At 35.6% G+C, this 554196-nt stretch overlaps 4 protein-coding genes, 1 non-coding gene and 1 pseudogene across 7 annotated transcripts; 3 read left to right on the forward strand and 3 right to left on the reverse strand.

Moving 5' to 3' along the window:
* Positions 1–49362: 49362 nt before the first annotated feature.
* LOC124974060 (olfactory receptor 6C74-like) lies at positions 49363–50301 on the forward strand. The gene has a single exon (XM_047537620.1). The coding sequence runs from the start codon at positions 49363–49365 to the stop codon at positions 50299–50301; it is 939 nt and encodes a 312-aa protein (XP_047393576.1).
* A 5064-nt stretch (positions 50302–55365) lies between these two features.
* On the reverse strand, positions 55366–75506 carry LOC124974062 (prothymosin alpha-like). Its single transcript, XM_047537624.1, has 2 exons — positions 72839–75506; positions 55366–56369 (listed from the first exon to the last, which is right to left on the reverse strand). Exon 2 carries the CDS (start codon positions 56193–56195, stop codon positions 55821–55823), a length of 375 nt encoding a protein of 124 aa, XP_047393580.1. The 5' UTR covers positions 56196–56369; positions 72839–75506; the 3' UTR covers positions 55366–55820.
* On the reverse strand, positions 69765–170304 carry LOC124974063 (intraflagellar transport protein 88 homolog; annotated as a pseudogene).
* LOC124974061 (lambda-crystallin homolog) lies at positions 169906–307488 on the forward strand. Of its 3 annotated transcripts, none has more exons than XM_047537622.1 (4): positions 169906–170203; positions 199228–199335; positions 218026–218152; positions 307420–307488. In XM_047537622.1, the coding sequence occupies exons 1-4, from the start codon at positions 169953–169955 to the stop codon at positions 307432–307434; spliced, it is 501 nt and encodes a 166-aa protein (XP_047393578.1). In that variant the 5' UTR covers positions 169906–169952; the 3' UTR covers positions 307435–307488. The 3 variants fall into 3 exon arrangements, with proteins under 3 accessions (XP_047393578.1, XP_047393577.1, XP_047393579.1); XM_047537621.1 differs by lacking the exon at positions 307420–307488 and adding an exon at positions 281247–281456; XM_047537623.1 differs by lacking the exons at positions 169906–170203; positions 307420–307488 and adding exons at positions 191329–191583; positions 281247–281456.
* On the reverse strand, positions 228683–229882 carry LOC124974059 (COP9 signalosome complex subunit 5-like). Its single transcript, XM_047537619.1, has one exon. The coding sequence runs from the start codon at positions 229853–229855 to the stop codon at positions 228851–228853; it is 1005 nt and encodes a 334-aa protein (XP_047393575.1). The 5' UTR covers positions 229856–229882; the 3' UTR covers positions 228683–228850.
* Positions 307489–518990: 211502 nt separating the features above from the next.
* Trnav-uac (transfer RNA valine (anticodon UAC)) lies at positions 518991–519064 on the forward strand. Its single transcript has one exon. It is a non-coding gene; the product is annotated as a tRNA-Val (tRNA).
* Positions 519065–554196: the final 35132 nt, after the last annotated feature.

Genomic DNA, 554196 nt, shown 5'->3' on the forward strand with positions numbered 1-554196 from the left:
CTGGAATTGAGAAGGATTTGTTTGACGTACGTGGATGAGCCAATGTTCGGGGCATAGATATTTATGATTGTTATGTCTTGCTGATTTATGCTTCCCTTAAGCAGCATGTAATGTCCTTCTTTATCCCTTCTGACTAGTTTGGTTTGAAGTCCACATTATCTGAGATGAGGATGAATACTCCAGCTTTTTTGCTGTGTCCGTGTGCATGGTATGTTTTTCCCCATCCTTTCACCTTTAGTCTATGGGTGTCTCTTTCTATGAGATGTGTCTCTTGCAGGCAGCATATTGTTGGATTTTTCTTTTTAATCCAATCTGCCAGTCTGTGTCTTTTGATTGATGAATTCAGGCCATTAACATTCAGGGTTATTATTGTGATATGATTTGTATTCCCAGTCAATTGACTCATATTTGTTTTTGACATGATTTGGTTTCTCCTTTATTTGGCTATTCCTTTAGGCTAGCGCCTCCTGTTGCTGATTTGCATCGTTGTTTTTCATCTCTTCCTCATGGAATATTTTGCTGAGAATGTTCTGTAATGCTGGCTTTCTTTTTGTAAATTCCTTTAGCTTTTGTTTATCATGGAAGGATCTTATTTCATCGTCAAATTTGAAGGTAAGTTTTGCTGGGTATAAGATTCTTGGTTGGCATCCATTTTCTTTCAGGGCTTGGTATATGTTGTTCCAGGCCCTTCTAGCTTTTAGGGTCTGGATTGAAAAATCTGCTGATATTCTTATTGGTTTCCCTCTGAATGTAATTTGATTCTTTTCTCTCGCGGCCTTTAAAATTCTGTCTTTATTTTGTATGTTAGGTATTTTCATAATAATGTGCCTTGGTGTGGGTCTGTTGTAATTTTGTATGTTTGGAGTTCTATAAGCCTCTTGTACTTGGTTTTCCATTTCGTTCTTCAGATTTGGGAAATTTTCTGTTATTATTTCATTGTTGTTCATTCCTTTGGTTTGTTTCTCTAAGCCTTCCTCAATCCCAATAATTCTCAAATTTGGCCTTTTCATGATATCCCATAGTTCTTGGAGATTCTGTTCATGATTTCTTACCATCTTCTCTGTTTGTTCCACTTTGTTTTCAAGGTTAAATATTTTGTCTTCAATGTCTGAGGTTCTGTCTTCCAGGTGTTCTATCCTATTGGTTATGCTTTCTATGGAGTTTTTAACTTGGTTTATTGTTTCCTTCATTTCAAGGATTTCAGTTTGGTTTTTTTTCAGTATCTCTAACTCTTTATTGAAATGATCTCTTGCTTCCCGTATTTGGTCTTTTAACTGTTGATTGGTGCGATCATTTAATGCCTGCATTTGCTCTTTCATCTCCTCCTTCAATGCCTGCATTTGCTCTTTCATCTCCTCATTAGCTTCCCTGATCGTTTTAATTACGTACATTCTGAACTCCCTTTCTGACATTTCTTCTGCTCTGCTGTCATTGGGTTTTATTGATGTAGTATCTAGGTTTGTTTGGGACATTTTCTTCCCTTGTTTTCTCATAATGGTCAGTTGTCAGTGGGACCCTGAGATATTGCAGTTTTCCACTATTGGCTTATAGTGTCCCAGTAGATTTCCAGTGTATCACCTCCCAGCCTTCAGTAGCCTGATGTCTTGGAGGAATCTGATAAAGCAGCTCATTCGAAGAATACTGCCCCTAGCCCCCTACTGGTTCCACGTTTTGGAACTGGCTCTGTGCGGAAATGCTCTCACTGTGGGCCTGCACCGTGCAGCTGGCCGTGTGGGAAGAGCCCACTGCCGGAGTGTGGAAGACTACCTTGGGAAGACTCAAGCTGCCCTGCCCGGCTCTGCTAAGCCACCTCTATCTGGGCCTGCCACCCGGGCTGAGTTTTACCCAGTGGGCAGACTCACCCGTGGCTCCATTTCAGTCCGAGTCTCTCAATGCCTCCCCTTCTTAACTCCTGGGTTCTGGAGCGACCGGGGGTGCAGTCTCCCTCTAGGCCGCCATCTTGGATCGCCCCGTGAAGAGAGCCCGCAGCCGGAGTGGGCAGAGCCGCCTGAAGAGGTCTCCGGCTGCCCTGACCTTATACCTGAGGCTGACTGCAGATCGAGGCTCTCCGCTGGTTCTTTGCAGGAGTACACTGCACTGCAGGGGCTCCGGGACTCGGAGCGTGCTCTGTTCAGACAGGCTCTCACTAGCGGGCCAGTTCCGTTCCGAGAACCTGGAGAAGCTGGCTGTGTGGGCGGGGCCCACCGCCGGAGTGCGCAGGACTGCCTGTGGATGACTCTAGCTGCCCTGCCCGGCTCCGATAAGCCACCTCTATCTGGGCCTGCCACCCGGGCCGAGCTTTACCCAGTGGGCAGACTCACCCGTGGCTCCACTTCAGTCCGAGTCTCTCAATGCCTCCCCTTCTTAACTCCTGGGTTGTGGAGCGACCGGAGGTGCAGTCTCCCTCTAGGCTGCCATCTTGGATCACCCCGTGAAGAGAGCCCGCAGCCGGAGTGGGCAGAGCCGCCTGAAGAGGTCTCCGGCTGCCCTGCCCTTATCCCTCTGTTGGGTTTTGATACTAAACAGCACATCCCTGAGAGCCCTGCTTGCTGCACCTGATATATACAGAGAGAGCAGGAAAAAGAATAATTACAATCAGGCTTCTGCTAGCTGTGCTTAAGATCAACAAGTCAGCAGAGTGCCAATCAGTGCATTTTTACAGAAGCTTGAGTTGGGAGCTTCCCTTTTCTCACAGCAAGATGACTGGTTTGTGGGAAACAAACAACCCTTGCATGCCTTCCAATCTGTAGTGGCCCCACTTCAAAAAAACAAAAAAGTGAACATGCACACACATAGACACACCAAATTGGGAGTGAAGAAGTGGTTCCCTGTGGTGTTATATATAAGGGATGTCTTGAAGACATTGGTCTAAGGAGTTCTTTATGGCAAGCAAGCAATTTGACCGAAGCAGCAAAACAATCAACCTTTATAAATTTGTTTATGTGTTATGGTAAAGGCCTTAGCCAAGAAACATTGTGTCAGGTCCACTATTTTTTGTGGATCCTGAGACTACCTTTGTATATACTGAAATACAAAAGTTTCTGTTGGTAGCATAAACGCTTAGTCATGGGAACACCAAATGAGAGGGTGAACAAGTTTTAATTTTTAATGATATACTGTGTATTAGAGTTCAAGCTTACTATACCTTATAAATAATAGATTAAATTTATTTGAGTATAATACACAAGTATTTAAAAAGTAAAATTGATTTCTGACTTTTTAGATGTAATCAGTATGATGTATTTTGTAATTACAGCAATTTATAATACACAATGAAAGTAAATTTATTAGTCTGTTTCTGTTGCTGCAATGTCATACTAGATGCTGAGTTTTTTACAAAGGAAAAGGTTAATTTAGCTCACAGTTCTGGAGATTCAGACTTGACATCAGCATCATTCAATTCTGGTAAAGGCATCAGAGGAGATTTCATCACAATGGCAACACCCATAAAAGGAGAGATCACATTGGAAGACAGGGAGTCAAAGGGAGGGAAAGAGTAAGGCTTGCCTTATTATAATAGCCTGCTCCCAAGAACTGATTCAGAGTCCCACAAAAACTATGTTAATCCTTCCAAGGGTACATTCCTGATGACCTTTCACCTCCTACTAGGCCTCATCTTTTAAAACTCCTATCACTTCTTAACAGTGTCACTCCAAGGACCAAGCTTCCAATATATTAACCCTTGAGGGAAACATGCCAAGGTCCAAATTAGAGCAGTAACAAAGAGGGCATTATTTGGAAATGGTAAATATTTTCTGATGGAGTGAATTTGGAGTAGAAAACATAATTTTTAGCATATGTTTTCTGTTGGTACACTGTGTAAGTGCATGTGAGTATGCATACACATGATGCACATGTACAAACAGGGGTAATGAAGACAAGATATTTTCTTATAAATAAATGACCAAAGGCCCTTGGCAAATATATTAGCTATTTATTGCCACATAACAAATTACCTCAATTAACTAATTAAATAATAAACATTTATTATCTCAGAGATTCTTGGGGTAGTTTAGTTGGATGATTCTGGCAATGATTCTTTCAGTAGGTTGTAGTCAAGGTGTCAACTGGGATTGTATTCATCTAAAGGCCAGGTAATGAATGTCTGGAGAATCCACTTCTAAGATGGCTTATTCAATCAACATAGGGATTATTTGGCTGTGTTCTCACTGGTTACTGGCAAAAGAATTCACATATTGTCTCTATTGACCTACTCGTAGTGCTATACCTATTCTCTTAAAACATGCCAACCAGCTTCCCACAGACTAAGTATAGCAAGAGACAGAGTAACAAAAGCCACACTGTCTTTTACCTGCTCCTGGAGATCACATTCTATATCCTATTGGATGCATAAATTTTCTCTGTACAAAACCATGAAAATCAGGAAGCAGGGATCCTTTGGGGCCATTTTGGGGACTGACAGTCATTGTACATATAAATGTTTATTTTTTTTTTTTAGTTTTATTTTATTTTTAATTGACAAATGTAACTTTACTTATGGAGCACTATGTGATGTTATCATGCATGAATATGTTGTGGAATAAACAAATCAGGCTAATTAACAGATATTTCTGTAACACTAGGATGAATGTTTTCTGACTGAGTTGAGTTTTATCCCTCTATTAGGTAATGATGTATCTTAGTTCTTACCATAAACACAATGTTTTTCTTTTCTTTTGTTTTTCAGTGCTAGTGAATCAAACCTATGGCCTCATAGCACAGTAGGCAAGTGTCATACCACTACTGAGATGCATCACCAGCCCTGAACAATTTCTATATTTGACTTACATGAAAAGATTCAGGATACCCAAGTCTGAAGATATTTTGTCTTTATTTTGTAAACATGTTAATTCTTGGGCATAGATTGTTAATGTCCCATTTCTTAACATTCCTTTTATTTCATGTATATAATCCATTGATAACATATAGATATGTCTTACTATTTATATTGAACAAAAAATGTCAACAAAAATTTACAAATATATTTCTTTAAGTTTTGCATTTACACTAATTATTCCATCACTCAATACCTCCTTCATCTAATGCAGTATTGCTTCAAGAATTCACCATGAAGAATACCTTTAGATTTAAAAAGAATGGTAATTTACTTGCCAGATCTCTCTATTGTAAAAAAGGATCTAGAAAATAGGTGTAACAGTGTGTTTCTGGAAAAACTGCACAACAATATGATTTTCTTTCCTCTCTGTTCTTCTCTCACTGGAGGAAGGATAAATTGGGAATAAAATATATGTATTTCTTCAAGAAAGACTCTCACAATAAAACAACTCCTTAGAGAGGACACAAAAATGGCGTAAAAATCTTTATAAACTGTTCTTTTAAAGTCTATTACATTCCGAAGTATTATTTCTAAATGGAAGTTTTTTTCCTTGCTTGATAACTTTGATTTTCTAATATTATATACAATTGCTTGCCTTAATGTGAAAATTCAAATTTCAGAAAGCATTTTATTTTTCTCCAAGAACATTCAGGTTGAGTTTTGCTTCATGTTTTAACCTTGGTTTTGTTTCTAGGCAGATATTACATTTCTAAAGCATGTCTTTAAGATGATTGAATAACTAATTTTTATATACTTTGATATAATTTTATTGCTGATAACATGAATAAATATCTGTTTTTAATGGAAGAAAGTAGAAGACTAAAGGGTTTCAAATACAGCATTTTATATTTTCTGACTTATTATTTATCATTGAAAACAAGTTGTTACTGAAATTTATTCATTACAATATAAAATGAAAAAAATTAAGATGTAATTTTGATTTGAATATGATAAGGTTTTTTTTTTAATCCTCAGACAAAAATGGAATATTTTCAAGATGTTAGTTAAGTCTATCTTGCTCAAATGCTTTAGTCCTAATTAATTCCAGAAATGTCCAATATGGAACTGCTATAACAATTAATATGAAAATATATAAATTATATTTTATAATAACCAGTGTCAGAATGTGGTTGGGGTTTGCATGGCACATTGTCTATCTTAAAGTTATGTTCAGTATTGTTGAATTAAAGAGCAAATCATTACCCTATGTAAATGTATGAGTACACAAATGGTATGTCTCTACTTCATGTACAGAGAAACAAGATGTATCCCATTTGTTTACAATAAAAATAAATTAAAAAAAAAAGAGCAAATCAGAAAACCATTCCAGATGTGGTTAGTAATAGTTGATGGGTGAATCTTGTAAAATCTTTTAGGTCATTCTAAGAAATTTTGTCTTCAATCTGTTTGAATTGATATTTTTAAAAGATGGCTCTGAAGACAAATAAGAGAACTATTGCAGTAATTTAGGTAGGATATGATAACTTAGACCAGGGTGGTGGCAATGGATGCAGAGGTAATGAAATAGTTTCTGCAGGAAGTAAAATGTACAGAATTAGGAGATGGATTTAACATGAGAAAAGAGAGATACAAAAAAAAAAATTGTGAACAAATATTTTGTCTTGCGTAACTGGTTTACTGGTCATATCGGTCATTGAGATGTGGCTCCTGAGTCACCGGCCAAAAGTGTGGTGTTAAGATCCCTATCCAATGATGAGGATCCTTTACTTTTTGTAGGAAGAACTTTGAAAGGTTCTATAATTAAAAAAAAAAAAAAAGTGGACTTTAACATTTATTCTGTTTAGACTAAAATTTCAAATTGAAACTGTATTATTAGCATAATTATGAGAAATTCATAAGCTATCCTTAGGAGTTTGCAAATCTACTTTTATACACAGGTATAGACTTTCTGACACTTGGTGGCAGCCACCACTTTACACAATGATGCTTTTAGAATATCGCCCTCACTCTTTGGACTACTTAGTAGATGAGAGCAGAAACTTATTTATGACACATTCTCCAAAGGGAATTGACATAAAGGAAGCCCTGAGATGGCTGGAAGAGTATATGGGTTGTTTCCCATCTTGTCGTTCGTGGGAAGCCATCCATGTTTAGCAGAATCAGGCTTGGCTGAGCCATGGGATACAGAGGTCTGACTCCCAGGAACTTACAGTCATGAGAGACTGTTTCAGATAGCCTAGGGTAGGTGATCCTGTACAGAGTTGGTTCATCGTCTGAGGATATGTTAATTCTCTAAAAGAATGGCTTCCCTAACTCCACCCCATCCTGTTCCTCACAGAAGCCCCTCTTGGTTCCCCTTTACCTGCAAGAAAATAAGGGAAGAAGAGCTTCTCCATCTTGTTTTGAGGCCAGATCTTGGCATGACCCAATCCATCACACCCCCTTCCATTTGAAAAGATTATTGGCTCTTGTGTTTATTTGATTAGATAAGTTTCTTGGTGGTTAATAAGTTTCTTGGATAGCTGACACCATCCTGCGACAGAAACTCTTTCCCTCATTCATGCGGGATGTGGCAGAAGAACCCCACACATTTATTGTTTCTGTAGTTTCCTAGATGGTCCAGTGCCTGGTTGGGTCAGTTTAAAAATTTGCTCTAACCCAGCCACCTATAGTACCTAACTACAATTGGCCCCAAAGGATGCACACGCAGACCTCTGACTAGCTGTATGTGCACGTTTTCAACTGAATTCATAGAAAGAGAAATCTTCAGTATTCATATTGTTCATTGATTTCTAGCAACTTTTAGAAGAAACACTAAAGATGTAGAGTATCCTACAAGGTGGAAATGAAATCCCAATATTTCTTGTGAAAATATTCAAAAAGAAACAATTATTATTACATAATCAATCTCTTCAATTGTGGAGCAAGTCAGTAAATCCATAACCTGAAAATCTCAGACATTAAACAAAAGCCACTGAGATCTATGCACACTGGTCAATCAGGCAAAATCCAAGTCGTAATGGAGTCAGCCAAAAATTATTTATAATTATCAAAAAATGTCTTCCTCCCTTCCCATTCATCATTTGCAATAATTTCCATATAATTTGCATGAAATGCAGTTCCTTACATCTAAAATAACTACAGAGAATCCCAGCACAAAAGAATAAAGTCAGAACACATAAAGAAATTTAAAATATAGATATTAAATATCTATTACAATATGGCCTCAATCCTATCAGTTCCATCTAACATTGCCCAAGAATTAAAACAAAAACATTTTCTTGCATGATGTCATACTTGATTTCCTAGTGAAGAAAATGTGCCACAGTAGATATGAACAATTTTTTTCTTTCAAAACATATTTATCTTAATTACTGAGCACTTCTGTAACCACCATTCAGGTTAGTATTCTTTTTGGAAGAAAGAATCCCCACAACTAAATAAAAAATAGATGATGATTTTTTTTCAAGTTCTCAGTTTTGGAGGACATTCGTTGGAGTTTTTCTCAAAAATCTGATTTACTTTTGATGTGGCAATTATTGCACTGCCAAATAAACCTAAAATATAATTGTGGATTAAGAATTGCATCAATTCAACTATAACCATGTCATAAATAGCCAATGGTCCTTTCTGAAATGTGATATGAGTACCTACTCCTAAATTGTACTTCTTATTTAGGGAATGTATGATTTCTAATTGATTGATACCATGACAGACAGTAAAGAAGATGATGAATTTTTTTATGGGGGGTGGGAACTAGGAATTGAACCTAGGGGCATTCTGCTACTGAGTTATACCCCTTGTTATTTTGAGATAGGGTCTACTTAAGTTACCCAGGTTGACCTCAAACTTGAGATCCTTCTATCTCATGCTTTAGAGTTACTGGGATATAAACATTCCCCACTGCACCCAGCTGCTGATAGAACTTTGATATTACTGTGTTAAATTTTCAAACATTTCCTAAATAAAATACATGACCAAGAAAATTGACCATTGTCACTTGCATTTTGTACAAACTCAAAAGTTGGCAGAGTAGTGGGACAGTTTCATAATGAAAAAAAAAAAAAGAAAAGAAAGGAAGGTTTTTCAGCTGTACTGTGATAGGACTTGATTCCATACAGAAGTTGAACCTGGACTAATTAGTTTGGCCTTTCAACCAGAAGTGGTGGTGTATGCATGTAATCCCAGTCACTTCGGAGGCAGGCAGGAAGATTGGAAATTCAAACCTAGTCTCTGCAACTTAGTGAGGCCCTAAGCAACTTAGAAATACTATCTGACAATAAAAATTAAAAAGGGCAGTGGATATAGTTAAGTGCCCCTGGGTTCAATCCACAGTATCAAATAATTAAATAAATAAATAAAAGTGGGGCCTCATACATAACTGATTTGGGGAACACATCTGAATCTCTTGGGTTGGTCCTCAGTTGAAATGGGCAATCAAAACATATAAAGGGTGGCAGTCATTGGTCAAGTCCTGACCATTCTGGGCTAATTGCTGCATAGGTTTGACTCTTTTGGCTGGGTACTGTAGAAGTCCTGTTTGGGCTTCCCAAGCTAGTTGCTGCAGACATTATAGGTCAGAGTTCTATTGTTATATATAGTCGGACCATGGTTCATGTGCATAGTTAGTTGTTCAACGTTGAATGAATTATAGAGTACTAATACCAATTGAAGTAAACTTTTGTTTTTGGAAACAAATAATTGTTTTTAAGTTCTTGGTTTTCTTACATACACACATACACAAACACACCATGTATTTTCCTCAGTATTTTATGTAGAAATGCCTTCTAATTCTCACAACAATGTCCTGAACCAGCACACTAATTTTGTAGATCTATGGCTCTATGACAGTGGGAGCCCTGGCTAGAGTCTTCAGGGAAATCATCAAAGGAGATTTGACATTGACTCCTATTAACCTATATTCAAGGCTAATATAAAGTTACTCAAGATGCTTATGTTTCCAAATCAATAGTCTCTTTTTATCCTCTTTACAGCAGAGATAAGCAAAATTTTGACAATTTTGTATATAGACAGTAAGTGCAAAGGCCAGATTTCCTTGACAGTCCAGAAGGAGTTCAGAATAATTATCATATTGCTTATCTGCATACTCATAGATTAATACTATACAGAGTAATACGTATACATTCTATTTGTATTTTCTATATTGTGTACACTTGGCATTCCATGAAAAATGCCAGAACTAAATATTTAGAACTAAGAGCAGTTATTTTTATTGCTCTCATCTCTTTAAATTTTTTACATGCTTATGTTCTAAATGTAAAATCAGAATAATAAGGGTTTGCAATATAACACTGAAGTGTATTTTATTTGTTTTAAATATTCATTTTCATCTCTATTATGGCTCAAAACCAATGTGATCTGTAATGTGAGTGCAAAAAGACTCTTGTCACTGAAGAGAACAGCTGGCAATAGCAAGTAATGGAAAGACATTTCAAGCATCTAAATATAATTTGTTTGCATGAAGGAGATAAATGGAAAATAGTTGCTAAAAGTATTCCACTACTGATAATGGGAGTGTCAAAATAATCTCTCACTCTTCTGCAAAATAGTTCTCTTTATGGGATAAATTCAAAGATGCTACTACTCTGTGGTACCTCGTCAAGGAGAAAAAAGAGGGATGGCAGATGATGGAGACCCAGAGAATAAAATAATTATTCTGGAGCTTCAACATTTAGGATACTAGGTTATGAAAAACAAAATTTCTACTACACAGCTCTAAGATGGAGAAAAACATCATGCAAACTATGTGGTACAGTATTGACTCCTCTCTTCTTTCTTTATTTTCCTCTTTTCTTGCCTTTTTAAAACAAATACTTTTGGGGCACAAAGACTTGGGAATAAAGCATATGAAGCATTTTTTAAAGATTAGAACCAAGTTACTAAAATCTGGATTTCAGATCTGGTTTAGCAACTTGATTTTAGGAATTAATACTTCTATGAATGTGGCTAGGCACGACTTTAATCTCAGCAACTTGAGATGCTGATGCAGGAGAATCACAAGTTTGAAGCCAGCCTCATAAACTTGGTGAGACCCTGACAGTGTCTCAAAATAGGAAATAAAATGGCTGGGGAAGTGGCTCAATGATGAAGTGCCTACTAGATCAATACCCAGTACTGACAAACAAAGAAACACAAACTTCTATGAATTTGGCAAAGTTATCTTCAGTTTTCTGATGCTCAATGTCCTCACTTATAAACTGTGAATAACAATGGGTAGTCCTTTGTAGAAATAGCATGTATTTATATTTTTATTTTAAAATATTAGTTTTAAGCAGGGCCCTGTGTGCACACCTGTAATTCCAGTAATTTGGGAGACTGAGGAAGGAGGATCACAAGTTTGAGGATAATCTTAACAATTTAGCTTAAACCCTGTCATGAAAAATGTTTAAAGTAAGGGCTGTGGATGTAGAACATTGGTAGAGGGTCCCTGGGTTCAATATCCACTACTGTAAAATAAATAAATAAAAATAAATAAATGTTTGTTGTAAAAGTATTACTTTGTTTTCTCATAGACGAAGAACCCAAGAGCCTTGGTTACTATTTATATTCTCTTCCTTAAAATTACCAATAATAATAATAATAAGCCCTATGCAAAGTTAAAAATAAAAATCTTTTCTAAATTGAGATGGATCGATTATTAATTCTTTTCTAGAAACTTGAACTTTTAATAGGCAAGAATGCCCAATTTCATGTCTTCTATTTTCATCAATTCTTTTTTTATTAGTATGAGTGGTGAATGTTAGCCCACACTGGGTTGGATAAAAGAAAAACACAAAGGTCATTCTCCACAGAGAGTCTGAGAAGCATTGACACAGCAAATCCCAAGTGATATTTGATTTTCAACATCCAGTCTTTCTGGATATTTGTTCAAGTACTTGGAACAAACTCATCAATGGCACTGAATTAGTGAGACATGATGAATGAATGCTCACTGAGGCTACCTCAAACATGGATGAAGAAACTGTGTGAGCAGGCTGTGATTGTTACTGGTAAACCTTAGAGACTTAACTAACTGGACCATTTCTGCTCTACTTTTAGAGCCATGGTTCACAACCAGAGTCATCTTTTCATCCCAGGGATACTCAGCAATATTTCTAGATATTTTGGGTTGATAGAATTGGAAGAGTATTAATGGCATCTTCCTGACATTGGCCAAGGGTGTGGAAAACCATCCTGCCATGCATGGGACCTACACCAGCAAGAATTATTCTGCCCAAATGATCTATAGTGTTGAGATGAAAGAACCCTTTTGTAGGGTGGTGTGACAATGAAAGAGAAATGATAGCAACCCTGATCAGCAACCAAACTGAACAGAATACTCAATCCCTGACAAATACTGTGGACATTGGTATAAATCTTTCCATCTATCCACTTTTACTCATTTAGCCATGCTTTTATTCAGCAGATATTCATGACTAATATAGGGACTGCTAAGCCATGGTGACACAGCAGTGAGTAAGAAACAGAAAATTCATGTAATTCACACTATTCCTATGATTGACCAAAAATTGGTCATGGATAATATGTTATTAAGCCATTATTTTCAATTGTATGTAAGTGTGAGAATAGTTATTCAAATAAAGAGCTCTTTCTAACCATTGGTTCACAGAAAAAAAGGAGGCAAGTATCTGCTAGCATTCTAAAACTAGAATTAACTGAAAATAACCCAATATTTCCCACTAATACCTACTTTTTCTACATAATATTTGATTACAGAAAGAGAATGTGACATTAGGAGGGTGATAAACAGGGAGAAATTTTATGAAGCATCATCAGTTACAGAGGCAACTCTCTGGAAAAAATATTGATGAAGAAGAATAGATGATTTAGGGTTTGCTCCTTTCCCCTACTTTCCTCAGTGCTTTTGAGCCACTTCCAAGTTTAATTAAGGCAAGAAGTTTCAAGAGCATGATCGTGAATGACAACTTGTTAAAAAATCATGATTGAAACTTTTAAGAAAGCACAAGAGTGAAAAATGCAGTGGTGTTATTGGCAGTGTACCTTATTAATGAATTCAAACTCAGAAAACATCAATACCCTTATAGGACTATATTTTGTGTCACTCAAAAATAAGCTACTGGCTTAATCTGAAGTATTTCTTTCCCTTCAGGAATCCTCAAATTCTCATGAAAGTTTATAAATTTTTGCTTACTAGGCCTTTCCCTTGCTTTTCTTTGCACACACATATAATATTTAAACAAAGTTACTGTTCATAATTGAAACAAGTCAATGAGCAAACAAAAGAAAAATGTTAGTTTCAACTTTACAGACCAAAGTTCATAAGAGAGGTAATCTGGAGAATTCAATAAAACCTCTGTGGCAACTAAATTATCCTGTGGGACATGAATTATTGTGAACACCATTTGTTTCTGCCTATGTAGGAGTAAAAAACATTGACCAATACCTAAGACGTAGAATAGAAATTATATTAAGCATTTTCCATAGATGATTGAAATATGATAGATAGAAACTAGTTATTACTTCTAACTAATTTAGTGGGAATTACTGAAGATATATTTATATGTAGGTTTACACGTCAGAAATGGTAATGTAACTTCTGGTTTTACAGTGCAAAACATCATTTTATGTGGCTCCAGGTGACACTAACATGAAGAAGAGAGAAATCCACTTACGTTTAACCACACGTTAAATAACCACACTGGGCTTACGTTTAATCACACTTTTCTCAGCAGATATTTATAAATACATATGAGATGCTGAGAAAAATTTTTACCAACTTTACAGAGCTAGTAGGACTAAAAGTCAGAGCTGAATACCTGTAAGGGCTGTTGCTTTTAAAATCAAAGAGAAATTATTGTCAAGAAAAATTAAAATAACCATTCTCTTTCAGTAAGAGTTAACTACAAGCAGAATCTTGAGCACAGATTCAATCCCAACTCTTATTATCAAGGTATGATGGAAATCTCAACATCTGAAATGGATTAAAGTGATCCCAGATTATTAGTGTCCCAAGCAATTTATCAGAATATGATGATATTCTTTCTGAAGGAAAACAAGATCATAGACCACACATTATTTGTAGGAATATTTTTAGAAACACAACTATAGAACAAAATCAAAGTGAATCATTTATAAAATTTTAAAAAAAGAAACAAATGAAAATTAGCATAAAACATGATTTTAGAAAAAAAAACTTATGTTTCAATACTGGAAGTAATTGATACAGTTCTTACGTATTGGAAGTAAAACCAAACTTAACCATGTTAGCAGAGAATTAAAACTAGAAAACAGTGAAACAACATTTAAAAAAAGAAAACTAAAATTGGTAGAAATAAATACAATAAGCAAATTAGAACACAATTGTGAATTTAATAATGACAATGCAGTTAAAGTGAGATTAGTGTAGTAAAACATAGTTAAAAGTAAATCACTTATAAAGAAGCAAAGAATGGAAAAATGATAAAAGTATGGAAGTGAGAAAGTAATGAACATGGAGAATAGGGCAAGAATGTTGAGGGTATATTTTAGAAAAGATTCAGATGAGAATTTTCTAAGTTCCAAAAAGCCCAATTCATTTCAGGTAGAAAGAGAAAAGAAATTCACATGAGGAAAAAATACAGTTTTACTAAATACACACTCACTCTCACAAGCACACTCACACCCCTAATAACATTATGTTTGTAGAGGTTGTGGCTAATCGTCAAATGAACAGCATTTAGAATGACAGTTTACCTCACAAAAGCAATAATGTCAGCCAGATGATAGTAGATATTTTAATATGCTAAGACAATAATTTTCACATTAGAATTGTATTCATGATTGAAAAATATGCTTTGATGAGAGGAAAAAAAGATATTGTAAGATGAATAGGGAAAAATTCTGAGGATTCACAATCAGGAGACCTGCATTAAAGGAACTAATAAAAGTTTGGTAATTTCAGACAGGAAGCTAATTTTAGAATCATAGAAATATGAGAAGATACAAAGAAGAATGGAAAGTTAAATGAAATGAAAAGTGACTGTTAAAATGTATGTGGATATATAACTACATCAAGAAAATTCACATATTTTTCCCAGGAGAGGAGGAAATAGAGTCAAAATGCTATAGGAATTTGCATTTTCCTAGTAGGATAATGAAACTTCCAATAAACAGCAGACTTTTATAAGTTAAGGATCCACCTTTTAATAATTCTCTCAATAATTAATCGAATAAAAAATGAGTAATTTTTCAACTATTATAAAAAGTAAAGAATGATGAAACACATTAAATTTCAACAATAAAGACAGAAATAAGAAGCTAAAAAAGAAGACTTGAATAAATCTGTTTTTGATAAAATAAGCAGATTAAACATTAGTTAGAATATGAAAGTGCTAAGCAACCCACTAGTAAATAGAACCAAATGGACACACAGGGCATTGAATCCAACTACTTTGGGGTACACAGCTTTTGCAAACCCACATGAAATATTTTTCAAAATGAACCTATATCAGGTTGTAGAGCAAGTCATAATGCATTTCAATGATGAGAATTCCTATTCCTATTTTCATTTTATGAAAATTATGTAAAACAGTAGAGGGTAAATATCCTAGGTTTTGTGGGCAATGTGATCTTTGTCACTGAAGTCTGAAAGTATCCATAGACAATATGGAGGGAAGGATGGAGGGAGGGAAGAAGAAAGAGAGAGAAAGAGGGAGAGACAGAGAATAAAGGAGTTTATCAATAATACCTCATAAAAACAGAGATGGTAGGGTGCTGTATTTGACCAGCAGGCCATAGTTTGCTAGCTTCTTAGGTAGAACATGCTCCCTAATTATAATACAATTAGATAAGAAAACAATAACAAAAAGAAAATGAGACTCTCCCTATACAAATAAAAATTAAGAACACTTCTAAGTACGCCATAATTCAAAGAAAAATAAGGTTAAATAAATGTAAAAATAATATGGAATACTGACATCTGTGTTATTTTCTAATATTCAGTAGAGGTCCTGGGGGAATTTGCTGATTCAACATTTGGGGCAGGATATGAACAAGATGAACTTAAAACCTTTTGTGAAAAGGCAAAGTGAAGAAAATTTTCAAAAATCACTAGAAAATTCGACATGACTTTGAAACAATTTTAAAAGTTTAACAAAGTTGAGATGGCTTGTGTACTAAAAGACAATGATAAACCTCTAAAAATATTTAGCTAATAATCACTATTAATGTTTTAGTATCTTGTAACCTGTAGTAACATAATGAATATATGCAATAACCACCAATGGACACTAAAACTATAGATGAAAGAGAGATAGTAAAATTTATAGTGGATAAAGCAGGCAGGTAACAACTGAACTAGCTCATCATTCTCAACATCCCCCAAAAGCAGCAAACAGAAAAGGTAAGTCTTGGTAAGAAAGTACTCAACATTAGCTATGAAGTATTCCTTCAGGCCTTAATCTCCTCAAACCTCTAAATCAAACTACTGTTTATGAGAAATTTAGGGCAACATAGAAATAGGTAAAGGTAAGCACAAGAGGTAGTGAGCAAATTCCCATACATAGAAATATCTAATGGAATAAAAGACATATATACTACAAAGGTAAAATAATTGAGAAGTAAAAACTATAGCTAAACACCTATGTTTTGACTTCCTTAACAAGACCCCTAAAGTGAAAGAAGTTAAATCAAGAATAAATAAATGGGATGGATTCAAATTAAAAAGCACCTTCTAAGCAAAAGAAACAATCAATAATGTGAAGAGAAAGTCTATAGAATGGGAGAAAAATCTTTACCACATGAGCCTCAGATAAAGCATTAATCTCTAGGATATATAAAGAACTCAAAATAACTCAACACCAAAAGAAAAAAAAAAAAAACCCCAATCAATAAATGGGCTAAGGAACTGAATAGACACTTCACAGAAGATATACAATCGATCAACAAATATATGAAAAAAATGTTCAACATCTCTAGCAATTAGAGTAATGCATATCAAAACTACTCTAAGATTTCATCTCACTCCAGGCATAATGGCAATTATCAAGAATACAAGAAACAATAAATGTTGGCAAGGATGTAGGGGAAAAGGTACACTCATACATTGCTGGTGGGAATGCAAATTAGTGTAGTCATTATGGAAAGCAGTATGGAGATTCCTCAGAAAACTTAGAATGAAATCACCATTTGACCCAGCTATCCCACTCCTTGGTTTATACCCAAAGAACTTAAAATCAGCATACTACAGTGATGCAGTCACATCAGTGTTTACGAAGTTCAATTCACAATAGCTAAACTATGGAACCAACCTAGTTGTTCTTCAACAGATGAATGGATAAAGATAATGTGATATATATATATATATATATATATATATATATATGCAATGGAATATTGTAAAGAAGAATGAAATTATGGCATTTGCTGATAAATAGATGGAGCTGGAGAATATCATGCTAAGCAAAATAAACCAAACCCCCCCCAAAAAGACAATGTTTTCTCTGATATGTGAATGCTAACTCACGATAAGGGGCAGGGGGCGCTAGATTAGGTAGAGGGGAGTGAAGGGAGGGGAGGGGATATAGGGGTGGGAAGGATAGTAGAGTGAAATAGATATTATTACCTCATGAACATATATGACTGCATGATCAATGTGATCCTACAATACAATCAGAAAAATGAGAAATTATACTCCATTTATGTATGATTTATGAAAATGCATAAATGCATTCTACAGTCATGTATAACTAATTAGAACAACAACAACAACAAAAAGAACATTGTAAGTACATCACAACACAATAAAATGTGTGGACTTTTTACTTAAATTTTGATTTGATCAAAGTAAATGTAGAAAGATGAAAACTTTGGTGACAAGTTTGGTGATTAGAAATTCAAGCATATTAAGTTGCTATTAAATATTAGGATGATAATGGTATGTTATTATATTTCAAGAAGTGTCCTATTTTTTAGTGATACCATATTTCAGAGCATAACTGTGGCATATTTTATGCTAAATCTTTTCACAAAATAGTGGGGTATGACAATTATGGAAAGCTAAAACATGGTGTAATGATTACAGGTGATGTGCAGTGAAAGTAAACACTAATTGTTTGGATGAAATTTAGGACCTATGCAAATGTACTAGAATATACTAGAATGGGGGTAGATAACAAGACTAGTCATGATTAACAGTTATACTGGAATTTGTATAAATGGGAGGAGGGTATAGTTTTACTATTTTGTATGCATTTGAAATTTTTCTTAATGTAATATTTTAGCACTTTAAGAAATGGCTTCTAGTAAGACTGAGGAATCAAATATAGGACAAAAATATTGAAATTAAATGTCAGAAATAAAAAATATACTTTACAACAAAATGTGCAGATATTATGATAAAAGAAGTATAAAGTCATGCCCATTTTTACTTTAAATTTTAATAAAAAAGACTAAATGGATGACTTTCTAGCAAAATACAACCTACTAATTATGATGAGAGGAAAAAGTTCATAAGCATTGTATATTATTATTAAGTATTAGATTTACAATTTAAAAGTTTTTCAAAACCTTTACTGATAAATTATATAAATTTTTAAAAAAATAATTACTGTCAACATTAAAGTTTTAGAGAGAAGTGAAATCTGGGAAGAGTGACTAACTTGTACTATGAATTCAGCATAAACTTTATGCTAAGTAGAGAGAGATTATTAAGAGAATTTGAAATTAATAGTCTCTCTCCTCATGAATATTGAAGCTAGAATCTTGCAATCAACAAGATACGGAATGAATAATAAATGAAGAACATGCTGGATGTATTCAAAGAATGCTTCTTTAGTTTAACATTCAAAAAGCAGTCATTATACTTTGCCACATCCATAGATTAAAGACCCAAGATTATGTAATATTTTCATTAGAGGCAAATAAAGTTGTTCATAAAATTTGACACCCATTTTAATAGCACAGACCTAGGTATAGAAGGAAAGTTTTTTGACCTGATGTCACATATTTTCAGAAATATAAAGCCAACATAAAGGTGAAGCATAAGGAGTGTTCTTTCTAATTTCTGAAACCTTAGTAGGTCAGGTAAAAACCAGCTTCATGTTCAAAGACCAGCATGCACTTTTCAATGCCAGACGACTTTCTCCTGCTGCTGGAGCCAGCTCTGTTGTTCTTTTGACAGGAGGTGCCAGGGAATAAATGGCCCCAGGGCACCTCTCTTCTTGGCTGTCAGGACTTGCTACCCACATACCCCACCATATGCATCTGGTCCTTGGGTGGAATAACAGAAGGCACATGTTCTATATTGGTTCCTAGAGTTTCTCTCCAGTCTGAAAGTTTCAGTGTCCCATGGAAGAAGCCGCTATCCTTTACTGGCCATTTTACGGTTCTTTCCTTTTTCTTCTTCCTTGATAAATTATTTGCCCTAGAATCTTTGTCTCAGTGTCTGGTTCTAGGGTAATCCAAACTAGTTTATAATATAATTTTTTAAAGATTGTTTACTTTGATAAGAATAAATTTCTAGCTAAAAAAAATCTTTAATTTTTTTTTTCCTCTTTCTTTTCTTGAAAAAAATATAAAATGCCTAATAGTCTCACTCACAGAGTTTAAAATGCATGTAGCACAACATTTAGTAGTCAGGGTCAAGCCTTTTATAGTTACAGAAACATGATTCAATATTTTACAGACAAGTATGAGTAGACCAAATTGTGTGTCTTTTTATTGTTTTATATCAGGAACTACTTTAACTCAAATTGTAAAACTACCGACTGTTGTACTGATGGAGGTGGCTTCTTTTCATATATCTAAATGTTTATCATGAAAGTATTTAAAGTCAATTAACAATAGTAGTCAATCCTCCCACCTCATTTATTCTTCTTCCTGGGAGGAGGGGAGATTTATCTCCAGCATTGGTTTGGGAGAAGGAACTGATCCTCATTAGCTCACCTAGCTTTCCTTTGAAGTCAGCATTATTCTAAAATGCATGAATTCTGGTGAAAGTCTTCCTCTCCAGCAAAGCCCTGGGATTATATTTACTGCAGGTGCAGGTTGGGGATACCTGGCTAATTCATGAGTAAGGTCTGAGTAAATTCACTTAGCTGCTAACCCCAAACTCTACTCTCAGTCCAACTATCCATTAAAAGTAAAATTCTCATCCCCGTCTGATCCATTCTGAGGTGTACCTCTCATCTTGTTTTGAACTCAGGTTGTTATTTATAGGCTCCCTAAAATCACAAACTAACAAAAAAGAAACTATGGGAGTGAATCCAAGACCTTTATGCTTAACAAGATCTAGAGTCGATTCTAATGCACACTGAGCTTTGAGATTCTTATCGATGATATATAAGCACACAAGTTACTTTGCTGGAAAGACATGCATATTCAAAACTTTAAATTTGCAATCTTTCAAGTTTCCATATAAGTTTATATTAAGCATGCAATAGGATTCTTAAAAGCATTACTTTAAAATTATACTACTATGAATTAATGAATCATGTAATATATTTTATGTAAAAGTTTACTTAAAAAGTAAAAACAAGTAATAAAATATTTAAAATTTTTAATTAAATAATCACAAAAAAGTTAAAATCCTTGTAACTCTGTCAATATGTCCAACAGCATTCCAGCATATAGGGAAATTCTCTCCATGTTCTCCATGTTCATGGTTGAACAAGAACAAGAGAGCTCCCTCCAATATACACATCTGTATTCAGTGTGCCCATGTTCCACATCTTATGTTCAATGGCTTCTACACAGATAAGAACACTTAGATAATTGCCCAAGATGGTTAGTTAGCTGGTTTGAATTAGAATGGATTGGTAGTTTTGTATGAATACTCACATAGAAGAGCTGGAATTTGCACCCCAAGCTTTCTTCCCTTTGATTTTAAAATTTTTTATTTGTTCTTTTTGGTTATGCATGACAGTAGAATATATTCTGACATATTATACATACATGGAGTATAACTTCCCATTCTTATGGTTGTACATCATGATATGGAGTTACACTGGTGGTGTATTCATATATGAACACAGTAAAGTTATGTCCTATTTATTCTACTGTCTTTCCCATTCCCATCCCCACTCCCTTCCCTTCATTCCCCTTTGTCTAATCCAAAGTAATCTTTTTCTCTTTATGTTCCTCTTCAGCCCTCTGGCTTCCAGTTGAGGGAATGTGCAAGCTATCTCTGTATGTATCCAAACATTTCTGTCTTGTGCTAAAGCCAGCGTCTCTTTTGAGCATTTATTTTTTGCTTTGTGTTTTCCAATAAAGTAAAAATGGCACTGAAGTAACTAATGAGAGAGAAGAGAAGGAAAAATTTGGAAAGTACATAAATTAATGATTCAGAATATGACACAACTACGTTAAAGAAAATCAAAATTAGGGAACTAGAACTTCCCCATCGATTTCAAAATGTACGCAAGATAAATGGAAATGTATAAATGATGAGAATCCTCAGATGTGTGTGCATATGCATGTGTGCAGGTATTCATATGTTTCTAACCTTAATCTCTTCCACCCTCTCCTCTCTCTAGATCTTTCTGACCACTTTTATAAACATTGCTCCCATGTATGCAAAGGGCTACATAGTAAATAATTTAGTGTTTACACAGAGTCTTTGCAAACACTTTGAGTCTTAACTCTCTCTTTAATACAAAACAGTCATATAAAATATGAAAACAAATAAACATGTCCCTGTTCCAATAAAAATGTTTTCAAAAGCAAAAGGTGGAATGGGTTTTTCTGATTCCTAGCATCGCTTAAAAGAAGGAAAGGGTAGACTATCTACTAAATGGCACTTTAGACTTGACAATTAATATGACTACTATACAGCTTGAAAGAAAAAGTAAAACATGAGCATTAAACTTTTGAAAACAAAATAATACAATTTCTCTGAGCGTCGTTTTAATATCTCTGTATTTAATGCTTTGGCAGCATTAAGACCATATTGCCTTAAGACCAGCTCAAATCACTGTCATTCTAGATATAAAATTCACTTGATTATATTTCCATAAGTATTTTGACATGGTCAAATAATCATCATTGAAAACTGATGAATAGTTTTCAGAACACATCTGATTGTGGTTCAATTAATACTACTGGGAAATATAAAAGCCTATAATTTTAGGCAGTGTCATAATCTGATTCCACTATTTTGGTTTGCATTCTTGGAATATCACTAAATTTTATTCTACTTTTCAAAAAGAAAGGCTAAAAAGAAAATTAATAATTACTAAGACCAAAGTTGAATTTCATAAGAACGAAAGGTGCAATATTTTCTTTTAAGGTTTGGTCTCTTGATTAAGAGTGCCATCTGCAAATGTGAATCCTAGTGCTGTGAAGATAAGCTCTGTATATCACACCAAGCACACTAAAGTTACTCCTTATCTGTTTGCTGAAATTAGGCACACTAAATTCTCCAAACCCAGGTAAACTGGCCCCAAATAGATAATATTCCTCACATATACTGTTTTAACTGTTATTTTAAGGCAACTCATCTAAAATATTATTTACTTAGAAACATGTGAAATGTGTCTTTCATATTTGACAAAATATTATGTTGGAATTCCAACCACAGGGAAGGTAATATAGTTATAAATGTAGCATTAACTTCTGGTAGACTGCTACACAATTATCACATAATTAGAATCAGATCTATAATGAGGGAAGTCCCCATAGTCAACACTTTTCCAAAATGCAGATCACCCTAATTGCTAGTAATCCCCTCAACATTGTCATTAAATCTAGACATAATTATAAAAGAATGTATATTAAGGCATTGGATTTCAGAAGGATTGGTATTATTATCTAAGGAAAAATAAACGTAGGAAGACATGCCATAGTTTAAAGTTAATGATTTAGTATCCAGATCTGAATCCAAGTGCCTTCATTGAAGTAGTTTGATCATCTCTGTATACCTGTTTCCTCATTATAAAAATGGCTCTAGTAATTACTTACACTTTAAGATTCTTACATGACAGTAATGGGAATGGCCATTATAAATCCCAAGTAAGAAAAATCTTTGTCTGTGATTAAACAATAAATTCTGAAGTTTATTTTTCTTCTTTTTCAGTGTATGCCACTGTTTTCTTAATATAACTTCACATAAGAGTTATTTGGTATAATCATTTTAAATCTAGAACCCTCAAGCCTTTTCCCTAGAGATTCTGATAATTGCTGAAATGGATACCAGGTATCTTTAATTGTCAAGTTATATCTTCCAATGATTATACAAGTTTGGAAAATACTGATTTATGTTATTCATTTCCATATATGAATATTTGTGACAGATATTAAAGCACTTGAACTAAATTAAAATGCAGGTATGAAAAATGAAACAAAATTGCTTCCTTTAGTCCTTGATCATCTTTCTATTTTTTTAAATACCAATCATATTGGACATAAAGTAAGCTCAGCTAATTTCTTCCTTTTATTGGTAGATTATATTGGGACTTAAGAAAATTCTATTATTTTACTTATAAAGATGTTTCTTAATGAGAGAGATATGTCAGAAACAATTTGGACATTTTTCTAAATATAATGCCCAGAAAATCAGTTTTGAGCATGCTCTAACATTTATACAAAGAGAAATGATAAATAATCATTCCTCAAGTTTATTTCTCTTGGTGAAATAATACAGCATTGACTATGTTCTCCTATGTAGATATGAGAAGAATATATCCTATTTAACAAAAATGAAACTAGGGATTTTAATTGGAATTGTGTTAAATCTGTATAGTGCCTTTGGAAGTATAAGCATTTTGACAATATTAATTCTGCCTCCAAGAACATGGGAGATCTTGCCATCTTCTAAGGTTTTCTTTAATTTATTTCTTTAGTGTTCTGTAGTTCTCACTGCAGAGGTCTTTCACCTCTTTTGTTAGATTGATTCCCAAGTATTTTTTTTTTTTGAGGTTATTGTGAATGGGATAGTTTTCCTAATTTCTCTTTCAGAGGATTCATCACTTATGAATAGAAATGCATTAGATTTATGTGTATTGATTTTATATACTGCTACTTTGCTGAATCCATTTATTAGTTCTAGAAGTTTTCTGGTGGAGTTTTTTGGATCTTCTAAATATGGAATCATGTTGTTGGCAAATAGTGATAACTTGAGTTCTTTTCCTATTCATATCCCTTTAATTTCTTTGGTGTGTCTGATTACTGTGGTTAGTGTTTCAAAGATGATGTTGAATAGAAGTGGTGAAAGAGGGCATCCCTGCCTTGTTCTAGTTTTTAGGGGGAATGCTTTCAGTTTTTCTCCATTAAGAATGATATTGGCCATGGGTTTAGCTTAGATAGCCTTTACAATGTTGAGATGTTCAGATTTATCCCTACTTTTTCTAGTGTTTTGATCATGAAGGGGTGTTATACAATTCCAATTAAAATTCCAATGACATCCCATGTAGAAATAGAGAAAGCAATCATAAAATTTATCTGGAAGAATAAAAGACCCAGAATATCCAAAGCAATCCTGTGTAGGAAGGGTGATGCAGGAGGTATCACAATACCAGACCTTAAACTCTACTAAAGAGCAATAGTAACAAAAATGGCATGGTATTAGCACCAAAACAGACAGATAGACCAATGGTACAGATTAGAAGACACAGAGACACCAACATAAGTACAGTTACCTCATACTAGACATAGGACCCAAAAATATACAATGGAGGAAAGAGAGCCTTTTCAACAAATGGTGCTGGAAAAACTGGAATTCATATGCAACAAAATGAAACTAAACCCCTATCTCTCACCTGAACAAAACTCAACTCAAAATGGATCAAGGATCTAGGAATTAGACCTGAGACCCTTCACCAAATAAAAGAAAAGATAGGCCCAAATCTTCATCATGTTGACTTTGGAACAGATTTCCTTAACAAGACTCCTGGAGCACAAGAAATAAAAGCAAGAATCAATAAATGGGATGAATTCAAACTAAAAAGCTTTTTCTCAGCAAAAGAAACAATCAATAATGTGAAAAAAGAGCCCGCAGAGTGGGAGAAAATCTTTTCCACACACACTTCAGATAGAGCACTATTCTCCAAAATTGATAAAGAACTTAAAAACACCAACAATACAAAGAACCCAATCAATAAATGGGCTAAGGAAATGGGCACACGAATCACAGAAGAAGATGTACAGGCGATCAACAAATATATGAAAAAGTGCTTGTCATCTCTAGTAATTAGAGAAATGCAAATTAAAACCACACTAATATTTCATGTAACTTCAATTAGAATGACTATTATCAGGAACACAAGCAATAGTAAGTGTTGGCATGGATGTAGGGGAAAAGGCACACTCATACATTGCTGGTGAAGTTGTACATTGGTGCAGCCACTTTGGAAAACAGTATGGAGATTCCTCAGAAAACTTGGAATGGACCCACCATTTGGCCCAGCTATCCCACTACTTGGTTTATACCCAAAGAGCTTAAAATCAGCATACTACAGTGATGCAGCCACATTAATGTTCATAGCTGCTCAATTCACAATAGCCAGATTGTGGAACCAACCTAGATGCCCTTGAATTGATGAATGGGTAAAGAAACTGTGGTATATACACACAATGAAATACTATTCAGTCATAAAGAAGAATAAAATTATGGCATTTGCTGGTAAATGGATGGAGCTGGAGAATATCATGTTAAGTGAAAAAAGCCAATCCCAAAAATCCATAGACTGAAAGTTTTCTCTGATAAGTGGATGATGATACATAATGGGGGTGGGGAGTAGTGGGGTAGAAGAAGAATGGAGGAACTTGGGATTGTGTAGAGGGCAATGGGAGTGGAAAGAGGTGGGGGAAGGAAACACAGTGGACTGAAACAGACATTATTATCCTACATACATGTATGATTAAAAGAATGGTGTGAATCTACATTGTATACAACCATAGAATGAAAAGTCGTAACCCATTTGTGTACATTGAATTAAAATGCAGTCTGTAAAAATAAAAAATATATATATATATATATATATATATATATATAACCATTTAAATTAAACTTTTGCAGATGGCTAAAAGAAAAATGAAATCAGCAAAATCCAGAGTGGAAAGTCTATAGAATATAGGACAATCATTCTGGTTTCATGAACAAATAAAATAATACATTGAAAAATCTATAGATAACAAGAAACTTTTTTTATTATTATTTTTATTTAGCTTTTATTTTTACAGACTGCATTTTGATTCATTGTACACAAATGGGGTACATAATTTCATTTCTATGGTTGCACGCAATGTAGATTCATACCATTTGTGTAATCATACATGTACATAGGATAATGATGTCTGTCTTATTCCACCATTTTTCATACCACCCTCCCTCTCATTTTCTTCTTTAGAAATTTTCAGATATCACTTGAATATAATTCACACAATTTAAATAAAAGGAGGGGGATAACTTGGACTTTTAGACTATATAAACCTAGATATGAATATTATTCATTATTCAAACTAAATATGTTTTGCTAAATTTCATCTAACTGATAAATTATGAGCCATTATTCTGACTTATGAAAGCATATTAAAATTTAATTCTTTCATTCAGTGGTTATGACAGTCTTTATAGCTTTATATCAGTTCATGGTTAATGTTATGAGATGCAGTTGGACACCATGGTATAAATTTGGATTTTGTAAAAAGCAGAATCACCTTGTGATTTTTGAGTTGAGAAGGTATATGATTTAATTGCTGCTAAAACAAAAATAAAGTCCACTTTCTATTGTCTAACAGAATCAAGGGGGAAAAACACATTAACAGGAAGCTCACTGTCTTTTGAAATTATAAGTGAGGTCATATCACTTCCTTGTTTAAAATGCTTAAATCCAGATGAAACATGACTTTCATCTTCGGAAGTGTTGTGATTTAGATATGAGGTGTCCCCAAAAGCTAATGTGAGATAATGTAAGAATGATACGAGGTGAAATGATTAGATTATGAGAATTGTAACTCTTTGGGTAGATTAACCCACAGATATGGGTTAACTTGGTGGTAACTGAGAACAGTTAGGGTGTGGCTGCAGAAAGTTGGTCCCTAGGGGTGTTATTATGGAGTTTATATTTTGTCCCTGGTGAGCAGAGATCTCTCTCAGCTTCTTGGTTGCCATGGCCTGAACTGCTTTCCTTCTCCACATGCTTCTGCCATGATGTTCTCCCTTTCCTTGGGCACAGAATTATGGAGTTGGTCAACCATAGATGGAACTTCTGAAACCATGAGCCAAGATAAGTTTTCCTCCTTTAAATCTGTTCTTCTTAGGTCTTTTGATTACAATAATGAAAAGTTGACTAAAACAGGCAGCTGGGGAAATAATGAGAAGCAATAGATATATTTTGAAGAAAGAGCCAAGTAGACCAGAAGCAGAAAATGAAGGAAAGAGATAAATCGAAAATAACTTCTTGAGTTTTACACCAAATAACTCTGGACAAATGCTAATGCCATAAACAAAAGTGGAGAAGACTAGAAAGAAAAACAGTTTGGAGCACAATAAAAATTCTCTTTTGAATATGCTGTTTTTAATCTTAGGTACCCAGTGGGAGTGTCAAGAGTTGGATATGAAGAAGAGAACTAATAAAGCTGTTGGTGATCTGAAAAGAAAGGATCTGAGGTGAACCTGAATGAAATCAGCCAGAGAAGATATAATGACCATGAGGAAAGTTGAAGATTACCTCTGTAGTACTCTTAACATTTAAGGAAAGAAGAGACACTGGCATAAAATTCTGAAAAGAAGCAGACTATCATGTAGGTCAAGAAGTCTGTTAGCATGGAATTCAGGGGATAAAAGAATTTCAAGAAGTCAGTGATTATAAGATGAATCAACTGCTGGTGAAATGTAAATAAATTTTCTGAATTTACCATCTAAAGACAGAGAATAAATTTGTATTAACTGAGGAGGTTTCAAAGGAATTGGTGCTTAATACATAAATTAAATTGAAATTTCATTAGTTGAGGTAGATCATCTGATGACAACAGATCTAAACATTTCAGTGCAACAGACTCATGGTTAAGTGTCTCCATAAGTCCCTGAGTTCTGAAGTGTTCTGTAGATATTTTACATCAAAACAATAAGAAAAGGAGAGAAGAGAGAGAAATTAAGAACAAATACAGAACTTTAACTGCCCTGGATAGGCAATGATACATCACTTTGTTTAACTTTCCATTGGAAAGAACTAATCAATATGGTAAGTGGGGTGAAACTTTACATTTAATGTTGTGTCCTGAAACAGAAAGTAAATTCAGTAACTTCTAGCCCGTCTTTGTTACATAAATATTTTTCAAGGTCACTGTAAATATCTCTAATTACTTTATTCTCTAAAAGTACTTGAACATTATTTCATTGATCATTAAAGCCAGTATCTTAATTCAATATATGTGATCTCTGCTTATACCCTAATTACAGACTTTTCTAATGATGTTTCTATGCAATTTAAATGATTTGATTCGCTAATTAGCTTACCAAGTACTCATGAATTGATTTAGTTCACAGAAGAAATATAGTTTATATATTTTCATCAGAAATATTTTTATTCAGGACTGTCCTTTATGCCATTAAAGTAGAGTGAAATACAAATATTCAGAGTATTATTTAGAAATTTTAAAATACCATTGCTTTTCTATTTTAACTTTGGATTTATCACTGAGTTATGCCTTCAAGTCTACTTACCTATTTCAGTCAAATATATTAGATCTTAAAAGGCAAATATAGAATTTTTAGTGGTAATATTATGCTCTATTTACTTAGCTTAGAAGTTCATCACATTATGGGAAATTTGATAAATGGAAAATAAGAATGGAAAAGTAAGAAATATTTTATTTTTTAATATTCACTTAAATTAGACTTTTAGTAAAATTGCTTATATATGCAGTACTCAATAAGTTGTATCCCTGATAACAATAGATAAATTAAAAATAATATATCCACAACTCCTACTAGCATATTACTAGCTATATAAACAGTGACTATTTAAACATGCAGCACATCATTACTTTGAATTATAGTATTTGAAAAGAGATTTCTTTAAAGCATCACTATTAAAATAGTGTAAACTTTCCCAAAAAGAAATGGTTAGGTGAACAAGACACTACTGACCTGCTGAAATACCATAGCAAACACTAATGAATTGGCTTTAGCTGTCCTAATAGCAGCTCATCATTCCCACACAATTGTTAAAAATAATTAACAAATGTTGCAGAGACAACCTATGCCTATGATATGCATTATATGTTATGAATTAATTATACTTAAGTTTATTAATAATACATTCATACAAACCATGTCAATAATTAGAAATAGCTGAGAGTTGCACAGTGGGCAAATATAAACAAACCAATGTGCTAGTCTTCACTTTTTTCTGACTCTAAATTCAGTTTCAACTTGTACTGATTTAAGGATTAGCATATGCAATTTTTATTCATACTTTAAAACACTTGGAGAAAGCATAAAATTAAGTACTTTATGTGCTCGCCATCACTAGTCACTAGGGGAAAAGTAAAACTCCGATTGTATTCTTATGGCAACTCTATTATCTATCTCCTCAACTCTTAGCAGATTAATTAAAAGAAAAAAAGAAAATTCAAGGTTTTGGTAAGGATATATAACAAGTAGAACTGTTATGCACTGCTGGTGGTTTAAGCTAAAGACAAACACAAGCTATGACCCAACAATTCCATTCTTGCTCCACACCACACAGGAAGTCATAGAACTGTACAAATAATTTCCACAGGGATGCTGCTTGTAATAATTTATTATTGCATCTTTTTCCCCTATAACCAAATATTAGGTGGAGAAAATCCTGGTGAGAGGGAAAAATGTCACTTTGATATTTTAGAGATTTTGAATTATTCTATTACTAGAATGTGAGTACACATAAATGTCTTTACTTCCATGATCTGTTTGCTAGAGTACAAACTCTCTCTCTTCCCCCTCTACCCTCCTACTCCTTTTTCTCTTTCCCTCTCTTTCCAAAATAAAGATTTGTCAAACTATTATCATTTATCTGTTGTTCATCCATAGAAAAGTAGAGAATTATATGAATTTTATCTTTCTTATTTATGACTCTATCACTGTTTAGTATATGTCCATGATTTAATTGTCACATATTTAATTTTTTTTTTTTCGGTACTGGGGATCGAACTCAGGGCCTTGTACTTGCGAGGCAAACACTCTACCAGCTGAGCTATCTCCCCAGCCCTAATTGTCACATATTTAATAAAAAGCATATTTAAATGAGTAACTATGAATACATGTGAGAATTTTTCAAAGCAGAGTTTTTTAAAATGAATATTTACCCTATTCAGCTTGGATTTCTATTCAGGTCTTTCTGTTTTCTCTATTTTTTTTAAATTGATTCTCAAATGACCAGATCCTGACTCTGTCTGTTGTTCATCAATAATACTTAGGAGCCTGGTTACATTAAATTTGCTCATCTCCTACTTATGATGTAACACCACCTTATTTTTCAGGATGAGTTCATTACACTGGTTTTCTTGACAACCTTCTCTCAAGGGAGGAGATCAAATCCACAAAGCACCAAAGTGTTAATGAATCAACAGGACATTTCAATAAGGATGAAACCACTATGCCCGTACCTCCCAAACTACCTTTAGAAGAACCTATTTTAGTTGATTTTAAAAATGATCATGGACTGATACAATGAAAAGAAATGACCAAAAGAATAATGACATTGCAATGTCAGGACAATGTCATATTGCTTCAAGTTTCTAAACACTCTCTCAAGTTTCTAAGTACTTGACTCTCTCCCATTTGATACTTATCTCTTCATAGACAGTCATGTAGTTTGAAGACACAGGTTCATGGACCACATAAGTATTGGTGCTCTATATTACATAAGAGAGCACCAAGATCAGGGTCTCAGTAGGAAACAGCATACTCAAATTTGGGAGTTTTAGGGAGGTTTAAATACAGCAGTTATATGCAAGTGTATGGCCAAAGAATAAGGAACAGACAAAAGAGAGTAACAAGAACCTCTATGAGAATTCTTATTCTCAAAAAATATTAAGTAAGTCAGACGAGGTATCCCAACAGATAAATTCCTGATCTGAGATTTAAGCCAAATCATGCTATACTCCCAGAAATATAAGAAATGCTCTTTGAGAAAGCCTAAATTGAATACCTGAATCCTGTAATGATTAGAGATGATAGACTTCTGAGTTTATGAATGAGTATATAGTAATGGAGGGCAGAACGAATACATAAGTACTGGACAGACTGAAGCAGAGTAATCAAAAGAAAATACTGAAGCTTATTAACATGTATCTACCAGAATAAATTACAGAGTTCCAGAGTACATCAGGAAGAGATTATTGAACATGTAACATTGAGGAAAATTAGTATTAATGAAGTGAATTGAGATATGAGAAAAGTGATGAAGGTGTGATCCAGCAATATGTATTTGAAAGTGTGTAAGAGATCCCAATCAACACAAAGACTACACTGGGAAATAATGTAACTCAAAAGTAGCTCTCAGTCATTTAGGGACTTGCACATTAGCAAATCATAGATGAAGAATTTTTAATGATTGCTCATATTATATGTACATAATATGAATTTTTCTTTGTTTTCTAGGTGAATAGTAAAAAGAATTTTGCAGGTTGCATGTTCAAAATAAATCATGAAGAATGGAAAACTGTAATAGCTTCCACTTCAGAAATTCATTCTGAACTTTAATTGAGTCTTTGAAAAAAGTTTGCTAAAAGGCAAAATTCTCACCTTTCAAAGTTTACCATTTTCCATCTGTTATTCTGCCATAAGTACCTTTTCATTTATATTAATTTTGCAAAATTACACATAAAACATTTGTTATGGATAATAGCACCTGTCTTAATTTGTTAACCAAACTATAAAATAAAACCAAATATGCAGTTAATTGATATTTAATAAGAGTTGCATGTTTGGTTAAATAATAAATCACAAGGATTTTGAATCAAAGCCTTTCACCAGGCAAGTATATAATGAACCCTTAACAAGCATTAATATTCTGGTCCAGAGAATTTGCAAAAAAACCTATTAGGCAAAAATGCCATCAACCAAATCATTCCAGTTTAAAAAGTTATAAAATAGCCCCATGTTTCTTAAATAAGAAGGCACATGAAATGGTAGACCTTCTTTTCTACAGGCTTTGAATATAAAGTGTTATAGTTATTATTATAGTCAATGCTGAAGATTAAAGTTTTATTTATCTACCTGGACCCACTAAGCTATAATGAGTATATTGTGTAGCAGAGGGTTTATAAATAAATTTTGCCTATTTAAACATTTAATTTATATTAAAGACTTTTAATATTAGCCCCTTTAAAATGTCAAATTATGTAGGCATATCTTGAAGATATATTTACTTGGCCAAATTAAAATAGTGAATTGTACAACAGTGTTTAAAAGTGTCTTAGTTAAATGAATTTTCATCTTTTCCCCTTCTCAGTGACTGCTGGTTCCTGCCCTGAAAGTACAACTTTCAAATTTTGCTTTTAAAACTATAAGGTGGTGATTGAAACAATGAATGTCATTGTCAGCATGACATACTCTACCACATTTCCCATTTGTAGTATTTTTTTTAGCTTTAAAAAGTACAAGTCACAGAACTATACATTTTGGAACAATTAGAGATGTAACTAAACATAAAGTCAACCACGTGATATTACCAATCATGTGTTTTCAATTAGATATCCATAGTCTGCAAGTTAATTTAGTTAGACCAATGTATCCGCATCATCAACAAAAATATTATCATCATTATCACTTTTCAGTTGGCAGAAATTAGCAGCAGATGTTATGGAAGTTTTCCATGTTTATATTCAGAGATGTTCAACATTCCCCCGAGAATTCAAAATAGGAAAACACAATGAATCATGTCCCTGCAGTCATAGCAAACTATATTTTGCATCATAATAACCATTTGTCTAACAGAAATTCATCTCATATTTGTTTCCCCTCAAAGGTAAGGAAGTTGCAGAACAGTTGGGTGTCAATAAAAATGTTCTTCATATTAGCCAGACTAAAAAAGAGAAAATAGTTTTGTTTATAAAATGTTCTGAGGAATCCAATGTAATAACCAGGGTATCTCTGTGTTGCATCAATTTCTTGCTCAACTTTTATATTAATGAAATATTTATTTAAGGTTTATAGTCTTTTATTACTGTACCCTTCCAAATTAATGAAGATCACTCTTTTGAGTGTCAAGTACAGAAGTACCTTATTCAAATACAGTATGAAACAGAACAAGTAAACATAAAAAAGGGCAAAAATAATTAAATATTTTAATGTTAGGAGACACTGAAAATGAGCTTGCAATGACAATTTGACATTGCACTTAGCACTGGGTTTACTCAGAGAAAAGTCAAACAGAAGCTCATCTTATAAACATAAATATTTTTCTAATATCAATTCTAAGAAGTAATTAACAACATGGGTCTTAATATAAGAAGATGTGAGTAATGTGGTGGATGACATTTTCAACTGAGTTTGCAGTAGAAATAGAAGCATTTTCTAAATGATATAACTTACATCAGCACTGATAAACACTGGAAAATGACATTTAATTATAAGCCCTAAAAGCATTGGAAACTGAGTGGGTGTTAAACCGGATGTATAAATTTCTGATGATGTTAGTAAACAGAACATTAGTGAGCTCTCATTTGCGAGTTCTAGAATGACTTCCTTAAGTTTTTCGTTGGATACTAAATCAATAAGATGTTCAGATATAAAATGCTCTTCATTTAATAATATTGGGAGTTATTAAATGGTATCTTCCTGTTAAATTTTCAAAATTCTTATTAGTACTGTTAAGTTCAAGTCACCAACAAATCTGGTTATTTGTAATTTAATCATAAAACTTATTTTCACATAATATTATATTGACCTAGTGATTTCTTCTTTAAAGAATATTTCAGCAAACAGATTTTTAAATTTTGTCATATGGCAGGATGAGTAAATAACATGTGCCTAAGTAAAGTAAATCAACTAAAACACTTGACCATCATGACTGGTTATCATTAAGCATGTTGTTTTTTCTGATGGGTGCCTGAAAAAAAATCAGCATTATATTTGTTGTTTTTCAGAGTAACTAAGTTTTACTTACTATACATGTGACAACATGGGCTCTTGTTAGGGAAATTAGGAAGTGGAATTTGAACTCAAATGAAAAGACCAACTTGCTTTTTGCCCAGAATTGTGTCAAAGTCCTACTGGAAAACTTTTCTTTAATGAAAAAAGGACTTTAAATGTGCTTAAATCTCTTGTGGGGAGAAAGGGGGATATGCTTGAAAATATCTGAGGGTGAATACCAAGAATTAAACCCTGATAAAAGAGTTCTTATCCAAGAGCTATGTAAAGAAGGGAGAACAGGGAGGGGCAAAAAGATATATAGTAAATTATTTATATAATCAATATGTCTTCTAAGCCCAGAAGTCTCACCTCATACTGAGACTGCAAGGGGTTCTATAATGTGTTTTAGGGTTGATGTGAGGAAGTATGGCCCTTTCAGTCATCTCTAGGAATGTAGCCTGGGCAGTTATCTAGAGAAAGGTAGAGCTATGAAACAGGGAGAGCCAGTCAACTCTCACTACCTAGTAAGGGGATCAGAGGGGCAACAGCAGCAAACAACATCTGATACAGTAGTTTAGTCTATTAAATTGTAAAAGTCTAGTAGTCTTTTTTTAATAATTATCAAACTATACATTGGCAGTTTACAGACAATATAAAATTAGGAATGTGATAATTAAGTAATTATCTAAAACTAGATTCACTCAAGTTACATGCTATAAAACATGCTCATACAATTCTACTCAAATGACACCAGGTTCAACAAATCATTAAGTTGAAAATGTAGCTGTTGAACTGCATATCAGAACCAAGATTGAGTCCCCCTCCTCCGGTGTTTCATATCTCAGCAATGGCTCTACCATGTAACCCATTATCCAAGTCTTATAATTCAGGAGCTATCCTTTTTTCTTTTCTCTGACTATTCATATAAGGCCTGTTTGAGTTCTTTCTTATAGCTCTGAAATATCTCCTGAATCAATTTACTTTCTTTATAAAACATTTTTTTAATCTTATTGAGGTATAGTTGACAAAAATGCTTGATATTTTCATATATACACATATTATAAATGAGTTGAATCCATTTATTTTCCTTTTTTTTTTTCTAGTCAGTTCACACTTCCATCATCTCTAGCTTAGATTTCTGGGAAAACAAAACAAAACAACAACAACAAAAAATACTCATGTGTTTTATTGCATTTGGTCTTGACCTCCTTTGCCATATTCTCATATCACAGCTGTATATCCTATTTCCTATTTTAAAAATAAACCTAAATAGGTATCCTTCTCTCCTGTGTAAAAAGTGCTGTTGGATTTCTATCTTAAATATGTTCTAGAAGACATTTATGGAATTTGTCTTCTGCCTATGCTTCTAGCCTCTTTTTTTCCCTCACAGTTCTGTGGATCTTGACCACTTTCTCTTTCCTTCAAGTACTCAAATGGCACATACTTCCTTCCTCTTAATGGTCTTCACACATTTCCATCCACCAGACATTCTAATTCCCTGGTCATGAATACATACACACACTTACAGAAACATGCAAGTCTAGATGCAGCCTTCCTCACCAGAGCCCTCCTGAAAGTGAATTCTTTGCTGTATTTAAGATCTCCTGTAAACCATTGGTTTCTCACAAAGAACACAGAAATATCTAGAGCACTCACTCACATCCTCTTAACCTTACTTCCAGCCAAATATTGACCACTTTTACCCTCAATTGTTCACTTTCCTAATGATACAATGTAGGATGCTGCTGGAGACATTTCTGCTCTCAGCACAAACTAAAACTGTGGGTGAGTTAGCACTACCCACAAAAACAGCAAGCAATCCTCCTCCCATCATTATCCAGAATTATCCAGAAATAGATAATTCTGAGGCCAAAGAGCAAAACTCCTGGTGAGGAAAAAATAAGACTTCTTTACAAAGTAGTGAATAGATATATCGCATGCATAACAGATATATAATCCTTGCATGGCTTCCTCTTCTTTATTTTTTTCTTGACCTCTGATTTAATCTTTTAATTTATTTATTTATTTTTTATTATTGTAAACAAATGGGATACATGTTGTTTCTCTATTTGTACATGGAGTCAAGGCATACCATTGGTGTAATCATAAATTTACATAGGGTAATGTTGTTTGATTCATTCTGTTATTTTTCCCTTCCCCCACCCCTCCCACCCCTCTTTTCCCTCTATACAGTCCTTCCTTCCTCCATTCTTACCACCCTCCTTATCCCTAACCCTAAACCTAACCCTAACCCTAACACTAAACCCTCCCACCCCCCATTATATGTCCTCATCCGCATATCAGCGAGATCATTCGTCCTTTAGTTTTTTGAGATTGGCTTATCTCACTTAGCATGATATTCTCCAATTTCATCCATTTGCCTGCAAATACCATAATTTTATCATTCTTCATGACGGAGTAATATTCCATTGTATATATATGCCACAGTTTCTTTATCCATTCATCAACTGAAGGGCATCTAGGTTGGTTCCACAATCTGGCTATGGTGAATTGAGCAGCAGTGAACATTGATGTGGCTGTATCTCTGCAGTGTGCTGATTTTAAGTCCTTTGGGTATAGGCCAAGGAGTGGGATAGCTGGGTCAAATGGTGGTTCCATTCCAAGCTTTCTGAGGAATCTCCATACTGCTTTCCAGAGTGGCTGCACTAATTTGCAACCCCACCAGCAATGTATGAGTGTACCTTTCTCCCCACATCCTCACCAACACCTATTGTTGCTTGTGTTCTTGATAATCGCCATTCTAATTGGGGTGAGATGAAATCTTAGGGTAGTTTTGATTTGCATTTCTCTTATTACTAGAGATGTTGAACCTTTTTTCATATATCTGTTGATTGCTTGTATATCTTCTTCTGTGAAGTGTCTGTTCATATCCTTAGCCCATTTGTTGATTGGATTATTTGTATTCTTGGTGTAGAGTTTTTTGAGTTCTTTATATATTCTGGAAATTAGCGCTCTATCTGAAGTATGAGTGGCAAAGATTTTCTCCCACTCTGTAGGCTCTCTCTTCACATTACTGATAGTTTCCTTTGCTGAGATAAAGGATACAATCCCATACATGTCATTAGTTTATGATATGGTTTGGATTGAGGTGTCCCACAAAAGCTCATGTGTGAGACAAGGCATTTTTGGTTATAACCACTTTCCTCAGAATAGGTACAACAGATGCTCCAACAGCTCTGCAGATTTGACAATTCACTTCCTTTCTTCCTTAAAAATTGCTGTTGGCTTTCTCCAGAACATTTATCAAACTTGGTGAAGATCTGGTTACCAATTAAACTATTTTCACAAAATTCATTAATGCCTTTCTAAATTCAAAATTTAGTGGATGTACTAGATACTACACTTCTCTCTAGATCTTCCTTTAATGGTGCTGGTAATAATCCAGGAGTGGTAGCACACACCTGTGACCCCAGCAGCTTGGGAGGCTGAGGCAGGAGGATTGCAAGTTCAAAGTCAGTGTCAGCAAAAGTGAGGCACTAAGCAACTCAGTGAGACCCTGTCTCTAAATAAAATACAAAAAAGGGCTGGGGATGTGGCTTAGTCATCGAGTGCCCCTGAGTTCAATCTCCAGTACCTGCCTCCCACCCCTGACCAAAAAAGTGCTGATAATGTTGCTGGCTGCCAGCCAGAGCTGGCAGTCCTCTCTGGAAATTACCCTGGGCTGCAGAGAAAGACAGTCATTTTGTTTACTTCTTGGTGGGGAGGCTACATTCAATGACTGGTTGATGCAGGGGTACAAAGACCCAGTCCCTCAGCTTCAGAGTACACTCCAAGACTGGCAAGGATTTTGGAGATTGCATTATAACCCAACTTGTCTTTCTGCTCAATCCTGCTTGCTCCCTCCAGATCCCAGTTCCCACCCCTAACTCTCCTACCCTATCCCTCATACAGATCTGAAGAGTTCTGCCAAGTGAATCTCCATTTTGTATCTTAAGTCTTCCGTTCTAAATAGCATCAGGGGTCTATTCAAAGTTTTCATTTCCTTGAGTTACCCCTCTGGTGAATCAATGCTGCATACTTCCTCTTTGTGCCATCCTTTACTTCAAAGACACCATGCTATCTTGGTTCTTTTCCTGTCTTCTCAATCTGAATCTTACTCTTGCCTCCTCAGTGTTTATATACCCCACAGTTCTCAGTTCTAAGCTTTCACCTCTATAGTGATGATCACTGAATTTCATCTCCAAGCCTGATTTCCATTCTGAAATCAGTTCATATGCCTCCTGGACATTTCTCTTCAGATGTATCACCATTACTATAAAACAAATTTTAAATATACTCAAAAACAAACTTCTTTACCCCCTAATTAGCACCCTCTGGACATACAACCAGCAATACTCTCCTGCCAACAGTTTTAATATACTCGAGTCCTTTTTTTAACTGGTGGTTTTGATCTCTTTCTTCACCTTAGCGCATATAAGGGATGTAGTACCTTTCCACTAATAAGGGCAGGTCAGCACAACAGTGATTCTCAGTGATGCACAAATCAGAAGCTGTAAGAGAACTGGAATGTAATTTAACAAAACACCATCACTGTTCTGCACACCTTCCTTCCTACCACTTTCTTACCTCTATGCTGTATTTGGACCTTGTTGGATCAACTTTTCTTTGAAATCTTGCCTCAAAGTTCTAAAGTAAAATGTTATTTGTCTTTTTGAATGTGAAGCACTTATTACCAACATTAATTTATTGTTCTCTAATTTGAACTTTCCTTCCTCATCTACCTACCCACCTTCTTTGTTCAAAATTTAAAAAGAATCATTCCCAATTTAAGAAACAATCATTACAAATAAAGAAACGATCATTCCCAATGATTGGCACTCAGTAGGCCTTCAAAGAACATTCATTGTAGATGGTACTCCTCTGTAATTTTATTTAAAATCACTTAACCTATCACTTTCTTCATCACTAACAGGAAATGTATCTCTATCTCACCTCTTAGCCATATGTTCCATAATTTTATGATGTTTTGTTCACTATCGAAATTTTTCTCCCTCCCATCTCCTTTAGAGATGGTCTTCTCACTCATGCCTACAAACATCCAAGCCCAGCACCTGCACGATTAGATCTTCTATACACCTCAATATTATTTCACTTAATATTCTCCCCCACTCCTTCTTTGGGGGCCTCTCATTAGGCATGATCCTTAGGTAGATATTCAGCAATACATAAATACCACATGACCAACTCTTAATTAAGAAACAAAACTTACCAGATAATACAGGAATGAAAGATTGGTTGCAGCTGCACTTTTCACTCTACTGTCCTTTTTCTCAAACATTTTTAAGGTATCTACTGCCTAGAAATGGAATATCTGAAGTTACTACCATTGTAAATGACAGTACTCAAGCTTATGGTGGGGAAAATATCAGTATGGAGTGTTAAGACCAGTGAAGAGTACAAAAGGGTGGGTTAATATGCTCAAGAAAACAGATGACAAGATGGAAATTTCATTTGAGAGTTAGATTTTATAAAAAATAATAAAATAGAAATTCTGAAGCTAAAAATATAATAATTAAAATTAAGAATATATAGATGGGTTTAATAGCAGATTAAATATAACTAAAGAGAAGACTGAGATAAAGCAAGGTCACTAGTGAATACTAAAGTCTTGTGAGTCATGCAAAGTAGTTTAGGGTTCATCCTGCATCATGGGGTGGGAATGACAACTTGTAAGGTTTAACCTAATAAACATAATCACATTTGCTCTTTATGAAATATTCTGAGATTCTTTTTCTTCTGATTATTACAGACTAGTCTTCCTTAAAAGACCAGACTTCCAGAGAGAACAATGAAAACAGTTATATAAAATACTGAAAGTAATTTTTGAAGACACTGGAGGATCATAGAGACAACAAGGACTTTAAGGTCAAAATTTCAGAAAATGTTCAGAAAAAAAAAAGGGGGGGGTTCTTAGAAAAGAACAAAAAAGAGACCTATGAGAACACAGTGAAAATGTTTATTAGAAATGTAACTGAGGTTCCAAAAGGGAAAGAAAGGTGAATGGCTGAGAATTTTCTAAAATCAGTAATAGAAAATAATTCTGAGAACATAATAAAAATGATCTGAAGTAGATCCAAATATAATTACATTTTCAAATCATAAGAAATTAAAGTACATTTTTAACCAACTGGAAAATCTGAGATAACGTTAACCAAATAAAATATGTGGAATGGCAGGCATCTTACATGAAGGTTGAATGAGTATTCAACATAGAAATTACTACAGAATATCAGAAATAAAAAAAAAAAGGTAGCAAAAGGCAATGAGTTATCTTTTCTTTCTTCTTTTAAAGTACATTTACCAAATAGAAAATGCTCTTGGTAACTCCTATCCCTGGTAAGCAGTCATGTTCAAGCAAAAATCCTGCTTTAGATTTACAATGGTCATCAGCTATAGCTACTCCAAGTGTTTGACAAATTCTGAGATGTGTGCTACATAGTGACTGACTCAACTGACATAACTCTGATGAAGTACCAGTCAGCGTGTCAACTCAATTTTGTGAAGGGTAGACAATTTAAAAATATTAGATTTCATATATTTTGGTTATAATATGAGTAAATTGTTATTACTTTAAAGGGTGTATGATGACTTTAAAGAAAACTGTTAGAATTTCTAGATCAGTTGTTTATAATTCCACAAAGTAAACAGTGTAAAAGAAAAATCCAAACATCATATCCTCACTCTTGGAATTTTTTTTTCCTCACTTATTTTTTAAGAAGAATTTTATAAAACTGTCAAGAAATTCCTAAAACTCACTTCAAAAATTATTGTTGCTACTATTGATCATCCTGTACAAACCATCTCATGGATTCTTTACATAACCTCCACAGCTATTAATGTGAAAGTCACTGCTGTTTTAAATCTCTAAGTTATGTAAGCCACAATTCTTTGAATAAGATTTGCAATGTTTTAATCTTCACTTTTACATTGTGTCACAACAAACATGTTACTTCAAAATATAAGGCACTTAAATAGCTATAGTCATATATTCATTAAGTTTTCTGAGGTAAAGTGCAGAGGAAAAGAAAGCTGTTCTCTAGAATTTATGACATCCATAAAATGGGATACAAAAAGAAAACTAACGAGTAACAGTACTAATTTTTAAAAAAGGAATGCTATAGTAATTTATATCATGCCTTTTAGAAGCAGTCATTTGTTTTATAGTCAAGGAAATGTGTTAAATTTAAATTTTTTAAAATATTTACTTCTTTGTAGCTCAATAATATACTTTAAGGTACATTTAAAACAAAAACTAGTTTCTCCCAAAATAGTTTCTCCCAAAATTGAGTAACATATAAAAAGTCAAGGCAATCCAAGATGGCAGACTAGAGGGTGACTGCATCTCCAGTCGCTCCAGAACCCAGGATTCAAGAAGGGGAGGCATTGAGAGACTCAGACTAAAATAGAGCGGGGTGAGTCTCCCCCACCGGGTGAAGCTCGGCAGGGGTAGCAGGCCTGGAGAGGGGCAGCTTATCAGAGCAGGGCAGGGCAGGGCAGTTAGAGTCTTCCCCAGGTAGCCCTGTTCACTCCGGTGGTGGGCTCCTCCCACATGGCCAGCTTCTCCAGCTTCTCGGAGCAGGCCCCCCAGTGAGAGCCTTTCTGCACAGAACCAGCTCCAAGTCCCGGAGCCAGTGCTGCGAGCTCCGGTCCACAGGCAGCTTCAGGGATCAGGACGGGGCAGCCAGGGACTTCCCCAAGCAGCCCGGCTCCCTCCGGTGGGAGGCGCCTTTCAAGGCTAGCTTCTTTGAGCAGACCGCCAAGTGAGAGCATTTCTACACAGAGCCAGCCACAAGTCCCCCGAGCCAGCAGAGAGCTCCGACCCGCAGGCAGCCTCTGGGACCAGGGCAGGGCAGCCAGAGACTTTTTTACTGTCATGGTAATTTTACGGGTGTTTAAATCTGTTCACCTAGACAATTGGGTCTTAAATATGTCAAAATATAACAGATAAGTATAGTTCATTATTTATCAAGGCTACCTCAACAAAACTGTTTAAAATACAATCAAGCTGATTACAATGGAATATTAAAATTCTCAATTAATTCAAAATAAGATAGCAAAAAAGAAATGAAGGAATATAAAAACAGAGGGTACTAGTGGAAAACATGTAGATAATAGAGTTTAATCTACTTTTACAACAATGACATTAAGTGTAAATGGATTAAGCATTCTAATTAAAAGGCAGAGGTTACTATATTGGGTAAAAAGGAAATCTTCAGTACTCATTAAAGCTTAACATTGAAATATGTAGACAGAGAGAGGTTAAAATGAAAGAAAAAAAATCAGTCAAAAAAAAGATGATGTGACTACAGTAATATCAAATAAAATAGACTTCATAACAATAAGTTTTTTTATAGGTTAGTGGGTTAATTTATAAATGAATGAAATAATCAAGGACATGTAATAATGAGCCATGCTGTATGGTGCACAACTGTAACCCCAGTTCTTTTGGAGGTTGAGATAGGCAGATCAGAAATTCAAGGAGAAACTTAAGGAGAAACTTAAGGAGAATCTGCCTCAAAATTAAAATAAAAAGGGTTGAGGTACAGCTCAGTAATAGAGCATTTGCTTACCATGTACAATGCTCTGTGTTCAATTCCCCAGTACCTCAGCAAAAAATATAGGATACAAAATCATACACACACACACACACACACACACACACACATGTACATGTACATAATGGTAGCGCTTAAAAATACTTGAAAGAAAAATCGAAAGAAGTAAAAGAAGACAAAAAATATTCATAGCCATTGTTAGAGGTGTTAACATCACTGCTTCAGTAATTTATAGAGAAAAACACAAAAATGTTGGTAGCGGTTTAGAATATTTTTACAATCTTCTTAACTAATTGGATTTAATTAATAATCACAATTATATCTAATATCTGCAGAATAAACATTATTTTATGGGCAAATGGGAATTTCAACAAGATAGATCTTATGGTGGGTTATAAAATAAATCTTGAAACATTTTGAAGGCCTGAAATATGCAGAATATGTTCTCCAATCAAAATTAAATTAAATAAGAAATCAATAACAATTTATCTAGAATATTATCAATATTTAGATATTAAAAATTGTCTAAATTTCTTGAATTAGAGATAATATTGGAAAATATGTTGCAAAAAAACAAAACTACAATACAACATATCATGATTTATGGACTGTAGTATAAAGAAATACTATTATTTGAAAAGAAGAATGTATAAAGTAAATTACTTATGTTTCTAACTTTTGATGTTAAGAAATGGAAGTTAAATACAAAGTAGGCATGTAAGCTTGTATAAACATATACATATAGATGAATCAATTAAATAGAAAACAAAAGGGTAAAAATTCATTCTTTGAAATGATTCTTAAATTTTTTAAACTTTTAATAGGAATGGTCAAGATAAAATGAAATGGAAAAAATGATAATTGTGTCAAGACTGATAGGGCACATCACTGCAAATCCTACAGATACTAAAAAAGCAATAATGTAATATAATGATCAACTTAATGTTAGTAAATTTGATAACTAAGATGAAATGGACTACTGCCTTCACAGATTCAACTTAGCAAACTAACAGAAGAAGAAATAGATTGAAACAGTTTTTGAGACAAGATAAGAATACCCACTGTCACCACTCCTACTTAATATAGTGCTAGAAATTCGAATGAGAGAAATTAGGCAAGAGAAAGAAATAAAAGGCATAAAAATAGGAAAGGAAGAAGTCAAATTATCACTGTTTTCAGATAATATGATCCTAATACCTAAAAGATCCAAAACTGCTAGAGTTAATAAATAAATTTGGCAAAGTACCAGGTTACAAAAATAAACATATCAAAATCAATAGCTTTCCTATATACCAACAACTATTCTGTTGAGAAAGATATTAGTAAAACACTTCCATTCACAATACCTTCCAAAAGAAATTAAGTAAAATACCTGAGAATAAATCTAACCAAAGAAGTGAAAAGCCTATACAATGAAAACTATAGATCATTAAAGAAAACTTCAGAAGTTGGAAAGACCTCCCACATTCATGATGTTCATGAATAGGCAGAATTAATATTACTAAAATGGTCGTACCACCAAAAGAAAATTTTGGATTCAATGCAATACCCATCAAAATACCAATAACATACTTCACAGAACTTAGAAAAACCAGACCTAAAATTCATTTGGAAGAACAAAAGACACAGATATTTTTACCCAATATTTTGGGTAAAGAAATATTAGACAAAAAGAGCAATGCTAGAGATAACAAAAACGGCATGCATGCTACTGGCATGAAAACAGACACCTAAATCAATGGTACAGAAGGCACAGAGATGAACCCACACACATACAGTCATCTGATCCTTGTCAATGGAACCAAAAACATACATTGGAGAAAAGACAATCTTTTATACAAATGGTGCTAGGACAACTGGTTATCCATATGTATAAGAATGAAACTAGACCCTTGTCTCTCATCCTGCACAAAAAACAACTCAAAATGGATCCAAGACCTTGGAATAAAACATAAACTATGAAATTCCTAGAAGAAAATGTAGGTTCAAAACTCCAGTTTTTAGGCACAGGCAACAGCTTTCTCAGTAGGACCCTTAAAACTAACCAAATAATGCTAAGAGTTAATAAATGGGACAACATTTAATTAAAAAGGTTTTGCACAGCAAAGGAAACTATTAGAAATGTGAAGAGAGAACCCACAGAAGAGAGAAAGTCTTTGCTAGCTACTCTTCTCACAGAGGATTAAATATCTAGAATATATAAGAGCTCAAAAAACTTTACACCAAAAATTCAAATAACCCGATTCATAAATGGGCAAATGAATTACACAGACACTTTTCAAAAGAAATACAAATGGCCAACAAATACAAAAAATGCTCAACATCATTACTATTTAGGGAAATGCAAATCAAAACTACACTGAGATTTCATCTCACACCAGTCAGAATGGCAGTCATTGAGAATACAAATACTAATAAATGCTGGAGAGGATGTGGGAAGAAAGGAATACTTTCACACAGTTGATGGGACTATAAATTAGCATAACCACTATGGAAATCAGTATAGAGGCTCCTCAAGTCTAGGTATTAAAAAAACAAGACTAAGCATGGAACCATCATATGACCCAGCTATAGCACTCCTTGGTATTTATCCTGAAGAATTAAAGTCATCATATTACAGTTATAAATGCTTACCCATGTTTATAGCAGCACAATTCATGATAGCCAATCTATGGAACCAGCCTGGATGTCCATCAGTGGATGAATGGATAAAGAAAATGTGGTATATGTACACAATGGAGCTTTATTCAGCCACAAAGAAAAATGAAATTATGGCGTTTACAATAAGATGGATGGAACTAGAGGTCATCATGTTAAGTGAAATCAGTCAAACTCAGAAGGTTAAGGGTCGTATGTTTTCTCTCATTTGTGGAAACCAGAGGGAAAAACAGGAAACCAACAGAGGGGATGGATCTCCTAAAAATCAAAAGGAGATCAGTAGTGAAAAGAGACCAAGGGGTGTGTGTCAATGAGGGATGGGGGAAGTACTGGCCAAATTATATTGTTGTATTATGTGCATGTATGAATACAGAAGAACAAATCCCATCAGTATGTACGATTATAATGCATCAATTTTAAAAAGTGGGAAAAAATCTTCCTGCAAAGAAAATTCCAGGTGTGACTGTTGAACATTATCAAATATTAAGAAAATATTTGGTATTATTAAAAATAATATTAATCATAGACAGAAATGCAGTAGGAAGAAATGTTTCTGAACTACATAAATTGAGACAGTATAGTATTTGTGTTAGGATGAAAAAACACAAAAGGAACAGAATAAACAGTGCAGAAATAGGCCTATATGTATAGATTAATTTTGAAGTACTTTGATGGGAGAAAATGATCTTTCAAGAATGTGTTCAAAGCACCTAGATATTCATACAGTAACCTTAAACTCTACTTCAGGTGGTGCATATAACATTAATTTGGAAAAGATTATAGACTTAAATGTTTAAAATATGTTAGAGTTTCTGGAAGAAAACACAGGATGTTTTTCTTTCGTTGGGGAGGGTGATGACTTCCCCGGCAGAAGATGGAACTACTAACCACAAAAGAAATAACTTGATCCATTGGATTTCATCCAATTAAAAAAAGAATTCTGCCCATTCAATACTTCATTAAAAAAATTTTAAAAGTATGCCCCAACTAGATTTCTTACATAGGCAAACATCTGGAATATAAAAAGAAATCCTAAGGGTAAAGAAAAAAGGGAGTGGGGCAATTAAAAGTGAGTAAAAGACTTTAACAGGTACTTCATGAAAGAGAAATTCAAGTGTCTAATAAACATATGAAAAGGTGTTTGACATTAGCAGTACCAGGAAAATGCAAGGTAAAACCAAAATAAGATACCACTGGACAACTGGGGTGTAACTCAGTGGTAGAGCTTACTATGGTAGTGCTTAACATGAAGAAAACCCTAGGTTCAGTCCTTATATAGCTACACACACACACACACACACACACACACACACACACAAAAAGACACTACTAGACATCAACAAGAGTGCTTCCAAGAGTGTTTGTGAGAATATGATACAACTTAGGTTTCTCATGCATTGCTCTTGAGAGCCTAAATCCAATTTTGGAATCTGTTTCAGGATTTCTTAAGATTGTTGAGATCTAGCCTGTCAGTTTAGCACTTTCACTCCAAGTTTTCTAACAAAGAGACTGAAAGCTTATATCATCAAAAAGATTGTCCAAGAATATTCATAGCATCTTTAATTCATAATAACCCCAAAATGGAAAGAATATAAATGTCCTCCAAAGGAAGAATGGAAAAATGGTATATTGCAACAACAGACTACCACGAAGCATATAAAAGAATAGATCACTGACACATGAAAGAGCGTAGAGGAATCTCAGAAACATGTTGAACAACAAAAGTCAAACAAGAAATGCATGCTCTATCCCATTCAAGAACAAACAAAAGTGTTTTTTGTTGATATAAATGAATTATTTTCTGACTGAGAAGGGCAGAGGAAATTTATGGTGAAAGAGTTGTTTTATAGTTTGATTTATGTGGTGAGAGGGCTGTTTACATATGTAAAAAAGGCATTTTATAATATTCAAATTATATCTCAATAAATAAAATGCCAGATTAAAGAGTTTTAAAAAAGGACAACTTAATTGTAAAAAGTATCTCTGATGCTTAAGACTTTCTTGACATACATAATTTGTGATTTTACAAGTTTTATACCCCTGGGGCAGTGATGCAAAATCTACCTCTAAAACTGTCACAGAGGACCATGTAGACTATTGAGAATGACAGTATGTTTCCATATGCACTGAAATAGTAATTAACAATAAATTTCTACCTAAATTTTCTATTTCTGACAATAAGCAATTAAAGGTCTCCTGGGTATCAATTGTGATTTTTAGTTCCTACTTCCTTTTTTATACTCCTCTAATGAGTGTTCCAGGAGTTTGTCCTTTTGGAATTTGTGTGACCTCATGGATGATTTTCAAATATCCTGTACCAATATTGCATAGAGTCATTTAAATATAGTTTTCATTTATGACTGCAATGATCCTCACCAACTCAGAAAGGTGGGCCACACTATTCGAAGCAAAATGGGGGCCGGGGATGTAGCTCAGTTGGTAGAGTGCTTGCCTCAAAAACATAAGGCCTTGGGTTCAATCCCTAGCACTGCAAAAAAAAAAAAAAAAAAAAAACAACAACCTGGGGCTGCCAATATAAATCAGTTGGTAGATTGCTTGCCTCGCAAGCACAGGCCCTGGGTTCAATCCCCAGCACCTCCCCCCAAAAATTGAAGCAAAATGAACAAACAGGTCCACGAGTAAGGAAATTTGACCTTCATTGTCTTCTTTTCCTGAGTCTCTTTTGGTATGGATGCACAACCAACCAAGTTTGGTGTTCTTGATGGACTGTATCATCATGCCCCATGCAAAATAAATGTCCCAGTGTGACTAAATATGCACTATAGAATGAACAAAAATATGTTCAGGAATTCTAAATAACTATACCCACAAATACTGGCACAGGTTTGAGGTATTTGGTACTGTCTCCATGCCCTAGGATTTATCAGCCAGATTGCCACAGGGAAAACTGACAGTGTTCCACTGATGGAAATTTCCGCCTTCCTTCAAAACAACTAGCCTTAATAATTGTGTTCCAAATAAGACTTAAGACATCCATTGGTTGTTCTATAGATCAAGGATGGGTAGATCTCAGTTAAGAGTGTTCTTTTTTCTTTTTCCTATCCTTGAATCTAGGAGAAAGAACCTGGTTTGTTGGAAGATAAAAGCAGCACATCAATAAGGAATCTCTGTTCCCAGTGAACTACTCCTTGGTGAGTTCTGACCATGGGGATGATTTGCAATCTAATGTCTCAAATATTTAAACCAGAGACTGGTTATGATTAAGCTACTATTGTGGAGCATACATAGTTAAAGCAATAGGTTTGGCCAAATCAAAAAATCACATCAAACACAATTTAATTAGTGACTTATTAATTAGAGCCTGATTTTCCAAAACATTCGTGGAATCATTTCACCAGATTCGATATCACTTCATCTGCTTTCTAGCTGGGTAGTAGCTTAAAAATATTAATGTTTCTCTGGTGATTGCTAGGAGCATCTAGGTGTGATTCCATCTACACCAGAATCTTCCAATGTAACAGTGATGTTCACAGAGAAAGGAATGTGCAAGTTATGACTGATGGCAGAAGGAAACACTTCCATTCTATGAGGTTGGTACAATGAAAGGAACACTGATTTGCCTCCTGTATGTTTATTCATTGAGCTTGAACAATAAACTTACATAACAATTTTTTCCCATCTCTAGACATAGTTTTTTAAATCTGTGTACAGGATAATTATGAGATTCTATACTTGTGAGCTTTCTTGCATACTCATGGGCCTTGGTTAAAGGACTCAGGTTAAACAGATTTCAGAAAAATAACTGGGTTGGAGCATGACAAAATAGCATGGATTTTTGCCCAATTATTGGAGAGCTGCAGTCAATACATATGAGGACCCATAGAATGCATATCCCATAAATATAGAAACTAATATTTTTACACCATGAAAAGATATTTTCTGTGGGGTGTTCGCCTTTGTCATTCACTAGCTGTATATTTTGTCTGAAAAAAATTATGATTTTTCATACTGCATTTTTCTTACTTTACAAAGTATTTCCAAAATACTATTTTTCACAAAAGTTACATTGTTTATAAAATTATTCTCAAAAACAACCTAACAAAAATGAAAATACCAGAAAAATAAATGTTCAAGATATACAATTTGACAATGGGAAAAGTTCAACATAATTCGTAATAAATTATTTAAAAAATAGAAAACAACTCATTCAGAATAGTAACCACAAGCAGTTTTGTTGCTGTCATCATTGTTTTGAAGAGTGACTATCCATTAAATCCTTTCTTAATGGGTGGTAGTATTTTCTGCCTAACAGATGAAAGAGGGTTGATGACAGACAAAGAATTGGAGAAAACATGAGGCTTAGAAATGAGACAACCATTGCAGAGTTCACCCTGGAGGGGTTTCCTGCAGTTCAGCATGTGGGAAAGCTCCTCTTCCTGGTGCACTTGCTGGCATACCTAGCCTCTGTCACAGGAAACATGTTCATAATCACCATCACCTGGACTGACCATCGCCTGCAAACACCTATGTACTTCTTCCTCAGCAGTTTTTCTTTCTGTGAATTCTGTTTCATCACCACCGTTATTCCTAAACTGCTGTCCATCTTTCTTTTAGGACAGCAGACAATTAATTTTACATCTTGTCTCACACAAGCCTTTTCTTTTTTATTTCTTGGGTCAACAATTTTCTTCCTCATGACTGTGATGTCCTTGGATCGATACTTGGCTATTTGCAAGCCTTTACACTACCCAACCATCATGAACCTGAGGGTTTGTTTCCTCCTAGTTTTTTTCTGCTACACTGTGTCCTCCATTATTATCACTGGTCTGATCCTGAAGGTTTCCCAGCTGTCCTTCTGTGGTCCACGGGTCATCCCTCACTTTTTCTGTGATCTCGGTCCATTGATTCATCTCTCCTGTTCTGATACCAGATCTATTGAAACTCTGGCCTTTGCTTTGATTTCATTTATCCTTTTCACATCCCTCATCATAACCATCATTGCATATAGCAACATAATGTTCACAATCATGCGTCTCCCATCAGCAAAGGAACGACAGAAAGCATTCTCCACCTGTTCATCTCACCTCATCGTCCTCTCTCTGATGTATGGCAGTTGTGTCTTCATATATGTGAAACCAAAGCAAGCGAGCAGGCTGGACTCCAACAGAGAGGCTGCTCTTGTGAACACAGTATTGACCCCACTGCTGAACCCTGTCATCTACACCCTGCACAACAAGCAGGTCCACCAGGCTCTGAGGGACGTTCTGTCCAGGGTGAAAATGCAGAAATAGGATTGAAGAGCTTTCTAGAAAAGCTAAATCTGTCCATCTACTTCAATTTCCCACTCTGGGGTAAGTCTGCTCCATACAACTCCTACATATAGTGACCTAACTTATGTGAACTTTCACTTAGATGGAAGCTACCTGATCTTGCATCTCCTTTCACTGTTTGAAAGATAGTTCCCTATATTGTGCTGGAAAGTATCTTCCTTGCTTTTTTTTCATTGGTCTTATATAAGTTTAATTCAGAGAACATTTATGGTGAGGCTGATATATACAAATCAAATAATTGATCTTCCATATTGATGTGTTCTGCATCTGTACATTCAACAAACTCTGGATGAGGAATATTTGGAAAAAAGTTGCATGTGTGTATCGAACACGTACATTCTTTGGTCATTTTTTCCCTTAATACAGTATAACAACAACTTGCATGGCATTTATATTGTATTGGATATTATCAACCATCTAGAAATGATTTAAAGGATATGGACTATCCGAGCAGTTTATAAACAAATACTATACTATTTTACTGAGGGACTTGAACATCCATGGATTTTGGTATCCATGGAGGCATTGGAAACAATCCCCCAGAGATACTGAGGGATGACTGCAATGCAAACTCCTTAGGCTAAGAATAAAAGTGTTATCAGATTTAACAATTGATGTTCATGACTCATTCTTGAACTTGAATTTTCTGATACCTACAAAAAATATATAAACCTCTATTTACACTGTATTTATTCAAGCATGTTTTGAAAGTTTAGAAGAAAATTGCTTATGAAAATCATAATACAATCGCCTTGTGAGAATTAATGCCAATTCATTGTTTTTGTTTATGTAAATTAACAAGTAGTAAGCTTTCGAATTTACCTATTTGGGTCTGTTTTCTTAGAGATATAAATAGCTTAGTGTTCCAGGTAGTTAAGATTGGCACTTTTACTTTATCATCTTTCACTTTTGGCAAATGTTATTAATGAAATTGCTTTAACACTTTTAAAAACATAAACAAAATGAAACCTTTTTATTTGTGCTTTTTCTTGTAATCTATGCTGCCAATTGATGTTTCTGATGACTGGATGATAAGTGGGCCTGGCACCAAATTCTGTCTTCTCATCTAAGAGAAATTTTCTCCTACTGTGATTTTAGAGGTGTCAGTCAGTATCTTTCAGGAAAAGCTAAATCCTGGTTGATATTTCATACAGCAAAAAATAGCAGATCTCCTAATTAGAAACAATTACAAGGAAAATGTGTGCATTGATAATGAAAAATGAGTTAAACCGAATCAAGTAATGTGTTTACACTTTCATCAAGAAGTGTTTTTTTCACTCCTGAGTCCCCATGTGCATGGTGTGTTTTTTATTTTCTGTGCATCAGATATTAGTGCATATATTCCTTTCCATCTTGATTTTGCAATTAATTGCACTAAAGCTTAATCTCATAAGAATTTTAGACTTTCAAGAGTGTTGGCTGGGCTGGAGATGTGATTCAATGATAGAGTGCTTGCCTAGCATACATAAGGGGCTTAGTTCAATCCCCAGCACTGCAAAACCCGTCCATTGACTGATTTAGATGTTTACTTCAGAACTCTGAGCAGTAATCTAGTAGACAAACAATCCAGCTGGAGAAAGTTTCCATAAGAACCAATGGGAGACTCTATCATTTCAACTTGCCTTGCTCTGTGCACTCTTTATGAAAAATAAACTATGTTCACAAGGTATCCATAGGATACCTTTACCTGGGTATCACTCAGGGTCACAAAGTCCACACTAGATTACACAATTCTTTGTGAAGTGTTCTGAACAGCTAGACAGAATTCTGAGTGTAACCTATAGACAGTATCCCATTGAATAAAACTTGGTTCTCAGAGGGTGGGTTTTCCCTAATTTGTCCTAAACAAAATTAAATGTTTAATTTTAGGATAGGTGTACATTCACATACAGTTTGAAGAACTAATATAGAGAGATCCCATGTCACCTTTACCTAGTTTCCTTCAATGGGACCATCTTACAAAATATAATAAAATGTCATAGCCAGGATATTGACATTGATGATGTCAAGATGACAACATTCTATCCTGACAAAGATGCCTCCTGTTGATAGCCTTTCACAGCCATACCCACTTATCTCCTGCTGCAACTACTTTTCGCCATTTCTGTGATTTTTCCAGTTTAAAAAAAAAAAGATATGTATATATTAAATAAAATATATACATTAATGTATATGTGTGTATCTATATGTGTGTATGCACATACAAGAAGTAGTCTTTGGGACTACTCAGCATAATTATTTGGAGATTCATCCAAACTACTGTTGTCAGTAGCTCATTCCATTTTATTGCTGAGGATCATTCCACAATATGTAGGTGCCACATTTTTTTTTTTTTAATTTGCCTGGTAGACATATGAGCTTTAAGCAGGTTTTAGCTCTTCCAAGTAAAGTTTTGTAAAGATTTGTATACAAGTTTTTGTACAAACATAAGATCTTTTTTTCCTCTGGGATAAATACCTAAGAATGTAATTCTTGGTTTGTATGGTAGTTGCCTGTTAGTTTTATGACAAAATGACAAGTTGCTTTCCAGAATGACTGTGTCATTTTTCTCACCACTAATGCATGAGTAATTCATTTTTTGCATTCCTTTAAGCATTTGATGTTAATATTTTTGTTTACTATGATATAAAATTAATTGTCCATTTTGTAGTAATGAATGTAACACTGTATAAAATATGACAAAATTTCAAAAGTATCAATTTTTCTATAAATAAAAATTGTATTGAAATACTTGTAGTGTCACAGGGAGTTGTAAAAAATAGATCTGTATATGCTTCACCCATTAAAAGCTATAATTTAATATCACAATCCAGATACTGACATTAATACAGTACATCAAAGCTTTTTATCAGATCTCCCATTTACATGTGTGTGTGTGTGTGTGTAGACTTATTCATAATTTCATCACATTTGGGCTTTTCTTTCAAGCCAGAGTGAAGATACTGGACATTTTCAACACCAAAGTTTGCTCCTATACCTTTACATAACTGCTTCTGTTTGTCTCTTCAGGTCTCCCAAACCAGCTATGACCATTCTGTTCTCCATTTTTTAAATATTTTTATTTCAAAATTGCTATGCAAATGGAAGAAATATGCAAACTTTGAGATTAACTTTTAAAAACAAGGACTCTCACAAAGAAAATATTTTAATTTTAATAACATTCAATTTACCAAATTTTCCTTTTTAGCATCATTTTTGTATTTAAAATTCACAGATTAAAGGATGATTCTGGTTCTTGGTTATTTCTCTCTAACTAAAGATTTGTTGATTTCGTTGATACTTTATTTTTTAATTTATTAAAATTTTAAACATTTTTTTTTAGTACTGTGGAACACTTTGGGCATTCTACCACTTGGCTATATCTCAAAACTGGTTTTAAAATCTTAAAAAAAATTTGTTTGTTATTTTTACTTCTACAGGACAGTAGGATGCATTTTGACATATCATACATACATGGAGTATAACTTCCCATTTTTTTGTGGTTGTACATGATGTGGAGTTATACCAGTCATGTATTCTTATAAGAACATAGGAGAGTAATGTCCACCTCATTTTACTGACTTTCCTATTCCCATATAAACACTTTTTATTTATTTCTTTATTTTTGAGATAAAGTCTCACTAAATTGCCCAGGCTGCCCTCCAATTGCAATCCTCCTTCCCAGGTGGCTGGGATTATAGGTGTGTACCACCATATCCACTTGACCTTTCATTTCTGACTACAGCCTGAGAATCTTTTCCCATTTACAGAATTAGGGGATGAACTAGTAATTAATACCCTGGATGTATCCTATTGGAACACTGTTGACTGGATGTCAGTCAACCAAAAAGGTCTTCTCTCTGAATCTATCTAGAGGAGGGTCCACAGCAAAAAGGTTTACTACTACCTATTGCTCACAAGTGCCCATTACTTATCCACTGATTTGTGATAGTCCTCACTTGACCAGTTATTGGTAAGACTTTACTCTACCTTATATGACTCTGAGATTTTGACTGGTCCAAAGGACTGGGCAAACACTAGGTGGAGAATTGGATGATCACAGTAGAATCATTTCCTACTGAAGCATGTTAGTTTATGATCTAAGCACTTCCACCTTGGGCTCCTCTTCCTAGCCAGGTTTCTGCTAGCCCTGCTTACTCCTCCGCTTATAGATCCTTCAAGCAGATTAGTCTTACTATTATAATAAATGAACATTGAGTCAATTCTGTCCTTACTAAGCCTGGATTTATTTTTATTTGACCCCTGTCCACAGGGCTGGTGTAAGTCAGAAAGGATTTGTTTTGAAGTTCCAAGGAAATACTCTCAATGTGGCCAGTTTGAACCTTGTCTTGTTTGTTTTAATTTTATTAGCCAAGATTTCAGTGAGACTAAAACCTTGGCATCCCCAATCTTCACATTATTTCTTTATAGTTATACACAATATTACAATTTATTTTGATGATTATAAAGCATGGAATATGATTTGATCTAATTCAGTCCTCGTTATTTCCCCCCTTCCTTCCTCTGCTCCCTCTCCTTGTTTCATTCCCTCTGCTCTACTGATCTTTCTGTTATATACTTTTGGATATTTTTAATAAGTGCCTTGTTGATATACATAATAGTGATAGTCACTGTAGTATATTTAAATACATAATAGGAAAGTTATGTGAGATTCAGTTCACTGTTCTTTCACACCATCCCTCCTCCTTCTCCTTTAATCCCTTTTTTCTACTCCACTGATTTTTCTTCTATTTTGATGGAATTTGCCCTGCCTTTTCTTTTCTTTTCTTTTTTATTTTTAGAACAACTCAGCAAAATAAAATTCCCCGCTTATTGTTGGACCACATTGCTTCTCACATACATAAAACAGGCCGAAAAAATAAACAGCAACTTCACAGACAAAAAAAGGAAAAAAGAAATAAATAAATAAAAAGAAATCTTTTTATCTTTGGCCTTGTTAACCACCTCATACAAACCAACTACTTATAGTACAGCTAAAGTACATACACAAAAAAGTTACTGGAATGCTCGGAATAAGATTGGGTTTTCTTTTTGTTGTTGTTGTTGTTGCTTTTTTTTTTTTTTTACAAGGTTTTTATTTCTCCTTTGAGATTATAATGAACATGGTCACAGCACAAGTAAAGTCAGAAGTAGGACACAGAACACTCCAAAGGCTGGTGTCATCTGAGATCATTAAAAATGGCTGACCCCTAACAATATGTACAAAAATATAAAATGTAAATAAAAAATACAAACAAATTTTCCTTTTTTAAAGTACTTTTAAGAAAAAAACAGCAGGACCTTGGAAGTTTTGATTCTTTTTTTTCCTCCCCTGTTGCAAATTCACGTCGTGATTTGGTTGGGTGGTGGAGAGTGCGTGTCGTTTGCGGGTGGCACTGCCCGCGGGGGGTGGGCGGGCGCGCCTCTCTGCTCCAAGGTGACCAGGTTTAGAGTCTGAGACGGGAAGTGGAGGGTGAATAGGTCACGGCGGCCTTTTAGGTTTAGTTTAACTTTTCCTTTTTTGCTGTCCGGTTAGCCTCATCGGTCTTCTGCTTCTTGGTATCAACATCATCATCCTCGTCATCTTCGGCTGCCCGTTTGCCCGTAGCTGCCTCAGCCTCCTCATCTTCGTCTCCATCCTCTTCCTCACCATCACCTTCCTCCTCCTCCTCCTCTTCCTCACCACCCTCTTCCTCTTCTACCTCATTGTCAGTCTCCTGCTCCCCATTTTCCTCATTAGCATTCCCATTAGCAGGGGCATCTCGTCCATTCTCTGCCTCCTCCACAGCTTCCTTCTTCTCCTTTAAGTCCTTGGTGGTGATCTCGGAGCTAGTGTCCACGGCCGCGTCTGACACGGGGCACGCCGGTGAGCCCATGCAGTGTGTTAAGGAGGGAACGAGAGTTCAGGGACTCTGGCGATAAAGCTGCTGGAGTCCACTGCAGCGGAGGTAGCTGCAGCGAGCAAGGAGCTGGACCCAGGAACAATGCAAAGATGGCTTTTCAGAGCAGCCAGTGGGCTTCTTTTATTTTTTCTTACTTTGGACTAGATTCTGCACATCAAAGAAAACATTCAAAGTTTGACTTTGTGATTCTGGCCGATTTCACTTAGCATGATAGCCTCCAGTTCCAGCCATTTACTAGCAAATGCTACAATTTCATTTTTTATGACTGAGTAACACTCCATTGTGTACATATACACCACATTTTCTTTATTCATTCATCTTTGGAAAGGCACCTATGCTGGTTCCATAGCTTATTTATTATAGATTGTGGTCCTGTAAACATTAATGTGCTGTATTACTATAATATGCTGATTTTAGGTCAATGGTAAAGCATATTATTCAACAAATGACACTGGAAAAATGGACAGCAACTCCTCCCCCTCCAAAAATAAAACAATAATTTGGACTACTCCTCACACCATACACAAAAGATTAATTCAAAATGGTTCAAAGATTTAAATATAAGATCTTAAATTTTAAAATTCTCAGAAGATAATACTTGTAAATCTGTGTGGCCTTGGATTAGGCAAATGTTTCTTAGATATGAGACTAACAGAGCAGCAACAAAAGAAAAACAAACACATTAAACTTCATTAAAATTTTTAAAAGATTGTCCTTCAAAGGACACAGGAAAGTGAACATACATTTTATAAAATGTGAGGAAACATTTGCAAATCATAAAGCTAAAAAGAAATTTTTAACTAACATATACTTCATTATACTTTATATGTTCCAGAAACAAGTTTCTTATCAGGTTTATGATAAATTTCTTTCAACATTTACAACTTAAAAATAAAAACACAAATAACCCAATTAAAATGATTAAGAAACTTCAATAGCTATTTTTCTGAAGAAGTGTTACAAAAGACCAAAAACACATGAAAGGTGCTCAGCCTTATTAGTCATTACTGAAACAAAAGTCAAAACCACAATGGGATGCCATTTCTCACCCACTAGGATGACTGTACTCAGACAAATGGAAAATAACAAGTGCCATTGAGAATGTAGAGAAACCAGAACACTCCTGGACTACTTGATGGAAACAAAAAATGGTACAGATCCTTTGGAAAACAGTTTAGTGGTGCTAAAAATAAATAGTTAAATATAGTTAACATAGTTAACATCAATTCTACTCCTAAGTATACATCCCAGAGAAAGGTAAACATATGTCTATATGGATGTTAATAGCAGCATTGTGTGTAATAGTCAAAGAGGAGAAAGTACCCAAGTATCTATTAATGGATAAATGAATAGACAAATTAAGATATTTCTATACAGTGGAATATAAGTTAGCTATAAAAAGGATAAAGTACTGATATATGTTACAATGTTAATAGACCTTAAATATATGCTAGTTTGGAAGAATCCAGGCAGATCAGGCCACATGTTACACAATTCCCTTTATATGAAACACCCAGAAAAGACAAATCCATGGACACCCAAAGCAGATTAGTAAGTTTTAGGAGGAAGAGGAAGAAGGCATATGCAGATTGCTTAATGGACACAAGGTGTTCTGGGGTAAAATTGTTCTTGAAACCAGAGAGATGGTTGTAAAAACATCTGATGTACTAAATGCCACTGAATTACATGCTTCAAAATGGTTGTTATCTGAATTTTGCCTCAATAAAAATCACACATGCATTTCATAAACAACAAAATTTTATTAAGCACTTAATATTTGTCACATTGTATCATGCTGTTAGACTCTGTAGATAGGACAATGAATAAAAGTACCTCTTAAGAGCAGTAGTATAAGAAATGACAAACAGAAAGTACAACACTGATAAGCCTTGATGTTTTTATTCTAAGTAAAAGCAACCAGATACAAAAATCCACATTATATGAAACATCCCAAATAGGCAAACCCATAGTAAAAGAAAACTGACTAATGGTACCAGGGGCTGGGGGAACAGGAGAATGGGACAAGACTGTTAATAGGGAGAAGGTTTCTTTTTTAATTGATAAAAATATTCTGAAATTATTTATGCTGCTTTGTAAATATACCTACTGAATTGCACATTATTGAGATAATTTTTCTTCATTGGTATATATGCATATATATAATATATATGTGTCTATATATATATAATGATTAAATTATGATAAAGCATATCCATCTTCTGAAGCGTTGTTTATATGTGGTGAAACATTCCATTTTTTCATTTCTAGCTCTTTAAATAAACAATATGGTTACTCTATTGTAATACAATGCCAGAATTTTTTACTCCCAGATATCTGCTTGTAACTTTGTACCTTTTGACCAGCCTCTCTAGATCCTCCCACTCCACCTACCCTTCCTGTGACTCTGTTAAATCACTATTGTCTTCACTATTTCTAGGAGATCAACATGTTTAGATTCCACACCTGAGTGAAATCATGGGGTTTCTATTTGCTGTGTCTGACTTATTTAACTTCATATAATGTTCTCTAATTTCAACTACATTGTTTCAAATTACCAGATTTTATCTTTTTAAGTGGTGAATGCTATTTCATCATATATATGCACCACAGTTTATTCATTATTCTGTTGATGGAGAGATGTTAGTTTTGTATCTTGGGTACTGTGAACAGTGCTGCAATGAACATGGGAGTGCAGTTATTTCTTTCTGTTTTTTTTTTTTTTTTTTTTTTTGAGTGCAGTTATTTCTTAATCGTACTGATTTCATTTCCTTTGGGTATACTAGTGGGACTAGTGGGTCATTTGGTAGTTCTATTAATTTTTGAGGAACCTTCATACTTTTTTGCATTATAGCTATACCAATTAACATTCCCACCAACAATGCATTAGTGTTACCTTCCCTCCATAATCCTTGATATCACTTGTCATTTTTGTCTTCTTAATATTTAGCCACTCTTACAGGAGTAAGGTGGTATTTCATTGTGCTTTTGATTTTAATTTTCCTGACGATTAGTTGAGGTTGAGCAGTTTTCCGTACACCTATTAGCCACTTGCCTGTCTTTTTTAACACTAGAATAATTTTAATGTCAAGTAGAATGTATTGCTCAGGAAACCATGGAATTCTAATAGTAAAGTCATGGTTATTTCAATATAATATAATTTATTTTCACTTACGAAGTCACAGACACTAAGAAATGGGTGAGGCTATTTAAATAGTAATAACAATATCAAAAATTATAATTATAACCAGGATGATGTGTACTGGATAGAATGGATATGAGGATACAATGTTTCAACTATAGATGTAATTATAATTCTTTAATGGAGCCTATAATTATGGTTAAATAAATGTCTGATCATTTTATAATTTTAGTCTAAACTTTCAAAAGTGTTTTAATTATTGCTCACATAATATTATAATGTATGAGAGGTTATATTACTTACTCATACACAGAAGTTAAAAAATTGTACACACTGGTGAAAATGTACACTTGCAAAACAGAAAATTTCAAAGACCATCTGTTTAGCAAATCAAATGAGGGAAAAAAGAAGTTAAACAAAAACATTTGAAAGTAAGAAACTGAGGAAATTATGAGCAAAATTAAAGATAATTTTACTATTTTAACAATGTAGGATAAATTATAACATATGTGTGACTATGCATTCTGTGGTATGTGAAGACATATAAGCCAAAGACTAATATATAAGAGAGCATCCAGAACTTCAGATTTGTGTACATTTTTTTCAAATTCCAACTTCTTTTTCTTCTTTCTATACAAAATAAAGTTTTTATCTAGTCAAGTTTTATCAACATTAAAACATAAATTCAAATCAGAACATAGTTCATTATGTTACATATAATCTAAATTAAATTTTCAACAATGACACATTGTCATCTTCTACTTACAACAAAAACACTTTAACTTTGAATTGTTACAGTTTTCAAGCTTGTTTTTCTATTGTTTCTTCTTAGTTATACATGACAGTAGAATCCATTTTGATATAATTATGCAAGCATGGAATATAGCTTATTCTAGTTAGGACCACATTCTTGTGGATATACATTTACCTATTTTTAAATTAGGTTATTATTTATTTATTTATTTATTTTTGCTATTGAGTTGTTTGAGTTCTTTATACATTATGGATATTAACCCTTTATCAGAGGTATAGTTTGACAGCTTTCTATAATTCAGTAGATTCTCTTTTATCTCTCTTATCTCGGATGGTTCCTGTGCTGTGCAGAAGCATTTTGGTTTGATTTAACCCAACTTGTCCGTTTTTGCTTTTGTTGCCTGTGCTTTTGGGGTCTTATTCCAAAACTTCTTGCCCATTCTAATATCTTGAGGCATTTTTCTTATGTTTTTTTCAAGTAGCTTTATACTGTCTACTTAAGTCTTTAAAGTAAATATTTGTTTATTGTAAGACATAGGGGTCTACTTTCATTCTTGTGCATGTGGATGACCAATTTTCCCAGCATTATTTGTTGTAGAGACTGACCTTTTTCCAATGTGTGTTCTTGTCACTTTGGTTAAAAATCAATTAGTATCAGATGAGTTGATTTATTTCTTGGATCTCTATTGTATTCCATTGGTCTAAGTGTCTTATTTTATGCAACCACCATGCTGTTTGCTTATCATAACATGTAGTTTATTTTGAAATCAGTTAATGTGATGTCTTCAGTTTTGTTGTCTTTGTGCTTGAGATTGCTTTGACTACACAGGATTTTTGTGGGTCCACATGAATTTCAGGATTTTTTTTCTATCATGTGGAAGAATGTCATTGCTTTGATATGGATTGCATTGAATTTATAGATAGCTTTGGGTATTATGAACATTTTAACAATACTAGTTTGTCTAATCCATGAATGTAGAATATTTTTCCACTTATTTATATCCTCTTCAATTTTTTTCATCAATGTTTTGTAGTTTCTGTTGTGGAAATCTTTCACCTCTTTGATTAAATTTATTCCTAATTATTGGTGTACTTCATTTTAAGCCATTCTGAGAAAGGTAATTATAAGCTTAACAAGTACATTTCTCCTTTTTTGTGAGGTCACAAGTGATATCAAATTATGATTGATAGTATCTTTGACATAGAATTAGCTAGGGATATTTTTCTCAATAAAATGTTTTCCCTGATATCAGGGTTGATCCTTCACTGGGTACCTTCCATGGTAGATAGTGACCACTCTGGATACATAGGTTCAATTATTGGATCTGATCTTAATATTTCTATTTGTTTTGTTCACTCTTCAATCATAGATAATATATAGTATACTTTATATATTATATATTATCTCAAGATAATATATAGTATGGTTTATTACTTTAAGCATAGTAAACTATCAAATATTAAAACCTTGGGGAGACTTATATTCTTCTCAGTAATTTGGTGACAATGTCTTGGCTTGATTTATTTCTATACTTGCTGAATCTCAACCACTTCAATATAGTTTTTCAGTAGTAAGTCTCCAAGTGGGACATTATTTACATTTTCCTGTAGCATCTTGATTCTATTCCTGTGAGGAATTTTATTTTTATAAAACAGACAAGTAAAAGTTGCCCATACTTAATATAACATGATGTTCTGTTCCATGTACCTGTGACTTTTTCCACATGGACTCTAGAGATTGACTGGTTCAATGTCTTCATTTTATGGGTAAGATAAATCGCTTGAGAAGATGAAGACTTTAGAACCCAGGGTTTGTCTAGGGGAAAATGATTCAGAGTCTACTGTTGGTTCTTTGTATTCTGTTCCCACTGCCAGTTGTTTAGGCCACCAGTTTCTCTCTCCTAATTTGTGATTTGTAGCTTCTGTGCCCACAGTCAAGTCTCTATACCTACTTTACTTCCCTGACCTTGAAAAGATCTCTTTCATACAATTTCCACCACTAGGCAATATAAAATTGATCTAATCATGACACATATCTGATTTTTTAAAGCTATTTCTATAATTTTCCATTTGCAATAACATTAAATCTGTACTTTTAATATGAACTTCAAGGTCAAGGATGATGCAATCATGATGCAGGAAGAATTCTATAAAATTTTATTTGTGATTACCTAATATCAGATATTGCGTTAAGAAAAAAAATAGCAATGTTAATTTTTTTAGAGCAATTTAATCTGAGATAAGGCAGACACATTTTTGTCCTGGAATTTAGAACTAAAAGCATACATAGATAAATCACTTAATGGAAATGTTGGTGTGAAAGGAGGATAGCAATAAAAAAAAAAAAAAAAAAAAACTTTGTAGTTCATAACACAAATCCACCAGGAAAAAATTTTTAATTATTTTAAAATGTTAAATTATTTTCAGTAGTAATACAAAGCAGCTAAGCAAATAATTGATTTTTTTTTTATTTTTTATTTTTATTTATTTATTTTTTTTACGTTTACATAGGGTAATGATGTTTATTATATTTTTCCCCTCCCCCCCACCCCTCCCACCCTTCCCACCCCTCCCACCCCTCTTTTCCCTCTACACAGTTCTTCTTTCCTTCATTCTTACTGCTCTCCTTAGCCTAACTCTAAACCTAACCCTAAACCTAATGCTAGCCCCTCCCACCCCCCATTATATGTCCTCATTTGCTTATCAGCGAGATCATTTGTCCTTTAGTTTTTTGAGATTGGCTTATCTCACTTAGCATGATATTCTCCAATTTCGACCATTTGCCTACAAATGCCATAATTTTATCATTCTTCATTGCGGAGTAATATTCCATTGTATAAATATGCCACAGTTTCTTTATCCATTCATCAACTGAAGGGCATCTAGGTTGGTTCCACAATCTGGCTATGGTGAATTGAGCAGCAATGAACATTGATGTGGCTGTATCTCTGTAGTATGCTGATTTTAAGTCCTTTGGGTATAGGCCAAGGAGTGGGATAGCTGGGTCAAATGGTGTTTCCATTCCAAGCTTTCTGAGGAATCTCCACACTGCTTTCCAGAGTGGTTGCACTAATTTGCAACCCCACCAGCAATGTATGAGTGTTCCTTTTTCACCACATCCTCGCCAACACCTATTGTTGCTTGTATTCTTGATAATCGCCATTCTAATTGGGGTGAGATGAAATCTTAGGGTGGTTTTGATTTGCATTTCCCTTATTACTAGGGATGTTGAACATTTTTTCATATATCTGGTGATTACTTGTACATCTTCTTCTGTGAAGTGTCTGTTCATTTCCTTAGCCCATTTGTTGATTGGATTATTTGTATTCTTCGTGTAGAGTTTTTTGAGTTCTTTATAGATTCTGGAAATTAGCGCTCTATCTGAGGTATGGTTGGCAAAGATATTCTCCCACTCTGTAGGCTCTCTCTTCACATTTCTGATAGTTTCCTTTGCTGAGAGAAAGCTTTTTAGTTTGAATCTATCCCAGTTGTTTATTCTTGCTTTTATTTCTTGTGCTATGGGAGTCCTGTTAAGGAAATCTGATCCTGAGCCAACAAGTTGAAGATTTGGACCTACTTTTTCTTCTATAAGATGCAGGGTCTCTGGTCTGATTCCGAGGTCCTTGATCCATTTTGAGTTGAGTTTTGTGTAGGGTGAGAGATAGGGGTTTAGTTTCATTCTATTGCATATAGTTTTCCAGTTTTCCCAGCACCATTTGTTGAAGAGGCTATCTTTTCTCCATTGCATATTTTTGGAACCTTTGTCTAGTATGAGAAAATTGTATTTATTTGGGTTTGTGTCCATGTCCTCTATTCTGTACCATTGATCTACCTGTCTATTTTGGTACCAATACCATGCCGTTTTTGTTACTATTGCTTTGTAGTAGAGTTGAAGATCTGGTATTGCAATACCCCCTGCTTCGCTCTTGCTACTGAGGATTGCTTTAGCTATTCTAGGTTTTTATTCTTCCAGATGAATTTCATAATTGCTTGCTCTATTTCTGCGAGGTACATCATTGGGATTTTAATTGGAATTGCATTGAATCTGTATAGAACTTTAGGTAGTATAGCCATTTTGACGATATTAATTCTGCCTATCCAGGAACATGGGAGATCTTTCCATCTTCTAAGGTTTTCTTGAATTTCTTTCTTTAGTGTTCTGTAGTTCTCATTGTAGAGGTCTTTCACCTCTTTTGTGAGATTGATTCCCAAGTATTTTATTTTTTTCGATGCTATTGTGAATGGAGTAGTTTTCCTAATTTCTCTTTCTGAAGATTCATCACTTATGTATAAAAATGCATTGGATTTATGAGCATTGATCTTGTAACCTGCTACTTTACTGAATTCACTTATGAGTTCTAAAAGTTTTCTGGTGGAATTTCCAGGTTCCTCTAAATATATAATCATGTCATCAGCGAACAGGGATAGTTTGAGTTCTTCTTTTCCTATTCGTATCCCTTTAATTTCTTTGGTTTGTCTGATTGCTCTGGCTAGAGTCTCAAGGACGATGTTGAATAGAAGCGGTGAAAGAGGGCATCCCTGCCTTGTTCCAGTTTTTAGGGGGAACGCTTTCAGTTTTTCACCATTTAGAATGATATTAGCCATGGGCTTAGCGTAGATGGCCTTTATAATGTTTAGGAATGTTCCCATTACCCCAATTTTTTCTAGTGTTTTGAGCATGAAGGGATGCTGTATTTTATCAAATGCTTTTTCTGCATCTATTGAAATAATCATGTGATTCTTAACTTTAAGTCTGTTGATATGGTGAATGACATTTATTGATTTCCGAATGTTGAACCAACCTTGCATCCCTGGGATAAAACCCACTTGATCGTGGTGCACTATCTTTTTAATATATATTTGTATGCGATTTGCTAAAATTTTGTTGAGAATTTTTGCATCGATGTTCATTAAGGATATTGGTCTGAAAATTTCTTTCCTTGATGTGTCTCTGTCTGGTTTAGGTATCAGGGTGATATTGGCTTCATAGAATGAGTTTGGTAGGGTTCCCTCCTCTTCTATTTCATGGAATAGTTTGAGGAGTATTGGAATGAGCTCTTCTTTAAAGGTTTTATAGAACTCGGCTGAGAACCCATCTGGTCCTGGACTTTTCTTTGTTGGTAGGCTTTTGATGACCTCTTCTATTTCATTGCTTAAAATTGGTTTATTTAAGTTGTGTATGTCCTCCTCGTTCAGTTTAGGTAGTTCATATGTCTCTAGAAATTTGTTGATGTCTTCAAGGTTTTCTGTTTTGTTGGAGTATAGATTTTCGAAATAGCTTCTAATTATGTTTTGTATTTCACTCGTGTCTGTTGTGATGTTTCCTTGTTCATTCCGAATTTTAGTAATTTGAGTTTTCTCCCTCTTTCTCTTTGTTAGTGTGGCTAAGGGTTTATCAATTTTATCTATTTTTTCAAAGAACCAACTATTTATTTTATTAATTTTTCCGATTGTTTCTTTTGTTTCGATTTCGTTGATTTCGGCTCTGATTTTAACTATTTCCTGTCTTCTACTACTTTTGGTATGGTCTGCTCTTCTTTTTCTAGTGCTTTGAGCTGTAGTGTTAACTCGTTTATTTGTTGATTTCTACTTCTTTTTTTGAATGCACCCCATGAAATAAATCTTCCTCTAAGTACTGCTTTCATAGTGTCCCAGAGATTTTGATATGATGTGTCTTTGTTCTCGTTTACTTCTAAGAATTTTTTTATTTCCCTCCTGATGTCTTCTGTTATCCATTCATCATATAATAGTGTATTATTTAGTCTCCAGGTATTGGAGAAGTTTCTGTTTTTTATTCTGTCATTTATTTCTAATTTCAATCCATTATGATCTGATAGAGTACAAGGTAGTATCTCTATCTTCTTGTATTTACTAACAGTAGCTTTGTGGCATAAAATATGGTCTATTTTAGAGAAGGATCCATGTGCTGCTGAGAAGAAAGTGTATTCATTCTTTGTTGGATGGTATATTCTATATATGTCCGTTAAGTCTAAATTGCTGATTGTGTTGTTGAGATCTATAGTTTCTTTATTCAATTTTTGTTTGGACGATCTATCCAGTGGTGAGAGAGGTGTGTTAAAATCGCCTAGTATTATTGTGTTGTGGTCTATTTGATTTCTGTAATTGAGAAGGATTTGTTTGACGTACGTGGATGAGCCAATGTTCGGGGCATAGATATTTATGATTGTTATGTCTTGCTGATTTATGCTTCCCTTAAGCAGTATGTAATGTCCTTCTTTATCCCTTCTGACTAGTTTTGGTTTGAAGTCCACATTATCTGAGATGAGGATGGATACTCCAGCTTTTTTGCTGTGTCCGTGTGCATGGTATGTTTTTCCCCATCCTTTCACCTTTAGTCTATGGGTGTCTCTTTCTATGAGATGTGTCTCTTTTAGGCAGCATATTGTTGGATTTTTCTTTTTAATCCAATCTGCCAGTCTGTGTCTTTTGATTGATGAATTCAGGCCATTAACATTCAGGGTTATTATTGTGATATGATTTGTATTCCCAGTCAATTGACTCATATTTGTTTTTGACATGATTTGGTTTCTCCTTTATTTGGCTATTCCTTTAGGCTAGCGCCTCCTGTTGCTGATTTGCATCGTTGTTTTTCATCTCTTCCTCATGGAATATTTTGCTGAGAATGTTCTGTAATGCTGGCTTTCTTTTTGTAAATTCCTTTAGCTTTTGTTTATCATGGAAGGATCTTATTTCATCGTCAAATTTGAAGGTAAGTTTTGCTGGGTATAAGATTCTTGGTTGGCATCCATTTTCTTTCAGGGCTTGGTATATGTTGTTCCAGGCCCTTCTAGCTTTTAGGGTCTGGATTGAAAAATCTGCTGATATTCTTATTGGTTTCCCTCTGAATGTAATTTGATTCTTTTCTCTCGCGGCCTTTAAAATTCTGTCTTTATTTTGTATGTTAGGTATTTTCATAATAATGTGCCTTGGTGTGGGTCTGTTGTAATTTTGTATGTTTGGAGTTCTATAAGCCTCTTGTACTTGGTTTTCCATTTCGTTCTTCAGATTTGGGAAATTTTCTGTTATTATTTCATTGAATAGATTGTTCATTCCTTTGGTTTGTTTCTCTAAGCCTTCCTCAATCCCAATAATTCTCAAATTTGGCCTTTTCATGATATCCCATAGTTCTTGGAGATTCTGTTCATGATTTCTTACCATCTTCTCTGTTTGTTCCACTTTGTTTTCAAGGTTAAATATTTTGTCTTCAATGTCTGAGGTTCTGTCTTCCAGGTGTTCTATCCTATTGGTTATGCTTTCTATGGAGTTTTTAACTTGGTTTATTGTTTCCTTCATTTCAAGGATTTCAGTTTGGTTTTTTTTCAGTATCTCTAACTCTTTATTGAAATGATCTCTTGCTTCCCGTATTTGGTCTTTTAACTGTTGATTGGTGCGATCATTTAATGCCTGCATTTGCTCTTTCATCTCCTCCTTCAATGCCTGCATTTGCTCTTTCATCTCCTCATTAGCTTCCCTGATCGTTTTAATTACGTACATTCTGAACTCCCTTTCTGACATTTCTTCTGCTGTGCTGTCATTGGGTTTTATTGATGTAGTATCTAGGTTTGTTTGGGACATTTTCTTCCCTTGTTTTCTCATAATGGTCAGTTGTCAGTGGGACCCTGAGATATTGCAGTTTTCCACTATTGGCTTATAGTGTCCCAGTAGATTTCCAGTGTATCACCTCCCAGCCTTCAGTAGCCTGATGTCTTGGAGGAATCTGATAAAGCAGCTCATTCGAAGAATACTGCCCCTAGCCCCCTACTGGTTCCACGTTTTGGAACTGGCTCTGTGCGGAAATGCTCTCACTGTGGGCCTGCACCGTGCAGCTGGCCGTGTGGGAAGAGCCCACTGCCGGAGTGTGGAAGACTACCTTGGGAAGACTCAAGCTGCCCTGCCCGGCTCTGCTAAGCCACCTCTATCTGGGCCTGCCACCCGGGCTGAGCTTTACCCAGTGGGCAGACTCACCCGTGGCTCCACTTCAGTCCGAGTCTCTCAATGCCTCCCCTTCTTAACTCCTGGGTTCTGGAGCGACCGGGGGTGCAGTCTCCCTCTAGGCCGCCATCTTGGATCGCCCCGTGAAGAGAGCCCACAGCCGGAGTGGGCAGAGCCGCCTGAAGAGGTCTCCGGCTGCCCTGTCCTTATCCCTGAGGCTGATTGCAGATCGAGGCTCTCCGCTGGTTCTTTGCAGGAGTACACTGCACTGCAGCAGCTCCGGGACTCGGAGCGTGCTCTGTTCAGACAGGCTCTCACTAGCGGGCCAGTTCCGTTCCGAGAACCTGGAGAAGCTGGCTGTGTGGGCGGGGCCCACCGCCGGAGTGCGCAGGACTGCCTGTGGATGACTCTAGCTGCCCTGCCCGGCTCCGATAAGCCACCTCTATCTGGGCCTGCCACCCGGGCCGAGCTTTACCCAGTGGGCAGACTCACCCGTGGCTCCACTTCAGTCCGAGTCTCTCAATGCCTCCCCTTCTTAACTCCTGGGTTCTGGAGCGACCGGGGGTGCAGTCTCCCTCTAGGCCGCCATCTTGGATCGCCCCGTGAAGAGAGCCCGCAGCCGGAGTGGGCAGAGCCGCCTGAAGAGGTCTCCGGCTGCCCTGACCTTATCCCTGAGGCTGACTGCAGATCGAGCCTCTCCGCTGGTTCTTTGCAGGAGTACACTGCACTGCAGGGGCTCCGGGACTCGGAGCGTGCTCTGTTCAGACAGGCTCTCACTAGCGGGCCAGTTCCGTTCCGAGAACCTGGAGAAGCTGGCTGTGTGGGCGGGGCCCACCGCCGGAGTGCGCAGGACTGCCTGTGGATGACTCTAGCTGCCCTGCCCGGCTCCGATAAGCCACCTCTATCTGGGCCTGCCACCCGGGCCGAGCTTTACCCAGTGGGCAGACTCACCCGTGGCTCCACTTCAGTCCGAGTCTCTCAATGCCTCCCCTTCTTAACTCCTGGGTTGTGGAGCGACCGGAGGTGCAGTCTCCCTCTAGGCCGCCATCTTGGATCGCCCCCGAGATTTTTAAAAATTTATTTATTTTGATGCATTGTAAACAAATGGGGTACACTTGTTCCTCTGGTTGTACATGAAATGCACATACGGTAATGATGTTTGTCTCGTTCTGTTATTTTTTCTTCCCCCCACCCCTCTTTTTCCTCTACACAATCCATCCTTCCTCCATTCTTGCCTCCCTCTCACCCCCATTATGTATCATCATCCACTTATCAGAGAGATCATTTGGCCTTTGGTGTTTTGGGGACTGGCTTATCTCACTTAGCATGATATTCTCCAACTGCATCCATTTACCTGCAAATGCCATAATTTTATTCTTCCTTATGGTTGAGTAATATTCCATTGTGTATATATACACAGTTTCTTTATCCATTCATCAATTGAAGGGTATCTAGGTTGGTTCTACAATCTGGCTATTGTGAATTGAGCAGCTATGAACAATTGATGTGGCTGCGTCACTGTAGTATGCTGATTTTAAGTCCTTTGGGATATACGCAAAGGAGTGGGATAGGTGGGTCAAATGGTGGTTCCATTCTAAGTTTTCTAAGGACTCTCCATACTGCTTTCCAGAGTGGCTGCACTAATTTGCAGCCCCACCAGCAATGTATGAATGTAACTTTTTCCCCACATCCTCGCCAACATCTATTGTTGCTTGTATTCTTGATAATAACCATTCTAATTGGGGTGAGATGGAATCTTAGTTAAATAATGTTTAATTATTTTCATTAGTAATACAAAGTACTTAAGCAAATAATTGAGATTTTACCTCCTTGATTCTTTTGAAAAAATCATGTGAATGTGGAATAAATGCTCCCTTCCTATGATGCACACACACCTTCCATAGTAATTGTTTTAGGATAGTAATCATAATCAAACATACCTCTGAAGTACTGCAGTTAGAATAAATAATTTAAGAAAAATAAGAATATTCTCAACTTTGGTTTGTCATGACTATTTCTTCTCATTAGAGGTTGGGCTAAGTCCCCAAAATAGTTTTCTTTCTTTACAGAATGGGAATAATGCATACATGTGTAGCTGAGTGAAGGGTCAATAACATTAACAAGCAGCACATCTGTTGAGATACATATGTATCCCCAGGTGCGGGGTACTATGGCCTTCTTGGGCTAGGTATAGAAGGTATGTGGCCTGAGCATTGGCACAATTTTCATCATAACTACAACTCAATACATAATCTCTTTATCACTTGAATTATTCTAGTGCCATTGGTATACATAATTATTAGTCTTGTTGAAACATGTTTGTGACTACAGACAAGTGAAATAAAAGCATAAAATTAATATATTTTTTTTTCAAGCACATGGTTTATATCAGAGGGACAAGCAAAAATTCAGTAAAAGGCTTTGCAATTAGAGTTTATTATTGTCAATATGTGGAATATTGAGGGAGAAGATATATAAGTACCACAAAGAAAATATACCCATGAGAAAATAGAGATTTCCATTTTCCTGGGGTTTTGCATATATAGGTTAAGTGAAGAAAATTGGTTTCATATTTTAAAAATTAATTTAATTTTATTGGTGTATTATAATTATATATAATAGATTCATCAAGCCATATTTATACAAATGGTTCTCTGTTACCTTGACTCAGAAGTCATGTGATTTTCTTCTTATTTTGATATTTTCATTCTGCTTATAGTCTCCCTCAGAGCCTGATGAACCTGCTTGTTGCGCAGGGTGTAGATGACAGGGTTCAGCAGCGGGTCACCACTGTGTTCACAAGAGCAGCCTCTCTGTTGGAGTCCAGCCTGCTCGCTTGCTTTGGTTTCACATATATGAAGACACAGCTGCCATACATCAGAGAGAGGACGATGAGATGAGATGAGCAGGTGGAGAAAGCTCTCTGTCGCTCCTTGGCTGATGGGAGATGCACAATTGTGACCACTATGTTGCTGTATGCAATGATGGTTATGATGAGGAATGTGAAAAGGATAAACAAAGCCAGACCAAAGGCCAGCATTTCAATAGATCTGGTATCAGAACAGGAGAGATGAATCAGCGGGCCGAGATCACAGAAAAAGTGAGGGATGACCTGTGGACCACAGAAGGACAGCTGGGAAACCTTTACCACCAGAGCAGTGATGAGAGTGAAGCCCGTAACAATGCAGGCAGTGACAAGGAGAAAGCAAGTCTTCAGGCTCATGATGGTGGTGTAATGTAGAGGTTTGCAAACGGCCACATATCGGTCCAGGGACATCACAGTTATGAGAAGGAAACCTGAGGCTCCCAGAAATACAAAGACAAAGGCCTGTGTAAAACAGGCAGGAAAGGAAATTGTTTGCCTGCCTAAAAGAAAGATAACCAGCAACTTAGGAATAACAGCACTTATGAAGCAACATTCAAAGAAAGAAAAAATGCTGAGGAAAAAGTACATGGGTGTCTGGAGTCGGGTACTGACACAAGTGATGGTGACTATGACTTCATTTCCTGTAATGGAGGCCAGATATGCCAGCAGGTGCACTGAGAAGAGAACTTCCCCCAGGTGCTGGACAGCAGGAAACCCCTCCAGGATGAATTCCTGGACAGTTGTGCCATTCCCCATTTTGGTGGGCTTCTCTACCACCAGTCTATAATAAAGAGGTTACAGACAGCAAGGAGCTTCTGAGGGAGCATAAGACCCATCATTCAACTGCCTGAGAAGAAGGCTGGGTAGAACAAAAATGTGGGTCAGTGGATTGACACTTGAATAATAAGGACATGAGTTCAACACTAGCTCTATTCCCAGAGAGCTGGGTCATCTTCGGAAAGTTAATGAACCTTTGCGAACTTCACCTTCAACCTCTATAAAATTAAGATAATGGCAGAATCTACCTGTTCAGGTTCCTATGAGAACTAAATAATATAAAGCAAGTCAATCACTTGGCATGTGATGTCCATATTACTTGTGTGTTCCTCAAAGTCTAACTGTAATATTATGATCATTAGATTATTATTCTTTAGTCTAAATCATCATCATCGTAAGTTGAGGACATTGCTAATTGTTAGTACTATGCTGTTCAAAAAGTTCAGTATTTCTATTACTCTCCACAATAATGAGTGTTAGGTTTACCCGCCATGTCTGCTTCTACAGAAAGAGAAATAGAGACTAAGGGAGTTCTAGAGAGGTTAGGTCATAGAGCAAGGACAAGCACAGCTATGACTTTAGCTAGGCCTGCCCAAAGCCATAGTCCCAAATGCTGAGACAAAATATTTGTAACAGGACCAAATATATTGTTCATAATCTCTCAAACTTAAATGACAGATAAGCTACATTCATCTTACTTCTCTCCATCCTTCAGTTACTAGTTTTGGTAAATTATGACCCTAAGGAAAAATATGGATTTTAGAGATCTATTGTAGCACAGGTATGTTATAGAAGCAAACTAAGATGAACAGAAAAATTTGGGTTGCTCAATGATGTGGTTTAAGCTGTAAATCTAGGATTACCTTGTGTTTTCGAGGTTCCATGCTGGCATGTTAGAGGCAGGGAGTGAAAGTGTTCACAGGATTAGCCTACTTAGGGAGGGCATTCAAGGAATAAGGCACCTTCCTCCTCACTCTTACATCAATGTGAGCCTCTTTCTCTTTTCAGTTCCCTCACTAAATCAATTGGGTAGCATCTCTATATTAAACTGAAGGTCAGCAGCATAGAGTCTCTCTCTTTTGCTAACCTGCTCAGGTCGATTACTGCTCAGGAGGCCATGTTGCTGACCTCTGACCTACAGGGAGTGCAGGACAGTCTTAAGGAGCTTCTGTTTCCACTTCAGGGGACAGTGTAGTTTCACTGAGTTACCAGACCCCAAGTCCAGGTACTCACAAGAGGAACCTCACTGGGTAGGGCTTGCTCTTCTTGCAGCTGTTCTCCTCCAATAAATCAAGAACTTTCTCTGAGTTAAAGAAAAGGAGAGGAAAAGGAAACTTACTTGCCAAGGCCTGCTTTCCCAGAGTGAGGTAAATATGAATCCCCTGTTCCCAGTACCCCTGCAGATAAGGCCAGTTACCCATGTTATCTGTAGTGCAGAATGCTTCACATCACAACAGGGTATTGGCCTTGAATACTGAAACCCCATGGAGCAGCAAACAGAATAAAACAACCATATTCTACCACCTGTATCCTGGGCTGCTGCTTATCTCTGAGAATGCTTAGGTTCTGGTGAAAGGTCTGGCTCTATCTCCCCCACTGTGCAATCCCCAGCCTAATATGCAGCAGTACTATTTGCCTCTTGCACAAGGACCAGGAGTAGTAGCCTGTTCTGTGATCCAGGACTGGGAGCTGCAGAGACATAGCTTCTACTGAAGTACTGACTTGTTTTGGGTGCATCCTCTCCAAGAAACTTTCTGTTGCCCTACCTTCATCTACACACCTTCCCACGTGAAAAAACATTCTTGATCCATTGAATTATAAGTGAGAATCTCCCAACACACAAGTCTAAGATCTCTGTGAAAGTTTTCCCACAAGTATTTGGTTCCAAGCAAGATAGTCCCAGCCAGTGAGCAGAGAACACTGCTCCCAAACCTCATCAGGAGTTGAAGAAACAAGGGTAAAAAGCAAAAGGAGGGCTGGTTCCCCAGAGGCAACTAATTGGTCACTTTTGAGAACAAGAGTTACCAGCATAACCCACATATTTATCTTTACATTATTTAGGGTAACATTGGCTCTCTGATGTTCACATCATTCTCTGCCAAGATTTTTCAAAGAAATCATATGATTTAATTTCCCTAGGGTTTCTAAAATCTCAATCAATGAATGTTGCTCCTGATTTGAGGTTCAAGTCCAAACTGAAATTTTCTACAGATGATGTGTGAACTGAGGCCAGAGCACAGAGGTTAGAAGCACAGACTTCATGGTAACAAGGAGTGGAATTTGGTCCCTGACTGTTGTTAGGTTTATGGAAAAGATACTGGTTTCTGAAGAAAGAGATGGGGAATAATCTATCTTCCTCTCTCTACCATTATAGATTTTTATTTTGTTTTTGGTTAATATATATTGATCATACATCAGTATGATTAGTTGCTCATACACATACAGCATTCACTAATCATTACATGCTTTGTCAGCAAAACATGTAATGTTGTGTTGTCCCAATCCCCTGGAAAAATGGAAGCACAGACCCCTTCTTTTTCAGAGAAACAGGAAATTCTAGGTGATTTCTGTGACATCTCTGACCTGCCCAGATCCTTTATTCATTTGTATTGACACATAATAATTGCACATGTTTATGAGGTACAGTGTGATATTTCAATATATGTATACAATATACAATGAGCATATCAGGGCAGTGGCATATTCATCAAATAAACATTAACCATTTCCTTGTGTTAGGAACAATGGGAACATTCAAAATTCTATTGGCTATTTTGAAATATACAACTGTTGTCAATTGTAAATATCCTACTGAGCTTACAGAACATTAGAAGTTTTCTCCTACGCAGCAGCCCCCCCGTACCCATTAACCATCCTCTATCCATCTACCTTCCTTGTTCCCTCCCCAGGTTCTGGTTACTACTATTATACTCTCTAATTCTAGGAGTTCAAACTTTTGAGCTTCCAAGTATATAGCAGAACATGTGGTATTTGCCTCTGATTATCTTATTTCACTTAACATAATGTCCAGGATGATTCATACTACTGCAAATTACAAATGACAGGATTTTATTCACTTTTATAGTTGAAAAATAGACCATTGTGTGTGTGCATGCATGTGTGTGTGTGTGTGTGTGTGTGTGTGCATATATATCACAAAAGGAAGCTGTGAGAAGTGGATCCTTACATTCCTTCTGAAAGTAGAAGTGGAAGGAAGAGATGCTAGTCCCAGGATGGAGAAACTGTTGCATAACAACTTCTGATTTGAAGTACTGCTTCTCATGGCTGCCTCAGTTGGGCTGTTTTAGTGGGAGTGACCCACTTTCCCAAGGCCTATGGCTTCCCTTTGAAAGCCATAGAAAGATGGAAGTTCCAAACTATAATTGCAGGTGAACTTGGGTATATGATATTTGCCTGGAGATCTGTTCTGCCTAAATCTGCCCTCATCAACCCTGTTCACACAAGTTCAAATATCACAGAAATCTTCTTGACTATTAATAGAAGTCATACCTTCCCACAAAAAGACAAAATTATTTCTGTAACATTTACTGATCTGCATATTCTGCTTTTGACCCCAGCCATACCTGAAATCCTGGTCATATTCTCAGTCAGAAGCAGAATCTTCTTCATGCCAAAAACTGACAAGGATGTTTCAAGAAAATGATTATATACTTACAGGAACCAGGAAATTCCACCAGAAAACTTTTAGAACTCATAAGTGAATTCAGTAAAGTAGCGGGATATAAGATCAATGCACATAAATCTAAGGCATTTTTATACATAAGTGATGAATCTTCAGAAAGAGAAATTAGGAAAACTACCCCATTCACAATAGCATCGAAAAAAATAAAATACTTGGGAATCAATCTCACAAAAGAGGTGAAAGACCTCTACAATGAGAACTACAGAACTCTAAAGAAAGAAATTAAAGAAAACCTTAGAAGATGGAAAGATCTCCCATGTTCGTGGATAGGCAGAATTAATATTTTCAAAATGGCTATACTACCAAAAGTGCTATACAGATTCAATGCAATTACAATTAAAATCCCAATGATGTACCTTACAGAAATAGAGCAAGCAATTATGAAATTCACCTCGAAGAATAAAAAACCCAGAATAGCTAAAGCAATCCTTGGCAGAAAGAGTGAAGCAGGGGGTATCGCAATACCAGATCTTCAACTCTACTACAAAGCAATAGTAACAAAAACGGCATGGTATTGGTACCAAAATAGAAAGGTGGATCAATGGTACAGAATAGAGGACATGGACACGAACCCAAATAAATACAATTTTCTCATACTAGACAAAGGGGCCATAAATAAGCAATGGAGAAAAGATAGCCTCTTCAACAAATGGTGCTGGGAGAATTGGAAATCCATATGCAACAGAATGAAACTAAACCCCTATCTCTCACCATGAACGAAACTAAACTCAAAATGGATTAAGGACCTCAGAATCAGACCAGAGACCTTGCATCTTATAGAAGAAAAAGTAGGTCCAGAGCTTCAACATGTCGGCTTAGGACCAGACTTCCTCAATAGGACTCCCATAGCACAAGAAATAAAAACAAGAATCAACAACTGGGATAGATTCAAACTACAAAGCTTTCTCTCAGCAAAGGAAACTATCAGCGATGCGAAGAAAGAGCCTACAGAGTGGGAGAAAATCTTTACCAATCATACTTCAGATAAAGCACTAATCTCCAGAAACTATAAAGAACTCAAAAAACTCTACACCAAGAATGCAAATAATCCAATCGACAAATGGGCTAAGGAAATGAATAGACACTTCACAGAAGAAGATCTACAAGCAATCAACAAACATATGGAAAAATGTTCAACGTCTCTAGTAATAAGAGAAATGCAAATCAAAACCACCGTAAGATTCCATCTCACCCCAATCAGAATGGCGATTATCAAGAATACAAGCAACAACAGGTGTTGGCGAGGATGTGGGGAGAAAGGTACACTCATACATTGCTGGTGGGGCTGCAAATTAGTGCAGCCACTCTGGAAAGCAGTGTGGAGACTCCTTAGAAAACTTGGAATGGAACCACCATTTGACCCAGCTATCCCATTCCTTGGCCTATACCCAAAGGACTTAAAATTAGCATACTACAGAGATACCGCCACATCAGTGTTCATAGCTGCTCAGTTCACAATAGCCAGATTGTGGAACCAACCTAGATGTCCTTCAATTGATGAATCGATAAAGAAACTGTGGTATATATATACAATGGAATATTACTCAGCCATAAAGAATGATAAAATTATGGCATTTGCAGGCAAATGGATGAAATTGGAGAATATCATGCTAAGTGAGATAAGCCAATCTCAAAAAACCAAAGGACGAATGATATCACTGATAAGTGGATGATGACACATAATGGGGGGTGTGAGGGGTTAGTGTTTAGGGTTAGAGTTAGGGTTAGGGAGGGGGGCAAGAATGGAGGAAGGAAGGACTGTATAGAGGGAAAAGAGGGGTGGGAGGGGTGGGGGGGAAGGAAAAAATAACAGAATGAATCAAACAACATTACTCTATGTAAATTTATGATTACACAAATGGTATGCCTTTACACCATGTACAAACAGAGAAACAACATGTATCCCATTTGTTTACAATAAAAAAAGAAAATTATAAGTTGATAGCCCTCATGAGCATAGATGTAAAAATTCTAAACAAATTATTAATAAATCAAATCCAGCAATATTTAAAGAGAATATGACCAAGTGGGATTTGTTTTAGAAATATGATTTAATCAATACAGTTCACCACATAATGAGAACAGAAGATGGAAATAATATAGCATCTTAATGATGCAGAAAAAGCATTTGATAACAATCAGTGTTTATAAAATTTACAAAATAAGTAATAGGACTGGTTAGAGAAGTGGTAGAGAAGTTGTCTAGGATGATTGAAGTGAAGCCCTAATGCCCTGGGTTCTATGCCTAGCACTGCAAAAAAAAAAAAAAAAAAAAAAAAAAAATCAAAAGCGTTAAGAGAGAGCCTACAGAATAGGAGAAACCTTTATCACCTGCACCTCAGATAGACCATTAATTTCAAGATATATAAAGAACACAAAAATCTTAACATCAAAAGAAAACTAAATAACCCAATCAATAAATGAACAAAGGAACTGGACAGACACTTCACAGAAGAAGAAACACAAATGGTCAACAAATAAATGAAGAAATTTTCAACATCTCTAGCAATTAGAGAAATGCAAATTAAATCTACCCTGAGATTCCATCTCAGTTCAGTCAGAATGGCAATTATCAAGAATACAAATAAAAATACATGTTGGTGAGGATGTGGGGGAAAGGTATACTTATACACTGCTGGTGGGTCTGTAAATTTGTGCAACCACTCTCAAAAGCAGCATGGAGATTTCACAAAAACCCTGAGTGGAAAAACCATTTGACCCTGTTATCCCACTCCTCAGTATATATCCAAAGGATTTAAAATCAGCATACTACAGTGACACAGCTACATCGATGTCACAATAGCTAACCTATGGAACCAACTTAAGTGTCCTTCAACACATGAATGAATGAAAAAATGTAATAATATCTAGAAAGAAGAATGACTTCATGACATTTGCCAACAAATGGATGAATCTGGAGACTATCATCCTAAGTGAAATAAGCCCCCAAAACCAAAGGTTACATGTTTTCTCTGATAGGTGGAAACTAACCCACAACACAGGGAGGTGAAGGGAAGAATAGAAATGCAGTAGATTAGACAATGAGAAATGGAGGGAAGAGAGGGAAGATAAGCAAAGGAAAGGCAGTGGAATTAATCTGACAAGAGTTTTTCCCATGTACATATATGAAAACAGCATGGTGAATCCCACCACCATGTACATCCATAAGAATGTAGAATAGATATAGTTCATGCTTGTATAATTATATCAAAATGGATTCTGCTGTCATATATAACTAAAAAGAACTAATGAAAAAGAAAAATAAATAACTGAGAAGTAGAAGGTAATTTCTTTAATTTGTAAAAATTTCAGATCAGGAGAACATATAGTTAACAGGATATGATACTTAATTATTTTCCCCTGAGGTAAAGAACAACACAAGGATGTACACGTTTACCAATGATAACCAGCATGACAATAGAGATGTTAACCAATGCAATAACATAAGGAAACTTGGGTAAAATAAAATTATCTCTAGAGTTTGGCAAATAGGACATGCAAAAGGATTTATAATAATACATTTAGAATTAAATAAATTTAGTGAGATTACTAACTATAAGTCAATATACAAAAGTCAATTATATTTCTAAATAGTAGCATAAACTAAAAGAATGTTAAATTAAAAATAAAATGATGTCATTTACAATGATATTAATACACCTGAAATGCCTGGGAAAATTTCTGGTAAAAAATATGCAATGTATCTATATAGAAAACATAAATACATTAGAGAGAAATTATATGAGATACAAATAGATAAAAGAACTAATCACATTCACTTATTGGAAGATGCAAAACTCTTAAAGCATCAACTCTTTATAATGTGATTGTATTAATTTAATCAAAATCCTTTCAGATTTTTGTTAAAATGGATAAGTGATTTTGAAAACCTGTGGAAATTCAACGTACTGGATTAGTTAAGTCAATACTGATTAAAAGAACATAGTTGGAGGCTTGACTTCTCAGAAATCAGGATTTATATAAAGCTCTAGTGATAAACAGTGTGGTGAGCATGATAGGGAAAAATAAACTCATAAAATTCAATAGAGTCAAGAAGAACATTACAATGGTACAAAAATAAAGAAAAATTGAGAATTTGTCACAAATAGATATGCATTAAAATGATTTCTAAAGTGTTTTTAGGCATTAAGAAAATCATACCAGATGGATATCTTAAAACACAGGTGGATAAATACAAAATAATCTTGAATGTACAAAATGATACTTGAAATTACTTGTGTAATTTTTAAAAATATATAAAACAACAGATAATCAAAAATGCAAAAAAATAGAAGGGAATAAATGGATTTAGTGTTCTGAGGTTCTAGTATCATTAGGGCTGTGATTAAAGGAAACATTCAGTTTAGGCTGTAATAAGTCAAGAATGGATGTCTCGGTTTCTGGAATAACCATTTAAAAAAAAATAAGGATACACAAAGTTTGAAAGTAAAAGAATGGGGAAAAAATATATCTTGCAAACACTAACCACAAGGAAGTCCAAAAGAGAATTATAGTCTTTTTAATAAATGGTGCTATATCAGATGGATATTAATATGGAGAAAATATATATTGAACTCTACCTCAAATATCAAAAAAGAAAAACAGAAAGATAAATAAGCCTGATGAGTTTAAAATCTAAATGTGAATATAACAGTTCAGTGTCTAGAAGAAAATACAGCAGAATATTTTAATATCCTTGTGGAAAGGTAAAATTTTTCTGACCAAGACAAAGCAATTTACCATGCAAAACAATTAGCTGGGTTACATTTAAATTTAGTACTTCCATCTTATCAAAGACACCATTAAGAAAATGGAAAGGAAAACTACCCTCCAAGAAAAGATATTTTCATTCTAATGAATTTCCTACAAATCAATAAGAAAAGGACAATGGAAGAATAGAAACCTGTGTAAAGGACTTGAAGACTTACTTCACTGAAGATTAAAAAAACAGTGCAAATGTCCTTTGAGATTGGAATTAAAAAATAAATGGTACTATAGTATATTCATACAGAGAATACCAAACAAATATATGTTTAGGAAATGACATGTATAAAAAACTTCAAAGGTAACATTGAAGGAAATAATTTACAAAGAGAATAACAAGCAAAATATGTGTTCAGGAAATGACATGTAAAACACACAAACATAATGTTGAATGAAATAAGCAAGATATAAAAGCCATCATGTGGGCTTCCTCTAACACAAATTTTTTCTTAAATGGCTAATTTAATTAATTAATTTAATTTAATTAGCAGAGTTGTTACTTTGGGGTAGGTAGTTACTAGTTATTCATATATGTTTAGTTGGAAAAAATATATTACTTATGTGGGGGGAATTTTTTTTTTTTGGTACCAGGGATTGAACTCAGGGGCATTCAACCACTAAGCCATATCCCCAGTCCTATTTTTATTTTACTTTTAGAGACAGGGTCTCACTGAGTTGCTTAGGACCTCACTTTTGCTGGGGCTGGCTTTGAACTTGATATCCTCCTACCTCAGCCTCCAAAGTCACTGAGATTAAAGCATGCACCACCGTGCATGACATGTGTGAGAATTTTTAAAGTATGTATTTTACACTTGGATAAAATTTGTGTTCGGAATTATAAGAGGAAATAAAGAAGAATAAAAGGAAGAGCAAATGATACAATTACAATTGTACTTACAAGAGCACAAGAGTAGTCAAACTCATAGAGATAGAAAGCAAAGGTTGGTTACCAGTTGGTTACAGGCAGTTGTCTCAAAAATGTTCTTTGTGTAATATAACGAAACTGAGTTTCTTTATTCTTCTTTTTATTTGTATTCTAGAATCCAATCTAGGATCCCATTTGACATTTACTTGTCCCTTAACCTCCTTTAATCTGGAATAATTACTGAATCGTTCTTGGTATTTGATGACCTTAAGATTTTGAAAGTGTACATTAGATATCTTGTAGAATTTACCTTGTGATTAGGTTAATCTTAGGCACCATGCACTATAACACTAGAGATATGATACTATGATCTTTTGGGTGTAACAAAGGCCTATGATGTGATTTATTCCATTACTGGTGTTACTAATTTTATCTCTTGGCTAAAATGGTGTCATCCAAGTTTCTCCATGTTAAAGTTAATTATTAAGGATTTGTATATAAATATATGTAAGTGCTTTCCTATTAAGTTTACAGATTACTGATCAATTAATAAGTCATTTGTGAGGTAATAACTTGAGACTATATACAAACTTTGTTACTTCAAATATTTACCCATTGGTGTTAACATCTCCTGATAATTCTTGCCTAAATCAGTTATCAAAAATACTGATTTTCTAATTCCATCATTCAAAATCTCTGCAAATAAGTAGAAAATGTAAGAATGGAATTATAAAACCAAAAAAATATAACATCCAATATAAAAATTCATCAGAAATGCTAAAGAGGAGAATTAATATAGAAGAAAGAATAGGTGTACTTGAAGATAAAAATAACCCAATCTGAACAAGAGAGAGAAAATAGACTGAAAAGAAATGAGACCCAAGACCCTACAGGAAAGTAATAAAAATCTGTAATGTTTGTATCATCAGCCTCTCAGAAAGGGGAGAGGAGGATGAGTGAATAAAACAGTTCACAAAAAATAATTATAAAAACATTGCAACTTGTCAAAATACATAAACCTGAAGAGTTAAGAAGTAGAATAAATCCCAAACAAAACAATCACATCAAGACATATTAGGAATTAATTTCGACTAAAGACAAATTTTTGGAAGAAGGTGGAGAGAAATGATACATTACCTATAAGGAATAATAGCAGACATCTCGATTGAAACCACGGAATCCAGAAGCAAGTGATAAAACATTTTTGAAGTGTCGCAAGAAAAGACCATTAATCCAGAATTCTGTGCCCATCAGAAATATCCCTGTAATATATAGATGAGATCAGGATGTTCTCGGGTAAAAGAAAACTAAGAGATTTTATTACCAGCAGACATACTCTAAAAAAATTTGTGAAAGGAAGTTCTTCAGACATAATGTAAATGACACCAGAAGGAAATTTAGCACATCATGAATGAAAAAATGACAATGAAAAAAAGTTAAAATATGGACATCAGTTCAAATGATATAACCTTCTTTCTGAGACTCAGATTTAAAAACTTTAGTGCTTCTGCTTTCAGCCTCTGGGAACCTGGAGGACTCCACATTGTGAAGAAGTCTAGAATAGCTTACTCTGCATGAGAGGCCTCCTAGTGGAAGAGACATTCCAAGATGACAGCCAGTAGCAACTTCCAGACATGTAAGTAAAGTCATTTTGGGATTTCTAGTTCCAGTCAGGCCAGAAGATCTTTATCTGTAGCTACATCAGCAATCCCAGATAAGACCAGCAAAAAAACCAACCAGAATAACAATCAGCATGATTAATTATAAATAATAAATATTTCTTAAGCCTGTATTAAAAATTTCTTAAGAAAATAGAGATGAGTCAGACATGGTGGCACATGCCTACAATCCCAGCAGCTCTGGAGGACTGAGGCAGGAGTATTGCAAATTCAAAGCCAGCCTCAGGAACTCAGCAAGGTCCTAAGCCACTTAGGGAGATCCTGCTTCAAAATAAAAAATAAAAAAGGACCGGTGAGTTTGCTCAGTGGTAAGCACCCCTGGGTGAAATCTCTTTGTAAAGAAAAAAAAAAAAAAAAAAAAAGAGAAAAGAAAAACAAAATAGAAATGAGAAACATTTCAAAACACACATAAAACCCATATCTGTGAAAGGTCTTGTATTCAAAATATATAAATAATGCTTATAATTTAATTAGAAGATAATCAAATTTAAAAAATGGGAAACACATTTGTATCAATCCTTCATCAAAGAAGATATATGGAAGGCCAGTATGTGTAAAGATGGTCAAAATTACTAGTCATTATGGAACTGGATTACTTTTTGGTGATTAAATTAAACCAATTAATGATATCTGTAACAACAGAGAGAAATCTCAAAAACATGCAGAAGAAGATAGATACAAAGTGTACATATTCCATGATTACATTTATGTAAAATTTAAAATAGATAAAAACTAAATAAAACTGATTTTCTCTGGGAGGTGAAAGACAGTAATTGGGAAAAGAGAGAAGGGAACATTTTGGAATTACACATTTGTGTGTTTATTAAGGTTGTTTACCTGGGAATATATTTTTATTAAACTAATAAAACTTTAAAACTTATGAACTATATTTCTTTTTAAATGTAAATCACATATCTAAAATGGATAAATAGAGAAATATTAAATACAACCTAATGATATCATAAAAATTATGAGCAGATAAATTTTTCTCAAAACTAGAGTAAAACAGATATTATTACCTCATGTACATATCATGACTGCATGACCTATGTGATCCTACAATGTGTATAATCAGAAAAATGAGAGATTACACTCCATTTGTGTTTGACCTATCAAAATGTATGAATGCATTCTACTGTCATGTACAACTAATTAGAACAAATACAATAAAAAAATTTTTTGAAGGTACTGAAAAATTGAAATACAAATTATTTTCTTCAGAAATTGAATCTTGCCATTATGGTGTAGATATAAGGTATCCCCCAAAAGTTCATGTGTGAAACAATGCAAGAAAGTTCAGAGGTGAAATGTTTGGGTTATGAGTCCCTAAGTCTAATCAGTGTATTAATCCATGGATAGGGATTAACTGGCGGTTAACTGCAGGTAGGTAGGGTGTGAGTAAAGGAGATAGGTCACTAGGGCATGTCTTTGTGGTTTATATCCTGTCTCTAGTGAACAGAACACTCACTCTGCTTCCTGATGGCCATCCCCTGAGCTGTTTTCCTCCACCATATTCTTCCACCATGAGGTTGTGCCTCATCTTGGGCCCAGACCAATGCAGTTGGCTGTCTATGGACTGAGACCTCTGATACCGAGGACCAAATAAATTTTTCCTCCTCTAAAATTGTCCTTGTCAGGTCTTTTTGTCACAGCAGTGAAAAGACTAACTAAAATGCTTACAAAACAAAGTATTATAATCACTGTTATTGTCACTGTATTCATGTGAAAAATTTTTCTACACATTGCAAAACTCTTCCCAATTCTACTCTGAGAGGAACAGTACAGAGACAGTTAAAAGCTAACTATAAATACTTTCCTCCAACCTTTTAATGTTCAAATAATCTCATCTATTGTATAATAATTTGAGACAACTTTTAGAAAAAATATTTGACTTTTTTCAGAAACTAGTCTTTATTTTTTGTTTTTTGTAGATATACATGAGAGTAGAGTATATTTTGACATATTTATACATACATGGAGTATAACATATTCTAATTAGGATGCCATTCTTGTGGTGAAACATGATGTGGCATTTCACTGGTGGTACATTCATATATAAACATACAAAAGTTAATGTCTGATTCAATCTACTATCTTTCCTATTCCCATCACCCCGCCCTTCCTTTCATCCCTCTTTGTTTAATGTACTGCACTTCTATTCTCCCCCACCACCCTTATTTTGTCTTAGCATCCACATATCAGAGAGAATATTTAGGTGTAGTTATTAGGGATTGGGTTATTTCACTTAGAAGATAATTTCTAGGTTCCAGGGACACTGGCCCAGGGACCCAGACCCAGTCCAGCACTGCTGGGTGAGACTTCTGCTCCAGGGAGACAGGCCCAGAGACCTAGGCCCATTAAAGTACTGCAGCACTACTGGGTGAGACTTCCACTACAGGGAGGCAAGCCCAGAGACCCAGAGACTTCCACACCAAGAAGACTGGCCCAGAGAACCAGGCCCAGCCCAGTCTGGCACCAGCCCTTTGGTCTAGTACATGTGCTGTGGTTAACCATCTGTCAACATGTGGAGGTGCCTCTGCCCACTAGCAGGGATTATATCCCACCTGGAAGCTACCATTTCTAGAGGGGCAGTACCCTTCTTGGATCATTGCATTATCAAGTTCCTCCCAGACATCAGGCTATTGAAAACTAGGAGTTTTATTGTAGATTTTTCTTATTAGTAGTAATATTATGATATTGCTATTATACCTACTATTACTGCTACTTTTCTATTCTTTTATTAATATTTTTCTCATCCTCTGTATTTTCCTCTTATCTATCTGTCTCCTTGGACACTCTTTCCCTTTTCACTTGTTAACAACCAATTTCTTTTAATTCCGCTTTTACTACTCCTATGACATAGTACCTCTATAGAAACACTTCTTATCTCATTATTGTTATATCCTACACCCCTCTGCATCCTCTTTGTCCACCATTAGAAATTGTGATCCTTATTACAAAACTATTGGCTAAGCTGTAGATAATAATTGAACTATAATCTCTGTTTATTAAGATAATATGGTTAATATCTTAAAAGGGACATTTGAGTTAAGGATGCATATTGTTTGTATGGTGTACTGCTAATATTGATCTCTCACTTCAAGGTGAGGTATTGGAATCCTGCAGGGACACTATAAGTCTATAGGGGGGAAACTGCAATACCTCAGATTTGCACTCCTGGAGGGAAAGATACATGAACAACATGAGAAAACAAGGGAAGAAAGTGTCCCAAACAAACTTAGATGCTACATCAATAAAATCCAATGACAGCATGGCAGAAGAAATGTCTAAAAGGGAGTTGAGAATGTACATAATTAAAATGATCAGAGAAACAAACAATGAGATAAGAGAGCAAATGCAGGGATTGAATGATCACATCAATCAACAGTTAAAAGAGCAAATGCAGGTAGCAAAAGATCATTTCAATAAGGAGACAGGGATTCTGAAAAAGAAAATAGAAATTCTTGAAATGAAGGAAACAATAAACCAAATTAAAATCTCAATAGAAAGCATAACCAATAGGCTAGAAAACTCAATAGAAAGCATAACCAAAAGGCTAGATCACCTGGAAGACAGAATCTCAGATATCGAAGACAAAATATTTTATCTTACAAAGTTGACCAGAGAAGATGGTAAGAAATCATGAATATAACCTCTAAGAATTATGGGATATCATGAAAAGACCAAATTTAAGAATTATTGGGATTGAGGAAAACACCCAGACACAAACCAAAGGAAAGAATAATATATTCAATAAAATAATATCAGAAAATTTCCCAAATCTGAAGAATGAAATGGAAAATCAAACACAAGAGGTTTACAGGACACCAATTGTACAAAATTACAACAGATCCACACCAAGTCACATTATAATGAAAATGCCAAACATATGAAATAAAGGCTGTAAGAGAAAAAAAATCAGATTACATTCAGGGGGAAACCACTACAGATATCAGCAGATTGCTCAAACTAGACCCTAAAAGTTAGAAAGGCCTGGAACAACATTTTCAAGCTATGAAAGAAAATGGATGCTATCCAAGAATCTTATACCCAGCAAAACTTACCTTCAGAATTGATGAAATAAAATCCTTCCATGAAAAACAAAAGTTAAATGAATTTACAAATAGATAGCCAGCACTACAGAATATCCTCAGCAAAATATACCATGAGGAAGAAACAAAAAACAATGATATAAGTCAGCATGGGGGAACTACCCTAAAGGAATAGGCAAACAAAGGAGAAAACAAGTCAAGTTAAAAACCAAAAAGAAACCAAAATGACCAGGTATACAAATCATATCTCAATAATAATCCTGAATGTTAATGACCTGAACTCATCAATCAAAAGACATAGATTCACAGGATAGATTAAAAAGAAAGACCCAACAATATGCTGCCTTCAAGAGACTAATCTCAGAAAAACTTACCCACAGATTAAGGTGAAAGGATGGGAAAAAAACATACCACAGACATGGACTTAGTAAAAAAGTGGAGGTATCCATCCTCATATCAGATAAAGCATACTTCAAACCAAAATTAGTTGGAAGGTATAAAGAAGGACATTTCATACTGCTTAAGGGAAGCATAAGTAAGCAAGACATAACAATCATAAATAATTATTCCCCAAATGGCTCATTTATGTATGTCAAACAACCCCTTTTCAACTCCAGGAACTAAATAGACCACAACACAATAATACTACGTGACTTTAACACACCTTTCTCATCACTGGACAGATCTTCCAAATGAAAATTGAACAAAGAAACTATAGATCTCAATAACACAATCAATAATTTAGACTTAACAGACTTTTGTAGAATATTCCATCCATCAATGAGCGAATAGACTTTTTTCTCAGCAGCACATGGATCCTTCTCCAAAATAGACCATATGTTATGCCACAAAGCTACTCTTTGCAAATCCAAAAAGACAGAGATACTACCTTGTATTCTATCACATCATAGTGGAATGAAATTAGAAATCAATGACAAAATAAAAAACAGAAACTCCAACACATGGAGATTAAATAATACGCTATTGAATGATGCATGGATAACAGAAGATATCAGGGGGTAAATAAAAAATTCTTAGAGGTAAATGAGAACAAAGATACAACATATCAAAATCTCTGGGACACTATTAAAACAGTACTAAGAGGAAAATTCATTGCATAGAGCAAATTCAATAAAAGAAGGAAAAGTCAACAAATAAATGACCTAACATTACAAATCAAAGCCCTAGAAAAAGAAGAACAGATCAACACCAAAAGTAGTAAAAGACAGAAAATAGTTAAAATCAGAGCTGAAATCAATGAAACTGAAACAAGAGAAACAATTGAAAAAGTTGACAAAACAAAAAGTTGGTTCTTTGAAAATAATAAACCAAATTGATAAATGCTTAGCCACACTAATGAAGAGAAGGAGATAGAAAACTCAAATTACTAAAATTCAGAATGAAAAAGGGAATATCATGACAAACACTATTGAAATACAAAACATAATTAGAAACTATTTTGAAAATCTATACTCCAATAAAACAGAAATTCTCCAAGACATCAACAGATTTCTAGAGACATATGATCCACCCAAACTGAATCAGGAGGACATACACAATATAAATGGATCAATTTCAAGCAATGAAACAGAAGTAACCAAAAGCCTATCAACAAAGAAAAATCTGAGAACAGATGGATTCTCAGTCAAATTCTACAAGACCTTCAAAGAAGAGCTCCATCCAATGCTCATCAAAGTATTCCATGAAATAGAAGAGGAGCGGACCCTTCCAAACACATTTTATGAAGCTAATATCACACTGATACCAAAACCAGACAAAGACACACTGAGGAAAGAAAATTTCAGAGCAATAACCCTAATGAACATAGATGCAAAAATTCTTAACAAAATTTTAACAAATCACATACAAAAACATATTTAAAAGATAGTGCACCACAATTAAGTGGGTTTCATCCCTGGGATGCAAAGTTGGTTCAACATCCAGAAAACAATAAATGTTATTCACCACATCAACAGACTAGAAGTTAAGAATCACTTGATTATTTCAATAGATGCAGAAAAAGCATTTAATAAAATACAGCACCCCTTCGTGCTCAAAGCACTAGAAAAAATAGGGATAGTAGGAACATTCCTCAACATTGTAAAGGGCTATCTATGCTAAGCCCATGGTCAACATCATTCTAAATGGAGAAAAACTGAAAGCATTCCCCCTAAAAACTGAAACAAGGCAGGGATGCCCTCTTTTTTCACTTCTGTACAACACTGTCCTTGACACTCTAGTCAGAGCAATTGGACAGACCAAATAAATTAAAGGAATACGAATAGGAAAAGAAGAACTCAAACTATCCCTATTTGCCGATGACGTGATTCTATAGTTAGAGGAGCTGGGAAATTCCACCAGAAAGCTTCTTGAACTCATAAATGAATTCAGTAAAGTAACATGAATAAAACCAATGCTCATATCTAACGCATTTTTATTCATAAGTGATGAATTCTCTGAAATAGAAATAAGGAAAACTACTCCATTCACAACAGTCTCAAAAAAAGAGTTGGCAAACAATCTAACAAAAGAGGTGAAAGACCTCTACAATGAGAACTACACAACACTAAAGAAAGAAATTAAAGAAAACCTTAGAAGATGGAAAGATCTCCCATGTTCTTGGATAGGCAGAATTAATATTGTCAAAATGGCCATATTACTAAAAGTGTTATACAAATTCCATACAATTTTAATTAAAATCCCAATGACATACCTCATAGAAATAGAGCAAGCAATCATAAAACTCATTTGGAAGAATAAGAGACCCAGAATAGCTAACACAATCCTCAGCAGGAAGAGTGAGGCAGAGGATATCACAATACCAGACCCTCAACTGCACTACAGAACAATAGTAACAAAAATGGCATGGTATTGGCAACAAAATACACAGGTAGATCAATGGTACATAATAGAGGACACAGAGATAAGCCCACATAAATAAAGTTTTCTCATACTAGACCAAGGTGCCAAAAACATACAATGGAGAAAAGATAGCCTCTTTAACAAATGGTGTTGGGAAAACTGGAAATTCATATGCATCAGAATGAAACTAATCGCATATCTCTCACCCTGTACAAAACTCAATTCAAAGTGGATCAAGGAACTCAGAATTAGACCAGAGACACCCTGCACCTTATAGAAGAAAAAGGAGGTCTAAATCTTCATTATGTATGCTTAGGACCAAACTTTCTTACCATGACTCCCAAAGCAAAAGAAATAAAATCAGGAATCAAGAATTGAGATAGATTCAAACTAAAAAGCTTTTTCTCAGTAAAGGAAACTATCAACAATGTGAAGAGAGAGCCTACAGAGTGGGAGAAAATCTTTGCTACACACACTTCAGATAGAGCACTAATCTCCAGAGTCTATAAAGAACTCAAAAAACTTTACACTAAGAATACAAATAACCCAATCAATAAATGGGCTAAGGAAATGAAAAGATACTTCACAGAAGAAGATCTACAAGGAATCAATAGATATATGAAAAAATGTTCAACATATCTCTAGTAATAAGAGAAATGCAAATCAAAACTACCCTAAGATTTCATCTCACCCTAATTAGAATGGTGATTATCAAGAATACAAGCAGGGGCTGGAGAGATAGCTGAGTCGATAGAGTGCTTGCTTTGCAAGCACAAGGCCCTGGGTTCGATCCCCAGCACCGCAAAAAAAAAAACAAAACAAAAAAAACAAAAAAACAAAACATACAAGCAACAATAGATGATGGCGAGGATGTGGGGAAAAGGTACACTCATCCATTGCTAGTGGGGTTGCAAATTAGCGCAGCCACTCTTGGAAAGCAGTGTGGAGATTCCTCAGAAAGCTTGGAATGGAACCACCATTTAACCCAGCTATCCCACTCCTTGGCCTATACCCAAAGGACTTAAAATCAGCATATTACAGAGATACAGCCACATCAATGCTCATTGCTGCTCAATTCACCATAGCCAGATTGTGGAACCAACCTAGATGCCCTTCAATTGATGAATGGATAAAGAAACTGTGGTATGTATACACAATGGAATATTACTCAGACATAAGGAAGAATAAAATTAATGTATTTACAGTAAATGGATGGATGCAGTTGGAGAATATCATGTTAAGTGAGATAAGCCAATCCCCAAAACACCAAAGATGCAATGATCTCTCTGATAAGTGGATGATGATACATAACAGTGGTGGGAGGAAGGCAAGAATGGAGGAAGGATGGATTGTATAGAGGAAAAAGAGGGGTGGGGAGTAGGTGGGGGGAAGGAAAAATAACAGAATGAGACAAACAACTTCACCCTATATACATGTATGATTACACAAATGCTGTGACTCTACTTTGTGTACAACCAGAGAAACAACAGTTGTACCTCATTTGTGTACAATAAATCAAAATAAAATTTTAAAAAACAGTTAACCTTAGAAGATGGAAAGATCTCCAATGTTCTTGGATAGGCAGAATTACTATTGTCAAAATGGCCATACTATCAAAAGTGCTATACAGATTCAATGCAATTACAATTAAAATCCCAATGATGTACCTTACAGAAATAGAACAAGCAATCATGAAATTCATCTGGAAGAATAAGAAACCCAGAATAGATAAAGCAATCCTTAGCAGGAAAAGCGAAGCACGGGGTATCGCAATACCAGATCTGCAACTATAGTACAAAGCAATAGTAACAAAAACAGCATGGTATTGGTACCAAAAAAGACAGGTAGATCAATGGTACAGAATAGAGGACATGGACACAAACCCAAATAAATACAATTTTCTCATACTAGACAAAGGGGCCAAAAATATGCAATGGAGAAAAGATAGCCTCTTCAACAAATGGTGCTGGGAAAACTGGAAAACCATATGCAACAGAATGAAATTAAACCCCTATCTCTCACCCTGCACAAAACTCAACTCAAAATGGATCAAGGACCTTGGAATCAGACCAGAGACTTTCATCTTATAGAAGAAAAAGTAGGTCCAAATCTTCAACATGTCGGCCCAGGATCAGACTTCCTTAACAGGACTCCCATAGCACAAGAAATAAAAGCAAGAATCAACAATTGGGATAGATTCAAAGTAAAAAGTTTTCTCTCAGCAAAGGACACTATCAGTAATGTGAAGAGAGAGCCTACAGAGTGAGAGAAAATCTTTGCCACTGATACTTCAGATAGAACACTAATTTCCAGAATCTATAAATAACTGAAAAAACACTACACCAAGAATACAAATAATTCAATCAACAAATGCGCTAAGAAAATGAACAGACTTCAATCACAGAAGAAGATCTACAAGCAATCAACAGATATATGAAAAAATGTTCAACATCTCTAGTAATAAGGGAAATGCAAATCAAAACTACCCTAAGATTTCATCTCACCCCAATTAGAATGGCGATTATCAAGAACACAAACAACAATAGGTGTTGGTGAGGATGTGGGGGAAAAGGTACATACACTCATACATTGCTGGTGGGGTTGCAAATTAGTGCTGCCACTCTGGAAAGCAGTATGGAGATTCCTCAGAAAGCTTGGAATGGAACCACCATTTGGCCCAGCTATCCCACTCCTTGGCCTATACCCAAAGGACTTAAAATCAGCATACTACAGAGATACAGCCACAGCAGTGTTCATAGCTGCTCAATTCACAGTAGCCAGATTGTGGAACCAACCTAGATGTCCTTCGATTGATGAATGGATAAAGAAACTGTGGTATATATATATACAATAGAATATTACTCAGCCATAAAGAATGATAAAATTATGGCATTTGTAGGCAAATGAATGAAACTGGAGAATATCATGCTAAGTGATATAAGCCAATCCCAAAAAACCAAAGGACGAATGATCTCACTGATAAGCGGATGATGACACATGGCGGGGGTGGGAGGGAGGCAAGAATGGAGGAAGGAAGGACTGTATAGAGGGAAAAGAGGAGTGGGAGGGGTGGGGGGAAGGGAAAAAATAGCAGAATGAATCAAACAACATTACCCTATGTAAATTTATGATTACACAAATGGTATGCCTTACTCCATGTACAAACAGAGAAACAACATGTATCCCATTTGTTTACAATAAAAGTAAATAAATAATAAATTAATTAATTAAATAAAATAAAATAAAAAAGTTTCCAAATCCATCCATTTACTGGCAAAAGCCATAAAGTCATTCTTCTTTATGGCTGAGTAATATTCCACTGTGTATATATACCACATTTTCCTCATCCATTCATCTGTTGAAGGACACAGGTTGGCTCCATAGTTTAGCTACTGTGAATTGAGCTGCTATAAACATTGATGTGGCTGCATCCTGAAGTATGCTGATTTTTTAAGACCTTTGAGTACATACCAAGGAGTAGGATTACTGGGTCATATGGTGGTTCCATTCCAAGTTTTATGAGGAATCTCCATACTGCTTTCCAGAGTGGTTGCACCAATCTGTAGTCCCACCAGCAATATATGAGTGAAACTTTTTTCCTACATCCTTGCTCACATTTGTTACATTTACTCTTGATAATTGCCATTCTGACTGGAGTGAGGTGAAATCTCAGTGTATTTTTAATTTCTACTTCTCCAGTTGCTAGAGAAATTGAACATTGTTTCATATACTTGTTGACCATTCATATTTCTTCTTCTGTGAAGTGTCTCTTAAGTTCTTTTGCCCATTTATTGATTGTTTTATCTTTTCGGTATTAAGTTTTTTGAGTTCTTTATATATTCTTAAGGAGTAACGCTCTATCTGAAGTACAGGTGACAAAGATTTTCTCCCATAATGTAGGTTCTCTCTTCATATTCTTGATTGTTTTCTTTGCTATGAACAAGCTTTTTAGTTTGATACCATACCATTTATTGATTCTTGATTTTATTTCTTGCACTTTAGGAGTCTTTCTTATTTAGGAAGTTGGTTTCTAATCCAACATGATAGAAAGTTGGGCTTACATTCTCTTCTAGTAGGCTCAGGGTTTCTGGACTAATGCCTAGGTCCTTGATCCACTTTGAGTTGAGTTTTGTGCAGAATTAAAGGGGTTCAATTTCATTCTACTACTTGTAGATTTCCAGTTTTCCCGTTGCCATTTGTTGAAGAGGCTATCTTTCCTCCAATGTATGTTTATGTTGCCCTTGTCTAGTATAAGATAACTCTATCTGTGTGGGGTTGTCTCTGTGTCTTCTATTCATTCTGCTTCATTGATCTTCATGTCATTTTTGTTGCCAATACCATGCTTCTTTTTTACTATAGCTCTGTAGTACAGTTTAAGGTCTGGTATTGTGATGCCTCATGCTTCACTTTTCTCACTGAGGATTTCTTTGGCTATTCTAGGCCTCTAATTTTTCCAAATGAATTTCAAGACTGATTTTTCTATTTCTATGAAGAATGTCATTGGAATTTTAATATGTGTTACCTTAAATCTGTATAGTGCTTTTAGTAGTATGACGATTTTGAAAATATTAATTCTACCTATCCAAGAACATGCAAGATTTTTCCATCTCCTAAGGTCTTCTTCAATTTCTTTCTTTAATGTTCTGTAATTTTCCTTGTAGAGGCCTTTCACCTTTTTGTTAGATTTATTTCTAAGCTCTTTTTTTCTTATTTTTGAGGCTATTGTGAATGAGATAGTTTTCCTAATTTCTCTTTCGGCTGATTCATCAATGGTGAATAGGAACACAATTGATTTTTGGGTGTTAATTTTATATCTTGCTACTTTGCTAAATTTTTTATGAGTTCTTAAAGCTTTATGGTGGAGTTTTTTGGGTCTTCTAAATATAGACTCATACCACTGGAAACAAGGATAGTGTAAGTTCTTTTCCTACTCACATCCCTTTAATTTCCTTATATTAAAAAAGTGAATTGTAGCCTATTTGCTTTTTGGAACTAAATATGCCTCAATTCATTATTTTCATGATGTTTACATGGAAATTCCATTCAGGAACACCATGATTAAAAAAAGATGCCAGGGGCATCTTTCACTTGTTTAATATTTCTCTTAAAGAAGAATTTTTCATAGTAGAATTTACATGTAGTCAATTTACATTCCTTATTTCTCTTGAAGACTGTGGTACTTTGGAAGAATGCTTTAATCATTAATCCATTTATGTTGCTATTATAACAAATATTTTAGGCCGGGGGATCCATAAAGAATTAATGAATGAATTAATAGGTTTATTTAGCACTCAAATCTGATGGTTCATGAACATTCATGATGGTTCATGAATTTATGCTTGACTCTGGAGAGAGCTTCATAGAAGATGGGATCGCAATGGTGGGAACAAATACCAAAGAGATCACCTGGCTAGACAGGAAGACAGAGACTGGGGAGAGGCCAATCTTGCTCTTTTTATAACTCCCCTTGTGGAAACTAAGTGGGGTCCCATGAGAACTATCTTAATTCATTTGAGGGGAGCATCCCAAATGACCTAATCACCTTCCACTAGGCCCTGTCTTAAGTTGGTTCCATGAGTTGACAATATTGCCATACTTGGAATGCAGCTTCCAACACACAAACTTTGTGAGATGCACTCCAACCATATCCAAACCACAGCACTTTGTAAATAAGAACAAAGAGTTTATACAAATTTTACAACAGTTTTTACACAAATTATAGTGTAGCCTATAATTCTGTTTCCATTACAAAGCATAATGATTCACAATATTTATAATGTATTACAATAACAAAATCCATTTTTGATGGAATCCTAATTTATATGAAAATGAGAACTGTTAAAGAACCAGTCAAGGAGTCTCTTGAGTTATTGTAGTAATACACAGAGAACAGGATGATACCTTATTTGTAAATTCTGATCTTTAAAAATGTTTTTTCCAAGTATTCTTAGCCCTACTGAAGAAGACAAATTGGGAGGAAGAATAAGTGAAGTCTTTTTGCAAAAATGCCACTGGGGATAATTATATCAAAGTGTTATCAGCAGCAGACTGAGGAGATGAAAGTCAATAGAAGTAGTAGGCAGAAAAAGAATGGAGGGTTTGGTCTTATCAGCCTATGACACCCAGAATGTATGTTCTGCCTACTTTACCCACTCTACCCAACAATTTGGCTTGAGACAGGTTGCTTTCCAAATTTTCAAAAAAAAAAAATTGTTAAATATGTCCAAAAATTTGACAAGCAATCTACACCTAGAACACAGTTTTCCTGCTCAATATGCCACTATCTGGCAATGATCAACTTCCTATTTGCAATGATTCTCAAGCTTTATCTTGGTCTTGCATCAGTATCACTGGGAGAGTATGTTAAATCATAGATGGATAAGTTGCACTATAAGAGTTTCTTATTCTGGAGGTGGAGCATAAGAATATTCATTTATAACAAATTCCCAAGTGACAAATTGCTACTGGTCTAGGGACCACATTTTGAAAACAATGCCATATTAAATATTCCTTTGATCTCCATCTCAGTTCTCATAAGTATGAATCAGTCTATCAAAATTAACAGTGAGGGAAATGAAACTGAGGAAACACTAAGCTGTCTTACATCTAGAATAATGCAGGGGATAAGTACATCCATACAGCAAGCAACAGGCTTAAACGAGGTGCTTATTAGAATCAGGTTGCTTATAAGAAGTGGGGATGAAAAAAAGGAAGACAGGAGAGAGAGGTGAGAAGGAGTTAGTTAATTTATTTTTGTCAACTTTGTGCCAATTGGCTCTGAAAGCCATGAGCAAAAGTGGCTTCCGAGTCACAAATGGTAATTGAGGTAGAACACTTTCAGGGCTCTGAAAGAATTCCCTAGTGCTGCCTAAGTCTCCTGCCATCCCTGAACACTGTAAGGAGCACAGTTGGGCTTGAGATAGAAGGTAACAAGTTCATTTCCTAGCCTACTCATCACTCCAAAGGGAATAAATTTGTAGATAATTACTTCTTTGTGGAGTAGTTTCTCCATTGTTTAGTTCAACTTGAAAAATGTCTTCTGTGAAACTCATATACCTTTGGGGAATTATAAAGTTTGTCTTCATTAGCTTGCTGATATGCTAAGCAATTATTGCATAGCAATAATTGAAAGTGGTTATCAGGTGTTTCCTAAACTATCTCAGGGAATCTGCCCTTTGAACTCAGTAGCATTATGCAAGGCAGTCACAACATAATAATAATTAGTAGTAACTATATATAGTATATGTAGTAATAACTATACATATATATTACATAGTGTATACACAATTATACTGCTATTTATTACTAACACTATACACAGGTGTTAAAAAATGGAGGTATGAGATTGGGTAAAATAAATGTGTTAGTTAAAATAAAGAAATAAATAAAAACAGGAATTAGTCTCAAGTAAAATGGAAAAAAACAAATCCTACCCTATCTGTCATTGCATACAGCTCTGCAACAGAATATTTGAAACACCATGAAAAATAAATAGTAGCAGGTTGATGGGAAAGAAAACCAGAATCTAAAGTACTACCAAATCAGTGGTTCGTTAATCATGGTTTTTATCCTTTGGCCCAAGAATGAGGTGCAGTCACAACATGAACTGCAGAGAAGAGTAACTGAGGTCCCATTTCTCTGGCTATGATACCTAAACGGGGAATGAAACATGCTGAGGAGATTTTGATGAGACTGGAACGCAGGAAAGAAATTTCATTACATTATTAAATAAAATGAAGGGTCACTACACAACTGTACAGGATTAGAACTTATACTGATTGGCATAAAAAAGACTTGGAAAATCGAAGTAACAAAAATTTCTGGCCAAATGATCTGCCACTGGGTAACACATACATGGGGCAGCTCTGAGTAGCTAAGCAAAGATTTGATAACTGAACTGATGTTGAAAACTCTTTTTAGAGATGATGAACAGATCGCCTGAAATTAATCAAGTAAATTTCTTGCTAAGAAAAATATATCAACATTTTCCAAACTATTTAAAACAGATTCCAAGTCTTAAATATTGCATCCCAATCCAAACATTCATCAGACATGAAGAACCAGAGAAACACCAATTCTCATGGGAGAAAGATGATCAATGGACACAAATACAGAAATTCACAGATGTTGGAATTATCTGAGAAAGACCTTAAATCAGATATTTAAAAATTTTCAACAAGCAACTGTAAGTACTCTTAAAATTAACAGAAAAATAGAACTCAGCCATAGTGTATAAAGTAGAATGAAATATAAATATCAGAACTGAAAAATATAATGACTGAAATATGAAACTCATTGAATGTATTCAAAAGCATAGTGAAGATAAGGAGGGGTGCTAGGGAAGAAAAGAGTAACTTTAGATTACTCTACCTTTAGATTAGGTAGAGGGGAGTGAAGGAATGGGAGGGGGAATGGGGTTAGGAAGGTAGTAGAGTGAAACAGACATTATTATCCTATATACATATAACTATATGACTGGTGGTATTCTATATCATGTATAACCAAAAGAATGAGAAATTTTACTCCTTTATATATGATGTATCAAACTGCATTCTACTGTCATGTATAACTAATTAAAACAATTTTTTAAAAAATTTAAAAATGTGAGTGAAACTGAAAATGAGTCAATAGAAATTATTCAATTTGGAAATCAGAAAACGAAAAAGATTTAAGGCAAAGTAAAAGAGACTTGGGGACTTCTAGGAAAATAGCAAAAGATAGAACCTTCTTGTCTTCACAGTCTCCAGACAGCAGAAAGCATTTGATACTGAAAAATAATTTTAAGAAACAGCAGAAAATTACCTAAACTTAACAAACCACTTAAACCCACAGATTCAAGAATTTGAATTAAACCCAAACAGAGTAAACCCAAATAAATTTAACCCTCAAATTATAATCAAACTGTTGGAAACTTAATACAAAGAAAAATATTGTGACCCGAAAATAGGGGCACATTCCCCGTAATGAAATAATTTGAATAACCGTAGATTTCTTGCCAGAAACTTCAGAAATAAATGGCATGATATTTTTCAATAGCTCAAAGAAAATAATTGCCAACTTGAAATTTTATATTTAGGAGGACTGTAAAGAATGAAGAAGTAAGTAAAATAAGAGCATTTTTTTGTGCTAGCAGAGAGGATGAAAATGAATTACTAAATGAAGTTTTTCAGACATAATGGAAATGCTACCAGAAGAAATGGTACCTCAGAGATAATAAGCAAGAAAGTGACAGATACCTTGGTTCATATAATAGACTAGTATTATCCTCTTTTGTTTTCAAAAATATATTTAATAGTTGAAAGCAAAAGTAATACATAGTTTGAAAGTATTTTTCCCTGTATTTAAATGTAACACATAAACAACTATAACATAAAGGGAAGAAGGTAGAGACTCGTGTGGTATAGAAAATTCAGAAGTTTTCTATACTCCACTTAAATGCTAAAATATTGATTCAAATTAGAATATGAAAAGGTAAATATATAAATATGGTTTTTCAAAGTAACTAACTAAAAAACTACATAGAGAAATATAGTTTAAAAAGCAAAAAGGAAGACACATTAAAGAAATAACAAATTTGTAAACCTAAATGCAAGTATATCAATGATCACATTGAATAGAAATGACCTAAACTCACCAATTGAAAGACAGATATTGTGTTGGGGATGTAGACCAGTGGTAGCTAGCAATTAGATCAGAAACTTTTCAACTGCTCCAAGACAACATATAGTCAACTCCAACATAAATGAGTAAGCAAAAATTTCCTTGATAAGATTCTTAAAGCTCAGGAAATAATACCAAGAATTAATAAATGGGATCACATCAAATTAAAAAGCATCTGCATAGCAAAGGAGTAACAGCATAAAGAGAGAATGAATAGAACGTATTTGCCAGCTATGCCTATATATATACAGAATATCTACATATATATTAACATATATATATTTATATAAAGAATAAATACTTAACACCAAAAAAAACCCTCAATAAATAAATGGGTAAATGAAAAAAAAAAAAAAAAAAACCAGATACTTCCCCAAAAAAGTATAATTGACTAACAAATAAATAAAAAATGTTTAACATCTTTAGTAATTCAAGAAATGCATACCAAAATTACATTTAGCTTTTAATCTCATTCCAGTTAGAATGACAATCATCAAGAATACAAATAATATAAAAATAAACACTGGTGAGGGTGTGGGGAAGAAGGAAAACTCTTGTATGTTGTTGATGGGATTGTAAATTAATACAATCAAAATGGATATCAGTATAGAGTGTCCTCCAAAGACTAGGTATGGAAATATGATATGACCCTGCTATACTTCTCCTCAGTGTCTATCCAAAAGAATTGAAATCAGCATACTATATTGATAAAGGAACAACTACTTTTTACAGTAGCACAATTTACAATAGCTAAATTATGAACCCAATCTAGGTGTCTGTCAACAGATTAATGGATAAAGAAAATGTTATAAATATATAGAGAGAGATAGATATAGATATGCATATATATATACACACACACAATGAAGTTTTATTCAGCAATAAAAAACAAAATTATGTCATTTGTAGGAAAATGAATGGAACTGGAAAGTTTTTATTAAGTGAAATATGCCAGACTCAGTAAAGGGCCACATGATTTCTCTTATATGCAGAAACCAGAGAGAATACAGAATAAAAGAGATCTCTCATGAACATAGGAGAGAGACCAGTAGAGAAAGGAAAGGGGCAAAGGAGAAGGGGTGAGAAAGGGGAGGTACTCCGAAGTGAAATTGACAAGTTGTTATGTCCATATCAAATAGATCAAAATGAATCCCACTGTTATGTATAATTATTATATACCAATAAAAATTTTTTAAAAATTAAGTTGTATTAATTTATTAAATAAACATTGTATTAAGTTTGTAATGAATGAAAATCCAAACTTTCTGTAAAGAGGAAGTCTCACATTTCTGAGTGTGTTTCAGGAAGTCCAATATCCCCCTTAGATTTGGAGGAATTGACCGTGAAGTATGACTGTTGTGTCCACTGTGTGAAGATGGAAGATCCATGCTGCTTCTTTGGACTTTTTGGCCTCCATGACCCTCAGATGGAGTAAAAATGGGTGAAGGCTACATAATATTCCATTGTATATATACTGCATTTTCTTATCCATTCAACTTTTGATGTATATTTAGGTTGTTTTCCTATGTTGACTGCTGTAAGTACTACTTCCAGGAACATGAGAGGGCAAATGTCTCTTCAACAACCCATTTAAATTATTTTGGATAAATCCCAAGGATTGGACCTTTAGATTATCTGCTATTTCTATTTAAAATTTCCTGAGAAATTTTCATGCTATTTTCCCTAGTACTGCACCATTTTACTCTTCCACCAACGGTTAACAATGGTACTAATTCTTCCACATCCTTGTTAATACTTGTTTTTTAAAATAGTGCAGGTGTGACATAGTATCTCCTTGTGGTTTTGATTTGCATTTCCCTAGAGGATAGTGAGCATATTCTAATATACTCATGTCAATTTGTATGTCTTCCTTAGAGTTTTTTTTTTTTTTTTTTTAGTATTCTGGCCACAAATGGGGTACATCATTTTGTTTCTATGGTTGTACACAAATATTAGTTTTGATGTAATCTCTCTTTTCTATCTTTTCTGTTTTTACTTGGGCTGTCATATCTAAGAAATCATTGCCAAAACTAGTGCTGTTCATATTTTCAAAGTTTTCTTCTAGAATATATTTTTAGATCTTATATTTAAATTTTGAATCCATCCTGAGTTTATTTGGTGTCTGATATAAAGGTCCAATTTCATCCTTTTGTGTGGGTATTCAGTTTTCCAGCATCATTTGTTGAAGATTCCATCTTTTCTCCATTATGTTCTTGGGACCCTTATCTAACATAAGTTGGCTACACATTTCTAGTCTCCCCATTATATTTTTACATCTGTATTTTGGTTTTTACATCTGCATTCATTCTTACATCTGTATTTTTTGCCAGTATCATATTATTTAATTACTATAGCTTGGTAATATACTTTGAAATAAGATGGATGTTTTGCTCATTTTTGAAATTATCTTGGTTTGCAGGGTCCCTTTTTGTTCCATGTGAATTTTAAAATATTATTTTTCATGTTATAGGCAATAGTGGTATTTGACATATTCATAAATGCATATAACACAGTTTTCTCCAATCCAATCCCCAGTACTTCCCTCATCCCTCCCACTTTCCTCCTCTGATCCCCTTCTTCTACTCTATTGGTCTTCATTCTATTTTTTTTAGGTTTTTAACTGATGCATTTTAGTTATACAGAAAATTAGAATACTTAGTGTCATATTCATATGTGTACGTAGTATAATTTGACCAACTTCCAAAAATAAGAGGCTATGGAAGATGGTGGAAGCAAGCTAGGCAACATTCCAGATCTCCTCACCACACAGAAGAAGGCAGTGAAAGGAAAAGCAAACTGCGGGGGGGGGAGAGGTGGTGACTAAATAAATGCATTAAAACTCAATATTACATAGTCTGAGACCTGAAGAGATTGGAAGATGGGGTACCAGAGTAGAAAACAAACATAGAATGCCCTAACCCCCCCACCTAAATTGGTGGATGGGGGGAGGGGCGTCGGAGAGAATGGGGGAGCAGACACTCCCTTAAGCTCATCCACTTAAAAACAGTTGAAAAGACAGACAGGTGATCCAAGATGGCGGACTAGAGGGTGACTGCATCTCCAGTCGCTCCAGAACCCAGGAGTTAAGAAGGGGAGGCATTGAGAGACTTGGACTAAAATAGAGCCATGGGTGAGTCTGCCCACAGGGTAAAGCTCGGCCTGGGTGGCAGGCCCAGATAGAGGTGGCTTACCAGAGCAGGGCAGGGCAGCTAGAGTTTTCCTCAGGCAGCCCTGCGCACTCCGAAGGTGGGCCCCTCCCACACAGCCAGCTTCTCCAGGTACTCGGAGCAGGCCCCCTAGTGAGAGCCTTTCTGATCAGAACAAGCTCCAAGACCCGGAGCCAGTGCGGCGTGCTCTGGCCCACAAGCGGCTTCAGGGACCAGGACAGGGCAGCCAGAGACTTTCCCAAGCAGCCCGGCCCCCTGCGGTGGGAGGCGCCTTTCAAGGATAGCTTCTCAGAGCAGACCGCCCAGTGAGAGCCTTTCTACATAGAGCCAGCCACAAGTCCCTGAGCGAACGGAGAGCTTCAATGCGCAAACAGCCTCTGGGTTCATGGCAGGGCAGCCAGAGACTTCTCCAGGTGGCTCTGCCCACTCCGGCCGCAGGCTCTTTCCACGAGGTGATCCAAGATGGCGGACTAGAGGGTGGCTGCATCTCCAGTCGCTCCAGAACCCAGGACTCAAGAAGGGGAGGCATTGAGAGACTTGGACAAAAAGAGAGTCACGGGGTGAGTCTCCCCCACTGGGCGAAACTTGGCCTGGATGGCAGGCTCAGATAGCGGTGGCTTATCAGAGTAGGACAGGGAAGCTAGAGTCTTCACCAGGTAGCCTTCCACACTCCGGCGGTGGGCTCCCCCCACACGGCAAGCTGCACGGTGCAGGCCCCCAGTGAGAGCCTTTCCGCACAGAGTCAGCTCCAAGCCCTGGAACCAGTAGGGTGCTAGGGGCAGCTTTCTTCGGAAGCACTGCATTATCAAGTTCCTCCAAGACTTCAGGCTACTGAAGGCTGGGAGGTGATACACTGGAAATCTACCGGGACACTATAAGCCAATAGAGGAAATCTGCAATATCTCAGGGTCCCACTGACAGCTGACCAATATGAGAAAACAAGGGAAGAAAATGTCCCAAACAAACCTAGATACTACATCAATAAAACCCAACGACAGCACAGCAGAAGAAATGTCAGAAAGGGAGTTCAGAATGTACAGAATTAAAACAATCAGGGAAGCAAATGAGGAGATGAAAGAGCAAATGCAGGCACTGAAGGAGGAGATGAAAGAGCAAATGCAGGCATTAAATGATCGCACCAATCAACAGTTAAAAGACCAAATACGGGAAGCAAGAGATCATTTCAATAAAGAGTTAGAGATACTGAAAAAAAAAAAACAAACTGAAATCTTGAAATGAAGGAAACTATAAACCAAGTTAAAAACTCCATAGAAAGCATAACCAATAGGATAGAACCTGGAAGACAGAACCTCAGACATTGAAGAAAAAATATTTAATCTTGAAAACAAAGTTGGCCAAACAGAGAAGATGGTAAGAAATCATGAACAGAATCTACAAGAATTATGGGATATCATGAAAAGGCCAAATTTAAGAATTATTGGGATTGAGGAAGGCTTAGAGAAACAAACCAAAGGAATGAACAATCTATTCAATGAAATAATATCAGAAAATTTCCCAAATCTGAAGAATGAAATGGGAAACCAAGTACAAGAGGCTTACAGGACTCCAAATATACAAAATTACAACAGACTCACACCAAGGCACATTATTATGAAAATACCTAACATACAAAATAAAGGCCGCGAGAGAAAAGAATCAAATTACATTCAGAGGGAAACCAATAAGAATATCAGCAGATTTTTCAATCTAGACCCTAAAAGCTAGAAGGGCCTGGAACAACATTTACCAAGTCCTGAAAGAAAACGGATGCCAACCAAGAATCTTATACCCAGCAAAACTTACCTTCAAATTTGACGATGAAATGAGATCCTTCCATGATAAACAAAAGCTAAAGGAATTTACAAAAAGAAAGTCAGCATTACAGAACATTCTCAGCAAAATATTCCATGAGGAAGAGATGAAAAGCAACGATGCAAATCAGCAACAGGAGGCACTAGCCTAAAGGAATAGCCAAATAAAAGAGAAACCAAATCGTGTCAAAAAAAACAAATATGAGTCAAATGACTGGGAATACAAATCATATCACAATAATAACCCTGAATGTTAATGGCCTGAATTCATCAATCAAAAGACATAGACTGGCAGATTGGATTAAAAAGAAAAATCCAACAATATGCTGCCTGCAAGAGACTCAGCTCATAGAAAGAGTAAACATAGACTAAAGGTGAAAGGATGGGGAAAAACATACCATGCACATGGATACAGCAAAAAAGCTGGAGTATCCATCCTCATTTCAGATAATGTGGACTTCAAGTCAAAACTAGTCAGAAGGGATAAAGAAGGATATTACATGCTGCTTAAGGGAAGCATAAATCAGCAAGACATAACAATCATAAATATCTACGTCCCGAATATTGGCTCATCCACATACGTCAAACAAATCCTTCTCAATTCCAGAAATCAAATGAACCACAACACAATAATACTAGGCGATTTTAACACACCTCTCTCACCACTGGATAGATCTTCCAAACAAAAATTGAATAAAGAAACAAACCATAGATCTCAATAACACAATCAACAATTTAGACTTAACAGACATATATAGACTATACCATCCAACAAAGAACGAATACACCTTCTTCTCAGCAGCACATGGATCCTTCTCTAAAATAGACCATATTTTATGCAACAAAGCTACTGTTAGCAAATACAAGAAAATAGAGATACTACCTTGTACTCTATCAGATCAAAATGGATTGAAATTAGAAATAAATGACAGAATAAAAAACAGAAACTTCTCCAATACCTGGTGATTACATAATACACTATTATATGATGAATGGATAACAGAAGACATCAGGAGGGAAATAAAAAAATTCTTAGAAGTAAACGAGAACAAAGACACATCATATCAAAATCTCTGGAACACCATGAAAGCAGTACTCAGAGGAAGATTTATTTCATGGGGCGCATTCAACAAAAGAAGTAGAAATCAACAAATAAACAACTTAACACTACAGCTCAATGTCCTAGAAAAAGAAGAGCAGACCAATACCAAAAGTTGTAGAAGACAGGAAATAGTTAAAATCAGAGTCGAAATCAACGAAATTGAAACAAAAGAAACAACTGGAAAAATTAACAAAATAAATAGTTGGTTCTTTGAAAAAATAAACAAAATTGATAAACCCTTAGCCACACTAACAAAGAGAAAGAGGGAGAAAACTCAAATTACTAAAATTCGGAATGAACAAGGAAACATCACAACAGACACGAGTGAAATACAAAACATAATTAGAAGCTATTTTGAAAATCTATACTCCAACAAAACAGAAAACCTCGAAGACATCAACAAATTTCTAGAGACATATGAATTACCTAAACTGAACGAGGAGGACATACACAACTTAAATAAACCAATTTCAAGCAATGAAATAGAAGAGGTCATCAAAAGCCTACCAACAAAGAAAAGGTCTGGGACGAGTTCTACAAAACCTTTAAAGAGCTCATTCCAATACTCCTCAAAGTACTCCATGAAATAGAAGAGGAGGGAACCCTCCCAAACTGGTTCTATGAAGCCAATATCACCCTGATACCTAAACCAGACAGAGACACATCGAGGAAAGAAAATTTCAGACCAATATCCTTAATGAACATCGACGCAAAAATTCTCAACAAAATTTTAGCAAATCGCATACAAAAATACATTAAAAAGATAGTGCACCACGATCAAGTGGGTTTTATCCCAGGGATGCAAGGTTGGTTCAACATTCGGAAATCAATAAGTGTCATTCACCATATCAACAGATTTAGAGTTAAGAATCACATGATTATTTCAATAGATGCAGAAAAAGCATTCGATAAAATACAGAATCCCTTCATGCTCAAAACACTAGAAAAAATTGGGGTAGTGGGAACATTCCTTAACATTATAAAGGCCATCTACGCTAAGCCCATGGCCAATATCATTCTAAATGGTGAAAAACTGAAAGCGTTCCCCCTAAAAACTGGAACAAGGCAGGGATGCCCTCTTTCACCACTTCTATTCAACATCGTCCTTGAGACTCTAGCCAGAGCAATTAGACAAACCAAAGAAATTAAAGGGATACGAATTGGAAAAGAAGAACTCAAACTATCCCTGTTCACTGATGACATGATTATATATTTAGAGGAACCTGGAAATTCCACCAGAAAACTTTTAGAACTCATAAGTGAATTCAGTAAAGTAGCAGGTTACAAGATCAAAATTGATGAATGGATAAAGAAACTCTGGTATATATATACAATGGAATATTACTCCGTCATGAAGAATGATAAAATTATGGCATTTGCAGGCAAATGGATGAAATTGGAGAATATCATGCTAAGTGAGATAAGCCAATCTCAAAAAACTAAAGGACTAATGATCTCGCTGATAAGCGGATGAGGACATATAAGGGGGTGGGAGGGGTTAAAGTTAGGGTTAGGGTTAGGTTTAGGGTTAGGGATAAGGAGGGTGGTAAGAATGGAGGAAGGAAGGACTGTATAGAGGGAAAAGAGGAGTGGGAGGGGAGGGGAGGAGGGAAAAAAAATAACAGAGTGAATCAAACAACATTACCCTATGTAAATTTATGATTACACCAATGGTATGCCTTGACTCCATGTACAAATAGAGAAACAACATGTATCCCATGTGTTTACAATAAAAAAAAAAGAATCATAGAAAAAAATCACACAAAGTTATTTCTTAAGAATTAACAAAAGTATTTAGAATGTAAACATCTGCTTAAAAACATTTGACATAGTAAGAATATATTTCATACTTTAAGTTTCTAAATTATAAAATATTCTAAAAAGGTTATTCTATTAATTATTCTAGTAAAAGGAACACTCTCAGGTATTTTTTTGGCTCAGAGTTTCATTTCTGAAATAACCTATTTTCATAATTGTTCTTTACATGTCCATAAAAACATACCCAATATTTGTTTTTAACAGTAAAATGTCATAAATTATTTATAAATGAATCTGATAAAAGTACACTGAATATCAAAATTAAATTTAGTTAAAATGAGTTGTGAAATGGCAAGACAAAGAAAATAAATATCACTAATTTTATTTTTATTCCCCCCCTCAAAAAAAAAGATTAGGAAATTAGTTCCATTTCCATTTTCTTTCCTGTTGCTGCCTCTAGCTCCTGGCTTCAGCATTCCACTGAGTCTGACTCTGGTGACCTTCAGATCAGCAGCATATTTCGTTCACTAATACAAAATTTTCTATTTGGGTGGTGTTTTGGTTTTTCTTTTTTTTCTACTACAAAGTTGGCTACAAATATTATCATTATCTCAAAGGATTATACTGATTTAAGCATCTTTTGTTATAAAAAAATTTAGGAATAATTTCAGAATTATACCCTTTTAGAAGGTATAAATTCTTTTCTTTTACTCTGAATTATAAACAAGGTAGTATCAACTTAATCCTTTTTAACCTGATAGTGTTCCCTTTAAATTAAGATTATACTATACACACCTCATCATACTTACAATATACAAATAAAAGAAACACAAAGAGAAACCAGCAATGTTGAAAAGAAAGCAGAAGTGGCATTTAAGAAAATATAGGTAAACAAATTGATGTTAAAAACTTGAACATGCAAATGGCACAAAAGATACTTTAAATGAGAACAGTAAGAAAAGAAGCAGACATTAAGATCTGGATTAAATGAACTTGAATGTGAAAAAATTAGAGAATATATTTCTTGAGAGACATAGTTTTAAAACATAAACTATGGTAATTCATTGTTAACCCTTTCTAAAAAGAATATTTTTTTAAAAATCAAGAGAAAACTGACAAAAGTATGGTTTTCTCCTTTTTCTCATCTATAACAGTACACTTCGCATTCATAAAAAGTATTTAATGCTTTATAAATGCTAAAATAATTAAATATAGTAAATGAACATATAGAATAGAATCATCTCATGGTACTGCACTATTTTAATCATATAATTACTATAAAAATGTTGGGGTTATTTTATTATACTCTCATATTTTCTGAATAGATGATGGTTTCTTCCCATTCCCTAGAGAGTGATTAGTCCTTTCTGTTGTCTCACAGATAAGAGGAAGGTAAGGTCCTAAGAAGAAAAACTGAAAGTACAAGTTGGAGATGATGTGGAGAAGATGCTATGGCTTTCTCTGGTCTGTGCTCTCCTTGTCTAATCTGGAGGAGTTGAGTTTTCTAGCTGCAGGTACACATGACATTAACAACTGGTTTTACAAACTAGGAAATCAAGTTTCATTCTGCCTACTCTCTTCTGGTATCCTTTGTTTTTGTTAAGGCTATTTAAGCCTTCTGGTTTTATCTCAGTTATGTTCCATTTGAGAGACCACCAAAGGGGAAGCACAAACAGCAGCAAGGTAGCAGCAATAGTGCCAATGAGATCCACAGGTTCCAACCCCATGTCTAGCAGTGGAACCCTTTCCTTTCCAGTGCAGAGTAAATGAGTAAGTCAACCATTTAAACGGGTGACAAGAACTGCTCTGGAAAAGACAGCAAGACAGGACGAAAAGTGCATTTGGGCTGCTATTTGCATTCTCAGCCTTCTTTCCTCATTGAGCATAATCTCCGATTCTGAAAGTCTTACTACTTTGGGGAACTCTGAAAACTTCAAGGGAAAATTACTCTCTGGACTAGAATGTGGTTTGGCAATTTAACAACCAGATAAGGAAAATATTTACATTTTAAAATAAAAATTAAAGAAAATTTAAAATTATATTATTGGAAATTACAGAAATACAAATTTACTAAACTTTAGAATAATCACAAGTAACTTTATTCTAGGAAGGAGTTTCCCTGTTTTTATTGCTTTGACCAATTAACATATGAAATTCCACCGAAAACTGTCTTTCAAACTTACTTGGTTGAAGTCTTTCTGTCTCAAGTACGTAATTGCCTTGTTTATTTCCAGATCATTGGCTAGCTCTACATATTGAGAAGCTTTCACTACTTCCACACACCTATAAAAAAGGCAAAACATAAAAACAGTTACTTGATTTCATTTTAGTATTTTTATGCTGTTGGTTTTCCTAAATGTGACTTTTCAAAGCTTTTTTTGGCAGTGCAGAGTATAGAAGCCTGGGCCTTGCACATGCCAGGCAAGCACTCTACCACTGAGCTATGCCCAGCCACAAAGAATGTTTAAAGTGTCCCTAGTGTTCTGTAAAGTTAAAAGTTGATTTCCTCCAACAGAGGCTTTGAGTTACTGAAGTTTGTGGTTCTAAACTAATTAATGTCTCATTAGCCTGCTGTCACTTCTAATTATTTATGGCATTTTAAATAAAAATTGGATTGATAGCTATATTCTCTTTTAAAATTAACTACTATATAGCAATTTCAATTTGTAAGAAGTCAAACTGTTTCTGCATTTTTCCCTCTTAAATGTTATCATAATAAAAATTCTGAAGAATTTGTAGAATATATTTAATATTTGAGTCTTAGCTTGAATAGACCTATTTGGGGAATAAAACTATTTTCTAAAGTACAGAGCATTTACTGTTTATTATATATCAGGCACTGTGCTAATTCCTTTAGAAGCATTATCACATTTAATCCCCACAACAACTGTGAAAAAAGATCATCTCTATTTCATAGGTAGGGAAAATATGTGAGATCACACAGGTCAAAAATAAGTTGATCCTAATTTTTGTTAATACCAAAATCCAATTTCCCAAGGCTGTTTTTCAAACTGAGGTCTTGAAATCAACTTGGAGGGTCATGACCTTATTTTTAAAAACAAAATAAGTGGTGGGCAGGAGGTATTGAGGAGATATTGGTCATAGGACACAAAATTTCAATTAGAAGGGGGAATATGTCCAAGAGGTCTACTGTACATCATGGTGACTATCATTAACAATACACCTTTTACAGTTGAAAATTGCGGAGATTTTAAGTGTTCTTAATACACACACAAGTATACAAGGTCATGCATACATTAAGTAGCTTGATTTAACCATTCTAAAATGTATATGTGTTATCAAAACATGTTGTGTGTTCTTAAAATATAGAATTTTTACTTGTCAATTAAAAAGTAGAATAGGAAAAATATCATGTAATGAGGGCAAGGATTATTTCATTAAACAAATTTCACTAAACAAGGTAAAATAATATTTTTTACTAAGGGTCTGGTTCACTAGCCTAGCCCAGTAATTCATTTAAAGCAAAGAATCCCTTTCAAGAAAGCTGATATACAAAGGTGCCTCTCTGCTTGAAGTGGAGAGGGAGGACTTGACACCTGCCTGTTCTGTATCTCTCTGAATGATCCTAGGTCCCCAACCCTGCCCCAGCAAAGTAACCTGGGGATATGGCTAATGAAGTTTCCAGGATTCTGAGAGAATAACTTGGAAACCAGTGATTAAGTAATGCATTCAGCAAGTAATTATTGAATGCCTACTATGTGTCAGAGATTATGTTTAGTACAGGACTACAAGGATAAATAAAATAAGGTTCTTACCAGTAAGGGAAAAGCAGATCAGGAAAGCAAGTTCTGTGTTGGAGTTATTATAAAGAAATCCAAGAATGCAGGGATAAAACTCTACAACAGCCTGGGAAAAGATATTCCAGAGATATTTGAGCTCAGTTTGAAGGATAAGTATGGACTGATTTAAGGAGAAAGAAAGACATTCCAAGAAGAAGGAATAGCAAGTCTGTAAGATGTGAAGATTAGGAAAACTGAAACTACTTAAAAAGTAGATTCAATCACCATACCTGGATTAGACAGGATGCTTATGAAAAAGTGGAAAAATAAAGTCTAAGAAATAGGTAGATGCCATATAATACAAAATCTGTATGGTAAGCTAAGGAATATGTACCATACCCTCAAAGTCCCAGGGAACCATTGAGGATTATAAGCACGTAATAGTATAAATTCTAGAAAAAATCACTTCAGTAGGAACCATAGGGAGCAGTTAGGAGACAGACAATATAGTAGGGTAGGCCATGACCCATGAAAAGTAATGAAATTTTGAACTAATATAGTATATAGAAATAAAAAGGAGGTCATTTTGAGAGATGTTAAGGAGATATTATGAGAAGTAGTTGATCAGATATAAGAGGTAAGACAGAGGACACAGAGGAGTCTAAAGTGACAGTCTAGATTTTTGTGTTATACAGTTGCTTAACTGGTGACACCATTTGCACAATATATGATGAGACCATGTTTCGGGTACAATCCTGTGAAGAGGTGCACAGGATTGAAAATTATGAATTTATAGTACATAAAGAACATTAAAGAGGACAGGTCCAATTGTCAGATGTGTAAGCCTATAATATAATACAGTATTCTAAAATAAATATCTGGGATTTGGCAACATATAAGGGACCAGTTAGAGACATGGGTGTTAAAATAAAAACCATTTTTCTACTTGTGCTTCTAATACCAAATGTATGGAGATGTCCCCCACACCAATCGATTCTTCAATTCTCCGAAAATATCAACTGAGTGTCTTGCAAGTTAATCCAATTCTGCCACTAATTTAACTAATTTCCTTTAAGGGCTCAGTTCCACAAGATTGGGCTTCACTTCAGATACCAATCACAAGCAGCAAGTTCGTAGGTTACTCATACTCCAACCTGCCTATAAACTAGAGGTTCCCATGACCCTTCTCAAATTCACTGATTTGTTACAATGGTTCCAAGAACTTAACTACTACCAGTTTATTACAAAAAATATAAAAGATACAGATAAAGAGTGAGAACAAGAGATGCACAGGTCAAGGTCTAAAAGTGTTCTTAGGGCAGGAGCTTCTATTTGGAGGTTTTTGGAGTTTGTCACCCTCGCAGAATGTAGATGTATTGACCAACCCAGAAGTTTTCTAAACCCTCTCAGTCATGAGTTTTATAGATATCCCATTACACAGACACAATTTATTAAATCACTGGCTATTAGTGATTAACGTAATCTCCAACTTCTTTTCATAGAGGTGGGGAGGAAAGTTCCAACCCTTAAATCACTTGGTTCTCTGGAAACTAGCCCCTATCCTGAGGCTCTGTGGAGTTTTCAGATATTAGTTATCTCATTAACACAGGAAAAAAAAAAAAAAAAACAAAGAAACAAACAAACAAAAAACCCCAATCACATGCTAGTGGTTTCAAGGGTTTTAGAAGATTTAGTGTCAGGAACTAAGACCAAATCTTGTAACAAAGCTGTTACTATCATTCAGGAGTATTGCTCAGGAAGTTACAAGGGTTTTAGTGCTCTGAGTCAGGAACTAAGGGCAGAGACTGTGTATATATATAATAATAAATACAGTGATGTAATAAATTTCACAGGTATGGACCAGGCTATCTGGAGAAAGTAGAGAAGAGTGAGAAGTGAGAAGGTTGATGGAGTCAGAGGAACAAAACTTCTATGTAGCCAGAAGAGGAAGAATGGCTGAAGTAGTCTGATGAGACATAATCAGAAGCTAACAACCAGAAGGGGATGGAATCATACTAAGGAGAAGAGTGGTTCAATTGCAAAAGAACCACCAACAAATCAAATGCCTCAAAAGTAAACACCCATTATGCTCTTATCCCTACTTTCACTAATGGGGGTTCTATAAGAGAATAAGCCCTATGGAAAATTATTTGAGTCACCTTTTTCTCAGTTTTTCTAAAAATAATCTTAACTCCTACTGTTCTTGTGCATACGATGCCTTCGAAACTTAGAGCTGAATTATTTTCAGGAACATATATTCTCTGGATCTTTGATCTTTCCTCTACTTAGAATATCTTTCCTCTGTGCTGCTTTTATCCTTACTAATTCTTCAGGTCTCAATCCAAGTATCATTTAATCTTGGAAGGCTTCTATGACACCACTCTATACTGGGAACTCCTACTATATAATCTCATAGCTTTAGCATAACTGGTTATGTTAGTATAACATAGCATTTAGATTGCTTTGTTATTGTTAATATATGTAAAGAATACAAAAACCAAAGTAACTAAACAGATACTTCTCAAAAAGAAGAAATACTATTGATCAATAAATATATGAAAAAATATTCAACATCTCTAGCAATTAGAGAAATGCAAATTAAAACTACATTGAGATTTCATCTCACTCTATTCAGAATGGCAATGATAAAGAATACCAATAACAAAAAAGGTTGGCAAGAATGTGGGGAAAAGGGTGCACTCATACATTGTTGGTGGGACTGCAAAGTGGTATAACCCCTATGGAAAGCAGTACAGAGATTCCTCAAAAAACTAGGAATAGAACCTCCATTTGACCCAGTTATCCTACTCCTTGGTATATATCCAAAGGATTTAAAATCAGCATGCTACAGGACACAGTCATATCAATGTTGATAGCAGTTCAATTCACAATAGCTAAACTATGGAGCCAACATAGGTGTCCTTCAACAGATGAATGGATAAAGAAAATGTGGTATGTATACACTCACACACACACACACACACACACATAATGGAGTATTACTCAGTCATAAAGAAGAATGACTATGCCATTTGCTGGTAAATGCATGAATCTGAAGACGATTATGCTAAGTGAAATAAGCCAATCCCAAAAAAACCAAACGTCAAGTGTTTTCTCTGATATTCAGAAGCTAACCCACAAGAAGTTCAATGGAGTAGACAAAGGGGAAAGGGAAGGGAGGGAAGGGAAAGAAGATAGGAATAGGAAAGACAGTGCAATGAGTCTGACATAACTTTCCTATGCACATATATGAATATACCACATTGAATTTCACCATCCTATACATCCACAAGAAATTAATTAAAAAATAACTATAGGTAAATGGCATAAAAATCAATAAAGGGAAGGGAGCATGGGATAAGGAGAGGGAAGGGGAAGGAGAGGTACTAGAGTCTGAATTAGAACAAGATATATTCCATGCTTGTAAAATTATGCAAAATGGATTCTACTGTCATGTATAACTAAAAAGAACCAATCACAAATAAATTTCTATTATCAACTAAGTGATAAAAGTAATAATTTGCATTATACAGTAATATGTGAGGGTTGTACAATGACATATTATAGTCTAATACAATTAAAACGATGATTATAAAAATAGTAAACAAAGGCATAATGGAGTTAAGAGAGAAATGAAATATTACTGGAATAAATAAAAATACTTAGTGAAACATGAAAAAAGAAAAAGAAACAAAAATTATATTAGTCAAATAGACCAAAGGTAAGACAGGAGATAGGAAGTCAATAAGTAAGCACCTTAAATGTAAAAGGGCTAAAATAACACTATTTAAAGATTGGGATTCTCAGAGTGAATTAAAAAAATTCAACTGTATACTGTTTACAAGAGATATAACTTAAGAACACAGGAAGATTAAAAAAAAAAGTGAAAAAAGATATATCCAAAAAGTCAAAAGAAAACAAAGCAAACTTTAACCATAATAAAAAAAAAATCAACACATCGCTCTCAAAAGCTGAAAGAACAAATATTAGCAAGAATAAGCTCTGAATAAAACAATAAGAAATTTGATTTGACATATATAGATCATCATCCCCAACATTAACAGAATATGTGTTTTTTCAAGTGCATTTGGATCACATTACCAAACTCCAACAAATTTCAAAGACTTGAAATCATCATGTGCATAGCCTGTTTACAATGAAATTAAACTAGAAATCAATATGAAAAATACAGGAGAAAATGCCCAATTTATTGGAAATTAAACAATATAACAGGATATAAAGTCAACACACATAGTTCAGTTCATTTTTATACACTAACAATGAACAACCTGAAGAGGATATTAAGAATTGTACAATTGTAGCTCTCTCTCCCTCTGAAGATAGCACACATTCTCCCTTGAATATGTATTCCTTTTTTTATCCCCAAAGGGAGTAAAGATTGCCTCCATTCTCCCTTGAATATGTACTTACTTTCCTAAATAAATCTTGGTCTATGCCTTTGCAGGGGTGGAAAAGAAGAACAAAATTGCATTTATAATAGTTTCTAAAAGAATAAAACACTTAGGAATGAACATAACCAAGGAAATGAGACTTGTACAATGAAAATGACAAAATGGTGGTGAAGGAAATTAAAGAAAACATAAATAAAAAGAAACACATCTCATGTTCACAGATTGGAGGACCTAATAATGTGAGCATATTAATACTACCCAAATGTTTTCCCTGATAAGTGGAGAATGATATATGATGGGGGTGGGGAGTGCGGGGATTGAGAGAAGAATGGAGGAACTTTGGATTATGTAGAAGGAAATGAAAGGGAGAGGGGTATGAAAATGGTGGAATGAGACAGACATCATTACCCTGTGTACAAGTATGATTACATGAATAGTGAGTCTACATTGTGTACAACCATGGAAATGAAATAATGTACCCCATTTGTGTACAATGAATCAAAATGTAGTCTCTAAAATATTAAAAAATTAAAAAAAAATACTACCCAAAGAAATATACAGATTCAATCTAATTCCTACCAATATCCCAATGACTGTTTTTGGAGATAAAGAAAAACCCATTATAAAATTCATATGGAATTACAAGGGAACCTGAATAGACAAAACAATCTTGAAAAAGAAGAGCAAAACTGAAGGACTCACACTTCTGATTTCAAAACTTACCACAAAGTTATAGTAATCAACCTGGCATTAGAAGCAGAATATAAACTAATGGAATAGTGAGCCCCAAGATAAACTTTTGCCTATTCTACACATTCAGTTTTATGTGACTGTAGACATCTTGAGTCTTAACCACCATAAATGCCCCTGAGTAACTGTGATTGGTATTTTTCCACATAGTTTCTTACTATACTGTGATTAGACAAAAATTGAACAGTATATGGAAGTTTACAACCAGATCCTGGCACTAGGAATGTGCCTGATTCTTTGACATTATCTTGAGATAAATTAGGTAAATTGTGACTTGAATAAAGTCACTTTTGTCCTGATCACTTCATAACTCCCTGCTTTTTTTCACTCAAATCTACATATCTACTTGGTCTTGCTGCCACTCAAGACCATGCTCCATAAGTCCTCCAATAAACTGTTCTCTTCAATCCTGGATCTGTCTCATTCTTTGGTCTCATAGCACATTGGAACCAGTTCTCATACACTGGCATCATGCTGTTCCAGGGCACATATGTAGTTAAAGTTTTAGGCAAGGGTGCTAAAACCATTGGATGGACAAAGAAGTCTTTTCAACAAACAATGTGAAGAAAACTGGCAATCTACATGCAAAAGAATGAAGGTGCACCCTAACCTAACACCATATACAGAAAGTAACAGAAAATGGATTAAAGATCTAATTGTAAGACCTAAAACTATGAGGTCAGAAACAAAGCAAAAATGTCTACCACATCACCACTTCTTTTCAGCACCCAACTCAATGTCCTTCCCAGTGCAATAGAGCAAGAAAATGAAAAAAAAATGAAAAGAAGTATAAACACTGGAAAGAATATAACTGTAATTATTTGCAGGTGGTCAAATGTGCACATAGATATTCCAAAAGAATTGAGATAACTATTCAAAAGTTAATAAGTAAATTTAATAAAGTCATTGGATAAAACGTAAGTACATAAAATCTATATTTTATGTGTATCTATGAGTGAAACAGAAATAGAAAATTAAATTTAAAAACTAACAATACCATCAAAATATCAAACATTTAGGAAAAATAAAAGATATGCAGATGTCTAGGTAAACTGCCAAAAGACATTAGTATGATCCAAATAAATGGAGGTATATACCATATTCACAGATTGGAACAGCCAACACAGTAAATAGGTCAATTTTCCTCATCCTGAAACTGCCCTAAAAAATTAAATCTATTAATTCATTTGGAAAAATAAGAGACCCAGAATATCCAAAGCAATCCTTAGCAAGAAGAGTGAAGCAGGAAACATCACAAACTAGACCTTAAACTATAGTACAGAGTCATAGTAACAAAAACAGCATGGTATTAGAACCAAAACAGACATGTAGACCAATGGTAGAGAATAGAAGACACAGAGATAAACACATGTAAGTACAGTTATCACATACTAGACCAAGGTGCCAAAAACATACAATGGAGAAAAGATAGCCTCTTCAACAAATGGTGCTGGGAAAACTTGAAATCCATATGTAGCAAAACGAAAGTAAACCCCTATCTCTCACCCTGCACAAAACTCAATTCAAAGCAGATCAAAGACTTAAGCACTAGAACAGAGACCCTATGCCTAATAAAAGAAAATGTAGGCCCAAATCTTCCCCATGTTGGCTTAGGGTGACTTCCTTCACCAGATTCCTAAAGCGTAAGAAGTAAGATCAAGAATAAATAAATGGGATGAATTCAAACTAAAAGGCTTCTTCTCAACAAAGGAAACAATTAATAATGTGAAGAAAGAGTCTACAGATGAGAGAAAATCCTTATCACATGCACCTCAGATAGAGCATTAATCTCCAGGATATATAAAGAGCCCAAAAAACTTAATACCAAAAAAAAACCCAAATAGCCCAATCAATAAATGGACTAAGGAATTGAACAGACAATTCACTAAAGAAGAAACACAAGTGATCAACAAACATATGCAAAAATATTCAACATCTCTAGTGATTAGAGAAATGTAAAACAAAACTCAGATTTCATCTCACTCCAGTCACAATGGCAATTATCAAGAATACAATAAATGTTGGTGAGGGTGTGGGGAAAAAGATACACTCAAACATTGCTGGTGAGACTATAGATTGGTGCAACCACTATGGAAAGCAGTGTGGAGAGTCCTCAAAAAACTTGGAATGGAACCACCATTTGACCCAGCTATCCTATTCCTCAGTTTATACCCAAAGACTTAATAAGTCAGCATACTACAGTGACACAGTTTATAGCAGCTCAATTCACAATAGCTAAACTATGGAACCAATCTAGATGCACTTTGACAGATGAATGGATAAAGAAAATGTGATATATATACACAATGGAATACTCAGTTTTTTTTTCTTTCTTTTTTTTTTTTTTTTTTGGGTGCTGGGGATCGAACCCAGGGTCTCGACTGAGCTATCTCCCCAGCCCCAGAATTCTCAGTCTTAAACAATGAAATTATGGCATTTGCTAGTAAATGGATGGAGCAGGAGAATATCATGCTAAGCAAAATAAGCCAATCCCAAAAAACCAAAAGCCAAATATATTCTCTGATATGCAGATGCTAATTCACAGTAAGGCAGGGGGCTAGGGAAGAATAGAGGTACTTTGGATTAGGTGGAGGAGAGGGGGTATGGAGGTAGAAAGTTGAATAGAATGGACTGGCTATTAATACTCTATGTGCATATATGACTGCACAACCAGTGTGATCCTATATCATGTACAACCATAAGAATGAGAAGTTATACTCCATTTATGTATGATGTATCAGAATGCATTCTATAGTCATATATAACTAATTAGAACAAAATTTTAAAATTAAATTTATTTTTTTAAATCCCAGTAGAATTTTTACAGAAACTGACAAGTGGATTCTAAAACTTATACAAAAATGACAAGGGGGCTGGGATTATGGCTCAGTGGTAAAGTGGTTGCCTGGCATGTGTGATGCCCTCGGTTTGATCCTCAGCACCACATATAAATAAATAAATAATAAATAAATAAATGTTCATCAACAACTAAAAAAAATATTTTTAAAAAATGACAAGGTCCAAGAATAGTCAAGCAATCCTGAAGAATGAAGGTAGAACACTTGCATTACTTATCGTATTCCATTCAGGCTGCTATAACAAAATACCACAAGCTGGATAGTTTACAAACAACATTATTTTACTTCTCAGAGTTCTAGAGGCTGGGAAGTCCAAGATCAAGAACATCGATGTCTAATGAGAGTATACTTTTTGATTCAAAGAATGGTGCCTTTTTGCTGGATCCATTCATAAGTGAAAGGGACTAGTTAGTTCTCTGGGTTGTCTTTAAGAAGGGCACTAATTCCATTCATAAGGGTTCCACTCTTGTGACCTAATCACCTCCCAGAGACTCCATTTCCTAACACTATTACCTTGGTGTTTAGGATTATGGAGAGAACATTTAGACCACAGTACTACTACCACATATCAAGAATTAATATAAACCTTAGAAATTTATACAATGTGACTTTAATGGAATAAATGGATTAGAGGTCATAAATAAACCCATAATAGTCACTTGATATATGTCAAAGATGGCATTATAGTGTATAGGGAAAAGCATAATCTTTTGATGCTGAGTCAACTGGAGAGTCCTACTAAAAACAAAAGAAGGGAAAAGAAAGAACTTGCCCTACTTCATGCCATATTAAAAAAAAAAAATCCACATAGATCATCTACCTAAATTTGAAAGGTAAAATGTCTAGAAGAAAACAGAAAAATATGTTCATTAAGTTGGGGTATGAAGTGTCCTTAAAAGATACACTAAACAAAAAAAAAAAGAAAAAAGAAATAGAAATGAGGGTGAGTCTTAAATGGGAACTTCAGAAAAAATAATACTTGTATGGTAAATAAAAATTTGAAACTAATCATTGGTGTATAGGAACACAGTTGATTTATGGGTGTTAATTTTGTATCGTGTTACCATAATACACCAGAAGTTTTCTGGTGGAGTTTTTTGGGTCTTCTAAATATAGGATCATGTCGCTGGCAAATAGAGATAGCTTGAGCTCTTCTTTTCCTATTCATATCCCTTTAATTTCTTTCTTTTGCCTAATTGCTCTGGTTAGAGTTTCAAGGACTGTGTTGAATAGAAGTGGTGAAAGAGGGTATCCTGCCTTGTTCTACTTTTTAGAGGGAATGCTTTCAGTTTTTCTCTGTTTAGAATAATGTTGACCTTGAGTTTGCCAAATATAGCATTTACAACATTGAGGTATGTTCCTACTATCCCTAGTTTTTCTAGTGTTTTAAACATAAGGGATGTATGGAGATTCCTCAAAAAATTAGGAATGAAACCACCATTTGACTTATTTATACCACTTCTTGTATATATTCAAAGGATTTAAAATCAGTATAGTACAGTGACACAGCCATATCAATATTTATAGCAGCATAATTCACAATAGCTAAGTTATGGAACCAATCTAGATGTCCATCAACAGATGTATGGATAAAGAAAATGTGGTTTATATACACAACAGATTATTACTTATAGTCATAAAGAAGAAAAACTTTGACATTTGCCAGTAAAAGTACAGATCTGAAGATTATCATGCTAAGTGAAATAAACCAATTCCCCAAAAAACCAAAGGCCAAATGTTCTCTCTGATATAAAAATGCTAACTTACAAGGTGGGGAGGGGAAGAATAGTTTAGGGGATTAGACAAAGGGAAATGAAGGGAAGAGAGGGAGGATAGGAAGAGGGAAGACAGTGGAATGAATCTGACCTGAGGTTCCTATGTACACATATGAATATACCACAGTGAATATGAACATCATATATAGCCACAAGACTGTGATCCTAATTAGAATAAGATATATTCCATTTTTGCTTAAATATATCAAAATAGATTCTACTGTCATGTATAACTAAATGGGATAAAATAATTCATAGATACTTGTTAGGTCCATTTTATGATTTAAATGTAGCTCAGTTTTCACAGCTAAAATCAGGGTTGATTTTGTAACTCAAAGTTAAATGTGATCATGTACACTATCATGTTTCATATTATCACAATAAATTTGGAATAAAAACCATGGCAAACTGTGGGTACTGGATTTTGATAAAGCAGAGTTGGTAATAAAAAAACCATATATGAAAGTGATTGTCAAAATTGGATTTTGTCATGAGCATGTATCTGTAACATTCCTAAGGGCAATCTATAAATAAAATGTCAGGTGTTTCTGGGTGCTGTGGTGCACACCTGAAATCCCAGTGACTCAGGAGGTTGAGGCAGGAGGATCGAGAGTTCAGAGCCATTCTTGGCAACTCAGTGAGACCCTGTCTCTAATAAAAACACTAAAAAGGGGGATGTGGCTCAGTGGTTAAGTGCCCATGGGGTCAACCCCAAGTACCACAAAAACAAACAAACAAACAAACAAAAAACTAAAAACAAACAAACAAAAGACTGGTATCTTCTTTATGCTCCAAAAATAAATAAATAAACAAACATGAAATTACATCAGTCATCAGTGAAATGCAAATTAAAACCAAAATGAAATGTACTGGGATGGTTGGCTAAAATGAAAAACCACAAAATACACCACATACTAGGAAGCAACAAGAATTTTTGTAATTGCTTGGAGGAGTGTAAATAGGTATAAGGTCAATGAAAAATTGGTTAGCAGTATCCATTAAAGCTGAACATATACATAAACCTAGTATTACATCATTTCATCATAAGTATATGCCCAACAGAAAAAAGGCACCATCTATCAAGCAGCATGCACAACTGTACAATAATATTGATAGAAGCATATTTTATAGATTAAAAGTGCAAATTGCCACAATGTCCCTTAAAATTAAAATGGATAAACTGCAATGTATTAACATTGTGAACCATGATACAGCAATGAACAAACCACAGCTGCATACAAGGATGAGTATGGAACTCACAACAAAGAAGACATGAAAAATATGTACAGTAAGATTCCATATATATAATGTTTTTTAAAACTGTCAAAATCAAATAATGGTGTCAGGTATGCCTGCTTAGGTGGTTAAAATATGAAGAAAAGAAAGGAAGTGATTAACACTGAAATTGGGACAGTGTTACCCTTCCGAATGGGAAGTGCAGTGACCCAAATCAGGATCTTCCAGGTACTGACAATAATGTTCTATCTTTAAATTTTATTTATTAAGCTATGCAGTGGTCACACAGGTGTCTGTTTTGTGATACATCACTGAGCTGATGTTACTGTGTGGGTTAGTCAGCTTTTTGTTTCTATGACCTGACCAGAACAACCAAAAGGAAGAAAAGTTTATTTTGTCTCATGGTTTCAGAAGTTTAGTTCATGGTAGGCAAGTTTCATTGTTCTGGGCTGGAAGTAGGCTGAAATCCTGAGAGAGGATGGCTGCTCAGCTCATTATAGCCAAGAAGTAAGAAAGGGTGGAGAATAGGCCACAGGGAAGAAGCACCATTCCAAAGTATGCCCCCAGTGACCTACCTCCTCTAGCCATGCTCCTACCTGCCTAGAGTTACCACTCAGACCATTCAACTAGGATGGACTGATTAGGTTGCTGCGCTCATAATCTAATTTTGTACCTTTGAATATTACTGCATGAACACAGGAGCTTTTGGGGGATAGCTCGTATCTAAACCACACACTGTTTTATATGATTTTTTTCTTTAAGACAGAATCCCACCATGTTGCCCAGGCTCAAGTGATTTCTCCTAAGCCTCCTGAGTAGCTGGCACTATGATAAGTATATGCCACCACATTCATCTATTTTGTACAATTTTTTATGTGCTTTATATTTCACCAAAAAAGGTTTAAACTACATAAAAATAAATTAACAGGAATATAGTAAGAATGCCAGAAAATTTAGAGTGAAAATCACAAATAATTTCAGGACTGACTTTTCCCCTCTGTTTTTCAATAAAACAGTTGAATTTCAATGAGTTTCCAAACCTGGCAGCACATTAGAGCTACCTGGAAAGCACTGCAAAAGACAGATTTTTCTGTCCTATTCAAACTGAATTTTTACTTTTAATGATTTCTTTAGTTAATTGCATTCCAAAATTATTGACACAGAGTACTATTCATGTGTTTGATATATATCACAGAACCCATAGGAGGCTTTAGAAATACTTATTCTTGAGTCTTAACACCTGAATTATCTGATTTAATTAATCTAGACTACAGTCTAGGTCTTGAGAATTTTTTGAATCCTCTGATGATTTTAATATACAACCAAGAGTGGCATCACTGGTAAAGAGAGTAGTGTATGTATCAGAATCACCAGGTAGGGAATTGCTAAAAATGCAAATGCTCACTCCTGATTTCAGAACCCTGACTATGGTGGGAAGAGAACTGGAGAGCTTGATAATTTCTACTTTTTGTTTGTTTGTTCTGTGGATAGAATCTAGGGCCTTGCCCTTGCTGATCGTGTACTACCTCTACTTTTAAAAAGTAACCAAAGCATGGTCAATGAATACAAAGTTTAATAAGACTGACCTAAACTATCTGTCCTTATTAGTCAAGTCTACATTTCTCAGCTACAAAAAGGCAATGATTATGCTTATTTCCCTGAGATAAAGTATAAAAGAATACTAATAAACAATCCAAAAGTAGAGTTATGGTCATTAAATTTAAGCTGAATAAAAATATTTTATGCCACAATTTAAGGCATGAACTTGATATCAAGCTTGTTTATGTGTTCATTATAAACTGGCCTAGACAAATCGCTTATAAACACACATTAAAAAGTTAGTGCACCACAATCAAGTGGGGTTCACCCCAGGGATAAAAGGTTGGTTCACTATATGGAAATCAATAAATGTAATTTACACATCAATAGACTTAAAAGTTAAGAATCATATGATCATTTCAATGGATGCAGAAAAAGCATTTGATAAATATAGCACCACTTCATGCTCAAAACACTAGAAAAAACAGGGATAGTAGGAGCATACCTCAGCATTGTAAAAGCTATCTATGCTAAGTCCAAGGCCAACATCATTGTAAATGGAGAAAAATTGAAAGCATTCCCTCTAAAAACTGGAACAAGTCTTTCACCACTTCCATTCAACATTGTCCTGGAAACTCCAGCCACAGTAACTAGACGGATCAAAGAAATTAAAAGCATACGAATAGGAAAAGAAGAACTCAAACTATCACTATTTGCCAACATTATTTTATATTTAGAGGATCCAAAAAACTCCACCAGAAAACTTCTAGAACTCATAAATGAATTCAATAAAGTAGCAGGATATAAAATCAACACTCATAAATCTAATGCATTTCTATTCATAAGTGATGAATCCTCTGAAAGAGAAATTAGGAAAACCACTCCATTCACAATAAACTCAAAAAACAAATAAAATACTTGGAAAGCAAACTAACAAAAGAGGTGAAAGACCTCCACAATGAAAACTACAGAACACTAAAGAAAGAAATTAAAGAAAATCTTAGAAGATGGAAAGATCTCCCATGCTCTTGGATAGGCAGAATTAATGTCAAAATGGTCATACTATCAAAAAGTACTATACAGATTCAATGCAATCCCAATTAAAATCCTAATGATGTACCTCATAGAAATAGAGAAAGCAATCATGAAAGTCATTTGGTAGAATAAGAGACCCAGAATAGACAAAGTAATCCTTAGTAGGAAGAGTGAAGCAGGAGATATCACAATACCAGATCCTAAACTATACTACAGAGCAAGAGTAACAAAAGTGGCATGGTATTTGGCAACAAAACACATATATAGACCAATGGTAGAGAGTAAAGGACATAGAGACAAATCCACATATTTATACAGTTACCTCATACTTGACAAAGTTGCCCAAAACATACAATGGAGAAAAGATAGCGTCTTCAACAAATGGTGCTGGGAAAACTGGAAATCCATATGCAGCAAGATGAAATTAAACCCCTATCTCTCAGCCTGCACAAAACACAACTCAAAGATGATCAAGGACCTAGGAATTAGACGCTGCACCAAACAGAAGAAAAAGTAGGCCCAAATCTTCATTGTGTCAACTTAGGACCGACTTCCTTAACAAGACTCTCAAAGTGCAAGAAATAAAAATAAAAATGAATAAATGGGTTGGATTCAAACTAAAAAACTTTTTCTCAGTAAAGGAAACAATCAATAACGTGGAGAAACCTACAGAGTGGGAGAAAATCTTTACCACACACACTTCAGATAGAGCACTGATCTCCAGAATTTATAAAGAACTCAAAAAATTTAACACCAAAAATGCAAATAACACAATCAATAAATGGGCTAAGGAACTGAGCAGACACTTCACAAAAGATATACAAGCAATCAACAAATGTATGAAAAAACGTTCAACATCTCTAGTAATTAGAGAAATGCAAATCAAAACTACCCGAAGATTTCATCTCACTCCAATTAGACTGGCTATTATTAAGAATACAAACAACATCAGGAGTTGGTGAGGAAGTGAGGTGGGTTTGCAAATGGGTGTAGTCACTCTGTAAAGCAGTATGGAGATTCCTCGAAAACTTGGAATGGAACCACCATTTGACCCAGCTATCCCACTCCTTGGCCTATACCCAAAGGACTTAAAATCAGCATACTACAGTGACCAACCACATCAATATTTAGAGCAACTCAATTCACAGTAGCTAGATTATGGAACCAACCTAGATGCCCTTCAATAGATGAATGGATAAACTGTGGTATATACATACAATTAAATATTAGTCATAAAGAAGAAGAAAATTATGGCATTTTCAGGTAAATGAATGGAACTGGAGAATATCATGCTAAGATAAGCCAATCCCAAAAAACCAAAGCCTAAACATCTTCTCTGATAAGTGGATGATGATACATAACAGGTGGGGAGTGTGTAATGGAAGAATGGAGGGACATTGAATTTTGTAGAGGGAAATGAAGGGAGGGGAAGAGGTGGGTGAAGGAAAGATGGTAGAATGAGATAAACATCATTACCCTGTGTACACATATGATTGCACGTATCATGTGACTCGACATCGTGTACAACCAGAGAAATGAAAAATTGTACTCCATTTGTGTACAATGAATCAAAATGCATTCTGCTGTCATGTGTAATTAAATAGAACAAACAATAAAAAAAGAGAAAATTAAATTAATGACCTTGACTTTAGAAAATGCATATAAAATTTCTGGCTTTAAAATTAATTTATTAATATCAGTCAGATTTTGAAAGCTGCATATTTCAACAGGCAGAAACAGTCAACAGTCAGTAAAACATTAGCAACCAGTTTTTTAATAGTCCTATTAACATGATAAAAAATTTATGTCAATGTGGTGGTGCAAACCTATAGTCCCAGCTAATTGTGAGGTTGAAGCAGAATTGCTTAAGACTAGGAGTTTGGAGACATTCAGGGCAACATAGACCTGTTCTTGAAAAACAATTAAAAAAAAAAAAAATGGAAACCAACTTCCAAAAGCCAGATCCAAATAAAGAGAAAATAATCTTTCAACTTCAAAACTGCTTCTCTTTTATTGAATAATTTTAAAATATAAAAAATGGAACTGCCAAATAAGCTGAATTAAATAGAAGATTCTATATTGGTTTTTTTCTTATTGAAAATGTAATTTGATAATTATCTAAACAGAAGAGAAATCAAATGGTTTAATTTAAATCTTTTGCTTGTTTAATTTCAAATCTTAAAAGTTCTTCAAACATCAAACGGATGTTATTTATGTCTTAAAATGTTTATTCCTTAATCTTCTGCAATTTAGATGAAAAAAGAAGACAAGGAGAATGTAAGATACTTACAATCATTATATTATGAAATGTTTTTCTACATGTATTCTTTATCCTCAGTCAGAAGTTCTGATGTTGCCTACAAAGAGCACTATCTAGTAATTTAAAACACATATCTGCTTAAAAATTAAATATGTATGCTCTTGTAAATATTAAGATGATTCAGTTTACACTTTGTAAAACAAATAATGTTTACTATTCAGCATAAAGATATGACAAAGAACAGAATTAATTTATTGTGAGGTGGTTATCCCCAAATCAAGGAGATCTCAGATGACTATCAAATTTGGTGTATGCGAAAATGGATCTAGCTATTCCCCTTTTACCATAGTTGGTGAAAATGCATGTAGAGTTCTGTATACAGATACAGAGACATATTTTAAGGGACTCATTTATAAACTAGGTGGACAGTCAACCAGTCAGGCAGAAAACCAATCATTCTAGAAAAACATCCTATCTGAACTGGGTAAAGGAATTGGAACTGCTTATCCAGAAAGAGCAAAGATTTAGAAGAAACCTCTCCACCACAATTAACAACTGGCAATACCATGACTCAAAAGGGGAGTAGACATAGGCATTATGTCTCACTTCTCCCCGGACTCTCATTTAAAATGACAGGAAAAGAAATAAAAATGGTGAAACTCTACAACAAACATCATGGCAGGAAGGGGACATGAGCAAATACAATTTCTAGAAGAATAAAAAAAGGATAAAGGTGTGTTGACATGTAAAGCAGAAAAAAGGAAGTTAGTTACACTTTGAAAGGTTCCCCAGAAGTGTGTTGACTGCCCCCACAGATTTGAGGTGAGGTGAGGTTGTGTGTTCAGGGAATAACTCACAAAAGCCCTAGTGACTGGGATCAGGCTGACCACAGGTCTGTTACAGAATTACTGATCAGTCCATTCATATGTGTGATGAAGCCTACAGACTGCCCTTCACACTCCACAACAACAAAGGAACAACCAGAAAAAAGAAGGTGTGCTTGGAAATATTGAGCAATATGTAAAAAAAAATTTTTAAGAAGTAAAAATAAAATAATTAAATGGGAGAATTGAATGAGAAAGTGAAGGGAGTCTCCCAGAAGCAAAGAAAAACAGAAATGGAAAATACTGTATCAGAGAAGTAAGTGACAAGAACTTCTAAAATCCAATTAATAGAAATTCATAACTGGATAAGGAAGTAAATTATAAAATAATTTGATATAAAATGATATGATAATATTTTCTCAAGTTGAAATATAAGACTACAGAGGAGTCATGGAATGCTTAGGAGAGAGAAAGACAAACTTAAAATGTGGTCATATAATTTCAAAATAACAAAGTTATAAAAATCTTCAGGAAAAAAATGCAGATCACATACAAATAATAAGGATGAGACCAACATTAGTCAGCAACAACACTAGTTAACAAATGGGCCAATGTTTTTAAAGTTCTGAAAGAAGATACACAAGTTATAACCTGATCTATCAAGAATGATGACAGAATTAGACTCACACTGAAAGACATTAAGGGGTTAATTGGGGATGAAATCAAGGGAAGAAAATAAAGTTGTTAAATGAGAAGGAGGATCCAGACCAGAAAAGAAAATGGAGGCAAGCACCAAGACAACATTTAACACCAAGCCAAGACAACAACCATCTTGTGGAAACTAGAGTTGAGAGAGATTCTGGGAAGGAAAACTCCAAGAAAAAGCAGAGTCTACGACAGGAGCAAAGAATGCAAAAGAAAGACATGCGATGGAAACAGTAAAAACAAATGTCCTGGGCCAAATGAAAGCTATCAGTGCAAACGAAAACAGGAAGATCATGGATTCCTAGAAATAGAATAGATTCCAAGGGATAAATAACATGGGTAAGAATCTGAAAGATGACAAAGGTATAACAAAGAAAGGTTATGTTCATCCTATCACAAGAACTATGAACAGTAATTAGAAAATTAAAGCCATAATTTTTCCATACTGACCTGATATTTTAACCACATACAGAGATCAGAGATTCACTCTGTATTAGTTCCTTTATGAGAGGCAAATTTAAACTCAATATGAAATAATGTTATAAGCCTTTATTAAAGATGTCAGAAAATAAAGCAAATGAATTAAACACCATAAGAATCTAAGCAGAAATTAAATGATCACCTATATGAGATGCTATAAAAGTTATTCTCATACTGCCTAGAAGAAGAAAGCAAATTCAGTCACATGCTCATTCAACAAATGACCTAAGGGTTCCTAAATCTAAAACACTTCACTACTCACTGGGAAATATATTATTATAACAGGAAAAAAATTTTTTTACAAGTAATTTTAGGCCTTTTAATAGATTTTGTTAGTTAAGCACACACTTGGGAAATGTTTCGCCTTATCAATAACACCAAAACAAGCTATCATGTTTGACATACCATCAATTTGGCTTACCAGACTTGCCAAAAATATGAGGGAAGGAAGGAAAGAAAATATTGACCTTAGTAAGTAATTATGAATTTTTCTGAAGTATTTTGACAAAATATATCAAGGGTCAAAAGCATTTTTTTTAACCCTGATTGCAACATTCTTAAGGGACATTGCCAAAATTAGAGCATGTTCAAGCAAAGAAGTGGGCTTCTAAAATCTGAAAACAAGCAGTCTTCAGCTGGCTATGACCACATAAACTTAGCAAACAGTCTATTACATTACAAATTCTATGTTTCATAAAGATTTATTTCTCATCAAAACAATGAAATTGAGCAAGAAAATTATTCTCATCAACTATACAACATGAACAAATAATGGAATTTCCAACTTCACATTCTTGACCAAAAGGTGACTTTAATTATTTATTAAAAATGAAAATGTGAGCCGGGCATGGTGGCACAAACCTATAAACCCCCCCCAGTTCAGGAGGCTAAGGCAGGATGATCAAGAGTTAAAACCAGCTTTAACAACTCACTGAGGACCTAAGCAAGTTACAAGACCCTATTTCTAAGTAAAATATTTTTTAAAAGGGCTAGGTAGGGATTTGGTTCAGTGGTTGAGTGCCCTTGGGTTCAATCTCTGGGACCATGAAAAAAAAAAAGAAAATGTGGGTAAACTCCATTCTATTCTTGTCCATGCCTTGAAAAATGTTCATGGTGAGTCTCTTGGTGGCAGAGAGGAGGTTTTGGGGGGAATGAGGTTAACTAGCAGGCTGACATTTTGGTGGGGGGGGGAGTTTTAATTATTTTTCTTCTAGGGGTCTTCTTTTGTAATTTTCATTTCTAAAAAAAAACAGTGTTTAAAGTACACAAAATTTTAACATATTTACAAAATATAAATTTTCTTTTTTTTGTACTGAAAATTATTTTATTTATTAAGATATGAGAGGCTTCTACATAAATGCACTGAAATAAATGCTATTAATTTCTTGTACCTTTTATTTTTTGCTTCTCATGGAAATGTTTGTACTTTTTTATCATTGTCTTTTATGAAAAATAATTTTCTAAAGAAAAAACTTGTTACAACTAATAAATAAAGTTGTTAAAGTTAGTTCAGTAAAGTTCTAGAAAAGAGAATTCATATACAATTATCAGTTGCATTTCTATATTATAACAATTAACTATCCAAAATGAAAATTAAGAAAAATATCATATTTATAGTAGCATTCAAAGTACATAGGAATAAAATTTAACCAAGGAAGGGTAAAAGATCTATACATTGAAAATTAGAACACACCGATGGAAAAATTAGATTAATCACAAATAAATGAAAAACATATCACGTTAACAGGAAAAATTAGTATCATCAAGTGTCTATAATACTTAAAGGGGTCTTCAGATGACAATGCAAAACCTATCAAAATTCTAAGGCTAGGAAATGATGATCTTTTCAGATGTGAGAGCTATTACTCGGGATGAAAAATTTACTTTTCATCTACTAAAATTTACTTTTTTCTACTAACAAAGTAGAAAAAAGGAAAAAAGATAAAAAGAAAGAAGGCAAAGGCTGGAGTTTATACAATGGAAGCTATCCTAACAAATGGTAGTGCATTTGCCCTAAATTCACTTAATTTGTGAAATAATATGAGCAATGAAAAAACTTTAGAACTTTTACAATAGCCTACATAAACCTTAATACTATTGTTTCATAGGTATAAAGCAATACTTATAATCATTATTTACTTTTCTAGTAATATTAATTTTAAATCAATAAGAGTATGATCATGAAAACACCATATTCAAGAAATTTTATTGTATTCAAAATCTCTTACCAATCATAACCTATAGCAAAAGATGTTTCAATTACAGGATCAATGAGTTTTGCAGCAGTCATGATGTATTTTTCTGCCATGGCTTTCCTATATCAAACAAACAAAGCTTTTTTTAGAAATATGACACATAAATAATTTAGGTTTAGTTCTTAAAATTTAAGTGTAAACATCTGTCAAAGCTAACATACCACATAAGCTTATTAAATGACGGACAACTACACAAGAAATATGCTTGAAAGTCAGGTTAAAAACCACAATTTGAAAACATGACAAGTAACATGACTGCCTTCTGGGTTGACAATGTTTATTCCATTTTCTGCTTGATGATGCCTTCTGACAAACTAAAGAAAGAGACACCACAGAGACACAGGCTCTGCTACAGAACTTACATAACCTACATGGTGGACATAAAAACAGAGTGAAAATGACCACTGAAGAAACAGTGTGCAGTGAACAGCAAAAATGAACTAGTACATGTTGCTTTGAATGTATACGCACTTGTATGTGTATGTGCATATGTGTATATATATAAAATTGTACATTGTCACCAATACTGGAAAATGCCAAACTATATTTCAAAATGGACATGCCAATTTAGAGTGGTGGATGAGCATTCCCTTTTTCTTGGATTTATAAACACAGCAGTTTTTAAAATAGACTTAAAATGCACATAACTATTTTATAATCTTCATACTTATTAAACTGTATTGATGTGAAAACAATATTTTTCCATATCATTAAACATTAATTCCGTATTTTTTTCTTTTCATTGAACATTTTATTTTGACACTCATAGATTCACATTTATAAAAAAGTAATAGGGATACCCTCTGTACCCTTTACCCAGTTTCTCCAAGGGTGATGGTATAACATCACAACCAACATTCTAGCATTGATAGTGAAGATATGGAATAGTTCCATTATGTTTTCATTCCCTCATGTTACCTATCACTAATCTGATCTCCATTTCTCTAATATATATAATCTTTGAAAAAGGCTGTTTTCATAAGATGATTTTCTTCAGATCCATCCAAATTATTGCCATATTCATTCCTTTCCGTTGTTGAATAATATTTCATGTTATGTATCAACTGATACAGAAAAGGCATTAGTGTTAGGGTTAGGTTTAGGGTTAGGGATAAGGAGGGTGGTAAGAATGGAGGAAAGAAGGACTGTATATAGGGAAAAGAGGGGTGAGAGTGGTGGGGGGGAAGGGAAAAAATAATGAATCAAACATCATTGCCCTATGTAAATTTATGATTACACAAATGGTATGCCTTGACTCCATGTACAAATAGAGAAACAACATGTATCCCATTTGTATACAATAATAAAAAAAATTTGAAAAAAAAAAAGAAAAACATCAATACCTATTCATCAAAGAAACCTTCAGGAAAATAGGGAGAATTTTTTCAACTTGATTGAACCATAAGCTTTTTTCCTTTAACTGGTTAATATGATTGCTTTTTTTTATGAACCAGGCTTGCATCCGTAGAATAAACCCTACTTTTAATTTTTAAAAATGTATTCCTGAGGGGGACTGGGGTTGTGACTCAGTGGCAGAACACTTGCCTAGCATGTGTGAGGCATGGGGTTCAATCCTCAGTCCCATGAATAAATAAATGAATAAAATAAAGATCCATCAATAACCAAAATATCTGTATCTATCTATCTATCTATCTATAAAATTTTAAAATGTATTCCTGAATTCTTTTTTAAAAACAGCTCTAGAAAGATATAATCCACACATCAATTTACCAATATCAAGTCTACAATTCTGTAATTTAAGTGTATTCACAGATTTGTGTAACAACCACCCTAACAAATTTTAGAACATTTTCACAACCTTAAAAAGAAACTCAGTACCCATTAGCAGACACTCCTCTGTGTCTATCAATCATTGATCCACTTTCTATCTTTATAGATTTACCTAGTCTTTTTTTGTCTATTTTTTTCCACTTACCATATTTTCAAGGTTCATCTGTATACTGCATGTATTCCACTGTATGAGTAGACCATATTTTACTTATAAATTCATGAGTTATTAGACATTTGGATTATTTCCACTTTTGGATACTATGAATAATGTTACTATAAACATCTGTGTACAAAGTGTTATGTGAACCTATGTTCTAACTTCTCTGGGTTATCTACCTAGGACTAAAATTGTTGGTCACATGGTAAGTTTATGTATAAGCTTTTGAGGAACTTCTAGTCTGTCTTCCAAAAAGCTACTGAACCATTTTATATTCTCAATATCAGCATAGAAGGGGGGTGGCAATTTGTTCACATTCTCACTAACATTTATTATCCATCTTTTTATTATAGTCTAATATGAGTGAGTGTGAAGTGGTATTTCATTGTAGTTCTGAGTTGCATTTCCCTAACAGCTACTGAAGTTCAGCATCTTTTCCTGTGTTTATTGGGTATTAACATCATTTCGAAGAACTATTTATTCAGATCCTTTGTGGGAAGCCATCCTTATCTAGCAGAATCAGACAGTTCCCTGTCTAGTTCCCCTAAGAGAATGGCTCCCCTCACTCCACCCTATCCTGTCCGTCACAGAAGAAGCTCCTCCAGGTCTTGGACCCCCTTACCTGTGTGTCCATAATAAAAGAGAGTTGTTAGAGGCCAGAGCTGGAGGCCACACCCGTCATCCCCCATCTCATTTATAAAAAGAGTGTTGGCTCTTGTGTATTTACTGAGTAGTTAAGTTTATGGTAACTGATTGATAAACAGCCAACATCATCCTCCAGCAGTTAACCCTTTTGTCATCCATGCAGGATGTGGTTGAGAGACCCCACAATCCTTTGCAAATTTTTTTGAACTCCCCAAACCTCAACTACTTGTTTAATACTATCAATAGGTTTTTTGATGGGAAAATATAGAATAAACAGTTACATTTTATGATTACTTCAAACATATGCACTGTAAAGACAACTGGTAGAAAGTTAGTTTTGAGATAAGAAAAGACTCAAGTCAACATTTATAACCAGAATTATATGTAATATCTATACCTAACATTTGCACATTTTAAATTAGATTATTAGACCATTTTTCACTGAGTTGAAAGGTTAATTATATAGTCTAGAAATGTTCCTTCTTAGACATTTGATTTGCAAGTATTTTCTTTCATTTGGTGAGTTATATTTTTACTGTCTTGATAGTGTTGTTTGAAGGACATACATTTTCTATTTTGATGATATATCTTTTTTCATCACTTGTGTTTGGTGTCATATCTAGGAAATCACTGTCTAATACAAGGGTAATATTTAATTTCAGGTGTTTTTATATGAATTTTATAGTTTCAGCTCTCACACTTGAATCTTTGGTTCGTTCTGAGGTACTTTTTGTATATGATGTGTAAGAAAAGTTCAGCTTCATTCTTTTGCATGAAGATATCCAATTTTACCAAGACCATTTGTTGAAAAGATTATACTTTCCCCATTACACTGTCCTAGTGCCTGCACTACTATAAATGCAAGGGTTTATTTCTAGACTCCCAATTCCATTCTGATTCATATATCTTTTTTAAAATATTCTTTTAGCTGTTGATGGATCTTTTGTTTATTTATTTATATGAGATGCTGAGAATCAAACCCAGTGCCTCACACATGCTAGGCAAGCACTCTCCCAGAGACACAACCCCAGCCCTGCTGATTTGTATTTCTATCTTTATGCTAGTACCACAATGTCTTGATTGGTGTATCTTTATAATTTGAGTCTTCCAATTTTAATTTTCTTTTCCAACACTGTTTGGGCTACTCTGGGTCCCTTAAATTTCCACAGGAATTTTAGGATCAACTCATCACTTTCTTCAATAACACAGTTAGGATTTTGATATGGATTGCATTGAATATGCAAATAAATTTGGGAATACCACTATTTTAATAATATTGAGTGTATATCCAAAACGTTCAATGTCATTTAGCTGCTTTCAACAATGTTTTATAGTTTTTCGGAGTGCAAATTTTGTATTTCTTTTGTTAAATTTAATTCTTAATAAATTTTATGTTATTGTAAATGCAACTGTTAATTTTGTCTTTTGGATAGCTCATTGGTGAATATAGTATATTTTTATACTGCATTTCTGACTTTTGTGCATTGAGTGTTTCCTCTGCAACCTTCTTGAACTCATTTATTAGTAATTTTTTTGGTGAACTTCTTGGGCTTTTTCTATATACAAGATCATGTCACTTGCAAATAGTTTTACTTGTTCTGGTTAAATTTGAATTATTTTATTTTATTTGCCTAATTACTAAAGCTAGAACTTCCAATAATGTTGAATAGAATTGGTGAAAGTGGATAGCCTTATGTTGTTCCTGATCTTAGGTGGAAAATATTCAGATTTTCACTATTAAATATGATCCAGCTGTGGGTTTTTCATAGACCCACTTTATCAGATTGAGGAACTTCCTTTCTACTTGTAGCTTTTTTGTTTGTTTGGGTTTTTTTGTAATCATGAAAGAATTTTGGATTTTGAACAACTTTTTTTCTATTGAGATGATCATGTGTTTTTTGCCCTTTAATTAATGACCTGTATTATATTAGTTGATTTTCAAATCTTGAGCTAATCTTGTATTCCTGGGATAAACCTGATTTGATTATAGTATACAGTTTTTATGTTTGATAATATTTTGGTTTGCTAGTATTTTCTTGAGGATTTTTGCATCTACAGTCGCTGGGGTTTTCTTTTTTGATAAGTGTCTTTGTCTGATTTCAGTAGCGGGATAACCCTAATTTCATAAAATATATTTTTTTTCTGGAAGAAATTGGGTAGAATTAATGTGAATTCTTCTTTGAAGGTTTGCTAGAATTCTCTAGTAAGATCATTTGGGCCTGGAGTTTTCTTTTTCTGGAATTTTAAAATTATAAATTCAATTTCTTAATATGTAGAGATATTTAAATAATCTATTTCATATGAGTTAAGAGTTTTTCAAGAAAGCAGTCCATCTCATCTCACTCGGCTATTATTCTTTTGATGTCCGCAGGATCTGTAGTGATGTTTGTTTTATTCTCATTATTGGTAATTTTTGTCTTCTCTCTTTTTTGTCAGTCTTGCAAGAGTTTGCCAATTTTATTTATTATCTTTTCAAAAAAAACAGTTCTATTTCATTGATATTTTCTGTTGTCACTGTTTTCAATATCAATTGTTATTATTCCTCTGTAAGTTTTTTTTTTTTCTTTCCCTACTTCCTTAGGTTGATTTTGCTATTTCTTCTGTTCTTGAGTTGGAAGCTTAACTTTTCCACTGCAATTCTAATTGCTTTCCCTCTGTGAGAGAAAGTGGTATTTTTCTACTGCTCCTTTCAAGATTTTTCCTTTTCTTTCTTTTTGTTTTTGTTTTTTTGAGCCAGGTCTGTTCGTGAACTCCCATATACACCCGCAATCCTGTCTCAGTCAAGTAGCTGAGGCTACAGTACCAAGTCCAGCTTAAAACGTTTTTTCTGTCTTTAATTTCCAGTTTAATCCTTGAGTTTATCCTGTTTGGTGTTCACCGAACTTCCTGAATTGTAAGTTTAATTTTCCAGTCAAATTTGGGGTGTTTTCAGTCATTATTTCTTTATTCTCTCTCTTTTCCCTTTCTCCTGAATTCTAGATTCTGATGACAGAAAAGCTAGATCTTTGTTAGAAGTCCCACAGGTCCCTGGGGTACTGTTCATTTTATTTTTATTGGTTCTTTTTAGTTATACATGATAGTAGGATTCATTTTAATATAATTATACAAGCATGGAATCCATCTTATTCTGAATAGGACCCCATTCTTGTGGATGTACATGATAGTGAGATTCACTGTGGTGTGTTCATACACGAGATTGGAAAATTATATCAGATTCATTCCACTGTCTCCTTTTCCTGTCCCCCATCTCATCCCTTCATTCCCCTTTGTCTACTCTACTGAATTTATTTTCTTCCTCCCCCCACCCCCCCATTGTGGCATTAGCTTCCACATATCAGCGAAAACATTCAACCTTTGGCTTTTGGGGACTGACTTATTTCACTTAGTATGACAGTCTTCGGATTCATCTATTTACAGGTGAATGTCATAAAGACATTCTTCCTAAAGGCTGAATCACACTCATACATTGCTGGTGGAAATGCGAATTGGTGAAACCACTCTGGAAGCCAGTATGGAGATTCCTCAAAATAGGAATGGAACCACCATTTTAACCAGTTCTAGAGGTTAGTCATACAATAGTGTGAATGTACCTAACACTTAAGATGATAAATCTTATTATCCATTTTATCACAATTAAAACAAAAAGATTAAGGGCCCTCTATCATGTAACGTACTCCTAATTTACTGCATGTTCAATGAATTTAAAATTTTCACAAATGAGATAGGGTTTGAGGAATACAGGAAAAAAAAAACATGAGTCTTAAAAAGAAAAATTGGGGATACATGAACCACTGGAATGCAAAAACAAGCAACTTTTTTTCCTTTTTAGGTGCTGGTGATTGAACCCAGGGATGCTTTACCACCAAGATACACCGCTAGCCATTTAAAAAAATAATTTAATTTTTATTTTTGCAGTGCTGGGAATCAAATTCAGGGTCTCATATTGTTAGGCAAACACTCTATCATCAAGCCACATTCCTAGCTCTTAATCTTTTTATTTTGAGACAGAGTCTCGCTAAATTTCCTAGACTGACCTTGAACTTGAATCTCTTCAGTCTCCTAAGTTACTGGGATCACAGGAGATTTAAACAAGCAACTCTTTTTTAAACACTTTTTTTGGGGGGAGCAGGTACCAGGGATTGAACTCAGGGGCACTCAACCACTGAGCCACATCCCCAGCCCTATTTTGTATTTTATTTAGAGACAGAGTCTCACTGAATTGCTTAGCCCTCTGAGGCTGGCTTTGAATTCACCATCCTCCTGTCTCGGTCTCCTGAACAGCTGGGATTACAGGTGTGCACCACTGTGCCCAGCTTGAACTCTTGATTAAACAAGAACTCTTGATAATGGAGCATGAACCCTTGCCTGCAAATAGTTTTATGATATGAGGGCAATGCCCAAGTACTAGAAAGTATTGGCACAAAACTACATAACTCCATCCTGACTCCACCTTTAGTCTAGCTTTTAGTTAAGGTCCCTCTATAAAAATTAATAACCAAGACCAAGGGGTTGCTGCTTCTCATTCTCAAAAGATGGTCCACATTCTCTCTTGAATGTATATTCCCCACTTTACCACAAAAGGATCTCACTCTCAATAGAGCCTACATTCTTCTTCGAATGCATCTCTGCTTTCCTAAATCTTTGTGCCTCTAACAGATGCTTCCTTAAATTATGTTTGTCAAGAACCCCACTCAATCTTGAGTTGAGGTCCTCCTCTCTGGAAACTCCTTGGACTTCCTCCAGTGATAAAATTATACTTGGTAGCGACCAAGTACATGTGATATTGTGATAGAAATATATTTGGTCTTTATCTTGATGCCTGGCAAAAAGCTCTTGGAATTTTCTGAATGACAGAAGTGTCTTTTGTTAATCATAATGAACCCCCTTTGACAATGCCTGACTTTATGTTAATGAGGTGACTTCCTATTAGCTTACAGAAAGTTTCAAAATGGGGCCTGGTTGCCAGTGAAATGAACCATATGATTGAAGAATTGGAACTTTCAGTCCCTGCCTCTCAACCTCCAAGAGGGAAGAAGGGCTAGAAATTGAGTTTCATCACCAAAGGCTAATGATATAATCAGTGTTGCCTACATAGCTGAACCTCAGTGTAGAAGACCTCCAAGTTGGGGAACACATGGAGGTACTAGGAGGATGGCACATCTGGATAGGACATGAAAGCTCTCATACCTTGCCCTATTCATCTCTTCCATTTGGTTGTTTCTGAGTTGCATTCTTTATAATAAACTGGCAAATAAAAGCAAAGTGTTTTCCTGAGTTCTATAAGCTCTTGCAGTAAATTACTGAACTCAAGGAGGAGTGGAGGGAGCCTCTAATTTATATCCAGTTGATCAGAAGTACAGGAAGCCCTGAGCTTGCAACTGGTATCTGTAGTCAGGGGTACAGAGGCAATCTTGTGGCACTGTGGGGCTCGCATAAACTCTGGGTAGTTAGTGTCAGAACTGAATTGCTGGACACTCAGTTGGTGTCCAGCAAGTCAGATCATTTGTTCTCAATGTGGGAAAACCCCATATATTTGGTGAATAAAGTACAAAGAGATTGTAGTACCATATTAGAAGAAGGAAAGAATGAAGCAAATATAGACGTTTTCCTCTCAGTCTTGGTACCTAATTGGGAGGCAGAACAAAAATACGTAAGGATATAATTTTTTAAGTAATTGTGATAATGAACCAAATTTCAATATTGTACCAAATGCAGAGGGAAAGACAGTTACGGAGAAAGAGTAGAAATAACTAAGTAAGAATATTGGAATGAGACTGAGAACTGAGATTATTTTGAAGGAGAAAAGGGAATCCGAAAAGTACTGAAATGGTAAAACATCAGCACTATTTAAGAAATATATTGAATATAGGGCTGGGGATATAGCTCAGTGGGTAGAGTGTTTGCCCTGCAAGCACATAGGCCCTGGTTCAATCCCCAGCACTACCACCAAAAAAAAAAAAAAAAAAAAGAAAAGAAAAGAAAAAGAAATATATTGAATATAACAAATTTTGTAAGAAACAATAAGAATACACATTCAGTCATTTTAGAGACATTAAAACTGCACTATCAAGTACCCAAAATATTACCTTTCACATTCCATTTGCCTGAGTGGATCATTTTTTATAGCTTCAATCACTAGGTTAGTATGGGGATCATCCTGAAAAAATTAAAACAAAAAAATTCAGAAGTAAATGCTAAAAACTTGAATTTCTAATCAAAATCCCAACTAACTGTAAAAAATGGAGTATAAATTAATCTTTCAAAAATATTTTCCCTTATGTAATGCAGAACTTTCTTTTTTCCTTTTCTTACTTCTGATTACCTATCACATTCTCCAATGAGCTTATGTACATTTTAAGTTGCTGCTATAAGGGTCAGGCTAGAAGAATAGGAACACACAGAAGCTGTGGTTGTTAGTATAAATATGTGATGTCATAAATTTAAAACTTAAATATATATGCTTTCATGATTATCAACTCCTTAGTATAATTCATATCACTACTTGCAATTAACAATACAGACCAGGGCTCAGGATATAGCTCAATAACAGAGCACTCACTCACCTAGCATGTGTAAGGCCCTGGGTTTAATCCCTAGCACTGCAAAAAAAAAATTCTTTTTAATGTAACTTTTCCACGACATAGATTATTTTTTTCAATATGAAAATAATACATAATTAACATTTATCCAGCACTTACTATGTTCCAAGTATGATTTTAAGCATTTTGCAAATTTAATCCTTGTAACTATAAGGTAGGTTATTATAATTAGTTCCATTTTATACATAGAGGAACTGAGGCACAAGGAAGGAAACTGAAGAATACAGTGGTGGGAACAGGCATATGGTTTGTGTCTACATTCTCTATTAAATTAAAGATATTATGCCATTTTAATCCATAAATATAGGCAATTTAACATTTTAACTTACATAAAATTTATATATAAAAAATATGGAAAATGTTTTCAAAGTGTTAAAAAAAAAATTCCACTGCCCAGAATATATTTTAGAGTATATTCTTTCAGTTTCTGTTCATTTGTAGGTGTGTATCTGTATTTTTTCACTTAACAGTATATAATATTTCCCTACACCTTTAAAAATAAGACTTTTGAAGAGGACTGTATTATGCTTTACTCTTGAATAAAGAATTACTTTTTTTAATTGTTGACAGAGTTAGTATAGATTTTTTAGGTTCCTCTGCTTAACAATGATTTTTTTTTTTTTTGAACAGCAATTGAACCCCAGGGTGCTTAACCACTGTGCCATCCTGTGCCACTTTTTAATTTTTTTAGTTTGAGACAGCATCTTGCTAAATTACTTAGGGCCTTGCTAAGTTTCTGAGGTTAGCTTTGAACTTATGATCCTCCTGCCTCAGCTTCCCTGAGCTACAGGGATTATAGGCGTGTGCCAACATACTCTGCTTAACAAGGATTTTTTTTTTTTTTTTTTGGTGCTGGGGATTGAACCCAGGGCCTTATACTTGCAAGCCCTCAACAATGATTTTTAAAACATCAAAAGATTTTGGGTTCCACAGTCAAGATATTACTTTTAATGAGTGACATTATTTTTTTAATACGATTCTCTTAGTTTTGACTAAAACTGTGCGGTGTATTTTAACCAGAATCTCTAGCCCTATTTCAATTGTTTCATCCTTGATCTAATTTAAATAACAAATTAAATATATCAATGATAAAACACATTAATATAGGTCTGTAAAAAAATTCAAAAAGTCATCAATTCTAATTTTCTCATTTCTAAAAACAGGAAAACACAGAGTATGAGATGGCTATATAACTGTCTTTTTCATACTCACACTTGGTGAAATATATTTATCATCTTCATCAATTTCTAATGGAACAGCAATCAATTTCTGGAATGCCTTCTTCATTTTTTCTCGATCTCCAATAGCAAAATAACTAAGAATCAGGTTGAAGCCTGCTTTCAGATTTGGTGCCATGCTCATTATATGCTCAAATGAATTAATAGCATCTGAATATTGACCAGTTTTAATAAATGTAACTCCAATGTTCTGCATTATTTTAACCTAAATAAAAATAAACATAGATTAGCACTAAAAGTTTAAATTCCTTAGTATGGCATTCAAGCCATTCCTTTTTTTCTTTCCAATTTTCTTTCTTTTTTGGTTTTATTAAAGATTTATTGTAGTATTTATTGTAGTAAAAAAATTTGCTTATGTTAAGGATGTGATGCAATGTTTACTTCTGTATTTACATTGTTATGGAACCATAACCACATATTTAGGGTAGTCATTTCTACTACCCTAAAAGAAAATCTGTGCCTATTAACAGTCAATCTCTATTCTCACTGCCAATCCTAGGCAACCATTAATCTACTTTGTTTTTCTAAACATTGTCTATAAGTGGAATCACATGATATGTAATATTCTGTGTTGGCCTTCATTCACTTAGCACAATCCTTCTGTGGTTCCTCCATATTGCAGCAAGTATCAGTACTTCACTCCTTTTGTATTGTCAAATAGTATTCTATAATATGAACATATACCATTTACTTAACACTGTCAACTTGATAGAGGTTTCAGTTATTTACATTTTTTGGCTATTATGACTAATGCTATTATGAACAGTTGTGTACAAATCTTCGTTATAACATGATCTTTCATATCTCTTGGATGTATACCTGACAATGGAATTGCTGGTCATATGGTAAATGTATGTTTAACTTTTAAGAAACTGCCCAAGTATTTTCCAAAGTACCATTTTACACATGTAATACATAAGGTTTCGGATTTCCCACCAGCTTCATCAGTACTTGCTATTTTCTATAATTTTGAGTAGAGTCATTCTAAAGGATGTGATTTGACCTTACTTCCAACTACTCTGACATGAACCTACTGTTTCAACTAATTTATTCAAAATTAGTTGATCAGATCACAAACACTTATTTCCTAGACTCATCTCATAGTATTCCCTTTATCTGGAATGTTGTCCCTTTTGTCACTTAAGTAACCTATTTAAAGTGTATCTCCTTCATAAAGTCATCTTTTTTTTTTTAATTGGTACCATAGATTAAATCCAGAGGCATACAACCACTAAGCCATATTCCCAGCCCTTTTTTATATTTTATTTAGAGACAGGGTCTCACTAAGTTGCTTTGGGTCTTGTTAAATTGCTGAGGCTGTTTCTGAACTCACAATCCTCCACCTCAGACTCCCAAGTTGCTGGGATTACAGGTATGTGCTTTTTTGACCATTATTATTCTCTATTATTATTCCCTCAGGCTGAAATAATATAGTACCCATTGTCTCAACTATTGATTATTAAGTACATAATGCTACCTATTATCTTTTTCTAAAATTCTCAAATTTTGGTCTCTCCTGGATTAAAAGTACCTCGAGGGCATTGTGTCCTATAAGCTAGATATTTGTTGATGATAATTAAATGCCACGTGAAATTCAAAACCAAATGATCATGAAAAGTGGCATTTACAAATAAATTAACTATCACAGAGGAAATGTCCCGTGTCTCGGGGAAATTATAACTAGTAAACATGTGTCTCTGAATATAATAGAAAATACTGTGGGGGAGCTGGGGATATAGCTCAGTTGGTAGCATGCTTGCCTCATAAGCACAAGGCCCTGGGTTCAATCCCCAGCACCGCAAAAAAAAAAAAAAAAAAAAAAGAAAGAAAGAAAGAAAATACTGTGGGAATATAAAGTATTTCAACTTCCCCCCTCCTCTTCGAAGAATCAGAAATAATCTCATCCTTTAATTATTTCACTGTTTCTCAAACTATAGAAATAATGTGAGGGAGTTCTTAATTTCCAGACTTGTTTTCTAATCTGATACATTCATAGGAATGCTATTCTGATTATTTGTTGATACTAATTTGTATCATCGTACTAATGGTTTGCAGGGTTAATCTCTATAATGGTCAATTAGCTTAGTTTTATTTCACTTCATCACATATTATGCCTTTAACCTTTAACTTGTCACTGTACAAATATATACAAGTAGTTACAAGGGAATAGAGCAAAATACTACACAGATAACACAAATCTAATACCTCTCAAGTACAAACACTTCAAAATATTTAACCCATTGACCAAAGATCAGAACATGTATCTACCTTGTTTCTGAAAAACAACACTTAAATTTTATAGTTATCTGTGTGTACACTTACCTCATTTCTTTATGGACACTTGGGATTTGATCTAAGGCCATTCAGTAGAATTTAATGGCTTTGGAATAATTTCTTTGCTTTAAGTAAATATTTCCCATATTCACTTTCAGTCTCCCTAATTAAAAAGAAAAGAAAGTATATTCTCATTTTCCATTTTCTATGATATTTTAGATGATCTTAATTCAATTTCTGATGTTCTTAAGTTATAAAGTTTTAGACATTACCTAAAATTCTAACTTAAAAACAGTTATACTGTTTGATGTATTCACACACTAGTCTTTCTTCTGTGAGTCAATGAAACTTAAGATAGTAGACACCTGAAAGTAGGGTTGGAAAACAACTGACTTACATTATAAAACTGAAAGTATATTCTGCTAAAAACAAAAATGAGACTATAAGACAATTTAAATTAGACTTAAAAATGCCACACACATTGTAATATGATGTTAAAAGGAAATGATATTCAGATAAACTTTAATATTGCAACTAAAAATTTGTATAATATAAATGCTAAATATAAACTCTAGTCTCTTGGGACATATTTACAGATGGTAAAGCACGTGGGTGGGGATGCCATGGCTCATTGTACTTGTGGTATCAGAACACATTTTGTGTTTACCTAATTTATGTAGCATACTTCATACCAACCATATTTCTTCATTTGTATTTGTATGGATTGTCATATACAGTATCTCTAAGAAGGATACTCCATCATAAATACAAATTTGCTTAGAGCATAGATCATTTCATTATAAGGAAGCATAAAGTGGGGAGATGTAAATTAATACTACAAAAGAGTTGTGACTATTGGGAGAACTGATTATATATACCTACCCACATTGCTAAACATCTTGTTTTTCAGTATAACTTGATATGTGTTTAGTGCCTCAGCATACATTTCATTAGCTGAATATTGACAGGCCACGTTGAAAAGAACCTAAGGAAGAAAAGATTGCAAAACAAGATACAATGATTATGTTAGGTCCTGTTCACTTCTGATCTATCTAGAGATTTAAATCATATAACAAACCTGCTTATATCAAGATAATCAACCAATTTGGAAATTAAGTCCATAAAAGAAATATCTTGCATTCCAAATAAGCCACAACATTAAGAGATGAACAGCTGTCCTCTAAATTTCACTTAATTTTCTATGTATTCTATTTTAATTTAGTATTTGCCATTCATTAATAGCTGAAAAACCTACAAAGAATAAATGTATATTGTTAATGCTGCTGGTGATAAAGGAAATAAACAAGATAATGGATTAATTCTCTCGGTAAATATAAACTAAACATACCATGGAAATATCTTAAACCCTAAAGTATACCAGAGAAGAATTTGCACAGTAATGGCTCTATGTACAAAACTATAATTTAAGTCATCAAGATATAATACTTCATGTTCCTACAGGTAAAAATATCATCACAATAAATTACTGCCTATAGTATTTCATGGAATTTTTAAAAACAAAGTAGTAAATATCTAATATTTTAAAATTTCAAATTCCCCTTTTTTAATTTGTTTAGTATATGAAGACTTTTCCCACTGACAATATACCCTTTTATACAAGGAATTCTTCTCAGAATAAAGAAGTTTTGTTAGAAATTAAATATATTTTCACTACCCTCACAAAACATTATCTTATTTATTTGAAATCCTTGAAAATCACTGACCCAAATGTCTACCTTAGAATCTCATTAAGATAACCATCCTAACTGAGCATGAATATTAACAATCTTCAAGCCGTACAGCCATTGGATGGTGAGTTTGCAATTACTAAACCATTAAAAAATAATTAATTGAATAATAAGAGATCTTTGCACAAGAAAAGATGAGTGTCTCATGAATTAGAGATTATTATCTATTTGATTCTGGGTATCTAAAAAATAATCAGATTTTAAAAATAAGAGATAAGGCAAGGGCTGGGGTGTGGCTCAGTGGTAGAGCGTTTGCCTAGCACATGTGAGGCACTGCATTCGATCCTTAGCACCACATAAAAATAAATAAATAAAATAAAGTTTAAAAAATCTGTATAAATTTATTTTTAAAAAAGAGATAAGGCAAAAAGAAAAAAAAAAAGACTTTAGTGGGGACAGAAGGCCAGAGAGAGGTTAATCAACAGGTACAAAGTTTTAGGTAGAAGTAAGAAATTCTGACATGTTACTAAACAGTAAGACGGTTATAGGTAATGATAATGTACTGTATGTTTTAAAAAGCTAGAAGAAAGAAGTTTGAGTGTTTTACCATAAAGAAATGATGTTTGAGACAGATGTGCTTAATCTGATTAAACACTACACAAGGTATACATGTATCAAAATATCACAAGGTACCCCATTAACATGTATAATGTTTTTATGTATCAGTGAACAAAGTTTTAAAAATTTACTAAAGAAAAAAGGCTTTGGAATTCACAAATCTTGGCTAAAATAATTTTTTTGGCAAATATTTCAGTACTTACTGAGTAAGTTAAATCCAAATTGATATTTTCTGGAGTTGTAACTTATTCCCGTTGTCTCACCAGGACTCTCTCTTTTCTTCCTGCATCTTTTGCCTTTTCTAAGGCCTGAAATCATATTTACATTTTTTAAAATCAATTCTGAGCATTCATCAACTTTTATTCATTAGGAAACTATAACATGAAGTTTGGCTGAATTCATTTTCCAAGACAAACTTCCCTCTGTACTCTTACATAAATTTCCTTGAAAAAAAAAAAAAAAAAAAAGAACACAGAATATTTGTTTAAACTGGAGCTCACCATCACAGAATTGTCTGTGAGGTTTTCTGAGAAAGGAGGAGAGAGTATGAACATGAGTATGTAGAGTATATTTGCACCATGTCAAGATTCTCTGCCATATGCCTTCCATCACCTTTTGAGTTTGACCATGCCTACCTACTTACCTTTTCTTTCCTCCCAATTTCTTAGTTTTTAGGTATTTTAATTCAATTTTGTGAAGTAGGAATTTAAATATGATTTTGTTTCTTATTTAACATTCTTCTGGGATACTCAAAATACAAGTGAAAGGATAACTGCTGCCCAATATTACAAGAGATGCTTAGGTTGGCTCCTGTACTACTCAGAATGTCAAGAACATTTCATTGATTTCCACAGAAAAATTCAGTAAGAGACTTTGCTTTTTTTAGAACTAAATAAAAATAGCACCAGTTCTATAAGCAATAAAAGTAGGTTTTTATATTGAACATTTCTCTCTAATTGTATGCATTAACCTGATAACTGAGTCACAGAAATTATATTTATATGGTAGGACAAAGTAATGAGAACAAAGCATATTAAAAAATTGAATTTTAAAAAGCAGAATTTTAAAGAGCAGAGCAGACATAATCTCTACACACTTCATAAATTTCAATTCCTATTACTTTATGAACTTACCAATTTTAAGTCTCCACAACTGTTAGCAATACAGCTTTCTTCTACCAACTCATTTACTTTCTTCTTTAATTGTCTAATCTTCTCTTCTGGACTGTTGAAGAAAAAAGCAGGTGTAATTTAAATCATTCAACTAATAATAATTTATACTAAAACTGCATTTACTTTTAATACTGTCCATAACATGCTCTTTAAGAACAGGTGACAGATAAGACAAATGTATAAATGGCATTAAAGAACAAAGGTATTGCTGGTTTTGATAAATATATTATACAATTAATTATTCATAATTATAGTAAAAATAGCTAATGTTTATTTAGCACAAGTATATTAAGAGCAAAATACTTTACTATAAAAATTTTGTTTACTCCTCATATTTGCACTTGACACAAGTACTATCATTATTTCTGTTACTAAAAAGGAAACTATGTGAAATTTAAGTATTTTGCTCAAGCTAGTAAGACATGGAGCCAGGATTCAGACCCAACTAGGGCACTCCACCACTGTTGCTACTATATTACTACCACAAAGGAGAAGTAGATTTTTTTTTTTTTTGATACTGTGGTAAATGAAAACTTTACCTTATGGCTAGGAAAACTGAACATCCCCCCCAAAAAATTACTTATTAGAAAGATGCTATAGAGAAAAATTCTAATAAGGTAAATAAGTTTTAAAATCCTGGCTTTGTTAAGAGCAAATTATTCCAGGGCTATGGGTCCAGCTCAGCAGTAGAGCACACTAGGAAGTATAAAATCCTGGGTTAAATCCCCAGCACCACTATCAACCAACCAATATTTTTAAAAAGAGCAAATTATCCCCAAATCAGTCACATTTCAAAATAACACTGATGTTTTACTACTACTTTCTTCTGCCTTTAATAAAATTTCACTAAAGATACATTCAAATGGATGGTGGTTGTCTTAACTCTCTACAAATGAAGTCTTTAAAAGAATACAGGAGTAAATGTATTTTGCTATTCTAATGTCTATGGAATCATATTCTTTAGGGAAATCTGGGCCTAAGACTGTAAATTCTATTAGTTTTTCTAAGATCTTTAAAATTCTAACTGAGCAAGAACACAATAGATTAAACTTTTATAAAAGCTACAATGAAATTTAAATGCTATTTTCTAGTTGTCTGAAACATCTAATAAATGTCTTTAAATGTTACTTATAGATTATTACTAAACCAAAAATGTTAATGTAAAAACTCTAAGAGAACTTTATGAAAGACATTCAAAGTAACCATTCTGTTCCTAACAAATACGGAGAAAATGAAAACTATATGCAGATATGGTTGGATATCTACTTAAAAAGAACCTGCCACCCACCCTTCTTCCTGGCACAGGGAACCTAAGTCAGTCTAAAGTATCTCATTCCTTATTCTAGCATTCAGCTTAACCATGGGCATATGATGCATTGCACATCTGCTTTGGATAGAGAGCTCCTGCAAAAATTTTCATTGTTTTTAAAAGGAACTAGATGTTAATATTTTAACACTGTCATGTATTGAATTACATCATTATCTCACAGATATCACAATGTTCCACTTGACTAAAGAATCTACATAACAGTAAAACAAACTATTGGGTTAAAAAGAAAAAGGAACTAGGGCTAGGAACTTTCTGCCACTGAACTTTATCAATTACACAGAGAATTTTGAACTCTTACTACTCTTCTGGCAGCATAATGATGGGCAGGCTCTTAGGAAAAGCCAAGAGAATCAAAAAGAAGCTGAACCAGGGGTAATGTTATTGAGCAGTTAAATTTACCTTCCCCTGAAATGCCCTGTCTCCACAATTCTCACTATATGTGTTCTTTTAAGTTGGTTTTCTGTTGTCTATAGCTGAAAAGATCCTAAATGACATACTTAAATAAAAGAATATACTTTTATTAGTAAACATGCTATCATTAATGAGTGTACAAAATAAAACAAATGTGTATAGAAGTTCCTTGTTAGCCAAAAAAGGGAACTTAAGTAACTTATACAATAGCCCCAAACATGGGCTTTAAGAATTACCATTTTAAGCCATATATTATATAGAAGCAAAACAGTGTAGTTGGTTAATAGATGAGCTCTGGAACCAAACAACTGGGTTTGAATCTGAGTCATATTCTTTATTAGCCTTAGCAAGTCAAGAGCTCTGTATTTCTGTTCCCCCTCTATTAACTGGTGACAGTAATAATTCCATATTTATGTGTAACGCACTTGGAACAGTACCTGCACACATCAAGTACTAAGTATATAGCTGAATATACAGTATACTGTCATTTTTTTAGCTACTGTCTAGACAACAGCACAAAACTAAGTTAATTCTATAAAAAATTATATTGTTCCAACTGAGGATGCAGCTCAGTGGTAGGCAAGTGCAAGGTCCTCAGTTCAATCCCCAGCACCAAACATAGACACAGACACACACACAAATTAAATTGCTCAATAATATGATTAACTTGATATGTGTTCTCTTCATTTATTCTTTTAAATGTCCTTTTATAATAATCATGACATTTATAATCACATTTGGTCTTTGAGAGAATCACTACTGATACCCATAAAACTTAGACATCATCAAGTTAAATAATATTGCAACAAAATTGCATAGAACACACATGGCTATTCTTAGATTTGATTTATTTGCTAGTTCCAAGAATTAGGGATGGTGTTTTGATTACTGTCCTGCTGGGACAAACTTTTTAAATTACACATCTGAAAAATAAAAATCAAAAACATGCAGCAACAATAACAAAATGACAACATAAGGACTTGCATACCTATCTTCGTTTTTGGTTTCCAAAGGAGGAGCAGGGCCCCTTGATTGGCCAAGTGGGTCGAATGCAGAGCCTGAGACACAATTCAAGAGTTCATACTTAGTTTGCAACCCAGAAAAACTGAAGAAAATATGAAATTTTATCGCTTATTTCATTTACCTACTTATTAAATAATTTAGATTCCCTGTTTGTTAAATGGAAATAACATTTATTAAGTCTACATAAATATTTTATGTCAGAAAATTGGTAAGATTTTTAACATACATGAAACTATGTAAATAAACTTGTGTGTTAACATATAAAAGATACTCTCTTAGCATATACTTTGTCCCCCACAGTGACCTCTACCTCTATCTAGTATGAACTCTAAATTATTGATCATGTGAGTTATAATCTGATAATGGCTTTCTAATTTTCCTTAATGGTGTAATAAACATTAACCTGTCATAATTTTATGTCTTAATCGTTATGTAGCTTCTGTAATTAAATACTATTTTCATCTTTCATTTTTTAAACCAAGTTCTAACTTATATAAAATAAAATGCACATATTTTAAAATGCACATATTTTATCAATACATTGTGATAAATCATAAAGGGTTTTAACTACCACTCCAACTGAGCTATAAAACAATTTCAATACCCCCTTCCTCTTTTTTTCTTTCTTTTTTTTGTTGTTTTAATACCAGGGATTAACCCAGGGGTGCTTAACCACTGAGCCATATTCCAACCCTTTTATTTTTTATTTAGAGACAAGATCTTGCTAAGTTGCCAAGACCTTGCTAAGTTGCAGAGGCTAGCTTTGAATTCAAGATCTTCCTGCCTCAGCCTCCTGAGCTGCTGGGATTATAGGCATGCGACACTGTGCATGGACCCTTCCTCTCTTAATGATACCTCAAATAAGGATCAATTATAATCAATGGCAGTTCAGATTTTATTTAAAATAAAAATGACATTAACATACACAAAAACAGTAAAAAATTAAAGTATCTGAAAAAAATTATTATAGAGATTATATAACAAACCTCTCAAAGATGCTTTGGTAAAACCTGCTGCTCTCACTGCTGTCATGGGTCTAGTAACTCCATCCTTCAAAGAATAGGAATTATTTAAAAAGTATTCTCCAACAAGATCTACCTCCTATTTACAATTCTATACATGACACATATCTTAATACAGCCCCAATTTTAATACTGATTGTAATTACTATATGCTTATTCATTACTTCTGTCCCTTCATGTATCAATCCTGTTTTCTCTTTCACCTATAAAGTTTCTATTCCTTGGTCTAACTCAGTTTCTCTGTTTGAAAAGAAAAAAAAATAATTAACTTATTATTTAGCTACTCTCTACTTTTGGTTGATCTCTTATATATAGCACATGACACAAATTATTGAAAATGGTAACACAGGAAAAACAGGTCTCAGCATACACATCATATATACAAACTACCAACATTTCTATATCTACTCTCCAATAGGTTTTCACTTGAGACCTCAATACATGAATCCAAAGATTTAGAACAATCTTTGAACACAAACTTTAATCCTCAATTTTAAGAATCAGCTCACTATATAAGTAATAGCTTAGCATTTTTAAATATATAATAGAGAGAGGGGGAATCTTTGGTATAAATTCCAAGTCATGAAAATGGCAAAAAAAAAATCAACAACCATATAGCAGAGATACCTGAATAGCCCCTGTCATTGGTCTTCCCATTGATGACGTCAGGGATGTCTTGGACTAATAAATAGAAAAGATGGTTAAAAAGGTTCCTAAATACAGCTACCTTTATTTTTAAAAACCAAGTTATAGATGTTTTCTTTAAAATTTTTTTCTTCATTCTATTGGGGAGTAAACTTACACATAAATTTTTTCCATTTATCACCTGAAGGTATTAGATCAAACTGTGATACTCTAAAATCAGAAGTCAGCAAACTACAACACACCGCCTTTATAAAGTTTAATTGGAACACAGTCAAACTCCATCCATTTACACACTGTCTATGGCTGCTTTTGCATTACAAAACAGGTGGATGAAGAGCTATGACAAAGACCACATAACCTGTAAAGCCTAAAATATCTGGCCCTTCACAGAAAAAGTTTGCTGTCTCTTACTCTGAAACAACACTAAAAACCAAATTTATGAATAAATGTTCAGAATGATTAATGAAAGTATGTTCCATATGACATAATGTTAATTACATTATGTAAAAGGCTCACATAAAGGGTCATTATGAAGGTAAGTGCCCTGGGCCTCTGGGTTCTGAAGCCATCTTTCTGACCCCTTAGAAAATGTTATCATAAGGACTGGGAAATGCTATTTCACCATGTGCTTCCATTTTTTATCCCTTCCTCTCTTATTTTATATAAGTTAAGGCATTCAACTTATAGGTAATTTGGACAAGATATAAAGATTTATTGATTTTATAGAGTTTTATAGAGTATCTTTCCTCCAAAGATCTCTAAGGCAAGACCAAAGTATATGCCTCTGAAACACTTTTCTTAAATTTTATTTCTTCATTTATTAATTGGTAAGTTTTTTTAATAATTATCAACAATATTACATTTATATAACATCTAACTTCACATAAACTATATGAATGGAATACACATGAGACTTGGTTATACTAGATAGAAAATGAACACAATTTAAGCAACCAACGTAAGATTTACAAATAGAAAGGCAGCAAAATATTTTGATATATTTAAAGTCAAAATGACTAAAATGTTCAAAGCTATTAATCAAATTAGACTTTTTAAATGTTCTTAACTGTCCTCATAACTATCCAAAATGGAAACTACACCTGGTTCATGAAGTGAAAGATAGCCAAAATTCTTTAGAACTGACTAAAGTGAACTTAGTATAAGAAAAAGTATCTTAATATTTGCAGCTTACAAAAACCTACCCCATATCCAGTAGCTATAGGTCTAGTAACTGCTGTGCTTGGTATTTTAGCAGTTATCTTGGGGAGGAAAAACAACACAGTTAACAGAATTCTGATTAAGCTATAAAATAGAAATTGGGAAAGAAATGGAAAATACAGACTCATCGATAAGGAAGTATTTATGTAATATTTAGAATAATTTCTTCTAAATATTTCTATCTTAATATTAGGGAGCTCAGTTATTTGAAGTATTGAGAAAGAGACTCATTTTGAAATTCATTTTTTAAAAAAGGGGACTTTAGAATGACCTAAGGTACTAATAAGAAGGATGTGGGCTGGGGATATAGCTCAGTTGGTAGAATGCTTGCTTCACAAGTACAAGGCCCTGGATTCAATCCCCAGCACCACCATCAAAAAGAAGAGGATCTGTTTTCATGCTTTCATGTATTCAACATTTACTGCATTAGTACTGATAGCCACTAGCCCACACAACAGACACAGGTTTTGAAGTCTAAGAATCTGGGTTTAAATCCCAATTCTCTCTTAACTATTTAAAATCTTCAAATCTAAATTTGCTTACCTTTGTATATAAAGTATATTGATGACAAAATTGTAGTGAATCAAATAGGACCATGTGAAAGTGTGCTAAACAGGTTAGTTGTTAGGTTTATTTGTTTGACATATTTAAATATAATTCAAGGAGGAATTCTACTTCTTGCTATGGTACACTACTGCTTTAAAAAAAAAAAACCTTCTCACTAAAAATAGCTAAAAAGGCTAGGGACAAAAACATTTTTTTTTAATTGTTTAAATGTACTAGAGAATCATCAAGACTGAAGAATTACAGGGTCTCAAAATAAGGAAGAGAAGGGAACACTAGAGAGGTGAACCTGCATTTGGGCTATTTTTCTCCTACAGGCATCTGTTCATTCCAAAGGCCTGGATGAGAAGCTCAGCATAGTTTTTGAAAGGCTCACAGTCTAAGGGGATAAACACTGGAGTTGAGGGCCTGCCAAGGAGGCAGCCCTGGTAATCCTCCAGGATCTAGCTTGCATCTCCAAAGACTATACCCTCAGGCAGAAAGGTAAATAGAAGTATACCAGCCTTCTTAAGGGCTGAAGTCCAATTTAGAATCATCTCAAATCTAACTGGACTAAGGTGGCCAGAGATTTCTTGTGCTGCTAGGGTCATAAGTAAAAGTAAATTAATCTCTAAGTTTCTGAGTACTGTTCTATCTAACAGAACTTTCTGCAGTATTAAAAAGCTCTGTATCTGCAATAGCCACTAGCCACACAAGACTACTGAGTATTTGAAATGTGACTACTGTAAGAGGGGTCTGAATTTTTCATTTCAAATAAATGGTTACATGTGGCTAGTGTCTATCATACTGGACAGCAGAGACATAGAGCAATAAATTACCTCTATAATTTTTCATTTACAACATCTGGCATTCAATCACAAAAAAAACAGAGGCTGGGGTTGAAGCTCAGTGGTGGAGCGCTTGCCTTGCATGTGTGAGGCACTGGGTTCTAGCCTCAGCGTTACATACAGATAAATAAATAAAATAAAGGTATTGAAAAAAATATTTAAAAAAAGAACCAAACATGCAGGAAGCAAAACTAACAATAAAAAAAAAAAAAAAAAAAAACCACAAGAAGAAACACAAACAAATGAAAAGAAATCCAGATGGGGATACCTGTAATGGAAATACATAGACTTTAACATAACCATGCTTGATATGTTCAATGAGTTAAAAGACAAGGTTGACAAGTCTGTAGAGAACAACAACAACAAAACAATAAATGGTAATTATTAAATAAATGGTAGAAAATAGTGTAAAATTCTGGCATTATCTAGAGAGGAGTAAAACTACTAGTTTATAAAAGATTTTCATAAGTTAAAGAGTATTTTAATGTTTAGGAAAACACCAAAAGAATGGTTAAAGAATATAAACTAGCAAGATAACAGAAGAGGGAAAGGGAATAGTAAAAACCAATAATGAAGGTAAAAAGAGAGAGAAACTTCAAAGAAGCAGGAAAAAAAGAAATAAACAATAAAATTTAAACTCAGCCAGTATTTTCACTAAATGTAAATAAGATGTTTCAATAAAATAAGACAGATTTTAAAAAAAAACTAGAACCCAATTACATGTTGCTATTGAGATACGTCTTAAACATGGATTTAGAAAAGTTGGAAGTAAAAAATGGGAAAGACGTGATGTAAATACTAGACACAAGACAGCTTATATAACTATATCAATATATTAACATCTGACTAAATAGACAAAAAGCATTACTAGAAATAAAGATATTTCACAACAGTAAAAGGCTCAATTTGACAAATAGATGTAACAATTCTAAATATCTTCTGCAAAAAAACAAAAAGAGATATAGACAAATCTTCAACAATAGTGCAAGATTTGCTTGTACTTTCCATTAATAACAGAATAAGTAGAAAAAAAATTAAAAATACAGAACATCTGAACAAAATTCTTAACATACTTGACTTAATTATACATTGTACTATATATTATACTTATCAACTGCAGAATATACATTCCTTGAAAATGCACTTTGGAGGATATTAATAAATTTCAAAGAATTGTTTATGTTACAGATTATGTTCCCTAGAATAAAGCTAAAAAAACAATTTAAAACAAAGACATTAGAACATTTTAGAAATTAAGAAATGTACTTCAAATAACCAATGGGTCAATGAAGAAAATGCCATATAAAGTGAAAAAAAATTTGAACTGAATAATAATTAACATATCAAGACAGGGAAAAATATGGAAAAAATACATATCTATTAATTTTGTAGTAGAACAGATGTCTGAATTATAGGTGTGAACACATGAAGTTGTTATATGAACTTTAATCATTGGGTCTTTGCCTTCTTGTGGGCAGGTATTTTAATACTGCAGGGCTTACAACTCAATGCTTAAAAAAGTTGGCTCCAGGTCTTAGAAAGGCTAGAAGAAAAGGATACAGGTTTCCACAACTTTTTCCTTGAGAACAAACTGAGGGAAAGAGGACATTATTGTTTTTTAAGGATCACCTGATGACTACATCTGTTTTGCTGTTGTTGTTCTTTGTTGTCCTCACTGACAGGCTCCTACACCACCTCTTCCCTTTGTCACTTTGCCCCTCACCTGCAGTGCCCTTCCTCCTATATCTCAAGGTCAGCCTCAATTTCACAGATCCTTTAATATTCAATTCTTATTTTATCTTTTAAGAAACATCTTCTAATTGTCCCAACTACTGGAAAATAACCGCTTTTCATGGTCCCACAGCAATTTATATTCTTTTTTATAACTTATTACATTATGCCTTGTAATATCTATTTGTCTATTTTATTTTTTTTCAGATGATCATAAACTGCTTATGAGCTAGCAAGAATTTTATTCCTCTTAAGTCTAGGATCTTTTCATTTAAAACTTATACTATGTAGGGTGTGATGAAATCATTCAACGGAAGATCAAGAAAGCTAAGTTCTTCACTGGATTAGACAAAGGGGAATGAAGGGAAGGGAGGGAGGATGGGAATAGAAAAGACAGTAGAATGAATCAGACATAACTTTCCTAAGTTCACATATGAAACACAACCAGTGAAACTCCACATCATGTAGAAGCACAAGAATGGGATCCTAATTAGAATAATGTATGTATAACATGTCAAAATACATTCTACTGTCATGTATCTCTAGAAAGAACAAATTAAAAAACACCAAAAAATAATTAACATTAAAAAGAAAGAAAGAAAGCCAAACTATAACCCAGTTCACACAAAAATGAGACCTTGGCTTTTCCAGGCTTAAGTTTTCTCATCTGTAAAATAATGATCTCTGAAGTCACTTTTTAAGATTTTTGAAGGGTCAATGGTTTTGATATAAGGTGCCCCCAAAAGCTCCTGTATTCTGCAGAAATATAGAGGTAAAATGATTGAACAGATTGGTGGTAATTATAGGCAGATGAGGCATGGCTGGAGGAGGTAGGTCATTTGAGGGGTGGGGGACATGTCCTGGAAAGGTGCATCTTTTCTGTGGCCCGCTTCTCTCGCTCTGCTTTCTGATCCTGCCATAAGCTGAGAATCTTTCCTCTGCGGGGCTCTTCCTCCATGATTGCTGCCTCACCTTGCCTAAAGCAATGGAGTTATTCACCTATGGACTGAGATTTCTAAAACCATGAGCCCCAAATAAATTTACCTTCCTTTTTTTTTTTTTTTTTTTTTTGCGGTACTGGGGATCGAACTCAGGACCTTGTGCTTGCAAGGCAAGCACTCTACCAGCTGAGCTATCTCCCCACTCAAATTTACCTTCCTGTAAGTTTTTCTTGTCAGGTATTCTGATCACAACAACACCAAAGCTAACTTAAAGCAGTCATTCTGGCAAAATTATTACCTACTATGAATCACATGATTTACTAGACTTAGTAAATTTATTTAATGACTTTAAATAAAGACTTAAGGGGGCTGGGGAGATAGCTCAGCTGGTAGAGTGCTTGCCTTGCAAGCACAAGGCCCTGAGTTCGAGCCCCAGCACCACAAAAAAAAAAAAAAAAAAAAAGACTTAAGGAGCACCTATGGTAGATAAGGAAAAGTATAATGAGTAAAACAGAGTCTCTTCAAAAAGTCCATAGTCTAGTCACTAGCCTAGTAGAACCCAGTGCCTATGGTTTTTCTTTCCATAAAAAAAAGTAACCTTAAAACTAAAATACCAGCTGTGGAATATGTAGTAAAGAATTGACTTTATCCAGAGAGATGTCTGGTCTTTTCCCTTGGCTACCGGGAGGTAATCTCCAGGCCCCTATATGCTTGATAAGAATGTCTTTGTTTGCCTGGGGGCCTTGATCACTGGAAGATCTAACAATTGATCTATGGTAGGAGCACTGGGACATATCAGTTTTCACTTTCCAGAGATACCAGCCTGGACCTCTTGGAGGGGCTGGAGCCCAAAGGGCAGTTACAGGAGCAGTATGTGATTAAGTTCCATCAAATTTGTGGACATCGAAGTCTTGGGTAGACTTCCCTAGTGGACAGTATTTTGTGAGTACTGTCAGAAACAGTGGCCAAAAAGAGTTATCACTGCCCCTGGCTCCACAGAGAGAGGATAATCAGAAGCTCTACGTGTGGACCACTCTCAGATTCTGTCCTATACACCTCCTTCCCTTGGTAGATTTTAATCTGTATCTTTCCCTTGCAATAAACTTGAAGTATAATAGATTTTACTGAGTTCTATGAGTCATTCCAGAGAATTATTACACCTGAAGGCAATGCTGGGAACCCTTGACTTTGCTTGCAACTGCTCTGAGAAATGAGGGAAGTCTTATGGAGGACCCTGACCTATACAGCTAGGCAAACTCATTTCAGGGAACTATGCTAAATTCACTTACACTAAATGAGATGGGGCAAACTACTCACCAAGATTCTTTTCTTGTTAAATGGTCTAATACTAATCATTGATTTTTTACTAAATTAGAATGTGTGCCAGGGAAGACAGAAGAATGAAAAAAAAAAAAAAAGTGAAGGAAGAAAAAAACAGAAGGGCACCTCATTTTAAAGCAGAGGAGTTGCTGCATCAGGGTTTCCCAACCTTGGCAGTACTAACCTTTTGGGGTGGTTAATTCTTTATTAGGGCAACTGACCTATGCATTACAGGATGTTTAATAGCATCTGTGGCTGCTACCCACTATATACTAACAGCACCCACTCAGGCTACAACAACCAAAATTATCTCCAAATATTGTTACATGTCCCCTGGAGGTGGGGGTAGGCAAAAACTGTCCCCAGTTGAAAATAGCTGCTATAATGCAGGGAGGGAAAAGTCATTTTTTTAAAAAGAATGTTAGGCAGAGATCATTAGAGAGAAAACGTCCAATGCTTCACTACTTTACTTAGTCCCAGCCTTGATTATTTTTGACTACAAAATAAGCTTGGCAGATTTTGTGCACCATGGAAAACACATACCTATGCTTCACATGACATATATAAAAATCTTAATAGTAATAATGAAAAAAATAGCAATTTATATACCAGTGGAAGATTAATCAATGGGAAACCATTAATATAAGAAGGAAGCAATATACATATTAAGACCCAATATTTTGAAGGAATAATATTTCTATCACTTTAAAAAGTAGAAAGGCAAATATTTTCAAAATAATGTTTTAGGAAAACATATTCTGAGGTTTTACATATACAACACTTATTTTCAAAAACATAAAGAAACTCTTTGATTTAAAATACTTTAAAATTATGTGTACAACTATTAAATGTGCTATGGTTTGAATGTGGTTTCATGTAGGGAATATTTCTCAAGCTTATCTGACAGTAGTCACTGACACCATGGTCTAAGTAAGCCAAACAGTCTGAACAGAGAAACTGAGGTAATGGTAAAGACTCGCCAATGAATGAAGGTCTTTGCAGCTGTTGAGGCTGAGTTTGAGTTGAGGGGAGGCCTCGCTCTGTCATGCATCCCAGAAAGCTGTGATGTGAGCTCACCCACGCTGCCTTGCCTCATGCTGTGTGCAGGAGCTTACCGGTCCCTGCAGTCCTTGGTCTCAGACCTATTGCTGGGCAGAATTGCTTAGGCATGCTTGGTTTTTACACTACCTCGACGTATAGTTCACCTATAGGCTGACTCTGTTATACTTTAACAAGCATGTTAACCTGATTGGATAATGTGCCTATACATATATACAACCCTAAATAAAATTAGATCTGTGCCTCCAGAGCCTGGTCTCCGATGCCTGAGTAAGCGCACGAGGTAAGGTAGGCGTCGTTTGTCCTCAACCTCAGTGAACCCCGTCTCTGAACATCTACAGTTTCATGTGTTGGGGGCATGGTTCCCAAAGTGGCAGTACTAGGAGACAATGTGGAACCTCTAAGGAGGCCCAGTGAGAAGTCATTGGAGTTCTGCTGCCAAAGGGGAATACTGGTCTCCAAAAGTGAGTTCTCACAAGAGTAAGTAGTTTAAAAAGTCTGAGCCTAATCCCTAAATTCTTCTCTAGCTTCCTTTTCAAGATGGGATACTTCCTCCCACCCATGCTCTGCAATGTACCATGGAGCCCTCACCAGATCCTGTACCATGCTCAATTCTTTCAGCTCCCAGACTTTTACAAAGTTGACCTGTTTCAGGTATTTCATTTCAATAAGGGGAAAACTGACTAATAAAATATGTCAAATAAAAATAAGAAAAATTAAAAATCTACTTATTGGGTACACTGAAATCTACAAAATAATGGTGAAGGAAACTAAAGGTGATGCAAATAAATGAAAAAGACATCAAAATTTCATGAATTGGAAGACTACATGTTGTTAAGATGTTCATATAACCCAAAGTGATCCACAGATTCAACCTAATCTCTATCAAAATCCTAACATTGTTTTTGTTGAAATAGAAAAATTTATCCTCAAATTCATATGAAATATCAAGGGTCCCTAAGAAGTTAAAACAATTCTGAAAAAGAGGAACAAAGTTATCAGACTCACAATGCCTGATTCCAAAACATTACAAAGTATAGTAATCAAAACAGTGCAGTACTGGCATAAAGACAGATTAAGGAAACAGAAGAAACCGCAGAAATAAACCCTTCCATATATGGTCAAATGATCTTTAGCAAGGATGCCAAGACTATTAAATAGGGAAAGGACAATCTTTTCAACAAATGGTACTGGGCAAACCAGATATCCATATGTAAAAGAACAGAGTTAGACACTTACATTACACCATATACAAAAAAGTAACTCAAAATAGGTTGAAGGCCTAAACCTAAGGTCTTCTATAGTCTATAAAACTCCTAAAAGAAAATACAGCAGAAAAGCTTCATGGAATTGATTGTGGCAATGATTTCTAGAATATGACACCAAACACATAAGCAACAAAAACAAAAATAGACAAGGGGAACTACATCAAACTAAAAACCTTTGCACATCAAAGAATACATACAATCAATAGCATGAAAATGCAACTTACAGGATGAGAAAATTATTTGCAAATTGTGTATCTAATTAATTAATATCCAAAATATATAAAGAACTCCTAAAATTCAATATCAAAAATAGACAATTCTCCATTGACAGATGAATGGACAAACAAAATATGGTACATAAATACAGTAGAAACCTTTAAAAAGAGGAAATCCTGTCACATGCTACAACATGGATAAGACTTGAGGACATTATCTTAAGTGAAAGAAGTCAGTCTCAAAACATAAAACTCCATGATTTCACTTATGTTAGGTACCCAGAGAACTAAAATTCAGAGAAATAGAAAGCAAAATGGTGGTTATTGGGGATTTAGGAAAGGGGAGAAGATAGGGCATTGTTGTTTAATAGACACAGAGTTTCATATTTACAAGATGAAAAAATTCTGAAGACCTGTTTCACAGGAATGTGAATATACTTAACACTACTAATCTTTACATTTCAAGATGGTTAAGATGATAAATTGTATAATATATGATTTTTACCATTTTTTAAAATTTCACTTACAGGAGGTCTTCTGCCATGACTTGTTCTTACTGCTTGCTGAAAACCTGTATCATTCTCCAATTCCTAAAATGAAAAGGCAAATTTAACATTCAAAATGAAAAGAGAATTGGAAAAAAAAAGTTTAAGCTCCTCTGGTATTCAGGATCCTCTATAATTCATCTTATCCTTGATGCTGACATCAGGGTTGGGACTCAAGCACTCCTGTCCTCAAATCTTTCCCCAAATATCAAGGCTACTTCCTTTCCTACTAAGAGTACTGATGTTATGTTAGTTAATTTTAAGGGCATTTTATTGAGTATTATCCAAAAGGTCAGTATCATAATGCCTGTTTAAAAGATGGCACATACAGGATATGACCCTTCCTCTCTTCCTAGTAGCTACAGCAGTAAAAATGTAAGAAGAGATTCATATCTCTCTCTCTCTCTCTCTCTCTCTCTCTCTACCTCTCTCGCCCCCTCCCTCCCTTCCTTTTCCTCCCTCTCTTTTTCCATATGCTAGGGTCATGCTACCACTCCTACCTGAGAAAGTCCCAGGACAGAAAAGGGCATATTTTCTACAAGCAAGGAGGCAAACACTTTCTATTATTCTGTTTCCATCTGCTCAAGTGAAAAACCTTTGCATCTCACTGGACAGGTAAAGTCTGAGATTCAGACTGAAGTTAACCTAGCTGGCTCCATGGAGGACTCCACTGAGTCCAACCTGTTCTGTCATGGAACCATCTCAGCTGAAATAAGTTATTATGCGTTTCTGATTCGTGACCTGTATTTTCCCCTCAGAAAATCTGAGGAAAGAAATACTAGTCAAGGTCAGAGATACAATTGTTCCTAAGTTTCCCAAACAAAATGCCATTTTTTAAGCTCTCTAAAAAGCACCCAGTTCTACCAACTGCCAATCTTTTAACAAGACTTCATTTCCTATTTATAGAACACAATCTGGCTGTAATCATTCAGATGCACTTTAGTACAACTCTCATACTTGCCTTTGATTTATTCTAATTTACTTCCCACAAAAATAAACCTGCAGCTATGGTTTGAACGTGGTTTGTCCCCTAGAGGTTCATAGGTTGGAAGTTTGATCCTCAGTGTGGTGATGTTGAAGATATGGAATCTTTGAGTGGTGGAGGAGATAATTAGGTCATTGGAGGTGCTGCCCTTGAAAGGGATTTATGAAGGTCTTGTGGAGTGAGTTCCTAAGAGAACAGGTTCTTATAAGAAGACAAAACTAGCCTCTCTCTCTCTCTCTCTGCTCTGGCTTCTTGTCTCACTCTGTGGTCTGGCCTGTTATACCCGCTCCTATCATAATACCATGCTGTGATGCAACCCAAGGGACCCTCACCAGAGGACCAACAGATGGAGCTGCCTCATCTTGAGACTTTCAATCTCCAAAACTGAGATAATTTTTCTTTATATATTACCAAGCCTCAAGTATTTTGTTATAGCAATAAGAAACAGACTAATATACTTGTTCAGTATTAAAAAATAAATAATACATGTAAAAGGGAGTCACAATTAACTTTTTTTAAAAGTCTGCAGAAAATCAACATAAAATGTTCATATAAACAGGATATTAATACACTGCACTTTAAACATAATTTTATTACAAGCATTCTTCAACTTTTAATTTAAATTATCTTTATAACCTTCCATATCAACTACAGAAAATTAAAGTACACAATGTTCAGTCACAAAAACTGGGAACTTCTGTATAAAATATAAAGTCAAAGGCAACCTCCAATATAATTAATTATACTTCTACTTTGACAGACCTTTTGGTAAAAAGATGTCTTCTAAGATTCTTGAATTACTCACAAAATTTGATAAGCTCAGTAAGGGCTGGGGTTGTGGTTCAGTGGCATAGTGCTTGCCTAGCATGTGTGAAGCACTGGGTTCAGCAACATATATAAATATAAATAAAATAAAGTTTGCTGACAACTAAAAAAATAAAAAATAAGTTCAATAAATTTAACTAAATGACAAACTAGAAAAAATGGTCAACAAATTCTTTAATAACAAACACCAAACACAACTTTTGTGACTTTTTCTTTGTACCTTGACAAACTATATATTCTGTGATCATCTTAAGCAACAGTTTCAAGTAATTAAGTTACATTGCATCTGTTATTATTACAGTTAACTGCATGACACTTCAAACTTAGGACACTAAAACAAATTAAAAAACCTGGTTTTAGGTATTTTCAGATGATTTAAGTCCTTTTAATTTATACATTCAGATAGTGATGAAAAACAGAAGTATATAACTCATCTTCATTCATTTATATAACATTTCTCATGATCTTCCCTTCTGCTACAATAATTATTATTGGCAAAATTAATAGAATCTTCACTAATAGCACTTTTCTAGCTTTTAAAGTCAACTTACTTAATCTAAAGCAGAAAAAAGCAGAAAACCCTCAAATCCAAAGTCTTCATAAATCAACTGAGCTGGTTCACAAAAGACTAATATAAAAAAAAAAAAGTTTGTTGTTTTTTTACCTTAGTATCATAGATTGGATTGTAGTCATTATAACCAGAATAAAGATCATCATCATCTGTCTCTGGAGCCAGGTGCACATTTTGCATCATTTGTGCCTAAGAAAAATCAACAGTATAAATGTGTTATAATTTGGATCTGGAATGTCCCCCAAAGGTTCATTTGTTAAAGGCTTGGCCCTCAGTGCAGTAATATTCAGAGTGGTGCTTTTGGGAAGTGACTGGATCATGAAGGATCTAACCTCATAAATAGATTTATCTACTGATAGCTGAATGCATTATTGGGAGGTGGTAGCCATGATAGGAGGGGGGGCCTAGCTGGAGGAAGTAGTCACTAAGGGCATATCCTGAAAGAGTACATCTCATTCATACTCTTACTCTTTCTCTTTCTCTCTCTCTCTCTCTTTCTCCCCCACCCCCTTTTCTGGCTGCTATGAGGTAAGCAGCTTTGCTCCACCATTCCCTTCCTCTGTGCTGTACTGCCTTACTATAGATCCAGAAAAAATGGGATCAGCTGACAATGAACTGAAGTCTCTGAAACTATGAGCCAAAATAAATCTTCCCTTCTCTAGGTTCATTTTCTCAACTATTTGTCCAGCAACAGAAAACTGGTTAGCACAATGTGTGATTAGTATAAAAGTAAATATATATGTATGTGCGTGTATATATATGTGTTCATGTGTGTATGTGTGTGTGTGTGTGTATGTGTGTGTGTGCGCATTTATATTTGAGGGTGCTGGGAATTGAGCCCAAGGCCTTGTTACTAAGCACACTACTGAGCTTTACCCCAAGTTCCATAAAATAATTTTCAATTCAAATAAATAATCTTTCTGGTCAAATTTAACTGTATAAACTTCTATGGTCTCAGTTTTTTTGTTGTTGTTGTTCAAATTCCCAAATCTAGGTATCAAAACATTCATTCATTGCCCTCATTTCATATTCATTCCATACCTTCTACACTGAAAGAGCAATGACAGGCACTGAGGGAAGAGTATAACTGATTACCCTGATTTTCATGGAGCTTAGTATCAAGTGCAGAAGAAATATAATCAATAGTCCAATGCAATGCAAATACCACTACAATCCTACCATAATGGATAGAGTTTAAAAGACCAAAAACACATAAGGCTAGCAAAGATGTGAAGTAACTAGGATATTCATACACTGTTGGTGGGAGTGTAAAATTGTACAATTTTGGAAAAAGTTCTGGCAGTTTCATAAAATTAGTATTCACCTCTACTCCTGAGAGAAAATAAAATGTCTACAAAAAGATTTATATAAGAATGTCTATAACAGCATTATTCATAGTGGACTAAATTAGAAACAGTCCAGATACCCAGCAATAGAGTGGGTAAGCAAAATATGGTGGTGTATTTATACAATGAAGTACTATTTGGCAATAAAAAAATGAACGCTCTGATGGCATATATAACAATATGAAAGAACTTCAATTACACTGAATACTATAAGCCTTATATAAAATGGTGCATTAAGCACTGTTTCATTTATATAAAGTTCTAGAACAGGCAAAATTAACCTATGGAAGAAGATTAATCTTGGGAGTCAGGAGTAGAGATTAAATGGGAAGCAGCACAAGAGAATTTTCTGGGGTAATAATATATATATTCTGTTTTGACAGGGGTTTGGGTCACATGGGCAAGCATGTGTGAAAGTCAGCAAATGCACACTTATGATGTCTGCTTTTCTTTGTAAATTCCATCTTGAAAGAAAAAACAGACAAATATTGAACTATAAATTAGTATGCATGCCAAAGTATTTAAGAGGAAGTTTAATATCTGTAATTTAGTCTGAAATGTATACAAAGATGGATAGATAGATGGATATAAGGATAGACATATGATAAAGTATAAAAATTATAATGGTAGAATCTAAGTAGCAAGTAAAAGGATCATAGTTAAATTCTTTAAAGTTTGCTACACACTTGAAAACTTTCAAAATAAAATGTTGAGAAAAAATGCTTAGGCACAATAAAATGGATGTCAAAGCAAAGTAAAATAAGAAGCATGAGAGAAATGTAATTACTGTATATTTTTGCTGTAAATGTAATAATTGTTTGACGATCTGGAAGGAGTTCCAGAAGTGTCATTCAAATAAAGTCAATAGTTTAGGCAATTTTGGGAGTGGGAGGTGGAAGAGGGTCAGTAGCCAAAAAATGTAGTATTGAACTACTCGTCTACCTAGTAGTATATTTTCTTTACACTTTTTACCATTTTAGGTGTGCCAGAAAATTCTTAAGAAAATTCCTCTTAATTTTATTGTTCAGCATAATATCAAACATATGTTAATTTTCAGAGCCTTTTAAAATTATTTATAAATACTAACAAAATTATTATTTTTTGAGATATGATTCACATACTATAAAAATTATCCTTTTTAAAGCATACCATTCAGTGGTTTTTAGTATCGCCACAAGTTGTACAACCACCACCAAAATCTAATTCCAAAACATTTTCTTCATCCCATGAAGAAAGCTGGGGCCTTTTAGCAGTCACTCTCCAATTCTTTCCTCCAGTTCCTGGCAACCATTAATCTACTTTCTGCCTCTGTGGATTTGTCAATTCTGGGCATTTCATGTACATGAAATGATACGGTATGTGGCCTTTTGTGTCTGGCCTCTTTCACTTAACATGTTTTCAAGGTCTATCCATGATGTACTACATTATCAGTACTGCATTATTTTTCATGGCTGAATAATAAATTCATAACATTTTGTTTATCTATTTTTTAGTGAACACGGGTTGGTTCCACTTTGGGGCTTACAACACTGCTGTGAATATTTGCATAAAGTTTTGGCATGAATATATGTTCAATTCTATTGGGTATATGTTATGGTTTGGAAATGAGGTAACCACCAAAAGTTCATGTGTGAGACAATGCGAGAAGGTTTGGAGGAGAAATGATTGGGTTGTAAGAGTCTTAACCCAATCAGTGATTTAATCCCCTCACAGGAATTAACTGAGTGGTGACTGAAGTGGTAAGGTGTGGTTGGAGGAGATTAGAATTGGGGTATGGCTTTGGGGTATATATTTTGTACCTGGAAAGTGGAGATTCTCTCTGCTTCCTGATAACTGTAATGTGAGCTGCTTCCCTCTGCCACCCTCTCCTGCCATGATGTTCAGCCTCACCTCAAGCCCCAATAAATGGAGCCCATCTTCTACGGACCAAGATTAAGACCTCTGAAACTGTGAGCCTCAAATAAAGTTTTCCTCCTCTATAATTGTGTCGGTTGGGTCCTTTAGTCACAACAATGAAAAAGCTGACTAAAACAGTATATATCTAGGAATGGAATTGCTGGGTCATATGGTAACTCCATTTCTAACTTTTGAAAAAGCTACCAGACTGCTTTCCAATGTGGCTGCAACATTTTACATCCCTTCAGCAATGTATGAGGTTTCTAATTTCTCCATGTCCTAGCCAACACTTGTTATTGGCCCTTTTTGTTAGAGCCATACTAAAGGATGTGAAATATCTCCTGTGGTTTGGATTCACCTTTTTCCTGATGATTAGTGATGTTAAGCATCTTTTAATGTGTTTATTGGCTATTTGTACAATCTCTTTGGAGAAATGTCTATTCAGATTCCTTCCCCTTTAATAAAATGGTCATTTGTTTGTTTTTTTAAGAATTTCAGCTTTTTTAAAAAACTTTATTTAGTTTTGTATGTGGTGCTGAGGATTGAACCCAATGCCTCATACATGGTAGGCAAACGCTCCACCACTAAGCCACAATCCCAGCCCTAAAATGGTTATTTGTCTTATCCAGCTATAAAAATTTTTATTATTCTGGATATTAGATCTTATCGTATATATGCTTTGCAAATATTTTCTCCCATTTTGTACAATGTCCTTTCACTTCTTGATAATATCCTATAAAGCACTAAGATTTTAAAATCTAACATACAATTTATCTATTTTTTTCTTTATTTTTTTGTACTTTTGGTATCACATCTAAGAAACAAATGCCTAAACCAAGGTCATGAAAATTTATACCTATTTTTTCCTAAAAGTCTTTGATTCACTTTGAGTTAACTTCCCATTACTCTTTGAAGATGAAAATTCATTACTGCGAGAGCAAATATCAGCCAGATAGAAAGTCACTTCAAAATACCCCTGAAGAGTCACTGGTAGAAGATGCATATAATACTTTAACTTAAAAGCTTAAGCTCAGATAATATAGGGACCACATTTTCCCCTTATCCATGGTTTTACTTTCCATGGCTTCAGTTACCTACACTTAACCAACAGTTCAAAAATATGAAATGGAAAACTCCGAAATAAACAATTCATCCATTTTAAATAACATCCCATTATAAGTAGTGTGATAAAATATTTGATCCCACCTTGGACCTGAATCATCCCTTTGTCCAGGGTATCCACACTGTATATGCTGTTGACCCATTAGTCACTTAGCCATCTTGTTATCAGGTCAACTCTTGGAGTATCACAGTGCTTGTGTTCAAGTAACCCTTATTTTACTTATTAATAGCCCCAAAGCACAAAAATAGTGATGCTGGCAATTCAGACATGACAAAGAGAAGCCACAAGTGCTTCCTTTTAGCATCAGGACACTTCATTAAAGGGTGAGAATAGGAGAATAAGATATATTGAGAGAGAAGTTTCACATAATTTTATTACAACATACTGCTATAACTGTTCTATCTTATTATTAGTTATTGTTAACCTATTGCAGTGCCTAATTTATAAATTAAACTTTATTATAGGTATGTATATACAGCAAAAATCAGAACATACATAGGGTTCAGTACCAGTAAAGGTTGCAGGTGTCTACTGTGGGCCTCACAACACATCCCCTAAAGATAGGGGTGGAATACTGTACTACATCGGTGGCTCTCAAACATCAGAAACCTAAAAACTTATTAAATTCAGATTGCTTTTCCCCAGTCAAAAGTGTTTCTGACTCAGTAAATCTTGAGTGGGCGATATCATCACCCTCTCAATTCCATTCTATTAAGTCACCAAGTGATGCTGATGCTGCTAGTCCAGGGATCCCACTATGCAAATCATTATGCTAAGCAAGAACTTCTTATTATGAGCCCTATGTAAATAGTCAAGCTTCCATATTAACAAGCAACTTTTAGGATTAGAGATCCTTTTTGCTAGACTGTAAACCAGATTGTAAAAAATTTATACCTTGAACAGATTTTAGTTGAACAAATATTTAGTGGAATATACTAATTTTAAAGATATGGAAAGTAAACCTAAAAAGGTGAAAACAATTATCTATGGCTAACAGCTACATTTGGCTAAATAAATACCACTCGGGGTTTCTGGATTCTCCAAGCTCTTTCAAAAGCAGCTTATACACACAATAAGTTTCTCATCTTGAAATAATTTGAGGATAATGCCACCTCAATAAAATAAAGTGACAGTAAAACATTTTTTTAAAACTTAAAGTTATGTCTTAACGTTTCTACTATGATGGACGGTCAACTTCCAACATGTCTATTGTAGTTTCTCTATCACAACCAGAAAATCAGCCTCGTAAACAGAAAAACTGGAATTTTAGGCTTAGAAAAAAATCTTGGGAAACCAGTAGCTGCCCCCCACCCCCCATATCTTCAGTCTGCATCCTTGGGCTCAATCTAACTGCAAACAGTTAAGTACTTGAGGGAAAAAAAAAATTACATTTGAACATGTACAGTCTTTCTCTGGTCATTATTCCCTAAACAACTACTTTTATAACTATTCATATAACATTTACATTGTATTAGGATTCTTAAGTAATCCCAAAGTGATTTATACTTATATAGAAGGACTGTATTAATTATATGCAATTTTACATGAGACTTGAGCAACTGAGAATTTGGAATTAAGGGGGAGTGGGTCCTGGAACCAATTCCCTGGGGATACGGAGGGTCTCTGAAATGTTTATGTACTTTATGAATTCTTTTGTGAACTTTTGCCTTCATTTCTGGCTCAACCTTTTATTAGACAAGCTCCAAAAACTTGACAAAAGAATTAAAGAGAAATGGTCACCGTATCTGCTGTGAAACTCAAAAGCCGGTGCAATGGTCCTATAGTGTTCGGAGTTCCTTAGTTAAGGTGTGACCACGACCTGGTACAGCCATCCAAAGAGGAAAACTGCACCGCCCATGCCTTTAGGAGGAGCAATAAAAACGGGTGCTAGCTATGGAAACAGATGTGTGCAAACCAACAGCAGCGTCAGCTAGGGAAAGACGTGGGTACCCCAAGGGCCTCCAGCCACAGGTGGGTGGGAAGGGGGCGAGGGCGGGCAGAGTCTGCTCTCCGCCCCTCCGCAGGCCCCACAGTCGCGAGCAGGGGGAGGCCCACGCGGGACCCGCGCGCTTTACACTGCACAGCACGGCCGCTAGGAGTCCGAAGGCGCTCGGGCCGGGGGCCCTTCTCCTACCTCTCGCTGAGAGCAATGGGGTGAGTGTGACTGGAGCCCAGGGAAGTGGCGGTTTGCGCGAATCTACTCAGAGCCTCCGCAGGCCAGAGCGCCGCCGCAGAACGGTTGCCAAGGGCGGAATCCAAGGAAGCCTCTCCCATAGTCCTCCGTGCGGGACCGGAAGCGCGGGGACTGAGGGGAGACCCGTAGGGAGGGGGCGGGGAGCGGCGCGCTGCGCCTCTGAACCCGGGCGGGGAGGGCTCCGGGCAGGGTCTGGGTGGCTTGGGCGTGCAAGATCCGGTACATCCCGATTTGAAATCGCCCAGAAAGCGCATGACCAAACGATGGTTCCTGGGTTATTTTGCAGTGTCTCCTGGAGCCACCACAGTACTCTTGTGAACCTGGGAAGCCCGTTTGCTGTGTAATCCCTGAAAATAAATTTATTGGTCACCCTGCAAAATTGTCCTCATGATACCTGTGTGGGAAATCTTACCCCCACCACTTTGTCTTCATAATTAACTTCTTATTAAATTTTAAAGGTAAATTTGGAGACATAGAGGTAGTCTAAGAAACTAGTAATTAATGAGTTTTAAAAATTAAATATCTCCCAAAAGGGAGATATTTTCCTTGGGTCTCTCACATTTTTGAACATCTTTTGAGCAGAAGTCCTAATGGCTTTTGTTCTGGACTTACTGTGGTGGTTGATTTTATCTGTCAAGTGAGCTAGTCTCTGGTATCTGCAGAGTGATCCTATTCCTTAAATGAAATTTCTTAGTAAATATGCATACAGTTGTTTCTGTTTCTGTGGAGAGCCCTGACTAATATTACTATCTTTTCAAGGACATTTGCATAGTGAACAACTTTTGAACGCTGAAATAAGTACTTCAAAAAGGAGGATTATTGATGTCCAGTATATTAAAGATAATCCCTCCCCGTCCCTCCTACCCAAAGGCTTAGCCAGTTAGTTGGTTTGCAGTGTATTATAGAATATTAATATTTCTTAAGCTTGGGGTCTTCTTAAATTTGACACAAACCCACTGCAATTACAGTGGTCTCCTGGGCTTCCCCCATGGTATATGGGGGGGCGCGGGTAGAGGAACCAAAGGGAATTTGGAAACTCAGGCTGCTTGCTGTGTTGTGAAGAATAAAGTCCTTTGTCTCTGATGCAGGTGTTTTCTGCCAGCATTCATGAAACTGTTAGGCTAACTTGTTAGTTTGCAGGTAAGTGACATCCTACACAATTATCAATAGTATCTAGCTACTGTGCCTAGCTAGAAGGAGATGTTTAATGAGTATTTGTTGAATTAGTGAATGCTGTAAAACCCTTCTTTCAGGTTACTGTACTTTAATACATGGAAACAATTTTCATTTTCTTTAGGTCTCCAGGCTATAAATTTACAACTCCTTCAATTGTTTCATTGAAAACAGATTCAAGTTGTTTCAACTTTGTTGTTCTTTACAGGTGGTACCGTTACTAATACAGGGAGTGGGCCGTTATCTTCACTTGAAATGGTATAATGGAGTTATTTATCAAACACATGCCTATTATTGCCAGAGAAAATGAACGTTAGGGTCACTTCTTGTATTACTAAAATATAAAGTCTATAGAGACAGAGATTTTTGTCTTTTTTGTTCCACACTATATCTCTAGTACTTTAAAAAGTGCCTGAAATTTGTTGACCCCCTACAATTATTTGTTGAATGCATTGTCAGTCTTATAATTAGTTATGTATAGTTGAGAAGTTAATGCTTGAAGCAAGCAAGCAACGTTTGCCCCAAATAAAAGCTACTGTTATTTTCTTAATATTTTTTGTGGGGTGGGGTACCAGGGATTGAACTCAGGGGCACTGAACCACTGACCCACATCCCCAACCCTATTTTGTATTTTATTTAGAGACAGGGGCTCACTGAGTTGCTTAGCGCCTCGCTTTTGCTGAGGCTGACTTTGAACTTGTGATCCTTCTGCCTCAACCTCCCAAGCTGCTGGGATTACAGGCATATGACACCATACCTAGCATAGTGTCGTTTATTAATATGAAGAAAAGTTAGAGGAGAAGCAGGGTTAAGAGAGAAAATTAATTTTGAACACACTGGATTTGAGATGCCTGTAAAATATGATATATAAATAGAGATGTTGAGCTGCCAACTGTATGTGAAGTTACAAAGCTCAAGAGAATAGATCCTATCTGGAGATATACATTTGGAATTTGTGGTCTCCTAAAACAGATGGATTTGAAACCTGGGGGTGAGTGTGATTGGTTTTGCAGGGGAGGAGAATATAGAGGGATTCTAAAAATGAGCCTAGAACTGAGACCTAGAAAACAATATAGAAAGACTTTGTAGAAGAGGAAACCCTAACGATTCTCTTTAGTGGGTAGACATATTGAAGCAAAATCAGGAACACTAAAGCAATGGAAGTCAAGGGAAATAAATGTGTGAAACAGGAGGGAGTGGCTGAGTTTGTTGAATGCTGTCAAAATGGTCAGTAAGTTAAACCAAATACCTATTCTGTTGATTTAACAAGAGGTCTTCCAGTGAAAAGGGGCCTGCTCTGAGTTGACTCGTAATTGGGCATTGTATTGAACCATTTTTTTGTTACTAAAATGAAATATGTGAAACAAACTAACTTTACATAGAAAAGAGTTTTATTTTGCTCTTAGTTTGGAATGCTGAAAGTCTAAACAGCATGCTTGGGCTCTTGTAAGGGCCCCATGATACATAGCAGGAATGTGAGTGAGAACGAGAAATCACATCATCAAAGAGAAAGTCAGAAAGGCTGCATGACCAGGCTTATACTTTTATAACCCCCTCTTGTGAGAAATAACAAAGGTCCTAAGAGGAAAACCTCAATCTCTTCAGGGCACATCCCTAGTGACCACAGGACCTCCCACCAGTCCTATCTCTTAAAGATCCCATACCACCATACTGGGAACCAAGACTCTTAACACATGAGCTTTGGAGGACAAACCACATCCAAACCATAGCAGTGATGAAGTAATGAGCGGATATGAAAACTCAAAAAGCATGACTATAAATTGGAAGAAAAAGAGAGGTAGATGGCTAGGGAGTTCATGGCTAAGAAAGTTTTCATTGATTTGTTTTTGTTTTGTTTTTGTTTTTGAAGCTTTTTATTATTCATATTGTTTTATATAGCTAAACATTTATATTTGTTTTGGAGTTGTCTCAGTTGAGGATATATATCCCAAATTAGTTGAATTATGATTAAAGTGTAATAATGGCTTATTCTGACAACATGAGAATTTATATGATATATTTTCTCAACATATCTTTAGGGAAGTACACAGCATAGTTACCACTTTGGAATATACATTTAACATGAGACCATTGATTTGTTTTTAAGATGGAAGATAATAAGACATGTTTTAAAGCTAAGGGAATTGATCCAATAGAAAGAGGCTGAGGATCAAGGAGAGATGGATGAAAGTGAGGGGAATGGAGAAGTTTCCAGGTCTGAGAAAAGTGGAAAAGGTCTAGAATAAGCAAAATAAAAGGAGAACTTGTTAACTAAAGAAATGTAGAAATATTTCTTGGTAAGCTTGAGTGCTTGACACAAATGATCATGAATTTATAGTAATGCTTATCTGCTCTGTTATCTGGTGCTCTGATCCCTTTTCTTTATTGGACCTGCATCAGGTACAGACATGGAAGAGGTAGATAATAGAATTTATTCAGGGTTTAAATTTATTCAGGTTGAAATTGGGCAATTGCAAAGAAAGGACAGAGGAGAAAGGGAGTTGTATGGTAGACATGAAATTTAATGCAAATAATAAAGGACCTGAATTGAATGGAGCTAATAAATGGGAAGGAAGTAAAGGAGTTGGCTTTAAAATACTGCGGTTAGAAGAACAGTCTCAATAGGATGACTGTGTAACAGACTAGAGAGGAGACTTGCTGAATTAGTGATGATGGAAATGGTGGAGTTTTAGGTGGCAACTAGATCCAAGGTTTGAAGATGGATGTGGGCTGGAAGAAGTCATCTGAGATTAAGGGCTTGAAGTTTGAAGTCACTGGGTAAGTGGGAAGGTGCAGTGTGAATTAGGTGGTAAAGACTAAGGAAGAGCAAGGGAGGAAATTAGAAGGTGGTCTGATATTCATAGTTGCAGGGGATTTATAAGAGTGAAGAAATCAAGAGAACATTATCAATTCTACCTCCTGACTTGGAAATCCCTGAGCTTTAAAAGAATAAATTACCCAAGAGGGCTTTCAAAGGAAGCAGTATCTGTGGAGATGAGCCATTTTTCTGTGAAAGCAGAGAGCTGAGGAGAATAATAGGAAAAGAGGTGGAAGATATGGGGAATCTGCTCATTACAAAGCAGAAATTCTATTGGGCTTCAGGAGGGGTTGGACCATGGTGTTCTGACCAGAAAGACTTGCAGCCTGGGTGGTGACCCAGGAAAACAGGAATGTGAGAGGAGGCGTATTTAGTGCTGACAAATTTTTCTAATGGCATTCTACTATGACATGAAAGTGAAGCTTAGTGACACTGGCAAGAGGTATGACATTTCCTTATTCATGGTCAGGTGGTGATGCAACTGTGGGTGGTCTGCAGTGGCTAGAAGTTAGGATAAGTGGGCACCAGCACATGGAATTTTTTTTTTTTTTTTTTTTGGAAGAGGGCAGTGGAACTTGGGTAGGTTCAGTCTTGTTTTCTAACTAAGGTTAATACTTTCATGGTTTTAGGGTCAGTATTTTTTTTTAAGGTCTTAACTGTCTATCATTCATCACTGATGACCAGTTACATTCTCTCTAATTGTTCTGCCTCTTTCCTTACTTCTATGACCTGGATAGTGCAGGTAGCCATCTTTGTTGCCTATTCTGTTACCATAGTGTTCTGGCTTCTGTTACTGCTTCCTCTTTACTCTTCCATCTTCCATTTTGGTCTCAATCTATTCTGCACACTACCCAAAGTGAGCATCCTTAAGTGAAAATCTGATCACATTATCTTCGCTCAAAAGTTTTGGTGCCCCCCCTCTCCCCTCTTCCTTGATTTTTGGACAATCTAAACTTTATAATGTGGCTTAGAAAACTCTTCACAGTCTTAAAGACCCATGTGGTCTTACTCGGGATTCTTTGTTGCAGCCAAGAAGAAACAACTCATGCTATTGTGAGCAAAAAGGAATGTTTTTAAAGAAATGATATCAAGAAACTCATTGAATTATCAGAAAGGCTAAGGAACAAGGCTTGGAAAAATAACAGAAGCTCAGGAAGTTAGGACACAGCCACAGTTGTATCACAGAAATGCCTGCTTTAAGTTTATGGAGATAACACCCTCAGTTTGTTCACCCTGCTTCACCACTGCTGCCCAATACCACTTGACATCTGCCATCCTGCCATTTGGACATATGTTACTACACAGCTAGACTCCATGCTTCTGGTGCTTCTGTCTTATCACTAGACACTGGGTTGCTCCATGGAAGAGTCCTTTGTCTCCCTCTCCCTCAAGTCAAAGTCTTACAAGGGAGGATGTACTGGTACCTTTAGGTCAATATGCCATGTTCTTCAAACCAGGGGGCTCAAAGGCAGGGTATCTACTCCCCTTAAGCATCTTATCACCTGTTTAGGGACTCTTCTGAAATGGGAAAGATGTTCAGATGTTGGTCATTTCAAAAAGACAAATGAGGGGTTGGGGTTGGTAGCTCAGAGATAGAGTGCTTGCCTGGCACATGTGAGGCAGTGAGTTCCATCCTCAGCACCACATAAAAATAAGTAAATAAAATAAAAGTATTGTGTCTATCTACAACTAAAAAACTATATTTAAAAAAAATGACAAATTGGGGCTGGGGTTGTGCCTCAGTGGTAGAATGCTCATCTGGCACTTGTGAGGCCCTGTACTTAATCCTCAGCACCACATAAAAATGAAGGTATTGTGTCCACCTACAACTAGAAAATATATTTTTAAAAAACGACAGATGCGTATGATACTTTCCCAATTGTTCTCCTCATTTGGACATTTAGGCCCATCCATACTTGAGTTCTCTCACCTCACAGGAAGAGCCATGACCTCTCTTACCTCTAGGCTTTCACACATGCTAATCTCTTGTCCTAAAATGGACAGTCCCCTTAGCTTGGCCCTTTCTCCAGGTGGCCTTTCCTAATTCCTGCTGTATTTGTTTGCTTAGGCTTCATTACAAACTACCATAGGCTGGGGGCTTAAACAACAGAAATTTGTTTTCTCACAGTTTCAGAGCCTGGAAGTCCAGGGTGAAGGTATCAGCAAGTTTGGTTTCTTGTGAGGCCTCACCTCTTGGCTTGTGGTTGCCATGTTCTTGCTGCCTCTTTGCATGGCTGTCCCTCTGTGCATTATGCCCTAGTGTCTCTGTGTGTCCTAATCTTCTCTTCTTGTAAGAACCCAATTGATTTAGGGCCCAACCTAAGGGTCTCCTTTTAACTTACTTATCATAGTCTCCTCTTATCTGTAATTTTGCTTTCTGCAGTTTAAGTTACCTTTAGTCAACTGTAGAATGAAAATAGTACTAGAGAGCAATGAGAAATTAAGACATTTTGAGAAAGACCATATTCACATAACTTTTTTAAAAAAAATTTATAGTTAGTTATACATGACAGTAGAATGCATTTGACACATTGTACACAAATGGAGCACAACTTCTCATTCCTCTGGCTGTACATGGTGCAGAGTCACACCAGTAAGGTAATCATACATGTATATAGGGTAATAGTGTCTGTCTCATTCCACTGTCCTTCCCATCCCCACCACCCCACCCCACCCCTCACTCCCCTCTGCACAATTCGAAGTTTCTTTGTTCTTTCCTACCTACTGACCCCATTATGGATCAGCATCCACTTATCAGAGAAAACATTTGGCCTTTGTTTTTTTGGGATTGTATTATTTCATTTAGCATGGTATTCTCTAGCTCCATCCATTTACCTGCAAATACCATAATTTCATTCTTCTTTAAGGCTGAGTAATATTCCATCATATATAGCCATTCTTTATCCATTCGTCTGTTGAAGGACATCTAGGTTGGTTCCATAGTTTAGCTATTGTGACATATTTACATAACTTTTGTTACACTGTATTGTTATAGTTGTTTTATGTTATAGTTATTGATGTTACTCTCTTACTGCCTAATTTATATCTGGAGCTATTGGAGCACTGAACCTCCTTATAAGAAGTTTGACTTTCCTAAAACCACTATGATGAAGAGTCACAGGTTAGGAGCTCTGACTGATAATTTCATCTGAGCCCTGACTTTCAGTCATCCCTGCCATTCAGTCATCCCTGCCAGGGCATTAGACATGCGTGGTTATGGTCCGAGTGTTGTGTCCTGACCCCCAATTCATACACTGAAACTTATTCACCAATGTATTAGGAGGTGGACCTTTGGGGATCTGATTAAATCACAAAGGTGGCATATTCCACTGTGTGAGGACTCAGCGATAAATCACCATCTATGAACAGGAAACAGGTGTTTACCAGACACTGAATCTATCAGGGTCTTCATCTTGAACTTGCAGAATGTTCTGGAGGCTGAGAGGTTAAAGGTCAAATAGTACTAAGAAAGATCTTCTTGCTACACCATCATCCCATGGCAGGAAGATGGAAGTTGAAGAGAAAGAAGGAGAAGAGGGACAGAGGAAAAGAAAATAGGGGAGAGATGAATATTTTGTTTCTTTTTCTGTTGTTGTTGTTGTTGTTTTCAATACAGGTTTTGCTGTGTTGCCCTCACTTGTCTTGAACTTTTGTGCTCAAGTGATCCTGTAGCCTCAGCCTCTCAAGTAACTGGGACTACAGATCCATGCCACTGTGCCCATTGTGTTCATTATTTTGAATTTTATTTCATCTCCTCTTGTTTGGACTATAACTTTCTGTGTCCTCTTCCTGCCTCTTATCTTTCTGTTTCATATTCTGCCTTGGGGTTCATCGGTTCGGTTTTGCATTCTATTGAGTAGGGGTACAGTAGACCAATTTTACACCATGAGATGCTCTGATCTGCTCAGCATTAATATCTAACTGAAAAAGTAAACAAAATAAAAGGATGATATGTTCCTTCTCTTGCTTTTGGAAATAAGCAATATTATGTGCTTAGTAAGGAAAAATAAGTTATAGGCCTTAACCTTAAGAATTTTACTATTTAGTTGAAGACTAAACATTAAGCACTTCTTAACAAAGTGAATTGCACAATAATACACTGAGTAAATGAATGACTAAAAGAATTTGAGGGCTGTACCATGCAGGGCACAGTAAGCTCAGAGAAAAGAGCAATTATCATGAATGAAACAGTCTACCAGCAGAGAGGAAATAGGACTGGGCTATTTAAAGGGAGAGGTAATTTCAGATCACTTGTGGTGAATACAGCATAGGTTTGGAGGTGGTTATAGGTCAGTAGAACTGTTTGAACATCCAAAATCTCACTTTCTGTAAGAGGCCTTTCCTAAACATTTTTCCCAAAACACATCTTTCTCATCTCCATTATTCTGAGTACCCTTTCCCTGCTTTATTTCCTTCGTAACATTCATAATGACCTGAATTTTGATTTCCATATACATTATGTCATTTCTTTGTCTACTGTTTAGTTACACTAGAGTGTAAGTTCCATGAAATTAAAGGTCTTTATCTGTCTTGCTTACCACATTGTCCCCAACTGAGCTGTCTAATACAGTAGCCACTAGCTATATGTGGGTATTTATTTAAATTAGAATTAATTAAAGTTAAATAAAATAAAAATTGATTTCCTAAGTCACTTCAGATGTATTTCAAGTGCCACTATTCATGTGGGATTAGGGGCTATCATATTGGACAGTGTATTAGTCAGCTTTCTGTTACTCAGACAAAATACCAGAGACAATCAACTTAAAGAGATGAAATGTTTTTGTGGCTCATAGTTTCAGAAGTTTCAACCCATGATTTCTTGGTCCTGTTGCTTTGGGCCTGTGGTGACATGGTATATCTTGGCAAGGCTATATGGTGGAGGAGGCCTGTTCAACTCATGGAAGCAGGAAACAAAGAAAGAGAGGAAAAGAAAGGGGCAGTGTTCTTATATCTCCTTTAAACGGCATGCCTCCAATGACCTAACTTCCTTCCATAGCCCACACCACCTCCCATTAGTGTCACAGGCTAGGGACAGGTTGGGCATTTGAGGGACATTCAAGATCCAACCTATAGGTCTGGTGATAGAGCTCAGTGGTAGAGCACTTACCTAGCATGTGTGATGCCTTAGATTCAATTCCCTATCTCTACCAATAAAAGGAAAAAAAAAAAAAGCCAACTGTAGAAGACAATACAGATATTAAACATTTCCACCACCACAGAATGTTCTCTTGGGTAGTGCTGATTTAGAATAGTGAGTGGTTTTTAAGGACATGCTCAACAAATATTTAATAAATGAAAGTAAAAATAAGTGAAAATTGTTAAACTTGCCTCATTTAATTTCCTCTTTTCTCATATGTAAAAGGAGGAAAAGGACAGTTATAAGATTGTGAGAATTCCATGAGATAATTAGGTAAAATTGCTTTATTCACTAATGTGAATTATTATTATTGTAAGTCAAGCTTCCTTGGGCCTCATGCAATTGTGGGTACAAAGGTGATTAAATAAACAGGAAGGACTCAAATTTCACTGACTTTTGCCTTGGTCCATGGAACACATGGGGCCTTTGATGATTCCCTCTCCTTGACATCTGCCCCTTGAGGGTCCCTTATTGGCCATTCCTGCCAGGGACTAGCTTGACAATATTGATAACCAACCAAACATATTCAAATTCACAATCAGAAAAAAAAAAAAAAATCTTCAGGTCAAAAAATCCAGCCAACATCAAAGTGCCCAGAAGCCCTCAGGGACCCAAAGTATTTCTTGATTATACAGTCTTCATGGAACTGGAAGGCACAATCCCCGCCCCAAGTGCTCTATCTCAGGTTTTGTCCTGTGGGCACTAAAGCTCAGTTGAGATTAGCCCCCTGCCCCATGTATCCCCAAGACCATCCCTCCCCCAGCTTTCATCTACAGTTCCTCTCACAAAGACCCAGGCCGGGTGAGGGGTGAGGGAAGGAGAATGGTCACCAGGTTGAGTCCTTTGTGCCCCAACCCCTACACCTCTGGGCTCTCACAGGAACCTCCCTGATATTCCCTTATGCAAATTATTGAAAGCAATAAGTATTTACAGGTTATAGACTCAGTCACAGCCAAACCAATGGGATTCAGTAATAGCTCATCTCACCTGGACCTCCACTGTACTGGGGCCTTTATCTTACCCATGAATAACTTAGGGTACAGAGCAAGCAGCTGCTAACTCATTTCTTCAGATCTTCACTTGGTCTCCATTCCCAAGTGTGCTGGTTCTTGAGGCTGAATAATACTGAGCTGTATCTAACTCTCACCCCGAGAGCCTGGAAGTAGGGAGGCAGCCTGGCCCCTGGTTCAATGCCTCCACTTTGCCACAAGGTTCTGGCTATTTCAACTGGCTTCTTCTGTCCTGCTCTGCTCTGGCTAGAGGGCTGAACAGGAAGCAGCACTTTGTGATCAAAGAGGTTTGCAGCTATCTTTATCTTAAAGGCAATCTCCAGGGCTTGAGACCTTATCTTAGGACTAATCCCAGTTTTCCACCAATGATAGGTGTGTGAGGTTGTTTTAGTACATAGAAAGGATGATTCAGGAGTTTACTTTTTATTTTAGGATTATTATTCAATTGGAGTTTCAATATTAACATTCTTTCTTAGATTTTGAAGGTCACTGACAAATTTTGAGTTTTTTAAAGTACAGGAAAAAAGTTTAGCAATCACTTTGATTGGGTCTTTGAGTTTATGAAATTATTTAAACATTTTTACAGTATTTTAAGAACTGCACTTATAAATGTACTATATTTTATTTCCTGTGTTTCTCAACTAGTCTGACTTAACAAAACTCCCCCAAGTACTAAATAAATCTTATAAATCTAATAATTGAAATGATCCTAAAGTGCTTCTTAAGTTCATTTAAATGTTCCAAAACTACACAAGAAATTAGGAAGATCTCATCTTAAAATATTGTCCAAATCAGTTTCTCAACTATACATTTTGCCAGGGGTGGTGCTGGGGATTAAGCCCAGACCCTTGATAATGCTAAGCACACACTTAGCTACTAAGCTAGATCCCTCAGCCTCTCTCATTTATTTATTTTATTTTTTATTTTAAAATTTGTTCTAATTAGTTATACATGACAGTAGAATGCATTTTGACACATTGTACACAAATGGAGCACATCTTCTCATTCCTCTGGCTGAACATGGTGAAGCGTGATACCAGTAGTGTAATCATACATGAGTATAGGGTAATAATAATTCCACTGTTCTTCCCATCTGCACACCCCTTCCCCTCCTCCTCAACTGTACACTTTTAATAGTAGTTACAAGGTTGTTCCTGAGGCTGAATTTCTCAAACATTAAACATTAATTAATTAATTAAACTCAAAAAATGTACTGTTTTATATTCTCCTCAAGTTTGTATACTTAACTCTTAAAAGATGTGTTTTAGTCTTTTTGTTGTTATTGTTGCTAGAACAGAACACTTGGGACTGAGACTGGGTAATTAATGAAGAAAAAAGTTATAGACCTGGGGTTGAAGCTCAGTGGTAGAGCACTTGCCTACTATGTAGTAGACCCTGTATTCAATCCCTATCTCACACACACACACACACACACACACACACACTCACTCAAATGAACAAAAAGGAAAAGAAAGAAGAAAGGTTTGTTTTACCCCATGATTCTGGAGGCTAGGAAGTCCAAGAACATGGCTCTGCTTCAGCTAAGCTCCTGGTGAGTGCTTTCTTCAAGTCATGGTGGAAAGAGGAGAGCCAGCTGATAGATTTGGAAGAAAGAAAAGGGGGTTGAATTTTTTAAGACTTAATAATGTTCTATGATATGGAAACACCACATTTTGCTTATCCATTTACTTATCCATGGACACTTGTTTTGCCACTGAATAATGCAGCTGTGAATATGAATGTATGAATATCCCTTTGAGAGCCTCCCTGCTTTCAGTTATTTTGGGTATTTACCCAAAGTGGAATTGCTGGATCATATGGTAATTCTATTTTTTTTATATTTTGAGGAACTGCCATATTGCTTTCCATAGCGGTTGCATGTACCTTTGCTATGCACCATTTTCCGTTCCTTGCAGGAATGCATAAGGATTCCCATTTCTCCATATGCTCACCAACACTTTTAATTTTCTGGGTTTGGTTTGTTTTCTGCTTTGAGGGGGGGATTTGATAGTAGCTTCCCTAATCGGTTTGAGGCAGAATCTTAATTTTTTGCATTTCCCTAATTATTAGTGATGTTGACCATCTTTTCATGTGCCATTGCCCATTTTAAAATATTCATTGGAGGAATATCTATTCAAGTTCTGGGTCCATTTTTAAAAACAGTTTTTCATCCTTCATTTTAAAACCTTTTATTATTATTAAATTTGAGAATTCCTTATGTGTGCCTATACAAGTCATAGAACAAATACATAATCTGAAAAATTTTTTTCCAAGTTTGTGGCTTATATTTTCATTCTTTTAGAATTGTCTTTGAAAAAGCAAAAGTTCTTTTTTTTGATGAAATCTAATTTATCAGTTTTTTCTTTTATTTGTTATGCTCTTATTTATTATCACATGTAAAAAAATCTTTGCCTGATTCAAGGTCACAAAAACTTCTCTTATGCTTTATTTTGGATGTTTTCTAGTTTCAGGTTTTACATTTTGGCCTATGATGCATTTTGAACAACTTTGTGTATATGGTAAAAGATCAGGGTCAATGTGGTTATTACTATCATTGTCTAAGCATGTCCCATTGGGCCAGGGTCCTTGATTGAAAAAACTAGCCTGTTTTCACTGAATTGTCTTTGTGTCTGTCTGTTATGGTTTAGATATAAGATGTCCCTCAAAAGCTCACATGTGAGACAATGAAAGAATTTTCAGAGGTGAAGTGATTGGATTATGAGAGGAATGACCTAGTCAGTGGATTAATCCATGGATATAGATTAACTGGGGGTTAACTGTAGGTAGGGTGTGACTCTGGGGTTTATATTTTGTCCTTGGTGAGCAGCTCTCTCTCTTTTCCTCCCTCCTTTCCTCTCCCTCTCCATTCTGGGCTATCATGTCCTGAGCTGCCTTCCTCTGCCATGCTCTTCTGCCATGATACTCTGCCTCATCCTGTGCCCAGAGCTATGGACTTGGACAACTAGGGACTGAACTTCTGAAACTATGAGTCAAAATAAACATTTCCTCCTCAAGTTGGTCTTGTCTTGTCATTCTTGTCTAGTCTTTTGGTCACAGTGACAGAAAGTTGTCTCAAACACTGTCTTAATAAGCTCTGGCTGTTATAACAGAATTCCACGAACTTGTGAACAACAGACATTTATTTCTCACAGTTCTGGAGGCCAGTAGTCTGAGACCAGAGTGTTAGCAAGGTTCCGGGTCTGGTGTGAGCCCCCTTCTAGATGGGAGAAGAGGTGGAAAGAGGGCAATACAACTCTCTAGGGTCCCTGTTTATAAGGGAATTAATCCCATTCATGAGGGCTCCACCCTTATGGCTAATAGCCTCCTAATGCCAACACACTGAAAGTTTCAACATATGAACTTTGTAATACTTCATTGAAAATCAGTGGACCATCTGCCTGTGGTTCACTTATAGTGGTTCCATTGGTGCGTATACATGTCTACTCTTTTATTTTTAATTTTCTAAAATATAAAAAACATTACTTTACCATCTTAACCAATTTAAAGCATATAGTTCAGTCATTTTGAGTATATTCATGTTATTGTGCAACCATCACTACTATCCATTTCCAAAATTTTTTTCAACTTTGAAAGGAAACTCCTGTTTCCTCTACTGCTACTCTCAATACTTCACTTCTAAAAATGGATGTTTTCCTTACAACAGTTTAATTCTCCAGGAGAAACCCACTGACTATTGTACAATTTGACTCGATTCTGACACCAAGTGCCTGGAGTTAGCACAAACCCCCATAGATTAAGTGTGCAGTCCCACAAGACTGACTCCACCCACTTCAGATACCAGTTGTAAGTAGTGGGTCCCCAGGTTACCCATACCTTCCGTCAAAATTGGGTACAAATCAGAGGTTCCTGTGACCTCCTCTTTGGGTTCAGTAGTTTATGATAACTGATTATAGAACTCAAGAAAATATGTGCTGTAACCTATTACAAAGAATATATTAAAGGGTACAAATAACAGCTGGATGATGAAATAGGGTGAGTCTGAATGGGTCCTGAGCACAGGATCCTCTGTGTGTGCCACATCTTTTGGGGTGTGTCACTCACCTATCACATGGATACATTCTTATCCATCAACTGGGAAATTTCCTGACCTACATCTTTTGGGGTTTTTTTGGGAAGCTTTATTATATAGGCACAGTTGATTAACTCATAGGTCATTGGTGATTAAGTCAACCTCCAGTATTTGTCTCAGAGATGGGGTGGGGTGAAGTTGAAAGTTCTGACTCTCTACTGCAAACTGGTGTGACCACTCTGGAAAGCAGCAAGCAAATTCCTCAGAAAACTTGGATGGAATTACTATTTGACCCAGTTATCCCACTCCTCAGCATATACACAAAGGACTTAAAATCATCATACAACAGTGACAAGGCCACATCAATGTTTATAGCTGTTCAATCACAATAGCTAATCTATGGAACTAACTTAGATGCCCATAAATGGATGAATGGATAAAGAAAATGTGGTATATATACATAATAGAATATTACTCAGCCATGAAGAAGAATGAAATTATGGCATTTGCTGATAAATAGATGGAAGTGGAGAATATCATGCTAAGTGAATTAAGTGAATCCCAAAAAACCAAAAGCCAAATGTTCTCTCTGATATGCAGATGCTAACTCAAGATAAACTGGGGCAGAGGGAAGAATACAAGTTCACTGAATGAGACAAAAGGGAATGAAGGAAAGGGATGAGTGATTAGGAAAGACACTAGAATGAATCTGACATAACTTTCCTAATGAATCTGACATAACTTTCCTATGTTTGTATATGAATACATGACCAGTGTAACTCTATATCACATACAACCTCAAAAATGGAAGGTTATACTCCATGTATGTTTGATATGTCAAGATACATTCTACTGTCATATATAACTAAAAAGAACAAATAAAAAATAAGAAAAGAAAATTTTGACCCTCTAATGCATGATGGTTTCTTCTGGTCAGCAGCCCCTTCCTCAGAGCCTTTCTCAAAAGTCATGTCATTAACATAAACTCAGATGTGGATGAAAGGGGCTTGTTATGAATAGCATAAGATGCTCTTTTCATCTTTGTAGCTCTTATCATTTGGGAAATATCAAGGGTTTTAGGATTTCTGGTCAGGAATAGTAGACAAAGACCAAATAGAGTTGTACCCCAGTATTAGTTCATTTTCTATCAGTGTAACAAAAAACCTGAAGCTGGATGCTATGCAGAGAAAGGAGATTTATTACCCCAACAGTTTTGGAGGCTGAAAGTCCAAGACTGCATGGCCCCATTTGTTTGGCCACTTGTGGGTGTCCTGTCGGCTGCATGACAACATGGTGGAGAAGTGAGAAGGAAAACAGCTGCGTGCAGAAGGGGTCAAGCAGGTGGGGTGGTTTCCATTTATAACAACTTACTCTTGTGATAAGTAACCAGGGTCCTTCAAGAACTATGTGAATCTCTTCTGAGGGGGATGTCCCTGTTACTTTCATCATTGGAAAATACCTGAGAAAATCAAGTTAGAGGAGAAAATATTTATTTTGGCCTATAGTTTCAGAGGTTTCAGTTTACTGTCAACCAAGTTCACTGTTTTGGGGCCTACGGTGAGACAGAACATCATGACAGAAGGGTACAGCATGGTGGAGGAAAGGTGCTCACCTCATGGCAGCTGGGAAGCAGAACAAGGAAATGACTGGGGGAATAAGATGCATGTTTTCAGTGATCTACTTGCCCCAGTGATCTACTTCCTCCAACTAGGTCCCACTTCCAACAGTTTCTATCACCTCCAAATAAAGCCACCATGAACCCATCAGTGGATTCACTTATTGATGAAGTTAGAGCCTTCCCCATCCAATCACTTCCCAGGAGCCCCACTCTGAGCATCGTTGCACTGGAGACCAAGCCTTCAACACATAGCCTTTGGGGAACATTCCAAACCCAAACCATAGCAGCCCCTTGTGAACTAATCACTTCCCAGTAGGTCAAATCTCTTGAAGTTTCCACCAACACAGCCACACTGAGGTCCAAGCTTCAAGCACATGAATCTTTGAGGGGCAAATCACAATGAATGTGGTTTGAAACCACAGCACCCTCACTTACCCTTGGGATATGTTTTGAAACTCCCAGTGGATGCCTCATACCACAGGTAGTACTGAACCCCATGAATACTATGTGTTTTTTCCTATCATACCTATGATAGAGTTTGATTTATGAATTAGTCACAATAAGAAAATAGTATAATCATAACAAATAGTATAGTCATAAAATAGTACAAATGAAAGTTATTTAAAGTGTAAGAATTCTTTATTTCTGGACTGTGGTTGACTGTAGATAATCTAAACTGTGAAAGCAAAACTGAGGGTACTGAGGTACTACTATACATATTTCCTTTTTTTATTTTTTAAGAAATTTATGGTTTATTTTCCATAACCTTATTTTCATGTTGCTTAATAAGTGTCTGCATAACAGCTCAGGACCACTCGGTGGTTGTTCCTGCTCACTCAGTAGCCTGAGCAGTGGGAGCTGCAGACCAGTCTTCAGTGGCTGGCTGGTCACTCCAGCCTTCAGTAGGAAACTGCTGGATAGGCACAGAGGGCACCTGCACACCTGCAGACCAGTCTGCAACCTCAGGTTGAGTAGTGGTGAACTCAGGAGGTGGAGCAGTCCATTTACCCTGAAATTCCTCCTTGGTCACAGCTTTTTCAGCAGCAGCCTGCTCTTCCTTTTCAATCTCTTCAGGATCTCTGTAGAAGTAGAGATCAGGCATGACCTCCCATGGGTGTTCACAGGAAATGGTGCCATGCATGCACGGAATTTCTCGGGCCAGCATCCACCACATCAGACCCACAGAATGAGCTCCCTTATTTGTTGCACAGAATGGCAATGTCCACATAGTGCAGAGGAGAGTCTGTGTTACACAGAGCAATGGTGGGCAGATTGACGTAAGATGCTGGTGACAGAAGATACTGGTAAGAGGCTGGTGGTCAGCCCTGAGATCAGTAACCACCAGAAGATGTGGCTCCTGGAAGGCTGCCTGGATTTGGTTAGTGAAGGTTCCAGGAGTGAAGTGACCAGCAATAGGAGTGGCTCAAGTGCAGCAGCAAACTTCAGCACAGCCCGCTGGCCAGTATTCCTAGAGGATATGACGCTGACATCACCAGGGTCTTCGATGGCAACGATGGCACTAGCTGCCAGCAGAAGTTTCTTCCAGGTTCTCTTTGCATTTATGAAGCATATGTCATCGCTTTTCCTTTTGTAGATATATTGTTCCATCTGGAAATCAAGGTTGGTGCCACCTAAGTGGGTTCCTGCTGCAAGGAATTCGAGGACTTCCTCCTCCGTCATTTGCAGAACGTCAAGGGCTCCGGACATTGTGACAGTTTCCCTTTAAGTAACAGGTAGCGCGAAAAGGCCATATTTTTTATTACATCACAATATCACAAAACTGAAACTCTATACCCATTAAATGGTAATTCTCTATTTCCCCTTACCCCCAGGCTTATGTCTATTTTATTTTTTGTATCACACTCTCTTGGTTACTTAACTTTATAGAAGTCTTAAAATTAGAGTTCTCCTAAATTTATTCTTTTTCAAAATTGTTTTATTCCTTTAAATAATATTGGAACTTGTTCTGGAGTGCACTTAACTTAGAATTAGGTTGGTTATTTTGAGTCTTGCTTTTAATCTTTCTCAGGGTGATTCCAGAGAACTTTTCCACTACTAATGCAACATGATTTCTGAGGATTCTACTGATGTCCTTTTTATTATGAGGTTTTCTCACTTTGACTGGTGGGAACACAAATCTCCTCAGTTTTATGACAGTTCTGAGGATTTTTCTGTCTACTCCTTTCTTGGACCACCCTTGGATATGTTCCTCTATCATTTGTACAGATCAGTACTCAGCTAAAGACTTGAGGGACCTCTTCTCCAGAGCCCTGGAGCATGTTCTCCTCTGTACATCTTTTTCTTCTTTGGTACTATGTCCTGCAAATTCTGGTCATTTTGCTTTTGTCCCTGTTATTCCCTCTTGGCCAGAAGCAGGTGTTCTTTGAAAATTCCATAATCTTTTTTTTTCCCCTTTGGTGATACTGGAGATTGAACTCAGGGGTGTTTTATCACTGAGCTACATCCCCAGCCCTTTTTATTTTTTATGTTGAGGCAAAATCTCTCTAAGGTGTAGAGGCTGTTGTTGAACTTGCAATCTTTCTGCCTCAACCTCCTGAGTCTCTGGGATTATAGGTGTGCACCATCATGTCCACCTAAATTCCAGAATCTTTAAAACCCTTTCTCATAGATATTTATTATGTTTTCAATTAGAAGCTATATGGAAATAACTTTGTCCATCTTCCTGTCCTCTTGCATTTCTGTACAATAGATCTCTAGGATTGGATTAAGCCAAAAGGCACACAACATTTTAAATTTTGAGAAATTAACAACCATGAGAGCTCTTTTCACTTAATTGCAAGTTTAAAGGTTAATTTGCCATAGTTCCATAGTTCTGTGGGTGCTGACAGAAGAAAGAAATGCCTGGATTAGAAATAGAAGACCTTATGATTCACCAGAGAGTTGGCATATTTACAAAGTTTCTTTCTTAACATTTTCTTTTGTTTTATTTATTTATTTTTTTAAACAGGGTTTTTCTTTGTTTCCCAGGCTGACCTCCAACTCCTGGGCTCAGGAGATCTTCCTGCCTCAGCCTGGGACTACAGTTATACACCAGAGGACCTGGCTTTTTACAGGGTTCTTGATGCTTAAATTCCTATAGGGTTATATACAGGGCCAGATGACCCCTGCATTTGCAATGGGTAAAGGCTCAAAACTTTTTTTGTGTTTTATTTATTTTTCTCATTTTTTTGAGATGGTGTTTTGCCAAACTGGCCTCAAACCCAAGTAGCTGGGACTACATGTGGGCCCCACCAGGGCCCCCAGGGCCCAGCATTTTTTGAGCAAACAGCAAACGTTATAGTGGGCAGCAATCCCACTTCCAGTGGTGAGCAGTCACAGGTACTCACTGTGTGGGAAGCTACAGAAACTGCTCAGCATCAGAAAATGGAAGTTTTGGAGTCGGTACAACTCAGTCCAAACACCACGGATGCCCAAGGACTATGACTGAATGTTCTCCCAATGATACAGTGTGACATTTCCTCTAGAAACACTATGCCAATTTAAGCCTGCCTTAAATTGTGTATGAAAGAATTGTAGCTCTGAAAGACTCCATTGCCATTGGAAAAGCGGTCTGAGAAGGTCCTCCTGAGAGAAGAAGGGGATCTCAACTCAGTCCTGACTGGTTCTTGGCTTATGCCACAAAAAATAATTTTAGGATATTTTAGAAGAGGCCCAAACACAGGTTTATTTAAGAAAGTAGAGATATTTATCTAAGAAAACCAACAATACAGCAGGAAACACAAAGGAGAAGTGTGGTGCTCAATAGTGAGTTGCACTTTGGTGTCTTGAACTCTTCCTTTAAAGGAAATTTATTAATAGTAAATGTGGGAAGTATGTGTGAGTTTAGTTTTTTTCCAGTGAGCTTAGTTTTTTGTTGTTTTTTTTTTGGTACTTAACCACTGAGCCACATCCCTAGCTTATCGCCCCCACCACCCCGGTTTTACATTTTGTATTTTGAGATAAGTTCTCACTAGGTTGCTTACAGCCTCACTAAATTGCTGAGGCTGGCTTCAAACCTGCAATCTCCCACCTCAGCCTCTTGAGGTACTGGGATTACAAGTCTACACCACTAGGTCTGGTGGTAAGCTTAATTTTCTTAACTAAGCACAGGGTGAATCACGGTGGTCTTGTTCTTTCAGGATCTCTGGGTTGATGTCATCCAGTCAATAGACAATGCTTAGAATATCCCCATAAGTCTCTAACAATATTTTCCCTTTGCTTTATTTAGTCTAAAGTAAATATGCTGTACAAACTAATAACGTATTAGTCATTTGGACTAACAATACTCTAAGATTCAAGGGCTTTTTACAAATTCAGGCCTGGGGAAACACAGGCTTGGGGAGTAAAGGTGAGGATGTACATGGAACTTGGATTAAAATTATATTTTCGTTTCCCTTTCCTGTTAGTTTCCTTTGTACCTATCATTTCACCAATTTCATGGGTGAAAGATGACTTATCTTTGTTGGGGCACTTTTCATTTTTGTTCAGTGAGATTGAATATCTTTTCAAATGTTTATTGAAAATTTGTGAAATTGTTCTTTAAAACCTACTCTCTCTGAGACTTCTGTTTTGCTGTTGACTTGGGGAAAGCAAACTGAAGAAAGAGCTCCATTCATCATCTGAACCTGTCGGTCACATTTCCAGCTTGAATGCTGCCTAATCATTTTCAACTGAAGGATGTGACATTTTCCCTTTCGCTTGTGCTGTATGGGCACAAACTTTTGTCATCCACACATGACGCCCTTTTCATTTGATCTCGTCTGTTCCTGGCTCCAAAAAGAGCCAGGCTTTGAAGCACTATGAGATTTCCTTTTTCTTACACATAAACCAACTTGGTCTCTGGAAGGAGGAAGTACATTTCATAGTCGGCATAGCACAGTATAAAGAATTCAAATATGTCCTTCAGTTTTGCAGAGTAACATATCCGGAGTTTCCCCTTTTCTGCTCTCCCAAAGTTCTGCAACCTCTGAACTTTGAAGCAGAACGAATTACCTGTGTAAATCCAGTAATAAACTGAGCCTGACCTAGTATGTATTGAAAAGGTGCTACTATCTTCAAATGGGAAATACGTGTAAACGTTTCTTTTAGGGTGCTTTAGTGGTCTACTCATGTGCCAACCTGGCAGTCTCTTCCAGTGGACACTGGTTTCACCATGCACAGTTAGAAACTACAAAAAATAATAATAATAATAACTCGAATCACAAGTGTCTGCTCTTTCCGTTCTTGCGTGTTCCTTGGTAATTTCAAGGAAGATCCATTTTATAAGTGGTGCTCATAACTTAAACGCTAGGTCAGCATCCAGACAGCCAGAGTCAGCAGCGCCCTGGGGCGCTCGGGAGAAGGCTGTGCAGCCAAGGGAGGGCAACTGACCGCCTGCCCCGCCCGCAGCCTCCGCACGCCCCCAACCCCAAGGCGCCGGGACCTGGCACGGAGCTCCGCGCAGGACAGCCCCGCCGGTGTCGTGGTGTTCGCGCTCGCTGTGCCGCGTCCCTGGCCCAGTTAGGCTCCTGGCCATGGCGTCCTCGACGGCCGGCGGGGTGGTGATTATTGGCAGGTAAAAGGTTCCGAGGTGTCGTGCTGTTGCCATTGGATCCTGGGGAGGCGCTGGGGACCCGGTTTCCGCGCTTGGGCCCACGCTTTGCGTCCATCCGGGTGGGCACTAGCTTGCTGCTGTACCTGAGAACCGGTGGGTGCGCCAACTTCCCGCCCTCTAAGGGGCTCTTAGCTCTTGTTTCCCTTCGCCGAGCTGACTAGGCTGGGAAAGAGTCTGGGTCAGCGGCGGTGTCAGGTAGAAGCACCCTGTAGAGTGCTAATGTGAAACTTGATGCTGATTTACCCCAACTTCCGAAAGCTGAGAGTAGGCTGCGATTGCAGTGCAATTCCTGGGATGTACCAAACGATGCCCGGCCTACCAGCTAGTCCACATAGACGCTCAAGGCATTGAATACAACAAAACAAATTTTGGCAATGATCCTGCGATAACTGTATCGTTAGTCACAGTTTATGAATGAGAAAACAGAAATGAAGCAATTTACCCAAGGTCATAGTAAATGATGGAAATGGGACTAGCCCAGAATGGAGGGCTCAGATGCAGGCTTGTCAAGGATGCCTGCAGGGCACATTCCTGTCTGCTAGGGAGGAGGTAATTGGAGGCCTGAACAGGTATTCAGCAAACACACCTGGCACGTGGATGGATTGGCGTTTCTGATGTGGATGGCCTTATCAGTTTAACAGCCCCTATTCCATTCAAATAGAGTTCTGGTTTGTGCTCCCACGCCCACTTTCTTTCTTTCTTTCTTTAGTTAAAAAGGGGAGGTATATTATGTATGCCTTTCCATTGTCTAGCTTTTCTTAGAAATTCTAAGCCACGTATGTAATCAAATGTTCTAGTAGTTGTTTTAAAGTAAAAATAGATAAAACTAGATAGATGCATAACTATGGTCCCAGCTACTTTGGAGGTTGGAAGGGGAGGATTGTTTGAACTTAGGAATTTAAGGTTAGCTTGGGCAACATAGCAAGACCTTGTCTCAAAAAAAAAAAAAAAAATGTTGAAAATTTTTATAGTACATTTTATTTAATATACTATCTCCTAAATGTTATTATTTCAACAAGTATTAAATTTTATAAAAGAAATACTTTACTTTTTAGCATTGTCTTCAAAATCCAGTATGTATTTAATACTTGGAGTGCATCTATTTTTGTCAGTTTTTTTTAGCATTGTCTTCAAAATCCAGTATGTATTTAATACTTGCAGTGCATGCATATATTTTTGTCAGTTTTTTTTTTTTTTTTTTCTTTTTTGGCCACTGTGGCCAAAAGACCTGACAAGAACAATTTTAGAAGAGGAAAAGTTTATTTGGTGCTTATGGTTTCGGAGCTTTTGGTTCACATACAACCAGGTCCCATTGCTCTGGGCCCCAGGTGAGGCAGAACATCATGGTGGAAAGGTGTGGTGGAGGGAAGCAGCTCAGAACGTGGTAATCAGGAAGAAGAGCACCGAAGACAAAATATAAACCCCAAAGGCATGCCCCAAAGACCTACCTCCTCCAGTAATACCCTACCTACCTACAGTTACTACTGTTATCAATGGATTAATGCATTGCTGAGGTTAAAGCTCAAATAACCCAATATTTCACCTTTAAACTTTCTGCATTGTTTCACACATGAGCTTTTGGGGGCCACTTCATACCTAAACCATAACAACAGATCATCTCAGATGAGCTTAACATTCCCTGAGGCTAGTGGCAACCATACTGGACAAGGTTTGTTTAAGTAATGATAGAACCTTTAAAAAAGTGGATATTCAAAAACTTTCTTCTGTCCCCATTTTGTTAAGACTCCTTTAAAAAGTATTACAGGGCCGGTAGCCTGAGTATTAGAGTATTTGCCTATCAGACATGAGACCCAGGGTTCCATCCCCAGCACTGCAAAAAAAAAAAAAAAAAAAAAAACAACAACAAAAAACTTCCAATTATTTTCAAAATGCAGGTCAAGCTGTGAGAGAAGGTTTGCTTAATGAGACCAAACTGGAATGTCTTTGACCTTCAGTTGTTGTAGACGAATCAAGGGACTTCACTTTTCTACCTTTATGTAGCCTGAGGCTTTCTTCATTCCCTTCCCTGGCACCTCCTTTTTCCTTGGAATTTTCTGTCCGTTTGATTATGGGCACTGCCTCTTCTCAGCCAACACCAAGCTTCATTATAAGACCCAAGCAATGGAAATCTGTGCAGTAGCTCCAGATCAGCCTTGCGCTTCCTCCAGTTTATCAATTTCCCTTCCCTAGGGGATCAGATCCTTCAACATGAAAACACATAGTATTTCTTCTAAACTGATCCCATTCTCCCCCTAGTTACTGCCACATTTCCTTTCAAAACTTAGTAAAATTGTCTGTATTCTGTGTCCAGTTCTTTCTTCTATCATCTATCTCTTGACACTGAATTATGGAAAAATTTCAAACCATATTAAAGTTGAGAGAGTAATATAGTGAGCCCATATGTAACTATACCCTGCCCCCAACTTCAACAGTTACTAACATATAGATAATTGAGTTTAATTTATATATTCTCTGGATTATTTTGAAACAAATTCCAGACATTATATGATTTCATCTATGATTGTATCAGCATGTATATCTAAAAGACACAGACTATTGTACAAATATATAACTGAAATGCCATCATCATATGAAAAATATTAACAAAATTCCTTAATATCTTTAAGTATCTCCTCTGCATTCAAAATTTTCCTTATTTTATTTTAACACCTGATTTGATTGATTCAGATTCCAAATGAGGCCCACATACTTTATTTGATGATATTGCTTCTTGATGCTTTTAATCTATAGATTTATCATCCCATTTTTTTTTAAGTTTCTTGAAGTATATTTGTTGAAGAACATGAGTCATTTGCCCTGTATAATCTTCCACAACATAGATTTTGCTGAATGTATCTCTAGTGTCATTTACCATTCATTTCTTGATCCTGGAGTTAAATCCAGGGATCCATTTTATCCTTTTTTAAAATTATTTTTTCATTTTATAGACTGTATTTGATTCATTGTACACAAATGGGGTTCATCTTTCCGTTTCTATGGTGTGCACGATGTAGAGTCATACCATTCGTGTAATCATAGGTGTACACAGGGTAATGATGTCTGGACTTTCCTCGGGATCAGGTCACAAAAAGTGCTCTGATCATGGTCTCCATTCCCATTCATCCTACTAAACCCAATGGCCAATTCTCAGTCCAAATTCTACTTGATCACTGAGTTTTGACCCAGATGGACCTCTTGTCTCCTTGAGGCTCCCTCCACTTACTGACCCTCTCACCTGGTTATCATTAAGGTTGGACTGTACTAAGTTTCAGTTCCTTAGAGATCTCACTCATCTTGCATTACTAAATACTCCATATTCATGTTCCAGCCCAGATCTTGGCCCTGAACCAAGGACTTCTATCCATTTATTTTGCTTGACCTATTTGTTAGACATCTCTCAATTAAAATACCCTATATTGAACTCCTTATCTTCTCTCCTAAAATCTTCTCCTATAGAATTAATGAGCTCTCCATCCTTTTTGGTCTCCAAAACAAACTTGGCATTCATCCTCAATTCTTTTAGTCTTTACACTCTACGTTGAACCTACCAGCAATTCTTTTTGTCTATACCTTGAATATATTATATATTCAGAACTCAGCTCACCACCGATCATCCCTTCTGCTTCCATCCTCTTCCAACCTACCATGATATCCTGCAATAGGCTCTGGATTCCTAATTGTCTTCTTATTTCTATCTTTGTCTTCAATACAGATACTGCTTGACTTATGATGGGATCATATCCTGATGAACCATCATGAGGTGAAAATATTAGAAGTGTGAAATGCACTTACCACCAACTCACTTAACATCATAACTTAGCACCACAGCACTATAGAGTGTTGATTGTTTCCCCCTTGTGATCCTGGGGCTGATTGGAACTGTGGTCACTGCTGTCACCTATCATCATGGAAGAAGTTTGGCTCTTATAGCACTAGCCTGGGAAGAGATCCAAATTCAGACTTGCAAGTATGATTTCAACTGAATGCCTTTTGCTTTTGTACCGTCACAAAAGTCAAACCATCAAAAGTTGGGCACTATATATTTTTAAGAAAGCAACTAGAAAGTTCCTTTTAAAACTTAATTCATGTCTTTCATATAAGTCATTCTATTAGATACCCATCTCATACATATCAGTAAATATCTAAATGCCTCCATGGTCTCTGAGGCACTATGTATGTAATCAGCTTCCCTTCCTTCCCTTGGACTTCATCCCCCACCACCCTGTCCTCCACCTCCACTCCAGCTGCACTAGCCTTGCCCATTTGGAACTTGCACCATTCTTTCCCTGCCAAGGACACTTTTCTTCCAGATACTCATGACTTGACATTTCACCTTCTTCAACTCTGCTAAAATGTTACCTTCCCAGTGAGACAGTTCTGGTGGTGCTTTTAAAATTTCTTTGCCTCCTAGTCTCTACTTTCTACTTTTAGTCCCTCTTGTCATTTTCTCTTTTTCCCTGGCACTTTTACTTATTTACAATAAACTAGGCTTATAGCCCACTGTAAGCTCCTAGCGTCAGGCTCCAGAATAGTGCCTGCTACATAGTAGGCACTCTTTACTCCTGAGTAAATCATTGTTGCCTTCATCTTAAATCCATGGGAACAGCCTGCTGACCATTATCTAGTGTTTGTCATTAATGCATGTCAGCATTTTTGTTGTCAACAACTAACATTTATCAAACTCTGCAACGTGCCAGGAATACAAAGGTGAGCAAGATTGTTCCCGGTGCATAGAGCTTACCCTATTGAACAAACAAGAATTTCATATTGCGGGCAAGTGTTGCTTTCCTCCCATTTCCCTGTACAAAACTTACTGTGGTTTTTACTCACACACTTAGATATCCCTTATGAAAGATCTAACAGTTCACAACAAAGAAAAGTGTTGAACCTCCCAGACCTAGAGATTAAGATGGAAGTGAGATCTTGCACTGGTCATTTTCCTCCCTGCATCTGCATCTACTCCTGTGTATGCCTATGCACATTCTGCCTCACCCAACTTCCCTATATTAATATGGTACAATGTGTTATAATTAGCAAACCAATACATTATCATCCACTGATAGTGTTAATTAATAGTTAATAATACTGGTTATTAATGAAATAATACATTATTATTTAGTAATATCTTTTTAAATTTCTGATCTCCTTAGTTTTTAACCTGATGTCCTTTTTCTATTCCAGAATATCAGATTACATTTACAGTTTTCCCCCTATATTCTTGGGTTCAACATCTGTTGATCCAACCAACCACAGATTGAAAATATTTGCAAAAAAATTGTATGCATCACTGGACATGTACAAACTTTTTTCCTTGTCATTATTTTCTAAACAATACAGTATAACAGCTATTTACATAGCATTCACATTGTGTCAGGTATTATAAGTCATCTAGAGATGATTTAAAATCTATATAAGAAGATGTGCTTAGGTTGTATGCAAATACTGTTCCATTTTATGTCAGGAATTTGAGTATTCTCTGAGCAGGGAGGAAGAGGTCCTGGAACCTATCCCTCATTCATACCAAGTGACCACTGTACCTGTTATTTCTCTTTTGACTTTTTTTTTTTTTTTTTTTTTTGTGCTGGGGAACCAACCCAGGGCCTTGTGCTTACAAGGCAAGCACTCTACTGACTGAGCTATCTCTCTCTTTTGACTTCTCTGTGACATTTTCTCAGACTTTTCTTGCCTTTGATGACATTGCCAGTTTTGAGGAGTACCAGTCATGTAGTTGTAGAATGTCCCCCTGTTGAAGTTTGCCTAATGTTTTTCTCATGACTAAGCTGGAGTTGTGGTAGGAAGACCACAGAAGTGAATTTCCATTCTCATCACATGCCAAGGTATCACAACATACACCATCATTATGATTCATTGCTGTTGATATTAACCTTGACCACCTGACTGAGATAGTGTTTCGGGTTCCTCCACTGCAAAGTTATTCTGTTGTTTCCTCTTTCCACACTGTACTCTTTGGAAAAAATTTGCTTTGCATAGCTCATTTTTAAGGGTGGAAAATGATGTTCCATTTCTCTGAGGACAGAATTACTTGGAATTCTTCTGCAAGGGAAATGTGGCTTTTCCAATAATTATTTATTTTTTCAAATATTTATTTTTAGCAGTATGAACTTGTGAGTATGTATTCTGTAGCTTGTATTATAATCCACAAATGGCTCAATTTGTTCCAGTTTTGGCCATTGGGAGCTCTTCTAGTGGGCTCCTGTAATCCCTTTGATATAATTTATTAATGTAGGTTTTTAAAAAAAATTTTTTAGTTGTCAGTGGATCTTTATTTTGTTTATTTATATGTGGTGCTGAGAATCAAACCCAGTGCCTCACACATGCTAGGCAAATGCTCTACTACTGAGCTACAACCCCAGTCCCTTGTTTTTGTTTTTTAACATTTACTTGCTGGTGCTACAGACTGCTCCAGGCTCATCTTATATCTTTCCTGGCTCAGCTCTAGAATTAGCCTTTTCTCTAAGGAGTACTGCTTCCTTTTATTGGAGAATAGTATTAGAAACTAAGAATTAGACTCTAGATGTGTTCTGTACATTTGTCTTTAACCCTTTGAACAACCTCATATGTACTCTACGATTTTTTTATCTTTTTATTTTCTAATAAGTCTGAAATAATGGTTGGATGTGAGGGTTAAGTGTAAGGACTCAAGAGACCTCTTGGCTTTATCTCCTAGCTCCTGCATGGATAGCCTATGTGGAATAAATTCTTCTGTGTCTCAGAGTAAATAATGATAGTACATACATTGTAGGGTTGTTATAAAGATTAACAGAGGTAAGACCTGAGTGTTTAATGGTACCTGGCACCAAATTCATGCTCAAATGCTGTTGTAGTGGCAATTAATTATTTGAGGAGGACAGCAAATATACTTATCCTTCTGTACCTATGGGAGATTGGTTCCAGGATGCCCACAGGTAACAAAATCTGCAGACGCTCATGTTGTTTTCATACGATGGTATAATATTTGCAAAAAACCTATGCCCATCTGTATATTTAAACCATCTCTAGATGACTTTAAATACCTAGTATAGTATAATGTAAATTGTAGTTGTACTGCATTGTTTAAGGAGTAATGACAAGAAAAATGTCTCATATGTTTAGTACAAATGTAGTTTTTTTTTTTCCCAAAAAAAATTTTCAAACCATGGTTGGTTGAATCCCAAGATGTGCAACCTGGGGATGTAGAAGACTGGCTGTACTAACTCTCATGTTCAAGTTAAATGATTTGCATAAGACACTGGTCAAATAGGGACTAAACTAAGGACTTTTTGCCTCATGAGACCCTACCACCGCCTGACTGTAATTTTTTGTTTCAGTGCGTGAGCACCTGATTAATAACCTGACATATTACCATGTTCCCTGTGGAATACTGATCTAGGCCATTGAGTGGGGGGTGGTTCAGGAGTACTTGGGTGGGGACAGATAACATTTTAAATAAATACAGTTATCAAGATGTGTACTTTAAAGAGATTTATTAAATATTGTAGGAATGGGATGTTGTATGATTTTTAAAAGTTTCTTCTGGATGAAGAATGAAAAACTGTTCAATTATTAAATTAATTTGAATCCTTTCTTAATTTTCTCTCCCTGCAGTGGACTCATTGGACAAAGCTGGCCTATGTTGTTTGCCAGTGGAGGCTTCAAGGTGAAACTCTATGACATTGAGCAAGAACAGATAACGAATGCCCTGGAAAATATCAGGTAGGCTAACTGACGCCTTCTGGGAGGAGTTGGAATGGCCCTATTTCTTTTAGTTGATCTTGTTTATCACATTCTCAAGGCTGTAAATATCTGTGATTGTACGTTTTCATTTGATAGCTCTTGAAGTGCCTCTGAGCCAGTGTAGGTCAGGTGCCTGACCTAGGTCAGGCTAGAATGTGAATTTAGATTGGAAAAGGGGCTTCCGTTGTTAGGACAGGCCCATTCAGATTGAGAAGTTGTGAGAGGGGGAAAAGAGGAGCTGAATGTAAATGTCAGGCTTCAAAACCAAGTGAGTTTGTGGACTTCCCTTGCTATGTCACACAGGGGTAGAGAGCTGGGACTTTCTGTGCTCCCTCTGCAGGATAAGCCCATATCCAGTAGGTGATAGCCAGAACTTCATAGGCATTATCTTATAGGAACAGTGATACTAAGCATTGTTTTGATCTATTGATCTAATGATGACAGTCCCCAAATTGAAACTTCCTGAATTTTAGTTAGGGTTTAGAATTCATGTGAGAGGACAGAACTGGAGTTACTTTTGTGGGTGTTAGTAATTGTGACAAATGTACTTGTTAAAGGCATGAGAGTAGCTGGACTTACCAAATTCATAGGACTGAGTTTTAGGAGTGGAAGTCACAGTCGGTAGAAGAAGTATAGAAACCAAAGACAAAGGCCAAGAATAAGGGAGTTCAAAAATAGAGGAACAAAAGTAATGCAACATATCAGAAGGAGAGTTTCCTCACTGCATGGCTCATCTACCTGCGATGACCTTCACTGAATGAATCTGACCATTTCAGACACAGTTTGGTTTAGGTAGTTATTATCCCTCTTTTTAGGATACTTATAAATACATAACTTAAATTTGCCTTTTTGTGTAACAAAAATATGCTTGCTTTATCTAAGTTTACCTTTTAGTAAGATTAGTAGAGGGTATGATGACAGGTTATAAGCATTAAGAAATCAGATATCCTACTCCAACTTTATTGTGTTACAGATTCAGAACCTGAACCCAGAGAAGTACCTTCTTACATATAGTTATAAAGAGTCAATGCCAAGATAAAATGCCAATCCCAAAAACAAAACTCAGACACTGAAAAACCAAAAAGCAAAACCACTCACACAAACTATACCATTTTGGAAGGAAAGTTACTTGGCATTTCAGTGCCCATTACCTGCCAGAGGTGTGCTATTCACTAGGGGTATGTAGGCAGATGATGTATATATAGCCATGGAACTTACATCCTAGTAATCCTTTTTGTTTTGTTTTTAGGCACTGGGAATCAAACCCAGGGCCTCATCCGTACTGGGCAAGCACTTTACCAGTGAGCCACATTCCCTGTCTATACCCAGTAATCTCAATCTTAAAATAAACTCTAGGAGACATGTTGTTACCATGATTTTATGAGAAAACATAGGTCTATGAAGGATTAAGAACCTGTTCAGTAGACATAAGATTCACCATAAGATATAAGATTCCAGCCCTGATCTGTCTGACTTCAAAGACATGCTAAGCATCTTCAACATCCATCTGTACTGTATGCTTTATAGAGATTCTTCAAATATTACTTTTAATATAATATTTGGCATATCCAAAAGAATAGATCATAGGTATAAGTTTAGAAAGAAGAACAATGAAATAATCATCCATGACCCTACCACCCAACTTAAAATTTAGAGCGTTACCAATACCTTGTGTATACCTTTTGGATCTCATCCCCCTGCCCTCCTATCAGAGGTAAAAAATAGTCTTCATTTTGTATTTACCATTTTCCTTGTCCTAAAAACACTTATATACATGTCCCTCAACATTATATTGTTTAGTTTTGCTTTCTTTTGTGTTTTATATGAATAAAACTGAGATTCGCCCAAGTTTTTGTTTATAGCTATAGTACATGTGTTTTTTACTGTTATATCTTATTCCATTGTGTGAATTTTCTATAAATTATTTATCTATTATCCTCTTGGAATATTATAACTTTTCCCAGTTTAAGGCTATTGTTTTTAATGTTACTATTAATATTCTTGTATATATGTTTCCTAATATATAAGTGCAGGAGTTTCTATAAGAACATACCCAGCAGTGAGACTACTGGGTCTGTTTTACCTGATTCTTATAACATAGATATTGAACCATCTCTTTCTAGCTTCATTTTTAAAAATCTCTCTTTCATGTTTTCTGTCTCCATGTGTTTTCAGAATACATTCTTTAGATTTTCTTCAGCTTTTCAATTCTCTTTATATTTGTGTTTAATCTGTTGTTTAGACTATCAACTGAGTTTATTTGAACAATTTCATTTTTCATTTTTGATGTTTGCTTTGCCTCTTCAGATATATCAGTCTCAAATAGTTTGCTTATTCTTTGTGGTTCCATTTTTCAAATCATTAACTATTTAATACATAATTGCTTTGTACTCTGTTTCTAATAATTCCAGTTCCTGAGGTTGTCTTAGATTCATCAGAATTAGATCCTGAGATGCAGATTCCTGGGCAAGTGATTTATTAAGGCAGGGCTCCCAGGATAAAGCAGTAAGGGAATAGGGAAGACAGGATAAAGAAGAGATAGAAACCAGCTAAGGATATGATTTCAGAAGTCCTAGGATCAACACAATCGGTGGGAGTTCTAGGGTGTATAGTGAACAGCAAAGTTAGTCCTCAGGCAAGGGAGCTGCACCGTCATAGTCCTGTATCAGACATTGACAATGGTCCTTCCTGGATGCATATAAACTCCCAGGTATTTCAAGTCTGATCTGAGACCAGAGTTCTCTAAGGAAGGCTCTTTGGTGTGAACCTTTAGAAAAAAGAACTCCAAAGCTGGAGAGGGATACCCAGTGCTCACGGGAGGGATCCAAAGAGATCTGAGAGTGGAGCACCCATGGCCTCCACTATGGCAATTCACCGCTATGGGGAAGGGACTTTACATAAAAGAAGTTTTCTTACTTATTTATACTTTCATTCTTTAAAAATACTGGTTGACCACCTACTGTATGTGGGGCACGTCTAAGTACTAGAGATTAAACAATAAACAAAAGAGACTAAGATCTGTGTCCTATAAGAACTCACATTCAGTGGGGAGAAGAAAGGGAAAAGAAGTAGAAAATCCTCTGTGCTTTGTCAATTCATCTCTCACACTTGTGGTGTATGTTCTGTGGGTTTTAGACAAATGTATACTGACATGTGTCCCCATTGTAGTATCATGCAGAATAGTTTTACTGCCCTAAATATCCTCTGTGCTCTATTCTTCCCTTGCTCCCCTCAATCCTTGGCAACCACTAATCTTTTTACTGTCTCCATAGTTTGACATTTTTTCCAAAATGTCATATAGTTGGAATTATGCAGTGTGTAGTTCTTTCAGATTGATTCTATGACTTAATAATAAGCATTTAAGTGTCCTCCTTGTCTTTTCATGACTTGAAAATAGTTTATTTGATTTTAGTGCTGACTAATATTGCATTGCCTGTGTGTGCTACAGTTTTTCTATTTATCTTTGGAAGGACATCTTGGTTGCTTTCAAGTTTGGGCAATTATGAATAAAGCTGCTGGAAATATTCATGTGCAAGTTTTTGTTTGGGCATGTTTTTAATTCCTTTGAGTATACACTAAGGATTACAGTTGCAGGATTGAATGTAAGAATATAGTTAGTTTTGTAAGGAACCATTACACTACCTTGCAAAGTGCATATACCATTTTTGCATTCCCAACAACAATGAATGAGAGTTCCTTTTGCTTTGTGTCCTGCCAGCATTTGGGATTGCCAGTGTCTGAATTTTAGTCAGTCTACTATCATTTACAGTGGGATCTTATTTTAATTTGTTGATAACATATGATGAGGATCATCTTTTCATATGCGTATTTGCCATCTATATATCTTCTTTGAGGTTGTGTGTGTGTGTGTGTGTGTGTGTGTGTGTGTGTTGAAGACTGACTCTAGGGTCTCATAGTATGCTGGACACTGAAGCCCCATTCCCAAGTTCTTTTATTTTTTAATTAAAATATTTTTGGCTCAAGGGAGTACCTTGAGAATTTTCTTTATTTGCTGTAACTCCTTGATGCATAAAGATTATTCCTATATGGGATTAAGTGATTTTGTATAAACCATTCAGTGTTTCTGTTCTGCCAAAGAAGTCTTCAGTCTCTCAATATATTTTAAGCTGCAGTAAAAATGGGTGAAAGCCATATAGTCCTGTTGTTGTAATTCAGAAGAAAACAGACTTCTTGAGACACCACTCACTAAGTATTAACAAAAAATTGAGGCAAAAGGATTTTTTTCAGGTTGAATCAGTGTTTTTATAAAGCATCAGGATCAGAAACATGGTAACAAAACAGCTTAATATTTGGTTTGATTGAAATTATTTAAGGAGCAATAGGAAATAATTTATTGATAGTTAAAATAAAATTATAAAAAGCTTTAAAGGAACTTATGATATTGCTAAATAAGTAAAGTTGTATCTACAGTCTTCCCTTGGACTCCTCACACACTGATACCAAAATGTGCAGATGCTCAAGCCCCTCATATAAAAATAAAAGCGGGCATAGAAGCTATGCACATCCTCCCATAGACTTTGAGCCATCTCTAGATTGCTCAGGATACCTAAGACAATGTCAATGCTACATAGAGTTGTTGTGCTGTATTATTTATGGAGATTCATACCGAGGCAAGAAAAGAGTCTTGTCCCTATATGTGTTCAGGGACACAAAATTTTTTTTCCAGTTACTTTCCTTCTGCAGTTGATTGAGTTCAAGGACACACAGGCAAGGAGGAACAACTATACTTTGTTAAATTAATCTTGATTTTTTTCATTAAGTAGTTTATATAAGAACTTTATAAACTCCCATTTGGAAATGGTAGTTGGTAAAAGTGCTTGAGCCTTGTATACTTGGGTGGAGACCCTGCACTGGTTTTTGGTGATGATGTTTGTGGTTTGTGTGTCTGGAGCCGAGCAGCATTAGCTTTAGATTTGGCCTTGTGTTGGAGACAGGGTAGCCTAGGGAAGAGGAGATCCAGAATCTCTAGTTAAGTCAGGCTTTAGGCAACCCCATGTGGACTCCAGACTGGGACTTGGCAAGCATTTTCTGTAAAGTCAGGTAGTAAATCTGTGGGGTCATATGGTCTCTACCTCAACTTCTGATTGTGGGGTAAAAACAGTCATAGATAATCTCTAAACAAATGGATCTGGCTGTATTCAAATAAAACTTTATGAGTTAATACTGAACTTTAGAATTTGTTTAACTTTCATGTGTCACAAAATGTTATTATTCTTTTGTTTTTCTTTTAAGTATTTAAAAATGTAAAAGTCATCTCATTTTATAGGTATAGAAAAAGAGGTGGAGAACCAGACTTTTCTTGTAGGCTAATAGGCTTTTCCAATTCCATTATCATTTCATCTTCGCTTTGTCAAGTCAGTTCTAACTCACTTGTAACTAAGGGAAAACCAAACCAAAGATTCCTAATTGGAAATTACTTTGTTCTATTTATTGGGATATTTGTATTTTAGGCTTTATTTTTTAGGTGGATCATTAAAGGTTTTTGTTACTGTTAAAGACTTTTCAGGAAGTACATGGTAGGTTGTGGGAAAGGTTTTTTTCTGTTGTTTTTGTTTTTTTGTTTTTGTTTTTTTTTTTCAGAGCTGGGGATGGATCCAGGGCCTCATATTTGTGGGTAAGTGTTATACCACTGAGCCATATACCCAAACCCCTGTTTTTCTTTTTAAACCAGGTTAAAGGCTTACATATTATTCTACTACTATGCTTAATTAAGAACTGTTTCTTAATATTTCTAGTACTTAATTAGAGTAAACTTTTAGATTGCTGTAAAATATTTGAAAGAGAAAAACCAAAAATTTATTACTATATAATAAATGTTATAGAAGGAGCAAAAGTATGCATCTAAGATTTTAAAAAGAATAGATATAACTCTTGCCTTAAGAGCAGTACCTTTTTTTTTTTTATAACTCACACACATTTGAGTTTAATCGACTTAAATATGCAGAACTGGTTGTACTTCTTTGGCAGCAGGTAGGGATCTTTGGGTATCTTGTGACCTATTACCTTTCTCCTCAAATTATGGTTAGCAAATACCTTCAGGGAAATCAGTTTGAGTTGTACTGTATTGCACCCCTAGAGAACACTGAATTCTTGGTCTGACTTTTAAGTAGACCTTCCTGGTTTCCTCTCTTGAATCACATGATTATCAAACATGCCATTTCTATACAGAGAGATCAAGTTGAGAGGACAGAGACCAAACCATATTTTGTAAATATTTTGGTCAACATGATGAGTTCTGCAGCTTAAAAAATATATGCTTCTCTCAGTAAACAAACTGTCATCCTACTGGTTAACAATGACAGTGAGCTAATTGCCACATTATATTGCTTGTGGTTGTTGGATGTTTAAGAACTGAAGGTTAGAATGCCCCTGACCACATGTTGGGCAAAAAGAATGTAAAGTGAACCAACGTCATCCTTTTCTCAAGCAGTACAGTAGTCCCCCTCTTATCTGTGGGGGTATATCCCAAGACCCCCAATGGATGCCTGATACAGGATACTGAATCCTGTATATACTGTTTCCCACATGTTAAAGTTTAATTTCTAAATTAGTCTCAGTAAGAGATTAACAATAACTATTAGTGAAATAGAATAAGTGTAACAATATATTGTAATAAAAATTGGGTGAATGTGGTCTTTCTTGAAGGAGTGAAGATGAATATTAATATTTGGATCACTGTTGACCCTGGGTAACTGAAACCACAGAAAGCCGATCTTCAGATAAGGGGGGATGACTGTATAAATGATGTATCCTCAGGGGTTGAACTGACTGAAAAAAAAAAAAAGTTTGTGGCCAATGAACGTCTTCCCTGACACACTGCTTTGTGGTCTTTATCCACTACTCTAGGTGGTGGGTACCATTAGGACAGAGCCTGTACATTCTATTCTCAGTGCCCTTCACTATTGGATGTCATAAGATTCATGTACTAGCTATTATGAATGCAAAAATAAACAATGTGCACATTTCTGGTTGCCAGAGCCTGGAATATAATAGGTTCCAGCCCAATAATTGTTTTTACTGAGGCATGGGAACATTTTATAGAGTTTCAAAAGATAATTCTTTTTTTTTTTTTTTTTTTTTTTTTTGCGGTGCTGGGGATTGAACCCAGGGCCTTGTACATGTGAAGCAAGCACTCTACCAACTGAGCTATATCCCCAGCCCAAGGTAATTCTTTTGCCTACATTTTTTGTAGAATTTTTTTTCCAAACCACCCTTGTGGTTTGGTTCACTTCCTGTATTCTGATTCTTCTTAACATTTAATAGCAGAGAATATCATGTAGTTGAAATTTCACTACTCTAGAAAATCCTGTGGATGTTAGACCTATTAAAAATGAATCTTCTTTGGCTGGGGTTGTAGCTCAGTGGTAGAGTGCTTGCCTAGCATGTGTGAGGAACTGGGTTTGATTCTCAGCACCACATATAAATAAATAAAATAAAATAAAATATTTTAAAAATGAATCTTCTTAAATAGAAATGATACACCTCAATTCTGAACTTATAAAAATGAATTTAACACAGGGAAATTGATTTTTTTAAATGTTGAGATGCTAGAAGAGTAGGGAGGGTATTATCACAACTCATACCATGCCAAGGGAGCTCAGTGGATTAAAAAAATTAAGAAGCTGTCATCTAAGACTAATCTTCCTCTAACAGGGTTGCACAATGAGAAACTTAAAACTTGGCATGTTTACATCTCACACTAGAAGGGTATCTTGACTGTGGAAAACCATATTAGCAGATGCTTCATTAGTTTTATTTGCTCTCCATTGTGTGCCCAGTGCTTGGCACCTATTAGGTCTCAAGAAAGAATTTCAGAGGGTAAAAGAAACATTTTAGGAAGAAAAACAAAAATCAAGTAAACAAAGTCCTAATATGACAGATCTGGAGTGTTTCACTTCTTATGTTTTGGAGATGGATCTCATTTCCATGTAGCAGATGGGCCATATAGCCCTCAAGGGACCAGGATGCCCTGGCAGAGGCTGTGTGAACTCTTAGTGACCAACCACCCCCACTCCAGGGATGAACAAGCTGCCTTATCTGGCTTGAGTCCGATCTGAAATCACTGTTTTTGGGTACCTCTACTCTTCTGTCTCTCCTGTCATCTCTTCAGTGTCTCTAGATGGCAGCTGTGGTATTTAAAAATGACTCAGCTTTTTAAATGAGGGAGTTAATATAAGACCAGAATGATCTCTGAAACAAGGTAGCTGCCCTGTGCTCTGCACTTAAGTAACTGAAATTGTTCATGAACTCAGGCATTGCTAATGCCTGAATCTTTTGTTTTTAACTTGTCACTCTTTTTTCTGTCCTGAAAAACTTTATTTTGAACTCTGTTTGAATCTGTCTGAATTCTTCTGGATTAGTCTGTTCTGTTCTCATGATTTGAAACTTACTTTTATTTTTCCCACATACCTTGGGTTAGAATAACTGGAATAGTGGGTCACAAAATGGCCACAAATTGATCCCCTCCCTGTCTGCTGTCCTCCTTGCAATGTAACTTTTTTTCTCTTACCTCCAACTCCAGACCTGGCCATGGGCTTGCACTGACCAAGGGAACATTAGCCAATGTGATTCATCAGGGAACTGAAAATATCCTATGTATTGAGACATCCCACTTCCTACTGGGAACCCTTCCTCCCATCCCCATTCTGTAAGCTCAGTCTAGCTGGGTAGAGATGTCAACCCAGCTACCTGCCAGCACTAACCAGTACCAACTGCTTGATAGATGAGTAAAGTCAACCTAGACCATTAGCTTCCAACCAACCTCCAACTGATAGCAGCTACATGATTGAGCCCAGATAGAATTATTAACCCCAAGGATTATAACAATGAACAGTAGGTAATAGATATATTGAACCTGACTGAGCTCATGAGGCTAGAAACTACCCCTGATCCTAGGATCTAAAGGCTTTTGGTTTTGTCTTTTCAAAGCCATCCTGCTGACAGAGGAGTTCCACTTTTGTAGGAAATGATGTAGAGCTTTTGGTCTCAATCACTGCCTGAAAGGAACATGCCACAAATAAAGTTTTATTGAAACACAGTCATGCTTGTTTGTTTATTGAAACACACTCATACCTGTTTATTTGCAGATTGTCTATGGCTGCTCTCAGTCCACAATAAGTAGCTGTGGCCAAGACTGTATGACCCACAAAAACTAAAATATTTATTATCCCTAAAATATTTACAGTTAGGGGAAATAGGTCAGGTTAGGGGAAATAGGTTAGATGAATAATAATGAACATACTGTGAGAATTCAGGAAAAGTTGAATAGTTCCAGCCAAACTGATCATGAATGTACTGAAAAGGCACAATATGAATGTGGACTTTGCAGGTAAAATCCCAAGGATGATGAAAACACGTCCAGGGGAAGAAAAATAAAGGAAATGAAACAATCATTTGAACGTCCTAATGACAGCCAAATGGGAGCAGGATCTGTGAACACACAGATAAGTCAGGGTCTATATGTTGGCAACATACAGTTAGAAAACAATAAAAAATTTATAATTATCAACACATAAGCAATCTAGGCATAAATATAAGAAAAATGTAGAAGATATTCGTGGAGAATTTTTTTTTTCAATTTTATTGAGAGACAGTAACAAAAACAAAAGTGAATGGAGAGGAATACCCATTCTTGGGCAAGAGCCTGTCACTAGCTAGTTTAATTACTGAGAAGTAGGGTTTAGGGGGCGGTTGATGAAACCATCTAGACTGAAAAGTTCAGGAGTAATCTGAGTTCATAGCAATGGACTGTGGGTTTAGCCAGGTCAGTTACCCTGATTTATCTGTCTGTTCACAGATCCTGCTTTCACTTGGCTGTCATTAGGACAGTTCAAATGATTTCTTCATTTCTCTTATTTATTTTCTTCCCAAAACAGAAATAGCTTTGCTTTATCTTATTTGTTAAAGTCATATATGCTAATTGTATAGCTAAAAACTTGAGCAGGGCTAGGGATGTATCTTAGTATAGTGCCCTCTTAGCATGTGTGAGGCCTTGGGTTCTGTCCCCAGAATTGCAAAACATACAAACCAAAACCAAAAAGCAAAGCAAAACAAAACAAAACAAAAAGCACCTGAGGGAGAAGTCAGAACACTTTGATTTTCTCTAGATGGTAGGATTATAAGTGAATTTTGCTAAGCAAAATGATGCATGCTTCTGACATGACCCTGTTGCTTCCTTGTATGTGGACATCCATACATAGTTAGGACTATGAAGGATATAGGTTCAATGGTGTGAATCCTATCTCATCATTGTCTTTCTCTTAGTCCATTTTGTGTTGCTATAACAAAATACATGAGATGGGGTATTTCTATAAAGAAAAGAGGTTTATTTAGCTCACAGTTTTAGAGGCTGAAAGTCCAATTGGGCAGCCCCATCAGCTTAGACTTTGGTGAGGGCCTTCTGGTCGTGTCAGAAGTGATGATGATATCACATGGTGGGAGCACTCCATGTGTATCATATGGTAGACAGGAAGCAAAAACAACAAACAGAAAATAAACCACACCCTTAAAACAAACAAACAAAATCCCAACAAAACAAAACAGGGGAAGGGCCAGGCTTTCTCTTTTATAACAACCTGCCCTCACAAGAACTAATCCACTCCTGTGAGACCTTTCTCATTTCCCCAGATCAGCAGTAATCCCTTCACAAGGTGCTCGTTGACCAGGCGCCTTCCAACAGGCCTGCCTCTTTGGTCTCGCACATCCTCAATGCCCTCACACTGGGGATCAAGCTTCTAGCACAAGAATCTTTAGGGGACTAACTGCATCCAAACTGTTCTCCCTGTGAGGTGTCAAACAATGATACCCAAGAAACCAAAGTATCACTTTTATGAACTTGGCTGGTGCTTGATGATTCTGTGTAAACTTTGGTAAACTGATTGCCTTGAGGCTTAAGAAGACCTGTCCTCCCATCTTCCTTGCCCTCCAAATGCCTATGTGACCACCATCCTGGAGGAAGGGACTTCTGGGTGCCAAAGAGAAAAAGGAGAGAAGGCAGGAGGGCAGGATTGCTGCCACAGTCAGACCCACAGCCTTCCTGTGGGGCGGGTGGAGACATTGACTTTCTATAGCATACTTCAGTTTAGCTGCCTTACCAAGAGCATTTCAGGTTCTGAAGGCTGAGCATGCTGGGCAGGTAACAGGTGTGAATCAATTTGATGGGATTAAGCCCTGGACAAACTGTAGATAGTCTTTGGTGGAAGACATTGAAGATTTTAAAAAGTTATGGTGCTGTCAAACAAAGGAGGTCAGGGGCTACTTGTTTTTAGAAACTTCGATATTCTGCCCTTTTTCCCAAACTTCAAAAATATCTAATGTGATGTTTAGCATTCATATGCTCTCCCACCATGTTATATGGGAACAGCAGCACCAACATTGTCAAAGCAGATAACACAATACAGTTATCCCATGCAGAAGAGACACTTGACCTTGTCTTTTTCTCATTCTGCTATTTGCCTTTGGGTGTTCTAGGATTTCTGTGACTGGAGACCAAATAGACCCATTTCCATTTTCCTTAATCTTACCTACTGCTCCACTTCTGTCTCTTTCTCCCTAAAAGAAATCTTCCACTTCCTTGGATTCTCATACCTTAGGGAGTAGGTGTGAGGCAAAATACTTGCCTTGGGAATTCATTATAAACTGACACTGAGATTGCTAAAAGAAATGTAAACCCTGACCTTTATTCCCCAGGAGCTTGTGGTATATGTGTAACCATACTGTGGATGGGAAGTTGTCAGTAAATTATGAAGATAAATGAGGGGTGCAGGGCCAGCAGAGTCAGTGTGGTGGCTGCTGGGCTACTGGTTTTTAAGATTACTATGGAGCAGAGGAGAGGAGGATGGGAACAAGCTTTAGCTATGACAAGTTAAAATGCCACACAGCTGTACTTACTGAGTATTGGTCATTTTTCTTTCGTAAACACTCCCTGGATTATTGCAAACCTTCAGTTAATTTCTCTAGAGTTCTGAAAATTGACCTCCCTCAAAAGTTTTTGTGCCAATGTTTTCATTGCTTTTGTGGAGGGGTGGGGGTTTTAAATATCCTTGTTTTGCCATTCCAGAGGTGGCTACTCAGCCCTGGATTATTTTTTAAACAAATCTCAGACACATCACTATACATTTTTCTGATGCCACACAACAATTAGATAGGCTTCCTCACCACAGTCTCCCCCGGAGGACCTGGAGAAAGACACAGCCTCCAATGCCAGACTCACCAATCAGAAAAATTGTCCAGGAGAGGAATGGAAGGGATGGAGTAGGCAGCAGGTGTGGTCTTCCAGCAGATGTCTCTGGGAGCGAAACAAGAGAAAAGGGGTTTCCATCTAACAGTTTCAATGGCACCATTAGTTTGCAGGAATAAATAGCATTAGGTGAAGGACTAAAGATCAAAGAAAAACCTTCTGCAAGGCAAGAAGCAGCCATGAAACCTGGTTTCTTTGTTGAGGAAAGAAATAGTAAATAAGGAATTAGCATGGATAGATTAATTAATTTAGACTGTGGGCAACTAGGCAGGAAAATTTGGATGCTGAGGTTTGAGGATGGTGAAATTGTGTGCTCGTTGGAAGAAAAACCAGGCCAGTGAAGAAAACGTCATAGAAAATGATCACAGAAGAAATAGCTCTGGGGACAGGAATATTTAGCAGGAGATGAGATGCAGAGCTAAATGAAAGTGTCAACTTTAGACACTTCCTAATCCTTGTCTTCAGTAGTATTTTAATACTGAGTTGTTAATGATTTAAGACATGCATCTAGGTTTTGGTTCATGTATTCAGTATAAGCTTTTATTCCTCTAACTGTTCCCCCGCCCCCCCCATGAACTTTATTAATTTTAGATGATGGGTCAGAGTTGGTTATCTCCCTGCACCAAGGGTTAGTTTTCTACCAGGGATATGGAAGAAAAGAGGACATATAACATTGTAGATAGCATATTAGAGCTACCGTGAAATAGTACTTACTCTGGATGTGCTAAAAACATAGACTGTTACACAGAGTTTCCCTTAACTGAAATACTTGGGACTAGATTCAGAATTTTTGGATTTTGCAATATTTATATGGAATGAGAGACATATTGGGGATGGGACTCAAGTTCAGAATATGAAAGCCATTTATGTTTCATGTACATCTTATACACATAGCTGGAAGGTGTTTTAATATAGCATTCTAAATTATTTTGTGCATGAAACAGTTTCATGGTGTGAAATTTTATGCGTGCTTGACATTATGGCAGTGCTCAAGGTTGGTTTGTTTTGTTTTTGCAACCCAAGTATTTTGCGTCATAGGGTTCGGCTGACCTCTAGCGGTAGACTTGGTACATTGCATCCATTTACTAGCAAAAACAGCCATTGTAAAGGGCAGCATCGCAACATTGCAACATTCTAGCATTCCAGGCTATGTCCCAGCCTCCATTTAGAATGGCTGCTATGAACCACCAAACAGAAATTACAAATTCCCTCCAAAACTAAAAAACAAAACATGACAAATGTTGGCAATGATGTGCAGAAAAAGGCACTGATATCATACCTTTTTGGAGGTAGTATAAATTAGAATAATCATTATTGAGAATGGTCTGGAGGTTCCTCAAAAAACAAAAACAAAAACCCATCAAAACTAAAAACGGACATACTGTATGATCTAGCTATTCCACTTCTGAGTATATATTAATAGGAAATCAGCATACCAAATAGATACCTGCATGTTCACGTTTATTGTGGCATTATACACAATGGCTAAGATATAGGTAGACATCAACAGATGAATAGATTTTTAAAATGTAGTATTTATACACAGTGGAGTATTATTCAGCCATAAAGAAGAATAAAGTTCTGTTACTGCAGCAAAATGGATAGAACTGGAGGATATTTTGTTAAGTGAAATAAAACAGATACAGAAAGACAAATATTGCATGTTTTCTCTCATTTGTGGACAAATGTTGACCTGCATGTAAAATAAGAGGTCACTAGATATTGGGAAGGGAAGAGAAAGGTGGAAAAGGTGATTGGATGTGATTAGTGTGCACCGTATGCATGTATGGAAGTATCACACTGAACCCCATTAATATGAACAATTAGTCTGTGTTAATAAAATAAATAAATAAATAAATCCCAATTGATAGTCATATCTTTTCCAAGTGATTATGTATGTCTTCTACAAAAGCTCAAGACAAAAGTTCTTCTAAAATAATCAAAGATTGGAATTAATCTAACTGGGACAAAACATTGCCAATTCCTGGATTTGATGAATGGCAGATACATTTGCTGAACTCAGAATAGGAGAGATCTGTCTGGATATGTCTGAAAGCTCCTATGAAGCTTGCATTTGATTTTTCCCCTGGGACACTATTCAGCAGGGTCCTGCAGCCATTTCATGGATTGATATGTAACCATGTCTCTTGGCTCATGTTCAAGTGTGTCTCTGTTCTATCCATGTCCTACTTAGGGGAGACGGGGACTTGAGGCCAAATCATTTCTATGGAATCTTCATCCTGAGCATGATCTGCAGGAGGCCAGTGATATGGCTACTTCTTCCTACTGCTTTATTTCTCCACAGGACTCTCTCCTCTCCATGGGGATGATCCTGGGAGGAACTAAGAATTAAGAGACTCTGGTACTCATTTACTTATTTAATCTAAGTCAGGCCTTTTGGAAGAAAGGCCTAAAGTTTGCTTTGGATTAATGAAAAGGTTTGAAGAAACATTGATGGCCTATAAAAACTTGGAACAAGCACTTTTGAGCACTTTAGACCCTCAAACCTAATTTCCTAAAGGATGAAGTGGTTCCTCATTAGGTTACCAAACTTAGGCATTTAAAGGTGCTCTGTGGGTCTGGGCATGTAGCTCAGAGGTAAAGTGCTTGCATGAATCCCTGATTACACCCCAAGTGCTGCATAAATAAATAAAACAAATAAAAATAAAGATGCTATACGAGTTCAATAGAAAGATGGTTTTATGATGTGGGGGTAGCAGCTGAAAGAACTTTATGTTTTGTATACTTAAAAAATGACAAGTAGCAAATATGACAGGATTGATGGTGGTTAGTTCTGAGTGGTATAAATATGGGAATATTTCTATTTTTATATTTCTTAAATTATAGAAAGAAAATAGTTCTAGCAAAGCAACAGATACTATATTAAATATTTTAGTACTCTGCAGCACAATGCTTTTAGTTAAGCCAAGTGTGTTTTTGTTTAGTAGCCATAAGCAGCTCTTCAGAGATGTGAATGTTTTAATTCTGCTTGTGTTTATGGGCAATGTGGATGACTTACACCAGTGTTGTGGATTCCTGGACTTAGCCATTGCTGTAGGTCTGATTTATATAAATTGTATGTATAGTTCAGAGCTGAGTAATTCAACCAGAAGGCCCATCTAATCTCCTCATAAAGTAGGTGCTAGGCCCTTTTGAGTTGTAAAGGATAGAGGTACTCTGGTTTTCTATCTCCACGAGGATTGATTGTGAGACTCCAAGAGGAAGAGAGGAAGGGAGGAAGCTGTCTCTGCAACTACATCTGTATGGCAGAAGTGGGACACCGTTCAGGGGACACCTGAGCTGTGATAGTCAGACGGTGGCTCTGGTAATGTGCTATGGTTCTAAGGGTGGCTGTTTCATGAGCAGGTCATTTTCTAAATTCCTGTCCATCTTTGTGGTGACTTCAGTACTGGTTGGATCTCTATTGCCAGTGACCACAGGGTGGGTCTCCCTACATTACCACATGCCCAGTTGCCAGATGTCTGGTCAGACTGTAGAATTCGATTTTGGGACAGCTGCCATCTTGGGCCCAGTCTGTGGAAGCGCATAAGGGAACCAGCGTGGCAGGACTGTTAATAATGAATTCCTGAAAGGACACAGTGGGTTTGCCAGGTATAGTGGTGCACCTCAAAGAGAAAATGGGAACTCCATAGCCTAAGTACAAGATGGTTTGGGCCAGAGGGTTAGCAGCATTAATGAGGGAAGAAATGCATGTGGACTCTCCTCTCTCCATTCTCCTTATAATATTTCTTAGTACATTTGGTACCTTAAAATTTCAGATGTTAATCTAATAGATTATGCTAATTAGCTTTGTAAGCAAATCTCACCAGAGTTTCTTGTTTCTTTCTTTCTTTCTTTCTTTCTTTCTTTTTTTCTTTCTTTCTTTCTTTCTTTCTTTTTTTCTTTCTTTCTTTTTTTAGTGAGAGAGAGAGTGTGGCTCAGTAGGATGCATAAGGAAAAAGTTGTTCTTATTAATTATTAATTAATTGTGACTTAAGAGAAAAAGGCAGAAGACTGGTGTCAACTACAGTCATACTTTTAACATTTCTAGCTCTTGGGAAACTCTGTACCATCCTGGAGATTTGATCTGGGCACCAAAATGAATGGGCAGGACTAAAAAAATAAAATAAAAAAGAAGCATTTTTTGTTTTGCTATATTAATAGTATTTCTAGTTAGTTTAAAGTCTAAGTTGACTAGATTCAGGTGGATTCAGGTATTACTTATTTTCTTTTTTTTTTCAAATAGCAAAATTGGGCTTCAAAAGAGTAGAACTTAGCATTGATATCCCTAAAAGTAAGTAATGATTTCCTTCTCTGTACACATGAACAAGAACCATGATATAATTAGTTAATAACTGTGATAAATTAATTTGTATAGTATACATCATAGTCACACTGTATAAGTTATCATCATTAAAATGAAGGTGAACATTCTCCTTTTCTTGTGAATGTAAAATATGCACAGCCTCTAGGAATCTTGGACTTTAAAGTGATAGTCCAGAGTTCTGTATCTGTCAATATGGCAAAGTAAGTTTCTTGAAAGTTCTTTCCACTTCAAAATGCATAAGAATATTGGGTAAATGTATATCTTTGAGGCTTTTAAAAGGCATGCAGAGCTAATGATATTGTACATTTTTTCACATAGTTGCTGGCCATTTGTATTTGTTATTTTGAGAAATGTCTATTCAAGTCATTTGCCCATTTTTATTTATTTTGTTTTTATTTGTTTTGTTTTTGCTTTTGTGCTGGGGTTGGAACCTGGGCCTTGCACCTGTCAGGTAAGTACCCTCCTGCTGAGCTTTACCCCCAGCCCCATTTGTCCATTTTAAAATTGGACTACTTGTTTTTATAATAAATATTGTTATATAATAAGTATCTGAGACAATCAGTTTGTAAAGAGGAAAGGTTTATTTTGACTCCCTTTCAGAGGTTTCAGTCCATGACTGATTGGTCCTCTTGCTTTGGGCCTGAGGCAGCACAGTACATCATGGTGGGAGCACATGGTGGGGGAAGCTCATTCACCTGAGAGCAGGTGGGCAGCAAAAGAGAGGGGTAGGGGCTAGGTTCCCAATATCCACTTTGAGGGCATATTCCCACTGACTAAAGATCTCCGCCTGGGCCCTACCTCTTAAATGTTGGACATAAGTAACCTCACAGAGCATCATCCTCGGACAAGGTCACTCTTAACTATGATGGGATGAGACAAATAAGTCTGCTTCATAAATTTGTCTAAGAACAAGTGAAAACGGGTTCACTGTGCAAAATACTGAGCATCTCTTTCTTGACTAAAATGAGTGCCCACTGCTCTTGAAACCATTACAGCTTTGTCTTCAGCTTAGTCTCCTTTCTATCTGGGTAAGATTTATTGAGATGCCCAGTCTTCCAATTGCCCTCTGATAGCATCTCAACTGGTGAGTTCTACTTCCTAACTTCCTCCAAATCCTGCAGGCAAAGCCTGAATCCTGTGATAAATTCTCTCTGTCACCCTCTTCCAGGATGTCCCATGGTTTCCCTGGTGTCCCAGTACAGGTGTGCTCCTGCTGGCTTTTAGCTGTAGGACATCAACAGCTGGCTTTTAGTTGCAAGACATCACAAGAAGACAAATGCCACATGATCCCACTCATATGTGGAATCTAAAAGGTCGACCTCAGAAGTTGCCACTAGAATGTTGGTTACCAGAGGCTGGGGAGAGGAGGAGGGAAGGAGAGATGGGGAGAAACTGGTCAAGAGGTACTAAGTTGTAGTTAGGAATTAGAAGTCCCAGTTATGCTTTTAACAGTATGGGTATGCCCATCCACTTTGTGTCTCCATGAATTTGGTTGCTCTTCGTACCTTAAATAAGTGTGATCATGCCATTTTTGTCCTTTCATGCCTGACTTATTTCATCTCATTTGTGTAATGTCATCCAGGTCCATCCACTTGTAGTAAGTGTCAGAACTTCCTTCTTCTTTAAGTCTGAATAATATTCCATTGTGTAAATAACAGCATCTTGTATTTGTATTCATCTGTCAATGAACTCTTAGGTTACTTTCAAGACTTGGCTATTGTGAATAGTGAACATGTGCTTATAAAAATCTCTAAGATTCTGCTTTCAATTCTTTTGGATATATACCTGGAAATGGAATTGCGGAATCATGTGGTGATTCTGTTTTTAATTTTTTGAGTATCTCTGGACTGTTCTCCATAGCAGCTACTCCATTTACAATCTCACCAACAGTGTACTAGGGTCCAGTTTCTCCACATCCTCACCAGCACTTCTTATCTTCCTTTTTTGATAGTAGCCATCCTGATGGGTGAGGTGGTATCTCATTGTGATTCTGATTTGCATTCCATGATGACTAGTGATGTTAAGCTTTATTTTCATATTTGATTTTGATTACTCACAGTGGCCATTCTCTACTTCTTTCCAGAAAGGAGTTGAAGAGGCTGGAGCAGGCTGATTCTCTGAAAGGTTCTGTAAGTGCAGAACAGCAGCTGTCACTCATCAGTGGTTGCTCCAACATTACAGAGGCAGTAGAGGGCGCCATGCACATTCAGGTGAGTGAAGGACACTGGCATCCAGGTCTGTAGAGCCTCAGGAGATCTTCCAATCTCTCTGGAAGAACAGAGCAAAATAAAAGGCAGTGGGAGGCATGAATGTTTTGTAACTTCAAGATCAGAATTTTGTTTTATGTAACAGCAAACATGATCATCAAAATTTCCCCCAAACAGATTCTCATCAAAGTAGCATGACAATGTTAACCTTACAGATACTACAATTTTGAGCTCAATTAGATATTCTGAACTGCTAACACTATTTTATCAGCTTTTTAAATGGCAGATCATATTCTTTTTTTCATGCACAATGAAGTCAAACCTTAAAGAAATCCCCTTACAGAAAATCTTTCATTTGCATTTAGCCTTTCCAACAACTTCACTTAAAAAATAATAATAATAATCCTCACAGGCAATAACTGTTTCCTTAGCTGAAAGCCTGGAGAGAGAAAACAGTCCCTTTAGGTAGAGCTGGGGCAGCCTCAGGGGTGAGGTGACCTTTCCAGGAATCTATCCCTCAAGTGCCCACAGGCTGTCCCTGCCCCTGTTTAAGAACCTGAGGTCTAACATTATTTTTGAAAGATCATACTTACTGCTATAGGGTTTAGGTAAATTTGCCTAAAACTCAAAGGGTCATTATTCCAATATCCCTTTTCTGTATTTTGTGTTCTGAGATTTGCACATGTCATGTTGTTCCTATGATGATATTCTAGCTGAGAATTTGGGAACAAACCAGAAAGGCAGCTTGTGTTTTATAATCAGCTGCTGCTCTGAGATTCAGATCAAATACAGAAGGTGGAGGTTCTAGGTCTTTGTGGCTCTTAAGTTTCTCCCATTCCTTTAACAAATATGTATCAAAACACAACATAAAGCGAGGACCATTTTCCATTTCCTTTTCTCTTTCTTGTGTACAACAGACTGCCTTTATCCTCTGTTTACTTTCTGGAGTTTCAGTTACCTGTGGTCAATAGTAGTCCAAAAATATTTGGAGAGAGAGGAGATAGACATATCCCACATGCACATAACTTTGATTACAGTATGTTATAATTGTTCTTTTTTTTCTATTAGTTGTTGGTATTAATCTCTTACTGTGCCTAGTTTATAATTTAAACTTTATCATAGGTATGTATATATAGGAATAAAATAGGATATACTGGGTTTGGTGCTGTGGTTTCAGGCATCAGGGTGGCTTGGAACATGTCAGGTGTGGATGGGGGGTTAGTATGTTTGTCTCTTTCTTGATACGGTGAAGGTTGTATGAAAATTGGGTCTACCAGGGAATCAGAGGGCTCCTGTGGTGAGCTTTCAGATGTCCTGTTTCCACACGCACTTAAGTCGTGGGTGTGTAGGAGGACTTGCTTCTGGAGACATGGAAGCTTTCCAAAACCTGGTCTTCACCTGGGTTTAGTTTTTAAGGAAAGCATATGCTTCTTACATTGGGCCTACCAGGAAGATCTCGTTGCTCTTGACAGTGGCAAGGATGGGTGCCTCCCATCTTGACACGTGTGGTTCGTACATGGGCCGGGTGGGCTTGCTGCCAGTCGTGACATTTGCACTTAGCATAGGAGTGGCTTTGGCAAGTTTTTTTTTTTTGTTTTTTTTTTGTTTTGTTTTTTTTAACTTTTAGACTCTACTTCCTCATCAGTAAAATGAGGATGATACCTATGCTTCTGGAACATGGTAAGAATTTCCATCTGGGCTCATACTTAAGGTGACTGCCTTGAAGTCAAGGTTCCATTTTCCCAATGAGATGTTTAAAAACTCATTTTATGGTTAATTTGATGTAGTTGTCCCTTAGTATTCCCAAAGGTTCCAAGACCCTTGTTGATACCAAAATCTGTGAATGCTGAAATCTATTATTTAACATAGTATAGTATTTGCATAGTAGCTATGCACATCCTTTTGTATACTCTAAATTATCTCTAGATGACTTATAAGGCCTAATATAATCTAAATGCTATGTGCATAGTTGTTATACTGTAGTGTTTAGGGAATAAAGACAAAGAAAAAAGCCTGTACATGTTCAATCAGTTGCAGTTGTAACAGGGACTTAAAGAGGCTGCCTTTGCTTAATCAGTGACTCTTTATCTGTGTCTGTTAAGGCCGAAAGGGTAAGTGAAAGCAGAATAGAGCTCGGCAGTCTCTGCCTTCATTTTGTATCTGTCTCCTTTATTACCCTTAAACTTTGGTTCATGTCCCTCCTCATCTCTGCATATAGGCATGTTAATCATTTAAGTAGTATTCATCTAAAAACTGGTACTATGAGAGTATCAGCCCTTAATTTACCTCACCTATCTCATCCCCCTTCAAGACCGAGGCAAGATTTGCAGTCTTCTGTGCAAGATTTGCACTCCTGTTTCAAATCCCTGGAATGACACTAGAAGTCTCCAGTCATTGTCCTACAGCTTCCAGGAAATCACCCCATGATGAGACTGCTTCCCATTCCCTAAGTAGGAACAGCCATCGCATGGCAATTGAATTGCTCCCTTCCAGGATCACAGGTCTGATAGATAAATGTCCTGAGCAACATGTTGAAATTATCCCCCTCAAGCAGTCCTTACAGGACTTCCCTGGAGTTTCTTTGCAGAACCAGAACTGAAATAATGATCAGCCGACCCACAGTTTGACCAGGACTGCTTCACTGTGCATATCTCTCACGCCCTACCCCAGTTCTTTCTCTGTTTACACTAAAGCTTCTGTTAGCATCCTGAAGACAGGTCTGAGTTGCTGGATCTTGCTTTGCCTTTTTAGTATGGGCATATTGATTAAAGTTCTTATCCTGCTGTTCACCATTATCCTTTTTGTTTCTTTTCTGGGGCAAGTGACTGGACCTGGTTTGTTGGTACCCCCAGAGTCAGGCATCTGTGACCTAGGACTCTGATAACACAACTTTTTATTCTGAATATTTTCAATCTATGGTTGGTTGACTCCATGGATGGGGGAGAATGACTGCAGTAATAATATAAATGATAGAAATGACATTTTATAAATACATATTTAATGGTCATAGAATGTGATCTGAAATATGAATATATAATAAATTCCTGTAATATTTCTTATTTCTCATATCACAAAATTTTTTAGTTCAGACTCTGGTCTGGCATCTTTACTCCTATGCATTCATCTTCATTAGAGTTGCTTCTTAAGTTTCTCTAACTAGTTTCCCAGAGCACATCATCTTTCCTTCCTTAGAGAAGATCTTCCTTCAATAGGAAGAGTTTTTGAAATCCATCTGTAGTATTGGCATTGGAAATTTACCTCTGGCTTCAGTGACTAATTCTCAAACATTTAGGTATTTTTCCCCCTGTAGTAAAATACTTATGGTTCTACAACATGATAACTTGCTGTGTGTTTTTTTTTTTTTTAATGTTTAATAAAGCTTATTCACAAATTTTTCAGCACTAGCAGTGAAGTTATGCCCAGGAATAATGAGCATATTTATGTTCAGTTTTTTTTTTTTGTTTGTTTTTTGTTTTTTTAATGGGTCTTGCTGTGTTTCCCAGGCAGATCTCAAACTCCTGGGCTCAAGCAATCCTCCTGCCTCTGTCTTTCCGTGCCTGGCTTATGTTAAACATTTTTGTTTTCCCTTTCCATTTTTGAAATATGGTCTATCAGATGATTTCTATGAACATCTGAAAATAGAATGATTGAATTACTTCAGGCTAATGTGTCTTTCTTAAATAGTTTATTGTTTTTCAAAACATGAAGAATTCTCCATAATATGAGGACATTATAATGACTTGGCTATAAGCTGAGTCCTTATTTGAAGGGATAATTTTAGCTAGGCACAGTGACTCATGCCTGTGATCCCAGTGACTTGAGAGGCTGAGGTAGGAGGGTCAAAAGTTTGAGACCAGCCTGGGCAACTTAGTGAGACCCTGCCTCAAAATAAAAAAAAATTTTAGAAGTAGTGGAAATGTAGTTCAGTGGTAAAGCTTCCTGGAGTTCAGTCCCTAATACCAAAAGTAAGCAAGCAAACAACTACAAAAGGGACAATTTTAGAGAAGGATATATCTACTTTATTAAAAAAAATGCTTAGCACAGTACTTGGCATATAGAAAATGCTCATAAATGGCAATTGTTTTAGAAATTGGCCCTTTGTACAGAATTTTGATAAACAAATGATATGGAGCAATATATGATGTTTTATGCATAGTAGGTGCTAAAAACTGTTGTTTAGCTAAGTTCTGCCTCTATTTTATATGTCAGATGAATGTGTTTACATGTTGAGCAGCCTCTACTATGCAGAACACTGAGCCAAGCAGTAGGAGAGGAAAACAGAGAAAGATGATGCAAAATCTACTAAGTTTAATTCCTGTAAGAAATTGCATTCTTCAGAAATTCTTCCCTCTTGATGGGTGTGGTGGTGCATGCTGTCTACTGTAATCCCAGCTACTCAGGAGATTGAGGAAGGAGAATCACAAATTCAAGGACATCTGGAAAAGGCAACTTTATAAGTTGGGACCAAAATGTTTCCAAGTCAATAGTCAAAAATAAAAGTTTGGAACTTTATATTGAATAGAAGAAAAAGTTTGTTTACTTTTAGTACTGGGAATTGAATCTCAGGGCACTTTACCACTAAACTCCAGCCCCAGCACCAGCCCTAGCCCTTTTCTTTAATTTTTATTTTGAGACAGGGTCTCACTAAGTTGCTGAGGCTGATCTTGAACTTTCAGTCTTCCTGCCTCAGCCTCCTGAGTTGCTGGGATTACAGGCAGGCACCACCACACCTGGCTAACCTGGGCAATTTTACAGGACTCTGACTGAAATGAAATAAAAAAATAAAATAGAAAAGAAATTGTTTCCCTAGTGTCATAGAGAGGAATGGGGGAGAGGGATAGTTCTGACCTACAAGATTGGGAAGGTTTAAGAAGATGGGATTTAAGCTTGCCTTGGCCTTTTGACAGGTGAATTTCAGAGAGTTATGTCTCAGAAAGACATGAACAGATACCTGTATATATGTTCCAGGCATCTTCAGTAGGGCTGTGAGGCTGAGATTCAGGGCCAGTGGAGAGGAGGAAAAAGACTGGAAATAAAGATGAATGCCAATGAATGCTTTGAATGTTGACCTGAGGAGTTACTAAGATGAAATGAGTTAATATTTCTAAAGTTGTTAGAGTAATGCATGACACATAGAAGCACTATTTAAATTGTTTCCTGAAAGAAAAATTTGGATTTCAATCTGTATCCTGATTAGAATCCTCCAAGAAGGTATCAGTAAGAGTGTGAAGCTAATCAGAAGGAAAGATGGACTTGAAAAAAAAAAAAATGGAGATTTCACTTTTACTAGATGACTGATTCTTGGATATGTATGCACAATTTCTTTTTTGAAAATTTATCTTTATATGTATTTTTAGTTGTCTATGATCATTTATTTTATTCATTTATTTATATGCAATGCTAAGAATTAAACCCAGTGCCTCACATATGCTAGGCAAGCGCTCTACCACTGAGCCACACCCTAGCCCATGTGTACACAATTTCTAAATATGAATAATTTGATAATCCAAATTTTGTAACTAGTTCATACTTGTTTCTTGTCTTACATTTATCAAGCAGACAAATAAAATCCCCAAGTGCAGCTATATATAGTGTTTTAAAAAGTATATTAATAATTCATGAATGTTAGAGATATTTCTTAAAGAATCAAACATCTCTGTATTATAAAGGAAGTTTAGAAAAATCTTGCTTAGGTCCATTATTCAATAAATTTTTTAAAAATAATCTTTTAGATGCTAATAGACCTTTATTTTATTCATTTATTTATATGTGGTGCTGACAGTCAAACCCAGTGCCTCACACTTGCTGGGCAAGCGCCCTACCACTGAGTCAATAGCCCAGCCCTCCATAACATTTTAATATTTTGGTTATGTATTTCTATTTCTCCTGTTTATTCTTTCTTTCTTTAATATATTTGATATTATATTATGAATAGAATTTTTAATCATGACTTTGATTTAAAACTGATTCACTCAAGACTGTATCAGATAGAAGAAGTATAATTTTTGAATTTAAAAAAATTATGGACGGCGATCCAAGATGGCGGCCTAGAGGGAGACTGCACCCCCAGTCGCTCCAGAACCCAGGAGTTAAGAAGGGGAGGCATTGAGAGACTCGGAATGAAATAGAGCCACAGGTGAGTCTGCCCACTGGGTAAAGCTCGGCCCGGGTGGCAGGCCCAGATAGAGGTGGCTTATCGGAGCCAGGCAGGGCAGCTAGAGTCTTCCCAAGGTAGCCTTCCACACTCCGGCAGTGGGCTCCTCCCACACAGCCAGCTGCATGGTGCAGGCCCACAGTGAGAGCCTTTCCACACAGAGCCAGTTCCAAACCGTGGAACCAGTAGGGGGCTAGGGGCAGTTTTCGTCGGATGCGCTGCTTTATCAGATTCCTCCAAGACATCAGGCTACTGAAGGCTGGGAGGTGATACACTGGAAATCTACCTGGGACACTATAAGCCAATAGTGGAAAACTGCAATATCTCAGGGTCCCAATGACAGCTGACCAATATGAGAAAACAAGGGAAGAAAATGTCCCAAACAAACCTAGATACTACATCAATAAAACCCAATGACAGCACAGCAGAAGAAATGTCAGAAAGGGAGTTCAGAATGTACGTAATTAAAACGATCAGGGAAGCTAATAAGGAGATGAAAGAGCAAATGCAGGTATTGAAGGAGGAGATGAAAGAGCAAATGCAGGCATTAAATGATCGCACCAATCAACAGTTTAAAAGACCAAATACGGGAAGCAAGAGATCATTTCAATAAAGAGTTAAAGATACTGAAAAAAAAAACAAACTGAAATCCTTGAAATGAAGGAAACAATAAACCAAGTTAAAAACTCCATAGAAAGCATAACCAATAGGATAGAACACCTGGAAGACAGAACCTCAGACATTGAAGACAAATTATTTAATCTTCAAAGCAAAGTTGGCCAAACAGAAAAGATAGTAAGAAATCATGAACAGAATCTACAAGAATTATGGGATATCATGAAAAGGTCAAATTTAAGAATTATTGGGATTGAGGAAGGCTTAGAGAAACAAACCAAAGGAATGAACAATCTATTCAATGAAATAATAACAGAAAATTTCCCAAATCTGAAGAATGAAATGGAAAACCAAGTACAAGAGGCTTATAGAACTCCAAACATACAAAATTACAACAGATCCACACCAAGGCACATTATTATGAAAATATCTAACATACAAAATAAAGACAGAATTTTAAAGGCCATGAGAGAAAAGAATCAAATTACATTCAGAGGGAAACCAATAAGAATATCAGCAGATTTTTCAATCCAGACCCTAAAAGCTAGAAGGGCCTGGAACAACATATACCAAGCCCTGAAAGAAAATGGATGCCAACCAAGAATCTTATACCCAGCAAAACTTACCTTCAAATTTGACGATGAAATAAGATCCTTCCATGATAAACAAAAGCTAAAGGAATTTACAAAAAGAAAGCCAGCATTACAGAACATTCTCAGCAAAATATTCCATGAGGAAGAGATGAAAAACAACGATGCAAATCAGCAACAGGAGGCGCTAGCCTAAAGGAATAGCCAAATAAAGGAGAAACCAAATCATGTCAAAAACAAATGTGAGTCAATTGACTGGGAATACAAATCATATCACAATAATAACCCTGAATGTTAATGGCCTGAATTCATCAATCAAAAGACACAGACTGGCAGATTGAATTAAAAAGAAAAATCCAACAATATGCTGCCTGCAAGAGACTCATCTCATAGAAAGAGACACCCATAGACTAAAGGTGAACGGATGGGGAAAAACATACCATGCACACGGACACAGCAAAAAAGCTGGAGTATCCATCCTCATTTCAGATAATGTGGACTTCAAACCAAAACTAGTCAGAAGAGATAAAGAAGGACATTACATGCTGCTTAAGGGAAGCATAAATGAGCAAGACATAACAATCATAAATATCTATGCCCCGAACATTGGCTCATCCACGTACGTCAAACAAATCCTTCTCAATTACAGAAATCAAATAGACCACAACACAATAATACTAGGCGATTTTAACACACCTCTCTCACCACTGGATAGATCATCCAAACAAAAATTGAATAAAGAAACTATAGATCTCAACAACACAATCAACAATTTAGACTTAATGGACATATATAGAATATACCATCCAACAAAGAACGAACACACTTTCTTCTCAGCAGCACATGGATCATTCTCTAAAATAGACCATATTTTATGCCACAAAGCTACTGTTAGCAAATACAAGAAGATAGAGATACTACCTTGTACTCTATCAGATCATAATGGATTGAAATTAGAAATAAATGACAAAATAAAAAACAGAAACTTCTCCAATACCTGGAGATTAAATAATACACTATTATATGATGAATGGATAACAGAAGACATCAGGAGGGAAATTAAAAAATTCTTAGAAGTGAACGAGAACAAAGACACATCATATCAAAATCTCTGGGACACTATGAAAGCAGTACTTAAAGGAAGATTTATTTCATGGGGCGCATTCAAAAAAAGAAGTAGAAATCAACAAATAAACGACTTAACACTACAGCTCAAAGCCCTAGAAAAAGAAGAGCAGACCAATACCAAAAGTAGTAGAAGACAGGAAATAGGTAAAATCAGAGCCGAAATCAACGAAATCGAAACAAAAGAAACAATTGGAAAAATTAACAAAATAAATAGTTGGTTCTTTGAAAAAATAAATAAAATTGATAAACCCTTAGCCACACTAACAAAGAGAAAGAGGGAGAAAACTCAAATTACTAAAATTCGGAATGAACAAGGAAACATCACAACAGACACGAGTGAAATACAAAACATAATTAGAAGCTATTTTGAAAATCTATACTCCAACAAAACAGAAAACCTCGAAGACATCAACAAGTTTCTAGAGACATATGAATTACCTAAACTGAACAAGGAGGACATACACAACTTAAATAAACCAATTTCAAGCAATGAAATAGAAGAGGTCATCAAAAGCCTACCAACAAAGAAAAGTCCAGGACCAGATGGGTTCTCAGCCGAGTTCTACAAAACCTTTACAGAAGAGCTCATTCCGGTACTCCTCAAACTATTTCATGAAATAGAAGAGGAGGGAACCCTCCCAAACTCGTTCTATGAAGCCAATATCACCCTGATACCTAAACCAGACAGAGACACATCGAGGAAAGAAAATTTCAGACCAATATCCTTAATGAACATCGACGCAAAAATTCTCAACAAAATTTTAGCAAATCGCATACAAATATATATTAAAAAGATAGTGCACCACGATCAAGTGGGTTTTATTCCAGGGATGCAAGGTTGGTTCAACATTCAGAAATCAATAAATGTCATTCACCATATCAACAGACTTAAAGTTAAGAATCACATGATTATTTCAATAGATGCAGAAAAAGCATTCAATAAAATACAGCATCCCTTCATGCTCAAAACACTGGAAAAAATTGGGGTAGTGGGAACATTCCTTAACATTATAAAGGCCATCTATGCTAAGCCCATGGCTAATATCATTCTAAATGGTGAAAAACTGAAAGCGTTCCCCCTAAAAACTGGAACAAGGCAGGGATGCCCTCTTTCACCGCTTCTATTCAACATCGTCCTTGAGACTCTAGCCAGAGCAATCAGACAAACCAAAGAAATTAAAGGGATACGAATAGGAAAAGAAGAACTCAAACTATCCCTGTTCGCTGATGACATGATTATCTATTTAGAGGAACCTGGAAATTCTACCAGAAAACTTTTAGAACTCGTAAGTGAATTCAGTAAAGTAGCAGGTTACAAGATCAATGCTCATAAATCCAATGCATTTTTATACATAAGTGATGAATCTTCAGAAAGAGAAATTAGGAAAACTACCCCATTCACAATAGCATCGAAAAAAATAAGATACTTGGGAATCAATCTCACAAAGAGGTGAAAGATCTCTACAATGAGAACTACAGAACACTAAAGAAAGAAATTAAAGAAAAGCTTAGAAGATGGAAAGATCTCCCATGTTCCTGGATAGGCAGAATTAATATTGTCAAAATGGCTATACTACCTAAAGTGCTATACAGATTCAATGCAATTCCAATTAAAATCCCAATGAGGTACCTTACAGACAGAGCAAGCAATTATGAAATTCATCTGGAAGAATAAAAAACCTAGAATAGCTAAAGCAATCCTCAGTAGCAAGAGCGAAGCAGGGGGTATTGCAATACCAGATCTTCAACTCTACTACAAAGCAATAGTAACAAAAACGGCATGGTATTGGTACCAAAATAGACAGGTAGATCAATGGTACAGAATAGAGGACATGGACACAAACCCAAATAAATACAATTTTCTCATACTAGACAAAGGTTCCAAAAATATGCAATGGAGAAAAGATAGCCTCTTCAACAAATGGTGCTGGGAAAACTGGAAAACCATATGCAATAGAATGAAATTAAACCCCTATCTCTCACCCTACACAAAACTCAACTCAAAATGGATCAAGGACATCGGAATCAGACCAGAGACCCTGCATCTTTTTTTTTTTTTTTTCATTTTATAGAGTTTTATTACAGGATGTTAATATTCAGGACATTTCAGAGCACCTTATACTTCTAATCAGATTTTTGGTAACTAGTTTTAAAAGTATTACTTGAGTATTTTTCACATACCAGTTTTCAGGCAAAAGTACTATCAGCAACTGTTTAAGAGATGTTAATTGGATTAAACAGTTTATCCTTAATAACCTGAGACATCAATCCATGGATGGCTTCTATGGTGGTTTTACAGCTGTCTCTTGTAGCTTTGGCAAGTTTGTCTTCTGACTTTCGGTCATGTGTTTCTAAACCCAACATGAAACTTCCTGGACCCAGCTGGGCTTCTGACTGCTCTAACTTTTCAGACAAATCAAACACCTGACCAGTGGTATAGTCTGCATTAGTAAGCAAGCTAGAGGAACTCAGTGTATTCACCCAGTATTTATTCCACAAAAGCTCAAGTAATTTGCGATCCAAAGAGGTTTTGAAATATGAGACTTCTAAGGCATAATATTGTTTGCAATGTACACCAAAGTCTTCTATTTTGTTAAGTGGAATAGTCTGGTATTCAGAAGGTCCTTCATCAGGAGGTTTGTAGCCCTTTGGGTATGTCCTAAAGGCTCCAAGATTCACTTTTCCTGCAGATATTGTTCTTGTTGGATCAATTACCACTGCTACGAATGGTTCTTGGAACTGCTGGTTAAGCATCTGTGTACTAACGTCAATCCCAGAAAGCCAGCAACCATAGCCAGGGTGGCTATGGTACCAGCCTATTGCATTTTCAAGGCGACCAACCTGTTTGGCGTTTTCTATGTATGCAGCCATGTACTCATATGCAGCAGCCTGAGCATTTACTCGGGTTTCAGTGCCCTCTACAGGCAAAGCAAAACTGTCCATAATGATCATGGTTTCACCGTCCACCTTTCGTAGCATCAAACCCATCACTTCCAAGTTGCCTCCTGATCTGGCATACATCACCATTTTCAGTAGAGCCAATGCTGAGATTTTGCAGTACTTAAAGTAATGGTGATCCTTAGTCCAGGGTTTCGCCGCCAGGATTTCTTGCTGCTGTTTTTTGTCGTATTTGTAGATTTCATCGATACTCTGGGCTTCCTGCATGTTGTTGGCCAATTCCCAGGTTTTCTGGGCCATACCGCTCCCGGATGCCGCCATCGCCAAGGAATCAGAATTGTCGCCTCTATAACCACATGAACTTCAGCTCTCTGGGTCTCCAGGTGTGGGCTTCAGACCTTCCTCACCGCAGGTGCAAACTCTTAATAGACTATTGGAGCAGCCATGACCCCTGCATCTTATAGAAGAAAAAGTAGGTCCAAATCTTCAACTTGTTGGCTTAGGATCAGACTTCCTTAACAGGACTCCCATAGCACAAGAAATAAAAGCAAAAATCAACAACTGGGATAGATTCAAACTAAAAAGCTTTCTCTCAGCAAAGGAAACCATCAGAAATGTGAAGAGAGAGCCTACAGAGTGGGAGAATATCTTTGCCAACCATACCTCAGATAGAGCACTAATTTCCAGAATCTATAAAGAACTCAAAAAACTCTACATGAAGAATACAAATAATCCAATCAACAAATGGGCTAAGGAAATGAACAGACACTTCACAGAAGAAGATGTACAAGTAATCAACATATATATGAAAAAATGTTCAACATCCCTAGTAATAAGGGAAATGCAAATCAAAACTACCCTAAGATTTCATCTCACCCCAATTAGAATGGCGATTATCAAGAATACAAGCAACAATAGGTGTTGGCGAGGATGTGGTGAAAAAGGAACACTCATACATTGCTGGTGGGGTTGCAAATTAGTGCAGCCACTCTGGAAAGCAGTGTGGAGATTCCTCAGAAGCTTGGAATGGAAACACCATTTGACCCAGCTATCCCACTCCTTGGCCTATACCCAAAGGACTTAAAATCAGCATACTACAGAGATACAGCCACATCAATGTTCATTGCTGCTCAATTCACCATAGCCAGATTGTGGAACCAACCTAGATGCCCTTCAGTTGATGAGTGGATAAAGAAACTGTGGCATATATATACAATGGAATATTACTCCGCAATGAAGAATGATAAAATTACGGCATTTGTAGGCAAATGGACGAAATTGGAGAATATCATGCTAAGTGAGATAAGCCAATCTCAAAAAACTAAAGGATGAATGATCTCGCTGATAAGCGGATGAGGACATATAATGGGGGTGGGAGGGGTTAGCATTAGGTTTAGGGTTAGGTTTAGGGTTAGGGATAAGGAGAGCGGTAAGAATGAAGGAAAGAAGGACTGTATAGAGGGAAAAGAGGGGTGGGAGGGGTGGGGGGGAAGGGAAAAAAAATAAACATCATTGCCCTATGTAAACGTAAAAAAAAATAAAATAAAATAAAATTATGATTTTTATCATTGATGTCAAACCTGAAGAACCTTCCATGTAAGAATTCCATTAAAGCTGAAGTTCCAAAAACCCTTGGCTTTCTGCTCACCTGGCCCCATGGCACTTCATAATCTTAGTGTCAATAGACCTTTTTTTTTTTTTTTTTTAGACACGGAGGATTGAATCCTGACACATGCTAGGCAAGTGCTCTGTCACTGAACTCCATTTCAGCCCCCTAGAGACTTCTTAGGACTATACCCTCTTATCAGTTCTCACAACTCCTTTTCCGATTTGTATAAGGAAAAATTCACCATGTAGAAAAATTCCTCTAGGCTACTTGGAGACAATTTTCTTATAAAAAGAGTAGTGTTACTTTAGGAACTTGTTCAAAAGTAGAAGGCAGAGTGTAAGGATAAACACACACACACACACACACACACACACACGCACACATACACGCATGCACACAAATGCCAAGATAGCTTGCCATAGTTCTTCAACTAAAAATAATCCCATTGTAGGATTTGCTGAGTCCTGGTGGGTTAAAGCTCCAGCAACATGAGTGTAATTCTCCCCAGGAGATTTTCTTCTAACTAAACCCCAGAGGGCAGGAGCATGGGTCATAAGGTTTCCTAACACTCTGGTGAAATGTGGGAGTATTGCAAGAAAGAAACTTGAATTTCTAGAATGTTAGTGCAATTTTGAAATCAAATCTTGCCTGGCAAGAAAATCTACTGTGATGGAAAAATAACTTTATTCTCAAAAGCCTGTCTAAAAGCATTGACTCTTAAAGAGCATTAAGGCCCATTAGCTGTGAAATGGAGGCATTATCTAATCTCTGGAACTCAAGACTTGATATCACAGCAACTGGTAGGAGCCATGGGAATGGTTTATTAAGTTATGGAGTCTACATGGAGTTTCCTGCCATACAATTAGGACAACAGCAGCAATCTAGAAATAAAAATTATATTGTCTATGCATATGACCAGAATTTGCATCTAAACTTCACCTTTACAATTTGGAAAATGCTAGCCATTCTGATCGGGGCTTTCAGACACTGTCAGGAATCACAAGAAACTGTGTTCATAAATAGCACCATTTTTGAAATGTGTGTCCTTTAATGAGTAGAAGCTTAGTGGACATTCATTTGGTCTTAGTCATTGAGGGTCACAATAAACCTTTGGCAAGGATGAGGTAGGGGTGAGGGAGGGGGTGGTTCAGGTTATGGAATGGCTAGTGCTGAGAACATACAGTTGTGGGCATAGAGACTGGCATTTCACTTTTTTTGTTTGTGTGTGTGTGTGTATGTGTGTGTGTGTGTGTGTGTGTGCATGTGTATTTTCTTTTTTTAATTTGTTGTACATGACAGTAGAATGCATTTATACATTTTAGACCATACATAAATGGAGTGTAATTTCTCATTTTTCTGATTAATACATATTGTAGGATCACATCAGTCATGCAGTCAAACATGTAAAAGAGGTAATAATGTCTGTTTCACTCTACTATCCTTCCTGCACCCCTTCCCCTTCCCCTCCCTTCACTACCCTCTACCTAATATAAAGTAACTCTGTTCTTCCCTAGTCCCCCATTGTGAATTAGCATCCGCATGGTATAATTTATGTATAATAAAATGCATGTGTTTTGTGTTTAATACCATGTGTGTTTGACAAATGCATATGTCCCTTGGCACTTGTGTGTGCTGCATCTGTGGATCCAAGCAACCATGGGTCAAAAATATTTAGAAAAAAATTACATCTGTACTGAACAAGTACAGATTTTTCCCCCCTGTGGTTATTCCCTAAACAGTATAGAATAGCAGAATAGCAACTATTTCCATTGCATTAGATGCATTATGAACAATCTAGAGATGGTTTAAAGCATATGAAATGACATAAGTTCTATTAAATACTATTTTATATGAGAAACGAGAGCATCTGTGGATTTTGGTATTTGATATTTGTGTAGCTGTACCATAGCATCTATCCATTTACCAGTTGAAGAACTGTTAGATTGTGTCCCATTTATAGCAATTATTTTCAATTTCCAGTTGTTCATTATTAGTACATAGAAATATAATTAAATTTAGTATATTGAACATAAATTCTGTCACCCTGCTAACTAAATGATTAGTTCTAGTAACTTTTTTATAGAGTTCAGGGATTTTCTGTATGGATACTTATGTGTTTATGAGTTTTATGTCTTCCTCTACAAGGACATGAATTTTATTTATATTTAACTTATTGTACCTGCTAGGCTATCGAGTATGATGTTGCATAAGATGTTGTAGAAGATCCAATATCCATGTCTTGTTTCTCATTCTGAGGGAAAGTGTTCTTTTACTATTAATTATGATATAAGAGTTATTAAAATTTTTTTTGGAAAATTATGTTTATCAGGTTGAGGAAGTAACTCTTTAAATTCCTAGTTTTTTTTTTTTTTTTTTTTTTTTCAGTGCTGGGGATTGAACCCAGGGCCTTGTGCTTGCAAGGCAAGCACTCTACCAACTGAGCTATATCCCCAGCCCTAAATTCCTACTTTTTTGAGAGTTGGTGTCATGAATGGATGTGGAACTTAAGTGCCTTTTCTTTGTTTTCTAAGATGACTGTGAATTTTCTTTGATTAAAGAAACAAATTTGTTATGATAATCATTATCTTTTTTAATTTTAATTTTTATGGTATGGGCGAGAGGATTAAAGCCAGGGCCTCATGCATATGGTAAATTTTATTGGCTTATTTTAGAATATTGAACCACCTTACATACCTCATTTTGTCATGATATATTATCCTTTTTATGTTTTCTGGATTTGATTTGCTAATATCTGTTGAGGATTATTTTTTATATTTATATTTTATTATTTTATTTTTAATGTGTTCTAATTAGTTAAACATGATAGTAGAATGTATTTTGACTCTTTGTACACAAATGGAACACAATTCCCCATTCCTCTGGTTGTACATGGTGCAGAGTACACTGGTAGTATAGTCATACATGTACATAGGGTAATGTCTGTCTCATTCCATTTCCCTCCCACCCTCACACCCTCCACTCCCCTCCTCTCACTCCCCTCTGCCCAATCCAAAGTTCCTTCATTCTTCATTCCCCACCACCCCTTATAGATAAGCTTCTCCTAATCAGAGAAAACATTCTGCGTTTGGTTTTTTGGGTTTGGCTTATTTTGCTTAGCATGATATTCTCCAGCTTCATCCATTTGCCAAGAAATGCCATAATTTCATTCTTCTTTAAGGCTGAGTAATAGCCCATTGTGCTTATATACCACAGTTTCTTTATCCATTCATGAATTGAAGAGTACCTAGGTTGGTTCCATAGTTTAGCTATTGTGAATTGAGCTGCCATAAACATTGGTGTGATTTTAAGTCCTTTGAGATAGTTCAAAGAGTGGGATAGTTGGGTCAAATGGTGGTTCCATTCCAAGTTTTCTGAGGAATCTCCATACTGCTTTCCATAGTGGTTGTGCCAATTTGCAATCCCACTAGCAATGTATGAGTGTACCTTTTCCCCCACATCCACACCAACACTTATTGTTGCTTGTATCCTTGATAATTGCCATTCTGATTGGAGTGAGATGAAATTTTAGAGTAGTTTTTATTTGCATTTCTCTTATTGCTAGAGACAATGACTTTTTTTTGTATGTTTTTTGATTGATTGTATTTCTTCTGTGACGTGTCTGTTCAGTTCCTTAGCCCATTTATTGGTTGGGTTATTTGTTTTTTGGTGTTAAGTTTTTTGAGTTTTTATATATCCTGGAGATTAGTGCTCTGTCTTAGGAGTGTGTAGTAAAGATTTTCTCCCATTCTGTAGTCTTTTTCTTCAAGTTATCGATTGTTTCCTTTGCTGAGAAGAAGTTTTTTAGTTTGAATCCATCCCATTTATTGATTCTTTTTTTTTTAAGATGTTGATGGACCTTTATTTTATTCATTTATTTATATGTGGTGCTTGCTTAGAGTCGAACCCAGTGCCTCACACAGTGCCTCACACATGCTAGGCAAGCACTCCACCACTGAGCCACAACCCCAGCCCCCCATTTATTAATTCTTAATTTTACTTCTTGTGCTTTAGGAGTCTTGTTCAAAAAATCAGGTCCTAAGTTGACATGATGAAGATTTGGGCCTACTTTTTTTTTCTATTAGGCACAGGATCTGTGTTCTAGTGCCTAAGTTTTTGATCTATTTCTCATTGATTTTTGTGCAGGGTGAGAGATAGGGGTTTAATTTCATTTTACTATATATGGATTTCTAGTTTTCCTAATACCATTTGTTGAAGACACTATCTTTTCTTCAATGTATGTTTTTGGTGCCTTTGTCTAATATGAGATAACTGTATTTATGTGGGTTTGTCTCTGTGTCTTCAATTCTGTACCATTTGTCTATTTGTCTATTTTGGTGCCAATATCATGCCATTTTTGTTACAATGGCTCTGTAGTGTAGTTTAAGTTCTGGTAATGTAATGCCTCCTGCTTCACTCTTCTTGCTAAGGATTGCTGTGGCTATTCTGAGTCTCTTATTTTTCTAAATGAATTTCATGATTGCTTTTTCTAGTTCTATGAAGAATGTCATTGGAATTTTAATAGGAATTGCATTAAATCTGCATAATGCCTTTGGTAGTATGGCCATTTTGACAATATTAATTCTGCCTATCCAAGAGGATGGGAAATCTTTCCATCTCCTAAGGTCTTCTTTAATTTCTTTCTTTAGTGTTCTGTAGTTTTCTTTGTAGAGGTCTTTCACCTCTTTTGTTAGATTGATTCCCAAGTATTTTATTTTATTTTTTTTTTTTTTGAGGCTATTGTGAATGGGATAGTTTTCCTAATTTCTCTTGAAGTGGATTCATCACTGATGTATAGAAATGCATTTGATTTATGGGTATTGATTTTATAACCTGCTACTATGCTGAATTCATTTATGAGTTCTAGAAGTTTTCTGGTGGAATTTTTTAGATCTTTTAAATGTAGAATCATGTCTTCAACAAATAGTGATAGCTTGAATTCTTCTTTTCCTATTTGTATCCCTTTAATTTCTTTTGTCTGACTAAATTTCAATTGCTGTGGCTAAAGTTTCAAGGATGATGTTGAATAGAAGTGGTGAAAGAGGGCATCCTTGTCTTATTCCAGTTTTTTAGAGGGAATGCTTTCAATTTTTCACCATTTAGAATGATGTTGGCCTTGGGCTTAGCATAGATAGTTTTTACAACATTGAGGTGTATTCCTCCTATCCCTAATTTTTCTAGTGTTTGAACATGAAGAGGTGTTACAATTTGTCAAAATTTTTTTGGCATCTATTGAGATGATCGTATGATTCTTGGCTTTAAGTTTATTGATTTCTGTATTTTAAACCAACCTGGCATCCCCAGGATGAACCCCACTTGATCATGACGCACTATCTTTTATATATATTTTTGTATGTGATTTGCCAGAATTTTATTGAGAATTTTTACATCTATGTTCTCAGGGATATTGGTCTAAAGTTTTCTTTCCTTGATGTGTCCTTGTCTGGTTTTGGTATCAGGGTAATATGAGACTCATAGGATGAGTTTGGGAGGGTTCCCTCCTTCTGTATTTAATGGAATAATTTGAGGAATATTGGTGTTAATTCTTCTCTGAAGGTCTTGTAGAACTCAGCTGAGAATTTGTCTGGTGCAGGGCTTTTCTTGGTTGGTAGGATTTTGATGGCATCTTCTATTTCATTGCTTGAGATTGATCTGTTTAAATTGTTTGTGTCCTCCTGATTCAGTTTGGGTGGATCATATGTCTCTAGAAATTTGCCAATGTCTTTGAGATTTTCTATTTTATTAGAGAATAAATTTTCAAAATAGTTTCTAATTATCTTCTGTATTTCAGTAGTGTCTATCTTGATATTTATTTTCTTTTTCATCATGAATTTTGGTAATTTGAGTTTTCTCTCCCTCTTCATTAGCATAGCTAAGAGTTTATTAATTTTATTTATTTTTTCAAAGAACCAAACTTTTTGTTTTGTCAATTTTTTGAATTGTTTCTTTTGTTTCCATTTCATTGATTTCAGTTCTGATTTTAATTATTTCCTGTCTTCTGCTTTTGGTGTTGATTTGTTCTTCTTTTTCTAGTGCTTTGAGATGTAATATTAAATCATTTATTTGTTGACTTTTATTCTTTTAATGAATGAGTTCAATGCAATGAACTTTCCTTTTAGCACTGCCTTCATGGTGTTCCTCCAGGTGTTGATATAGCTTCTATTTTTAATTTTATTGTTGATTTCTAATTTCATCCCATTATGATCTGATAGAATGCTGGGTAGTATTTATATTTTTTGTATTTGCTAAGAGTTGCTTTGTGGCATAACATATAGTCTATTTTAGAAAATGATCTATGTGCTGCTGAGAAGAAAGTATATTCGCTTGATGGTGGTTGGAATACTCTATATGTCTGTAAGCCTAAATTATTGATTGTATTATTTAGTTCTGTAGTTTCCTTGTTTAGTTTTTGTTCAGAAGATGTGTCCAATGGTGAGAGAGTTGTGTTAAAGTCACCCAGTATTATTGTGTTGTGGTCTATTTGATTTTTGAAATTGAGAAGAGTTTGTTTGATGTATGTAGATGCTCCATTGTTTGGGGCATATATATTTATGATTGTTCTGTCTTGTTGATGTATGATTCCCTTAAGCAGTATGAAAAGTTCTTCTTTATCCCTTCTGACTAACACTTTGACTTGAAGTCCACTTTATCTGGTATGATGATGGAAACTCTTGCTTATTAACACAGCCCATATGAGTGATATGTTTTTTCCCAATCTTTCACCTTCAGTCTGTCTTTTCCTAGGAGGTGAGTCTCTTGAAGGTAGCATATTATGGGTCTTTTTTAAAAAGTACATCTGCCAGTGTGTGTCTTTTGATTGATGAGTTAGGCCATTAACATTTAGGGTTATTATTGGGATATGATTTGTATTCCCATTTTGTCTTGTTTTTTTTTTTTTTTTTTTTAGTTTTTAACTTGACTTAGTTTCTCCTTTGATTGACTTTTCCTTTAGTGTAGTTCATCCCTTTGCTGGTTTTCATTATTTCTTTTTCATTTCCTCCTCATGGAATATTTTGCTGAGAATGCTCTGTAGTGTAGGCTTTCCCATTGTGAATTCTTTTAACTTTTGTATATCATGGAAGGTTTTTATTTCATCTTCAAATCTGAAGGTTAATTTTGCTGGATTTAAAATTCTTGGTTGGCATCCATTTTCTTTCAGAGCTTGATATATATTATTCCAGGACCTCCTGGCATGAGGGTCTGGGTTGAGAAATCATCTGAGATCTGAATTGGTTTCCCCTATACGTAATTTCGTTTTTTGTTTTTTTTTCTCTCTTGAAGCCTTTAAAATTCTATCCTTATTTTGTATGTAAGTCAGTCTCATTATAATGCATCTTTGTGTGTGTCTGCTGTAATATTGTACATTTGGGGTCCCATAAACCTCTTGTAGTTGATTTTCCATTTCACTCTTTTTTAAAAAAAATATTTTTATTAGTTGTTGATGAACCTTTATCTCTTTATATGTGGTTCTGAGGATAGAACCCAGTGCCTCACACATGCTAACCAAGTATTCTACGACTGAGCCACAAACTTGGCCCCTGTTCATAGTTTCTTACCATCTTCTCTGGAGAGTTGACTTTATTTTCAAGAGTAAATATTTTGTCTTCATTGCCTGAGGTTTTGTCTTCCAAGTGCCTAGCCTGTTGGTGGTATTTTCCATTGAATTTTTAATTTGGTTTATTGTTTCCTTCATTTTGAGGATTTCTGCTGGATTCCTTTTTATAATCTCTGCCTCTTTAATGAAGTGACCTTTCACTTCCTGTATTTTCTCTCTGATACCATCCTTTATTTTGAAGATCAGCTTAACTGTATACCTTCTAAACCCCTTCTCTGAGATTTCTTCTACTGCATTGTCTATGGATTCTGTTGTTGGAACATCTTGGTTTGTTTGAGGTTCCTTATTCCCTTGGTTTTTCATATTGCTCCTGTGTCTTTCCATCTAGCAGCATGGAACTGAGGCAGTACAGATTCTATCTCTGAAGGCTTCCTATACCTCACCTTTAAGGGGAAGACCAATATTAACAGCACCCAATGCAAACAATACACCATCTTAAACCAAATGCCTTCTATTAAGGCATTTACAGTTTTCTCAAAATAGACAAAAATGAAGTGTTCAATTATGTCTACCACATAAGTAGTAAGTTTGCTACAAGGGTTTACCATTTCAAATGATGGACAGAGAGGGAACAGAAGTAGTGTAGGATGTGAAGTTTATGAGGGAGAAGGAGAAATGATAGAAGTAAAAATTTATAGTAAGAGTGAAGGAGGAGTTAATAGTGTTTGGCTGTTAGTGTGAGAGAAGTGAGAAAGAGAAGCCAGGGGGACAGATAAGTGAGAGAAAAAAAATTACAGATTTAATCAAAAAAGTAAAACTATAAGAATACACAACCAAACTGTAATATACTATTCAGACACCTCACTCCTCAATTAATTGATGCATGAAAAATATTTGGATTCAAAGATGATAATGATGTGAGGGGAGGGAAGGAAAGTCTCAATGGAAAATTGAACAGTCATTTCCATTGGCTTTCAAAAATTTTCTCAGCTTCCCTTCTCTGCCGATAGGTGGGATTGTCTGAAGTTTGATGGTAGCTCCAGTCCAGTGGGTGACCTACTGGTTGGCTGGGTGAGCCAATAGCAAGATGCCCTCACACCCCTTCAGTCTTTCCACTCATGGTAGCCAGACCATTCCATCCCTATGCACTTCAGGACTCTCTGGGCTGGAGAGAGCCAAGGTCTCTCCAGTTTCTCCAACCTGTGCTTCTTCTGGGGAAATCACCCCCAGTTTTTGGCTTTCCACAGGCTTGCCAGGCCCAGACTGGTCCGTACACACCCAGCTGTAATCTGATGGATCTGGGCTTCAGTTTCCTCATTGTCTGCCTTGCTGCCATCCTAAGATCTCAATGCTGTTTCAACTTGCTGAGAGATTGCCAGGGGTGTGCTCACACAAATGACAGACCCTGCAAAGAAGCAGCCAGATGGCGGCCACTAGTGCACCCAACAGGAAGACCTCAGGTGCAACCAGACCTGCAGGTACCCTGACAATAGATCTCCAGGCACTCGCCTATGTCCCCAGACTGAGGCAGCCACATCCCGAGATGGCAACTGTGGCAGCGACAAACCTGCAGGCCCCTTGGCCCTGGATACCCAGGTCCTGGCTAGTGTCCCAAGATGGTAGTGGCTGTGTGTAACCAAACCTGTGGGTAGCCTGACAATGGACTTCCAGTCAGAAGCGGGGAGCTGGTGATTTGCCAGGGAATGGAGGGCAATGGGCAGGTGAACGTTGGGTGGTGGGTGATGGGCAGGTGAAAGGTAGGCAAATAAACAGCAGATGATCAGCAGTGGGCTAATGGGGGCTGTGGGTGTGTGTGTGGGGTGAACAGCAGTGGATTGGTGGGCAGTGATGGCTGCTTTGCAGAGAAACAGTATTTCCTCTGATTGAATCACAGAGCCACAAGGAATGCGGCCTCCCTCTAGTCCGTCATCTTGGATCTTCTGAGGATTCTTACCTGTATGTTTAAGAAGGATATTGATCCAAAATTTTATTTCTTTGTCATTTCTTCAGCTGGTTTTCATATTAGCATAATACTTACCTCACAAAATTAGGAAATGTTCTCTCCTCTGTTTTCTGGAAGAGTGTGAATGGAATGGATTTTATTTATTCTAAAATGTTTTGTAGAGTTCACCAATGAAACTATCTAGGCCTTGAAATTTTTTGGTTGGAAGATGTTAAATGATAAATTCAATTTCTTTAGTAGATAAAGAACTATTTGGATTATGTATGCCTGTGCAAACTTTGGAAGTTTGTGTCCCTCAAGGAATTTGTCCTTGTCATCCAATTTTCTCATTTATGTGAATAAAGTTATTGGTAACATTCCTTTATTGTCATTTTAATGTCTAGCATTGTTTTGGCATTTTTCATTTATCTTTGGTATTGATAATTTATGTTTTCTCTCCTTTTTTCAAAGAATCAACTTTTGGTTTCATTGGTTTTCTGTGTAGTTATTTTTGTTTTTTATTTCACTGATTTATGTTACCTTTAGTTAGTATCTTCTGCTTACTTTGAATTTAATTTATCTTCCTTTTTCTAGTTTCTTAGTGTATAACCTTAGGAAATTAATTTATATCTAAATCTATAGTTTAGGTATTGATTTTCTTATATAAACATTTAAGTAATTACATTTACTCTGTTATAGCTGCATCCCACAAATCTTGATATATTGTTTTCATTTTCATTGAATTAAATGTACCTCCTCATTCCCCTGTGACTTCCTCTTTTCACTCACTGGTTATTTAAAGTATGTTGTTTAATTTACAATTTTTGGGTGCTTTCCAGATATTATTTTGTTATTGATTTCTAATTTAATTCTATTATGGTCCAAGAAATACTTTATATGGTATGAATTCTATTAAGTTTGTTGAGTTGTGCTTTATAACCTAGCACATGATCTCTTTTGGTGAAGACTCCATGTATAGTTGAAAAGAATGTGTGCATTCTGTTCTTGTTGGGTGGAGTAAACTATAACTATCAAGTAGGCCAAGTTGCTTGATAGTGTGGTTCAGGACTTGCCATTCTAATGGATTTTCTTTTTTAAATTTTTTTAATTTTAATGACCTTAATGGCTTTATTTTCTGTTCTAGAATTGGGTAACACTTCATTCCATGAAATGGAACATGCATTCCCTCTAATGGATTTTCTGTCTACTCATTTTATCCATGATTGAGAGACAGACATTGAAGTCTCATTTCTCAATGGTTCCAAAGTAGGCATTCAGTTGGGTCTTGCTTTCTTATTCCATTTAATAGTCTGCCATCCAATTAGGATGTTTGGTCCATTAAATTTAATGTAATTATAGATGGAGTTGGATTAAAATGACCACTTCACTTATATTTTTCTATTTAATTCATTTTTTACTTTTTGATCTTCTCTACCCTTCTTTTGGTTGGCTATGGAGAATAATATTTTATCTTTACATTTTATTTCCTTGATTGAATTGTTATTTATGTCTCTGAATTTTTTTTTGTGATTGCCATAGGACTTATAAAATTCTTTTTAAATTAACCATGTCTACCTTCATGTGTTATGTAAGAACCTTGCAACATTATGCTTCCAGTTTCTTCCATGTTTTGTGTTATTGTTCTCATATACTCTCCTTTTTTACATGTTATAACACAAGGTACTTTTCTCAATATAGTCAACTAAGTTTAAGAGCAATTAAAATTAGCTTCATGTTTTCCTGCATTTTTACCATTTCAATATCGTTTTTTACTTGTGCAAATTAAAATTACTCCTGGTGTCATATTCTTTCTGCCTGAAAGTTTTTCTTTAAAGACATTTCTTTATAGTATAAATCTGCTCATAAGAACTCTGCTTTTTTTTTTTTTCTTTTTTTTAAAAAAAAACTTTATTTTTTATTCTGGTTTAAAATGACATTTTCTCTGTGTAGAATTTTGTTTTGACTTTTTTTCTTTCCTTTCAGTCCTTTAAAGATGTCGCCAAACTATCTTGTGGATTGCATAGTTTCTGACAGGAAGTTTACTTTAATTATTATCTTTATTCCTCTGTATGTAATGTATCCTTTTTCCTGTCTCACATCAAGATGTTCTTATCTTTGGTGTTTAGCAATTTGAATATGATGCGAGTTTGTATGTGTTTGGTATTTGCTCTGCTTGGTGTTCTCTGATATTCTTTTTTTTAAAAAAATATATTTTTTTAGTTGTCGACCTTTATTTATTCATTTATTTATTTATTTTTTATGTGGTGCTGAGGATGGAACCCAGGGCCTCACACATGCTAGGCAAGTGCTCTACCACTGAGCCACAAACCCAGCCCCTATTCTCTGATATTCTTGATTTGTAGTTTTGTTTATTTTGGAAAAATATTGACCTAATGACTCTTTAATTTTTTTTCTGCCTCATTTTCTCTTCTGGGATTCTATGTACATATATTTGAATATTTTATATTTGCAATCTTTGGATTTCTCCACCTTTTTTTCCTTTCTTTTTTCTTTGTGTTTTAGTTGGGTAGTTTCTACTGACCTATCTTCAGTTTCACTGAGGCTTTCCTCATCTCTGTAGAGTCTGCCTGTTTGTGTTATTTATTGTTGTGTAACACATCACCCCAAAACTTAATGACTTAATGCAACAGTAAACACTTTGTACATTGGTAATACCTTGGCTGAATGGCTCTGGCTTCAGTCTTTCTTGACATGGATGTTTGCCAGGGCTGTTATTATCTAAGGCTTGATTGGGCCCAAAGGAATAATTTTCAAGGTGAATCATTTGTGTAACTGTCAAATTAATCGATAGTAAATGTGGTTCCATTCCCTGTGGACCTCTCCATAGGTCTTTTGAATGTCTTCATGACATGGTAGCAGATGAGTGATGTTAGCACATGGCAAATGCTACAATATATTTTGTGATTAAGTCTCAGAAGCGTCATTCCTACATGTCCCTGTAGGTTGCACGTCAGGCCTATTTAGTGTGGGTGGACTGTACAAAGGTATGAGTTCCAGGAGGCAAGGACATTGGGGCCATCTTGGAGGCTGGCCATCATGCTATCAAAGGCAGTTTTTTATATTTTATTTTTTTGAAATTTTTTTTTAGTTGTAACTGGACACAATACCTTTTTAAAAATTTTTATTTGGTGCCGAGGATTGAACCCAGTGCTTCATGCATGCTAGGCAAGCGATCTACCACTGAGCTATAACCCCAGCCCCATTTTTTATCTTGTTATTGTAATTTTCATTTGACTTTTTCTTATAGTTTCCACCTCTCTGATGAAATTCTCTATCTGTTCACTTTTCCACGTTAAACATATTGATCCATAGTCATTTTAAATTCCCTGATAGCTCTACTATCTGCATTATCCCTGAGTCTAATTCTGTTGATTGCTTTGTATCTGGACATGGGATAGTTGTTTTTCCTTTCTTACGTTATAATTTTTCAGGGCATGTTGATGTTGCTTCTTCTCATTAGGTGGTTGGTGTGGAAGATTGAATCAATCTAATTAAAAAGTCAGCTCCAGTTGTATTTTGTTGTTTCCATGATTACCTTAAGTGCACCACCAGCTCCAAATGCCTCTATGTTATCTGTGCTTTGGGGAGGCAGGATTGCTGGAGTCTCCTCAATGTCCCTGCTTCCTCATCTTCCAGTCTCCTTTCCCCTGTCCTATAGACAGGATCTTTTCCAGGCACTTGCCCCTCCCCAGACAGAGGGTGCTGCTGTTTGTTGGACTATCTTCTGCCTTTGGCAGTCTCTGTATGCCATGACCTGTGGTGTGGAGCCTTCTCAGTGATTCTGCCTTTCCTCCCCATGGCTGCCAAGTTCTACTTTGTTCTTTGGAAAGTCTTGTACAACAGGGCGTTTCTTGCCTCTTCCTCAGTGTTTCGATTCATCCAGTGCTGAGTTTCTCAACCAGGCACTATGGACACTTTGAGCAGGTAATTCTTTGTCATAGGAGCTGTCCTGTGCATTGTAGGATATTTAGGAGCTCCCTGACCTCTTCCCACCAGTTGCCAGTAGCACCCTTGTCCTGACTACCTAATAACAACCACAATGTCTTTTGACTTTGTCCAATGACCCCTGCCTGGGCCCACTCCTTTTATGGCATTTGTATAGATATGATTCTAGACTTAGGGCATTTTCTAACCCCTCCCTCCTGCCCTATGGAGGGTTGTTTTCCTTCTGTCCTTTCTCCTTTGCAGTGGGTCTTCACCCTTGCCCTGGTGGGGGAGGATAGTTTGTTACCCCTCCCCCAGTGGGTTAAGGCTTCTGCCTTGTGAGGGAGGTGGGCTGGTTGCTTTGTACTTCTCCCACAGCAGTGGCCACTTTGTTCCAGCCCATCTGTGCCACCACCTGTGAGGGTGCTGGCTGCTGTCCTTCAGTGCCCCAGATTTCTTGGGAACCCCTGGTAGAGAAGAGGCTTAATGAATGTGACCTCTGCTTTGCATCTGTGCCACCTCGTGCCTCTGTGCCCTCACACTAGCCTCACTTAGCCTCGGTGATCTGTTAAACACGTCAGCCCCCTTCTTACCTGCCTGGTTGGTGCCTGAGGAATCTTTCCCATGTGCTCTGCTGCAGGTGATCCACCCCTCTGTCCTTGGAGGGGCCTGTCTTGCCTTGGATTTCAGGCTGTAATGGTTTCCCCTCATCCTTGGTTTTTCTTTCTGTTTTCAGCTATTCACAGTCAACCATTCTGAAAATATTGACTTTTTCAAGAGAGAGACCACATTCACATAACTTTTATTATAGTATATTGTTATGATTTTTTCTATTTCATTATTATTTGTTGTTACTAGTCTCTTACTATACCTAATTTATAATTAAACTTTATAATCAGTATGTATGTTTAGGAAAACACCCTATAAGGGTTTGGATATTATCCATAGTTTTAGATATCCACTCAAAGTCTTGGACTTATCCCCCATGAATAAGGGAACACTCCATTTGGTTTTTCTAGGACTTAAGCTCTGATGAGTTAAAGAAAAGTTATGCTTTTGTGATTTATCAGACTTTTCCTTAATTTTAGGTGGGAAGCACCACTCTTCCCTGCTCTGTTCATCCTAGGCAGAAGTGGATCCCATGTGTTCCTTTTTTTTTGATACCAGGAATTGAACCCAAGGGCACTTAACCATTGAGCCATATCATATCCCCAGCCCTTTTGCTGTATTTTGTTTTGAGATACGGTCTCACTGAGTTGCTTAGGGCCTTGCTAAGTTGTTGAGGCTGGCTTTGAACTCGCAATCCTGCTGCCTCAGCCTCCCAAGCTGTTGGGGGTATAGGTGGCTCCGTGGGTTTTTTTGTTTTGTTTTGTTTTTTTAGTGATAGCAAGATAAATTGTTTTTCTAATTTTTTTAATTTAATTTTTTATTTGTTCTAATTAGTTATACATGAGAGTAGAATCATTTATGCATTTTGATGAATCATATATAAATGGAGTATAATTTCTTCTTTTTCTTTTTTTTAGTGTTCTTTTTTATTGTTTGTTCTATTTAGTTATACATGACAGCAGAATGTACTTTGACTCATTGTGTACAAATGGAGTACAACTTTTCATTTCTCTGGTTGTAAACAATGTAGTCACACCATTTATGTAATCATACATGTACATATGGTGATGATGTTTGTCTCATTTCACCATCTTTCCTTCCCCCCTTCCCTCCTCTCATTTCCCTCTACACAATCCAGAGTTCCTCCATTCTTCCCTTACCACCTGCCACCATTGTGTATCAGCATCCACTCACAGAGAAAACATTTGGCCTCTGTTTTTTTGGGATTGGCTTATCTCACTCAGCACAATATTCTCCAGTTCCATCCATTTACCTGCAAATGCCATAATTTCATTCTTCTTTAAGGCTGAGTAATATTCCATTGTGTATATGTACCACAGTTACTTTATCCATTCATGTGTTGAAGGGCACCTAAGTTGGTTTCATAGTTTAGCTGTTGTGAATTGAGCTGCTATAAACATTGATGTGACTGCATCACTATAGTATACTGATTTTAAGTGGGAATAAACCAAAGAATAAGATGACTGGATCAAATAGTGGCTTCATTCCAAGTTCTAAGGAATCTCCATACTGCTTTCCACAGTGGCTGCACCAATTTGCAATCCCACTAGCAATGTATGAGTGTACCTTTTTCCCACATGCTCATAAACACCTATTATTGCTTGTATTCTTGATAATAGCCATTCTAATTAGAGTGAGATGAAATCTTCAGGTAGATTTGATTTACATTTCTCTAATTTCTCACTTTTCTGATTGTACACATTGTAGGAACATATGGATCATGTAGTAATGTATGTACACGAGTTCTTTATTATTCTTATTTTTTTTAAACTGGAACATAATGTTTATATTTAAAATAGGAAAAGTATTTGTTCAAACATTTTATTGTTGTCTTATGAATTTCAAAAGTGATTCAAGCTTGTCAGAAAATAATTAGAATTATAAGGCTACATATAAAATGGAGGTGAAATTCTTTTCTCTTCCTAGTTCCTAGAGATGACTGTTGTAAAGAATTTCAAGTTTATCCTTCTAGAACTCTTGTAATTTTGCTTTACAGATATAACATTTGATTAATGGGAATCCTATTATAATATGTTTTACAACTTAAAATTTGTACTTAATAATATTATGACCATTTTTTCACATCCTTACATATTGTTCTACCTATGTATTTCTGTAGGTTGGGAAATTGTTTAATATATGTCATTCAGTTATTAGCTAAGTAATGTTTTTGCCATTAAATATTAATGCTTAGGAAATAGAATAGTTTAGCATATTGAGATAATATTTATAATTTGAAATCTAAACAAAGATTAAGATGATATCATAGTATTTTTTTGGCCTCTGAAAGTTGTGTATTCAAACAACTTAAGTGGAGCCCACTAGGCTGAATTGGCTCCAACACCTTGGACTCCTGTTGAAACAAAATGAAACAATCTTAGCCAGTCATAAAGAGCCAGGGAGCTTTAGTTGTGATTCAAATAGGCAACTGCTCAAACTTTAACCAATCAAATTATACACACACACACACACACACACACACACACACACATATACATATGATATATATATGATATATATGCATACACACACACACACTCACACAGTTTCTACATTATTCTGTTTAAGATTTCCCTTCAAACTCCTCTGGCACAGCCCTGAACCTCTTTTGCTTTGATGCTATTTGACTCATGAATTACTGTTTGCCCAAATAAACTGTTAAAAATGTTAATGTGGCTCCATTTAATCTTTTAAAGTGCTAATAAAGCTTATTCTAAGGCAAGGGTAAGCAAATTTTTCCTTTAAAGGGCCGGATAGTAAATATTTAGGCTTGGAGGAGTGCTTTGAAATAGGCAGTCTCTGTTGCATATTTTTATTTATTTTTATTTATGTTTTACAGTCTTTCAAAGATATCAAAACCATTGATAACATGTGGACCATACAAAAATGTTGGGCATGGAAGGGATTTGACCCAGGGGCCATGGTGGCTGACTGCTGCTCTAGAACGTTGGAAGCCATTTGTTCCCTAGCATTCTTTTTCCTCTACCATGTTCTCAACAACCCTCCCCAATTCACCCCTTTTAGTACAGGTTGTCCTTCAAGTAAGTATAAACTCTGGAATTCACCTCTCAGCTTTACCCCTGAACAGTGGTCTTTGTCTGGAAACAATCATCTCAGTCCTTCAGTGGCATCCTCTGTAAAATGGAGATAATAGTACCTACCTCATCATGATGTTGTAAGAATTATCTTTTCATTTACCAAGAATGTTCTTGAGAACCTGTTACAATCATCCGTCAGCATCCATGGGTGATCGACTCCAAGACTCCATGCAGATACCAATTCAAGAATACTTAACTCCTTTACGTAGAATGGTATATCTACATTGAACTTACTTATATTCTCCCATATATATTAAATCATCTCTAGATTACTTTTAATAACTAATACAATGTGTGTGCTATGTAAGTAGTTGTTACATTATATTGATAATAATGCCAAAGTCTGTACATATTCAGTACTGAAGTAATTAAAATTTTTTTTTCAATGCTGGAAATTGAATCTAGGGCCTTCTGCATGGTAGGCAAGCACTCTACCCCTGAGCTATATCCCTAGCCCTTGAATATTTTTCATCTGTCATTGGTGGAATTCATGTTTGGGAAGTTTAGGGACATGTGATTAATTATGTGTACCAGCATTAACATAGGATAACCCTGTGTTAGGCATTGGGATGTACTTGTCTCATGAAGCCTGCAGTTCAATGGAGGATATATATATATATATATATTTTTTATTTTTATTTGTGTTTTACAGTCTTTCAAAGATATCAAAACCATTGATAACGTGTGGACCATACAAAAATGTTGGGCATGGAAGGGATTTGACCCAGGGGCCATGGTGGCTGACTGCTGCTCTAGAACGTTGGAAGTCATTTGTTCCCTAGCATTCTTTTTCATATATATATATATATATATATATATATATATATATATATGTTAGAGTATTTTTAGTTATAAGTAACAAAGTAACAAATTACTTTAGGGAAAAAGTAAGGTTTTTTTCTTTCAGTTGTTTTGGCTTTCTTTTCTTTCTTTCTCTTTTCTTTTGCTTTTCTTCTTCTTTTCTTCCTCTCTCCCTCTCTCCTTCCCTCCCTCCCTTCTCTCTCTCTCTCTCTTTCTCTTTTCTTCCTTCCTTCCTTCCTTCCTTCCTTCCTTCCTTCCTTCAAAACACAGGGATAGGTCTGGCTTCTGCAGAACCTACATTCTAGTGCTCACATGGTCTATCTGGAAATTCTTCCCAGCTATACACATTGCTTTCCTCTTTAGTAGAGTCCCACCATAAGGTGTTCAGAAGACCAATGGCAACTCCAGTCTTTGCTCTCTTGGTTCACTATGCCATCAGAAAGACCTTCCCTGCCCAATTATTTTTTCTTGTACCAGGGTTTGAACCCAGGGGTGCTTTACCACTGAGCCACATCCCTGGCCCCTTTTTATATTTTGTTTTGAGACAGGGTCTCACTTAGGTCCCCATTAAGTTTCTGAGACTGGCTTTGAACTTTTAATCTTCCTGCCTCAGCCTCCCAAGCTGCTGGGATTATAGGTGTGCACCACTGCTCCCTGCCCCACTCCAAATTTTACTGAGACATAATTGACAAATGCAAAGAACATTTCCTTCTAACATCCTTATTAAAAGTTCTGAAGTTAACTCTCTCCTCTGACTTTTAACCCCATCCTGGTAGCTCAGGACATAGGAAGCATTGCTCTATTGACCAGGATTGGATCTGCTTCCATCCCTGGGAACAGGGTCAGCCCCACTTGAGTAGCATGTACTGAATTAGAGGAAGGGAAAACTGAATAATGGGTAAACAAAAATATGCCACTAGAAACTTTTCAGAGTATCACACAGGTCTGTTATCATTAATTATAGTAATTGCAAGGAAGGTAAAGTTCTGTGATGATGGCCAATGGAGCTCTGATCCTGTTGGAAGGTGGATAGGGGAAGAGATTCTGACATAGGGATAGCAGATACATCATTTGCTCACTTACATACAGTCATTTTAAAGGAATGAATGTTTCATAGCCATGTTATAGGACTTACTGATTACAGTACTTACTGACTCCATTACAGAATGGAAAAGGAATACCTATATTTTGGCTATAGAATCCCCTCTTTTAAACCCATACAAAGTAAAAGGAGTAATTTAGAAAGGAAAGGTATTGGTAAATTAAATATAGAACTTTAATTCTTCCTTTTTAAAATAGTCTAAATCAACAACAAAAAATAACAACAATAACAAAAAAATAATCTGAGAAGAAACTAAATAAGGTATTCTTCATGGAAATGCTTCCATTTTGACTGTAAAAACATATACTATGATCTAGTAAACAGTTGGAAGAACTGATTTTCTTTTGCAACCATTTGAATTTTGTGGGGATTGGCAGCCTGGCCTACTGAGCATTTTGCTTTGTTACTTGAGATAATCTAGTAAATCTATAAAGAGAAGAGAGAATGATCTTTTGGATAATATTATTAAATATAGAATTTATTTGAATATCTCAACAAAGCAGCAAATGACCTCGCCTGGACCTTGCCTTCCAGGTTCTTCATGCTGAATTTTGATTGAGATCCTTTTGATTTCTGGGTGAAGCTTAACTGTCTTAGCCATGTCCTTCATGTATCTTTTGTTTTTCTTGACCCTCTACAATTTTATTTCTTCCAGATTTAGGACTGGGTCTGGTCTACAAACACCTAGTGGATCAGATATTTGCAGGATATGTCCAAGGAGCTAGGAGGGTACTCTCTGACTGGAAAGTGTGGGAATGGAAAAGAAATAACAGAGAAAGTATCTCCAAGTATTATGAATTTATTAGGAAAAAGATTATAATCCAGAATGCACACTTTGGCAAGTCACGGGTGCACCCAAAGAAAGAAGGGGAAGCTTCTATTAGCAAAAGAGATAAATTCCTGTAAGCTACTTGGATACTTGGATATAAAGTTCATTGGTCTTGGAAACCAGAGAAGCAGTAGTTGAAGACAATTTATAGGTGGAGGTGATACTAGGAGAGCATCTTGTCTGAACTGTTGCAGAATGTGAAATATAAACTTTGTTGCAGAAGTCTGTGCATATGTGCATACCTGGGAGGCCAGCAGAACGTGAGTGTGAAGGACTTTCTGTTGGGGCTTTTAAGAAAGTCCTTGAGACAGTTATCTTTTTGTGGTGCTAGGGATTGAACCCAGGACCTTGTGCAAGCTAGACGAGTACTTTACCCCTGAGCTAAACTCCCAGCCCAGCATGCATATTTAATGCTTAGAAAGCAGCAAATGCTTTAGCAACTGTAGTATTTATTTCTAGTTACAGAAAAGTAATGAACAGGTGTTTTCACTTTTTGTGGTTGGTAATAGGTGGTCAATATTGATTGAGACCATTACACAGTGTGAGCCATACCAAATCCGTCATGGAGCCTGCCTTCTAAAGTCATGTGAGAGAATCTGTCAGGGAATTTAACATTGATTAAGAAACAAGGAGTATTGGGGAGGAACAGTGCTGGTACAAGTCCAGGGGACTCTGGCATTTGGGTGTGTGCTGTGGAAAGTGTGCGCCCCACTATTGTTTGTTTGTTTTTCCTGGCTCCCTGGATGGACTTCCCAGTGCTCACCTAGTGCTTTGGCACCCTGGGACTCATGTCTGCTGACTCGGCACTGCCTTGGTTGTTTATTTTCATTTGAAAGTCAATTTTCAGAGACTTGTTTCCCAGTGTATCTGTTGGAACCACTGTGGGTGGGGGAATCAAAAAAGCTTCTTTTGAGTTGATGACCTTCACCTTTTAGGAGTGAATTTGTGCTGTGTAGGAGGCCTTCCTCTCTTTTGGAAGCCATGGCCATTAGCAAGTGTTGAGTTGCACATTTGGATACATCTGGGATATGGGTGGTGGTTACTGTCATTTTGGCAGAGGGGACAGCTACCTCCCATTCTTCTGAGAGACAGTGTCTGAGTGAGGTAGGGAGATGATGCCCTGCTTTGTCCTTGACCATGCCAGGCAATGGCATGTTCACAGTGCAGGTCACACAGGCTAGGTTGGGGAGTTTCTGTAAAACACCTGTTTCCTTATATCTTTCCCACTGACTGAGCACATTTACACAAGCCTTCCTTTAATAGGATCCTTGCCTGCGGTTAGTTCACATGCTATAGGGACTTGCCCTGAAGGCTGTTATGTTTTCTTGCTTTGCTTTTAAGTTTGAATGAATGCCCTATCTTGCCATCTGGTTGGTAAGTGGTAGATGGAAATCTCTCCCTTCCTCGGGTCCTGATTTCTCCCCATAACTCTGAGACTTGCCAGAGCAAGCCATTCAACCCAGTGTGACTCCTGTGTACCCAGAGCTCTTCATGGCCAGCATGGCTCTTCTTTCATCCTTACCAATGATTCACTGCTGATAGTAGCTAGAGTAGTTGATCCCTCACCATTTACTAGGCCCTGTACAATGTGTTATATGCTTAGGATCCTATTCAGTCCTCACTGTGACTATGTAAAGTTGTTCTCGTTCTCTTATTCTGTACCTGTCTGTCTGCTCCCCTCTGCTAAAAAAATTGTCACCTTCATAACTCAGAAGTATTTTTGATGTTTACTGCTATTTCCTCAGTACTGAAGATAGAATCTGGCACATGATAGGGACTTTGTAAGCTTTTGCTGATGACTGAATGGATTTTCTGTTCACAGATGTGAAGTTAAAGACCATACTCAAGAGCCCATGGAGAGTGCCTGGTAGAAACAGCCTTTGCACTCAGGCCTTTTAGGATGCCAGTTGGAGCCCTGATCGCCATTGCCCCTTCCAGGGAAAGGAGAGATAGGAGGGAATGTAGAAGGGCCTAGGAATACTGAGGGACCCTTTCCCCTGCCCTTTCTTTCTCTTGTCTGCTCTCTGCTCCTTCCCTGGTCACTTAGCCCTGTGCTAGCTGCCCTGGCTTCCAGGCAGAACTTCTGACTTGTCACTCTGTGAATAAGGCACTGTGAGAGGATTTTGCTGCCTCATGCCTCCTCGTTCTCTGTGTTGGAGAAGTGATGTTAGAAAGAAGCAGCTGGAGAAGACAGACCAGGGGTCTGAGCTGAAGCAAGATAATGTAGGAAGTTCAAGCTTTGCCTCTCAAGGTTGGTAATTGAGGTTGCTGAAACAGATTAATAGGAGAAAAGACATACAAGTTTATTAATGCATGGGAGCCATATAAAACGTGGAAGTCACAGAAAGAGTCATATGGATGAAACTTAAGTATCATAGGGAGTAGGAAATGAGGGAGGCCTGGAGGCGATTTCAGATGGTAGTAAATGACTTTCAGGAGAAACATGTGAACCTAAAGAATAGACAGGGGCCTGGGATAGGGTTTCTCCTAGCAGGGAGAAGTGGTGACAAATTACAAAAAGGTAATGAACAGGGCTGCACCAAGGCTGCCTTGCTATGCAAATGTCTCCCAGATAAATCTCTGGGAGCTGCCCTCAGAAGAATAGGTGAAAACATGACTCTTTCCTGGTTATTTGATGAGATTCCTGTGGGAGAGAATTTAAGGTAATTGCATTTCTTTTGGGAAGAATTTCCTTCAGTCAGATGAGGAAACTTCAGAGAGATCTTCTTGTACTTTGGAGGAGAAACAAGGGAAGGTTGGAGAGACCTTGATTCACAGGCAGATTCTAAGTCCTTTCAGTTTCCCTTTAATTCAAAGTGTTCAGAATGCCAAAACACTGTACTTTGAGGTATCATTTTCTAAGCTCAAATAGCTTTATACTGTAGCTGGATAATGCAATCTCAAGGTTGTTGAAGCCAAGCTGTCTTCTTTCCTTTACTGAAAGTACAGGAGGTTAGGGCGAGCCTAGGCAGAGAGTTTCTTCTGCAAACCTCTCTGGGCTCAGGTGTTGGCTATGAGTGGTTTGGGAGTGGGGGGAGGGCGGTGTGTATGTCCCTCTCTGGGCACAGCTGAGTCACAGCTACTCTTCGTCTGAGCAGCTTGGGGCTCCCTAAAACATCAGAGAGACCATAACCATTTCATTTTACAAGTATACATTTCTCTGGTTCTTTACTCAAACCAACCCTTGAAATATTTGATTTGGTTGTGGAAGAATATCACTAATTATAGTCACTTCTATGAATGGGAATTTCATGAAATAATTATGTGTGATGTCAAATATGGGCTAGGCTAGCTCGTGGTAAACCTTTTTGGATTGCAACACAGAACTTTTTGTGTGTTTATTGCTTTATTAAATTCATTGCTTGTGAAACATGTGCTGTCCTTCTAACTCAGCAGAAGAAAGTTCACAACTCATCTCTTGTGCAGTCTGGGGAGAGGGAGTTAGGTGAGCACTGTGAGACCACCTGCTGTTAGGACCCTGCACTGGACTCGAGGTGTGTTCCGAGATCCCTAGTGAGCACTTTAAAAGCCACTATTGTGACTGAAAGTGGAAAGAATTATGAAAAATATAGTCACTACCTTAAAACCCTGGCTATTATCTGTCTTTAAGTGGAGCAATTTTCAGTAGCTATAGTTGACATCCAACTGCTGTCCTTTGTAGAGTTCAGGACCACATATTTGTCCTTTTCTATTTGTACTGAATGGTTTTGTTCATTGTCTGCTGTTTCCCTAGTCCACAGTAGGGAACCCCCTTCTTTAGAGATTAAGAAATGGAAGCTAATACCTTTTAATAATAGCCATGATGAATGATCCACACAAAAAATTACCCTGTTACTTATACTCAATTAACTTGATATGTTTTTGGTACTTTCCTGAGATGTTCGAATAGGTGAGAGTTATTGTTTTATTATATAAACAGTGATAAAATGAGAAATAAAAAATGACCTATCTCGAATCTCGTCATCCTCACATATTACTTGTTTATGGTTTTTCTGTTTTCTTTCTAATCTTTGTAGAATTTTAAGTAAAGTTTTATATCATGCTTCCCTTGTCCCACCTTTATCAAGATCCTGTTCTATGGCATATTTGTTCTTTTATAACAGAGACCATGTTATTATGCTGGGAAGGAGGTTCTACAGGTTCTGGGACAGTGACTTTGGCATCCAATCACATTCTTTATTTCACGATGAGCTTTGACCCCTCACACAGGCTAGGTCCCCTAAGATAACAAGGACTCCTTTAGCTCTTCCAATTTAAGACTATCTCAGAGGTCTCATGCTGAAACCAGGAGCTGAATTTGGCCATATACAACTTTAAAATATATGTGTTTTGTTTGAATGATTCAGTGATGTTCAAAAGTCTGGAAATCTTGACATAAATTATACCTGTCTAGTGGTTCCTTAAAATCCTATGTTCCGGCAACAGTGCTAATGATAGGCAACTATGAGGCATTGCCTGTGTCCTGTCACCTCTGCTCTTTCCTCAATTCCAAGGCCAAGTGTCCATTGCCATATATCATTGTTTTTGTACTGTGGAGCAAAAATACAGCGCAATATTTCTTGTTTTCATATTTCAATCAAAAGTGAGAAAACAAGAACTAGATTAAAGATCATAGTTTTTACCTGCCCCTCCCTTAATTCACTTGCTTCCTGTATGAGAAATGTAGACACTTGAGTTTGCTCCCTGTCCCTCCCCCAGTGAGTCTGGGTCTTGGCAGCACCCAATCTGAACATCCTGTCAGCAAGAGGAGGTCTAGGAGAGAGTCCACAGAGAGATTTCACCTCTCAAATGCTAAGAGCACAGTGGACTCCCTTTGTTGCCCAGTTTCCTCCACCTTCCCCTCCCCTGCCTAACCCTAACCAAAGTGCCGAGATTTCCTGGGTTTCCGTTTTTCCCCAACAAGTCAGGATCCACATAACCTACTGGCTCTTGGGAACTGGGAGATCCAGAAAGTATTCCAGTAGAGTCGCCATGAATAGATATCGGTTTCTTTTTCCTTCACTGAATCGCTACCTACGTGAGCCAAAAACAGGCCTTGGAGGACCCCACTCTGTCCTTAGCACCCCAGAATTCCCTCTTTTTAAATATGCAGGCAGTGTTTGTGTAGGAAGCTTTGATTCTAACTTGCAACCCTCTTCCTTTTGGAGGTAGAACATGGCCAACCATGTTATCGGAAGTTTAAAAAATTCAAATTTACTCATCTATAAAATGGAGATGATAGTAGTTACCACCCCATAAGGCTATAGTGAGGAGGAAACGGTGCCTACATGTTCAGGATTAAGAAGAGTACAAATGTACAATAAGTGTTTAGCTACGAATGTCATCATTACCAATGGGAAGGAGCACCAAGTAAACTGGTTTTGTAGTACAGGTTGAGCATCTCTGAGAATCCAAAAATCTAAAATACTTCAAAATCCAAATATGAAATATGAGATTTTGGAGCATTTCACATTTTTTGTATTTTCAGATTAGAAATGCCCTGCAAATATTCCAAACCCTAAAAACTCTGAAATCCAAAACTCTTCTGATCCCAGGCATTTAGAATAAGAGCTACTCAACCTATATGACCTTTACTATCAGTTTTGGATTTTTTTTTTTTTTTTTGTCTTTTTCAATTACCTTTAAAACTTTGTATGTAGTTTTTGTTAAAGAGAACAAACATTGAAGTATTCCATGTTGCTCTATAATTCTTGTGACCATTTTTGTACTGGCCATGTGATACTCTTTTATAGTCTTTATCCTAACTTACCCAACCACTGTGGTACATTTGGCTTGGTATTATTTCACAATTATGATACCTTTTGACGCCTGAGACAACTTCTGTATGTTGACTTTTGGACCAGATGATATGAGCTCTTATTTGGGGGGTGAGGGGGAAGACTCTTTAATTTTGATTTCCAAAAGAGTATTTGTGTGTGATGGTTTTGTTCTTTTAGTCTTAAGGCTCTGGGAGAAATGATGTTTGGGGTTTAAATGTAGCCATTCAAAATGCTTTCCTCTCTCTTTCTGTTCTTATCTGTTAGAGAGAACAATGAATTGGTTTTTTGTGTCAGTCTCTGGAAAAGTAGAAAATCCCCAGGGGGCTGGCGATGTCACTGCTCTTGTGGTGCTGAGCCCTTTGAGGGTTGGATGCATTCCACTGTGGTTTTCAATCCTGGCCCCAGGGGATCTTGACTTGATCTTCCCTTCCACTTGGGCAGCTGCCTGGGCTCTGTGGAAGCACACATCTGCATACTAGAGCAGACCAGTGCTCCAGCCTGCATTTGAACTTGCATCCAGAGCTGAGTCTGAGTCTTGGGATCAGGAGAGGTTTTCTGACTGCCAGAAGGGGTGTCCTAATGCCTCTCGTGAAGTCTTCTCTCTTCCCTCTTGCAGCTACTTTGATTTTCGCAAAAAGGGACTGCTGAATGTGTTTCTGTTCTTGGGATAGAGGAAGAGACTGTGTTACAGAGGGAAGATGGTTTTAGCTTTATTCCCAAACTCAAGGCTATCTTGTTATCCATAGCCTTTTAAAGGATTATTAGGTGTAAAAGATTAAATTTGATCCTAAATTTCCAGGATATATAATAAATATTGTGGTTGTTCTCTTGCTATGCTTGGAACATGGTTTGTCTCCTCTGAAGCTCACGTTGAAATTTAATCCCCATTATGAGATATTAAGGAATGGAACCCTTAAGAGGTGATTAGGACTCTGCTCCTCTGAGTTGACTAATTCATTCATGTGTTAATGGGTTCAAGGAATATCCTGAGAGTGGGTCTGCTATAAAAGTGGGCTTAGCTAGGTCTCTCACATACTCCATCTCTCACTGTTTGTTGCCTGTCCTGCCTTGGACTCTGCCAGGAAGAGGGTCATCACCAGATACGGCCCCTCCACCTTGGACCAGACTATGAGCCAAAATAAACCTCTTTTCTTTAACTTACTCAGTCTATGGTATTGTTATTAGCCACTAGACAGATTAAGACACCCTTCAGTGTTCATTTACCTTACTTTTATGTTCCACTGGGTATAAAGAAGTAGCTTCAGGACATGGCCTTAACTGGTCTATGCCCATCAGGGTATCCACCTCCCTGTCGGCAACAGCTCTCTCTCCTGTGGAGCCAGGTATCAGTACAAGGAGGAGCAAATGGCTCAGCCCAGACCTAGACAAATTTCCTGGAGCTTTGGGCTCTTTTTTCTCCTAAGAAAGCCATGAAAGAAACAAAACATTGTCATGCTTGGCCATGAGGATGAGGAACGGTGCAGCCATTTTGCTACCAGTTTACAGATGAGGCAAATATAAGAAGGAATGTAAGGCTCTTAAAGTCCCAGCCATTGTGTAATTGGTCCCTGAGTCTCACCCCACTTCTGGCCTTTCTGGGATGTGAGCCAAATCATTTCTTTGTTGATTAAGGCAGGTTGAATTAGGTGTTTGATTACTTCTAGCTGAAAGCATCCTGACTGGTAAATATGATAAATTACATGTTGACCCAGACTTGAACTTTTGAAAGGCTTCCTGGTACTTGTAAAACCTGATTGTAGGTTTAGAGGTACAAAACATTGCTTGTTTTGTACAAAGGTTCATATAAGGAAGATTAAAGTTGTATTAATAAAGGACTGTTGGGCCTGGACTTGAATGACGTGAATAAAGGAATTGAAAATAAAGCTCTTAAACTTGAACATGCCTTTTCTCCTTGACATCTTATATATGGTTCATCTCTTGAAGAAAATAACATATAACTTTTAAGACTTTTACAACTTATTTTAGGCAGAAGGGCCTCAGAAAGTTTCAGAAGGTAGATTTGTTTTGTATCTTTGGCAGATAGATTTTTAAAAATATTATATTGTTGTATATAATTTCCTTCTGTAATAATACCCCCTTTGAAAATTTATAACTTACTGGTATGGTTTGGATAAGGTTTGAGTGTGTCCCTAAAGTGTTCATGCATTGGGTAGGGACTTGGTACCCAGTGTGGCAATGTTGGGAGGTCCTAGGATCTTTAAGAGGTAGAGCTGAGTGGGTGGTCCTTAGGTTATTGGGGGAGCTGTGCTCCTAAGGAATTAAGGAAACTCTTGTGGACAGTGATCCTGATCCCTGAGTCACTCTCTGGCTTCCTGGTTTGGTGATGTGATCTGTTCTTCCTCCCTCAAGTATTCCTACTATTTACTGTTGTACTCTTGCCAGAGTCAGGACTATGCTGCTTGAACTTTCAACTCCTCAAATGGAGCTTAAAACCTCTTTTCTTTATAAAGTTAACTTATCTCAAGTATCTTGTTATGAAAAATGGATTAATAAACTTATATATCATAGGTTGCTAAACATAACTTCCTATTAAAGCACTTTGTGTACTTGTTTACATATAATAATAATATTATGAATATTTGGGTTAAGCCATATGTGAAATTAGAACATTTCTTTTGAATGAACATTAAAAAATCATGTAATACCTTGAATACTGATTTTAGTTATTTTGCTTAATTTGAATCAAATTTTATTTAGCTAAAAATAGCCATTGCCTATTTCTTTTCTGATACATCCGGCAAATCAGGGACTGTGCAATTCTAAGTGAATACAAATTTATGAGCCTCCAATATAACAGGGACATCACCACAACCTTTTAAATATCACTTCTAAAAACATGTGGTAACTACCCACATTTATTTGAATTTCTATGTCTTTTTAAAAATTTGTTCTTTTTTGTTATACATGACAGTAGAGTGTATTTTGACACTTCCTACATACATGGAGTATAACTTCCCATTCTTGTGGTTGTACAGGATGTGGAGTTACATTAGTCATGTATTCATATATGATCATAGGAAAGTTATGTCCAATTCATTCTACTGTGGCAGACAGATTTGTTGAGAAACCTGACTGTGGATGAAATAGGGATGCTCTCCATAGCAGTGGAGCTTACAGTTAACACTCTGCATTTTGCGATGTCACATTAAAGCTTCCATAAGCCTTGGATGTAGGTCTGTGATTCACAGCACATTAGAAACTAGGAAAAATGGTATAGGGAGAAGGTGATATTAGTGTTTCTAGAAAGAAGCTTACTTCTTTTTTATTCTGTTGATGGCCAGTGGAGTGAATCCTACCAGTGGTCTTGGTTTATACTGGAGAGAGTCGAATAGCTAAGTTATGACTTCATCATAAAATAAGTTTTGAGGATAAATTGGAATCAGAGAAGAATGCTCACAGATTACAAAACTGGAAAATGATAGGCATCTTTAGCTCCCTTTTCAAAATTCAAATAGTTAACATGTTTCATTGTAGATAAAAGAGAATCACCCTGTCAAAGGTGATGTCTATCTTTCTAGGTATTTTTAAGGTGGGCTTTGTAGCATTTTAAATGATATATGTAGATACACAAAAAGATACAGAATAATATAATGAAGACCGCTCTATATCCACCCAATATAAGGGGGAAAAGCCCCCAAACATCACAAATACAGTTCCCTATTATAGCTTTCCTTTGCCCCCAAGGCATCACTATGTGAAGTTTATCATTCACTGCATGTATGTGTTGTGGTAAGTGGATCAAATCCAGGGCTTGCACATGCTAGGTAAGCACTCTACTGCTGAGCTATGCCCCACCCACCTTGTGTAATTTTACTACATGTAACAATGCATAGTATTGTACTTGTGAATTTGAAATTTATTTAAATGTTTTCTTATTGTGTGATCTTTTTTACAACTTGTCTTCAATCATTGCTGTGTTTAAAACACATATTCTACAATTTATGTGTCTGTCCTCAGTTAATAGATGTCTAAATATTATCAACAATGTTGAATTATAAAGAATGCTGCTTGAGTCTGGGGTTGTGGCTCAGTGGTAGAGCACTTGCCTAGCATGTGTGAGGCACTGGGTTTAATGTTCAGCAACACATATAAATAAATAAATAAAATAAAGTCCATCAAAGAGAAAAAAATTAAAAAAGAACGCTGCAGTGAATATTCTTATGTATATCTTATTGTGTTCATGCACACAATTAAGGTATGTAATTAAGCATAGACCCTCTGTCTTGTATAGCAGGTGCAACTTTGACCTCACATGTGTGTATACACACACATATGTGCACACACACACACAGTTTTCCAAAGTACTATACCAATTTGTTTTCTTACCAGCACTTTCTGAGAAACATTTAAATTTTTGCCAGTCTGATCATTGTGCAGTGCTAACTCATAGCTTTAATTTGCATATCCTTGATTACTGAAGAGGTTGAACATTTTGGCTTCCTTTTCTTTCTCTACAGTGTCTGTTTTATACCTTGCCCACTTAAATAAAGTTTTTTAACTTTTCTTTAACTGACTCATAGCAATTCTTTTAAAATTTTACATCCTAAATCCTAGGTTTAGTATTTGACAATACAAAAATTGCAAACTGTTTTGCCTTTTTTTTGGTGTCTTTTTTTATTATTATTATTGTAAATAAATGGGATACATGTTTTCTATTTGTACATGGAGTTAAGGCATACCATTTGTGTAATCATAAATTAACATAGAGCAATGTTGTTCGATTCATTCTGTTATTTTTTTCCCTTCACCCCACCCCTCCCACCCCTCTTTTCCCTCTATACAGTCCTTCCTTCCTCCATTCTTACCACCCTCCTTACCCTAACCCTAACCCTAACCCTAACACTAACACCTCCCACCCCCCATTATATGTCCTCATCCGCTTATCAGCGAGATCATTCATCCTTTAGTTTTTTGAGATTGGCTTATCTCACTTAGCATGATATTCTCCAATTTCATCCATTTGCCTGCAAATGCCATAATTTTATCATTCTTCATTGTGGAGTAATATTCCATTGTATATATATGCCACAGCTTCTTTATCCATTCATCAACTGAAGGGCATCTAGGTTGGTTCCACAATCTGGCTATGGTGAATTGGGCAGCAATGAACATTGATGTGGCTGTATGTCTGTAGTATGCTAATTTTAAGTCCTTTGGGTATAGGCCAAGGAGTGGGATACCTGGGTCAAATGGTAGTTCCATTCCAAGCTTTCTGAGGAATCTCCATACCGCTTTCCAGAGTGGCTCTACTAATTTACAACCCCACCAGCAATGTATGAGTGTACCTTTTTCCCCACATCCTCGCCAACACCTATTGTTGCTTGTGTTCTTGATAATCGCCATTCTAATTGGGGTGAGATGGAATATTAGGGTAGTTTTGATTTGCATTTCTCTTATTACTAGAGATGTTGAACATTTTTTCATATATCTGTTGATTGCTTGTACATCTTCTTCTGTGAATTGTCTGTTCATTTCCTTAGCCCATTCGTTGATTGGATTATTTGTATTCTTGATGTAGAATTTTTTGAGTTCTTTATAGATTCTGGAAATTAGTGCTCTATCTGAAGTATGATTGGCAAATATATTCTCCCACTCTGTAGGCTCTCTCTTCACATTACTGATAGTTTCCTTTGCTGAGAGAGAGCTTTTTAGTTTGAACCTAGCCCAGTTATTGATTCTTGATTTCATTTCTTGTGCTATGGGAGTCCTGTTAAGGAAGTCTGATCCTAAGCCAACAAGGTGAGGATTTGGACCTACTTTTTCTTCTATAAGATGCAGGTTCTCTGGTCTGATTCTGAGGTCCTTGATCCATTTTGAATTGAGTTTTGTGCACGGTGAGAGATAGGGGTTTAGTTTCATTCTGTTGCATATGGATTTCCAGTTTTCCCAGCACCATTTGTTGAAGAGGCTATCTTTTCTCCATTGCATATTTTTGGCCCCTTTGTCTAGTATGAGAAAATTGTATTTATTTGAATTTGTGTCCATGTCCTCTATTCTGTACCATTGATCTACCTGTCTATTTTGGTACCAATACCATGCCATTTTTGTTACTATTGCTTTGTAATAGAGTTGAAGATCTGGTATTTTGATACCCCCTGCTTCGCTCTTTCTACTGAGGATTGCTTTAGCTATTCTGAGTTTTTTATTCTTCCAGATGAATTTCATAATTGCTTGCTCTATTTCTGTAAGGTACCTCATTGGGATTTTAATTGGAATTGCATTGAATCTGTATAGCACTTTAGGTAGTATGGCCATTTTGACAATATAATTCTGCCTATCCAGGAACATGGGAGATCTTTCCATCTTCTAAGGTTTTCTTGAATTTCTTTCTTTAGTGTTCTGTAGTTCTCATTGTAGAGGTCTTTCACCTCCTTTGTGAGATTGATTCCCAAGTATTTTATTTTTTTTGATGCTATTGTGAATGGGGTAGTTTTCCTAATTTCTCTTTCTGAAGATTCATCACTTATGTATAAAAATGCATTGGATTTATGAGCATTGATCTTGTAACCTGCTACTTTACTGAATTCACTTACGAGTTCTAAAAGTTTTCTGGTGGAATTTCCAGGTTCCTCTCAATATATAATCATGTCATCAGTGAACAGGAATAGTTTGAGTTCTTCTTTTCCAATTCGTATCCCTTTAATTTCTTTGGTTTGTCTAATTGCTCTGGCTAGAGTCTCAAGGACGATGTTGAATAGAAGCGGTGAAAGAGGGCATCCCTGCCTTGTTCCAGTTTTTAGGGGGAATGCTTTCATTTTTTCACCATTTAGAATGATATTGGCCATGGGCTTAGCGTAGATGGCCTTTACAATGTTAAGGAATGTTCCCACTACCCTAATTTTTTCTAGTGTTTTGAGTATGAAGGGGTGCTGTATTTTATCGAATGCTTTTTCTGCATCTATTGAAATAATCATGTGATTCTTAACTTTAAGTCTGTTGATATGGTGAATGACATTTATTGATTTCCGAATGTTGAACCAACCTTGCATCCCTGGGATAAAACCCACTTGTTTGTGCTGCACTATCTTTTAAATATATTTTTGTATGCGATTTGCTAAAATTTTGTTGAGAATTTTTGCGTCGATGTTCATTAAGGATATTGGTCTGAAATTTTCTTTCCTTGATTTGTCTCTGTCTGCTTTAGGTATCAGGGTGATATTGGCTTCATAGAATGAGTTTGGGAAGGTTCTCTCCTCTTCTATTTCATGGAATAGTTTGAGGAGTATTGGAATGAGCTCTTCTTTAAAGGTTTTGTAGAACTCGGCTGAGAACCCATCTGGTCCTGGACTTTTCTTTGTTGGTAGGCTTTTGATGACCTCTTCTATTTCATTGCTTGAAATTGGTTTATTTAAGTTATGTATGTCCTCCTGGTTCAGTTTAGGCAATTCATATGTCTCTAGAAACTTGTTGATGTTTTCGAGGTTTCTGTTTTGTTGGAGTATAGATTTTCAAAATAGCTTCTAATTATGTTTTGTATTTCACTCGTGTCTGTTGTGATATTTCCTTGTTCATCCCGAATTTTAGTATTTGAGTTTTCTCCCTCTTTCTCTTTGTTAGTGTGGCTATGGGTTTATCAATTTTGTTTATTTTTTCAAAGAACCAATTATTTATTTTGTTAATTTTTCTGATTTGTTTCTTTTGTTTCAATTTCGTTGATTTCGGCTCTGATTTTAACTATTTCCTGTCTTCTACTACTTTCAGTGTTGGTCTGCTCTTCTTTTTCTAGGGCTTTGAGCTGTAGTGTTAAGTTGTTTATTTGTTGATTTCTACTTCTTTTGTTGAATGCACCCCATGAAATAAATCTTCCTCTAAGTACTGCTTTCATAGTGTCCCAGAGGTTTTGATATGATGTGTCTTTGTTCTCGTTTACTTCTAAGAATTTTTTTATTTCCCTCCTGATGTCTTCTGTTATCCATTCATCATATAATAGTGTATTATTTAATCTCCAGGTATTGGAGAAGTTTCTGTTTTTTATTCGGTCATTTATTTCTAATTCAATCCATTATGATCTGATAGAGTACAAGGTAGTATCTCTATCTTCTTGTATTTGCTAACAGTAGCTTTGTGGAATAAAATATGATCTATTTTAGAGAAGGATCCATGTGCTGCTGAGAAGAAAGTGTATTTGTTCTTTGTTGGATGGTATATTCTATATATGTTGGTTAAGTCTAAATTGTTTATTGTGTTATTGAGATCTATGGTTTCTATATTCAATTTTTGTTTGAAAGATCTATCCAGTGGTGAGAGATGTGTATTAAAATTGCCTAGTATTATTGTGTTGTGGTCTATTTGATTTCTGGAATTGAGAAGGATTTGTTTGACGTACACAGATGAGCCCATGTTCGGGGCATAGATATTTATGATTGTTATGTCTTGCTGATTTATGCTTCCCTTAAGCAGTATGTAATGTCCTTCTTTATTCCTTCTGATTAGTTTTGGCTTGATGCCACATTATCTGAAATGAGAATGGATACTCCAGCTTTTTTGCTGTTTCCGTGTGCATGGTATGTTTTTTCCCATCCTTTCACCTTTAGTCTATGGGTATCTCTTTCTATGAGATGAGTCTCTTGCAGGCAGCATATTGTTGGATTTTCTTTTTAATCCAATCTGCCAGTCTATGTCTTTTGATTGATGAGTTCAGGCCATTAACATTCAGGGTTATTACTGTGATATGATTTGTATTCCCAGTCATTTGACTCATTTTTGTTTTTGAATTGATTTGGTTTCTCCTTTATTTGGCTATTCCTTTAGGCTAGTTCCTCCCATTGCTGATTCACATCGTTGTTTTTCATCTCTTCCTCATGGAATATTTTGCTGAGAATGTTCTGTAATGCCGGCTTTCTTTTTGTAAATTCCTTTAGCTTTCGTTTATCATGGAAGGATCTTATTTGGTCATCAAATCTGAAAGTAAGTTTTGTTGGGAATAAGATTCTTGGTTGGCATCCACTTTCTTTCAGGGCTTGGTAAATGTTGTTCCAGGCCTTTCTAGCTTTTAGGGTCTGGATTGAAAAATCTGCTGATATCCGTATTGGTTTCCCCCTGAATGTAATTTGATTCTTTTCTCTCACAGCCTTTAAAATTCTGTCTTTATTTTGTATGTTAGGTATTTTCATAATAATGTGCCTTGGTGTGGGTCTGTTGTAATTTTGTATATTTGGAGGTCTATAAGCCTCTTGTACTTGGTTTTCCATTTCATTCTTCAGATTTGGGAAATTTTCTGATAATATTTCATTGAATAGATTGTTCATTCCTTTGGTTTGTTTCTCTAAGCCTTCCTCAATCCCAATAATTCTTAAATTTGGCCTCTTCATGATATCCCATAATTCTTGTAGATTCTGTTCATGATTTCTTACCATCTTCTCTGTTTGGTCAACTTTTTTTTTAAGATTAAATATTTTTTCTTCAATGTCTGAGGTTCTGTCTTCCAGGTGTTCTATCCTATTGGTTATGCTTTCTATGGAGTTTTTAACTTGGTTTATTGTTTCCTTCATTTCAAGGATTTCTGTTTTGTTTTTTTTTTTTTTTTAGTATCTCTAACTCTTTATTGAAATGATCTCTTCCTTCCCGTATTTGGTCTTTTAACTGTTGATTGGTGTGATCATTTAATGCCTGCATTTGCTCTTTCATCTCCTCATTCAATGCCTGCATTTGCTCTTTCATTTCTTCATTTGCTTCCCTGATTGTTTTAATTATGTATATTCTGAACTCCCTTTTTGACATTTCTTCTGCTGTGCTGTCATTGGGTTTTATTGGTACAGTATCTAGGTTTGTTTGGAACATTTTCTTCCCTTGTTTTCTCATATTGGTCAGCTGTCAGTGGGACTCTGAGATATTGCAGATTTCCTCTATTAGCTTATAGTGTCCCTGTAGATTTCCAGTGTATCACCTCCTAGCCTTCAGTAGCCTGAAGTCTTGGAGGAACTTGATAATGTAGTGCTTCTGAAGAAAGTTGCCCCTAGCCCTCTAATGTTTCCAGGGCTTGGTGTTGGCTCTGTGCGAAAGGCTCTCACTGGGGTGCCTGCTCTGAGAAGCTGGCCGTGTGGGAGGAGCCCACCGCCAGAGTAAACAGGGCTACCTGGGGAAGACTCTAGCTGCCCTGCCCTGCTCTTATAAGCTGCCCTTATTCGTGCCTGCCACCCAGGTCGAGCTTCACCTGATGCGGGGAGACTCACCCTGTGGCTCTATTTTAGTCTGAGTGTCTCAGTGCCTCCCCTTCTTGAATCCTGGGTTCTGGAGCGACTGGAGATGCAGTCACCCTCTAGTCCACCATCTTGGATCACCCCATGGAAAGAGCCTGTGGTCGGAGGGGGCAGGGCCACCTGGAGAATTCTCTGGCTGCCCTGCCCTGGTCCCAGAGGTTGCCTGCAGGTTGGAGCTCTTCGCTGGCTCGGGGACTTGTGGCTGGCTCTGTGTCGAAAGGCTCTCTCCGGCCGGTCTGCTCTGAGAAGCTATCCTTGAAAGGCGCCTCCCGCAGGAGGGAGCTGGGCTGCTTGGGAAGTCCCTGGCTGCCCTGTCCTGGTCCCCAAAGCTGCCTGCGGGCCGGAGCTCGCCGCACTGGCTCCAGGACTTGGAGCTGGTTCTGTGCAGAAAGGCTGTCACTGGGGGGCCTGCTCCGAGAAGCTGGAGAAGCTGGCCGTGTGGGAGAAGCCAACCACCAGAGCGCACAGGGCTGACTGGGGAAGACTCTAGCTGCCCTGCTCTACTCTGATAAGCCGGCCCTATCCAGGTCTGCCGCCCAGGCTGAGCTTCACCTGGTGGGGGAGACTCACCCCGTAACTCTATTTTAGTCTGAGTCTCTCAATGCCTCCCCTTCTTGAATCCTGGGTTCTGGAGTGCCTGGAGATGCAGTCACCCTCTAGTTCGCCATCTTGGATTGCCCCTTTTCTTTCTTGACTTCATTTTCAGGCACTCCTATTTCAATGCATCATTCTCCCGTAACCTCAGTCTCTGAGTTTTAGAGTAAACCTCAGCTAAGACAGTTGATACCGACGTAACTCATCAGCTTTCTGATGAGATTCTGGAAGTGAATCACTTAACAGTGCAGGAGAGATGCACAGCATGACTAGCGATGTGATGAATGGTGATAATAGTGACTATGTGGTAACTTCACATGATGAGATTCTTTCAGTCTCCACCAGAGGTTAGGGATGAGGGAGAACTGAAAAGTAAAGTGTTGCCTGATAAAGTTATACTGGCATCTGAACAGAATGGTCTATCTTATCGAGATCATTATCATCTCCAGATCACTACATGCAATTAATTGTCAATATTCAGTCTTATCTTGATCTAACAGCATTAGTCCTTGAGTAACTGGAAATCATGGTCTCTAATTCTCAGGCACATCTCCTGAATAAAATATTCTCCTGAATATTTTATTCAGAAGATGAATAAATTTCACCAACTTTGGATATTAGAAAATCTTATGAATAAATCCCTACTCCTGTTCTTTTGATTATAATTTTCTTCCCAAGTGAGTTCATATAGCATTACAGATTCTAATACAAGTCTTAATCTGAGAACAGTTAATTTTTTTTCTTTTTTGCAGTATTGGGGACTGAACCCAGGGCCTTGTGCTTATGAGGCAAGAACTCTACCAGGTGATCTATATCCCCAGCCCTGAGGGCAGTTAATTTTATCTCTCTTAGTCTTACTCCCTCTTTACACTACAAACTGATATATCCAAGTTTTCTCTCAATATCTCCAATAGCTATTAAATAGGTATTACTCTCTATTTTTAATATCATTTTTCTTTCTCTATCTGTACAAAATCCATCAATATTCCTATCATCTTTTCCTTGAATTTGATTACTGTTCACTACTCCACCAACACAGTTCAGACCACCATCATTGCTCATCTCTCTCTGGCATAAGAACTGGTCCTCAAATCTGCATCCCCTATTTAATGCTCCAGTCTTCACACCCTATTTTTACGGATGCTTGCCACCAGGATCATCTTAAACACAAATCAACCATGTTACTCCTTTGTCAAAACCATTCAATTTATCTGCATCTTGATCCACCTAAGTCCTAATTAGTGTCAAAATTACTTTCCAAGTCCCACTTTTGGTTAACTTTCTGTACTTACCTCTTATATTTCTTGGTACTCATGATGGTCTAATCATTCTTGATTTTTGCTCTTCCTTGATCATAGTTTCCAAGAATGTCCATGTGACTTACTCCCTTATTTCTTTTAGATAACCACTCAAATATTACCTCTATGAAGACAGCATTGTCTTAAAGCATTGCTCTGTATAACATTATCCATTCAATTTTGTTCTTATTTATTATAAGCTCTGGATGTGTTTATGGTTAGATTGACTCTAATATAATGTACATTCTTTGCAAGCAAGATCTTCATTTTGTTTAATTTTCATTTCATAGTACTGGAGATTGTACCTGAGATATTGTGTGTGTTAAAAAAAATTTTTTTATTGAATTTAACAATGCTGGTTCATTCTTATATTTCAACTAAGCCAATATAACTTCTTTCTGTTTGTTTAAATGTGTCAAGACCTCTAATCAGATACTTTTTCTTACTTTTTATCTTGCCTCTTTTTTTATTCTTAATTTAGAAAAATTTCATATGAGACTAAAAGTAGATATTGACATTATATATAATAATTTAAAACATGTATAATTATATGAACACACAGAGAACTAAAATATTATCTTCTGTGTATGGCTTTCAGATCATGAGTAATTTTTTTGTTTTTTTTTTATATTCTTTAACACCTTAGGACAAAGCAATGGATAGAATGGATATTTAACAAATAGTCTTAAATTGAAAAATGAAAATAATGGTATTTTTGGTAAAGTCACTATCATTGTAAGCAACTGTCAAGTTAACTTCAATCAATAATGATGCTGGGTCCAAATAAGAATGTTTATTATACTATTTGCTATAAAACTTCACTCAATAAAATTTTATTATAGAAAATTGGTATAATACAAAAATTTAAATCAACATCATAGCAGATTACTTCATTTCATTTATGGTAGCACTCAAATGTCTAATAGGATTATGATATTAAATTCCTATGGCTGTGTCTCAAAGCTATCCATTATGTGACAGCACTTCATCGCCCATCCCCTACAAATTTTATTTCACATTCCTCTAGAGTTCAATACTTCAGTTAACTACCTGCACAGCAATATGCCCATTACCACATATCTACCCTTTTGATGGAAGTCTAAACCCACATTTCCCATGAGAGTGAGATGTAAATTTAACTAAAAGTGATGTAAATTTGATGGTGGTATCAATGAAATAGGGGATTATTTTTCTTCTAAGAATGCTATAGGTCAAAACCTAAAGACATAAACCTGTCTTAATGTGATCAGTATATAGACTTATTCTATCTTGTCTCCCTTCAACGTATAGCATCTTGGATTTTTTTCAGCCCATTATTATTGCCTTATGGTTTCAAGGTGGCTGCAAATAGGACAAAGAGGGAAAAAGCAAAGGACAGCAGGAAAGTTTAAGGGATTTTCCTACAGAATAGCCTTTCGGCAAATTGTAAATCATGCCAACTCCAAGGATTTTTGCCCACATAGTACTACAACAGACTATGACAACTCACCACTCCTAATGCCTTTCTACTAAGCTTCCCCCAGGTATAGGTTGTGGTTGACACTCTGGATAGTTGTAGAAAATCATGATATCATCTAAGGCTTCATAAGATTCATATAAAGACTTGCCTCTAAGCTAACAGAGTGATCTGAACAATGTATTTAAAATTCAGTCTCCCCAGCTTTAAGTTGTGGATAATAAAAGAACCAATTTTTTATATCTCTAAAATATATAATTCATATGAAACACTTAACATAATGATGAACCTCCAAAGAAGTATTTAACTTCTACTTATCATTTCTGATATTTGCATCACTACAACCTGAAATTTATGCTTTCCAAAGCATTTTCTATAACATATCCAAAGCAGCTGTCTAAAAATAATATGTGCATTTGGAAATTTTTAGGTTAAATATATCAAGCAAACTAATGGATCTAAAAAGTCCAATTGAAAATAAATTTTCTAAAATTTTATTATTTACTAATAAGATTTCTGAACACTTAAGAAATAGAATGACAATTAGTATTTCACAAAATGACCAATCAGTGAAACAACTTTTCTGAGCAGAGCCTGAGATTTGAGAGAGCTATGGCATTGTCAAATTTCCTCTTAATCTACGTGACTGTTCTTTCTCAATGTACTCCCACAGCCTTTATAACTATATGGAGCAAGTCTGCACTAGTGTCTACTCTAAGCACATGATTTAACAGCTCAGGAGTGATTTGACATAATTTAGGTGAGGAATTGCACTAAAAGAGGCACTGAAGTCATTTGCATACAGATGTGTCTTCAAATGAAAAGTCATGGAGCCTACAGAAATATCAAAGAACAGAAAGAAAGGAAAATATTTATGCTCATGAACTTTCATGAACATCCTTTGACAGTTGTGCATCGCTAAACCTTAAACCAAGTCAAGATATTACTGCTCATGCAGTACTACCACGGATGTTGTGAAAAGCATTGCTCTTTGTGTAGTTCATAATCTATTGTTTCCAAGCTTTCTTTCACTAAGAATAAGTAAATACATTTGCTTGAATTGTGTCAAGAATGGATTCAAAATTCCAATGCCCAGGAGACCCAAGATGGTGGATGAGAGGGAGGCTGTGTTCCTTGTCGCTCCGTAACTCTGGTTTCAAGCAGAGGATATCTGTTTCTTGGTGAGGCAGTTTTTGCTGCTTATTTATCCCCTGGTGTTTATCCCATTTGTCTGCTGTGATCACCTGCAGTCAGCCAGCATATCGTTGCCTTTTTTGAGTGCAGATTGCTCACTGTCAGGTTCCTATCATCCGCCATTTGCCTGCCTCTTGCCTGTCCATCACCTGCCTTTGACCTACCCATCACCCACCACCCAAGATTCACCTCCTGATCACCTGACAGCTGCCAGCAGACTGACCACAGACCGCCAGTGGAGTCCAGCTGCCTGCTGTTGCCTGGAAGTTCTCTGTCACAGTACCTGCAGGTTTGGTTACACGTGTTTGCTGCCATTTTGAGACTACAGCCAGGCCCCGTAGGGCCCCTGGCCAGACTGACTGATCCCCATCTCTAGGATCCTTCAGCCTGACGGATCACTCCCTGCTTCCAGGGCCCTCCCATCAACTGACAGCTCCCTGCTGCAAGGACCCCCAGATCAACTGACTGCATCCTATCACTGAGACCCCAGACCAACTGATCGCACCCGCCCTCCAAGATCCTGCAACCACACCAAACACACCTGACCTCAAGGACCCCTGCCCGACCAACTGCACGCTGCCTCCAGGACCTGCAGCCGACCATGTCCACACCCCGAGTTGTAGCTCTCCATTTGTCAACACACTTGGAAGCCAGAGTTGGATAATCCTGGAAGCCATAGCTTTGATCTTCAGGTGGGGCAAATCCCATCCTGAGACACCTGCTGGAGACTTGAAGTTCATTGTCAGGTACCTCTCATGCATAAGGATACTGAAGACTGGGAGGTTTGAATACTGTATGACTGTTATAGTATAGATTTTCTTTCTTCTCCTTATTGAAAAATTTTAAGATTTTATTTCATTACTTTTTTGGCTCTGTTTCCTTTTATTTACCTGTTCCCTCAGAGTCTCTTTCTCCCTTTTTGCATGCTAACATCCAATTTCTTTTGATTACACTCTCACGCTTTCTATTATCTAGAACTTCTTTATACTCTTTTCTTATCCCATCAACTGCTACATCCTACATCCCTCTTCATCCTCTTTTCCTCCATTAGAAACTGCAGACCTTATTGCACATCCATTTGTTATACTGAAGATAATATTTGAACTCATTCTGTTTATTATGACAATTTTCTTATTGTCCTTATAGGGGCTATTTGGTCTAGGATTGCATAGTGTCTGAATTGGACACTGTTAATATTGATCTCCCCTTAAAGAAAAGATTTTGGAAACTTATAGGGTCACTATAAGCCTATAGGGGGAAATCTGCAATACCCCAGATCTGCACTGCTAGAGGGGAAGATACATGAACTACATGAAAGAACAATGGAAGAAAATGATCCAAACAAATCTAGATTCTATATTAATAGAATCCAATGACAGTATGGTAGAAGAAATGTCAGAAAAGGACTTCAGATTATACATGATTAAGATGATTCACGAAGCAAAGGATGAGATAAGACAGCAAATGCAGGCAATGAATGATCATACCAATAAGCAGTTGAAAAAGCAACTGCAGGAAGCAAAAGATCATTTCAACAAAGAGATAGGGATTCTCAAAAAAAAAAAAAAAAAAAAAAACAGAAATCCTTGAAATGAAGGAAACAATAAATCAAATAAAAAACTCAATGGAAAGCATAACCAAAAGACTAAACCACTTGGAAGACAGAACCTCAGACATTGAAGACAAAATATTTAACCTTGAAAATAAAGTGGCCCAAATAGAGAAGATGGTAAGAAATCATGAACAGAATCTCCAAGAACTATGGGACATTGAAAAGACCAAATTTAAGAATTATTGAGATTGAGGAAGGCACAGAGATACAAACCAAAGGAATGAACAACTTATTCAATGAAATAATATCAGAAAATTTCCCAAACCTGAAGAATGAAGTGGAAAATCAAATACAAGAGGCTTACAGAACACCAAATGCAGAAAATCACAACAGATCCATACCAAGTCACATTATAATGAAAATGCCTAACATTCAAAATAAAGATAGGATTTCGAAGGCCACGGGAGAAAAGCATCAGATTACATATAGGGGGAAACCAATATGGATAGCAGCAGAATTCTCAACCCAGATTCTAAAAGCTAGAAGGGCCTGGAACAACATATTTCAAGCTCTGAAAGAACATGGTTGCCAACCAAGAATCCTATACCCAGCAAAACTAACCTTCACATTTGAAGATGAAATAAAATCCTTCCATGATAAACAAAAGTTAAAAGAATTTACAAATAGAAAGCCTGCAGTACAGAATGTTCTCAACAAAATATTCCATGAGGAGGAATGAAAAACAATGGAGGTTAGCAAAGGGAGGAACTACCTTAGAGAAAAACCACTCAAAAGAGAAACCAAGCCAAGTTAAAAACCAAAAATAAGCCCAAATGACTGGGAATACAAATCATATCACAATAATAACCCTGAATGTTAATGGCCTAAACTCATCAATCAAAAGACATAGACTAGCAGAATGGATTAAAAAGAAAGACCCAACAATATGATGCCTGCAAGAGACTCATCTCATAGAAAAAGAAATCCACAGACTAAAGGTGAAAGGATGGGAAAAAACCTACCATGCACATGGACTCAGTAAAAAAGCGGGGGTTTCTATCTTTATACCAGATAAAGTGGACTTCAAACCAAAGTGAGTCAGAAGGGATAAAAATGGACATTTCATACTGCTTAAGGGAACCATAAATCAGGAAGACATAACGATAGTAAATGCTTATGCCCCAAACAATGGTGCATCTCTGTACATCAAACAAATCCTTCTCAATTTCAGGAATCACATAGACCACAACACAATAATTCTGGGTGACTTTAACATACCGCTGTCACCACTAGACAGATCTTCCAAACAAAAACCAACCAAAGAAACCATAGAACTCAATAACACAATCAATAACCTAGATTTAATAGACATATATAGAATATTCCATCCATCAACGGGCGGATTCATTTTCTTCTCAGCAGCACATGGAACCGTCTTGAAAATAGACCATATGTTATGCCACAAAGCAGCTCTTAGGAAATGCAAAAAAATAGAGATACTCTTGTGTTCTATCAGCTCATAATGGACTGAGAGTAGAAACCAATGACAATATAAGAAACAGAAATTACTCCAACACCTGGAGACTAAATAATATGCTATTGAATGAAACATGGATAACAGAAAACATCAGGGAGGAGATAAAAAAATTCTTAGACGTCAATGAGAACAACGATACAACATATTAAAATCGCTGGGACACTATGAAAGCAGTACTAAGAGGAAAATTCATTGCATGGAGTGCGTTCCAAAAAACAATGAAAAGTCAACATGTAAACGACCTAACATTACAGCTCAAAGCCCTAGAAAAAGAAAAGCAGAATAACAGCAAAAGTATTAGAAGGCAGGAAGTAATTAAAATCAGAGTTGAAATCAATGAAATTGAAACAAAAGAAACAATTCAAAAAATTGACAAAACAAAAAGTTGGTTCTTTGAGAAAGTAAACAAAATACACAAACCCTTAGCCACACTAACAAAGAGAAGAAGAGAGAAAACTCAAATTACTAAAATTCATGATGAAAAAGGAAATATCATGACAGACACCACTGAGATACATAACATAATGAGAAGTTACTTCAAAAATCTGTTTTCCAACAAAATAGAAACTACCGAAGACATTGACAAATTTCTAGGGACATGATCCTCCCAAACTGAACCAGGAGGACATACACAATTTAAACAGAACAATATCAAGCAATGAAATAGAAGAAGCCATTAAAAACCTACCATCCAAGAAAAGCCCAGGACCAGATGGATTTGCAGCTGAGTTCTACAAGACCTTTAAAGAACTCATTCCCATACTTCTCAAAGTATTCTCAGGAAATAGAAAAGGAGGATACCCTACCAAACTCATTCTGTGAAGCTATTATCACCCTCATACCCAAACCAGGAAAAGACACATCAAGGAAAGAAAATTTTAGACCAATATCCTTGATGAATATAGATGAAAAGATCCTTAACAAAATACTGGCAAACCATATCCAAAAACATATGAAGAAAATTGTGCACCACGATCAAGTGGGGTTCATCCCTGGAATGCAAGGATGGTTTAACATCCATAAATCAATCAACGTAATCCATCATGTCAATAGACTTAAGGATAAGAATCATATGGTTATTTCAATTGGCCCAGAAAATGTGCTCAACAAAATACAACACCCCTTCATGCTCAAAACACTAGAAAAAATAGGGATAGTAGGAACATACCTGAACATTGTAAATGCTATTTATGCTAAGCCCATGGACAACATCATTCTTAATGGAGAAAAATTGAAACCATTTCCTTTAAAAATGGGAACAAGACAGGGATGTCCTCTTTCACCACTTCTATTCAACATTGTCCTCGAAACTCTAGCCAGAGCAGTTAGACAGACTAAAGAAATTAAAGGGATACGAATAGGAAAAGAGGAACGTAAGCTGTCACTATTTGCTGATGACATGATTCTATATTTAGAGGATACAAAAAACTCCTCCAGAAAACTTCTAGACCTCATCAATGAATTCAGCAAACTAGCAGGCTATAAAACCAAAACGTGTAAATCTAAAGCATTTTTATATTCAAGTGATGAAACATCTGAAAGGGAAGTGAGGAAAACAACACCATTTGCAATAGCCTCAAAAAAAATAAAATATTTGGGCATCAATCTAACCAAAGAGGTAAAAGATCTCTACAATGAAAACTACAAAACATTAAAGAAAGAAATTGAGGAAGACCTTAGAAGATGGAAAGATCTCTTATGTTTTTGAATAGGCAGAATTAATATTGTCAAAATGGCCATACTACCAAAAGTGCTATTCAGATTCAATGCAATTCCAATTAAAATCCCAATGATGTACATTACACAAATAGAGCAAGCAACATGAAATTCATCTGGAAGAATAAGAAACCCAGAATAGCTAAAGCAATCTTTAGCAGGAAGAATGAAACAGGGGGTATCGCAATACCAGAACTTCAACTATACTGCAAAGCAATAGTAACAAAAATGGCATGGTATTTTCACCAACACAGACAGGTAGATCGATGGTACAGCATAGAGGATACAGACACAAACCCAAATAAATACAATTTTCTCATACTAGACAAAGGGGCCAAAAATATGCAATGGAGAAAAGATAGCCTCTTCAACAAATAGTGCTGGGAAAACTGGAAATCCATATGCAACAGAATGAAACTAAACCCCTATCTCTCACCCTGCACAAAAATCAACTCACTATGGATCAAGGACCTTGAAATCAGACCAGTGACCTTGCATCTTATAGAAGAAAAAGTAGGTCCAAATTTTCAACTTGTTGGCTTAGAATCAGACTTCCTTAACAGGACTCCCATAGCACAAGAAATAAAAGCAAGAATCAACAACTGGGATATATTCAAACTAAAAAGCTTTCTTTCAGCAAAGGAAACTATCAGCAATGTGAGGAGAGAACCTACAGAGTGGGAGAATATCTTTGCCACTCAACTTCAGATAGAGCGTTAATTTCCAGAATCTATAAAGAACTCAAAAACCTCTACACCAAGAATACAAAGAACCCAGTCAACAACTGGGCTAAGGATATGAACAGGCACTTCACAGAAGAAGATCTTCAAGCAATCAACAAACATATGAAAAAATGTTCAACATCTCTAGCAATGAGAGAAATGCAAATAAAAACTACCCTAAGATTCCATCTCACTCCAATTAGAATGGTGATTTTCAAGAACACAAGCAAAAATAGGTGTTGGGGAGGGTGTGGGGGAAAAGGTACATTCATACATTGCTGGTGGGGTTGCCAATTAGTGCAGCCACTCTGGAAAGCAGTGTGGAGAATCCTTAGAAAACTTGGAATGGACTTACCATTTGACCCAGCTATCCCACTCCTTGGCCTATACCCAAAGGACTTAAAATCAGCATACTATAGAGATACAGCCACATCAATGTTCACAGCTGCTCAATTCACAATAGCCAGATTGTGGAATCAATCTAGATGACCTTCAGTGGATGAATGGATAAAGAAACTGTGGTATATGTATATACAATGGAATATTACTCAGCTATAAAGAATGATAAAATTATGGCATTTGCAGGCAAATGGATGAAATTGGAGAACATCATGCTACGTGAGATAAGCCAATCTCAAAAAATGAAAGGATGAATGATCTCACTGATAAACGGATGATGACACATATTGGGGGTAGGAGGGGGGAAAGAATGGAGGAAAGAAGGACTGTATAGAGGGAAAAGTGGAGTGGGAGGGGTGGGGGAAGGAAAAAATAACAGAATGAATCAAACACCATTACCCTATGTAAATGTATGATTACACAAATGGTATGCTGTTACTTCATGCACAAACAGAAAAAACAAGTATCCCATTTTTTACAATAAAAATAAAAGAAAGAATGGATTCATATTTATAAACATTCATATTGAACACACAAATATTGAGTTAATATGTAGTTGAATAAAAGTCCCAAGAATGATGTCAAAATCAAGACTATTGATAAAACAATTTGATATATAGATTAAAATTGATTGTCCAAAAACTCTTTCTGATTTTCTAGTCCAACTGTACAATACAAAATCTAATGAATTTGTGATTGATGTTCTAAGAATTCATTTTCTTCCTTCAAAAAATAGTATTGCCCAGAGTTGCAGAAAGAGCATCTACTTAGTAATTAAAAAAGGTAACCAACATATCCGGAAAAATATCCTCAACAACACTAGAAATTTAGAAATCCATTAGTAAACTCATTTGGTATCAAAATTGAAATTAATTAATTTAACTGAATTAATTAGTTGAAACTTGGAAAATGGCTTATCAAAACACTCTTGTAATCTTCTCTGATGAAACAAATATCACCAAAAAAGTATGCTCAAAAAGCATCAAAAGGAAAAGCTAACAGCAAGATGAAAGACACTGGAATTCACAACATATTGTGCACTGCTCTGAGAACCCAATATCTAATGTGAAGTCCCTGACATTTTTTTCAGGGTATACGTTATTGAAATGATTTCAGATACCCAATTATAAGTTATATGACTTAAAAAATAGTATGCTATAATTAGTATCCATGGACACTTACCTGCTAATTGACATTAACAATACAATTCAAAATCAACTCCCTAAATACGATTTTATCATTAGCATTGAAGACATTAAAATCACAAGATTCTAGGTGAAAAACACACATAGAAAAAGATATGAGCAGACTTTAATATTTTCTTCAACAACCCTCAAAGATGATTGCTTAAGGGAACTCTGCAGAAAACAATAATATTTATTAGTTTTAATTAGCTATAAATGGGAGTAGAATGCACTATGAAATATCATACATCAATGAACTATAATTTCTTATTTTTCTGGTTGTACATGATGTAGAATCACACCATTCAGGTAGTCATATATGTACATAGGATAATAATTTCTGATTCATTCTACTATTCTTCCTAAAACTTTTGCATAAACTTGCTGGATAGATGAAAAATAATATCCAAATATTTTCTAGGAAAAACAGACTGAATGTCACAAATTGAGTAAATTTTACCTACTTTATCTTTCATGAAGAATACCTCTTTTATGAGAGTTCCATCCACTTCTGTACAGTTAGTCAGTGTTGGTTTCTTTTTTTTAAAAAAATGAGTTTATTCTAAACAATACAATTAAGAGTCACATTAAAATTGTGTTATTACACAAGTGAATAATTTTTTAGAGTCAAATATGGTTAGAAAGATTGGTGGATGACAAAATGAAATAATGTGCCTCATTAGAGAATCTGTAAATAATTGAGGGTATGACCACTCAAAAGTGGTATGATTAGAATACTTATGTTTAGATACAAAGAAGTATGAAAGTTCTCCTTGGAATTTTACATCTCCTCCCAGAACAAGGCTCATCCCTGTGTCTGTCCAGGCACAAAGCTCTATCTAGTGCATCTTGAACACTGCAGAGGCAGAACCTTTCTCCTGAACTGCTTCTTCTTATAGTGAACACCCAGGAACCCAATTCCTAAGAAACAAATATCTATATGTGTCTGATATTTTGGGGTCAATATTTCTAGGAACTTCAACCATTACATTCTACAACCCAGTGGCCAGAAACAAACACCAGAATAAGAAAGTGCATTCTCTTTTCAGGAGAAGGGTGTAATGTTGACAGATCTTCAGGAAAAGGGTAAGAAATTCTAAACTGCAAAATTTGAGGAATAGAAAAACATGGCATGAAATCAGTAGATGCAAGAAGTAGAGCAATAAATACAAATAAGACAATGAGTGCAATGGAAGGCAGTTTCATAATGGGATGCTACTCAGTAGTGATAAGGAACAATGTATAACTGCACACCATCATACAGTTGAATATCACATACATGGAGAAGGATTCAGACCAAAAATGGCCTTATAAATGATTATTTTTATATGAAGAGTAAAAGCAGATAACTAATTTAGACTGAAGATATTAGAATGGTAGCTATTCTTGGGAGAGTGAAGTTTCAGGAAGGAGGCAGGATGGAAGCTTCTAGAATACTGGTAGCATTCTACTTCTTGAGCTGAGTGCTGATGATAATGTGGGTTACATTTGTGACAACTTATGGAAATATGTATTTATAATGTGTGCAATTTTAATAGGTATATTAGATTTTACTAAGAACTTTTATAAGCTTGAAAATGTAACTAAAAGGATATTAGAGTCCCATAAAGAGAAACAGCCAGAAAAAGCTGTTAGAATCTCATAAAGTAGAGGGTAAGAACCCTTTACACAGCAGGTAGGAAAGCTGCATATAATCTTCTTGGTACTTTTTCCACAGCTGATATTGACTTAGTCACTTAGCTTCATAACTCAGTTATTATTCTGTTTAGAAATATTTTAAACTACCATATTTTATAATGTTCTTACCTTACTGAAAAAACATTAAAAGAAAAATAACATTTTCAGGATGTGTATGATGCCTCACTCAATGTAGAGTAAAATTATGGCAAATATTCTAATTCACAACAAAAGATAAAATACTATAATCTGTATGCAAATATATAAAATGGAAAATGGTAGTTTTGTTCACTTGTGGTGATACAAAGACTTTTCCTTAGTGCATACAGTAAATAAATATACATTACAAGTTATAAAAAGGGGAAAATATTAAACAATAAAAAGTTCACACAATAGTTTTCCCTATAGATGAAGTTATAACATAGTTAATATAAAATAAATTTAAATTCTTTCAATGGTTTTTAAATGATTTTCCTGTTTTTTATATAAAATAATCAAATGAAAAAAATTAAATATAAAACACACTGAGGTCATCAGACCATAACACTTTCCTCAAATTAAAATAGTTCCATTGTCTGTTTTCTGGCATGGTGTATAGAGCTAAGACTGCATGGAAATATTATAAGGAATTTACACCAGAAGCAAAAAGGAGAGGCTACTAATGAGACAAAGTTATTCCATGGAAGCCCTCCAGACCCCAATTTCATCTATTAGCACTAAAATTCCTCTGGGATTTTAGAAAGTTTAGAAGTATTTTAAATGTGGTATTAAATAATAAGTCTGGATATTTGGGGCAATAATAAAGCAAATCAGAAAATTAAATCAGTTAAGGGCAATTTTTATCATCGCCCACCACCCGCGGGGACAATGACAACATGTACGCTTCTTTTTCACAGGAACAAAAAGACCAAAGACAAAAGACAGACCAAAGAACAACGACCAATGAACGACGAACGACGAACGACGAACGACGAACTTTATTCGAGGAAGCGTCTGGGTTATATAGCAAGCATAAGCCAATCAGAGTCAGTCTGAGATATTAGCCTATCAAGGGTCAGTCACTAGGCAGTTAGCAAGCATAAACCAATCAGAGTCAGTCTGAGATATTAGCCTATCAGGGGTCAGTCACTAGGCAGTTAGAAGAATCACCTCATATACAGCAGCCAATCAGAGTTACTTCCTGAAACTTGTTTATGAGTACGGCTTATTCTGGCAAGCTGCCAGGCGCCATCTTAGAGGCCAGGTCAGGGTGCGGCTCTGGGGCCCTCAGAGCCCGCCCCTGAAAAATTTTAATAATCATTAAGCTGCCAATAACTCTAAATAACACAGCTGGCAATTTTTCAGCAATCCTAAATAAACACATTCTCACACATGAGTTCTTGAAAAATATTTTTTGGGTCTTCTTGTGTTTCCTGGCATCATACCATCTATTTACTCTCCAAAAGTAGAATTTTGAGATTGATCACTTTGAGTAAATAATTTTCACAGTCATCCTTCTTACATCTTTACTTCCTGGTGGCTAGGAGTGTGTTCAAATGAAAAAAAGTATTAGAAATATAATTTATATATGTGAAAAATATAAATTACAAAAAAGAATGTATATTTTGAAGAGATTAATTATATGTCCAGAGTTTGCATTACACTCACTTTCAAGACTGTACTTTGTTTCATTTATGTTACTGCAATGTATTCTCAGAGTAAACATGTATTTAAAATATATCAGCAAACTAATCAATTTATTATTTTCTGATTTTTCAGTTTCATATCATACTTGGAAGCTATTTCTATGTAAGATCATTATATCACATAGAAAAGTTCCCAAGTGCTATTCTAAGAACACACAGAGATTTTTTTTTCCATTTTGGTATAAAAGTGCAGAACCATAGAAATGAAATGATGTACCCCATCATTTGTGTACAATGAATCCAAATGCAGACTGTAAAAGTAAAAAAAATAAATATCTTTAAAAAGATCCATATGAAGATTATTTTTGCAAGAAGCGTGGTAAGTATAGACTTCACTTTTTTCCTTGTTGGTGCAGTCATCCCAATAACATTAAAAAAAAAAAAAAACTTCCCCATCATTTAATGACATATTTGTATCTGTGTCCATTTGTTCTTTGTTCTGTATCATTTATCTACCTCTATACTGTAATTAACTAACTTATCTGCTAAGACTTTATTATATGTTTTATAATCTTCCCTGGTATTAGAGCCCTTAACCATCTCATATTTTTCATGTGAAATCCAATTTTCAAATTTAATATTAAACAGTATTAAGGACATCTTTACTTGTCTCTAAACACAGAATTTTATCATCAATTTAAAACAAATATTACACAGAGCAGATACATTGTGATTCCATATTGCAAGAACAAAAGACTAATGCGTTAGAATCAAATATTAGAATCACATTCTGCAATATGCCTGAAATGTTGTCACAGAGTTGATTGCAATGCACATGAGATCTCTTTTAGACTGACTTTCCCTTCAGTCAACAGCTTTTCTCAGAAGACATTTTGTGTTACTGATATCATTTAATTCTGGAGGTTTCCATTCTACCTTCTGCTTCACCTTCATGAATTCAGGCAACACCCTTTCAGAGGCAGCCCAGAGAAAATCTGAACCTACTATACTTTACCTGGTCTCGTAGGCCTTTTATTGAAATTTCAGTGGAAACTTTCAGTATTCCTTAATTCCATCATTTTGCATTCCTAAAAAACCAGTACCATATGGATGATATCATGCTCTTATACCAGCTTGTCCCTAACCTGGGCCCCTGGAATCAGGGCTGCAGTAGCTTCTGAGTGTCCGTGTGGCTGAGCAGAGTAAAACAAATTCTTAGGCCACCCTGGGCAATATTCCTTTTCTTTATACACTCTTGAGCCTGCAATGAGTATGGTTTGAAATTTCCTGAAATGTCTTCAATCCATCTTTTACATTCCTTGTGTGAAAAGTTCTTAGCATTTCTTTAGAGCCTATAATCTGTTCAACAACCACATCTTCCTTGGCCCCAATTTTACAGTATTTTTCTTGCCAAATTAAAAATTTTGTTTTTTTTTTTTATATCCTTCAGTTCTGCTTTCTGCTCTCAATTCTCATAGTACACCTCCTGAATGCTATGTTCCCTTGAAATTTTCTCTGTCACATTAATTGATTCTTTACCTTCAACTTAAGCCTCACATAAAGCCTCAGTACATGGGAAAAATGTAGCCCATAGAACATGAATAACTCTAATCCAATTACCCAGAGTGTACTCATTTACTTCTGAAGCCTCTTGAGCATAATCAACATTCCTATCATCATTATGATTATCTGAACTCACACTAGAATCATCCATTAAGCTCTGCTTACAAAATTTTAAGGTTTCTCCATCCTGCATCTCCAAATTTTTCCAAATTCCTTTCACAAAATAGTTCCAAATAATTCTAAACTAAATGGTCAGGTTAGTGACATCAAGAACCTCACTCTTGTACCAATTAGTATATAAGTAAACTTGGTGTCACTGTGACCAAAACACCTGACAAGATCAACTTATAAGTGGAAAGGTTTATTTTGGCTAATGATTACAGAGGTTTAGTCTGATTGGCCAAGTCTGTTGCTCTGAGCCCATGGTGAGGTAGAGCATCATGGAAGAAAGGCATGATGAAGGGATGCTGCTCTATTGAAGGAAGCCAGGAAGCAGAGAGAGATGGGGGATGGGGTCACATGGAAGAACATTCCCTGGGAGTGACCCACCTCTACCAGCCACGTTCCAGCTGCCTACAGTCATCACTCAATTAGTCCATTCATCCAGGATGCACTGATTAACTTATACCTCTTATAATGTAATCATTCACTCCTGAATATTCCTGTATCAACATGGGAGTTTGGAGGGACACCTCATATCTAAACCATAACAAACACCCTTAAAGTATTAGCAAAATATAAATAACTAGAAATAAATCAAAAGCATGTAACAAGTCACCTACTTGGAAAAACTATAAAATAATATTTAGAGAAATATAAAAATATATGAATTAAGGAAAAGTTATGTGTATTCCAAATGGCAAGATGCATTTGTAAGCTGTCACCCAAATAGATATACACTTCCAAATTGTAATAAAAATATTAACCCTTATTAAATTTATTTAATTTATTTATGAATATTGAAGGATCAGGATTAACCAAAATTCCATGCAGGCAAACAGTGTGACAAGACTTACTCTACCGATTCACTATCTTAATGTAAAGATACAGTATGTAGGATAGTATATTAGTGCTTATAGGCAAACAAACTGGCCAATGAAATTGAATTTATATATCCTAAAAGGTCCATACATATGTCCACATCTGACTTAAGACAATGGAAGGACCACAGGGAATTGGGACAGTACAATATTTTTACTAAATGATAATGAAGCAGTTACGTATACTTACCTTTAAAAAAAAGGAAAAAGGAATCCCAGTTCACATGGGACAAATGTGAATCATGTAGATGTAGAATAAAATACAAAAAGCAAATGATCTAAAATGATCTAGAAGTTAATGTAGTCACATAGTATTTATGACTTCAGGGCCTATGTATATTTTAAACAAAACATGAAAAAGTACTTATAAAATAGGTTGAAATTAAGTTTTGGTATAAAAATTTGGTTAAAAAAGTTAAATCCTGAACTTACTAAAAACATATATCCAGAAAATCTGAAGAATTATAAATCAATAAAATAGTTTTTAAAAAGACAATAAGAAATGTTGCAGAGGAAGACAGCCCAGCCCAGGCGGTAGTTGTAGATTGAGGGGAAGCTCTAGGAGGGGAACTGACCTCCCCACCAGGTGAGTCTTCCCTGCCAGGTGAGGTTTTCCCACAAGGACGGTAAAACCAGAGACACAGGCTCAAACAGGCCTTGCCTCAGTCCACAGCCTAGTTCCCCTTTGGATGACCATTGGTCAACAAGTGGAGACACTTCTACCGACTATCAGGGAATATACCCCACCTGAGGGTCACCAACCCTAGAGAGGCAGCTTCCTTGTGTAGCACCGCATTATCAACTTCCTCCAAGACTGCAGGCTACTGAAGGATAAGAGGGGATATACTAGCAATCTTCAGGGACATTATAAGTCAATAGAGGAAATCTGCAATATCTTAATGACCCACTAATTCCTGAACAATATGAGAAAACAAGAGAAGAAATGCCCCAAACAAATCTAGATGTTACATCAATAAAATCCAACGACAGCATGGCAGAAGAAATGACAGAAAGGGAGTTCAGAATGTACATAATTAAAATGATCAGGGAAGAAAAACGATGAGATGAAAGAGCAAATGCAGGCATTGAATGATGAGATGAAAGAGCAAATGCAGGAATTGAATGATAGCACCAATCGAGAGTTAAAAGAGCAAATACAGGAAGCAAAAGATCATTTCAGTAAAGAGTTAGAGATATTGAAAAAAAACCAAACAGAAATCCTTGAAATGAAGGAAACAATAAACCAAATTAAGAACTCCATAGAAAGCATAACCAATAGGATAGAACACCTGGAAGACAGAACCTCAGATATTGAAGACAAAATATTTAACCTCGAAAACTAAGTTGAACAAACAGAGAAGATGGTAAGAAATCATGAACAGAATATCCAAGAACTATGGGATATCATGAAAAGGCCAAATTTGAGAATTATTGGGATTGAGGAAGGCACAGAGAAACAAACCAAAGGAATGAACAATCTATTCAATGAAATAATATCAGAAAATTTCCCAAATCTGAAGAATGAAATGGAAAATCAAGTTCAAGAGGCTTATAGGACTCCAAATACACAAAATTACAACAGACCCACACCAAGGCACATTATAATGAAAATACCTAACATACAAAATAAAGACAGAATTTTAAAGACTGTGAAAGAAAAGAACAAAATTACATTCAGGGGGAAACCAATATGATTATCAGCAGATTTTTCAATCCAGACCCTAAAAGCTAGAAGGGCCTGGAACAACATTTTTCAAGCTCTGAAAGAAAATGGATGCCAACCAAGAATCTTATACCCAGCAAAACTTACCTTCAAATTTGACGATGAAATAAAATCATTCCATGATAAACAAAAGCTAAAAGAATTTACAAAAAGAAAGCCAGCATTACAGAACATTCTCAGCAAAATATTCCATGAGGAAGAGATAAAAAAAAAAACAAGCAATCAGCAAAGGGAGGAATTATCCTAAAGGAATTTCAAATAAAGGAGGAAACAAGGGGTGTCCAAAAAAATAAATAAATAAGTAAATAAAATTTAAAAAATGAACCAAATGACCGAGAATACAAATCATATCTCAATAATAACACTGAATGTTAATGGCCTGAATTCGTCAATCAAAAGATATAGACTGGCAGATTGGATTAAAAAGAAAGATCCAACAATATGTTGCCTGCAAGAGCATCACCTCATAGAAAGAGATACCCATAGACTAACGGTGAAAGGATGGGGAAAAACATACTATGCACATGGACTCAGGAAAAAGCTGGAGTATCCATCCTCATTTCAGATAATGTGGACTTCAAGCCAAAGTTAGTCAGAAGGGATAAAGAAGGACATTTCATACTGCTTAAGAGAAGCATAAATCAGCAAGATATAACAATCATAAACATCTACACACCAAACAGTGGCTCATCCATGTGTGTCAAACAAATCCTTCTCAATTTTAGAAACCAAATAGACCATAACACAATAATACTAGGTGATTTTAACACACCTCTCTCACCACTGGACAGATCTTCCAAACAAAAGTTGAACAAAGAAACCATAGATCTCAATAACACAATCAATAATTTAGACTTAACAGACATTTATAGAATATACCATCCAACCAAGAGCAAATACACTTTCTTCTCAGCAGCACATGGATCCTTCTCTAAAATAGACCGTATATTATGCCACAAAGCTAATGTTAGCAAATACAAGAAGATGGAGACACTACCTTGTATTCTATCAGATCATAATGAATTGAAGTTAGAAATAAATGAAAGAGTAAAAAACAGAAATTACCCCAACACCTGGAGATTAAACAATATGCTATTATATGAAGAATGGATAACAGAAGATATTAGGAAGGAAATTAAAAAATTCTTAGAAGTAAATGAGAACAAAGACACATCATATCAAAATCTCTGGGACACTATGAAAGCAGTACTTAGAAGAAAATTTATTTCATGGAGCGCATTTAATAAAAGAAGTAAAACTCAAAAAATAAACGACCTAACAGTACAGCTCAAAGCCCTAGAAAAAGAAGAACAGACCAACACCAAAAGTAGTAGAAGACAGGAAATAGTTAAACTGAGAGCTGAAATCAACGAAATTGAAACAAAAGAAACAATACAAAAAATTGACAAAATAAATAGTTGGTTCTTCGAAAAAATAAACAAAATTGATAAACCTTTAGCCACACTAACAAAGAGAAGATGAGAGAAAACCCAAATCACTAAAATTCGGAATGAACAAGGAAATATCACAACAGACACGACTGAAATACAAAACATAATTAGAAGCTATTTTGAAAATCTATACTCCAACAAAATAGAAAATTTCGAAGACATCAACAGGTTTCTAGAGACATATGAATTGCCTAAACTGAACGAGGAGGACATACACAATTTAAATAGACCAATTTCAAGTAATGAAATAGAAGAAGTCATCAAAAGCCTACCAACAAAGAAAAGTCCAGAACCAGATGGGTTCTCAGCGGAGTTCTATAAAACCTTTAAAGAAGAGCTCATTCCAATACTTCATAAAGTATTCCATAAAATAGAAGAGGAGGGAACCCTCCCAAACTCATTCTATGAAGCCAATATTACCCTGATACCTAAACCACACAGAGACACATTGAGGAAAGAAAATTTCAGACCAATATCCTTAATGAACATCGACGCAAAAATTCTCAACAAAATTTTAGCAAATCACATACAAAAACATATTAAAAAGATAGTGCACCATGATCAAGTGGGTTTTATTCCAGGGATGCAAGGTTGGTTCAACATCAGGAAATCAATAAATGTCATTCACCACATCAATAGACTTAAAGTCAAGAATCACATGATTATTTCAGTAGATGCAGAAAAAGCATTTGATAAAATACAGCACCCCTTCATGCTCAAAACACTAGAAAACATAGGGATAGTGGGAACATTCCTTAACATTGTAAAGGCCATCTATGCTAAGCCCATAGCTAATATCATTCTAAATGGTGAAAAACTGAAAGCATTCCCCCTAAAAACTGGAACAAGGTAGGGATGCCCTCTTTCCCCACTTCTTTTCAATATCGTCCTTGAAATCTAGCCAGAGCAATTAGACAGATCAAAGAAATTAAAGGGATACGAATAGGAAAAGAAGAACTTAAACTATCCCTATTTGCTGATGATATGATTATATACTTAGAGGAACCAGGAAATTCCACCAGAAAACTTTTAGATCTCATAAGTGAATTCAGTAAAGTAGCAGGTTACAAGATCAATGCTCATAAATCCAATGCATTTTTATACATAAGTGATGAATCTTCAGAAAGAGAAATTAGGAAAACTACCCCATTCACAATAGCATCGAAAAAAATAAAATACTTGGGAATCAATCTCACAAAAGAGGTGAAAGACCTCTACAATGAGAACTACAGAACATTAAAGAAAGAAATTAAAGAAAAGCTTAGAAGATGGAAAGATCTCCCATGTTCTTGGATAGGAAGAATTAATATTGTCAAAATGGCCATACTACCAAAAGTGCTATACAGATTCAATGCAATTCCAATTAAAATCCCAATGATGTACCTTACAGAAATAGAGCAAGCAATTATGAAGTTCATCTGGAAGAATAAAAAACCCAGAATAGCAATGGGAAATTATACTCGATGTATGTATGATATATCAAAATACACTCTACTGTCATGTATAAATAAAAACAAATATTAAAATGTAAAAAAAAAATAAAAACTACATCTAAAGTAATCCACTCTACTTGTTTGTCTCCATGCCTTCACTCAGAGAGTTGCTTCTTCTATAAATCTCCTTTCCCTGTTCTCATTTGTAGGTCTTGGTTTTAGTGGCATCTCATCAGACAGCACTCCCGTAGCAGATGCTTTCATTTCTCTGCCCATATCACCTTGGGTTACCCTTTTATCTTTGTGAACATAAACTCCCAGTGTGCTTTCATTCACCACTGCCAGCACCTGTGTCTCTTTGTTGTTAGATGACTTTCAGGATGCTAGGATGCCTTTGACAGTACACAGAGAGCTGAGAGTGCCTATGGTTTTGTATTCCCTTCTACCCTGGAGGGCAGCCTCAACCAAAAACTGATGGAGCAGGACTATAAATGCTCCAGCTCCCCTGCTTTACGATGGATCCGATTCTGAAGCTAAACTATACTTTTCTCAGTTTCCCTGGAGATTGAGCAAAATCACTCATTGGGGGTCTTTGCTTGATTTTGCATTCTTATTTGCTCTTTTTACCTTCCTGGCTCCCCACTCCCCTTCCATCTTTTCCTGAGAACATCTTCTCATTGACAACCTCATCTCAAGATGTTTCTGGGAAAGCAAGCTAAGAAACTACCGTAACATCTACCCAATTATTCTCCACCAATGCATGCCGTTAAATTTATTTCTAGCATTTGTCAAAAGCTACTTTTATATATGGAGTTGCTTGTTTACTTATCATCTGTAGCTTATATAGGTTTGTAAATAAATCAAGGACAGGTACCATATTGTTTTTTTTAACCGGTATGTGCTTAGCACCCAGCAGTGTTTGGCCTAAAATAGTTGCATAATTACTATGTATTTAATAAATGGTGGAATAAATATGAAGAAAATATTCCTGATGCCCCTGTTCGTGCTGGTTGAATTACCTGTGCCTTATCTGATTTCCATGGTATCCATCAAACTGCTACTGACTGGTACTAAGGTTTCCATAGAGCTTGACCAGGTGGGTAGTATGTCTTTGTCATGCTGACATGATTTTTTGACTTTGTGACATTTCTAGTTGTTATAACATACCATTTTCCTTTGGAAGTTTACCATATGCTAGGAAGAAGTAAGACAGACATACAATATTTTATTAAAAATTAGCAAATAGCTTAAGAGCAAGATGTTTTACCTATGATTTTAGAGAAAACTAAGATTCCCAAGGTCACCCAAGTAGGAAATGGCAAGGTTCTGTTACACCCTAAGTCCGACAATAAAGCCTATGCTCTTACCTCTCACCATGTTCCCTCTGTCCTATGTTAAGTTTACTCAGCTTGAATATATTTTGGGGGATTAATAAAGTGAAAAAGAGTGAGATTCTAAGTAAATGACTTTTTAAGTAAAGAGCCAAACCCTAGAAAACCATGATTATTTAGGCAACTCCTGGACTCCAGTTGGCCATGATAGTAACACCACTTTCTGCACTTGGCAGAGCTAGCATTTTGGCTTGTTTGACTTCAAAATTATAGTCTTCTTTCTGCCCAGGACAAGAGAGATAAAGGAATTTCTTTGTTTTCAGTGCCCTGAGAAAGGTGGTGAAGACTTCGCAGTTAGATTAGAAGAGTCTGGGGGAGCAGGGAATTTGAGAAGAGTTGCTCTGATACCCAGAACCCCAGGAAATAAATTCTGAGCTTGCATTCAAGGGAGACAATTACCTGAAAGGTATAAAAATCAGGAGAATGATTTAGCAATGGCACTGAATTATTGATTTATTCAAGTACTTATATTTATTCAACATTTATGTATGCCAAGTCTGAACTTGATAGAAGAAAAATAAACCAAAATAGAAACCAGAAGGAGTCCTTATAAAACTAAGGGCGACTTTGGAAAAGTCAATAGTGATGGTTAGCATAGTGGTTAAGAATGTAACATAGAAATTGATTTTAGCAATCTCATTGCTGAATATAAACCCTGGCTCTATCTTTCACTTGCTAGCTGTGTTATTTAATCTCTTGGTAAAATAAATAAGAATAAAAATATAATATCCACCTTGTAAGATTGTCCTGAAGATTAAATGAGGCAATGTATGTTAAGTGCTTGGAATAGTCCCTGACACAGAAAGGGTATCATATAAGTTTGTTCAATAAATAAAACTAAGAGATTAGAGCTAGCATAAATAGACACAAGATATTATGGGTCTATCCCAAAGCATGCAGAAAAGACAAAACTTAGCCTATTATGTGGGGATAAGGATAAGAAGAGGACCTCAGCGATGCCACATTTGAGTGAGCCTTAAAGACAATTTGAATTCATCAATGAACAAAATGAGAGAAAGAAAAAGAGGAAGACAGGGTAGAAGAAACAGCACAAGGAGAAAAAAAAGGAGGTGGGAAGTTGCTTCTTGTATACCTGAGTGTGTTTGCAGAGTGTGACAACAGGCTTTTGATTTTAGGAGTCAGGCCCTGTAGGGGAAAAGGGGAATTTTGACTTTATGCTATCAATCAAGCAACTTTGAGAATTTTAAGCAAAAAGAATTTCATAATCAGACTTGCTATCTACAAAGAATGCTCTAACCCCAATGCAAAGGATGGGTTTTGTTGAGTGGAGTCGTTCACTTACACTCACTGGGCTGCAGGATTAAGCCAGGAAAGAGCTGTAAGAACCTTAAATAATGAACTATTACCAGAAAGGACATTTCTGGGAAAAAATAGCTACAGACAGACCAATTTTGCTTGCAATGTTAAAATCTGCAGTAGCTTCTTTTAAATAAAAACATTGATCTGAGGCAAAGGAATCAGAATATAGAAAGCTCTCACCATTAGAAGTCAATGCTCCAAATTAAAAGCCAGTCTTCACAGGTTTGATGTGTGGCAGGGCAGTTTCTAACTAACAGTTTCTAACACAGGCTGGCTGTTTCTAACTTGTACACATGGAAAAAACATCATTTTTTATGTTACCAGGGACATTGAAGACACACAATTAATTACATTTTTGAAAGGACTAAGGAACTTTGTGAAGTCTGTATAAATACGATAATTATTAGGAAATTAATTCAGTCAGATTATGCTAATAATTGTTAGAAATTCTTGGACACTTGCCTGATTCCACGGTGGTAATAATTTACACGTGATTTCATTTAGTCCTCACGATAGTCCAATCCTTAGTTATTATCAGCCCCACTTCCCAGATCTTTGCTCATGTGATGGAATCTATACTGATGACATGTGTGTATTTGCTCTTGTCAAGTCTCTGTTTGAATTCAGGCATCCCTTTCAGGAAATAAAGATATAACTTCCCCAAGTATGTTGTGGACAGTAAAGACATAATTAATCTCATTCCACTCTATTTTTGCACAAATTATTCCTTGATTTTCATATAATGATGTCTTTGTTAAGGTCCAGCAACTAGCTTGCACTAACAAATTGTCCTTAAAAAAAAAACAATGTCTGTAATTTTGAAAATCCCACAGTGCTTGGGACTCGAATCCAGGCCTCGAGGGTGCAAGGGAGGCACTCTACCAGATGGGCTATATGGCCTGCTCTAAAAATACAAATAATCCAATCAACAAATGGGCTAAGGAAATGAACATACAATTCACAGAAGAAGATGTACAAGCAATCAACAGATACATGAAAAAATGTTCAACATCTTTAGTAATAAGAGAAATGGAAATCAAAACTACCCGAAGATTTCATCTTACCCCAATTAGAATGGCGATTATCAAGAACACAAGCAACAATAGGTGTTGGCGAGGATGTGGGGAAAAAGGTACACTCATACATTGCTGGTGGGTTGCAAATTAGGGCAGCCACTCTGGAAAGCAGTATGGAGATTCCTCAGAAAGCTTGGAATGGAACCACCATTTGACCCAGCTATCCTACTCCTTGGCCTATACCCAAAGGACTTAAAATCAGCATACTACAGAGATACAGTCACATCAATGTTCGTTGCTGCTCAATTCACCATAGCCAGATTGTGGAACCAACCTAGATGCCCTTCAGTTGATGAATGGATAAAGAAACTGTGGCATATATATACAATGGAATATTACTCTGCAATGAAGAATGATAAAATTGTGGCATCTGCAGGCAAATGGATGAAATTGGAGAATATCATGCTAAGTAAGATAAGCCAATCTCAAAAAACTAAAGGATGAATGATCTCGCTGATAAGCGAATGAGGACATATAATGGGGGTGGGAGGGGTTAGCATTAGGGTTAGGGTTAGGTTTAGGGTTAGGGATAAGGAGGGTGGTAAGAACGAAGGAAAGAAGTACTGTATAGAGGGAAAAGAGGGGTTGGAGGGGTAGGGGGAAGGGAAAAAAATAATGAATCAAACATCATTGCCCTATGTAAATTTATGATTACACCAATGGTATGCCTTGACTCCCTGTACAAATAGAGAAACAACATGTATCCCATTTGTATACAATAATAAAAAAAAAAAAAAGAAATTACTCTGAACCATAAAAAAGAAAAAAAAAAAAAACAATGTCGAGCAAACAACCTTGAATAAACATTGCGGGACAACTGAGCCTTCTAACAAGGATTGTACTGCCAGGGAGACAACTTGGATTACTTTTTGTTATTTCAGGTTGGAATATTATTCTCAGCTCTAAGATTTATTATTGAGACCAAGGAAAAGTCACCTAGACTTCTTGTGAGTTTCCTTATCTCTAAAATGGGAATGATAGCTTTTGCAGCACAGGCTCCTGTGAGAGTAAACGAGATGAGGTGGGCTGAGTGCCTAGCTCTACTGCCAATGCAGATGGGCTGATTCAATGAGGAGAAAAGCAGTGAATATTGCTGGAATTTATACATTTTCCCCAAATATGACTGACTCAAAAATTTTGTTATTGAATTTGCCTAACTTGGAAAATATTCATAGTAGCAGTTTCCAATTGTTTCATGTGTATTTTTTAATTGAATTCGTTTTTCATTGAGAAGTGAATTGAGCTGTTTTTAATTGTCTCATGAGGGTAATGTCCTGGTGGTGTGTTTGACTAATCTCAGACTTTGAGTGGAAAAGGTGGGATTTGGAAAAATCTCTTCTGCAGTTATTCTCATGGCATCTGTCCTGTGTACAACATAACAACTCCACAACTAGATTCTACAATGTTTTAAAAGGTCACTTTTAATGTATTGGGCCTTTCATGTATCAATCTTTCTACATTTACATTTTCTGGAATTTCCATCTCAGAGTTTTCTTAAACTATGTGAACAAATATTCAAGTAGCAGTGTGTATTTTGAAAAGACTATTTGCATAATAATATTTTTAGATGAATATGGAGTCTCTGGCCACACAACACAGGTTTTACTGATCTTTTAATGGGACCCACTAAAACACAGAAGCTTTAACATCAAATGATATCTGCAAATGTCTGCCCGCTGATGCCATTTGTCATTCTGATATTTTGTTACTTTCATACCACTACTACTATATATTTCATTAATTGGCTATTGATGTTCTATAAATTAATTCTGAAAGACATTAATCTCTGGAGTTGTAAATTAGTTAGCCTGACTTGATCTTGAAGAAGGAAGCAAGGAGACAGTCACAGACATGAATGAAGCTGGTGTTCTGCTTCATCCAAGGAACAGGAGAACATTTCTTTACATTGGTCTTTGAGCCTGTGGGATATTTGAACTGTGGTGCCATTCATTTGCTAATGTTTTCTGGACATGTATTTTATGTCAGGCAGTATTTTACACATGAGAATACATGATATACAGTAACCCCTGCTCTCAAGGGATTTATAATCTGGTTGGAGAGTTTAATGGGAAACAAAGTTTAATGTACAAGAGTGATGACAGAGATGGCTTGGGAATGATAGGAAGTATTTCTTGGACCCAAGTCATAGCTAAAGCTAAGATGTGAAGAATGAGCATGTGTGACCTAGAGACAGGTAGAGGTGGGACATGCATCTGTAAATGCCCAGAGCACAATGCTTGTCTTGATTTGAGACCTAAACATACTTCAGTAGGACTGGAAAGGAGAGCACAGGAGATGGTGTTAACCCATAACAAACAGCGGGGACCCTGAACATCTTGGATGGGAGCCCAGCTGCAGTTTCATAGAAGAGATAATATAATCAGAATTATAGTAAGAGGTTATAGTAAGATTATAATAAGAGATTAAAGTAAGGAAGAACAACTGCAAATCTGCCAAGAAACTAGGGAAATATCTCAAGAGGTTGTTTTAACCATCCAAGTAAAACAAGGTTTTCTTGGTGACAGAAGAGACAGAGAAAAGGTATTGATTCAAAGCACAATCAGAATGTCTAATACACAGTGCCTGATGATTGATAAACAACTCAGGGTAATGGGTAGGACAGCTGCCTAGGAAAATCCCACAAGTCTGTCTCCACGTTTTTAATTTTTTTCCTTCACTTTCTTTCTCTTATAAGAATGACCTGTGTGCATACTGCCCTTAGTCACATAAACCAAGTTAGAAAACTGCAAGAGGAAAGAGGAAATGTATGACTCAATAGTTAGGGGAGAAAAAAGGTGGATGCTAACTTGAAAGAACTGAGATTTGGGGATCAAAACTCAAACTGTGCACCACTCTCATCTGCTGTATGACTTTCTGAATCGTTCTTGGTTTTGTATCCACAAAAAGAAAAAGACACTTTGACAAAGGCTCCTAAACTACTTGTCCCTTAGATATGCCATTACTCTTCAGATTTTGAGCATTTGGTTTTATTGAATTGAGAGCCTCACTCAGTATTAAATGAGATGTGTAGGGTGGGAACAGGGGCAGAGAGGTTTTCATGCTTCAGCTAAATAGTTTAACCACCAGAGAGCATCAGAGGCTCAAGGACTTTCCATACTCTCAGGGACACCATGTAGGGCAGTGCTTCTCCGTGTACTCTGTGGGACCAGTAAACACTTACGATGGAAGCCTAAAATGCCAGATATGAGAGGATGAACACAGAGTTTCTTGTGTCCAAAGAGGTGTGGGGCCCAGCCAATGGACCCAGCCTTGTCTCCAAAGGAGAGCAATGCTTCAAACCTCACAAGGGTAGCTGATGTAACCACACTCAGGACAGTGGAGGTGATCATTTGCTGATGGGCAGGTAGCAACTCAGAAGTGTTCAGGTAACAGAGTACCCAGAAACCATGCTGCTCATGGTATAAGAGTTTAAAATATTCCAATTGTTAATCCCATGAAATGGTCCAAGATCAATTTTAATTTCAGAAAACAAGATTAATAATTACCTGCATGGGCATGTACAAAGAAGCCCAAAGTCACCAAAATATAATCTGTCACTTTTTCACTGATTTCTCCATTAAAAGATATTTTTTATTTACTCATTCAATTTATTTTCCTCCAGCATGTTCCAGCAGATGCCAGTAATTTAGGAATGTTGTAGAAGAAAATTTTAATTATAAAAGCCCTATAAAATATATTGTTTCCCCTTGTAAAATGGGAAATGGCTGTATTATTCAATCTAGGGTAGAGAGAAGGATGTTAGTCCAGCACAGAGTACTGGTACTTTCCATGAACACAGTTTGGAAGCTTGGTTTTAATCCAGTCGTGACTTTAATATTGGAAGCTGCATGAGGTCATTAACCAAACCAAAAGCCTGTACATTTATGTTTTTCCACAGCTATGCTAGACAGGTTATGTCCACAGACTTTCCAAAATGGACTAGAGACAATCACATTGGAAGGAATTGATTCTCCTTTCTAAATTCATGCCTGCTGTCTAGAAAAAGCAAAGACTGTTGGTAGTCAGTCAAAGGAACTGACTCATTCTTTGAGACCACAGGATTTTAGGGGATGTAACAATTCCTCACAGACACTATGCTCATCTGCTTTATTAATGTGTGTTATTTGTGATTCTCAGGGTGCTGTCCTTATAAGTAGTTCTGGGAAGAAATTTTATTAACATTTTCCAAAGACCTTGTGGAAACAAAGGGAGAGGGCTCCAGGGGGCCTCCTGAAGCAGGAGTGGGGACAGGGGAGAGGAAGGATGGTCTTGCCTTCAGAAGCACTGCCAGCTGTCTCCTGAAGCTTGGGATCAATGGGAGAAATAAAACCCTCCTGTAAAGCAGTCTCATGATGAAAGGAAGTAGGACAGAAACTACTGGAGAAAACAGGAAAGGAAAAGAACTACTAAGTGATTTAGCAGTAATTTATTGAGAATGGAAAAGCAAATTATTAGTAATAAATTCTTTAAAAAAATTTCTTAGTATAGGGCCAGGAAGAAAGGCAAACTTATTAGGAGCACAGAGTGTTTCTGACCCTTCTTGTTCAGCACCCATATGTTTTACTCATTTTATTGTATTTTTAAAGAGCCATTATTAACTAAAAACTACAGAATATGAAGAATGACTTCTGAGTCAAAGAGCTTTATTATCTGGGGTGACTGCATTACTAGCAATTACCTGGCACATAGTGGGCAGGTGCACAAATCCTCAGCTAGACCACTAGGATTCCATTCCCAGCCAGGTAGGTTTTGAGCATTTTCATGACCTCTCCCTTTGTTTCATCAACATGGAGTTGTTGAGAAGATTATGTGGGTTATTACTTGAAAAAATATGAGACTACTATTTGGTGTATTATAAATGTTATATTAAACTTGTCTTATTATTTATTCATTTGTAGAAGCACTACATTGTGATAATAGCAAATGTTTATTGAGCACTTTTTGTGAGTCTGCTATCTTGCCAGGCATTTTGTATCCATGTCTACTTGGTGACCTATTAGCTAGAATTATCATGGCCTCCCTTTTATAGGTGAGGAAATTTGGCAGCAAAACTCAGGCTTAAAACTCTTATCATGGTCCTTTACCATTTTTTAATATGAATTTTGAATTTCCTTCTCTAGTCATTTCTAACAGCTTCCTTCATCTTGCAGAGCAATTAACAAAATGAATTCACTTTAGAAGAAAAAGGCTAATGCAAGGAAAGAAGATTAAGACAGACTGTGCTTATTTAATTCAGCTCAAAAATTCACACCTTCATAAGCCATGACACAATTCCTATTGTATTTCACATTACTGCCATTATGTTACTTGGTGACTAGAACATATAAATATTTTATAAAGACTCTTCTCTTTGTGCCATTTGGAAGATGGAGGGTATATATGCTAATGGAATTCTAAGGTCCTCTGATTTTTCTTTTAGAGTCAATTGTCAATTATCTATCTGCACTCAGTTATTGTAAGGCTAAGAAAATTTTCATTCTGTATTTTCTTAACAGGATTACTTTTGTTTAGATGAAGAATTTTAGTGCTAACAGAATTATTCATAACATGGCTATATCATAATGTCACATTTTGTCATTGCCAAGGACAATACTGGCAGATTCTCAAAGTGCTCTTTTGTTGACCGGGTAGTTGCCACTATTTATTCTAACTCTTAATTATCACTGATAGTACATGAAAAGTTGAAAAAGATTTCAATTGAAGAAACATTTTCCTTATTAGAAAGATCTCTTCTAAGAAACACACAATCTCCTTGGCTCTGGTGATGTGTGATATAAGTGCTCTGCCACATATCCAAGTGCCTGTAGAAGGAGTTCATTTATAGACTACATGGAGATCAGTTTCTTTATAAGTGTATATTGCCTTGATGGATGGCATGTTGGGAGGAGGCAACAGTGGGCAATGGAGAGGTTGCTGCTGAATTACTTCCTACAGAAAGTTTGCCTTCCTTCTGATGTTACTTTATCCCAGTGAAAGCCACTTCTATCAGTTAGGCACTCAGAGAATACGAGTCAACTTTTAACAGTGACAGTGAAAAATGATGCCTAGTAGAAGAGGGAGAGGGAGTGATTTGACTCCCCAGTAATGTCCAGCATCATACCATTTCCAGTAGTGTGTGTGTGTGTGTGTGTGTGTGTGTGTGCACTTTTTTATTGCTATGATTTGGATAGATTATGAGAGCTATAATATAATCCAGCCATCCTACATTGAGTGGAATAATTGGGCGTTAACTGTAGGCAGGTGAGCCATGGCTGGAAGAGGTGGGTCACTGAGGTTAGATTCACCTTCCCTGTGGCCACTTCCCCTCTGCTTCATGGCTACCACGTACAGAGCAGCTTTCCTCCACCACACTCCTCTGCCATGATATGCTGCTTCACTTGGCCAAAGCAATGGAATTGGCCAACCATGAACTGAACCTTTCAAACAATGAGCCAAAACACTTTTTGCCCTGTAAGTTGTTCTTTTCAGGTATTTTGACTAACGTGTATGTCATTGGCATTTCCTCAATTTTATGAAGAATACTTTTCTAACAAACTTAAGTCAACACAACATCCATTTCTTTCCAGAGCATAGTAATTCTAAACATTATGTACACTCAAATGTGAAGCTGCAGTAGGTCCTCTACTTTTTGGTTTTGTTTTGTTTTTTTCTTTTTTTGCTACACCTACCCAAACTCCATGGGGAGTTGATCCTTATTTCTATGCACTATAGCTGTATTTTTGTATTCACATCAATCATTGCAATTATCACATATTTATCACATCATATATATGGATGCATATGTGTATATACACATGGGCCTCTGTGTGTGTGTGTGTGTGTGCTTATGTGTATGTGTGTGTTCATTAGACTGGAGGTTCCCCAAGGGCAAGATCTTATTCATGTCTAAATCCCAAGTATATAGCACAGTTCCTGGTATGCAGTAGGACAGGAAGTCCTTGATAAACAATTGTAAACAAAAGCACTGGTAGGTCTCACATGAACTTGGGGGAAAAAAATCACCTAACTTTAACTGCTTAAGTTTGCCTTTTCATTAAAAAAAAAAAAATCCTTTTAAAAAAATAGAACAACTGAAAACATGTCTAATACAATAAATGTTTTTCTGGATATCATACTAGAACATAATTACAAAAATCTTCTACATTCTCTGAAGGACCATGCTGGGGTGTAAGGTTTAAAATATTGTGAATCCAACCCAGGAGGAATAAGAAGGGGAAAACTACCCTTGAGAACATTTTCCAGATGTGTATTTTTTAAAACAATGTCTCAGGTAACAATCAACAATTTAAGGAAGAGCTTTGTGAATTTAGTCAGAAAAAAAGAATCTTGATTTCTCCCTTTGGGCTATGACATTTTACAAATTAATTTAAAACCCACAGAGCTAAGAGGAAATTGAGAACACTTGTACTAATCACTTGCAACTTCATTGTAGAAGGTCATATATCAAAAAGTTTACTACAATCAAAAAATTCAATTACTAAGGACTCCTAATTGGCTTTACTTAAAATAGCACAGAACTGCAACATCTTCCATTCCAAAGAAAAATAATCATATTTCCCCAAATACTGTGAAGGATGTGTTCAATACACGTCTTCTCTCTAAACATAAATTCTCAACTTCTGCAGAACTCAGGAGCCCACAGTCTATAAATAGTCAAATATTTAAGCAAGTGTCTTAAATTTATTGATATCACCAAGTTTACTCAGCTGTTTCTGTACTTGGATGTCTTATGTTTTTGTATGAATTTTAGAACAGGAGAAAGGATGTTACTTCAAAAGTGCTATGAAGATTAATTTGAAAAGTTTCAGTGTTCTATAACACAGTAAGGTGACTGTAACTAACAATAATTTACTATACATTTAAATATAACTAGAGAAAAGGATTTTGAATTTTCCAGTACAAAGAAATCATTTTTTCTTCCTCTTAATAAATAATTCAATTATGAACTTTTAAAAATTTGAATGTAATTCTTTAGACTCATAGAATGCTAAAATTTTAAAGAAATTGATTCTCTAATCCAATTGTATTTAGACTCAGGGCAGTTATTCAAAGAAAACCAATTCTGCACCTTGGTGTTAATATGCAGATCCTGTTGGTTTATACCAAAGACCAGTATTGGGCACATTTACTAGATGCCCTTCTGGATTCTGACATGCTGATTCACGGATCTGTCTATGGCCTATGGATTCCTATGTCACCCTTTTCACTATAGATGAAAATATTGACACCCTGGAGAGGGAAAATAGTTTCCCCAATGGCTCCCCGGCTTGTACTCTCAGAGTTGGCCTGCAGTCAAGCAGGGATCCAAACCTGGGTCTCCTGTCTTCCACTGCATGCTCCTGCTTACCCTGTGACATCTAGCAGGCCTCATACCTGGGCATCACTCATTAACATACACTTTTTTGAGACCACATTTAAGACCATTGTTCACATTTGACCCAAGAGATTTCAAAAGTCTATGAAACAGAAAACTTGAATTTTAGGATCTCAGCATAATGGAGCTAAATGACCACATGGACACTGAAAACACACAAATGGTCACATTAATTATGAAAGTTTCAGCACAACTTTCCATTCACTAATGCTTACTGCAGATCAGGTCCAAATCAAACAAGATCGCATGCAATCCTTCCAACAATTCCATAAGAAGAGTTGGTTTTAATTCTCACTTTACAAGTGAAATTAGTCTAAAGCAGACAACTCTGGCCTAACTTGTCAAATAGTACATGACTAGGACAGAATTTGAATTCAGTTCTTTCAGATATTTCCACCATCCACCTTGTCCTTTCTCCTTTTGTGGGGAAACCAGCTAGTTCAGGGCTTGGCATTGCTTGTGAGCTCTGTAGAATTCAGAGTGCTTTGGCCTCTCCTTGGTGCACAGAGGACAAGCAGGACTTCACTTCTAGAGACTCTCCTTGATCAAATGGTGCCACCACATTCTAATCACTAAGAAAAAAAATAATCTGGGGAAATAGTAATTAGTATTAATAGCACACAGTCACTCTGACCATCATCCTCAGGGCCTATGAACATGACCCTATTTGGAAACAGGATCTTGCAGATGATTGAATAGACATAAGGTCATACAACCCTGCCAACTCCTTGATCTCAGACTTCCAGACTCCAGAACTGTGGGACAGTAAATTCCCTTTGCTAAGAACCCCTATTTGTGGTTCTTTATTGTGGCAGCACTTGCAAAGTAGCACAATGCCTGAGAGAATATAGTCACCATTTGGAAACTTGATTATTGCTAACTTGTTCAAATTATACTACTTTGTATATAGTAGATTCCTTATTGAATAATCAAATTATGATCTCCTTCCTAATCCTAATTTAAATAAAAGAGAACTAGTTTTCATCAAGTGCCTACTAATCAGACATGATTTATATATGTGAGTTCACTCACTGCTCATTGATCCTATGAGTCAGGTATTATTATTATCCCCATTTTTCAGAGGGGAAAGTTAAAGCGTAGAAGTACTGAGCAGCTTGCAGAAGGTCAAGAGCACAACTGCTATTGTAACCAGCAGACCCATCTTAAACCTGTAGGCCAGACACCATTCGAGGCTGTTTCAGTGGAGGCTAAGTCAATCCATGTTCCACAATCCCTTTGACTTTAATTCTTACAACTGTAATAAAAGACAATAGTGTGCTAAGATTTCCTTTTAAAAATAATACTAAACAATATTTATTAGTCAACATTTCCTTTCCCCTTCCCTTCCTTCTTTCCTTCTTTATAAATGTTCAATGTGAAAAACTCATAAATAAACATGATATACAGTACAAATAAATTTTTTGTCATAAACAATGAATGTAGTAAGACCATATTTTTATGTCTTCATGCAAATACTTATTACATACCTACTCTTTGTCAGGCAAAATATCAAGCATGACATTTAACAATAATGAATAAGTTTCACCCACCATACTATGGAGATTACAATGTAGTTTTAGATGAGTTTCCTGACTCTAGGGAGAGATGGGAAAAACAATAAAGTGTCTAACTGTCCTGCATGGAAAAGTGATTCCTGAACTTAACATTAGAGGTGAGGAATGAATCCATTCCAGTCTTTAAGTCATATACTGGATCATGTGATTCTTCAATGATGATAATGCCAACAAGTTATTGCTTCTTTTAAAGCTCTTCCTCTTGACCTTGAACAATATCTTTATTTACTATTCAATACTCACCCTCCACTCTTCCTAATAGAAGCCTAATTTTGTTTAGGATGACAGTGACTCTATACTTCAAATTCCCAGATGCCCCAGAAACCAGAAATACATAGTTTTGCCCAGTGACATATTTGCAGAAGTCTGCTAGGGAGTCCTAGTAATATCTGTCCATTTGTTTACTCATCCATTCACTCATTTTAATATGGTGTTTCTCCTTCCCCCTTATTATTTCTCCTTTCTGTCTGGTACATGGACATGAGGTTGGAGTTGAAACCTACAGATGATAAGTTTGATAAAAGCCATATTCTTAGTATGGTGAAGGGTGAAGATTCAACTTAATCAAGACTTCAAGTCTTATTTATTGAATGAAAGGGAAAATATATTTCATTGGTTCAGCAACTAAAGTTAGATTTCTCTTTTCATGTAGCCTAATCCCATTTCCAACTGGCAAATGATAAGAAATCATCTCTCCCTTCAGAGAGTAGAACCAGGAATAAGAATTTTTCAGGATCTTCTGATGAAATAGCTGAATTTTCAAGTCATCAGCTACAGTGAACATCTCTAATAAACAAGGTCTGCTCAGTCAGAAAATTGATGCAATCAGCATACTATTATCTCACTCTGAAATATTCATAGACAGCCAGAATGCAAAGGCAGAAACCAAAACAAGTAATGAAAGCAACTCAGAGGAAAAAGAGTCAGTGCAAGGAGCAAAGAAAATAAATTTTTAAAATATATTTGATATAGAGAGCTTAGAATAAAATACTTTAAAAAGTCACAAAAATGGAATAAGTACAAGAAACCACTGTAAAAGGGGTAATAGAGTAAAAAAGAACACTGAAAAGTGAAAAAAAGTTAATAGATATAAAAAAGGAATTCATTAAAATGGAAGAGCACCAATACATATGAAAGGCTCTTACTGAAAGAAATCTAAAAACAGTGACAGAAAATAGGAGAGAAACAATCATGAAATTACAAGATAATTCAAAGAATATCCAATTAACAGAAGTTGCATTAAAGAAAAATCAGAATCAGTGGAGAAGAAACACATTTCAAAGAAATAAAGCAAAAGGTGTCCCCAGACTTAAAGTCTTAGGTTTTAAGACTGAAAGCCAGCCAAGGTACAAAACTGTGAAAGGAAAGAAACCCACAGTGAGGCACATCATTTGGAATTTCAGAACACAGGGATAAAGGTAAGATGCTAAACAGCTTCCAGAGGGGAGAAAAAGAAACAGATTGGGTTAAAAGCATGACACTAGGCTTTTATACAAGATACAGGAATTTTGAAAAAGTTGAGTCTCTAAAATTTTAAAGAAATCTCCAATTTAGAATTTTAACACCAACTATAGGTCATCTGTGAGGGAGAAAATGTAAAAATAAAAACAAGAACAAAAACAAAAAAACAAAAAAAATGAGAACGAAAAGTTTTGTAAATTACCTCTTCCTTTCTTAAGAAGTAAGGAAATATTCCACTAACTGGAGGGCGTAACAAAGAAGAGTTCATGGGATGCAACTCAACAGAGACTCAAAGGGCATTCTGAGTCCCAGAAGGAGGCTTATCTAGTTTACCTGGAGAACAACCTGTCACCCACTTCAAGGGAAGAGGGTTAAGGAGGGATTCTGAAAGGTGCGAAATGGATTTAAAGGATTTTAAAATGTGTCTGTCTATACCAAATAGAAAATTTTGGTTTGAGAATGATATTGGGAAACCTTGTGTACATAGAAATTGTAACAAATGAGAAAGAAAGATGCCCTTATTATCTCCAAGGAAAACAAAAAAATAAACACAAGCATTGTGTGCTATCTATAAGTGCTTTGCTCAATATTACAGCATTGCAAGAACATTAGCTCATGAATGTTGAATGAAAACATGGTGGGAGACACAGGCATAGAACAAAGAGCATGATTAGAGCATGTGATCTTCATATTCCACACCAGGAAGAAAACATGCAATATCTGAAATAAAAAAATAAAGAAATATGAGCCAGAGTAGACATATATATAAATCTGTACTAGAAGAAATAGTATAAAGTTTCAAAGAAGTTGTTTCTGGCAGGAGAATTCACAGATGGGTTAGGATGTCACAGGTAGCTGTCTTTTGGTTTTTCATCTTATTTGTGTGTTTTCTTTATGACAGAAGAGTCATAAACTTTGAGGTACAGTTTTATTTTGTAAAGTTTTATGTACTATTTTAATAAAAGGAAGTATTGCATAAAATATTTGACTTTGGATTTACGTTTTGAAAATTGATTTTGTGGTATTGTTTCATCTTGCAGAACTTTAAAGAGATCAAGCATATTAGCTAATTTTTCTAGTCTTTTTTAACTTCTGTGGATGTGTAAAGAATGATTTCTATACTTTTATAATTTTTTATTTTCCCTCTTAGGTCTTTGTCAAAATCTTGGTTCTATGACTTTCACTTATTCACTCATTTAGTCATTTAGTCTTTATTTAGTCAGCTGCTAGTCTATGTATCAAGGACATATCAGGGGACATAGAGACAAAACTCTGGTGACAACAAGTTTGTATATTGGGTGTGTTGGGATAGAATGATGATAGAATATTGGATGAGTCACTTTATCTATTTGACCCTTGACTTCCTCATCTGAAAAATGGGCATAGTATTATGTCCCATTATTTAAAACTTAGTTCTGAGGACTGGTGCAGATTAACTTTTTTTCGGGTAGACAAAGCATATCACAAAGCAGAACTTTAGTATACCAAAAATTCATTTCACAATCACTGCTAGCACTCACTATTAGGATGAGGACATCAATACCACAAAGTAACCACCACATTCCTCTTTAGCTTTAAAAGGTGGATTGTTTCTAGTTACTTGCTTTGTCTAAGTATTTCAGGGGTTTATTGATGGTGCATTAGCAGAAGATGCACTCCACTTCTATTCCATTATTTCCTCTGCCTATGCAAAAAACAAAAATGAAATGAAACTATTACAAATCAAAATGCCCTCAACTGCTTATGAAGCAGAGAATGATTCTGCTAAACACAGATACTACATAATGCACCCTATTCTCTGCCCATCATATTGGATACAGACACTGTTTTGTAAATCTGCATACAAGTTTTTTTACACTTATAGGAAGGTCAAGAGGAGTAAGAATATAGCATCATATTTATTAAACAACATAAAGGAAACGAAAACACTCTAGGCATTTTGCAAAGTACAAAGTGATTACCTGGTAACTCTACTGCCTGGTTTTATCACCATCACTTCCTGTCTTGGTAACAGAAGTCTCCAAATGGTGTTTAGTGCTCCTTCCTTCCTCCTTCTCTTGTGAAGAAATGAGCATGAATAATGCATTGAAAATACAAGCCATCTCATGACTCCCCTCTACCCCAAACTTTCACTGTTTTCCCCCAAAGACATATTCTTCTCAACAACATACAGGAAGTATTTGTTGAATGAAAAAAACTCAAGTTAACAATCACCAGTGAAACTTGGGTCACCCAAGTCTTGCAACTCATCAGGTATTAAAATTGTCATAAATAACAATTAGAACATTGGAAAAAATTACACTACTGGGATCCAGGACATGTGGTATAAATATGAACTCTTTGGAAAGTTGGAAGTTAGGGGTCCTAGTGATTTGTGTTCCTTATGTAGTAGAACTGGAGATTTCAATACCCTGGTAATTATGTTATCTAATTAAACACAGAAAAATAAAACAACACACAAGTTTGTATACTCCAAGCTCATAGCTATCATCTCCTTGATTTTATAAAATGTATTTAATAATTTCTGGAATAGCTTAAACTATTTTAACACAAACTAGTTACTTCCATTGATGTAGTCACTGATGCAGAGACACAGAGGAGACACTCAGAGGACTGATTTAATTCCAATGTCAGATTAGGAGCAGTGATAGTCTCACTGTGAAAGTAGTAGACAAACTTGACCTCAAGTAATCCCTGAAATTTGGAATCCAATAAACTGTGAACTGATTAAGTGGCATCTTGGCACATAGATGGCACATGTTCAATGAATATTCACAGTAGTCTTTCAGACTGAATTCACATATGGTTCAACAAGTGGAGATTTCATGCTGCAGAGCATCAGGATAGTGTGGGATTTCTCTGATTGCTTTCTGATGATTTGGAAATTGATAATTCATGCATATATAACAACTTTCTATCGATCTAAATATTGGATGAAGTGAAACACCCTGGCATGGCCTACTGAATTAATTACACCTAATAAATAAAATGTGCAAATATCTATGAGATTTTCATTATGGGCTACAATCTTTCTGCAGATTCCTTGGCAATAGAAGAAGAGACAAAATGCTATTATGGAGAGGTTTTCGTGCTGCTCCCAACACTCTCACCAGCAATCCTTCAGTTCTAGACCATTATATATTTTTTGTTCAGATAACTTCTATTGTAGATTGGTTGATTCCAGCTGACAGATGCTGTTATCAAAAAAACATGAAACACTTCAAAGATTTTTTCTTAATATCAGAGAAGTTTTCATAAGTAAAAGACCTTAGTTTAGTAAAACTTAGCACGTGTTTCCCAAATTTCATTTACTCACATAATCACTTTTAATAGTTCTACCAAATCTATTTTACTTATACTATTATGTTAGTTTTTTAAAGGAATTCATTAATCTTAAATATATTTTTTAAAGTTGGATATCACTACCAAATTGTAAATAGGCATCATTTGCTATACAAATGTGACATGAATATGAATATGATAAAATGATATTTTTTTCCAATTTTAGACCTGAGTTGAGAACTATGATCTCTTTAGGAAAAGAATGATATACTATGTTTTTCTAAATTGTCAAAGACTGGCATGAAAAGAATACTGTCTCCTTTCTAAAATCCAAGTATTGAACTAGGATTAGAAAGAATCTAAATACCTTGTTATTGATATAATATTAGAAATGATTGTTTATGTACCATCTAAGAGCCTCATAATACTTTTCTCAAATTTTAGGAAACCATATTTTAAAGAAATGACTTTCATTTACTTATTTAACTACAACTCACTGTTAATATATTGAAACAACTCACTCATATACACCTTAAATGAAAGGTTTATGAAACAATATTTACTTTAATACGTAAGTCACCCTGAAATTGTTTCTTTCATGAAAAATGCTGATCAGGACCCACATAAATTATTTGCCAAATCAATCCTGGCATATCACCAACAGTTTGTAAAATATCAACTTGGAGCAAAACAATAAAGTGTTGTCTCTATTTTAATATTTGGGATGTTAAAATAAGCCTGATCAGCCCAATGGACATGTGAATTAGCAATCTTATGAGAAAATGAAGAGCTACATTAACTTTATTTTTATTTAATTGTGGTAAGAATACATGACCCAAGATGTAAACTTCTTTTAAAAAATCTAAGTTCACAGTGCATTATTGTTGGTTGTAGGTTTAATGTTACACAGCAGATCTCTAGAGCTTGTTCATCTTTGTAGTTAAAGCTTCATGACTGTTGATTAGCACTCCACATGTCCCTTGCCCCTCTTTTGGTAACTGTTATTCTACTTCTACATTCTATGAATTTGACTATTTTAGATATTTCATATAAGTGGAATCATGGAGCTTTTGTCTTCCTGGGACTAGCTTGTTTTACTTAGTAAAACATCCTCTATATTCAGTCCTATATTTCAGAATCTCCTTTTTTAAAGGCTGCATAGTATTTCACTGTATCACACTAACTTTAGAAATGTTCACATTATGCTTTCTATAATCCCTGTCCTGGTATTCAAGGTAAGAAACTAGCAGATTTCTCTTCAGATCCATTGTACCAAGTTCACCCATAGAACATTTTAAAATCATGAGACATTAATAATGTTAATAAATCAATTCTGTGGGTAGTGTATGTGTTTATGTGCATGAAAAACTGGAATAAATAAAATATGGAATAAATAAAATGGAATAAATAAAATATAATCTTTAAATATATTTCAAAAATTGATATTTTTGTTTCAAGACTTATCAGAATATTTCAAATGCTGATGAGAACTTTTATTATCTCATGGGGTATGTAGAACATTCAGTAAGGCACAAAATATTTTAAGCATCAAATATTCTCTAGGTCAATCATATTAGAAGATATACATTTCTCTCAATGTGCACTGGCAAATTATGTTGTTGGTTTTGCCATGTTTCCTATTTCTCCATGCCTCTATGATATCCTCTGCTTTGGCTAATCACTCTTGAACATAACATAAATTTTCATCTTCATTCTTCACTCACAGTATTTACTTTACTGCTAGCTCATATTTGACTATGAAAACACATCATCCTGCAAACAAATTTTTGCACACAAAACAACCAAAAAGTGCATACAATCCAAAATTCTATCAACTAGTGAATGGTTATACAAAATATGGTATATAATGGAATTTAAAAAATGGAATTACTCATTGCTGTTATTCTATGAATGGATTACAAATGTAAAGAGAAAGGACACATATTGTATAAATGCATTTGTATGAAATGACCTAAACAGGAACATCTGTCAAGACAGGGAGGAAATTAGTGGTTTCCCGGAGCTAGTGTGGGAATGGAGATGAACTGTAAATGAGAACAATTAGGATCAAAAACTGTGGATATAATGACAGTGCTACTTGAAAATATACTAAAATTAATTGAATCAAAAATTTAAAATGGTGAATTTTGTAGAAAATTAATAATTCTTAGTAAAATCCTTTAAAAATTCCAATTGGGGACCTAATTATCTATCCATCAACCTATTCTTCCTTCCCATGATTTTTTTCTCTCATGTATTAATCTGAAGGTGACATTTCCCTGTCTTGGAAAAACATGCCACTTTATTTTTATGTATTTTTGAAATTTTCATATGCCATTGCACACTTTCTTGTTAATATTTAATTGAGTATTTGTCTAATATCTTTACTAGATTGCAAGCTTTTGAAGAGATAAACTACTCATCAATTCAAAGAATAATAATAATAGAAACAGCAAAAGACAGCAATAACAGAAGCTGAGGAATTACCACAAGTCCTTAATTTCCTTTTTTATCAGACATAAAATCATAAAGGCAAGTGTACTTTGATGTTAGGAAGCAGCTGATGAGCCAAGTGTCTGTCATGGGAAAACAATGTTAAAAAACTATAATCTTAAAAGTAAGGAAAGAAATAAAAAACAAAGCAAGACATGTCTGTAATCTAGCACTGCAGGAAGCTGCTGGCTGTGTTTGGCACAACTTGTTGAAACAATGCAAAGACCATTCATAGGGAATGACACCAACTCTCAATGGAAATCGCTCCCCACTGCACCTGGCCCTGTTCATTCTTCTCCTCTTTCCACTTAAATGCAGATACAAAGAGGACTTTCCAAGTCCCTCTCTTATCTTGCCAGACCTCTCCTTCCCCCTTCTCTCTCTCACTTTGCTTATTTTCAATGTTGGCCTCATAGCTCTCAGTCTTAGTGTATGTCACCAGTAGGCCAGGATATTTGGAGCAAAAACAGTGTTTGGTACATACATTCCATGAAGAAAGTGAAATGCTATTCTGGATATTTGCTTGTGAAAAGCCACTGTGCCCTGTCACCAGGCATGACACAATAATTGATTGAGCAGGTGAAAATGAACCTGGCTAGAGTACATTATGGGAGAGAGGGTACACCAAAATGGCTGCATCTTAAGTTACAGAAATGACAGAGATGATAAAGTGGGGGTATTGCTTTGGGATAAAGTAGAAGGCAGTGATCAATCCTTGGAAGTGCTTCCACTGAAAAGGGAATCCTTTACAGAGCAGGACATTGTGTATCCTACTTAAACCACAGCTAACCACATCTTTAAACCAATTCTCTTCAAGGAGAAATTTCCCAGACAATTCCCTAGGGATTCCTAATGCCTTCAGTACCTTCTCTGTAAATTTCTTTCCATTTGCTGGAGAGAAGGGAAGGAAATTAACATTTGTGACATATGTTTATTATTTTCATCTGTTATTTCATTTTTACAATGAATGTTTGAGTACAAAATATCCTTATTTTGCTGAAAAGACACTGTGAGTTAAAGAAACTAAAAATTAGATTAAAAAAAGAATATAGTAAGATTAACCAAGACTCAGACACTGATGCCAAATCTGGACCTTTTGGATTCGCTGTTCATGTTCTTTTCATTCTTTCATGCTGCCTGTCACTCAATTCAACACCTCCCAAATGGGAACTGCAGGAGGTTAATAGGAGACAAGCATCGTTTAGGGTTAGAAAAAAGTGGGCCCCTTTGTTTATAGTAAGATTCCTCCACAGATTTAGTATGCACAAGTATATTTTGAGTCTCTAAGAGTGGCCTACAGAAATAATGAGATCAAAATTCCATGCCACAGAGCTCTTAACCATCCAAACCTTGCCTGATCTTCAAATTATACTGAAAACATTTTAGAAACTCCTGTTGCTTCTGTTTTTATTTTGCAGAGTTTACATTGCCTAAAATATTATGAGCTTGCATTAATTTGGGAAATGAAAAATATTATTTATATGAATCAAGATAATGTGATGTGCGCTCCTATTAGAATGTGTTTATAAATACATGGAAAGAAAATAAGCACTAATTGAGGTTCTATATCTCTTATAATCATTATGTACAGGCAAAAAGAAAATATATTCATGTAATGTCTTGAGTATTATAATAATGAAGCAATGAACAGAGTTATATAAGACTGGCACTATTCCAAGTACACAATATATATTAACTCATTTAATCTTCTTAACAATCCCTGAAATAGATATTAGTATCTCCATGTGACATATTAGGATCTGGGGCACAGTGAGTTAGTTTACTTTGCAAGCTAGTGACTTGCACAAGAAAGAGTTGACAGAGCCTGGTACCAACTGGTTTTCTATTAAATTCCATAATGTTTTTTACTCTGATTTAAATCTAGTTTGCAGGGGAGTCTCCAAGTCATTTTGGAGCATTTCTATCATCTATGTAAAGACTAACCAGGGCTCCCAGTGTGTTATTTCTCCTTCAACTTTTCATTCCAATTTTCTCCTCCTTTTGTGCCTTTTTTAATGGGAAATCTGGAAGAAGTCTATATAGTTAATATTGAAAAAATTGTAGAGGAAAAATGCTATGAACTATAATTTAACAATATAGATGTAATATGAATTTACAGGTATCTGCCTCCTGGTCATTCAGTCATACCTATTTTGGTGATCAACTACTAAGGACTGCTACAGGGAAAATCAGCATGGGTTAGAAATTCTTTCTGCTTGAAATCAACATGCTTGGGGTTTACTGGGGAAGACAGATCTTTGAACACCTGAAGCTGGGTGTGTTCCACCAGTGGTGAGGTTAGTCTGATTCATGAACAGCTTAACTTCAAGTCTCCTTTGCTATGAAAGACATGTAGACATCTTTCTGGGGACTAGTCAGGTGGGCTTAAACTCAGCACTGGATTACAGCATAGCTACTCCCTGCCAGGTGACAGTTATACCTGAGTAAGTACTGTTTTTCTGCAAAGTTTTAACCATGCACAGATATGTGCTCAGGTTACAGGCAAAGCACACAAAATTTACTACAAAATGAAAGAGAATCAAGATAATAGAAGCCACTATTACTATTATTAAAAAATAAAAAGGAAGGGAAAAAATGGACTAACCACTTACCCTAATTTCTGGAAAATACTAATCGATGATTTTTAAAAACAGTAAGACCAAATTCTTACATCATGCTGGCCATAAGCCAGACACTGTAAGATGTTTATATGCTTTAACTTACTTTCTCCTGAAGACATTATGAAAATAATACTATTTTCATCTCCTTTTTACTGCTGAGGAAATGAAGGCACAGAAAAGATAACCAGAGTGCCTGAGATTATAAAGCACTTCTATCCAGAGTGACTGGCAGACCCTTGACAAATGTCAGTTCATTCTCTATCAAATGTCTGATGTTTGCTGCTGAGTGCATTTGATGTTGCATGTGTATTAGCTCCTTGTTCTTCCCAATAAGGTCATGGGGGAAATCTTGTCTCCATTATTGAAGAAAAGCTAATATAAGGTAACCAGCTATTGACTGAGTCTGGATGAAAACACAAGACTATTTGAATTGAAAACCATGTGCTGTCTTTGACGCTAATATTTTGGGGCAATTGTTTTGGACCTATCTTCTTTGGAAGTGCTGGTCATTATCTTATTTAGTTTGAATTCCTAGATCATGGAATAGAACCTACAGTGGAGTGTTTTCCTTACCCAAAATTGTGTCAATTTGAATCCGGATCTACCTAGTCTTCTTTTCTCTCATTAGTCAAGAAAAAAAATCTACTTAATAAAAAAGGAAAATTATGTAGATGATCCTTTGTGGCCAAATTTTTCTAAAGTACTTTTGAAAACAAGAGAAAAAAATGTACGAAAAGTACTAGGATCCCTTGCTAGTGAGATGTTTAATGGAATTGCTGCCCTTCTTTCTATTACTCCTTTCCCCTTTTAATCTGTTCCTCACATTAAATAGTTCTTACCTAAGTTTTCACATGAATGGTGTCCAGGCAGATGCAGGGAAAAATGCGGTTAGGGAAAGAAAATGACTGAAACTCAGAAGCAGAGACTGAAGATTGCTAAGAATAGCAAACTTCAGGTCTGCACACCACCATGACCCCATCCTCTCGCACATCACACACCCAGTCCAATTTTCCCTTTCAGAGGAAATGAAGCAAAACACGTCAATAAGTCAAATGGTTTGTTCTAAGAGTTGTAAAACTAAAGCTCCTCTGAGAAGGTACACAAAATAAGCTCCTCTTTCAGGTAAGGGAAGCTTATAAGCAAAACATCACCATTTTGAACCCTTGATAACTCCCTTCATATCGAATATTTGCATAAATGGTTCTTCACCAATGAGGCTATACACAGCTTGATTTGAAGGCAGAACAATCACTTCAAATGTGCAAAGTTCTGGCATTAGTTCCAAGATATTTCCCCTGAATTCCCTTAATTTTAAGTTTAAAAACAAACACAGAACTCTTCAATTTTAAATAAGCTTTCTGGACCAGAAAATGTTTTTCATTTTAAGTTGATCAATTACTATGTTCTAAAGGGCTTTTTTATGTTCTAAAGGGTTTTTTACCTGTTGGGGAAAAAATGTGTATTTTATATTGATACTCCATTCCTTTTCAAATTAACCTTTAAATTAATTCCTTTTACATAAACCTGTAAAAAATGGACATGTTCAAAGAAGAAATAAAGTTGATCCAAGATAGCGGACTAGAGGGTGACTGCATCTCCAGTTGCTCCAGAACCCAGGATTCAAGAAGGAGAGGCATTGAGACACTCGGACTAAAATAGAGGCACAGGTGAGTCTCGCCCACTGGGTAAAGCTTGACCTGGGCAGCAGGTCCAGATAGAGGTAGCTTATCGGAGCAGTGCAGGGCAGTTAGACTCTCCCCCAGGCAGCCCTGCGCACTCCAGCGGTGGGACCCACCCACACTGCCAGCTTCTCCATCTTCTCGGAGCAGGCCCCCCAGTGAGAGACTTTCTGATCAGAACCAGCTCCAAGTCCCTGTGCCAGCGCGGAGCGCTCTGGCCCACAAGCGGCTTCAGGGACCAGGACAGGGCAGCCAGGAACTTCCCCAAGCAGCCCGGCCCTCTGCGGCGGGAGGCGCCTTTCAAGGCTAGCTTCTCGGAGCAGACTGCCGAGTGAGAGCCTTTCTACACAGAGCCAGCCACAAGTCCCTGAGCCAACAAAGAGCTTCAACCCGCAAGCAGCCTCTGGGATCAGGGCAGGGCAGCCAGAGATTTCTCCAGGTGGCCCTGCCCCCTCGGGCCGCAGGCACTTTACACGGGGCGATCCAAGATGGCGAACTAGAGGGTGATTGCATCTCCAGTCACTCCATAACCCAGGATTCAAGAAGGGGAGGCATTGAGAGATGACAGATATGGGTGGGTTATCAGAGCAGGGCAGGACAGCTAGAGTCTTTCCCAGGTAGAATTGTACACTTCAGAGGTGGGCTCCTCCCACATGGCCAGCTGCGCGGTGCAGGCCCCTCAGTGAGAGTCTTTCCACACAGAGCCAGCTCCAAGCCCTGGAACCAGTAGGGGGCTAGGGGCAGCTTTCTTTGGAAGCACTGCATTATCAAGTTCCTCCAAGATTTCAGGATACTGAAGGCTGGGAGGTGTTCCACTGGAAATCAACAGGGACACTATAAGCCAATAGAGGAAATCTGCAATATCTCAGGGTCCCACTGACATCTGACCAATATGAGAAAACAAGGGAAGAAAATGTCCCAAACAAACCTAGATACTATATCAATAAAACCCAATGACAGCATGGCAGAAGAAATGTCAGAAAGGGAGTTCAGAATGTACATAATTAAAACAATCAGAGAAGCAAATGAGGAGATGAAAGAGCAAATGCAGGCATTGAAGGAGGAGATGAAAGAGCAAATGCAGGCATTAAATGATCGCACCAATCAACAGTTAAAAGAACAAATACAGGAATGAAGAGATCATTTCAATAAAGAGTTAGAGATACTGAAAAAAAAACAAACAGAAATCCTTGAAATGAAGGAAACAATAAACCAAGTTAAAAACTCCATAGAAAGCAAAACCAATAAGATAGAACACCTGGAAGACAGAACCTCAGACATTGAAGACAAAATATTTAATCTGGAAATCAAAGTTGGCCAAACAGAAGATGGTAAGAAATCATGAACAGAATCTACAAGAATTATAGGATATCATGAAAAGGCCAAATTTAAGAATTATTGGGATTGAGGAAGGCTTAGAGAAACAAACCAAAGGAATGAACAATCTATTCAATGAAATAATATCAGAAAATTTCCCAAATCTGAAGAACGAAATGGAAAACCAAGTACAAGAGGCTTATAGGACTCCAAATATACAAAATTACAACAGACCCACACCAAGACACATTATTATGAAAATGTCTAACATACAAAATAAAGACAGAATTTTAAAGGCCGTGAGAGAAAAGAAACAAATTACATTCAGGGGGAAACCAATAAGAATATCATCAGATTTTTCAATCCAGACCCTAAAAGCTAGAAGGGCCTGGAACAACATTTACCAAGCCCTGAAAGAAAATGGATGCCAACCAAGAATCTTATACCCAACAAAACTTACTTTCAGGTTTGATGACGAAATAAGATCCTTCCATGATAAACAAAAGCTAAAGGAATTTACAAAAAGAAAGCCGGCATTACAGAACATTCTCAGCAAAATATTCCATGAGGAAGAGATGAAAAACAACGATGCAAATCAGCAACAGGAGGAACTAGCCTAAAGGAATAGCCAAATAAAGGAGAATCCAAATCATGTCAAAAAACAAAAATGAGTCAAATGACTGGGAATACAAATCATATCACAATAATAACCCTGAATGTTAATGGCCTGAATTCATCAATCAAAAGACATAGACTGGCAGATTGGATTAAAAAGAAAAATCCAACAATATGCTGCCTGCAAGAGACTCATCTCATAGAAAGAGATACCCATAGACTAAAGGTGAAAGGATGGGAAAAAACATACCATGCACACGGACACAGCAAAAAAGCTGGAGTATCCATCCTCATTTCAGATAATGTGGACTTTAAGCCAAAACTAGTCAGAAGGGATAAAGAAGGACATTACATACTGCTTAAGGGAAGAATAAATCAGCAAGACATAACAATCATAAATATCTATGTCCCGAAAATTTGCTCATCCACGTACGTCAAACAAATCCTTCTCAATTCCAGAAGTCAAATAGACCACAACACAATAATACTAGGTGATTTTAACACACCTCTCTCACCACTGGACAGATCCTCCAAACAAAAATTGAAGAAAGAAACCACAGATCTCAATGACACAATCAACAATTTAGACTTAACCAACATATATAGAATATACCATCCAACAAAGAATGAATACACTTTCTTCTCAGCAGCACATGGATCCTTCTCTAAAATAGACCATATTTTATGCCACAAAGCTACCGTTAGCAAATACAAGAAGATAGAGATACTTCTTTGTACTCTATCAGATCATAATGGATTGAAATTAGAAATAAATGACAGAATAAAAAACAGAAACTTCTCCAATACCTGGAGATTAAATAATACACTATTATATGATGAATGGATAACAGAAGACATCAGGAGGGAAATAAAAAAATTCTTAGAAGTAAACGAGAACAAAGACACATCATATCAAAATCTCTGGGACACTATGAAAGCAGTACTTAGAGGAAGATTTATTTCATGGGGTGCATTCAACAAAAGAAGTAGAAATCAACAAATAAACAACTTAACACTACAGCTCAAAGCCCTAGAAAAAGAAGAGCAGACCAACACCAAAAGTAGTAGAAGACAGGAAATAGTTAAAATCAGAACCGAAATCAACAAAATTGAAACAAAAGAAACAATTGGAAAAATTAACAAAATAAACAGTTGGTTCTTTGAAAAAAAAAATTGATAAACCCATAGCCACACTAACAAAGAGAAAGAGGGAGAAAACTCAAATTACTAATATTTGGAATGAACAAGGAAATATCACAGCAGACACAAGTGAAATACAAAACATAATTAGAAGCTATTTTGAAAATCTATACTCCAACAAAACAGAAAACCTCGAAGACATCAACAAATTTCTAGAGACATATGAATTACCTAAACTGAATGAGGAGAACATACACAACTTAAATAAATCAATATCAAGCAATGAAATAGAAGAGGTTATCAAAAGTCTACCAACAAAGAAAAGTCCGGAACCAGATGGGTTCTCAGCCAAGTTCTACAAAACCTTTAAAGAAGAGCTCATTCCAATACTTCTCAAAGTATTCTATGAAATAGAAGAGGAGGGAACCCTCCCAAACTCATTCTATGAAGCCAATATCACCCTGATACCTAAACCAGACAGAGACACATTCGAGGAAAGAAAATTTCAGACCAATATCCTTAATGAACATCGATGCAAAAATTCTCAACAAAATTTTAGCAAATCGCATACAAAAATATATTAAAAAGATAGTGCACCACGATCAAGTGGGTTTTATCCCAGGGATGCAAGGTTGGTTCAACATTCGGAAATCAATAAATGTCATTCACCATATCAACAGACTTAAAGTTAAGAATCACATGATTATTTCAATAGATGCAGAAAAAGCATTCGATAAAATACAGCATCCCTTCATGCTCAAAACACTAGAAAAAATTGGGGTAGTGGAAACATTCCTTAAAATTATAAAGGCCATCTACGCTAAGCCCATGGCCAATATCATTCTAAATGGTGAAAAACTGAAAGCATTCCCACTAAACTGGAACAAGGCAGGGATGCCCTCTATCACCACTTCTATTCAACATCGTCCTTGAGACTCTAGCCAGAGCAATCAGACAAACCAAAGAAATTAAAGGGATACGAATTGGAAAAGAAGAACTCAGACTATCCCTGTTCGCTGATGACATGATTATATATTTAGAGGATCCTGGAAATTCCACCAGAAAACTTTTAGAACTCATAAGTGAATTCAGTAAAGTAGCAGGTTACAAGATCGATGCTCATAAATCCAATGCATTTTTATATATAAGTGATGAATCTTCAGAAAGAGAAATTAGGAAAACTACCCCATTCACAATAGCATCAAAAAAAAATAAAATACTTGGGAATCAATCTCACAAAAGAGGTAAAGACCTCTACAATGAGAACTACAGAACATTAAAGAAAGAAATTAAAAAAACCTTAGAAGATGAAAGATTTCCCATGTTCTTGGATAGGCAGAATTAATATTGTCAAAATGGCCATACTAGCTAAAGTGCTATACAGATTCAATGCAATTCCAATTAAAATCCCAATGATGTACCTTGCAGAAATAGAGCAAGCAATTATGAAATTCATCTGGAAGAATAAAAAACCCAGAATAGCTTAAGCAATCCTCAGCAGAAAGAGCGAAGCAGGGGGTATTGCAATACCAGATCTTCAACTCTACTACAAAGCAATAGTACAAAAACGGCATGGTATTGGTACCAAAATAGACAGGTAGATCAATGGTACAGAATAGAGGACATGGACACAAACCCAAATAAATACAATTTTCTCATACTAGACAAAGGGTCCAAAAATATGCAATGGAGAAAAGATAGCCTCTTCAACAAATGGTGCTGGGAAAACTGGAAAACCATATTCAACAGAATGAAATTAAACCCCTATCTCTCACCCTACACAAAACTCAACTCAAAATGGATCAAGGAACTCAAATCAGACCAGAGACCCTGCATCTTGTAGAAGAAAAAGTAGGTCCAAACCTTCAACTTGTTGGCTTAGGATTAGATTTCCTTAACAGGACTCCCATAGCACAAGGAATAAAAGCAAGAATCAACAACTGGGATAGATTCAAACTAAAAAGCTTTCTCTCAGCAAAGGAAACTATCAGTAATGTGAAGAGAGAGCCTACAGAGTGGGAGAATATCTTTGCCACTCATACTTCAGATAGAGCGCTAATTTCCAGAATCTATAAAGAACTCAAAAAACTCTACACCAAGAATACAAATAATCCAATCAACAAATGGGCTAAGGAAATGAACAGACACTTCACAGAAGAAGATGTACAAGCAATCAACAGATATATGAAAAAATGTTCAACATCTCTAGTAATAAGAGAAATGGAAATCAAAATTATCCTAAGATTTCAGCTCACCCCAATTAGAATGGCGATTATCAAGAACACAAGCAACAATAGGTGTTGGCGAGGATATGGGGAGAAAGGTACACTCATACATTGCTGGTGGTGCTGCAAACTAGTGCAGCCACTCTGGAATCAGTATGAAGATTCCTCAGAAAGCTTAGAGTGGAACCACCATTAGACCCAGCTATCCCACTCCTTGGCCTATACCCAAAGGACTTAAAATCAGCATACTACAGAGATACAGCCGCATCAATGTTCATTGCTGCTCAATTCACCATAGCCAGATTGTGGAACCAACCTAGATGCCCATCAGTTGATGAATGGATAAAGAAACTTGGCATATATATACAATGGAATATTACTCCGCAATGAAGAATGATAAAATTATGGCATTTGCAGGCAAATGGGTGAAATTGGAGAATATCATGCTAAGTGAGATAAGCCAATCTCAAAAAACTAAAGGATGAATGATCTCGCTGATAAGCGGATGAGGACATATAATAGGGGGTGGGAGGGGTTAGTGTTAGGGTTAGGGTTATTTTTAGGGTTAGGGATAAGGAGGGTGGTAAGAATGGAGGAAGGAAGGATAGTGTAGAGGGAAAAGAGGTGTGGGAGAGGTGGGGGGGAAGGGAAAAAATAATGAATCAAACATCATTTCCCTATGTAAATTTATCATTACACAAATGGTATGCCTTTACTCCATGTACAAATAGAGAAACAACATGTATCCCATTTGTATACAATAATAAAAAAAAGAAGAAGAAATAAAAAATGTCAGTGTTCAGCTCCTCTACCATATGTGTGTATTTTTTAAATGGAATCAATGTTTTGAACAGTTTTGAAACTCACTCATTTACCTAAAGACATATATTCTGTATGTCTTTTTAACATAGTTGCATAGTTGCCTGTCTTGTGAGACTTACAAGGTCAGGTTGGAGAATTTATCAACATACAGATAAGAGAAGGCTCTTGCCCGATCTGAATGTGTTCAAAATCAAGGTATGGCCAAGTGAGATGGTACTGAGCAAGTGAGGAACCAAGCTTGGATGGGGCAGTAGGCTGGGACCTGGAAGGGGCAGCCAGACAACCACATGGGTCCTATTCCAGCCTTTCCAAGTTAAGATGGGAAATGCATGACCTGGTGAGCAAGAATCAGGCTAAGGAAGAGCACATTCCTGTGCCCTTACCAGTGGCCCAAACTAGGCATTCTAAGCACTTTATGTCTATTAAATATGTGTTCTTCCAAGAAAAATGGTCTACAAAGTAGATCCAGTTCAGGATTTTGTAGAGGAAACAGGCTCAAAATACCTTGCCTGAGATCATATAGCTAGCTACTGCAGGTATTACAGTCAGGACATTTTTCTTCCAAAGGAACAATGTCTTCCCTTTCAGCCCAGAGTCAAGTTTCATTATTTGTCTAGTGCTCTTTTTCATAATGTCCCTTTTCTCCCTCTGTGCTTGCAGACATAGGTCAATGCAAACCCATTCCCCAAGGAATTCTCACAGATCTTGGTAAGAAAGAACCAGTATTCCTGTGAACCCAGTGTATTCTAACTGGTAGATTTCATGGCTTATGTTCTCAGAGTTTGTACATATGTATGTATGTATGGAATACTTAAGTATGTGTAGGCATGAGTCTAGTACATCTTTATACAAGCATGTACCTGTGTACAAGTACACTTGGGTACATGCATATACAAAATTATATACCTCATTGATTTTAAAAACCATTGAACAGTCATTTGATGGGAGGATATAGAATCTGTGACTACCAAATACTGAAATTCCCACAAGTTAGAAAGAGACTGGTGGTCAAAAGTTGCAGACACAACTTTTACATCTTTTAAGAGAAATATAAATGCATCACTAAAAATATCTAATGAATAATGCCTTAGTTTTGGAAACTCAGAGTTTAAGCATGAAATTCCTCTCTATTTTCATTTCACTCCATTTTTGAAAGCCCAGGACATATACCATTTCCAGGAATTCATCTGTCACTTTCAGAGATGTCTGAGAGCTCAAATTTTTCACTATAAACACATTAATTAGCATTAGTAAATATTTAGCTGAATGAGGAATTTTACTGACTATTTTGATTTATAGTGTACCAGTGTGACCACACCATAGAGAAATATCATTTTTAGTCACTGGTTTTTGTTTGTTCACTTAACCAGGAGACACCATTTCCAACTAGTGATTTCAGGCCTTCTGAGGTTGTATCTCCACAGTCTGAGCAGAAGTGTCTACTGTCACATATTTTATGACTGCACTTGGCAGATTTCCTCTAGTTTGCTCAATATTTTTCCCATTATCCTATTTGTTACCCAGTTGTGCCCTTCTCCTTGAACATGTCTGATGAGAACAATTTTGCAGTAATATATCCAATAAAATGTGTATTTTATCTGATTCAAAGAGAGTCTTCTTTTAAAACTGTAACAACATATCTCAAGCGGACACTCAGCATTGTGTAGCAAACTTCCTGCATTTGCTTAATTTACTCCCTGCCCCTCCCAGCCTCTGGTAAGGCTATATTTTATTTCTCTTTCCTTAAAGCATTCATTACTTTTCACCTCACCAATGCTTTCCCTCTCAACATGATTCATATTAACTAAGAAGAAGTCATAGTATCTCTTAACTTCCCATTATGAATGTACCAATATCTACACCTACATTCTCTACTTTCCTCAGCATAGACTACAAAACCAACTCCTCTGCAACCAAAACCAGCCAACAGGGACCTCAACAGTTTAGTACCAAAGATACTGCAACACCTAGAAGAGTACCTAGTAGAAGCTCAGTAAATAGAGGTTCAATGAATGAATGGATGAAGTACCAACACAGACATTTCTAGAGTTCACTTCTGTAGCACCTGTCTAGAAAAATCTTACAAAACTCAAATGATAAATAGTAGATCATGCTCATTCTTGACTCATTTCCTCAGTGCCTTTTATATTTTGTCTAACAATTAATGACACATTTATAGACCACATAAATAGAGCCAGCCACTGTCCATTCATCTCTATTAATCTTACAGAAGTGAACAACTTAAACAGGTTGAAACAGAGGCTTGAGGAGAGATCAAGTAAGTTGCTCAAGGGCAACTTGCTAGCTAGAGAGAGAGAATTCAAATCCATGTCTGACTGATTACATAGCACATGCTCTCCACTTGGCTATGTTGCCAGTGACCTCTGAGACCCCCTCTCAAGTCCAAGCCCAACTGGACTCCTAATCCAATTCTGTAGGGAACACGACTCGACTCCCAGTTCAATCAACAAGACCTGAAAATGTCATGCTGTCAATTAATCCTGTATTTCTCCATCAGGCATGAATTCAGGGGGCCATGGAGATGGAGAGAGAGATATGAAGACTTTATATCCAACTATATTGGATCTTGCTTTCTGTGCTCCCATGCATGAATTTAAATCAGTCAGGAAATGGCAAGCTCTTTTAAGATCACAACAGGAGCAGATGGTCTTTTGGGGGATCTGGAAAACATGTAATTTGGAGCAATGGGTTTATAAGAAAAGAGTTTTAAAAAATCACATATACAAATTTGGAATGGTCATTAACATATAGAATGCAAACAGGATGGGGCCCTTATACTAGAAAGGGTCTGTAGCTTAAGCTTAAATTTACTTCAAGGTAATCCTATCTCTGACCATGACCTAGTCCTACTTTGGAGGCAGGTACATGATGGTTGAGAATCTTTGTTTTCTAGATGTTCAGCCTTGATTGTATCCCAGTTCAACTACTTCTAAGTATGTGATGCCAGGCAATGACTCGAACTTTATGAACATATATTCACATCCCTTCTCTTTTGCTAAATCTCCAATTACAACTAGTACATAAAAACTGTTGTCCACCTGACTAATACATATTAAGTGCTGATGATAGTGCTCAGCATATGCTCATCAAAAGCTCATCAAGGTGTCACTGGTACCATTACCACTTGATGCTGTCTTCTTGACAGCTTTGAGACCTCCCTCCTTGAGGCCCCCTTCTCTATTCATTTGACACCTGCCTAAAGGCCTGAGATCACCTGGCATTTGGGATTTGACTCCATGTGTTCACCACTGTAGATCTTAAACAATGAAACCTGGGTTCTAGTTTTCTGATGAACAAAAGCTTAGTTCCTGACCTTCCCCAGTTGGGGGCATCACATTGTGGCAAGCTACCCTGCTTTGCCACAGTTTTCATTTGACCTGTGCACCAGCAAATCCCCTCCCCCCATTGTCCTGGATATAAGTAATAAAACTAGAAAAGAACAATATAACAGAAAAATGTTCACAATATATTTTTAAGTAAGTAAAGAGTCAGAGCAGAGTTTCTGTAATTATGGTTAATAAGATTACTGTTATTGAACTTTGCAAAAATTAGATAGTATAAATATGTAAATTCTGCACCTCACCCAGAATATAATTATTAATCTATCACAGATGATGTAATTATGATGGTACCTATGGTACTGAATAGTGTTGATTTCTAACAACTCAATTAACCTTCCTAGGTCTCAACTGACTTTAACATGAAGGGGTTGATGCTTGCTAGTTCCAAAAATTATGTGTTAGTACAAATACCTGGTATATAAATGTATTATTCTCACCTAAATTTGGAATATATCCAATTTAGATCTTTATTGTTGAAGCTAGTGTGTAGGGGAGGAGGAGTTACTTAAGGAAAAAGAACAAGGTTTTACTTTGAAATTTACATTTTTCAAGTACACTATGAAGTTACTCCACTATGCAGATACTTAAGGATTATTATTTGACCTTTCAAAATCCCTTCACCAGCAAAGTCATATTAAGACCATTCACATTATTTCTATAGAGGCATTTAAGAGTGGGGTTTTTATCCCAGGATATCGAAACTTCCTGGGAAGAAGAAATAAAGACTAGACCTGCTCACTCCATATGGTAGGCAGAAGGGCAGAACTTGGTTAACGAAGAAGAATGAAATATTAACTTGAGCACAGATTAAAAATTAGTGATGGGAAGTACTGATAGTTGTTTCAGATAAAGGAAGTCTGAAAAGAGGTAATGAATCCATGTACCGACAGGTGTCTGGGAATTGACTGCATAGAGATCAGAATGAGCAGATATGGTGTGGAAACTGATATCAGGGCCTACTAAAGAGATGGAGTCCTGAACTGTGTAGGCTTCCTATTTTAATTCTTCAGTGGCTTCCCAGAAACTCCAAGCCAGTCCAGTATGAAGAATTCTTGGCTAACCCTCCATTTTTCCTTCCTCTTTCCTGGCTGGCTCACCCTGCTCCAGCTACACTGGCCTGCCTGTGTTCCTTGGGTAGACCAAGTGAACCTCTAGCCAAAGGCTCTTGTACTGAGTACATCTTTTGCCTGGAATCCGTAATTCCCAGATTCTACTGTCCCACACATTCATTTCTTTCAAGAATTTGCAGATATTTCAGTTCTTCAGAAAGACTTTTCCTGACCACTTTGTAATAGAACCCTGTTTCTGTTCCCTTAAAATAGTTTGTGTTTGCCTTTATTTAATATTAGATTAGATATTACCATATATTAATTTATCTTTTTGTCTTTCTTCCTCAGTAGAATATAAATTTCACAAGGACAAGTACTTTACTACTGTGCTTAGAATAATGTATGGAACATAGGAGAGAAACATTCATTCAATAAATAATAAATAAGTAAATTCTACCAGATCTATTCTGTATCCTGTATTTTTTTAATTTATAGTTAGTATCTAAACATTTAGCAAATGAACTTGAAAGAACACAGGTTTTGTCTGTTTTGCTTGCGACTGCAACCCTACCATGAAGAACAGTGGCCAGCACCTTGGACTTGCTCAATAAATAACTTGAAATGTTGTTTACCATGAAATTGTGCCTCTACTCTACTTCCAAAAAAGAAAATAGATGACTGTTCTTTGATTACAGTAACAAGTAACCACTGGAACCAGTTTTAATCCCAATCCAATTCATCAAAGACAACCTTCCCTTAACAACTCTTCTTCAGAAAGCCTAAAACTCAACATGACCTGAGCAGCACTTTGTTCTAAATAACTGCATCCTAGAAGCACAGCTTTCACCTGCTTAACAAACAAAGCATTCAGCTTTTGGTTTCAGACATTGAGTAGTGGCCTCTCCTCTTTGGATGGAAAGATGATGGTACCTGGATATAATGGCAAATCACACAAATAATTTATTATAATTGTAGGTAGAGTGCTAAGCACATATAAATACTATCTCATATCAACCACACACACAAAAATACAGACTGGGAGATACAATGACAACTCCAGTTTAAAAGATAAGGAAACCTAGGTTCAGAAGGTTACAGCTCTTACCAGGACAATAATGCTAGTTTGTATTAGAGCTGGGACTGAAATTGCTCTTTAACTAATTAGTTTGGTTCATTGTCTGTACTCTGAGCAGCTACACTCTATGGCCTCTCTATAAAAACCAAAATACACAATGGGTATAATTTCAGCAATAAGATTTGTCTTGATAATGAGTCTTCTGACAAATTCAAATGCTTTTCAAAGACATGCCTCCAACAGCCTGAACAATGGGACTGAACTTGGAAGACAGAGGTCAAGGTGGGCCTCTGTGAGAAGATGACTTTGGAGCAAGCAGTGAGAGAGGTGAGGGGTTGGAGTTCAGCTTCCTGTGTTGAAGAAACAGTTTGATGAACAATTAGGACAACTGCTCAAGTGACATATAAGTACATATATTTGGAATTGAAACTTGACCTTGCAAAAATGCATCCACTGGGTCAATGGAAAGGCCATCAGGTGGTGACAACTCTCTACTACAAAGCTTATGCAGACAAGTAACAGAGGTGGAAAACATTTTGATTTATGGCTAAGTCCTTCAATCTAAAAGTTGTTTGCAGTTGCACCTATATCTAATGACAAAGATGTGCCAGAAAACAAGTTCACTATCACCCAAGCTCTACATCTTTGGACTTTACAGTGATTGGTTCACTAATAGAAAGATAGAAGACCTGAGACCTGGATAATTACTTTATAAAACATAGGTTATGTTTAAAGTTTATCTTATGAATACAAATCATATTTTTATTTTCAGAAAACAGTTTTGAGACAAAAACACCTGCAACTTGCAGGCTTGCTGTGCTAATTTCAGGGGATGACCCTTGCAACACAGCTTTCACCTCTTTCTGCTGTATGGGGTTCTACTACAGTTAAGTTTTCATATCTCTTGGACTGTTTCTTCATCTATGAAATGATCCATTTGAATGGGGGATTTCTGAAGACTCTTCCATTCTTTGGAGTCTTGACAAGTCAGAACTTCTATTATGTGGATTACTGACATATCTTCCATTATTTTCTCCTCTTCCTCAATTTTGACCTATTATTATATCTACACTTATCAATACCTCTATACAGAATTAGAAGCAAAAAATTCAAATTCAAAAAAGAGTTTAAAATGTTTAGGCATATTCTGTAGAAAAAGGTTATATTACATATCACTTTCATTTATCTAAGTTCATTTTATCATATTTGGGAATATTTACCTTCTGCAGTCATAATGAATGCCATTTGGATCAGTGCCACTACAAAAATATCAAAACTAATCTACATTCCTTCACTTACTCCCTTGGGCAGGTTATTACTCTCCTAAACCCCCGGTTTACCCATCTGCAAAACAGAAGCAACACCTGCAATTTGCATGCTTGCTGAGGTAATTTCATGGAATGGCCCTTGCAGCACAGCTCTCACCTAATTCTGCTGCACAGAGCTCCACCACACTTAAGTTTTAATCCCTCTCTTCCACTTAGTTCTTGATAACTTATCCAACTGTGTTCCTTCTTGCCTTGTACTTCCTGATAAAGGTTGGACTATGTGTTTTCTGCTGATAGCCATAGATCAAGCCTTAAAACCCAAACGAGGCTGTGTTATACTCTAAATCAATTCTGGATACACTTACTTCAAAATCCAGCTGAAAGTCCAATCATCTTACTACATTTGTCCATGCTCCCATCAACCTATGCCATTCATCTCAGACCATTTCATAAATAAATCTTCCTTCTGGATTCAAATCTCACCTTTTCACAGTAGCACCTTGTGTCAAATTTCCTTTTTTCTCCAAAATCCTCAACACTTTTCTGTCCCTCTGCTTCCAACCATCCCACCTATCACCCAAAGACAAACCAAATAATCCCTGGGCTTGGTCTGAAAATGGATATTTATATAAACATTCTTCTCCATTTTTGCCTCAGAGCATAACAGAATTTTGTGTAATTTATAACATATGGACATTATAATATTCTTTATGCTGTGTCAGATTGATACAGTATGACTAAAAGTGTTTTACTAATAGATTGTGTTCAAGAGAGTCTTGTAGACAGCCATTAAGAGAACTGATACAATTTCCCCTTTCACCAAATTACTGGAAATTGTTATGTTGAAATGTCTAGGCAATTTAAACTGTAAGATAATACAGGGAGGTTGTTGTCCTCAGTTTGAATTTAAGTTTTATGATGCACTAGCTGAGTAAGCTTTGATCAGGTTATAGAGTCTATAGGTCTAAGTTTTCTCATACCTAAATTGAGAGAACATACTTTAGAGGACTATGATGAAGATCAAATATGTGATACTATAGGTTAACATCCTCCACTATTAACATGTCTGTACTATACTATACACTGTTATGCTATACTTTATCCTAACACTTGCCTAGTATATATGAAATCCTCAATAAAGTAAGATATTAATATTATTTATAGACATCTCATTTTATGGACCAAAATTAGGATTATGGATTTCAAGTAGCAGTATAAAATCACATGACTAATAAGAAGTGAAACTATGACCAGAATTCAAGCAAAACAACTCCAGATCCTCCAGGGGTGATCTCTGAGCACACTAAATCCTCTTCTTCCAATTGTCCCCTTTAGGAATTAATGTTCTTGAAATGCAAGAAACTATAAAAGGCCCTTAAAAAAAAGTCAAATGGTAAAAGTATTCCCTTAATTCCATTACTACATGCGGCAAAAGATAGTATGTTTACATTATCTAAAATCTCTATGCTTTACTTTGACCTTAAATATTACAGTTTAGAGAGACTTTTCTAATACTCCAAACACATCAATTCTGATATCTCATTACATCTTAGGGAAGCAGGATGTTAGAAAAATTAAACAAATACTTTGCCTTATGAATTTCAACTAAACTAACTCATATGGAAATAACAATCCCACCCAGTGATCTCTTGCTTCTTGATTCCCAGTGAGCATCATGGACTAGACATATAGTCACTGTTGCTTTCCAGGTGGTCCAACTTATGGAGAGAATAAGTAGCTCCATGCTTCTGTCAGTAGCATGGAAGAGCTAAAAGTTTGTTTCTAAAAATTCAAATTTCTGCATGTGGTTACTACTACCTTGCATAGATCTCTTAGGGAAGTTTGTATTACAGTAGTACAAAGACCAGCTAAATAAAGTCAGCTGCATAAATACCAAAGAAGATCTTATGTGTATGCTAAAAAGGATGTAGATTATCAGTTATTTCTGTTATTTTATAGAAGACAATTACCAATGCAAGTGATTTTTTTCCCAAGTCTTTCATTAATACATTCTTTAAAACTTTTGTTTTTTACTTAGATTGATAGAAGAATGATTTTTCTTCATTCAGTAACCACTTCAACAAATTTAATACATATTTGGATGAAGAGTAGATATTTCCATAGTCCAGTTTCACATATAGAGATAATGAAATGGCTTTGCCATTAAAATTTTGATTCAGTTTCTCCCTGGAATGTGTTAACAGAAACCACTTTTGCTTTTATAGCTGGGAAAGAGGCAATTTGTTGTTATGAGAGTTTAGGCAGATTCCAAACTGTAATAATTCTGGAGTTTCTCAAACTGAGTAGAGAGAGGCCATGAATTCAGAATACTGACCACTAACATTGTGCATTGCTCTTAAAGCTTTGCTCAAATTAACACTATTATTTGTATGCACATTAACCTGGTATAAGAGTAATTTTCTTAAAAAGAATACTTATTGAAGTTTAAGAATATTACCCAATAATAAAGCTACTAGATGACATATGCTTAATTGTTACTGGAACTCTTGTGTAAATTTTGAGAAACTAAATCACAAAGATGTCTGAAATAGCAGCCCCAAATGCCAAATTCTAGAATTGAGGAAAAGGACATTTCTCTACTCTAATGAAATACAGTGACTATTTCCCTGAGGTGCGATGAATTAATTCACTGTCAAAGAGGAGGATTGGTCTAACAGTCATACTGCATACTTGTTCCAAAGTAGACCATTGATACCTATTTCATGAGAAAGGATATGTGTTATATAAATCATCAAATTTTAATTACCCAGTAGACTCATAGAATTTATGAAATGGAAAGTTCCATGGAGATTATCAAGTCCAGTTTTAGACAACTAAAGAAGTAAAATGTCTGATCCAAGTTTGGAAGCAAGAGAGTAGCAGATGATGCTTAAGAATCTACCTCAACTATTATTTTGTTTTCTCAAGTGAAATGATGTCAACTGCTAAGTGTAAATCTTTTAGGTTATAAATATATGACTTGGGTATATGTATAGCATTATGTATTTATGAATATCATACACAGACTGTAGAAGGAGGACACAGGGAATCCAAAACTCCAATCCCCAGTCTTCTGCAAAGAATGAGAACTCAGCACTCAAAGATAAGCAATTACAAATATTTCAGATTTTTTCATTACCCATTTATTTTGAGGCACATTTATTCTATACATATTAAAAGCAAGATAATAACTGCATTTTGTAAATATTGCATTTTGTATGCCCTTCATAACATAATATATATTGCCTATATAATAATACAAAAAGTGAAAACAACATTCTGAGTAATGTCTATACTGTAAAACAATTGCAACATGACATAAAATGTTTCAATCATTTGGGAAAATCATTCAAATTCATCCTCATTAGTCTTTAACCAAGTCTAACTAACACACAGATTCTTTACTAGGACACTTGAGCAGACAGAAATAAGAAAGGTAGGAGAAACCATTCTCTCTCCAACTCAGATATGTAAAATGGTGGGAAAGAAACTCTTATGTGAAAATAAATCTGAATGAAATGAGCACGGATATTTGTGTTTCTTAATAAAGTTTGGGGAAATCTATGAAAATGATATTTTGATCTTAAATATCATTTCTCCTTTTCATTAATTAAAATCAGGCTGCAAATTTATAGTATACTCATAAACTATATGCAAGGAGATACATTCATCTATTCATTTACTTTTAATCTCCAGCAAGTAAAGAGTGCAGTTAACTTAAATCTTGTTTTGAAGGTTGTTTGACTCTCAAATTCACTTTGAGATAAATCATATACAGACTTCAGGATGGAGAGGCACTATTGCTTTTTGCTTCTGCCAACTTTTACCTGTTAAGGATAATTCCTCCTTAATGTGGTTATCAACACTTTACCATGTACTAATACTTCCTGAAAAACTCTAGAAATCACATATGGATTTATATTGAAGTTTATGAGAGAGCAGATTGTCTCCATAGTATTAATACAGTGTTATTCTGGAAAACTCTTAATGTTATAAAATACAAATTATGAGAAAGAAACTGTACACACAAACCAGTATAGCTTTTAATATAAGTAATAAGTAAAGGGAACAATAAATACTTTCATAAAGGTTAGCGGTCCTTGGAGGAAGGAAACACAAATTCCCATTTGAGAGAGGGAATATTTGTGCTTCTGAACACACATACACACACACACACACACACACACACACACACACACAAATACCAGAGGAGGTGTCAGCACAAAATCCAGAGTAAATGCCCTCAACATAAGAAGACAAAGAATGACCATATAACCTCCATGAAATGAGGCACAAATCCCTCAACAGAGCTAGGAATTCTGACACCATTCCATGCAGCTGGCATTTTCAGAGAAAATAAAAACCAGTGCACTAAAATGGGACATCCCAATCACACTCACCAGGTAAAATAACACACACTATGAAACAAAGAACCCAAACCAAGCTACTGGTTTCATGAGGATGGAAAAGACAAGTCAGTTTTAAAGAGCAGTGACCATTTCCAGAAGTTAGAATTTATCCTCTTCTTAGAACTACAAAGCAAATGTTTCCCTGTGAGAGGGAAATGCATTTTGCAAATTTCCTTTAAAATTACTCTAACAAACTCTGCTTTCCACCATCCCCCTCCCCCTCCTTTCCATGAGTTACAAATGTAGGTTTCAGGTAATCTACATCAGAGTGACACACTTACTTTAATTTGATGTTTGCTGTTTGTAAAACAATCTTGTTTATGCCACATTGTGGCAGCCATTCTCTAGAAGGCTGGATAAGTTGACAGGTGTAAATACACTGGTTATGTGCTTTGTTCAAGTTTAAAATTTGAAGCATGAAGAATATTGCAACATAAAACATAACTACATCAAACATCATTTGGCAATGCTTTTAAAAATTACACTGCCACCTTTACAGAAACTAGTGGTTGAATACAAATGTACTCTCAAATGTGTTCCGAGTAGGAAGAAAATAACTCCAAATTTACTCAGTGAAACATTCAGCTCAGGAAAAGATACAGGCAAGTACACACTTATTTTTTAAAGAGAGAGATGACTATTAAGAACAAGAGAATGAGCCTCTAATGACTATAAAGAGCAACATATGAAAAACAATTGGCTATCTGGCATCTATGTCAAAGTCTGTCATATAAGTTGGAGATTCTTTTTCCCTTATACTCCTGTTAGAATGTAAAATGGGTAATAGTACAAACAGTTCTAGAGACAACCTTATAAAAACCTTGTCATTGTTAGATTCCAATCTTAAACCATAAGAAACAGTAAATGCATATCATTTTCATTTGATGAATGTATTTACATAGCAAGAAACAAGTGCACCTTGCAACATAGTCAAAATCTGCTGACATAATAAAAGGGGGTGTTAGACATAAAAATCTAACATTAATATGGACTGAATGATCTCAATATAAGCAGACATATCCATTATAAATCATTAATTTCCTGAGTATTGGTTCTAACATTTTGATTCCTGGTGCTTCTCATAGTTTTAATGTTCTTTTGCTGTGCAAACATTACTGCAACTTGAAAAAAGTTTATCAGTCTTCCCTATGTTGAAAAACCTGCCTATCTTCCTGTCCACCCCAGAGTCACATTTCTCTGATCTCATTTTCAGGTGCCTCTTAACATTCACTTAAATAAATTTTTACTGCAAAACAGATTTTAGAAGTCACTAAAAAGCACTTTCTTACCTTCTAAACCTGCTTCAATGAGCCCAAACTGTTCCAATAATTTAACAAAAAGCACAATGACAATCAGAACTGCTATCATTTCAAGCTGTTCCAAGTTCACAGTCAGCTAGGTCATAGTCAGACCAAAATCACTGAGAAGTAAGTGCTCCTCTGCCTGGCTGTCTTTGTAAAGTCATTAAACTACATTAAGAAGGCTACTGCAGGAGATGGGAGGAGGAGAGCATGAGAGAGGAAGAGAGAGAAAGAGAGGTTGAGAGAGAGAGGAGAGAGAGAGGAGGGAGATGGGCAGGCTGAGAGAAAGGGCATAAGTGAGAGAAAAATGCATCCATCCTGTTTGCTGGAGCCAAGGCCAGAAGTGGCAGCCTATAAAGTCAGGCCTGTCAAAATTATCAGCTTCCTCCTTATCACTCTAACACAGAGAGAGGCCACGCATGGAGTAACTCGCAGATCACCCTAGGACCCGGGAGGTCACAGGACCGTCCTCCTGAGAAAAAGCGATGCTCCACAGAACTGGCTGGGCTGCTTGGGAATCAGAGCTACACGCTGCTCCTGCCACTGGCTGGTTGCCTGGGGAACAGCGGAAACTGATGGACGGCTGGAATCCCCCCACCCCAGACCCACCCGAGCACCGAACAGAGCACCACCCCAGCTTGCAAAACCAGAACACCCAAAATCGCCAGACAGTGCTGCTGTGCACCGAGCTGTCGCAGAAACTGTTTATAAGTCAGGAAAATCAAAGTGTGTATTTTGCCCCAACCGAGTGTGGAGAGAAAGGAGGCATGAGGGAGTCCTTCATTCTATGAAGCCAATATTACCTTGATACCTAAACCAGCAGAGACACATCGAGGAAAGAAAGTTTCAGACCAATATCCTTAATGAACATCGACGCAAAAATTCTCAACAAAATTTTAGCAAATCGCATACAAAAACATATTAAAAAGATAGTGCACCATGATCAAGTGGGTTTCATCCCAGGGATGCAAAGTTGGTTCAACATCAGGAAATCAATAAATGTAATTCACTATATCAATAGACTTAAAGTCAAGAATCACATGATTATTTCAATAGATGCAGAAAAAGCATTTGATAAAATACAGCACCCCTTCATGCTCAAAACACTAGAAAAAATAGGGATAGTGGGGACATTCCTTAACATTGTAAAGGCCATCTATGCTAAGCCCATGGCCAATATCATTCTAAATGGTGAAAAACTGAAAGCATTCCACTTAAAAACTGGAACAAGGTAGGGATGCCCTCTTTCACCACTTCTATTCAACATCATCCTTGAAACTCTAGCCAGAGCAATTAGACAGACCAAAGAAATTAAAGGGATAAGAATAGGAAAAGAAGAACTCAAACTATCCCTATTAGCTGATGATATGATTATATACTTAGAGGAACCAGGAAATTCCACCAGAAAACTTTTAGAACTCATAAGTGAATTCAGTAAAGTAGCAGGGATATAAGATCAATGCACATAAATCTAATGCATTACTGACTTCTTTTCAATGAGTTGCCTTACCCTAATGCTCAAGTCTCAGTCACTGTGAACTAATATTCTGGTTTGAGTGGTGCCTTACACCGATTCAAAGCATGACTGTGATAAACTAATGTGTTCTTAATGTTGTACCAAAGTCCCAGATGTGAAACACCTACAAAAACTTAAACATAGTAGATAATATATACTTACAGAATAATAATATAACATAACATTAATAGTATTAATTAATATTGTAAGGTGGGGGGGCCATGGTTAGCGGATGAATAAAATTGGACAGAAAGCGGCCTGAGCAAGCTTTATTGGAATTTGGCTCTCCAGCGAAATTCCCAGACCCCCCTGGGTACAGCTCAAGTAGGGACCCAGAGCAAATCGCGATGGCCCCAGTTGCCCAGGATTTTTATAGGTCGGAATGGGAAGGGGGTCCTGCTGAGTGACAGGTGGATGTTAAGGGTCAGTGGAATTTTCCAGCCCACTTGGTTGGTCACCTTTGGCGGGTTGGCTTTTGTCTCAGCTGCTGTGCTCTGCCCCCTACAGTCACCTAAATTCCTACCTAACAAATATAATATGTAAAAAGTTCTAGATTTTGATCTCCAGTCCATTTTAATGCAACTATGTCACTGTTATTAAAATATTCACAGATTTGAAAACTTGGGACTTAATATGTTCATAATATTTTAGAGTTTACCAGTTACTTCCACATGTATTTGTTCATTACTATTCCATACACCAATATACATAACATGTTGTGACATTTACTCCTATTTGTGTTTTAAAATTTTGATTTAAATATTTTTGGAGGCAGAATACTTTGAAGGCGGGGGGAGGATTAAGCAAAACTTGTTGAAGTTTCTGTCTTTCTCTTGCACAACTTTTATTACTTTTTCTTCCTTCTGTACTTCCCAAATAGATTAAGGCCACAATAAAATCTTGGATTGAAAGAAAAGTAAAAACAAGAGCTAGAAAGCATCCTAGAAAGTCAATTCAAGTTTTTTATTTCAGAGGTGAGCACACTGAGAACCAAAGAGAGAAAAAGAGATCAGGCAAAGGCAGATACCTTACACATGCACTTAGCTGGCTTTTTGAGACAGTGTAGTCCAATGGTTCAGAATAGGGACTTTAGAACCAGACTGCTTGGATTCATATCTTGGACCTCTTATTAGTTATGTGAACTTAGGTAAGTTACTGAATGTCTCTGGCACTTAAATCTTCCTCTGTCAAAAGGTCTATGACAATAGCATCAAGTTCATGAGACTGTTCAGAGAATTAATAAATGATACTTTTGGAAAAGGGTAAGTTGCTCAAACAGTACTAGTTCTTGCTTATATCACAAATATTTCCATGCTCCTCTTCAAACTTTGCAGGGTTGCCAAAGTAATCATTCTGAAATTCAACCCTCAGATTATTCTCTTAATCAAAACTTTCTAAGGCTCCCTATTGACCTACTGAAGTCAGAGCTCCCTTGCAAGGCATCCTGGTTTCCTAATGATCAGATACCAACTTGGGATTGCACTTTGCCAGTCCTACCTCTGTCCATACACTCTACTTGACATCTCTACTCCTTATTCCAAACTGATTCAGGGCATCTCCATCCCCAGGGTTTCATTCAACCAATCCATTTGGAGAAAATCTTTCCACATTTCTGCCTGTCGAGTTCTTAAAACTCTCATGAAAATTCCACAACCAGTATTGGATGAAATCTCTCCCTTTTTGTATTGTAGTGGTATATGTTATAGTTGCTTGGGTATACATTCTCTCCACTAAAAGATGTTCCAGAAGGCAGAATCCATGCTTTTTGAGCCTACCTTAACAATCCCAAAATGCCCCTATGGGGGATAATTTATACTTCATAGATTCATATTGGACAGGAATAGTCACCATTAATCAGGCAATTACCAGATATAAGATGCTTCACAAAAACTGCTTCCTCCTAGCCACTCTGGAAATAGGTGTAAATAGACAAGACTTACAAAGGAAACACTAAGCCTCAGATCATTTCAGCTGCATGCTCAAGGTCATGCTGCTGATGAATGGTCAGACCAAGATTCAAACTCTGATTCGTTTAGCACAAAGCCTGTTATTTCTTCCCTGTTACTCCACACAGCTTTAAATAAGTTAAAAATCCAAATAATGGTATAAGTACTTATTAGCACAAGATGAATGTTTCACCCAAAATGATCCTTCCAGATTGCTTTGTGACATTCTAATTAATCCATTAACCCCAGTAACCTTAGAACATGTTTCCAAACTAGTAGTTACTTGAATCCATAGTTCTTCCTTCCTGCTCATTCACAGGAATATTATTACTGAAACTGCATCACCTGTGGTCTCCAAAGGCATTTGTTCTGTCTTTCTACCCAAAGGAACTCTGTAGAGTCATGTAGCATATTCCAGAAACAAATGTCAAGGGTTAGATCCTGTGTGTCCACCTGTAAAATTGATGAGGAATGTATGTAGGCAGGGAGTTAGTGAAAAGTACCAGAATGAGAGACTTTCCACTCTGTATCTCACAACTGTGGGTCCCCTTGGGTCTGTACTGTTCTTCCAGACCTGCCAGGTCCTTATGCATACTCATGACCTCAGGCCTTTGCCTGTGCCATTTCCTCTATTGTGATGCTTATCCCTGTATCTCCCCATGAATCAGTGACTTCATTCAGGTATTGGCTTCAAAATACCCACTATAGAGAGGCCCATGCTCACCAGGATCCATACAACAGCATCCCTTCTCCTGACCCTGAGTCACTGTGCTCTGAACCAGTGTCATTTCCCCCAAAGCACTATCATCATCTAGCATGTATACTTGTTATCAAATATCAACTTCTACTAGAAATGTTAGAATAAAGATTGCTGCCTATGAGGGCAGAGTTTGCTTTTGTTTTTGTTTTTCCAATTTGATTCACTGTGGTATTCTCAAATGTAGGATAGTGCCTGGAACCTAAGAGTAAGAACTGGTTGTTGAGTGAATAATCTGAGTGTACTCCTGCTTTCCCTAAAAGACCCTTTGCTCTCTAACTGATCCAAAAGAACCTGATTCTCTGTTACCTAGTGTGTAAAGATGTCTGTGGATTTTGTGAGTTGAAGGTTATCCTTTGCCTGTCCCCAGAAAAAAATGAGCACACCTAATTAGAAATACTCTTACATTTGCAAGTCAGAGCATATCCCCAAAGTGCAGTTTATTCTAAATCACCAGTTATTGGCAGTAATAAACCTATTTCTGCTTCATTTTCAGAAACAAGGTTTCTGGAAGGAAAAAAGTTTTTCCTTCCAAAATGAGAGACAGAACTGCCCTTTGATGAACTGAGGCAGAAAACAAAGGAATCTGGTTAGTTGTGTCTTTCTGATTGCAGGTTGGGAATGGTAATGAAAAACAAAAGAGAGAGAGGGGACAAGTTTCTCTATATTTCTGTTGAAAAATAGAAGATAGGAAATAATTAAATTCAGAGCTGAAATCAACGAAATTGAAACAAAAGAAACAATACAAAAAATTGACAAAATAAACAGTTGGTTCTTTGAAAAAATAAACAAAATTGATAAACCTTTAGCCACACTAACAAAGAGAAGATGAGAGAAAACCCAAATCACTAAAATTCGGAATGAACAAGGAAATATCACAACAGACACGATTGAAATACAAAAAATAATTAGAAGTTATTTTGAAAATCTATACTCCAACAAAACAGAAAATTTTGAAGACATCAACAGGTTTCTAGAGACATATGAATTGCCTAAACTGAACGAGAAGGACACACACTATTTAAATAGACCAATTTTAAGTAATGAAATAGAAGAAGTCATCAAAAGCCTACCAACAAAGAAAAGTCCAGGACCAGATGGGTTCTCAGCTGAGTTCTACAAAATCTTTAAAGAAGAACTCATTTCAATACTTCTCAAAGTATTCCATAAAATAGAAGAGGAGGGAACCCTCCCAAACTCATTCTATGAAGCCAATATTACCCTGATACCTAAACCAGAGACACATCAAGAAAAGAAAATTTCAGACCAATATCCTTAATGAAAATTGACGCAAAAATTCTCAACAAAATTTTAGCAAATCGCATACAAATCATATTAAAAAGATAGCGCACCATGGTCAAGTGGGTGTTATCCCAGGGATGCAAGGTTGGTTCAACATCAGGAAATCAATAAATGTCATTCACCATATCAATAGACTTAAAGTCAAGAATCACATGATTATTTCAATAGATGCAGAAAAAGCATTTGATAAAATACAGCACCCCTTCATGCTGAAAACTAGAAAACATAGGGATAGTGGGAACATTCCTTAACATTATAAAGGCCATCTATGCTAAGCCCATGGCTAATATCATTCCAAATGGTGAAAAACTGAAAGCATTCCCCCTAAAAACTGGAACAAGGTAGGGATGCCCTCTTTCACCACCTCTATTCAATATCATCCTTGAAATTCTAGCCAGAGCAATTAGACAGACCAAAGAAATTAAAGAGATACAAATAGGAAAAGAAGAACTCAAACTATCCCTATTTGCTGATGATATGATTATATACTTAGAGGAACCAGGAAATTCCACCAGAAAACTTTTAGAACTCATTAGTGAATTCAGTAAAGTAGCAGGATATAAGATCAATGCACTTAAATCTAATGCATTTTTATACATAAGTGATGAATCTTCAGAAAGAGAAGTTAGGAAAACTACCCCATTCACAATAGCCTCTAAAAAAATAAAATACTTGGGAATCAATCTCACAAAAGAGGTGAAAGACCTCTACAATGAGAACTACAGAACACTAAAGAAAGAAATTAAAGAACACCTTAGAAGATGGAAAGATCTCCCATGTTCTTGGATAGGAAGAATTAATATTGTCAAAATGACCATACTACCAAAAGTGCTATACAGATTCAATGCAATTCCAATTAAAATCCCAACGACGTACCTTACAGAAATAGAACAAGCAATCATGAAATTCATCTGGAAGAATAAGAAACCCAGAATAGCTAAAGCAATCCTTCGCAGGAAAAATGAAGCAGGGGGTATTGCAATACCAGAACTTCAACTATACTACAAAGCAATAGTACAAAAACGGCATGGTATTGGTACCAAAATAGACAGGAAGATCAATGGTACAGAATAGAGGACACGGACACAAACCCAAATAAATATAATTTTCTCATAATAGACAAAGGGGCCAAAAATATGCAATGGAGAAAAGATAGCCTCTTCAACAAATGGCACTGGGAAAATTGGAAATCCATATGCAACAGAATGAAACTAAACCCATATCTCTCACCATGCATGAAACTAAACTCTAAATGGATTAAGGACCTCAGAATCAGATCAGAGACCCTGCATCTTATAGAAGAAAAAGTAGGTCCAGATCTTCAACATGTCGGCTTAGGACCAGACTTCCTCAACAGGACTCCCATAGCACAAGAAATAAAAGCAAGAATCAACAACTGGGATAGATTCCAACTAAAAAGCTTTCTCTCAGCAAAGGAAACTATCAGCAATGTGAAGAAAGAGCCTACAGAGTGGGAGAAAATCTTTGCCAATCATACTTCAGATAGAGCACTAATCTCCAGAATCTATAAAGAACTCAAAATACTCAACACCAAGACTACAAATAACCCAATCGACAAATGGTCTAAGGAAATGAACAGACACTTCACAGAAGAAGACCTACAAGCAATCAACAAACATATGGAAAAATGTTCAACATCTCTAGTAATAAGAGAAATGCAGATCAAAACCACCCTAAGATTCCATCTCACCCCAATTAGAGTGGCGATTATCAAGAATACAAGCAACAACAGGTGTTAGCAAGGATGTGGAGAAAAAGGTTCACTCATACATTGCTGGTGGGGTTGCAAATTAGTTCAGCCACTCTGGAAAGCAGTATGGAGATTCCTCAGAAAGCTTGGAATGGAACTATTTGACCCAGCTATCCCACTCCTTGGCCTATACCCAAAGGACTTAAAATCAGCATACTACAGAGATAGAGTCACATCAATGTTCATTGCTGCTCAATTCACCATAGCCAGATTGTGGAACCAAACTAGATGCCCTTCAGTTGATGAATGGATAAAGAAACTGTGGCATATATGTACAATGGAATATTACTCAGCCATAAAGAATGATAAAATTATGGCATTTGCAGGCAAATGGATGAAATTGGAGAATATCATGCTAAGTGAGATAAGCCAATGTCAAAAAACCAAAGGAAGAATGATCTCGCTGATAAGTGGATGATGACACATAATGGGGGGTGGGAGGGGAAGTGTTAGGGTTAGAGTTAGGGTTAGGGAGGGGGGCAAGAATGGAGGAAGGAAGGACTGTATAGAGGGAAAAGAGGGATGGGAGGGGTGGGGGGAAGGGAAAAAATAACAGAATGAATCAACCAACATTACCCTATGTAAATTTATGATTACACAAATGGTATGCCTTTACTCTATGTACAGAGAAAGAACATGTATCCCATTTGTTTACAATAAAAAAAAGAAAATAAATAAATAAATAAATAAAGTGATATTCAAAATTAAATACTTTAGTGATAGACATTCTTATATCTCATTTTGTGTTTATCTCCTTTATGTACATACTGAAGGATTTCTCTAGGATATTTACCTAGGAATGGAATTTCCAGATTGTGGGAATTTGATATTTCATCTTTACAAATTATTACTAATTTTTTTTCCAAAGTGTCTAAACCAATTCTCATTCTATTCACTAGTGTAAAAAATTTCCATTTCTTTCTTTCTTTCTTTCTTTTCTATGTGTATGGTGCAGGGGTTCAAATTTACCGTTAAGCTACATCCCTAGTGCTTTTCTTTTCTTTTTTTCTTTTTTCTTTTTTTGGTGCTGGGGACTTAAAACAGCGGTGCTTAACCACTGAGCAATACCCCCATCCTTTTTTCACATTTTCTTTAGAGACAGAATCTTGCTAAATTGCTGAGACTGACTTTGAACTTGGAATCTTCCTGACTCAGCTTCCTGAACCACTAGGATTACAGGTGTATGACACAATGCCCAACACCCAATCTGTTTCATTTTGAGAAAGGGCCTCTCTAATTTTCTGATGGTCTCCCTAAGTTGTCAAGGTTGGCCTTGAATTTGTGATCTTCCTCCCTCAGCCTCCCAAAGCTGGGATTAGAAGCAGGTGCCACTGTATCCAGCTTAAATTTCCTACTTCTCCCGAGTTCCTTAAAACTTGGTATTTATAGACATTTTAATTTATTCTCTAAAACTTGATATTTGTAGAAATTTTAACTTTTTCCATTCACCCATTTGATTTTTAACAATATCATTTAACAAATAATCATTGACACTATACCTGGATATATCTCTGTGCTTGGCTCTGCAGGGAATGCAGAGTGAGATGTAGTGAAGATACACTGGAATTGGAGGAAACTAATACCAAGTCCTCATTCTTGCCATTTGGGAAACCTGGGCAGGTCATTTGATCTCTTTCATTTGCAGTTTCTTCATGTATAATATTAAGGGTTAGATTATAAAAATGTTCAGGTCTCTTTTACCTTTTTAAAACTTTTTCCTTTGTTCTTTTGAGTTATACAAGACAGTAGATTCTATTTTGACATATTTATACAAACATACATTTTTTTAATTAGGATCCCAGTTCTGTGATGTATTCACATATGTACATAGAAAATTTATGTCATCAGCGAACAGAGATCCCTGTTCGCTGATGACATGATTATATATTTAGAGGAACCTGGAAATTCCACCAGAAAACTTTTAGAACTCATAAGTGAATTCAGTAAAGTAGCAGGATATAAGATCAATGCTCATAAATCCAATGCATTTTTATACATAAGTGATGAATCTACAGAAAGAGAAATTAGGAAAACTACTCCATTCACAATAGCATCGAAAAAAATAAAATACTTGGGAATCAATCTCACAAAAGAGGTGAAAGACCTCTACAATGAGAACTACAGAACACTAAAGAAAGAAATTCAAGAAAACCTTAGAAGATGGAAAGATCTCCCATGTTCCTGGATAGGCAGAATTAATATCGTCAAAATGGCTATACTACCTAAAGTTCTATACAGATTCAATGCAATTCCAATTAAAATCCCAATGATGGACCTCGCAGAAATAGAGCAAGCAATTATGAAATTCATCTGGAAGAATAAAAAACCTAGAATAGCTAAAGCAATCCTCAGTAGCAAGAGCGAAGCAGGGGGTATTGCAATACCAGATCTTCAACTCTACTACAAAGCAATAGTAACAAAAATGGCATGGTATTGGTACCAAAATAGACAGGTAGATCAATGGTACAGAATAGAGGACATGGACACAAACCCAAATAAATACAATTTTCTCATACTAGACAAAGGTTCCAACAATATGCAATGGAGAAAAGATAGCCTCTTCAACAAATGGTGCTGGGAAAACTGGAAAACTATATGCAATAGAATGAAACTAAACCCCTATCTCTCACCCTACACAAAACTCAACTCAAAATGGATCAAGGACCTCGGAATCAGACCAGAGACCCTGCATCTTATAGAAGAAAAAGTAGGTCCAAATCTTCAACTTGTTGGCTCAGGATCAGATTTCCTTAACAGGACCCCCATAGCACAAGAAATAAAAGCAAGAATAAACAACTGGGATAGATTCAAACTAAAAAGCTTTCTCTCAGCAAAGGAAACTATCAGAAATGTGAAGAGAGAGCCTACAGAGTGGGAGAATATCTTTGCCAACCATACCTCAGATAGAGCGCTAATTTCCAGAATCTATAAAGAACTCAAAAAACTCTACACGAATAATACAAATAATCCAATCAACAAATGGGCTAAGGAAATGAACAGACACTTCACAGAAGAAGATGTACAAGTAATCACCAGATATATGAAAAAATGTTCAACATCCCTAGTAATAAGGGAAATGCAAATCAAAACCACCCTAAGATTTCATCTCACCCCAATTAGAATGGCGATTATCAAGAATACAAGCAACAATAGGTGTTGGCGAGGATGTGGTGAAAAAGGAACACTCATACATTGCTGGTGGGGTTGCAAATTAGTGCAACCACTCTGGAAAGCAGTGTGGAGATTCCTCAGAAAGCTTGGAATGGAAACACCATTTGACCCAGCTATCCCACTCCTTGGCCTATACCCAAAGGACTTAAAATCAGCATACTACAGAGATACAGCCACATCAATGTTCATTGCTGCTCAATTCACCATAGCCAGATTGTGGAACCAACCTAGATGCCCTTCAGTTGATGAATGGATAAAGAAACTGTGGCATATTTATACAATGGAATATTACTCCGCAATGAAGAATGATAAAATTATGGCATTTGTAGGCAAATGGTCGAAATTGGAGAATATCATGCTAAGTGAGATAAGCCAATCTCAAAAAACTAAAGGACAAATGATCTCGCTGATAAGCGGATGAGGACATATAATGGGGGGTGGGAGGGGCTAGCATTAGGTTTAGGGTTAGGTTTAGAGTTAGGCTAAGGAGAGCAGTAAGAATGAAGGAAAGAAGGACTGTGTAGAGGGAAAAGAGGGGTGGGAGGGGTGGGAGGGGTGGGAGGGGTGGGGGGGAGGGGAAAAATATAATAAACATCATTACCCTATGTAAACGTAAAAAAAATAAGTAAATAATAAAAAAAAAATAAATAAATAAATAAAGAAAAAAAAAAAAAAAAAAAAAAAAAAAGAAAATTTATGTCAGATTCATTCCACTGTTTTTCCTGTTCCTATTCACCCTCCCTTGCCTTCATTCTTCTTTCTCTAATCACTGAACTATTATTCCCCTCTCAATGCCCCTTGTTGTGTGTTAGCATCACATGTCAGAGAGAACATTCTACCTTTGGTTTCTGGAGATTGGCTTATTTCACTTAGCAGGATAGCCTTCAAATTCATTAATTTACTTGCAATTGTCATAGTCATTATTCTTTATGGTGAAGTAATAGTCCATTTTGCATTTACTCGATCCATTCATCTGTTGATGGGTACCTAGGTTGATTCTATGGCTTAGGTATTGTGAATTGTGCTACTGTAAAGATTGATGTGGCTATATCACTTTAGTATGCTGATTTTAAATCCTTTGGATATATATTTAAGAGTGAGATAACTGGGTCAAATGGTGGTTCCATTCCTAGATTTTTGAGGAATCTCCATACTGCTTTCAAGAGTTGTCACAACATTTTGCAGTTCCACCAAAAATGTATGAGTGTATCTTTTTCCCCACATCCTCACCAATATTTATTGTTACTTATATTCTTGATAATTGCCATTCTGACTGGAATGAGATAAAATCTAAGTGCCATAAAAACTTAATGCATTTCCTACTAAAATTCCAATGATGTTTATCAAAGAAATAGAAAAAGTAATCATGAAATTCATTTGGAAAAATTAGAGGCCAGAATAGCCAAAGCAATCCTTAGTGAGAAAAGTGAAGCAGGAGTTATCACAATACCAGACCTTAAATTATACTACAGAGCTATAGTAACAAAACAGCATGGTATTGGCACCAAAATAGGCATGAAGACTAATAAAACAGAATAGAAGACACAAAAGCAAACTTACATATATACAATTATGTCATACTAGACAAAGGTGCCAAAAACATACATTGGATAAAGATAGCTTCTTCAACAAAAGGTGCTGAGAAAATTGGATATCCATATGTAGGAGTATGAAAGTGAGCCCCTATCTCTGGTCCTGCACAAAACTCCACTCAAAGTGCATCAAAGACTTAGTTATTAGACCAGAAACCCTGTACTTATTAGAAGAAACTATAGGCCTAACACTCTAATGTGTCAGCTTAGGAACCAACTTCCTCAACAAGACTCTAAAAGCACAAGAAGTAAAATAAAAAATCAATAAATGGAATGGTATAAAACTAAAAAGCTTCTTTGCAGCAAGGGAAACAATCAAGAATGTGAAGAGACAGCCTACATAATGGGAGAAAATCTTTGCCATCCACACCTCAGATAAAGTGTTAGTTTCCAGGATATGCAAATAACTCAAAAAAACTTAATGCCAAATTCCCTACCCCCCCAAAAAAAAACAAATAATTGAGTCAATAAATGAGCAAAGGATTTAAACAGACACTTCTCAAAAGAAGAAATACAACAAATATATGAAAAAAGTTCAACATCTCTAGCAATTAGAGAAATGCAAATTAAAACTACACTGAGATTTCATCTTTCACCTTTGATCTTACTTGACTCTATGAGGCCCTTTTGGTGTTTATAAGCCAGTAACAGAAGCAATGCATATGTCAATCATTTTAACACCTGACAAAAATGTATGTAAGATATTAGGAGAGTAAAGGATAGAGTCCTGAGAGGGGAGAGGGAGAAAAGGTAAACATGATCAAAACAATTTGGATGAGCTTCACAAGGATGACATGCTGCATCTATTTCCTACCACTCCAACACTTGACACGGTTCTGTTGGAGTAGAGGATTCAACACTTGACACCGTTTTGTTGAAAAATCATCCTCCCTCTTGGAGGTCATAGGCATGGCATGTCTCCATGTGCAGTTGCTTTTAATACTAATAATCAATATATCCTTAGATTCAGATTATAGAGAATACTGGGGAGATTTCATGGTGCTGGGATATAAAGTAACATACAATAAAGCTCAATATTAAAACTTAGATGAAATTATAAATAAGAAATTATGATTTGCTCAAATTTGTAAGGAGTCTATGATTTCTTTTAGTATATAAATTCTCTAAAAGTCATATATAAGAGTGTATTTCTCTGAGCTTTGATGTGGTGTTTGGTCTTCATTGCTTTCTTAGTGTTTATGATTAAGTTTAAGAATATTTTTCCCACTTAATAAAAGTAAATAGGTTAATCATAAGTACAATTTGTATTCTTCCTATGACTAGTTAGAGTTTTAGTCTGTTACTGTGTACATGAAACAGAATAAATATTAATTATAAGATGATTATTATCTGTTAGTAATAAAAAAAACATTCCACTGTAAATAACTAACATTAGAGTTCATGGAAGGGGTAACTTCTACAGAAACTTAATGTCATATTATTTTAGGGAAATTAAAACTAAATGAAGCATGGTGCCCTCTACCTTGCTGGGAACTGTTTTTCTTTTTAAGCTATCATACAGTAAACATGTTTCTTGAATAAGATCATTAATTACACTCTTGAAGATTTTTTACTTAACATTTCCTTGTATTAACTATAAAATGATGTAATCTGTACCAAAGAAAAAACTTACAAAAAGACTCTGTGAACAATAAAGATTCAGACTCAGCCTCAGAACACTTGGTGTCTCTGCGTGTTGTTTCTCCACCGTACTGACACCTCCCATCCACTTCGGACCCCCGACTGCTGCTAGGGCTAGACCCGGGCAATGGCATGCATGACAGTTTTAGGAATGAATGCAGGGAAGGAAAGTCAGCATGTGTGGAATCCTTAAGGAAGGGAACTAAGGTAGAAAGGGGAGTGGGAGATGATACTGGACATATTTTGCTTTTTATTACGTCAAAGTGTGGTAAATTTTCATCACTTAGCTGATAATTTGATTTTTAAAACCCCTCAAAGCAATCTAGAATCAAATCTATAAATAAGGCAGATAGTCATTTTATTTTCATTTTAAAATGAAGCAGTTAAAACCGATTTCTTTTGAGGTTCGTAGCCTGATTGTACAGACACTTCAAAAAGAGAATTACTTGGAGACTTTAGAAATTGAGAAGCATTGCAGAAATATCTCATGTCCTAAGGTGACAACTTCGAATATATATGTTCCTTTGGACTACCAAATTTTATCGGATTGGTTTAAAAATTCATTATTTTACTTTTATACCTAGTATACAAAATGCTCAGAAAATGATGGAATCTTGATATTGTGACATGAACTTTTACCAGTAAAAACTAAGTTTTTGTCCCTGGGAAGAATGGAGAGAGAGAGAGAGAGAGAGAGAGAGAGAGAGAGAGAGAGAGAGAGAGAGAGAGAGAGAGAGAGAGAAACTATTAAGAAATTCTAACATACTTTAAGCTAGATGGCTGAGAATTTTCATTTTGGAACATTAATCTATTTGACTTTGAGTGATCTGACCTATTGTTAGTTAGAAACAAGAACCTGGTAGGCAAATCCATCCTCAAACTAGATGGGTTCCAATCTAGACTTTCCCATTATAAGTTGGAATATTTATCTACATAAATTTGTGAAACTCAAGTTTATAGCATTAGGATTACATTGGGCCACATACAGTAAATTGCCTAAATCAATTTCTCTATGTTTTTTTTTTCACTGTTATTTTTCTCATATGAGAAATCAGATCCAGGCAACTCAGGACTGGCTCCATGGTGTTACCAATGACCCCATCTCTTTTTATCTATCTGTGCCACCGTTCTTGATACGTAGCTTTTGTTTAGATGGCTCTGTTGTCACTAGACATTATTTCTGAGTTTGAGGCAGAAACATAGGAGAAGGAGCTAAATGTTCTTTCCCTTTGTAAGACTTTGTGTTTTTATACAGAACAACATTCCACTGAACAAATTATTACCTAATTACCTAAGTCTCATTCACATTGGTTAAAGCTGAGACATGGTGATGTCTTGCTGTGTGGCAGCCTGAAAAACTTTCTTTTTTTCCATTGAGTCCATGTTGCCCAAACAAAATGAGAGTTCTTTTAGGAAGGAAGATGTTAAAATTTAAAAAGAAAAGTTAAAATTGATAGATAAGTAAGTGTGCCTGCATAGAGTAACCATTCAATAACTCTACCTAAAAAGAAAGATATTAATGTGCAATTACTAGTGTCATATATTTCTCCAAGGATGTGTTAGTCTTTCATGACCGAACTCAAATGTTACACCTACTAAAATCCCTCTGTGGTGCTACTAAGATCTTTTCTTTACATTTAATACATTGCACTTGATGAAACAAGTTAATCTGACAAGCAGGTAATCTGACATTTGGGAATGTGTAAAAATACAGAATATAGAGGTAAGCTAGAGAGCAAGCATCAAACACAAGGACCTCAGGAAACTCTGTTGGGTGAACAGCATCAAGTGTAGCACCTTCAGCTACTATAGCAGGAGTCCTCCTGCTTCTCACCAGAATCCACAATGGGCTTTCTTTTAAATAGTCCAAGGGTCTTGATGCCAGTAGATAAAGCATGATTGCTGTCTCCTGCAGAGTCAGATGCACACAAGAATTGACTTTGCGCAGATGCCAGTTCGACAGCTATGTTTTATTCAATTGCAGTAATGGCCACTTGTTCACATTAATGCTGCTGAGTATCAGTAATATGAGCAAGAGGAAAACTGCTTTGGAGAAAATGGTGTGAATCAATATAGAAGCAGAGACATGGAGTTCTAATTCAAAGAATAACATGTAGAAAGAATATTTTAGTTCAAACATAGGATATAGAAAGTTTGTTCCAAACAGCTGAAAAAGAAGAAAACTAAACAACATTACACAGAAATGGGAAATTTCTGAGAAGCAGCATGACCAGGTCATGGCAATGCCTTAGGAGACTTCATCTGGCATGCTGAGTGGTTAGGAAAGACAAAACAATCATTCCCTGAAAATGGGTAGTAGTGTTCTAACTATGGGATCTGAAGCAACAATGAACTGAAGGGTAACATGTGAGAAAATTAGAAGCACAGTAAGAGGAAATGACAGTTGAAGATCATTTTTAGGAAGCAAAGATAGAAGTGTGCAAGATATGTTTTGTATCAACCTTGGCTGAATAGGTCCTACCACAGAAAGCCATGGGATAACATGAGGCAAAACAGCCCTAGGAAGGAAGATAAGAACTTGCATTTGGATATGTTGAGATTGATATGTGAATAGAGTATTTCCCAAGAAAGATGCAGAATTTGTTTTGTATAACAAGGGTGATGATATAGAAAGTCCTTTGCTATTTTCATTCTGGTTTTTATTTTCCTTTAGTCTTGGTTTAGTTTCATCCCCATCAATAACTCAATATCTCATGTTTCTAGTTCTTTGTGGTTTACATGTTCTTCTCTATTAATTTCTTACCTGGCACTTTAAACTAGTGATCATTCTACAGAATAGGCATTATTTTCCCCATTTTTAATGAGGAAACTGAGTCTCAGAGAGAGCCACATCTTTTCCAATTCATTTTTCTTTACTGATGAATCCAAAGGAAAAGTTAATCACTTTTCCCCCTTATTCAGTGAACTATGAAGAAATTTTGGATCCATGTAAAATCATTAAAAAATGATTTGAGTATAACTCTTCTTTAAAGATTTATGACCTGCTAACACTTTCCAAGATCCATTATCTCACCTGTTGTCATATTTTTAAATGAATTCCTTCTCATTTAAAAATCATCCATTTACATTTCAAAAATCTTATCAGTATTAGCCATATTATTTCTTCGAATTATTCTTGTAGGTTTGATCTCAGAAAACCATTCGAAGCCATGTGCTATTTAATTTCAAATTTGTTGCACTTGAAAGAATAGAACTTGATTTATATTATCTCTGGTTTGCTTTGGTATGTAAGAATAATAACTTGGCAGTGTCCCATAAGCTACAGTTACAGGATGGTGCAAATCTGCCACTGAGATTCATTACCATGCACATCTTCTAAAGGCATCTTAAAGGCATAAACATCTAGAATTCATGCCTGTAATCAGTATGCATGTTGCTGAGAGTCAACCCAAAAAATATTCTACTTACTGGAAAAAAATTTACCTTTTTTATGCAAATGTCTCAAATACGCAGATAATGGTCAAACCCAGTATAAGACTAAATGGACAAATGTGTCTATGGAAACTGAAGCTTTGATGGAAAGAAGCATTATGTATGTTCATAGAGTTTGCCTCACACAGAAAGATCCAAATATTAACTGTTTATATTACATGTGCATATGGCAGATAGATAAAGGCCTCCACAATGTGGTATGTAGTATCCCAAACAGTTTATGTTCACCTGTAACCTTGGATTGCTGCCTTATTTTTTTGCAGATGTTTGCAGATCTGATTAATTAAGATGAAGATGCATTAGGATGGGACCTAACTCCAGTGACTAATATCCTTCTCAGGCCATGTGATGAAACACAGAGGGAGGAAGGTTTTATGACAATTGAGTCAGAGTTTAGAGTAATGCAGTTACAAGACAAGGAAATCCAAGGACTGCTAACAACTTTTACAAGCTAGGAAAAGACAAGGCAAGATACTCTCCTAGAGGCTAAAGAGGGCATACCATATTGTAAAGAACTTTATTTCAGATTCCTAGATCCCACAACTGTGAGGGAATAAATTTCTGTGTTCTAACCACCAAGTTTTTAGGACAGTCTGGGAAACTCATTTGGACTCTAAATGTCATACTGGTAATTTTATCTCAATTTGCTTACTTGCATAAGGAGAATCACTTAGGGTGAAAGGACCTGTGCCCTGGTCCTCCCACTCCCCAGATACTTGATTTGTGATTGTGCTAACATAGATTCAGTAAATGCATTTTTATATCCATAGGCAAAAGTGTTTTGAAATAAAAAAACAATTTAAGAAAAATGCTAATCAAGTTTTAAAATGCCATTTTAAATAGCTTAACAATTCTTATTGCATCCTTAAATTTCCAAATCATTGGCATCCAAGGGACCAGTAAGAAAAGTAAGACATGATGACAGTGTTTCCTTCAGAAACAACTTAACTGTAATTATCTGGATCTTTCACTTCTTTCTGATCATCCTTTGAACACCTGATGCAGTTCTTAGATCTCAGCACTTTGGTCTCTCCTTGGTGAGCTTATTCTCCCTCATACTTTTATCTATCCCCACAGTTCTAAAGGCACTGAATCTAAAATCTTCTTTGATCTTAACTGGATCTGTAACCTGAAGTCATCACCTGCTTTCAGAAGTTGACTGAGCTGTCAGCCTCTAATTCAACACTGTGCACAATGCAAAATCTGCATTCACATTCAACAAGGTGCTATGGATATGCTTTATTTTTTAATTTTTATTTATTTATTTATTTATTTATTTTTGGTTCCAGGGATTGAACTCAGGGTTATTCAGCCCCTGAGTCAAATCCCCATTCCTTTTAATTTCCAGACAGTGTCTCGCTAAATTGCTTAGGGCCTCTCTAAATTTATGAGGCTGGTCTCAAACTTGCAATTGTCCTACCTCAGCCTCCGGAGCAGCTGGAATTACAGGCATGTGCCACTGTGTCCTGCTTGCTGTGGATATTAATCAGGTTGTTTCCTTTATGCTTTTGTTCCCTTTAATTAATATTCCAGGGTTGTTTTTTTTTCTCCCCTGCCCTACACCAATCAGAAACAAAGATTCAGAGAAACTATAGACCTAAGTGGAATTTTGAAGGCATCATTGCAAAGCTGATTTTTCCCTCCAACACTAGCCAAGCCTACACAGGGAATAGCAGGAGATGACAGTGGCTCCAAATTGTAGAGGGAAGGACATTCCAGAATAGATATAGGAGGTGGGATTCTCAGCAGACTGTGGAAGGACATTCCATCTCAAGAATGAGGGAAGGAAACAAGTAACAGTGAAGACTGAATCAAGGGATGAATGAATTGAATGTTTTGTATTTTTACAAATAGGCAGGAAAAATGTATTACTTTAGAGTACAAAAAGCTATCTTCCTAACATTTCTTTTAATCTTCAAAGCAACCCATGAATTAAGCACTGCCACTATTCCTTACTTGAGAAAATTGAAAGTTTAAATGTGCTCAAGAATATGCAGCTACTAACTACTAGGGTTGCAATTAGACACATTTCTTCTGCCTATAAATCCATTGTCTTATTTCCAGAAAACTTTTGTATATGATCCATGGTCTTTTTTTTTTTTTTTTTTTTTTTTTTTCACTGCTAGGTATTAAACCCAGGGTCTGGAGCATGATAGGTAAGTGTACTACCACTGAGTTACAACTCCAACCCTATGATCCTTGATTTATTTATTTTTTTACTGTCCTTTCAGGAGAAAAGGTTATATTACTTGATAAGTAAATTTACAAAAGTCTTATCCAACCTTTCAAGGAAAAATTCCATTCTCTCCTTACTTTCTACGATTTCATTTACCAAGCATCCAATACTGCTAGGCTTAAAGTTTGCTATGTTCCCTGCAGGAAAACACAACATCTTGTCATTTATGCTTGGGCACTTTTGTTCCTCCCTCTGGAATGTCCCTTTTATGCTCAAGTCCTTCCTGAATGTCAAGGTTTAAGCACATGGTCCTCTTCTCATCTTCTTAGCAAAGAGGCAGTAGTCTAAGTGATGGTGCTTTAAACCTAGAGCCAAGAAGCTATAGTGATGAGTTAAAAAGAAAAAAAAAGTTTATCATTTCTAAGACTGAGTTTTCCTCTGAAATTCTACTTCCTGCCATTCACTTCCATAAGGCTATGCTTCGGCCTCTATGGAATTAGCAATATGTGAATAAAGAGCCGGTTTATGAAAGACAGACCCAATTATAGCAGTTTCTGTTTCCTGCTATGCTTGTGACAGCAGGGAAGTTGAGAAGCTGCTTTTAAGTCTATGATAAATAGACTTAAATACAAAGAGTGGTGCAGGTCAAAGTCAATAAAAATGTACATAATGAACTTGGAGTTAGTTGGTAAATGAGGTCACAAATGCACCAAAAGTAGAAGTACTGAAAATCCATGGGTATATTTAGGTAGATTTCCCTTAAAAAAAAAAAAAAAAAAAAAGGCAGAGAATGAGAAAGAAGTACAGAAAGAGGAGAAAGAAGAAAAGGGAAGAGGGGCGAGAGGAATTCAGAGAGAAATACATTTATGTAGTATGTTAACCTCCACCATGGACAGTGAAGGAAGCCCTTTGGGGAGTAATACACTTCCTTACTGCAAGTACATTATCCCTCTTCAGTCACTAAAATTGTTTGTATTATGATTAGCCTGGTTTTTATTGTTCCTAGAACAATTCAATCCATAGAATAAAAGGTTATCTGTCTATGAATCTCTTTACCAGGACATGTGAGTGCAGGACATTTCCAAGGAGTAGAAATTCTCCATCTTTATTGTACCACGAAACTCTCCTAGGGAACACAAAATGCACATTCTCTAAGCCCACTCTTGAGATTTTTGGGGGCATTTCAACCATTCACATTTAAATGCCACCCTCATGATCCTGAAACAGGTCAGTCCTGCTGGCACAACTGAAACTTTAAGCAAAGAGAAACAAATGACCAGAGCCTGTGGCATATACCAAACACATTTTCCAAAGTTTTCATGATCCACTGTCCTTTTTACCTCATTCCACTTTCATAATAACATGCTGATGTACATGTTATGAATCCCATTTTGTTGGTGGAAATACTGGTAAAAGCCAGTTTGTAAAGGGACAGGATTCAAGTCTCTGATTTACCTAACCCATTGCTTTGTCCCTACTACTTTATCACACAGAGTTACAGCTGCCTAGGAATATATTAGGGGAGGGCAAAGAACTAGGAAGCAACCAATTATTTGGAGATGGAAGGCATGGACACAGAACAACAAGTGCAATTAAGAGGAGTAAGTAGAAGATTTATTCCAACATAAACCATAGAACCTGATAAGTCTGGATCAAAATCTGAGAAGAGAAATCAGGTATTGGGTGAGGGACTCAACTATTAGAATCCATCTAACGTGGATTATGAAATGAACATCAAGTTTCCAGAAAGAATAAGAGTTTGATGTAAGAGGTTCACTGTGGGGAAGTGAACGGTCAAGAGAACTGTGGGACTTCAAAAGATAAAGAACAAAATAGGACCTGGGGCCATTGGTGGATGTAGCAATAGATCCATGAGCACAGTCCTTAGAGGATTTTCAATAGCCAAAGATCTGGGAGAATGCATTGAGAATATTATAAGGGTGCTTTACAAAATGGTAAAGAAAAGTTTTATTTGTTAAATCTGAAAGTTGCAGCCACTCACCTAAAGGAAAGAACAAGGAATCCGTTGAGTTCCACTAATCCTGAGATAGGTAAATATGATATAAGAAGGAGAGAAGATAGAGGAAACCAACCCCAGCAACAATGATGGTCTGGCATATTCTAAAGTATTTTCGAATCCATTATCTCATTATATGATTGCACAATTCCTAATTTTAGAAGAATATGTGTCAATATGCCCAATTCCCAGAAAAACAGAACAATCTTCCCTCAAAACCAAACAGGTGATTACAAAGGTCACACTGCTAGTAAATATAGGATCTGGGACTAACTACACTGTTCCTGATTCCTTTGCCAGCACTCTCTTCACTTAGTGACACATACAAAGCACAAAGGTCACAGAGTTCAAGTCTGACAGAAGGTTCTTGTGCTCCCTGTAGTCACTTATTATGTGTGTGTTGTGGCTTAAGGAACATGTCTACACATTATATATATTTCTGCCTTGAACAGGTGGACTTTAATTTCCCTAATCTTGAGCATGAGTGAGAATTAATGACTTCTAGAAAACAGACTACTGCACAAGAAATTGGATCTCTTCTGAGATTAGGTTATAAAAAGTCACTGCCTCCATGTTGGGTGCACTCTCTCACACTCTCTCCCTTGAATGTGTGCTCTGAAGGAAGCCAGTTGCCAGTTGCCACATAATGCAACAGTGTTTTAGAGATGGTGGTGGAAGTCTGCTGCCATGCATTAGGATCTTCAAGCAGAGGATGGAGAGCTCCACGGGTGAGGAACTGAGACCTTCTAGCAACCACATAAATGAACTTGAAATTACATCCCCCTCAATCAGGCATTAAGGCAACTACTTACCCATTCAACAGCTTGACTAATGCTTCATGAGAGACCCTGAGTCACAACTACACACTCAATCCACAAAATTGGTGACAGTAAATTACTGTGGTTTTCAACCACTAAATGTGGGCTGATTTTTCACATAGACATAAATAACTAATACAGTAAGGAACCAAGCAATTTTAACACTACAGTTAATCAGGATTAGAGTCAAACCACATATTCAAATAGGGAATTTTCACCCTACCTCAATAAAACCCCTGTAGAAGGAAAAAAACATGAAGGAAAGAGGATTTAGCTATCAAGAAAAGAGAATGGGGACTGATGACAAGGCTGTGCTCCTAAGGAGAGCTCACCCCATAACCTATCTGGCTCTGCACTGTTGAACTTGATTCCTATTACCTTAATTATAGTAGGTGAAATTTTACAAATAAAGATGCAATTGAGCTAATACCTATCCCATTATAAATGTAAAATTTCCTCTGAAGACATTTAAGTGACTAGTTATCCACTCATCAATTTGAATTAAAGTCCATTTCTCTCATAATAACTCTGCTAATATGACATGTGCTGAGAAATGGAGAATTGGATGAAGGCAGTGGCACTGTGTTCTCTCGCTTCAGAGCACTTTGGGGCTAGTCCACCGTGGGCTAGTACTTGGAAAAAGAATGATGAAGTGGGAGAGAGGCATCCTAGGTGGAGTGGCATGATACCCAAGTCAAAGCTGCATATGTAAACAAACAAACAAGCCAGAAAAGGCCTTGTGTCCAAGAGGAGAAACTGAGAGCCTTTCCTTCCACTTTGAAATTGACCTGGTACTCATTATATCCTGAGTGATCTGTTTGAATGAGCTAACCTATAAAATTAACAAGGATATATAGCAGTTATTATGTAGAAATGAATTCTTATTTTGTACTAACAAAAGGAACGGCATAGTTCATTTGTAAGCTGGACTAAATTCTGAAACAAAATGACAAATTTGAACAAAGACTCACAAATGACTTTTTTATGGTATTATCTTTTAAATGTTAAGAATCTTTTTTTTTTTTTTACTTAGTTTTACTCAAATAATATTCTTTAATTCAGTGCTTCTTAAACTTTATCGTGTACACAAATCAACTGAGGACCTGGTTAAAACATGGATTCTGATGAGACCCTGGATTCTGCATTTTGTAAAACATTACCAGGTGATGTTAATGCTTCTGGAACTCAGATTACACTTTCAAGAGCACAACTTCAACCCACACAATTTAAGAAACCAAATGTGAATTTTCTGTGATAAAAAAGATGACTCAATGCTGCACTTTGGGGTTTTTGCTACAAACCACCCTCACCAAAATGACTTGATATTTCATGTTCCATCCAGCAGAACTGGCACAGAGAAAGGAGACACCACCAATCTTTAGTTGACCAGATTTATTGCGTCCTCCCTGTTTTTCTGCCTCCTTTGTTCTGCCCTATCTCCCTTTTCTACCCACTCCCTCTCTCCTCCCCCAGGCTCCTAACTTATCAGCCAATTATAGCAAAGCTTTCTCTCACACAGGAGAGCATGCAGAGGAATGTCTGCATAGCACTATATGAATCACGAGCTGTCCACGCACGGCATGATATTAGATAGCCAATCCTAAAGACTGGTGTCAACACGTCATAAGTCTCCAAGGAACTAGTAGGCAAGAAACCTTTTTGGGTACTTCCTTATTTTGATATCCAGTGCCCTTTGGCTCACTGCCAGGCGCCATCTTGTCCAAGACGGCCCTCAACAAGTAATCACAGAAGTTTGAAACTATCTGCATTATTATTATCTATTATTTACTGATGAATCCACTGCCAGAGATTTTGACTGATTGTCCCATGATTCCCTAATTAAGAAGTAGCTGGTCTGTGGTTTAACGTTCTGCAAGCTTTGCTGACAAATCCATTCTCTCACTCCTGTGATAGAGAATAATGTGGCATTAAGATCAAGATGTAGATTCATACCAGATGAATTCAGAAATTCAATCTCAGTTTTGTGCACATTTTGATTCAGACTTTACCTGAGAAACCGGGATATAGTGCAAGTTTGTCTTATATTTTCTATAGATGTGTTGGTAACCAGTACCTTTTATAAGAGTGAATATTTTGGGAAAAATCAAACAGATCTTGTAGTTATAGGACCATGGGTTTTAATGAACAAAAACAAGCAAGTCTTGGAGAATAATTATTTTATTGGAAGTGTGAAATATTGATGTGTAGGCCAAGTTATAACATATTGTATTAATTACTTTTGGAATCTCTTTAGAATGTATTTTAATTGATATCTCTATTTTTGGTTTGCTCAGTTTGGATTTCCCTTCAAATTACAACCCCTATCTAGTTCTATCTAGACTCTTCTTTCTTTATAGACTGTTTGCTTTTATACGACTATAATCTTTTCTTGTTTTTTTTTTTTTATTGTTGTCATTTTTTAGTTTCTCTTCTACTTTTCTTTGTGTTTCTGTTGATATAGTAAAAAAATTCTGTCAGCTAAGATTCTTCTTCTATATACTGAATCAAGAACCCAGGAAATTGCAGTGTTTCAAGGAATCTTAGCAACCAATCAAAGATCCATGTAGTACTTCCTAATGTGTTTAATCGTATGGTCAAATTGTTATGATCAACAACCTACAAGTTAAAAATATTATAGTAATTTTTCTGTATATAGTAAGTGGTTACAGTCAGGATTGAACTCAGATTCCTTAATTATTAGCCCAGTATTCTGAAATTTAACTATTCTGTATGTATTTTTGTTCATTTATTTTTCATTGGTTCTTTTGACTTATACATGACAATAGGAGTCATTTGACATAATTATAAAACATGGAATATATCTTGTTCTAATTCTGTCCTTAGTGCCGCTTAACCCTGCCCCCCAACCCAGCTCTCCTTGTTCTACTTCACTGATCTTTCTGCCATTTGCCTATTGATATTTTTTAAATTAATTTCTTTCAGATGTGCACAATGGCTTCACCATGATGTATTCATATATGTACATGGAAAAATTGTGCCAATTGTATTCCAGTGTCCCCCTTTGCTCATCCCTCTCCCTGCCCTTCACTCCCATTTGTCTCTTCCACTGAAATTCAATTCTCTTTTTTCATCTTCCCTTTCTTTATTTTGGATTAGGTTGCACATACCAGAGAAAACATTGAACCTTTGGTTTTATAGGAATGGTTTACTTCTCTTAGATTGATAGTTTTCAGATCCACCCATTTATTAGAAAATATCATCAAATCATTTTTATGGCTGAGTAATACTCCATTGTATCAATATACATTTTCTTTATCCATTTATCTGTTGAAGGGCACCTAGGATGGCCCCATAGCTTAGATATTGCTCTGCTATTAACATTGATGTGGCTGCCTTACTGTAATATGCTGATTTTAGTTCTTTGTGTATATATACCAAGGAGTGTTATAACTGGGTCAAATGGTGGTTTTATTCCTAGATTTTAGAGGAATCTCCGCACTGCTTTTCAGAGGGGTTTTACCAATTCGCAGTCCCACCAACAATGTATGAGTAAACCTTTTATGCCTCATCCTTGCCAACCTTTTTGTCACTGGTATTCCCAAATATTGTCAATTGGTTGGAGTGAGATAGAATCACAGTGTAGTTTTAACTGCTTTAACAATAGAATAGGAGAGCATGTCAAGTGAACCAAACTGAAAAGTATATGAGTGAAGTTATGCATGATCCCCATCTAGAGCATCAGAATGTAAGTAAGAGGAAGGACAAGTTTGAAGAGGAGCAAGGCCAAGTTTTAGAGGCATAGGTTTTGAGGAAAGTGATCAGAATATTAGGTTTTGTGGTCAATTTGATCAAGACCAAGCAAATGTTAATGACAGAGACCATTGGGAGCTATCTAGATAGACTTATTTAAAATTTGGTGCCCCAGGGAGTACTGAATAGGTTGTTACCTTCTTTTAAGCTTTATTGGAGAGTGGCAAAATCCACGTTTCTGTGGAAGGATGCTCAAATAATTTGAGCCACTGGGAAGAGTCCTCAGAGCAGAGGAATGTGAGGATGGCTTAGAGTCCCTCAAGCACCATGAGACTTGAAGTTCCTGAACTCCATTGTTGTATTGCCCTTAATAGAAGTCTGTTCTCCCTCATCCAGCTCACTGATACCATTCCTATGTAGGGTAGAGTAGTGGTACAATTAGTTGACAGAGTCATCATGAAACTTCAATTGGGTGGTTGGGTAACATGTTCAGATTTAGATCATTGACTGAGATGCCATTTAGTTTGTTTTCCCAGAGCGGGCAATAGAACTCCTGCTCTTGGTCCTTTGAGTACAACCTTGAGTCAGAAAACTTCATCTTCTTAGGATGAAGATTAAAAAGTAGGGTATTGCCTTTAAGTCCTACAGGACAGTGTCTTTAGAGAGGGATCCCACATGAAGGAAGTTACTTAGATTGTACTTAGAGAAACAGAGATAGAGTTTCCAGTAGTCTTTCCCCTTAAATTTTTGAATTCCTACAGAATTACTTGCTATTTTACTGAATAGGAAAATGAGTTGGATTTTATAAATATAGTGCCTCCATCTCTCAGAGAAAATTATTCTCAGTAGCAATATACAAATTTTTCCACTATTTTACAATTATCTTTCAAATAATTAAAATGGATTGGGTAACTCCTTATGATATTTCTGGGTAAGGGGAAGAACGGGTTCTTTTCAGTAGGTGGTTTTCTTGCTGAAAAACTGAACTTGCCATTTTCAAGTTAATCTGTTAGTCTTTGATCCCCAGGGGAGACAAGGATGAACGGAGAGTGTATCTTCTACCTAATCTGGGTTATAAGTTTTTATTTCAGTTCAGATAATAAAAGTGATTTCCATCATCACTTGGATTTTCAGTTCAACCTTCAGGATTAGTTTTTTTTTTTTTTTTAATTTTATTCTCAGGTTCTGCCAACATATTGGCCATAACCTTTGAAATGGAACTAAGAATGCCTTCATTTCACATTCCATAGATTGGGAAAAGTGGAGGCAGAGAGAGGTTAAAAAAAAAAAAAGGTTTCTAAAAACAGAGACATTTCCTGGTAAATGGATGGAGTTGGAGAATATCATGCTAAGTGAACTAAAAAACCAAAGACTGAATGTTTTCTCTGATATGTGGATGTTAATTCACCATAAGGGTCATGGGGAACTAGGGAATTATAGTGTTAATTTTATTAGGTAGAGTGGAGTGAAGGGAGGTAAAGGGAGTATGGGAGTAGGAAGGACAGTAGAGTGAAATAGGCATTATTACATAATGTACATATATGACTGCATGACCAATGTCATCCTAGAATATGTACCATTAGAAAAAGAAAAATTACACTTTATTTATGTATGATCTATCACAATGAATAATTTCATTCTACTGTCATGTACAACTAATTAGAACAGACTAAAAATTAATTTAAAAATAAGGTCATTATTTAAAAATAATGTTAATTATATCTGTCTAGAAACCTCTTTAATATAGTGATATCCCGATATTCACCAACTTTTATTTCTTTGGAAACTTGGGCTCACTCATTTTATAAATTCATTTTTCCTCTAATGATTGTCAAGGAAATCTGGACCTGTTGAAACTGGGCCTACATCCTATGGGAGCAACAATAAATCTTATATCAAGGTAAGGTGTGCATTTGTGAAATTAATGTTTTTGGTATGAATTTTGTTTTGTGAAGTGTGTACCATTAAAATTAGCAGTGTTATTTTCTATTGGAATTTTGCAAAAGAAACCTATTATGTGGACTTTATATTTTTATTTTTTTATTGTAAATAGTCTGCAAACATTTAAGCATAGTAGCCCCTGGAAAATAACATACTGGCAAATATGTAATAATATGAGAATTACATTAGATAGAGCCTTCCAACTGTAGAGAGATAATGAAATTTGGTCAATGATTCTTTTGTTTCATTTAGCTTACTGTTACCTAAGTCCTAGTGATGTGAATTATACAATATTTAATCTAAATTAATTTGTAATTAATTAGTTTTGATAATTATTATGATGACTTTTATTTGAAAGCTGTAAGGCACATTGCCTGTAGTTTTGTTTTCTTCTCTCTCTGATACACTTTATAGTTTAGTATCATTTTATTTTGGGAAGAGCTTTTTCTCTATTTTAATCCTTGGTTCTATTTTTACACTAGAATAGTGTTAGGAACTGTGAAAATGTAAAAATTTTAAATCCATTTTTCATAATTTGTATTGCAAAGGTGTTGCCCCATGTTTTCCGAGTGCTTCCACCGAAAGAGTATTTAAATCTATCTGAAGGATTTATTCTACAAAAATAATACCCAGTTTTAGAAGAAAAGACTCACCTGTCATATTGTATAATATTAATTTCAGACTGTTTTGCATTGTTGTGTTTTCAAATATCCACTCCAAGACCTCATGTCACATTCTAAGATTCAAATTTTAGATGTTTCTGTACTTACTTATTTAAATGTTTGTTTTAAATCTCTTCTGCCACTCAGTGTTATGGAAAATTAGGAAACAGTTTTGTGTATCTTGGAACACTTAGATTACAGATTTGAATGTAAGAAAGATTGATACATTTGACATGAAGAAATGGGCAGAAAATAAGATCTCTACTTAGTGAAGTTTTCTACATAATATGATACTCAGGAAGTAGCTAATAATTAGGGTTATTGAATTTCTAAAAATGTGGCTTAAACTTATATTCTCTTCTAAGTTATAGAAGTTATCATTTCAGGTGAGTTATATTGAAATAATGTCACAAATTAGAAACAAACAAATTAGAGAATTGTCATAAATATTAAACTAGATTTTAGAATGTCAATAGATTCTTCCTATGTTGAGTTTTAGTTGGGTTTTTAGATTATAATATCAAACATTTTTTGACATCCCACCCATGTGCTGTTCGATGTCTTTTACCACTATACATACATTTTAGAATTCTGATGGCCAGTTCTTGCTTATAGAGGGAAATATATGAAATATCTCTTTTTCTATTTCTCTTTATCTCTCCTGATAATGTTAACAGATTTCAAGTAGTAGTTTATAACAGTACTTAACCATTGAATTACTAATTTTATAGTAATAAAACTGAACACTTTGTTATAGAAATACTAACCAAAAAAGCAACAGTAATATAATACATATCAGTGTTATCAGTACTTATTATTATTATTATTATTGTTATTATTATTATTATTATCATCATTTGTAGTGCTGGGGATTGAACCTAGGGTCCTGTCCATGTGAGGCAAGCATTCTATCAACTGTGTTATATCCCCAGCCCTATCAGTAATATTAATTTGAAAAAAAAGACTGAGTTACATTTCCTTCAATACTTTCCTCTTAATTCCTTTCTTTACTTCCTTACCTTAAACTCTTATTTAGTTGACAGGTCCTATCTCTAACTATTTGTCTATTCCTCTTTCTTTGTCTTTTTAAAAATTATTTATTTCTTGACTCAGTATTTCTTTACAGAAAACCTTTTTGTAGCCATATGTGTTTTGTAGAGTTAGACTCCTTAGTTGCTGTGTGCAGCTTTCATTCACCAAAAATTGCCCCATAAGATTTATTCTTGTCTTTCTTGGATGGAGCAGAATGCATGTAAACATTTCTCTTTTGTTGTTTGGCACACAAGTTGGAAGCATTTTATAGTCTTTGTGACACTAACACACCTTTGTTACAACGTAGTCCAAAAACCCAGATATATGTCTTTATCCTCAAGAGAAGTTTCTTGTAAATGAAGAAATCATGCAAACACCTTGAAAACATAAGTAATTACATTTAAATGTCTTAAAATTCAAGATTGTTATAAGTACTCCAAATCCCAGATGGCTAAAATATTTCTCCAAGGCTATTTTGGTTAAGAAATTAGTGTATTAGTTCTAATACTATTGGTGTAATAATCAATTCAAGTTAAGGGGCAACATTTTTGAGATATCTTTATCATCTCCCCTGATACTTAACCCATGAGAAGATGCGGGTCATGAATAGCTGAATTGGGGTTTGAATGTATATTGTAAAAATTCAGAACCCACTGTGTCCTATACTAATGTTAAATATTATGATGATTTCTGTCAAATTTAATGCTTATTACTTGTATCATGCTCTGTCCTTCCTAGAATGTCCTTGAAGGAAATGGTACAGAATGTGAAAATTTCTGGCAATCCAGGAACGATGGTAATCTCTTTGCAGACTGCCCATTCTTATGCTGCTTATTGACTTGGAATTACAGCATTTCATGTGTATTTTACTGTTTTTTATCATAAAGCAGAATGTCATCCTGAGAAACAGGAAAATCAATTCTTTTTGGACCATGATGTTTCTGAGAGTGAAATGAAATGTGTGGTTTCAACCCTTTACGTAAGAACTATCAAAGTAAAGAGCTTGCATGGTACTCCTTCTTCCTCAACTAACACAAAGGTAAGGTGCCTTGTAATACTTTTTTTTTCCCAACCCATTGTTTACATATTACCTCCCATAGTCTCATAATGATGACAGTGATCCTAGAAAGAAATATAAACTCCCTCCTAGTTCACAATAGCAAATAAGTATAGTACCAAGAGAGACCTGTGCAGGATTGAGAGTTGTAGAAGTTGGTAAGAGTAATCAGTTGTCAGATATGCTATTGGGGAAGGAAAAATTAGAAAGAAAAACAAATGAATAGTGCTGAATCTGAAGGTGAGAAGGGAGAAATGGAAAGCGTTCTTTAAAGAAGAGCAATAGAAATAACTTTATTGAATAGAGACTGAAGACAGAGGGTGTAATGCACACAAAAAAATAGTGAAGTTAAGAATAGCAGGAACTGTAGACTTGATTCTTCTGAAGTACTGGAAATTCATTTCAATTAAGAAGTAAAACAAAACATAATTTTCACTTCTTTTAAATTCATTGAATATTTATGTAGTTCTGATGTGGATAGTTATGTGAGCGGAATATGGAATCAGTGAAGATCTTTCCAAGTGTGGCATTTAAGCTGAGAAGTATAGAAGGGAAGGAGACAGTCACATAAATGTGTACGGGGGGAAACATTCTCAACAGAGAGAACATTCTTCTAGTATTGGTCTCCTGAGATTCTGGAGTGAATGGGAACAGGGTGTCAGAATACATGACCACAATCATTTTATGATTATAAGGTATAGAAATATAGGCAAATTTATGCCTATACATATTACTTAAATAAATTTCTTTGTTAATAATTTTAATAATCATTTTATGTTATCACTAATGAATTATAGACTGAAAAGTATGAAGTTGGCCAAAGTTATATACCAGTGCACATTTTTTTAAAGAATGGAGGGTTTCACTGTGGTATATTTGTATACTCATATAACTTAGATTGAAGAATGTCACTCCCAAAACATGGCTGTATAATTCCCTCCTCTTTCTGTCCATTCCTCTACCTTCCCACTTATGGTCTTCCTTCCACTGTTATAATGTACATTTCCCCATATTACATGTTTCCTTCTGAGTGTTCCTTAATTTGTTTAACATGATGCTGTCCAGTTCTATCATTTTTCCTGAACATGACATAATTTTTGTGGCTAAATAAGAATCCATTGTGTGTATGTGGCCTATATTTTTCAGTGTATAATGGGGAAGTGGTATACCTGGGTCATATGATATTTCTATTTTTACTTTTATGAGTAACCTCCATCCTGATTCCAATAGTAGATTTAATTATATGCATCCTCACCAACAATGTAGAGGAATTCCTATTTCCCACATCATCCTCATCAGTGTTCATTACTTATATTATTGAATGTTTCTTTTCCAAATGTTGTAAGATGCACTTTGAAATAAATTTTGATTTGCATGTCCCTGATGGTTAAAGACAATTAATATACTTTTTCCTTCGTGAACCATCTGCTTGTGTCATTGCTTAAATGAAAGTTGAATCCTTTAGCGCTTTAATTATTTAGTATATTAAAAATCTGTCACAGAGTAACTGGCAAGGAATGTCTCCATGCTTTGCACTTTCTCCATACTCTGTTAGTTGTTTTCTTTCCTCTTCTGAAGATTTTATTTTGATGCACTCCAACATCCTGTTATTTCCACAGTTCTTATATTCCTCTTTATAAAGTCTTAGTCCATGCCTATATGTTGAGGTGTTTCCCCTACATATTCTGCAAGTGGTTGTAATGTTTCTATGTTTTATCTAGGTTTTCTATCCCCTTGGTGATGTCCTGTACTTGGGCAGCAATAGAGATGTAGTTACATTCTTCTGCATGTGGATATCCAGTTTACCCATTGCCATATTTTAATTTTTCTTATTTATTAGATTTGCAAATAATAGTTGGATTCATACTGATACTGTCATTCAGTGGGTTCTTCTCTGTATTTTCTCTCAATTCTGTTTCGTGGTTGTGTTTTAATGCCAGCATCATGCTGTTTCTGGCTCTGTGTTATGCTTTGAAATTTGGTATTGTGATGCCTTCTACATTGCTCTTATGTCTCAGGTTTCCTGTGTCTATTTTTGATCTGTTTTTCATCCATGTGAATTTCAGGATAATTTTTCTAGTTGCATGAAGAATATCATTGGAGGTTTTATAGGGACTCCATAAAATCAATGAGCCACCTTGTATATGTGGATATTTTCCCACTACTGTCAGTCTTTTCATAAATAATAGAGGTCTCTCTATGATATTGTATCTTCTACAATTTTGTTTTTGTCATTCCACATTTTGCTTGAATATTTATATCACCTTCATTGTTTGGGTTATTTCTATTTAAAACTTTCCTTGTATTATCATAATAGTTGTTACCCTTATTTCGTCCTCATTGGGGTTGTTTTTATCATATAGATATTTATGTTTTATGTTGATTTTGTTCTCAGCTACTTTAGAAAATTCTTTTATCTCTTATCCCATCTTACCTTTTCCTGCTGGAGCCTTTCGAGTCTTCTAGCAGAGAATCAGATAATCTGTAAATAGTGATCATTTGAGTTCTTACTTTGTATTTCCTTCGCTTGTGTAATTGCTCTGACTAAAATTTCAAATGATATTTTGTATAGAAGTGGTGATCATATTCATCTTTTCCTTGTTTCTGACTTTAGAGTGAAAGTTTGCAATTTTTTTAACATTCTGTATGCCCTTGGCTTTGGATTTGGCATACAGTTTTTGTAATACTATATCAAGTTCCTGCAGTTCCTATTTTCTTAAGATTTTTCTCTTGAAGGTCTGTTGAATATTGTCAAAGGCTTTTTTGTACATCTAATGAGATGATCATGAGGTTTTTATCTTTAATTCTCCTTGTGGTGTAGTGCATTTATTGATTTGCATGTGTTGAACCATCCTTGCTTTTTTGGAATTAAACCAATTTTATGTTGTTGTATGATCATTTAAATGTGTTGTTGAAATTGTTTTCAAACATTTCTTCAGGTGTTTTGTCACTGTGTTCCAAGAAATATTAGTAAATAAGTTTCTTTTTGTATTCTTATGTGTTTTTCCTATAAGGTTCATATTGACTTCAAAGTATGTGTTTGCCAGTTCCCTCCCTTCCCTCTCCCATGTAATTTTTTGAGGCTCATCGGTGTTAGCTGTTCTTTGATGGTCTGGGAAATTTCAACCATGAATATGTCTGACCCTGCTCTTCTGTTCATTACTGTTTCACTATAATGCAAACTGTCAGTCTGTTTAGATTTCTTGTGTACTCTTGATTCAATTTTTGTAGGGTCATATGTGTCTAGAAATTTATCCATCACTTGTTCATTTCTAATTTTTATAATGTAAGTAATTCTGATAGTCCTCTGAATTTCCCATTTATTGGCATTGAAATTTCCAAAATAGTCCTTAATATGGTCCTCTGGATTTCAGAAAGGTGTCTGTTATAATATATACTTTTTTGTCTGGAAATTTACGCATTTATATCTTCTCTCTTTTTATTTTGGTTAGTGTGATTCTGGCTTTATCTGTCTTGTTTATCTTGTTAAAGAACCAACTCTTTGTTTTATTTATCTTTTTAATTTTTCATTCATTTCTAATTCATTAATTTTGGCACTATATTTATCATTTCTTTTTTCTACTGCATTTAGAATGAGATTGGTTTTTTTCCCTAAAACCTGGAGATTCATGTGTTGTATATCTAGTTGAGATCCCTCTGATCTTTTAGTTATGTGGCCACATTTATAATAAACTTCTACCTTAGAACTGCTTTTAGTGTATACCACAGATTGTGGGATGTTTCTTTTTCAATTGATTCTAAAGACTTTTGAGTATTTCCACTGATTTTTTTAATGACCCATTGATCACATGAAAGTGTATTGCTCATTCTGCAAGCAATGTACTGTCTCTCCCTTTTTTCATGGTGTGCTGTTGAAATATTTTATTATGATCAGATACTATGCAAGAAATTATTTTCATTGCATTTTGTATTTGCTAAGAATAAACTTTGTGGCCTAATATAGAATCTCTTTTAGAGAAAATTCTATGGAAAGAATTCTACTCTTGTCTGTGGAAAAATTCCATAGACTTGTCAATTTCATTTGATGAAAAGTATATGTGAACTTAGTAGGAACTGTTGATTTTTTGTCTGAATAACATAGGTATGGTTGAGAGTGGTATATTGAAGTGACCAAAACTGATTTCACAGGGGCCCATCTGTCCCTTTACTTTGAGCAATTTTTGTTTTATGAAATTGTGGCCACTGATATTCATGGCATAAATATTTAGAGTCATTAAAACTTCTTGTTGGATTATTCCTTTTATATTTCATAGGTAGTGATTTTCCTTGTAATTTCTGGCTTATGGTGTTTTAGCAAATATGAGAAGAGATACTGCTGCTTGCATTTGGCTTCTATTTGTATGAAATGGAAATACCATTTTCCATCCTTTTATTCTGTGAGACCTTTTAAATGTGATGGTTGTTTCCTGCATTCAACATATAGTTGGGTCTTGACTTTTTTCATTTCATGTTTTATTTAATGTCTTTTATGAAAAAGGAAGTTCATTTTCATCCAGTATAAATGATAGAGGTATGTATTTCTTCATTTCATTTTATTCTTTTTTACAATTGAATTCAATCATAATTCATATTTGCTTATGTACTGTAGTGAGATTTATTAATTCACATGCTCTATGTCTGATTTTTACTTTCTTTTATATGTAGGATTGTATTCATTGCATTCAGGCCTGCTGCCTTAGTGGCCATGAGTTGTTTTAAATTACACTTATGCAAATGATTTACAGGTTATTATTTTGTATCTTGCTAGTTTGCTGCATTTGTTCTTGAGATCCAGAATGTTTTCTTGGGGCTTCTAAAAAGAGAATCTTGTTGTCCTCAAACAGTGCTAGCATAAGCACTTCTTTTTCTGTATATATCTCTTTTCTATATCCATATTCTTTCTGTTCTTTGCCTAAGAACTCTGACTAGAGTAACATGGACTATGTTGGCAGAAGTAGAGAAAGAGGGACTTCTCTGTCTTATTCCAGTTTTTAGAAGGAACACTTTCAATTATTCTCCATTTAAAATGGTGTTGGCCATGTTTTGAACTTTAAAAAGGGTGAGTTATGTTTTCTCTCTACCTCATGATTTGGGGGTTTGAACCTTTATGTTTTTAAATGCCATTCCTTCAAAAATTGAGGTAATCATGTGATTGCTGTCTTTATGTTTAGATGGGGTGATTCATATCTCTTGATCCAAACAATCATCCTCAGAATGAAACACACTTGATCATGGTATGCTATGAATTTAATGTGATTTGAAAGTATGTTGCTAAAAAATTTTGCATTTATGTTCATCAGGATTAATAACTTGAAGATTTAGTTCTTTGATGGGATTTCTTCTCATTTGGAAGCAGGGAGACCCCTGCATTATAAAATAATTTTGGAAGAATACACACAGATAGTTTGCTGCATGGGGTCACAAGTTCTAGAATTTTTCAGGTGCATTTTTTGGGTCTTCTAATTAGAGAATCAAGATATTGGCAAAGAGAGCTAGGTTTAGCTCTTACTTTGTGTGTATGAACACTTTTCCTTTCTACTATTTTCCTAATAGCTCTGGCTGGAGCAATGAGCACCATGTTGTACATAAGTGGTAAAAGAGGGCATCCCTGTTTTCTTGCAACCTTTGGAGGAATGCTTTCAGTTTTCTCCCTTTAGATTGAAGTAAGTTTTTGTTTTAGAGAGCATAGCTTTTAAAATGTTGAGGCATGTTTTTATTTGCCCTTGTTTTTCTTGTGTTTTGAACCTTTATTTAGTCAAATACTTTTCCTGCATCCTCTGAGAGAATCATGTGTGTCTTTTTTTATATGTATCTATATGGTAAATCCCATCAATTGAACTAAACATTCATCCCTGGAAAAGGAACACACTTTGTCATGGTGCCCTATCACTTTAATGTGCTTTTGTGTGTGATGCACCAGCATTTTCTTAAGAACTTTTGCATTTATTTATATTTTTTAATTTTATAAAATTTTATTATTGAAAAGATGTGTTCATCAGGGTATGGTCTAAAGTTTTCTTTCTTTGATTGGTCATCTTCTCCTTTTGGAATCAGGGTGATGCCAGTTTCATAAATGAGCTTGGAAGGATCCCTTCCTTTTCTTTTCCATAGAATATCTTGGAAAGGATTCCTATTACCTCTTCACTGAAGGTGTGGTTGAACTCAGCTGAGATTCCACTGGGTCCTGGACTTTTCTTGGTTGGAAAGCATATCTAAGATCTTGAATTTAATTATTTGAAATTGATTTTTGTAAATTTTCTATGTCTTACTTGCTCAATTTGGGTAGGAATTCTTTCTCTAGAAATGTGCCAGTATCTTCCTGATTTTCTCTCTGATTTGATTATAAGTTTTCAGAACAGTTTCTGATTATACAGGGTTTTTGATCTTGTCCATGGTGACATTTCCCTTTAAATCCCATATTGTAGACAACGGAGTCTTTTTCCTTCTTTCCCTACTTATGAAGGCCAAGGGAATGTCAATTGGATTATTTTTTTCAAGGAACCTAATTCTGTGTCTCATTGAAACATTTGAATCTTTTGTTTCCATTGTATTGATTTTGGTTGTGATGTTCATTATTTCAGGTCTTGTTGTGTTTGTAGTTTTGATTTTTTTCTCTGTGTTCCAGGACCTTGATGTACAATGTTAGGTTATTTATTTGGAGACTTTCTGTTGTTTTAATGAATGAGATCTGTGCTATGACCTTTCTTCTGAAAACTGCCTGCAGAGCCTCTCAGTGATAAGGATATTTTGTTTTGGTCTCTGAATATATTTAAATTTCATCCATGATTTCCTCTCCTCTCCAATGGTCATTCACTAGTGTACTGTTTAGGCTCAAGAGATTAGCATAGCTTCTACATTTTAGTACATTGTTGATTTATAATCTCTTTCTGTTATCATCGGACAGAAAGCACAGTATTCCCTCTGATTTTTTCATTGCTACAAAGTGTTGCTTTGTTTCCTAATATATGGTTCATTTCAGAAAATGATGTGTGTGCTGCTGAGTTTCAATTGTATTGAATGCTTGCTCATTACAATTATCATGTTTTTCTTCAACCTATAATATCCGTGGAGGAAAAGGAAAAGGTTGTGAAAATTTTTTCAGTCCTGGACCGATGGTAATGTGTTTAAAAATGGTCCCTCCCTGTGATGTTTATTGATTCTTAATTACAAAGTGTTTCATGTGTATTTTACTTGGTTTTATTATTATAAAAGGAAAATATGACCCCTAGAAGCAAGGGGAAAATCGAGCCTTGCATGACATGGATAATTCTGACAGTGAATCAGAACCTGTGTTTTCCAGCCTGCATCTGAGACACCTCAGGGTAAAAAGTTTGCCTGAGATGACCTGTCCTCCTGACCTGAAAATGTAAGGTGGCTTCTAATACTTTTCCCCACCCCCTTTTTGACACATCTTTTCCCATAGTCCTTTAATGATGACAATGATCCTAGAAAGAAACACAAGGCCCCTACTAGTCAACAATAGCAAATAAGTATATCCCCAAGGGAGATGTATGTGGAGGACTGAGATGCAGAGGATTGGGTAGGATTAAACTGTTCACTTGTACAGGGTAGTTGGACGCATATTGATGCTGCCATAGCTAAACGTTATTTACAAGATTTCAGACCCTTGTTCTCACCATCCCTTTCCCTTCAATCTCACGTTCGTCTGCTCTGCTGGTCTAACTTCAACACCTTTATTATTATTTTTTTAATTTATTTTTATTTTAAACAAATGGGATACATGCTGTTTCTGTTTGTACATACCATTTGCGTAATCATACATTCATATAGGGTAATGAGGTTTGATTCATTCTGTTATTTTTCCTTCCCCCCCACCCATCCCACCCCTCTTTTCCCTCTATACAGTCCCTCCTTCCTCCATTCTTGCCACCCTCCCACCCCCCATTATGTGTCATCATCCGCTGATCAGTGAGATCATTCCTCTTTTGGATTTTTGAGATCGGCTTATCTCACTTAGCATGATATTCTCCAATTTCATCCATTTGCCTGCAAATGCCATAATTTTATTATTCTTTATAGCTGAGTAATATTCCATTGTATATATATACCACAGTTTCTTTATCCATTCATTAATTGACGAACATCTAGGTTGGTTCCACAGTCTGGCAATTGTGAATTGAGAAGCTATGAACATTGATGTGGCTGTATATCTGTAGTATGCTGATTTTAAGTCCTTTGGGTATAGGCCAAGGAGTGGGATAGCTGGGTCAAATGGTGGTTTCATTCCAAGTTTTCTAAGAAATCTCCATACTGCTTTCCAGAGTGGCTGAACTAATTTGCAACCCCACCAGCAATGTATGAGTGTACCATTTCCCCCACATCCTCACCAACACCTATTGTTGCTTGTATTCTTGATAATTGCCATTCTAATTGGGGTGAGATGAAATCTTAGGATAATTTTGATTTCCATTTCTCTTATTACTAGAGATGTTGAACATTTTTTCATATATCTGTTGATTGCTTGTACATCTTCTTCTGTGAAGTGTCTGTTCATTTCCTTAGCCCATTTGTTGATTGGATTATTTGTATTCTTGGTGTAGAGTTTTTTGAGTTCTTTATAGATTCTGGAAATTAGCGCTCTATCTGAAATATAAGTGGCAAAGATTTTCTCCCACTCTATAGGCTCTCTCTTCACACTACTGATAGTTTCCTTTGCTGAGAGAAAGCTTTTTAGTTGGAATCTATCCCAGTTGTTGATTCTTGCTTTTATTTCTTGTGCTATGGGAGTCCTGTTAAGAAAGTCTGATCCTAAGCAGACATGTTGAAGATTTGGACCTACTTTTTCTTCTATAAGATGCAGGGTCTCTGGTCTGATTCCGAGGTCCTTGATCCATTCTGAGTTGAGTTTTGTGCAGGGTGAGAGATAGGGGTTTATTTTCATTCTGTTGCATATGGATTTCCAGTTTTCCCAGCACCATTTGTTGAAGAGGCTATCTTTTCTCCATTGCATATTTTTGGAACCTTTGTCTAGTATGAGAAAATTGTATTTATTTGGGTTTGTGTATGCATCCTCTATTCTGTACCATTGATCTACCTGTGTATTTTGGTGCCAATACCATGTCATTTTTGTTATTATTGCTTTGTAGTATAGTTGAAGTTCTGGTATTGTGATACCCCCTGTTTCATTTTTCCTGCGAAGGATTGCTTTAGCTATTCTGGGTTTCTTATTCTTCCATGAATTTCATGATTGCTTGCTCTATTTCTGTAAGGTACATCATTGGGATTTTAATTGGAATTCCATTGAATCTGTATAGCACTTTTGGTAATATAGCCATTTTGACAATATTAATTCTGCCTATCCAAGAACATGGGAGATCTTTCCATCTTCTAAGGTCTTCCTCAATTTCTTTCTTCAATGTTTTGTAGTTTTCATTGTAGAGATCTTTTACCATTTTGGTTAGATTGATTCCCAAGTATTTTATTTTTTTTTTGAGGCTCTTGCAAATGGAGTTGTTTTCCTCATTTCCCTTTCAGATGTTTCATTGCTTGCATATGAAAATGCTTTAGATTTATGTGTGTTGATTTTATAGCCTGCTATTTCACTGAATTCATTGATGAGGTCTAGAAGTTTTCTGGAGGAGGTTCTTGGATCCTCTAAATATAGAATCATGTCATCAGTGAATAGTGACAGCTTAAGTTCCTCTTTTCCTATTCCTATCCCTTTAATTTCTTTGGTCTGCCTAATTGCTCTGGCTAAAGTTTCGAGGACAATGTTGAATAGAAGTGGTGAAAGACGACATCCCTGTCTTGTTCCCATTTATAAAGGGAATGGTTTCAGTTTTTCTCCATTAAGAATGATGTTGGCCATGAGCTTAGCATAAATAGCCTTTACAATGTTCAGGTATGTTCCTACTATCTCTATTTTTTCTAGTGTTTTGAGCATGAAGTGGTGTTGTATTTTGTCAAACACTTTTTCTGCATCTATTAAAATGACCATATGATTCTTATCCTTAAGTCTATTAACATGATGGATTATGTTTATTTATTTATGGATGTTAAACCATCCTTGCATTCCAGGGATGAACCCCACTTGATCATGATGCACAATTTTCTTAATATGTTTTTGGATATGGTTTGCCAATATTTTGTTAAGGATCTTTGTACCTATATTCACCAAGGATATTGGTCTAAAATTATCTTTCCTTGATGTGTCTTTGCCTGATTTGGGTATGAGGGTGATATTAGCTTCATAGAATGAGTTTGGTAGGGTACCATCCTTTTCTATTTCCTGGAATACTTTGAGAAGTCTTGGAATGAGTTCTTTGAAGGTCTTGTAGAACATGACTGAGAATCCATCTGGTCTTGGGCTTTTCTTGGATGGTAGATTTTTGACGACTTCTTCTTTCATTGCTTGATATTGATCTGTTTAAATTGTGTATGTCCTCCTGGTTCAGTTTGGGAGGAGCATATGTCTCTAGAAATTTGTCAATGTGTCAGTAGTTTCTATTTTGTTGGAATACAGATTTTCAAAGTAGCTTCTCATTATGTTCTGTATCTCAGTGGTGTCTGTCTTGATATTTCTTTTTTATCATGAATTTTAGTAATTTGAGTCCTCTCTCTCCTTCTCTTTGTTAGTGTGGCTAAGGGTTTGTCTATTTTTTTTTTTACTTTCTCAAAGAACCAACTTTTTATTTTGTCAATTTTTTGAATTGTTTCTTTTGTTTCAATTTCATTGATTTCAGCTCTGATTTTAATTATTTCCTCTCTTCTACTACTTTTGCTGTTATTCTGTTCTTCTTTTTCTAGGGCTTTGAACCGTAATGTTAGGTCATTTAGTTGTTGACTTTTCATTCTTTTCTGGAATGCACTCCATGCAATGAATTTTCCTCTCAGTACCACTTTCATAGTGTCCCAGAGATTTTGATATGCTGTATCGTTGTTCTCATTCACCTCTAAGAATTTTTTTTAATCTCCTCCCTGATGTTTTTTGTCATCCATGTTTCATTCAATAGCATATTATTTAGTCTCCAGGTGTTGGAGTAATTTCTATTTTTTATTTTGTCATTGATTTCTACTCTCAGTCCATTATGATCTGATAGAACACAAGGCAGTATCTCTATTTTTGCATTTCCTAAGGGCTGCTTTGTGGCATAACATATGGTCTATTTTTGAGAAGGTTCCATGTGTTGCTGAGAAGAAAGTGAATCCGCTCATTGATGGATGGAATATTCTATATATGTCTATTAAGTCTAGGTTATTGATTGTGTTATTGAGTTCTATGGTTTCTTTGGTTGGTTTTTGTTTGGAAGACATATCTAGTGGTGACAGCGGTGCATTAAAGTCACCCAGAATTATTGTGTTGTGGTCTATGTGATTCCTGAAATTAAGAAGGATTTGTTTGATGTACAGTGATGCACCATTATTTGGGGCATAAATATTTACTATCATTATGTCTTCCTGATTTATGGTTCCCTTAAGCAGTATGAAATGTCCTTCTTTATCCCTTCTGAATAACTTTGGCTTGAAGTCCACTTTATCTGATATAAGGATGGAAATCCCTGCTTTTTAACTGAGTCCATGTATGTGGTAGGTTTTTTCCCATCCATTCACCTTTAGTCTGTGGATGTCTTTTTCTATGAGATGAGTCTCTTGCAGACAGCATATTGTTGGGTCTTTCTTTTTAATCCATTCTGCCAGTCTATGTCTTTTGATTGATGAGTTTAGGTCATTAACATTCAGGGTTATTATTAGATATGATTTGTATTCCCAGGCATTTGGCTTATTTTTGGTTTTTAAGTTGGCTTGGTTTCTCCTTTGAGTGGTTTTTCTCTAAGGTAGTTCCTCCCTTTGCTGGCTTCCATTGTTGTTCTTCATTTCCTCCTCATGGAATATTTTGTTGAGAACATTCTGTAGTGCAGGCTTCCTATTTGTAAATTCTTTTAACTTTTGTTTATCATGGAAAGATTGTATTTCATCTTCAAATCTGAAGGTTAGTTTTGCTGGGTATAGGATTCTTGGTTAGCAACCATGTTCTTTCAGAGCTTGAAATATGTTGTTTCAGCTTTTAGAGTCTGGGTTGAGAAATTGGCTGCTATCTGTATTGATCTCCACCTATATGTAATCTGATGCTTTTCTCTCACGGCCTTCAAAATCCTATCTTTATTTTGAATGTTAGGCATTTTCATTATAATGTGCCTTGGTGTGGATATGTTGTGATTTTGTGCATTTGGTGTTCTATAAGCCTCTTGTATTTGATTTTCCATTTCATTCTTCAGGTTAGGGAAATTTTCTGATATTATTTCATTGAATAGGTTGTTCATTTCTTTGGTTTGTATCTCTGTGCCTTTCTCAATCCCAATAATTCTTAAATTTGGTCTTTTCATGATGTCCCATAGTTCTTGGAGATTCTTTTCATGATTTCTTACCATCTTCTCTGTTTGGGCAACTTTATTTTCAAGATTCAATATTTTGTCTTCATTGTCTGAGGTTCTGTCTTCCAAGTGGTCTAGTCTTTTGGTGATGCTCTCCATTGAGTTTTTTGTTTGGTTTATTGTTTCCTTCATTTCAAGGATTTCCATTTGTTTTTTTTTTTTTTTTTTTTTGAGAATCTCTATCTCTTTTTTGAAATGATCTTTTGCTTCCTGCACTTGTTCTTTCAGCTTATTGGTATTATCATTCATTGACTGCATTTCCTCTCTTATCTCATCCTTTGCTTCACGAATCATCTTAATTATGTATAATCTGAAGTATTTTTCTGACATTTCTTCTAATATACTGTCATTGGATTCTCTTAATATAGAATCTAGATTTGTTTGGATCATTTTCTTCCCTTGTTTTTTCATGTTGTTCATGTATCTTCCCCTCTAGCAGTGCAGATCTGGGGTATTGCAGATTTCCCCCTATAGGCTTATAGTGGCCCTATAGGTTTCCAGAACCCTTTCTTTAAGGGGAGATCAATATTAGCAGTGCCCAATTCAGACACTATGCAATCCTAGACCAAATAGCCCCTATAAGGACAATAACAAAATTGTCATAATAAACAGAATGAGTTCAAATATTATCTTCAGTATAACAAACAGATTTGCAACAAGGTCTGCAGTTTCAAATGGAGGACAAAGAGGAAGCAGAGGGATGTAGAATGTGGCTGTTAATGGGATAAGAAAAGAATATACAGAAGTTCTAGATAATAGAAAGGGTGAGAGTGTAATCAAAAGAAATTGGATGTTTGCATGCCAAAAGGGGAGAAAAAGACTCTGTGGGAACAGTTAAACAAAAGGAAAAGAGAGCAAGAAAAGTAAAGAAATAAAAACTTAAATTTTTTCAATAAGGAGAAAAAAGAAAATCTACAGTATACCAGTCATATAGTAATGAAACCTCCCAGAGTTCAGTAGCCTGATGCATGAGAGGTACCTGACAATGAGCTTCAAGCCTCCAGCAGGCATCTCAGGATGGGTTTTACCCCACCTAAAGATCAGAGCTATGACTTCCGGGATTATCCAAGATGGCTGCTCTGGCTTCCAAATGTGTTGGCAAATAGGGAGCTGCAGCTCAGGGTGTGGCCGTGGTCTGCAGGAGGTCCTGGAGGCGGGATGCGATTGGTCAGGCAGGGGTCCTGGAGGTTGGGTGTGTTTGGTGTAGTTACGGGATCCTGGAGGTCGGTTGCAATCAGTCAGTCTGGGTCCCAGTGATAGGGTGCAGTCAGTTGTTCTGGGGTCCTGGAGGCAGGGAGCAGTCAGTCAATGTGAGGGCCTGAGAGGCAGGGAGTGATCAGTTGGGCTGAGGGATCCTGGCGACAGGGCTCAGTCAGTCCGGCCAGGGGTCCTATGGGGCCTGGCTGTTGTCTCAAAATGGCAGCAGTCACGTGTAATCAAACCTGCAGGCACTGTAACAGTGAACTTCCAGGCAACAGCAGGCAGCTGGTGCTCCACTGGCAGTCGGTGATCAGTTTGCTGACTGTTGTCGGATGATCAGGGGGTGAATCTCGTGCCTTGGGTGATGGATAGATGTAAGGCAGTCAATGGACAGGTGAGAGACAGGCAAATGGTGGATGATAAGCACCTGACAGTGAGCAATCTAAACTCAAAAAACGCATGGATATGCTGGCAAACTGCAGGTGATCACAGCAGACAAATGGGGTAAACAGCAGGGGATCGATAAGCAGCAAAAACTGCCTCACCAAGAAATAGATATCCCCTGCTTGAAACCAGAGTTACGAGTGACAAGGAATGCAGCCTCCCTATAGTCTGCCATCTTGGATCCTCAGGGTCTTCAACACTTTTATTTATTAAGTTTCAATAGGTGTTTCATAGATGTGCATAAAGGTGGAATATGATATTTTCTTACTTGCAAATACAGTTATTTTGTCAATCTCATTCCACATTCCTCCCTTTCCCCATTTGTCTTCCATCCACATAAAAATTTCTCTTAATCTTCCATTTAACTCTATGATATCCTTTCCCCAACTGATATTGTATATTTTCGCTTGCTTTAATTTCATCCTAAGAGAGTACATTTTTCAAACCTGATTTTCTCATGTGCCTTTTTTCAATTAGCACAATATCCTATTTTACCATCTATGTTTGGCAAATGGCATAAGGTCTTTAATAAACACGAAAATATCTTCATGTATAAATAGTGCATTTTTTACCCTTTCAATATGTCTTGGCTTCTGTGAGTTTTGCTGGTGAAGGTATTTATGTACTTGTATCCCTATTGGTATGCTCCTTTTACAACTTTTAGACATATGCCCAGAAGTGAAATAACTGGATCATATAGTTGTCCCTTTCTGGTTATTTGAGAATTGTTCATATTGCTTTTCAAAATGGCTGCACTAATTTGTAGTCCCACCAAAAATTTGTGAGATACATTTTTCCCCACATCCTCAGCAGCATTTACTGTGTGCTCTTGATGGTTTCCATTCTGACTGGAGAGGAAATCTCTGAGTATTGCATCTCTTTTGAATTGCATTTAACATGATTGCTAAACATTTTGAACACATTTTCCATATGTATTTGAATATTTCCTTTTCTTCCTTTGTGAAATGTCCATTTATTCCTAATTTATTGGGTTAATTGTATTCATGATGCTAAGCATTCTCAGTTTTTTATATACTTTTGTTATCGTGTCCTTGCAGAGCAATAGTTTTCAAAAACTTTCTCCTATTCTTTAGATTCTCTCTTCAGGCTCTTTATCATTTCTCTTGCTGTTGGCCTCTATAAAAGAAAAAGAAAAAGTTGTCTGATTCTTGTGCCCAAGAATCAGATGTCTGTAGCCAAGTGGCTTCTTCTCTGTGTCTTCCATCAACTCTGGTTTGTGTATATTTTATTGCCAGCATGATGCAGTTTTCCTGATTTTTGATCTGTGTTACATTTTGAATGTGAGTATTTTGATGACTCTGCAATTGCTCTTATGTCTCTAGATCCTTTTGTCTATTTTTGGTCTCTTTTCATCCATGCAAATTCCAGGATAATTTTTTCCAGTTGCAGGAAGTACATCATGGGAGTTTTGATTGGGACTGACTAAAATCAGCAAACCATTTGAGTATGTACATATTTCTTCAATACTATGTCTGCCTTTTTTATTAACATGTGAGGTCTCTCCATCAACTTGTCTTGTTCAATTTCCATTTCTCTTTCTGCCACTTTGCCTGCATAGTTATATCAACTCCCTATTTTGGTTTATTCCTGTACATAATTTTTCTTCTATTGTGAGTGGAATTGTTAGCTGCATACCATTCACCATGAGGTTGTTTTTATGGTATAGATATATTCTTCATGTTTTTTCTGTTGATTTTGTGTTCAGTTACTTTACTAAATTGGTTGATCCCATCTTAAGTTCTTTGGGTGGAGCCTTTAGAATCCTCTAATAGAGGGTGTGATGTTTTGTAAATAGGGTGAATTTGACACTCACTTTGTATTTCCTTCCCTTGTCTAATTCCTCTGACTAAAATTTCGGGTGCTGTTTTTATGGGAGTCATGAGCATGCACATCTTTTACTTGTTTCTGATTTTGGGGAGAAAGGCTTTCAGTTTCTCACCATTCAGTCTGCCATTGGTTTTTGATTTGGCATACACAGCTTCCATAATCCTACAGCAAGATCCTGCTGTCCTAAGCTTCTTGAGACTTTTCTAATATAACACTGATGAATTTTGTCAAAGGCTCTTATATATCTATTGATATGACTGTGAGATTTTCATCTTTGATGTTCTCTGTTCTGTACTGCATTTATTGATTTGCATGTGTTGAACCAGTTGAACCATCCTTGCATTCCTGGAATTAAACCAATATTATGTTGTTGTTTGACCATTAAAATGAGGGTTAAAATTGTTTTCTAGGTTTTCATGAGGGTTTTGGCACTTATGTTCCTCAAGAATACTATGAAATATGTTTCTTTCCTTGTTTTATTGTTATGCTGTTTGTCTATAAGGAAGATATTGCCCTCATAGAACATCTCTGCCTGTTTTCTTCTTTTCTTTTCTATGTAATTTTTGGAAGATCTTCAGTTTTACTTGTCCTTTGATGTTCTGAGAAATTTCAGCCAGGAATATGTCTGGTCGTGTGCTTTTGTTTTGGGAAGGCTTTTCATTAGTCCTTCAATATAACAGCATGGTATTGGTCTGTTTAGGTTTCCAGTGTTCTCTTGTTTTAATGTTTGTAGGTCATATATGTCTAGAAATTCATTCATTTCTTCTACATTTTCTTATTTTTATACTGTAAGTGATCCCAGCAGGCCTGTAGAATTCTATTTTATTGGCATTGAACTTTTCAACATGGTTCTTAATGGTTTTCTGGATTTCAGAAAGGTTTCCCTTCAAGAGTCACTTTTTTGTCTGCAGATTTATCAATGATATCTTCTCTCTCTTTACTTTATTTGGTTCAGTGTTTATCAAACTTCTTGATGTTTTCAAAGAACCAACTCTTTGTTTCATTTATTCTTTATATTGTTTATTCATTTTCTAATTCACTAAAGTTGGCACTAATAGTTATCATTTCTTTCTTTCTCTTGTTTCATTATGACCTCAAGACTTATCTCTAGTTAATTTAGTTGCCTTCCATCAGATTTGCAGTTAAGTAGTCCCATTTATACTCTTCCACCTAAGCACTGATTTCATTGTATCCCAGAGATTCTATGATGTGTTTCTCTTTTCAATTGATTCTAAAGGTCTTTAAATATTTCCCTTGAGTTCTTTGAAGAGCCATTCATACTAGAAAAGTATACTGTTCATTCTCACAGTGACTGTACTGATTCTGTTCTTATGGGTTGTATAGTTTTGAAAACTTATTTTATTATTATCAGATACCATGCCAGTAATTATTCTGATTGCTTTATGTATTTGAGGAGAATAGCTTTGATGTCCAACATAGAGCCTGCTTTGTAGAAAATTTGGAGAATGAGTATTTGACTTGTCTCTAAGAAATATTCCATAGACTGGGAAAAGTGCTTTTGATCCAAAGTACATTTGATTTGTGTAGTAATGGTTGATTTGTAGTATGGATGCCATACCTACTTGTGAGCATAGTATATTAAAGTGCCCTATCCTGATCTTCCTGGGGCTCATCTGTCCCTTTACTTTGAATGGTTTTGTTTCATGAATTTGGGGGCACTGAAGTCCATGGCATAATTAATTATAACCCTTTATGCTTCTTGTTGGAATATTCATTTCACCAGTACATTGATCTCCCTTGTTATTTCTGGCACATGGTGGTTTGAAGTCTTTTTGGCAAATATGAGAAGAGCTATTGCTCCTTGCTTTGAACTTCCATTTGTATGAAATGTACATAACATTTTCCATCCTTTCATTCTGTGAGTCTCTTTGCATGAGACATGTTTCCTGCAGACAAGATACAGTAGGATCTTGACTTTTGCATTCAATATTCCACTCAATGTCTTTTAATTGAAGGATCAAGTCCATGTACATTCAGTCTGAGTGGTAGAGTGGTATGTATATCTTTGTGCCATTTTGTTTTATTTTTAATATTGCATTCACCCCTAATTCACATTTGCTTCCCTTCTCTTGTGATATTTATTCTTTCACATGCTCTATTGTCTCATTGTCTTGTTCTTTTCTATGTCAGATTCTTTTGAGTACCTTCAGCAGTGCTGTGTTAGTGGTCATGAGTTGTTGGGAGTTTACTCTTATTCAACTGATTTATGGGTGTTCATATTGTATGCTGCTAGTTTGCTACATGGGGTCATGAGTTCTAGAATGTTTCTGGTGCATTTTTAGGGTCTTCTAAAGAGAGAATCATATTGTTGTCAAAGTGAGCTGTTTAGTTTTATTTTCCTGTATAAATTCATTGTCTTTCTCTTATTTTCCTAAAAGCTCTGGCTAGAGCGATGAGGGACTATGTTATTAAGAAGTGATAAAAGAGGGCATCCTTGTCTTGTTCCAAGTTTGGGGGGAATGATTTCAGTTTTTCTCCTTTTTAGCATAATGTTGGTCATTTTGTAGAGAAAATAACTTTTAAAATGTTGAGGCATGTTTTTACTTTCCCTTGTTTTTCTTGTATTTTTGACCTTTATTTTGTCAAATGCTGTTCCTGCATCTAGTGAAATAATCATGTGAGTGAGAAGGGGCTGTGGAGGGGCTGCGGAGCTGTGCTGGCAGAGAGACCCCCAGCTCACCTTGCCAAGCCCATGTTCCTGACATCCAGTAAAATCCAATTGCTTTTGCTCCTCAGGTCCTTCACATCCACAAACTGCTTTATTTGATGTCTATTGATAGTGGCCCTTAATATGTGACAACTTCAAAGAAAGAACAATTTTAAAGAAAACATGCTCAAATTTGACAAGTCCTATACTTGATTGTTAGGAAAGTTTGCTTCTGGTTGTCTGTCTCTGTAGTAATGCAGAAATATCTTAAATAAAAAGAACCCAGTCTTAAAAATATATGTCCTTCTCATACATGCTCTGGAACATTCTCACAAATTTTGTTCTGAGATGCATCTAAGTGAAAATAAATTAGAGCCTGAAAATGATCAGCTAGAAAGTGAACATGCTTCTAATGCTGAGGAGGAGAATTTGATAATAATACAGAAAATAAAAATTCAAAGAACCCAGAAGTTGTTATAGTTATAATGAAAGAAGACCAAGAATTTGATCTGCAAATAAAACCAACCATGAACATAAGTACTCCTACTTGGAATTAAATGTTGGATAAATGCCTAGGTCTAGTAAGCCAAAAAACCATCTCAATTCATATCTTACCTACTCCCAAGAAGGGAATCACATTATTCAAATAAAAAGGCACAGTATTTATACGGTTAACGATACTTATAAGTAAGCAAAATGAATACAAATTTTGTTTCAGACGCTACTATGTGATCATTGCAGTGCTGATAGCTCTAAGAGCATGGGAACTGAATTAGAAAAGGTGAGATTCTATCTACAACATAGTGACAGAATAATAAAAGAATGTCCAGATGCCCAATTACTGCAAGGCAAGTGAAGGTTTAGGAATGAGGTAGGCATGTTACAAGTAGAGGTCTTGGCATTAGAAAAAGCAAAAGTTCACCTTCAGAATGAGATAGATGTTCTCTTGTTGCTACTCTTGGTTTTTCTCACTATCAATTATATTCTGATTTCCTGCTTTTAAAAAGCTCAAGTATTAAATGGGGTTATCTAAATATGAAATTGTATCTAGAAATAGATGCTTGCTGCTCTCTCCATAAATAGGAGTTCAGAAAAGTATTCTCATGATCTTTCTTCTTCATCAGCTTAAGTCAATCAGCTTCTGAATGCATATGAACTGAAAGATTTAGTACTGTACCATATGATCGTCTAAGCCAAAATAGGAATAGAAGAAGTTGCTTACAGAATGTAATAAACTTGAAGTGTTTTTGTTTGGTTTTTGTGATTGAACTAAGATTAATTAGCATTTATTTAAACAAAAAAAAAATGGAAATGTCAGGAAAAGTCATTACTGGGATGGAATATAGCCATAGCCTAGTTTTGGGAGGTATAACATTTTTTTCCAGTGAAACTAATCTGTTTATTGTGCTTTCATCTGTATAAATTCATCTGTTTTACTCAGACCATTGAAACTTATAATTCTAGTATGAGCACTTTAAACATTTTTGACAAGTACATATAATTCTGCATTTTCTTTCTTGTTGTTGTGCTGGGGATTGAACCCAGGGCCTTGTGCTTGCAATACTTATGCATTTTTTATATCACTACTGTTTAATGTTTCTGTTTCAGTCAGCCCTTTATTTTAAGATTTTTTTTGAAAACTTGTTAACTTTGGTATGTATGATTTTATTCCATAAAGAAGCATTAAATCTTAGTCCCAAATATTGGACTTGACACTAATGTAGAACATGGACTTATGAAGATCACTGAGTTTCAAATATAAACAAAAATATAGAGATATCCTTTTAAAACAAATGTTGTGGCATATGAACTGGGAGGCTTCCCATCTCCCAAGAAAGTATTGCTTCACTTTCCCTAGGTCACACTAAACATATCTGTTTAGTATGAAATTCTGGATAATTTATCTGAACCAGCATTATGAAATTGTGGCATCTTTCCATGCCACCAAGATACTAGGTAGTGCCACTTGGGAACTTGGACAGACTCATTAAATCTTTTTGAATTTACTCCCAAGTAGGTAATGGGGCTAATGTAGATAACCCATCTGGGAAGCATCTCATTTTCCAGCACTCCAGTTACAAGGCAGCAGGATTGTTCTATTCCTTTTGTTGCAGCGAACATTAGTTCATACAGTGCATTGAGCACCTTCACTGTTTTGCTCTCCCTGGATCCAAGTGACTAAAGAATTGCAAAAGGCAAGGGGGAAAGACTAGTGCAGAAAGGGGAAATCTTCCTGTCTTTACTGAGGCCCAACAATGACACATGAATCTGGATAATTCATGTAAGATCCAAGTAGTAAAGAGAAAAGAGGACTCCTTTCATGTCCTTTTCTTTTTGCGTCTGCTAGTCATATAGGGAGTGTAAATGTTACATAGCAAAGAATGGATCAAAATTAAAATATGGAATAAACAATTGTTCTATTTGAAATTTTACAAAATTCTGTGTTCTCCACTTGAACAAAAATAAACTGTCTCAATGACATTTTATAAATTTAAAGGAAGAACAGAATATTTTATGGGTTGAAGTGACAGTTAAACTAAATCAGGTGGTAAAATCAAGGATGTAAACAGAAAACTTCTTATTGAAAAGTAGCAGTTATCCTTAGTATCAAACATTCCTTAAAGGTTGAGGAAAAAAACAAGGAGCACCCAGCTGAAAGAGACAAATCACAAAACCTATGTGAAGGTGCTGAAGAGGATGATGATCATGATGATGATTATGATGATGAATCAACTGAACAGAAAGAGAGCAGAAAAACTGACCAGGAGTGCTTTTCTTTTAAGAAGTTTCAAGAACATTATGGGTAAGCCTATGGCAGTATTTCACAGTAGATAATTGTTATTCTCTAAATCTCATTCTCATTTGGTCTAATAGTTCATGATTAATATACATTAAGCTTTAACTGGGGATATTCAACCTTGGAGGTTTTCCAAAAAATGAAAATAAAAAATGAGATACAATTTTTTTCCAAATGTATTAATGAATATTTTATCTGCAAAGTAATGATGAAGATTAGAAACTGTGAGGAAGAAGACATTCCTCATACACTGTTCCTACATTAAATTGGTCAACACTTTTGGAAGGGTACATTAGTAACATGTATCAAAGATTCAAAATATTAATCCTCAAAATTAAAAGCGCCACAACTATTACTAGAGTCTTCTTGGAATGGAAAATTTGACTTGTAAATGCATTACCTACACACATATATTAAGGATTAACGTTACATGTTGTACATAATAAACAGTAGGTGAATATATCTAATAGGTGTAACAGGTACATTAAATATATAATATATAGTTAAGGGTATTTATACAAATATATACATAAATATGAATATTAAGAGTGTTTATTATAGCACTGTCATATCATTAAATTGGAACTAGTCTAAATACTCATCAATAAGGAAATAGTTAAATTGTCATATCCATAAACTAATATAGTATGCACTCATTGATATGGTTGGTTCTATATCATGCTGATAATTTCAGAATTAAATATATTTACAACAGTTTGATGACACCTCTTAAACAAATTGTGTTCAAATTCTTGGGAGTATCATCATGTGTAGCTATGATTTTTTTGTATGGTACTCTAAAATACCAGGTGTATCAACTTAATAGGTGTTTGAGGAAAATGGAAGCTTTTGTTTGTACCTAACAGAAATGTGAGCAATTGACAACTTACTACCCAATATTGCTTTGGCATTTTAAAGTTTTAAAGCATACAAACTTTGTTTCCCCATACCAACAGTGTCTTTCAAAATGGATTCTGTGCTGAGAAAGTATTTGCGAAATGTACAAATAAACTGTTGAATAGATAAAGATGCCTGTTGATATATTTCTTTAGAAAAAATAAATCTTTAGTTAATTGAAACTAAACTAGGGGTCCAAAATTGATTTGGTCTAAACTCTTTACTTTAAAAATATTGGCAAGATTCAGAAATTATTGTTTATAATTATAACCAGATAAGAAATGATAATGTAGGTTGATCTGCTGTTATCTCCCTTATAACACTTTTTCAACTTATTGTGAAACACATGTTTTAAAACCTGAAACCTGTATCCTGGGTTTGCTTCCTTTGAGCAAGCTACTTACCTTTTCTTTGCCTACTTTCTTCTCTTATAAAATACCTAGTATGCTATCTGCCTTATGGAATTGTGAAGATGAAAATAATCTGAACCCATGTGGAGTGTAAGAAACATGCACAGTGATTACACTGTAGGTTTTGAAAACCTAACTCTTGAAGTTATACAAAAAGATTTTCTCTTGTAGAAGGATTTAAGTCATATTTTACTAATGGATTTGAGTCCTTCGTAAAAATTTGTCTTTTATTTTGATTATAATAAAACTTTTGTATTTATTTCTATCAAATAATGCATGTAACATGATACTTTGGCTTTGACTGTCAAAAGTGTGATCTAAATTTTGTTTTTATTATGATCTTATGGCTAGTATTATTTTGTCCCTTAGTGTTACTCTTTCTGTTTATGATTGAAATTTAAATAGCCTGTAGAATTTATGAATAGGAGAAATGAATTAAAAATGTAGATATTTTATATACAAAGGTACTAGACATCCTTATTTACATATTAATATGTACCTGAAAAGGTTTTATGTGTGTGTTTTTTTCTTTTCATAGGCTCAGAGAAAAAACATCTAATGAAGAAAAGGTATGGTTAAAAATAATAAAAGAGTATTGTATTGAAAAATACACTGTGAAAGGCTAGGTGATTCAGTATAAAACTATATTGTAAAATGTAACCTGGAAAAGTAGAGAATCTATTTTTAGGTAAAGACTTCTACTTTGAGAAAGTGAGTAAGAAACAGTCACCATTGATAAAAGTATCCTTTTGACACAAACTAGCTCTTTTACAAGCACCTGTGTTTTTGCATATAAAATGACAGAAAATTATTTCCTCTATGAATTTGGTACATGCTATATATATTTGGAAGATATTTTCAAATCATATTATGTTTACAGGTCAAAAAACAAGCCCATGCCATGGAAGACCTTAATAACTTAAGTCAGTCATCTGAAACAGCCTCAAAGGATTTTGAGTTGGCTGACCCTAACTATGAAAAAATTTTGCTGTTGATTGAACAACACAAAACATCATGTAAAGGTACAAACTTTGCATAAAATTAGGCTTCATGTATATTATAGTAATAGATGCACATGTTGCTGAGCACAGCACCATGGAGCAGTGATGTGTTATGTCTGTTCCTTTCAGAAATATACTTTGTATTAAAATAGATGGAGAACTATGTTACACTCTCAGCTAGAGAGCTATGATAATTCCAACTGCACTTTTCTTTGTGAATGGCATTCCAACTACTTTTATTGGCTGCGTTGCTCTCTTGTGCCTTGACCATTATCTTGTCAGGGTAACATTGTCTCTATCAGAAGTCTGCAGTAAACTTTGACCTGTTTTTCCTGCTGTGTGGCCTCATGAAACTATGCTGAAGACTGCTGTCATAATTACACATTTTTAGAGTTCAGATTTGATCATGTTAACCCTTCCTTTGAAACCTGGCTCTCACTTATCTTTGCTATAAGGCTAAAGATTTCAGTCCTCTGGCTTTATCCTGCATTGCTGCATCCTAACCAGTGTCTTTGATGTTTGTCCTTGCAGTGCAGCTTATTGCTTTCAAAAGCTTTAGTGAAATACTATTGAAATATATTAAACAGAGCATATATAAAGTATGCAGTTTGACAAGTTTTGACGTATGTATTAAACACGTTTAAACACCATAATCCAAATATTCAACATCTGTAGCAACTGCAGAAAAGCAAATTAAAACTACAATCAGCTGGGTGCTGTGGTGCACTTCTGTAAACTCAGCAGCTCAGGAGGCTGAGGCCAGCAAATCTTGAGTTCAAAGCAAGCCTCAACAAAACTGAAATGCTAAACAACTCAGTGAGGTCCTGTCTCTAAATAAAATACAAATTAGGGCTGGATATGTGGCTCAGTGGTCAAGTACCTCTGAGTTCAATCCCCAGTACCCACTCCAAAAAAACACTGAGATTCCATCTCACTTCAGTTATAATGGCAACAATCAAGAATACAAGCAACAATAAATGTTGGTGAGGATGTGGGGAAAGGGTACACTCATACATTGCCGGTGGGGTTGAAACTTGGTGCAACCACTCTGGAAATCTGTGTGGAGATTCCTCAGAAAACTTAGAATGGAACCACCATTTTTACTAGTTACCCCAGTCTTTGGTGTATACCCAAAGGAGATACTACAACATTGATAAACATCAATGTTTATAGCAGATCAACTCACAATAGGTGAGGTATGGAAACAACCTAGGTGTCCTTTAGTGGGTGAATTCATAAAGAAAATTTGGTATATATATATGCAATGGAATATTACTCAGTCATAAAAAAGAATGAAAATAATGGCACTTGTCAGTAAATGGATAGAACTGAAGAATATCATGCTAAGTGAAATAATTTAGTCTCTAAAAAGTCAAAGGCCAAAAGTTCTCTCTGATACATGTTTGCTAACCCAGAATAAAGGATTGTGTGGAAGGGAAGAATAGAAATCTATCAGATTAGACAAAGGAGAACAAATGGAAGAAATGGGGAGGGGAATAGGAAAGACAGTAGAATTAATCAGACAGAACTTTCCTAGCCTTGTATTTGAATACAAGATAAGGGTAACTGCATCATGTGTAGGCACAAGAATTGGCTCCCAAAGAGATTAAGTTACATTCTATGTATTACAATTTCCTAAAATTCATTCAACTGTCATGTATAATGAAAAGAACACATGGAAAAAAGACAGTAAAGAAACCCTTACTCACAAAATATTCCACATGCCCCTGTATATTCCCTGATTAAGAAACTCTCAAACTGTTTTCCAAAATATTTCTACCATTTTCTATGCCCACAGTATGAGAGGTCCTGTTCTTCCCTATCATCAGTATCACAGAGTATTGTCAACTTTTAATAATTATATCCATTTTAATGGGGGTGCTCTACACACATGCACACATCAGTATGGTTTCAATATGTATTACACTAATGACCAATAATATTGAGCATATTTCCATGTGCTTATTATTAATTTGGATAAGTTTTTGGTCATTTATCCTTTCAATTCTTTCTTTACTTGTTCTTTTTAGTTATACATGACAATAGAATTGATTTTGATATATTTGCACAAGCATGGATTATATCTTATTCCACTTAGTTTTCTACTCTTGTGGATGTACACAGTGTGGAGATTCACTGTGGTGTATTCAAAAATGTGCATAGGAAATTTTGTCATTCTTTCCACTGTCCCTTGCCACTTAAAAAATTAGTGTCTTCATAATTTGATGAGTTTGGAGAGTTCATTATATGGTCTGAATAACATCCCATTATTAGCTGTTGTTTTTGGAAGAAGTTTTCACCACTTTGTGTTTTGATACTTCCTCCTCTTAATAGGTTCTTTTTAAGAACTTCAGTTTTAAATTTTGATGAAGTCTAACTTATGTATCTGTTCAATCACAGATATTGCCATTTGTGTCACAGCATTTTAATTTCTTGTTAAACCATTTTACTTTTAGCTGACACAGTAATTGGACTTATTGATGGGGCAAACTGTGACATTTCAATCCATATATACAATGTATATTAGTAAGATAGGTGTGATTCAAATATGTCACTTCAGATATATTTCATCTCTTTTAGAATCATGCAAAATTCTTTCTGGAGAATAATTCTTATGAAAACAACCTAGGTGCCCTCCAGCAAATTAATGGAAAAAGAAAATGGAATATACACACATACAAGCACACACACACACACACACACACACACACACACAAACGGCCTATTACTCAGTCAAAAGAAGAATTATTTTATGACATTTGCCAGACATATTTTTGTTGTTGATTTCTGATCTGATAGTGTGCATGATTAAATCATTATGACAATCTTTACAATTCATTGTATAATCTTAGCATGTGTTCCATTTTGGTGAGAAGAAAGATGGTGTTGAGCTCATACTTTCTTGCTGACTTTCTGCCTACTTTTTCTGTTGTTGTGGGGTGCAAGTTAAGAACAGTCTGATCACCACTGAGAAGACCAAATTTGAGAGTCTTTATTAAGCTGTCTGACTGACTTTCTCACACAATGCCCCAAAAATGGCTATTGGAGACAGCCCTGACCATAGAGTTGCAGGGGTTTTATACCATAAATCAGTACATCAATCATAAGTGTATGTTGCTATGATTCAAAATTACATACTAACATCATGGGATCTGAAATCATTAGCAGAGGGGGAAGTGAGTCAAAATGACCTTACTTAGGTGCAAACTAATAAATGGTTACTAATATCTAAACAATTGCTGTTGCCATCACTGTTAACATGGTACATTGCTTAGGAAACTAGGAATCAAAAAGAGAACAATTTTCATTATACAAGAATTGCCATTTCATCATTTTGTATCACCAAACAAGTCATGCTAAGCAACTGTTGATGGGTACAGAGGTGGGGCGTTCCCATGGGAGAAGCATTTACAACATTAACATGGAGTTTCAAGGTAAAATGGAGTCTGTTCAGTCATTGCCCATAATGCCCTGGCCTATAACATTTCCATGGAGTCAAATATGTCCACCCATCATACTCTCACTTGTTGAGTAAGGGAATTTGGCACCTCAGATGATAATTGTAAATTTGCTTAATTCTGTTTGTAATTCAATCAGTTTTTTGCCTCATGAATTTTACATCTGTTTGGGTACAAAAACATTCAAGATTGTGTATATTCTTTATTAATTGAATCTTTTATCACTGTGAAATGACCATGGCTATTGCTGTTAGGGTTTTATAATATGAAATCTAATTAGGTCTTTAAATAGCCATTCCTGGTAAGCCATCTTCTCTCAAGTGTCAGTGTAGTTTATCTTTTTTCACATATTTAATCAAGTTATATCTATATTCAAAAGTATTTCTCATAGGAAAAGAGAAACATATGGTTGCAGGAAGCATATTTCTTCTAGGAAGTGTAGTTGAATCAGACTGTTTGGTCCATACTGACAACCTGTCTTTTAATTGAAGTTGTTAGACCTTTTTGATTTAACATGATTGTTATATACATTTGGCCCTTGAGTAGTGTTGGGGTTAGGAGTGCCAACCACCTGTACAGTCAAAAAATCTGAGTGTATATTTGAACCCTGCAAAATCATAGTTACTAGGAGACTGCTGTTGACCAAACATTTCTTCATAATATAAACAATTAAACTATTTTGTGGGTTAAAGGTGTTGTATGTGGGGAAAAAAATATACAAAAACTGTGAGAGATCACTTTGTACAGTTATAGCCAGTTTACTGGAGACAAAATGCTCCCATGGAGATGATTAGTCCCAGGTGGCCTTTTAAGCAGATGCACATGACACTTGAGTTCACCTCAATACCCATAGGAGGTGACTACAAAATTGTGAATGCAGTTATGAACTACAACATCTGCCTTCTCTGAGTTTTTAAAAATTGTTTCTAATTTCCTAAAAAAAAAAAAAAAATTTGTGTATAAGACAACCAACAGAGTTCAAGCCTGTTTTGTTCTATGGTTAATGTAGTTGGGCTTAACTGTCATCACACTCTTTGATTTCTGTCAGTTTTCCTCCCTACAAGTGTAATTTGCATTTCTTTTAAAATTATATCTTTCATGCCACCTATTCTCCTTTTTTATTTCAAAATTCAATTTTATTTACATTCTAAAATAAGTGACACACGGTCGCATGTTTCAAAATTCATAAGGAGTCCCCAAATCACCCAGCTCCCTCCCTACTACCAGTGTTGCCAGATTCTTAGACTTCTTTTGGGAGATGTTTTTATACCATTCTTCATTGTTTCTACAAATGGCATGTACTTTATAAAGTGTCCTGTGCCTTACTTTTCTTACTTAACAATATGTCTTAGAGAATGTTGTATATTATCAGCACATAAAGGGCTTCCTCATTGTTTTATGGTCACAGAGAACTCATTATATGGAAGCATCATCATTTATTTAACCAGTTCTCAATAGATGGGACATTTAGGTTGTTTCCAAAATTTTGCTATTTCCAACAACAAAGCAGCAGTGAAAAACTTGTATAGACATTATTCCTCACAGTCATGAGTATGCTCATTAATGCTGTGAATATTGTAAAATGGATACTGATAGTGTTTTCTGCCTTATGGGTCTCTTCCTCTTTTTCTTTTTCAACCTCTGGTTGACCCAAGTGATTCTTACATGTGTGGGCAGTGGGCTGTTCTAATGCCCTAAAGCAACCTTGAAACCCTTGTGTTTATTGAAGAGACAAATGTTTACTTTGATTCTCAGCATTTTAATGCTTTTTTTTGGGGGGGGGGTTAGTACTAGGGATTAGACTGAAGGGCACTCAACCACTGAGCCACATCCGTAGCCCTATTTTGTATTTTTTTAGAGACAGGGTCTCACTGAGTTCTAGGTGCCTCGCTAAGTTGCTGAGACTGGCTTTGAACTCTCCATCCTGCTGGCCCCTTTTTTTTTTTTTTAAATTTTATTTCAGGGTTCAGTTAGGTTATTGATAATGAGCTTGGTTCTTCTCAGTCTTGTTTTTATGATTTTTCAGTCAATCAGCTGGTTATGAATTCTCCACTACTGGAACTTGCTGATGACTCTACCCTTGTCCCATGAAATATCTGATATTCCACACTGACTGATAGGAAGAGACACTGCTCCTGGCACTCCATGAACAGAAGGCAGTTTTCTCCGATCTTTTGCAGTGCTTTTCCCTTTGGTCTCAGTTGCTTCTTGGCACTCATGTGTTTGTTGTCCATTGGTCTTCTAAATATTCAAAGGGGGCCCCCTGCAGATCTCCAGAATTATTTCTCTGTACTGCTTTCTCTGTCCTGTGATCTCTGTGTCTTGGTTTTACCAGAATCTCAGCCACATCACCTCAGCCCAGGGAGGCTGATAGACTCTACTTCTACTTGTTCTCCTTGAGTTAGGGGTGGGAAGCTGCCTCATAACAGGGAGATGGCACACTTGCAGAGCTTACATCATTTGTTTCCTGTCTACTGGGGAACATTGTCCTCTTTACCTATCTTGAAATTTTCTATTTAATGTATTTTGCCTGTTTGGTTTGGGTAGTTTCAGGTGGGATCAGGAAGCAGAGCCTGTTACTCCATGCGGCGGAGGCAGATTGTAATAGAGTCTCAGTACGTGCTGTATGTGGACTGAAATGCTCTTCTTCACCCTCTACCCAACTGCTTCCTGATCATTGTTCATTTCTCTCAGTAGCCATATTTTCCTTAGGGAAATCTTTCTGTAGATTTGATTCCATTATGTGATTTCAAAACTCAATTTCCTTACATTATGCATTTATTTGTCTGTCTTCACCTCTATACTTTAAGCTAAAGAAGAACCTGAGTCTCATCTGATAGGTTTTTCTGCAGAATATATTATATTGTGCCTGAAATTATAGGCACTCTGCATATTTGTTCAGTGCATGAGTGAGTTCCTGTAAGTCCTTCATGTATAAAAAAATATTTAAATATTTTACTTCTATCTTGTTATCTCCCTTATACAGATTCTGTTAGCCTATCTGAAATCAAGGATGCAGTTATTTCATCTCAAAGAACAATAGAATATAAAAAATGTCACTGTTCGCAGTACTTAACACTTATAGAAAAACTTGCAAAAATGGAAAATGAAGTTTATGGACTAAAAATGGAGCTATTGGAAGCAAAAAAAGTAAAATCCAAACTAGAACATGAAAAAGCAGAGTGGAGACAAAAACTCTCAAATTTGAGGTATGATATTCTAAATTTAGAGAACTGTTTGAATGATTTTTTAAAATTTAACTACAGATATATAGAGGACTTTTATTATTCCCTGACTTACCTTTTGGCATCTCATAAGGAAGTCAACTTACTATTCTGGAGTGTGAAAATCTTGGACATAATCATAAGAAAGAATGATTACTTCAACCAATTAAATGCTTATTCTCCCCAAGGACAATGTTACTGGCTACATGGAAGCCCACTTTACAGGAATCTTAGTGTTTTGTTACAGATGAAGATTTGGGTTGTCTTTCATTCCTTTACAAAAAATTTTGTATGGCAATCATTGATTTAAGAAGCTTCATTTATAGAAATCATTTTCTACATGTTTATTTTGAGTAAATTCTTCAAAGTAGATTTGGCTAAAGTAGAGTCATTTTTTTAAAAAGCATTTGATCAGAATTTCTAATTTGTACTCTAGAAAGTTTAAGTTTATTCACAGTTCCAACAGAGAATGAAATGGGCATTTTCCTCAACCAAGAAACATGTTTTGAAAAATTATACTTTTTATTCTTCTGGATATGGAGTCAAACCCAGGAGCTTGTTCAAAGTGGTAGGTGTGCTACTGCTGAACTAGATCCCCGGTACTGTTTTATTCTTAAGACCCATGAAAGAAAATATGAACTGAAAAGTGATTACTGATGAGTTTATTCAACTTCTCTCATACATAAGTAAAATTAGTTTCAATTTCTCTGGTAAAAGAACATTTTACTCTCTCTTATTGTATTAAATATTTGTCCTGTCTTTTTCCAAGGCTAATTTTTAAGTTGCTTATAAAGTACATAATAATCAAGATCACTTGAAAATATAAATAAAAAATAAATTATTAAAAGTGTAATAATAGGAATTAGAGTCCTTAGACTAGCCTTGGTTTATAGTAATGTGCTGATATGTGCTGTATGAAAACATGGGAAGATACTCTCTCATGCTCTGAATCATTTCTAGGGGTACACTTAATGTTTCATTAAGATAAAACCTTATTTTTAGTAAATTTCTAAACTGGTTTGTAAATAATTTTTAAAACAGTTTTGAATTATATTTAGGCTTGAGGAGGAATATGAGTTTGCATGATTCCTGTAAACTGACAAGTTGAAAGCTAAATAGATTATCTTAAAATTCATTTTGTAAGAAAGTAAAAAATAAAAATTTTCAACTTGTCAATTTACAGAATTATCTCAAAATTTCTTTTGCATAATTTCTACCAGAGTTAATTATAACAGAATATTGCCTAGTAATGAAATGTTCTTTATTACCTTTCTATGTCTAAATCTGCCATATCTATATATAGATATATCTCCTTTGAGAAAGATTGAAGAAGAAAATAAAACATGAACACAAGAAGGGAAACTTGTTTGAGAACACAGAATTTTTCTCAGGATAATAAATTAACATACAAAGAGATCAAAACATATACTTTTCACTTTCTAACAAAATAAATTTTAAGATAACCTATTTAACTGCAGATGTGACCTTCAAGAAGAAATTATGCAGAGAAGAGATCCTGATCATTTTTTTAAAAAAATTAACCTGTTAAGAGAAAGATAAGGGGATTGTAATATAGAAAGGGAAATAAAAAGACAACTTGAAATCCCTCGGACAATAAGAGATATGAACTTGAGTACTTCACGAAATAATTCAGGTAAAGCAATAGTAAAGTTTCAAATTTCTTACTTTTTTTAACATTAATTATGGTATTTGTATAATTTACTATGTATGTCATGTTTCACTTAATGATTGGGATAAGATCTCAGAAACGCATTGTTCAGTAGTAATTTCATCATTATACAATCATAAGCTTGTACTCACACCATGCAAAGAACTGAAGATGTCTACCCCACAATATACTCTTATGATATATTACTCTTACATATCCAGTCTGTTGTCTAACAAAGTGTTGTTATGCTATGCCTGAATACATTATTTAGGTTTAAAACAAAAGGCCATCTCATCCTAAATTTAAGTGATGGCATTTCTTATTGCAAATGTTGACATCTAATAGATGCTCAACATGATTTCTGAATGTAGTAATGGAAGGTGAGTGGGGTTAATTCACCAACATAATTGTTAATTTAGGCTTTTATGTTATAAAACTGGCTAAATCACTTTGAAAATATCAAGACATTTGTTAAAAGTTTTGTAAAATGTTGTATTTCATGATACTGCCTCTGTCTGCATTTAAGATATGTTTTTGCTCTGAAAATTTAGCTGTCATTTATGTGATTAAAATTTGAGCTATCCATGTGGGATAAAGTTCCTTGATATATCCATGTGGGATAAAAGCCTCCTTCTTTATAAATATTTTTATGAGAGGACCATAATTATACATAGTATTTGGGTTAATTTTGAATCAGTCTCATCTGCAAGAAATTTGATTTCAAGCCCCATTCCCCCTCTTCCTTACTTCCTCCTTCTCTATCCTCCCTCTCTTCTCTATTAAACATCCTTTCTTTTACATATGCATGAAAGTGAAATTCCCTTTGGTTTCTTTATATGTGATTATATCACAATTTTGTTAAATTCATTCCATTTATCTTCCTTTTTTTCTTCCTTCTTTCCTTTCATTCACCTACATTTACTTCACTATTCTTTCCTGTATCTTTATGGTTTCTGATCCTCTTCCCCACTGGCTTCTTCCCCTTATTTTGCTCTAGCTTTCACAGATGAAAGAAAACATTCAACCTTTGATTTTCTCAGTCTGGTTTATTTCCCTTAGCATGATTTTCCCCATTTCCACCCCCCCCCCCACTTACTGGCAAATGCCATTCTTTCATTCTTTTTTATGGCTGAGTAAAATGCCATTGTGTATATTTACCACATTTTCTTAATCTATTCATCCATTGATGGACACCTGGACTGGTTCCATAGTTTAGCTACTGTGAATTTTTCCTCTATAAGCACTGAAGTGTATTGCTAGGGTGTGCCAATTTTAGTTCTTTGGGTATACAGTGAGGAGTGGGAGAGTGTGATAGCTGTATCTTGTGGTGATTCAATTCCTAGTTTTTTGAGTAATCTCCACATTGCTTTCCAGAGTAGTTTTAAAAGTTTGCAGTCCCACCACAATGTAATAGTGTACCTTTTCCCCCACATCCTTGCCATCGTTTATCAATGTTCTTTTTTCCCCTATATCCCTGCCAGCATTTATCATTCCTGTTCTTGATAACTGCCATTCTGACTAGAGTGAGATGAAATTTCAGTGTAGTTTTAATTTGCATCTCCCTGATCACTAGAGATGTTGAAGAGTTTTCATATATTATTGGTCATTTGTGTTTCTTCTTTTGAGAATTTTCTGTTTAGTTCTTTTGCCCATTTATTGATTGGACTTTTTTTTTTTTGTCATTGATGTTTTTGAGTTTCTTATATATTTTGATAGTGAAACTCTGAGCTATTGTAGATTTCCTCTATTGACTAATATTGTCTCTGTAGATTTCCAATAACTCACCTGTTAGCCTACAGTATCCTGAAGTCTTGGAGAAACTTGATAATGTGGTGCTCCACTAGGAAGCTGGCCTTCTAGGGGTGGGGGCCTTCAGGTGGGGTATAATCCCCAGTGGCTCTGAGTTGGTTCCAAGTCTCTCAATACCTCCTCTTCTTGGCTCCTGGGTCTTGTCAAAGGTCCTCTAGCCTCCTGTAGGTGTCTCAGTAAGGGAGTTGCTCTTCCAATGATGATGGCCATGCCCTCAGGAGTAATTCAAAATGTCTGCACCAGCCTATAAAGAAGCATCTGGCTAACTCCATTCTGTCAACAAACCTCGGCCTGGTGGTTGGGCGGGGTTGTTCAGTGATGGCATCTGTCTTTGGCCTGGTGGTTGGGTGGGTTTTGCTACCCACCACCAAGCTCCACAAGGTAGGTGGGTTGGGTGTCCTCCTGCTACCTCCGCAATGCAAGCGGCCTGACTCACCCACCAGCTCACTCCGTGACTGTGATCAACCAGTGATGGCACCAACCTAGGTGCAGGAGTCAGGCGGGGTCACTCAGTTTTGACATCTGTCCTTGGCCTGCTGGCTGGGCGGGATGATATGTATTCTGGATTTTAGTCTCCTCTCTAAGAAGTAACTAGCAAAGAATTTTTCCCATTTCATAGGCTTTCTCATCACTCCTTGAATTATTTCCTTTGTTGGGTAGAATGTTTTTAATTTGATGGCATCCCATCTCTGGATTCTTAATTTTATTTCTTGAGCTTTAGGTATCTGGTTTAGGGCATCAGTAAGTGAACCCATATGATGCAATGTTGACCTTATGTTTTCTTACAGCAGTTTCAAGGTTTCTGGTCTAATTGCTTAGATTTTTTTTATCTATTTTGATTTGACTTCTGTACCGAATGAAAAAAAAAATGGGGATCTAAATTTATTCTTCTATATAGGAATATGCTGTTTTATTAGTACCATTTATTTAAAAGGCTGCCTTTTATCCAACATATATTTTTGGCATCTTTGAAACATATCCCATGGCTGCATAAACTTGGGTTTATCCCTGTGTCTTATCTTCTATTTCACAGTCTTCCTGTCTATTTTGATGCCAATACCATGCTGTTTTTGTTACTGTACCTCTGTACTATAATTTGAGATCAGATATTGCAATGCCTCCTACATCATTTTTCTTTCCCAGAAGTGCTTTGTCCTGGTTCTCTTATTCTTCCAAATGAATTGTTGGACTGTTTTTTCTACTTCTGTGAAGGAAGTATGGGTATTCCATAGAATGTGTACACTGCTTTTGGGAGTATGGTCATTTTGACAATATTAATTCTACCTATCCAAGAACATGGGAGGTCTTTTCATCTTCTGAGGTCACCTTCAATTATTTTCTTCAGTGTGCTATGATTTTCATTGTAGAGGCCTTTCTCCTTCTTGATTAGGTTGATTCCCAGGTTTTTTATTTATTTTTGATCATATTGTGAAGGGTGTGGCTTTCCTCATTTCTCCTCTGAATCACTGTTAGAGTATAAAAAAGATATTGATTTATGAGTGTTGTCTTTGTATTCTGCTACTTTACTAAATTCATTTATCAACTCTAGAAATCTGGTAGAATTTTTTGGGGTTTTCTAAGTACAGAATTTTTTCATCATCATACAGTGATAGTTTCACTTCTTCTTCTTCAATTTGTATTCCTTTATTCCTGATTGCCTTGACTAGAGTTTTGAGAACTATATTGAACGTAAGTGGTGAACATGGACAATTGGACCAGAACATGATGGAATGAAAGTATAGATTAGCAGTAAAATATAATGAAGAAACTGCATAAAGACATGTAAATTAAGTCTTTTAAGTAAAGAATGGATCAATGAAAAAATGAGAAAAGAAACCAATAAATTCTTAGCAACAAATGAAAACAAACATATCAAAATATTGAGGACAGTATTAAAGCAGTATTAAGAGAAAAACTTCATTCCTTTAGTGCTTACTTTATAAAAATAGAACCCAAATAATCTATGCTCCACCTCAAATCCTTAGAAAAAGAACAAATAACTTCAAAGTCAGTAAAAGTCAAAAAATAATAAGAATCAGAGCCATAATTAATGAAATTGAGAATAAAAAACAATTCAAAGGATCAATGCAACAGCGTGGGTTCTTTGAAAAGATAAATAAGATTGATAAACCCTTAGCCAAGCTAACCAAAAGAAAGAGAAGACTCAAATCAACAAGGTAGAAATGAAAAAGGAGGTATTACCACAGATACTTCTGAATTTCAAAGTACTGTTACAAACTATCCAATAAACTAGAAAAATCTAGAAGTTGTAAACAGGCTACTTCTTTTGAACATTTTTTTTGAGGGGGGGCAGTTCTGCTTTTAATGAAGGTTGTAGACTTACATCCCCTGCTGTCATGTGATCAAAAATTTATTGAAATGTATCTCTATGTTTTAGAGGGACAAAATGCCACCCAGACGCTACTTTTTAGAAAACAGAATGCTAGAACATTATAAGACTGTATTCTGACTAATCATTCTTGCAAATGACAGAGATAGATATGCAAAATACAAATGATTCCTGATTACTTTCTTGTTTTCAAACATGTATGTGTATGCATTCATATGTGTGCATACTTTAAACAAAAGCTATATGCATCAGGGAATATGTAGAGAATTTTAAAGTCATTATATCCTTAATATTTTGGGGACAGGGGCATTTTTATCCCATTGGATAAAGTAACACTCTTATTTCAACTCGTCTTTTCTGCAGTTCAGTAGTCCCTTTCACAATGGCTTCAGCCAGAGAAAAGACTTTTAGTATATTTCAGAGCAATCCATGATTTTCTCATAATCTCCAAACCATTGCTACAAACAATAGATGTTCTAGTTTGGGGCAGTGATTTTACCCCCTTGGCATGTTAACATGGAAATCTGCTTATAAGTCCCACTAGTAAGCAAGGAAGAACAGTGCAGCCAGCAGAAACTTTAGTTTGGATATCCTTTCCTCCATTTTGAGAAGTAAAAGAGTTTCCTCCAAGTAATCTCCTCTTTCAGTACAAAGAGTTTCTGAAAACACTGGTTCAGTATACCACATTCTTAGTGATGATTTATTGATAATTTTTTCCTAATAAATAGGTCACTGTATTTTCTCTATTTCATATTTACTCATATTTCAAAATTATAATAAAAAATAAATATTTCTGAACAGAAAACAATTTCAGAATTTTCTGAGAAGAGCCTTATACATATTACTTTATTTGGTCTTAGGATTTTTGAACCATAAGCCTTCTTTTGTATTTATATATTTAGAGGACAGAAATTACTGTCTTGGTGGCAGGAAACTAGAAATGGAGTCAGAGGACTGGGGGGTAAATCCTGAAGTTTGCTTGCACTTTGGTTTGTTTTTGTTGTTGGTGGTGTGCTTTTTAAAATTTGTTCTAATTGGCCATACAAAGCAAGACAATTCCAAAGAACCAAAGGCCTAATGTTTTCTCAGATATGCAGATGCTAATTCACAATGGGGATGGAGAAGTTAGGGAAGAATAGAGGATTAGGCAGAGGGGAGTGAAGGGAGGGAGGGGTGAGGAGGAGGTATGGGGTTAGGAGGATAATAGATTGCTTACACTTTCAACCTCACCCTTTTTCAGAATAATGGATTAAAAAAGAATTCACTGGTATATGTAGAAGTGCTGAGTTTAGAGCTTGGATTTAATTAGATGTAATTCTTATAATGAAATACAAAAATATTAGAAAATTAGAATACATGTGGAGAACATTTTTGGGAAAGGAAACCAAAGAACTTTGGGAAATTTTCATCAGTAAAGTATATATACATCTATAGCTCTCACAATGGGATGCCTCTGTATATTAGTTATTAGAATATAAACAATTTTTTTAACATGGTCAAACCTACTAATCACTTATTCTATGTCTCATATTCTTTTGTAACTCAGAAAAAGTATTCTTTCATTCTGAGAGTCTTAAAAATTATCATTTCTGGGCTGGGGAGATAGCTCAGCTGGTAGAGTGCTTGCCTCACAAGAACAAGGCCCTGAGTTCGATCCCCAGTACTGAAAAAAAAAAAAATTATCATTTCTTTCATACTCTCATAGATTCCTTTTCTTCAATTAACTTTTTTGAACTTCTGGAAATGTATGCTTTTATAAGCTCTGAAATTTAGATCTACTTTGTCTCCAGTTAGATATACATTTATTGCAACCATTTTGATGTTCATAATAATAGGCTATTTTGTTATTTCAGAGTAAATTGTGAACTATCATTTTGCTGAGTGCTACCTAAATATCTTCTTGGTTTTCTTAGGATTTTACTAGTGATGAAACAGGAAATCTTTTGTTGGATAAATATCAGAGGATAGAAGATACAAATTCTATGACAAGACTAGAAATAGACACAATAAAGCAAGAGAAAAAAGAAAAGGAAAAGAAATACTTTGAAGATAGTGAAATTGTTAAAGGAAAGTATGATCTTCGAAAGCCAATCAAAAGGAAAGCAGCAGAAACACTTAGAGACAATCCATTCCAGCTTAATGAGCAATTCAATAACATTAAACCTGAGATTACAAAGCTAAAATTTCAACCTGAGTACAAAAAACAAAACAGGGAAAGACTAGAAACAGAAATAAAGCCTTACCATGACAGATTGACTGCTGCTCCCTCCTGTCCTCATGAAAGCCAGACATCAAAAGGATACCAAGAACTTGCTTTCCAGAGAGCCAGAGATGAATATTTGCATTCACATGCTGAGATGAATTGTAATAACTCTCACCACAAAGTTAATAGTGAGTTTTTTTTCCCAAGAATTTGTTAAGTATGAAATAAAAGTTGGTATCCTACAAAATAAGTTCTGTCAGATAGCACAAGCTCATAAAGAAATCACTTTGACTTTAGAAAATGTACAAAGAGACCTAAGGCAGGCAGAGCACCAGATGAAGGAAATTAAACACACATTGCAAAGTGAACAAACTAAAGTGAATAAATACTATGGGAAGCAGGATTCCACAGAGGAGAGATCAAAACTGCAAAATGAAAATACATTGTTTCAACAATTGCAGGAACTTTACAACAAAACTGACAGTAAAGACACAGTAACATGTATCCAAGGCAAATTTCATGATATTGTAGAAAATTTTCAAGTTAGCAATAAAGAACACAATCTCATTCTGGAAAAAGCCTTTGAGAAATTAAGCAATAAGTGGAGTCATTTTGAAGAAAGACTGCATTCATATGAAAATGAGAAAACAGAAAGACAAGTAAGTATCATGAATGAAAAACATGAATTGCCTTTGAAGGAAAATTCAAAGTAATGGTTTATTATGGTTAAATGTTGAATATAGTTGTATGGAAAACTACATCTACTATAATTGTATTTGCTATATCAGCTCCAAACTGTAACCTTGCTTCTGCTGAATTCAATTTAGACCCTTTTTCCAACACAAAGCAATAATCCATGTTTGAAGTGATGTCTGCCAATTTCCCTGCTCTGGTCATTATACATTATATGCATGTTTTGAAATATCACACTACACCTTAAAAATATGTACAACTATATGCTAACTAAAAATAATCAGAGTTACATAAAACTGCATTCAAATTTACCAAAAAGGGAAACAATTGAAAATGTTGGATCTGAGATATGCTGTACTTTGAGTTAAGGCATTGTATTTCCTATGAAGCTTGAAGAAATTAATTTACAAATTTTTAGTATATATATGTATACATACATATATATACACACACACATATATACATATATACTGATGTTAATAATGTCATCTTTGTGTTTGAATTCAAATTTAATTAAGCTTATAGATCTGCTAGTTTGCAGGAACATGTCATGCCAGGTGGATACAATCATCAATTTTCAAACAAAACAAAACATAAATTAATCCAGTTTTCAGAATAAATAAGCAGCACTAAAAAAAAAGAAATGTGAACCACTATAGATAATGAGGCCCTTAAAGACCACACCAACCAAATATAATGTATGGATCTCTCCTGGAATGTGATTAAGAAAATCAATTGTAAAAAGATTTTGAAAACTTTTCAATGTTAGACTTACAGAAAGGTTGCTGTAGTACTAAGAATTCCCACATATCCTTCATGTGTTAAGGACTTACCATGTTTACTTTATCACTCTTGCACACTGCTGGGAATTGAGCCAAGTTCTTGCTCAGGCTTAGCAGTGAGCTATGCCCCACCCCTGAATAATATTTTTAATGTCTTTAAGTTGCCATGTTTGAAGACCATGATGAAGCAGACAAAGAGAAATGCTCATAGACACAGGAGCTGAAGTATAGATGATATATATTGTAATAATTCTCATTCACAAGCATTTTATCTATTCTATTTGGTGATTTTATTTTTACTCATGCCAATTTGAGTAGAATTTGAAAATCACCATCTCAATATCTTATGATCACTTACCTGTTTCAAAGCATCTATTTCTCATGAAATCATAATATGATGAATTTTGGCAAAATCATAGTTGATTTACTCTACCCACTGTTTCTGCTATTAATTGCACATGTTCCCAGATAATTTGTTCATACTTGTTAGTATTGTAGCTTTCTACAGTTCATTAATTGGGTATTGAGTCTCCATTTGAGACTATCAAATTGTGGCAGGATTCATGTACAGTAGGAATGGGGTGAGGACTGGAACAAGTTGTAGGAGCTATGGTCAGGAACAGAGGCAGACAAGGTTACCTAGGTCTCCTTTTTATTCTGAGATTGAAATCTATTGGAAAGACTTGAGCAGAGGACTGAATGTGTGAGGAATTCTAAGTTTGAGTTTCTAAGTAAAAAGTTGGGGGATAATATTCTCCTCTGTAGAATTCTCTGGCCCTAGTCCAATCTACATACCCAATGTCTGTTTGAGAATTCAGTAGGTTGTCAGGCATTGCAACTTCATCAGGGGAGGAATGGATAGAGGGTGAATCTTGTCTAAAGATCATAAGATTGATTAGACATGAAGACAACACCTTCTGTGTCCTTAATGGAATTCAGAAATAAATAACCTTTAGCTACAGTAGATGGATTGATGTATATGGTGATATTTTTGGAGAAATATGTGAGAATTTAACAACATACAGAAATAATAAGGTGGTTTATAAATTACTAACACATATTTTATCAGGTGGGAGCTAGACTAGTTCAAAAAGGAATGGCTTCACTAGAAGTTTCATCTGGTTATCATCTTAATTAAGAAAAGGAGTCAAACACAGGATTTCAGAAGAAACTAGATCAACTCATAAGTCAAATATGTATGATATTGGACATTTAATAGTCAATCTAAAGTTCATTAAACAATAAAATGTTTTAAGGCACTAATTTCAGTGCATAACATTATTTGGATTTCCATTATAATTTATTTTATTGCAATTTTATTATTATCTTTATGGTAAACTTGTTTGTATTTGTTTTTCAGTTCTGGGGTTGAACCCAGGGCCTTGGACATGTAAGGAGTGGGCATTCTCATATTAATCTTATCATTCCAATCCTTGACATACTACCTGACCATAGGAATGCTGAACTGATAAAGGAAGAATGGGGGAACCTGAAGCTCTGATCACCACAGTAATAATTAAAGCAGTGTACAACTATGGGCATATTATATTCCATAATAATGTTTTACAACATGTCCAGTAAAGAGTGAAATCTTTGAGAGAAATAATTTAGTAATTAATTGTTTTCCATTTGCTACAGAGTTTGAACCTGGACTTGCTAGAACTTCCAAAAACATACTGCAGTAAAAATATGTAGTCATTTTATAATCATTTTAAAATCTTTCTTACCATTAGTTCTACTGCTTTCAAATCCTATATTTTTATTTTATGTTTTTCTAATATTTTTATTTTATTTTTTTCAAATTTCCTCATTGTTCCTTTCTATATATTTAGTTTTTCATGTTCCTTAGTTGTACTTTTTTTTTTTTTTAACTATTTCTACTTTTTTTTTTTACTTTATTTTTAATGTAGTCATTCTGGTCAATCCTTAATTAGTAAACTTACATTACTCATTTTCAGACTTTCAAAAATAAATGCAGAGGACTATGTTTTCTCTCAGAACAATTTTAACTATATTTGCTGTAAAATATTTCTTTGTAGCAAAATATTTTGTCATTATTCCAAATTCCTCTTTAATCCAGGCTATGTAGAAAAAATGGATTGTACTTTTTCCACTCAAGTGACTTTAAACTTTAATTTTGGCAGTGATAATGGGTATTTGTATATATATATGTAGAATACACAATTTCACAAAATTGAGTAAAGTGAGCATACATTACATTTAAAAATATTTGAATCTTTCTTGTCATCTACAAATGAATTTGAATTGCAAGTATGCACCCATTTGATTTTTATGTACTCAAACTACCCAAAAGTCAGCACTTTAATAGTACCCTAACAAGCATGTGGTCATTAAATACTTTATGAATCTAAATATCATGTTATTGGTGCTTTTTTCTATTTTCCAATTTTTATTTCCAAATATGGACCTAAAGATTTAGACTAACATTATTTTGCTATTTCCAATACTGTGATCCTTAACAATGTTTTAATGTTATTACAATTACTATATCGTGATCAAGGTTACATGCTTTTTTTCACAATTTTTGATGGGAGCATTGTAGTTGTACACAATGATGGGATTTGTCATTACATATTCATGCATTTGTACAATGTGACAATATAGTTTGACCAACCTCACTAACACTTCCTCCCTCCTACACTCACTCTCTCCACTTGATTCCTTTCCTTTACTGGTCTTCCTTTGATCTTCATAAGATTAGACCCACGTTTATTTATGGTTTTCCTCTCTAGTTTCTGTTTGTGAGAGAAAACAAACAACACTTGACCTTCTGAGTTTGATTTATTTTGCTTAACATAATTCATTTTGCTGCCAGTCACAAAATTTCATTTTGTGTTCTCCCTGAATAAAATTCCATTGTGTATATAGACCACAATTTGTTCATTCACCCTTCTGTTGATGAACACCTACACTGGCTCCATAGTTTGGCAATTGTGAATTGTGCTACTGAAAACATGGGTATGCATGTATCCTTGTAGAAAGATAACTTTAATTCTTCATGAGAAATACTGAAAGATGGTATAGCTGATAATTCCTCTAGTATTTTGAGGATCCTCCATACTGATTTCCAGAGTGGTTTCACTAATTTGCCATCCCAATAACAGTACAAAAGTGTTCCTTTATCTCCACATCCTCTACAGCATTTATTATGTGTATTCTTGACATCTGTTGTTCTGACTGGTGTGAGATGAAATCAGCATAGTTTTGATTTGCGTTTCCCTTATTGCTAATAATATTGAACATTTTTCAAATATTTGTAGGCCATGTATATTTCTTCTTTTGAGAATTTTCTGTTTACTTCCTTTGCCTATTTGCTAATTGGGTTATTTAATTTTTTGGTGTAAAGTTTTTGCAATTTTTATATATTCTAGACATTAAAGTTCTGTCAGAAGTGTAGGTAGGAAAGATCTCCCATTTTATAGGTTCTGTCTTCACATTTCTAATTGTTTCCTTTGCTGTAAAAAGTTCTTTAATCAGATGTTATTCCATTTATAAATTCTTGGGGTTATTTTCTTAAGCTTAGGGATACTAAAATGTTTTGTTATATTTTTCCACTATAGTAGATTTAGACTTTATTTTTGGTGATAATAATGTGTATATGTGTGTGTTTGTGAGTAATGAACAATGTTGCAAAGTTTAAAAGTGAGCACATACTAAATTAAAAAATATTTAAAATGTTCTTGGTGTTTACAACTAAATTTGAAGTGCAAGTGCATATCCCTTTGAGTTTTACATACTGAAACCACCTAAATGCCAGCTGATTAAATAGTACACTAACAACCAAGTGGTCATTAATAACTTTATGGAGCTAATTGTCACATTATTGAGGACTTACTTGTATTTTCCAATTTTTATTTCCAAATATGGACCTGAAGGTTTAGACCAGCATTATTTTTCCATGTCAATACTGTGACAAAACAAATATTTTGATGTATTACAACTATTATAGTGCAATCAACTTTTTTTTAGTTTTTGTTTTAAGTACTGACATGTTTTCTTCCTGATGGGAATGTCTAAGGCCTTAAATATTTCTCCTTTGTTTATTCAGTTTTTTGGAAATAATCTTAAAGTTAATGTTCCAGTTTCTATTATAAAGAACTTTGTATTCCTGAACCACTTGACAGTAAATTTCTGACACTTTCCATCATTCATGATTATAAATTATTTCTTATAAGTCAGAACATGCTCCATAATTTCCATAGAACTTTCATGGTGAAAAACTTTTCACCATGCTGATAATTAATTAATGCTGATATATTCTATCACCTCAAATGGATTTTTTCCATGTTTCTTTATGATTACTCTTAAATCACACATTTTTGTCAAGAGTATAAAATAATTTTGTGATTTTCTCTATGCCATCATGTGTCCTATAAGTTTAATTTTTCCATTACTGATGATGTTAACATGAATCACTAAATTGGTATCTTGTGGTTTTCTCTTCTGCAAAGTTGTCATTTTACTTTATTGTTTTCATGTTTTATGGGAATATAACTTGAGACTGTATAACTATTTGTGCTCCTCATCCAACTTTCAACTCATTCAGGGTTTATTTTATTCAGTGTAGTATAATGTCTGGATATTATTTTATGCTGCTTTATTCTTATAAATGTTCTATTTCAATAATTTCAGACTTACAGACATTACAGTACAAAGAATTTCTAGATACTATTTCCCAAATATTAACAGTTTACTACCTTTGCTTTATTCCATCTCCACTATTCTCCTTTTCTAAATAAATATAAATGTAGGTTTATAACAAAGTTTAGTTTCTCTGAACCATTTGTGAATAGTGCATAATTCCATTTTATTCCTAAATGCTAGTGTACAGGTGTTTCAGCCACCTCCTGCGTGGGTGAGGGAAGGGTTAACTGCCAGAGGATGGCCTGCCAGCAATAAATCAATTAATTACCCATAAACTTATCTAATAAACACACAAGAGTCAATACTATTTTGAACTGGGAGGGGGCGTGATGAATTTGGCCATACCACACCTGGCCTCTAACACGATGAAGTAGCCCACCTCTCCTTTATTTAGAGTTGCGTAGGTAAAGGAGGCCAGAGCAAGAGGGATTCTTCTATAATGAACAGGATGGAGTAGAACTAGGGAAGCCATTTGCTCAGGGAACTACCATATCGTCAGATGGTCAGCCTCTCCCACACAGGGCCACTTACTTCCTAGGCTATCTGGAACATTCTATCATGGCTGCCATTCCTGGGAGTTCAGCCTCTGTATCCCATGGCTCAATCAATTCTGATTCTGCTAGATATGGATGACTCTCCACACTAGTGTCTCCTAAAAACAAGGAATTATATAACTGTAGTATAATGATCAAAACCAGAAAATTAAAATTAGATTGAGTATTAATCTATAAACCTTATTCAGGTTGACCAGTGATCTCAGCAATGTCATTAATAACCATAGTAAATCTAAGATTGTGGATTTCCACAATCTGGGATGCATTGTGTCTAGTGGTCATGTTTCTTTAGTATCCTTTAATCTGGGGCAGGTACTGAGACTTTCTGTGCTGTTCATGACATATATGTTGTTAAAAGGCATAGGTCAGTAGTTTCATGCATTTTTTTTCACTTTGGGATCAGATGATGTTTCCTGATGTTTAGACTCAGGTTCAGTCATTAGGGCAGGAATGTACCACTAATAATGCCGAGTTCTTCCCAAAGTAGCATATTCAGTCTGCACTGCTAGACTTTCTTGGCTTGATGAAGCAGTCATCCCTCTCATGGTCAAGAATTGTTTACAGCTTCCAGGAAGAGCATGCATCCTGTAGGACTTAAAGGAAGCTTCTAGACAAATGAGAAAATAGTTGGGGGCCTCAAAGTTACACAGTTACAAGAAACTATGGAGGTTGGTACTTGGTTCCATGTCTGTTCAATATTGACTTTGACTATTTGGTTAAGGAGTATCTTCCAGTTTGTTCTATGCCGTAGTTACTATTTTCCCTTTGTGCTTCACAAACATGTTATGCAGAGATACTTTGAAACTGTAGGAATCTGGTTTCTCCTCAAAATATCACCTTCTACATTTAGCATTTCATTGATGATTCTTGCTTGAATCAAATTATTACCATAGTGATTACCCAGTGATGATGTTCTTATGCTGTCATTTATTCACCACAGAAAAATACAACAAAACAAGCAGGTGAGGGAGAAGAGTAAGCTTCTTGTTTTGGTACATGCCTGCCCCAGATTTGGCCTATGGTGATTCTACAATCTTTTTGATGTGTTCACACTCATCTTTGAGTACTTTTTGACTTCCTGGCACAACAAGATTTCCTGAGTTTATCTTGTATTTTATTTGCTTCAGGCTCAGAGTCAATAATTTTTTCCTAGAAACTCTGATCCCTTTTAGGGGGGAAAGATATGAGATCATTTGTGGTGGTTGTGAATATTGCCCTTGGGTTTTTATGTTAAGTATATATTTATTATATATTATGTGTAACATACAAAGGTGAATATATATTTCACATAGATACCAAGCAGGAAGGATTCATAATATATATGTTAGGGGTGTTTATACAAATGTTTCATATGTACATTAAGTATATTTAATATGACATTACTATACCAAATTGAAGAAAGTCTAAATAATGTTCAATAAGAAAATATTTCTATTTTCATATCCATATAATAATGTAGTATGCAACCATTTTAAAATATCAGATCTATAGTGTACTGATTACTTCACAAGTATAATTCATGCACTCTGGATTCATAACACATCTGAAGCAAATTTATTCTAATACCTGTAATAACTGCTGAGGTGCAAAAGGAAGCTGCCTGTTATTGACACTCTACCTTGTTACCAGAAAAGTTATTGGTTTCTAGATTTTATTTTTTGTTCCCAGTGCATGAGTACCCAGAGATAGGGTCATCAAATTAACCTGAATGTCACTAAGGGATTGCACATTGGGAATCCATGTGCCACAAATATTTCAGTGTATTAGGTAAAGCATATTAAAATAGTACCAGAGGAATTTTGATATACTAAACAAGGATTTGGCAAAACTTTTCTACAAGACCAGATAGAAAATATTTTAGGCCTGGTGAGCCAGAAGTTCTCTATGGGTATAGTCTGAAATCTGCTATCAATGATAAGTGAATGTGTGTGAATGTAATTTAACAAAACATTAATTTCAGGGGATGGGGTAGAGCACTTGTGTAGAAGACATGAGGCCTTTGGTTCACAACCCCTGCAAAACAAAACAAAAATATTCCATTTACAAAACCAAGCAATGGACTGGATTTGGTGCAGAGTTACTGATTTCCAGAATCTGTGCTAAAACTCAAAGGACTGCTAATAAAATGAATACTCCTTCGAATGGTACTGTGCATGCATGTCATGTTCCTTTTTATAGATGATGGTATGACTGTGCAAACAATAATTCACAAAAATTTAGTTCATAAAATAAGACTATTTTCTGAATTTCTCTTCCTTGGTTAATATTATTGAACTGATATCTCAATATGACTGCTTGCTTTGTACATTTCACTAGATGAAAATATGCTAGAATTAGCATTTTTATCATTCAAGAAATAGTATTCTGAAATTTTTTATCTTTCTGTGTTTTTTATTCATTAATATGAGCAAATTAATAGATTTTATAAGAAATTGGTAAGAAATATTCAGGGATATTTTAGTATAGTTTATAATTTTATGAACTTATTACTTAAAATTTTGCCTAGTCATTTGTGGTACCACATGTATATAATTTTAAAAATCTTTGAATTGTTTTAAATATATTACATAATTATTATGTAAGAAGTGAAAAATACAGTTGAACAAGATAAAAATTTGATCATATTTATGCCACTTAGTATGACGTCATGGGGAGCAGGGTCTGTACTAACTGACTTAATTGTCCATATTTTTTAAGTACTTGCACCAACCCCAGGGCATGCTCTACCCCTGAGTCATATCCCAAACCCTCTGTTCATTCTCTCAAGAACTCATCCAAAATTGTTTTACCCAAAGTGACCACTGATGTTTTCTTTAGCAAATCTAAACATAACATCATGCACTGCACCCAAACTACTTAAATGGGTGTGGACTTCATGTAAATAAGTACCTTTCAAAATGAGTTCTCTTTTGCAACCACACCTGAAGATATGTACAACCCACCATCCCATCCAAATAATACTAATATGAATAAGAAAAATCAGAACAAAGTGCAAAAACAAGAATAGCCTTATATTGAAAATGAGAAAGAACAACTGCTGCCATGTATCCACAGTCTGTCCCAACCTGGACACAATCTGGTATGATCCAGAGAAAATAACCAATTCTCAGTTTTTCCCTTGGTAATCAGAGAAGTGGGGAACATAATGAAACACTCAGGATTTTCAGGCCACTGCTTTCTCTCTCCTGTGTCATGGAGAGCTAAAATTGTGGCACTGAGAACAAGGGAGAACTTCATAGCTGGTTGAACACCAGAGTACTGCAGACAGATGCCAACAGGAACAATAGATTATGCATTTGTGACAGAAAAAGACAAAGCTCTCTTCTGCATGGAGACTCCATGAACTCTCTTACTGGGATTATTGGTGAAGGTCTCCCTCTTTATACTCTCATGCATATGAAACCACTCATGAAAGAGAATATCCAAAAAGAAATTCTCAGTCAAGGTATACCAGTTTAAAGAGCACTTTGAAACAAGACAGAGCTATTATTGTACAAAAAAAATTGGACTTAAAATGAGACATCTTAGTATTTATGTTAAGGGCTAAGAAAAAGTGACAAAAGACACTTTAGTGTCAAAAATTTTAAATATTATAATAAAAAATGAATGACTTAGAAAATCCAATATCAGGAATAAGCTGCAAGAAATTCAAATGATCATTAAATTTGTGACTCTCAATCTTTTTTTTTTTTTTTTTTTTTTTTTTGCCTTGTAAAGTAATTAGGATGGAACTCAGGGCACTCTGCAACTGAAAAACAGCCCCAGACTTTATTTCCAATTTATTTTCAGGCAGGTTTGCCTTAAATTACCCAGGATATTAATTTGGACTCCTTCTGCCTCAACCTGGGGAATGGCTGGGATTTCAGGCATGCACACTGTACATAGCTTCTCAATCTTAATTAAGGGGATAAATAAGGTAAGTGAAACTACAATATTGATAAGAAGAAAGAAATAATCACAAGCCTAGAAGAAATTTTTGATGTTTTTAGTAATGCACTATAGTTCTACATAATATGGGAATTTTGTTTTTATATAACCATATATACATGAAATAAAATTGGCTCCACTTCAGTCCCCAGAACTTTCTCTATCCCTCCACTCTTGCCTTTTCCCATTCCTCTAACCTAATGCTCTTTATTTATAGTTATTTTAAATTATTGCTTTTGAAATATACATAAAGTTGAGACTACTGTAGTACATTCATATATTATATAGCATACATTGGTCAGTTACATTCCATCAGTTCTCTCTCTTCTTTAATCTCTTCTTCTGCTCCATTGATCTCCCTTCTGTTTTCATGGGATTCCCCCATCCACCAACTTTAAATTCTTTTTAATTTGTTCTAATTAATTTTACATGACAGTAGAATGCATCTATGCATTTTGATAAATCATACATAAATGCAGTATAATTTCTCATTTTTCTGATTCTACATGTTGTAGGATCACAATGATCATGCAGTCATATATGTACATGAGGTAAATAATGCCTGTTTCACTCTATCCTTTCTACCTCAGTACCCCAGCCCCTCTCTTCATTCCCCTCAACCTAATCTACAGTAATTCTATTCTTCCCTAGTGCTTGTTATGAATTAGCCTCAGCATATCAGAGAAATAACTTGGCATTTGGGTTTTTTTTTGGGGGGGGTATTGACTTATTTTGCATAGCATGATATTCTCCAACTACATTCATTTACCAGCAAATGCCATAATTTCATTCTTCTTTATGACTGAATAATATTCCGCTGTGTATATATACAACAATTTCTTTATCCATTCATCTGTTGAAAGATGCCTATGTTAGTTTCATAGTTTGGTGATCGTGAGTTGAGCTGCTATAAATATTAATGTGGCTGGATCATTGTAGTATGCTTATTTTAAGTCCTTTAAGCATAAACCAAGGAGTGGAATAACTGGGTCAATTGGTGGTTACATTCCAAGTTTTCTGAGGAATTTCCATACTGCTTTTCCAGACTGCACCAATTGGCAGACCCACCAGCAAAGTATGAGTGTACCTTTTCCCCCACAGTCTTGCCAAATCTTATTATTGCTTGTATTCTTGATAATTGCTATCCTGACTGGAGTGAGATAAAATTTTAGAGCATGTTTAATTTTCATTTCTCTAAATGCTAAAGATGTCGAACATTTTTTCATGTGTTTGTGGATCAATTGTATTTTTTCTTCTGTGAAGTGTCTGTTCAGTCATTCAGTTCCTTATCCCATTTTTTTATTGGGTTATTTGTTTTTTTGGAGTTAAGATTTTTGAGTTCTTTATATATCCTATAGAATAATGCTTTATCTGAGGCACATGTGATAAAGATTTTCTCCCAATCTGTAGACTCTCTCTTTACATTATTGATTGCTTCTTTTGCAGAGAAAAAGATTTTTACTTTGAGTCCATCTCATATATTGCTTCTTGATTTAACTTCTTGTGCTTTAGTAGTCTTTTTAAGCAAGTCAGATCCTAGGCAGACATGGTCAAGATTTGGGTTTGCTTTTTCTTCTAGTGCTCACAGGGTGTCTGTTCTAGTGCCTAAGTCGTTGATCCACATTGAGCTGAGTTTCTTGTGAGGTGAGAGATAGAGGTTTAACTTCATTTTGTTACATTATGTTTCCATTTTTTCCCAGCACCATTTGTTGAATAAGTTATCTTTTCTCCAGTAATGTTTTGGTACCATTGTCTAGTATGAGATAACTGTATTTATTTAGGTTTGTCTCTGTGTCTTCTATTCTTCTATTGGTGTATGCATATGTTTTGGTGACAATACTATGCTGTTTTTGTTACTATAGCTCTACAGTATAGTTTAAAGTCTGGTATTGTGATGCTTCCTGCTTTGTTTTTCTTTTCTTTTTTTTTTTCTTTTTTTTTTTGCTAGGGATTGCTTTGCTTATTTTTCCAGATGAAATTCACGATTGCTTTTCCTAGTTTTATGAAGAATGTCATTGGCATTTTAAATAGGAATTGCATTAAATTTGCATAATGCTTTTGGTAGTATGGCCATTTTGACAAAATTAATTCTGTCTATCCAGGAGCAGATGAGGTCTTCCATCTTCTAAGGTCTTCTTTAATTTCTTTCTGTAGTGCTCTGTAGTTTTCATTGTAGAGGTCTTTTACCTCTTTTGCTAGATTGACTCCCAATCATTTATTTGTTTTTGGGGCTACTGTGAATGGGGTAGATTTCTTAATTTCTTTTTCAGTTGATTCATCACTGATACATAGGAATGTGTTTGATTTATGTGTATTGCGTTAATATCCTGATACTTTGTTGAATTCACTTATTCTAGAAAGTTTTGGTTGAAATTTTTGGATCTTCTAAATATGTAATCATGTCATCAGCAAATAGTGATAGTTTGAGTTATTCGCCTATTTCTTTTTTTTCTTTACCTATTTCTATACCTATTTGACACCTTTAATTTCTTTCTTTTAATTGCTCCTCCCTTATTTGTTCTAGCTTCTACATATGGGAGAAACTTCAAAACTTGACTTCCTGAGTCTGACCAATTTCACTTAGCATGATATTCTCCATTTACCAACAAGGGCAATAATTTCATTCTTCATGGCTCAGTAAAAATGCACTGTGTATATAAATATATATATATATATATATATATATATATATATATATATGTATATGACATTTTCTTTCCCCTCAGTTGTGTACCATCATCCCAGTTGGTTTCATAACAATGTGAATTACACTGCTTTAAAAGATTTTTTAAAAGAATTAAAATAATTAACTGCATTTAGCTTGAGATTTTTAGTGATACATTTAAGAACCAAAAAGGATGAATATTTTTTAATGAAATATCATACAGGTACAAATAACTCTAAATCAAATCTGAATAGATTACCTATCATATTAGAAACAGGATTATCTGTAGATATTTGGAGACAGGGGTCTGCTGAGGGTGAGGACGTACAATGCCTACCTAATACACACTCAGATATCGGAGACCAGGCTCTGAAGGCACAGATCTAATTTTAGTTAGGATTGTTCAGGACATATATAGGCACATTATCCAATCAGGTTAGCACTCTTGTCAAAGCATAACAGAATCAGCCTCTAGGTGAACTATATGTCAAGGTAGCGTAAACAAACCAAGTATGCCTAAGTAATTCTGTCCAGCAACAAGTCTAAGACAAAGGACTGGGGGGATGGTAAGCTCCAGCTTACAGCATGAGGTGAGCTCACATCACAGCTTGCTGGGATGCTTGATAAGCTAGGCCTCCCCTCAGCTCCTAACTCAGCCTCAGCAGCTCAAAGACCTTCAATTCATGGTGAGTCTTTACCTTTACCTCAGTTTCTCTGTCCAGATTGTTTGGCTTACTTAGACCATGGCGTCAGCAACTGCTGTCAGATGAGCTTGAGGAATGTTCCCTACAGTACTCCAGTAAATTGCAATTTCATGTCTGTGGTACCTTCCATCTGTCTTCGCAGATATATGGATAAAATTATCTGTTCTTTATTAGAATATGTTTTACTTCTCAGGTGTTTGTGGGAAAAAATTAATACAACTTGCAATTAGTTTTCACACTGTTAATGACAGGTTCCCATAAAATGTCTTGCATCAAAATATGGAAGTTAATGATATTAATAAGGTAAACAGATGCTCAGACTCAGGTGAAAAAATAAGCCAAATCAATAGTGTACCTTTACAAAATTTGATAGGATAGATAAGAAATTTGCAATTACCTATTTAGTAATTAAATTATTAAGGAGTAATTTATGGTCACCATTCTTGATACAATTTGACTCCTGTGATTAGAGAATGAGCAAGATATTTTTACCTGTGCACACAAACAGATAAAACATGTACCTGTAATTGTGCCTAAGAAATAGATGTGAAGTGTGAATGATATGAGCTAGAGCTGTGAACCTCTATTTGAAATCACCTCTGGACTTGGGTCCAAAAGACTGAGAGTAAAGCATGGTCTTTGTTCCCTAGGAGACTATTTACAGCAGTGAACTCTATATATCAATGAACATTAGAAACATTTGGGGAACATTTTCAGGTATAAAGATTACTAAGACACTCCCATTAGATCCTATGAGACAGATTCTAACACACTAACTCTTAGGTCTAGACACCTGCATTAAACAACAACAACAATAAACTCTCCTTTGCTGATGTAACTAGTTAGCTAATGAAAAATTGAAAATACCCACTAATGCATTTTATTTTTTGTTCTCTAAATTTATTATCTTCAACTGAAATGATTTCCCTCCAAGTTCCCACAGCCTACACAACTTAAAAACTTGATATTTGTAACATTTTTTCTCCCATATGACTAAGTAGATTGCAACCTCCTACAATTCATGATCATCTTTTCATTCTCCAACGGAAGGAATACACATAGACAAATAAGTATCACTGAATACAGAACTAATTGTATTATAATAGAGTCATAAAATCTGGTGAAAAATAAAGGTTCATCATATTACTTCTTGCTTGGCAGTAATTTATTGGGCTTCGTGACAAAGGAAAGAATAGCAAGACATTAAGAGTTGGCAGAGATATTCTAGAATTTCACTCCAGAACTAAGTTCTATCCTTCTGTTTCTCCTTCCCTTATAGAAAACCAACTGCACTTTCAGCTTTCTTGTAATCTGAAATCTGGTTGGAGTTAGGCTTTTGGGAACATAAGCCGGAGGTCAGTTTGTAAAAGAGAAGACGTGATATTTAGTCTTCCATTTCCCTCCATACCACACTGTGGATTGATGACTAGTCCAATTACACTGCTCTCCTTTAGTGTGGTTTTCCTTGAAATCCAGCCACTATTTCCACTTTGAATTTTTCATTAATTTGTAATTCATGTAGCAAAATATTTATCTTTCTAAAGTTTATGATTCAATTGATTATAGTATTGAATTATGCATCATCACAGAGCATTATCACAGAGCATTTTTATCACCCACCAGAGAACCCTGTATTCCTTATATATCACTGCACGTTTTCTTCTTTTCCATGTTCTTGTGACCATGTATCTCCTTTGTATCTCTATAGATTTGTCTAATCTTGGCATTTTATTAAAAGGAACTTTATTTTATGTGAACCTCTTTATTCCTTCTATTTTTTTATTTGTTCTAGTTTGTTGTATATGACAGTAGAATACACTTCATTCATTTTGATAAATCATACATAAGCAGAGGGTAATTTCTCATTTTTCTGATTGTACATACTGTAGGATCACATCAGTCATGCAGTCATATATGTACATGAGGTAAATATGTGAGCCTTTTTGGTCTGATTTTTTATGCTGTGCATTTTTTTAAAGTTTCATCCATGTTGTAGTATGAATCATGTTTTCATTTTCTTTTTATGACTGAATAATATTTCATGTGATAAATGTTTCACATTTAGTTTAAACATTAAAATAGCAGTTAACAAACTTTTGCACTGTGTCCACATTTGGACTGTAGTAATTGTTCTATGAACTTTCATGTAAAAGTTTTTGTTTAGACACAGATTTTCACTTATTTGATGTGGACCTAGGAATAGTATCATTTGGTCATAATGATACCACCTTTTACAGGTGACAAGTCCTGCTTCCTCAGGTGTTGAAGTATAATGCCAGAGAAGCACACCGACACACAACTTTATTAAAGAAAAGTAAAAGCAAACTTCCCCCCCAGGTGGAAGAAGGGGACCCAAAGGCAGAATCCATAGGATGAGCAAATCTTGTCCTTTTTATAGGTTTTTTTCTCCCATTCTTTTTCCCTTATCTCTTTCCTTCCTGCCTACAGGATTAGGCTCAGTTTTGCATAAAGTGAGAAGCCATGTGCAGGGGGAGGGCCAAGGTGATTCAGGCAGGTAAGTGCCCATGGGACATTAATTAGCATCTCCTTGCCTGTAGTCCCTGACAAGGGCAGGTGAATTTGGTAATCAATGAGCTCTCCAGATCCTTGACATTCCATTCTCCCGGGGCAGTCTCCAACTTCCAGAGGCAGATGGCTTTCATAGCCTCCATTTCCTCAATCTGACCCAATCCCCTATTTCTACACTAACTGCCTGTCCCCTGTTCTGGCTTCAATATGATGGGTTTAATTCTTGAAGAGCCAGGCAGAATTTTTTTCCAAATTGGGTGCTTTCCCAATAGTCAGACAGGTTCAACTTTCTCTACATCCCTGCCAAGATTTGTTATTGCATCCTTTGATTGTAGTTACCCTAATGTGAATAAAGTTGTACAACATTGTCATTTGATATGCATTCCACTAATGACTAATGACACTGAACATCTTTTCAAGTGCTTAAGTGGCCATCTACATATCTTCTTTGGAGAAATGTCTATTCAAATCTATTTTAATCTGGGTTTTTGTCTTCTTATTGAGTTGTAAAAGTTCTTTAATATATTGTGAAGATTAGATCCTTGTGAAATATGATTTACAGACATTTTTTCTATCCTGAAGCTATGTTTCAACTTTTTAAATAGTGTCCTTTAGAGAATAAAATCTTAAATTTTTATGAAGTCCAATGTATTTATTTTTCCTTTGGCTATATTTTTTGTGCTATATCTTAGAAACAGTTGTATAATTCAAGTTCATGAAGATTTATACATATGCATCCTTCTAGGACATATAAGGTTATATTTCTTAAATTCAGCTATTTGATCCATTTTGAGTTAAATTTTGTGACTGTTAGGAAGTAGCAATCCAACATCATTCTTTTACATGTGGATATTAAATTGTCCTAGGTTATGGTTTGGATATTAGGTGTTCACCAAAAGCTCATGTGCTAGACAATGCAAGTGAAAGATAGAGACACAGGCTTCCCCAAATTGCCCACAGCCCTGCTCTTCTGCACCTGTATAAACACAAGCTTTCCCAAATTGCCCACAGCCCCGTCGTAAAAATGGTAAAGAATGTATAAACACAGACCTCTCTCATCTTATCTGTGAAGGCCAGGGGAGCTGACCTGAGAACAAACCTTGCTAAAGATAACCCTCCTCCCGGAGGTCAGAGCGACTCAGAACTTAAGATAACATGCTTTACAATTGTATATGTTAACTAATTAGGAAGAACACTGTATAACTGCTTGCCTTTTATTATATAAACCATGCTAACGAGGGCTGGGGGCCTCTCTTGGCGTCACTGGTTAAGGACGCAGAGGACCAAGCTCGAGCTTGCTAATAAATGACTCTTTGCTGCTTGCATTGATCGTGGTCTCTAGTGGTCTTTGCGGGGTCTCGAGCCTTTGGGCACAACACAAGAAGGTTCAGAGGAGAAATGATTGAGTTGTGAGAGTCTTAACCCAGACAGTGAATTAATCTCCTGATGGGCTTAATAGTGGTAACTGAAGGTGGGTAAGGTATGGCTGGAGGAGGTGGGGTCTCCTTCTTTGTCTTTGGGTTATATCTTTTGAATCTGGTGAGTGGAGTCTCTCTGTGCTTCCTGATCTTAATGTGAGTCATTTCCCTCTGCCCCACTCTTCTGCCATGATGTTGAAGCCAGAATTAAGGACAGGTAGTTAGTGTAGAAATAGGGGATAGGGTCAAATCAAGGAAATGAAGCCATGAAGCCATCTGCCTCTGGAAGTTGGAGACTGCCCCAAGAAGAATGGTATGTCAAGGATCTTGGGAGCTCATTGATTACCAAATTTACCTGCCTTTATCAAGGACTGTAAGCATGGAGCTGCTAATTAATGCCCCCTGGGCCTTACCTGCCTGAATCACTTTGGCCCTCCCCCTGCCCATGGCTACTCACTTAATGCAAAACCAGGCCTAGTCACTTAGGCAGGAAGGAGAGATAAGGGGGGAGAGAACTAGAGAACAAAAGAGACTTTAACCTATAAAAGATGTACTGTGCGCTCACTTCTTGGGACTTTAGAACATCAGCCATGGCCCCCTTCTTCCTCCCAGGAGATGTCTTTATTATTACCTTTAAATAAAACCTGCTTAATATGCTTGCCTTGGCGTGCTTCTCTAGTGTTCAAACTTCAACATTAGAGGGAGCAGAACTTGTCACCTTTAAATGGTTGTATCAATGTTCTGCCTTATCTCAAGCCCCAAGGAATGGAGCAGGCCTTCTATGGACTGAGACCTCTGAAACCTTGAACCCTCTAATAAACTTTCCCACCCCTAAAATAGTTCTTGTCAGGTCTTTTAGTCAGAAGAGCAAAAAAATTGACTAAAATAGCCTACCATGATTTATTGAAAAGACTATTCCTGTCTCATTTAATTGTGTTGGAAACCTTGTTGGAAATCAACTGACCTAAAATGTATGGACTTATTTCAGGACTTTCAATTCTGTTCCATTGGTCATTGGTCTATACAACTAACCTTTTGTCACTAATACACTTTTTTTTTTTATTTTTTTTTACGTTTACATAGGGTAATGATGTTTATTTTATTTTTCCCCTCCCCCCCACCCCTCCCACCCCTCTTTTCCCTCTACACAGTCCTTCTTTCCTTCATTCTTACCGCTCTCCTTAGCCTAACTCTAAACCTAACCCTAAACCTAATGCTAGCCCCTCACACCCCCCATTATATGTCCTCATCCGCTTATCAGCGAGATCATTCGTCCTTTAGTTTTTTGAGATTGGCTTATCTCACTTAGCATGATATTCTCCAATTTCGACCATTTGCCTACAAATGCCATAATTTTATCATTCTTCATTGCGGAGTAATATTCCATTGTATAAATATGCCACAGTTTCTTTATCCATTCATCAACTGAAGGGCATCTAGGTTGGTTCCACAATCTGGCTATGGTGAATTGAGCAGCAATGAACATTGATGTGGCTGAATCTCTGTAGTATGCTGAAATAAGTCCTTTGGGTATAGGCCAAGGAGTGGGATAGCTGGGTCAAATGGTGTTTCCATTCCAAGCTTTCTGAGGAATCTCCACACTGCTTTCCAGAGTGGCTGCACTAATTTGCAACCCCACCAGCAATGTATGAGTGTTCCTTTTTCACCACATCCTCGCCAACACCTATTGTTGCTTATATTCTTGATAATCGCCATTCTAATTGGGGTGAGATGAAATCTTAGGGTAGTTTTGATTTGCATTTCCCTTATTACTAGGGATGTTGAACATTTTTTCATATATCTGTTGATTACTTGTACATCTTCTTCTGTGAAGTGTCTGTTCATTTCCTTAGCCCATTTGTTGATTGGATTATTTGTATTCTTCGTGTAGAGTTTTTTGAGTTCTTTATAGATTCTGGAAATTAGCGCTCTATCTGAGGTATGGTTGGCAAAGATATTCTCCCACTCTGTAGGCTCTCTCTTCACATTTCTGATAGTTTCCTTTGCTGAGAGAAAGCTTTTAAGTTTGAATCTATCCCAGTTGTTGATTCTTGCTTTTATTTCTTGTGCTATGGGAGTTCTGTTAAGGAAGTCTGATCCTAAGCCAACAAGTTGAAGATTTGGACCTACTTTTTCTTCTATAAGATGCAGGGTCTCTGGTCTGATTCCAAGGTCCTTGATCCATTTTGAGTTGAGTTTTGTGAAGGGTGAGAGATAGGGGTTTAATTTCATTCTATTGCATATAGTTTTCCAGTTTTCCCAGCACCATTTGTTGAAGAGGCTATCTTTTCTCCATTGCATATTGTTGGAACCTTTGTCTAGTATGAGAACATTGTATTTATTTGGGTTTGTGTCCATGTCCTCTATTCTGTACCATTGATCTACCTGTCTATTTTGGTACCAATACCATGCCATTTTTGTTACTATTGCTTTGTAGTAGAGTTGAAGATCTGGTATTGCAATACCCCCTGCTTCGCTCTTGCTACTGAGGATTGCTTTAGCTATTCTAGGTTTTTTATTCTTCCAGATGAATTTCATAATTGCTTGCTCTATGTCTGCAAGGTATATCATTGGGATTTTAATTGGAATTGCATTGAATCTGTATAGCACTTTAGGTAGTATAGCCATTTTGACGATATTAATTCTGCCTATCCAGGAACATGGGAGATCTTTCCATCTTCTAAGGTTTTCTTGAATTTCTTTCTTTAGTGTTCTGTAGTTCTCATTGTAGAGGTCTTTCACCTCTTTTGTGAGATTGATTCCCAAGTATTTTATTTTTTTCGATGCTATTGTGAATGGGGTAGTTTTCCTAATTTCTCTTTCTGAAGATTCATCACTTATGTATAAAAATGCATTGGATTTATGAGCATTGATCTTGTAACCTGCTACTTTACTGAATTCACTTATGAGTTATAAAAGTTTTCTGGTGGAATTTCCAGGTTCCTCTAAATATATAATCATGTCATCAGCGAACAGGGATAGTTTGAGTTCTTCTTTTCCTATTCGTATCCCTTTAATTTCTTTGGTTTGTCTGATTGCTCTGGCTAGAGACTCAAGGACGATGTTGAATAGAAGCGGTGAAAGAGGGCATCCCTGCCTTGTTCCAGTTTTTAGGGGGAACGCTTTCAGTTTTTCACCATTTAGAATGATATTAGCCATGGGCTTAGCGTAGATTGCCTTTATAATGTTTAGGAATGTTCCCACTACCCCAATTTTTTCCTAGTGTTTTGAGCATGAAAGGGATGCTGTATTTTATCGAATGCTTTTTCTGCATCTATTGAAATAATCATGTGATTCTTAACTTTAAGTCTGTTGATATGGTGAATGACATTTATTGATTTCCGAATGTTGAACCAACCTTGCATCCCTGGGATAAAACCCACTTGATCGTGGTGCACTATCTTTTTAATATATATTTGTATGCGATTTGCTAAAATTTTGTTGAGAATTTTTGCATCGATGTTCATTAAGGATATTGGTCTGAAATTTTCTTTCCTCGATGTGTCTCTGTCTGGTTTAGGTATCAGGGTGATATTGGCTTCATAGAACGAGTTTGGGAGGGTTCCCTCCTCTTCTATTTCATGGAATAGTTTGAGGAGTATTGGAATGAGCTCTTCTTTAAAGGTTTTGTAGAACTCGGCTGAAAACCCATCTGGTCCTGGACTTTTCTTTGTTGGTAGGCTTTTGATGACCTCTTCTATTTCATTGCTTGAAATTGGTTTATTTAAGTTGTGTATGTCCTCCTCGTTCAGTTTAGGTAGTTCATATGTCTCTAGAAATTTGTTGATGTCTTCGAGGTTTTCTGTTTTGTTGGAGTATAGATTTTCGAAATAGCTTCTAATTATGTTTTGTATTTCACTCGTGTCTGTTGTGATGTTTCCTTGTTCATTCCGAATTTTAGTAATTTGAGTTTTCTCCCTCTTTCTCTTTGTTAGTGTGGCTAAGGGTTTATCAATTTTATTTATTTTTTCAAAGAACCAACTATTTATTTTGTTAATTTTTCCAATTGTTTCTTTTGTTTCGATTTCGTTGATTTCGGTTCTGATTTTAACTATTTCCTGTCTTCTACTACTTTTGGTATTGGTCTGCTCTTCTTTTTCTAGTGCTGTGAGCTGTAGTGTTAAGTCGTTTATTTGTTGATTTCTACTTCTTTTTTTGAATGCACCCCATGAAATAAATCTTCCTCTAAGTACTGCTTTCATAGTGTCCCAGAGATTTTGATATGATGTGTCTTTGTTCTCGTTTACTTCTAAGAATTTTTTATTTCCCTCCTGATGTCTTCTGTTATCCATTCATCATATAATAGTGTATTATTTAATCTCCAGATATTGGAGAAGTTTCTGTTTTTTATTCTGTCATTTATTTCTAATTTCAATCCATTATGATCTGATAGAGTGCAAGGTAGTATCTCTATCTTCTTGTATTTGCTAACAGTAGCTTTGTGGCATAAAATATGGTCTATTTTAGAGAAGGATCCATGTGCTGCTGAGAAGAAAGTGTATTCGTTCTTTGTTGGATGGTATATTCTATATATGTCTGTTAAGTCTAAATTGCTGATTGTGTTGTTGAGATCTATAGTTTCTTTATTCAATTTTTGTTTGGACGATCTATCCAGTGGTGAGAGAGGTGTGTTAAAATCGCCTAGTATTATTGTGTTGTGGTCTATTTGATTTCTGGAATTGAGAAGGATTTGTTTGACGTACGTGGATGAGCCAATGTTCGGGGCATAGATATTTATGATTGTTATATCTTGCTGATTTATGCTTCCCTTAAGCAGCATGTAATGTCCTTCTTTATCCCTTCTGACTAGTTTGGTTTGAAGTCCACATTATCTGAGATGAGGATGGATACTCCAGCTTTTTTGCTGTGTCCGTGTGCATGGTATGTTTTTCCCCATCCTTTCACCTTTAGTCTATGGGTGTCTCTTTCTATGAGATGAGTCTCTTGCAGGCAGCATATTGTTGGATTTTTCTTTTTAATCCTATCTGCCAGTCTGTGTCTTTTGATTGATGAATTCAGGCCATTAACATTCAGGGTTATTATTGTGATATGATTTGTATTCCCAGTCAATTGACTCATATTTGTTTTTGACATGATTTGGTTTCTCCTTTATTTGGCTATTCCTTTAGGCTAGCGCCTCCTGTTGCTGATTTGCATCGTTGTTTTTCATCTCATCCTCATGGAATATTTTGCTGAGAATGTTCTGTAATGCTGGCTTTCTTTTTGTAAATTCCTTTAGCTTTTGTTTATCATGGAAGGATCTTATTTCATCGTCAAATTTGAAGGTAAGTTTTGCTGGGTATAAGATTCTTGGTTGGCATCCGTTTGCTTTCAGGGCTTGGTATATGTTGCTCCAGGCCTTCTAGCTTTTAGGGTCTGGATTGAAAAATCTGCTGATATTCTTATTGGTTTCCCCCTGAGTGTAATTTGATTCTTTTCTCTCGCGGCCTTTAAAATTCTGTCTTTATTTTGTATGTTAGGTATTTTCATAATAATGTGCCTTGGTGTGGGTCTGTTGTAATTTTGTATGTTTGGAGTTCTATAAGCCTCTTGTACTTGGTTTTCCATTTCATTCTTCAGATTTGGGAAATTTTCTGTTATTATTTCATTGAATAGATTGTTCATTCCTTTGGTTTGTTTCTCTAAGCCTTCCTCAATCCCAATAATTCTTAAATTTGGCCTTTTCATGTTATCCCATAATTCTTGTAGATTCCTTTCCTGATTTCTTACCATCTTTTCTGTTTGGCCAACTTTGCTTTCAAGATTAAATAATTTGTCTTCAATGTCTGAGGTTCTGTTTTCCAGGTGTTCTATCCTATTGGTTATGCTTTCTATGGAGTTTTTAACTTGGTTTATTGTTTCCTTCATTTCAAGGATTTCAGTTTGGTTTTTTTTTCAGTATCTCTAACTCTTTATTGAAATGATCTCTTGCTTCCCGTATTTGGTCTTTTAACTGTTGATTGGTGCGATCATTTAATGCCTGCATTTGCTCTTTCATCTCCTCCTTCAATGCCTGCATTTGCTCTTTCATCTCCTCATTAGCTTCCCTGATCGTTTTAATTACGTACATTCTGAACTCCCTTTCTGACATTTCTTCTGCTGTGCTGTCATTGGGTTTTATTGATGTAGTATCTAGGTTTGTTTGGGACATTTTCTTCCCTTGTTTTCTCATATTGGTCAGTTGTCTTGGGACCCTGAGATATTGCAGTTTTCCGCTATTGGCTTATAGTGTCCCAGTAGATTTCCAGTGTATCACCTCCCAGCCTTCAGTAGCCTGATGTCTTGGAGGAATCTGATAAAGCAGCTCATCCGAAGAAAACTGCCCCTAGCCCCCTACTGGTTCCACGGTTTGGAACTGGCTCTGTGCGGAAATGCTCTCACTGTGGGCCTGCACCGTGCAGCTGGCCGTGTGGGAAGAGCCCACTGCCGGAATGTGGAAGGCTATCTTGGGAAGACTCTAGCTGCCCTGCCCGGCTCCGCTAAGCCACCTCTATCTGGGCCTGCCACCCGGGCTGAGCTTTACCCAGTGGGCAGACTCACCCGTGGCTCTATTTCAGTCCGAGTCTCTCAATGCCTCCCCCTCTTAACTCCTGGGTTCTGGAGCGACCGGGGGTGCAGTCTCCCTCTAGGCCGCCATCTTGGATCGCCACTAATACACTTTTGATGGATTCAACTTCGTAGTAAGTTTTGAAATTGAGAAGTGAGAGTACTCTAACTTTGTTCATTTCAAGATTATTTGGGCTACTTTCTGAATCCCCTGTTTCTCTGTGTGAATTTTAAAATCATCTAGAACATTTCTGCAAAAAAAAAAAAAAAAAAAAGCAACTATGATTTCCATAGGAGTGAATAGGTTTATCAGAATGTATAAATAATATGTTACTTAAAATAAGACTATATTGAATATTGTCCATATATTTAGATTTTTAATTTTTTTAATGATGTTTTATAGTTCTCAGTGCAAAAGTTTTATTCTCCTTAGGTTAAATATTTTATTCTTTTTGAGGCTATTACACATAGAATTATTTTCTTAATTTCAATTTTGAATTGTTCATTGTAGAGAAAAAATATTTTATATTGATCTTATATCTTGCTGAAGATAAATACAGAGCAAGAGCAAGGTTTTTACATGTACAACTTTGCTGAAGTTGCTTAGTTCATTTAATAGTTGTGCATATATTTCTTTTGATTATCTAATTCTGTATCATGACATTTGCAAACTGAGATAGTTTCCTTCTTCTTTTCAATGTGAATTTTTTATTATCTTTTTTTTTTGCTCAATTACTCTAACCAGAACCTCCATTATAATATCAAATACAAATTGCAAGAATGGACACTGTCTTGTTTCTGATATTAAGGGAAAACATCCTGTTCTTTGACAATTAAATATGTCTTTCATCAGGTTGAGAAAGTGGCCTCTATTTATAACATATTGAGCAATTTTTTTAACGAAGAATAATTGAATCTTTCTAATTTCGTTTTAGTTTCTAATGGAATGATTAAGTGCTTTTTGTCTTTCATTTTACTGATCTACTGTTTATGTTGATTTCCATATGTTGAACCTATCTTGCTTTACTAAAATAAATCAGATCGATCACTATGTATTAACATTTTCAGACACTGTTGGATTAGTTTTGCAAATATTTGGTTAAAGATTTCTGTTCATACAGGTTATTAGTCTATAGTTTTCTTTACTAGTGATACGTTTGCCTAGTTTAAGTTACAGGATGAAACTGGCCATACAGATGAATTGGGAAGGATAATCTTCACATGATTTTGGAAAAGTTTGTGAAGAATTGATTTTATTCTTTGGTGGATGTTCGCTAGAATTCATTTGAGAGGTTATCTAGTTCTTAATTTTTCTTTGGGGAAATTTTTACTCCAAATACTTATATTTATAGGACAAATCACATTTCCTATTTTTTCTTGAGTTAGTTTTAATAGTTTTTGTCTTCCTAGGAATTTGTTCATTCAATTAAAGATATCCAATTTTTTGGCATACAATTATTTATAGCATTTCATTAAAATTCCTTCACCCAACTTTTTTTCTGTAAGATTGATAAGTATCTGTGGTCACTGTTGTGCTTGATCATTCTTTCTTTCTTCATCTCTTTTCTACATCTTTAGAAATGTCCTGAAAATTAAAACATCCTAGGATTCTTCTCTTGAGTGTACCCTCTGTTTCCTAACTCATCCATCACAGTAAATAGCTCCAAGAAAAGCACTTGAAAAGAGAATAGAGAACACTCAAGAAACGACGGACAAGACAATATTTCAGTGACAGTGTTGTGGCTGATATACTAAGAGTGGTGGTCATAGAAACTGGGAAGTACTAAGAAGGACGGCCACCAGCACCCATCCAAGATATGTCACTGTCAATTCCCTTAGAGTACATTTATTTTTTCAAAAAATATTAGTGCAAGATTCTATCTATTCAAGGCACATCATTAGTGAGTATACTAATTCTGAAGAAAATATACTGATAATTTAATTGTTAATTACTTACAAAATGCAAACCAATTTCTAGAATAAGTATAAAAATGCTTATCTTAAATTTTATATGTAGTGGAATGTTTCTGAATATTAAAGTGATATAGGTTCATTTAAAATTTGTGAAAATATTTAAAAGTAAGAATAATAAAATGCTGTGCTTTTACTAATTGACTATAACAAGTGACAATATTTGGGTATACTTATTTTCCATATTCTTTTATACAAACTTTTTATGTTATTTTTATGTGGGTTTGTTCATAAATAACTTCTTGTGTATTTTTTCAAAACTTAAGCCTTCTTAATGCCTTTTGTGGAATCTCTAAGTTATTTTGGATGGTTTCAAGTGTATGTTCTATAATTTAATTAATCCCTTTCAGTTTAGTATTTGTATTATTTCCAATCTGCTATTATATGGATGATTCATAAGAATGGATAAACATGCTTATAATTTCACTTTGCTTTGCATGTTTTATAGGTTGACTCTCCATTATCCTTAATGCTTGAAACTGGGATTGTTTTGTATTTTGGAATTTGGAATGAATATGAGCAATATACAGAATGAGATGTCCTGGGGATGGCACCCAAGTCGAAATACCTAATCATCTTTCATATATACTTTATACATATAGTCTGATGGTAATTTTATACAATACTTTCAGTGCATCTGTAGTTTGACTGTGATCCATCACATGAAGATAGGTGTGAAACTTGTGGCTTTATGTTAGCAAATCAAGAAATATTAGATTAGTGATATTGAACCTATATAAAGATTTGTGGTACAAAAACAGATCATGTTGGTTATTAATTTGTAATATTATTTTCAGGAAACTCTCCATGTATTAAGAATATTATAAATAGAAGCACAGATATTAATCAAAGCTATGATTTGGGGACAGGTAGATAAAGTACTTTTCCAAAGCACATAATTCATAAAAAAGGAGAAAGGAATAACTTAAGCTGTGTTTTATTGAACTTATCCAAATTAACACCCTCTCCCACATGTAACCTTATTAATGTAGAGTCTTACAAAAATATCTTTTTTCTGGGAATATTGAAGAGATGCCCATTTGAAAGCTGATTATGGCCATAAATTTTGCATGATTTAATGGAAAAGGAGATGATTATACCACTTTGAACAGAATATTTAAGAATCAGGGTGAAGTTATCCATATTTTCTTGTCTGCTTTGGGAGGTGGATACTCCTTTAGCTTATGTGTTGAAGTGACTGTTCATATAAGTTTGTTAGATTTGTCGTAAGTTACCAAAGACTGGGTAGTTGTAACAAAAAATATTTATTTTCTCACAGTTTTGGAAGTTTTTGGTACAGTTGTTTCTTCTGACACCTGTCTTCTTGGCTTGGAGATGGCCCTGCTCCCAGTGTCTCCACATGGCCTTCCCCTGGATCTGTCTGTGCCCTTATAAGAACAAAAATTGTATTGCTGTAGGGTCTAGGTATATGAACCTATTTTGCCTTAATTAATTATTTAAAGACTGTTTCTCCAAATACAATCACACTCTGACATATTGAGGGTTAGTATTCTAATATAAGAATTTGAGGGAAAATAATTCAACCCACATTGCTACTATGGGTAGTGGGTCCTTTGCTGACCCACTAGGAAATGCAATGTGAACAAGACTTTATTCCCTTTTTGTTCATGTTAAATGACAAAGCTTTAGTTACTCTAGAATAATCCAGGAAATTCTGAATCATATATTTCAATCAATAAGTAGTTTATAAATCATTCTGTGCAAGGCTAGAAAAATGAGAAAATAATAACCAATTCCCCTGCTCTAATAGACCCTAAATTTTAGTGTGTGGGGGTGACAAAAACCAAACAAAAAGCTAGTTGAATGCAAATACATGTGGGCTAATTGTATCTATGATGAATCATAAATGTTTTTGGAAACTGATCTATGTATCTACATAATTTAAATTAAAAATAGACATACACATATACACATAATCCATATAAAGGTAATTGAAAATCGTGAGGCATTTTATGGGGTATCTTTATTTTTCTTATATTAATATGGTATTTTATACTTCTAAAACTTCATCTTTGGTGAAGCCGATGGCTGGAAAGAGTAATTCAATTGTCTAAGGTTAGAAAGTCTTCTGTTTCCAGAACTTGCATAGGTTTTCCAAATTCACAATTAGATTTTTTACTTGATTTTTTTTGGTTCAAATTTCAATTTGATGATAGTAAGATCATTTTAGAAGGCAGGTGTCCTATTCCACCCTTAAGTAACAAAAATCTCCTGGCACCCTGCTTGATTAATCATACAACTGAATCTTCTATTTCTTTTTTTCATAATTTGTTTATTTTGATTCATTTTACAGAAATGGGGTATAACTGTCTTTTCTCTGGTTGTACATGAACTACAGTCACACCATTTGTGTAATCATATATGTACATAGGGTAATGATGTTTGACTCATTCCGTTACTTTTCCTTTCCCCCAACTCTCCCACCCCTCTTTTTCCTCCCTGTAGTCATCTTTCCTCCATTCTTGTCTCACACCCACCTCATATTATGTATCATCATCTGCTTATCAGAGAGATCATTCAGCCTTTGTGTTTTTGGAATTGCTTATCTCACTTAGCAAAATATTCTCCAGCTGCATCCATTTACCTGCAAATGCCATAATTTTATTTTTCTTTATGGCTGAGTAATATTCCATTGTGTATGTATACCACAGTTTCTTTATCCATTCATCAATTGAAGGGCATCTAGGTTGGTTCCAAATCTAGCCAATGTGAATTGAGCAACTTTTGAACATTGATGTGACTACATCACTGTAGTATGCTGATTTTAAGTCCTTTGGGTATAGATGAAGGAGTGTGAGAGCTGGGTCAAATGGTGATTTCATTCCAAGTGTTCTAAGGAATGTCCACACTGATTTCCAGAGTGGCTGCACTAATTTGCAACCCCACAAGCAATGTATGAGTGTACGTTTTTCCCCACATCCTCACCAACACCTATTATTTCTTGTATTCTTGATAATTGACATTCTAATTGGGGTGAGATGAAGTCTTAGGATAGTTTTAATATGAATTTCTCTTATTACTAGAGACGTTGAACATTTTTTCATGTATCTATTGATTGCTTGTAGATCTTCTTCTGTGAAATGTCTGCTCATTTCCATAGCCCATTTATTGATTGGGTTATTTGTATTCTTGTTGTAACTTTTTTTTTTCAGTTCTTTATAGATTCTGGATATTAGTGCTCTTTCTGAAGTGTATTTGGCAAAGATTTTCTCCCACTCTGTAGGCTCTCTCTTCACCTTGCTGATAGTTTCCTTTGCTGAGAAAAAACTTTTTAGTTTCAATCTATCCCAATTATTGACTCCTGCTTTTATTTCTTGTGCTTTGGGAGTCATGTTAAGAAAGTCTGGTCCTAAGACAACATGGTGAAGATTTGGACCTCCTTTTTCTTCTACAAGGTGCAGGGTATCTGGACTGATTCCAAGGTTATTGATCCATTTTGAGTTGAGTTGTGTGCAGAGTGAGAGATAGGGGTTTAGTTTCATTTTGTTGCATATGGATTTCCAGTTTTCCCAGCACCATTTGTTGAAGAGGCTAACTTTTCTCCATTGTATGTTTTGGGTACCTTTTTCTAGTATGAGGCAACTGTATTTATGTGGGTTTGTGTCTGTGTTCTCTATTCTGTACCATTGATCTACCTGTGTGTTTTGGTGCCAATACCATGCCTTTTTTGTTATTATTCCTCTGTAGAATAGTTGAAGTTCTGGTATTGTGATAGCCCCCTGCTTCACTTTTCCTGCTAAGGATTGCTTTAGCTATTCTGGGTCTCTTATTATTCAAAATGAATTTCATGATTACTTGCTCTGTTTCTATGAGGTACATCATTGAGATTTTAATTGGAATTGCATTGAATTTGCATAGCACTTTTGATAGTATGACCATTTTGACAACATTAATTCTGCCTATCCAAGAACGTGGGAGTTCTTTCCATCTTCTAGGGTTTTCTTTAATTTCTTTCTTTAGTGGTCTGTAGTTTTCATTGTAGAGGTCTTTCACCTCTTTTGTTAGATTGATTCCAAAGTATTTTTTTTTTTTGAGGCTATTGTGAATTGAGTAGTTTTCCTAAATTCTCTAGTAGAGGATTAATCAACTATGAATCAAAATGCAGTAGATTTATGAGCATTGATTTTATATCCTGCTACTTTACCGAATTCATTTATGAGTTCTAGAAGTTTTCTGGTGGAATTTTCTAGCTCCTCTAATTATATAATCATGTCATCAGCAAATAGGGATAGTTTGAGGTCTTCTTTTCCTATTCATATCCCTTTAATTTCTTTGGTCTGTCTAATTGCTCTGGCTAGAGTTTCAAGGATGATGTTGAATAGAAGTGGTGAAAGAGGGCATACATATTTTGTTTCAGTTTTTTGGAGGAATTCTTTGTTTTTCACCATTTAGAATGATATTGACCATGGGCTTAGCATAGATAGTCTTTACAATGTTGAGGAATGTTCCTACTATCCCTATTTTTTCTAGCGTTTTGAACATGAAGGGGTGCTGTATTTTATCAAATGCTTTTTCTCCATCTATTGAAATAATCATGTGATTCTTAACTTTAAGTCTGTTGATATGGTGAATTACATTATTGATTTCCGGATGTCGAACAAACCTTCTGTCCCTCGGATAAAACCCTCTTGATCATGGTGCACTATCATTTTAATATGTTTTTGTATGCAATTTGATAAAATTTTGCTAAGAATTTTTGCATCTATGTTCAGTAAGGATATTGGTCTGAAATTTTCTTTCCTGGATGTGTCTTTGTCTGGTTTTGGTATCAGGGTGATATTAGCTTCATAGAATGAGTTTGGAAGGGTTCCCTCCTCTTCTATTTCATGGAATACTTTGAGGACTATTGGAATGAGTTCTTATTTGAAGGTGTTGTAGAACTTGGCTGAGAATCCATCTGGTTCCAGACTTTTGAATCTTCTACTTCTTTTTTATTAAAGTCTCATTTTGTGGTGAAAGTGTAAAACCAAATGTATGTAACCTATAAATACTTCATATATATACATATATATGCATATATATGAAATACATGTTTATAAATATATACATAAATTTTTTAGGGAAAAATAAAAATACCTCAATTGGTGGGAATTCAGTAATCCTGAAAAGATGTTATTGATAGAATTCAGTATTTTAAAATTATAATTAACTTGATCTTTTTAAAAATATGCCAGTTAAACCAGGTGTTTGCCTTTGTGTCTATGGAATTGATTTCTTTTACTCACTTTTAGTGAAATATATAATTATGATGTTAAATTGTAATTCTATTAAAATATGTGGAGAGTATTTGTGAGATTAACAATTTCCCTCTCTGTAGTATTAAATTACAAGCTTTCCAAGGAAGAATTCACTTCTACCTGTCAGCAACATCTGGTGTACCATACTAACTGGCTGATGATATATCAGTTTGGTATGACATTGTTTCAAAGAGTCCAGGGCAATCAGAAAAGTAAATAGTCAGTGTTACTGAATGAAGAAGATAAAAATAAATGAAAATGTGTATTTTCTGGATATTTAAGCTTTGTTATGAAATCTAAGTGAAATATGATAGTATGTAAATGTCATGTTACAAAAATCATAACAGACTAGCATGGAAATTCCAAATTGAGAGATTGTTTTTTTACTGTTCTGGAGTAGGTTTATCCTCCTCTCTAAATTTTTTCTATGATCATTTTTCTTTCCCATCATTTTATTGAATATTAAAAAGTTATATTTTTAACATGAATTCTTCTGTAAATTTACACAATGTTTGAGTCTGATAAATATCTTCACTTACATTAACCCAGATAAACTGAACCATTTACAAACCACTTTATTTTGATATATAGATATCCTATATGAATATTTGATTTTTGTTGGTATAGACACTAAAAACACAGAGTACAGAGAAATTCTTAAGCTTTGTACTGTTGAAAGTGTTGTATGTGGTCTCAGGCTTTTAACAGCTTCTATTAGGTGCTTCTAATAAAGTTGTTTAATCTCTGAGATTCATTTCCCTCATATTTAAAATGAAAACAATGATCTTACAATATACATTAACAAATTTATGTCATAGGAATGGCACTGTAATTTCTTTTATCATTTTATCCCTCCCTAAATTGAACTATCTTGATTTGTGGAAACAGTTATGACTTATGATATCTCTGGGGTCTTTCAAAATAACTATACACACTTTATGTATTTCTTTTAGATTATTTAAACCTACCTCCTTCCCTTACCTTTTTTTACTATTATCATTAACTTCTTATGAATCTTCCTTCATCCCACCAAATAGATGAGAAAGTTATGTTTTCTAAATGAAAGCATCTCATTCCCTGTTATTTTAAATAATCTCATTTCAGTTTAAATAGTTATTGGAAGTTCTACTATTGACACAAATTGCATAAATAGGTTCTTGTGGATGCTATGGTATATTTAAAAATATTATTAATCTCTGAGTTCTTCCCTCATCCCTTTTTAGTCTGCATATATGGGCCATATCCAGCAACTTAAGATATTTTGACAATCTGGGGACAAGGGACTCTACCCTGTATTTGGCATTTTCTGGATGTTTACTGTTCTCTGCTGCATAATGACAAATTTAGGAACCTTTCTCAAAGATGACAGAAGAGGTGGCAGAAAAGAATCCACTGCTGGAGTACACAATCTAAGCAATTTCTTGTACTTGTTAAGCTACAAACACCCAAATTTTGGGGACCAGAGGATGAAACTCTTTAGACACACTTAACAAAGATACAGGTACCTCTAGTGCTGGACATCCTACAGGTAGGTGAGGATAAGCCAGTCTTATTTATGCATGCATTTCACACCTAGATCAGTAGGCCATGATCCATCACTTCATTGAGAAGGAGTCATTTGCAGGATTTCTCTTATGGTTTCAAATGATTTGCTCTACAAAGGTCTCAGACCTTGCCTACCAGTCAAGAGGAAGGACAGTACATGTATGCTAGCAATTGTCTCTTTCTCTTTCCTTCAAATCACTAACTTTGCATTGAGGGAGAGAGCCTTCACTACACTCCAAGTTTTCAGGAGTCTTGTCTTTTCGTTTCTAGCAGGTAGAAACTTCATAACCTAATATGGCCTGGATTTTGTGGAATTAACTAGATTTTAAGTTTAGTATTTCAACTATTAACATAAAACCTTGGTTTTTAAAACCTCTTTCATCTCCCTAAAAGCAGTCAACTTAGTCAACTGAATAGTAACATCTTTATTCTAGGGTTACATTCCTTCTTCTTCTGATGGCAGTAATCATAATTCAGCCTTGGAGCATAAGGTTTTAGAATTTGTGAAATGAAGAGTAAACATATAAAGTCACTGTGTTATTTGCAAGATACTGAACAATTTTGCAAGTGTAAATGATCTTGAAGAATTTACTTCCTTAGCTTTCTGTGTATATAACTCAATGGATAATAAAAATGCTTGAAATTAAAATTAGTACATGTTAGGTGTGCATGATTGATGTGGTAGCATTGTTCAATGGAGAAAGCTCAAATAAGACATATGATATCTGCTTTCTCATTTGTTTTTGCTGTGCAGTCATTTTTAAGAGAAATCCTCTGCTAAAATTAATAGCTGATGATTACATAAAATACTTAAAAAGTTTTAATATGGGTTCATGGAAATAAAATTCCTTTCTCCCAACTATAAGTAAAATTTTGTTTGCTAATTCCAGTCTCCTATCAATTCTGTTGTGTGTAACATTAATGTGGCAATCAATTGGTAGCTCCATCTGATTTAATTGCACTTTACTTTTATGGTAAGTCCATACACACAATGAAAAATATTATTCTCCTTCCAAAAACTATCCTGAAAATGATTTTGGTCAGCAGTATCTTAGAAGGTTGAGTTGGAAAGGAACAGAATGATGAATTCTGATGAATTTTGATGCAGGGAGCAATTATATATGCAGTTATACACAGCATGGTAAGCCAGCAATTTTGTCTGCCCCATTCAATGTTTCAAAAACTTTTCCCACATATTATTGAAACACAAGGATTTATTCTTCAACAGGCATGAAAGCCGTGTTAAAAGAGAAGAAAAATATTCTGCCTGCTATTGTTCATTACTTAGAGAGAGAGCACAATATTCTAGCACATTAAGTGAATATTGCTATCTTTGTCAATCAAGCAACATAATTAATCTCTGGAATGAATTTAGTTGTATTCATGTATGTCATGTAAGAAGGGCAAACACATTTCTCTGACCTCTGAAACTACAGGGTACAATTGCCTAATGCTGGTGGCACTATTTCATGATAGAAAAGGTTTAGGATAGGTATAGAACAACATCTGTCAAAGACTGATGAAATTTGAAAAAATTACCTGGTCTTGATCTTCAGCCAATACCAGCACTCCTTTCCTTGATTTCTTACTGTGTGCCAATCACTGTCATGTTTTATTTTTTATTATTGAAATATCATATTTGACATCTTTATGGGGGCATATTATGGTAATTAAATGCATGCATGCGATGGGTAAATGTTGAATCAGGGTAATAAGAATTTCTATCTTCTCCATCAAACTTAGGTGTTGGAAATTTAATACTCACTTTGACGTGTATGATACACTGTTTTGATCAGCAGTTCCCTACTACATTACCAAAGTCCAGAACAAATTCCTCCTCTCTATTTTGTTCCCTTGTTGATCTCCTTTCTACCTAGGTATTCCCTGCCCTTCCCAGTCTTTAGTGGTCAATATTCCCCTTCATTATATGACATTGACCATTTAATGAATACAAATGTGTGAGAACACTTAGGGTATGTCATTCTTTGTCTGACTTATTTCACTTAACATAATGACCTCCAGTAGCATACATATTTAGCCCACATTTTAATTGGATTGTGTTGTTGTTTTTTAGCTTCGAAGTTTCTTGTACATATGGGATATTAATCCCTTATCAGATGAATAGTATGCAACTACTTTCTCCCATTTTGTAGTTCGTCTGTTCGCCCTCTTGATTATTTTCTCTGCTGTATAGTTGTTTCTTAGTTTGATGTAGTTCTACTTGTCAATGTTTTCTTTTGTTGCTTGTGAGTTTGGGATCTTCCTTGCTCACACAGTGACTTGAAGTGTTTCCCCTATGGCTTCTATTAGTAATTTCATGTTATGTCGGCAATTTTGAGTTGATTTTTGTGCATAGTAAAAAGGGACTGAGATTCATTATTTTGCATATGTATCCAATTTTGTTAGTACCACTTATTGATGAGAGTATCCTTTCCCCACTGTATCCTCCTTGCACTTCTGTCAAAAACTCAGCTTTATGTACATGGGTTAATTTATGGACACCCTATTTTGTTTTGTTGGACTATGTGTCATGGTTTGGATGTGATGTGCCCCTCCCCCCAGAAGCTAAGATGTGGACAATGCAAGAAGGTTTGGGGGAGAAATGATTGGGTTACAGCCTTAATCTAATCAGTAAATTGATCCCTGATGGTATTAACTGAGTGGTAACTGGAGACAGGTGGAGTGTGGCTAAAGGCAGTGGTTCATTGGGGCACGGTTAAGGGATATATATTTTGTATCTGGAGAGTGGATTCTCTCTCTATGCTCCCTGATCACCACATATGCTGTTTCCCTCTGCTCCACTCTTCTGCCATGATATCCTGCCTCACCTCAGGCCCTGAGGAATGGAGTCTGCTGTCTACAGAATGTGACCTCTGAAATTGTGAGCCCCTAATAAACTTTTCCTCCTTTAAAATTGTTCTGGTCAGTTTCATTTCACAGCAGCAAAAAAGCTGACTAAAATTCTATGTGTCTGTTTTTATGCTGGAATCACACGGCTTTTGTCACCATACCTTGGTGAGCTTTTTAGTATGTTTTGAACTCAGGTATCATGATGCATCCAGTTTTGTGTGTTGTTTTGCTTCTTTATTTGTACTATTTTTTTTTTCTTTTTCTGAGTTTTGCTTTGACTATTCTGGATCATTTTGGGTTCCATATGAATTTTAGAATTTTTTAAAATCTATTTCAGTGAAAAAAGTCTTTGGCATTTTGATGAGGATTGCACTGAATATGTAGATCACTTTAGGTAGTATGGTAATTTTAATAAATTAATTCTTCCAATTTTTGAACAAGAGATACCTTTCCATATTTGGTGTCCTTTAAAATGTCTTTTGTTAGGTTTTTTATAGTTATTCATTGTAAAGATTTTTCATTTGTTAAATTTATTCCTAAATATCTTATGATTGTTCTGAATAGAATTGACTTCTTTTTTTTTTTGAACCAGGAATGAAACCCAGGGGCACTTATCCAATGAGCCACATCCCCAGTTCTTTCTTTTTATTTTATTTAGGGACAGGGTCTCACTGAGTTGTTAAGAGCCTCGCTAAGCTGCCGAGGTTGGCTTTGAATTTGCAATCCTCCTGCTTCAGCCTTCCAAGCCACTGGGATTACAGTAGTGTGCCAGTGTACTTGGCTCAGGTTTCATTTCTTAATATCTTTTTTGGCAAGCTAATTATAATAAAAATGTTTCTATTTCTCATATGTTGATTTTGTATCCTATAACTTTTCTGATTTGTTTATAAATTCTAACACCTTTTTGAAGTAGTACGTAGATGTTTATGTGTGAACTCATGCCACCTGGTAGCATGGATAATTTTCTGCCTTCTGATTTATTCCCTTTATTTTCTTAGCTAATTTTTCTTGATAAAATTTCCAGTAATATGTGGAAATCTGTTTTTCTACAATCTTAGACAGAAAAAGGTTTCCAGTTTTTCCCCATTCTGTATGATATTAGCTGTCAGGTTTTCTGACATAGCCTTAGTATTTTGAGTTAAGTTTCATCTATACATAATTTGCTGAAAGTTTATGATGGAGGCATGCTAAATTTTAGTGAATGTTTGTTTTTCACATCTACCAAGATGATCATATGATTTTCGTTCTTCATTCTGTTGGACTACTGCATTGTGTTCAATGATTTGCATATTTTGACTATTCTTGCTTCTTTGGTATGAATCCAACTTGATTTTGGTGCATGATTGTGTTGACATGTTGTTAAATTTGGTTTCTAGGAATTTTATTGAAAATGTTGAATCTATGATCATCAGAGAGATGGTTTTTTAGTTTTATGTTCTCATTGTGTCTTTATCTGGTTTTGGTATCAGAGTAATCTGGCCACATGATACAGTTTTGATGCAGTTTCTTTCATTTCAATTTTTTGGAATAATTTAAAAAGAATTTGCATCCTTCGTTAAATGTTTTATAGAGTTCAGCAGTAATGCCAATGAGTTCTGGAAATTTTTCAGTAGAAGATTTTTAAAAATTTGTTCTTTTTGGTTATATCTGATAGTACAGTCTATTTCAACATATTTATACAAACATGGAGTATATCTTATTCTAATTAGGATTCCAGACTGTGGATGTACATGATCTTGAGATTCACTGTGGTACATTCATATATGTACATAGGAAAGTTATGTCAGATTAATTCCACTGTCTTTCCTATTCCTATTCCCTATTTCCCCTTATTAACATTTGTCTAACCCACTGAACTTCTCTTCTCGGTCCCTCCCCCCTTGTTGTGTATTAGCATCCACATAACAGAGAGAACATTTGACTTTTGGTTTTTGGGGATTTGCTTATTTCTATCAGCATGATAGTCTCAGATCCTTCCATCTGTCAGCAAATGTCATAAAGTCAGTCTTCTTTGTGACTGAGTAGTATTTTACTGTGTATATATACCACGATTTATTTATCCATTCATCTGTTGAAGGACATCTAGGTTGGTTCCATAGTTTTGCTCTTGTGAATTGAGCTGCTATAAACATTGATGGGACAGCATCACTCTAGTATGCTGATTTTAAATCCTTTGGATATATACCAAAAGAGTGGGAGAACAAGGACAAATGGTAATTCCATTGCTAGTTTTTTGAGGAATCTCTGCAGTGCTTTCCGGAATGTTTGCATCAAATTGCAGTCCTACCAACAATTTTCCCCACATCTTTGCCAATATTCATTGTTACTTGTATTCTTGATAATTGCTATTCTGATTGGTGTGAGATTAAAACTCAGTGTAGTTTTTATTTACCTAGCTCTAATTGCTAGAGATTTTAGTTACTCATTTACTCATTATTTGTCTGTTTAGATTTTCTATGTCTTTTCAATCCCATTGTGATAGGTTGTATGTATTCAGGTATTGATCTATTTCTTTCAGATATTCCAGTTTTTAGAATACAATTGCTTAGAGTAGTTTCTTCTGATCTCAGGTATTTCTGTGCTATCAGCTTAATGTCTTCTTTTTCATATTTGATTTTATTAATTTGACTGTTATCTTTTTTTTTGGTTAGACTAGGTAACTAGTTAGACTAGTTGTTTATTCTTTAAAAAACAATTCTTTGTTTCATTTTCTTGCATTTTTAAAATTTTTGACTACTTCATGATGATTTTTTAAATTTTTTGTCCTAATTTTGAGTATAGTCTTTTTATTTTATTCAGTTGTTTGAGATCATTTTTGCATTTTGATACATACAATTATTGCTATAAACTTCCAAGTTCTTCTTCTGCTGTATCCCACAGATTTTAATATGTTATACTATCATTTTCATATGTTTCAATAATTTTTAATTTGTCTTTTAATTTCTTCCATTAACCTGTGGTCACTTAGGAGCATCTTATTTAATTTCCAGGTCTTTGTATTCTTTTCATTTTTCTCCTTGCTGATATACAGTTTTATGATGTTGTGGCCTCAGATTTTTTTTTTAAACCATTTATCAATACTTGATTTATGGCCTACATATGATAAATCTTAGAAAATATTCCATGTCCTGATGAGAAGAATGTATTTTCTACCACTGTAGGATAATATTTTCTTTAAAACTCCATTAGTCCATTTCCTCTCCAGTATGTTTCAAGTCAGATGTTTCTTTTAATTTTTTTGTCCACATTTCGGGGTGGTGAAATCTCATGCTATTATTGTATTCAAGTCTATCTTTTCCTTTAGAGATGGTAATATCTGCCTTATATTTTTTGGTGGTTCCGTGTTGGATACATTCATATTTACAATTTTATCTTCTTCCCGAGTTTAGACTTTTTCAAACATTTACTGACTCTTTTGTCATTTTAAAATTTTGTTTATTTAAATTCTGTTTTATCTGATAGGAATTAGGGAAATGATCTACTTCTGCCAACTTTTGGCTTTTATTTGTGTGGTGTATCTTGAGCAACCCTTAACTCCCAGTTTATGTGTCTTTAACAGTATCTGCAAGTTTCTTAAAGGTAGCATACAGTTGGGTCTGGTTTTTATTTTCGTTTTTAGAATCTATTCAGTGAGTCTGTGTCATTTGGTAAGTTTGATCCATTTTTATTCAAAGTTATAATTGACAGGGATGAACTTCATTCTGTCATTTTGTTAATTGTTTTCTGTTTGTTCTCTGTATCACTTGTTCCTTTTCACCTCTCATTAATTTTTACGATTTAGTGTTTTCTGTCATGATAAAGACTAATTCTCTTCTCTACCTTTTTTGTGTGTCAGTTCTTCTAGTGAAAAGACTAGTAGAAACACATGTATACTTGTGTTTTCATGAAGATGGTTATTACTCTTTCGTCTATATTGCAGGACTTCATTGAGCATGTCTTCTAGGGCTGGTTTGGTAGAGGTGAATTTTCTGTTTCTCCTTTGGGAAAGACTATTTCTGAAGGACAGTTTTGCTAGGTATAGTTGAGTGTAGTATTCGTAGCAGGCTTTTTGTTTATTTGTTTATTATAGTTTGCATTTATTTTTGTTTTGTTTTTCTTTTTCAGGTCGTTTTTTATACCTTCACATTCTTCGTTGGCCTATAAGCTTTCAATGAAGCAATCTACTTGAAATCTAGAGAAAAATTCCTTTATTTTGACTTAATGCTTTTTTCTTGCTATTTTTAGGATTCTTTCTTCATCTTGTACATTTGATAGTTTGACTTAATATGCCTTGGTGAAGATTTTTTTGGTTGAGTGTAGTAGAGGTCCTTTGAGCTTCCTGTATCTAGATGTTCATACCACTGAATATTTGGGAATTTTTCGGGTCTTATTTTTTAAAAGGGATTTTCAATGTTTTTCCTTTTTCTTCTCCCTTTGAACCTTTGAATTTCCCACAAGGTGAGCAGGTTTCTTTTCGTGGTGCCCCATACGTTTTGTAGGATTTATTCATTCATTCTTTTTAATTCCTTTTATCTTTCTTTGGTTTTTATTTTATTTTTTGTCTGACTGGATTGATTCAAAAGACCTTTTCTCAAGTTCAGAAATTCTTCCTTCTGCTTGTTGTAATTTATTATGGAAGATCTCAACTGTGAATTTTATTTCATTGTTGATATTTTTAGTACCAGTAATTCTGATTATTTCATTTTAATTTTTTTACTTTGTTGAATTTCTCATTCATTTCCTGAATTGTTCTTTTTTGTTCTGTCTGTATTATGTATTATCTTATCTCTCTGATTTTTCTTAAGATCATTATTTTGAAATCCTTTTCAGGTGTTCCATAGATTTCCCTCAGATTCTATTTCTGGAGAATTGTTGCTTTTCTTTGAAGGTATCATATTTCTTGTGTTTCTACATTGCTATGTGAACATTTGATGTAACAGTGGCCTCATCCAAGTTGATGTAGTTTTTCCATGAAAATACATGACATATGGGATATCAGCTGGGCTTTGGTTATAGGCAACCTCAAAAGTGTATCCTTTGTCTAATTTCTTTAGCTCTGGTTGATGTCCACAGTGTCCATGAGCAGCTCATTCGTTTACACTGCAGCAATTCTTGATGGCAGTTGTATGACATTGCAGGGGCCATAGGCTTCCAAAGGTGTGTGTCCTAAGGCCTCAGATAGGAAAGCATTGATGGCATTCGGACTTGCGGTAGCAGATTCCATAACATTGGTTATGCATGATGTGGAAAGGATTATTGTCACATTCCTAAAGGCAAGCACTGGTGACATCAAGGATTGTGGCATCAGTAACCTGGTACTTATTCCAGAGAATATGAAAATCTTCCCCAGGTTCCTCAGTATGAATATATGAGATGGCTTGGTCTATGACATCAGGAATAACAGTTCTGGAAATTCAAAATTGGGCGATAACCTTCTTCAGGTACTAAGGGCTGAGTGCAGGTGATTTTGGGGTGTATGGCATCCAGCACTGCAGACTTGAGGTTGTGGGTGCAAAGGGGGCCTTCCTTCATTCCCTTGGGGAAAATTCAGGTACTGCTGAAGTTTGTACCATTTATAGCTGCTTTAGGAGCTATGGAATCCAAACGATACCTTCCTCAGGTCTCAAGGGACAAGTGCCAGTCATGCCATGGTATTTGGAACCAGCATCTGTGATCTCAACACCATGGACTGTGAAAGAGATTTTCTTTAGCTCCCTGGAGGCATAAATAGATAATATTTAAGCTTGTGGTGCTGGTATTCAATGCTCCTGGAGGTATAGGACATAGGGGACCCCTAGCCTAGTTCCCTTGGGTCACATACAGGTAGAACTGGGGCTTCTGGTTTTGATATCTCTGGTCCTGAAGCTTTAGATGTAAATAATTGTGAATAATGCTATTTTTTACTTTGTTCTCCTTACTTCCATTTAGCTATTTCCTCATGCCAAATGCTTTGTTTTAATAGTAATATTTGCTATTACAGGTTTCTAAAACTCTCACCCCCTACCCACACACAAGATACCCATTGCATTACCTTATCTGCTTTTTAGGCATAACAGACTTGATTGATGAGTCAAAGTTATTCTCAGTTTCTCCTTCTCACCAAAGGCCCCTACCTGGTAACTGCGGTTATGGTCCATTTTAATCTCAGGACTGTCTCTGCTAGAAGAAAATATCACATAACTCTACCTAGACAAAGGCAACAGATTTATCTAGGATCATAAGTCTTAAATAATAAGGAAAGTGAATTATCCAAAGAACTTGTTCAACCACCAATGTCTGGGTCCCATCTCAGAGTATCTGATTGAGAATTTCTGGTACAGAAGAAGAGAAATTGCATTTCTAACAAGTTCCCAGGTTCTGCTAATACTGCTGGTCTGGGTTCCCCAGCAAAAGAAATCAGCAAGTGCAGAGACAGTGGTAAGAAAAGGCAAGGAGTCTCCAGAGATTTGTAAGTAGTTTGGGTAACTGATGGAGGTGGGCTGCTGCAGACCTCCATGCTGCATACTTTGCTCTCTCCTGTACTCCTTGACTTTGCTGTCAGAAATAACTTCTGCAGTCTGATGATATCAGACTTCTGATTGTACTCCTCAGTTAGAATTAATAACAGAATGATTCCCATGTAAGATCTCTAATAATAAATTCCACAATCTAGTTCTAGACTCATCTCCTGCTAACAGCTTTTGACTCCATCCACCACATATTATAAATTAGTTACACCAAAGTACTTTCAAATCTCTGTAGACTCCTTGCCTTTTCTTACAGCTACTGTCTCTGCACATGCCGATTCCTTTTGTCTGCCTAACAAACTGACCCTGAAGTATTGGTTTACATAGGCAGTGTCGCCCTTCATGTAAAGCATTCTTATTTTCCCTGAATGTATTAGGCACTTTATTCTCTGGAGTACTTGTATTTACTTAATGTTACAGAATGTAGTGCATTGTGCTGCAATCACTTTCTTGCTTGTCTTTCTGTAGCCAGAGAATATATGCTCCTTCAGTGTACTGCCATGGATGATTAACTGTCAATGCACATTCAGTCAGTTTCTATGTGGTGCAATTTAGGTATTCTGTATACACAGAACACGTGTTTCCTTCCTTATGACACTTGACCCCAGGCTGGCTTTGTGAGTAAGATCTTTTCTTTCTTGTGAATGCTTCCTCCAAAAAATTTTAACCATAGCATTATGAAAGTTTTTGTTATAGGCATCAAATGGTCTTTTCATATCTTTAAGAACTCTGTTAGAAGCAGTACCTTAGCTGTACCCTGTGTAGAGTCAAAGCTTAATATAGTGATATGGTTATAGTTCATAATAGGAAGAATAACAAACAAAGAATAAATATTTATTCTATTTGGTACTTATTATGTGTTTGGATATATTGCTCAAAGTTTGAATGTCATGTACTTCCAAAACAATTGTATCTCTTGAGTACTACTTTTAATTCCATATTACAAATGGAAAAACAGAAAAATTAAGTTTTTCAATATTGTACAGGTTATAAATTGTGGTGAGTGATTTCAGCCAACAGTCTAATATTAGCACCCTGGATGAAGTAATATTATCTCTTATGTTCATCACCTTCCCTTGCAGATTAATATTATTTCAGCATTTGCTCTGTTCCCAGGATAATCATGTATTCTTGTGAAAAAATTGTAGAATTTTTTCAAGAAATAATTTTTACTATTCCTTACATGAGAGGGATAAGTTATCCAAAATGTACACCATGGGGCTCTTCAGCCTCAGGAAATTTGAGTGGTGGTCCAGTGTGAAACATCTATATGGTAAGTCTATGTCCGTGATTAATGTTTCTGAGTAGAATTTCCAATTTTATTGGCGCACTGGGAAAGTACAGCTCCTTTTATTCTACCAGAATCTGGAAATAGGTGGTGGAGGTCTTAGAAGACTTTAAATTGGTTTTTTGATTTAGACAATACTAGAAGTCATAAACTAGATGGAGTGGATGAAATGGGACATAGAATAGAGGTATAGGATTCTAGGAATATAGGACATTCAAATAGAGAATGTTCTGCTAGAATTGATTTAGAGGCTGATTTATCCAAAAAAAAAAGTTTTTTTCATGATAAAATAAGAGGTTGACATTAAATGTGATTATTTTATGGAATGATTATACATTCATTATTTGTATTCTTTCTATCTCTTAACAGAAGTCTTTTTTTTTTCTTGTTATACTTCACTTTTTTTTTTATTGTAAACAAATGGGATACATGTTGTTTCTCTGTTTGTACATGGCGTAAAGGCATACCATTTGTGTAATCATAAATTTACATAGGGTAATGTTGTTTGATTCATTCTGTTATTTTTTCCCTTCCCCCCACCCCTCCCACCCGTCCCCTCCATCTATACAGTGCTTCCTTCCTCCATTCCTGCCCCCCTCCCTAAACCCAACTCCAACCCCAACACTAACCCTTCCCACCCCCCATTATGTGTCATCATCCACTTATTAGCGATATCATTCTTCCTTTGGTTTTTTGAGATTGGCTTATCTCACTTAGCATGATATTCTCCAGTTTCATCCATTTGCCTGCAAATGCCATAATTTTATCATTCTTTATGGCTGAGTAATATTCCATTGTATATATATACCACATTTTCTTTATCCATTCATCAATTGAAGGACATCTAGGTTGGTTCCACAATCTGGCTATTGTGAACTGAGCAGCTATGAACATTGATGTGGCTGTATCTCTGTAATATGCTGATTTTAAGTCCTTTGGGTATAGGCCAAGGAGTGGGATAGCTGGGTCAAATGGTGGTTCCATTCCAAGTTTTCTAAGGAATCTCCACACTGCTTTCCAGAGTGGCTGCACTAATTTACAGCCCCACCAGCAATGTAAGAGTGTACCTTTCTCCCCACATCCTCGCCAACACCTGTTGTTGCTTGTATTCTTGATAATCGCCATTCTAATTGGGGTGAGGTGGAATCTTAGGGTGGCTTTGATTTGCATTTCTCTTATTACTAGAGATGTTGAACATTTTTCCATATGTTTGTTGATTGCTTGTATATCTTCTTCTGTGAAGTGTCTATTCATTTCTTTAGCCCATTTGTCAATTGGATTATTTACATTCTTGGTGTAGAGTTTTTTGAGTTCTTTATAGATTCTGGAGATTAGTGCTCTATCTGAAGTATGATTGGCAAAGATTTTCTCCCACTCTGTAGGCTCTTTCTTCGCATTGCTGATAGTTTCCTTTGCTGAGAGAAAGCTTTTTAGTTTGAATCTATCCCAGTTATTAATTCTTGCTTTTATTTCTTGTGCTATGGGAGTCCTGTTGAGGAAGTCTGGTCCTAAGCCAACATGTTGAAGCTCTGGACCTACTTTTTCTTCTATAAGATGCAAGGTCTCTTAACAGAAGTCTTAATTCTCCCATTTCATAAATTCTGAGTATTGAGAAAAACGGCACCATTAACCTCTTTTAATTATGTACTTAAATTTGTATATATTTAAAAATTTTCACATCTGTTCATTCATGCTCATATACCTATAAATATTTATATAAGTATTATGTGTAAATTTATGGACCAATAACATCACAGATATGAGACTTAGTTATGCTCTTAAGGAACTTGCAAACTTACAAAGAAAGTAATGTTGAAGTTGATGTACTTCAACAAGTTTCAAATGCAGGCAGTTGCTAGAACCCAGAGGCCTGCTCACTATGCTACCTTCTTCAGTAAGTAGGAATGATCCTGCAGAAGCAGACTGACATGGTTGAGCTTGCAGAACAGAAAGAGTAATCAAGCACCAGTATTGAAAAAAATATAGACAAGGAGAACCCTGCTGGAGTTGTGACCTAGGAATAGGAGGAGCAGTGCTCAAAAACTCAGACTTGCCTAGCCAACTCAGCAAGTCCCAGTCACTAAATAAAATATAAATAATCCTGGGGATGTGGCTCAATTGTTAAGTATCCCTGGGTTCAATTCCTTGTACCAAAACAAAATTAAAACAACAAAAACAAAAACCAACCAAACAACAACAAAACCCCTCAGCAGTATCTTGGTTCAAGTCCTAACCTACTTTCTTGTGGCATGATTGGAGCAATTTATGTAACTTCCCTGAAACTGACTTTTCTCACTGGTAGGGTGGAGAAGATACCATTATTTCCTTCAAATACTGCTGTGATGATTCAGCTGAGATAATGTATGTGAATTGCTTAAGGTACTTGGTACCTAACAGGTCTTTCATAGCTGTTAGTTATTATAATGATCACATTAATATTTTATTTTTTACTGTAGAGAGAAGAAAGGTTTTAAAAAATTAAAAAAAAATTTTAAGTTGTAGATGGACACAATACCTTTATTTTATTTATTTATGTGATGCTGAGAATCAAACCCAGTGCCTCATGCATTAGAGGCACTGACGTATGAACACAGAGTGACAGCAAACTTACCAAATTATGCTGAGTGACTGACTCTGCTTTGGAGTCTCAAAGTTATATCCACTAAGGAAACCAACAAAATCCATTTTATTTTTATATTCTGGAAATTATTTTACCCATAATTCTATGTCATTGTTATTCTTCTTTCTTATTATCCACTTCTAGTCTGTTGTAGCCCCACACTTTGCAATTTCAAACTTAAAATATTCCTTCCTCAAGGTCTTGTGTTAGTTAATATATACTGTAAAATTAAAGATTATGGACTTCTGACCCCAAATTATGTGGAGTAGATGATAATTTAGACAATACTTCAAAAACTGCATAATTACCATGGCAGTAGAGTCTTGAAGAAAAAATATAAAATCTATTTCTATGATTTTGTGACAAATTAAAAATCAAATGATTGTTTGAATAGTGAGTGAACCAAAAGAATGGAAGCAGTGTCAGCCAACAATGCAGTTTGCTTCTATCCAGTCCATAAACCTGTTGCACACATAAAGAGACTTACTGACAAATCTTAAGCTTTCTCCCACATGAAATTATTTTAATTGATTGCAAAAGCTACAAATGAATGGATCAATAAATGACACAATTACTTTTATTACACAGAGCAAAACTGTGCTTTATAATAACAGTTATGTAAAGAAATTTTTTTTTTTTTTTTGGTGCTGGGGATTGAACCCAGGGACTTGTGCTTACAAGGCAAGCACTCTACCAACTACACTATTTCCCCAGCCCCAAGAAAATAATTTTTTAGGGAGAGTTAAAAAAAGTCTGTGCTCGAATTGGGGTTGTAACTCAGTAATAGAGCACTTGCCTCTAATGCATGAGGCACTGGGTTTGATTCTCAGCATCACATAAATAAATAAAATAAAAGGTATTGTGTTCATCTACAACTTAAAAAAAATTTTTTTAAAGTTTTTATAAAATAGCACAGAGAAAATATAAATTCCTGGGTTGGCTCCCAGCCATCTGTCCTTGTCTAATGAGCACCGAGGCACCTGCAGACTACCCTGCCATTCCAGGAACCAGGGATAATAATTAACCCACACAGTGATAGTATTTCATTAGAATATCCTACTGAACAGCTGCACTGAACATTTCAAGAGATGTCTGCTAGAGTTTTCCCCTGAGTATCCATTACATGCTGAAGCCTGATCTCAACACTTACTCTTTTTATTCCTTGGTCTTATATCTCCATTCTTTGGTCTATTTTCTCCATTCTGTAACTCAGGATTACAGAGGTGCCTCCTCTATACACAGCCAAATGGTGATTTGCTTTTCTCTTGCCTTATCCCATCAGATGCCTTTCTTTGAATTGGTCTTCAAATTCATTATTATTATTCATTATTATTATTAATAATCATTGCTTTGTTTTTCTAAGCATTTTCCTGAGTTGCACCTTGATATTCCCTTTGACTTCTGACATTCCAAAAGTTGAATTTTCATTTTCCCTTAGATAGCATACTTAATAAATTTGGATCTTTCACCAGGGTTAAGTAGTTGAGGAACCTATTTGGATATGGGAAAATGTGTAAGCATATTCTTCCTCAGAATCCATGGAGGATTGGCTGCAGTATCCACACATGCCCTGCAAATCCTTCTGCCTAAGACCTGTGGGTGCTCATGGCCATTACCTAAAACAGCATAACATTTGCCTATATTTCTCTGTGTTCCTTGAATCATCTCTAGATTACTTTAAATACCTAATGCAAGTGGTAAAGGTGATGTAAACAGTTGTTATATGATTTTATTCAGGGAATAGTAATAAAAAAGAAAGTCAATAGATGTTCAATATAAGTGCAGATTTTTCTGAATATTTTCTATCCAAGGTTGGTGGGGTCCATGGATATACTGCCCAACTGTATTTTAGAGTTACTTTACTCAGTCCTTGCTCCTCTTCACCTTATCTGGCACTACTCCTTCTCTTGTTCAATTCGATTCCTATTACATTTAAGTGTTTCTTCTGAGGCCCATTGAGCAAAAGTATATTGTCATCATTTAATATGGGAAAAAGAGTTAAAGAAGTTTCAAAACTTCTACACATAAATGAATGGTTTTCTACACTACTGCTCTGATATTAAGTTTTCTGGAAACAAAATCCCATTAAGTAGCAAGTCAACATGAAGCCAAAGAAACCAAATGATTAGATATAAGGCTTTATAGAAACAATGATATTTGATAATACATTGTAAAACTTCAATTTGCATATAGTGAGCATTCTATGTGACTCAGGTCTTTCTACTCATGCAATCTGGAATGATGGTATATATTGACCCCTAAGAAACAGCTAAAATTAGGAGTTTAATCAGTCAGTTCTGGACCAATTATCATTTAATTATTTGGTAATTATGCATTAGGTATGAAGAACAGAGTTTTTGTGAGTAGGAGAAGGGTATGTGTATGTTAGTGACTAGATATGTAAACGTGCCCTCATATAGGCAGACAGGATTTCATTGTGGATAAATTTCTTAAAATCAGAATTTTGTGTCCATTATTGATATGACCTAAGCTTTAGTTCTGGGCATTTGGTGTTTCTTAACAGTTCCAATCTGAAATAACAATGCCACAAAGTTCAACATTACATTATCTTAATTTCATATGACATGTTTCATCTTTGTTAAAATACAAATATTTTAAAGAGCTTTATTAGTGTATTAAACTCCTGATTATTTTTTAATTTGTTCTCATTAGTTATACATGATAGTAAAATGCATTTTGATACAATGTACACAGTGGAACACAACTTCTCCTTCCTCTGGTTATACATGGTGCAGAATCACATCAGTAGAGTAAGATATACATGTAAGTAGGGTAATAATATCCATCTCCTTCCACCGTCCTTCCCATCCCCACACTACCTCCTCCCCTCACTTCCCTCTGCACAATCCAAAGTTCCTTCATTCATCTCTACCCTCACCCCATTATGGATCTGCATCTGCTTACCAGAGAAAGCATTCAGCCTTTGATTTGGGAGTTCAGTTTACTTCGCTTAGCATAAATTTCTCCAGTTCCATCCATTTACCTGCAAATGCCATAATTTCATTATTCTTTATGGCTGAGTAATATTCCCTTGTGTATATATACCATATTTTCTTTATCCATTCATCTATTGAAGGGCATCTAGGTTGGATACACAATCTACCTATTGTGAATTGAGCTGCTATAAACATTGAGGTGGCTGCATCACTATAGTATGCTGATTTTAAGTCCTTTGGCTATAGGCCAAGGAGTGGGATAACTGGGTCAAGTTTTCTGAGGAATCTCCATACTGCTTTCCAAAGTGGTTGCAACAATTTGCAGTCCCACTAGCAAAGTATGAGTGTACCTTTTCCCCCACATCCTCACCAACATTGTTGCTTGTATTCTTGATAATTGTCATTTTGACTGGAGTGAGATGAAATCTTAGAGTAGTTTTGATTTGCATTTCTCTAATTGCTAGAGATGATGAACATTTTTTCATATGTTTGTTGATTGATTGTCTACCTTCTGTGAAGTATCTGCTTAGTTCCTTAGACCATTTATTGATTGGGTTCTTTGTGATTTTTTTTTTTTTTTTTTTTTTTTGGTGTTTTTTGAGTTCTTTGTATATCCTGAAGATTAGTGCTCTATCTGAGGTGCATGTGGCAAAGATTTTCTCCCATTCTGTTATTGATTATTTCCTTTGCTGAGAAGAAGCTTTTTAGTTTTAATCCATTTCATTTACTGATTCCTGATTTTACTTGGAAGTCAATGAAAGTAAGAAAAGAGAAGTGAAAATAAGTCAATGGGAACTCAGTATCATAATATTTTGGAGATAAAACAGAAAGAGGAAAGATACAGAAAAACTAGTTCATAGGATAACTAGTTCCTAACTCCTCCTAATTCCTCCTACCTCTTGACTTCTCCCAAAGATAACCTACTTTTGAGAAAATATTACCAAATATTTTTCCTAAGTTCTTTTTATTCACCAAATTGCCCTCATTTTTTCTATATCCTAATACTAAAATTTCAAGGTCAGACTGACATTCACAATCAACTCCATGTCTTTTGAGTCAGTTCACTTTAAATGTTGAACTATTTCTGCTTTGGATTATTATTATTATTTTTTTTTTCATTAAACTAAAATTTTCTCTCTGCTCTAGTACTTTTCTCTGGGTAAATTCCATACAAGTTAAATCATTGTACTTGAGAATGTTTCAAATACTTTGAAGTAGCCACTATATTTCCCCGTAAGTCTTTCCATTTATATATTTACTATGAATATTTTCTTAGATTTAATATGACACTAAAATCCAAGTTGTTAGACTCTTACCATTCTGATAAAATCAATCTGCTTTGGAATCATGTGGATATAACCCATTGGTTCTTGAGATGAGTATATTTTCTTCCTCAGAACTCCTGCCTGAAATAAAATATCACAGGCTGAGAAGACTTTTAAATTGTTAGTTCAGTCTTTCATGTCTTGGTATCATTAAGGGAAGAGACAAATTCAGTTTTTCAAGCATTGGAGTTTTTAGAGTTGAAAAATATTATATCTGTTCAGAGAGTCTAAAGGTACAACTTTGATTATGGGGCACTGGAAATCACATTTCAAGAATAAAAATTAAGACCCCTAACTCTTGTTCTGCATTCTAAGAATAAATTAACCATATTTTCTAGGAAAAAACATTTTCTTAGTTATAAAAGGACTTTATTTTACCTTATATTATCTTTTGGTATCTTAAAATGTTTTTCATACTGAATTTTATATTTTTGATTAGGTTATAGCTGTATTTCTGTGGAATTTTATATTATCCATAGCACAGTTAATAAAGTAGAAATTATAACAATTATTAGACCAAGAGTAAAACAACGAAATTGATTTTGTGGGACAGACAAATGCCAGTAATTCAAGCAAACAACCATCAAAACAAAAAACCTGTTCTAAGCAGAGATTTAATGTTAGGCTGTCAGTGTTTCAGTGTTTGAGTTTCATGTTTGAGTCAGACAGATAGAGATTGTTTTTACATTAGTTTGCCAAATTAACTGAAAATATTACCTATCATTTTGTTAATAGTTCATATATTAACACATACAAAAAAAGAGATTTCTCTTCACTACATGACAAATGGAAAAATCATGCAACTAACAGAACAGAAGTCTATAATTTGCAACATCTAAAACTGATAGCAGAAACATGGACAGAACTGGAAGACATTGTGCAGTCAGGTAGCTTCTCAAATAAATTATTTTCAGTCACAGAAAGATAAATACCTCATGTCTCTTTCCACCCATAAGTGGAATCAAACAATTGAACTCATAGAAGCCAAGAATAGAAAGTGATCAGTAGATTCTAGGAATGATAACAGGGAGGAGGACAGAAGGAAGTTAGATAATAGGAACCAAAATATAGCTGGAAATAAATAATAAGTTCACTTGTTGTACAGGACATAGAATGACTCTAGTTTGCAACAATTTATTATATATTTCAAAATAACTAAAAGAGAGGAGTTTGTAAATGCTAATTACCTTGATTTTGTTATTACTAATTGTCATACGTTTATATCAAATATCACACCCATTAATTTGTACAATTATTATGTGTCAATTAAAAATAAATGAACTAGGAACCAGGTGCACTGGCATAAACCATAATTCCAGCAACTAAGGAGACTGAGGCAGGAACATTGAAATTTTCAGGCCTGTCTCAGTAACTTAGCAAGGCCCTAAGAAACTTAGTGAGATCCTGTCTAAAAAGAAAACATTAAAGAAGGGCTGGGGATAGCTCAATGTTAAAGTGTGCCTTGGTTCAATTGCCAATACAAATAAATAAATAAAATATAAAATAAGTAAACCCATAAGAAATTAATATGTATAATTTCAATGAACTATTAAAATCTACCACAACAAAAAATAAAACACCTATTATTAAAATGGGACAGGAGGAAGAGTAGGGGATTCAGAGAAGGGAAAAGAAAAAGAGCTCTCACACTGTTAGTTATCTTGATTAAAAATTTACCCCAGGGTGAGGAAGGTAGAATGTTTACTTACTTCACCACCAAATCAATGTGACTTAAAATGCTTTGACTCTTTGAGACAAACATTAAAAGTTTGAATGAAACCAAATATTGGCAAGAATGTTGGATAAGAGGAACCTCTTTGGCAGTAATAGCAGATCATACTTTCTGGTACAAATATTTTATGTATATTCCAAGAGAGAAAAGTCCCACAAGAGAAGCTTTCTAGTAATTCATGGGGGATAAATGCAGAGAAATGTGTGGTACCTCATCTAGAAGGAGGTTTGGGCAATCTAGGTGTCTATTATCTGTAGTAGAGAAAAAGAAAAGAATTCCACTGGATGGAATTTTGTGGAGTGGTAAAAAAGAAATAAGCCCAAGAGACACTAAAGAGCATGAATGCAGGATTTAAAAGGTGTTAAAGAAATAAAGAAGGAATGTTTTATAGAACAACATTCTTCATGTAAATTAAACAAAAATTAATTTCACATGATTTACAGATATCCAGTGGAATGAATTAATGCTTATGAAGATAAGCATTGGGAATGAATGAAGGTGGGAATTTGAGGAGGTAAAAACCAAACAATACAGATACATCAAACTTACATAAATTATTACGAGCATAGTATATCATGTACTGAAGCATATAACTAATTCTATGTATCTGTCTTCTAAACGAAAAAAAATCTTCTTAGAATTAAGTTCCAGGAAAAGCTTTTCCTCTGAGGCAATACATGACTCCTTTCATTAGTTCATTACTTTTAATTTTTTTAGAAATGAGAAATGGTGGAGAATCTACTCTACACATTTATCTGGATGACAAAACAACAACAGTAAAACAACATGATTCTCTCTCCAAGTGCACTCCCACATTCTTATCTTTCCCCCTTTCCTGTTTATCCACCTTTAACTTGGAGGAGGAGGGGAAATTATCATTGATGGTACAGTAAATCAAATTTTAGTAAAATATGACATTGAAGTTGGACAAAGAAAGGTGTTATAGTTTGGAAGGCATAGTTCTTCAAAGATTCATTTGTTAAAAGATGTAGTCCCTAGTGTGGCACTTTTAGGGAAGTGATGAAACCTTTAGGAAGTGGGGTATACTGAGAAGTTTTAGGTGATTCTGTGGTGTGTCCTCCAAAGGGGAATATAGACCTTGGTCTCTCTCTTTCCTTTACACCTAATCCTGAGGTGAATGGGCCTTCTTTGCTATGTGCTTCTTCCATAGTACCATGAGGTACTGTGCTACCACAGACTCAAAGTAACAGGGCCAGTGGATCACAGACTAAAACCTCCAGAGTAGAAAGTCCATATAAACTTTTCCTCTTCATAATTGGATTAATATGAGGTATTTGCAACAGTAATGGAAAGTTAACACAAAAGTTCATCAGTATTTTCTTAAAAGAGCACAGTTTGTTCATTTGTTTTCCACAATGAACATCAAGTTATATGGAAGTTTTCCATTTGTCAGAGATACTGAGAGATAAAATGTAAGGAATGCAAGTGATAAAAGAATATTAGATAATAAAATGATTCCCTATTATTTTTTGTAGTAGACTACATGTAGAGTGAAAATAAATTAAGAAAAATAAGATATACTTTAGACATTTTATTTTTTTATAATAAAAATACTTTTTTTATAAAAAGGGAATACCAGTATTACCTTCCTTGCATAACAAATATTATCAATTTTAAAATCAAAACTTGTACTGACATGGAGATGTCTATGTGCAGAATCACTGAAGAATGAGTCAGGAAGAAGTTACTCAAAATAAGTGGAACAGTTTAAGGCTATATTGGGTAGATTTGAATGCAAATTATTTACCTTTAAGCCCAAAGTTCTTTCCAATATCTCATCTGTGTTTCTAAAAGTGATAATATATTCCAAAGCATTTTGTAAACTGTAAAATACTAAATGAATAGACAGAATTAGTTTGTTTATCCACAAAATAATTCCAGCTATCCAAAAATAATTCCTCAACTCCAAATATTGCATTATGTATTCAGTATGGTCATTTGGTGGGTGATATATCAAACTTTAGTTTATAATTGAATGTTTTATGAGAAAAAACAAAACAGTGGCAAACGAGAGAAACATTTTATAAAACATCTAATCTGATTTAGTAATATTTAATGAAATTCAACCATGATTATATGATATCTATCTCCCCACAGAAAACACTTAAGAGAGTACATTTAGAGATCAACTATCCCTAATCAAACTTGTTGAAGGCAACTTCTATCCTTCAGGACCTGGAGTCTGGTCTAGCCACACTCTGAAAATACTCATCAGACCCCTTATTATCAGTCAAAATTCCCCTTCTGCTCAGGCTGCCAAGACTGCATAGCTGAATTTATGATCAATTACAGTAACTCTGTGCATTTGGCATATTTATATCCCATTCTCTCCATAAAATATTTGAATTTAACATTTAAATTTAAGTGGTCTTATTTTAAATATTCTTTATTGTAATCAAGCTCAAACTTTTATAGGAGATATAAATTAAAACTTCAATAAACAAAAATTAAATGAATAAATATAGTTTTGGGGAGAGAGCATAGTCTTTATTTACAAACATGAAGTAATTAGGAAATGTCCTCAAGAAGATGCTCAAGGAAGAGCTGCAGGAGGAAAAGGGAGGAGGTAATACTGAGGGAGGAGTGGAGTGAAGGAGGGAGAAAAAAACAGATGTAGGTCTAATGCAACTGTAGCCATCATACGCCTGGACTTTTATGGAGTTTGAGAAGATGTCCTAATGCCTTGTGTATTTTTATAAAAGGCAATCCTTACACTAACATGAGAATAATCATTACCTGCATTTCCTTCATACTATTGATGAGGAAATGGTGAAATAAATTAACTCTTCTGTGGTTATATATTCAGCAAAAATGACCACCATGCTGTTTGATCACAAAACTCCTTTAGAAAAAAACACAAAACAGGATTGATTTAAAAAAAACTTTTTAATGAAGATTTCAGTTTAGGATAGTTAGAGATGATTTCTTGGGGGGAAAAAAAGGAACCATATTATATTATGAAGGGGAAGGCAAGGGAAACAGCAGAGGCAGGACTGGGGTACCAAGGGGGATGTGGCATGGTGAGAGAAGTGGGAGGCAAGTCTGATTAGTAATATTTAATGAAATTCAACCATTCCTATATGATAGATATCTCCCCACAGAAAACCCTTAAGAGAGTAGATTCTCTCTTCAGTCATCTCAACTATAAGCCATTCACCAACTTCCTTTAGAGACTTTATATCTATGAATAAGAAAAAATATGATTTCATATTTTCTTTAAATTGACTCATTTTTACTTGACTAAATTGATTCATGAAGAAAACACTAAAGCATATCCACGAAAACATGCTTTAATAGTGGGAAGCCATAAAATAAACCTTAAAAGCGAAGTGTGCTTTTGAATTCCAGCTAGCTGGTAATACCTGCCAGCTTAAGATTCTGTGTCTGCACTCTGCTGTTTTGATCATTTTCATGGAAAATTATAATTTTAATAATACCTAGTAGAATTTAAGCCTTCATCATTTGAGAGGCACTCTGTTTTCTAAATACTTTTGTTTCCAATGCCTTATTTGATCCTAACAAGAAATTTTTGTAGTAAGAGCTTTTATCCTAACTGCAACATGCAGATTTAGTAATGGTGGGAAGATATTAATGATAGAGTAGTCATAATCTAAGTCTTCCTGATCCACAATGGAAGGTGTCCAAAAAAGGGTGGGGAAAAACTGACTTTCACCTATGAGGTCCCATGTTATACCCAGATGATTACCAATGTTAATGCTTCAAGAGTTTACCTGTAATGTCCTCTTAACAAAGGCATCTCCTGCATGCTTTGGAACATTAAGAAAAGGTTTATAATAATAAAGTTCTAACATTTTTTGTGAGCCAGACAGCAACATCATATTTCTATATCTAGAAAGGACAAGCTGCACTACTTTATACTTTCCTTGATCTACAATTCACACTTGTGGGAAAACAAGCAAAATAACATATAAAGGCACTTACAGAATAGAGGGGAATCCCAAGGTTTTCCAAGTTTTTATTTAAAAAAAAAAAAAAAAAAAAGGCCGCTGGAGAGGTAGTTGGACAAATTAAACAAGTTGTTTCAACTCAGGCATTCAGAGGGACTTTATTGTAGTATGCTTCCCTGCTCCCTTGTTTCTTTAAGGGAAAAAGTGATTTCTACAACAGTTTCTGACTCATATGCAGATGTATGCAAAATGCTTATGTTTCTCTATGGGTATTAGTAGAGTTGCTCATATAATTCTTAGGAATCCTAAGAGTCCTGATTTGCAAAGTTGTGTGATCTAGATCAATATTATTTCTTCTACTCAATACCATATAATTAGATTTATGAAGAAGAAAAGGGAGAGCTTTTAAAGACCTCACTGTGTCCCTCTATTCTAATAACTACACCTCAGTTTGACTCATAATCCCCTGAGTGCTGCTGCAGTCACCAGGAGCAGAGAAGTACCTCATACAGTTGAAGTGAGAAAAGGAGTCCTTTTGGATGCAGGGAAGAAAAACACAAATTTCTCTTGTCTTAAACAACTGATATTTCTTTACTTTGACAAGAAGGCTAACCATGAATAGAGCTTGGTGAAAAACAAGGGTGCTTTCCTTGTGCAATTTGATGTGCACCAAAATGTCCTTTTCCTACATGACACTTGAAGGTTGTGCAATTAAACATCAATTAAATTTAAAAAAAGCAATGTCAGAAATAGAATGCACTAAGCACTAGCAGCAAATGGCATCCTATCTGATGAAAATCAACTACTCTGGAGGTATATATAGCACAGTCATTGGACAAAGCATTGGAAGTGAGAGGCATGGTTAGCATGAGGTATTACCATGAGACAATGCACAGGAAACCAAAAATGTTGAAAATCCCTTGAAAGTACTACATCATTTGTTTTGTTCTGTTTTGTGGGGGGAATGATAACAGAAATGGAGACAGAGATGTACTAAAAAAAAACCCATATCTATCCCTCACATGTCCTTGTTAAGGGTAGGTTCTATATAGTGTATAGTCAGGCTGTAAGTCAGTTAATTCCAAATGTATAGTGGTGAGTAAGTATAAAAGTCAGTCCTAATGACCCTTCTATTAATAACCTAATTTCTGTCACTTAGCAAGGAAAGTTGTGAAAATGTCACCTTGTGTTCACAAATGTGAGCACAAAAATAATGGCTTACTTTTTCCTGAGGCTAACTCTTCCTTTTCCTCTAGGTACAGTATAAGTTTGAGACTATTGAGTCAGGTTTTCCTCTCGTGCTATCATTATACAGTGCTTATTTCTATCACAGCTCTAAAGATTCGACTTCATCCCACAAACAACAATAACCACAGGAGAAGACAGACAAACAAATGGTCAATATATAAATTGTTACAGAAACTTCAGGGGTTGAAGTAATTTAAGTAAATATGGAGTCAGGGCAAGGTCACCCAGGAGCCAGTTAAACAAAGCATCAAGGAATGGATAGGAGATGAATCAAGGAGGATACACCTAACTGCATGAACAGCATGATCAAATACATGGCAGTGAGGGAGAAATGTGTCAAAAACTCCCTTTTGGTAGAGTCTTTTCTGGGTTATTGTACTCAAAGCATTTGTTAAATCTCATTTTTTTTTAACCTCACATATTGGAGAGCAAATCAAACAGAAGAGAAGACAAAACAATATGCAAGATGAGTCAGTCATCTGGGAACCTGTGTTGTTAAGGCAACTGCTTCATACACAGAAGGAGGGAAGGCAATGTTACTTACAGCATATGATTGAATCATATCTACCTCTAATAAAAATGTGTTAGCTCAAGCTATTCAAGTCAATAAGTGCCTACAGTCCTGTGAATGTCTTCATGGTTGTTTAGTGGATTCAACTTTCCCTAAGAAAGCTCAATTGATTTTATGCTAGCAACCAATAATTTGGTTTTCTTAATACACTCATACTGATAGTAAATTCTTATAGCAGCATGTTTCATTTTCTTCTGTAGATAGATACATGTATACAAGCACATGAATATTCCAGACAGATCTACTTGTCCAATACCCATTTAAACTGGGAAAAGGTACATGTTTTCAAAGACAGTTTTGCCAACCTCAACATTCACATGATGATTAAACCCATGTTCAGTACTTTCCCCAAAGGTCTGTAAATGTCAGTGTATGTTCCATAAACTGAAATACATTGCTGTAAGGTTAATAGAATATCATTGTTAATGATGCCTCTTAGTGCACTTACAATTTCCTTATAAGAGTTATTGACTAAGGGACTTTCCCAAGCCATATGGACATATATATTCTCTAGTCATTGTGGAAATTCCAATATGAGCATTGGTATTCTCAAATCTTTCTATGGGCCGGCAAGGGTAACATAGAATATTCTGTTTGCCTTTTTTCTTTTTAATCATTTTCAGAGAGGACCATGTGGCATGCAAAATGAATTCTTTTCTTGGGAATGGTTCAGCACTACTTTTAGATTTATTTTCCACTTAATCTGGATCATTCCATCTTTAAGTTGCCATCATTCCAGATATTTTTACAACTTGGGTGCCAGGTGGCTGCTCCTGGAAAACTTGTGGTCCCACTTTACATCTTAACATGTAAATATCCATCATGAGGATCTCCAAGTAGCAAGAAAAATCTGCTCATAAACCTGGAAGAGGAAGGGGTTCTGGGGGATTCACTATAGACCAAAGCATCACTTGCACTCTAATGGAAGAGGCTGGTGCATTTAAAAAATTGTTCCAGTATCTTTTAAAAGACTCTTTTCAAAGAAGTCCTAGGGTTTCTGCTCAAGTCATGTATCATCCATGAACCTGGCCATAGGAACATCCATCCTACAGCACAATCTTTCTTATCCTATATTTTGTGTTTATTTTTACCAGCTAGTCAGACACTATATCATAAACTTATTATTTATTTCAATTGAAAGTCATTGAGAGTCAGTTTTATTGGAAGGTAATTCTTTTGTTTCTTTGGCATATACAACATTAAATATAGTTCTCAGGAATTGTTTAGAAATAAGAGCATTTGGTAACCTATTTATCAACTAGTAAATGAAATATATGTTTATATTAGTTCGCCTCCCAAGTATACTACTTATCAACAAAATGAGGTAAATTTTCAAGTGTATAGGTTATGATCTAGAAAAAGATAGAATTTGAATCCAATCAAATTAATGATTTCTAAAATCAGAGGTAGAACCTCAGTAGCTATATAATAAAATTTTACAGAACCCCTGTAAAATTCTAATGAAAATTGTGCCATTTTTGATGCTTTACCATCTCCCATTTGCAACCAGTAGTCAATTTCTGTTCATTTATAGAATCATGGTCATTATTCACTGAAGGTCAAATGCTGGACCTTATAACATGTATTTTACATCTGTTGTCATATTTGATAATTGACAGCAGGCCTCTGATATGTGTAGTACAGTCCTCAGTTCATAGCTGAGAATCTGAGTCTTGGGAAGATTGAAGTATCTTACTGAGGCCACACATCTATTAAATGAGGTTGACTTCTCTGAAAATTGAGCTTATCACATTTTGCCATACTGCCTCAAATTCTAAGCTTTCCACTCTCTCATTCTTCCCATTCTATGTCCATACCCTCAAGCTTTCTCTCTTCATTTTTTTTTTTTTTCCGAGCAGATGTCATTATGCCTCATGGAACTTATTTACTCCAAAGATCACAATTCCCAGAGTCTGCACAATTCCTCTAGAGCATAGTTCATTTTCCTCACCCATTTCCCTGATTGAAATCTTTTAAGTAGCTGTTACCCTGATATTTGATAAATCAAAACTGAAGTGTTTATTTATTTAGTTAGTTATTTTTGCTACCAGGGATTGAACTCAGGGGCACTTGACCACTGAGCCACATCCCCAGTCCTTTTTGCATTTTATTTATAGACACGATCTCCTGAATTGCTCAGTGCCTTGCCTTTGCTGAGACTGGCTTTGAACTTGAGATCCTCCTGCCTCAGCCTCCTGAGCTGCTGGGATTACAGGTGCACACATGGCCTGAAGTGTTTATTTTGACCTTGAAGAACAGTCTTGATTTTAATTCCAATTCTGTCTTCTACATCTCTGTTTCACCTTCAGATTTACTGAAGGGCATATCTGGTATATATGCGGTATGCCCTGTATGGTCTTCTGCTTTCTTCCAAATCTGCCTAATTACAAACCAGTAATGCTTAATATCTTAGTTTAAATGTCCTTTCTCTCCTTTCATTGTAATTGCTAATTCTCGAACCTCTGAGAATCCCCATAACAGCCATCCTATTTCTCAGTTACGGAATTTATTACTATTTATTTTATGACACTGTGCACATGGATTATCTATTCCATTAGCCTTACAAATGTTTTTTTTAAATGATTGAGAATTTCAACTGTCTTGCCTATATTCCCATGTCTGAATTTAGCCCATCCCATTGCCTGACTTGTCTACCTTCCATTTCTAAGTGCGTAACTTGACTTGGCTTACCTGTTCCAGTTCTGTCATTCTGACTGTTGATTGCTGAGTTTGAACCTCCGATCCATGCAACAATAATTAGCCATCCCAATTTCCTTGGTGCTATTCCAGTTTTCCTGGGATTGTCCTGGTTTTAGCCCTGCATCAACAAATTGAAAGAAACCTTCTCAGTTCCAATGAACCATGATGGTTGGTGATGATTTACTCCCTGATAATTATGCCCTTCTCCATGTCTGCAATCAGCAGAGTGGTTACCTAATTCCATCTGATTTATAGCCTATACCTCACTTTTCTGGAATAATCATAGAGTTCTGTTCTCTAAACTCTGGCAATATGAACTGCCAAGATTTCCCCAGACTCTGGTAATTTTTTCCTTTTCCATGATAACTTAGCTTCACATATTTTCTCTATTCCCAAGACTATGCTGACTTTTTAAATGTGTTGTTTCTGAAGCCTTTTTTCCAGTACTTTATGACTCCAGACAGCATGATGCCTCTTGTATTGTGTGGACCATAAAGATCTTTCAACTATAGACATGGTGGTTTGTTGTCTAATTCCTGTGCATTTATAGAGTTCAGATTTCTCACTCTGATTTCTCTTATTTATTGCCCTTTCTTTTTTTTTGTTGAGCAAATCCATCATATTTGAGACTTAAATCAAAGAACAACTTTTTAATAGGTTGGTTGATGTCAGTGTCAGATTTCTTATCAGTAAAACCTTAGTATTAAGTTTCTCTTTTCTCCTCTAATAAAATTAAACAAGGTAGAGAAAATGAAAAGATATTCCAATGCCCTGTGTGCTATAAGGGTTTAAAGAATCATCATTTACCATTAGACAAATATAAAACAGCAGGGGTGTTATTAATGAAAAGAGAAATGCCAAGTTTTCCAGTGATGCAGACTTGGTGCCACATACAAAGGGTCAGTGATCAAGCCCTTGGTACAGGCCAGCGGCAGCCATGTTTAAGATAAGAGCAGAGTGGAAGCCCGCAGGAGATCCCATGTGCTCAGCTAGGGTAAACTATTCCCAGCCCTTCTGTGCAGGTGATAGTTCTCACCTCAAAACTTATTTCTGGTTTGACAGAATATACTGTGATTAAGTTCATCCTGATATTTGTGGCAAAGTGACACAGAAACAAATTTCTGAACCTCTTACTAAAAACATGACCCACAGAGACAGAGCTGGGGTTAGGCAAGTGAACTACCTGCTTCAGGCACACAATTAAAGGAGATATGAGAAGAATCAGTAATCAGATTAATTAGATTGAACAGAAATTTTTGAAAATAAAAATTAGGACAAAAATTATGATGAGCAATGAATCAGGTTTTAAAGTAGAGACATCATCTGCATTATTGATTTTTCCTTTTGAACTACACTCCAATAGCTCTCCACACATTACTGATCTCCCAATACAAACACAGGGAATGTAAGAGTCTCCAATTAAAAAAATACATTTAGAGGTTGTTATTAAGGTTGAGAGAGGAAAAGTATCCCCATGGTGAGTTCAGTTCAGGATTCTGCATAGTATTTAATTTTGAAAATCAAAAACAATAGGAATCTTTTGGCAGGCTGTAGTTACTATTGTCTCAGGATTAGAAATAATGACCCTTGTGCATTAAGAGGAATTGAACAGGTACTAATGTTTTACTGGAACCTATGGTGAACATAGAGTTCAACATATATGATCATATGTATTCCTCATAACAACTTACCAATTTTATACATGTTGAAACTGAAGTTAGCTAAGAAAGGTGGCACGTGCCTGTAATCCCAGCAGCTCAGGAGGCTGAGACAGGAGGATCACAAGTCCAAAGCCAGCCTCAGCAAAAGCAAGGTTGCAAATTAGTGCAGCCACTCTGGAAAGCAGTATGGAGATTCCTTAGAAAACTTGGAATGGAACTACCATTTGACTCAGCTATCCCACTCCTTGGCCTATACCCAAAGGACTTACAATCAGCATACTACAGAGATACAGCCACATCAATGTTCATTGCCGCTCAATTCACCATAGCCAAATTGTGGAACCAACCTAGATGCCCTTCAGTTGATGAATGGATAAAGAAACTGTGGCATATATATGCAATGGAATATTACTCAGCCATAAAGTATGATAAAATTATGGCATTTGCAGGCAAATGGATGAAATTGGAGAATATCATGCTAAGTGAGATAAGCCAATCTCAAAAAACCAAAGGAAGAATGATCTCGCTGATAAGTGGATGATGACACATAATGGGGGGGGAGGGGTTAGTTTTAGGGTTAGAGTTAGGGTTAGGGAGGGGGGCAAGAATGGGGGAAGGAAGGACTGTATAGAGGGAAAAGAGGGATGGGATGGGTGGGGGGAAGGGAAAAAATAACAGAATGAATCAACCAACATTACCCTATGTAAATTTATGATTACACAAATGGTATGCCTTTACTCCATGTACAAACAGAGAAACAATATGTATCCCATTTGTTTACAATAAAAAAAAATGAAAAAAGAAAAAAAAAAAGATCTGTTCAGCTTCAATAGTGTGACATTGTCTCTACCACCTTTGTGTAGATTGTCCATAATTATCAGTGGTTAGAATTGAAGATGTCTTGCTAGACCAGCAGTGATTTTATTTTATTCTCTCTGTCCCTCATAGTCTAACTCTGACAAGAGGTTTATAAGTCATTACCATTTCTTTCCCTCTCAGTTGGTCTTCCTCACTATTTCCTTTCTTATAACTTGATTCTCCCAAATTTCTCTTGAAGTAATATATTTTAAAAGTTCTGTATTACATATCCTCCCCAATGTAGAGCTAATACTTTAATAGAAACTGTTTTCTTTTTATTTCTAAATACTTTACACATCTCAATTCCTGAGAAGTAAGAAACTTACTACTAATTTATTAACCTTCTCCCTTTATCTGAATGCAATGCTATGCCACTTTGTTAGTTTGGTTTAAGGCATAAATAATTTAATGAATCAATTATTCATTCAATATTTATATGATATTCCATGGTAGTTTATCTGGATATTGAAAAAATCAAATTTTGGTCTTACCGGTTACCTCAAGATAGAAAATTCGCTTTAATAAATCATAGTCAGCAGATTTTGCTGTCTTCACTTTACCAAACGAAGATGTACTTGGTCTCTGGGATGACTCCCACCATGGTGAGGAACTATGAGCAGGCTTGCCAAGTGAAATTTTGGTTTTTGCAAAATTTGGTTAATGGTTTAATTACATCTTTAATTAATTAAAGATAATTAATCCTTAATTGATCCCTTTTCAACTAGCTGAAGCAACCTCTCTTGGTCCCCTGCCATGAGTCAATGATGACATAACCACTGTCAGAGAAATGACTTCTCCTACGAAGTGAATGAAAGATTTCAGGATCCCAGGATGCCATTGTGAAAATTACATTCTTGAGTGCTACAGCTATTCTCTGTAAAGGTCTGAGAGGATTGAGTTATCTTTGGTGAATGACAGATTACTGTCTAGGACAATCTACTCAACAATTACCACATTGAAATGGAGAGGGTGGACAAGCTGGAAAATAAAAGATCATTGAATAATGGCAATGATTGGAACCTTGCCTTGTTTTTTGCTGGAGAGATTCAGTAAAGTGCCAACCCAAAGAGTTTAAATATTCCAGAAAATAACTGGGCAGCCTCCCCAAAAACAAGCAACAAAGAAGCATGCACTTTTTATAGATTTTCATTTATCTCCCTCGTTTAGGGAGATTCTTTATGCTTAAAACATTTAATAAAATTTTCAGGAGTTAATATATTTAATTGTGATTCTCCATGTTACTTTTATGTGCATGTATATTTTTATTTACATTTATGATTTTTTATTTGCTAATTTCCTTCACATAAAAAAGTCTCAACTCCATATATATACCTCCACAAATACTTAGCACTTGAAATACACTTGAAAATAAATTATTACATAATTAGAGGTGAGGAACTATTAGTATCTTCTATTAAGATTTTCCTGATGGCACATTTAACTTTTACCTTAATAAAGGAGTTTGGACAACAATTTCTATTCTGGATAAGGTTCTTAAAATTTGGTTAATGATTTAATTACATTTTTAATTATTAAAGATGATTAATCTTTAATCCTTTTTCAAGTTCACCTTTATTTACTTTACACAGAATTCTTCACACTTTCTCAGCTGTTGGTCACATTGACTGTTCTGACTGTAATTTTTACACCAAGGCCAAGTCAGGCAAGAGGATAAATTTGATTTGGAAGCAAAATAATAGCTAGAACTTATTTTCAGGGCATCAGAGTCTAATTGGAAACAGAGAATACTCAGGAGCAAAATCATGCTGAAAAAAAAATTATACCATCTAATTATTCTTCCAACAAGTATTTCTTGATTATTTATTATGTAAATAATAAATAATAAATAATCAGGCTCTATTTTCATCTTCAGACTCAAGCAGGATGAGCAGCTAAATCCTGAATTTTAGGCAGTGGGATTCTGAGGCCTCTCACCTCATGTGGTTTCTGCAAGGCCTCTGGGAAAAAGGTCATGAAGAACTGTGGGGAAGAAACAGAGAAGGCAGAGTGAAAAGAGAAAGGAAGTGGCGATGGGGCAGGCCATAACTCCTTAGAAATTCTAGGAATTACTGAGATAAATTTCCTTTAAATATTTTTATAATCTCTGCTCAATTTTTTCTAGAGAAGAAAATTTAGTTATGATTTACTTTCTAAGTGTTTCTTATTCAAATATTTTGAGTACTTGCATGCATGTGTTCTACCTTGTCCCAAATGTTTCTTTTTTCTCTCATTATCAAGATTTAATATTTGTTTTGAATGTGTATGTTAAATTCAAAATTATTTTTGCTTCTTATTCTGTGTGTATTCTACATATAGATCATTTTCTACATGTTATATCTATATTCCTTAGAGTAATTGTGAATTGGTTATATTATGTTATCTATAGACATGTCCGTTGTGAAAGAAAATATTTACTATTTCTACATATTACAAAATGAGCATCAACTTTTAAATTCCATGACTTTTTTTTTTATATCAGTTAAAGTATTTACCTCTTATGGAAATGACACCATGAATTCATCAGTATGAAGGGTCTCAAGATTTAAGAAAAATCCCAATTTTCTAAACTTTAACACAAACACCCTGGACAGATATATATATATATATATATATATATATATATATATATATATAAAATCTATAACATAAAGCTGTCAGAGCTTGGGGAAAATATTAAACTGAATGAGCTACTCAGTGAAAGAACAGTACACATATTAGATTTAAAATATATAAAGATATATTTTAAAAACTAAGAAAAGTATACTGTATTATGCCTCATTTAAGTACCATAATGTCCTAGTTATAATATGAAGAAAAACTATTTTAACTCTACAGTATTAAAGAGCTAGATGAACTATACTAAAGTCCTATGAAGAGACTGTGATTTTTCTCCTGAACAAATGGAATGATAGCTTCTAGGTATCTCTACCCTAGCACTCTACTGATCATAATAGATGATCACCCCCCAAAAGTACTGATTTTCCCCAGCCTACATGTAGGCATTTTTTTATTTCCTATTTTCCCTTTTACTATCCACCACCATCACCTATCAACAGACTATCTTCTGGAAGTATTATTTCCCATTAATTTTTTATGAAAATCCCTTGAGACAACAAACAAATGAGGTTGGGAGCCTGGACAAAGAAGGTGATCCCATAAGTCACTGAATTTTCACAATAGTGTGATGACTTCAACCTTTACCATCCATGGTGCATACACCCTATTTACTACAGGTGCCCATTCCTGACTTCCTCACACATAATCACTGCATTCTCTGACAAGACACAAATAGAACTGACTACTGATGTCAGAATTTCCCAACAGTTCCTCAAAACTTGAATCTAAACCATCCTGCTACTAAGGAGACCCAAGATTTTTTTAAAGTCCAACAATTAATACAAGTAATTATTCCAAACTGTAAAATGATTAGTCATAAAAAATATACTAACCTACTTTCTTTATCAAGGGAATCTAGATATGTAATTTAGGGCACAGTTTACCATACCTGATGGATTCTAGAACTTTCTCTTAAAAGTCCAGATGTCTTAGTGACATTATTTCATTATCTTCACAAGACACACATGTGTCATCTACATAGAGTCCAAATGTCAACTCCTTCCTTCTGTAGCATTTGCTTCAAATTTCAGTTACATAACTTGGGGTCAAGCACTCCAGAGCATCATTCCATTCTATTTCACTGAGTCAGGACATGGAACTACGAAGCTCAACTTCTTTTTTTTTTCTTAACTAGTATTAACCTATTCCGTAAGTGACTTCATGTGGTTCTCTTTACAGCAAGGGACACCAGTACTCCTTTCTAGTCAATATCAATAACTTCATCCCCTGGGAACCTGTTAGATAGTTAGACACTCAAAATCCACCAACCCACCTAGGGAATGAATCAGAATCTGTGCTTTAACAAGATCCCTTGGGAGGCATTTGAACACACAAGTTTGAGAAGCACTGATGAAGGGATGGATGATAGTGGTAAATAATAATCTCAGGTATAATCTTCCTCAGTTGAAAGTTGATTATTAGGATACCTACAAGGGCATGCAAGTACAAGTAAATATGAGAAAAAAGCAGAACACAAAACCAGCAGGGAATAGCGGAGAGTGAGAAATGCATTTTATAAGTGTTCTGTCTAAAATTATATAGAAGTCACATATTTCCAGTTTATCATTCAGAAAAGTAGACTCTAGATGTGCCAGATCTTCTGGATTTCAACAGAGGATATATTATTACTGAAATCTTCAATTATTGACCTACGTGGCAACTTATCACATTTTTTAATACTATGTGAGCCACCTACCAAGTAAGTCTGCAGGGTGCATCTCACCATGGATCACCAGTTTATAACCAGTGCTCTGTGGTCTGTTTGCACACTAAAGGGGATATATTTAAAGAAAACTAAAATATTTATACAAGTGTCCACTTATGTCTGAGTTTCTTTAGTACATTTCTTAAAGAATCAAGATCCCAATTATAACTGTACATTTTTTAAAAACCTTATAAAACTATAAGTCTAAACTAGAGAATATTTTTATGACCTTATTTAGTGCAGAAAACCAGGAAGACTTCATCAAGAAAATGAAATAATAGCTGAGTTCCGATGAATAAGAAAAATAAGTAAATTAAGAAATATGATGCAGGCAAGAAGATGTGAGAAAGTTTCCAGGACACACACATTAGAATTAAAGAAAGTACCTGATGACATAAACATGCATTGTGATAATGGCACCAAGAGGTTAAATCACAAAATACAATTTTATTCCCCCTTTATTGTCTCCCTTTATTACATTAAATAAATGGAATTGGGGAATCCATGACACATCACAGGATTAAGCCAGGATTTACTTCAGTATGTACATCATAAGCAACATTATTCTGGTGCTCAGCAGACTCTACTCCTCCCATGCAAGACTGAGATTAATGGGCTCAGAATAGAAGTCGGGAATATTACTGTCCTGCCAAAGTGTAGTGTTATACATTGCTTAGTTCTAACGAATGTTCAGAGTCATTCTTTACTTCCAATATCCTAGCCAGCCTTTTATTTCCCAAAAAGCCCTTTTCACCAGAAATGACATATTTGTACATACTTGAGTTTGTCATCAGAGTCATGAGTTGAAAGGACTTAATGATACGTTCCCTCTAGACATTCCTCTGTTACCTCATCTGTTATCAGAATCTTATCTAGGAATTTCAGTTTTTTCACCACTAAAATAAGTAAACCTTCCTAAGATATTATATAAGAAATGTAATATGTCTATAGTACATAGTAGACTATGTTATTTATAAATGATAATTTCCCTTTTTCTTGAATGAATTGAAGGAAAATCAATATTTAAAAGAATTATTTTTAGAAATTAAAAAAAATGATTTGGTGATTTAAGCCTTAGGTATATTACCCATATCAATACCAAATCCCTGAAAAGGAAATCCACCTTCTCAAAGTCTTGTTACCCCATGTGTAATCCCAGTTTTTGGCTTAGGAAATAATTATTAAGGATCTCAGTCCTACTCCACATGTAATGAAGCATTTTGCCAAGATCTCCAGGAGATCTAACACCTACATTTTAAACTTTGAAGTACATGAACTATCTTCAAAGTTCATATGACTGTCTCAGTTTACTTACTTGGAGGCAACTGTATAGCTAACATCAACTGTGTACCCACTCAAAGCCAGAATTATTGGGGTTCAAGCTTCTGGTTTAATCTTATTTGCTATGGAGCCTGACAACAATGATTATTCTTTTGGGATCTTCATTTCCCATTCCCATTTAGTGTACATCCCTTTCTGGTTTCAAAGCTTATCAGTTTTCACTGTCTAGATTAGATTATTTCTCACAAATCCACTATAGGCATTGCTGATCCACAGGCAGTTCTGCTTTGGATACTCTTTTAAATGCTTTCATCTCTGTGTCCAGTTCCCTATTGATGAACCTTCTGCCCTCTGATTCATTTTAACCCTTCTATACTCTACAGTATGCCTGAGAAATGCTTAGTTAAACAGTGTGAATCAATATCAAAATAGGATTTTTGAAAAATACACACTCATTATATACAAGAGATGATCTGGTGAAAGAAAAAGGTAAAAATCCTATATGGATATTATTTTTTCTGTAAATAGCATCTACAACTGTGTCTATACTACAATGGAGAGAATATCAAAATTTGAGAACATTTGTTAATCTTCATATAAATAGCCTCCTATAAGATTTTGTTATGGATTGTGAAATTATTTGACTTCTCAGACACTTAAACAAATTAACAAATTCCTCTGAATGGTGTTATATAACATATATATCCATACACATAAGTGAGATATAGTAATATAAATAAATTTATATTTAAATCACCGCTCCTTGTCTTGCATTTTTCCCTTACATGGAATTCTGTCACATAATTGTTTATAGAGCAGGTTTATGTATAATGAAAGTTCCTGTGGGAATGAATCCTAATGTGCTGAAGTGTGCCAAAAGGTACAGATTGATTACAACCTCTGTTTATCTCTTGGATCAGTGAGTAAGTGATAAACTGCTCTCCTTTGGCCTCCAAAAGGCTATAATGTTGGCTGCTACATATTTATTCTGGAGGGCAATGCTGAAACTAAGATTCTTACAAATTTTTTAGAAAGTAGATACTTCATTTTCTGGGAGAAAAAAGCCTTTGTAAAACTCTATAATATGTTTACATCATAATTTACATCAGAAAATTTCTTTTGAAATTCTTTTTTTTTCACATTTAAAGTTGTCCTGGGAAGTAGAGAACTACAGTGAAGATTTCAATGTACACCGATGCTTAATAAAATTCAGATGATGACATGTTCCCTACTGAATGAAGTCTAAATATCAGTTATCTGCCCTGTTCACTTATCTCTTATACCAAAAAAAGTACAACTGACAATGTCACCTCTATGATCCTATTCCACGCTTAAAATGTTTCATGAATAAATGAATGAATAAATATCAAAAAGTAAAAACTAATGCTTTGACTCAGCGAATACCTAAGAGGATGAATGTTAGCTTAGCAATTTCTATTGGTACTTTCTGTCAGATGCACTTTTGGATGGATATATGGCAAAATTTGTTAGAAATGGAAGGTTTCAAATACACAAGTTTATAGTATACATTATCCATTAAATAAAATTAATCTTACCAGATGTGCCAGGGAATAATGAAAAAGGAAAGTCTAACATATTTAGTACACATGAAAACAATTTTTTTCATATATTGTCATTCTGTGGTTGGTGGCATCTGCAGATGAGAAACCCAGGGATTTAGAGGATCAACTGCTTATTTGTAGTGTCTGAAATGTTTTCTAATAGTATTTCTGTACCTTGTGATATCTAATGCTGGCATCCAGCTAACTTGTTACCTACCATGATAGTGTCAACCCTATGTACTTTGCTGTTAGAGTGATTTTGTTTCCTGTGTTCCAAAATCTGCATTACTTAAAGGGGTCAACCTACTGGAACTCACCGTGCTTTCTTAGATTAACTAAACAGGCGGCTAATAGAACTGTAATTGAAGGGAACATTAGAATATAGGTTTAAGTCAGATAGCTTGCAAAACACATCAAGTGGGAACTGATACTCCATCCAAGAAGTGCATATCTATACTGGGGAGAATAATATGACTAAGTAGTCATGGAGCTGCATATCCTGGAATCAAGGAAAATTACAGTATACAGTAAATACTTAGTGGTATGTCACTACCAATATAGTAGTATTTTACTATTCCCTTAAAAAACTCAAAGTCCAATCTAATGAAAACTGTCAACAAATATTTGCTTTAGTCACAAATCTTCTCATAAAAGCTAATCCACTTTTAAATTATGTAGTGTTTTATATTTTATTAAGTATATTAATTCCCAGATTATATTGTAGTAATATAGACTAATTCATATTATTTATGTATTATATATAGTGAAATCAAAATCAGAGAAAGAGATTTGGTGCACAAGTCATAGAATTGGTAAATGGTTCATTTGGGAGACAGACTCTGAACTTCACAATTTTAGAGGTCTGCTTAATATTTTTCAAGTCTTGAAAGACAGAGGATAGTGCCTAAGGAGAAAAAGCAGAAAGCACTTGAAGTTTAGAATTCAGATTCTTAATCACAAAATTCTAAAACTGTAAGATTCAGAAACACTGAGGTGGATATTGTTACTAAAAATTATCTAAGGTAAATTGGAAGATAAGAAACAAAAATCCATAGGTGGTAAATCACAATTATTAATATCTACAGTTGGTAACTATGGCTTTGTACTTTTATCTTTCTTTTATAACAAAAAAGTAAATAGGTGCTGACAGAAGTAAAACATTTCTTCAGGACTTCCACTAGGTAAGAATTTGAACCAGTATTTGAGTCAGTCTAATTCAGAGACTTTAAGTTTTTAAAACTATGATGTATTATCTGTACCATCATCTATAAAATGAAGGAGTGATAAGGGTGAGGGCTTTTGTCTGACTTGTGACTGGATGCCAGTTACATTTACTTCCCACAGTCAGAGAAATGTTAGCCCAGATGATTTCCAATGTCCCTACTGACTCTGGCTATCTGATTGAATTGGTGGTTTTTCACATAATATTTCTAAAGAGTGAGCATTCAAAAAGCATTTGCCAAACAGAAAATATGAAGTCTGAAGAATTGTTTTATTTTTTAAGCAAAATATATTTGCAGCAATATTAAACCAAATTTCTAATGTTTTAATTTTAAGGGTTTGCAAGTACCTTTACAATTAATTTTTACTAAAATTCTTCTCTACTATAGGCACATTACAGCTTTATGTTTTTCCCCTCCACATGGTCTCTTTATACTGACACTTAAAAGGCTTATCACATATTTTCTCCTTTTTTTTTTTTTTTTTTGCTTTTAACTAGTAGGCAATGTATGAAAATGGGCTTGCAGCTTGTAAATCCAAAGGTTACAAGCATCCTCAGACCTCCTAGAAGTTGACATAAGTGTACAAATGATCTTTAGCTGCCTTCAACTAAGCCAGACAGGTGACAAAGGAAGTTATTACCTCCTACTCTATGATCAGCTCCCTGTAGTAACTTGAATCTCTATGAACATCTAATGGGATATGTGGCATCTTTGTTTAAAAGGGTCAAGAGGTCTGAGAAATCTTGAACACAGAGAACTCTCAATAGACAATTGCTTCCTTAACTCCTCAAGTAATTGACACTTAGCATCACGCGAGGTTCCCCAAATGATGTTGAAGTGATTCCCAGAAGTTTTGCCCTCTTTAACTATCTATCCAGGAAACCCGTATCCACACTACATTAGGAATGTATCAAAGCAAGCCAAATAGTTTCTGAACCAAAATGAAAGAATGTAGGGAAGATTTCATGGCTGTGCTTTGCTTTCTGTCTCATAATGCTTTATGATAATGTATCAGTTTTTTCTCAGGCTTCTATTGAGTTTATTTTGCACATTTTTGCTCATTTTCTACCACAAAAAACAATAACAAAATTCTTTCATCTCTGTAGAGTATCTACTCCCTCACTAGCTATAGCATGGAATCAAATTCTATCTCTATATTGTAGGGCTTTTAATACTGGGTAAGTACTTCCAGGGGAAAGTATTGAAAATGCTACACTGTCACAGATCTAAATGTAATATTGTGGGGTTTTTTTTGTTTTGTTTTGTTTTTTTTCCTAAAGAAATCTCATCTCCATTCCACAGACATAGTAACATGATTTCAGGTATTGATCAAATCTGTTGCAAAGTTTTTCATATACTTATGTTAACGTCCTTACAAATGGCATCAATTTAGCTTGATTAATTCTTTTAAGGAGAAGAGGGGAAGGAAGAAGAAATCCATGAAATGAGTAGTTTAGCTGCTTTCTAGTATGAGAGGAGCAGTTTTGTGATAGCTCTTGCCTACCCGTTTAGAAAATTCATTTTCTTTGATTGATTTTAGTGTCAACTGACAGTTGCAGAAGATACTAATCCTGAAAAGTCACTGCAGACAATATGCATCACAAAGGGAATCACTGAAGCAGGGAAATTGTGGTGACCCTATTCTAACACTACCTCCTTTCCTTCCTGCAAGAGGACCAGCTCTTGACAACCCTACCACATTAGATCCCCTAGAAACACAAACCACTTTAGTCAGTTTACATTTGTAGATCATTTTTATATATTTATTATTATTATATTTTTAATGCTCATATCAGTTATCAGCCCACACCATGTGTGATGGGCTCACAGATCTGGCTCCATGAGAATTTTATAGGCCAGACTCTGAGGGAAATGACTAAACAGACTTTGTTTTGCTCTGAGACTCCATGTTATGTAGGAAATAAGTTTCTCCCATGGGAACACCCCGCCTGTGTACCCATCATCAGTTACTTAGTGTGACATGTCTAGCAATACAAAATGACAATTCTTATGTAATGAAAAATTGCTCTCTTTTGATCCCTATTGCTCCTGAACAATGTATTATGTGAACAGTGATTGTGTGGATGTTAGTAACCATTCTTTAGTTTGTACCTAGGTAAGGGTCATTTTGACCCACTTCCCCCTCTGTTGATGATCTCATGATGTTAATGTGTAATTTCAAATCAGAGCAATAGACACATGATTAATGTAATTTTTGGTGTAAGAACCCCTACAACCCTATGGTCAGGGCTGTTCTCCCAATAGCCATTTTTGGGGGGCATTGTGTGAGACAGTCAGCCGGCCGGCTTAATAAAGACTCTCAAATTTGGACTTCTCAGTGGTGATCGGTCTGTTCTTAAGTTGTGCTCCATAACACAGGAAAACACATTAAGTTCTCTAAGAGTTCCTGAAATCTCTTCTCAGTAAGGTTGACATGAGAAAAAGCAAACCTCTGCTTTCATCTTTTTCCTGGGAAGATGAACTCGGTTCATACCAAGAACAGCTGCTCTCCAAAACTTCTCCCTCAGCTAGTTATCTTAATAATCTTAATCTTTGAAGGTGGAGATTAGTCTACTTCTTACTGTGCTGATTTTGAGCATATTGCTTTATGAGGATTACATAGATGACTTATCACCTTACAACAGTGTAAATATTCATTGTTTTGGCATTTCTGAAACTCAGCCGAAATTGACAAAAACAGAATACCATTCTTAATATTTATTTCCATCAGGAACTCAATGACTTCTGCACACCGCAGTCTATATTGTAAAAGGAATTCTGGAAAAAGTCATGAATAAATGGACCATTAGTGGTAGAACTTGAAGCTTCAGATCATGATATAAGATGGTATCAATGAGTATGGCATTTCTTTTGTTACTCTCAATCCACACCTCAAATATATTGAAAAAGCAATTTCTGTTTTGTTTCCTCCTGATATGGCTAGTCCCATTTATAGATAAATCTTAAGGAAAAAGAAAAACTGATAAGAGTCTGAATGCAAATCTATAGTTGGGTATAGCTTACTGCTAGATAAAATAGAGTATACCTAGTTATATTTGAATTACAGAAAAACAAAATCTAGGCTGAGATTATTGAATATGTTTCATATAATGTTTGGGACACATATAAAAATGTTAAACTAAAATTCAAATTTAACTCAGCATTGTGTAATTTCATTTGCTAGATTTGGCAGTATTATTTACATACTCACTGTTTTAGTCAGCTGTTTCGATGCTATGACAAAAAGGATCTGATCAGTACAATTATAGAGGAGGAAAAGTTTATTGGAGGGCTGTCTGTTTTAGAGGTCTTAGTCCATAGAAGGCTGGCTCCATTCCTTGAGTCTCGAGGTGAGACTAAACATCATGGCAGGAGAGGGTGGTGGAGGAAGCAGCTTACATTGAGGTGATCAGAAAGCAGAGAGAGACTCCACTTGTCAGATACAAATGTACTTACCCCAAAGCCACATTCTGATCCCCATCCCCTCCAGCCATACACTACCCACCTCCAGATAACACTCAGTTAATCCCATCAGGGATTAATTTACTAATTAGGTTAAGACTCTCAAAACCCATCATTTCTCCTCTGAACCTTCTTATATTACCTCACATGTGAGATACCTCACAACCAAACCATAACACTCACAGAACACTGAACTCACAGACCATCTCCTGTTGACATTCAGTGAGGCTAAACTGAAAAATTTACCATTTTGTACAGCAAAACCTGGGTAGAATCCTCATTTCACTATTTCATTGTGTTTTGTTTTGGTACTGGGGATTGAACCCCAGGGCACTTTACCATTCAACTATATCCTCAGTCATTTTTATTTTTCATTTGGACACAGGGTCTCACTCAATTGCTGAGGGTCTTGCCAAATGGCTGAGACTGGCCTCTAATTTGCAGTTCTTCTGCCTCATTCTCCTTAGTTGCTGGTATTACAGGCATATGACTTGGTGCCCAGGCTCATATTGTTTATAAGTTGCACAATTACCTTATTTAAATCAGTATAAGCATAATCATTCAAGACAGTTCTTGAATGCTATATAACTAGTTGAAGGATTTGGAAGCAGAGAGGGTGTTGTGGGGGTATTCTAAATTTGGAAGGGAAATGACCTTATAAACAAAGATGATGAAGGTATGATAAAATTAAATGTGTGGATGATTGTTATTGTACAGGTCCATTAATAGCTTATTTAGCAGTCTCAATTCAGTGTTGTTTTAGCAGTCTCAATTCAGTGTTATTTGTGGAGTAAGTCTTATTATTATTTATAAATTGTAACTTTTGATGATGCTCAGTAGCATCATCAAATCAAGAAATCTGAGCTACTTTGGTATTCTACTATCAAGTGTTGCTACTCATATTCCCCTCAGTAGAAACAGGGAATGCATATAAGTATACATACAAACACACATTTACATGTGTTTATGTCTATGTGTATTGAAAATGTTTATTTGGTTCTGAAACCTATAATTCCAATTATACAACACTGAAGGATTCTTTTCCATTTTCTTCTTCTTCATGTCGTTCTCCAACAGTGAGCCACTTGACTTCCATTTTGTGCAATATATTCACCTATTGATCAGCTCTCGCTGTAAATAACCTGTTGCCCAGTAACACTACTGATCCTGCCTTCCCTCTTCTTGCTCAGAGTCTGGTACCGCACATGGTCTACCATTGTTGTCACCCACTTGGTAATCCTTTCTCCCATCTCAGGCTCCTACAGCATTTTCTACACTGCTGCTACTGCTGCCAGCCTGAAGTGGATGTCCACCTGCCTCAAGTAATCTACTCCAAGCTGCCTCCACCAACTTCTACACCTACACCTTCTTTGTCCCACTGAAATTTTGACACTCTGTGGCAGGCTACTTCCAACCCTACCCCAAGTCCTGAACACATGGAGTCTGCCTTGCGTGGGTTCACCTAGTGATTTGAGTTAAATTATTTAAGAAAGAGACAGAGATAGCAAGAAAGAGATGGAAAACTGGAGGAAGGAGGAAAGGGACCCACTGGTTTAATTGGTATTTTCACAATTAAAAATGAATTTGAGCCGGACACAATGTGTATGCCTGTAATCCCAACAACTAGGGAGGCTGAGGCAGGGGGATGGTGAATTCAAGACCAGGTTCAGCAATTTAGCAAGACCCTGTCCCAAAATAAAAAATAAAAAGGGCTGGAGATGTGGCTCAGTGGTAAAGAACCTATTGGTTCAATTTCTGATATAAAAAAAAAACTTGAAATTTTTCTTATATATTAGCCACTTGAATTTTGTCTAAATATAACCATATTAATTTTGAAGAGTGATTTTTCAATAATTCATTTTTAAAATTTCATATTTTATTAGATATCTGTCTAATTGCCTTACTCAATGACTTAAATATCCCTAGAACTGTTAATGTGGGATCAGTGATAAATGGTATCCATGACTTTTGACTGATATTAAATGAATAGTTAAATGGCTTACTGTAATTATCATGTTTGCTATAAGTTTCTTATGAAAACTCTTTATTAAAGCAGTCTTCTAATTTTAAGTTTCAAAAACTTTTTATTTTGTTTTCTAATCTCAAAGTCATGTTGATTTTTTAACAGATTATTTTTCTATATAATAGCCTTTTATCTTTTTCAAATATTAAATTATATCAACTGATTCTTAATAATGATCAAATTATAGCCAACTCATTTATACTGAAGCATCCTATTTATATATAATTGCTTGAGAGTTTATGTTTTGCTTAAGAATTCTACAGCTGTGTTTGTGTTTTAGATTAGACATATTTTTCTTTCTTCTTCTGGCATGTTTTAGTGCTTTAAAGAATATTCTGTCTTTATACAGTGAGTTCTGAATGGTTAGTTCTTTATAATCTCTGGAGAGTTTATAATGGTGAATTCATTTTTATATGAATGTTAAATACAACTTGGTAATGATGCTATCCAAATTTTAATTGTTCAAATTTCATTTGAGTAAATTTTTGAAAATTTTTATTTTTCTATAAATATGTGCATTGTACTTAAAATTTCAAAAAATATTGACATGAAGTCATTAAAAATGGACTCATTTAATTTCTGATATTGGATAATTTCTCATTTGTTGAATAATCAAAATAAGAGATCTATACATTTTAATAATCATTTCAAAGAATCAATTTTTGGTTTTGTTTGCATTATATTAGGAACATCTTTTTCACTAATTTGTGCTCTTTTAAATTTTATGTCTTTCACTTGCTTCATTTTGCATCATATTTATAACTTAATGTGATGGATGCTGAGCTCAGTGGCTCTTCAGCATATCTTATTTTCCAATTTATTTAGAGACAGGGTCTCACTGAGTTGCTTAGCATCTCACTATTGTTGATGCTGGCTTTGAACTTGCCATCCTCCTGCCTCAGCCTTTGGAATTGCTGGAATTACAGGTGTGTGCCACTGGGCCCAGTTTAAAATAATCTTCTGAAACCTACAACGTCTTATTAATTTGATGATTTCAATTGATAGCACTCTATAAACCACATTGGTTTTGGTACATTGCTACTTTGTAATTTAGTCTATAAATTAGTCTATTAGCCAACATATAGAGATCCAAATTAAAACTTTAGCCATTTTTTAAGCTGTTTGTCCTTTTTTTTTCTGTACATGTAAAACAATAACCCAATGTATTTTCTGTGTATTTATAAGACAATAGTTGTTCCTATTCCTTAATTTTTTCTTAGAACTTTCTTACATGTGATTAACAATTGCTATCATAATACTATTATCTAATTTAGATTCATTAAGCCTACAGACTTGTGACTAGGTAGGCTGCTTTTAAAAGAAAATAGTATGTGACTATGTTTTAATCATATAATGTTAAAACTAACATCACAATGATGATCATCATGAAAGCAGCCTCTTTTAGGTAATTAATGACTTCTATTTCTAATTTGCCCCATGATGCATCATTATTGCCAAGACTCTAAGTGTGACATATAGTGAGAATGCATTTAATCAAATTTCCTGGGTAACTACTTTTATATCTTATTGCCTAACTAGTTATATGGCTCATAATTTGTACAGAAAACTAGAAAATATCTCTTTTTATTGTTGTCATTCCTGTTTTTCTGTTTGTTTTTTTGGTTTTTATGTTTGTTTGTTTGATTTGATTTGACTTTGGACTGTGGAATTCTGACCCTACCCAATAATTGATTTTCATACTAAGGAAAATGAATGAGTTGACAGCAAGTTGGAAACTAGGTGTCTTTGAACCATCTCAATCATATCTTTATTTGTAAAGTATTGAGAATGCACAATGAAAGGAAGGAATAATTGGAATATAGAGGTAATACTATGGTTTAAACAATGGATGATTAGTGTATGGATTATTTCACTGAGTTTGGGACTGGAGAATATTCAATTTGTTCAACAATTATATTGGGCAACCATTGTTGCCAATTCAGTACTAACACAAAGAGGTATTTCCAGACCAGAGGAGTTCATAATGTCCTTGGTAAGAAAAATAATAATAATTTCAGTAGAAAAAGAGTCAAGAGAGATTTTGAATAGATTTAGAGAAATAGAAGCATCTCTCATATGATGATTTATATTTTTGTTAAGATATCATTTGCTAGTCACTATTGAAACAGAAAGAAAATTGATAAAACAGAATGACCTTCACAGGTGGAGTTTGAAGCTAATGGATTTGAACATGTATGGCATATCCTAACAGCCAAGAAATGCTTGATGTATAAATTAAAATGAATTGAGATGCTTACAAGGTACTGAATTGAGATGTATAGTAGGTACACCAAAACCTGACTCAAAATATTAATTATCTTTTTTTTTTTTTTTTTTTTTTTCGCGGTGCTGGGGATCGAACCCAGGGCTGTGTGCTTGTAAGGCAAGCACTCTACTTACTGAACTATCTCCCCAGCCTATCTTTATGGTCCTATTATTTTAGATGAGGAATCTTTCACATTGTAAACCATTAATATGTTTTTAGTTAGTTGTCACAATCTTTGAAATGATAGCCTGCAACATTAGGGTACCTTGATTATGAAAGATAATAGCTAAAATATGGTATCATCCCAAGTATTCATTGAGAGATAAAAAATGGGATGAGACTTCCTTAACAGGACTCCCATAGCACAAGAAATAAAAGCAAGAATCAACAACTGGGATACATTCAAACTAAAAAGCTTTCTCTCAGCAAAGGAAACTATCAGCAATGTGAAGAGAGAGCCTACAGAGTGGGAGAATATCTTTGCCAACCATACTTCAGATAGTGCGCTAATTTCCAGAATCTATAAAGAACTCAAAAAACTCTACACCAAGAATACAAATAATCCAATCAACAAATGGGCTAAGGAAATGAATAGACACTTCACAGAAGAAGATGTACAAGCAATCAACAGATATATGAAAAAATGTTCAACATCCCTAGTAATAAGGGAAATGTAAACCAAAACTACCCTAAGATTTCATCTCACCCCAATTAGAATGGTGATTATCAAGAACACAAGCAACAATAGGTGTTGGCAAGGATCTGGTGAAAAAGGAACACTCATACATTGCTGGTGGGGTTGCAAATTAGTGCAGCCACTCTGGAAAGCAGCATGGAGATTCCTCAGAAAGCTTGGAATGCAACCCCCATTTGACCCAGCTATCCCACTCCTTGGCCTATACCCAAAGGTCTTAAAATCAGCATACTACAGAGATACAGCCACATCAATATTCATTGCTGCTCAATTCACCATAGCCAGATTGTGGAACCAACCTAGATGCCCTTCAGTTGATGAATGGATAAAGAAACTGTGGCTTATGTATACAATGGAATATTACTCCGCAATGAAGAATGATAAAATTATGGCATTTGCAGGCAAATGGATGAAATTGGAGAATATCATGCTAAGTGAGATAAGCCAATCTCAAAAAACTAAAGGACAAATGATGTCACTGATAAGCGGATGATGACATATAATGGGGGGTGGGAGGGGTTAGCATTAGGTTTAGGGTTAGGGATAAGGAGTGTGGTAAGAATGAAGGAAAGAAGGACTGTATAGAGGGGAAAAGAGGGGTGGGAGGGGTGGGGGAGAAGGGAAAAAATAATGAATCAAACATCATTGCCCTATGTAAATGTATGATTACACAAATGGTATGCCTTGACTCCATGTACAAATAGAGAAACAACATGTATCCCATTTGTATACAATAATAATAAAAAAAAAGAAAAGAAAAAAAAAAAGAAAATGAGGTATATATAAAGAATGGAATATCATCCAGTCTTTAAAAAGAAATTCTGTCATTTGTAATTAGACAAATTTGAAGGACATTAAGATCAGTGATAAACCAGGAATAGCAAGACAAATACTGAATGATTTTACATATATGTATGTCAGTCAGTTTTCAATCATTACAGTGAAATACCTCAAATAATTAACTAGTAAAGAGAAAAGGTTTATTTTGTTTGCCTTGTGGTTTTGAAGGTTCTCTTCTAAGATTAGATGTACATAGTGCTTTGGGCCTCTGCTGCGAGTGCCAGTTGGCAATATTGGGGAGGGCATGGTGAGACAAATTGCTCACATTATTAGCCAGAAAGGAAAGGAAAGAAAGGAAGGGGCCAGAATTCCACAGTTTTTTTGAGAGCATGCTTCAAATAACCTAAGAGCATTCATCCTTAATGTCCAAAATACTTCCCAGCAACACCACCATAAGGAATAAGATATTAACATGTGACATTTTAGGAAACATCTAAAACATAGCACATGTAGAATTTAAGGAAGTCAAATGCAGAGCGTGAATAGAATGGTGTTTACCATGGTACTGTGTTTGGGATCTGAATGTCCCTAAAGACTCAAGTGTTAAAGGTTTGATCCCAAATGCAGCAATGTTCAGAGGTGGGGGCTTCTGGGAAGTGACTGTATCAATAAGCACCTCATTAGTGATTTAGTTCATTGATGAATTCATATCCAAACAGACTATTGAGAGGTGCTGAAAACTGTAGAGGGTAAAACTTAGTTGGAGTGTGTTCTTGGGGTTATGCTCTTGGGTACTGTATATTATTCCTGACCCCTTCTCTCCTGGCTGCAATGAGTTGAGCAGCCTTTCTCCACCACAGCTTCTGCCAATACGCTCTTCCTTACCTTAAGATTAAAGCAAGGGAACCAGGCAGCCATGGTCTAGAACCTCTAATAATGTAAGTCAAAATACAACTTTCTTACTTTAAGTGGTTTTTTCCTGGATATTTGTCACAGTGATTCAAAACTGAATAATAAAGACTGAGGTTAGGGAGATGTTGATAAAAAGAGAAAATTTCATTAATAGAGATAGAGAGTTAAGGTCAAGAGATCTATTATATAGTACAGAGAATAAAAATGTATTAATGACTTGAAAATTGATAAGAAAGTAATTTCTAAGTGTTCTCATATGTATGTGAGGTAATTACTATATTAATAGTATATCAAGAAAGTAATTTTAATAGTCAGAAAAGGGAGTGCTCATGGCAAGTTCTTAAGACTAATAAGTTATAGTTTTAACTCACAGAATAGTTGAATATTATTACAAATTGTAAGAACATTATTAAATTTTATCATAGAAGCTTTGTGAAATTAGACATTTGAATATTTCAGAAATTATTTGTAGTACTGAGTGAATAATGATTAATACTACTGATTAGTCAGGTTTTTGACACCATGACCAAAATGCCTGGCATAAACAACTTAAAAGATGAAAGATTTATTTTAACTCCTGGTTTCAAAGGTTTCAGTCCATGATTGCTTGGGGTTATGTTTTAGTTCATGATCACCTGGGCCTGGAATGATGCAGAATATCATGGTAGAAGGGCATGGTGGAGGGACGTATTAGAAGAAAATTGTTCAGCTCATAGCAGCTGGGAAGGAGGAGGATGAGATGGGCCAGAACAAGGGCACACCGCCCTCAGTTACCTACTTCCTCCAACCATGCCCCACTTGCCTATTGTTTCCACACCTCCCAGTAGTCCATTTACAGTATTAATCCTTGAAATGGTTTAATCCACTGATAAGATTATAGCCTTTGTGATTCAATCACATTCCCAAAGCTGAACAACTGGACACTGCTGCACTGGGGACCAAGTTTACATCACATGAGCTTTTGTAGATAATCCAGATATAAACCTTGATGTATAATACCATTTCAGAGATATTGCATTGGGGGAATTTTTGGAGTGATAGCATAAGATTGATCATCAACATTTTTTAATTCTTCAGAGTTTTACCAAACAAGCCTGAGTACAGACAGAGGTATAGAGAATTAGAAAAGTATGATGGTTAAGTTCAAGTAGATCAGGAGTTACTTATTTGCATGACCAAAATATTATTTATAATTATTTAAGTTCTTTGAAGTAAAGTTTTTCTAATAGATAAAAACTTGTGACAAAATACAATTATGTAAGTTTTGTGAGACTATTGTCACCCATTTAAGTTTCTATGGATTTTATATCTCATGCATTTTATACCTTAATGTATGTTTAATTGGGTTGGTTTTGGACATCCTTTAGATGGTTTGGGTCATAATCCTGAAAACACAACCCCAAATACCACAATTACAAATGTTGAAATTCTAAAAGATCACAATCTGGCAGTCTAAAATGCATAACATCTGAAATTCTGAAAGACCAAAATTCCCAAAATATAATTTTAGATCAAAATATTCTTGAAGGAGAATTTGATAAACATATAAAAACAAAGCAGAACATTTCATAGGCTACTTATACAATGAAACAGGTAAAAATAATGTTCGCATTTTTTAAGCATAGCACTCAGATACATTAATGACAGTCGCATAGGTATGAGGTTTGGAGTAGATCAATAGTACTCATTGAAGAAAAATGTCAAAAAGCAAAATATACAAATGCATATCTTTTTGGATGGTAATTGTGTGCACCTGATTTGAAACTAACATACCATAATAGACAACCTGAGTCTTTTGACAAGGTCAATCAAAAACTGTGGTGGGTTACTATAGCATATGAAGTCACCCAAAGAGCTGAGATGTCAAGAATTTTGTCTTTCATAAGTAAAAATGTAAAAAAAATTCATGTATTCAATTACTGAGAGTTTCAATATTTTTATGTACATTCACAATGTTTATACAAAGAGTCAGCATTGAAATGATGCACTTTTAGACTCAAATTTACAAAAATGCATGAAGTGAATGAGAACTTTTGAAGTTTTTATATAATGTACACCTCCAGTATTGAAAATTATGTGAAGAAGAAATGCACAGCATAGTGAACTGGAAAAAGTGATGCTAACAATTTTAAATAGTGGGGGAAGGGAAGCAAAAAATAAATAAAAATAAATTCAGCACATAAACAAGTGAATTGCAGGCATACATTATAGTCCATTGCACAGAAGTAATCCATACAAGCTGGTCAGGTTTCACAATCATGAATTGTATTTTGAAGTCCTGTGTCACAATGAACTGCTACTTTGAAAGAACAATTCTACTTGGCGAATATGTTCACATTCATTTTATACATGGTGCTGTTCTTTTTGAAATCATTTTATGAGTGCATGAAAATTTCATTTTAATTTTTTCCCATCTTATGTGCCATGATTTTATGTTGTGTAGGCACATGGAAATCCACTCCACGTGCTCATAAACACACGACAAACTTATCCTGTACTACATACATTTTATTTTTTAATCAACCAGTAATTTCACTATCATCTTAAAAAATATGACTGTAATTTATTAAAAGTTCCTAGAATTTCATCAGCTGGAAGAAATGTCAATGTGGACAAATAATGCATTTTTAAACTGAAGTTTTTGTTGTTGCCATATTGTCGGGGAAGTTCACTCATCTGAATTCTCTGCCAAATGCATGGGACTGAATGGAAAAAGAAAAACACCTCTATTGGAAACACTTTAAATTCACTTTTAGAAGTATTGACTACACCTAACTTCACAACTTAAATATTTGAAGACTCAAATAAAATCCATTTACTTTTCTCCAAAGTCAACCAAGGCTTCAAATTTGTAAAGTGCCTCACTATTTATAGTTATTAATATACAAATGAATAGATAAGTTTCAGAATTTTGGGTCCTAATGGGGACATGGATTGTATAAAATCTTTAAAACATAGTGGGACCATTTTGAAAATGCTATCTGCGGGAAGCCACTTGTATGAGAACCAAGCATAGCTGGACCATTTTCTGGAAAAATCTGGTCTTAGGAACTCTCGGTTATCACAACTGATGGAAATCACCCGAGTCAAGTGGTTATCCTGTGTTAGTTCACCACTAAAATTCACATGCAAGCCCTGGATGTAGGAATGACCCAATAGAGCCAAACGGCTTGCTTCATTTCCCCACCTTATCCTGTTTTTCATGGAAGAAGCTCCTACCAGCCCCTTTTTGATCTGTACTGTTATAAATAAACCAAGCTCAGGCTCTTTCCTTTGTTAGAGTCAGACCCTTTATGGACACCTCAAAGGGTCATGCCTCTGTTTCTAAGATTATTCTGTCTTCTGTCATTATTTATGATAAATAAATTTCATAGCTTCTATTTCACAGCCAACCCATCTCTCCTACAGGAACCCTTTTCCTCACCCACCAGGGACTTGTGGTGAGAGCTATTCATTGACTAAAGTAAAACATTTACTGGTTTTTCTAGGTTAGAATTAAGGATAAATATGTCGCATTGACAGTCAAATCTCTCCTATATAATAATTTACCACCTAATGAGTTTTGAACACTGAAGGATTCCTTATGTCACCAAGTATTTTTGGTTCAGAAGGTTGCTAACCTTGTTGAATGTTTTTTATTATAAAAGAAGACTTTTCTGGGAGGCAAGCAAAGGATAGAAGTAGAACATGATTGAAAAAATAATGCTTTACCAGGTTGGTAGGTGTTTGCTCTCCCCAACATGATACCAGTATCATATGTTCAACTGAAAATGCATCAATGCATTCTCTAGAACTCAGCTTTTTTGCCCTTTTTTATACTGTTGCTGTTGTTTTCCTTGTCACTTTTTTTTTTCCAATGTGCATGGCAGCTTTCAGGATTTAGGTTTTAGGATTTCAACATTAGAGATTTTGTGATTATGGTTTGTGGATTTTAGACTTTAGGAATTGATTATTCAGGAGTATAATGTTTGGGATTACCACATTCAGGATTGTGACATTTGGGTGTATGATCCCACCTCCCTTTGGATAACCTTAGGTAAGATTTCTGTTGCCAAACATTTCAAAATCTGAAGTGAATGCTTCTGTAGCCATGGACTGTACATCTTATGAGCTAATAAAAATCATAAATTTGTCAGTAACAGGAGAGGTTACTTGAAATAAATAGTACCTGTCCTTAAGCAGTATTTTTATTCTGTGCTGCTTTCATAAATATGGAAGGAGCACACAGAAAGAAGAACCAGTATTAGAGATTGTCTGAAATTCAAGAAAGCATGAGATTTTCACCCCGTCCAGCCCCCAAATCTCTCATGGGGTTTTTGATAAATGATTTGGAAAGTTCTATCCACTACAACAAAACACAAACTGTTTATAGACTGTAATAGTCAAGGGCTTGCACTTTGTGTGCAATTATTGATAAGTGCAAAGTGGCAAGATTTAGGCAGGAAATGAGAGATTCAAGATGAAGTACTTAGATAAGTCCAACAATGAAGAAGTGGGAGAGTTGATATACTGCTGGTCTTATGAATACACTATTTGATTTCACAAACACAAATGCTAATTGGATTAAGTAAATTTCATTAGGAATGTGTCATTCCCATTTATTTGATCTTGATAATTGGGATGTAATTCTACTAGTAAAATCTGATCACAGGTTAAATGCACACATTTGGGACAGAACTGTTAGAAATAGATTTCAGTGCAGTTATAAAAAATGACTGTAAGGGAAACAATAAATAGTTGAAGAGGCTAAGGAAAGAAAAGCTGCATGGAAATATTTAGCTCATCAGGGAGATTAGGAAACATGGTTCAGTCAGCATTCAAGCTGAGAAAGGCAAAAATGATCAGAAAGTCAGACTAATGAATATCCTAGGTCAAAAAGAGTTTGAAAGGACAGTGAGATAGGCAAGTATGAGGAGGATTATCATAATAAAGGGAGCTTAGGGGAGGAAAATTTGTTGAAATCTAAAGGGTTACAACCTTTGCAAAATACATATGCTATATAATCATCATTGGATCCACAGAAAATTTAGCATGAACGGACTTTCATTACCTGAAACTATAGTAATGATTCAAAGGCTTTAAAAATATTCTATGGAATAGTTTGCTTTCTAAGTATTTTAACTAATGCAAAAGATTGGCATTGATTTACTCAATTCAGGAGATGGGCACTAAGAGACATGAGGCTGTATGTGGTGAAAACCAGATTCAGCTAAGAGCTTAAACTTGGTGTTCAGTAGTTATAACAGTCTCTACCAAAGTATGCAATACTAGGAATTGAGGATCCTAAATAGAGTGATGAAGATTTCCTAGAAACCATTCAAATATTAATTGCAGTGGCAGGAAATTTGTATATGCTGCAATTTCTATCAGTGAATAATTTAACAGCAGCCTTTAGAGATTATGCCCAAAAATGGAAAGGGGCACCAACTAACTGAGCAGAACTGTTCTCAGGATGAGAAGAATAACCAGAAGTTCCATCTTTGGAGATTGGGGATCTGGAACTGTGGTCTACGTAACCTCTTGTCAGTATGGAGAAGTCACTATGTTTAAGAGAACCTTTGGTTTCATCATTCTTTCTGGCCATATTTAACATTAAGCTTCATAATACTTGAACTTAAGGGGCTAAGAGTGGCTAAAAAGCTTTGAGGTTTTCTACTACTTCAGAAATTGCATAAAAAGGCTATTGAAAATAGTAAACATCAGTGACATAGCAGATGGTGTTAGCGAAAATATGATGATGAGAGATTATAGGAACCAATAGTCATAAAATCCTGGTAAATGTATATGGCTTGTTTTTCACTTCAGCATTGGTTACTTTTAATACAAGTGAATCTCACAACAAAATAATATACTTCCTTTTTAAGAAAGCAATCAGGATGCTTGATAAATTAATGCTCTCATTTGTTGATACAATCTGTCCTACATTCCTAAATTTTACTCTTTTCCTCCTTTCCTGTGTCATGTGATACAACATCAATTATGTTTGCTGTGACAGTTTTCATTTTTAGTGGGGAACTTAAGACATCTTACAACTATAAAAGCCTGACAGAATGTCTCCTGGAACTCTAAAGATGGCAAGATGAAGTTGTTGAATTCTCCAACTTGATAGCTCTTACAGAATTCTATGTGCAGTTGGTAATCACTATGCACAGTTTATACATTTGTGACTTCCTACTCATTAAAATTTGCTTGTAACCCTAATGTCAATAGCCACATGGTGTTCTCTAATTTTTTGTGGATGTATGCAGTGTTCAAACATTTCACTCCTCCAGAACACAAGATTTCTCCTGAGGTCAAAAAAGGCAACACCTTCCTTCTTATCTCCTAATTGATAACATAAACAACTTTACTTTTAGTACTTTATTTAGAGTAATAGTTTCCACATTTTTGTTATGTTTGTTTCCAATTTGATTGTTTAAAATGAGTGAAATTTAAGAAAGAAGAACAGAGTGTATTAAGAAATGAGAACATTAATCAATCAAGTATCCTGATCAGTTTCTTAAAGAGGAATGTACTATGTTAATGTGAGACCCGCTTGTATTAATACTGATCAAAGTTGATAAGGAAAGCAAGACATATACTTTTTCAGAATTTTATAACTATTTATTCCTATAATTTCCCATCATCATATTCCCTACCCCAAATACAATACTGGCATGCTCCCTGGAGCAGAAGAAAGTTGTGTTATGTCTCACAGAAAACAAGTGTTTTATCAAACATAGAGGTAGTAGTTATTGTGCCACTGGCAATGAGATCCAGGGTAATTTATATATATATATATATATATATATATATATAAAATTATATACAGATATATAATATATATATATATATATATGGTGATATACATATTAAAGAAGGTGACTTTAAACAGAACACATAAGGCAAGATTATATACTGATTGGTCATTAAAAATATTAGACTTTAAATAGACTTTTACTGACTCTGCACTGCTTTTATACCACTGTAAAGTCAAAAAATCAGAAGTTGAACTATAACACATCAATCTTTCTCTGTATTTCCAATTAGAAACTCTTCTTTGGTTTTATAATTCAGTAGTTCTGAATTATTATAGTAGTTATAGAAAATAACAACTGTGAACGATGAGAATCAACTGTATTTTAGCAGCTATTATTCTTAACATAATAGCTTTAGCTTTGATTCTCTTTTTATTCATATTCTAGATGAGATAGATGGCCATGGCAATGGCGAATTTTGCACTTGACCAGGATAAAAATTATATATGTATGTTTATGTATATGTATAACATATGCATGTATATAATATATAATGATATACATATATAGCAATGCTTTACACACATTATTATATCTGTGTGTATATCAAGGTATGTTTGAGGTCCAAGAATGAAAGTCAGTGTAATGTTGTAGGCTGAGTTCTTCAAAGATAAGCAGAAAAATATGAAATAAGAGTCACAAGAGAAGAATGTAGAAAGTGCAAATCAGTACAACCAGCAATGTGAAACCTGAAGGCTCTTCAGTGTGATGTGGGAGATAGGCAGGAGGTAGTAACTGTCAATGGACATCATACGTGCCCTCCCTTTCACCCATTAAAGAAAAGCTCAAGACCTGATGACTTCATGGCTGAATTCTACCAACTACTTAAAGGAGAATTAATATCAATTCTTCTTAAAATCTTTGAAGAAGATCAATGTGAAAGTAGTATTTCTAAATTTTTCTTTAAAGGCCAGATAAAAACATTATAGAAAAATATATAATTATAGACCATTATCTTTCGTGAATCTACCTTAAAAAAATCTTCAAAATACTACTAGGAAACCAAATGCAATATTATTGGATCATCCAATATGATTAAGTGATATTCATCCCTGCAATACAAGGATGCTTCAATATACACAGAACAATAAATGTGATATATTACTTCAACAAAGTAAAGGGGGAAACACATTAGATCATCTCATTAGATTCACAGAAAGCATGTGACAAAATTCAGTATCGTTTTATAATAAAACCTTCAATAACTAGATATGAAAGGAATTTTCTTCAACATAACAAAAGGTGTATATGAGAAGCCCAGAACTAACATTTCATTGAACAGTGCAAAATTTAAAATATTTTCTACTTACATCTGGAATAAGAGCCAAGTATTTCCTCCTTTTCCTTATTGATCATAGTTAGGAACTCCGAGAAAGAGCAATTAGGTGAAAGAAAGACATAAAACATTCAGATGGAAAAGAAAAAAGTGAAATCATCTGTCTATGGAAGGTATTATGTTATAAATAGGAACCTTAAAGAATTCACCAAAAAATTGTTGGAACTCCTAAACAAACACAATACAATTTTAGGATAAAATATCAACATATAAAAATAAGTAACATATTTGTGCGTTAGCAAGAAACTATGTACAAAATAAATTGGGACAATTCTCCCACTTACCATTGCTACCAAAAATACTTGGGAATAATTTTTTTTTTACATTTTTAAAAAAGATTTTTAGTTGTCAGTGAACTTTTATTTTATTTATTTATTTGTGCGTGGTGCTGAGAATCAAACCCAGTACCTTACCACATGATAGGCAAGTGCTCTACCACTGAGCTACAACCCTAGCCCATGTAGGAATAAATTGAACCAAAAAATTTAAGCTCTATATTGGAAACTGAAAAACATCCATGAAAGAAGACACAAATAAATGGAAAGATGACTTGTATTCATGGACTAGAAGAATAAATATTTTTAGAATGTCCATATTACCTCAGCAATCCACAAATTGAATGTAATCCTTATCAAAATTCTAACATATGTTTTTGTAAATATAAAAAAGACAATTCTAAAAATCACAATGAACAACAAATCAAACAAAAAAACCTGAATAATCAAGGCAATCATGAGCGAAAAAAGACAAAGTACAAGGTATCCCAGTATTTGATTTCAAATGACACTACAAAGCTATAGTAATTAAATAGCATACTTCTGAGAGGGGTGAGACATTGACCAATGGATCAGAATAGAGATCCAAGGAATAACCATATACAGGTTGATTCAACAAAATGCCATAGCACACTATTGTAAAATGATAGTCTCTTTAATAAATGGTGCTGAGAAAATGGGATAGCCATAGGAAGAAGAATGATATTGACCCTTATCTTGCACCATATACAAGGACTGACTCAAAATTACTTAAATATGTTAAAGACTTAATTCAAAGAGTAGAAAATCTTAATAAAAGGAAAACTACACAAAATCTGTATGGGGAATGGTTTCATGGATTTGATTTCAAAAGTGCAAGCAATGAAATAGACAAATGGGATTATATAAAACTAGCAAGTTTCTAAACTCAAAATGAATTAAGGACCTCGGAACCAGACCATAGACCCTGCATCTTATTGAAGAAAAAGTAGGTCCAGATCTTCAACATGTCGGCTTAGGACCAGACTTCCTCAACAGGACTCCCATAGCACAAGAAATAAAAGCAAGAATCAACAACTGGGATAGATTCAAACTAAAAAGCTTTCTCTCAGCAAAGGAAACTATCAGCAATGCGAAGAAAGAGCCTACAGAGTGGGAGAAAATCTTTACCAATCATACTTCAGATAGAGCACTAATCTCCAGAATCTATAAAGAACTCAAAAAACTCAACTCCAAGATTAAAAATAACCCAATCAAAAAATGGTCTAAGGAAATGAACAGACACTTCACAGAAGAAGACCTACAAGCAATCAACAAACATATGGAAAAATGTTCAACATCTCTAGTTATAAGAGAAATGCAAATCAAAACCACCCTAAGATTCCATCTCACCCCAATTAGAATGGCGATTATCAAGATTACAAGCAACAACAGGTGTTGGCAAGGATGTGGGAAAAAAGGTACACTCATACATTGCTGGTGGGGTTGCAAATTAGTGCAGCCACTCTGGAAAGCAGCATGGAGATTCCTCAGAAAGCTTGGAATGGAACCCCCATTTGACCCAGCTATCCCACTCCTTGGCCTATACCCAAAGGACTTAAAATCAGCATACTACAGAGATACAGCCACATCAATGTTCAATGCTGCTCAATTCACCATAGCCAGATTGTGGAACCAAACTAGATGCCCTTCACTTGATGAATGGATAAAGAAACTGTGGCATATATATATACAATGGAATATTACTCAGCCATAAAGAATGATAAAATTATGGCATTTGCAGGCAAATGGATGAAACTGGAGAATATCATGCTAAGTGAGATAAGCCAATCTCAAAAAACCAAAAGACAATTGATCTCGCTGATAAGTGGCTGATGACACATAATGGGGCGTGGGAGGGGTTAGTTTTATGGTTAGAGTTAGGGTTAGGGAGGGGGCAAGAATGGGGGATGGAAGGACTGTACAGAGGGAAAAGAGGGGTGGGAGGGGTGGGGGGAAGGGAAAAAATAACAGAATGAATCGACCAACATTACCCTATGTAAATTTATGATTACACAAATGGTATGCCTTTACTCTATGTACAAACAGAGAAACAACATGTATCCCATTTGTTTACAATGAAAAAAAAATACTAGCATACTTCAGCAAACAGGCTGCTTTTAAGTAATATGAATGTTCCATTATTTACCTTAGAATGGAATCATGATTTTTGTGTCCATGATTTTATATCCTAAAATTGAGAAACAGTCATGCTACTGTGTTTAATTTGAAAATAATGTATAATTTATTTAAACACTCCAAATTACAGATACCACATTTGAAATGAAATATTTCTATGTAATAAAATTAGTGCTGGAAGGATTTCATGTCTTTGCTTAGTGGCAGAGCTAAGAATAACTTCTTCTGGAATCTAAGTGAATATGTTTCATAAAATCTAGTTATTAGAAAATTATAGGAAAATATTGATACCAATATTCTTTAGGGAAATAGTAGCAAAATAATGAAACAATTTTAATAAGACTACTTTTATATTAATTTATAATTTTAAAAATTAAAGAGTATCAATATTAGGACATAATTAACCTAAGCTTATCCTGTCAATTGATTATAAAAAGGTCTTATCCCAGATTATAGAAGTTCTAACTAAATGCATAAATGGATGTGTCCAGTAGGATTTCTGTATTTTTCCAAGTGCTAAGTAGCAGTATATTCTCTTAGAATACTTAACTAGAAATATCAATAAATTCTTTTAAAATGTTGAAAAAAAAAAAAAAAACTAGCAAGTTTCCACATGGCAAAGAAAACAATTAGCCACATACAGAAAATACTTACATAGTTGGAGAAAGTATCAGCAAGCCACACATCTGATAAGATATGAAAATCCAAAGTATATAAGGTGCTCAAACAAGTATAATGCAAAATAAAAAGAAAAGAAAAATACAATTAGAAATGCTTGAGGGACCTGAAGAGGCATTCATCAAAACAAGACACACAAAAGATTGACATCACTAATCTGGAGGAAAATGTAAGGTAACACCTTAATGAGATGTCAGTTCACACTTGTCAGAATAACTATTATAAAACATAAGTATTGATGAGTTTGTGGAAAACAGGAATCTCATACACCCTTGGTAGGAATATAGAGTCGTTGTGGACAGCTGCATTGGAGATCTCTCAAAAAATTAAAAATCAAATTTCTATATGATATGGCAGTCTAACTCTGGACATTTACTTAAAAGTTTGAAACCAGTTTGTTGAAGAGATATCTGTAGTATCATGAATGGTGTTACAGCACTATTCATAACGACTAAGTTATGGAACTGCTCTAAGTACCCATCAACAGATGAACACATAAATAAAATGTGGTATGTGTGCACAGCATAATCACCAGGCTTACAGAAGGAAATTTTGTCATTTGTGACAACATGGATGGATTTGGAGAATATCATACTAATGAAATAATCCAGGCATAGAAAGATAAATACCCCATGTTCTTCTCACTTTTATGTATAATCTAAAACACTCAAATTCACAGAAACAGAGAATAGAATGGTAGCTACAGATGCTGAAGGGGTGGAGACGATTATGATCAAAGTGTAAAAAGTATCATTTACAAAGGAGATATGTTAGAATTTTTTGTTTGAGGTGTTTTTTGTTTTAGTTCTATTGCACAGAATGATGTAATAGTTAATAAGAGTATTGTATATTTAAAAAGTTCTGTAAGTGAATTTCAAGTGATCTCATTATAAAAACTACTAAGTGCTTGAGAGGATGAATATATTAACCGTCTTGATTTAATCATTCTACATTGTATTCATAAATGACAACATTACTTTATACCATAAATACATATGATTATGTGTTATCAGTTTTGCTTTTAAAAAATTTCTTCTGTCACCCCAACAGGTGATGGTACTACTCTTATTTATTTTGCCACAGCTTCATTGACTGTTAAATTTATCACCCTTGTCATGCCCTATGAGATCCTTTACTTTCAAAAAAATTTTATTTCATCTCTTCCTGTTAAAAGTCCTTTAGGTAAAGTGAAGAAAAGTTAGACATAGAGATATAAGTGCCACATGTTCTCTCCCACATGTGGGAAAAAAAAGCAGCCAACCTGAATATATAATAGTATTTATTAGAAGTTGGGAAGAAGATGGCAGAGATAAAGGCAGACTATTTGATCAATACACACTGTTTACACGTGCTGAAATATCACACTAAACTCCATTAATATGTGCAATTAATACATACTAATTGAAATAAAATATCTTTTCAAAAATAATTCTATGCTGAATACACACTAAATTAGTATATTGTCTATCTGTATCATGTTTTTCATGGACTTACGCCTTTCTAATTTTTATTTCATTTTTTCAATACCCACTCCTATACTCTGAACCTATTGAAACATTCAGATCTAGTGTTACTTTCTTTGTAAATCTTGATTTTCTTACATTGAACTTGGAATCATGTTCTGCTGTTTGTTTCCTCAGGGAAACACAAAAACATGATATTTAAACACAACTGTATTTGAATCTAGTTCACTTAACAGCTGTGAGATTTGGCTGTATTCATTCTCTTGTTAGGTACTTTATAGATCTATTTTATCATTAAAAGATGTCTTCAATAGGTGTGGCTTTTTATCATTAGAAAGCATAGACAATATAATCTGTACATCATGGAATAGGTTGGGACCTTCAAGTTAGATTAAGTATGAAATTTGGGACAATAAAAGGACTTCACTTAATTAGTTATTACTGCTAATCATAACATAGATGTTGTCTTATTTTAGTGTAATCCATCTTGACTGAGGTTTTCTCACCCCTTTAATTAAAATTTCTAGAGAAGAGAATTTTCATCATTTTTCCATGTCTCCTAGTTTCTACCTGAAATGGCTACCACAAGAAAGGCATTTGACAATTATTTCAATGCATTTGAATTATTTGAATTTCACATCAACATGTGAAATTAATAGAGGCACATTGATGATTATTGTGAATAGTCTTATTCACAAAATTAGAAAGAGTAGTCTTAAAGTTAGAATAAAAATCTTGAGAAGTTTAGTTATCTATGATTTCTTGTTTTGTAGAATGTTCTCAGCCATGGTTTATGATGCAGAGGAAGAGATCTGTGGAGTTGTAGTGACTGATTGTATCAGTATTCAGCAGTTCTTGCAACCCTGCAGGAACAATTTCAAGTAAGTTAGACATAGTAACAGGGAAGATTTTATTAGAAGGTAAAGGAAAGAGGAAAAGGATACTCTCAAGGGAGAAGAGGAGAATGTGAGTCCTCTCAGAGAGGAGAGTGAAGCATAATCCACCTGCCTTCTAGTTTTATTGGAGGTCCTAGGGTGGTTTCCAGAGAGTCCTACCCAGGTTCACTTCTTCACTGACAGCAGGATTTCTATACCCACTGTGCATGACTTTAACCACAGATACCCAGGAAAAACCCATTGAAGGTAGGGGTGGGTTTTACTATTATAATGCCCTGTTAAAGATCTACAGGCAACTCTAAGTAACCTTGGCCCATGCATTGTTCTTATAGATTTTATAGTTGATAGTCTTTGTTTCTAATTATCCTGTCCTTCTGAGTTCTGGAAGTTTTGGTATTTATAAAGGTCACAAAAGTCCTCTCTATGCTCCTCTAATCAGCAGGGTAGTGTCTTTGGAACTGTATTTCTCCCTTTGGTACATAACAGGTTCTTTGCTGAGGAAGGAGATACACCTATTATGTTTGGATATGAGGTGACTCCAAAAGTTTCTATGTTAGTACAAGAATATTTAAGGTGAAATAATTGAATTATGAGAACTATAACCTAATTATTCCATCCTAGGTTGAATGGATTGGTTGGTAACTGTAGGCAGGTTGGGTATGGCTAGAGGAGGTGGGGACTTTTCCTGAAAGGGTGCATCTTCCTGATGGCTACCTTCCCCTCCTCTTCTTCCTCTTCCTTCTCCTTCTCTCTCTCTCTCCTTTCCTGGTGGGCCATGACTAGAGGAAAACCTCAACACTCCTCTGGAGCTCTTCCAGTACTATGTGCTGCCTCACCTTGAGCCCAGAGCAGTGGAATGAGACTGAGACCTCCGAAACCATGAGCCCCAAATAAACTTTACCTATGCTAAGTTGTTCTAGCCAAGTATTTTGGTCACGGTGATAAAAGGTTGTCTTAAACAACATCCCACTGAAGTAATCCAATAACTTTCAAAAGAGAGTATGTAGGGGGTCAGCATAGCAGACCCAGTCTTCAAAACTATCTCCCTACTCCCATGTTCTTATCACTCTTTTTGATCTGGAATCTATCAGTTTAGTGGATAATTTGAGTCCTATAATTAAAAGAGATCTCTTAAAAAGAACATCTTAGACATAGTGTATACTATACTTTATTTTGAATAACTTGTAGTTTCATGTTAAAGCCTTATGAACTCATTAGTAACTGATCAACACAGAATTCCCTATTATTATATGTTCCTGATCATTTTTTAACTATACACTGTATTTTTTCTTGTTGTTGTTTCTTTTTAGTTATGCATAACATTAGGATTCATTTTGACAAAACTGAGTGTCTTCTGGTTTTACATGGTGAGACTCACTATGGGATATTCATATATGTGCATAGGAAAATTAGGACAGAAATCATTGCACTGTTCTTTCTGTATCCTGTTTTGATGCATGTGTAGTGCCTAGTCCCAGTCACAAAAACTTAAATGCATGTTCATTGCAAATGCTTCACTTTAAAATTGATCCCTTGTCAAATCAAATCCTTGATAGTTGACTTGTACATCTAGATTTTAGTAAACTTTTGTTCAATGAAAAAAGTCCTTCATACTTCTGGAATTTTTTTTTTTTTAGTTGATTCTAGTCTATTCCCCAAGGATATCTTATGCTCAATATCCTAAATATCATTTGTACCTCTGTCCTTTTCATAATTATTTTATGTAATTATTTATTCCAAGAAAATTCTGTAAAGATCTATACTTGTTAAAAATACATACCAATGAACAAAAACTTGTTTGATCTAACAAAGATTTGTGGGTCTCAAACACAGAAACTAAAGAGTGTGAGTACTAACTGATGTTCTATATATAGAAGGAAACAACACAGACTCCATTTCTCTTTGTTCTTACAACAGATCACTTCTGATACCATTTGTATGTGAGAAGGAAGCAATCAGTTTTGCAGTGGACACCAACTGGGTATTCCCTAATTTAATTCACTTCTGGCACAGTCTACCTGGAGTTAGCATCAGATTCCACAGTTTGAAGACTGAGTCCCCAACAATGCCCTTCGTCTCCACTTGAAATGCAAATGGTGAGCCCAGTTTGCTGTACTTGTCCTCCTAATCAACCAGCTATAAATCTGCATTCTACAAATTCTTAGACTCAATTAATTTGCTTGAGTAACTCACAGCTTAGGGGAAACACCTGTTCATTAGTTTATTACCAAGGATGCAGATGAAGAGGTATATAGGTAGAGATATGAAAGGAGGGATGAAGAGCTTCTATGTCCTTTTTGGCTGCACTAATCTCTAGGACCCTCCACATGTTCAGCTCTCCAGAAGCTCTTAAAAATTTGTTCTTTGGGGTGTGGTAGAGACTTCATTGCAAAAGCATGATTGAAACATGGACAATCATGTCAAAATGTAATGCGACAACTGTATGAATTAATGGCAATAGGCTACTGAGTGGGAACCACCATGGTTTGTCTGTACTGCTTGACCTCTGGGCAGCATTTCCACTTCCCAGGTATTTGCAAAACATCTTCTGAAATGGGGCTCTTAACATAATATCTCTATGATCAGCTGTAAGATAGAAAGGCAGGAAAGACTAGAGTTTTTATAAAATACCTTGCAGAGGAGAAATTCTAGTTTCTTTGGCCTGCCTTCCAGAGGGAGTTATGAACCAGGAACCATATATGACAACCAAAATATACATCTTGGCTGTAGTCTTAAATATTCAGAAGGCTGGTGCAGGAGGATCACTTGGACCCCGGAGTTAAGGCCAATCTGGGCAAAATAGTGAGATGCCACCTCTTAAAATACATACCTTATGATATTACAAATAGAATTCTAAGGAATCAGTACAAAAATTGCTTTACTTCTTTTAAAGAAGAAAAATTAAAATGAACCTTTGCCTTTCCCTTTTATTTGTGACTTTTGGACACATGTCTTTTGGGAAAGTTGTGCTTTAGAAAAGGCATTAGAGCAGACATGATGACTTTGCAAAAGCACTCTAATTTCTCATAATTGCTTTTCCTTTTGATGTCTTTGGAAGAAAGCTAGAAACCAGGATCTAGTTCTCATGTTTTTGTGTAGGAAAACAGTGAAAAATTGCTTGAAATTCAGGTTCTTCTTCATAATATCACTAAGGAAGCACTTGGCAGGAGGAAGAATGCTGAGAACCAGCACAGACTATGAATGGAGAAGCTGCTTATCCTTCTGCAATAGGCACATGATGATTCCTTCCAGATGCCAGAACATAAAAAACAAACTCTGCCAACTTTTTCTGTTTGTTCAGTGAGTGACAGAATTTAAAGAGATGAATTTTATAATTAAGAAAGTCATTTCCATTTGAAAAGGTTCTAGAGCATTTTTAGTTAAATGACCTGAACTCTAGCAATGCTAAATGTCTGGGCCAGCAGCTGGAGCAAATCCAGAGAGTCCCACAATTATGACTAAGAAGGTTGTGTTAGAAAAGCATTCTCTGAAAACGTGAACTGCAGTTTAGATGTACTGTTTGATCATGCTGCTGAAAAAAGTTATTTATGCCAATGTATGTTTAGTCAAGCTTATCAAAAGTCTCTTTCATATGTGATTATCTGAATAATATATATTTGTGTGTGTGTGTGTGTGTGTGTGTGTGTGTGTGTATAATCAAAATATACTTTTTTGTATTAAAAATACAATTTTTATTACTGGTGATTCAACCAAGAGCCTTGTGCATGCTAAGCACATACTTTATCACTGAGTTATTCTTCTAACCCTTCAGCAAATGCTCACTAAAATATTAAACAGTCAAATAACGCCATTTATATATTTCTGATTTGAATAGTTTCCACACTCCCAAAATGGGAATCCTCTTATTTACATGTAAAAAGTAGAATTTCAAAAATATTAATAGAAGTAAAACGAGATGGGTGATCTATTTTACCACTGGTTAACTTACCAAGGACAGCCCTCAGTCAGTTCCCTTAGCTTAATGAAGACTGAAGTTCTTACCTGTATTCTAATTCAGGTGGATTATAGTTTTCACAGTAACCACATTTAATAAAATATGTCAAGAACAATGCTTTTAAAAGACTAAAATAGAGCCAATTAATGGAAAAGACAATGTTTACAATCTGTATAAAACTGTAATTATATAAAATGTGTACAATTTCTCATTAGCCTTGTACTCCTATCTCACCTTTTTCTTATACTAATATCATATTTTCCCTTCAAAATCCATAATTAAGTTCATGAATGCCATTATAAAAAGTAGTATAATTATTCATTAGATTTGTGGGCAATCATTTAAAAATTCATTAACAATTAGTCATTGTCTTTCCTTTCATTTGTCAACTAGAAACACTAGTATAATTTTCCCCCCCAGAGGTAAAATTAGGGTGAAAAGACATGTTGTACTATGTATTTTCATCTTGTGAATAGAAATGATTTTTAAGGCTGTGTCTTCAAGACAGAGAGATTCCCTATCCTATTATTTAAATCTGAAATTACCTGGTAGTCAAAATTCACACGAGGTCTCTGGCAAAACCACCAACCCATGATTACTACTATTTTATTAAGGATTCCTTGCAGCTTAATGTGGTGAAAATGGGTTAAACATTGTATGTCAAATCTCTTGTTCCACTTATGAAGAAAGTGAGGGACAGTGAAATAAACATCTCAGATAATTATTTATTTGAAAAGATGATTTTCAAGTTGCTCTTGACTCTAGATGCAACTTCCTTTCTTCTTCTATTTGAATACTCTCTGAGATGTTTGTAAACAAATGAGACCAAAATTTCTTATTTCACAACACTATTTTCATACTTCCTTGATGTGTCTTTGTCTGGTTTGGGTATGAGGATGATACTAGCTTCATAGAATGAGTTTGGAAGGGTTCCCTCCTTTTCTATTTTCTGGAATACTTTGAGGAGTATTGGAATGAGTTTTTCTTTGAAGGTCTTGTACAACTCGGCTGAGAATTCACTCAGCTGGTCCTGGGCTTTTCTTGGTTGGTAGGCTTTTGATGGCTTGTTCTATTTCATTGCTTGAAGTTGATCTGTTTAAATTGTGTACGTCGCTAGAAATTTGTCAATTTCTTCAATGTTTTCTATTTTGTTGGAGTATAGATTTTCAAAGTAGCTTCTTGCTATGTATTTCAGTGATATCTGTCATATTTCCTTTTTCATCATGAATTTTAGTAATTTGAGTTTTCTCTCTCCTCTCTTTGTTAGTGTGGCTAAGGGTTTGTCTATTTTGTTCACTTTTTCAAAGAGCCAACTTTTCATTTTGTCAATTTTTTGAATTGTTTTTTATTTCATTGATTTTAGCTCTGATTTTAATTATTTCCTGTCTTCTACTATTTTTGGTGTTGTTCTGTTCTTTTTCTACGCTTTTAGATGTAATGTTAGATTTACATTAATTTTAGATTATTTAGTTGTTGACTTTGTATTCTTTTCTTGAAGGCAGTGCATGCAATAAATTTTCTTCTTAGTACTGCTTTCATAGTGTCTCAGAGATTTTGATATGTTGTATTGTCATTCTCATTTACCTCTAAGAATTTTTTTTTTATCTCCTCTCTGATGTTTTCTGTTATCCATGCTTCATTCAATAGAACATTATTTAGTCTCCAGGTGTTGGAGTAATTTCTATTTTTTATTTTGTCATTGATCTTATACTTCAAAATATACACTTAAACACACACTTTATATTCCCTACGTACCCAAATTAAATTTCTTTCCAGGTCCATCACACACGTCTGCAGTATCTTCCTTAATTAATCCAGACAATAATGATTTCTCAATTCTCTCATCATATACAAAATTGTATGTTTCCTTATTGTTAATATTTATTGGGTATGTGTTCTGTTTGCAGAACGACCGCTTCTGAACACTGGGGGGCTGCCCGGAGAAAGAGGAGGAACATGGCGACTTGCTTGGTCTAGGAGTGACTGCATCAGAGCCACAGGCTGTTGCCAGAGGAGGAGGCGAGTGGTGAATTGTTTGGACTCAAAGTGACAGCTCCTGAACACCGGTGGCCTGCCTGGAGGAGGAGCGCGGTGGGTCGCTCGGTCTAGCGACCGCTCCTGAACACCCTGGGGGCTGCCCCGAGGAGGAGGAGGAACAGGGCGGGTCACTTGGACTTGGAGTGACTGCCTAGGGCTACGAGTGGTTGGCAGGAGGAGGAGACGCGAAGTGAGTTGCTTGGACTCCTAGTGACTGCATGGGAAACCGGGCAGCTGTCTGGAGGAAGAGGTGTGTGGCGGGTCTCTGGGTCTCAGAGCTATTGTGCGGGGTTCCTGGTGGCAGCTCAGAAGAGGGCCGCATAGCCAGGCGATTAGGTGCAGAGCAGGGTCCCAGGACCCGCTTCTTGCTGGAAGAGCCGCACAGAGATACGCCTAGGGGCGGAGTGAAGTTTCCAGGACTGCTGGCAGATTCTCTGAGGAGAGGCAGCCTAAGGAGACTCATAGGCAAAGGGTGAGGCTCCCAGGCCCAGGAGGTAGGTCCGGGCCCCTGGGAACTTTGCAGAGGAAGACAGTCCAGCCCAGGTGGTAGTTGTAGATTGAGGGGAACCTCTAGGAGGGGAACTGACCAGCGAGACCTCCCCACCGGGTGAGTCTTCCCTGCCAGGTGAGGTTTTCCCACAAGGACGGTAAAACCAGAGACACAGGCTCAAACAGGCCTTGCCTCAGTCCGCAGCCTAGTTCCCCGTTGGATGACCATTGGTCAACAAGTGGAGGCACCTCTGCCCACTAGCAGGGAATATATCCCACCTGAGGATCACCAACCCTAAAGAGGCAGCTTCCTTGTGGAGCACCGCATTATCAACTTCCTCCAAGACTTCAGGCTACTGAGGGATAAGAGGGGATATACTAGCAATCTTCAGGGACATTATAAGTCGATAGAGGAAATCTGCAATATCTTAATGACCCACTGATTCCTGAATAATATGAGAAAACAAGGGAAGAAAATGCCCCAAACAAATCTAGATGTTACATCAATAAAATCCAATGACAGCATGGGAGAAGAGATGACAGAAAGGGAGTTCAGAATGTACAAAATTAAAATGATCAGGGAAGCAAACAATGAGATGAAAGAGCAAATGCAGGCATTGAATGATGAGATGAAAGAGCAAATGCAGGCGTTGAATGATAGCACCAATCAACAGTTAAAAAAGCAAATACAGGAAGCAAAAGATCATTCCAATAAAGAGTTAGAGATATTGAAAAAAAAAACCAAACAGAAATCCTTGAAATGAAGGAACAATAAACCAAATTAAGAACTCCATAGAAAGCATAAACAATAGGATAGAACACCTGGAAGACAGAACCTCAGATATTGAAGACAAAATATTTAACCTTGAAAACAAAGTTGAACAAACAGAGAAGATGGTAAGAAATCATGAACAGAATCTCCAAGAACTATGGGATATCATGAAAAGGCCAAATTTGAGAATTATTGGGATTGAGGAAGGCTTGGAGAAACAAACCAAAGGAATGAACAATCTATTCAATGAAATAATATCAGAAAATTTCCCAAATCTGAAGAATGAAATGGAAAATCAAGTTCAAGAGGCTTATAGGACTCCAAATACACTAAATTACAACAGACCCACACCAAGGCACATTATAATGAAAATACCTAACATACAAAATAAAGACAGAATTTTAAAGGCTGTGAGAGAAAAGAACCAAATTACATTCAGGGGGAAACGAATACAGATATCAGGAGATTTTTCAGTCCAGACCCTAAAAGCTAGAAGGGCCTGGAACAACATTTTTCAAGCTCTGAAAGAAAATGGATGCCAACCAAGAATCTTATACCCAGCAAAACTTACCTTCAAATTTGATGATGAAATAAAATCATTCCATGATAAACAAAAGCTAAAAGAATTTACAAAAAGAAAGCCAGCATTACAGAACATTCTCAGCAAACTATTCCATGAGGAAGAGATAAAAAACAAAGAAGCAAATCAGAAAAGGGAGGAATTATCCTAAAGGAACTGTCAAATAAAGGGGGAACCAAGGCATGTCAAAAAATAAATAAATAAATAAATAAATAAAATTCAAAAAATAAACCAAATGACCGGGAATACAAATCATATCTCAATAATAACCCAGAATGTTAACTGCCTGAATTCATCAATCAAAAGACAGACTGGCAGATTGGATTAAAAAGAAAGATCCAACAATATGTTGCCTGCAAGAGACTCACCTCATAGAAAGAGATACCCATAGATTAAAGGTGAAAGGATGGGGAAAAACATACCATGCACATGCACTCAGCAAAAAACCTGGAGTATCCATCTTAATTTCAGATAATGTGGACTTCGAGCCAAAGTTAGTCAGAAGGGATAAAGAAGGACATTTCATACTGCTTAAGGGAAGCATAAATCAGCAAGATATAACAATCATAAACATCTATGCCCCAAACAGTGGCTCATCCATGTATGTCAAACAAATCCTTCTCAATTTTAGAAACCAAATAGACCGTAACATGATAATACTAGGTGATTTTAACACGCCTCTCTCAACACTGGACAGATCTTCCAAACAAAAATTGAACAAAGAAACCATAGATCTCAATAACACAATCAATAATTTAGACTTAACAGACATTTATAGAATATACCATCCAACCAAGAGCGAATACACTTTCTTCTCAGCAGCACATGGATCCTTCTCTAAAATCGACCATATATTATGCCACAAAGCTAATGTCAGCAAATACAAGAAGATAGAGACACTACCTTGTATTCTATCAGATCATAATGGATTGAAGTTAGAAATAAATGAAAGAGTAAAAAACAGAAACTACTCCAACACCTGGAGATTAAACAATATGCTATTATATGATGAATGGATAACAGAAGATATTAGGAAGGAAATTAAAAAATTCCTAGAGGAAAACGAGAACAAAGAAACATCATATCAAAATCTCTGGGATACTATGAAAGCAGTACTTAGAGGAAAATTTATTTCATGGAGTGCATTTAATAAAAGAAGTAAAAATCAACAAATAAACGACCTAACACTACAGCTCAAAGCCCTAGAAAAAGAAGAACAGACCAACACCAAAAAGAAGTAGAAGACAGGAAATAGTTAAACCCAGAGCTGAAATCAACGAAATTGAAACAAAAGAAACAATACAAAAAATTGACAAAATAAATAGTTGGTTTTTCAAAAAAATAAACAAAATTGATAAACCTTTAGCCACACTAACAAAAAGAAGACGAGAGAAAACCCAAATCACTAAAATTAGGAATGAACAAGGAAATATCACAACAGACACGACTGAAATACAAAACATAATTAGAAGCTATTTTGAAAATCTATACTCCAGCAAAATAGAAAATTTCAAAGACATCAAGAAGGTTTCTAGAGACATATGAATTGTCTAAACTGAACCAGGAGGACATACACAATTTAAATAGACCAATTTCAAGTAATGAAATAGAAGAAGTCATCAAAAGCCTACCAACAAAGAAAAGTCCAGGACCAGATGGGTTCTCAGCCGAGTTCTACAAAACCTTTAAAGAAGAGCTCATTCCAATACTTCTCAAAGAATTCCATAAAATAGAAGAGGAGGGAACCCTCCCAAACTCATTCTATGAAGCCAATATTACCCTGATACCTAAACCAGACAGAGACACATCGAGGAAAGAAAATTTCAGACTAATATCCTTAATGAACATCGATGCAAAAATTCTCAACAAAATTTTAGCAAATCGCATACAAAAACATATTAAAAAGATAGTGAACCATGATCAAGTGGGTTTTATCCCAGGGATGCAAGGTTGGTTCAACATCAGGAAATCAATAAATGTCATTCACCATATCAATAGACTTAAAGACAAGAATCACATGATTATTTCAATAGATGCAGAAAAAGCATTTGATAAAATGCAGCACGCCTTCATGCTCAAAACACTAGAAAAAAAATAGGATAGTGGGAACATTCCTTAACATTGTAAAGGCCATCTATGCTAAGTCCATGGCTAATATCATTCTAAATGGTGAAAAACTGAAAGCTTTCCCCCTAAAAACTGGAACAAGGCAGGGATGCCCTCTTTCACCACTTCTTTTCAATATCGTCCTTGAAACTCTAGCCAGAGCAATTAGACAGACCAAAGAAATTAAAGGGATACGAATAGGAAAAGAAGAACTCAAACTATCCCTATTTGCTGATGATATGATTATATACTTACAGGAACCAGAAAATTCCACCAGAAAACTTTTAGATCTCATAAGTGAATTCAGTAAAGTAGTGGGATATAAGATTAATGCACATAAATCTAAGGCATTTTTATACATAAGTGATGAATCTTCAGAAAGAGAAATTAGGAAAACTACCCCATTCACAATAGCATCGAAAATAAAATAAAATACTTGGGAATCAATCTCACAAAAGAGGTGAAAGTCCTCTACAATGAGAACTACAGAACACTAAAGAAAGAAATTAAAGAAAACCTTAGAAGATGGAAAGATCTCCTAAGTTCTTGGATAGGAAGAATTAATATTATCAAAATGGCCATACTACCAAAAGTGCTATACAGATTCAATGCAATTCCAATTAAAATCCCAATGATGTAACTTACAGAAATAGAGCAAGCAATTATGAAATTCTTCTGGAAGAATAAAAAACCCAGAAGAGGTAAAGCAATCCTTGGCAGAAAGAGTGAAGCAGGGGGTATCGCAATACCAGATCTTCAACTCTACTACCAAGGAATAGTAACAAAAATGGCATGGTATTGGTACCAAAATAGAAAGGTGGATCAATGGTACAGAATAGAGGACACGGATACAAACCCAAATAAATAACATTTTCTCATACTAGACAAAGGGGCCAAAAATATGCAATGGAGAAAAGATAGCCTCTTCAACAAATGGTGCTGGGAGAATTGGAAATCCATATGCAACACAATGAAACTAAACCCCTATCTCTCACCATGCACAAAACTAAACTCAAAATGGATTAAGGACCTTGGAATCAGACCAGAAACCTTGCATCTTACAGAAGAAAAAGTAGGTCCAGAGCTTCAACATGTGTGCTTAGGACCAGACTTCCTCAACAAGACTCCCATAGCACAAGAAATAAAAGCAAGAATTAATAACTGGGATAGATTCAAACTAAAAAGCTTTCTCTCAGCAAAGGAAACTATCAGCAATGCGAAGAAAGAGCCTACAGAGTGGGAGAAAATCTTTGCCAATCATACTTCAGATAGAGCACTAATCTCCAGAATCTATAAAGAACTCAAAAACCTCTACACCAAGAATGCAAATAATCCAATCGACAAATGGGTGAAGGAAATGAATCACACTTCACAGAAGAAGACCTACAAGCAATCAACAAACATATGGAAAAATGTTCAACATCTCTAGTAATAAGAGAAATGCAAATCAAAACCACCCTAAGATTCCATTTCACCCCAATTAGAATGGTGATTATCAAGAGTACAAGCAACAACAGGTGTTGGTGAAGATGTGGGGAGAAAGGTACACTCATACATTGCTGGTGGGGCTGCAAACTAGTGCAGCCACTCTGGAAAGCAGTGTGGAGACTCCTTAGAAAACTTGGAATGGAACCACCATTTGATCCAGCTATCCCACTCCTTGGCCTATACCCAAAGGACTTAAAATCAGCATATTACAGAGATACAGCCACATCAATGTTCATAGCTGCTCAGTTCACAATAGTCAGATTGTGGAACCAACCTAGATGTCCTTCAATTGATGAATGGATAAAAAAACTGTGGTATATATATACAATGGAATATTACTCAGCCATAAAGAATGATAAAATTATGGCATTTGCAGGCAAATGGATGAAATTGGACAATATCATGCTAAGTGAGATAAGTCAATCTCAAAAAACCAAAGGACGAATGATATCGCTAATAAGTGGATGATGACACATAATGGGGTGTGGGAGGGGTTAGTGTTAGGGTTAGAGTTAGGCTTAGGGAGGGGGGCAAGAATGGAGGAAGGAAGGACTGTATAGAGGTAAAGAGGGGTGGGAGGGGTGGGGGGGGAAGGGAAAAAATAACAGAATGAATCAAACAACATTACCCTATGTAAATTGATGATTATACAAATGGTATGCCTTTACGCCATGTACAAACAGAGAAACAACATGTATCCCATTTGTTTAAAATAAAAAAAATCTAAAAAAAAACAGAAAAAGTGTTCAATATCTCTAGTAATTAGAGAAAGCCATTTATTTTTTGAACTTGTTTCCTCATCTATGAAGTGGGTAGCATCACTTGGGTAGCATCGCTGGTTCTCAATGAAAGTGTTACCAATACTCTGTTTTCTTCAGATAATGTAAAAGAATTACTTTTTTTAAAAAAAGTCTTAAAATCTAAATCAGAAGTACTTTTTATGCATTTTTATTTTTTATTCTGTTCTCTTTCTACATTTTTATGCATATATTTTTAAAAAATCAATATAATGTTAACAAAAGTGAATGGACAAAGGAAATAAATATTTACAGTGAAAACAATGTGCAATTACAAAGACTCTCTTGTTATTTGACTGACTACATTAAAAGACTCTCCTTAGAGATGTCAGGATATTATTATTATTATTTCAAATGTAAAATTCCATGATAAACATGCACACAAAACTCTTTTACACTTAATAATTCCACAACTATGTTTTCAAATGTTTGTGTTAGTGTACTATAGTTATACACAATTCTGGGATTCATTTTGACATAATCACACAATCCCTAGTATTTCCTGTCCTCTCCTCCCTCTCTATTCCCTATTCCTCTACTCTACTGGTCTTCCCTCTATTTATTTATTTTTTTAGCTTGTGCTTTATAGATACACATAAAGGTGAAATTCACTATGTTAAATTCACATATGTACATTGTATAATTTGGTTAGTTTTGTTCCACAATTTCTCCCTTTTCCCATCCCTCCTCCCTTACCTCAATGGGTTCCTCTACTCCGCTCATCTCCCTTCTATTTTCATAATATCCCCTTACTCTGTTTTCCCCTTATTTTGTTCTATGAGAAAAAAAAAAAAAAGAACATTTGACCCTTTACTTTCCGAGACTAGTTAATTTCACTTAGCCTGATATTCTCCAGTCAATGAATGGACAAGAGAACTATTCATACATTTCTCAAAAGAAAAAATAGCAAATGGCCAGCAAATATATGAAAAATATATTCAATACCCTTAGCAATCAGGAAAATGCAAATCAAAATTACATTGAGATTTCATCTCACTCCAGTTAGTCAAGAATACAAATCATAAATGCTGGCAATGATGTAAGAAATAAATACAATATGCAATGTTGATGGAACTGCAAATTAGTACAACCACTCTGGAAAACAGTATGGAGATTATTCACAAGATGAGGAATTGAACCATCATATGACTAGGTATCCCATTCCTTGGTATTTACCAAAAAGAATAAGTATGATATTGAGATATAGTCATGACAATGATTATAGCAGTGCAATTCACCATAGCCAAGTTATGAAATCAGAGTAGGTGACCAGTTACATATGAATGAATAAAGAAAATGTGTTATATATACACAGTGGAGTAATTACTCAGCCTTAAAGAAGAATGAAATTATGGCACTTGCTGGTAAATGGATGGAAATTAAGAATATCCCAATTCTATGTTATTCATGAACAAGAAGATTAATAATTAAAATTAAAAATTCAAATGTATTTCTTCTATTTCTGATTTAATATTAATTAGTATTTTCTTCTATGCATTTCTATATGTGTACTCAGAGAATCCAAACTAAAAATTAAAAACATCAGTAGTAAAATTAGTCTGCTGAAAATATCCTGCCCCATAGAATGGAAGCTGTGAAGGACTGTAGAACCCTCAGTTGGCAAGGTTCTTTGACACTTATCACCTGAAGCTACACTATGTTTAACCACACATATATTCAAACTCCTTATGAACACATTCAGACATGGTGAGCTCACTAACTCATGAACTTCAAGAGTTAACAAATCAATCTAAAGCCCAGGAAGCTGTTTATTTTTCTAAACTTTTATATTTTTATGTGATTTTTGAGCCTCGTGGCAGAGAACATGCCCTCAGCCTATTTGGAAATGTGGTCAGGAACAATACCAATAACCACAGCTGAGGTGATTCACTTAATTGAAAATGATAAGCTATATCTAAATATTTCATCTCCTCATGAATATATTTTTCCTCTTGGTATCCAAGGGCTGGGGATGTGGCTCAGTGGTCCAGTGCCCACCCTTGACCCAGGACTCACCCTTGACCTCACCTCACCAAAAGAAGAGAACTTAAATAGTGGTTCATAAGAAGGAAGCATCAAAGTATTTCGATTTGAAATATGTCTATAATTCAAATAGGTCAGCAAAAGCAATCTACCTGCCTACCTATCTATATATGGACCTATCTATTCACTTGTCCTCTATCAAGAAACAAAAACAATGAGACAAAATATTAGTGACAAGATACTGGTTGTCTGTGTGAGTGTACATTGCAGTATTTTTTCAACTTCTTCATGTTTGTCACTTTTCAAAATAAAAGCATTGGGGAAACATGAATAAAAGTCAGTCTTTAGCCACTTGATAACTCATGCATTTTTGGATGAATACTTACCCCTTCTATCACCTTTGTACTCATTTTGTGTATGGGGCATGGAGCATTGCCTCTTCAAATACTGAGCTCTAGAGAGGATAAATGACTTACCTCATGAGAAGCAGAGTCATGTGCCCTGAGAGAGAAAAAAAAAAAAAACTTGGCAAGTAGAGAGTCAATGTCAAACATATTGAAATTTTAACAATAGTTACAAAGTTAAAGTGTTTGTTTTAATTTTAAATTTATTATTTCTCAGTAAATATCATAAAATGTTTGCAGTAAAGATTGGGTAAAGACATGTCAAATATGTTTATTAGATTATTGAGTCCACATTGCTCTCTTTAACAAACATCCACATGTGCGTTGTTCAAGAGATGTGGAGGTATAGAGAAGGAAGTTAGTTGGTTGAGTTGTAACTGAGTATTGTTTTAATACATAAATTTTCTATCATATCACATTCTAGTTATGATCTACATCTTTCTTTACTTAAGACATCTCAACACTCTTTAGAGGAAATAACGGAAAAGGAAATCAAGTAGGTGAGTAGGCATAAAAACCTGAATCAGAGAGTGAAATTGGCAAGATGACTGAGTAGTGGTATCTGATGTACCCTCCACAACAAAGGGCTATAATAAAGAAAACAGCAACTGCTAATCCTCTCAAATATTTGATGGAAAGCTCCAGTGTGTAATAGGGATTTGGCAGAGGTGCCATGAAGCATGTGAGGGAGATATAGAAGGGCTTAGGCAGTCAGGGTAAGATGGCAAGTGAGGAGGTGGGGGAGCAAGAACAGAACAAAGGAGCATGGAGAGGGTCTTCTGATGAGATCAACTTCCTGCTCAATGAAAGCAATGGTGAACACATGCAGGGTACCCAATCAGACAGACACTTCTGTACTTATGCTCCTAAGTGGAGGATCCAATAGAAAAACTAAAACCAATGCATGGACAGAGGGGGCACCAGTTAATAACAGTGAGAAGTATGTGGACAGAAGAGGAAAAAAGGAAAGGAGGAAATTGCAGAGACCATAAAAATAACAGGCCAAAATTCCCCCACCATCTCTTCCAAGAATTCTATCTCTGTACCTTTGTTGCATTTGCAATAAAACTGCTTCTGGCTTGCTATCTCTGTGTCCTGTTCTTCAATTCTTTCCTGAACAGAGGTAATGTATCTAGTACCCCTAGATGGTAACAACATGGAGATTCCAGTTGACCTGGATCCTTTCTCCCCAGGATGAGATGAACCATGAACCAAGAGGGACTTTGCCTGTTGGGCAAAGGGTGAGCAGGAATCCCCCAGTGACAGTGTAGAAACATGCAACCCTTATAGACCCCAAGCGTGTTCTCGGGAACTTCTAAGGATCCTACTCCACTGTATTACCCTGGAAAAAGAGCTCAGCTGAAGTTGTCCCCACCTCTAACACTCAGCCTTTTTTTTCACAGTGTCAATTTGAGACTCTACTCATCTGTGATTTCACAAAATAGACGAATGCTCACTCAAAGTGGTTTAGGGACCTTAGCTCTGAGAAAGACCTAGGAAGCCCAGCACCAACCTCCTACAACCAAGAAAGCAGCTTTTCTGAGGGCTTGGCAAAAGTCAGGTCTGGCCTGAGATGCTTATCCCAGTAAGACCCCAGGTAGCATCCACCCACCCCCATCCCCTGAGTAGCTTTTCCTGGGCATCTTAGTCTGCTGAGGTCCTGAAAAAGCACCTGCACAGCCCACAGATGCTGAAGAACACCCTGTCCCATCCCTGCTACTGGGAGTGCTATGCCACACCCACCCAGATCCACTGAAATGACCCCGCTCCATATTACCCATGGAAACTGATAGGTATCCCACACATGCACCCATGTGCATGGTGTCCAGACCCACTAGTGAACATTCCCTACCTAAGGGAGCTGTATCCCAGGTGGTGGAGATCTCACAATTGCCTGAGGCCCAGGCCATGAAGATAAACACAGGAATTGCCACATTGATTACATCAGAAGAAGCTACTCAGACTATGCTAGTGCATGTACCTGGAACCGATGCCAGTGCAGCCTCCTCCCATGATGCCCTAGGACACATCTCTAGGAGAAAACCTCTTTACAACAAAAGCCAACCTATAAAATTATTAAAAGTAATTGATCTGATAGATGCAAAGACACAAGAAGAACCTAGTTTGGTTCCACAGCTATTGTGAATTGAGCTGTTATAAACACTGATGTGGCTGCATCACTGATTTTAAGTCCTTTAAGTATAAACTAAGGAGTGGGATAGCTGAGTCAAATGGTGGTTCTATTCCAAATTTTGTAAGGAATCTCCATCCTGCTTTCCAGACTGGTTGCAACAATTTGCATTCCCACCAGCAATGATTGAGTGTACCTTTTCCCCTACGTCCTCAACAACACTTATTGTTGCTTGTATTCCTGATAATTGCCATTCTGACTAGAGTGAAATGAAGTTTTTATTTGTATTCCTCTAATTACTACAAATGTCAAAAAAATTTTATATATTTGTTGATCAATTTTACATCTTTTTCTGTGAAGTGTGTGTTCAGTTTCTTAGCCCATTTATTGATTGGGGTATTATTATTATTTTTTTTGGTGTTAAGTTTTTTGAGTCCTTTATACATCCTGGAGATTAATGCTCTATCTGATGTACATGTGGTGAAGATTTTCTCCCATTCTCTAGGCTCTTTCCTCACATTGAGAAGTATTTTAGTTTGAATCCATCCCATTTATTAATTCTTTATTTCTTGTGCTTCAGGAGTCATAAGGAAGTTAGGTCCTAAACACACATGATGATTTGGACCTGCTTTTCCCTCTATTAGGCACAGGGTCTCTTGTCTAATTCCTAGGTCCTTGCTCCACTTCGAGTTGAGCTTTGTGCAGGGTGAGAGATAGGGGTCTCATTTCATTTTGTTATGTTTGAATTTCCCATTTTGCAGCACAATTTGTTGAAGAGGCTATCTTTTCTCTAATGTATGTTTTTGGTTCCTTTGCCTAGTATAAGATAACTTTATTTATGTGGGTTTATCTCTGTGTCTTCTATTCTGTACCATTGTTTTACATGTCTATTTTGGTGCCAATACCATGTTGTTTGTTACTATAGCTCTGTAGTATAGTTTAAGGTCTGGTACATATGTTGGAATATTACTCAGCCTTAAAGAAGAATGAGGTTATAACATTTGCAGGTAAATGAATGGAGTTAGAGAATATCATGCTAGCTGAAATAAGCCAATTCCAAAAACCTAAAGGCCAGATGATTTCTTGGATATGAGGTAGATGCTGAGCCACAATGGCAGGGAGTGCTAGGAAAGAATGGAGGAAGTTTGGATTGGGCAGAGGGGAGTGAGGGAAGGAGAGGGTATTTGTGGGTGGGAGGGATGGTGGAATGAGATGGACATTATTACCCTATGTACATGTATGATTGCACCAATGGTGTGAATCTGCATTGTGTACAGTCAGAGAAATGAGAAATTGTGTTCCTTTGTGTTCAATGTGTCAAGATGCATTCTGCTGTCATGTATAACTAATTAGAACAAATTGTTTAAAAAGGGAAAACAAAAGGATACAAGAAGCATGAAAAAATGAAGTAATATGACACCTCCCAAAGAACAAAACTGCTCTCTAAAAACAAAAGGCAGCCAATTGACTGACTGAAGAAGAAGTCAAATGATTCTGAGGAAACTTCAAAAGATAGATGTAGAGAATACATACAAACAATTCAATGAAATGAGACATACATGGTAAGAATAGAAATCCAGCATACAGAGACCATGAAAAGGAATAAAAAAATCTTGGGTCTGAACATTTCAGTAAGTAAAGTGGAAACATAACCGAGAGTTCCAACAACAGAATGGATCAATCAGAAGAAAGAATATCTGAGCTGTAACACAGGTCTTTTGAAATAATCTAGTTAGTCAAGATAAGAAGAGGGAGAAAAGAGGGAAAAAAAAAAGAAAAATGAAGGAGGCTATAAGTTTTATGGGACAAAATTAAGTGAAGAAATAGTTGCAAATTTTTGTATTTCAGAAGGAAAAAAGAAGGGAAAAGCCATAGAAAATATAATTAACAAAATAATACAAACGTTCAGGTCCAGTCTTCCCTAAGCAATTTATGGATTAAATGTAATCTGCATCAAAATACCAATGGTGTTTTCACCAAAAGAGAAAAAGTTAATCATAAAATTAATACCTGCAAAAGAATCTGACAGTTCAAAGTAATCCTAAGCAAAAAAGAACAAAGATGAAGGCACTGCAAAACTTGTACTCAAAACATACTATAAAGCAACAGTAACTGAACTGCTTGGTTTTGGAATGCAAATCAATACAATGATCAATTAGTAGAATGCAGAACACAAAAAAAATCCATGCAACTGGAGTCAAGTGAACTTTTGAAAAGTCATCAGAAGCATACATTGGAGAAAGTGCAGTCCCTTCAATAGATGGTGCTGGGGAAAATTGGATAGCCATATGACGAATTAAATTTAACTCTCATCTCACACTTTACACAAAAATAAACTCAAAATGGATCAAAGTCTAAACATAAGGCTTGAAACTTTGAAACTAGTAGGATTAGTCTTATATGAAACATGAGGCATTGATGTGGGAAATGATTTTTTTTTTTTTTGATAAGGTCCCCAAAGTAGAGATGACAAAATAGATGAATGACCTTATATCAAACTAAGGGAGTTCTGCAAAGAAAAGGAATCAACAGAATGAAGACATGCAGAATGGGAGAAAATATTCATAAACCATTAACTTGCTATGGTATTAATATCCCAAATACTAAAAAATTCTAAAGTAAAGAAACAAATATTTTGCAATAAAATTAGTAAATTCTTTGAATACCCATTTATCAAAATCATATTCAAATAATCATCAGTACATGAAAAAAATTCATCACAAATCAATAGAAAAGTGGAAATCAAAAACATAATGAGATGTCATTTTATCCCAGTTAGAATGGCTATAATCCAAAGGACAAAAAGTCACATATGTTGGCGTGGATATGGAGAAAGTGGAACTCTTACACTCTGGGTGGAAATGCAAATTACTATATCAATTATGGAAATAACATAGCAGTTCCTCAAATATAAATAATACACCTACCATATAATCCAGGTATCCCACTACTCAGTATTTATCCAAAGAAAAGAACATTAGTACATCAATATGATACTTCACTCTTCAATGTTTATTGAAGCACTATTCACAGCAACTAATATGTGGAGTCAACCAATATATCAACATATTAACCATTGGGTCTATGGATAAAGAAACACACACACACACACATATACACACATAATGGAATATTATTTAGTCATAAAAATAATGATATACTGTCATTTTCAGCAACATGGATGGAATTGGGAGACATTATGTTAATTGTAACAAACCAGGCACAAAAAGACAAAATACTACCTTTTTTCATTCATATGTGATAACTGAAATAGTTTACTTCAAAGAAGTAAAGAATAGAATAGTTGTTACTAGGAGCAAGGAAGGGGAAAAGGAAGAGGAGAGGGTTGGTAAGTAATGAATCCCAAAATAGACAAGAGGAATAAATTATAGCATTCTACTCCACAATATGGTAACTGTGATTTAGAATTATTTTATGTTTTCTTAAAAAGCTAGAAGAAAACATTTTGAATTCCTAACACAAAGAAACTAAATGTTTAAGAAGAAGGAAAGGCTAATAATCCTGGTTTGATGATGACACATTGTATATTTATGTGTCATATTAACACACCGTCCCCATAAATATGTATAATAGTGTGTCCATTAATAATTTAAGAACATAAAAATGAGTAAACAAAACCACAAAGAACACAGGAGTAGTAGTACCTTTCTCTCTCTCTCTCTCTCTCTGACTCTCTCTCACACACACACAGAGCTACTTGCTGTTCTGAATTGTAAAGCACTACTTTCTACACAATTTTCTTTCCTATTATACAAGACTAAGAATTTACTCCCAGAAATGACAAAGTTTAATTTTATCATAGCTATTTATGATACTTTGAAGAAATTGTATGATAATCCTAACTTTGATTCTTTTTTCCCCTCATTCTTTTATTTTTAAGCTAACTTTTCTATTTATTCCTTATAAGCAATATTCAGAAGGAAACTGTTGAAAGTGAAATAAATTATTCTTAGAAATTATCAAATCTTTCTTCTTGTCATTTTTAATAAATTATCAAAGATATTTGGATTAATGAGAAATTTAAGCATCTTTTAAACTCATTAGATCATTATGGAGCACTTGATTTTTAATAGGAATTACTATTTGTATTCCTTCTTCATTTGTTAAAAGTGAAAAACTTAGGCAATGTGAAGACCCCTCCCCCCTTCAAATTCCAGTTCTTGAGAACAAGTCAGAAAGATTTCAGGTATGTGACTCAAAGTAACAAGTATGAATTTATTGAAGGAACAGGAAAAGGGAGAGGGGACACTCTCCAGGGAGAGAGCAGGTCCTTTCAGAGAGAAGAGGGATAATGTGCCAGAGATTTTTCAGGAATTAGTTCTTCTGGACCACTGCAACTCAAATAAACCAGATTCCCGCTAATTCTTTCAGTGTCCAGCCTCATCTGTCCTACATCACTGGTACTGTACATGTAGCACATACTAGGTCCCACACACATACACTTTAAAAAATGAGCAAATGAATCAGGCACCATTGTAATTACTGATTAAAAGTTGCCTGGCATGAAATTCACTGATCTCAATGCTATTGTTCTCCATTATTTCTCATGCATTTTCCCATAGGCTTACCAAGGTACCTGAACATATGTTTTCAAGGGAGGAACTCTTATGCCACAGGGTCTTCATTTAAGAAATGTCAGATGTTGGACTGGGGATATAGCTCAGTTGGTAGAGTGCTTGCCTTACAAGCAGAAGGCCCTGGGTTCAATCCCCAGCACCGCAAAAAAAAAAAAAAAAAAAAAAAAGAAATGTCAGATGTCATAATAAAATCAGATAAGGCCTGAACACACCCGGACATAACAAAGTTTTTAAGTAACAAAATTCTTAAGTTATCTTTCAAGAAAAATCTCCAGAATCAACTCAAGGATGGGTTTGGAACTGGCTCTTCAAAAAGGGACATGAGCAGAAGCTGTCACCTTATCCAGTCAATGAAGTCACAAGTCCAAATCCCTCTCCTTAGGGAGAGCACAATAACCTCCCCTCAAAAGAAATATGCATTGTGTGAAAAGCCATGATGATCATTTAGGCCTTCACCAAAGAATACTAAATCTCTCCCTGTCCCTTACTACTAACTCTGTAACAGGGACTTAGAGATCACTTTTGCTAAAAAGCACTGAAACCTCATTTGGGCCTACAGATGTCCAATGGGTAACTAAAAGCAGTATAGAAGCTTTGCATTTCTACCTTCATTTTATATCTGTGTTATTTGCTACTTCAAACTTTGGATCAGGTACCTGCTGTACTGCATATAGACATTTTAATATTACTTAAGGATTGTTTCTGCCTAAAAATGGGTGATAGAAAGTGATTAGTCCTAAATTTATCTAATCTCTCTCATCCTTCAAGATTGACAACAGCATGATAAGAGTAATATTCTAGCAGTAGCAAGACTTCAAGGTAGATCACCCATGATGGGACTGAACCCTAAACAGAAGCAATTATCCTAGGACAGACACCAAGGTCACCCTTCACAGGAGCAAGCAATCATCTCAGTTGGAAACTGAATTGCCCCCTGGAGTTAGACCAACTTCCACAGTTCCCTAGAGACAGCAGGATGCAGAATCAGACTTAAGACAAGGATCAATCAGATCAAGGCTGCTTATTTTCACTTCTTGCCTCCTGATTTTTTCTCCTTTATAATCTGGGAGCACATGTCAGTACCCTGAAGATAGGCTTAGAATGCCAGTCCTCCTGCTTTTTAGTGTGGCTGTACTGAATAAGTTCCTTTCTTGCTTCACCACCACTCCTGTCTCTGACTGAACTCTAAAAGTGGCAGATGTCAGAGCCTGGTCTGTGTGGCACCCCTCAGTGTCCAGACTGTGGTCTAGGACTCTAATAACATCATTTGAGCTCCATTATTTTTTAGCTCCTAGCTTCATTGCTGGTTGACCAGGCAATAAAACATTTTCTTTTTGCAAAAACCCAGTGCCATAGTATTAGCTTCTGTGAACATATGGCAGGGAGCCCTTTATTGACAGCAATAGTATCTGACATGTTAGAATAATAACTAACATATATTTAGAAACTATTGGTTTTTCAGTCATATTATCTGAATTAGTTTATTTTCAAAAGAATGCCAAGATGTAGAAATTCTGAAGGCTATATAGTATAAGCAGCATGTTTAAAATCTTGCATCTGTTGAGTCTTTACAAATGGAATTCAAACATTTTAATGATGATAGTTTGTAGTTTTAAAGCAATTTGACTTGCGTTTCCTCCTTCCTATAGATCATGACTTTTGATTATGTTATAACAATAAGAAAACCAAGAAATTTCCGTTCATGTAGGAACAGGGGAGCTGATAAACAAACTGCTAGGTTGCAGCTCAAATTCAAGATGTTCTTACCAGCTGTATCTCCTACTTTGAGTCAAATTCAGCAAAATAAGGGATTTTAATTTTAAGATAAGAGCATCCCCATGTGATTAAAATTTATAAAAAATTATTTCAGGAAAGTAACTATTTTACATCAACGTATCTTCCAAAGGAAGTGTCAGTCAGGTCTATTGCAGCCTATGCAGTTCTATCTTCTGGAGCTAATATAAATCATTGATGAAGGAAACAGAGTAAACAAGCCTAGGATGAATTAAGTAGTTATTTGGGACCTGTCCTAGTTTGTTATCTGTACTGGAGTACAAAAAAAAAAGGACACAGTAAGGAATTAAAGTGAAAGCAAGCAGAAGCATTTCTGACTGAAAAAATCATACAAGTTCATACCAGAAAATTTAGAAAAGACACTGAAATATGAAGTGTCCTGGAAAGGTCCTCACTATGGGAAAAATCCCTGAGCTGAGAGAGGGGACCATTGGTTAATAAGCCCATGGTTTCTTTGAAACTTATCCTCAGTTTTTCTAAACATGAAAGTAATAAGAACATGGGATAGCAGAGGTAAGATCACCAGTTAAAGATGGTTGTCTTTTACTATATATGACATTATTATAAATATCTGCCTAAACAGGTCTATTTGAGAACATACTATTTTTTTAGCATTATATTATGTCTTCTCTTAGTATTAAACAATGGTCATTCCTTCAAGTTATTGATGTTTTCATTAGTATAAACATAAATTTTAAATGTCTATTATTTCAGTATATAAGTGTATTTAAATTACTTAAACAATTTCCTCTCATTGGGCATTTCAGATTTTCTCCCTGTGACAAAGACTTTTTTAAACAATATGCATGTGTATCAATGATTTCTTAAAAATCTGGCTAAATTTTCAAAATTCCTGGATCCAAATGATGCATGTTTCAATGTCATATATATTATCTACTACCCTATCACAAATCGTCTCTCTCCACTTGGAAGCTCTAATCATTTATGTGTCCATTCCCATATCAGAAGGTGGTTCTACCAAGTCAGAAGATATATGTCATCTTCTGCTGTGTCTTGCAGGTAACTAACACATATTTTCAGGAAGGAATGGAATATATAGCTAGATAGAAAGGTGAATAATATAAATTAGTAAGAGTATATAACAAAGGTGTACAATCTATAGGAAAAATAACACTGATGTATAAGGAAGTGAAAAAAGTAGCATTAGAAACAGTGTGTATTAGAATATTCTCATTCCATGAGTTGGAAAAATAAGACAATTTTTTAAAAATTGAGAGTGGATTTTTTTTTTCCCCCCAGAGAACTAATGATGAGGAAAAGTAGAAGTTGAGATCACTCCTTATTTGAAAATGGTAGTGGCCATCATGGAGTAGTCTGCTAGAAGAATGGGCATAGGATAAGAAGTGTGATTGAGCTGTACTAAAATAAACTTGCAGGAGAAGACAGAAGAATGATGTTTAAGACAGCCCATGTGGGTAAATGAGATGAAGGATTCAGAAACCCAAGCTTTAAGCAACTCTGCAAACCCAAGTACCACAAAAGGAACAATGAGTAGTTCCATTTAGTATTTCATTTATATCAAAGAATGGAACAAACTACTTCTGGCAATTCAGACAACAAATAGCATAGACTTTGTGTAACTCAAATTTGTTATATTGTGAAAGCAACCATGAACTACTCAGAAACAAGTCAGCATAGCAGTGTTCTAATGTTTTACTTATATCAAAATGTTTCTCTTATATCAAAATTTGAATTTTATATATATAATTTATGTGTAAAGTAATACTATTCTCTAGATGGTTCTTAACCATTTATAAATGTGAACATCATTAATTTTGGGGGGGCTAAAAAATGGTGTCTCACATTTGATGCTTTTCCTTATGAGGTATATGCCCTGGTAGGTATATGCACATATAGGCTCTATATAATTTATTTGTTCTATAATATATATGTATATTACCATATATATGTAAAAAACAACTTACTGAAGGTTTGTTTGTTTCATTATTTAATAAAAGTAGAATCTATTTGTAATCTTAATTTAATTATCAGTGATGGAAAAGGAGAAATTCTGCCCTAATGATTATAGATGATACTTATCTAGGATTTTTAAAGTGTGTGAATGAAAGATAATCTTTCAGAAATGTCAGCATAGTTTCAGCTGAATAGTTTTTAAAAAGGGGGGGAAATACAAAGTTCAAACAATTATACTGGAGAGCTAGTTAAATAATTTCAGTCTCAGCCTCAAGATACTTGTTTTTCTATCCTAGAAAAATAGCATCTGTGTCTAAGAAATTTTATTTTTGTGCAGTGAGGTTGGATGAAATAGTTCCCACAAACTCTGTTAGCAAATATAGCTAATATATAAATGAATCTATAAATCTCAAAGTTTAAATTACTATATACTCCAATATCTCCCCACTCAAGTAGAGATGTTTTTGATAGTTTTAAATTTTGTGTATACTAAAAGTCTGAGCTCTTAGCTTGTGCACCACATCCTTCCAGAAGTTTCCTGTAAGACAAATTAGGCAAATATCATTAATATGTGTGTGTTGGGCAAGGGCAGGTGACTAGACTCACCTCCTCAACTCTAGGGTCCAGAAGAAGGACTTGAGCTACTCCTGGTGAGACAATAGAGTGAGATGACACAAATTTAGGGCATTTTCTGAAATATGCATTGATGCGAATCTACTTGATACCAAAAAAAAATGACAAACACTATCTCTATTTGAACAAAATGTTCAACTGAGAAAAAGTATTTTACATGTCTGTCCTCTCATTTGTAGTAGTCCTCTGTATAGACATTATCATTCTCCAATTTAAACTAGTGACTAGCAGAGCTACTCAAGTTTGAAACTATATAAGTGTGTCTTAAGGCCCTGAGCTTCAGGAAACCAGGAATCCTGATTTCTGAAGGAGAAATCCAAGTGCATGGAAGAGCAGTGGTAGATGGAGTAAGGGCTATCTATTAAGATTTTAACTTCAATCAAACTCAGTGCTTTCACGGTGATTAAGGATCTTGGGGGCAGTTACTTATCTTTTCTGTGTAATAGAGATAAAAACACATGGGGAAAAAAAAAAAGAGTGCCCATCATCATTTCCTTAAAAACTGTACACAAAATCCTTAGACTATTCCCAGTTGTTTTGAAGGTTCTCAATAAATGAAGGTATTATTTGCCAAAGGTTGGAAGAAGGCAGAGTTATAGACTGATCTTTTCATCCAGGAGAAGAGAGTTCTGAAAGATTATACTAAGATTACACTAAGAGTTTTGCTTTATCTATTCTGGTTTACTCTATCCTTTGAAATTCAAATACAACATTTTGAACTCTTTTATGCTTTTTGGATATACACATTTGCTAATGCAAGTGACCATATTGATTTTGGTTAATAATGACCATGAGTTAATTATGCAATCAATTTAAGTCAAGTAAAAAGACAGCAGAACCCATAGGATGTACTTTTCTATGTTTTTCCCCCACACTGTATCCTATCAGTCTGGAAAATGAGATCTAGGCCATTTATTTCTGCAATGTAACCATGTCTCTTTTATTTCCTGCATTACCAACTTGTCATTGAACTTCATTTAACCACATCCATCTGGTGCTCTGGAAAGATGCTATTGCACCAGTCTTTGTAAAAGCCCATGTAGGCCAAAATCAGAAAATAAAATTACTTCATTATATGGTTACATTAGAAATTGGTTCTTTCAGTGCAGGGGCACTACCCATGTTTTAGGAAATAGGTGACATAGAAGGACAGCAGTGTAGAAAATTAGTATCACTTGGAGTGACATGTGAGGTTGCTGACGAAAGGTAAATCAGATTTAGGAGGATGCTGGTGAATGAACACGTAATTTAGCAACTGCTAAATATGGGGCAGATTTACAGTTTGACAGATACTTGCATAATATAATTGTAGAGATAGGGAAATGACAAAATTTAATAATTGGTTTTGAGATTGAATCTTTAGAAAAAATTATGCAATCATGCTATGTGTTTCTTTATTTTGCCCATGGTTGTCATTTTTGCTTGTTTATTTGGTTTTTAGATAATTTTGTTTCTACTATTTTTTCACCCTTCCCATTATTTTCCATGTCACCTTTGATTCCTTTCTTCTTCTGATCTCTTCTTTTTAAGAAATTTCTTTTTTCCTCTAGGTCACCTGATTATAGCTAAAGATATATCCTGAAGGCTTTCTTTGCAACTTCATTGTTAGATTATCTTATTACCTATAACAAACTTTAACACTTTATACAAGTGCTTGAGTATCAGAGCTGATAGGAAACTGTAAAATCATCTACTCTAATATTCTCTCATTTTACCAAATGAGAAAAGATGAAATTAAAGATTAGAGAGGTGAAAAGAATTGCCTGAGGTCAAGCAGTTTGACAGTAGCAAAACTGAACTGAAGCCATACATCCTGATGACAATTTCAGAACTCAGAATAGTGAAACATTAAATGACATGAAAATCAAGGGGAAAATGGAAAACTATTTTTTCCCTCTCTTTAAAGTGAGATGTTTTAAGAGCAAAATTAGTATAGTCATACCTATTTGGGCAATCAACTCATTCAAATATTTTCTGTGTTGACATTATTATTAGTTGAAAGTTTAAATAAAGTCAAATGCTAATGTGAATCTAGGTACACATACTCTTGTCAATAAAAATAATGAAAACAACCCTGTTTTTAAAATGTATTTATGTTTCTTTACTATGAAATAGTTTACAGAGAAATATTAAATAAAACAAGTTAAAAAAATCAAAATGCATAAGCAAACTTCAATTTGGGCTAAAAAAAAGGCAACTCTGATATTCCTTCCTCACCATCCAAAGTTGATAACAGAAAAAAGGATGAATATATCAATGGCAGTAGAAATGAAATTTTAGTTCTGAGTAATCTCCTAGGCATCAGGAGAATTTTAACCAATTGGTATTGGAATAAAGCCCTGAAGAAATTTGTGAAGTATGTTCTGTTCAAATAACCGCTCTTGGGCTGGGGATATAACTCAGTTGGTAGAATGCTTGCCTTGCATGCACAAGGTCCTGGGTTCAACCCCCAACACCACCAAAAAATAAAAATAAAAATCAAACAAGATAACTGCTTTTTGTGTCTCAAAAACAAAGAAATAACCTCTCACAATCCAGAATTCTTCCCTTTCAACATGAGATCACTGCTGTCAGGCCACACAGCTTCTTTCCTTTACTCATAATAACCCACTTCATCATTTCCTTGGGACCTTCACTATCACAAATGTAATTTTACTTGTGTCCTAAAGGGATGAATGGAGACCAGTTAAATTTGGTAATGTGTAATATGAAGGCAAACATCCACAAACAAGAGATAATTGGTCCTCTCCTTGGATACCTCAATTATAAAACAAACTATTCTGTCACCATTTCAGATTTGAATGTAAGAGTCATATTTTTATCAAAGTATTAGAATCAAATTCAATGCTAGCAATAAATCAGGATGCCAGCCTACTCAGCCAATAATGAATAAAAGGAAAAATCACAATATGGAGATATCGAATCTGTATTTTAAGAATTGAAAAAATGATTTGACATATAAAGTTATAGTTGGAATATATTGTATAGCAACACAAAATATAGCATACTGAAAAATTATGTTTATACATCATAAACTATCATGAAAATGTGAACAAACTCATGTAAAAACCACCCCTGAAAAATTATTACTGACAATCTAATCAACATTCATATATAGTTACACATTTTCAACTTGTCTCTTTTTGTTTGTTCCTAGAATTCTGTCATTTTTCTGTGATTTATTTTCTTTGTGAAGAAATCCTCTCTTCTTTTATCTTTTAATGTTGGTTGGTTGACAATAAATTCCCCCTTTGTCTAAAAATAATTTTAGTTTACACATACTTTAATCTTTCTGTTGCGATTACTCCTTTTCCTGTCTTTTAAGTCTGTCATCTCATTATTGTTTAGTTTTTATTACTGCTAATGAGAAGTCATTTGAAAGTCTGTTTTGCAGGCAATGATCTTTTCATTCATGTGGCTTTGAAGATGTGCTCTTTGATGTTGAATTGCAGTCACTTTACTAATTCACCTGGGACTGTAGTTGTGTATACTGCAGCAAAAGGTGGTTTTGTATCTCATCTGAATTTCCCTCTAGGATCCAGGTACTCATTCACCCATCTTCTGAGAGTGTTGACAACCGAGGATACTCATTTGGCTCTCTTTAGGATTCTCTGTAGAAGATAAAAGAAAGTCACCTGCTAAAGGTCACAACCCCTTCCTGCAGTGGGGGTTGTGGGAAACTCCATTCAGAATCTGATTGATGAGGATGCATAAAGGCCTTGGTGGGTCCTCCAATTCAGAACAATTCAAAAATGACTACTCCTACTCCAGAAATACCCACAGTGTGTCTATTATACCCTGACCATTCCTACTTACTCCCCTTCCCAACAAGTGGCCCTCATAGCAGCACTCCTCAATGAATTTCCTGTATCCATTGATATCAGATTCCACTTGTGGGGGAACCCAAGCTGAAACAGCATGTGCGTTTTACTTTTTATACTATTTAAGGATTGGAGTGATTCTAGATTTTGTTGCTTATATCTGTTGAATTTTGAAAATGTAGATGCTATTAAAATAGTAATATTTCCCCTGCCTTATTGTTTTCTTCTGTCCAACTAGAAATACAAATATACATTTGACCAAATTTTCACCATCCCCAAATTTACATGTACACACATTTGCATGTACATACCCATGTGTGTATATAAAAATTTTTAACACGCTTCAATGTGAATAACTTTTATTCAGTTATCTTTCAGTTCACTAATTGAACATAATTATATCCATATTTAAAGCCAGCAATGGGAAAAATGTTTTTCCACAAATGTATAGCAAAACTTTTTCTAGAGAAGTTCATCATAAAATTAATCAATATTTTAGATAACCATAGGGCAACAATACAAAAACTAGAGAGAACAATTTTTCAGAAATAGTTTTTTTTTTTAATAAATGAAACACCATTGGTGAATTCAACCAAATGTTATTTTTTACTTCCTAGAGACTCGATTATAATATTGAATAATAGAAACAAAACACAGAAGAGAAACATCATATGCTTTCATTTTAAAATTCAAATACAGGAAAAGAACTGTAATTGTGCAAGTGAAAAAGTTAATTTGTAAAAGGTTGGATAGTTAGTATGAGTGAGAGGCACAGGGAGAACTTGAGAGTATGAGTAAATTTCTACTTCTTGATTTGGGTGTTGATAACATGGATATCTGATATATAATCCTTCATTGAACTGCACAGTTCTCCTTTTGCCATTTTGTGTATTTGCTTTTAATTAAAACATGTTAAAGAAATAAGTATAGAAAAAAGTGACAGAACATCATATGAATGCCATAAGAAAATGGTTTTTCCATATATTGAAAACTAATTTAGGACAAATAAGGCATTTTGGATCAAGAAATTTAAGAGAAAATTTTTGGTAAATTTGTTATGATAACTCATGATATTTGTCTATTCATTTTTACTCTGTACACTAATTTGAACTCAAGATGGATTAAATGCATAAATGCAAAATAAAACATATGACATGGGGTTAGTGTCCAGAACATACAAAACTCACACAACTAAAAATTTCATCAAATGGAATCCACCTAAGATTCCTTTAATGGATAAAGAGAATGTGTTAGAAATATGAAATGGAAAACTCCAGTTAAAAAAAAGAAGGAAATTGTGTCATTTGTGACACCTTGGGTAGAATTAGAGGATGTTGTGTCAAGTGAAAGATGTTAGGCACAGAATGATAAACACTACATGATCTCACCCAAGTGCAGAATCTACAGAAGTTGATCTTAGAGAAGTTGAGAGAATATGATTACCGGAGGTAGAGGAAGAAATGAGGGGAGGCTGGTCAATGAGTCCTAAGTTACAGTTTGATGGGAGAAATAAGTTCTATTTTTCCATGGGACAGAATGTTGAACATAGATCTTCATAAAGCTTTACATATTTTTTAAAAGTAGGAGAGTATTTTGCATTTTCTCACTACAAAGAAGTGTTTGACTAGATATGCTTACCCTGACTAGAATGTTACACGATGTATACATGTGTCAAGCACATGATAACCCATAGTTACCATATGTTAATTTAAAAATAGATTTAACTTGTTCATCAAAACTCAAAATTCATAAAGTAAAAAGATATTAAAATCAAATTTTTTCCACTAGATTGTTATGTCAAATACATGGGTTGATATTGAAAATCGATAATCAAGTAGGCATAGAACTCTATAGAAAATGAGAAAATTATTTGAATAAATAAATAAAACTTCATAAAAATGTACAGCAAAGAAAACTCTCAGCATATGGTAGTGGACATAATTATTGGAAAGGACACTTTGGAAATTTTTATATTAGTAACAAATTTAAACACTTTTCCAGTCCATTGGTAAATATGAGTTCCAGGGAAATTGTTTGTTGCGTACCTAGGTTATGTGTTTAAGAAAGTAGCAGCCTTGGCTGGGAATGGTGGTACATACCTGTAATCTCAGCTACTCAGGAGACTGAGGCAGGAGAATCAAAGTTCAATGCCAGTGTAAGCAACTTATTAAGACCCTATCTCAAAAATAAATACATAAAGGTTGGGGACGGCACTCAGTGGTTAAGAACCCTGAGTTCAATCCCTTTTACCAAAAAAGAAAAAAGAAAGAAAGAACCTTATTTGTAACATCAGATAGAAGCCTCCTGAGTGTCTATTAATCATTAAGTGAATATTTTTTTTACTTATTTATTCATTTAGAAGACATCTATTTATATAACTGAAGAAAGTATAGGAGAAATAATAAATAAATTGCAACAACATCAGTTTGGCCAAATGTTAGAAATTCCACTGATTAAAAAAAGCATTTTGTCCCTAAAAAAATAGAAAATTACAGTAATATCAGTTTCAAAAGTTGTAAAAACTAACAAGACACTTAAGAATATAAACAATATTAAGAGAAATAAGGATTAATTCACAAAATAATCAGAACAGTTTTTACTGCTACAGGGAGTGTTTTGGGATTCAGGAATCCATAAACAGTCCTTAAGATACTAGTAATTTTTCATTTCTTAAGTCATAATGTGAGAATATAATGAATTGAGAAAGAACAAAACACCATCTGTTTTACACTATTTTAAAAATACATGACGTATTTCACTTTAGCCATTTTTAAAAGGAAAGATTAGTATATAAGTAATAGATACAAAAATTTAAAGAATCCCTAAGATACTTTTACTATTAAGAGGTACAGAGAGGCATAGCAACAGCTGAAAGAAAATATTGGGCAAATGGTTTTATTGCTCATGTCATTTTTAATAGGAGGTATTCCATCATGTGTGAATAATGTTAGAAATATTCTAGTAGAAAGAATATAGGAGAGAAAGCTATAATTTCAGCAGTGAAAGAACAGAGTAGGTCAGAGCTGATGGGTTTCAGAGAAGAAAAGTCTAGTAATTGACCAGTGTTTTTCAGCTCTTAGTTGGAAAAGTCAGGACATTAGCTCTCCCATGCCTCGAAGTCCATATTAGGTGGATGGATTAATCTCCACCACCTATTTCCTACTCCTCATTGTTGCTTTTAAAATTAATGGTAGTAATTACCTACCCAGCCCTTCTGTTGGTTCACAATAACAAGAGATTAAATGGCAGTCTCTTCTGCAAGTCTCTAAGTCTCTCCATCTCTGTACATGTCTGTGCCACATGACTATGTATCCCTGAATCAAATCAGATGCACCATCTGTGCCCATAGCTGTAAATCATTCCTTAATCACAACTGGAGAACGAGTGATACAGTGGTTATTACCCAGACCTTCAGAATCAGACCTACTTAATACTATCACTTTCTATCTGACCATAAGCAATTTATTATTTATAAGCTTCAGGTAACTGACCCTTAAAAGGAAAGCACCGACTCGAAATGGGTGGCCTACACTATCCTCTTAAGGATACAGTCATAAAGCTATGGCTTCACTGTCCTTAACGAGAATAAGCTGAGATTCTTCAATTTTATTTAGACTAAAGAAAAATAGTGTGTTTTATCTTGGTTATACCTTCTCTAGACACCAAACTGTCAAATAAGAACAATCTTCAGAGTATTTTGAAATTTAAAAGAAGGAGGAATAAACACTTAAATACAAGTTTACAAGCTCTAGGGAATTACTTGGGAAATATTGACTTGAAATCTAATAATATGACTTTATTGGCATTAAATTCAAGAATAAAACATCCAGATTTTGATATCTTTTCAATTATACACATCTTAGAAAATTTTTTCAGTTTTTCCTAAACTTTCATAGCTGGCATGAAAATATCCTTCTCTGAAAACCACTGGAATCTCTTCCCAGTGAGTAGAGGGAAAATACCCAAATTTTCAAACAATTTCAAATGAGTAAATGATACTCTACCATTTCTATGGATGTTTGTAGGGATCCATGAACCCAATACTAAGTAAGTTTCTGTCTTTATATTTTCAAATGAGGCCCTTTATTCTCTTATTAATCTTTATAATCTAAATAAACCTCAGGACACTAACTGTTAGGTATATGCAAATAAATATCTAAACCTTAGATAATAAATTAATTTTATAAGTTTAAGACAAAAATCTTCAGTATGTGTTTTATTATTTATTTATTTTACTTGGTCACTTTAAGCATACAAACGATCATGGTTCATTATGACATAATTATAGAAGCGTACTCTAATTCAGTCCCCATTACACACCCTTTCATTCTCCTCCTTTCTCCCTCAGTTATCTTTCCTCTACTCTACTGGTCTTTTCTCTATTTATACCTTTTTTAAAATTACTGATTCGTGGTTATACATAAAGGTGATATTTACTGTGCTATATACATATATGAACATAAAAAAGTTAACTTCACACTGCCAAAAAGAAAAAAAAGGCTGACCCTGTACTGAATTAGAAATAAATTTAGATTTGGTATAGAAAGACCAGCAATTGAGTCCATTCTCTGTGAACTTAGTTCAACTACATTCTTTAAAATTATATGAAGTACAAGTCAGCCCAGTTCCTCTGCTCCCACATGGCTGGGATCAAATATAATGGACATAGAACAGCAATATAAACCATGAGATCTTTCACCCTCATATATCAGTGTTTTTATTTGTATCATAATTATTCATTTCTGTGAGTAAGATTAAGAAAGAAATGAAATAGGGACTTAGTGACATGGTTCATTGGCTTCTCCATCTGAGCGACTTCTGCCATTGTGCTAGAGTTCATTTTCAGGAAGGAGGCAGAGGTAGGAGAATTTCACAAAGAAGAAAGAAAGCACTTTACTGGACAAAGTGAGGAATGGACTCCATGTCCTGGGGACAGGTAAGTTGCTATCTGGATCTACAGGAATGAGTTGGCCATCAGGGGTCTCAGTCATGAACTAAAAGATCCATGATGGAGTTAGAGGGGGAAGAAGTTGGCTTGGAAAGACTGCTTTCACTTTTATATATGCCTCTGACACAGCAGAAACTAAAGGTATTAATTTATCTCAATACTTTTGAGAGTCACGCTCTTGGAAGATATGCAGAAAAATAGAGCTGTTTGTCTGCCCGTTTCTAATTTGTATTAGTTTAACATAGTTTCAAAGAATACAACTCTGGGAAGGGTAGAGTTCATCCTTCTGCTTTGGTTTCTTTTTTCTTTTCTTTTGTATTTATTTATTTTTGAGAAAGGGTCTCCCTAAGTTTCCTAGACTGGCCTTGAACTTGGAATCCTCTAGTCTCTGCCTCCAGGACTGCTGGGATTATAGACCTGCCCAGACATGCCTGGTCGGTGCTGCTTTCTAAGAGCTAATTGAAAGCCCCAGTTGAAGGGAAAGTATTCCGTGCACCAAAGCACTGCATAGAAGGACTGAAAAGGGGAGAAGAACTGAGAGTGTGGAGATCTTTTTCCAATAATCTGGATGTAAATCATGCATATGAAATACTTTATGATTTTGTTATGAAAATGATGAACTTGTCATAAATTGATTGCAATGCATTCTATATTGTTCTGTTTATATTTCCTTACTTTGCATATACATAAATGTATCATTACAATTAATGGAAACATACATGAATGTGTTTTTAATAAAACCTTGATATATTTTTGTCAGTTCTTGAAATAATTCCCACCCCGCTTAGTCAGTGGGAGGGAAAATAAAATGCCATTATGCTGGGCAGAAATGCTAGGGTCTTTTCTTCTATAAGAAACTTTTGCCTTCACATACTTTCCCCTATCATTTTATATATTCTAGCAACCCAGGGAGTGCTACAAAGCTAAAAGAATCAAGATTGTACTAAAAGTCATGGAAATGAAATTCTATCAGTCACCTTAATATTGCTTTCAGAAGGAAAATAATTTTTTGAAAAGATTCGAAAAGGCCTTCTTAATTACTAGTTAGTACAGGGGTGCTTTAATCCTTTAAAAATGTGGAGGAAGAGTCCCAGATCTTGACAAGGAATTAAACCAATGGATTGAAGGCAGAAATGCATAACCCTGAAGATTCACTACAGTAGCAATAAAGGGAAGGTAGAAATCAACAAAGGTTGAGAAAAGGAAACTTTAAATGTGGTGGGGTCAATACTCCAGCAGAGCTCTAGAAGCCAGAAATGAACAGGAGAGGAGTATCAACTGACTCAGCAGGTTGAAGGAACATTATCTGATTTAGCAAACCAGAGTGGCACCTACAGAAGAGGGTGGAAATGAGAAGCAAGGTTCACAGGATGCAAGTTTCCAAAAGCTGAGGCTGTTGGCACAGGCTACCAAAGAAGATGAGCTTGGGCTTTAAGCTAAAAGGAGAGATAAAAATCTGTCTTCTGAGTACTGATAGCCATGGGAGTCTCTATCTTCATCTGCTTCATTCAATATCCTGCTCATATAACCAGTCCCACTTAGCTTGTGCAAAAGTATTTGTTGAAGATATTTGACTTAAGAGCCTCTATATTTCTAGACATGGTAGCAGGGAGGGGAGCATGTGGAGAACTCAGGCGACGAAGGAAAAAGAAATTAACTGGAAGCCAAAAAGTGAATGATGAGCTATTCCAGGCACTTTGCTTTATCCTCGTATCCTTCTGTATTGTCCCTAAGCTGTACATTGGAAGGTAGGTTCCAGATTGAAAACCTGAAATGCTAAAATTTAGGGTCTGCATTCCCAAAATTGAGGTTTCCGCCTATCCACTTAGCTTTAAGTCCTCTAGTCAGCCCCATCTATTAACTTGAGGTCACAGCCAGCTTTCCAGTGCTTTACACTGAATTATTTTAAAAAGTCCATGATCACTAGATGTTTGAGAAAACTAACATGAATGGGAAGGATATTTAAAAATGATATTCAATAATACAAATAGTACAGGAAGCAGATACATGTATATGTGTTCAATATACGTGTTTATATAAAATTTTTTAAATGACCTGAAGTAATTAAAGAAAAGGAAAAGTTTTGATATAAATTGAAGAAAATCTTCTAGAAAGTACCAATGATCAATAGGAGAATCATATCCAATGAGTTCCAACTGCCAGAAATGATGGGAATTTCAGAGAAATGAAAAAGGAAAAAGGGAGGTAAAGAAATTTCAAATAAACATAATATGTAATAGTATACAATAAGCACCTTTTCCAAGTCTATATTATGTGAAATTTCCAACCAACATATTAATAAGAATTTGGCACATCAAATGGTAAAAAGTTCACAGCAATTCAATTTCTTATGAAAGTATATTAAAAAAAAGTGAAAACTTTCTAATGTATTCATGGGGGAAGAGAAACTGTTCATACATGAAAGAAATGAAAATTAGAAGAACTTGATTATTTTGTTTTACTAATAACCAAGGATTTGAGAATAAACTTTAAAATCTCGTGGAAGTTTATTTCAATCAAGAAATCAGTGTTCTTGCAACTATAACTCAATCAAATAGTTTTAGTACTTTAGAGAATAAATGTTGGCTAAAGTACAGTAGCCAATTGAAATTTCCCAGGACTAAACAGACTAGGAAGACAAATGAACAGAGGAAAATTTTTGAGAAATAATGTAGATGATGGGCTGTTAGTATGTTTGATCTTGGGAATAAAGATTAATAAATATCTGTGACAGAAAAGTTTATAAAGATTCTATAAGAGAAAGAAAGTCTTAGCAGAAGATATTACTGGGTTCATCAGTGAAGAATGTTTATGGAATAATCATCATGTAAATGAAAACTAAGTAACGAAGTTAAGTATGGGGAACTCGAATTTGTGTTACTGTATGGGAAGCCTGTTACCAACAATAAAAATTAATAAATATGATTTCAATTTAGTAAAACGTATTAATTATAAGCAAATCATTTGGAAATACAGAGAAAAAGCTTTGAAGGTTAGGTTTAAGAACTGACTGTGGTGGCCTCATGAAGATTATGATGGGGTTGAGGGAAAGACAAAGTATAGGACTATTGTGTTTTATAATATATATCTTAGTACTATGTGTTCTTTCAAATATACAAAATATTGAGATATTCATTGAGGATACTTGGTTGGAAATGGAAGTCCAGTATACCACAATATTGCTAAGGATCTATCTGAATCCAAAAAATATGAAACATACCTCTGATTCACTCATATATGAGACTTGACTGTCATATCTAGTACCATGGGTATGCTAACCCTTTGCTCCTTGTAATAACACATACAGTCACGCTTAATAGTGAGCATGGGGTAATGGTTCCTGTGTATACAGAACAGAAATAAGCTAAGAATCAGGTATTTCCAAATCCATGAGTGCATATCTACTACTATAATTGGAACTTAGAATGTCCCCTAAAGGCCATGTGTAAAATGTCTAGTCTTCAGCCATGGAACTATTGCAAAGTAGTACAGACATAAAGGTGGGACCTAGTGGCAGATATTACTTCATCAGTGCCATGCCCTTAAAGGGGACCTCTGTCTGTCTCTTCAATTCACTTTCATTCCTGGATATGAGATAAAAGGGTTTTCTCCACCACGTGCTCCTATTGATGTTCTGCCTTGCTGAACATGGATTGAAACCTTGCATTATTTAAGTTCTGTACTCAATAAGTCAGTCACTCAATAATTGTTAAATGAATGTGTGGTGGCAAAAATCAGACCTGGTTGTAAAATAAAATTACAAAAATGTTGTGGTAAGAGTTCAATGACCGGGGAAGAGGTCAATTCCCCTCCCCTCTCAGACTTTCCCCAGGAGGGTCCCTACCTTTTGCATTGTCAATAACTACATTCAGAGTCTAACTACTCCCTCCTGAAATGTGATCGATTTCTGTGAAAAGAGCTGTTTCTTCTTATCTGTTTCTGTGAGCATGCTTTATGTTAGAGATCCTGCACAGGCCTTCAGCTGCATAGATTAGGAATTGTTTTAAAGGAAGAAGAAAAAGCCCCAATGATAGGATGGATCTAAGATGATGTCAAATTACCTATAAATATTGTAAGAAACTGTAGATCAAGGCTCAGAATTTTGGAGTGCTAATCTTCTCTGGGCCTGCTGGTGAAAATAAAATTTTGGTTGCTCCTACTTTCCAAGTGCTGTCTTGTCATTACCACAATGAATAAACAGTTGAAGACCTGAAATTCCTTAGCTAAAATGTAATCCATTTAGAGAATTTTTTTTTTGTTAAAATGCAAATAGCCTTGTAAACAGTAGACTAATTTAGCTTTTCACAATCAATTCAAGTGGGAATGATACCTATAATTATAGCTTTTCAAATATGGGGGGCGTGGTTTGGAAGTAGTAAGACAAAAAAGGGCAGTATTTACAAGAAATAAAATCACAGTGAGAAGACTATGCCAAAACTTTTCATAGTTGCCAAGAACTGAAAGTGGAGAAATAGAAGCAAAAGTAGATGCTGCCTACATATTGATAGTACCTCTCTCTCTATCATCTTGTTCACTGTCCTTTTCAAACCAGATATATAGGCATTCCAATGAAGGCTGAGGGTCTATAAATTTGCCTACTCTTTGGCACAGAAAGATTTTAATTTTATAGAGACTTGTATGAATTTAATGAAAATAAATCTGCAATTTAATGAAAGGAAACATTTCTGGGTAATTTTTAAAGGATAAACATACAAATCACCAGATCCAAAATAAACATGAGATTTTCATATTTATGATTTTCATCTTCTCTTTCAAAATAGCCACCTGAATGTTATTTTGGAGTCTGATTGAATCTTACAGTGTTTTCACCCAAATTAATCCCCAATATTCTGTGACTAAAAAAGGCCCAGAGAGAGATATTTGAATTCATAGTAACCCTCTATTCTATGTACCCTAGATATATAGTCACACACATGCACAAATACAACTTTAAAATTGCTGCAGTATTTTTGCTTTCTTCAATTAGATGTGGTATTTCAGATAATGTTTCCCTATGGTTTCAATGTATTTGTAGAACAAGTTCTACAAATTCATGACATTTTCCTTAAATACCTGGGCTTTCTATTCCAAGATGGAAAAATCTGATGTTTTTATAGGAGAAGAAAAAGCAAAGATATCCTTTGTTGCATCATGATAGTTCATATGGGTGGTGCCATGTTTATCCCAGAGCCTGGGTGTAGCCTGATACTTGGGTGCATGAAGACAGTTTCTTTGGCAAATAAAAATTTGGTTTTTATTGTAATAATTAAGTAGGAAAAGGTAAAAATGAGAATGAGATAAGAAGCACAGAGAACTGGGTTGCATCCAGTAACACATGTACAGAAATATGGTTGGGAACAGCATGTAGGGATGGATTTACTCCATAGGTCAAACATAGATCACTTTGTTATAGGACAAACTAGTGACTTAATATAAACATTTTTATTACTAAAGTGTGACATAAGTGTTAATCAGTATGGGAGGTTTTTTAAAAAGGTCAGAATTTTTTTTTCTAAGATGCCTCAAAAGCTTCTTACACTTATTTGAACAAAATGTCTGAAATTGTTATACATCTGAGTCACCTGAATAGATTCTCAAATTTCCAGATCCTCTCAGTCCTGGTAAATAGTCATTATTGACTAATACAACAAAAGTAATTTTTTCAAAATATTAAACATTTTGAAATCTCAGGGAACAGTTCTGTATCATCTTTCTCAAAATGATGGACCCTGGGATAACAATACTCAAAGAAGTGTAACACTCTTCTGATTTACTGAGTAAACATGTTTCAGTTGGCCATTATTTATATAAGAAATCTCAGTTATATAACTTAACTTAGAATCCTGTTCATCTGCACATTTTCCTCCTTTCTTCTGATCTTGTTCTCTTCATTGATATCAGCAGACTATCATAATAGGAAACTATGTGCACCTTCAGCTGAATCATCTTGTTTGGATCAAACAGCTTTAGAAAATCCCTTCTTAGCTGATGAAGTTACTGCCATTCATGGACATTATCATTCCTGCTTTGGATTGTGCTCCATTATTCTGAAATTACCAGGTTAACCTTTACATTCAGTCAGAACAAACTATCAGCAACTGTTAATCAGTTAACATCTATTAACTCCACTAATTCTTTGCAGCTTTTGAATGCAAATCTATTTGCTTCCTAATTATATTTCCAAGGTGTTCAATGTACCAGTCCATTAGCAAATTATGCCTAACATGTGGCTTTGGTGTAAGTTGAATGTTTTATTGACTTAACTGGTCTTTCAAGATGGCGACACCATTTCTTTCCTTCTGTTGCTTTTTGAATGATTGTACGAAGATCACTTGCTATGCATCCTGGCTTATCTTCTAATTAAGCTGATTGTAAACCATGTTATGAGACTAATTCTTCTAGCTTTATTTTAAATTGGACACGCTATTCTCTACAGAAGCATTTTCATCAAACTAATGGTTTGCATAGGAAAATGGACACAGGTGGTTCCTATGGAAATTTTGGATCTCAGGACTTATGGCTTTTACCAAATTAAAGTTCAGTAAATTTGTCTCTTTATTAAGCAGGTTAATAAAAGGTATCATCTGTTATTAGGAGTGACAATTTTAACTAGCAGATGCTCAAACAAGCAATCAGGTGAACTGAGTTCAAATGCAACTATAACGTTGATTGGCTAATTAACTCAGTGACTTCCTTATTTGAGAGGTAACAAATTTCCCTACATCAATGAGCCTCAAATTCCAAGAGTGTGCGACAGATTAGGAACATGTGTAAAATTATGAAACACTAAAATCCTATTAAAAATATGTAAGTATGAAAAACTAGGTATAAATAAGGCTTAAAATTTTAAAATTTTCTCAAAATAGTATATGTTCAGGACTGAAAGCTACTCACATAAGAAAATATTTATAACCCATAAATTATGGAACCAGTAGACTCAACTGAAGAAAGTATCTGAAGATCTTCCATCATTCAGTTTGTTCAGCTTTATTGACCATCCCCTGTTAAAACCTGTGAAGTATGACAGAAAATATAAAGAGATAAGTGCTCAAAAGGAATAGACAGCGGGATCCTTGTACCATGGTGTAAGAAAATTGGACAAAATACTGCTTTCTCTAAAATACATGACTCTTTGAAAACTCCCCTTTGATTATCCAATGGTATTGAATCTTCTCTATGTTGAGGGTGCTGGAGATGCCATTTAAGGGTCACGGACTTAGTGAAACAAAACATGTGGGCTACATAGTATCACTATGTTCTAGTGCATGAGATTTTTTTTTTCCCCCCATGGGTGCAGAAGTACTGAATTTATAGATTTTCAGAATATAAAAGAAGCAGGCTTACCAAGTCTCTTCTATGATACTGTGTCATATTTCCCATATGCCAGGAAAGGGGTTGGTTACTATATATGAAGCTCCTATTTAGAACAGGAAAGCAAAAACCTAAATTTTAATATTAAAAATATGTGTATGCACATATGTAGCAAAAATACATTTGATGACAATAATAGAGTGAAAATATACAATTAAAAAAGAAGCTTAAAATATGTTTAAGATTTAGATTTAAAGAAAGCTGTGAGACTTAAGAACATTCATGATAGTGAAGTGAGATTTTACTTGCCAATACTGATCTTGGGTAGAGAAGTGAAAGGGAGTCCCAGCAAAGGTAAAGGTAGACAAAGGTAAAGAAACAAAAGACAAAGATTATAGCTTGTCTTTATATTTTCCTCAAGGACTAGCACAAAGTAAATACTTATTAAGTATATTTTGAAATTAATAGAGAAAAAGAAAATATTCCATGTAGCTAGAGCACCAGGTGTCAAGCAGGCAATATAGAAAATATAGGCAGTTTGGCTGGTTTTAAATTTCTGAAAGTCTGATGGTTAATGTTTCATGTCAGCTTGTAAAGTGTTCATGAATAAGGTTGGTATTTAAATCTATAAACTTTTGGTGAAGAAGATTGCCCTTCATAATGTGTGTGGGTTTTATCCAGTCAGAGGCATGAACAGAACAAATACTGACTTCCCATTCAAGACTGCAGAAGGCAACTGTACGATTAGATTTCTTATGTTTCAAGACTGTTGACTTACACTGAGAGATTTATTCAGCCTCTGCAATCACTTGAGCCAATTTCCTTAATAATAAATCTTTGCTATATGTGCAGTCCACTGGTTCTGTTTCATTTGTGAATCTTACAGACTAGAAATCCACTCTGTTCTAAGGTTTTTTTTTTTTTTTGTCTGTTGTTTAATCCAGTGTTAGAAAGTCATTTTAATAAAGAGAATAATGGGAATGGTATAAATGCTTTTAAGTGTATGACCTTAATAGTCATTTGGATACCAGGGAGAGTGTTATGTTTAAGACATGAGGTGTCCTCCAAAACCTCATGTGTGAGACAATGCAAAAAATTTCAAAACTGAACTGTTTGGCTTATGACAGTCTTAAATTGATTAGTTTCAAAATCCACTTGAATGGATTATCTGGGTGGTAACTGTAGGCAGGCAGGGTGTGGCTGGAGGAGGTGGGTCTCTGTGATGTGCTTTTGGGGTTTATATTTTGTCTCTCTTGAGAAGAGCTCCCCTGCTTCCTGGTGGCCAAATTCTGAACTGCATTCTTCCACCACCTTTCAGTCTTCATATTCTGTCTCATTCTGGGCCCAAATCAATGGAGGCCACCCTTTATGGATTGAGATGTCTGAAACCATGAGGCCCAAATAAACCTTTTTCCTCTAAAATTGTTTTGTACGGTATTTTGGTCACATTTGGGGGGGGGGTGTTGGAGGATGACTAACAGAGAAGAAAGGATGATTTAAACCAAAAAGTTTCTTTTAGATGAAAGGTGATTGAAATTGGATGCAGACAGTGCAGAATGACGGGGGAGAATGACACTATTTTACCAATATTTTTTATTGGTGCATTGTAGTTAGGCACAATGGTAGGATTTGTTGTTAAGTATTTCTACATGCACACAATATAATAATACAATTTGGCCAATATCATTCCCTAGTATTTCCCTTTTCTTCCCCTCCTCCCACTCCCTGGTCCCTTTCCTTCACTCCACTGATCTCCCTTCAATTTTCATAAGTTCCCCCTAAACCACAGCACTAACTTTTTTCCTCTCTAGATTCCACATATGAGAGAAAACATTTTACACTTGACTTTCCGTGTTTGGTTTATTTCACTGGGCATAATATTCTCAGGTTCCAACTGTTTTCCTGCAGATTTCATGTTTTTTTGAGAACTGGATTTGCCAATTGGCTGGAAATGAGAATTTCAAGAAGGGTGAGAACAGAAGAAAAGATTTTTAGATTGAGCTTCTACAATTATGATGTCATTTCTTTAAATAGAAAATGTAGGAGAGAGGGGTTTGCAACAAGTGTTGACTAGAGATGCTCAGCCAATAGCCTTTCAACCAAGAGTCCAGTAGGTTCAGGGAGAAATCTTGCTTCAGATAAATGTAATTTGCAGTGCAAATACTACACATGGGTCAAAAAGTGAATGAGTGGAGTCCTTGACTTTGTAATGAAACAAATAGTATTTTCTACTTCTCATTAGAATCACATTTTTGGAGTTGGGAGGGGTGAACTGGTGTTATTAGTGTAATACAAAGCTGCTCTCCCCGCCCTTTCTGGTGCAGCCATTTTCCCTGGACACAGCCCCACCTTCCATTCACCCAGAAGCTCAGCTTTTTGCATGCAACACCAGATTTCAGATTGGTAAGTTCCCTTGGACAGGACCCCACTCTAGACCACTTAAACACACCTCTGCTGACCTGAGAAGTGACCGTTGAGTGTCTGGGGCTCTCGAGATGGCTGAGGTGTGGGAGTACCCCCAGCCACAACTTTTATAGTTACAGCTGGCCCCTATAGTCGGTCTTATTCTGCCAGGTGGATTTCTGATTTTATGGTGGAGTTTCTCTCTCAGGGTTGAGGCTCATCTTAACGCTCCCGCTCACACTCGTATTTGAAAACCCTGATATCAGGTTCTCAAACTCTTCTTGGCTTTTGCCCAGCACACACATTTGTGCTTCTGTGATGACACAATCAATGTGCTGCCCCTCATCTCCAGCCCAGTACTCTGGCCTCGGGATGCCCTGGCCACAGACTCAGCTGTAGAAGTCCCCACCATTGGATCTGGGTCCTCCAATCTGGCAGATTCAACCCTGGGAACCCTTCACCAGACCTGCGGCTTAAAGCCATCAAAATTCATTTGTGTAATGGCACACCACTTCCATGAGCGAGTGGGCAGATGGAAAGGGATTCCTTATCTTCAAGTCTCTTCTTTCTTGCTTCTTGGCTCTTCCTGCAGGCTCAAGCACCTCCGGCCCCTGTTTCTCTGTCTTCCCCTGCTTCTCCATCTCCTTTACCCTGTTCTGTTTCTGCTTCCATTCCCTGGCCCAGCCCACCTAGTCCTCCTGCCAGAAGGTCCTGCATACACCGGTGTGGAGGGAGTAACCAGCCCAACCATCAGTGGCATATCCCACTAAGCAGTATAATATAGCAGCCCCATTCCCCACAAGTAGTGGGAGAAAATTGTCCTCCAAACCTGAATTGATTACTAACCAGGAAAAAGGGTTAAAATACCCTAGGCATCAAGTTTCTGCTAGAACATTTTAACCCCTTTCAGATCCAGATCTCAGTCAAGGCTTACATTGAAATGTAAATGGAGGAAACCAGAATGCTCAGTGGGAAACCAGTCTCAAACCCAAGGAAAAAAGTGTCCATTTTAAATTTCTCCTGGGCTGCAACTCAGAATACTCTTTCTCTCCCTTTCACCTCTTCTCTCTTTCTCATTTTCTCATGCTATAATTAATGACCATTATCATTTTTCTTCTAGGACTTTTGTTTTTCTTAAATGCTATATTTTTGAGCTTGCAATTTTGATCCTACATACCTAGGTTAATGATTTTTGATCAGTTCTTTTTATCCAACTCTAGAGTTATTTTCCAACTCTAGAGTTATTTTTGAATAACTGTTATATTGCAATGGAGATAAGCATTACAAGGCCTTTGTTTTTGTGTTAAATATAAGTGCACATAAAAATTAAAATTTTAAAAATGGATCCAAATATTTTTAATGCACATGATTTAAAAAGGTTTTATTTAAATTGGGTAAATTAATAGAAGTAAAATGTCTTTAAAATTAACTCCCAAGTCTCTATGTGGTAAACTAATAAAAAGTTGATGTTTATAAAATGTCTAACATCAATTTTTCTAGGACTTTTCTTCCACAGGAAAGAGACAGCAAATACTGTTTACACTTGTCTGACATCTTGTTTTTTTTTTTTACAGTCGTCTGATATCTTGTTTTTTTACAATAAGATGAGTGAATTAGAGTTGACACGTATGGGATTACTCAAACGTGTTTGCTAGAGACATCTGATTAATTTACAAAGTTATTCCATGGGGTAACATATTTAAACATTATTCTTTGTATATTAAATGTGTTCATATTTTCCAGGTATGCAAGCCTTTAAAGCAGAAAATTTATCAAGCTGCTATTCTTCAAATTAAACTTGTCTGTAATGGTAAACCTATCATTTAATGTTCTATATAGGACCTGTCATCCATAGGATAAATGTAAAATTTGTTAAATGTATTTCCAACAGTTATTGAGAGCCTGATTTGTTTAAAGGTTAAGCATGAAAGCATTTTACCACTTTCCCACACAAAAGGAAACTTAAAAGCTCTCACGGCCTTTCTTTAATTCATATTTTAGATATCATGTTAAATTGTGTTAACTAATGTTCATATAGACTCAGGAGTCAATATATGTAAACTTCTTAAAATGACATTTAAGAAAGAGTGTAATGCGCAGTAGCAAAAATGGGACAACAGTGACTGAGATTGGGATCTCTGACCTCATGACTGTGGCATGCAAGGTGCCTGGGAGTGCTCCTGTGCAGGGGCACAAGATGCCTAACTGCTGTGGCAGTACATTGATCTCAGGCACACAGCTCTTGGGCAGGAAGGAATTCTTTTGCTAGATAACCAGTGTTTCATCAGCTCCCTTCTCTGGTTCCTGCCCGCCTTACAGTAACTTTGGAACCTAACATTGCACATATATAAAGAATGCTGACATAACTCTTTAGATCTGCATTTTCATCAGAGAACAGAGCTAAAAGCCCCACCTTACCTGAGATAAGGCTCTGCCTCACAACTCTGCTGCACATTAGAATGTCTCCAAAGGAAGTCCGACTTTAACTCCTTTAAAGTTTTGTTCAAAAATTTGATGTTTGTTGTAAAGATTACTGTGAACTCAAACAGGGGATATAATGAATAACTCAGCCAAAATTCAAGATGGCTATTGCACAAACTGAATGTTTTACTGTTGGCGATTTCATTTTGTATTTTCTTTGTAAACTGTAATTGTTGCCTGATCAATATTTTGCAGAAGTACTGCTTCAAAAGCAAACATTGTAAATTAACTTGGAATAGTAAGCCATCACCTATAGGACAGATAATGTAAGCCCCAATTAGATAAAAGGGGAGTAAATAACTGTAAAGTCATAGACATTGAAGTTAAAGCCCAGTACTCTTGCTTTATGACTGGTGAGACTGACTCACTTGATGGTTAAGATCAAATTTAGAGATTGAGATTAAATACAGAGGTCAAGAAAAGTTCATATTTGGGTCTTACCCTCAAAGTCAGCCTGAACCCAGGGAACAAGAGAAGTTCTCTAAGAAGGTTTGCAACTCTGGGTCACACAACCTCCTGATCAAGGAGATTGATGAGGGCACTAGAAGAAAAGCCACTCAGTGCACCTGCTGCAGAGGAGGGTCAAGGAAAAACAGAGACATCCCTGGTGCTTTCAAGGGAAGCCACCTCATCGAGGAGACCCTGCCTAACCAATGGCACTAATGGAGCTAAGAAGCTGCTCTTAAGTTCTCTTAAGAACTCAGCTGACCCTTTGACAGGAACAAGTCACTTTGACCAGCTTGAACTTAAACACCTAGCAAAACAGTTAAAACCAAAATATAGCCATTCTTGGGCATTTGAAAGAAATCATACTTAAATGTAACTTAAGATGTACACTTGTGTTAGCCCACTATAATAAAGACTAAAAGCTACAAAAGAGATTCTTAGGCAAATGTGCCTGATAATTATCAAGAGAGACTGCCAGAGTCAGAAGTTTTAGTCAGTGTAAGGCCTACAGACACAAATAGGCTTAATCTATGTTTGCTAGTAACAGAAGTATAGAGATCTCTACTAAACGTTGTGTCTGATAACCTGGACAATATTAAAGTTCCCAAATAAAGGTCTTGTCCTCTACAGTCTTTGCTAGGCCTTGTTATGGGAACAACTTCTGAGTTCTTCCACCCCCTGGTGAGGAATTATTGACTTCTGTCATCTTTATGATATTCATTGGCATGGTCCAGATTCTGCAACATTTATATTGTATCAATCTCATTTCAGTACTTATGTCTTTTTGTTCTTCTCTCATAGAAACACCCATCCCCAGATGCCTTTACAACCTGCTCTTCCCCAATTGGACTTCTACCATGTACCCCTCAATTGACCCAATTTCTAAAAAGAGAACTACAAACTGCTTGCCCACACTGCCCCCTTCCAGCTCAAAGAAGCCAGATCAGTCATCAGCCCCTTTCCCTACAGCAGTGAAGGAATTCCCAAAATTAGAGGGGTGAATGAAGCCAGAATTGGGGACAGGCAGTTAAGGTAGAAATAGGGGATTAGTCAAATTGAGGAAATAAAATTCATGAAAACTATCTGCCTTTGGAAGTCTGGAAAAAGATTAGATTTTTGCATCTCACCTGCAAAACCAGCCCCAATCACTTAGGCAGGAAGGGGAGAGAAGGTTTCAGAAAGAACTGGAGAACAAGATTTTCTTATAAAACATAAATGGGGGAATGTAATACAAAGCTGCTCTCCCCCCCCTTGCTGGTGCAGCCATTTTCCCCGCCTCCCAAGCACTTGTCAATCTGTGAACATCCTAGTTAGCTATTGGTTCATCAGTCAGCTTGCAAGTATCCTTCTCCATTATTGGTCCCCTGTTAGCCCGGCAGAATTCTATTGCTTCACGGTAGGTACCCCAGCATCTTTTCTCATGCTTCTCTCTCTCCTACTCATTTTCTCTATCCTCCTCGCTTTTCCACTCTCTCTAGTGCACGCCCTTTCTCTTTCCTTTTCTTTTCCTTTCATTTTCTCTCTTACCCTGCAGGGAGACACTCTGTTTGCCTAAACTCCCTTATGTGATTTCCTGTATCCTGCGTGGTTTTCGTGGGATTCCTTACAATTAGGTTTAAAAAAAGAAGAATCATGGAATGGGTGGTTCAGATATGCTCTGTTCTAAACAATAGGGAGAGAATTTTCCATATCTCTGAGTTTATTTTATCCAACACTGTTTCATTTTACCATTTGTTTATTAGTGCTTGCAAAGGTAACATGAAAGAGAACAAGAAAGATATTGTCTTACTCACAGATGTGACTCAAGAATTTTCCATGTCTTCCTTTCCAGCCTTACTTCCTATTAATAGTTTGTTTTCCCTTACTTTATTCCTTGAGTAGGGTGGTCCTCTCCTTTTCATGAAGTTCCTCTGTACTGATGTTTATCTTTACTCCTCTTAGCCATTGGAGTTTCAATTCGATATTCATTTCCATAAGAAAGGCTTTTGTTAGCCATTTGTGTTGTTGTTACAGACCTGCTGAATATTGCATTTTCTTAATTGTAGTCTTAAATGGCTCATTAAACAAAGATCTGATATTTTTTACCTTGACCTTTCTTCTCTGTACATGTCAACAGAATTAATTTACATAAATTATAAAGTACACCCTATTTATGATTTTTTATATGTCTATATGCCCACAAAAGAGTGGCAAGCAACAAATAAAGATGAAAGAACTAGTAAGTTGGTTCTTCAATTTTGTTTAAGGTGTATATGTTAATGAATGGCCATTCCAGTGGCCTCCTTAGTACAGGGCAACAACAGTTCACTAAATCAGAGTGCTCATTCTAAAAGACTATTTCTTTATCCCTATGTGTTCAGATATGGGTGGACTCACCTAAAATCTGCAAATGAACCAAACCTGGTTAAACTCAGTGGTATGAAACTGTTAAAATTTCACAGTTTTGTCTCAGGGATTCTCCTGATGTTGGCTTTTGATTCTCCCTTCAGATATCTATCTACTCCAGAGTTATGTCTTAGAGCTTTCAAACCCTTCTTGTTGCTCTCACCTCAAATCCCCACATTCTCCTCGAGGACAGGGTTGGGGGCAGAAGGACAGCCAGTGCAGGTAATAAATAATTGGATCCAATCCAAAAGATGGGGACTAATTCAAGAGGAAAGAAAATAAAATGCTAATATCTCCAAAGCCCTCGCCCATCCTCCTGTAACCTGATGCTAAGGATACCTGCCTCCAGGGAATTGCTCCTCTCTGCAGGGAGTTGTAGGACTTCTTAATGAAGCACCTCTTGGGTGCTTTTGGGATGACACAGAGAGGAACCCCTGGAAGACTTCTTTCCTGCCATGTAGGCAAAATAAGGGGAGAAGGAGAGCAGAAGAACAAATGAAATCTAAAACCTATGAAAGGGGCAGAACACTCCCACTTCTTAGGACACTCAGCTCTGGGGCCCCTTCTCTGCAGAGAAGTCTATCTCTGTTCTATCCTTAAATAAAACTTGCTTTCTATGCTTGCCTCAGTGTTCTTGGGTATTCGATCTTCTTTGTCCGGGGAAACAGGACTCCGCCCTGACTGATTCTCATCACCAGCATCTTCATGACTTTGGTATATATTGGTTTTGGATAATTAAAAAAAAAAAAAATCTCTCCACCTGTTTTAAATTCCACACTTAGGCAAGCCTGCTCATTCTTTCTCATTCTGAAACAAGAACCACCATAGGTACAAAGGGAGAATTCATATAACAGTGGTTCATCTTGCCTTTTGAATACAGTCCTTGCTGTTTATTTTAAAAGGGACACATTTTTCTTTTCCACTTCTCCCTCTCCCCCTCCATAATCTGGGAGCGGGGGAACAAGATCACCTTGAGTTATCTGTTCTCCACAGGAAGGAGATGTGACCAGAAGAACTAGTAAGTGACTATCTCCCAAATTAACAAGTGATTTCAACACACAATCAGGACATAACGGGGACCACCTGTCAGGGCACACCTGGTATGTAGACTTTGAATAGCTTTTTTAAAAACCCTCCATTTCCCCTGATGGCAGAATCACAGCCTCTGGGACAGAAGACCCCACTGTTTCTCCCTTGCTAGCAAAGTAATACAACTTCTTTTTCCTTTTTCTCAAAACTCCCTGTATTGGATTGGCATCAGGGACAGGAACCCATCTTTCAGTAACAGCCATTAAAAGATAGCATGTTTCTATTCCTCTGTTCTTCCAATTTAACTCATAGCTTGTGAGGTATTAAAAGCTTGACATATTACTTTCCCATTCTTCTCAACCTTACAAGATTCAGAGAACTGGTGCATCATTACGGCCAGGATACCTTTGCCATGACTCTATGAGAACAAACAATATATAGGATAAAAACTTTTGAGGCCACCAAAATGGCAAATTCTGAGGATCCTCTCTTAACTTGTTATTTGCCATGATTTGCATTTACTTCCATTTCCCACCTATATTTTGCCAAAACAGCTAGAGCAAGTAATCCCTATCACAAGACATATTTATTTAGGGAACTCAACATTTATATAAGAAACTGACATTTGGCTCCAGGGTGGTTGACTGACCAAGCCTTCCTCACAGTTAAAATGCCCCCATAGAAAAAGAAAACAGGACTTTGATTTATACCTCAAGATAATTAGCATTCCTAAACCTCAGCACTCCTTTGGAGCAGGTCTTTCTTATGAATAAAATTAACCTTTGCCTCAGAAGCCACTCTGACACTGGTCAGAGTTGTGTCTCCCTTCTCCTAAGAAGAAGCCCTAATAAAAAGCCTTGCCTGTATGTTCCTTCTCCTGGCTTGTTTTCCTTTCTACCATCACCAAGTCAAAGTTCCTGTCTGGCATCAGATTTTAAAGTAAAAGAGGGTCATCCATAGTGGCTCGCTCTCCTGCAATGTACTAAGCTGTCTCCCTTCTGATCCCTTTTTCTTCCATTGTTTCTCTACAGGCAGGAAAAGCATGTGTCTACTAAAACAGAACAATGATTTCAAGTAGTAGAGCTTATGCTGCATTAACCTTGGTCATGCGTTAAACTTCACCTGACAACAAACATACCATTTGGTCACTATTCATAGAATGAAAGCTACTTCCAACTACACGGATTCTTCTAGACCAAAATACTCATACTAATTGGTAGCATGCACTCTGAGCATGTTGAAATACTTTCAATTCTCAAAATAATCTTATAACTTAGACTATTATAATAGTGTTCATTATCCAGATTAGGAAACTGAGGCACAGTGAGATTTAGTAATGTATTAAATGTATTGAAGATTAGATAGTTAATAGTGGAGACACCCTTTGGGCTCAAATAATGAAAGTTGTGATACAACACTTTTATTTACTATGCTGGTTTGAAGTTCTTCTCAAAATTGATCAGGAAGGCACCCTTCAAATCCTATGAAAGATGGTGGAAAGGTATAATGTATGTAGTGATGAGGTCACAAATCGGGAGAGAAGATTGGTTCGTTATTAATTATATCCTTTCCTAGTTGCCAAGTAGAAAACTGGAGTTTAACTGGAAAGCTCTGACAGCTACTAAAACACAAATGTTTGGGTTTGCAAACCCCTTAGCTGCTGCAGATTGGAATGATCTAACACAGAATAGACCATCATTCTCACCAAGCAGAATCACAAAGATTCAGAATTTAGGCCATCCCAATGAAAAGTAGTAAAGCTTGCTAGAGGATTTAGGAATTTTTCTAACAGTTATAGAAGGGTCAGGGACATAGAATAGCATACTAACTCACAGCACAATAGGGAAAAGATGCTTCCAACTCTCTGCTGAGCTATGAGAAGAAAAAATGAACCCTGGGATGGACAAGAGTTTTAAAACCAGGAAGTGCAGGCAGAAGATGCCAAAACATAACATAAAATAAAAGCAAGCCCTTATCTAGGCATGAATGTCAGTTATCACAGCTGTATACTCCAAGTCCAAAATGGGAAATGTAACATTCAGAATTCGTGAGGAAATCTGAGTCCAATGACTACAGGAATAAATATAACAAAGCTAGGTTTTGTGGTAGGTAAAAGTTTGCTGAAAATATTATGGTCAGAATTATTTTAAAGAAATAAGGCCTCATTCCCAAAGGAAGAGCAACTAAAATTTTGAAATTATGGCAATTGTATACTTTAACAACCAAGGGCTGACACTTTTGAGAATGAAAAGTAGAGATATTAACTACACTAGACAACGACATAAATTGGACTGTTCCCAGCAAACTGAGATGTATGAGCACCATAATAAAAGATATAGTTATATAAGCAATTTTATGTTCCAATTCATCCCCAAAGTGATGTAGAAAGTTTGAAATAATTTAAATAAATCTGGAATAGAGAACACAATGTCTGAATTCTAGACCCACTCACTACCTAGATATGTAGACACTGACAATCGCATAATTTTTCCAAACCTTTCTTTGTTTTCTTTCTCTACAGATCTACTTATACTCCTAAGTTTAAGGCTCTGCAGAGGCAATGCTCAAAAATAAAAATAAGATCACATAAATCTACTAGAATGGGAGGTTTTAAAGGTGCATGAAATCTGTTGCTGTATGCATGGAGTGATTTCAGGGTCACCAGATGTCGGGGCACCGCGGACCCCTGGCCCTGGGTGTGGCTTGGCTGCCTGGGTGTGGTATAGCTGGCTTGGCTTACTTAGATGCGTAGCCAAGATGGCACTTGGCAGGCTGCCAGTATGGTTGGCTTTTGCACAAACAACTGACATCATTTTGAGGAAGTTCCAGGGATTGGTTAAGTTCCCTCGTGGACAGTGCATGATCACTGCATGTCTGCATTTACTGCCTGTATCTGTTCATGCTCTCCCCTCGTGCTCAAATGCTGATTGGTTACAGTACTGTATATATTGGAGTGTAAGTTCCTCAAAGAAGGAGAACAAAGAAAGAACTGAGAGGAAGGGGGTGCGCGCAATAAAAGGGCTGAAAAGAACCAGGTGTCGTGTCTCTCTGCGGGCGGGAAGCGCGACAGATGGTGCCGAAACCCGGGAGCCCTAAAAATAACTCTAGAGTAAGTATAAGATAAGTAGTTGATAAAGTAAATTAAACAGTAAAAAGGCCTTAAAAGTTTGCGGAACAGCAACTAGTTAAAGAAAGTTCGCGGTGCAGCGACTAGCCATAAAAGTTCGCGGAACAGCGACTAGTTATAAAGGTTCGCGGAGCAGCGACTAGTTATAAAGGTTTGCGGTGCAGCCACTAGCTATAAAAGTTCACGGAACAGTGACTAGCCAAGGGGTTTTATGTTAACTGTGTGTATGAAGTGATGGTAGATTTTCTGTGTAGTAAGTGTCTTTGTTACATCAATTGTGTGGCTTGTTTGTGTGCTTGGAGCTCTTAGTGCTGTAAGATTTAATCATAGGAACAGAACTGTCTAAGACTAGAATGCAGCAGCCTCTTAGGGAGTTGCTAAAAGGTCATGGAATGCCACTAAAAGCAAAAACAGCTCGAACGTTCCTTGATACCATAGAGAAGGTCTCTCCGTGGTTTTTAAATGAGGGGCTGTTAAATATTCCACAGTGGGAACATAATATAGTAGCCATAGTCCCCACAAGTATTGGGAGATAATTGTTTCATGATTTTCTGCATTCAAACCTAACCTGATTTCTCAACCAGGAAAAAAAGGGTTAAAAAGTCCTGGGTAATCCCCCCTCCCCTCTGCCTGGCCGTGCTGAAGCCTGCAATGGAATGTAAACTGCAGCAGTCTCAGCGGGAAAGGGAGGTAACCTGAAGATAAGAAAAAAAAAGAAAAAAAAGAAAAAAAAAGGTGTCCGTTTTAAACTCCTGGGCCGCTACACAGAAGTAATTCATTTTCCAGGATTCTTGTTTTGTTTTTTCTTTAATGCTGTATTTTTGAGCTCATAATTTTGATTCTACATACCTAGGTTAATGATTTTTTTCTTTTTGATCAGTTCTATTTTTTATTCAACTGAAGTTTTTGAACATCTGTTTCATTGCAATGAACATTTACCTATAAAGTTTCAAGGCCTTTGATTTTGTGTTATGTGTTATGTTGTGCTGTCTAATGTCATGTTTTGTCAAAACTGAGCGCTCTTAAAATTAAAATTTAAAAATGGATCCAAGTACTTTTATTCACGTGATTTAAGAGGGTTCAATTTAAATTGGGTAAACTAATGAAAGTAAAATGTCTTTAGAAATAACTCACAACTCTCTAGGTGGTTAAACTAATAAAATATTAATGTTAATAATATGTCTAATATCAATTGCTTCTAGGACTTTTCTTCAACAGGAAAGAGGCAACAGACCCTGTTCAGGACACTTGTCTGATATCTTGGTTTTTATAAAATAAATAAATTGGAGTTAACATGTATGGGATTACTCAAATGTGTTTGTAGAGACGTCTGGTTAATTTACAAAGTTAAAATGCTAATTGTTAAATAACATCAAGTACTTTTAACTCCTTAAATTACATGGGGTAACATACTTAAACATTATTGGTGTTTTCATAGGTTGGTAAATAAAAGGGTTTAAACTTGCTTTGTGTCATCACTAAACTAAAAACAAGGTTACTAAGAGTTATGTCCTAACAAGTGGAATTCTATATACAAAGGGTCCCAAAAGTTTCAACTGTGTTTCAATTAGAGTACTATAAACAACAAAATATTTAATCTTATTAAATTAGAGCAATTTATCTAAATTCAGAAATTTCATAAGAGTTGTTTCAGAATGTGAACAAAAAGGGGTCAACAGATAGGAAAGAAAAAAATAAAAGGTTCTGGGTTTAAAATGTATTTAATAAAAAGAAAAAAAAAAGAAAATGTTTCTGGATAAAACAGTCTGTGTGTAATAAAGGGCAAGTTTCAACAAGTCGATGTGTAACTAAGTTGGTTGTGTGTATGTGAGACAGCTAAAGCTATTTAAGGTTTTTCCTAAGGTGAAATACTAATGTTCTAATATAAGCCAAAGTTTAATCTATATGGTAAAATGACATGGTAAAATGACAAGGATTTCTTAGAAACACTAATTTACTCTTAACTTTGTGTCTATTAAGTTTTATTCTTTAGAACAATTGTCTTAAAAATAGGGGTTTATACAATTATGGTTAAGCAACTGTTAAAGATTGTACTACGTTATAAAGTCTAAATTTTTCTTTAAAAACTAAAATTGGTAAGAAACAATTCCTCACTAAAATCAAAATAACTCTAACCACAGATGTACCTTATAACCCACAAAAACAAAGTATTGTTGAACATACACATCTCACCCTCAAAAATACTCTTTATAAACAAAAAGGGGGAATAGAGGAGACCTTCAGGTCCCCTAAAGATAAACTTTCTCTTTGTCTCTTTGTTTGGGGTTTTTTTAACTCTGGGTAATAAGGGTAACCCGGTGCTTTACTGGAGCTGCGGCTCAGTTTGTGTGTTTCCGCGGAATAAACTAACTTACAACCTCTTTTTAGTCTCTTAGGAGGAACAGTTCAACTATGTAACAAAACAACTGCTTCTCTCAATTGTACTTCAGATTTGTGCTATCTCTCAATGTTAAAATGCTTCTAGGTTCCTGCTGGCAGACTTAATGTGTGTTCCTACCTTCCCACCAGTCCCAGTCTCTGTTACAGATGCAGAATTGCCAGTGTTACTATCAAAAAACAGGAGAGAATTTGGCATCACAGCGGCTATGGTCACTGCAATAGTGGTTTCTGCAACAGCAGCACTAGCAACTGCCATACCTACAACAACAGCAGTCAATCACTTGGCCGAAAATACAGCTGCAGCCTTACAGACTAAAGAAACTCTAAACCAACATTTAAGAACAGGCATTCTCCTGGTGAATCAGAGAGTGGACCTATTACAAGAACAAGTGGACATATTACAAGAACTTTTGGGACTGGGATGTGTTTACTCTTTAAGAGCTGTTTGTGCTACCCCCATTGTATATGATAATTCCAGCACCGCAGCTGGGTTATCTAAGAAATTGTCAGCCTATCTTACTTCTACTTGGTCGTCTCAATTTGATAATCTTACCTCACGACTT

The sequence above is a fragment of the Sciurus carolinensis genome, unplaced genomic scaffold (genome assembly GCF_902686445.1).
Source record: "Sciurus carolinensis unplaced genomic scaffold, mSciCar1.2, whole genome shotgun sequence".
NCBI classification, from domain to species: domain Eukaryota; kingdom Metazoa; phylum Chordata; class Mammalia; order Rodentia; family Sciuridae; genus Sciurus; species Sciurus carolinensis.

Bases quoted from the DNA above. Each gene is read 5' to 3' on its own strand.
- LOC124974060 (XM_047537620.1), top strand. From the start codon at position 49,363: ATGAGGCTTAGAAATGAGACAACCATTGCAGAGTTCACCCTGGAGGGG.
- LOC124974061 (XM_047537621.1), top strand. From the start codon at position 169,953: ATGTGTGCAAACCAACAGCAGCGTCAGCTAGGGAAAGACGTGGGTACC. The intron at 199,336-218,025 runs GTAGGCTAACTG...ACTTCTTTCCAG, and splicing joins AATGCCCTGGAAAATATCAG to AAAGGAGTTGAAGAGGCTGG. The intron at 218,153-281,246 runs GTGAGTGAAGGA...TCTTTTTCACAG, and splicing joins AGGGCGCCATGCACATTCAG to GAACAAAAAGACCAAAGACA.
- LOC124974059 (XM_047537619.1), bottom strand. From the start codon at position 229,855: ATGGCGGCATCCGGGAGCGGTATGGCCCAGAAAACCTGGGAATTGGCC.
- LOC124974062 (XM_047537624.1), bottom strand. From the start codon at position 56,195: ATGGGCTCACCGGCGTGCCCCGTGTCAGACGCGGCCGTGGACACTAGC.